Genomic DNA, 548,061 nt, shown 5'->3' on the forward strand with positions numbered 1-548,061 from the left:
AAAGTAGGAACGCTGAAAGTCCCCATGTAGGGAAGCAGGGAAGCACTTGGCATATCATCTGCCTTGCCCGGTCCGGAAGGTCAGCCTTGTGTAGACAGTCCTTCATCCCAGACCCAGACTTAGAATTCAGTCCCAGTTGTTCATAGAATCATTCACGTTGGAAAAGACCTCTTTAGGATCCTCAAGTCCGACCCCAGTTCACCCCCACCATGCCCACTGACCATGTCCCTCAGTGACACATCTCCATGGTTCTTGACCACCTCTGGACACACACTCTAAGACAGTGGCTCCACCACCTCCCGGGGCAGCCAATGCCAATGCATTACTGGTCTTTATGAGAAGAAATTTTTCCTAATATCCAAACTGAAATTCCCGTGGCACAACTTAAAGGCGTTACATCTCTTCCTATTGATATCACCTGGAAGCAGAAGCTGACCACACTCACTACAACCTACTTTCAGGGAGTTGTAGAATAGGGTTTAAAAGTAGAGTTATCCCTGGAAGCACAGACACTGCTTTCACCTCAGCTAAGTGAATGTCTGTTTAGCTGGACTCATAATTGCTTCTTCAACAGATAAAGATGCAATTGGATATCATGTACCAGGACAAGCTCTGAGTACTTCAGAGGCTGCTACAGTCACTGCTCTGCCCACATTGTTTTCCTTCCTGCTTCTCTTAGCACTGGCTTCACAGGAGGATCCCATTCTTCCAGAGTTCAGAAAAGAGAAGGATAAAAAGATCCCACGGAGAACTGGCAGTAAATCACCCTGGTGTTCACCAGGCCAAGGCAGTTCCCCAGTGTCAATGTCGGGTCTGAGATCACAGGACAATGTAGAACACGTGAATGAGAGAAAGGAAAACCAACATGCAATTAAAGAGCTAATGATCCCATGTTGGTTATTTTTAGTGCTCTTTCATTTTTCATTGGTTACTCAAACAGCCCTGAAATGACAGTACTGGGTCAGTCTTGAAAGCACAGCCACGCTTTGGAAAGTGAGCAGCGTCCTTGTGGGTTTCCCTCTCTATTTCTGTTCAAAAGCCCTAAATCTAATTAGCTGTGTTTACAAAGCTGAACCCTGCTGAGACTGTGAGCAATGTCAGTTCTGAAACCTTCAGAAGTAACCTCACTCCTGCCAGGAGAACATCAGAAGCAGTGATGGCTAATGAGTAAAACGGGCTGTAAAGTAGATACATTAAATTGCTTTAAAAACTGTTGCAGATCTATTTGTTGGTTGTTTTTTTTTTTTTTGGTTGGTTGGGTTTTGTTTGTTTGTTTGTTTTTTCCACTTCTGACCCCGTTTCCTGCTACCAGATTTAAACTTGATCTGAGCCATTGGTATGGCTTATGTTCTGAACCTAGCCCTTTTCTTCCTTCTTGACCAGAGGAGTGACTCTGCTATACACAAAAGTATAATTTGCTTCTTTGAGAGAGTTTCATAGGTTAATTCATGCAGGAATAGACGTGGACAAGTGCATGAACTGGAGAAGCTCTGGGAAGCCTCTTCCCCCCATTCTGTGGCTGGGTCAGTCTGTGACGTGACTGACCATCAAGAAAGGCAATCCCACCACCCCTTAGCGAGCTATTCCTCTTCTGTGCTTCATCTCCAGTTCCATATCTAAGTTATTTGAAGTGCAGTGGCAGATATGAGCATGATGCTAGTGCTATGTCTTTTCCAACCCTAGGACAAGGAGCGATTATCCCCTTTTGTCACAGATAATGCGGTCCAGAAAGAAGCGGGTCTTTTTGAATCATCATTTTACTGCAGTTTCTCGTTTAATTAGTTAACTTTTAGCTCTATTCTCTCCTCCTTCTTTATTTCCCTCCCAGCCTCTCCGCCTGTTTGCTCTACTGCCTGCTAACTCATCTTTTCAGGATGTTCCACCTCTTCAATGTGATCAGTTGGATTCTGATCCTGCCTTCCACGCTGCTTGCAGCCCTTCTGTGCATGGTACACCAACAGATGGTCTGTCCCACACCGCGTGGTTCACAAAGCACCGATTAGACACAGCGTGCTTCCGTGCTATGGGGATGCTGTCTGGAGCGTAGATCTGCATGTGGGATGGTGCTAAAAGTCTTTCTAAGACTTCTCCCTTTTCTCCCCCCCAGAATACTCAACCCGGGCTTCCTTGTGTTGCAGTGTTGAGAGATGAGGGTCATGCATCTGCGGCTCTTGAGTAGATGAAAAATCTTTCAACCTTAATCACCAAGTCCAGGTACCTCCATAGAAGTAACTATGAGGTTTGTTTGTTGAGGATTGTACCAAGCAAGCTATGTAGGTAGGCTTCCACCACTCTGTTATCCTCCAGTGGCCAAATACTGAACTGCTTAGACAAGAACTGCAGTGTTTTCCCAGGGGCTGCAGTCAAGGTAACCCAGCCGTGGTTCCTCGTCTCCATTACTGTCCTTCCCTCATTATAGTGTTTACTGATTCAAAGGTTGTTTCACAACATTTCTCAAAATCTCCAATCGGAGTCTCCACTAGTTACAAATCTCTCAGTCAGACCTCTCTTCCCACCATCAAATCCGCACTGTTAAACTGCACTGAATATTTACTCAGGGCTGCACAGTTCTGCTCCACATCCTTATTTTCAGCTTCAGTCTCATCTCTCTTCAGGAGATGAGACCATTTATTTACTGGTTTCTTTACTGTCAACCATTTATTTACTGGTTTCTGACCCTGCCTCTCTTTATGGCAATGAAGGTGGTGAAGGATCTTATGGGGAGCAGTTGAGGGAGCTGAGATGGGTCAGTCTGAAGAAGAGGAGCTCCTACAGCTCCTGAAAGGAAGTTGTGGTGAGATGGGGGTGAATCTCAAGTAACAATAATAGGATGAGAAGTACAGACCTCGACTTGTGAGGTTCAGGTTGGATATTAGGAACAATTTCTTTTCAGAGAGAGTGGTGATGCACAGGCTGCCCAAGGAGGTGATGGAGTCACTGTCTCTGGAAGTGTTCAAGAATGGTGGAGATGTGTCTCTGAGAGACATGGTTAGAGGGCATGATTGGGGTGGGATGGCAGCAGGACTTGATGATCTTGCAGGTTTTTTTCAACCTTTCTGATTCTGTGGCCTATTTTTTGGCTGTTCCCAAGTCCTGAGCTGTAGCTTATATCCCTAGGGATCCTCTTAATTATACCTGGCCTTGCCCTTTGGTTCCAGCTCTTTGGCTTCCCATCTTCCTCCTTTGGATTGGTCCATTTGAGACCCTCTGGTGCCTAGCTTCAATCTACCATAATCACAGTTCATAGTTACGTTTCCAACTCACTATCAGTATGGGCCAGCCAGGAATTCTGATCACCAAAACTCAAGTCATTACAAAAAAACCTCCAGCCTTTGCATATTGATATAAATTTAATCTCTCATTATCATTTGGCTCTTTAGCAATCCTTCGTATTTTAAAATACCTCCACAAGAAACGCAGTCTGTTAGCTCCTTGACTTTTACATCATGCTCCTGCCTCAGTTTCCTCCTCTAAAAATTACTGCCTCTCTCATCTGCTGCCTACCTTCTTTCCTTCCTTGAATAACAAACTGCCTACAATGAGACTTCAGTCTTGCATCCCATAAAATCCAAGTTGACAAAATAACCACAGAGGCAATTATTAGAAAAAACAATTAATTTACGGAATAGAAAGAAAAATATCTGGAGTTTTGCTGCCGCCTTTGTCCACACTACCTCCATCCTTCCCTGCCAGGCACACTGCTGCTGAACTCTTCACTGGCAGCATTCCCAGCAGCATCACCCTTGCCTCGAGCCTTTTCCTGCTCTTCGCCTGCCCCAGTGGCTGTTCTTTGAACCCCTCGTCTCCTGGCTGCAGGCACTCGTTCTGACATCTTTTGCTCCATGGGTCAGACGCTGTTAATCTCCTGCTCCCCGCCTAGCACTTGATGGGTGGTTTCTCTGCTCCGCTAATGCAGATTTATACCAGAGCTCACCCCTAATCCGCGTGTTCTCTCCAATCACTGTCTTAAATCAAAGCTGTCTTTTTGTTTTAAGGTCTCCAGGCACTCCTTGTCCCCAGTGCTTCCATCACACCTCTCCCAGGACTCGCTCAATAAGCATTTCCAGCCTGGCCTCAGGCTATTATCACACAGCAGAGGCTGATTTGCCTCACAAATGACCTGTTGCACAGCCAAGATTCACATCTTATTTCTTTACTTGCTTTCCTCCACCTTTCTGCCACTTCTCTTTCTTTTTCTTTTTTTTTTTCCTCCTGGCAGCCTCTCCTCTCCCCTCTTACATCTCCTTTGTTGTTGGGGCATTTCAATGGAGAACAGAGAAAAATGGGGTGGTTGACTTATTTTGGTTCTTCATATCCATTTGAAAACACAATGCATCGAGGTTTAGATGCCTCTTGCAGGTATCTAGTGTCAAGGGATCCAAACCCTATCTCCACATCAACTCCAAGAGGGTTACAATGTTTGTGGAGTCCACTTCCGTGTCTGCATGAACTCCTTGCTGGGGCTCATTATCTGGGACAAGTCCTCCATCTTTTCTTCCAGGATTCAACCCTGGGTGGAATGGGATGGGACCTGCAAGATGAAATTTAGGCTCAGATGTGTATGCAACCCTTCTCCTTTTATATGCTATTTTAATTTTCTCTGTGTTGTTGACTCTGTTCATCCCAGCTGGATCTCTCCCTAAGTCCCAGGCACTTCAACCTGGCAGTGGCATCAGAGGAATTCCCCAAAGCCCGTGGGGACTTTGGAGCTCATGCTAACAGCACGGTGCAGGCTGCAGCCGCTGTATGATCAGTAATGATGCACCAGAAGGAAAATACCCTGCTCAATCTCTGAGCCCTAAATGATCTTTGCAGTGCTGGCTGTTGGAAAACACCTCTTTTCAAGTAGGACCCTTGGGAGGAATCAGTGGAGAACTCTGAATGTAATGCCCGCCAGGAATCTTTATCACTTTTTCAGTGAAGAGCTACACTTCAACCACTCCAAGCACACAGAAAATAGGACTTCGGGATATTTATATATTATAGAGGGCTATAACCATCCATATCAGCTGCTCTTTCTCTTAGAAGGTAGTATATATACATAAATACATATATTTTCCCATTTTGTGAAGCCAGCTTTTATTCATTGTGAACTGCAGTAATTGCTTTCAGATTAAACCTTCCTCTTTTGTACCTAATTTCAATGTCCTTTTACGTGTTTGAATGTACTTAAATATTTTCAGGATCAGAACATCAAGCCTGTGATTTGTGATACCTGTGTACATCTGTACAGAACAATCTGGATCTTGACCTTGAGCCTACTGCAACTTAAATACAGGCAGCAACAATTATAGCAGGTCTCATATGTTTGTTTAGCTTTGATTCATAGCAAGCAGGGGAATAACAGTTTTGGAAGCAAACATACTCTGATGCAGTCAAATATTGTTTCAAAAACAAATGAGCAATAAAGCTCAACATTGAAGTCATCCTTTAATAGAAATTACTTCCAATCTTGCACCGCGAGCAATGCCTTTAGAGCACAATGAAGCTCACTCAAATGTGTGTAATGCTGCTATCTATTGGAGTGATCAAATATTACACCAATCCTCTCACTTAAGAGACTTACACCTCTCCAGAATAAAATAAAAAAAAAAAAGGAAGCAGAATTTGGCTGTTGTGAAATAGCTCATGCGATCTGATGACTAATTGGACATTAAACTCATGGATGACATCACTATTTAATTGGTTTAAAAGAGACATTAGAGGGATAATACTTAGAAATGGCTATTGCTGTGGAGAGGAATACTTTTTTGGGGAAACACAGGTAGGAGGACAATGGAGGTGAGGATACGTCACACATCTAAGATACAGATGATAAGCACAGAGAGATCCCAGGCAGTGATAAAGACAGAGGAAGATCCTGATGCATGACCTAGGTGCATTTCTAGAGCACTAGAAAGCAGCCACGGGGGCAGATGACTTCTGAGAAGTAGCATAATCCCAACTCATGGTGACAAGCAATTCAGAAAAGAGCAAAGTTGATGGTATTCAACTTGTACTAACCAGAAAATCACCTGGATATCTAAATTCCCCCTGTGCTAGAAGATAGATGAGCACCTTCAGCACTTCAGGTTACAGGACTGCTTTGTACAGAATCACATAGAATCACTAAATGGATAAAGCTGAAGACACCTCTGGTCTCCTCCTGCCCCAGCAGGGCCACTCAGAGCAGAGTGAGCAGATGCACTGCCAGGAGCTTTGGGAGACCAAGGAGGAGCCCTCACACCTCCCTGGTCCCTGTGCCAGAGCTCCAGCACCCACCCAACACAGCAGTGCTTCCACCGAGCAAGGGGAGCTCTTAGGCTCCAGCCTGTGCCCAGTGTCCCTGGGCCTGGCACTGGGCACCACTGAGCAGAGCCCACTCACTTTGCAACCTCCCTTCAGGTATTTATGGTCACGGATGACAACAGATTGTCTATAAGGTTTTTATGAGGGACAGCATCAAAGGCCTTGCCAAGGAAGGCAATATCCACTGCTCCCTCCCCATCCGTCAGGCTGGTCATTTCATTATGGAAGCTTATCAGGTTGGTTACGCATGCCTTCCCCTCCCCATTATGTTCCTCTTCCTGTGCTTGGGAATGGCTTCCAGGATGAGCTGTTCCATCAGCTTCCCAGCTGAGGCTGACCAGCCTGTAGTTCCCCACATCCTCCTTCTTGAAGACAGGAAGGAGTTTCCTCCAATCTTTGGGCATTTCTCCCATTTGCCGTGATCAACCAAAGATTACAGAGTGGCCTTGCAATCTCTATCTGCCCATTCCCTCAACACTCGTGGATGCATCCGATTATGGACAGACTCATGAATGTCCAGTTTGCTTAAAGTAAGAAGTTCAGGGAAGTGAGGTTGTCCATGCTGTGGACAGATCTCTGGTGCACATAAATTTTGTTAGGACAGGAGAAAAAAAGGAAGGGGGGCTTTCCAGCATTGATTCGTTTATCAGGAATTTCCTACAACAGGAAAAATTATAAGTGAGAGGTGCTACAAACCTGTTTTGTTTTGTTTTTTTTTCAGGTGTGAATGAGGATTCTTCTTCCCAAGACTGCACAGTAGAGGAGCCAAATCAAACGGATAGATTTGAGATAAAACCCAATAAGCTCAAAATTAGCAGACAGACTCTTAGAAGCCTGGTCAATCAATTAAAGACAGTTATTCGTTAACATGACACTAATAAGTACTCAAGTGCATAACACCCACCTGCAAACCAGAAGGACACAACAAAACATTAGGCGAACTTTTTTTAAGCATACATCATATGAGCATAAGAGACAAAGTGAGATAATTTAAGGCACTGAATGAGATATAAACAGCAGGGGCATAACTTTAACACAGCAGGTGTAAGAGAAAGGCCAAAGGCAAGGTTAATCCCCCACGCAGCAGAAAGGGAACTCAGAAGGTGATTCATCCACTCAGTCTTCACTGCATTGATTAGATGCAATCAAGTGGCTAACGCAATTAACAAGGGAGGCAAAAGATCTCTGTCTCAAGTAGTGAAGGACTGGAAAGCATTTATTTGTTTTTCCCATCCGCCAAGCCTGACAAACATGACCTGAAACTATTTAGAAAACTGATAGGAAAGTCTGGTGAGAGCACATGCTGTGAGAATTTCTGAAGGCTTAATGTGGGCCTAGAAAACTATCAAAGGATTAACTTGATACCCTTTTCCCAAAGGAGGAAGGGGCAGATGCTTTAATAGGATGAGATGTAGGGGCTTTAAGTTGTGTCGGTGCGGTTCCGTTTCGAGATTAGGAAGAATTTCTTCTCCTAAAGAGCGATGATGCAGTGGCACAGCTGCAGGTGGGGTCATCATCCCTGGAGGTGTTCCAGAACTGAGGGATGCAGTGGGCATGGCGGGGTGGGCTGGGGCTGGACCTGGGAATCTTTTCCAGAGTGAAAGGGTTTAGAGCACCTAAGGTGACATTCAGGTACAAAACGCAGCCAGGGGCAGAGGCCACTCCTGCTGAGAGCTCTGAAGAACTCAACAGCCATGTGCGTGTCCTGTTTTAGGAGCTGCACTTCAACCAAGAAGCGCAGAAGGACCAAGCCCTCACACGGGGCTGCGCGCAGGCGGCCATGGCTGCCGCCCCGCCTGCTGTCCGAGTCAGTGCCTGCACGCGAAGAGGAAACGCGGAAAAGCAGCTCGGGAACGAATCAAAGATATACGTTTATATCTTCCACAGGATGTTAGAACGCTTCAAAAATAAATAAATAAATAAATAAAAAGGTGGCAAGTAGGGGGTTGGAGCGGACAGGATGGCGTCTCGTCACACGCGCCGCGCAGAGGAAAGCCCCCAAGATGGCGATGCTGGCAGAGCGTGAGTGCGGCAGCGCTGCGATGGTGGCGGGAGGGCGGCAGTCCTGTGGGGTGTTGGGCGGGAGGCGGGCAGGATTTGCTCAGCTTCGCTCAGCTTCTTGCTGCCAACATCGAGGCTAAGTTGTAGGCTCGAAAGGGGGGTCCCTAGGGTGCAGCCCCATCACTCTCAGCTCCCTGCCCCCTTGTATCTCCCTTGGGGATTTATGGGCACGGTGGGACTCCCTGAGCCCCCCCCAGCTGTGGGCTGAGCAGCCCCAAGAAGATTTCAATTGCTTTTACTGCCTTCTCTTCAAACAGACCACAGAGCTGTGGGTGCCCCATCCCTGGAGGTGCCCGAGGCCGTGGATGGGCACTGGGCAGCCTGAGCTGGAGGCACCCAGCCCACGGCAGGGGTTGGAAATGGATGGGCTTTAAGGTTTCTTTCAACCCAACCATTCTATCAATCTATAATTCTCTATCCTTGGGAGTTTCCAGTAAGCTTTGTGGTGTCAGGACACCCTTAACGTGAAGCCAGAAGACCCAGTCCTACTAGAAAGCGCAGGTGTGAATGGAGGGAAATAAAACTGCACGTAGTTTTCGGGTTGTTTTAGTTGTAAACTTTGTTGGTAAGTTTTTTTCAACATTTTATTTGGGCATTTATGCACTGATGCAGGTTACTCAAGAGAGGCGGTGGTGCCCCATCCCTGCAGACAGCCAAGGTCAGGCTGGAGGGGCTCTGAGCACTGATGGAGCTGTGGGTGTCCCTGCTCAGTGCAGAGTGGAACAGATGGCCTTTAAAAGGGTCCCTTCCAACTCAAGTGATTCCATTTTCAGTAGTAATTCTGTAGTCAGGATTGCTTCTGTATTTAATGAATTCTAAAATCAGTGCTGCAAAAAACAAATCTAGTTTCTGAGTCACCTTTGTGGAGTTGTTTTTTTTGAATCATAGAACAGCCTGGGTTGCAAAGGCCCACAGTGCTCATCCAGTTCCAACCCCCTGCTGTGTGCAGGTCACCAACCAGCAGCCCAGGCTGCCCAGAGCCACATCCAGCCTGGCCTTGAATGCCTGCAGGGATGGGGCATCCACAGCCTCCTTGGGCAACCTGTTCCAGTGCCTCACCACCCTCTGCCTTGCCTCAGTTTAAAACCATTCTCCCTTGTCCTGTCTCCATCGACCCATGTAAACGGTTATTCCCCTTCTGTGGTTTAGATCAGAGCTGCTAGGAAACTTTCAGAAATAGTTTTTAATGCTCTTGGCACAGAATTAGTTTTGGTGGAAGGGTTTATTAACTGGTAAGAGCTGGGTATCTGAGCAATGCATCCGAAGAAATGTCGCGTTTCTCCACTGGATGGTGCTGCTCACCCACAGTTGCAATACCATCTCAAGCATCACTCTGAGAGCAGCTCAGGACATCTGTGCTGAATTCTGAATTTTCTGGCTGGAAGCTATTAGACTGTTTCCTTCCATGCTCTTAAAAGTAATTGGTGAACAAACATTTCTCATGTAATCTGATGGTTGCTGTGTGTGGCATGAAGGTGGTTCTAGTTTTCTTAAATATGTTTTGAAGATGTAGGAAAGTAAAGGAAGCTGCTTACATGTAACTTAGCACATACGAAAATGAGCGTGTTGACCTGGCAGAATTGTGAGGATGAATCCCAGAACAGTAGCCATGGGATTAGAAATTCACAGATTGAAACTGTTGAGAAAAGGAGGATCTGGTGAACATTTCAAACTTGAGAAATCTCAGTGTTAGGTGCTGCTGTGTTTTGTTGCCAGGGTCCTCCTGGGAGTAAAACATGTTAGGATTTCTCTGCAGAGGGATATTCAGGAGAATTAATAGACATTAGTATGTAAAGTGGATGAGATGAACTGCAGAAAACAATTCAGTTTGAAATTTAGTTTAAGTTCATGCATTCGGTTGACACAGATTAGCTCTGCTGTGCAGACAAGTCCTGAGATACACAGAGTGGCTTTGTAATGGTAAGGACTGCATTGAATTGATGTTCTGGGTTTTGCAGAGTTACCACCTGGGAACCAAGTTATGGACAGCACAACAGAGGATAAGCAGGCTGAAAATGTTACAACTAGACTTAAAAAACATAACAAAACAATGTTCTTCCCCATAAATGAATGGAAACTGGAGTCCTTAATATGCATCTTGGGCGAGGGAAGATGACAGAACATGTTAATTGTCCCCAATTTCTAACTCAATATTTCAAACACAGCAACACATGAGCAAACTCTGCCTGAGGAAACCAGAATGTTTGGCCTCAGAGACACAGCAGGGAACCTGGATTTGCTTGGGTCTGTTTAAAATCACAGTCCCCAGTGGCTCCTCTCCAGACAGGGCATGTATTGGATGGTTCTGGTCATCGTTTTCCCTTAGAGAAATGAACTAATTGAGTGCTTTTGGATTCTTCTCACAGCACTAAGTCATTTAACACACCATAAAATCTTTTTATGAACCATTAGAGCTTTTATGAAATTCTTTATCAGACTGTTATTTTTTTGTGGGTCTGCCTTGCAGCACTTATTTTGAGCTTCAAAAGTATGTTAAAAAAACACCGCCATCCTACATTCTGCCAGTTTTAGTTCTGAACCAAGACCGAGCAGCCAACGAGTTGAATATACCTGTAATATTTTCTCCCTCTGGCCTAAATCCCAAGCGTTGCACTTTAGGAAGAGATGATTTCCTGATTATGTTGGAAGTGCCCCTGTGGACTTGGCTTCTTGCTGACTCGCAGCGGCCTTGGGTTAATCGGTCATTTTTGATCCACCGTTTCCCATCGTGTTTAATGAAGTTTGTAATCTTCCTGTCTCCCATTCTTTGCCTTGTTTATTTCTGTTCTCTTCCTGCATGTGTTTAGGTGCACGCTTAGTGACTGGTTAACTGTGCTAACTTTTTTCTTCCTCGGTTTCAAAGAAGCTATTCCTGATGATACAGACAAACTCACGCACATGGGCCTGAGGGACTGTAGTTTCATTAATGGTGTACATAGGAAAAAGGAGCCTTGATTCTAAGTTGCATCTCTTTAACACCTGTGGGAGTTTCCTGTGACTCTTCAGTTTCTGAATAAGCCATTTTGTGGCAGATGAAACCCCTCTAATTTGTGTCCTGCGGTTCAGTTTCTCCAGTCACTTCAGTTTGATTTTTCAACTTCGCTTTTGTAAATGATACCCAATCTTAAAACTCCTAGAGAAGATGAAGGATGGGCAATGGACACTTGTCCAGTACTGGGAAAGCTTGCACTGAAGTCCCATTCTTTACCATGAGGACACTGAACAGGTTGCCCAGCAAGGCTGTGGATGCCCCCTTCCTGGAAGCATTCCAGGCCAGGCTGAATGAGGCTGTGAGCAACCTGGGCTAGAAGGAGGTGCCTCTGCCTATAGCAGAGGGTTGGAACTGGGTGATCTTTAGGGGTCCCTCAAACCCAAACTATTCTATGGTATGAATCTATGATGTTTTATTTAGGCATTCTTTGTATTAAAAGCTTTCACTGGACTTTTTATTTTTTAGTATCTCATTCAGTAAAACTAAACTTCAAAAATGTATGATTGGTGTGGCAGAAGTTGTTTCTTTGGATTGAAGGCTTTTCTTGAGTTGACTAAATTCTTGGAACACTGTGGAGCCCATTTGATTTTTTTTTTTCCTTTCTGTCTTAGCCCGTAGAAGACAAAAGTGGTCTGTGGATCCACGAAACAGTGCTTGGAGTAAAGATGAATCTAAATTTGGACAGAAGATGCTGGAAAAGATGGGCTGGTCCAAAGGAAAGGTATGGTCAGGAGAGCTCTGTGGCTGAAGGGTTGTGTCTGTTGTTCCTGAACTAAAAATTTTTTTAAGAAAGGAAACAATATAAGGGGTAGAGGGCTACTGGGGTGATGTTGGTCCCAGTGTTTAAAACAGCTGTGGTATTCTGGTGTACCAGGCTGGATGTGGCTCTGGGCAGCCTGGTCTGGTGGTTGGTGACCCTGTCCATGACAGGGGGGTTGAAACTTGAAGATCATTGTAGTCCTTTTCAACACAGGCCATTCTATGATTCTATGATTCTTATTTAGTTTATTCTCATAAGCCTGCTAAGAACACAGAGAATCTGAGCAATGTTAGATTTCTATAATTTCTTACAAAGATATTTGCTAGCTTGTGCCTGTCTTACTTCTCTTATAGAATCAGCTTTTCTCATAGAACTACAGAATGGTTTAGGTTGGAAGTGATCTCCAAGGATCATCAAACTCCAACCCCCCTGCTGCAGGCCACAACCTCCATATCTAATAACAGATCAAGCTGCCCAGGGCCCCATCCAACCTGGCCTTGAACACCTCCAGGGATGGACGGGGCATCCACAGCCTCTCTGGGCAGCTCTTCCAGCACCTCACCACTCTCTCTGTAAAGAACTTCCCCCTGACATCCAACCTAAATCTTCCCTCCTTCAGCTTAAAACCATTTCCCCTTGTCCTGCCATTATCTGCCCTTATAAAGAGTTCTCCCCTCTCTTTGACAAGATAATGTTAAATCGAGTAATTTTAGAGAAGGCTTTAAGTTGCTTTCATGCCCTCAGTTCTCTCCCTGGCTGTTTCTACTTGTGAAAGAAGAAACAAGTTCTGCTGTAGTCCTTCATGTGTTTCTAAAGGTTACTTCTGATCTTTGTACAAAATGCAATATTACATGAGCTGTATTCCCTCCCAGATCCAGAATGTACCTGTGGTGTGAGGTGACTGGTTGCTGGTGCTAAGAATAATCTCCAGGTCAGCGTAGACAGCTGCAGACAGTTCTGTTGCCACTTAAAAGCAGTTTAACTTCCACAAAGGTGCCTCAGCAAAGCTGAGATTTGGGCCTGTGAATCAAGCACGTTTAGTGAAACAAACACGCAGAACCTCTCCCATGCTGTTTATTTAATTCTTCTTCTACATCTCCTCTGCTCCCTTTTAAAATGAACAAAGTTAGGGCTGTTTTCCATACTGTGAATGTATTAAAAATTAAGAGTGAGGAAAAATAAGGCTACCCTCGAATTTCTCAGTTTAGCCTACTGCTGTTGCCTCAGTTAGCAGCATAGCTGACATAGTATAGATCTGGCTTCTGCCTGCCTGTCTGTAGGCATTAGAATGAATTGTTAACAAAGTGTGGGACTGAGCACTGTTACATCAGCTTGTATGCGTGGCTGTTTTGTGTGTAAGACTAAAATAGGTATACGAACCAGAGTAGAAAGAGTACTGATTATTATTCAGCCTGCCAGTTCCTCTCAACATAGTTAATGCCCTTACTGATATGGACACGTTGTGTCAGGGTATGGAAGGAGGGCCTTGTGGTGTTCTCTGTCATTCCCCCCCACCTTTTTGACAATAAGTTTCCTGCATGAGCTACTAAATCTTCTTCTACAACACTTATAGTTGTACTAGAGGGATTTATGACCCTGTTCTGCTGCAAACTCAGACAAATGGAGCCATAGCTTGATCGAGGTAAGGGGTAAAAGCCTGTCTGCGCTCTGAAATTAAGCTGATTATGTTAGTCCTGTTATTAGTTGCATTGGAATTGGGTCAGGGTGAGATGTGTAGCCAAGTGCTCTGCTTGTTTCCATACTTTTTTGTTAGCAGAAGCTTCAGGGTGAGTCTTCTACCCCTCTGACTAAATAAGACTGCAGCCTTATTCAAACATTACTTGTTGCTTCACATACTGCATAGGTACATGCTTTATCCACAGGACTTCATTCCACCATTCCATCAGACCCATGCGTGTATATTTGTTATATCTTGATGAGAGAAAAGCAGGTAGCAGGAATAACTGCCTCATCTTTTGTTTTTTTTTTCCTGGTTGTACAATTAAGAAAGATAAAATTGGGTCTGGAGACTGTTTCCCAGGTTGGAATGTTTGCATTTATTTAGGATAGACAAAACCATCATTTGTTTGCTCCAATATCTTCACCAAATTACGAGTGTACACAGGATGGAAAAAGTTCCTAATGACCTGCTAGCTCCAGTCTGATCCTTCCACTTCCTCTCACCCACTTTAATATAAATTAATTCTGCTTTTTAAGTTCTGTGAGGCAGCTGTCTTGTAGCTGTTACACAACTGCCTTCGCAATGGCGGAGGTAGTTTTGATGAGAGGCATGTTCTTTTTATGTAGTGTCTTGTTTTAAAATTGTAAACACTTTGGACTTGCCTAGGAATGTCAGGTGGCTTCCTGATTAATCACCTACTGCTTAATGATGTTATTTTAGTGTTTATGGTATTTTGCTGGAGGCTTAAGTAGTAAATTAAAAATACTTAATATCTCAAGTATGCTGATGCCCGTGAATGAATTCAGTTGCAGGCAAGCAAATAAATAGTAACTTGTGGTTTCTTGCTATATTTCATTGCAAAATGTCTTCAGTACAGCAGCTCTAGTTGCTTAGTCACTGCTGGAAAACCCTTATGTTTTTATTCTTCAATCTTTATTAGGGTCTTGGAGCTCAGGAGCAAGGAAATACAGAACATATCAAGGTCCAGGTGAAAAACAACATGCTGGGGTTAGGAGCATCCATCAAGTACGAGGTGAGTGCTAAACCCATATAAGGAGATGTGGCTTCTTTTTTAGGTAAGGCATGATTTTTGTAATGGGATGTTAGTGAAATCTGTTGTCACACCTAGTGGCAGCATGCACCTATGTGAACTTCTCTGCAGAGACTCTTGACCTAAAATTTATGTAGGCTCTGTTCAGCAGTTGGGAAATAAATATCTATTTGGGAAAGTTAAAGTGAATTATCAGAGCTGTTCAGAGAGTTCTTGCTCTAAATCACTGGAACAGGTTGCCCAAGGAGGCTGTGGATGCCCCATCCCTGCAGGCATTCAAGGCCAGGCTGGATGTGGCTCTGGGCAGCCTGGGCTGCTGGTTGGTGACCTGCACACAGCAGGGGTTGGAACTGGATGAGCACTGTGGGCCTTTGCAACCCAGGCTGTTCTTCGAAATACTTGCTTCCTCCATATATCTTCCACCTAGCCTAGTTTTATGTTTTCTTTCTCTCTTCCTGATGCAGTCACCGTGCTGACTAGAGTTCAGGTACATGTGGGGAGAGCAGAATGTGCTTCTAAAAAGGTGCTTGTCTCAGAATCAACAAAATCAACAACTTAAGTAACTGCTGGAAAATCACACTAGTATTTCCTGCCTACTGTTGAAAACATCTCATGCAGTCTGGGACATGCAGAGCCAACAGCACCTCAGCATTGTTTAAAAGCTTACAAACACAACCCTTATCAGTTCTGCACTTTTGAGTAACTATAGCAAGCTGTTGTTAGTATTTGCCACCTGTGGAGCTTCAGGGGGTCCCTCCCACCAAGAATCCAGTATATGTAATTAAGTTACTTCTTGGAAAGCATTGTTTTTTTTAATGCCTGCTTTAGTGAAACTTCTGTCTGAAAACTGTTGCTTTGTATTCATGTGGGTGATATTTACAGGACAACTGGATTGCTCATCAGGATGACTTCAACCAGCTCCTGGCTGAACTGAATGATTGCCATGGACAGGGCGAAACAGGTAGGTTCATGCTTTGCTCAGTCAGGTGCTGGAAGCTTAGCAGAGTTTCCATGATCTGTCTTATAAGGGTAGCTGAGGCCCAATCCTTTGAGCTACTAATAGTATCCATGCTGAGGCACACAGCTTCTCCTCCTCCTCTCCCCAAATCAATGGGAATTGAAGGACATGCTGCTATTCGTGGCCGTGCTCAACTTTGGATGTGTAGATCTCATTGGTTTAACCACAGTTAAAGACTTTTTGATGGGGAAAGAAAGCATAAAACTTGGGTATTTTACCCAAGGCTACTACAATATGGAGGAACCTTTTGCTGGGATGCACTACGCCAGCCTTTGTTTCTTTGTAAAGTAACCAGAGCCAGAAGGTTCACAGCAGAATCATTGCAATGTCTTCATTTGCTAATTAACTGTCAATCTGGCTTCCATGCTCTGGTGGTTTCTTAAATACCCACTTTTCCTGTCTTCAAAGAGCTGCTTCTCAGCTTTTAACTCAGAGTTATGCATTTCTGTTTTGAGTGTCATATGATGTGATTTTTGTAGCCTTAATATAGAGCAAGCAAATGGGAAAAATACATAACTTTCCCCAAAGGGTTATTTAGCAAGTTGCTTTAATTTTGTAAAGCTTTGTACAGTTAGACCTTGGCTTCTAGAAATGAAGCAGTGCTAAGCCAGCAGGTGTGAGCTTATAGAAGGAGTTCAGGCAGCTGTCTCATCTCTCCTTTGGACTGGCCTATCTCAAACTGATCATACATCTGAGCAACTCTGTGGAGTGTTGTTAAACCAAGGGATTCTGTTTGGATGCAGCAGCCTGTCCACGTGCTGCAAGCTTAATAGCATTTGTGAACAGGAGTTCCACAAGAGGAAAGATAAGATGAAGAGCGGGAAGATCAGTTAAAAAGGCTTAAACTTGGTTTCTAATCCTTGAGAATGAAGGTGAAAATCCTGAACCTAATGCTCTAAAATTTTAATTGCTGTGTATGTTGTGCTTGTACACTGGTCTAAGGCCACAGGGCTAGCTGCTGTAGTGGAAGTCCTCGAGAGATTAGAACAGAGTATCAGAAGGAAATTCCAAAAGTTCCTGTCTTCCTTTGTATCTAAATCCTACCCAAGTTCCAACTTGAGATGTGAGAAGATCATTTAGGTGTAACTGGTGGGAAACCTGCAAACTGATGAGCAGAGAGCTGAAATGACTTGCCCAGGGACACAGTGAGTCAGCAGAGAGGCAGGTTCATTGAGCAAGGCTGTCTCGTTCCTAATTCTGTGCTGTGTACCATGGGTCATCTGTACCAATGCAAAATGGTCCCCAAACCATGTTTCTCTCTGTTCTACTGCTGTTTTTCCTTGGTCTTCTTGGACACGAGATTTCAATCACTGAGCACAAACTTGGGTACAAGTTGAAAAGTCCCGGTCAGAGTCACATTTGGTGATTTGCAGACTGTAAACATTGCTCAGAAACTTGTTTTTTTGGCAATTGTTTAAGCTGGCAAAACTCATCCAGATAACTCTGCCCGCAGCTGTGCTTCAGGATCAAATGTTACATTGCTGGCCATCATCCAGTTTCAAATTGCATTAAAAGTCAGCTGAAAACCTTCATTGTTCTTAAATAACTGGTATAGTTGCCAGAGCTGGATTGCAATTAGACGCTGGGAGGGAAGGGCTCTTTGGTGGTTAGTATGCCAACATTCAAATACCCTTTATCTACATAGTTTCAGCTTTCTTTTTCTAACTGAGTGCCCAGTGAGGAAGGAGTTCTTAACCCAACAAAAGAGCCAAGAATTAGTGAGTGATGATGGCTGATTCCCTTTCCCATCAGTAGAGTAAGCGTGCAGGCCATGTCTGTTGTGCTCTGGAATATTCATCTGTATGAGATTTGCTCTAGAAATGCCACGATTTTATTACTGTGTCTAAATTGCTTTGTAAAGCACAGAAGGACACAGGGATGTACCTAGTCTGTTGTCAGTGCCAGCACATTTTTAAGTTCAGTAGTGAAATTCCTTCTGGAAGGCACAAGGAGGTGCTGCTGCCCCTTCTGCTGTAAGGATGAAGTGCTGGAGGAAGCTCCTATGGAAATCCTTTGGTGCATAATGTTCCTTTTAGTACAAGTGAATCAGAGAGCAGACTCAAAATGCCTCATCTATGGTCAGGATATCTTAATTGTCATACTCATTTTCCCCATAGAGCCTTTTATAGAGGATTTTCAAATTGACTGTGAATTCTGTTTGAAATTGAGTTTTCCAGTCTTTATTTCTCTCATTAATGTTTATGTGTAAATTCAAGAATAGATCTGAGGCTGCTTTCTGGTAGTAAACTCTCCCACTGCAAGCCATGGATTTCATTTTTAGGTCAATGAATCTATCATCAGGTGGCATTACTAAGCAAACCATGAAGTGCTGAAATTCCAGTGTCAGAAAAGCTTGGGCTGCAGAGCTGTCAGGGGTGGGATGGTATGAAAACAATGACTCAACGTGACCCTCAGGGTATGGGTTGATTTATCTACCCATCCCAGTTGCCACTGGCAGGAAAAAAAAAAACCACCTCACCTTGAGTAGCCTTTTCTGTAGTGATGGAGCATGGAATCCTGCAGTGCCTATTTCCCTTCAGGACAGCACCAATAAAGTGGTTGTTACAGGATTGCAGGTTACCTCCTCCCGAGGTAGTTCTGTAAATTAACATGCTCTGTGGATACAAAGAGTGTGTCTGTAGCAGCAGAATAACCTCTCAGGCACAGGATCTTTGCACTGTTAAATAGTTAGACTAATTCTTCACATGCTTTTGACCTGTGCAAGCCAACACTCTGTTTTAAACAGCTCCTAATGAATTTGGAACTGACCCCAGAGACCATTCCCAGTGGGTAGTTTAGATGCAGCCCCTCTTCTGAAAGCTAACAGAATTAAATAATACACACATGGCAGCTTTTGCTGGCCTTAGGGATGAAAAAGGTCTGCTGCTGTTTGATTTCCTTACATGGCAGTATCAAGGCACATTACAGCATACAGTACAGCAGTATCAAGGCACGTTAAGTAGGGTTGAAAAGCCTGTTTGGTGCTATGTTTCTTTTTTGTGGGTCTGTGTCCATTTTTGTCCATTTAGATTCACTGTTTTATTTTTTCCAGTTTCTTAGTGCTTTCTCAGACTGTAGGACTGGAAATATTTTGTAATAGTCAACAGTTGACCCTGATCTACCAGTCTCTTCTTACCATAGAAATGGTGTTAAATTAGTCTTTGCCTTTGATCTGCAGTACCTCTGTCTGCCTATTCAAATTACACTAGATTGGAAATGGGAATGGAAGGGGATGTGGCAAAAAGTCAGGCACTAACATGTCTCTGAGAGGGGTTACTGTGCTTCCTTCAGTGATAAGTTGTTTTGAAAGAGAAAGTTAAATACAGTGTTGTTTGAATTTGGTTGTTAATGTTTTTCTAGTAGGGTTTGAACCTGCTTTTTTTTCTCTTTAAGAATCCTCGGTGACTAATCAGAAGAAGACATTTAATCTTGAGGAAAAATCAAAATCCTCTAGGAAGCGTGTCCACTACATGAAGTTTGCAAAAGGTAAGAGGAAATTTTATTTCTTAATCTGTAGCCAAGATGTGTAAAACATGTCCAACTGATCACTTCCCTTCTGTAGTCCATATACAACAAGTAGAATGATAGTTTAGAAACACCCCTTGCAGCATCCTGGAGTATACTATTCCTCTTTCTGTTGGACTTTTCTAGATGGCTGTAGGGTGATATTGCTGAATAAATCAATTCCTATCTGTAGGAGCCATCAGCTGACTAAGGAACAATGAATATTCTCAGCTGTGTTTATGGGAGGAGGGCTGGACCGAGAGGCAAAGGTGGTGGCCAAGTAACTGCGTTATCTGTGCTGCACTATCCTCTGCAATCTGCAGTAACCCTTGCTAAGAGATCATGTGGATAAGATCAGTGATCAGATTAAACCTGAACGCAGGAAGAGGAAAGCCCTCTTAGATCTATTATATACTTTATTGGGTAAGTTAGGACAGCGATTGGAGGCCAGAAAATCTTGTATGAAAAGCTTGTGGGGTTTGGTAGCTTCTTTCTATGTTAGAGCAATGACATGATTTCAGCCAAACTTGTCTTCTGCTCCTGGCCACTGTTCAATCACTTGCTGTATTTCTCTGTTGGTAGCGTTCCCCTTTCACACACCCGTGTGTATAGATGTGGTTCACTGTATGGCTAGGCTCAGTTTCCACTAATGGCTAATTTATTAAACTTAAAGCTCTGTATATGATGTTTTTTTGTTAACAAATGCCTCTGCTAAAACAGGTAATTGACTTCTGAATGGAGGCCAAATTCTGATATTGGAAATTTTTTTGTGTGCTGAAAGAATTCAGCCTGGAAGTCAAGTGTTCTAACATGACCGTGCCACTTTATGACATTAAACAATTAAAGTAGTTCAGGTCTCCAAGTACAGACACCATGGCCTGCTTGAGGTAGTTGCAAAGAGGATTTATTTTGATTTGGATTTAACCTTTTGCTAAATATAGAAGAAAAAAAGAAGTGTCTTCAGAGCCTGTAAAACACATAGCAAGGCTTTTATATTAACAATAGCCCTTATTTGTTTGGCTGCAGTGCTTAAATAAGGTAGGCCCTTGTTTGACTGTACCCTCAGTGGTCTAAAACAGGGAAATTCCTCCTTTTCAGGGAAAGAGGAGAAGTTATTTGAAAAAGGTTGATGTTGTTGTGGCCCTTGTTGTTGAAGTCCGATCCTGCTTCCTTTCAGACTAAACAAGACAAGCTTACACAAAAGCAGGAGAAGGGAGCAGCAGCCATCAAAAGTTCCTGGTGCTGTTCTGTAGTCTTGCTGCTAGAGGCACTGCTCATAGTTCTAACTGCCACACTTGCATCTGGGAAATCTACATTAATATAAGATTAAGAGAGTAAAGATGGGCAGGTTTTTTTCAGTATAAGGGTGTAATCCCTGAATTCAGACAGAAATAGGAAATTCTCTTTAAGGTCTCAAGACATTCAGTTTCACCTTCTACTTTCTTGTGTGCAGGAGAATACAACTCTCCTTTCCCATTAGAGTAGAACAGGCTGCTTCCCTCATTCTGCTATGCCAATTACAATGTCAGGTGGGAGAAAACAAGTTAATGTTACAGATGTTTTCCCACAGATTTTCACCAGCAGGCTGTGGTTGTCTCCTCACCAGCCTTTTCCCACCCACGTGTGCACATCCTGCAGTATGTGTGAGCCGTGGGCAGCTTTCATTTAGTGTCTGTAACATACTACTCTTGGTTTTTGTACCTCCAAAAGTAATTTCTCTCTGTCTGTAGGTTACAGCTGGTTATCAAAATGTGCCTATCATCACCAGATGAGAAGATTGTGCTTTTTTTTCCCCCTTATCCCTTCCAGGTAAGGATCTCTCATTGCGCAGTGAGGATGACCTGTCCTGCATCTTTGGAAAGCGACAGAAGAGTGTGAAGACACAGGTAAACAAGAGGCTTCACCTTTCTTTTGTTTCTTTGCTTATTTTTTGACACAAGAATATGTAATTTTCTGTTCATGAGGTTACCATATGTTTATCAAAAGCAAGGGCTTCTGTGTAAGTAGAATCACTCTTGTTTCTTTGTGAAGGTTGCAGGTGGAGGGCTGTACTCTGAACCATTAGAGGCTATGAATGTATGTATAAATACTTGTAGGAATTGTGATGATGTCATGTCTTTGCAGTTAGTGCCAAGACTTCCCCAACTTTGTTGTGATGAGGTCAAGGTTTTTACTACTATTCTTTTTCTTCTATCTGTTAGCACTTTGCACTTGCAGAGATAGGCCTGCTGGATTAGCGTATGAAAAACAGGCTTACACTGGGATGCTACTGATGTGTCCAGAAGTGTTTTTTGGAAAAGATAACACCTGGAAAAGCACAGATGAGTATGCTGTGAGGATTGCACTGTTGATTCAGAGGTCTCTGAAGTCTCATGCAGCCAGAGGGAAAGATGGCACCTGGAAAATTAGAATGGCAGTTTCTGAAATATCCCCTTGCTCATTCTGCAGTACTCTTGAAAACTGTTCTGTCACTTCACTGTAACTTCTGTTCACAGAACCAGTGTTAACTTATTATTGTCTTGATACCAGCATTTTAGCACTTCAAATTCATGAGAGCTGTTAGAGGCCTCAAATGCTGTAAGTACATATGCACCAACAGAGCTCTCTCAATTGACACCACTGCTGATTGGGAAAATACGCCTTAGATCCATTGCAATAAAATCACTATGAAATGAGGAAAAACAGGGTTTTAGTGCAAATCAGTGGAAGAAGACAGTTGCTATGGCTAAGGCAGTAGCCACTCATATTTTTCTGAGTAGTTTATTTTGTTTCCTCTTTATGCTCCTCATCTTTTTGCTGTTACTGTTGTTGAGTGCATGCATTTGTGGCAGCTTGTGAGTGGTGTGCAAGTTGGTGCAAATTCCTTGACCAATATAGTGATGTTATAGCCAGCAGAAGGTGATGGCCACTGTTGTGCACATTTCCTTTTTAACCTTGCTGAAAGCTAAGCTCGCGTTTCATGGTTCTGGCAAGAAGTCACAGGTTGTTCCCTGTTCAGTGGCCAGATTTCCACATGCAAATGTAGGCAGGAGGTAATATGATTTGGGGCTGCATTGTTGTCTTCTGGCTACCGTCTGCTGCTAAGCAGCCACAGGGAGAGCACAATTGCTTTTTTTTTTTTTTCTCCTCCCTTCATGGGTCAGAGATCTGTGGAGTTTTCACAGAACAAAAATGTGTTGCTCAGGCCCTCCAGCTCTGAGCAATTCCATTTCATTGCACCCGTGAACTCTCTCTGCCCTTCCCATTATGTTCTAGAGCCTGGTCCTTAAGGTGGCAGAAATGGAGCTGCCTCTTGAGGATGTGCAGTGCTGATCCCTGTGTATGTTTGCATTCTGTTCTTGAAACCCCTGTACTCTGGCTACTGCCTAAATGTGGCAGAGAAAGCACTGCAGGAGCAGGAAAGTGCTGTCATTCTCTTGGATGCAAGCCGTTCCTATCTGTTCCTGTACAGAGATAACATAGGGAGAGTTCTGGTGTCCATCAGAGCCCTGAGGTATGCCTTCAGGCTGTGGTAGGTTGTGGTTCCCTATAATTGCAGCCCCTGTGACAGCTGATAAATGCTGCACACTGCTGTCCCTGTTCAGAGAATATGAGGACAGCTTCCATACTTCATAGGTTCTAGAACTGTAAATCCAATTACATGTTCCATGCTGTATGTGCAACCGAGATGATGTATAAAAATTGTTCCTGTAGCATGACATTGTATTTTTAAATCCTCTTCTAAGGTATTTAGATTCTTTCCCCTCTTCTCCCCTTGTTTTGCCCCCCGCACCTCCCCAGCCCCTCCCCAAGATTTGGTTAGAGAAGCATTCAGTCCAAATCAAATTTGGAATGGAGGATCTGTCTCAGCTCTCAACTCTTGACTTTCTGACCAAGATATAATAATTCTGTTTCCCAGATTTCTAGTTATTTCAAACTGAGATCAGGACTATCTTGGGTATGATTTCATGGAAGCATGCAAGAATTGCTTTTCATACAATCACAGACTGGAGGAGACCTCTGGAGCTCTCTAGTTCAGTTGTAGGGTCAACTGTAGCAAGTCCATTCAGACTTTGCTAGGTTAGATTTTGACCATTTCTCTCCCTTAAAACCTCCAATTCAAACTTATAACAGAATTCCATAAATGGATCACTTATAGAGTGGGAGATAAGGAATAACTTGGAATAATGAAATTCTTGTGCTAAAAAACAGGCTCAGCTGGATGAGCATTTGTTATTCACAGAATCACAGAATCGTAGGGGTTGGAAGGGACCTCCAGATATCATCGAGTCCAACCCCCTGCCAAAGCAGGTTCCCTACAGCAGGTCGCACAGGTCGGCATCCAGGCAGGTCTTGAACATCTCCAGAGAAGGAGATTCCACGACCATTCCATAGGGATCAGGGACACTGAGGTGTACAGAGAGAATTAAAGTTGTATTCCATTGTCTGGTGGCATTATGGCCAAGTTTTTCATCTGTGAGTTGCAGATCTTCTCTCACTCCTTTGAGATGCTACACTTTCAGCCTTTGAGCTTTTTGGTATCCAGCAGTGGCTTGTAGTGCTGTAGATCCTGGCAGTGGTGTTGCAATGAGAAACTTCAGCACTGTGGTCCTGTGCTACACAGTTGGTTTGTGTTATACCAGACTATTGTTAAAGGTTAGGAGAAGGAGGGGGAAAAGAAAGTGATACCCAGTAAACTCCATCTGTGCCCACAGTCAAGTGGAAACCAATGGAAGGACTTAAGGCTAAGTGACATGGTGAGGACCCTACAGAATAACCCTGTCATCTCTGAAGTCCTTCTCAAAAACGTGCCCCCCTCTGAGCTGCTGGTGTCTCAGCAGATCAAGTATGTCTGAGAGATGTTGTCCCAGTTAGTCATATTCAGTCTTAGCTGTATGCTTATTAGCAGTCATTTTATGATCTTGACCTGTGTGTCTTTGGCAGGAGACATTTTGTGCTACTTTGGTTTATGATGTCCTAATTGAAAAGCAGATTTCAGGCTCACTCTTAACTGTCTCAGTAGCCAGTGACTGATCTGGCGAATGGATCTTTACTCTTGTGTCACACTGACACCGCTGCAGCAAGTAAGGATGTTGAAATTTGGGTTATCTGTGTTATCAAACTGAAGGGGAACTGGCGAGAGGACAGTAAAGATTGCAAAAGAGTGGAATCGCAAAGGATATGGAAGGAAATTTGCCTCAAAGGGTTGAAAGGAGTTTCTCTAGAAGTAATAAAACCAGGATCCCAGTGAAAGCTGTTTGGATGGCATCGGGATAGGCCTTACTCATGTTAGGCACCACCTTTCACTCTCCTGAATGTTACACACAAAGACACTTTATAAAGATTTTGATAAATCGTGTGTCCAACTAAAACTTCCTTAATAAACTACACAGGGACTCCTTTTTTTTTTTTTTTTTAAATTAAAAAAAAAAAAAAAAAATGGGGGGAAGAAGACAATGGCTGGGTTTCAGAGTGGAATTAAATTGGAAACGTCTGTAGTTTTTCCCAGGGCGAGCAAGTGATCGAAAATATTGAATTGTAATTACGATGCTCTCTGGGGACGTGCAGTGAGGACCTGTTTTGCAGGGTGAGATCTGCCAGGCTGATTTTTTTCTTTTGCCCCCACTTTCCCTCTGGTTTTCTCGCTTGCTTAGGTACACTGGGAGCCGGTGAGACAGAAAAACAAATTCCATTAGTTCCTATCTGGTTGAACTTCCTCGAACCCCCACTATTTTTTTTTTTTTTTGCTTCTCAGAATTTCCTTCCTCCATCCAGCTGTGTTTCCTGATGAAGCCTTATCACTGGAGAAAATACTCCTGAGTGAGACTGAGGATTTGGGAATGAGTTACAGACAGTCCCAACTTGGTTGCTGAACAACATAATTCTGGCACTGGTTTCACTCTGGGGGCCGGGGGACTGGTTGTGATTTGCTGGCACATTCGTAAGAACTCCATTTGAGATGAGTACAAAACTGAATGTTTTGCATCCATCTCACTTCCATGTCTCAGGCCATTTGATGAGTAATCTGCTTCCTCCTGAATTTCTGGAGCTTGAATGTAAACCTGCGTAAGTTCCCTCTGACAACCTGATCTGAGCAGCCCGAAAGTCTCGAGTTCGTGGTGATTTCTTCCGTGTTAGTCATTAGAAATGTAACTATCTGCCCTTGTTGCCTTCTTCTTTTTTTTTCCTTTTTTTTTCAAATCAGGAAATTATCTTCTGACACATTTTGCAGAACTTCCTTAACCGACTTAACGTTTCCCAGCACTTATCAGAAAACCTTGTTGGCTAATCTTCAGGGATGTAACTGAAAATCCATTAGAGCCAGGCCCTGTCACTGGCCCACTGGAGCTACGGGTAAATTGATGCAATTCCCTACAGCTGAACTTTCTGCAAAATATCAGTCATGATGCTGATCTTGGTGGGGTTTGACAGTGTCTTATAGGCATGTAACAACTTTAGTTTCTTGGATTTTCTTACCTGTGACAAAATGCTCTGATTTTGTGCTTTCAGGGAACAAAAACCTGCAGGAGAGGAAAATTAGTTAAAAATTAACTCCACCTTTTTACTGTTCTGCTTTGGAGACTGTAGCTAGCGTGAGAGATTTGGAACCAAGAAGCAGAGCAGAAAGAGGACATCAAAAACCTGGAGAGAGTCCAAAAGGTTTTAGTAAAATGGGTGACAGGGTTAGAGGGCAAGTCCTAGAAGGAGAGAGTGGAGGAACTGGATGCGTTCATCTGAGAAGAGAGGCAGAAAAAGGTGACCTCTCTGCCTATAAATATCTGAGGGTCAGGGGGAGGGAGGAACAGAGGACGGGAAGGGATAGTAATCAGGGTAGGCAAAAGCCAAGAATGGTGATGGGGGTGAGAACCTTCAATTAGAAAAAGGAAGACACAACCTTACTCTTGTGCAGGCTTCCTCACAGTGATGTCAGCAGGGCAGTGGAAAAGTCCCCTAAGGGAAATCCCAGCTCCTCAGTAAGCGATGCCAAGAAAAAAGATGAATTTAACACTTTTAGACCCATTGGAATGGGGAAAGATGTAAGTAAAACATCTCCCAATGAGTTATTCTTTGTGCAGCTCCAGTAATGAAGCTTGGTTTCCTGTAGTTGTGCCCTGCTTGGGTTCTGTGGCGTAAAGGAGATGAGCTCATGCTGAAATCCCTCTCAATGTGCACGCTGATCTATTGGCCTTCTCTGTCCAGCTGCCCATCTGCATGAGATACTTGAGTGCTTTAGTATCTTTGTAATAGCTGAGCTGCTGTTAGGTTGGATTAAAATGTTGCTTGAGAAACAAGAGCGTGTGATGTACGCAAATATCGGGGCAGAGAGACTGTGGAAGATTTGCTTCCTTAAGAAACTGCAGTAAAAATGTAATTGCTGTCGTTGGGTTCTGGAGGAAGATGGTAGGAAAATACTGAAATGGGCATTACTGGGCATCTTCTCCAGGCTCCCTTAGTTGTGCTGAGACACAGGTGCCCAAGCGTTCACTTGTTCCAAAGATGGTACATATATACGTGAAGCCAAAGCATTCCTAGAGATGTTCACCTCTTTCTTTACTGGTCTAAGCAGAGAGCTAATAATGAGGTGCATGCTATTTATCCCCGAATTTATATTCTCAGTGTATCCTGCAGTGAAGCTGTCTGTGTTCTTCTGAGTATGGCTACTGCTCCATGCTTAATTTATCCAGTTCTTGTGAAGGCTACGTTGTATTCTTTCTTGGATTGTGAAACAAAGCTAGCAGTAGAGTGGCCCAGTCTGCACAACCCAATGGTGCCTTCACAGACTTGGAATCCCCAGGAGCCTGCTTAATTAGGAGAAGGTTGTAAGCCCCTATCTCAGAGCTATGTGTGAGCAAGCCTTGCTGGTCCTACAGAGTTTCATGACAGAAGGAATTGTAAGTGCCAGCTTGCAGTAGCTTAGTTTTCTTGAATTCAGTAGGTGCCTTTGCTGTATTCTGCAGCAAAAACGCTTGGGAGTATCATTAGATTTGTGTGTTCACCTGTTTCTGTTTTTTTATCATTGCTGTTTCTGACTTTTTGAATGAAATGTAAAAAGCCCTTGCTAATGGTAATTTTAATACTACTTTAATACTTCAGTTGCTTCTTTGGTCTTCCAGTTTTGCTCTACTGCATATTTATGCAGCATACTTATCAGCCTCTCTAGCTAATTCTTAACAGCAAGAGATGAGGATTTCCTTTAAAAGCCAAACAAAAAAATGCAGCAGAATAGAATCATAGACTGTCCTGTGTTGAAAGGGACCATAATGATCATCTAGTTTCAACCCTTCTGCTATGTACAGGGTCACAAACCACCAGATCAGGCTGCCCAGAGCCACATCCAGCCTGGAAATAAAACAGATTCTCAAAGTAGTAAGCACAGGTTTGTATCACTAACATGCACTGGTTGTGTTTCAAACATGGGCAAACTCACAAGAACAGCGTGACAATACAGCTAAGGGGCTAAATGCAGGTGGTGCAGATAGAGCAAGTCATCTGGCAGCACACAGTAGCTTGAAATGATACTTCTTACTTGTACTAAGAGACATGGGTTTGTGGGGAAGTAGTGGTAGTAGGTGGGTGGTTAGACTGGATGCTCTTGGAGGTTTCTTCCAACCTCTTGTGATTCTGTGATTCTAAGTGGGTTTAAAACATTATTCTAAGTTGGTAACTTGTAATACTGTATAAGTCAGAATGAAGTTGAATGAGGCTCAAGGTGTTAACTGGGGCCATGTTGTTAATACCCCTCCGTGCAGGCAAGATTGCTCCAGGAGAACTGGTAAAAATGACTCTTGCCTGTGTGGTGTCCTCGTTGCCTATTCTATAAACACCTTGTTAATCAACTGAGGATAAATTAGTGCCATTGAGATATCAGCAGAGAGAGGGAGAGGAAAGAGACATCTCCCAGTCTGGAAGAAATGGTGCTTTTTCTTCTTTTCTTCTCTTTTCATTGGAGGAGAGCCTTGCTTCTAGCATTAGTTCCTTGGGGGGGTTGTTAGGAACTGAAACAAAACTGGGGGAGGCTCTTTTGATTTATCTTCTCTCCTTCCCTTTTGGTCATTTCGATAGGCATAAACAGCCGAGTTGGCTTTAATGTGTTACCATTAGAGACCATGCATTAGCTGGAATAAACCATCATGCCTCACAGTGAAAAATATCCCTTGATTGGCTAATTAATCAGTCAAAGGGGAATGACATGGCCCTCGGCTTGAGGGACTCTGCTGCACAGGTAAACAGGTCATTGATAAATGGTTTACCCGCAAATTCATATATCAAGAAAACTTAGTCATTTTTTAACTACACTTTGTGTGAAAGCTGCACTGCATTTTTGGAGGTGTATTTTTGCTGCCCTTGCTTTTTGCATTGTGGGTGTTTTTAGATTGTAAACGTTTTTAAGAAGAAAAGTCCAAACAGAGTGAGAATTGTAGTTCTTCTCTTTTGTGAATCACTTCTCTCCACCTCTTAAAAAAAATAATAATAATAATTAAGAAAATGAGATTCCTCAGACATTATATGGATGCAGCTCACATCCGTAATTGAGCCTGGAGAAATAACTGGGGAAATGCATGGAGAAGCCTTTGTTGGTGGCAGATTTCATATTGTCCAAACCAGGCTGGGTATGTCTGAAGCCATCTGGATGGAATATAACACCTTGTCCTGGAAAAATGGTCTTTCAGTGGATTTCTCCACTGTGAGTTGTGCATTTGATGGTTTTTTTGTTTGTTTTTTTTTAAAGGATGAAGGTGGGAGAGGGGAAAGGAAGAACCCAGCTCTACATGAAGTAGCATACAAATGAGATCTGGAATCCCTCTTCTACATGGGGTGCATGAATAGGGTTGTATAAGGAACCATGAAATGCTGTTAGAAAAGGCACAGCTGCTTAACTGGGTGCACAAAAGAAATCCTTGCCATGCTGTTGCGTTTTGCCTTGGGTTTCTTGGTTTGCTTGGATGTTTGGTTTTTTTGAATCAACTTTGAGCAAGTAGCACACTAGTGCCTAAGAATGTGAGCACAGGTACTGGGGAGTGAAGTCAACTTTATTTCCATCATGAGTAATCTCTTCCTTCCAAACAGCCCTTGTGGGCCTGCGCTTTTATAGGATGACTTTGTTGTGTTTTTCTTTTTAAAAATATTTATCTGATCAAAGAGCTTTCTTTAAAAAATAACAATAAAATAAAAATTCCAGTGCCATAGTTCAAAACAAGGAAAAGTACACTTTTTTGATCCTATCACAACAGGATTTGTGGATGGAAGTGTGAACTAAGCAGGTGGCTTCCTGTTGATTTGAAAGGCAGGTGGGCAAGTTCTTGACAGCGAGTTGATTTTGCAGGCTGCTGTCTGCCCTCCTTTCCTTGATGTCCTGGTGCGAGAGTATGTTGTGTGCTCTTTCCTCCTGCTGCCATAGCACAGAGCCAAGACAACGGACCTTGGCACAAAGGAGCTCGTTCCTGAGTGATTGGGATTGGGATCCTATGGGAGTGTAGCAACAGAGCAAATGATAGGAAAATAGCAGTATGTATTCTCCATTGGAAAGCAAAAAAAAGAATTATATTCTCATCCACAGACAGCATGCAGAAGGAATGGATTTTCACAACGTGGTCTTATTTTTTTCTGACTTTAATTATAAACAGGTGTCTGACCTCTCAGTGAGGGTTTCTTCTGATTTTTGGGTTACAAAACCCATCATGGAGCTGCTGGATTGGTTCAGATGGCATAACTGGGTCAGAAGTTGGAGCAGAATAGATTATTCAACCTGAGAATGTATGTGAAATCAAGGAAATGAGCTTTTCCACTTCTAATCCAGTATTTTGACTTCTCTAAATGAGCTTTTTTTGCTTTCCAATCTGGAAAAATATTTTCTTCTTCAGGGCAGCTTTGTGAGTGGATAATTCCTCCTCTCTGACCTTCCTCAACTCCCTAATTAGTTTTAAAATGTTGTCAATTTGGACTTATTTTAGTTTTGTCAAAATAATAGGGCAAGGTGAAGAAATCCCTTATCTGTGGTTTCTTTTCCCTATATTCTGACTTTGCAAGCTGTTGTCAGTTCCAGTGTTTTCCTTTGAATTGTGTTGCTGCTGCCATATTGAAAGGCAGATATGACCAGCTGACTAGTATTGCTAATTAGGTTATCCACTAATGAATGCATATGAATGAAATTAAGAAAACAATATGACGGAGAAGATGGTGCAGTGGGATAGTAAGTAACTTCCAACTTCTGTTTGCTTTATCATTAGCTTTAAAATGATGTCAATTACCAGCATCTTGCTGATGGCTTGTTGTGTTGTTCCAAAATGCTTTTTGGGAAGAAAGTAGCATTTGGTACTAAGGATGAGTGCTGCCCAGCTTTGAATACTAAGTCACGTTATTGCTAAGAGGAATCATAGAATGGCTTGGGTTGGAAGGAACCCTTAAGATCACTCAGTTCCAACCCCCTGCTACAGGTAGGGACACCTCCCTCTAGACCAGGTTGTTCACAGCCCCATCCAGCCTGGCCTGGAATGGAAAGAAGCAAGGGTCAAGCAGCTGAAGTAAGCTGCAGAATAAAGATTGAGAGGAGCTCAAGCAAACCTGAGTTTTGCTCAGCTGGTTGAGTACTCAAATGATTGACTACCGTACTGTACAGATTCCAATGTTTCTTGGCACATAACTTTGTCTGAACTCTTCCTTACACTGGATTAAGTGATGTGACATCTGTCTTTTGTGTGTGGTTTGTTCTTCCTCTCTGTGAGGGAAATGGCTTGTACATCCAAGCATTTTGATTTGGTGGACTCTTAAGTAATATGAACCCGGTGGGGAGTAGTGAGGACAAGATGAAGTGTGCTCTGGCTTTGGAGCAGAAAATGTTGCTGGTTATGGTAATTAGCTCCTGTGGAATTTTGTTGCACAGCTCCAGAAAGTTCTGCACAGGTGAGTGTAAACTTGCTGGTAGGAAATCCTTGTGTGTAGAATCACAGAATCACAGAATGGCCAGAGTTGGAAGGGACCTCAAGGATCATGAAGCCCCAACCTCCTGCCACAGGCAGGGCCACCAACCTCCACATTTAATACCAGCCCAGGCTGCCCAGGGCCCCATCCAGCCTGCATCAAGACTCATGAAGTCCGTTTTGTGACCATCTGTCACTTAACTCAGCTGAAGGTAAGCATAATACTTAGTTGGATGTCCCTTACACTGAGCTCTGAGCTCCTGTGTAATGGACGAGGCCAGTTATGATTAGACCCCGCAGATGATAGAGAGTCCAGTGCATGGGAAGTACATCTGTCTCTGAGATGCTTATTTCTGAGGTGATTATTTCTGTTTTGCTCTCTTCTTAAGTCATCTCTTTTCTCATCATGATCTGATTTCCTTCGAATCCTGGAACGTGTTGACAGCAGAATCGAGCTCAGGCTAACTGGATCCTGTGTCACCTGTGTGAAGGGAAGATCAAAAATCCTGTCTGCCCTAAAATCCTATTTTCCAGAGTGTGGAAGAATTTAAATGTCACTTAGTTCTTCAGTAGTTGAAAGAAAATTATTTATTCTCAGTAGTTTTTACAAAGAAATTTCTGTAAGCCAGGAAGAAGAAAAAGCTCCTCTTGCACATTGGTTTAGTCAGAGGCTAATGCTAATTAGGAAATGCTTTCCAGTTTGCAAAAATAAGATCATTTTCTTTGGGGAAGAAAAAAAAAAAGTTTATGTTCATTTAAAATAGGCAACTTTCATATTTTACAGCAAATATTTTCAATTAGAAATAGGAATTAGTAGGAAGGTTGTTTTCATTTTCAGATTTCTTGGAGGTGCTGCATTTTTAGAATTATTATTATTAATAAGACCAATATATCCCCTAATGGAGGAAAAACAGCTGATGTGAAAAAAGTCATCTAATTCTAGGAATGTGTTATTCCAGGTAATCCTGTGTGTATATGTGTTTGTTTGATGTCTCACTAATCTGAATGGAATCACTTAGGTTGGAAAAGACCTTCAAGATGAAAATGCAACCATCAGACTGACCTACCAAGTCCCATCACTAAACCATGTCTCCTGGTCCACACATCTCTTTGATACCTCCAAGGATGAGAACTCCACCACTTCTCTGCACAACCAAAGAAACCAACCTTCCTCTCTGCAGCATTTCTTCTGGTGGTTGTAGGGAACAATGAGATTTCCCCTAAGCCTCCTTTTTTCCAACTAAATAACTCCAGTGCTCTCAGTTGCTCTTCATACATCTTGTTTTCTGGTCCCTTCACCACCTTTGTTGCACACAAGCAACCCAGCTTCCTCCTTGCAGTAAGTAACCCAAAACCGAACACAGCATTCAAGCTGTGGTCTCACCAGTGCCCTGTGCAGTGTTTCATGTATTTCTTATGTTTAATGTGTAGTATATCAGGAGCTATTAAGTCTGTATGCCACTCGCTGCTTGTCGTGGTCAAATGAAAGCTATTTCCTCCAACAATCTTTGAATTGTCTGAGGGCTTCAAATCTTTGTGACTCAGCTTGTCCCAGAATTGGGTCCTTGATCAGTAAACAACACATTTAGTCCAGTGGGTTACAGAGCTTTCTAAGTACTTTCCTTTTCTGTGTTATCAGTCTTTGCAGTAATGGCATCGGTTCAAAATTCAGATTGTTCCATGAAGACCACCGTAATAGTTTGCTTATATAAACTTTGTGGTGCTGCTCAGCTTGTATCTGGGGCAGTGATATAATGGAACACGTGAATGTCAGGTTATGCAGTTCTCAAGTTTGCTTCTGTCTAAAAATGTTTCTCCTGAACTGAAGAATGAATGTTCTGTGGGGAGTGATACAGCATTGGTCAAAGTGACCTAATTTCAGCCACTTACTATCTGTGACTGTGCTAATGCTGGGAGCTTAGGCATTCATTTACATTTCGTCTTAAAAGCAGGGAGAATGCTCGGCCAAACTTCAAGGTGATGAGAGAAAATTGTGTAATCCTATACGTCAGCAGGCAAGTGGAAAAGGAAGCTTTTTGTTGTGACTTGCACACTAACAAGTTGGAAGGCAGGTTGTCCCCATTTTAACTTATGCTTCGTTAAGCCTTCTATTAATCTCTGTTTCTAAACGCCTCTCTCCTAGACCCTTGGCATTTTCATGCCAAGATGGATTTAAGCATGTGATTTGTCTATAGAGGACATCACCCTGCAGTGGATCCCAGGAATGTGATTCAGGTGAGGCACAGTGAGTTTGCAGTCAGGGCTCTTTGCTTTGCTTCCACCCACATGCTGTGCAGCCTTGGGTCAAGTCACTTCTCTGCATCCCTGTTGCACAATCCCTAAATCTGGGGATGATTCATGTATGCCATGTAGGTGGTATTAGTCTAATTCATGTTAAGCATGCACTTCTTCATGAAGTGCATTGAAATATTTAGATGATAAGTAAGAATGTTGAAGTGCAGAGCATATCACACAGGTTCATTTTCTGCTGGTGGCTATTTCTGGAGAACCAGTAGAGCCTTTTGAAGTGTAGTTTATGTGCTTGCCTGTTTACCTTTTGAACTTTACAGCCACAGTGCCTAGTGAAGCTGTGTTGTGGTTTTAGGACATCGTTACTTAATTAAACTTCGAGAGATTCCTGAAGCGTGACTGTCTCCAGCTTTTCTGAAATCCCTGCAAAAGCAAGGCTGCTTACATAAAACCAGGATGGGAGGGAGAAGTGCTCCAGAGCACCACATTATGTACACATCTGAGGGTGAGGGTATGTAACCCTGCAGGTCTGTGCATCTTGGAAAGCTGAGGTCAAGCAAGAAGTGAAGAGGTATCTACCTGCAGGAGTGTTTGTATAAATGGTTGCTTCAGGTAAAGTGAAGTAGCAGCCCTTGTTTTGACAGCTAGTACTTAATGTATCACTTGGGCTGCTGATTCTCTGACATCCATTCATTACAGCAGACCTCCTCTGACCAGTGCTTACCAACCAAAGCACCGCAGAGATTTTTTTCCTCCTTTTTAATAAGCCTAGTGTTTCTCAGTTACCAAATGGCAAAGGAATGCTGTGTGTAGCAACTGCGATGGATCGCATCCAAAGGCAGAAAATATGGCCTGTTCCTTTTTCCTCCATTGTCGTAGGGAAATGGGTGTCTCCAAGAGACGCCCATCAGTATAGCACTTGCTCTTCAGCAACAAAAGTCTGGGTGTTCTGATTTTTAACACTTGCTACTAGAAAACAGAGGTTTGTCACTCCTGGCAACTGACTTTACAAAAACACTGATAACAATAAAGGGCTTCGTGCCCAGTCCTGGTTTGTGCTTGCTTTCTGGGAATCTTCCAGTCTAGTGGTGATGCTGTCCCCTCGCTTTTACCCGCAGAGCTGTATCTGGATGCAGAACTCACTGCATGGTTTATGGAGTCCCAAATGTCTTTTGTACCTCGAGAGTGTGGCACCTCCACTCATTTGGTAATATTTAAAGCATACAACACAGAAGCCTTGCAGGTCTGTTGCAAATATTGTTCAAATCACAGTCTAGAATTACAGTTTGATTTTGAACCTTCATTCTTTCTTGTATTAGAACTGAATGCTCTTCACCCAAGGACAGAAGGGCTCAGGTATATCTATGGAGCTGTAAGATCTTTCTGTTCCTAGACATGTTTCCTTCTGCAGAGTCAGCTGAAGAAGAATTGCATACGTGTACCTTATCCATTCTAGTACACAACATGGCACTTTGGCTTATAGCCTGTCAGCAGGGTGGCTTTGCATTGGAATGACTAATTTACAGGTAGATGCTCTATGCTGATTTTGCTGTATGGTGATGACAGTAACCTTCAGCAAAGTGGTGTGCAGACAGCTGGATCTGCTGACATCTTCAGCTGCTGCAGCAAGATTCACCAGGATTCATCTGCCAGAGCTCTTGGACAAGCACTGAGCCAGGCCACTGTGGGACAAAGTGTGGAAAGATACAGGTGATATTCCTGAAAGAAAGAGAGGGGGAAGGATGGCTGAAGGAATGGGAACTGGCAGCATTCTGGTTGAGACTGCAGGGTTGGAAGCGAGGAAAATGCATTTGGAGCTGATGTCAGGTAACAGAATATTAGAACTCTGCCATAGCATCTCAGAAGTACTTTTTGTACTTAGGTTTCCAGGAAGTTTTCCTTTTTATGGTTCAGAATTTTGAACTGTAAGCTGCAAAACTGTTTTGTCCTAATCAGTATCCAGTTCCTCTGGAACCTGTATTGTCATTCTGGTAGGAGAATTCTGTCTTCCTGGGTCTGAAGTCCTTGAAAGAAAACACGAGGTTGCTCTCAAGGGAGAGCTGTGGTGTTTAATACCACTTCAGGGTCCTGACACACAATCATCTTCAGGTTGTCATTTGAGAGGTACCCACTTAGCTTTTTTGTTTTGTCCTTCAAGTTATCTTGTTGCTGTGGAGATTTGCAGATAATGATGGAGTCAAGACTGTGTTCTCCAGTTGTTTCAGAGTTAAGCTGGAGGCCTAAAGAGGAGGGAGATTAATCCTAGCTGAGAGGTTAAACTTAGTGATGCAACATCTAAGAATCAGAAGAGCACAGCACCAGTGAAGGGCCATTTAACTCACTTAAGGTATGACCTGTGCATTTGAGGGTCACCTCTCTCCATTGAATATGATGATTTTGGCCTCCAGATTTAAAGCCTCCACTAAATATAAATATTTGGAATGGATTGTGCTTTGGGTTCAGCTCTTGATTTATGTATTGCAAATACATAAAAGATAGGTGCTATTTTCATTTCTATATGCAGCCTTAGGTAATGAGTTACATTTGTGTCGGGCTCTGTCTTACAGGTTTGGTTCTGTGAAAATGAATCAGTACACAAAGTGTGCATAGGACTTCAAGTAGCCTAGGGAGGGACCCCAGGAGCACAAATTATTGTGTAAATGAATGTCATTTCTTAACATTATTATACATAGATGATTCTTCTCTCTCCCTCTTTATGAATAACTTTCCTAAATCAACCTTTACAAGTAAAAATCCATTTCTGTAGGAGATCCAAGCAGGAAGCCTTGTTAAAGCAGTAGCTTTATATGCCCAGTAATTTATAGGCACCTTTTCCCACTGTGTGTGTGTCTCAGAATTGGTACCCAGTTGTTATTTAGGAGGGCATATTATTCACTTTTCTCCAGCTTTTGGGAAAGCAGGGCATGCTACTCATTTGAAAATCATACTGGCTCCTTTATCACTGCCAGTCTCCATCAGCAATGTTACATTCCCTGCTTGACATGAAGGAGATTTGCCCTGAATAAATGTAGTAGATAAATGGTCTTTCTGTTCCTCTGAAGAATTTGGGCCACTTCTCAAAGTTGGTGCCAGAAGTACAGTAGCAGAGTGGCATGGTTAAAGTTAATTGCAGTCAGATTTTAGTTAAAAGTCTAACTAGCTTGTCAGCTTTGAATTTATATTTTCACAGTTCACTAGGGAGTGATAATAGGGAGGCTTTGATGTAGCTTGCTGTGTTTTGCTTTGTACTAAATGCTCCCAAGTTTAGTAAATAAACTTTTTTATTGAGCAGGGGGGCTGTGAATGACCTCTCCGAGCTGTCCATAAGAAACACAGCATTCTCTCATCCAGGAGCAGCAGGGTGGCGTGGCTGCACGGCTGGCGAGTTGACCAAGGTTTGCATGGAGCACCAAGGCTGAGCTCTCTAAGAAACAGCTCATCAGAGACTTGTTAATTAGGTGTTACTAGAAACTTGCTGAAACAGTGAAGCTGTGAAGCATGGAGCAGTGCCTGTTAACTCTTTAATATCCCTCTAATGTATTTGTTGATTTTGAGCAGTGAAGGAATGCAGTTCTAATTATAGAACCATAGAATGGTTTGGTTTGGAAGAGACCCTTAAGATCACCCAGTTCCAATTCCCTGCTATAGCAGGGATACCTACCTCTAGACCAGGTTGTTCAGTATCCCAAGTTGGATTTTCCTTTGTCTATGTGGATGAACCAAGGCTGTCCTTAGCCGCAAGAGTGGTCCAGAGCCCTTATCTCTGGACTGTGGCTTCAAAACAAATAAAACTTCATTTAAAGTAACTCTTTTGAAACATGGTGGTTCTTGTTTTAATTGAAATCAAAATATCTTCCCCCTATTATGTTTGAAAATTGCTGGTGACGTAGGTTTGTGGTGTTCAGAGCTGTGTATTCTACCCCTACCTTATAACCAGCAAGAAAGTATGCAGGCTCCTCAGTCATCTTTCAAAGTGCATAAGCACAAAGCCATGCTGCTCCATGTACTGTTTAAAAGCAGTAATAACATTTGTTGTATTTTATTACAGTACTGTTGGTTAACCTTCTGTTGAAGAGAGTGTTAACGTTTCATACCTCCCAGGCACCTGTTCTCTGGTTGGAAGGCAAATCCAACTCAGGATGTTGAGCAACCTGGTGTAGTGGGAGGTGTCCCTGCCTGTAGCAGGGGGGTGGAACTGGATGATCTTAAGGATCCCTTCCAACCCAAACCATTCTATGGTTCTATGGCATATTACAGTTCTATGATCGATTTCCAAATGTTGAAGAACTTCCCCTAGCTCTTATTAAAACAATTTCTTAACCCTTTTAAAGCATCTCAATAGAGCTTTAACTTTCATTTCTCTTTAAGTAAAGAGGAATAATTTATTCATTAACTTCTGTTTTTTTTCTGGTGATGTGCATGCCAACTACTGAGCTGTTTAAAAAGGTGTCAATGATTCCCTTGCAATCGTAACCAGTTGCATTTTCCTGGACGAATAGATTTCAGCCCCAGAATCTTACTGCAGTAAGACCTTGTTTCTCTCACAAACTCCCTTCCAGCAGCCATGAGTTTCTCAGACACTGTAGAAATTAGCTGTCATGAAAAACTGTTAGTGGAAGTCATCCCTAAGGTATGTAGGTTGCTCCAAAAGTAATGCCTCCTACTTATTTCCATGGAAACTACAACAGGTACAAAAAGAACAACAGCATTGTTTGACAGAGTAAATTCTCAGTTACAGAACATTGTTTTTCACCATCATTAGCTTTACATTTTTGCCAGCAATGAACAAGAGCCTACACACCACGCTCATAAAAATCTGCACCAGCAGAAGTGACCCACTGTTTCACAGCTGCTGTAACGGCATCGTTGCTAGGAACATGTCGTCCATGCAGTCCGTCTTTCATTGGCCTGAACTGATGAATGTACCAAATCCAGACTATATGGTGGGTATAATCCAAACAAGAAGGGAGCCTATGATCAGGAGGGGGGTCAACTCTTTGAAAGGGTAGGTAACAGCAGGACAAGGAGGGGAAAATGGTTTTAAGTTGAGTGAGGGAAGATTTAGGTTGGATGTCAGGGGGAAGTTCTTTACTATGAGAGTGGTGAGGTGCTGGAACAGCTGCCCAGAGAGGCTGTGGATGCCCCATCCATCCCTGGAGGTGTTCAAGGCCAGGTTGGATGGGGCCCTGGGCAGCCTGGGCTGCTATGAAATGTGGAGGTTGGTGGCCCTGCCTGTGGTAGGGAATTGGGGCTTCATGATCCTTCAGGTCTCTTCCAACCCAGGCCATTCTGTGATTTTGTGATAGAATGTTACAAGTTTTTGAATTGGTATGGGGCCTGGCATTACCGTATTGCAGGAGAAAGGCTGTCTTCTTTGGCATGATTCTGCCTGACATTGGAATTTCCAGCCTTTCTTGGTCTGTGTAATGATGTAGCAGTCAGAGTTGATGGTTTGTCTCTGTTCCAGGAAATCACTCCTTTCTGATCCCAAAACACAGTGCAGATCACTTTACCTGCTGAGGTCTTCATCTTGAACATCTTCTTCAAATGGAAATCCACGTCACCACTTCATGGACTGCCATTTTGACTCTGGCTTTTATTACTGACCCTGTGTCTTGTCAACAGTAAGAGTTCAGCAAGCATTGATGAACATCACTGAGTCCAATTTTGTTCTCATAGAGGAATTCATTGACAAACCTTTGCTTCATACACATTTCCATGCTATGTCATTTTGTCAGACTGCCCCTCTGCTGCCATCTGTCTCTCAGCAACAACACGAAATGGGATACTGGTGGAAAGGTTCAACCTCTCCTGCCATCCCACCAACATCCACCTCTTGTGTCCTAGGCCAGCATCAGAGAATAGGAGGCATTACTTTCAGAGCAGTCCTTGTATTTTAAGCAGATCCTAAGGAAAGCTAAGGAGTATCAAACTAGTGACCTGGAGCTCTCTGGTCAGTTTTGATATTAGGAAAAACATCTCTAAAGTAGTAGTAATACATTGGCACAGCTACCAGAGAGTTGGTGGGGTCACCATCCCTGGAGGTGTTCCAGAACCGTGGGGGTCTGGCACTGAGGATCAGTGGGTATGATGGGGGTGGCTTGGGCTTGGGGATCTTGGGGGTCTTTCCCCCTAGATCTGTGATTAGTAGACTTCCAGTCTCCTGGATATCAGTTTCCTGAGCTGCTCTTTCCTCTGCACGTGTGTTTGTAAAGCGAGCTTTGTGGATATAAGCTGCTGCCTGCGTACCTAAGCTTACACAAGTGCAGATCACCACAGCCGGGATCAGCTAGCAGGAATGTGGTCTAGTCTTGCTCTGGCTAACCCAGTCAAAATGGCAGTGTGTACTGCCAAGACTGTTGGAGCTTTCAGTTGCTCTGAGGAGTTTGACAAGGAACTCCAGGCAGCAAACAGAGTGGGACGTGGCTTTCTGTTCTGCAAACTCTGCAGAATTGATTTCAGCACCTGTCTGCATGGTAATGTCAGTGTCCAGAGGCAGAGCTGGCTTTATTTGAAAGAAACGTTGGGTTTCGTCCATTCTGAACTGGAAATGGTAAAATTTTAAAATGTCATTGTTTTCAGAAGAGTCTTGAAAGGGCATTCTACGAAAAGAATCCATTCATAAAGCAAACAATCTGAAATACTTGCTTACACAAACAATTGTAAGCTGTAACACACATATGGTGACTTCCTAAATCCTGGTGCGGTCTACATTGTTTATATTGATGTTTAACAGAACACACAGCTTTTGTGTTTTAAATAGGTTGCCAGCCAAATATCATACTTGCATGAAGTTGAGATGTAAGGGACGTGGTTTAGTGGGGAAACATTGGTGGTAGGTGGGCGGTTGGACTGGATGATCTTGGAGGTCTTTTCCTTGGTGATTCTGTGGTTCCGTGCTGTTGCAGATGGAGTTGGGCTGGCTGCATGTTGGCTGTGCCCATACCGTGTGTGGTTGGAGTGGATTGACGTGTGTCTCCTAGAGACCTTCACTTAATGGCTTCTGCAGTCCTGAGTTCAGTGCTGTTCTCAGTCTAGAATGTATTATACTGAACCTAGTCTCAGTTCAAGCGCTGAAAAAGGAGTAAATGCTGAATCTGAGAATGATCATGAAACTTGACTCCCTTCAATTCTGCAATAAGATTATTTAAACAATTGTAATTGTTATTTACATAATTATACACTGTTCAATTCTCTGGAAATAGCACTCAGTGAACAACTATTCAGTACTTTGTTTTCATTGAGGGTGTGACCTGGGTCTTTGTTTACTACATTCAATTCAAGCACTACTCAGAAGAGCTAATTATGAATATTCTTGTTGGATTTCTAAATTGTTTGCTGCAGTGTATCTGAATTCTTTCCTTTTCGGCATTTCCTCTGCAGTCTGGGGAAGAAATGAAGTACTTGTAGAAGACAGTTTGTTATATCCTGAAGATGCAGGATGATCTATAATCTAATAGAGTCCAAGCAAAGAGAATTTCCTTCTTGCTTGTCCCAGTCTCCATGATGTTGCTATGAAAAGGAGAGGATACAATCCTAACCTTTTGTTGAGCAGTTAAGCTCAAAAAGCATATTTATTAGTAGTAAACTCGAGAAGCCAGGCTACTTCCTTGGTCAGTGGTCTCCAGTTGTCCATGTTGTTGAACTGGAAGCATGGGCTGTAAATTGCCTTGGCCTGTTTTAGGAAATCAGCCTGTGTCAAAATTTGGGCATGCTGTTTTGTATAATGCAGTGCAGATGTCTGCTGATTCTAGGTTTGCAATTTGAGACGCTTGGAACCTCAGCTGTTTTGTTTCCCTGTTGCTTCAGAGTTGCACGTGTTCACACTACTACTGATGTTGAGAAAAACACTGAGTGTTATTCAGATTTAAGGTTTTTGACAGGTGCTTATTTAAAACAAAAACCAAAAAACCACCAGAAGCAATAGAATGATAAAATCATCTGAGGTGGAAGGGGCCTTCGTAGATGATCTGGTCCCACTCCTGCACTGAACAGGGACACCCACAGCTCCATCAGTGTTCAGAGCACATCAAGCCTGGCCTTGGCTGTCTGCAGGGATGGGGCAACCCGTGCCAGTGCCTCACCACCCTTAGTGTAAAAACTATTTCCCTATATCCAGTCTAAATCTCCTCTCTTCTTGTTTGGAACTATTTTCCCTTGTCCTGTCATAGCAGACCCTGCTGAAGAGTCTTATCTCCTTCCTTCTTGTAGTGCCCTGTTAGATACCTGAAAGGCTCCTCTCAGGTCTCCCTGGAGCCTCCTCCAGGCAGTGAAGGGCTTGGCTTAATCCCTGTGTGCTCTGTGGCCAAGGCCAAGCTAGGATTGAAAGTCTGAAGTCAGTATTCAGGTAGTTTAAGCAGAAAACTCTTGTGGCTTTGTTCATTTTGTACCGGATGCAATGGGGTCCTGCAGTGCTCTGTCTCCTTCAGTGCAACCCTCTGATTCATCCCTGAACAAGTCTGCCCTGCTCACTGCATGAAGGGAGGTCCTGTTCAGAACAACACAAAGTTATGTGGTTAAAAATGTATCAGTCTGCAAAAGCACCGGGGTGCTGAAAGAGTTAGGTGCCTAAATATCCTGGTTCACACACCTGCATCCCAAAGGTTTCAGTGTTTTTACTTCTGGTCTTGGCAGGTATAACTGAAGTATTGCCCAAGGAGGCTGTGGATGCCCCATCCCTGCAGGCATTCAAGGCCAGGCTGGATGTGGCTCTGGGCAGCCTGGGCTGCTGGTTGGCAACCCTGCACACAGCAGGGGGTTGGAACTAAATGAGCACTGTGGTCCTTTGCAACCCAGGCCATTCTATGATTGTGTAATTCTAAGTGTTTTTTATTAGCCCAGCTAATTGTTCGATGGGTCTACTTACAATTATTTTTTTTTTCCTCTTTCCATGTAGTCTCTGAGTAAAGAAACATGCATTTTTGCAGGTGATGCTATTCATTGCTGCTCAATAGAAGTGGTGTTGTGCTAGAGAGGGAAACACGCTGGTCAAATCACCTTTTCCTTAGAGAGCTATTTCACATCTACCAGGTCTGTCTGCAAAAAAAAACAGGCAAATTTGACTGCTTTTTTCTATTCAACTTCATTTTTGATGCAGTGACACTTCTGCCTTTTTTGGGTTGCAGTTTCTTGTCTAAGTGCAGGCAGCTCACTCGCAATGGGAGATGATATAAATACCTGGGTAGGAACTCATCCTCTGAAGTTACTCCATTAATCCATGCCATCAGGGATGCGTCTTATCTGTGTCACATGGTGAACAGCGCAGGTGAGAAAATGGAGCATGAAAGCTTTCCATTCAAAGCGTGTTTTCTGTAAAAACACTGATTGATATTTTTAGACACCTTTGGCTATCTAACTCTGTGATGTCCCTGTGTACAACATGCACGTGCCTGGTGCTCGCCAGCTGCCATGTCACTGCCTGGATGTGCCTAGAAGTGATTACAAACACACAGTCTGCTTCTTGCTAGCATGGTTTATTAATTAGATCTAATTTGCCGCCCTCATTGGGGATTCCCTGTGAACACTTCAAAGCATTCACTGCAGATTTTTCCTTGCTAGCATGTGATTCCTGGTGTGTTCGTTACTGTCATGTGGCTGGAAGACTTCTTGCATCTGCAAAGTGCCTCATTTGTGATGAATAAAGCAGCGCAGACACGGGAGCCTTTAGACACTGATAGCTGGCTAAGAACTGTGTTAATTGCCATGTTATACTGGGGAGAACAGTGCTTCTCGAGCATAGAATCAAAGGACCTTCACCCCCCTGGGAGAAACATCCTGCAGACTTCTGAGAGAGGTGCTGAAGTAGTTTATATTGGAGTAAGCAAAACCACGTTCTCTTACAAAACCCTCACTTTACTGTTTCAGTTAGCTTTTTAATTAGGCACTGACTGCTGTGGGGAATAGGTTCTTGCCTACGTCTGCCTGCATGTAAGGACTCGTCCCCATCAGCTGAGTGGGAACAGGTAGTAATGGGGTTTTGCAATCATCCCGTGGCCCCTTCTGGCATCTTGTAAGCCAGCATGCTCACGTCTTGGTTACAAAAGGAGGTGGAAGTCAAGCTGTTCCTTCTGTTTTATGAAAGGAGCATTTAGAAGATGTAAAAAAGAATATTACACAAGAGGCAAGGCTGGTTGGGAAGGCAACAGCTTGCTTGGAACATTTGAGTTACAGAGAGAATGCAGGTCTGCATTTGTACAGGGGTGATTGTCTCTTGGTAACTCCACTTTACGTGCTAGCACCAAACATTTGTGACAAAAGCTTTGCTCCAGTTTCTTACCTTCCCTGGAAGCCAGATGTTACAATAGTTTCTGGCTTTTGCATTTAATACGAAACGCTTCGCATTTGTCATGTAGCAACAGCATAGAGTTTAGACCTCTCTGAAACATCTTAAAATCACGCAGAATAACACTGCCCAGGGTTGGAAGGGACCTCAAGGATTATGAAGCCTCAGCCCCCTGCCACAGGCAGAGCCACCAACCTCACATGTAGTACCAGCCCAGGCTGCCCAGGGCCCCATCCAACCTGGCCTTGAGCACCTCCAGGGATGGACGGGGCATCCACAGCCTCTCTGGGCAGCTGTTCCAGCACCTCACCACTCATAACAAGGAACTTAAAAAGTCTCCATGCATGTGCATGCAAAAAAAAACCTTAGGTTTTGTTACTGTGGAGGGTTTTAAGAGTAATAGAGAGAAGTGTGTTTAGTTTAAAATCTTTGTTCCAGGGCGCAACAACATCAGTATTATGTCAATGATTTTGTATTACAAAATGCTACTGCATCACCTTGAGTTTCTGCGACATACCGTGTATTCCATGTTCAGTATTTCTCTATGGTATTTCTCACTGTTTTGGGATGGATGAGGGATAGAAAAGGGAAGCTCTGTGTTTCTTGGAGAGCCATTCAAGTTAATCCTGGAGAGCTAGAAGCTGCTCGAGTCTTCTTCCCTTCAGAGCGCTTCAGATGCATGTTATCACACATTAACTTATCTTGATTAATTCTGCAAAAGATATGGAGCAGTTCCCTCGAGTTCTTGTGAAAATGAGAGGGACGCACTATCTCACCATCATCCTCTCTTGGCGTCAGAGTGTCTGTCTACTGGCATTACTTTGAGCCAAGGGAAATTGCTTGACATCACTTAAGTTTCTGACTATCTAGACAAGGGGAGTTTGGCACTGCGAGGGTGTGTTCTGAAGCCAGGTTTATCCATCGGATGGTATAGATCATGTTGACACACATGCCTCACTGCTTGTACTAAATCCTCAAGGCAGACTTCCCCAGGTGAAGTAGCAGCCATTTCAGGGCAGTGCTGACCGAGTTCAGCATTTTCTCTTTCCCTCTTCTTGAAATTTGTGATTGTGATAAGGGAAGAGACCTGAATGGTTCTCAGAGATGCACAGGCTCATACAGCTTCAAACCAATTTGGGTGCACTGGTATCCTATGCATGCAATGGGTAACAATTTAGGTAAAGGTTATGTCTTGTAAGGTAGAGGTTATTAAAATGTGTGGCTTTTGGCTCTTTTTATCTGATGGGTGCTTGTTAATAGCCTAGTTTCTGCTAGGGAAACTTTCCTCTGAGTTGAGCTTGTCAAAAGATCTTTTTCAGATGCTTTAGTCTTCCACTTTGATCAAAAAACAAGTTGCCAATCAGCTTATTGAAATCTGCAAAAGGCCTTTCCAAAGGAGGAAGAAAGTATTTTCCCAAGTTCATTCAGAGTTGTGTTTCTTCTGACGCCAGCTCAAAGCTGGTGTCACAGGCTGGATGTGGCTCTGGGCAGCCTGATCTGGTGATTGGTGACCCTGCACATAGTAGGGGGCTTAAAACTAGATGATCATTGTGGTCTTTTTCAACCCAGGCCATTCTATGATTCTGTGAAGCCCAACTTTGCAAACACGCTGCCCTAGAATGACTGTCGCCTGGCTGCTTTTTACTTCTTTCTGCTTTTCATTTTTGCTGTTTGCTGACAGGGCTATCGTGGCAGTGTCAAGAAGGCCTCCCTTAACCAAAACAGCAGCAGTGAACAATATCCAGTCTCTGATCAGTGTTTTCCTCCCGAGACTTAGAGAGGTTTATTTTGCCATTCTTGAGAGGTGGTTGCTTTTACAGTCAGCCCTGCCTTTGATATTTCAGCAAAGTAAAGCTTCTAAATTTGGCCTGGCTGTGTTTTCTTTTTGAGGATTTGCTGGACAAGTGTTTCAGCTCTTCCTTTCCTGTTCTGTCTGATATCTAGGGATAAACACACCCGGACACATGCACTCACATACAGCTTTATCCAGAGCACTGTGCATAATGCTGTCATCTATTTTCGTAAAATAATTGTCTCGTTCCAGATTGGTTTTGAAGAAATATTTGACATTTTTGCTGCCATTAGCCATAGTTCTTGTCTCACTCAGCAATCATTTCCAATTCTGAACTTGCGTGTCTATGGCTAAGAGTCTGCACATGAAATGCCTTGTTTTATGTCTCGTGAAGTTTTTAACATCTGATTATTGGGACGTGTTTCTCCTCTTCATCCCCTTGCTCTTTTCTTGCCGTAAACTAAAACAGTGAAGTTACCTAGAACTAAAAAAATCTATCCAGGTTTTGCTTTCTGGCAAACATTTCAACGAAACAATTAATTTGATTTTATGTACAGGTTTTTCTGTACTTTTATGTTGTAACAGAAGATTAGGGCCCTTGGTGGTGTGGTTTAGTGAGTAGCAACCTTGTTCATGGCAGGGCCTTGGAGCTGCATGGTAGAATCATAGAATGACCAAGCCTGGAAAAGACCTCCAAGATCATCCAGTCCAACTCTTTGCCTCCCACCAATATTTCCCACTAAGCCCTTTCCCTTAGTACAACATCTGAGCTTTCCTTGAACACCTCCAGGGATGGTCACCCCATTGTCAGCCCATTGCAGTGCATTTCCACTCTTTCTGAGAAGAAATTTGTCCTAATACCCAGCTGAACCTCTCCTGACACAACTTGAGGCCATTCCCTCTAAGCTCTTTAAGTCCCTTCCAAGCCAAGTCATGCTATGATTCTGTAGTTGGAGCAAGTAAGTTTTTTTTCATTGTAGTAGAATTTAAAGGGAAATTACAGAAACCAAAGGGTGACTCTGAGAAATATACCAATATCTTCTTTGAAAACTTTTCCTATCACTATTAAATCATGTAAAAAATCTGGACTATTCTTTTAAACTTTGCCAGAAATACCTGATCGTAGAAGAAATCAGTAGCAGATTACAGTCTAGAAGTCGGGCATCTTGAACTTCCCAAGAGCTTTCCTGCAGGGTGCCTCTGTGTCACCCACATGGAGCAGTAAAACTATGGCAATAAATGTCAAAAACACACCGTCCATAAGTGTTCATGGAGCTGTGATCATGGTGGTGCTGCCCACCCACCAGGGTGTAGTTTGAAGAGAAATGAACAGGAGGATTTGAGAAGCACAAGTGTATCTTCAACAAGATTAGGAAAAACAACCCAAAAGCAAACAAGAAAACACCTTGCAGTTTGTAAAATCCCTTTTGCTGGACCAACGCACTGCTGTGCTCTCGAGTCCATCTCACTTTTGGATGGCAATGTTTTACCAAGGCGTAGCACCACTTTTATGCTGGGTGGAGATTGAGGCACCCATACATGAAATCATCTGTGGGCAGGCGATGGAAAGATAGGAGATAAGCTGAGATCCTTGGAGTCTGTTTAGTCTGTGCTCTGCGCACTTAAGAAACCAGGCTGCAGTGACAGAAGCAACATAAAGAGAAGGAAAGAGCAGTAAAGAGAGAATGAAAAGCAAAGGAAAATGTTAATAAACAACATAATTTCCATACGCAAAGCACGTCCTTTTGCCTTCTGAGTAGTTTTGTTTGCAAGGGGAGTATTTCTGTCTTTAATTTAGTAAAGGCTGCTATTTAACCACTGAGATGTTTTAAAATGTGAGGCATCCTGGGTGTGTCTAAGAAAGAGATCATTTTATACGAACAGCAGAGAAAATTTTAAGTAGAATTAGAGCTCCCAAAAATCCTATCATGATTATTTTTTTTCCCCAAACTCCAACCTTTTGTATTACAAACAGTTATGAGAAATACTTGAGCTTTTTTTTTTTTTTTCTTTTTTTTTTTTTTTTTCCTTAAGCAAGTTTAATTTTTACTGCCAGTCTTGGTGGTGTCTGTTCTGGAGAGTAGCAGGAAAAGCTGATAAGGGCATAGGACAGAAATCTTTGTGCTTATCTCGCTGCAGCACATGGAGCTGAGAGTGCATCCTTTTCCTGTCCTAGGACAAGAGACGTAAACTGACCATCTCCTGACAGCAGTGACTTCAAACAGAGCCTCTAACGTCTAGAGTGTATGAATCTTCTCTTAACTTCAGAGGCCAGCTAGGTGAAAGTGGGTCACTGGCTGTTTAGAAAGCTACTTTTGTGCCAACAAAGGGAAAAAATTCTGATAACTGCTAGGTCAATAGACAGCTCTGTAGACATTGTACTGTTTTGTTTTGTTTCCAAAGAGCGTAAATTCAGCGTTGACTCTTGGTTGGTTGTTTAGAGTTTTGCAGAAGGTGAATTAAGTAAAAATGCATTTAATTCATTTTTTCTAGCAGTATTATTATGCTATCAAATTTGGAACTGAGGTCATATAAAAATTGTCCTCAAAGAAAGGGTTACTTGGACAGCGAGTGTCTTTATACATCAGAAGTTTTCTTTTATGTATTGTCTTTATTTGACCTAGAAATGAAGGGTCTGAGTAAAAAGGGATGGGAACTGGAGCAAAGAGAACCTTCCACCAGGACTGCCTGAGATTTGTGAGACCAGACCTCGGGATCATAGCCAGAGTCTGTGCTGCAGCCCTGGGTTAGTCACTGATTCAGGGAAAAGTATTCATGCAGTTGCGAATTGGTTCGACCAGCTTACTTTTGTTATACTTAGTAGCGAGGTTTCAATCTGTTACTGTTCTTCATTAAGTTGCACAGAAGAAATCCCAGCTTGCAGCTCTTCTGCTAGGCACATTTAGCCAAAGCCCAGGACTGGAAATCCAGGAACAAAACCAGCAGTCCCACATCAAATATTGATGCTGTACAACTTGGGGCAAAGCGCTTCACTGCTTTCTGGGCCTCTGTGCCCCCATTGGTAGAACAGTCCGAGTACTCCATGGTGGTGCCAAATTCAACACAGAAGATCGCAGTGAAAGTCTTTAGAACTGCCTGTTAACCTAGCATTTACACAGTGGCTGTGCTCTGAAGTCTACTTAGGTGTTATGCTATGTCTTCAGTTACCCAAGGATTTTGGGACTCGTGCAACTTGCCCAGTGGAATATGCTGCCACATCAGCTGTACGGTGCTGCCTTGTTATTTAAACACTTCTTCATTGCTACAACATCAGCATGCTCTGCTAAGAGCAAGTCTCCTCATCTGTTTCATACGTTAGCTTTCAGACCTCACCAAGGCTGAAGAAATAGGTATGATCTCATCCTTTCCCTTTGTTTCAGGATGCAGAACGGTTCCTCCGGATTGATTGATTTTTGATTTCTTTTTTTAACAGACACTCCTGGTAAATGCAAGAGCTGTATGAATTATAAGCATTAAATCTCAAAGCTTTTCAGCTTCAGTCTGGAATTTGAGTGAGGTTTGCTACATTCCTTCATCTCAGCTCTTAGTCACATAACTTTGATACAGACCAGCTTGATTGGAAAACCAGCAAACTTTTATCTCTACCCTTCTTCCAATCAACTATGCTTCCATCCCAGCAAGCCCCAAATAGCTTCCTAAATGCAGTTCAGATAGTACAAAGTGGATGTAGACCCCTTCAGAGGCAGGATGAATGGGGTCCCAAGTGTAGTATGATTAACCTCATTACAATCTCAACTTTCTAGTTCCCTTCTAGTCCCCATGAATCAGATGCAAATTGTACCCTGCAGAGTTGGCTAATCTGTCATCTCTAGCACACTGACAATACCTATCCAGGCCTTATTCTCCTCTAGTATTTAAAAAATCATCTCACAACCGTTCATGTACCTATCTTCCTTGCACTGATACCAACTCTCCAGGAATCATATTATTTTAAAGACAAAAGCGCAACTGCTGGTGAAAATTGCAAAATCTTTTCCTGAAGCACTGCAAATCTGAGACCAGATTGAATTTGCTGAGCGTAAGGCTTTTCTTCTGTCTTCAAACTAGTGATGGACCAAAGGTGCAAATCGTGATAGTTTTGATTCGGTATCTCCACACCCAGTGCTCAGGCTGCAGGGAGCGTCGCACACCTTCTGCACAGCTCACCCTTCCCCTAGACTTTGCAAAATGAGATCAGCTTCCTCTCTGTGAATCAGTCTTACCTTCTGCATTAGCAGAACCTCACTGTGTCTGGTTAGGTGATGTGCAGGGAACTGGGGCAGAAAATACAGAGGCAGAAATGTGGGCCATGGTTCTAACCACTCTTCCTTGTTGTACTTCTGGGAAAGTTTCCCTCATTCGCAACACAGAACCATTAAGGTTGGGAAAGACCGCTCAGATCATCCTGTCCAACCATCAACGCATCTCCACCGTGTCCATTAAACCAGTCAAGAACCATTGGGTAAAGAAACTTCCCATTGGTTTTCTAGCCTAACTGAAAGTCAAGGAGCTGTTGGTTCAACAAAACTGTCCTTTTCTCAGGAGCCTGACCTGCAGCTGCAGTTTATCACCCTTCCTCCACATCACTTGGCCACAGTTACCCAGTTTGATGCACAGCGTGGGGAGGCCGTCACTCATCTCCAAGTGCCCAGGTTGAAACAGTGTGGTAGGAGCTGTTGTTACGTGAGGCACATCAGCTTTTCCGTGCCCCGGGACATTTGGGAAGCTATCCCCACCATCTTCTACTCGCTTGCCAGAGATTTCATGACTGTTGGTAAATTCCTTAGTTACCTGAGAAGCTGTTGCTATAGAAAATGTCCTTTTCTGCGTGTTTGTACCGGCTTGTCTGAATGAGTGTCAATACCAGCATCTGACTGGGCAAAAAAAAGCCTGTCAGTATCTGCCTTCTGATGTTAACCTTGGCAGCAGCTTCTTGTAACTATTGCGGGGAAGTAGCTGTGGTGGCCAAATTCTTTCAAAATTCAGATATTACCTGCTTGGATGTTTAACTCTTTCATGAGATCTCTGAATCTCACCCTGTTCTGTTTCCAATTTGTTGGAATCAACATCTTCTAAGGAGAAGATACAAGTTCATAGAAGCCTAGAATGGCCTGGGTTGCAAAGGCCCACAGTGCTCATCCAGTTCCAACCCCCTGCTGTGTGCAGGTCACCAACCAGCAGCCCAGGCTGCCCAGAGCCACATCCAGCCTGGCCTTGAATGCCTGCAGGGATGGGGCATCCACAGCCTCCTTGGGCAACCTGTGCCAGTGCCTCACCACCCTCTGGGGGAAAAACTTCCTCCTCATATCCAACCTAAACCTCCCCTGTCTCAGTTTCAAACCATTCCCCCTTCAAGTTGATCTGGAACTGCTATTCATTTGAAGGATGTAGCTATTAATCCTTCTCTTCTGTGTTTCTCTGCATTCAGTTTCCTTCTATAGGAGGTAAGTGTGAAGGGACCCATCAAATCCCTTTTTCTGTAGGTGGGATCAGCTCTGTATCATTCTGGAGAGATGTGTATAAGAAAGCAATGATGTATAAGAAAGCCTGTCTTACGAGAACTCCACAAACTGCACAATTTATGTGCTCAACCAAACATGGGAAGACTTTTCCAACTCTTAAACTGCATCTTTGTTGCTACTATTTAAGATCATTATTATACCAAGGGGAGCAAACGCAGAGGTAACATTGCTCTTTTCTTCCAACCTTTGACATTAAAGCTTCTCTGGAAATCATAAACCCTAAGTCGTACATTCTTATTTGTAGTCTTGGTTAGTGTTTAATAGCTTCTGGCATATCAAACAGAGAGATGTGGCTGGCATATTTGCAGCTTTTTTCAATCATGAGCCTAAATTGCTAGCTTTCTTAGGGCAACTTCGATGTGGCCAGCCCTTAGTGTGAACCAGAGGAAAGCTCAGACTCTGAATCCATGGCATGGCATCTTAACCACTGCCATGACCCAAAACCAGCAGTATTTTGCTGTGTCTAGCCTTTCCTCTGGACATATTTTAGGCAGCTAAAACAGTATTAAATGGCTTTTCCAGTTTAGAAAGTGTGTGTGTGTGCAGGGTGGGGGATGATGCTGTATTGAGTAGATGCGGCTAGAAAGGAAGCTTGCTGTGGCTTTGAGTTATAAATTTCTGTTGAGTTATTGGGTATGCCTGTGCTGATATAACTCGTTCCTCCTTTTCCCTCCTGGGTCCTAGTGACAAGTCACCCACATCAATAAATTCTATCCAAAGCTCTGCTTTGACATGAACAAGCTATTTCTTTCCAGTACATCCTCTTCGTGCATTTTTGGAGAGGAACCCTTTCCATTCCTATAGTACAGACAAGACCAAGTAAGACTTGGCTCCCTCCACCACTTATAGTCCTCTAATACCATTCCAGTGGTCTTTCATCTCCCAGACATGCCCATAACCTATCAGAGGATGGACAGCCTTGCTTTCACATTGCTGAAGGAGGGATACGATGGGGCTGGATGTGCAGTGTTTAACAGTGTGTTGAGTGGGCTTTGCTGCAGAGGGCTCTGCTCCTGAAGTTGTTCTGTTACTACTTTAAAGCTAGCTTGAATACACAGACACAAGAAGTGTAACGAGAATTCCCAGAGCAGCATCCTATGGTGAACTCCTCCTGAACCTCAGCAAGCATATAAATCAAGGTTTGTATTTTTTAACTGCTATAGATGAGCAGAACACATGGGCGAGGCTATTAAAGAGAAGAGAATATGGTCTCTCTCCAGAGAGTTGAATCTGTCCTACTGACTCCAGGCATAACAGGATATACAAATGGTTCTCTTTCACTGCTCTGTTTTAATGTTGATTTGTTTGTAGTCTGCCCAAGATATTAATTGGGATTTTATAAGTATAAAGACAAAGGTGTCTGCCCTGAAGAACTCACTAACGAAAAACACGACTGTACAGTGTTAATGCAGTCAAATTTTCTGCCTAATGAACCAATCGCTTTGATAAAATCTCTACCTCCTAGTGAATTCTCAGCTTTGATTTTCCCCTCGACTCCCATCTTCTTTTACACCTCACTTTGTTTTCTTTTTCCCTCTGTTTTAAGTTTTGGGGGCAGTTTGCACTCTAATCAACGTTTGACGGTGCAGCTCCTGGAAGGGAAGTGAATCACCGCTTTCATTAGGAGCAAACACAGTTGGTCTGGTGTTGCAACTGTATGGATATTAAAGCTGAAAAATTGGAAGACCCTGGCCTGACACAGGATTGTAAGAGGAACAGTGGTGCGTCGTTGGCTTTTAATCCCTTCAACATACTGCGGTCGGTAACAGGTTGCAACATGGATGTTAGTGCCTACATCTGCAATGTAGTTGAACAATTGCTCCTTTTTAGGGATGTGTTGGCTTCTTAGTACCTGCCAATTTGTGTGGATTTTTTTTTTTAATTTAAGAGGTGTTGACTGCTGCAAAAATGGCCACGTTGATGGTTGCCATCCGTGTTTTACCCTCACCACTTTGATCTGTGTATTACTGCCTCCTTTCCAGAGGTGATTTGCTCTGCAGCAGAGGTGGTAGAACAGACTTTTCATCTTCTCCTGCACAAAATCAGCCAATTTGTTTAAACTGTTATAGTGATGCTTTATGCTGCCATTACTGTTTTCTTGTTTCTCCTTGAGCCTCACTTCCATGTAAAATCCAAACCTACTTGTTAGCACAAACCACATTCTCATGAAGATGGGGTATGCCTGAGAAACCAGCTGAAGGATGGTGTGCACGTGCATTAAGGGTAAGCAGTGCTGGCACATTTTACTTCATTGCTGTAGGCTTTCAGTGCACAGAACTATCAGTGGCATTAGCAGGCTGGATGGACTGCTGAAATATGTACTGACTTCTAATTTTTATGTTAGCTCATGTTAGGTTATCTTTCATCCTTTTGCTGCCATGTCAACTACCTGCATTGCTACCTCATTTTTAGCCTGATTTCCAGGAAAATTAAATATATATGATTGTTCAGTTCATCTGTTCCCTCCTCCCACAGATTCAGCCATGTTACAGAAGGAGACAGCAGCCTTACAAATGCTACATTCCTACTCCTTGTGAAAATAAATGGTCACATAAAGAGGAAAGACAAATTGTTTTCCCAGCTGGGCTTGACTGTATTATTAGACATCAGAGAATCCACGCAGAGGGAAGCTGCTACGAATGTCGTAACCACAGGAACAGCTTCAATCAGGACTTGCACTTCAGTAGATATGGGGTCATCCAGCCACAAGTTGCAAAGCCACAGAAAGCCTCGTTGCTTTGCTCAGAGCTCCTACCAGAATACTCTTTAAAGTGAAACACATAGCTCGGATCTTGGGGTAGCTGTGACCTCTGTCTGTGCTTGGAATGACTTCTTTAAAAACTCTTGGCTCCTCCTGCAGCTTTTCTTTGGGCATTAAGTGTGGGGTAATGAAGGGAAGGAATAAAACTGAGCTGGCATTGCTGAGTCACCGCTGAGCTTTGAGGCTGGCTGACTTGGTGGAGCTCTGGATAGGGGGACCACCCAGCTTCTGCAGGTAGCAGGAGGGATTACAGAGGGCTCGTAATGAAAGGAGAGCTAGTGGTAGGATGATTGACTGAAAGGAAGTAAATCCCAAGCAGAAAGTAGCTTTTAAGGGTGGATTGTTACAGAGTCTAACTAGGGAAATTAAATCTTTGAAAGCTTCTGCACTTGCTAAATACTAGGCTGCTCAGGTCTGTTGGGCAGGAATCTTTTTTCCTCCTTTTTCTACATCTTTTCAGTTCTCGGCATAAGGAAGTGAGAATTTTAGGGCTGTCTGGTTGCCATCTGCTTCAGAATGCTCAGGACATCCAGGTGAAGTACTTCGAGTCTTCCAACCAGGATTTGAGATCCTGACCAGCATCACATCGCTCTTAACAGCTCTATGGGATGTGGCTGAGGGGCTGCAGACAGCACTTTTTGCCTTTGCATCTCTTATTAGTAGACAGCAGAACATTAGGAACAAATGAGACACTGGGAACAATTGGATCTTTCCTTTAATCTGGCATTTCCTCCCAGATCTTCTCTTCATTTTGCTGCTTGTTCCTGGAGCGGTTTTGTATTAAGCTGTGCTAAGCATCCCATTCCCACTCCTTTTTCAAAGCTCCTGTGCCAGGAGACGTTCCAGCTTGGAGCACACACGCTCCCTGCGGGACTGCCTACCTGTTAATTATTTGTATTGTTTTGTACCCACTCATGGCTTTACCCTGCAAGTCCCTTGAGGCACAGGTTTTGTGTTTTGTGTGGTTCACTGGGCAACCACAGAGCACTCTGCTTCCCTTCAGGCATTACATGAAGCATTAATAAGAAAATCCTAGGAAATCTATTCGGAATTACAGGAGCAGGGATTTTCTCATTGTCATTTTTAACATTACTGCTAAATCTTTATGCAGCACTATGAAGTTAATCCTTAGCGTAATGAAAGATGTGTGTATATGGTTTTGACCTGAGTGAGTTTTATAAGTAATCACCAAAATAGATAGAAGGTAAGGAGGAAGAGCAAAGAAGGGTGTGAAATAAAGGCTGTAGCTTGCAAGGTGCAGAAGTGGGAGGCAAGCAGGAAAAGCAAAGCAGAAGAGCAAAGGTCAGCCATGGAAAGCGAGCCAAAGGAAGTGAAGCCTGATGAGGAATTTGAAGATGGAGAGTGAGGCTCTTCTCTCCCAGAAGAGGAAGGTGATGTAAGCCCAAGAGCAGTCTGGATAGGTACAGATGTGAAATAAAAATAAACTAAATGCTTGCACCTCAAATAGTTGGGAGATAGAGCTGTAGGGCCCATGAGCTCTTGCTGCAGTGAAGCTGAGATAAAGTCATCCATGAGAGTACATCTTTACATCATATGGTTGTGTGTCCATATCGAAGCACAGGACTTGGCTTCTTAGATGGCTAGGATTTTCTTTGGCATTGAAGGAGGCCTTGGTAGTGTGGACACTGTATGTGCTGATCTAAGCTATTCTCTCCTTTAATTGCTTGCCTACATAGGTTAAAATAGATGAGTTGTTCTGTAGGTCGATGGGGTCTAAAGTCTTCACATTTCACAAGCTCACCATGAAAATCCCCCGTCTTTGGTACAGGTCACAGCAGACATGCTCTGTCTTGCTCCAGCTACGAGGCTGCATGCTGGCACTTGTAGTTTCCATGGATTACCCATGAAGTAGCATCAACTGCTTCTTGGCAAGCTTTCCACCTGCTTTGTGGCTGAAATAATCTGGCTGTTTACTGTCATGTTCCCCGGAGGGACCATCTTGAAGTAGTATTTCAAGACAAGGTCAGCTATTGCTGGAACTAAAAGCAGCATTTCAGAGTATGGTCACTGTTACTGATGTAGTCTAAAAGGAGATGTGAGGAGATTTATTCATCCTCTTTCCTGAAGGCTGTTCTTCCTCTGTACATCTCAAGAGCTGCCTTTATTCTTCCCAATAACAAAGCCAAACTGACTCTTCCTTTTCTTTTTCCTTTTGTTCATCTTTTTTATTTTTTTATTTTATTTTATTTTTTTTTGCTTCCTTCTTTCAGGTTTATAAGAAACCCACATCTATTGATTTTGGCAACTAATAGCCGGACTTCTTTTTCAGTACAAGGGGACAGAGATTGCACTGAAGAGATACGTAATGATCTTTACAACTTCTAGCAAGTGTGCAATACCCATCCTGTGATACCTCAGGACTGGGATTATTTATATTTATTTATATTTCTTGCTGAAATATAAAGCTTCCCTTGTTAGGACAGCAACGATCAGTGCCAGTCCCTTCTAGCTGCTGTGGGAAGGAACACCCAGGAGCAAAGGTTGTGTCCTTGTCTCCTCAAGCTGTTTTTCCACAGTAAGTGATGTCACATCTGAAGTTTGTGTTGCATCTTGCTCATGGTTACAGTCATCCTGTCTTTCCTTCCTTTGATACTCTTGTTGCCAAAGTTAATTTAGATCCAAATTATGAGCTTTTCACCTCGAATTCTGAAGCTTATTAACTGTAGGCTGCTGTGTAAATACTTACTACTGGTAACATTAATGAATGTGGAAAAAATAGCAAAGCCTGTAAATCCAAATAAAGTCAGAACATCTTATGTCTTCTTTAAAGCACAGTCTTCACCTTTGCTTTTATGCTGCTTTGGGGTATAATACGTGCCTCCAGGACCTTGGAAGCTAGTGTTGCAAGTGAGTACAGAACAATACAAGTCTCTGCAGAAATGTTGCTCTGATAACTTTGCTTTTTTGGCCTACATTTCTCAGTAGTTATTATTTGTTAATTATGTTATATAGTGCTCACATGTGGGCTAATTGCTTCCCCAGGGAACTTCCAATGAAATGATGGACAGAACAGGGGCAGGATGTTACACATACCAGAAAGTAAAAGGGTAAGGTAGGACACACAGGCAGTATGGATAGTTAAGCCCTTAGGTCTGTGTTTAAAACACAGTACTACTGTGAAGCATGCTGTGGGAGAGTTGGGTTTGTGGGGGGAAAGCATGGGTACTAATTTGAATTGATCTGAAGAGCTGACTGGTAGGAATTTTTGTGTAAGAAAGAGCCAAAACTAAAGGCAGCAATGAAGAAAAATGCAAAAATGTATGGGAGAAGACTACAAGGAGGTTGAATAGAGCTTATTTGCAGAAAATCATAGAATCATAGAATGGCTTGGGCTAGAAGGGATCCCAAGGATCATCAAGTTCCAACCCCCTGCTGCAGGCATGGCCACTAACCTCCAACTTAGACCAGGTTGCCCAGGGCCCCATCCAACCTGGGCTTGGAAAGAGGAGGTGGAATGCAGAGCTGTACCCTGACAATTCATAGAATCCTAGAATCACAAGGTTGGAAACGACCTATAAGATCATCTAGTCCATTCTTGACAACAAGAACAGGATCTGTATGAACTGTAGGGCTGCATGAGTGATGTTCCTTGGAAAAATAAAACCCTTTCCTCACTGATACTGTTTTCTCCAGTCCTTAATAGATGGGAGAGAAGAAAAAAATGCATGCGCATCTGTGGGATTGTATTTCTGATTTCAGCTATTCGTGATATTTCTATTCTTTTTCTGCATCTGTCTTTTAGCCTGCCTGCTTTCAGGCAGGAGGGCTTTGCTGGTATTTATGGTCTATGCTGCTCTGAATCGTAATGTTCTGATTCATTTTCCTGTGCTGCAAATACTTCTTCACACCTGCTTAAAGGAAAGGAACCAAGTCCCGATGAAGGCACGCTTAACAAACAAGTGACTAAAAAGTGACACAAGGAGGTATTCTCAGCAGCTCCTCTGCCACTACTTGTGCAGAAAAACAGGAAATATCTGTAATATCTGTACCCTTGCACGAAGGTCTGACTTGATGTTGATACGTGGATCAGCTCTCCAGCATATTGCCCCCCTCAGAGCAAAGGAGCGGAAGAGTTTCAAGTGCGTATGTTCCTTTTGAGAAGCATTTTCTAAGGGGAAGGGGAAAGGATTGAAGGTATGGCCATTGGAACTACCTGCTTTGAAGCCTCGTGGAAAAACTCTGCTTACACACAAGCAGTCCTTTCTGGGTTTGTTATTAGAAAGAGAATAGAAGTTTTGCTTAGGTATCATCTTCAGATTTCAGAATATGTTTAGCAGAAGCCAAGCTGGATGCTAACTGTGCTTACTCTTACTACTTTTATTCTCTGGGTGTTTCCAATGATTTTAATGGTATCTTTTCTCTCAGCATCTTAGTCTGCATTTTACATTCTCCTTGCTTGTACCTTTGTTTATATTCACAGTGTGGCTAGCCAAGCCCACTTGTTAGTTCCATCTGTTCCATTCATACTCTGTATCTGTGGGGTATAGGAAGGAATCCTTCATTAGGTAATTGAAAAGGGTTTGGTCTTCTGAAACCTGATTAGAAAGGATTAAAAGCAGCTGCCCGTGCCACTTATTACAAAAGGCTAATGAAGAGTGCCTAGGGAATGACATGATAGTAGTAAAACAACCGTGTGAAGAAGTCTTTGATTACTTCTAAGAGTTCCTTACAGTGCTGCTATCTTCTGGATGCCACTTATAATAGCCGCCCTGGCCACTGGCATTGACAGTACAGTGTGGCTGTGGGATAAAAAGACCAGACTGCACTGATTTCATTGCAGTCCTGCCCACTCCTTCAAAATCCTCTATCTGAGAGTGTATATGGGCATGTTGCAGAACAGACAAAAATTGCAATGTATCTGTTCACTGCTAAGTGTCATAGCTGCATAACACAGGGAAATGGGAAAGCAACATCCTTGCGCATCTGTGTTGCCTCTTTCAAGGATCTCAGAGCACTTTATAAACACTTAATGAAACTTGTAGCTCTGCTGCAAGTTCCACATAGGTGCTAAGGCATGTTTGGAGACATTCAAAACCAAGCTGTGGCTCTAGGCAGCCTGGTCTGGTGGCTGGCACCCCTGCACATAGCAGGGGGTTGAAACTAAAAGGTCATTGTGGTCCCTTTTAACCCAGGCCATTCTATGATTCTGTGATTCTGTACTTGGCCTTTTTTTGGTAGCCTGGGCCGTAGCACACAACTTGTCTGTGGTTTTGCACCAGCTCTGTTTATAGCTGGGAAGAGAACTTGGGAAACGTGACCTTCCCAGTGCTGTGCTTGTTCTGCTGGACCGAGCTTCCTCTGTTGTTCAAGGTGAGAACAGAACAGTTAGAATTGATTGAGATGCTTCTGGGAAGATGAAGTCACTGTGTTTGGATCTCTGTACCGTGCCAGCAGAGAGATCCTAAGGGAAATCTCTTCCTTTAGTTTTGTTTATATTCAGTCTAACACACAGATGTAATTTGCAAGGAAATGCAAAGGAAGAGAGGTTTTGCTGGCCTCAGCAGTGTAGCTAGAGTGAAATGAGATGTCACAAGGATATCTGAGTGTCTCTCTTTCAAGAAACAAAAAGGATTTTTCTGCTCTGCGATGTGCTGACTTCTTTTTAACTCTTTCCCCGCGTGCTTTCCACCCTTCTTGTGTGTCACCTCCAAGCCCATCGCAAGCTGTGTTCTGCCCATGGACTTCACACACTGTGGTTCTTTGCTGAGACGTAAATGAAAGCTTTTTTTCCTGAAAAGTGTGAGAACAGTAGGAGGAAGTGGGTGCTCTCTGCACAACACGGTGTCAGGGCTCTCAAGCTGACGTTGGAAGTCCAGGTGTTGTAACTGCCAGCATTGTGACTGCTAGTGCTGTGCGACTGACCAGGATCTGATAATGACAGCTGGAATGAATCCCCATGGCTATCATTGTAATCAAGTCCCTGGCCAAAATTTAATCCCTTGCACTTTTGCAACCCTGTTGCTTCCTGTTACGCTGTTGTTCTCAGGCTGAAGGCAAAACCTGGCTGAGTGTTACAGCTTCTTGGATGGCTCCTGTTTCAGTGATGGAAACAGGCTGGAATCCAGTACGTTGTACAGGCAGTAGAAGTGCATTGTTGATATAACAAGCAAGTGGCATTTTGGATGCCAAGAGATGGCGTTCAGTGAGTGAAACAGCAGCTTTCTGTTTCAGTGATAGTAATGGTGAGTTATACAAAGAAATGCAAACGCTGAAATTGGCCACTTGCTGAGGTAGGGGGTGAACCTGCAGCAAAACATGTAATAGAATAATAAAAATAGAATTGCAAGAAGGTCTGGGAGAATTTGGATGCCATCAGAACGGAAACACATCACCACTGAGTTTAATATTGAAATAAAAAATGGAGTCAGCAGATGCAGCACAAGTGTACTTGAACACCAAGCACCTCTGGATTTATGTAGTAGATTGCAATGATTGCTGCTATGTGATGATAAAAACAGGTACCTGGGAGCATTGAGGAGCCTCTGCCCTTGGAGGTTCTCACAGCTCAGATGGAAGCAGCCACAGCTGCCCTGTTCTGTGTTGGCCGTTGGCTTGAGGTCACTTCCAACCAGTGATTCTAAGAACAACCCCAAAATTGTTCTGAGCATGTGCTACAAAATTCCTTACCCTTAGTTGCAGCAAGAGCAGTCTGCCTGCTCATTCCTTGTGGATGCAGGCAGTTGTAGCAAGCATGGATCCTAATGCCTCAGAAAAAACAGGTTTTCTTAAAAGGGTTTTTCCTTGTCTCTTTTCTATTAGCTGCTTCCTAACCTCACTCCTTGTCTTTACTGATTAACAGGCAGAATTGATGGTTCCTGTGGAGTACAGTAGTTAATATCCAACTGAAAGATCTCCACTGGTTTCCCTGTCCTCTAGCACGGAATTTGTTTTAATGGAGCTGAAGAGGAGAGTTTTTCTGAACAGAAGTCCACTGAAGAAGTGCTGTTATGCTGTGTGGCCCAGACAGCTGTTAGACTTGTAGGACTTATATGTTGTTTTCCATAGGGTAGATACCTTGCTTTATTGGCACTCAGTATAAGAAGTATGACTGCAAGAAATCAAATTGCATCTCCTTTGTTGTTGTATTTTTAATTATTATTTTTCTCATGGTATTAGAGGACTATAAAATGCTTCTAGAGCCCAGATAGCCTATATTCCATTCCGTAGAAGCATAGAATACCCCCATTTGGAAGGGACCCACAAGGATCATTGAGTCCAACCCCCAGCTCCATGCAATGCCACCCAAACCCTGTGGCTGAGAGTGGTGCATCAACTCCAGCAGCTTGGGGCCAAACTAGGATTAACTCCACCTAATGCTTTCCTGCTAGTTTTCAGAGTTGCTTTTGGTGGTTGAGGCTCCTGGTGATTGAGGTTTCATGTATATACTGACAGCTTCATCCTGCTAGCAGAAATCTGTGGTTTATATCTTGTCACTTGTCTTCTCCATCGTAAGCACAAGGGAAATTCTCCCCTTTTCTTGGCAGCAGCTCTTCCTGTATTAGAAACCTGGTATCATTGGCTCTTCCTAAGATGCTGTCTGTAGTATACCAGTCTTAATCATGTGAACTGAAAAAGTGAGAGCCTCCTGGGTACCCATTCTTACACCAGAATCGACTTCAGAACTGATGGTTCATGGCCTTATTTATGCATGCATTTATTTTAATCCTGCTTAAACTCATCATGCTGCAAGTCTTTGTTCGCTCTCTTGCCTGTTTGATCCCAATCCAAATGTTTGTGCTTATACTTAATTTTAAGTTGTCAGCTCCTTAAAGCAAGACTGTCATCCTTCATGTCTGCAGAACTGCAGAGTGATTCTCTATTAATAATCTGCCGTGCTTCCCTGCATTACAGTTAGACTGGGTTGGAAAGATACAGGGATGCCCTGGGTTGTTGTTGCCTGTCAAGTTCTGCACGCTGCATGGGGGTCCTACCAGCATTGAGGAGCTGGAAGAACAGGAATAGAGCTGGATTAAATTAATCGTGTTGGTATGGTTTCTCAACAAGAAAGTAATTAATCACTGTGATTCACTCAGGCTGTGGAGTGGGGGTGGCAATGTAAAGCCATGGATCGTCATGTGATCGCCTTGCATCTCAGGCTGGAGCTTTAGCTTCTGCTTCCTTCATCTAGCCCATTTTCTGTAATTTAAGCGAGAATCTACTGAAATTACAGTTTAGCTGTATTCTGCCTTTATTCTTGGCTCTTCTGCACTTTTCCTTTTTGTGTCATTTTTGTCAATTTGGGCTAACAAAATGACTTGTGAAGTAGTGCACCCTCATTTGCAAACAAGGAAGCAAAAGCATGTGAAATCTCTTGACTCCAGTAATTGTAGTTCGTATCTGGCAGATCTTAGACTGTATAGTAGATTATTTTTTTTCAATTCACCTATTTTAAGCTTTAAGTGCTAAGAAATGCCTGCAATCTGAAGAGGAGGAACGTTTTGTTGAATCAGTCCACGCTGCAGCCTGCTCCTGGTGTGTGTGTACTGGCACCCTGCTCTGCTCCAGTTTGCTTTTTATGTTGTTGGATTTTTGGGTGTTAATTCTTCAGCCCAAGATCTCAAAACTCCAAATATGTTTGGCTTTGAAGCTCATCTGATTTCACGAGGTATCTGCAGACCATTCTATTGCTGCCAAACTTTCTTCTCCTTGTGATGTGAATCCTTTTCAGCATGTAATTTGCCATCATGCCATATTTTTTCCTTCCCTAAATAGCTATGGCTGAAAGATGCTCTGAGAGTACAGTGCCCAGGACATGCAGTCCTGATCCTGCACGAATCAAGAGAGCCAGGATTTCACTCCACAAGTTTGGTGTGCTAGCTTAATGATTAAATCAGCACTGTGTGTATAAAGTGAAGAAAGCAGGCAGAAAAAAAACCAACCCTGCTAGTACTTACAGTACTTAGTACTTTATTTTCCATACGTTCAACCAATTGCATAAACAGATGATGTTTACTGGGGACTTCTGGCTATAATTGACCCTCATCTTTTCCTGTGCACTTCCCAGCCTCTCCTCGAATTTTCCTATTGTTTCCTCTTAATCACTCCACTCTTAACACTGTTTTAAGCAGTGCTTTGCTGCTGCTTGGGACCATCCTACCAACTCCCTGCAGACTGCTGTTCCCAACTCCTCAGCCTGATTTTGGTGGCAGTTGAAGGACACAAAGATAGCTCTTCCAAAGCCTGCAGGCCTCCCAGCAGCTACAGCAGAATTGCTCTTTTCCTTTTACATGTCCTTCAGTCTTTGGAGCAGGAATCTTCCCTCTTTTCTCTCGTACAGTTGCTCGTAGCAGGTTGCAGAAATGCAGTATTCATTTAAATGCATCTTATTTTTGGAATTGCATAAGCTGCAACTCTTCTATCGAGAGGTGGGAGAAGAGCCATGTTTAGAGTTCCAGCAGTGCTCCCATGGCTACTTGGGCAGGAAGGGGAGCACTGCTGGCATGTAACAGCCCTTGTGGATGATTTATGGCTTTACACAAACTTTTCCTAAACAGAGAGGTTTTCTAGAGTTGGCACCTCCTCGTTTGTCTCCATGCCCTGTTAGTTCTGTGTTCGGTGACCCGTGGTTATTAAAATTCTTATCAATAAAGGAGTTTCTGAGCAAGGTTCTGATTTTCTGTGATCATGCGTACCTACTGAACTGAGCTTAACCAAAGCAATGCTATTCTTTTTTTTTTTTTTTTTAATATGCCTAATGTATCTTATAAAAAGAAATGTGTGGAGTTCAAGTAATATTTGCCTTCAATTACAGTAATTAAGTTGTCAGGACTCAAAGTCACCAAGGGAATGAGAAAATCCTTTCCTGGTTGGCCAGGGAATAATTGGTGTTCTGGTGGCCAGTGCATTTCACATCTTGGGGTGGGGAGGGAAACATTCTGGCTGGCAGAAGAAAACCTGGGAGACTTTGTCATTTTGCAGTGCAAGATGTCAAAATCCTTCTGTGGGTAGAAGGGAAAGGAAAAGAAAGTGACCTGGTTCACTTTGCTTTAGCAGGGCATCTATTTTTTGATCTGCATTGGGGCTGGGATGTGTATCGTTAAATAAGACAGGGACTACAAGTGTAGCCTGGTCCACTGATTCTGTGGATTGTGTCTTGTCAAGCTTCTGCTGCAGCTCTATTTATGCTCTATGCACGCTGTATTTATGTGTGTAGTTACCTTATGTGTGTAGCTACGTGTGCTTTTTTCCTTGATGTGAAACAGCTCTTTGTGGACTTCTTCATAAACTTACCTGATGGTATTCCTGCAAGAAAAGTAAATCGTTTTGATAAGTGTCCACACAAACATTACTGGAATCTCAAGTGTGGCGTTGCTTTCGTTCCACTGGAATAGCTCTCTTGAAAGCCAACGTATGAGGAAATCGCTGCTCGTAATGCATCACTAATGACACAGAGTTGTGCATTCCTGCTCGTGTGAGTAAAGGTTATGGATGTATAAAGAGTCAGACCTGCAAAAACCTTACTTACAAACCCTCACCAAACGCGTGTCAGCTTGCAGGTGAAGCTCTGAAGAGAAGCAGATGGCAGATCTGCACCATCATGCGATAGCTATAAAGTGCTGTGATAAGTGCTTTCATTTCTTTCAAAGGGCTGACAACAGCAGGACTAGGGGAAATGGATCCAAGTTGAAGGAGGGAAGATTTAGGTTGGATGTTAGGGGGAAGTTCTTCACAAGGAGAGTAGTTAGGCCCTGGAACGGGCTGCCCAGGGAGGTTGTGGATGCCCCGTCCTTGGACGTGTTCAAGGCCAGGTTGGACGGGGTCCTGGGCAACCTGATCTGAATGTGTATGTTTGGTGGCCCTGCTGGGCAGGGGGGTTGGAACTGCATGATCCTTGAGGTCCCTTCCAACCCGAGTGATTCTGTGATTCTGTGATTCTCCCTGGTAGCTGCTGGCCTTCACCCCGTGCACTGATGTATGCACTGTGAAATACACCTGCTCTGATTTGCTTGCATTTTATATTAGTCCGTGTACAGGATGTGTGGGTAGAATGGATGCTCCCATCTGTATGTGCATTTATTAATGGAAAAAAACAGTGTAGTATCTCAGTCAGTGCAAAATGTGGGGTTTCTAAAGGTGATCTGTGGCTTTTGCAGAGAAGAAGGCCATGCCACAAAGGGTCAGTTCTGAGTGCTTGGGTATCGATGAGGCTCCGGGGAGACCTCATTGTGGCCTTCCAGTATTTGAAGGGAGCATATAAACAGGAGGGGGAACGGCTGTTTGTGAGGGTGGATGGTGATGGGACAAGGGGGAATGGTTTGAAACTGAGACAGGGGAGGTTTAGGTTGGATATGAGGAGGAAGTTTTTCCCCCAGAGGGTGGTGAGGCACTGGCACAGGTTGCCCAAGGAGGCTGTGGATGCCCCATCCCTGCAGGCATTCAAGGCCAGGCTGGATGTGGCTCTGGGCAGCCTGGGCTGCTGGTTGGTGACCTGCACACAGCAGGGGGTTGGAACTGGATGAGCGTTGTGGGCCTTTGCAACCCAGGCCATTCTGTGACTCTATGATTCATTCTATGATTCTATGATCCATGTCAACAGGTCTGCATTTCATCTGCTTTTTTAGCATGTTTGTTTTGCAAGTCAGAGATAACAAGTTATGTATTTCATCTTTTCATCTTGTTGTGTTTGTTGCTTTTTCAGAGTCAGTTCTCCTCGTGCCACACATAACATCCAGCTCAATGGCAGCAGTTTGCTTTTTGTTTTATGTTTATTTGCAAGGCATGAGGTTCTTTTTATAGCCACTCACCTGCAGCTAGAGTTCAGTAGCTATTTATTTTGTGTATGCAAAAGCCTTGTAAGATCTAACCTGCGATGTTGTTTTTGCCATCTGATAACATATGATCAAATGGAGCATGTTTAAATAACAACGTCTAGGACACAATGACAGTAAACCAGCTACGAAACAAACATTTCTAAAGATCAGATAAGATGGAAGAGGTGCATCAGTGCTGGATTACTCTGTACATCATAAGTTGTTGCACTTCGCTATAGGAGGTACCCTGGGGCATGGGGTTTCCTTTATGCCCCAGGCTAACTGGTCATACTGCATTATTTTTTATGTTATTCTGTATCTTGGAGAGACATGAGACAAAGTGAGTGTAGCACACGGTGTGTGACAGAGTTATATGTAACCTGCATGAGTTGTGTAGGAGTAGGTAAAAAGTAAGAAAACAAAAACAACAGAAAATCATATCCCCTTCCCTACCTGATGGTCAGAGAATCATAGAGTAGTTGGAAGGGACCCATAAGGATCATCGAGTCCAACTTGTGGCCAAACAGCCTCACTTCTGCCAAAGGCTGCCATTAATTTTCAAAGCAGCACATGGTTTTAAGTGCTTCTCATTTTTCAACTTTGTTTAAGGCCACTTTGTTTCTCTTTCTCACTCCTGCTCCTCCTTGTTCCCCTGCAGGACGAGGCTACTGATGCTGAGTCTCAGGAAGAGAAGCACAGAGGCTCCTGGCTCTCTGAGTCTACAGACAGTGCCAATACTGTGAAAAGTGTTCTCACTGTCCAGGAATATTTTGCCAAGCGCATGGCAAAACTGAAAGGATCCCAGAATGAAGCAGAAACAAAGTTGGATGGTTTGGATGGTTGCTGCCCTACAGCAGAAACCACCTTGGAGCTTTCAGAAGGACTGAAAACTAAAGCCAAGAAGAAAAAGAAGAAGCAGAAGAGAGATGAGGCAGAGAGTACAGAGCACTGTGAGAAGCCACGAGGGAAAAAGTGTAAGATAAGTAGCTTGAATGGGAAGGAACTGGATGCTCCTTTAAATGAATGTCACCCGAGGAAAAAGAAAAGGAAACATAAAGGGCAGCATGATGGGGAAAGCATTAGTTGCGATGAAAATATGGGTGATGGAGAAATTCATATGGGAGTATCTGATGGGGAAGATCTGAGCGTTGAGGACTCTGAGGCAATGCAAAAGAAACACCGTAAGAAGAAGCACAAAAAGCAAAAAGAGGAGGAAGAGGAGTGCACTGAAGGGATGCAGAGAAAGAAAAAGAAGCGCTGCAAGTAGGTTTAACTGTTTGTTAGTCAAACTGAGACTGTGAGGTGACTTGAACTTTATCATGCTGGATGAGGAGCCTACATAAGCACCAGCCAGCCATCAAGTTGTAATTAAGTCCTGAGTACACCTGAGCTCTTCATCCTACCAAAACCACAGATTGTGTTTAAATATAGCTCTTACAAGGGGGCTGAGAACACTGTGACAGGCCAACATGAGCTTCAGTGCCATTTTAAATGCATCCATGTATGGGGCCAAGACCTGCATGGCTACAAATCATAGAATCATAGAATGGCTTGGATTGGGAGGAACCTCGAAGATCATGAAGCTCCAACCTCCTGCCACATGCAGGGCCACCAACCTCCCCATTTAATACCAGACCAGGCTGCCCAGGGCCCCATCCAACCTGGCCTCCATCATCTCCAGGGGCATCCACAGCCTCTCTGGGTTGTCTCTGTTGTCTCTCAGCTGTTCCAGCACCTCACCACTCTTGGCTACAAAGCAAGACTTGATAAAAAAGACAAACCTAAGGTTCACCTTTGAGGTGATTTAGGAGCTATGTTTTTACACAGGCAGAACCTGTACCTCCTTCAGCCCAGATTCACGCTGGTGTGACTCCATTTCAGGCAACAGTAAGCAAAGTCAGGGCTGGTTTTAACCACTGCACTTAGGACAGTGGTAAATGGCCACCTGCTGTTTCACATTGACTGACATCCTACTACTGCCTTTATTAGTAAAGCCACCATTGTTTTCGCTTCTGAAAGCTCAGCTCCTGGGAACAGAATGGGTTTTGCAAAACTGGATGTATTTTTTTCACTGATTTTTGCAAAGTTATGTGTAATTTTTTCATTGATCTCCGTTTACATACAAAATGAATGTTGTTTCTTCCCAAAATACTTGAGTCCAATTAAAGGATTATGCTTAAGTGTCAGTACTAAGGAATGAAATAAAATTACTCCCTTCGTTCCCTATCCAGTAGTTAACTATTGTCAAGTAATATTAACTTTGAATCAGAGCTACAGGAGCTGTGCCTTTATGATCCATATCTAAATCTTTGGTTCCCTGGCAACATTCATGGTACTCCCAATGATGCACCTACCATTCAAAGATGTGTTGGCTGAGCAAAGTTTTGTGTGAAGTTAGGAGATCAAATAGATTTTATCTGCAGTAGTATTGCATTTACGCCTTGAAACCTTGCAGTTTACATTTATAGCCAAATGAGAGCCTGTTCCTCATTGTAAACCTGGAAAGCAGTAATGAGGAGCTGAATGTGGTTTGAAAAACATTGAGAAGACGCAGATGTAATATGAAAGAATTTCCTTTAGCTGCTTTTATTGTCCATCGGGGGAAATGCAGCCCACAACACGTGGCCCACATGGCTTTGGTTGTTTTAGTTGCAGCTGAACTGGACTTCTCACTCTGTAAGCTGTGTTGGTTTGCAAGTGCACCTATCTTGCCCCGAGGACACTCTCATTCATTGCAGCAAGATGTGCAGTACTGTCATGAAGAGCAAGCTGCTTTTCCCTGTGCTCCCTGCCGGGGTGCTGGTTTTTAACCCTTATGGCATTTGCTTTTCAGCACTATGCAGATATTAGCCAGCACGATGCCGCTGTGCTGGGCTTGTCCCCTGCCTTCCTTCAACGACAGCTCCCATGAACACCATCAGATTGCTACACTTGGGACGTGAAAAAAAATTATCTTCTCAATGGGAGAAGCACCAAAATAATGTTTCACATTGTATTGAAGCATCTCTGTGTTAAAGCAGCTCTTCTAGTTCCTTTCTCACTATGAGTTGGAGTTTCTTTTGTCAGTAGGAGCCCCGCCATGTTTCCCATAATGCTGTTTTTAACTCCTAAGGAGCTGAACCTTGTGGTCTCTTTGGAATTTTAAGTTTAAAAGCTGCTAGTAAATGAATAGGGTTTCCTTCTCCCAGTACTGCTGGGTTTGTTTGCTTGTTCTATTAATCTTCCACGAGTTTCTTCGTGCTAATTCCTACGGAAAGCATTTGGCCAGATTCCAGTGTTACTTACAGAAAGAACAAAAAAAGGAATAAATCTTTAAATTTATGGTGCTGCTGCTGTTAAGCACAGTCTGCCTATGATTTCAGTCTGCCTCAGATTGAAATACGGGCTACAAACGGAAGATTCTCTGTTTGTGCAACAAATGGGAATTTCACTTTTTCCTGGGAAATGGGGGATTTTATTTTAATGTGCCTTGGGCAGAACATGGGTGGCGGGGGAAAAAAAGTCTTTCCCGACACACTCAAATCTGAGAGAAGTGACTCACGTTGCTGCACTTCTCTTTGTATGTTAGTGATCAACCAACTCTGCATCACGCAACCGAAAGCTCTTCATGCCAGATCGTAGAATCACAGCATGGCCTGGGTTGCAAAGGCCCACAGTGCTCATCCAGTTCCAACCCCCTGCTATGTGCAGGGTCACCAACCAGCAGCCCAGGCTGCCCAGAGCCACATCCAGCAGTGGTGCCTTCCCACATCCAGATGGTGCCTTGTGAAGTGGATGACCAACGCCGCAACTTGTTTCAAAGTAATAAATAATTGCTTTTGTTTGTAGTGGGCTGCGAGTTCAGCTTTAACCAAACAGCTTGGCAAGAAAGTCGTTTTAGAAAGCGTAAGAATTACATCATTACTTGGGTGGTGAAATTAGCAGTGTGTTGAGCACAAATAAATCATTTGGGTTTATTCCCACAAAAGCTGGACTTGTAAATAGCGGTGTCTTCTGTTATATGTCATACCCACACATTGCAGCACGAATTTAACGCACCTCCAAGTGAAGTTACCCAGAAGCCAAGCAAAATGAGTGCCACAGTCTGCTTTTGCTTCCAGATTGAGAGTGATGCACACACGGCAGTGATGCTGCATCGTTTTCAGTCTTTAACCAAATAGTTTTCCGTGTTGGTGATCCCAGGTCAGCAGAGACATAGAAGAAAATGACACTTTGTCGTGAGTTCCTTGTGGATATGGAGTTGTTCCTCACTTTGAGCTGTGAAATGAGTTATTGGTGCAAAGCCTGCTACATGAATTGCAGTTGCAATTCTGTGAATGGCAATACGCTAACTTTTGTGTTTGTAATCGCCTGGAAAGTAGAAACCACTCCAAGTACTTTGTTACCAAACCAAACCAAAGTCTGCTCGAGCTGCAGCTGGACACAGGGTTTGGTTGGATGGTGTCTGCTTCAGTGAGGCACCAGTACAGGCTGCACAGGGAGGCGGTGGTGCCCCATCCCTGCAGACAGCCAAGGTCAGGCTGGATGAGCACTGATGGAGCTGTGGGTGTCCCTGCTCACTGCAAGGAGTGGGACGGATGGCCTTTAAAGGTCCCTTCCAACTCAAACCATTCTATAATTCTGCTGCTCTATGGCTCTGGAGATGCAGGATTGGTATGAGCACCACTCCTCCAATTTCTATCCAAGAACTGATTGTTGGCTCTATTAAGCACAAGTTTCAAAACAAAAATTAGGATTTAGAACTTCATATCCCTACGTCTATGTGAATTTCAGCTGAGATGCAGCTGCTTTGTGAAATGTAGGAAATGCACTCAGGGACCCATTCAGTTCAGCATCTTGTTAAATTAATGCAGTTTTCCTTTAAGGAAGAGACAGTGCTCATTCCAGTGCTCATTTCTTTCAAATAAGCAGCTCTTGGCAAAATTAGCTGAATGCACCAATGTAATTAACCAATTTCTCTTGTTTAAACACACAAGAGTGAAATTCTTCAAGCACGTACCTTCAAAAGGCACCATTTACGTCACGAAACCTCCAGACCTGCCAGCACCAAGGGGAGGAAGGAAGCTGCAAGAAGAGAGGAAAACCACACAAAGTCACTGGAAACACTGCATAGCATCGTGCCAGCCTTAGAAAAAGACCTGACAGCAACGTGTCCTCCAGCATTGTGAGGATTGCTCGCATCTGTCTAGCTCCTGGGCACGGGGGTTTGCTATGGGGCTGTGAATCTCAGCCACAGCATTTGCAGAGTGGTTGGATGGCAGTAAGGGGCAGCTTATCCATGGCTGCGTGGCTGGCAATGTGGTCATGGCAATTCAACTCAAAAGGCTGCTGCTGATGTCTCTTGACCAGGCTTCCACAAGCCCTCTTTTAGCAGAGGGAAAGATCCTTCACTTCACCATCACACCTTATTGGTGCCGTCGCTTCATGGCAGTGCGTGCATTTGTTGAGGGTGTTGGTGGGATGGCAGTAGACACTCAACCTTCCCACCAATGTCCCATGATGCGTTGTTGCCATGTGACAGATGGCAGCAGAAGGGCAATCTGACATGGAAGTGCACTTTGTATTGGTCGTAATTTCCATGGAAATAAATAGGAGGCGTTACTTTCAGAGCAAGCCCATGTATATGCAGACCAAGACAATTCCTCTGCACTCAGTGCAGCCCAGGCGAGCCAGAAGGCCGGGCAGCCATCAATAAGGGTGTTGTCCCTCTACTCCTACCTGGGATAAGCAAACTTGTCTTTCTGTAAGCAAACTTTTGGTGGTGTGGGGCTGGTAAATATGATGAAAAGAAAAAAGAAAAAAAAAAAGAAAGAAAAGGGTTGTGGTTGCAGCAGTGGGAAAATTGTCCCGATGCCAAAGTGAAACTCCATTTCTCAGCAAGTCAGAACTTAAATTCTGCTTCTGAGTCACTCTGGGTTTTATGTTGGATTTTTCCCCCCTCCCCCGTTTTGATCAGTTTTAAAAGGTAAGGCGGTTCTGCTGCCCGCTTCAAACCAACCCAAATGTGCTTTGGGACGTTCAAGCTGCATTTCAGAAATGGTGCTGGTGGAAATACTGATCACTGTGTGCTGAAACGTTCACATTTTACATCTTTCTCTGCAAAGGGAGCACTGTGGCATCTCCCAGCACCCGCACAGTGCCTGGATGGGAAGGAGGCAGGGGGCAAAGCAGCCTCTGCACAACCCCCCGTGGGGAGGAGGGCTCCATCTGTAATTAAGGAAGATGCGAATATGGAGCTAATTCAGGATTTGTGCTTCCTCACACCCTTCTCTCCAAGGTGGGGGGTGGGCAGGTTGCTTCATGAAAAGGGAATCTCCTGTTGGGGTTAAAACACCATAAGGGGAGATTGAAGAGAGCGGTTACGGCCTCAGCCGTGGGGATTCTCTGTGCCACCCCATGGGAGCTGCTGCCACCGTTCCCCAGGACGTGGGGAGAACAAAGCTTCCTTTCCCCGCTTTGTCTGCTGGCTCTGATTTAGCTTGGCAATTTCCCCGCTATCAAATCCCTGCGAGAGCTCCTGCCTCTTCCCGTGCCCCAGATACAGGTGAGCATCGCGCTGCAATCCGGGAGGTAAGCAGAAAAATAAAGTCCAGGGGAGCTTTCCCCGACTGCTGCTAATGACCCGGTGCTGTCGCAGGGAAGAGGTGGCATTTTCACATGGCCTGCCTGCCTTTATGTAACGCGGCGCTGCCTACGGGACAGGTTTAACCTGCATTTTCAGTAGGGCGCAGAATGAAACCCATCTTACTAATGCAATCAGAATGCCAGGTGCGAAAGGAGAAGGGGGGGAAAAAATAATGAAAGTGCTTCTTATTGGTCCGAGAGCCTCCGTGGATTTTTTCCTTTCCTCTCGTCCTGGAATTGCAATGCAGGACGGCCTCAACCACCTTGTGCCAATGGATTCCGATGGGATCCATCCATTCCTTTCCTTTTCCCTGGGCAGGATTTATTGTAGCACTGCTGTGAAAAAAATCTCCTGGTCCCCAGGGCCTCGAGTGTAGAGCTGGTGGTGCTATCATAATGACTGTATCCAGGCCTCGTGCATCCCAAGAGCTTAAAATAATGCTGAGCAGCGTAACGTGTTCAAAAGAAAAACAGCCTGACTTTCAGTGTGTTTTAACTCCTACCAAGGGGAAGCCTAAAAAAGATGATGTGGAGGGTTTTCTCCCTCAGTTTTCCAAGAGGATGGAGAGTTTGGTCTTTGGGTCTTTGTTTGTTGGGTTTTTGCTCTTTGAGTCTTTGCTCATTGGGTTTTTGCTCTTTGGGTTCTTATTCTTTGGGTCTTTGCTCACTGGGTTTTTGCTCTTAGGGTCTTTAGTCTTTGGGTTCTTATTCTTTGGGTCTTTGCTCACTGGGTTTTTGCTCTTAGGGTCTTTAGTCTTTGGGTTCTTATTCTTTGGGTCTTTGCTCACTGGGTTTTTGCTCTTAGGGTCTTCAGTCTTTGGGTTCTTATTCTTTGGGTCTTTGCTCACTGGGTTTTTGCTCTTAGGGTCTTTAGTCTTTGGGTTTTTATTCTTTGGGTCTTTGCTCTTTGGGTTTTTATTCTTTGTGTTTTTGCTCATTGGGTTGTTTTCTCTTTGTGTCTTCGCTCTCGGCATTTTGTTATTTCAGTCTTTGCTCACTGGGTTTTTTGCTTTTTGGGTTTTTGCTCATTGGGTTTTTGCTCATTGGGTCTTTGCCCTTCGGGTTTTTATTCTTTGGGTCTTTGCTCTGGGTTTTTGCTCATTGGGTTTTTACTCTTCGGGACTTTCCTCATTGAGTCTTTGCTCATTGGGTCTTTGCTCTTTGGGTCTTTGCAACAAGTCCCAGCCCTGCGTAGCCAACCACTGGAAGATGTGGTCCCTATGGAAAACTGTATGGAAAAAAAAGGGGAGGAGAGAGACGTGGACCAGTGCAGCATTTTGTGGTGGAGTCATCGTCTCGGGGGGTGTTAAGCAACATGGAGATGTGGCAGTGAGGGATGCGGTTAGTGGGTATGGGTTGATGGTTGGACCTGAAGGTCTTGGAGGTCTTTTCCAACCTCAGTGATTCTAGGATTCTATCATTCCCCACTGCAAAACATACAAGAGTGGGTTGAGGGCTCAGCAGCCCCCGTCCCTGCTCAGTCCCAGCACTCTGAGCCTTGACATGGGGCCAGCATGACTCCGAAACCCAGATGAAAGGCGATTGCTCCGCGTGTGTCGAGGGTTTGTCAGCCTATCCCAAGCTCAGGAAATCTTCTGCTCCTTTTAAATCGAAGAGAAGTTTGCCTTCCTGTTGTATTCCCAGATAACACAGCTCTGATCGAGCCTGCGTGTAAACAGCTTAACAGATTTAATCAGTTCCTTTGGAAAATGCTTCCGTGAGGATTTTGGATGGTCCTGGGGAGCAGCACTGCAGCAATGCCACAAACCAGGAAACCCAGACGGATCACAAACCTCGCTTCCCATCCCCTGCAACCTGCCCAGAGTCAATAGGAACACCCAGGCACGTGGATCTACCTGCACAAACACCCTGCCCTTGGATTTTTCCCCTTCTCTATGCATCGGGGGCAGCTCGAGGAAATGCCTTCCCCTCCGGCCCCAAAGCTTTCTGGCAGCTCGGGGAGGAAATCCACCATCAGTCAAAGCCAAGCCCATGTCAGGGGGTCAGAATCATAAAGGAATCAAGCGGCTGAAATATATTCCTCAGGGCTGAATTGGGCGAGGGGTCTGCTTTGGTGCCATCGTTCTTCGTGACGGTTCTAAGTCCCAACTGGAACAGAGCTCCCCAGAGTTGATTTTCCTGCACCAAAATGGGATTTAGGATTTGTTCATGGGGTATACGGCGATGTGATGGTGGTGCTTCCATCCCATCTGGGCTTTGCACCATGACACACATCAGTGAGAAGACCATAAAGTGTCATGTTGGCCCTCCACCTCCTGATGTCCCAGAGGTGAGCAGTGAGGATTTCACGGCGACGCTGCAGCCCCTCTGCTGTCCTCAGCTCTGCGTGACCCCGCAAAACTCCCCAACCGGGTCCCAGCTTCCTCCCATAGGAGGGAGGTGGGAATTTGTGGTAATGGGGTGAGAACACACAGCACAGATGCCACAGCACAGATGTATGGTTTGGGCAGGAGGGCTCAGCTTGCAGCTCGCCAAAACATTAGGAGGGGTTTGAAGGAGCCAGCGATGGGGGGGGGGGGGGGAGGGGAGGGGGACATTTCTGGGGCCATTTTCGTTTTCCTTTTCCAACCCCCTTTCACCCTTTCCCTCTTCCCTGTGATATATCCCATGCCCACATCCCTTCTCCTCACTTTTCCACCGCTTTGAAGGTTTAGGTGGGAGCCCAGCTCCCCTCCAGCTCCCGCCGTGCAAAGCAAAGTACAAGAAAAAAAAAGAAAAGAAAAGAAAAAGAACTAAAATTCTACTATAAAGGGGAGGGGGCGGCGGAGGGAGGGGGGGGGGGGGGAGGGTGGGCAGCGAGGTGCTGTGTGCCCCCCTTCCCCCCTTCCCCCCTCCCCAACCTCCCCCGGGGGTGCCGGGGCAGAGGGTGGGGAGAAGTTTTCTCCTGCCCGGGTGAGGAGTTTGCAAACAAGGAGGAGCAGCCCCGTCCCTTCGGTGTCATTGGAGGAGGTTTTTTCCAAGGAGCTCATAAATACGGGGAGGTCGGGTGGGGAGGCTGGGACTGCGCGGGGACCCCGAGGGCAGCGCAACGCAGCGCAGCGCGGCGGGCGGAGGAGCTGCGGGGGGCGGGGGGGGCCGGGCCATGGCCGCGTTAATGAGCACCTACCCATGGCCGGAGAGGTTGGAGGGGGGGGAAGCCGAGGGGCTGCAAGCGGGGCCGCCCCCAAGGTGCCCACCGGGGGAGAAGGGAGGCGAGAGTCGCATCCGCCGCCCCATGAACGCTTTCATGGTGTGGGCGAAAGACGAGAGGAAAAGGTTGGCCGTGCAGAACCCAGACCTGCACAACGCGGAGCTCAGCAAGATGCTCGGTGAGGAGCCGGGGCGGTGGGGAGGTCGGGAGTTGAAGGGGTGTGGGGGGGGGGATGGGGGGGGGGGGAAGGGAGAGCTCGGGTGGTACCTGTGTGGGCATCCCGTGGTGCTGGGGGGAGGAGGAAAAGCTCACCCAGATCCCGTACCCCGGGGTGGGCATCTACACATCCATCCCGTGGGAGGCAGAGCCTCGGGACAGTGCCTGTGGGGTGGGTGACCTCCATTAGGCCATCTCACAAATGGGGTCCTGCACCCTGAGTACAGGAACCCCTGTGTGCTCCTCACTGCCCCTGGAGCTACAAACCCCACTGTGTGCATGCGGAATGCGGAGGGGCCCCCAAATTTTCCTGCCTGTCTTTGCTTTCCCACTTCCCCCCCTCCCCCCCCCCCCAACTTGTGATTTTGGGGTGTTTCGGCTGTTTCTTTGCAGGGATCTCACCCCATTTCAAACTCAGATTCCCCCCCCCACCCCCCACTCCATATCCACTATTGCCCCCCTTTCCAAATCCTCATTTCTCATGCCACGCCGCGGGCAAACAGAGTCAACCAGCCCAAAGAGCCTGAGAACGAGCTGCCCGAATTGCAACACTCCTCCATCCAGCCTCTTACCCAAACTTTGTGTTTCCTTGGGCAGTTCTGCGGTGTTTTCTTTGGTGGGTTTCTGGGTTTTCTCCTTGCTGATTTTCCAGGCAGCATCTCTGCTTATAGTGTCATTTCTGCTCTCTCTCTGGCGAATGAGAATGCACTGAACCTTCAGATCTCCTCATTTCCCCCCCAACTATGGGGATATCTGGTGCGGCTCATGTTTTGGGTGGAAGCGTCCTGTGCAGGGAGTGGTGAGGTCGCAGTGCCCAGGGCTGGGATGCATCCAGGGACACCTCGCCCTGACCCCTGCTCAGCTGGGCATGGCCCTACACCGCACCACTTCCCCATAGGGCTCTGAGTCCCAGCCAGGCAGTGCAGGATCCAGCCCTGGGGGAGTTTATTTGCCTTGGGTTGTTTGCAGTGGGGCTCGGCACACACTGAGCACAGCGTGACCCTGCTTGAGGACTCAGGATGGGGGTAGGATGTTGGCAAACAGGCTTCAAATCCCTTTCCTCACCGTCTCGTCCTCATACGGTGTCTGTAGGATCCGTCTTCTACGTGGCAGTGGGATACCCCAACCCTCCTATGGGTTGGGAGCCGGGAAGACGGCATCTGCGGGTGCTAAGGGGAGTTCTGTTCTCCTTTGCAGGCAAATCCTGGAAGGCTCTGAGCCTCTCACAGAAGCGACCCTATGTGGAGGAGGCCGAGCGGCTGCGGGTCAAACACATGCAAGATTATCCCAACTACAAGTACCGGCCGCGGAGGAAGAAGCAAGTCAAGAGGATCTGCAAGAGGGTAGACCCCGGTTTTTTGCTGGGCAGCCTCGCACGGGACCAAAACGCCGTGCCTGAGAAGCGGACCTGTGGCCGGGCTGGGGGTGAGAAAGAGGGGCCGGGTGAGTATCCCCCTCGCCCAGGGCTGCCGCCCATCCGGGGCTACCGGGATCCCCCAGGCAGCGGCAGCAGCACCAGCGTGGACGCCTACCCCTATGGGCTGCCCACCCCTCCCGAGATGTCTCCGTTGGATGCCATAGACCCTGAACAGAGCTTCTTCTCCTCACCCTGCCCTGAGGATCATCACCGCTCCCACCTCACCGGAGCTTCCTTCTCCCCGGAGTACGCGGGCAGCTCCCTCCAGTGCAACCACCACCCTCTCAGCCCCATGCCGCAGCCAAATTCTTGCATGATCCCCCCGGCCTCCAGCTGTCCTCCCCTTCCTCCTCCTCCTCCTCCAAGCTACTACACACCCGCTTTCCCTTCTCTGCACCCCACCAGCCTCCATGCCCACCTGGGCCAGCTTTCTCCACCGCCTGACCACCATGGCTTTGATACCTTGGACCAGCTGAGCCAAGCTGAGCTGTTGGGGGAGATGGACCGTAATGAATTTGACCAATATCTCAACACCCCCGGCCACAGCGACCACCATGCTGGAGGCTTGGCCAATGGACACGTCCCTGCAGCCTCAACAGCTGGCAGCTCCCACGCTGCAGAGACCAGCCTCATCTCCGTCCTTGCCGATGCCACGGCCACCTACTACAACAACTACAGCGTCTCTTAGAGCCGTGGCCACATAGGCCTGCTGAGGAAGGGCTTACAGCATTGCAAGGGGACACTGCTCGTTTCCCCTTAGGGTGTCCGAATCCAAACCACGAGGGCCATGGAGTCTCCTTGGTGCTTAGGTAAAGGATTTCGGTCGTCAGCTTGCCACAGGTGCAAAGCGTTGGGTGTTGTGCTCCAAAATGGCCAAGGGGGGTTCCTGCTGTCAAAGCCCCTCTTCCAAAGCAGAGATGGTCTGGGTGCACAGGAAGGTTGCATCCTGTTTTCGGGTGCCCTCAATTCTGCTTTGGAGTTGGGAGGCTGGAGCGGAGGCTCACAGACAGCATGGGTGAAACCTCTTTGAAGGGGAGAAGTCAGGAAGAGGGGAAAAAGGGAAGATTTTGCTAAATGAGCACGTGATCTGTGAGTGTGCTTTACCCCAAGAGCCTACTCTGGGTTTTGGGCTCAGGCAAGCAGTGCTGCCCCGTGTCCCTGCTCTTGGTGTCGGTGATGCTGCCTTCCAGCCAGGCCAAGCACACCAGCAGAGTCAAACATTGCCTTTCCCCCATCCCCAAACATGTCATGTTGTCCCAAGTGGTGTCTTCATCCCTGGGGACACCCCAGAGGACAAGGCAGCAGCCCTGGGTGAGGCAGCTTGGGGTGCAACCTCCATGCATGTCGGGTGAGGCTGAGATCAGGGGTGCGTGGCAGGATCCGGCCCTCTATGGATCCTGCTTGGCCTTCCAACAAGAGCGATCCCAACGTGGGAGCGGCAGGAGCTCCGCACCCACCAGGCCAGGAAAAAGCCTTCGGATGAGCACTTTGGCAAAGAGATGATGATGTAGCAGACACATTTGTATCAAGCATCCTTTGAGGACGAACGCTTAATGTTTCGAGCCGCAGTGCCCAATGTCTCCTCTAACTTCCGCGTGTTATTGCTTGTAATAAAGCTGTACATTGATTTATTCCTTCCATTATCCCTCCCCTCGGATTTTGTATTGCTCGAGTTCTCTTTCTTTTCATAAAGATGAAGCTTTATTTTAAATCAGTTATATGACATGATTAATCTTAGTGTTTACTGTATGGCACTTGGTAATGATTAGTTAGTAGCGTGGCTATGATTTTCTGGTTTCAGTCCCGGACGTGTATTAATAATAATTGCAAATAATACTTAAAAAACACAACTTCACAGGTTTTTAAGCTAATACATTCCATCTTTTTTGTGTGACTCTATGCATTTTGAATGAGTGTACATATGAGTTTGCATAAAATATTTAATTTAAATAAATATGTTTTTATACGATGATTGTTTTATGATTTAAATCGCTGTAGCTATTGACAAAGTTTTCAAAGGAGAAACATTTCCTGTGCGAGTGCTATTTTTTTAAGGTTTTTTTTTTGTTGTTGTTTTTTGTTTCAGCCAAACTCTTCTACTTCTGTTTTTTTATTGTTTTGTTTTGTTTTTGTTTTTAATAAAAAAGATCTGTGGTTATCTTTACAAACTATGGATTGTTTTCTGATGGAACACTTTGAGGTAGGACCTATGCAAACCTTTCCTTGCAGTGTGTTGGCGGGGCAGCACGTCGTCCTTGATCCCACTTTCATCATCTTGTGGGTAGACCTTTCAGAGCTGGGTTCTACGTAGGTGATACAGTGAGGTTAAGGCAGGGCTCTGCCTCTGGCGTGTCAGTGTGCACTGGTGATGGAGGAGCATGTTTCCTAATGCACATTGTGATGACTGTCTGTGTATGTTGGCTGGAAGGGGCTCCAGAGGTCGCCTAGCCCAGTGCAATACAACCCAACCCAACCCAACCAGGCTGCCTTGCCTTCCAAACTTCCTTGACCTGTGTCTCAGGCAGCCTGTAGTCTCAGAAGGTGGATGACTGTCCAGGGAGGCACCAATATACCCCTGTCCTGTGCTTTTAGGATGATTTGGTTTAGAAAGGACCATAATGATCACCTAGTCCTGTGGTACTCCTTTGTGCCCAACTCTGTCCCCATGGAGATAGTTCTGTGTTCTCCCTTGCCCATTGCTCAGGCATGCAAACCCACACTTGGCCACGTGAAGCTGGGCACCCTGCTGTGAACTGGATGACTTGGGGTGACCCACTGGCATCGCTCACTGCCGTGACTCTTGCCCTGGCATGACACAAGGGCAAAAAGCCCAGTGGTACCCGCACTGATGGTGTGTAATGGTTCTGCCATGGCTCTGCCTTTCAACCAGTGAACTCGGATGGCTGCTTCCTTCCAAGAAAACTCTCACTGGAGGGCACACCCACCACAGGGACACTGCAAAGGGTCCTTTCTGCTGTAGGGTGAAGTGGGACGCATCCTTCTGGTGAGGAGAGCCCACAAACAAGATTAACTCCTGCTCTTGTCAGCTCTGTGTATCCATCCCCTCTCATGGGACCTTCTCTGTGGGACACTGGCAGTTCCTACTCCTTGTTACCATGGCCTGATTGCCATGGGATTGACTCAACTACCTCAAAAGCATCGTCCCTGCCTTTCATCGTGCCTTTCTTCTCACATATTTGTTGTTGGAAATTGCAAAGCCTGTGCTCAGAGCTCTCAGTGATGGATAGAGTCTGTCTCCTCGGGGAAAAGGGGTTTCTCTGCACACTCCAGCCTTGTGACTCCCATGAGATGAGCCTGTCCCCACTCGCCCAGCACAGAGCCACGTGAGGAGCAGCAGCAGCAGCAGCAGCAGCAGCAGCACCAGCAGCACCAGCAGCAGCAGCAGCAGCAGCAGCAGCAGCGTGTCACCCCATGCTCAGAACGCCGGGAGCAGCTGCAGGCCCAGGCTGGGAGCTGGGGGCCCCCCGAGGGCACCGGGAGCTGCAGCCAAGGTGAGGTGTGGCTCCTGGGAGCCAGGTCTTGCCATCCGGATCTGGGCTCACGCCCAGCGCCGGCAGCAGCCGCTGTCTCCCTCGCGGCACACACCGACAGTGGAGGTGAAATTCGGGAGCAGAGCTGTTTGTCCGTTCTCTGGCAGCCCGGTGAAGGCGTGATATGAGTTCTACCCCAACCCCATAACAAGCTGCTGGGATTCAACACTCTCCCAGGCACAGCTGCAGGGGGCGGGTAGAGAATGAGAGGCTAATAGAGGTGGAGAGGAACCTTTTTATCGGCTTGGGAGGGGAATGCTTCTGCAGAGGAGTGATGGTCATGGAGGTTTAGAAACGCTGGGGAGATCTCCACACCAAGGACTCTTTCCTCATCACTCCCGGGCATGATTCCCCTCCCTTCCTGTGCACACCAGAGTCCTGTGGTTTGTGGTCTGCTTTCTCTGGGCTGGGAACCAGCAGGAAAATCAAATCAGAGCTGCAGGAAGGGATAAAATGACCTCAGACCGGGCTGCAGCTCAGGGGTGGCAAGGCAGGGCCAGAATAAGACCCTCTCCTTGCCAAGAAGTAGCCAGAGAATGAGTCCAACCCTTGTCCCCAGGCTGCCCTTGACTCTCGGTGGTTGGGTATTGGGAGCCAGGATGAGGTCACCTTCCAGGATAGCATGGATGGGGACTGGCTGAGGGCTGTGGCATGTGACATGCTCTGTCATGATGGGAGATGACCTTCATGTCCCTTGGGCAGGTGGTGACTCCTCTCCTTCACGTCCTGACCTCTGATGGGGGGAGGTGGCCCCCATCTCACAAAGCTTCATGAAGAGGGAGTATTTTGGAAAGGGGCAGCTTGATCCCAGGGTTTGCCCTCTTCAGAGAACATCACCAATGGCAGGAAGAGCTGGGTGTGAGCTGGGTGGCACAGAGGGCTTGCCCCTATGACACAGCAGGGACAGACCCTGGTGACAAGCAGCATCTCCGTGACTCAGTTTCCCTGTTTGTAAAATGGAGCTAACACTTCATTCCCTCCCATCCTTTTTCTGTCTGGTATTGCAACATGAGCTGCCTCTTACCAAGAATCTGAACAGGACAAAGTCTCTGTGTTGTCCTTGGCACAAGGGGTATTTGCCCCCTGCTACAAAATCAGATGTGAGATTATTCTTTTCCTTCCATTGCTCCCAGAGCAGAAGGCAGGCAGCTCAGGAATGAAATGGAGGCAAAAACTGATTGAGGGGATCACACTGAGGTCTCTCTACAAACCAGGCGCAGAGTCTAAGGAAGATCCTTGAAACCACCCACTACCCCAGATTCCAGTTCATGAATGATATCCTTCTCCTTCCACCCCTTGGTCCACTCACCCCATGGAACTGCAGCTCCTCCTCGGAGCAGGGAGGGAAGGTTCAGACCCTCCCTCCCATCCCTCCAGAGGAGGGATTGAGACAAGCTGCTGAGTGGTTTCCTGCCCAGCACTGCCAATGGGAGCTGCTTCGGGTGCCGGGAGCAGGGAGGATGTATCCGGAGCTGAGTGTTTCCTGGCAGATAAGGCCAGCCCCTCCTGCCGGATGTTATGAGTCCAGGGCCTACCTCCATGTTTCAAGAGAGGAGGCTGAGGAAAGGCCTGGCTGTTTATGTCAAGGAAAAATAACTTCTCCCTCCATGCAATCCTATGGCTCCCTCAGGGCTACGTGCAGGAGGATAAACACTGGGAATGGGAAAACAGGACTGGAGGCACAGAGCAGAGTGTTGGCCTCAAGGAAGGAGGACTGGGGGGTTTTCCTCCTCACCAGGACTGGGACAGGAGGGTAACAGGGCAAAAGCAAAGGTAGCTGGGGAAACAAGCCAGGGACTGGCTAGTGCCAGGTCAACCCAGAGAATGACAAAATAGTTGAAGCTGGAGGCACCTGTAGGTCCTCCCTGCCCAGCAGGTCCTCCCCGAGCAGGGTGCCCAGCACCATGGCCAGGGGCTGTGGGAGATCAAGGAGGGAGATTCCACCACCTCTTTGGAGACTGATGTTCAACCTCAACCCTACAGGCTCAGGCCCAGCATCACTCAAGAGCAATTTCCACATCAACCTGATTGATCAAACCCAGTGTGTTGCCTGCCCCTACACTTCTGGTGCCCACATACAGGGGATTCAGCCCCAGTGAGGCCTTGCTCAGCTCTCCCAGTATGTGGGAGAGTCCCTTCAGGGCAGGAGTTGAGGTCTCTAAGGCTGAAGGCTCAGGCTTGGCTGCTGCCAAGCAGATAGGGAAATTGGAAAGAGGATGGAAGAATTACATCTGAGACCCCAGCAGGGTCAGGTTGGTCAAGGAAGAGGGAGAGATTGTGTAGTGGATGTGGAAGCAGTGGGATAAATGGGAATCTTCTCCAAAGGACAGATTTCTGTCTTTTTGTAAGCAATCAGTAAAACCTAGCGCTGGCTAGACCCTGTTTCTTTCATTTATAACTGTAGACCTTCAAGTACCATCCATAAGGCTCAAGACAAAACCTCTGCACTGCCTGATGGTCAGCATGTTTTTTAAGGGTTGTCCCTGGATAGAGGATGAGACAGAAAGAAACCTGCAATTGATTTGCACTTCCACTCTATAAAATCATAACAGCCCTCAGTACAGCAGTGCCTAGGCCAGCTTGTCCTGCAGCAAGATTTGGGTAGTGGGAACAACAGAGAGGATTTGAATGATGGAGAGTAATCCAAAGGGGTTTCAGGGACAAGAATTTGAGTCTGGACACCACCACACAATCTGTAGTTTTTGTTGCTTTTGGTAGCTTGTATGGGCTTGTATTGTTCTTTTTTAAATTGTTATTTTATTATTTTTTTTTTTAACCTAATATTGAGCAATTTCTGATGGAGAGTTTTGTCCTTGGCATAAGGGTAGAAAAGTGCAAAAATAGAGAAAACCTGGCAATCTCCTGTCCAGAACAATTTATAGGGCCGAACTACTTCCCCACCCCTGTTTACCACTTCAGTGTAAGAAGGACTGCTGGGGTCCCATTTCCCACCCTGTGGGCAGAGAGAGGAGTGGGGGAAAAGGGAATGGCCCTTCCCTTCCTCCTTCTCAGAGCTTGGGAAGCCCATGCATCTCAGCAGGGGAGCGAGGAGGGCCTCAGCAAGCCCAAGATGTTGTTCTTTCCCTTTGATTTTCCAGGAGCTCCCGCACCAGTCACAGATCCTGGCTCCCAGAGCTTCGTAAGGGAACAAAACATCAGAAGGTTGGGCTGGCGGTACAGGAAGGAAACCCACTCACGTGGGGGCTGAGTCACGATCCTGCTGCTCCCTCCCAGTATCCCAGGGAGCTGGGAGGCACCAAGGGGATGGATGGTCCTGATCCCCACTGCCTGGGCAGGGCAGAACGACTGCCCTGAGTGACTGCCCAAACCTGTGTCTGCTGATTACTTAATGCATCTGTAGCATCCAAATTCCTCCCCTACGCCACCAGCTTTGAGAAATCAAGTACTGTTTCTTCTTTCTTTTTTTTTCTTTTTTTTTTTTTTTTCTTTTTTCTGAAGCTTGAGTGAAAATAGCTGGACTTCCTTCTCTGGAAAATTAAGGGTCCTATGCTGCCCTTTTTGGCCTTGGCCAATATCTTGGAGGAACACAGAAAAAAAACCAAACTAATTTAAAACAGGCTTCTCACCACCCCTGAACTGAGACCAACAAACTGATTCTCTACTCTCAGAGACAGCTGTCTCATCTGGTGGAAGAAGTGTGCAACAACTGCACAGGCAAGTGCTCCGGTGTTAGGAAACACTGGACTCCAGCATGCTTGTGCAACTCCTTCTAGGTGCCAGGCATTGCAGGAGACCTGGGGTTACAGGAGACCCTGTGATGTGATCATGTAGTTAGAGGCATTATTTACATGATCACATTACAGGATCACACTTCTTTTTTCCCCCCTTGGATCTATGCCTCTTTCATCTCACAGATGGATTTGGATGCATCCACTCAATGTTGAACATTTTACTGAGCCTGCCAGGTCCCTCCCCGGTGATTGCACAGATTTGGGCAAGTCTGATCAGTTATTTAAGGTGGGATTTACTTCCCAGACATGCCCAGCTATCTTCACTGTGAGATCCCAGAGTAGCAGCGCTCCCAACTTGAACACCCCAGAAGAGGCATCATTCAGATAGCTAAGTGTAGATCACAGCATCTTGGTAATGACTGGATGATAGATTTACTCACTCTTCATCTATAGCCCAGATCTGGGACTTATTTTCTGTTTAGTCTTTCTGCTCTGCTGCAAAAGCAGAGGATTTGGATTTTCTTGATGTTTGTCTTGCTAATACTCTGGTGCTTCACAAGCTCAGCCAATTCCTTGGCCATCAGAGAGGCAAGATATCAGGGAGAGAAAGGAACTTCCCATCAGGCAGATGGATGGTGGATGCCCGCTCAACCTCTACTCAGCAGCCTGGCTCCTACCTGCAGCAAGGGCACCAACCCAACCCATCTGCACAGCAGCTCCTGCTCACAAATTAAGCATCTGGAAAACAAAAGACTTTCTGCCCGTGACTCCAGAAGGCTGATCTCCTTGCAGCCCTGATAGACAGTCTGAACAGCAGAGGTGAAGAGATAACTGGTTCTCAGACCAACATGTGTCCATGTGAACACTGAGGAAGGACGTCCATGCCTGTCCAACATTCCTACCTCATTCACTTCATACCTTCTTGTGTTGCCAGTCAGCAAGACCAAGGGATCTCAGCAGTAGCATTTTCTTCATTGCACGCCTGATCCATCTAATGGAGCAATCCTGAGATAGAATAGAAAGCTGAATCACAAAACACTGGCACCAGGAGGAGAAATGGATGTTGGGCAGGAGCTCTTAGTTCTGCACTCATTCAGTGCCCTGCATGACAGAAACCCACACATCTTTAACTTCCCAGAGAGTGGAGAAGTTGGCTTGTCTCTTGGCTTGTCTCTAGGTGCTGAGAAGAGGAGCAGGAATGGACAGGTCTTGCTGAAAGATCAGCGGAGAACACAAACTGATTTGTCCCTCCAAGCCACACCACGTCAGTGCTCTGACGGCTTGGTTTTGTAAGACTGTGGGTGGATGGTTTTACAGAAAGGCCAAGAAATGCTGCTATCGGATAGGTGGCCTCCAAATTTCCAAGAACACGGCACATAATCACTTGGCATGTACAGACATAGCTTTCTGCTCTGTCCCTGTCTGGCTTGCTCAGTCAGATTTCAAGAGCTTATGCTGTGCTTTGAGTTAAGCACCCATTCCAGGGATGCATTCCCAGCACTGCTTCGGTTCATTTGCACGGACCAGAGGAGGTAAAGGACCTTTATCTCTTGGCATTGTGGAGGGTTGATCTGAGATAATTGCACATAAGGACCTGGTGGTGCTGGGGTTCAGCAGGTCATTCTGTTACAGGTTGATCACCCTGTGACATGCCAGGATCTCTATGTCCCTTTGGTATCCCAAACTCAGGTGGAGACATGCTAACCCATTTCTGACTTTCCAACGGCCAGAATTTTCAGTGCAGTCCCACATCCCTGACTAGAGCATGCTTAGATCTTCCTTGGGATTAACAAGTCCATTGTGAACCCTTGATACCTGGGCTTCCAAGTAAACCCAGCTGTCCTTCCAGGAGCCTTCCTCATGGAAGCTGTTGCTATTCCCTGCCTTGGTGATGAATCCTAAAACAGGCCCAGAGCCAAAAATGCCTCTCCCATCAGCACACTTGAAAAGGCATAGAGCAGGACTATATTTCTACACTGAGGAATCTAGAGATGCATTGAAAGAGGCGGCTTCTGGAGTCTCAGCTCCAGGATGTCAAAGACAGTCTGGATATCAACCTGGAAGATCTCATGGATGGTGTCTACCTTGATGCTGTTTATGTCTTTCATAAGCAAAGCAAAAAGTAAAAAGAAATGGAGGAATGTTGGGACTTCACCTTTCAAAGTTGCTTCTTGCTGGCAAACAAGCTCAGGAGAGGGTTATTTTTTCTAGTAATTGTATGAGGAAAGGTTGAGAGCTGGGCTTGTTCAGGTTGGAGAAGACAAGGATCATGGAAGATCTTATTTCTGCTTTCATTTACCTAATGGGAGGCTGTAGAGCAGACAGTCTCTTGTGAGACCTGCGCAGAAAATGGATAAATTCAAAGGATACAAGTTGCAGCAGTGAAGCTCTAAAAGTAGTTCAGCATGAGGATGAGGTCCAGAACATCCATGGGATGTCTATTCTTGGAGGTATTCAAATCTCAATTTACTGAGTTCTTGAATAACCTGTTCTAATTGGCTTTGCTTTGAGCAGGGGCACAGACTAGAAATTTGCTCTTGGTCCCTTCCAACTTGAATAATCCTGTGTTTCTCTCCTGCAAATCTTGGAACTCCTTCCTCTTCTAGAACATGGAACTCGCCCAGATCCAGCCTAGTTCAGAGGCTCTTCACAGAATCTTTGAGGCTGGGAAGGATATCTGGAGATCCCATATGGGATAGGACAGAATCTATGACAGATCTTTTCCAGGTTGAAGGCCTAGCTTTGAGGCAGAAGGAGATGGGAAGTGGTTGAATAATTCTTGTGAGGTCAAATGGCTCTCTCCGAACCACCATTACATTACAGAGCAGCCTTTCTCTTGCATAGACCCTCCACTAGCAACATCTCTACCAGCAACCAAACTATGCCCTTCTATGGCTAGCAGGTAGCTGGGAGCCAAGGTCCTGTGGAGAACCCCTGGAGGTGTCCCTTCACCACCCATCTCTTGCAGGGCTCCCCATATCAGGGCTTCTGCTCATTCACTGGAAGGAGGAGAAGGAAGCCCACAACCCAGACCACCACCAAAATACCTCCACAGCCTGCCCTCCATCCCCACCCTCCCCAAAAAGTCAAGATGGCCAACCTTAAGGCTTTTTTTCAGTGCTTAGGACTGATTTTCAGTGGACTTTCTGTAATTAAATGACCCACTAGGGCTTCCTGGTTATTCTTCCCTGCTTCCTGAGTTCAAAAGGTGATTTAGGATGACATGCTCTGCTCTACATGAACTTGCCAGCTATTGCCAGCAGCATGACGAGACTCCCCTTCATTGTACATTAATTTCACTAGGCATACGGCCCAACAATCAAAGTACCTCATTAAAGTTTAATTAAATTTCCCAAGTGATTTGCTCCCGGGCTGAAAACCTGTAATGCAAGTTGAAGCAGGTCTGCATGTGTATGTGTGTATGTATGGTTTTAGGAGTGTCTTTTTTTTTTTTTTTATTTACACTGGTGATTTTTTCTCCAAAGTCTCATCAACTCTTCATTGGTGTGCTATGGAATAAAACCAGCAGTGGGAATCCAATCCAAACTGTATGAAGACAAGCCAGATCTTACAAACGTTCTGCTCCCATGGCTCCAAGAATGTTCTCCTCCTGTAAGAACAACAGGATTTTGCACAGCAGTGACTTCGTGATACATAGGGGAGAATTGGACCAAGAATTGGAATAATCACCCTTAGATAAATCAATTCCTTCTGTCAAAGCTTGGCAAAAGCCAACAAACAAATAAGCAGGAAAGAGGATAGAGGAAATTCAAACTCAATAACTTTGGATGGCAAACAAAAACAGATTTCTGTACAACAAAGACAGGTCTGACTGTATATCCAAGGCAAGTCTCATATCTCATCCTCCTCCTCAGTCTCACAGGTGAAAAATGAGGTGGTCAAAAGATCAGAAAGTGAATTTGTTGGTCTCCAACCTCTTAGCCCTCTCCAAGCTCTGTGCCACTAACATCTTTTAGTATATGGGGTTTTTACCTTTCTGACTACTTTCCTTTTTTTGTACACTTAAGGATGATATCCTTCTCCGTCCTCAGTGTCCTTCACAGAAGCAGCAAGGTGCTGTATTTTTGGGTATCATTGTCCCATAGGGTAGTAATGAGCTGATTCAACACCTACATCCATGTGGGAGCAGAAATGGGGACATAAGGACCCCCAGGCTGGCATAGCTTCTCTGCCATTGCTCTTTCATGGCACAGCATGACTTGATAGAGGTGGAAATATCGGAAGCACGTGTTGAGAAAGTGATTGTATGTGATGTTCATCTCGAGCAGCTTCAGTCTTGGCTCATAGATTGCAACTTCTTCCCAAAAGATTTGAAGAACTTGGGAGATTTTAGACTTGGAAAGAGACAATAATGTCCCCAGAGTTATGAATTCAGCCAGTGAAAAGAGACAGGCACTCCTCAGTGTGATCCTCCTGCTTTGACATCTTGCTAACTCTCCAGAAATGGTTGGCTTTCCATGAACTACAAACGGTGACCTCTCAGCTAAAATAACTATTTAGGATCTGTAACTGTGTGCTCAAAAGTGAGTGAACACAAGCCCACTAAGCCTGCAAGATTTCTGCAGCAATCAACATGCACTATTTTGATATTTCCCCTACACAAATCAGGACCAGCGATAGCAGATTACTCAGGGACCTTGATGAGTTGAGCTGCTGTTCAGTTGGAAAAAATAACTTAACCTCCTCTTTCCCTTTATTATAATTATTTTGTTTCCCACATTTTTTACCTGAGCAGGAGAGAGGATGAACAGGCTGCTGTTTCCAAAGAACTGTTTAACCAGATCTTGCTCAAGAATCCTCCAAGGTAACCTAGTAAGCTCTGCCTAGAGGATTTTGACAATAAAGAGGTCGAGCAAGCATTTTGATGAGACAACATTCATCAAAGGACAATACCTTTCTGGCATTTTCTTCTGTGGTTCAAAGATGCAGTTGTCACTAACCTCAGGGAAAGAAAACCACTCTGATGAATGAACTAATTGCTTTCAGAGAGACTAACCTGTCGCAGGGCCCATACCCTGCCTTGATGGTCTTGATGTGGTCAAGTCCCTAGAGCTAAAGTCTCTCCAGAACAAAGTGATTGTATAGAAACAACCTACCAGGAATGGCCCTTGGGTTGTGCTAACTGCTGGTCCACAGCTGGGGATCACTTGTGGCTCTGCCAGCAGACTCAAGTGAAAGCCAACGAATGCTTATGTTAACAACAGTGCAAATGCCTGAGCTCTGGTGAGCAATCCATACCAAGGGATATCCAGAAGGTCTCTGCTGTTTCCTTCAGGTTGGAAGTCAATCTCCCTTTTTTAATTCCCTATCGACAAAAGAAAGAACCGAGGGAGGACTTCTTCAGAGGACTGCAACAAAACAGGCACAAACATCATGGTTCCCTTCACAGTGATCATGCACTGTAATGGAAAAGGGGGAAATTTTCATGTTTTTCTTTGAACTGGAGTGCATGGATAGCAAATAAAAGTAAATGCTGAAACACTTACTCATACCGAAAGAAGTATGAGCACAAAATCCAATCACCCCCTTGAAACTTCAAGTGAGGTGGGGATTTCCATGTATTGCATGTGTTTCCAGATCTAAAGATAAGAGTACAGCTGGCCAAACATTTTCCATTGATGATTTCCTTGCAGAAAACTTCCTTCTGAAGAAAAATAGAGAGAACTTGTCGAAAATTCAAGGGTTGGCTTAGGTTCCCTCAAACAAACTTAAAGAATATTCATCTTACGCAACATTTCCTCTCTTCTTTCCTCTTTAATGAACCACATACATAAAGGAAAAGTAAAAGTGATAACTGACCTGCCAGAGTGAAATTGGTTTTATTAAAGGAAATGGTGCATATATTTTTTTAAGTAATATTTTTCATGGCAATACCCACTGTCTCACAGAACATCCATAGAAAATAGAAAATCTGATTTTTTTTCTCATGCACGATGCTTATTTCTTTTTTATTAGTTGAAATTAAGGCCTTCTTTGTCAAGTTAGGTTTCGTACTACTGATGCATTTCTAACAGTTTGGAGGCTTATGCAGTTTTAGTAGATTAAAGACGACATAATGAAAAACCAAATGTCCAACCTTGAACTTTTCTTGCTTAATAAACAATCTCAGTTCTTAAAAATAGATAAAACCATAAGTGTTACAGAAATGTTATTTTGCAGTCACATCATTTATCCAAGTCTATTTTTCCTTACCCCACTATATGCAAGTCTTTGATCAGTTTCAGTCCCAGTGAGGGTGTGAAGGAGGTCCAAAAGTTCAGGTACTTTATTTATCTCCACAAACTTGGAAGTGTCACTGAGTCTCAATGGAGACACCTAAAGGTAGGTGGGCTGTATCTCACCTCTAATGTCTATAACACAGACACTGCCTTGAGAACTGAACTCTGTAGGTAACACAGATAAAGGCATTACTGGGACATCTACCTCATCTATCTCATGAACTGTTTGAGATGAAATAATCCACCCCAACATCTCTGCTGGGACCATTTTCTAATAATGGATAATGCTCTTACCACGTGCTGTGTAGAATGGGAAATATGTGAGAGTGATGGGAGGAAATTCATGATAATAATAATATCCTAACTTTAAAACTCAATGGTGTTTCAAGACACAGTATCACAGTAACAGAGGTGGGAAGATATGGGGTTTCCATCAGATGATCCCCTTCCAGTCAGCGAAGCAGTGACTTGGAGGCAATATTTTTCTTTCAGAAACGTGCCTTTTTGTTGAAGAAAATGTTATGAGAAACCTGAACATAGAGAACAATTCAGATTGTTCAATTTCTTATTGCTGATTGCCAAATTACAAAATGTCCTCTACAAAATCAGGGAATACTTCTAAAAATCAGGTGTGAGGGTTACATGGGTTTTTAAGTCTGAAGGGGAATGGAGAACTACTTCTTAATCCTGCAATCTGAGAGATGTTAATGGCAGATGGCAATTACAAATGGCGTGAATCAGGACTCCACAATTACAGTCTTTCTTCTGCCATCAAATCATTACACAGCCTCTTCCAAGCCCCTTACCCTCAGTGAGCTCTGGCTAACCTGTCTGCTGTACACAAATGGCAATTCCTCCCTGAAGGGAATTGGGAAGCTAAATTATCTAACATCCATTATTCTCTGCAAAATCCTAATGAACAGATGCTGCTGTTAATTTGCTCCAAGGTGACAGTAATGACTTGGAGAGCGATGGGTGTCTTCTGGGAGAAATGTCTGTAGCAATAGGTTGATTCCTGGGAGATGAGACTGTTGGAATGAAGATATTTGGTTGGTGAGGAAAATCCACAGCAACACATGGCAAAAGCACAGTCGAGCCCACTGGGGAACTGATGCAAAGCAGTGTTGAGTAAACTGATGTGGTTATTAAGTGCTCCATTCCCCTGATTCTTTTTGATGGGAAATATCCAAAAGATCTTAATTACGTGGGGATGTGAGAGCCTGATGCCAGGGATCTCACCTGGAGGCACATCTAGACTTTCTCCAAGCTTGATGTCCAAAAGTGAGTCATGTCACAGGAGTGGTTTTACAGGAACAAAGCTAGGAATTCTCTAGTCCCGTCCTCTTCCTACCTAGACATGCAACTCCTTCAGGATCCATGGGACAAATGGGAATGGGTTATCACTGTGCAAATTTTCCTAAGTACACTGCCACACTTTGCAAGTGTTGGTTCAAACACTGAAGTGGGGCCTACACCCTTTGTGCAATTATAGAAGAGAAACCGTAAAATAAATAGCGTATAACTTTGCACACCTTCCTCAACAGGACAACAAGGAAGAGACCAAATATGTGTTATCAACATTGCAGTGATACACAGGTCTCAGGCAGGCTGGGCTACAGCTTCTGTTCAGTGTGTGCAGCGCAGTAGAATCCTATTCAACACTAGATCTGTAGCACTGAGCACTGAACTTGGCACTACATCCAGGGAAGTAAGAAGAAAAAAAAATCATAACCACTTCATATCATCATCATCATCATCATCATCATCACTGGTAATATTATTTCTGTGGAACTGGCATTCACAGCATTGGTGCAATGCACCTGAGTGACTGGAAGGGATGGAGCCAGGATCCACCCATTCCCAGACCTCATTTAAGGGTTGGCAGTGGGTGTCTTGCTGGAGATTCCTGGCTCTACATATAGAGTCTTTCCTTTGTTTCTGAGTGCATGGCTGCTGCACTAGGGCTTTGCCACCCTGTTGTTATTGCTGTACTTTCTATCACATTGTAGCTTTGCGTGGTGGAAGACTGAGCATGTCATAGGATCACATATAATAACCAGGATGCTGTTTATCCTACCTTAATTCAGGCACCTGGAGGTTATATCTCCATTGGTCATCTAAATAATATCAGGCCTGTTCTCTGGCCAAACTGCTGTGGTGAATCTTCAACCAAAACGTTAATCTCTTTATTAGGATGATGCTCATACACTGCCTTTGGGAATGTCCCTAGTCAGTACTAGCTCCCCAGGTATGCACAGAAATAGCCTGTGTCACTGCCAGCTGACCAATATAAAACCATGCTGTGGTCTATGTTAAGTATTTAACAGAGTAGACAGTAGACAACCTAACCCTAACCCTAACCATGACCCTAACCCTAACCCTAACCCTAACCCTAACCCTAACCCTAACCCTAACCCTAACCCTAACCCTAACCCTAACCATGACCCTAACCCTAACCCTAACCCTAACCCAGAGTGTTCTGAGACTCCCTAATTTGCTAGTAGAAGCACAGCCTAAAATTGAAGACCAAGATAATTTCCTTAGCTTTCCTCTAGCCAAAGGGGAAAGCTGAGAGGTGGCTAGGAAGCTTTTGACATCTATTTAAAAATAAGACAACTTGTCCTTTATAGAAGTGCCCTTTGTTCATGCTCCATTATTCAGTATCTTCTCTATAAAGTATAAAGGAGAGTGAGAAAGGTGAAGTTGGCTTTAGCTGCTCCTTTTTGTGTGACTAAGCTTGGGAAGATAAATCCTAACCCCACAGGAAGAGCCTGGAGCAGCTTAGACAACAGTACCCAGTTTTCCTGATTCACCACCGGTGTTTTACTGTGTAAGCAGAGTTATCACTGAACTGCCAGAGGACTTCAGCCAGCGTGCAACAATACTCAGTATCAACATCCTTCACCCCAAGCCCATTACAAACAGGGCATCTAGGAGGCCAAAATGCAGAGTTAACATGTTAGGATATGGACATAGACTTAATCATGTTTGGATATGGACTCATTTCAACCACATGCTGGTTTCATTGAGTGCTACCCCCTAAGGTTCAGCGTAACTACTTCTCATTTGCTTCCCTGTAAGCTCTGGCCCACCAGCTGTAGCTTCCCCCACTCTGTTCTTGCACTCCCTTAGCACCTAATCACACCCACGTCAATGTGAGGTAGCTCCATGAAAGCACAAGGAGTTGCTCTCAATTCATAGCAGCATCATGCAACATGAAATGAGGTGCTATGATTTCCTCCCTGAGGCCTGCAGACAAGAAACAGGCAGAGGGGACACCAAAGTTCAGCTGCATGAGGAAGTTATTTGCAGCACCAAGAACTCGTAACATCCCAGTGTTGACAGCTGTAGTGGAAAGAGACCTCAAGCTCATGCTGAAAGTCCAGAGCTCTAAGCTCTATCCTCCCTGAGGTTACTTAGTGATTAGGCAATATGAGATGTGGCCTCACAACCTGCTTGTAGATGTCTGCTAGGGATCTGAGCTCTCCTATGTTGCAAAGAGAGCTGAGAAGTTAAAGCACATCCTACGGGTCTCCTAAAGTATGAATTCTGCTCTCTGTGATGCACGTTCCATTTGTTGGGGCATAAAGAAATGGCTTTTAGTACATTTTAATGTATTTCTAATACAATCTCTTGCAAGGAATTCGGAAAAACTTCTCAGAAAGAAGGTGCTGGATATGGGCTGCCCAGGGAGGGAGTGGGGTCAGCATCCCTGGAGGTGTTCAAGAAACATTTAGATGTTGTACTAGAGGACATGGTTTAGTAAGGAAGTATTGACAGTAGCTGGACGGTTGGACTGGATGATCTCGGAGGTCTTTTCCAACCTTTCTAGTTCTATGATTCTAAGCCTGATATCTTTATCAGGCATCAGTTGTAACATAATACAGAATGGGCTGGTTGGGAGACTTGCTCCATGCAAAGCAATAGCAGGGGGAAGCTCTGGGGTAGATGGGAAATTGTTGGATGCCTTGGAGGAACAAGGCTGAAACCATGCTGGAGGATGGATGGGAATTGGCAATTTGTACTCAAATTAGGAACGTATCTCCCAAAATTGAGTCAGAGCTGGGTGGAGGTAACCAGTGTCAATGTTCTCATTTCAGCAATGGGTCAAAAGGAAGGAGAGGAAAGGGTGGCTGTAGGAATCACCTCTGGGAATGTGGACTCTCTTCTGAGGGATGTGTCTCAGAGTGGGATACACCTCTGGATATATCTGCGCCATAAAATGAAAATGCAATGGCACCATTGGTTTCACCTTCAGCCAGTGGTCACCAAAATACATCAGTCTCCAAAATACAGTGGCCTCACCCAAGCCATTTTTTGGGAATGATCCCTGCTCTGTGTTGGCTCGTGACCTGCACCAGAGGTGTGTTAAGCAGCTCACACCAAAAATCATGCCCAGGATTTTGGCCACCTTGTAACACTGAGAAGAGCACTCATTTCAGGAGGTCTGTGTAGGTTCCCCCTATCAAAGCACTCTTTCCCTTTCTATGCTCAAAGTTCTCCACCATTCCACCATTTCTCCAACAAGAACATTCCACTTGTGGGTAATATCTGGGCCTATTTCTCCATCCCTAGACTTCTGCTCTCAAGACAGTTGGCCTCCATGAGCTTCTGTAGGTCTTGGACAGCCTCCTTCATGCTCTGTGTTGTGACCATAAACGACACAGGCCTCCATGCTTACCTGTGTTAAGTACCTTAGAGCCTCTCCACCACCAATGATCCATTGCTTTTTGCCATCTCAGTTTGCTGCTACCAAAGTTAGTATAAGGCACGAAGATGAGCTCAGTCTGCCCCTGACTTTACACCTTCACTTCTTCCTTCCAACACTTGGATGAAGTAAAATTTATTTTTATTCCCCTCTGCACTTCTTCTCTCCAAAAAAAGTGAACTATGAAAGTATGCTGGCTCTTTCTCAGGATTTCAGTCCATCATTGGTATCCAATGCATTATTCAGTGAGCTGATTATAAGTAAATCAGCATAGATCCTTCCCCTTGAAAGCTTAGAAAATCTGCAACTTCATCATAATGCCTCATGGCCCTTCCCAACCTAGCTGACTGCAAAGAGAAATTTAATTTCTTACTGTTTAATTCAAATTTAATTAAAAAAAAAAAAAACAACACACACACACAAAGAATGTCATTAGTTGTTTTTTATTTCAAAGTGAGTGCTTGAAAAGTGGTTCTCTGATCCCATACAGTGTTGGGGTGGTAATGAATGGATGTGTTTTTGTAAAGAAGAGAGTGAAGATTGTAAGGTCTGTGAGTTAAGAAGCATGGGAAGATTGAAGGAGATGCTCCATGACTGAGGCTGTATTTTTTTGCAGAATGAATAAGGAATTAATTATAGTAAAACTCATCCTCTTGTTAGGAAGGTCAGCAAGAAACAAATTATAAAACCTTGGCTAAATTCTGCCTAGACATAGCAATCCATTAGCAACTGTATGGGAAAGTTCAGCTACGTTTCTGGTTGTGCTTTCCTTTTCCTCCTTCCTTTCCCTCAAAATCCACCCTGCAGCAATTTCGTCAGGCTGAGATCTGATCCTCTATCGAATGTGCTGAATGGATTATCTGCAGTGGAAACAAGTTGCCTGTGAGATTAATTTCACCTCTGAAATCAACATTATGCAAACACGACCCACCCTAATTTGTGTGAACAGGCTACTCATTATCTTAAGAGTAAACATCTCTGTAAGAACCAGAATATCTAATAACTCTGGTTTCCCTGTGCAGGGTCTAATCCAGGGCAGATAACCACACTCCCTCTACACTTGGTTCTGCACCTTTGATATGGAGTTTAAGGCCTGGGGGGGTTACATCTTAGTTTTATTTCATAGGTACCCTCAAAATCACAGTGAAAAAGAGAACAGATTCACTGCATAGAATCATTAAGATTGGAAGAGACCACTAAGATCATCTCGCAGGTGCACCAAACCCTGCTATCTCTCTTTGTCCATTGGTGGACATGGACAACCTCCAAAAGATGAGTGAGGTGGGAAGCCAACCCATGCAAGACAACGTGGTGCCCAGAGATACTGCCATTCCCTGTTCTCTTTCCATCCAGTGCAGCTGTCAGTTGGATGGAAGAATTCCTGCTGAGTTCTTCATGAAGTTTTGCTTCTGGTTTTTCTTATCACTTGTAATTTTCAGCGGGGCCACGAGGAGAAAAGGATCCAGCATCCCCAGCCCTCTCCTAGCTTAGCTTGGGTCTGATTCCTGCTCCATGTGCATCTGTTCATATAAGAACTTAAAAATGCCAAGGAGATGGAAGGGAAAGCATCTCAAGAGGAGAAAAAGCCTTACTATACCTTCTGGAGTGTGATAGGGAGGACTGATTCCCCTTTATATGGAAGTGTCTGGGACTTTGTGAGATGCATCCAGAATACTTTATCTAGATTTGGACTTTTCTGTTTCAGGCTTTTTCATGGAAAAAGAGACTGACAAACTGGAGAGAATGAGGCAGAGATCATGCAGATGGTTAGAGGGCTAAAGACAGAACATACAAGTAGAGTCTGAGGGAAATAGATGTGTTCTGCCCTAAAGGTCACTGCAGAGATCCTCTGCTGATGCAGCTTTGTACAAGTGCAGCGTGCATGCTCTTGTTCACCACTGGTAAAAACGCAGAGCTAATGGTGACAGCTATGTTGAAACACAGCCTTTTGTAGCTGAGAATTTGCTCCATCAGTGTTACTCTTTGTAGAGGTTGCAGTTTCCATGGAAATAAATAGGAGGAATTACTTTTGGAGTGACCTATGCATATGTGACCCAAGACAATTCCTCTTCACTCAGTGAGGCCTGGGCAAGCCAGAAGGTTGGGCAGCCATTCTCCCTAGTGGGAGGTGACTGCCCAGCACTGCTCAGAGTTGTGCTGAGTGCTTGTGGAATGATAGAATCACAAGGATGGAAAGGACCTACAAGATCTAGTCCAACCATCCTCCCATTACCATTGCTACGAAGCAATGGGAGGCACCCAGTTGTGTGAAGCAATTCTGTTAACTCATAAGCAATCAAGGAAAATATTCACCCTAATTTACTTCTTGGCAGCAAGAAGGAATGAGAAAGAAACAAGCTGCATGATGATATTTATAAATGGCCATAACAATGCAGATACTTCAAAGTACCCAGGTGGTTTTTACTTTCTGTGCAACCTGTAAAACAATGCAAACTGAGACTCTTACAGGGCAAAGCCCTGAGGATACCAATACATTCATGCCTAACAAAGCCACAGCTGTCAGAGACAGCATAATAAAAAGATACTACAAAGCCTGTAAACCAAACAATGGCCTATTCTCTGACCTTTGGTAGTCCTGATGAGTTTTGGCCATGTTGGCAGTAGCAAATTCAGCCTGCGAAACAGGGTGGTTTTGTGTTAACTCCTGAACCGTGCCTGGAAGATTCTTGGGAGAGTGGAGCATGATGCCATGGAGTTGACTTTATTTATAGAAGTGTAGAATCATAGAATCACCAAGGTTGGAAAAGACCTTCAGGATCATCCAGTCCAACTGTCCACCTATCACCAGTAGTTCTCACTAATCCATGAGTAGCAGAGTTCCCAGTGAGCCTAACCAGCTCCCAGCAGCCTGACCATCCATACACATGCTCACACATGCTTCCAGGCTAATTCACTCCTTAGTTTTACTAGTGAATCCTTGGGTAACTCCACTACCAAACAGAGTAAAACATATCCTAATAAGAATCTTCACACATCTCATGAAAGAGCAAATGGAGTCACCTCTGTGAAGTCAGAGCTGGGCAAGGTGTTGACTTGCCTACAGAAGTAAGGACAGAGGGGTTGCAAACAGAGTTGGTAATTTTAGAAGAAGATCAGTGCACAGTCTGTCCTTGTTCACTGGGGATGATCCATCTGCACTGCAGTTTGCAGCAGTGCCAAAACCAGGTATCTGCAGAAGTCCTTCAGCGGAGCCAATTTCTCATTCTTAAGCAGACTGTCACACCCAAGATGGTTATAATGCTCAACACCAAGTGAGGATGGAATTCTGGATTATTTTCAGTGATATAAAACCATACTAGCTCCTTCAACTTTAATATCTTTACTCCATATTTGCCCCTTTGTAATGGAAAATCTGTATCTTCACCTGGTACCTACGAATGGACATAAGTCTGAAGTGACATAAGATATGAGTAAAATCCCTAGCAGTACCTTTCACCATCATGCAAAGTCACATTTTTTTCATCTGACTTTTCCTTTCTGCTGCTGTATAGTGAGAAAAGGTGGGGACAAAACTAACCTGATGACAGTGTCAGGCACATGGAGGGGTGAGCCCAGCACCAGGAGCAGCTGTGGGCAGGACCCCATCTTACCTGCTGGCCCCAGGGGTGTTTACCTGCCGCGCTCACATCCCCACTTGGCAGGGAATGGATGGATGTTGTCATCTATATTACAAAACAGGGAAGCTCTTCAGCAGCTCACTGGGAGGTAGGGTGAGGGCATGATTTCATACCAATCACACCGGTATGCATATGCCAACAACCCTACCAGACTTGTTCTGCTGGGCTGCACTCCCAGACATTTCGCTCAGAGCAAAGCAGAGTGTGACTCCTGGTGTCCCCAGTAACCACAGCTCTGATGAGCCCTTCCCTCCTGGCCTCATCCCAGCCTGGGGCAACTCTCAGTCCACCTTGGACTTTTCTGCCCCTATTTAACACATAATGCAATTTGTGCTCCCTCTCTGAAACAACACCTTCCTGCTATGGCCAGGATTTTGTGCTAACCATCCCACACTGTATACAAATCCTCTCTAGAGGCATTGTTTCCTTTCCTTGGTGGGGAAAACCCCCAGTTTGCAACATTTCTTCCTTAGACACCTTGGGAAGGTCTTAAATGCATGGTGCTGTTCATGGTGGTGATGTGTCGACATTTGGACTAGAAGATCTTAGTGATTTTTTCCAACCTTAATGATTCTATGATTCCATGTTGTATGTTCTCTGGTTAACAATGGCTGCTGATCGGGTGAGTTAAGTAGAAGTCCATGTCTTGGTTGCAGAGCATATGTTAAAGCATTCAGAACCTGCCGCGCAGCCAGGAGAGAACCAGATATTTTGGTACCTCGTTCAGCACTATCATTTCTGTCGTTGCTTTCAGGAGTTCAAAGTGTTTGTAATAACAAAGAGCTCACGGAATGAGTGGAAGGGATCTCCTCATGAGCTGGTACAACTGGGGCCATATCTTCTGGTTTGGATTTGAGATGCATCGTTCCACAGAATGCAGGAGCTTTCCACATCAGATGTGCCCCACCCCTACATCTTCTTTATGGCCTGAATTATTTCCAGCAAAGATCTATACCTAAGGAATGCCCATCGCAACTACATAAATGCCTGAAACTTGGATGAATTCAGGCTTATGCAATTGAAACTGTGAACACAACCTCATCATGAAAACCTCTGCTCGTCAGAAAATGCCTCTGAACTGAAGGCAAGCTCTCAAAGTAGAAACATTATGGCGTGGCTATAGGAATCAGCCAAAATTGCACGTGGAGCAGCTGACTCCTGGTAAGGTCTCACACCATCTAGAAAAGGAACATCAAGCCTCTTGCTGACATGTGGTTGTATTTTAGTATAGCTGCAGAAATGACAAGAAATTGCAGGAAGGCACAAGGACCAGGCAAGGATGGAGCTCTTTAAAACTCGATCACGTGGTGGGTAGGGGTGTGGAGGTTGCAGTACTAATTGAACCCCTAATGCTCTTAGCACTAATACATTAATGCCTTAGCATATAAGGCAGCTCTCTCTTATACAGATTTTGGGTACAAGGAGATTAGTAGGGAGGGGCTATCATCTCTCGCCCTTGTGTTCTGCATCACACCCATCTCTCTGTGCATCATACAGTCCATCCCAGCACAAGAAACAGCATCTTGAGGGATGAAAAAAACACCAGCTCAGAAAACCCTTACGATTACCCTTTGCAGGTATAACTGTCATAAGTCCAGAGGACTTGACCTCAGCAATAAAGCTTGTGGTCCTTCAGCTGCTTCCCAGCAGTGACCTGAGATCCTAATCTCAGAGAGCGTGATGAGTGCAGGGGCATTGGACCGAGGCAGCAGTATCACCCCGTGCATCTGCTGGTGGGCTCTGCCTGCTGGCGTTGCAGCACAGAGATGGACCTGCACAGATAAGTCAGAAGTTGTGCTCCAGATGAGATAAATGCAGCAAAGGCTGGCGGAATTCAAGCTCCCCATTTGGGTCACCTAGAAATGTTGCTGGTGATGGAGAGTCCTGCAGGTACCCCCCACTGTGGTCAACACCCCTCCAAGATGCTCTCAAAGGTAAGAGCTGGGGAGATGCTTGAGCACCCCACAACCAGCTCTTATCTCTGTAATGGATCAACTCAAGGTCATCTCATTGTCCTGAGAGTAGAACATCTCCTAATCAGTCAATACTCTCAGGCTTGTGGTTTTGGCTTCTCTGTTCCCCACCTTGCTGCTCTGTTTTGGTGCTGCTGGGGAGCAGAAGATTGACTGTGGTCAGGCAGAGCAAAAGCAGCTAGATAAGTGCAGACCTCTCTCTGCTTCCCACCCTAGTGGTAGAACCACCTTTGTTTCTATTTTTATAATGCACAAGAAACAATAAAAAGGTGTTGTTTTTTTTTTTTTAATGACTCTACAATATTGAAGTAAAATGTGTGTTTGGTGAGAAAGGTTTCAAACTAAAGAAGGGGAGATTTAGATTGGATATAAGGAAGAAGTTTTCTACACTAAGGGTGGTGAGGCACTGGCACAGGTTGCCCAGAGAGGTGGTTGTTGCCCCATCCCTGCACACAGCCAGGGTCAGGCTGGATGGGCTGTGAGCACTGATGGAGCTGTGGGTGTCCCTGCTCAGTGCAGGGAGTGGGACAGATGGCCTTTAGGGGTCCCTTCCAATTCAAACCATTCTATGATTTGACAAAGAGGTAAATTTAGTGTCAGTGGAAAAGAGATTTCCTGCACCCAGTGCAGAGGTCTGCCTGCAGCTGGGTTTCCTATGTCTCTGTATTCCACAGAGGTCTTTACATACTCTTGATCATGCCTAGGCTTCATGGTGCCTAGATTCATGGTGTAGATCATCTGCAGTTGGGCTGAGCAAACCAGTCCTTAAGTCTAAGATTGGCCTAAGATTGCACAATATTGATATATTACCATACACATGGAGACTCCGAGGAACATTATTAGCTCATAAAATTACTTTGGTTAAGAGCAATAAATGCTGAGGCAAACAGGGAGGTCTATGATCATTCTCTTGTGCTGTAAAGACCAGGCAGCACAATTATCTCCTGATGAATACCTCAGGGAGGCTGGGACTGATATCCTTTCACTATATGGAAAATAGGGCCATATAAAAAAACCAAGGCCCTGTTCAGAGAAAGAGAACCTAAGAGCACCTGCTGGAAATGAGGTAGTGGATATATTCCCTTGTCAACAGGGAGCAGGTGATTTGCCTAAAGTAATCACAACTGTACTATACACAGTTGTTTTTTTTTTTCTGAGACCTAACACCCTTGCCAATTTCAGCCCTTAAACATAAAACCTTTAAATAATGGATGAGAAACAGGTGCTAATAATATTCAAACATAAGGAAGGGTTTATGGGAGTCAAAGAACTTAGGTTCCCTCCATCTCTCAGTCAGCAAATTTCTCCTGTCTTCTGCTAACCAGCCTGATTTCCTGTTAGGCAGCGAGTGCCCATTAAGAGCAAATAGGGACTGCAAAAGGAGATGCTGGGGTTTGCTGTGTGACCTGCTGCTGTGTTGCATTCCGTGCACTACTGCATCTGCCCTTCTCTTGCTCTCAGTGCAGAGAAATGCCATGGCTTTTTCTCAAGACCTTATAAGACTCTTAATCTGGAGAGGAAACAAGGTCAGGACAACCAGTGCCATGTGCAGCCACAGCCTCCAGTGTGATTCCTAATTCATGGAGGAAAAAAAAGGTTCAAATTTGGGTTAATAGCTATCTGCTCCTAGGGCCTGATTTACCATGGCAAAGCTCGAACAGGGTAATCTTTGTGGTCCCTTCCAACCCAAGCCATTCTATGATTCTATTTTCTCCCCTATAATTTGACCAGGGTTCAGCTCTTCAGCTCCTCAGAATTTGAGGAACATTTCCAGCAAGACTTTTCTCAAAACTGAAGAGTTGTCTGAAATCCCTTTACCCCACCCATAATTCCACCTGAACGATCCTCAGTGATGTATCCTTTTTCATTAATGCCTTGAAGTTGCATAGAGATTTATAGGCAGAATATGCCAGAGAGACTGCCAGAATGCAATTAATGATTATTTATTAAGAAAATCTTGCAGGAGAAAAGAGCTGGAAATCCTCACTCTGAGTAACTCAGCATGTAATCTTCTTTTGAAGGACAAAAGGTCAACCACTGCAGCATGAGCTCAAGCTGATCTTGTATAGCTTTAACCTGTGATACCATTTCATAGGTTAATGCCTGAGAGATTCCCCTTGTTCTGATGATAAACAGCAATCAATCCCTCCAGAGATTCAACTTTACAACTGCCTGAAGTTGCACACTGCAGCATGTGGGGTCCTCACACGTCTGGAGTCAGCCCTACTTTCAGTTCCAGTCTGAACATCATGCAGATGTGATTGAAGTTTCAGGTAGGGAAGGGTGAGAAGGGAGGCTGGAGTACAACATACCAAAGGAAAATCATTTTTACTGCATAATCGTTGCCTTTTTATTATTATTATTTATTATAATAATAAAATACTTTTTTTATTATTTTTTATTTATTATTTATTTATTTATTTTAGGTTGGTCATGCAGAATTAGATTCTGCTGTAGTTATGTCTCTTGAATAATGTGTTCCAGGCAGCCTTTGCCCTGTAGGTGAGCAATACTCACCTGCTCGGGTAGCTCAGAGCTGGCTGAGGTCTCTCCATCTCCCCTGCAATGGAGAAGCAATGGAAGCACCTGAAGTTGGGTGGTAATTGCCAGGACTGATTGCCTAGCACTGCAGCTCACATGGAATAAGGGTGTGTAAATTCAGATCCTGAATACTCTTCATGCTTGTGCTCTAGATATTTTTTGTATGATGTTGTTGTTTCTCTGAGCAGCCAGTTGGAACTATGGTTGAGACTGAAAAATCCCCCAGGTGACCCTAATGCACAAAGTATGGAGGTGTTTGTCTTCTACCAAGTAAAATTCCAACAGCTGCAGTTTTATTGCCCACCTTTCCAAAAGGAAAATCCTCATCAACCTATGAGGGGAACTGTGCTAATTCTTCAGCACAAATTTCAAGAAGCATATGTGATATGTGATATGTGATATGTGATATGTGATATGTGATATGTAATACTTAAGGATGTGGCCAGAGGGCAATGCAGTGGAAGGTGGACAGTTGGACTTGATGATCTTAGAGGTCTTTTCCAACCTTAATGACCCTATAATTCAAATCTAAATTATTCTACTGGTTTCCACAGGCTGCCTTCAGGCACTGTTCTGTTCTGAACCTGGAGATTTACTCTCACACTGGTGGGCTGAAGCTTACCTGCAACTAAGGTGGGATGGGAAGGCATCTGACCTTGTTAAAATAAAAGAATACCTCAAAATAAAGAAAAAAAAAAAACAAACAACAAAGGAACAATTGAAGCTTTTGTATGTAAAGCATAATGGGTGCCATTTTTATGATTAGAACTCCTGATCGCTAACAAAATACTTGTAGCAATTACTGGATAATAAGTACCCAGAAGAGCAGTGAGCTAATTGCTTTCACTCCAGGATAAGGAAAGTATTTGGAAAATGCTTATTCTCGTGAGCATTTTATGACTGGGCATCCATCTCAATTAACTCTAGGTGCCTAGCAGGTATTTGAGCTAGCACCTCAATATTCCTTTATGCTCTGGAAAGGAGGAGCTGCTCTTGAAGGTGAATCATCACTCCTTCCTTTGACATCTGCTATGGGTTAAGAGGAATTGTGCCCCAGGAGCGTGATGAACAGGAACCATAGCCTGCTAACTCGTGGGGTAGACACTGTATGTCATTTTCACCCATTATGTGACCCACTACCATGACACCCAGCCATGCACCATATCCTCTCCACACACTGTTGGTGCAACCCAATGGAAGCCTCTATAAGAAATCTAGAATAGAGCTTCAGCATAATCTGGCAAATTGTTGAGCTAATGATCATTAATCGTTATGGACATACTTTTGGTAAGGAATGGGATCTCATCTGGGGTGAAGAGATTAAGAATATTTGTGGTCTGCACCTGCCCTGACCATGGGAGACATCCCTGAATCTGACAACATCTCTTTTTCCACTGGTGAACAAGGAATAATGTTTTCACTCACCCCCTCTGGAGTAGTGATTTTTTCATTTCTTAGTATTTTGAGATAGTCCTTTGCTTTCACACATTCCATCCTTTGATGGAGTATATGGAAGTTTGTCCTGGATTTTGATTTTTTTTCTTTGTGCTCTTCATTCTTCAGTTTGCAATCATCTCATCTGATTTATTGCAGGCTGGAAACTAAAACATGGGCTTAATGTTCAGAAAAGCACTTGCCACCAGGCATTTCATGCAAAGGATTCATAGAATCTCCAAGGTTGGAAAAGATCTCCAAGATCAACCAGTCCAACCATCCACCTACCACTAATATTTCCCCATTAAAACATCACAGAATCACCAAGGTTGGAAAAGACCTTCAGGATCATCCAGTGCAACCATCCACCTATCAGCAATAGTACTCACTAAACCATAACCCTCAACACAAAATCCAAACTTTTTTGAACACCTCCAGGGACGGTGACTCCACCACCTCCCTGGGCAGCCCATTCCAGTGCCTGGCTGCTCTTTCTGAGAAGAAATCTTTCCTAACATCCAACTTGAATCTCCCTTGTTGCAACTTGAGGCCATCAATCTTTCCCTGCGTTCAGGCTCATGAACTTGTGTGTAAAAAGAAGGTATTCAGTCATGCTTGTCACAGAACAGGGCAAATTCCTCAATCAACAAGTCTGTGCAAGGAATAAGGAAAAACATCTTTAAACCTCATTAGTTAATTATCGTCACTGCAGATGGTGCCCAGCTGTAAGCTCCTTTCTGCTGGTCTTAATCCCATTCCCAGTGGCTACCCTGGGCAGAGCAGCCCATTTGTTTCTTTATCAGGAGAAGTGGTGAAGCATGTGGCTGTGGGGAAAGCTATGAGAAAGGAAGCAATGTAAACCCTTAGAAGGGAGATGGGGGTCTGTCCCCCCATGTAGGCAGCAGGTGAGCAGAAGTGCTCCATCTTGCATTTATAGGGACAAGCAACGTGAGGAGGAAAGGTTTCTCTCTGGCTTTTCATCTCCTCTGTGAGTGCTCACGTGAGGCCCAACCTGGAATGGATTACTGACCTGAGCAAAGCTATGTACCTGGATTACCTTTGCTGTGGTAAGTTGAACCTGCTTCTGTCTGTGTTCTGTGCGTGTGTGAATTGATGCAGGGGAAAGGAGCCAACAAGAGAAGCACTGGACTAGTGAAAAATGGCAAGAAATAGAAGCTTTGTTGTTAGTATCGATAACATTTTTCCAATGTATGTTGCCTTCTTTCATATCCTTTGTTTCCTACTAGGAAATAAGTTGATGTCCCCATTAGCAAATTAGCTGAATCATAGAATCATTAAGGTTGGAAAGGCCATTAAGATTGTTTGGTCCCAACATGAGTTGCCCGTGATAAATAAGAGCTGTGCTTATGGCAGAAGCTTGCTGAGATCAAGCAAGAGCTGGTGGCTGTATTTTGTTCTGTGGAGCAATGCAAAGCAATATCCTAGCAGATTTCCACAGGCTGTGGTTTTGTTCTTCTGGGAGCCTTTGCCCTGGGATCTGAGTGCACTCCTTAGTGGGGTATTTCCTAAGAAAATGAGTCTCTCTTTTTGAACTGAGCTGGATGGCAGCTTTCCTGATATAACTTCTTTTTGCCACCTGAAATCTCCCTTGCTATTCAGGGACAGCAGGAGATTAAGAGTGGATCAAGCCTTAAGAAGCTCAGGGCTTCTTGCATGCAGATCAGGGACTCCTGTCCATTTTGAGCAGCGCTGCATAGGCAGGGAGCCAGGCCATGCACAGGCCTGATCCAACATGGTCCCTGGTAGCAGAGATGGTGGCTTTTACCACAATCCCAGCTGGGGGCTCAACCAGAATTTCTGCTCTGATTGTCTTCAGTAAGATCTGAGTAGCCCACAGGACTTTTTTTTTTACCCTTTTGTTGGCAATCTCCCAGCCTTGTACAAGCCAAAAGGGAGGCTTAATGTTTTTGGCTAATAAAGGCTTCAAGTCGTTAACCCTTGGCTGTTCAAGAGTGAGATAGCATGAAGAAATGAATTCACATTTGAAGCTGAACAGACTCAGAGAGATGATGACATAAGGACCACTTCAGCACAGAATTTGACCCCTTGAATAGTGCAGGGCACTGAATTTCATCCCATAGTTATTGGTCTTTCGCTTTTTGCAGTCCTTGTATGTCATGTTGTGGAAGTCGTGATGTCAAGACTTCGCATCTTTAAGGGCTAAATTAGCACAATAAGTGGAAGGGTGCTGATAAAGGTTTGCCACAGGTCTCTATTTTAGCAGATAATTGAGCCTTTGATTAGAAGATCTCGCAACATTCACTTGCCTTTTGCTCAAAACCCATTTGGTTTCATTTGTCTACTTCAGACGAATATTTTCTGGTGGATGTGCTCTTGATTTGGGGATTTCTGCATCTCTGTGACTTTTTCTGCAGGGTTAGAATTGATACTTGTATTTGCCTTTGGACACCTAAGACTAAAATAGGTTCTTGGTCTACCTATAATCACAGTGAATTATTGGTTGTGATGGCAACTGATTAGTATTTAACACTGGACATCTTCTGCTCCCTAAATTGCTTCTTAGTGCAGGTGAAGGTGTGAGATAGTCATGCCATGTCCTGCTGCATTTTTTTCCACTTGTTTTTTTTCTTTCCTTCTTCACTGGATCTCCCTCGGCTCTCTTTTGGAGCTTTAATAAGATTCTTCTCATTTCTTTCATTTATTTCCTTGTAATCATGATTGTGTTCTTACTGTGCCTTGGAGAAACCCAAATCATTTGGCCAAATAGGTGAGGTTTATTGCTACCAATTAATGTTGTTATTAATTTGATCCCATTACATATAAAGAAGGGGAAAACTGCACGCTTAAGTGAAAATATGACTTCTGTGGCTTATACAGTGTTTTTTGTATTGAAAATATATTGTATGAAAAAATATATGATTATATAAAATATAAATAAAATACTTTGGAGAGAGACAATGGATCCTACCCTCTCTGCCCTTTACATTAAAATTCTTTTCTTTAATGTCTATTTTCCTGTATAGGAATAAATAAATTCCTGCAATCTAATCTTAAATAACCTGTGAGAAGGGCTTTCTACTTCTTCATTTCTGGATTATTCCAACCTAAGTGACCTCAATTCCCCTTTTTCACAGTTCCATCCCATTACATCCATTTATACTTTCTTGCTCTATGATGAGCAATTCCTCTGCACGCCTGGGAAGAATCAGTGCCTTAACATTTCAACCACACAGAGAATTACAAGCACAGGAGAAAATCAAGACCCAGGTGCAGCCAGTGCCAGAACATAGGTTGAGAAGGGTCTTGATTTCATCTATTTATGTAGTGCCTACAGTCGTCAGCTTCCCCTAACTTATCTCCTAGCTTGCAGCACACTCATTCCTCATTGTTCGCCTACAAATGCTGAGAGCTCCAAACAATGGAGATCCTACTTCTTCCTTGGCTCTCAGCTCCCTCCTGCCTGCCAGCTCTTCTATTTTCCCTTGGGCGTTAGTTGGCCAAGCAATGTGTGTTTAGTGCTTTCAATCTTTTTTTTCCTCCCCCTTTTTCCCTTCCCCCCCCACCCCCCCCAACCAACCCCTTAATCATTTTGCTGCCTTACTCCAAAACCTCTCCAAATTGTCGGTATCCCGCAGGCTGTCTGATGTTATCCTCAGCCTTCTTCCTCCTCCTGCAGGGTGTGGAAGTTAAGTTTGTTGCCTTACTTTCCAAGGTATATCTGCTTATATTGGTGGCCTATTGTGTGAGCGGAGCCTCATACAGACTTAAAGGATTAACAGGTGGGGTGGGCTACTGAAGTGGCTCTGCAAATCCCCCCATGCTGCTATCAGAGCAGTTCACAGGGACAAAATGCCATTTTGTTGGGAAATTTGCCATATCTCCTCTTGCTTTATTTAGTAAGGCAGTGTAAGTCACCGTGCTAGGACCAAAAAGGCAAAAAATGTGTTAGAACCATAGAATCATTAAGGCTGGAAAAGACCACTAAGATCTCTATCCCTACCATGCCTACTGACCATGTCTCTCAGTGCCACATCTCCATAGAATCAGAGAATGGCTTGGGTTGGAAGGGACCTCAAGGATCATCAAGCTGTAACCCCCTTGCACATCAAACACCTGCAGGGATAGTGACCCACCACTTCCCTGGGCAGCCTGTGCCAGTACATCATCACTGTTTTGGAAAAGATATTTCCTAGTGATGTTCCAACAGCCTAATATGTGATATAGGATTCTCTTCTAGCTTAGAATCATAGAATAGCCTTAAGTGGGAAGGGACCAACAAGGACCATCAAGTTCAACTCCAGCTTTTCTCTGCCTTTTCTGACTGTTGCTCTAGGAACTGTAACTATTGCTCGTGGATGAGTATATAAACATGAAACAGAGACCCCAATCGCTTGTAGGTTCCCTGAACTTCCTGCTTCATACCCACACTCTGTGCCACGTGTTGGGCTTCAGCAGTGTCTCAGCATTCACAAACCACTTGGAAGGTGCCAAGATTAGGTAATATCTGCTGATGGCTTTCTCATGGCATGTGCTGGGCCACCTCGACCTTGTCCCAGCAAGCAGAACCTGGCTGCCACCGCAGCATCCACTGAGCCGCAGTGACCTCATTGTGTACGCATGCCTGATTGCAGCGTGGAGCTGGGCAAGCCCGTTCCTGGCAGCAAGCTTGGGCCAGTGCTGACTGGCAGTGTAGATGTCCTAACACGTGCATTTACCATCAGTCACCTCAGCAGTGGCTTCAGAACACTGCTGGAATCTAAAGAAACAGTAAACCTGTAGATATTCTGCCTTCTTACTCAATCCAGTGCATATCTAAAAGGTGTATTGTGCCAATTCTGCTCCTTAAGTGTGTTTTTAGACTTTGCTATCCTGCTGCAGTCCACAAAGTGGCGAGAGTGGGAATGGGATTCTTTGCTTCTGTATGGAAAAATGCATTCAAGTGCTGGTTAGTCTAGCTCAGTTGCTAGGGACTGGGAGTGAGAGATGAGCAGAACATGACCTTGAGTCCAGGTGAAAAAAAGGTCTTGTCAAGTAATAAAAATAAATTTTATAGAATCGTAGGATGGCTTGGATTGGAAAGGACTTCAAGGATCATCAGGTTCCAACCCCTGGCCACAGGCAGAATTGCCAACTGCCAAATCAAGACTAGATCAGATTACCCATCCAACCCATCCAGGGCCCCATCCAGCCCTTGAATGCCTGGAGGGACGGGGCATCCACAGCCTCTCTGGGCAACATGTTCCAGCACCTCACCACCTTCTCAGTGAAAAACTTTTCCCTGACATCTAATCTAAATCTCCCCTCTCCACCTTCCCCCCCCTCCCCCCTCCCTCCTTTAGTTTAAAACCATTCCTCCTTGTTCTATCAGTATCTACCTGCTCATGTGAAAAGTTGATTTCCCTGATGTTTATAAATAAATTACCTGCTTTGGCAGGGGGGGTTGGACTCAATGATCTCTGGAGGTCTCTTCCAACCTCTCTGATTCTGTGAAATAACTAATGGAAGGCCACGATGAGGGTCTTCCCACAGCCTTCTCTTCTCCAGACTGAACAAGCCCAGTTCAGATTTAAACATTTAGAATATTCTACATCTAGAATTACTAGGAAAAGAGACTTGTACTTACTGAGACCTTTGATGTTAAAGGTGCACCTTCAAGTACTGGGATAGACCCTACAGTTGGTTGAATAAATTAGCGTGGCGGGATCTTTTTTCTACTTGAGGGAACAGTCACTGTTGCATCATAATTCATTTGGAATCATCCTACGTGAACTGATAATTGATTTCTTTAGCTCTGTAGCTTGGTTTTTCTGCATTCTTTGTGCATTTGCTGTCTGGGCTTAGTTATCTGCATCACCTGATGTCCCTGCCTCTTGGCTGCACCACTCTCATGCCCTGAGATGTGGTCATGAGGCCTGGCAGGGACATGGTTCTGACTTGTCTCCATGAGTACCCCAGCATGCCCATGAGAACATCTGGCAGATGTTCTTGCCATTGGAGTTCAAGTGAAGCAAACACTGAGGTTGGACAAACATGGCAATTGGCCAATCCATGAAAAAGATAGCATGCAGACTCCCAAGTATATCTTGCAGTACTTTTCCAGAGTATTCCCTTTTTGTTTGGGGTTCATTCACTCACTTCAGCATGCTATTTCTTTGAGCTTCCTCAAAGGCTTGCAAAGCTTCTTAATAAATAATCTATTTCTTATCACATCTGCCTCTGAGTGAGAGACAGGACAAATGGGACAGTGTTCACACATGAATCCAGGTCAGCATCAGCTGTAAGCTGGGAAATGGTGGTGATAAGGAGCTGAGTGATGATTGTGGTGTTGTATAAGCTTTGCATTTACTCCTACAAGTTTTAGGAGATCTGAAGATGGGTATGAGGCCCCAGAAAGGAGGTGAATTGCAGCAGGAGAAGTACATTTCTCCCTATGGTTTCACAAGATGCAATATCTGAGTGCTTCCTGCTGTGGTTTGCAAGGCGTGAGCTGAATTGGCCAACCCTCGAAATTTTCAGGAGAGGCAGAAGCAAGGATGGAGAAGGTGAAAATATTCAGAGCTGCAGTAGTGGCAGGAGTGAATGCGAAAATTTGGAAAACCAGAGGGAAACCACCAGGGTGCAGAATCATAGAATGGTTTGAGTTGGAAGGGACCTCTAAAGGCCATCTGTCCCACTCCCTGCACTGAGCAGGGACACTCACAGCTCCATCAGTGCTCAGAGCCCATCCAGCCTGACCTTGGCTGTGTGCAGGGATGAGGCACCACCGCCTCTCTGGGCAACCTGTGCCAGTGCCTCACCTTCCTTACTGTAAAAGAAAGGAGTCTTTCTGGGAGGATTTTGAATACACCTGGGGTAATGTACTAGATGATCTTAGAGGTCTTTTCCAAGCTTAATGATTCTACGGTTCTGTAGCATTTTGAAAACTGGTAAAGTTTATGAAAGTTGAGATAAGCTAACTTAGAAACAGGTAGGTGTTGTAGCAAGAAGGGGCAGCAGGAGATTTTGGGGAGATTACAGCCAGTAATCTGTAGTATTTGGCCACCGTCCAGGTGTGAGGGTTTGGTGTGAAGGAGATGTAGGTGTCAAATACAACGCGGAGACTGTGAGCTAAGTGTGGATTATGCACAGCGAGGAAGGCTGGCAGAGGGAAGAGTTTGTGGTGAGAGATAAGGAGGTGTTCTTTCAACCGTGATAAAAGTGTTGGCAGCCCCATGGCTGGGAAAGAGCTCGGAGGGAGGGGATGAGAGGAGAAGCCCAGCAGTGGAGAGCTGCACCTGCTGCAGTGGATCAGAAGAATGGTGTTAGAAGGCATGGTGGCATCACAGGGAGCACGGTGTCACGAGGAAGAGAATGAGGATGGGGAAGAAGAGCATTCAGATGTGGGGGAGGTGGAGGAGATTGAAGGTGATGTCCATTGCTGAGGAGGAGAGCTGGATGCCAAGGACTCAAACTAAAAGGGAGGTGGACCTTTTGGATTGCTCTTTAAGACCAAGTTCAACATGGAATTTTTAAAGTATTTCCCTCTTGGAGATTTTTGGGGTTAGGATTTAACCTGAACCTTTCTGTCCACGAAGTTTTGATTGTTTCAATGAATTTTTTCTCTAATTTTTTTTTTTTTTTTGCCAATTCTTCCAGCTGCCTTAAAACACTGTATGAAAAGTCAGGTGAAGTTAAATTTTCGTTTAGCTGACAATGTTGTGGTTTTTTTTTTTCCATCCTCATCATTCAAAAGTATTGAATCCATTTTGAAAGATTAGCAGATGAGAAAATTTTTTTTTTTTTCCTTTTTTTCTGCTCAGCATTTCATATACTCACTTTTGATAATTCTTTACCATACTTTTTTTTTTTTTTTCCCCAAAAACTCCAAAAAATCCTTTTTCAGGAGTCAGCCAAAGACAATTGTTCCCCTTCCCTTCCATTTAAACATTTCCAATATTCTCTTGAGCCTCAGGACACAAGGGATGACATACACCTGATAAAACCTCTTTATTTCCACCACCTGAATTCATCACTTTCAGCTTCTTTTCTTCATGTTGCCAAATGTGGGGAGCCCAGAGAAGCTGTGGGTGTCCCATCCAAGGTGTTCAAGGCCAGGATGGATTGGGCCCTGGGCAGACTGAGCAGGTGGGAGCTGCCCCTATCCACGGCCTTGCCTGATCCTAGCCCCTGCTTTGTTCCTTCAGAACGGCCCCAGCACATCTGGAAAAGAGCTTGCATGGAGGAAATGCCCATCATTGCATGGCAGCTGGTGGTGGAGAGAAGGCATTGTCCCTTCTGCTCCTGCACAATGCCCAAAAGGAGCAGATGTTCAGCAAGTGCTAATCCCAGGAGATCACGGGAGCTCCACAGAGCCCTGCTAGCTTATCTAATCTGAGAATCTGGCACTTGGGTTCAGTATGTGAGGAAAAGAAAGAATAGTTTATTGTTTTAGAAGTGCAGGCAAGAGAAGAGAAACCCCCAAATTTAGACTTTGGCAAGGGTGCCATTGTTAGCAATGCTATCCTTTAATAACAGTCCACTAACTTGAATTAAAATCAAGAGTAAGGAAAATTGGAAGGATGTGAATCTTGGGGTTAAAGCAGAGATAGCAGATTAAGCAAGCCCATGAATAAATGCAAAAGGACAGCGACTCAAAACAGTCTGAGTTACTGAACTCCTTTAAAATAAAATAACATTAAAAAATCCAACTCTCTCTCCTAAACAACAGAAACAAGCACATAGGAAAATAATTTGGATGGGATTCTCGGTTAGAAAGGAAGTCCCTATACTGAAAAACCCCATTGACAAAGAAAAAGTGGAGGAATCTTTGAAAAAATTGGAAAGCACACGGATCAGCTGGATCGTGATGGCAGATTGGAAGTTAGAGAATGAATTGAGAAACCAACTGCATTGCTCCCCAGAGACAACTGATGCCAACTGCGGTGAATAAAGGAGAAAGGATTTGGACAATATCTGTGGGTTTTTTGTTGTTGTTGGTTGGTTGGTTTTTTTGTTTTTGCCTTACTAACCAAAGCCAAAAGAAGAAAGTCATTCCAGGTGAGAAATTCTAGTATAATGGGACAAATGTTAAGGCAGAAATAGCTACACAGCTGCATGGCACAAGAAATACAGATGAAAGGCCAAGTAAATACACAATGCCAAAAAAAAAAAAAAAGAAAAAAAGAAAAAGACTGCTTCTACTGCTTATCAATTTTTTTATAATGTCTAATTTGGCTTGGAAAAAAAATATTTCTAAGGATTTTAGAAGTTTCATTTTTGGGTGAGTAAAAGCTGTCCACAGATTCAGTAATAAACATATTGGAAAAAGTCTATCTACGAAGAGTATACATGTTAAAATGTAGAGTGATGTGATTTGTTAAATATATTTTGAAATAGTTCTGTAAAAGTGCAAAAAAAAACCATTAAAAAAATCATAACTGATAATAATATAAGGAACCATGGGTATCAGAAATGAAAGAGAAAGGGTCTAAAGAGAAAAACTAGCAACAGTTAGAAAAACAAGATCCATGCTGGAAAAAAAAAATGTAAATGTTACATAGCAGGGTATTAATAATCTCAAGTAATGTAAGTATTGTTTTGGAAACTCACTGAGAAACATGGAACTGGGAATGAGCCTTATGGATGATGAAAATAGCAGGATACAAGTGTGTGTGGTGCTACACAAGCATCCCGGGGAGGTGCATCTGTTCATGTGCTCTTGTTCCTTTCATGTAGGCAGTTGTGCCAGTTCTAGGTTTCTGCATTTTGTAAGCTGCTCAGCTCCTGCCATGCTGTCACCTCCATCTGATTGGATGCGTAGTGCATCTGTAATCAGTTTTCTGGCATAAAGATGTGCATACTCTGAGTGGTCAGGGGCTGGGATGGGCTGCCCTGGGAGGTGGTGGAGTCACCGACCCTGGAGGTGTTCAAGGAACATTTAGATGCTGTGTTGGGGAATATGGTGCAGCGAGAACTGTTGGTGATTGGTGGACGGTTGGACTGGATGTTCTTGTAAGTCTTTTCCAACCTTGGTAAGTCTATGATTCTATAATCTTGGATGTGAAACATGAAGCCTTCCTTCAAAGGGAGATGTAAAGTTATTTTGCCCAGTATTGCCAGATACGTGAGTAAAGGTCTTTACACGTTCTCTGCCAGTACCCAGATGTCTACAACAGAAAGCTCTTGCACTAGAAATACCAGTTCTCTGTGCTGGGGTTCCTCTCTGCCTCTTTCAGTGGAATGCTTTAGTTTTGTCCACATTGGGCTGTGATTATCAGCATCCCATAGGAGCTGTTATTGTACAGTTGGATTGAGGAGCGTGGGGAAATGATTGCAGACAACAGGATGTGCAGGGAAAAGGATAATGAACGGGGCACCAACATGCCCCTCTCTCTTTCTGCTCTCAAAGAGCAGTCTATCATCTTGTTTTACTATATTGCACTCATTTGCTTCCCCTCCCAAGCAGAAAACAAATCCCATAACTCAGGAATTTGAACCAAGCCCTCCTAAATTGCTGGGGAAGCAGCCTTGATAAGGTCTATCCAGACCTGGCACCAGATCTCTGACCCAAGCCCTTTACTCTGAAATGCAAACATTATGAGCTTTTGTCTTAGCTTCACAAATTCACCTGTTAGTTGCAATGGTGAAGGTAACTGCTGGCACAATCATAATGCATCTCAAACAGATTTCATTCCATGCAGGAAGAACACAGGTTCATAGTTTAAGATAATGTCTTAAGTCAAAGACTACTCCAGAGATATTTTCTACAGAATTAATATTTTTAAGTGTAAGGAGAATTGAAAATAATGAGTTTTGAAGGTTTTCTTTCTTCATGCTCCTGATTTATTGCTGAGAAACTCATTAGATAATGTATCCAGAACAAGAGGGAGATTTACAGTAGGTGAATCTGATCCCCGAGACTAATTCTTATCCTCCAGAAAGCTGGTCTTCTTGATTACCTAGGTTAAGAACAATGTAATCCTCTGCATGGAAGCTTGTACCTGGAAATAAAATTTGTACTGCTGCACTTTAAAGACCAAATTGCTTCAAACTGAAGTGGATATGAGTAAATAAGAAGTAATGCATTCTTTCATTAAAAAAAAAAAAAAAAAAAAAAAAAAAAAAGGGGAAATCTTTGTACTATCTAAATGGTATGTATTTCCTTGTTGCTACTTCTGTCCTCTTCACCCTACTACTTCATTAGGCACATCTGGGAAGAGTCTGACTAAAACCATGTTCTAGGTAGTTAGAGACAGTGGTCTCTTCCCCAGGTCATACACTTCCAGTGATTTGCCCTCCATTGGCACATCGTGCACATCTGTTACATCTTATCCTCATGGTGGCTTTTGCTGAACTCATTCCAGTATGCCAGTGTCTTTCTTGTGCTATGGAACACAAACTTGACACAGTATCCAGATGTGCAAAGCAGAAGGGAATTAGGATTTCTCTTGGTCTACATATGAGATCCTTACTAACACAGTGCAGTAACTGGAAGGCATCTCCTCCCTGAAGGGCTCACCACTGACACCTGGTCACCACGAGGACCTTCATAACCACTCCTGCAAGGTTACTACCCACCAGCCTGAGGGGTTTTCTGTCCCTGATATGTGCTGCGTGTTTTCTGAGAGTCATGTCAGTTGATTTCTCTAGCCTTTTAAGGTCCTTCCAAATGGCAGCCTTGCTCTCCAACACGTGGGCTGCTCCGCATAGCTGGGTGTCACAGGTAAAATTGCTGAGGACCTGGGTGATGGTCAGTGTGTTTTAAACCCATTCAGTCAGAGCACAGAATGACAATGTCAGCTATCAGAAACCTCTTTTCCAAGCAAATAAATATTTCAAGTCCAACACAAGGTTTGACAGTCCTTTTCAAGTAATTTTAAGCAATAAACTGCTTTATTTGCAGAGAATCATTTTATTATCACTTCTGTTTTCTTCCATACAATGCTTCCACTTGGTCTGTCCATGAATATTGATTGTTGATAAGATCATTTTGCCATTAGAAAATATTTTTTCTTTCTCATAGATGGGTGTTGGATCTTGATGATCCTTGAGATCCTTTCCAACCCAAGCCATTCTATGACTCTAAGCTACTACATGGGAGATAATTGAAGTGAACATTTCTAGAGAAACATGGTTACATCTTACAAGAAGATAACTTGCCTTTTTTTTTTTTTTTTTTTTTTTTTACAGAAATCCACCTTTTCTGAGGAAATTTTCAAATGAAATAATCTCGTTTATGTTTTTCCTATAATACATATCTAGATTTTTCAGCCAGCCGCATTTCAAATATTATTGGTGACCTACAAATTGCTCTTCAGTCTGAAGAAATGACATTTTAAAAATGGCAGCTAAAATTACTTGAGTGGAAAGAGAAACTTCCAGTAAAATGTTGAACATTAATTTATCAACATTAAGAAAAAAAGAAACAAAAAACCCAGTGGACACATTCAGGTTAGACAGAAGGCACAGACGGTTAGCTGTAAAGTGAGATTAACTATTGGAACTCTGCTTTTTGGTGAGGTAGATTCTAAATAACTTAAAATGTTGAAGTCTGAATGGTGAAATAAAAGTTTTCTTATATCTCAAATGGAGGAAGGAAGGATAGGAGGTCAGTTGAAATCAAGCAGAGATCTGATAGGGTTTAGAAGTGCATGGCTTGTCTGTCTGAGTGCTATGGTTTAGTGTTTTTGTGATGTCATTTAATCTATGGTTGGAAACAGAAAAATTGGAGTGACTCTGGACCTGGTGAGTTCCTGAGAAGTTGAAATGGTCTCCAGAAGGTGTTCTGTCTTTCTCAAGGATGGATTCCTACAGATTTTCCTGTAGAGCTTTTGAAATCTTGCAGAAAATACAGGCCAACAGAGAGATGACCGTGCTCCTCTGAATCAAGGACCCCACAGCAATGGTCTCTACCTGAAAGGTATGCTGTCCACAGGTGGAGCAGCAGTGCTGGATGAGGGGGACTGCATAGTGTCTCAAGACGTATCTTCACATGTGAGAAACTCATGTTAAGGATCTGAGGTGTAAAACTTGCTGAACATGCTCTTGTAGGACCCTCAAACCCCTGCACTTCCAGTAAGAGCACTTCATATTCTGTTCTCTCTGAAAGTAATTGCTTTCTGCAGAAGATGTTTAGTGCTATAAAGGACATCAGTGAAGAGAGGCAATGGCTACATAAATAAGGAACAAAACAAGAATTCCAATTCGTACAAAAGTAAGGTTTTCCACTTATTATATATTTGAATCCAACTGATTAAATGACTCTTTTTGTTTGTTTGTTTTTTTGTGTATGCTTTCTTAGCAAAGAGGAAGTGCAAGAAGAGAAAGTCTCTTGTATGTGAATTAGAAAAGAGAGCGTCACTTTTTGACACTTATCATTCACAGGTTACTTATCTGTCTTTAGCTTTTGCCCAAATCTCAGTGATCCAGCTGTTCAACTTTCATGTGAGAACATGAGTTTGACATCTGCACTGAATCTGAAAACAACTGGGCTAGCATCCACTGGATTTTCCCATTAAGACAGCATTGCACTGAAATTTTCTTCAAATTTCTGCCATCTATCAGCTCAGAAGTAATTAAGATCTAAATATTTCTTAAGAACAATGTTCATCTTTACTGTGACTCTACTGATTTTCCTGGATTTATCTGAACTGGATTAATCTGATTCCAAATCATGGCTGATGAATGGATGGGTTGGTGAGTTGGTCATTGTGGCGGCTCAGTAAAGTTGTCCTCTAGTCCTTTATGCAAGAGGAAGGAATTGCCTCTGGTTTTGATTGCATCCTCATTTATACTGGCATGATTGAGAGGAGTGTCACTGAGTCAGATTTGCATCCTAGTGACATGGGCACAAGCAAGAAAAGGATTGGGCAAACTATGCCTAAACCCCAGTGGATTTGAGAGCCTTCTCCAGTAGATTAGGTAGCTTTTCTTTCTATCTTTAGCGCTGCAGTCCTGATTAACCCTCCAAGCTGTGGTCAGTCATTTTGAGGACAGTTTGATTGACAGCATGTAGCCTGGTAACACTTTTCCCTGCATTGTCCAATGCATTCGGTCCTGGTTGAATGGTTTTGTTGGCTTTTGTCTTTTAATTTTATTATTTTAAAACTCCTGGATATTCAATGAGGAGAAAGTCATCTTGAGCAAGCAACATGAAGTATTTCGATGTAAGTATGCACTGAGACTTCTCTGTTACGTATATATAAGAAGGTGTATTTTGGCAAGATCACCATTTTTGATGTTTTGCCAGATATTCAGTAGAATCCCCTTCCAATTCTGTAAGAAACTGAGAATAAAATACTTCTCCCTGTGGCCGCTGATTATATTTCATGTGATGTTTTTATGGAATTCTCTTTCTTCATATTCTGTGCTGCTTCATAAGATACTGTCTGACAGACCTTTCAAGTTTGGGTGGGTAACCAACTATTATCACCCCAAACACATGGGACAGAATTCCTTCACACAGGTGATCCCAAAAGAGCCCTGTGAAAATATCCCCCAATAAAACCGGTGTTTGAAAACTCTTTAATTTGTTTGTCCCATAATTTACTTGTTTATAATTCTTTCAACATGGTCCAGCAGATTGAGATAGTAGAATAAATCACTGGGAAGCTGCTACATGTCTAGGAATGCTGCCAGAGTATTGCGGGTTACTGTTGGTCTAGAGACCACAATTTGTCTGGATTATGAGTTTGTTAGGAAATTACACTGCGGGTGTCTGGAAGCTCTGATGTCGGTCTCACAGGGGAAAAAATTAGGGTCAGCTTTCTGAAAACTGTTGAAAAACAGAGAAAAGAGATATTTATTGTCTGCAAGATAGGGTGATGCATTGACCTTTAACTGGAAAATAAAGAACTGAATAATTGCTTGGTGAAATACATCAATAGGAAGAATAAATCACGCTGAAATCTTTCAGTATGCAAAGACATCGGAAGGAAAAGAACTCTCCAAATGATAATCTTTCAAATGATGCCTAATGTCTTTTCTTACCTCCCCAGGTTAAATTTTCAATTACTACAGAAATGAATTTGCTGTAGTGCAAAGCGCACGAGCGTTTCACTTCAGAGCAGCACAGTTAGAAAGCAATGGTTTCACTCCAAAACGTAGTGAAACTTAGTGTTTGCAGGTTGTTGAATGCTGCACCTTTGAAAATCACTGACGGAATTCCCATTATTTAAAGTTTTCACAGAACTGGTTCTCTGATGAATGCCTTGTTAGTAGGCTGACTATTTTCTTGAAACTGGAACTTTATTCAAATGCTGAAAAAAAAATAATAAAGGAAGTATGTCATTAAAAATGTATTGATTGCTTTCTAACTCATTTTTGAACACTAAAAAAAAATTTATTTCTCGTGAGATTTTTTTTGAAGTAGCCATAGAAAATGCTATCAACTGAGAATGTAATCTGTAAAGTTAACAGGGCTCAGGAGCAGCCAGAGACCACCACCAAAAATGATACTGTGAGATTTTCTACTTAAATCTGAGTGATTAAATTACTCCTTGGAATCACTCTGTATGTTCATAAATTGTCATTCATCGTATTCATTATAACCAATGTTGATTTTTTTGAATTGCTTTTGTTTGTTTGTTTGCTTTCTCCATATTAAAAGGAAAATGACTTTTTCTGGCATAATAGTTTCATTCCATGTGAGGGTCAGAATCTTTTAGTTATTGGCTTCCAAAACAATTTATTTGACAGGGAGAAGCAAGAAAGAGTAGAGCCCAGTGTCTTCTCAGCTTGCCTCCATTGCAGCAAATAGTTTAAAAACAGGTTCCAAAGCTTTCAGACTCTACCTCTAAAATGAACTTAGCTTTAAAGATGGAAGGCACCAGGAGCTACCATACAAACTGGGCAGATATTATCCTCCTATCAGTCCCTACTAGGCTGAATTCAAGTTTTCTCTTTTTCAGCAGAACCAAATCTGTAGCTCTATTTGAGGTCTTGAGATATGCCATACTGTTTTTGTTTGTATAACTGGTCTGAATTTTCATCTAGATCTTGTCCTAGCACACTGTGGCATGGCCATGTGGAATTATTCTGAATCCAGGCTACTCGTGATACAATCAGAAAAGGTGTATGCTACACTGTGCACTCACTATGTGAACCAGGAGTTGGACCTGAGGATCCTTGGGAGTCTCATCCAACCTGGGATACTCTAGGATTCTGTGACCAAGTTCAGTATTTTTTTATTTTTTGGTGCCAGTTCTTAGGCTTGATGGGTTACATGAGAATTTCAGTTCTGTTTGTGAGAAGAAAACCAAAGTAATCTCCAGTTCTGATGGTTTCAGAAAAAAAACCTCAAAGATATCAGCAAGGAGGACACAAAGCTCAGAAGCACAACAGAATACAAATATCTGTTTCTGTGGGTTTTGCCTGGGGTCTGACTCGTGGTTTTGTGTCTCAGGGGCTACTGACACTGACTGAGTTCTCATTGGCTTCTGCAGGACATGGATAGTTTAAGTGTGAAGAGCAGTGTTATGGCTACTCTTGCTGCTTTGTTTCCTCATATTTACCTAGACACAACTCCATATGTCAGAATCTGCCCTTCCTGAACCTCAGATGGTAAAACGGTTATGAAGGAAAATGAACTTCAATCCCATGCGAGTTGGGCTGTGATTCTGCATGACTCAAACAAACTAATCTAGTTTTGCTTTTTTTGTAGCTACCTTTAAGCAAGAGGAATGACTCAGGTGCCTGCTGACTACCTGTCCACCACCAGCTCCTACAACTATGATCAACCCCTTCCCTTCGCGGGTCGGACAAGCACTGTCACCCAGGTACCCCCGGCCAAAAAAATAACCTTCTTCAAGAGCGGGGATCCTCAGTTTGGGGGAGTGAAGATGGCCATCAACCAGCGAAGTTTCAAGAGCTTCAATGCACTCATGGATGACCTTTCTCATAGGGTCCCACTGCCATTTGGAGTACGGACCATCACCACCCCGCGGGGAATACACTGCATTAGTGAGCTGGACCAGCTGGAGGATGGAGGATGCTACCTTTGCTCCGACAAGAAATACGTCAAGCCTATTAACATTGCTTCTGCTGGACATAGGCCAGGTCCTCCACGAAATGGTCGTCCTTCCAGTACCTTGAGAAGAGCAGCCCAGGAGGGCAGACTAGATGACTATTCCGCATCTTTCACTCAGCATGGCCCCAGAATACCCAAGAAAATCACTCTTGTTAAGAATGGAGAAACTAGCTTTCGGCGCTCAATTATCTTGAACCGCAGAAACGCTAGGAGTTTCAAAACACTCCTTGATGAGATTTCAGAGATTCTGCAATTTCCAGTGAAAAAGCTCTTCACTGTTGATGGGAAGAAGGCAAGTGTCTCTGGTACCCGATGCTCTGATGCTGTTAATTTATGAGGTGTTTTCATATCATTCCACATGATGCAAATCCTATATCCTATGATGCCAATTATTTACCCACACTGTCGTAGGCCTTTGGACTTGTGACTGTCACATTAGTTACTTCCCCATGAGTTTTATATAGGTGTAGTGGAGAACAATCTGGTTCGGTTGTCTAATAATTTCATATATCGCATGCTGGCTCGGGTTAATGGCAGGCAACTTCTGACACATCCAGAAGCTTGATATTTTGCAGAGAAGGCACCTTCATCATGGAGGAGAGGAAGCTGATGCTTTACAGTACTTCAACTGCCAATAGAAATAGGCACTTTCAATTGCAACTTTATAAGCAATAGTCTAAATGACTGCAGGTATCTGGAGATGGCTTTGTTTCAGACTTAGCTACTTTAATGTCAGTGTCTAAATGTGTCCATAGGTGAGGTAAGTAGCTAAGCTCCCATGCAGCTTTTGAAACTAAGCTGACAATCAATTGAACTTGAAGCTGGCCAAAGATAGGTGCCTACTTCACAAGCCTTCAAAATTGGTTAGATTCTTTGTTTCTAGCTTCCATGAACTGTTTGCAAGTTTATCACATCTCACAGCTACAACTGTATTACTAAATTTTAAAAGTGTCAGTTCACTACTTCATCCATGCTGCTAAACTCTTGGCATCCTTCCTGGTTTGATATTGGCTCAGAATAACCATCTACCAGATAATTTCTGGGAAAAGCTTAAGGGTTAGGGCTCGTGACCATTCACTGTAAGAAGTTTGGATATGGTCAGTCCAAGTTAGTGTGAGAGCAGCTGGGCTGTTTCTGTTGGCTCCCATGGTGTAGAACAGGGTCTGGCACTGCTTGATTTATGATTACAGCCAATTTGAATTAGGAAAAAAACAATCAATTCTGCTTCTAAGATGTGTAACCATCTAGAGCATTATACTTTGCCGGCCACCTTTCCAGTTTTCAAGACTTGGGTTCCTGTTCAGTCTGTAATCTTGTGTAGTGGTAGCAACATTTTCATCTTCAATTTCTGGGAATTTTCACTTTTTTTTTTTTTTTAAAAAAGAAACCTTTTCTCTCCAGTCAATATAACTTCTTTTATTCGTGTTTGTTATAAAAAATAATACATTAGCTGGACTTTAGAAGTAGCATACACCTAGTAAACACTTCATCTTTATTATTATTCTACCTACTCTTATTCTTTCCTTTGGAGATCATCTAGTCCATCCCCCTGCTAAGCATGTTTTTTACAGCAGATCACACAGGAAAGCATCCAGGCAGATCTTGAATATCTCCTGAGAAGACTCCACAACCTGCTGTATGCAACTGTGCCAGTGCTCTTCCATCCTCGAAATAAAGAAGCTTTCCCTCTAAGAAATGTGATTATTGCTGTCTTTAATGAGAAAGATTTTAAAGTTTTTGTTTTACCATTCTTCATTTTAATCATTTACCTTTTGCTTCCCAGCAGTTCTTACTGCTTATTCATTCATGTTAGTACTTAACACAAGTACTTAATGGAGTTTATAGCCTGGACTGGAGTGCAAAGCATTTTTGAACAACAACAGAAAAAAAATCATTCACTCTTGGGTTGTCCCCAAGTTTTCACTAGATACTAAGAGTTTCCTTGAAGAGTGAAAATGACAAATTTATCATACCTTTTGGGGAAATTTTCCTCAAATTATCTCCTTCAGCTGCTGCTGAAGATTAATTTTGACTATGTGTCTTACCATTATACTTCTGTTTACGTTCTCTTCTAGTGACAGTGAATCATGCCTTCATTCTTCCATGACTATTCAAAGATGTACATATGCCTCATAGTTCTTGGGTAGTTATTTTTGCTGCTCTCTATGTTCTCTTCATATAACAATTAAAATTCTCTTTTAATAATTTTGTTTGCTTCTTTTAGCTTCTTTTACTGTGTGCCTATGCACATTTTTGAAAGCCTTTTTACAGAGACCCCTATTTCCTGGAAAGGGGAGAGAGGGGATAAAGGTTGCTCAGAAGGCACTGCTTCCTATTTACCACCATCTGATGTCACAGGCCAACATAATAAAATAGGAGGCACATCAGAGCAGCCCTTATAACTCTTGACATGCATTCCTGTGATATGACAGATGAGCTTAATAACAGTGAGATTTATTCCTGAGCAATGAATCTGGGATGCTGCTTGATTGACTTTGTATTTGTCTGGCTTACAGTAATATTATTCATAGCATTTAATAGCAGATTCGGAGTCTTTTTTGCTAACATTTTTTCCTTAACGTATTGAAAATCAAAGAGATGAACCCTGTCCTGCAGATGAATCAGTGTATTTTTCTATCAATGAAAGTACTGCTTGTAGACCTAAGAGCATTGCCCCTTCAGTCTGCTTTTGTTTTCTTCTACTACTGGAACTCCAGATCTAAATTAAAATCTTAAGTGAAATCATCTCTGGAACAGAATGCATGGTTAGCTTATATTATCCCAGTGCCTCTGTTTTAATTTCTTTACCATCCTGAGTAAACACGCAACGCTTCAAAATTACACATTTTATTTTCCTTCTATGTCTTTATGTGGATATAAACATGGAAAAGGCTTGTTGGGCTTGTTTTGTGTTCCTTTCATGAGGCATTTAATTCAATTGTAACTCAAGGAAATAACAATTTCGAGCAGCAAATCTCACTAGCTTTTGTACATCAGTACTTTTTCTCAACTTGTCTCATTTATTTTTATGACTTTCATTCTGCCTTTTATCTTTTTTTTTTCTTTTTTTTTTTCTTTCTTTCCAAAATTGTCTGTAGTCTGAAGTTTCAGTTGGGAAGGGAAAAATGCTAGTGAGTTCATGAAGCCAATGGGCTAAATATTGTACCACTTTTTTCCCCTATTGAAAAAAGTCAGCAGAAGGTCATGGCTTATGCACAATCCTATGTCTAAAGGTGGTAGTGTAGATTCAAAATCCATTGGAAGCCAGCAGAGATCTTACTTTCAGGATCAGATTATTTTGCTGTTATTTTCCCTTTTCCTTTTGATGCCAGTTGTTTTCTTACCTCTCACATTTTGAAAGTAGTACTTTACAAGCTCTTGGGGAAGGCCGGACTCTTTGCCAGTTGTTTCTTCTGTAGCCTGAATTATGGGGCTTTAATTGCTGCTAGGTTTGAAAATTCTTCCAGTGCTATAAATTCACAATTAACTTTTGATAATCACAAAAAAATCCTCAGGTCAGTAGAAAAACTAATTGAAAGAGACTGATTCCAGTGTCAGCATAATTACAAAGGGATTCTGTTGGAATTTGCACAGTTGAATTTTTGTTCTGTTTCCTGAAGCTTTGAATTGGGTGAAACCAATAATTTGTATATTGACAGTAAATTGGATTTTGTGCCTACTGGAAAAATGAGCTACCCCTGCTGAACTGAGTAGATGTTTAAGGGTCTGTGCACTGATTTCAATGGAGTCTGAACACTCTCTTCTTGAGCTGGCAGTTGTTCCTCTTATCAGTTTCTAAATCATAATAAATTGATGACTGTGGTGTTGGAACAAAATTCATTTTGCTTTTAGCCTAGCAAAAAAGTTAATTTTCCTGCAAGGGTAAATAATATAGCTCCTTTCAGTTCTAGTTGTTGTTTTCAAGGTGACTAACTGGACCAGCATTGGTTTTTAATACCCAAATAGAGAAATCTGTTAATTAGGTTATCATTAACATGTCATTAACTTGTCAGTTAAACTTTGTGTGAGTTTGTGCACTAAGAAGGAGATAGGCCTAGGCTTATTTCTTCTAAATCTTGTCACCTTAGTATGCATACAGGACAGGGATCATTTTGCCTGTTGGAAGTAATTGTCTCTTTTGTTTCATTTCTCAATAGAGAAAGATGAGAAGACTTTCTCAGCCCAGTCACCTAAAATTAGGAGAGATTGACCTAGGAACAATTATTCATACACTTGCTTTAAAGTCCTGCGAATATTTGAAGATTAGCAAACACAAGACATGGGATACTACATCTGACAATCTCTTACTTGGTGAGCCAGTTGAAAATTGCAGCTTAGCTCATTTTTGCTAGGGATATTAGCTCTAAAAAGAATCTGTTATGCTACTAAGAATAGACATCTCAGTAACAAAACATAGAACAAAAAACATGTAGGTTTCCGTCTCCATCAGACATATTTTCATCTCCGTTAAGGGAAGTTATCATGCAAACCATTGTACAGCCTTTCTCCTTGGGTCAGACCACAGGAGAGTGAACCCTATGTGCATATTCCCACTGCCTGCCTCTAGAGAGCGAAGAAAGTGTCTTGGGGCAAAGAGATGGAGATCACAGAAACACCAGAAATCCTCACAGACATTTAAAATAAAGAAGTAACGTGTAGGATTATGTGACAGCAACTGCACACTACTAGAGGATTTCCCTTGCAAATGTGAGTCCTCCAGGAACCACCAGCTGAATGCTCATTAGAACTTGTTTAAGCCACAGGAAGCCAGAAACACAGCTGTGTCTCTAGCTGCAGATCTCGTGACTTCTGGACTTACTTGAATCATTAGGCCATCCTTTTACTGGCTGTCTTTATATAAAAATAAAACCCAAACAAATTCTTCCTTAAAATCCAATACTCTTTCTTGCATGGCATTTGAAACCACATTGTGTTATGGCAAATAGTTCACATAGTTTATGGCTACTGGTGGCAATTACCATGAGCTGCTCCAATGGGACTTATCAGCCATCAGAAGAGTTTTCCAAGGGATGTGGCTAGCTTTGTGTTTGCTGGAGTCCAGCCAAGACTTGGATATGTTTTTTCTTAGGCACACTCAAGACTGACTGTAAGTTATTATATTTGATGACCAGAAAGACTGTGTTTCTCTAAAAGAGAAAGCGTTATGGAATACAAGTAAGTTTCCTTGAGGGATGAGAGAATTACTGTGCAAGTTAATCAGAGACAGTCCTGACTGAAGGAATGCTTCCCTAGGCATCACTCACTGGAGAATGTAAAGGATTAGCCATTAGAAATTCCTTGGAGGTAGGAACCTTCATTTTTCTTCCGTGTTTGTGTAGAGTTAGGAATGAGAGACAAAAGGAGCTGTGTCAAAACTAACCATTCTTAAACAAATCAAGCAAGCTTTGGCAGTAGACAGTTGTAGCAGAAAGGCACATATAAGTGATTCTTTCCTTCATGTATTATCCCAGCCTTAGGCAGCCTGAAGAGCTAGGTCAGAGCACCTACTCTGATCCTGAGACCACACGGAACTATCTAGCCATACCCATTTGGTGGGTCTTCCAAAATATCCCCTTACCTGCAAAACTAGATGCCTACATCCAAGCTACCTATATGGAGCACTGCAACAGGTTGCCCAAAGAGGCTCTGGAGTCTCTCTCCTTGGAGGTCTTCAAAATCCATCTGATCTTGAGCAACCTGCTCTGGGTGGCTCTGCTGGAGCAGGATGGGACCAGGTGGACCTAGAGGTCCCTTCCAACCTCAGCCATTCTTCAATTTTGTGATTCTGTGGAAAGCTCCTTGTCGTGTGCTGAATCCCATATCTTCACAGGAACTGCGTGAGAGTGCAGGTGGTTCATCCAGGCTTTAATCGCATAAAAGGCTATTCTAGTACTGTAATAGTACTGGCAACTATATCACAGTGCTCTGGATCCAAAGCTGTTTAATTTACTACCAAAGACAGAAGCTTTATTTTTAGTTGTTATTAGTAAAGGTATTATCCTGACTTCTATTACTAAATCATTCTTGGTAATAATGACTGTATCTGCAGTGACCTTAGGGTATAGGGCAAGGAAACAGGCTTGTCTGACATATTTCCTGACTCCTGACATATTTCCTACACATCCTTATAGCCATTTCTAGGATATCTGCAGGCATCCTCAAGGCTGCTCACATTTGTCTACCAAGCTCATCTATCTTAAAGATAGGTGTCATCGAGACCCTGATGGAAGAGGGAAATGTGATACATGAAGGCAAATGAGCAAGCTTAAAGGTTTAACTGAGAGAAGAAAGGTGATTGTTTCCCTTCTTGGAATAGTTAATTTTCTCATTCCGTGTTGCCATATTCTCTGTGACACTTGTTTTTGTGCTGTGTTCAGATATGAATGATTGCAATCAATTTCAGACCCTCATCTGGTGCAAACCATTGTTATCAAGTGAACTGTACCATTTTCCACCCACCATGTGGGTGACTCATGGTCTGAAAACAAACCACAGGTTTCAGGTTCAATATTCTCTGATTCCATGCCAAAACCACAAACACTCCAATGAGATTTACACAAGCGATCTGTAAACCTCATCAAAACTTTCCATGAACCTGATCCATAAGAAGACACGTATCCAGGTGTGTTTTATGAACCTCTGAGATGCCCTGAATTCATTTGGCCCATTGCCTTACAAGATGCAGTTAAATGGACTCCGTGTGCTAGCCTCTTTCTTATCTAACATGTACCAAATCTAATGCTCTCTTATCTATCATTTACCAAATGCAAATGATTCCCTTAGCCTGAGGAGATTTTGTTCTTTCAATAATAATGTAGCAAAGTGTAATTACTTTCTAATTCTTTTGAATTTAATCCGATACTACTGTTGAGTACATGCAATAATATTTGTTAGCATTATGCTTCTATTTATTTATTTACCTAGAGTGCAAAGAGTAGCAGAATTCTACCCTCTCCTGGAAAAACTGTGAATATTCTTTTAGCAATTTAAGTAGAGATCACTGATTCTGGAAATAATTTTTTTGCAAGAAAAGCAGTTTTTTTAAAATATATCTAGTTTTCCAAATACAGATTTAGCAGTTTTTGGCAAATCTGACAAAGAAAACAGAACGTCTTTCACGTTTTCATTAATTTGTTTCTCCCTTTGGACTATGAGCAGAGAATCCAAAGGATTCTACTTCAACTCAGCACGGTCTAGTTCTCTTTTGATGAGCATCTTTTCTGAGATAAATCTGCCTAATATCAGGAAGATAATTCTACTGTGCTGCCAATTTCAAATCTGTAGTAGAAGCTTAGCAAACTGGGCTTAATAGTCTGGCCTTGATAAAAATAATACTCCTGTCCAATTATAACAAAGTTTCCAGCTAGATTTTTTTTTCTTTTTTGCCCTTTTTACTCCAGAAATTGACCATCATAGGCTGTATTCTTAGTTTTCAATGAAGTTCGTAGTATTCTCAGTATTCTTAGTGCTCAGTGAAGAAAAATGCTTCATATAAGAAGTGCTCAGGATGGTAAGACCATGGAGTGGTGCCATATTGGGCTCTGTGGGCATTCTATGGGCTTGATCTAGAAGCAATAGGTCTATATACTCAGTCCCAGTGTTTCTCTGTACAGCTAGTTGGAGCACATCTATATTGTGCTCCCTTATTCCTTCAGTTTCCAGCTGTGTACATTTCTTATGTAGAAAGAGAAAGCTTTGAGAACTTCTGGTCACAGGGAAAAACTCAAACTCATGAATCCCCACAGAATCAGTCATAAAAAGGCTAACCATAAGAACAAAAAGCTTATTATTTTTCAACATTTGTCAATTTTTAAGCTAAGCCTATCCTTGGAAAGCATGAGGTCAGGCACTTTGTGAAGTTTGTCTTATTAGTTTTAAATGTTGGTTGTAGCTATTTAATGAACCTGGTGTCAAAGAAGCAGGTGGCAAACTGATGGTCCTGTAAGTATATCAGTATATCAGTATATCAGAAAGTGGAAAATATCTGCAGGAGAAACTTTTCAAGAAATATTTGGTCTCTTGTATGCTGAAGTTTGCCCTCTTAACAGAAATTTCATCTGTTTCTCTGGCTGATTCACGGTAAGTAAATTCTTCAGTATCAGACCTTGTTTTGGGCTGATGGAGTGGCTGGGTAAGGGAAAGGCCATAACAAGCTTGTGTGTGACTTTGGTTTGATGTGGAGATCTCATGACTCCATCCAGAACCGAAAGGAAGTCCTAAGAAAGACATTCACAGTCTTCATCAGCAGCTTTCTCTTCTTCTGCAGAGGTAGTAACCACAGCATTTCTCATCCGATCCTAGCAGCTTGTCCTACCAGATGAACCAGACCATAAATCAGTTTTCTTCCCCTTTCTTCACCTGTTTCTCAAGAACATTCCTTTCCTCGTCCTTTCCCTTATTCTTTGTGGTATTTTTTTCCCTTCTGATTCCCAAACAATTTCCAATGGCCACCGAACTGATTGCAGTATTTCTCCTGGACTGCTGAGGAACTTGTTCATCCAAGGTATTTCCAGAACCAAACACAGAGCATTTTCTTTATGCCTGCTCAAAGTGCCAGTTGCAGGCAAAATGCATCTTTGAGTCCTCAAGAGCAAGCTGCCAGGTAAACATGATCTTTACCTTGTTGAGGGAGGAAGCAGAGAAGTGCATTATTTCTCCAGATTTCAAATATTTTACTTTGACTGGTTGAGTGCTTCATGGCCTGATTTCCAGATCACAACTCCCAAAGATGTCACTTTTCATGCAGTTCTACACAATGGTCAAAACTAAAACCTAGAGAGCACATAGGAAAGTCTTCCTGCAGCCCATGTCTGGGCAATTCTCGTAGGCTGAGGTTTTGAGAAGTGTTACTATGACCAATCATCTCCTATTAGTGAATCTCTTTGGCATCTGAACTAATGGACAGGCCCACACTCCCCAGATATAATTAGCAAATAAATATAGTAGCATAATACGCTTAGAAGATCATCTGCTGCTGCAGGAGCCTAGGATACTGGCATCTCTCCCGTTTCCTGCACTTGGATTTTGAGATTCTAGATTTCATATAGCCCCTAGGAGATCACAGTATTGATGTGCCATGGAAAAGAATCACAGAATCACAGAATCACCCGGGTTGGAAGGGACCTCAAGGATCATGTAGTTCCAACCCCTCTGCCTAGCAGGGATAATGTGTAGTGTTTTCTGGACTAATCTGGTGAATGCTACCATTTGCACAGGATTAGATACATTTCTATGCTTCAGTTCCCTATTTTGAATTCAATATTAGCTTTTGCTCTGCCTCTCTCCTCATGTGACAGGAGAGCCTTCTGGCTGCTCGTCAGATACACACCCTGCCACGTCCATGAGGCCCACCAGCCTTTTCCCAGTTGGCAAATGGGGCGTTCTATGGCAGCAGGGCGTGCAGAGGGTTGGCCATGCTGATGTCAGTGAAAGCGAGGTCAAGTAATGCACTTTCCTGTACCTTCCACCTTTCTTTCTTCCGCTAATTTGCTCATATGTATGTGGGCATGGGGTGGCAACGCCCCATTACTCACATTCTGACCAACAGATTAGCATAGCTTTAAAAAACCACTCCCCAGAAGCACCTCTCTCATTCCTCCAGTGCAATACCGGAGAAGAGAAAATGGGTTCTTCAAATTAATAAAATATAAAATTCATTACGACTAAACTCCAATCCAGATCCTATATTGCCCTGCATTACATACAGTACGACTACAAAACAGAAAGGTTATCTTGTAAATCTAAATGAAAAACAAAAAGGAACAGATGAAAGAACTCAAGGAAATGGGGCAATGAGTCAGCATGAGAAGCAATGAACTCAGCCCGTTAGCCTCTTCTTCATCATGCCTGTTACAAGTTTTTCCTGTTTCTCTCTCACATCTCAGTACTTTGGAAAACTGACCATCTTATGGACTTGTGATCTCATCCATATCTTGCATTATTTCCCCATTTGGACTTTCTCTCCCTGACTCCTTCACATGCCTTTTGTTGGCTGGCAGCCAGTAAAGAGAATGCAAAGTGTACATCCTGCTGTTTACCTTCATCAGGAACTGGTATTTTTATTCAGCTTCTGAGATGAGTACAGCTTCCATGAGTTCTTTCTTCTCTGGTATAAAGCAGAGGGCAGCATGTTCTCTACACAGAGAAATCTTTAAATTAGAGCTATTTTGCTTGTTCTTCTTCTATTTTCAGTATTGATGTCTGTTGCATTATTAATTGTGTTGCAGTAGCACCTAGAGGTGCTTGCTGAGATCACAGCCCCTTTGTTACTGTTCAGTTTCTGGTGTATTTATGGAGACAATTCATTCTCCAATGGATCAAAACTAGACTGAAGAAAGAGATGTAGTTCAGAAGAAATGATGTCTCTACATTTCTGCCTCACACAGTAGTTGCCTTCCCAATGAGGTTGAAGTTAATGTCCATTAATTTATTTCTTTAAATAACACCTAAGTGTTTTGAACCAATCGATACAGCCCACAGTGACATGGATTTCTTGTGCTATGCATAATGAAGAAGAAAACAAAACTTCTACTGCTTTGCAAAATCACAGTTATATCATCAGAAGTTAAAAGAATTCAACAAAAGCAATGAACATTGCCAAAACTTCCCTGGAAGATCCTTTGCATGTAGGTTTAAAGAGCAGCAAACTAAGTTTTTGTATTTTTTTCATGTGCCCTGAACCCAAAACCTGATCTTTAGGACACCACCGTGGTTTCTGGACCAGAAGTTGACTGGTCAGAGCAAAGATCATTCAACAGAAATAAGTATTAGCATCAAGATTTTTGCTTTCTGGCCCAGAACTTCCCTCACAAACTCCAGAATTCACTTTGTTCTTGATTGATGTAGAGGTCAATAAAGTGGTCTTGATTTATTCCAGTGAGATTTGGATCTGGCCCTGCTGTGGTACTGGGAGGCATCATTTCATTCCTATGAGTTACACAATGAAACTTCAGTGAGAGTCAGTTTCAGCCCACTGAGAGACAACTGCTAGACATTCCCTTTAAATTTTGTTCAGAGCAGTTTATATCTGCACTTCAAGTGCCTTGAACTGTTAGTAGTCCTTACCTTGAGGTCATATGATAGGTAACTACATTGAGGGAAGTCACAGAAGGGCTTGGAACAGAGAGATCCAAAGGAACTCCTTCCTAACCCCCCAAAGAACTTCATTATAAGCCTTTTGTTTTCTTCTAATTTATTCCTAACTCTTCATTATCACAGATTAGAGTATGCTTGCAGATGCCATGGTCACGGATTAAGCTTGCACATGAAGACAGTTCTCTAATTGTCACTATGTAAATGTACTAGATGCATCCTTGGGTTTCAGGTGGTAGTCTGATGAGACACAGGTCTCGTATTTATCTTGAATCCTCCCTGCCATCTTGTCGTAGAGATACCCTTGAGATACCATCTCAAACTGCTCTAGTCATCTAGTCATCTACATTAACATAACTGCATTTAACTAGTTGATTTTTTTCTCTAGAGATAAGCATGCCTAGAGGGGAATATATCACCTGTATCAGGTGACTTTCCTGAGGCCAACAACCTACCCTCCAGAAATACTAACTGCTCTCCACCAAGTATGCAAGAAATCTGAACAGTATAAAATGTCTCTTATCACCAAGTTCATAGCGAAACTAGAGGGAAGAGCATTCTCTTCTCCATCACACTTCTTTCAGGTGATGACCAGATTTCGAAAGTTTGCTGTCGGCTGTCTTTGTTTTAAAAGACTGTGTTGAACTGAGATGCAATACTGTTTTCACATAATAGAGTATCCTGGCATGGGTACTCAAGAATCTTGCTATGGCAGCCCAAAGGAAGTGGGAAATCTGTTTGCCAGTAGGATTTCCTTACAGGTTCCTGCTTAGAAAAGATAATAGCATCTCTGAGCAAAGAGAAGATGAATGTTGGAAGAAATCTGTGGAGTCCAATCGGTAGCTGCCATTTTAATTTATTGGGTCATTGTCTGACCTCCCACTTTCTCCTCTGTATTAAAAGAAAACATCAACAATTTAAGGTTTTATTAAGTGACTTTTTTAGAATGAAGCACATCCTACCTCGCTGGCATTTATTTTTTCTCCACTCATTGTGATTACTAAAGCAGATAAGACACCATACTGCTTATCAGGTTGGCGCCTACATGACAGCAACAACAACATAACCTGCAACAAATTACAGAATCGCAGGAATGCTGAGGTGAGATGAGACCTCTGGAGGTCATCTTGTCCAACTCCTCTATTCAAACCACAGCTAGAGCAGGTTGCTCAGGACCGCGTCCAGCTGAATATCTCACAGGATGGCAACTATGCATGCCTGAGCAACCTGTTCCAGTGTTTAGTCACTCTCATGATGATTTTTTTCCTTATGCTTAAGTGGAATTTCCTGTATAAATGAATTATCCAATCCAGTACAGGTCAGACAACAGCAGACTCTAAGGTCTTGTGTTTTAACTGGTTGCAATGAAGTCAATGAGCCCTTTAAAATCTTTTAATTCTTACGGCAGTGATAGTTTCTCTTCTTCATCCCAGGTCTATAACTTTTGGCCTATCTTGTTCTATTACTGTACAAAGCCTAAGTCCAGAAGTGGTGATTGTAGAGTAACAGAATTCCTAAGAGTTAGACAAGGATCGTGCTCAGGAAGGCACATTTCATCCTTGGACAACAAGATGCCGTACGGTGGCATTCATACTATCCTTGGTATATCCTTGGGAATGGTAAGACCATTCCCACATCCTGAACAGAGATTCAACATCAGATTATTTTTCCATAATTTCATTAATCAGATCCATTATTCCATCTATTTCTCTGGGGATCACATGCTTCTAAAATAAGAATAAGCTGCTGCATCTGCTTTTAGCCATGGTGCTACTGACAAATCTTATACTCCAATCTCTCATGCCACTTCACCAATTTTCTGTTTGACATCCTGTCTCCTTTCCTAGCATGGAAATCAGTGACAGAAAATGCACAGAAAACACAATTTCAGAGAGTTATAATAGCTCTTGATCAGGTGGCTGTTTTGTCCAAGCAGAACAGGATTGCTTCTCTTTGGAATGGCAAAATAAAACCCATAGTTTTCATGCCAGCAGTAAGATGCAGTCTCCAGAAAAGCCAGAAATTCTGCATTATGAGTCTCAACAGCAGACCTTGGCATGCTTACAGGATCAGGAGCTGAACCATTCATGTTAAGAATTGTTTTTATGTATGCCTCCAAGAGAGGCAAAGCTGAGGAGCAACAAACATTGTGAAATGCTGATTTCCAAACATAAGTGAATTTATACAATCGTTAATTTAAAGAGATTAATCCTGCAAGATATCAGGCAGAAGATCTGCTTTATAGGAAGACTACTGCTAAAGAGCTGATGATGCCAGAAATGCTACATGACAGAGCCTTTATTCGAAGTCACACAACACAAGAGAATTCATATGCATGCATATAAATGCAGTAACTCAGCTGGCTCTGCTCTGTTGACTGCTGAAGTGGTGTCATTGGCACAATCCATTTTCTGCACACGTAACACCGTGCTGATGTGTGTGACTGAAGCACGGCACCAGGGAAGGAAATGACCTGGGCAAAAATCATACGAATATTTCCTATGGTGGGGTTTTACAGACAGATTGTTCAAAATCAAGGTCAGAAGGGGTTTCATTTCTGATTTTCTTCCTTCTGTCCATTCTTTTATTTTCCTCTTCCTCCCCACCTCCTTTTTCCTACTTGTACTAATACACACCGAAAGATCTCACTAACAGAATAAATCAGAAAAGAGTGGGAATGAAATGTACAGGCAGTTAAAATACTCCAAATATTGTCATTTATTAGATTATAGGCTTTCTATGCACTTTCCATGTGAGCTAAAGAAGTGTTTCCTTTAGAAATGTGCAGAGAGCAATTGGGTTTATTTACAAATGGCAAGCAATAGACACAGACTGGGATTTGTGTTTCTGCCTCGCTATACTAACCATATAGACTCAGTTTTGTTGCTTTACACGCAGTTGTGCTTCATGCAACATCAGAAAGCTGAGACACTCTCACCACAGGTTTTCAGAGCACTAAACAGGATGGGACTCATGTTGCAAGTGTTGTTATAGTGCAAACACTAAACAAAAATTAACAGGAGGATGATGGGATATAAGTATATTCATGGTAAGTAAACAAATAAGCAGACAAATAAATAAATGCCATGTGCCTTAATTTAAGGAAATCTATCTGATGTGTTTAATAGGATTGTCAGTGTGACTCTGTGTGCCTTGTTTTTTCACCCTGTACTCATGCATCCATTCTCTGAGTAGCACAAGATCCAGCACTGGTATCCCAGTACCTCTCAAAGCTGGTCATACAGTTTAACAAATCTCAGAAAGCCTCAGAAGCATTTCACAGACTTGAACTCTGATGGGTGCTGATCCCGCATTCCTTTGCTATGTGGAATTTAGAAGATGAGGTTTTTCTTCTTGCTCCATTGTGCCAGGCACATGGGTCATCACACTGCCTGTGAGATTTTTCTATTTCATCCTCAGTTGCTGGTTAAAGAGCTGATGACTGAGTGACACAGGTGGGTCAGGATGTATCTCATGGCTGAAATGGTGCTCATCTCACCAGCAGTGCTAGCTCTTGATAGACCAAATCATGGCTGCTTTTTAGTAATAAGCACTCACATGCTCCAGAGATGCTCTCCTGTTGTAGCAGCCTGAGAAGCTAAGAGCATTCTAGCACATCTATGAAAGCCCCAGACAAATGTTGGCCAGTGTGAAGTCCTCTCAGACAGTGAGAAAGATCTCTCAATCCTCTTCAAAGCCATCAGGTGATTTACTTGGGAGCTCAAATTCAGTCTTACAAACAACAGACTGCAGAAGCAAGAGAGACGAGGAGTTTTAGGCTTTGTTCAGCCAGTGCTCATCAGCAGACTGTGAAAATAAAAGTCCTGCTCCTTTACTTCCTTGTGTGCTTGAGTAAAAGTGGCTTTCTTCCACTTCTAGCCCTGCTATTGGTTACCAACTGCAGATGGCATGAAAGACTCTGTGCATAATCTACCAACAGGTCACTAAGTGGAGATGATGATACAGTCTGTAAGCTTGGGTTCTCATGGCGGAATGGAATCCTTCACATGGATGATCCCCATTGAGAGACACTGTCCCACACTGTCCATCACTGAGACAGTGCTTGAGGCAGTAGTAAGAAAATCACAGTTTAGATACTTTCCTGAGCAGAGAAAGGAAGAAAACTAATGATCAATCTGGAATACACCATCTACCAGATCATAATTACTGTCCTGTGCAGGATTTAGAGGAATTACAGAATGTAATCCTCTATAAGAGAAATTCAGAAGTCAGCAGATCCAATGTCTTTCTCGATGAATATGTATCATGCTAAATTCTTTCCCAGAAGATGTAAAACTTTCCACTAAATGAGATATCCTTACCATTATGCAATCTCTCCCAACTCTTCCCTGTTTTGTGAAATCTGATTAAAGCATAACAGAGCTTCTTCATAGAACCACAGAATTTTAGAATCGTTCAATCGTTTAAATTTAAAGGCCATCTGTCCCATGCCCTGCACTGAGCAGGGACACCCACAGCTCCATCAGTGCTCAGAGCTCCATCCAACCTGACCTTGGCTGTCTGCAGGGTTGGGGAACCACCTCCTCTCTGTGCAACCTGCGCCAGTTCTTCACTACCTTTGTTGTAAAAAATGTTTTCCTTACATCCAATCTTTAAGTTTTCTTCAATAGAAGAGAACTGCAAGAGAGTCTTCCAGCAGCCTCTGACAGACCCCGAAGTTCTCTACTCTTCGTAATGTTAACATGTTTATTTTAGGGGACATCTAAAAGCCAACTGACTGCAGATCCAGGAAGAAAAACATAGGTCTCATCAGTCACCTAATGGCAATCCTCTTTCTCTTATCTTTCCAGATTGACAGCATGCAGGCTTTGCTGCACTGCCCCAACGTGCTGGTGTGTGTCGGCCGTGAGCCATTTAAACCTGTATCTATGGAGAATTTGAGGAAACACTCTGTGGAGAAGCTGCCTGACCTGGCTCCCCGTTCCAATGGCAACAATGTCAACGAAAACAATGAAAGTAAGAAAAACTCTGGGGCACGTTGCACAGTCATCTCCAGGCCTGTGTCCTACAACTTGGAGATTATAGGCACCTATTGTACTACCCCAATGTGCAAGATTTCATGTGCGCTGCTTCACTTGCAAAATGCACTTCCCTCTCTCTGCCTCCCAGGCATTTCCATCCTCTCCTTCTTTTTCTCTGGTTTCCTTCTAGGATTTCCTCCCTACACCCTCTAGTCTTTCTTTTACATGCTCCCCATGTCTGGCTGACTTCCCTTCCTCTTTCATATCTCTGTGTCTCCTTTTCCTTCCAGAACTCCCTCCTTTCCTGTGTCTGCCTCTGAGACTCCCCAAACCCTTGAGATTTCCCACGAATCTTCTGTCTCCTTGTCTGTCGCTCGTATAATGCTAGCACTTCTGCACCAGGACCAGAGGATGCTCTGTATTTGTTTGCAGAAGACTCAGTTTCTCAGACTCTGTTATACTTTTTCTAAATAACAGACAACTTTTCAGGGTGTGAAAGTCATTTCAAACAATGGAGCTACCTGTAGTTAAAGGAGCTACCTTTGGAAATAAAACATGCTTTTATAGAAAGGTTAGGTTAAAGGAGTAGTATGCTATGGGTTATTCAGAACCTCATCATGGATTGCCTGTTGTCACAGGTAATCACCCCAGCTACCCTTAGTAGCCAATGGGAAGGAGCTGCCCATTTCCAAAGGGTAATATCTGTATTAGGAATTTGGTTTTGGATGAAATGAAATGTGCTCTGAGGTGGCCGTTCCTCTTTCCATTGCCAACAATAGGAACCAGGAAATATTCACTTACATGTTGGCAACTAGCTGTTGCAACTTCTACACTCACACTCTGAGATAGAAAAAAAATTGTAGAGAGCAAACAGAATAAACAGAAGCTCTTTGTCCATCAAGAGATTGAACAGACATGCTAGTTCAAATGCATGAAGATGGTTAGATAGGAGCTATTTCACATCTCATGCTTCTTGGTTGGTGTGCTCCCTTTGACATACAGCCTTCCTAAAATGCCTTCCATTCAGCTGCATATCCACATGCCCATGGAGCCATTTAGTTGTTTATGTACAAACAAGTAACCTCTCAGCAAGATAATGTATATATAAGAAATGCTATAGATACATATTTTTCAAGACACCATGACAGCAGTATGCTCTGCTTGTATTGAAGGGTCCAGCACCTCAAGAAATCTGTGCAGATCACTACATTGGGTCATAAAGGTGTTTGGATTGAAATTCTTAAAATTTCCTTACTACTATTGTTTCTTTCCATGATTACTCTGTTTCTCTTTCCAACTCCACCAATTTATACTTTCTTTTCCATTTGTTCTTCATATTTTAATAAATACTGTAATTATTCACAGTGTCACATCCCTGCGTGTATTGAGCACTGCTCTGATCTACATGGCCCTACCTGTGTTTACAAGCATATGAATGGAAAAGTAGACAATTCAGAATAAATGCTTGACACTTCACTACTAGCAAAGGAAAAAAGTCACTTCTCCATTTAAGTTCTCTCTCTCAAATAAGGATGTAAACATTCACAAGGAGTATTTGTAATGTAATTCTGTGATAAATAGACAAGTTCTGATACTAACTTGCTCTATATCTCCTTTTTCTTCTAATTTAGATTCAAAAAATGAAGTTTAGGTACAGAAGTTTTTAATATAGATTGTCCAAACAAAACATTCTGCTCTATTTTAACTCAACATTTACAGTAATCACTTAGTCAAAGCTAAATTTTCAAACAATGTGAACTGGCATATCTTGAATGGATTATCGATATTTGCTAATTTGAAGATTTGATCCATATATTTTTTTGTCAGCCTCGTATAGTTAACATCTATCTCCATCTTTCTTTTCTTGACTTCTTTCAAACTACAGTGAACTTTGGATTGAAAGCCAAAAAAAGCATTATCCATCCACGGTCAGCATCAAGCAACAGATCAATGAGATTTTCCTTATCATCGGAGAAGTCATATCCAAATGGTCTTGCTGCCTCACCAGATAATGGTGCACCTTTCTCAAACAATTGTTCACATCCAAAGCCTGGAGACCTGGTCCATTCCTTGGTCAATGATGACATAGAGAAGCGAGTGCATGTGAACAAGGATGGCAGCCTGTCTGTTGAAATGAAAGTCCGCTTCCGCTTGCTGAATGATGAGACTTTGCAATGGTCCACCCAAATCAAAAAGTCAAATCTGATGGACCGGATGCCTTGTGAAGAATCAGGTCTAGAGGAGGACAGTGGAGTAGACCCCATACAGAAAATGAACCCAGAAGCCAGCTCAGAGGCAGATGATTCATTATACCCATGTGATGTTGATTCTTACATGTCTAAACTTGAGGAATCTGAGTGTGATGAGGCTCACTGTCATAGCTGTGGCAAGAAACACCAGGACTATGATATCTGGAAAAACCCCATGCACACATCCCAGAGAGAAGAGCCCAGTGTACGAAGCACATGGCGCACACGGTCATCGTGCTCGAGCACATCTTCCAGGAGGAGAGTAATCCACAAAAAAAAGGCTTCTGTGGATAGTCTCCGCACCACATCCAGTGAAGAATTCTCTGAGCACATTGTGCAAGAATCCTCATCCTACTCAGAGACTATAGAGAATAGGGTGGCATATCGATCTATTAAAAAGTGTACTTGTAGAAGTGATTTGTCTACAGGTGCTTCCAATGGAGAAGATCAGCAAGAGTACACCCGGACGAGCACGAGTAACAGTCAGAGGCCTTCTTCCTTGGGATTAATGTCACATTCAAGTTGTGAAAATAACCTGGATACTCAAGAAGCCCCTGAAGACTATGAGGCCAGTAAAACCAATTCACAAAAGGAAGATGAAAATTGTTTTGAAATTTCCTCTGTCAAGTGCTTAAAGGATGATGCAGAGGAGGTTGAAAGCAGCAGAGTTGGAAGCGTCGTATCAAGGTCATCAGTGCAGTCCAGACAGAGCAAGAATATATGTGAGGAAACAAGTAGTGTGGGTAGGACCGTGTCCTCCTCCAGCCTTCAGAAAGCAAATGAAGGAGATAACACTGTGTGTTCCACTCCTGCCAACAGTGTGCACAGCAGGTCTAGTAACTGTAGCACACGTAGAGCAAAGAGTGAACACGATGACCACTCAGAAAACAATGCAGTAGTCTCCTCCTTCTCCAGTGAGTCTTGCCCTAAGAAAGAGGCTGAAGAGATTGAAGAAGAAGAAAATGAAATCAATGAAATCAGCTCAGTTTCAACAAAAACAAAGCCCAACCAATCAGTTAAAGATGAGAGCAGTGAAGGCGAGCAGTGCTCTGCGCCAGGAACACCCCAGTCCATAGCTAGTGTCAGGAATAGCAGGAGAAGTGACAGTGATGAGATTGTTCAATGCAATGCCTCTTGCTCTTCCAGAGTATCCAAAAAGAGCAAACACAGCCATCTTCACTTGGATGCACAGTCCGAAATGTCTGTGTCTTCACTTGAATCCACTCAGAATAAAAAGAAGAGTTCCCTGCATGCAGATGATCTAAGGTCATGCAGCAGAGCATCTAATTACTCCAAAAGCTCATGTGAAATCAAGAAAAAATCTATTGGAGACCCCATGTCTCATAACTCAGGATCTTTTCAGTCAAACATTTCATCTACAAGTGAAGCAGAGGCAATTGCTGTTATTACTGAGGAGAAAAGCTCAAAAAGTACCACCAATGGCTACAGTGCATCCTCAAAAGGCTCAAAGAGGGGAAGCCATAGAGAAGAAAACAGCAAGCCATCATCTCTCTGCTCAAGCGTTTCGAGCCCTAATAGAAAAGGTGGAGAAGGTCATTCCAAGATGAATTCAGAGGTCCATTCTTCAAGACATGGAAGTATAAATGAGAGTGTGTGTTCAAAAGGTGACCACTTAACTGAGACTGGGATTAGGAATGGGAATCCTGAAAGTGTCAGTTCAAGAGTCTCTTCAAAATCAGAAGTGGAAGATAAACACTTGTTGACACAGGTATCCCAGGAAAGTGATGGTAGGTGTTCACAATCAAACATATCTCAGTCTTCAAAATCAAGGCAGATTAAAAGTAGAAATCTTCATGTGGCAGTGTCAAACTCCAGTCGAGCATCACCATCAGAGACTATGTCAATATGCAGCAAGCATTGCCCTGCCCCACCAAAAGGGAAACCAAGCAGCAGAAAACCACGGTCAGCCGTTTTGAAGAATTCCTCCATTAGCAGCATAGGTACTGAGTCAGTGTTCACTACAGGAAGACAGCAAAAAGAAGTTGTAGATTCCTCCAAACCAACTTCCTTTGGATCTAAATCAGTTGTAACTGAGGCAAATGACCAGAAAAATACAAAGCTTAATGGTTCTTGCGAAGGAAAAGTGGAGGAGGTGTTAGAAGACACGGGAGTGCAGGAGGAATGGAGTAATTTAATGCCATCTAGTTTACCAAATACATCTCCAGAAGAAGTTGTGCAAGAATGGCTAAGTAAAATCCCTTCGGAAACACTGCTTATGAAATATGAAATGGAGGATAATGAAGAAGAGGAATGTATAGAAGCAACCACTGAGATGTCGTGCTGTACAAATGCTGAGGAACTCCCAGAGGATGAAAAAGCTGAGAAGAAGAATGCTGAGGAAGCTGAAAATGAAACAGTGGATGAAGTGGAGAAAGAGACAGTAGAAGTCATTGCTGTAAATGAAGAGGCTGAAGAGTACGCAAATCAGGAACAAATCCCTGAAGTCTTGTCCGAAGCTGCCAAGGCTGACCAAGCAGAATGCAGTCAGTCAGTTACGTCTAGCCAAAATAACAACAAAAAAGACCTGCCAGCCTCTGTCCAGACTTCTGTCCAAATTATGAAGGCCTTGCTCAGTTCAAAACATGAAGCAAAATTTGACCGATCAAACAGCTTGCCTGAAGTGTCTCCCACAATGGGAAGAAAACTGAGTAATTCTGCCACTGTCCTGATTACTTGTCTTGCCAGTCTGCAGCTCCTTGATGAAGAGTCAGAAGATCCATCAGATAAATCAAAATGTTTGAATAAACCAAGATATATGGAACTGTTAAATATTTTCCAAGCTCTGTGGTTTGGACAAACAGCTGAAAAAAGTGGTCCAAGCTCAGGTCAAGAGGCAAGTGGACAGGAAAAGTCAGCTTCTGGGTTTAAAGTCCCCAAATCTGTAAACGGTGACTTCACTCCAATGTCCTCCTCTGGGGTAGATGTCAGCAGTGGTTCTGGTGGTTCAAGAGAAGAGATTGCTGCTGGTTCCAAGGACTGCAATTTACTAGCACAAAAAACTGTTGAATTCAAATCAGATGGTCAAGTGGAAGATGGAGAAACTGCCACAGAACTGACTGAGGCTGAGGAGCAGAGTAAACAGGAAGAGCGTTCATCCCGGCCTTCAACAGCCTGCTCAAAATCAAAAGGTGAGGAAACAGCAAATTCTGCTAGAGAGGAATCTCTGATTCAGGATCAGTGCAGTAACTGTGAGAATGATCAGGTGGAAGGGGAGGAAAATGAGAACACAGAAAATAGCAGATTAGTTGAAAATGGAGAGCAAGAAGAAGATGAAGCTGTAAATGAAGCACTTCTAAAAGAAAATCTTGAAGAGGCAACTGAGCAGTTATCCACTGCTATTGAGACAAATGTCAATGATGGTGACTGTGGGACAGAACTGAAAGCTGACATTCTAGAGCAGCTTGAAAAAGGGTCTACAAAGGATCCAGAGCCCAAAGTTGATATGGCCACCAATGTGGGCACATCCCTTGTCCAGCAAAACTCAGTGGATCCGGATCCAGTCTGGGTCCTGAAGCTACTAAAGAAAATTGAGAAGGAATTCATGGCTCACTATGTCAATGCTATGAATGAGTTAAAAGTCAGGTGGAACTTGCAGAACAACCAGCAGATGGACGAAATGATCTTGGAGTTGAAGGAGGAAGTGAGCAAAAGGATACAAAGAAGCATAGAGAAGGAGCTGAAGAAGATCAAAAGCAGAGCAGGAACCAAGATGCCAAGACCTCCAGATGGACCTCTCAAGCGTGAGTCAACGCTCCAAACTGAGCAGAGAAGAAGGCGGCTGCAGACTATGCATAAAAAGTCATTCTTCAGTGACAACACTGGAACCCACAGTAGGCTTGCGGACACATCAGATTTATCGTTAGATATAGATGATGATACACCATTTAGCACAGCTTTTGAGGCAAGTATCAGTGAGCAACCAAGTGAGGAGGAATACTGCCCTTGTGACACTTGTGTGAGGAAAAAAATGTCTTCCAAGCCCATAAAAAACCCGGTAATGGCTACCAATGCCCCAGTTGTGAAAGCATTTGATTTACAGCAGATCCTGAAGAGAAAGAAAGATGAAAATGAAGAAGCCTGTGTCTCAGAAGCAGTCCAGGACAGCAAAGCAACTCCCAGTAATGTGGAGGAAGTAGCAGAAAACACCAATCCAGATGAAGAGAACGATGAGAGTGACCTCCAGTCAGGCCAAAAGGAAGTGAAAGAAAATGAAGAAAAGAAGTCAGTATTAGATGAAATGGATGGTTCAGCACCGAAAGAAGATGCAGAAGGACCAATATTAGAGAGTCAAAACTGTGCTATTGAGGAGGAGGTTACAGATGAAGAAAAGGAAGAAACAAAAGAAGTGGAGGAAGAAGAGGAAGAAAAAGTGAAAGACATAACATTGAAGGCAGAGGAAGAGGAGGAAACAAAAGAGGAGGTTGAAGGAGAAACAAACGAGAAAGACGATAAGGAAGTAAAAGAGGAAGCAGAGGAAGAAACAAAGGAGGAACAAGAAACAAAAGAGGAGGAGAAAGAGGAAGAGGAGGAAAGGAAGGAGGAAAAAGAAGGAACAAAAGAGGAGGAGGAGGAAGAAGAAATAAAAGATGAGAAGGAGGAAGGGGAGGAGGAGGAAGAAGAAACGAAAGAGGAGGAGGAAGGGAAGGAAGAAGAGGAGGAAGTGAATGAGGAGGAAGAAACAAAAGAGGAGGAGGATGAAGTGAAGGAAGAGGAGGAGGAAGTGAATGAGGAGGAAGAAACAAAAGAGGAGGAGGGAGAAGGGAAGGAAAAGGAGGACGAAGTGAATGAGGAGGAAGAAACAGAAGAGGAGGAGGGAGAAGTGAAGGAAGAGGAGGAGGAAGTGAATGAGGAGGAAGAAACAAATGAGGAGGAGGGGGAAGGAAAGGAAAAGGAGGAGGAAGTGAATGAGGAAGAAGAAACGAAAGAGGAGGAGGGGGAAGGGAAGGAAGAGGAGGAGGAAGTGAATGAGGAGGAAGAAACAAAAGAGGAGGAGGGGGAAGGAAAGGAAGAGGAGGAGGAAGTGAATGAGGAAGAAGAAACAAAAGAGGAGGAGGGGGAGGGGAAGGAAGAGGAGGAGGAAGTGAATGAGGAGGAAGAAACAAAAGAGGAAGAGGGAGAAGGGAAGGAAGAGGAGGAGGAAGTGAATGAGGAGGAAGAAACAAAAGAGGAGGAGGGGGAAGGAAAGGAAGAGGAAGAAACAAAAGAGGAGACAGAAGGGAGAGAAGAGGAGGAAGAAAAAACAAAAGAGGAAGAGGAGGAGGAAGAAACAAAGGAGGAGGAAGAAGACAAGGAGAAGGAGGAGGAAGAAGCAAAAGAGGAAGAAGTAAACAAGGAAGAGGAAGAAGGAAAGGAGGAAGAGGAAGATGTGAAGGAGGAAGAAGAAGAAACAAAAGAGGACGAGGAAATGCAAGATGAGGAAAAAGCAACAAAGAAGGATGAGGAAGCAAAAGAAGATGAGGAAGTAGAAAGAGAGGAGGAAGAAGAAGCAGAAGAAGGTGAGGAAGGAGTAAAAGAGAAGGAGGAGGATGAAGAGGAAGCAGAGGAAGAAAACACAAAAGAGGAAGGAGAAGAAGCAAAAGAGGAAAATGAAGGAGAAAAAGATGAAGAAGAAACAAAGAAAGAGGAGGAAGTAGCAAACGGAGAAGAAGAAGAAAAAGAAGTGCAAAATGAAGAGCAGGAAATTGAAGTAGAATCCAAAGCTGAAAATGAAGTTGATGATGAAGCTGAAGAAAAACAGGAGCCAGAAGATGAAGATGTTGAAGCTGATGGGGAGGAGGAGACATTCAAATGCAAAGATGTTGATGGCTCAGAGGCAGATGAGAATCCTGAAGGAGATGCTGTAGAAGTAAGTGAGGAAGCTAAGCAGGATGAGGATGAGGCAGCAGAAGATGGAAATGTAGAGTTAGAAGATGAGGCATGTTCAAATGAAGAAGAAAACAACATTGAAAGTGGTGAGAAATATGAAGAGAATGATGAGGAACCCACCAGTGATGACCCTGACCTGGCAAACAAAAACCAGGAAGGCAACAGTAAGTCTTCTGAAAGAGCCTCCAAGGCCAAAGGCAAAAGAAACAGGAAAAGGCTAGAGAATCTGAAGAAAACAGTTACCATTTTTGGTTCTTCTTCTCTGGGAAACTTCTCACAACAGTCCCAGAAGGGGTCTGATGATGAAAGTGAAGAGGAATGCCAAGATAACAACTCCATAAGCGAGCACCCCAGTGGAGAGGCTCAAAGTGATGAGAGCAGCAAACCTTCAAAGATGTATCCTGATAGTGAGGAAGAAGAAGAGGACAAAGCATCTTCATGCACTGATCCTTTGGGAGATGAGGAACAGCCAGATACTGAAAGTGCAGATCAGAAAGGAGACAAACATAAGGTTCAGGCTTCTAAAAATAAAGAAGGTTCTGATGAAATTGACCAGGATGACCTGGATTTCTAGAACTGCTTATCAAAAACTGCTTTTTTCTTTCTTTTTTTTTTTAAAGTAAATTTTGATTACATATTGCAGTATCTCCAGTGAGTGGAGCCATCATAATTGGCTTTTCTTCTGAGTTAAATGTGGTAAACTTGATCTTGAATCCTGTGAGTAAAGTTGCAATTACTTGCCCTCATTTCTAGAGGGCTAGCACACTCTTAAAGATTTAGTGATTTCATTAGAAAACTGGTTTGGGGAAGGAGAAGGCTGTTTTGTTTGTGATACCTTCTTGTTCCTTTTCTGTAAGCCATGCTGTTTGCTGCTTGAGTATCTGTGGCTCTGCTGGGCATCATGTCTGAGTAACCTCAGGATGCCTTTCGTCTGTTGCATGCCATTTTCCTGGAAAGGTTGCCAATCCACAGAAATGTGACAAAATCTGGAGTCATTGCCAAAGTCTGGTCAGAGCCCACAGAGATGTACACTCATTTTCTCCCCTCTCCTCCAGTCTCCTCTTCCCTCTCTGTATGAAGGTCTGAGACATCCAAGTCTTTTCCTATTTTCCTTGTTTTTCTTTAGAAGAAGTGAGATTGATCCTCACATCACCAGAAATCCAAAAGGGTCATCCCAGTCAATCTCTCCTCTTCCAGATCACCGGTATGTTTGTACTGTGCTCATCGCTGCAGTATGTGGTGATGCACTAGTAGATAAAAAAGATGAATTAATTCATCTGCCAGGTATCTGAGAAGTGCTGTCATGTCCCACCTTTGGTCCTTTACAAATGGTTGAATGCAGTGTTGACCAAATTAGACATAGATAAACTCCACTTCCTTGTGATTGTCTTTATTATGCCAATGATGGTATCTAAGCACTTTACAATCATCTGGGATCCCTCAAACAATTTTGTATGAGGCCCTGTTCCAAAGCTGTTGCTCAGTGCCTCGCCCTTGCAGTCAATCAGTACTATTTAACAAATTGTATCTTTAACATGGAACAATTCAGAGTATTTGTGCTGCAGCAAGCAACTGGAAGAGGCTCAAGCATTTATTGGATAAGTTGGAGTTTACAAAGCATGATAAAACTGTGAACTTAATTTAACAGCTATTTTCTATTGGATTATTTATGTACATTGTTCTTCCTGTAGGGCAATGTATGCATTTCTGAATAAATGCCCAATTAATGTAAGGAGATGTCTGACCATACCTCAGCTGCATACATGTGTACACCTCTTTGGGAAACAGTCTAAATTTATGAACAATTTACAAAGGAGAACAGAACAGCAAAAATCAAAGAGAGGGTAAAAGCAAAATGCCTTAAAATGTGTGATGAAGAAGTATGTGTGTAGCATTGTGTCAGGTGCGTGCAGACATGTTGAAATAATATTCAAAATTAAATAATAAATGCTGTTATCATTTCAAGAATCATTTCCTTAAACTTACACCCTATCAACTGATTTCCACAGATAAGATTCATTTCACCTAAATTAAGAAGTAGGGTTCTGTTCCAGACATAGATAATTAGTGATCAGTGCCTGTGGCTTAAGGGCCAATGCAAACAATCAACACAAAGCTAGATCTCAGCTAAGCTACCCTCATGGAGATTCACAGTGCCAGCTGAGATATTCCAGGGAGCCCAAGGCAGCTCCACTGTCCTCAAGATGCAGAAGAAAGATCTGGGCCTTCCTAAAGGCAAGCACAATTCCATATGTTTACCTCATGTGCATGGTTTGGGTCAACAAGGTAATTTCAGATGAAACGAGACCTCTTCATAGGTACAACTCCACTGAACTGCAATTGTCTTAAAGTTTGTCTCACCTGACATTCTCTGTTCTCTGTTTGCTGTGTAGACCCTGACAGAGCTAAGATCTCTTGCAAGCTGGGATTCAATTTCACTGTCTAAATATAGATGTTTCATGCCTGTTGAGAAGGCATAGAGAATCCGTCTCATGTTCCAGTGTTGTTGTGAAGGTGTGTAGAGCCCCTTATAGATAGATAGATAGGTGCTCCAGGGCGTCTTAAACTGCATTACTCATGGATGTAAAAGAACTGATCTGCTCCTAAAATTGTGTGAGACAAATCCTACCACAGGGGATTGAAGTGAAAGTTTGAAGCTCAATGTTAAAACCCTTGTTGGCTTTGGAGTACAAGAACACGGGACCTTATTCTCCTCTGACTCAATGCATATTCTGACTCATGCATTATCTAGTCTTTCAGTATTGCACTGTGATAGAGGCTGACAGTCTGACCTGTCACACCTAAAATACATGCTGAACACCATACCTGCTCCAAATGCCAGTTATGTAGCCTCTATACCATCAAAGCTCCATATAGGATGTAATTTAGGACACTAGTGGTGTGCTCCAGGGCTGTTTTGTCCTTCTATAGCCTATATTCCCATGACATCAATATCGTGAATCTGTAACACAGATTTCTAAGATTTCCACTAATCAATATAAAAAGCAGGTTTTCAGGTATCTAGAGATACAGATAATACAGTTCTATCCACTGACATACAATGAAGGAAAAGACACCAATACAAATGGTAGGTGTTTTGCTCTACTGGGTTCTCCAAGCAGTGCAAAGAACCAGGATCTGCCAGTGTTAATGAGAGATCAGCATAGGACTGTCATATGGCTGGGAGAAGCTCTTCAACCACAGCACCCTAACACTGGCACTCAGAGCAAAGGTGTACATTCAAGCTGTAACTACCACTGCAATTTGGAAGTTGATCAGGTATCACCAGTCTACTTGATGCAAGATCAGACTGGGGACATCAGGTGAAAACTGAGGCACCTTTGGTCTCTAATGTCTACTAGGGAGCTAACTAAGTGCTAGGGAGGATGTGTTTGCCATCTGAAGCAGCTCAGTACTCAGTACTTGGTAGTCCCTGAAGGAGGTTTGCTACCCCAGCATTTCTCTCCTGATTGACTGTGGCTAGTAAGTGCTATGCCATATGTAGAGGCATTCTGGTTTCATTGGGAGGAAAGTGAAATGTCTGCTTTCTGATGCATCAATTCTTGTAGGGTTCAGAAGAACACTAAGCCAGATAGTCATAGCTCTGGTACTGGCACGAGACATACTAAAGTTGCTCAGATGGAGATGTCTAGTGTGGGAAGAGCTGGTCCCAACACAACTGCACCAAAGCATCACAAATGCACCAAATGCTCCAAGTGATGGCTTGCAGAGTCATCCCATGGAAGCATTAAAAGTTCATTGGCTCCAAGATCACTCTGTTAACACTACTGCTAAAAACCACTGCTGCAACCGCATGGGTTAGTGAGAGGCCAAGCCTTTCCCATGGTTTCTCCTCCAGCCTGTTGACTTTGCTCATTCTAAAGCTGCTTGTGCACAGTCAACATCACGCCCTATCCGTGTTGAGTCAGCAGCTTCCCCACTCGTGGGCGTCTCGGACAGCACCAGTGGGAAGAAAGAAACCAAACCAAACACCTGGAAAGCAGTTTGGTATCGGTCCAGGAGGCAGATGTTGCTAAAGGAGGTGTTTCTTTTCGCTGCCAGTATCTCCCAGGTTTACCCATGAACAAGGCACGCAGCTGTAAAGGATCCCTCGCAATTACATCTCTCACTGCTTCCAAAGTTGATGCTTCCCCTTGGCTGCTGTGACTCACTCTCATGTTCAGTCTTGCAGCTCTCTTCTGCCTCTTGCAGCACAGGAACACGTGCTGCCAGCCAGCTCCAGAGCTGTCACGTTTATACTGGCTGGAGAGATAAACCTATCAGCACCTGGAGGGGGTTACAGCTGTTGGCTTTCGGCAGGAGGAGGAAGGCAGAGAGGCAGGAGGAGGAAGGCAGAGAGGCAACGCGAGACTTGCATGGCTGTGAGCAGAGCTGTACAGCTTGTTTTGCTGTGTATCTCTGTCTTTTGATTTTTTCTTCATTATTTTTATTTTACCTGCCAGACAAATTGCTTCTTGATGTGCATTGATTTTGTTCACTTGGTTGTGGTTTTTTTTTTTTCCTTTTTTTTGTTCGTTTGTTTGCTTTTCAAGGCAAATCTAGAAAAAAAAAACTTTGAAAAAATGTATTTGAGAGTGGTGAGATGCTGGAACAGCTGCCCAGAGAGGCTGTGGATGCCCCATCCCTGAAGGTGTTCAAGGCCAGGTTGGATGGGGCCCTGGACAGCCTGGTCTGGTATTAGATGTGGAGGTAGATGGCCCTGCATGCAGTAGGGGGTTTGAAACTTGATGGGTCTCTTCCAACCCAAGCCATTCTATGATTCTATGATTAGTGGTAAGTCAATCAGACCCATTAGTTCCATTAGTGTGTCCTCTTGGAGGCTGGAGGAACTGTCTGTGGTTAGAATATGAGATTAAGACCACATTGGTTTAAATCTTTGCAGAGGGTGTTGCATATGACGACACTGCATCCCTGAAAGCAGACAGTGCCTGCAATTTGCACTCCTTGGATTTAGATGCCTTGAGTACATGGGAGACAAACAGCTGAAGAACAGCATCTAAAAAGGTTAGCAACAAATAGAGACTGTTTGGAGTTGTGAGCAGTCTCCTTGTCTCTTCTGTTGAAGCTCTTCCACATTTGGTGAACATATAGTCCTAGAGATGCAAGACATTCTCACTGCAGTAGGGGCCTCAAGTTCTGAACTACTAACAAGTGAATTATTCAGTTTTTCATATCATAGGAAAGTGCCAGACACCAAGGCATCTACTGAGCTTTGTTTACGTAACGCAGTCTTTCTAGGAAGAAACAGGGCTGGTGATTCCCAAACAATTTGAGTCTCAATTATTTGGTTGCCTGTAGCTAGATCTGTACTCATCTGCTATAAACTAGGGAATGAGAGGGGAATTATTTAGGGAGGGATTACAGATACCTCAAGCCTTGCATCTGAGACAGAAGGGTTAATACTTTTTGTGGTGATCCTCTGACACATTCAGAATTGCTGGTAATGCCTATTTTCCCATGCCCCCAAGCCACAGACCCTGTCCCTGTGTCAGCCACTTCTAATTTTACCTCCTGCCCTCTGAGCTGAGCACCAGGGTTTGTGAGCTCCAACAGGAAGCGCCTCGGCTGACCTTTCTAATTTCAGGGGCTTGATGCTTGCTTATCCATGAAATCCCCAGCAAAACCCATATCTAACAGCATCCTGCACTGCATTATATCACTTCGCGTTGCATCGCTTTGCATCGTGTCACATTTTTTATTTGCTGCAGAGAAGGATGGATGTATTCTGAACTCTGTGGTGTGAAAACGGGCTTGAACTGTGAGGGTTGAAAGGGCAGGCTGTGACAGGCTTGTGTTGCTTCTTCCTCACTAAAAAGGGCTTGTTCCTCCTGAGCCTATTGCAGCCTCCAAGCCAACAAAAGTGACACGTATTAACCTTTCGGCTTTTGCATAAAGGATGGCGCTTGGGCTCCTTTTCCAGTTTTAAAAGAGCTGAACAAAGCTCTTTCAGTCCTGTGACAGAGAGGGAGTAGGCGTAGCAGCAAGGTCAGGACAGTGCTTCCTAAGCGGATGGAAATGCTTTGCCTTGATGCCTAATTAGTCTCTTGCAGCACAGAACCCCCCCCCTTACCAGTCCCTGATCCAGGAGCTCCCCACAGTCCCTGGTGGCAGGACTGCCTTACAGAACTGGCTGCTCTGGCTGTTTCTGGCACGTCTGATTCTCCGTATGCAGATACAAAGACTTATGGCTCTGGCACCAAGACTCAATAAACACCGCCATTTCATTTCCCATTGCAGTGCTGTCTTGAAGCAGTGCCTCTCTTCCTCGTGACAGCAGCCTCAGCCTCTCAGGGTTGATTCCACGTTAAGCTTCACAAATACAGAGACAAGTCTCTGGAGCCTGCAAAAATTCTTTAAAACATTTGAAGAGTAATTTTCTGGCTCTGTCTGTCAGCTGCAGTCTTTCCCTTGCCATGCTTCCATATGTCAGACACGTGATTCACCAAACATTTATGTCAGGTATAACTAGTTCAGTGTGGGAATCCATGCATGTAGGCTCTATCACTCACTGATTCTATGCCTCAGCAGAGGTATGGGGATTCCCTTTCTTCTTGGTCGTGGTGTTGACATGCAGAGTTGGTTTGGGCTGTAAAACCCCAAAGGCATTCAGATGACGGAGGAGAGCAAATAGCAGGGACTCTTCATTAAAATCTACACTGATTTGAAGAAAGAGGAGCTTGCTGTTAATTAAACCTTCCCTATTCTTCCAAATAGCCCAGGTTATATACTTTTTAACATTCTTTCAGGCTGGATATTAGGAAAATTTCTCCTCAAAAGGAGTGGTGATGCAGTAGCACAGCTGCCCACGGAGGTGGTGGGGTCACCATCCCTGAAGGGGTTCAAGAACCACAGAGATGTGGCACTGAGGGACGTGGTCAATGGGCATGGTGGGAGTGGGCTGGGGTTGGACTGGATGATTATTGAGGTCTTTTCCAACCTTCATTATTCTATGATTATGGCAGAAGTCTTTACCTCGTGCCCAATATTTCATCCTGCCCCAATCTTAACTGCAAAAACAGACACTCATCACTCCTAGCATGTTATGTTTCTCTTGGCATCCTAGCAAACTGAGGAGTAAAAATTGAAGGACGCTGATTACTTCCCTGGGGACAGAGGCCTAATGCTTGCCCCAGAGGTGAGGAAAGCTTCATTCAAGCTTTGCACCTCCTTGCATGTCTGAGAATCACATTCCAGAAGACAAGACCAAAGCAAAGAGCAATTCAGGAGCTTTCATGGTACATCTCAGTTTCCCAAGCCACTGCTGTAGTAATGCATTTAATAAATATGGAGGCCACATGGAAGATTCCAGGCCAGTGAGGACAATAATTCCTGGCAAAATGAATCCCAAATATATGCCAGGAGGGAAAGAGAATGCATGCATTCTGCAAGATCTTTATTACCTCCCACAGCTGTTGCCTACACTGAACTGCAAGGATTTGGTTACATCAGATGTCTTTTGGATTGCCAGCCAGTCATGGTGAAGTACCTCAACTAATCTCATCAGATTTCACCTTCCTGTGACATCCCTTGAGCAATGAAAGAGGATTGTGCATCTCTGGCTGCATCCTGGATTGACTTCGCGTGTGGGAGTGCTGGAGAGGAAGGACAGGAGTTGGGGAAAAACTTCCCCATATCTCTTCCTGTCTGCTGATCCTGGCAGAGACTGCCCTATTCCCAGAACGATGACAGGAACCCAACTCCCCTTTTGCAGTCAGGGTGGCAGGGAAATGTGCTGGGAAATGGTCTGTCCTATGATCCCCACCAAAAAGAGGAGCAGACCATCCCTGTGTAAGGCTCTGTGTGAGCAAACACAGCTGTTTTAGGGTCTCTTTTCCAAATCAGGAGTGTTTCAGATAATTCTGCTTCTGGATTTGTTGTTGTTGTTGCAATGTCGGAACTTACTAACTTGTGGAAAGTCAAAGAAGCCTAGAATGTCCTAGATTGGAAGGGCTCCACAAGGAACATATTGTTGAAATGAAAGGGGGGGATTGGTATTAAGTTCATTAATAAGAGCTAGAAGTCAATCATATTAAGTACATTTGCATATGACACTAAGCTGGGGAGGCATTTTGCAGAGCTATGATCCTCAGGGTTACAAGAGATAGCACAATGACCTGGGTCTTGTAACAACTTCTTGCTGCTTTACACGGGTGTGCTGCAGAGAGAGAGGAGGCCCCACCTTCCTCCAACATGGGTTGTACAAACCCAAAGAGGAACTTTGAATTAACCACACTGGTTTCCTAGCCAATTTAAGGATGTTGCTTAAACCACAACTCTTTCCTTAGCACTGATGGCTGGCTAACTAACTGTAGGCATCTGTCTGCTGCTGCTCATACACAGTCCCCTACATCTCCGTCACACTGAGAAATTCAGAGTCTACAAGCTGGTACTTTTCCAGCTATCATACTTGCTGGCCTTGGTTTGCTCAGTGTTCTGACAACAGGCGATGCCAAATACATTCAGCAAAAATACACACAGAAACAGCTGCTCAAGTCTCACAGCGGCCTTTCACTTGGGGATATCAGTAGGGGGCTGTGATCTGCAGTGATCTGCAGTCAGATCTCTCTTCAGGAAGATGTTTTGTTTTGCAGAGCATATCAAAGGGACAGAGCAAATCATTCAGAGCAGTGTGCTTAGAATCACAAAGGCTGGAAAAGACATTAAGATCAAGTCCAGCCATCAACCCATCCCCACCGTGACCACTGACCCCCACGTGCCACAGCTCCTCAATGAACACCACCACTTCCCTGGGTGGCTGTGCCACTGCATCACTGCTCTTTCTGAACCTACCCTAGGACAACTTAAGTCCACTATCTATCATCCCATCACTATTACGAGGGAGCAGAGTCTGACCCCAGTGGCCCCTTAGGGCCACTAAGATGATCAGAAGGCTCGAACATCTCTCCTATGTGGAAAGGTTGAGGAAACTGGGCTTGTTTAGCTTGGAGAAGAGAAGGCTCTGGGAAGACCTCATTGTGGCCTTCCAGTACTTGAAAGGGGCATATAAAGGAGGGGGAATGGCTGTTTATGAGGGTGGATGGTGATAGAACAAGGGGGAATGGTTTTAAACTGAGACAGGGGAGGTTCAGGTTGGATATGAGGAGGAAGTTTTTCCCCCAGAGGGTGGTGAGGCACTGGCACAGGTTGCCCAAGGAGGCTGTGGATGCCCCATCCCTGCAGGCATTCAAGGCCAGGCTGGATGTGGCTCTGGGCAGCCTGGGCTGCTGGTTGGTGACCCTGCACACAGCAGGGGGTTGGAACTGGATGAGCATTGTGGGCCTTTGCAACCCAGGCCATTCTATGATTCCCTAGGATTCCCTCACCCCACCTCACTACAAGCTCCTAACCCTAACTCTTGGTATACACTATTGGGTAGATTTAATGGAAGAGAAATTGCGAGAGGTAACAAAGTATGCATACTTTTTCCTCTAATGTGGGAAACATTTGCATAAGATTCATTTGGAGTTACTTGAATGAAAACCCTCTGAAAATTTGCACAGAGGGTCTAACCATGAGACAGGCAAGAAGTTACTTCCACTTACAGCTGCGATTTGTGCAAGGAACAAGTTGGCAGAGTTTGAAAACACCCTCTGAATCAATCCCCTAAGCTAAGCAGGTAAGGACATGCTCAGCTGATGAATCCCAACAGGGTTTAGACATGAGTAAGCTCCTCACTGCTCATCGCTGTCAAGATTTAGGCTGTTCCAAACATGTCCAGAAACAGATAAATTGATATGTTATGGAGACTGGACCGGTGGGAACTTGGAAATAAAAAGCAACTGGTGCATCCAGAGATAGAAGGCTGCAAATCAAGCGTTTGGAAGATCAGGCGTGAAATGCACTGGAGGAAAGCTCACAGGAAAAAAAGTAGGCTTTTAAATGAGAAAATACCAAAACAAATTAAAAGAAGGAAAAAAGAAAAACAAAATAGCTCTTAGGTATCCAACACAAAAATTTAAATTTTGTTGTGACCAGTGGTTTTCAGTCATTTATGTTGTTACTGTCCAATCTGTGACCAAAAGATTTCTAGTCTTAGCAATGACTCGATATGAGCCATTGAGATACCCAATTCTTTGTACACTTCCAACCCTACTGACTCCTACTGTAGAACTGGACGGGCTCAGGCTGTGTGTTACATCAGTGTTAATGTAGAGGATCGCTGGGGGGATGCTCAAGGGTTGTGGGATGGGTTTAGAAAAATCAGAATGAAAAACAGATGGAGAAATATATCTTGAGGAGGAAAAATGGAAACTGGTAAAGTTGTAAAACAGCTTCCAGGGAGGATGTTATCATTTGGGCATTAAAAATTCACTGCCCAAGAAATGAGCTTGTTAAGTGCTTGTAGGCAGCAGGTAGAACAGACAGCTGACAAGATATCTGCTTGAAACTTTTTGATTCCTTTCGATTCTTTTTCTGAATACAGGAGAATTATCAGTTAGCCTGCTTATGAAACAGCAACATCCTGACAATATACCTCTACCAGGTAGAATTTCCTCCCTAGAAACCTTGAAGACACAAGAAAAAAAAATTTCAATGAGACATCAGGCTATGAGAGTATTATAGAAATTAGTTCAATTTGAAGTTGTTCCAGTGCCAGCAGAAAGGAAGATACAACACTTTCCATCTGAATTATAGCCAATATCATGCTGTAACCAGAAGCGTGTTTACATATAGGAGGACCCTTCGCCAGGTTTTCCCAGTTCAGTCAAGGCATGATAAGTTTTCTTCTGCAGCCTGTGTTACAAATACAGGCTCCTCATTGTAACCGAAAGCAAGATTTTTAGGCAATCACCACACAGAGATGTGCCTCCTATGGGATTCCAAGTTGGTTATGAGTTGATACAGTATTTATACATGGGGTAGCAAGTCAGATGGACATCCAAAGAAAAAGCTAATTTCTCCCTAGTAGCAAGGCATTCAGAAAAAGAAGGAAACATTTCAGTGCTACTGATCTTGGCACTCCCATACATGGTGTCTCAAGCCCATAGACCTCTCTCAGAAATTAACTACTCTGAAGGTTTGCAGCAGCATGAAATCCTAAGAATGACAGCGCACAGTGCTCGCTATGCTTAGAGAATCCAGAACAGTTGCTTTTTCATGTTTTCTTTTTTTGAGTTTCAGGAGTTTTCTTCATCCTTGGTGCAGAAGCAATTAACTTAGCAGAATCAGGCAGGTCACAACTGTTGTGGTAGGAATGATACCTTCGTTGCCTGCACCTTTTTCGGGTTACTATGAATAGACATGAAACAGAATATGCTAAGTGTTAGCCCAGTAGAAGCTAGACTTGTAAGCCTATGATGTTCTTTGAGGAAGGTACCGATGCTGAGCATCAGTGGTGGCTTTCTACTGCAAATAAAGGCAGTATGTGAAATAAGAACCCATTCCCTTGTCAAGTAGATCTACATCCATGAGCAGAAATACAGGTAGGAGCCTAAATCCCCCAGAAATCAGTAGAACTTGAGGCCCTACATACTTTTTTAAATACAGATATCTCACTGAAATTTTTCACAACCTTCTCAGATGACCACAGAAATTACAAGTCCATTCAGTGGATCCAACTTTCCTTTGGCAATAGGACAGCACAGAAGTAGGCATAAGGGACACTGCAAAGGAAACTGAAGTTTCAACGTGACAAGTAAGAGTGTTGCAAGAAAGGTTGGTTGGTGTTGAACTCAAACTCAACCATGCCTTTGGAGACCCATAATTTTCCCCTGCTGGAATCATCCATCCATGCGCATGGAGTAAGGACAGAGCAACAGATTTCTCTTCCTTGACACCTAGAAGGATGTGTGACCTCAGTGCTACACACATCTCTGCAGTTTAGCTCCATTGAGAGTTGCAACAACTTTTAATCATTGCCTTTCATGCAAATGCGTTTACAGCCCTCCCATTTCACTCTGAGTCTGAGCTCTCGCTCAGCCCTAAAGATGCAATGGCATGGTATCAGGGATGAATGAGTTTGCCTTAGGTTGGTGCCACGTGTACAAATCACATTTCTCATTACGACACAGAGGAGACCCTCTCATGATACAGGAAGGGTTTGATTTCAGTGCCTCTTGGTCTCTGAGACATCCATTCAGGACTGGATGCAAGACCTCTGGCACAGACACGCTGAAGGGCAGACAGATAATAAAACAGGCTATGTGGATTAAACAACAACTCAAAAATCACAGAGTGAAGTGCTCCTCTGTGACATACAATAATCTATGCCAGAAATAAATGGCCTAACATATGACCATTCATTCTAGCAGTTGGACACCTTGCCTGTGGCAAGGAGGTTGGAACCTGATGATCCTTGATGTCCCTTCCAACCCAAGCCATTCTATTATTCTATGATTTCTGTATTCTACCCTGATAATAAGAGTTTCTGCCAGGGTTTATTTGTAGGGGCAGGTTTTAACCTCCTGAGCAAAAGGGTTTAAACAGTTCAGTATGCGTTTTCACAGGTGATCCATGCCTACATTCAATGGACTGGAGAAACAAAAGCTTACGCATGGAGCACAGAAACATGGTAGCAGGAAAGAGAGAGAAATGCAAAGGGAGGAAGAAACACACACAGCAATGCTAAAGGGCAGCTGGGATTTGCTGGGGATCAGCTGTAAGAGGAAGGCTTCAGTTTGATATATGGTGCCAGAGCCATTATTAATGATTTGCTGTTTTTTACCTTTAAAAACTTTGGGTGGATTATTTATTATGTCACCACAGTGCTCATATGATCTATGAAAGCTGCAATAATATGTATCTGTTGCTGGCCTCTCAGACTCACTATTTTTTTACAGCCTTTAATGAGGATTTAATTCTGCACTCCCAACACAGGGAAAGAGTATGCAGTACTTGAAGCAAAAGACAAAGAAGAAAGATACTCCCCTCTTTATAAAAAATATCCTATATGCCTTTCCACCATGAATGAATGATTCTGCTGATAGTCTCTACAGCATTTTCATGGGTCAAAGGATTTATTTTCACTTGAAAATAATGAAGGTTCCAGGGAAATCCAATGAGACTAGAAATTCTGCCAGAGCCCTGACTTCTCATCATCCCACAAAGATGGGATGCTGCTGGTGCAGCAATGTGTTGGTTGGTGTTGGGAAGCACTGTGGTAGTGGGATCATCTGTTTTGGGGGGAAATTTCCTGTGCTTGAGACCTTAAAAACCACCCTATCCCAATACCTGCTAGGGGCAGGATCACCTCCCATCAGACCAGATCCCTTTCCAGTTTTCCTTCAGGCCCCTTTAGATACTGAAAGGCCACAATGAGGTCTTTCCAGAGGCTTCTCCTCATTGAACAACCCCAGTTCTCAGCCCATGTCCATAAGGGAAGAGCTTCAGCACTCTGAGAAATCTTTTGGCCTCCTTTGGACCTGTTGGAGCATCTCCTTCGTGTTTTGGGACCCAAAAGCAGAATGCAGCAGTGCAAGTGGGGTGTTCTGGCCAGCACTGGGATCTGGGGCAATTTCTGAAGTTGCCTGATTGAGAAACCCAGAACTCCTGGCTCCCTTACAGGGTGGGACATCTTGTAAGTCTCTGGACACACTGAGGCATCCCAAAACCACCACACCAAGGTCGAACTTGCCATTCTGGCAAGGGCAGGCTCAAAATCTGCAGACCAAACGTGGCCATGTAGCTGAAGAAATGGGGAGTTTAGAAGTTGTGTTATTGTGTTACTGTTCTCATCCATGAGCAGAGCACCTATTCCTGGCTATTTGGCAAGGGACAATAATAAAACAATCAGAAGAAATATTCTGAATAGTGGGAAAATGCACTTTTAACCCGCACTGTAAGCATACCTCCTGATCTGACTATTTGCCTCTTCAATGCTTTTTCCATGTGCTTATGTTTTTCTTTTCATCCATAGTTCTAATGCACGAGTGCGGATGTAGGCGTGCTCCTTCATCACCTAGAGCAATTGCAAGGGGAATGTTTCCACCTAGCAGTACCCAGGCTCCTTAATTCCAGTTTCTTTGAATCTAGGTGGGCTGAGAAATAGGTGCTGCTGAGGTTAGGAGCTGAGTTACCTGGGAATCACTTTGCAGCAAGGATGGATTTCTAATGGCAGGAAAAAACCAGAGGTCCCTGGCACAGATTTCTAGATCTATGGCTGTCAGTTGCAGATCTTAAACCCAGACCATCCCAGCACAAGGTCACGAAGAAAGAGCAAAGAAAAGGGCTCATTACAACTCGGAAACTCCAATGGCCCTTGAGCAAAGCAACAACTTGCCATTCTCCCCTGATGAAAAGGTTTGAATCACTCAAGGCTGATGATAAATACAAAGAGAAATATAAGGCTTGGCCACAGCTTGCTTTAAAACAAACATTTGACATTTAATCACATAACGGTTATTAAAACTCCTCCAATAACCCTAAACCAGGAGCTGCCTGGTTTCATTTCAGTTGCTCTTGTTGGACCATTTACCCAAGTTAAGAGACTTTGAGGCTCATTTTTCAGTTTCAACTTGCAGTGCCTTGCTTGGGGTGATATAATGCTCTCCATAACCTCTCTGTCCTGGAAGAAGCTGTGCTCAGTCAATACCCCATCAGGGTGACAGGTCCTAAATCCCACTGCACACCATGATGGATTGTCTCAGGGTTAGATTTCATATATCTCCTGCTATCAGGAGAGGAGCTGACACAAATAATTGGTGTCACTTCTGCTGGGCCAGTGCCAAATGCTGACGAAGAAGTGCTGGTGATTTGTGCTGGGATTTGCATACTGGGCAACAGGAAGATGTCATCACAGCAGAGAGCTTGAGATGTCTCATCTTGTCAGGACATGGTGGATTCTTGGGCAGTGCAGAAACTCCAGGGCTGGTGGCTCTACAGGGCCAGCTCTACAGGGCTTGCAAATAACTAAAGGCTCATCCTGTGCCCTGAAGGGCTCAGAATCCCAGGAGTAAGGTGCCTGAATCCCTATTTTTGCACAAATCCTAGTACCCCTATTCAGTACCCAGTACCCCTAGTACTCTGTGGAAAGACCTACATGTTGCTGCCACTTAATAGCATCTCAGGTGATGACAAGTTCCTTGCACACATGGCTGGGGCAGAAATGCTGTTGCCAACATTTGTTAGCCATTCCATGTACTCTGGTTACACCTTTAGTTCCTGAAAAGCAGGTACTCTTACTGTGAGTGCTACATCAACATATGCATTTTCAACCTTAAAATCTTAAAACTTCTACAAGCATTCAGAATTGATAACAACAAAATGGGACCTGACCCCAGATCTCCTACATCATAGAATCCTAGAATGGTTGGGTTGGAAGGGACCCCAGAGATCATCAAGTTCCAACCCCCCTGCCACAGGCTGGGCTATCGATCTCCAGATCTCATACTAGATCAGCCTGCTTAGGGCTCCATCCAACCTGGCCTTGAACACTTCCAGGGATAGGATACATCCTAGGTCTGCTTTTCCTACAAAACCTACCGCTCCCCAAACTCCCCATCTTTCTATTGCATTCACCTGCCTTTAACTACAAGACCTTGGGGACAGCAGATTGGAACCCCAGTACCACAGAAACATAGTTATATCTTGCTATTCTCTGGGAGATGATGCAAGCCAGACTGGATGAGGCTTTGGGCAGCCTGGTCAGTGGGATGTGTCTCTGCTCATTGCAGAGCTTGGAGCTGGATGGGCTCTAAAGTTCTCTCCTAACATTGCAGGACCCCATGACTGACAGCTTCCTGGGATAAATCTGACTTAACTTCACTAATCCAGTGGAGTGGATGTCACCACAGGACTGCCCAGGGCATGCTGAAATCTTTCAGTACAAAAGATTTACCTAGTAACTGCAGGAACATTTCTGTGCCTAAGAACTTGGACTTGGTGACACATGAATAGAGGGAGGGTACTTTACATGTCCCCTGGGCTTTCAAAGGCTGCTTAATTGTCCTCCTCCTCTCCCACTTTTCCTTTGCTGTATTGTTAGTGTTATCAACAATTCCCATGCACTATACCACCACACAGGAAAATAATTCAGCACCTGGCACTGGACTTGTATCCTGTCTGCAGGGGCCGTGGGGTGAACAATTCGGTCTGCCTCTAATGTATGGAACCACACACGGCCGAGCAGGGAAGGAAACCTGGGACAAGTGCACAATTGGCGGGGAAGCATCAGCCACACTCAGAGGAATAGTTGGCCATTTATTAATGGATTTGCTGTTCCAACTCCGAGCTGAGGTTATGAGACGCGTGCATTTGACGCCCTCTGCTGACTATGTGATAAATATGAGTATGTCCTATTTCGTTTAAAAGCTAAAATTCAAAGCCAGGCCTGGTGTCACTACTTCTTAGCTCAGCCCTTACATGATCACAAGAAAAAAAAAAAAAAAAAAAAAGGAACGGAAGGGATATCCTGACAGTGCCCTACTGCAGAACAAAGTTCAATATTGCTCAAATTCTGATTACCACAACCAAATGGTTAGGCACCACGGCTAGCCTGCTTCCAGCATCTGCGTCCCAGCCCTACAGATGCCACTCCTCAAGAGCTAAAGTATCACAGAATGGCTTGGGTTGGAAAAGACACCTAGAATCATCAAATCCAACCCCCTGTCACACGCAGGGCCACCAACCTCCACATTTCATAGCAGCCCAGGCTGCCCAGGGCCCCATCCAACCTGGCCTTGAACACCTCCAGGGATGGACGGGGCATCCACAGCCTCTCTGGGCAGCTGTTCCAGCATCTCACCACTCTCTCTGTAAAGAACTTCCCCCTGACATCCAACCTAAATCTTCCCTCCTTCAACTTAAAATCATTTACCCTTGTTCTGTTATTATCAACCTTTGTGAAGAGTTGAAAGTAGAAGCCCTGAGGTCTTTGCTTCCATCATCCTGATGTCTTACAGGATTTGTGGAGCTTTAAAGACTCTGTCCCAGCTTTGGCTCCGAGGATCATTAGTTTTCCCATCCCTGAGCAGCACAGCTAGAACTGAGGAATCACAGCTGACCTCTTAGGACAAATCTTGTTTGTTCCAAAATTCTCAAAACTCCAAACAAACCACTTCTTTCAAAGTTGCAGATCAGGTAATTTCTTCCTTCAAGAGCTGCCACTTTTTGCTCTAAGGTAACAAGCATCTTTTCCTTTCCCCCCCAGTAAACAGCATGAGAAGAAAAGCAGCACCTTGTGCAGGTGCCACGTTGGGAAGCAACAGCTGGCTGCCCATTAGAGGTTCAAAGTAGAAACCAGTCATGGTCACCTGCACCTTTCCACCTCATCTGCCAACATCGCCTCATAGAGCTGGCATCTTTATGGCACTGCCTGGTCACAGGAGAGGGGAAGATGCTCTTGAAAACACACACTGTGCTTAGTGGAAAGGCTTAGCATCACTGACTGCAACTCCAGTCATTCTACAGGTAAGAAGAGTGGGATTTTGTGGGAGCTGAAAAACAAACATGCTGACCACAAGGATTATGTATAAGTACCAAAAGCACCTTGTATCATATCAGCACCAATATCCTGCAATACTGGGGGATTTTTAAGGAATCCCATTGCTAATTCATTGTCGCTTGCTTTCTGTCTGTGCCACTATCCCACAGCCCAGGCAGCAGTCTGATGCCATGTGCCCATGAGAGGCATCCTTGTGGGATCTCAGGGGAAGGCATACATACATCTTGTGGACCAAATGACGGGACCCAAAGCTGTGCTCTGATCAATTTTGAAAGCATGCTGACCCTGTTTCATCATGCTCTTACGTGATGTCTGAAAAGAAACCCTTTGGGAATGTTCTCCCCTTGTCCAAAGTTTTGGTCAGCTCTCTATCTCCCTCTGAGTTATTTCACTCTCCCAGCAAAAGAACTTTGTTTCTGCCTCTGTCCACCAATGAAAGCAGACAGAAGGATGAGGGAAGACTCAGGTTCAAACTCCGCATCCTAGAGTAATCCAAAACAACTTCTCTTAATTGCAGTAAGGCACAGCGTATCTTGGAGTGATCAGAGGCTGTGCCCACAGATGTTTTACTTCACACAGTGTTTGCATGCCTTTTGGACCATCAGAGTGACTGCCACTTGGGTGGTATGTGTGCAAGAGCTTTATTTGTGCATTTCTCTAATGCACTAAATTTGGGACCCTGAACAGAAAATTTAGCACATCCTCTCACCCGAATTTCAACACTCGATGCCCAAATTTACCTGCTCCTACATGTCCCATCTTGCAAAGAGCATCTCTTGCATTTGGTATTCAGGTAACTTATTTCACAGCATAAACAGACCTTGGCTCCCCGATGAAGAGAGGCAGCCACAGTTTTCTGATAGGAAATGGGAATTAGCCATCCACTCTCGGGAGTACCAGGGGGAAGCGGATGCTTAACTTCAGCTCACAAGGATGAAGGCACTTCAGAGCTGGGTCCTGCAGTGCTCTGCATTGCAATGAGAAACCAATGCCAGCATTGCTCTCTCCCACGTCCCACCTGCACCCAAATATGGCAGCTCTCCAGGCTCCCAAGTACTGAAAAAAGAGTCGAGATTAAGTTTTAGCGTTGGGAAATATTTCATCTTGGCTTAACAACAGCCATATTTCCTGTATCTTTAGACAAAAGAAATAACAGGCATATGTGTATCAAGTGCATTTGTCTATACAGGATTTTGCCTTACAAGGAACAATAGAAACTTGAAGCCGTGCCGTCACCCAACCACAGCGGAGTGTTTAGATTATTATTTTTTCTTCTTGTTTTGGAAAATATTGTGCATGAGGGAGTTCCTTAACACAGCAAGACAGCAGGCAACTTCCTGTTATGAAAACAGTCAACAACCTGACATTCAGCAATCTGACATTCCCCGCACCCACCGTGATAAACAGGGCCGATAAAGATCTGCCACAATAGGTACAATAGCACCCTCCCCCCCTATAAAGGACATGGAAGGAGTCTCAATACACAAATATCCCAATCCATCTCTCCCAGTTGCTTTTATACTGCAGATAATCTCATCCTGCTTTCCAGATTTTCCCAACATTGATTCATTTCCCCTCTCCAGGGGTCAGAGCAGGAGCTGGGTGTTTGACACCACTTTCTCGCAGGTCTTTGTAGTTCAGAGGCAACGCTCAGCTGAGTCCTGAACACTGTTTACTGGGTTTCCCTTCCTCCTGCCATTTACGGTCCCTGCCTTTCATTGCCACAGCTGCTGAACTCATCTTGCTTGTCCCCAAATTCACCTCCTTGATCTGAATTCAATTCCAGAAGCAAAACAGAAAATAGTGGGAACCTCTTCCCCCTTCCTTGACCTTGGTCATGGTCATTTTCCTCCATAATGACATACAGTACTCACCAGGTTGTTCTATGAGCTTCTCAGGCGAGACAGCACAAGGAACATCAGACAACATTAAAATCTCACTAAACAAGCACAGGATACAGTCTTGTCCCTCAGAAGAAAAGCAACTACAAATTAAAAGAGAGGAATTTCCTTTGCTGTTACACAGCTCCTCTACTTCATAAGGGCTTCAGCTATTTGCCAGCCCCTCCACAAACCCCAACAAGCTACACCTGGAGCTGCTCCACCAGGTTGCAGTTCCCAGAATAAAGTAGGGAAGACTCAGTTGCATTCTAGCAGCATTTTGGATAGCCACCGGTCAGTGAAGATAGAAGGGATACAGCCTAATTCACTTCTTAGCTTTCAAAGCGATGATAAGCTCTCCCTAAAAGGTTTAAATCCTTGTAGAGAGGAGAATGTGCTCTGTAGCATGGGAAGTTGTGAAGCACCACTTGGGGTTATGGCTCAGTCCCTTTAGCTTCTGTCTCCACTGCTTGCTCACAAAGGATCTTCCCTTGAAATTACTGTGCCCGTCCCTGTAGAGCAGCTCAGACACTGCTCTGAGAAGTGATGTGAATGAGGGGGGACATTGTCCCAAGAAAGCTCAGCAGAGGAGGTGGCCTCCAACACGCAATACCTGACCAGAGGTAGCACTAATATATCATGTATTGCTTTTGAAGGCATTCGAGTTCTTTCTGCCATGCTTTGGCAGAGCAGCATGTCTCAAGGTGCTCGTTGTATGGCCAGCAGCCTGGAGCAAGCCCATTGCCAACACCAAGGCATGAATTGGTCCTGTTGCCTGCAGACATGGTGGGGATGCACAGCCCACGATTCCCATGAGCTGCAGTGCCTGGGAGCCAGAACCATTGTTTTCTTTGAAAGCACAGCCAGAGGAGGCACACCCTGCCCTCTGCACAATAGCTCCACATCCGGACATTTGCCCTGGGGGTGACTTGTGTGCCATGAAGACACTGAAGCTCCTTTGGCACAGCACCACAGGGCCAGGCAGCATGAAGAGCTGGGCTCTGCTATAAAGGCTCTTTCCCTGATGCTCACATTCTGCTGCTTTACTTGGACAGACAACAAAACTCTATTGAAGGGGGGCTTCTGGGCAGGTGGTCAGATGGAGGCACGTGGGTTTCAGTTTCTCTCTGGCAGAGAGTTGTACAAAGCTCTGTGTTTGTCAAGCCAGCTGTTCTGTTCTGATTTTCCTATTCTAGAAATAATGCTATGCTAAGCCTATCTGGTATAAAACAAAAATATCCTGTCCTTTATTCTCCCTCCATGCAAACTCTGTCATTGACCTATAAGAGTTAAGAGTGATCAGGAAAAAGAGGAGCCACACAAGAAGGTTGCAAAGCAACTCCATACCACCACATTTTCACCTCTTGTGAAGGTGGGCAGAGGGATGGAGAGAAGTGGTATCTGTGGGTGGAGATCAGCTCCATATTAGGGGACAAACTCAACTACCTTAACACAGTCTGTTAGTGTCACTGGGTTGTACAGTGCTGTTCCATGGGCACGTACCTTCCCTCTGAGTCCTGTACCATATCTACCTTCTATATAACCCTGGAAAGTCTATGACAGCTCTCAGGGCCAGTTTTTAGGTCACGAAAGTTGTGTCAATTCAGGTGTCTGCAAGCAGGTATCTACATGTGACTTCATCTAAACTCTCATTATAGCAAGTGGAGATGAAAGGTGGACTTTGGTTATCTACTCATAGGTGCTAAATGCCATAAGAAATTTATTTCCCAGTTCATTTCAGGGGAGTTGACCAGATAACTTTTAAAGATCCTTTCCAGCTTAAGTGATTCTATGATTCTATGACATCCCCTATGGTGTCCCATCCCATCTCCATCTCTACAGCACTAGCGAGCATTCTGAATGCCAGCAGGCACCTATATGGGGAGAACTAAATTGAATATGGGATAATCCTGGGATAAGGAACTGAAGGAGTAAATCACAAGATGACTGATAAATATTTTCCTGTTCACAGAATCATAGAATAGTTGAGTTGGAAGGGACCTCAAGGATCATCAAGTTCCAACCCTAAACCAACCTCCACATTTAATACTAGACCAGAGTGCCCAGGACCCCATCCAACCTGGTCTTGAACACCTCCAGGACTGGGGCATCCATGGCACCTCTTCCAGCACTCTCATAGTAAAGATCTTCCCCCTGACGTCCAACCTAAATCTTTCCTCCCTGAACTTAAAATCATTTCCTCTCATCCTGCCATTGTCTGCCCTTTCAAAGAGTTATCCTCTTCATCTTTATCCTGTTCATTCTTCTTAACCAAGAGCTCAAACCAGTTGCAGGAGGATATGATTGAGCGTGTGAATTCCAGGCCTGACACTGGGAACTGTCTGCAAATGGAGATACAATTACACAGCAACAGGTCAGAAGCAACCAAGATTTGAAGCTATTCCTCAGCTTGGATTCACGAGATACAAATCTGTCAGTGGCTTTAGCTCCTAAAATTCATGTTACTTTCTAAAACAATGTAGCTGTCTTATAGTAGGAGTAATACAGATCATCAATAAAGAAAATGAGCTCTATATTCAGCTATGTTCGGTATTTATATTACAAGTTATTAAGTGACATTCTTGCCATCTAACAAGGCAAATAAGGACACTGAGAAAACCAAAAGGAAAAAAAAATCCTTCTATCTGTGTAGAAGTGCTCTGCTGCTGTCGTGTAGTGAGGGCTTCATAGGATTCATATGCTGTACTATTCTTTGCCAGGCAGGGAGCCACACTGTGCCTTAGCTTAGCATGACCTGATGTCTGGCATCACTTGGAAATCACAAAGACCAGCAGCAGCATGACAGGGGAAGTTCTTTACTATGAGAGTGGTGAGGTGCTGGAACAGGCTACCGAAAGAGGCTGTGGATGCCCTGTCTCTGGAGGTATTCAAGGTCAGGTTGGATGGGGCCCTGGGCAGCCTGGTCCGGTATTAAATGTGGAGGTGTTCTGCCTGTGGTGAGAGGGTTGGAGCGTCATGATCCTTGGAGTCTCTTTCAACTCAAGCCATTCTATGGTTCTATGGTTCTACAGTTCTGTGGTTCTATGGTTCTACGGTTCCATGGTTCTGTGGTTCTGTGGTTCTATGGTTCTATGGTTCTACGGTTCTCTGGTTCTATGGTTCTGTGGTTCTATGGTTCTATGGTTCTACGGTTCTCTGGTTCTACGGTTCTGTGGTTCTGTGGTTCTCTGGTTCTATGGTTCTGTGGTTCTATGGTTCTATGGTTCTACGGTTCTACGGTTCCATGGTTCTGTGGTTCTATGGTTCTATGGTTCTATGGTTCTGTGGTTCTGTGGTTCTATGGTTCTGTGGTTCTACGGCTCTCTGGTTCTATGGTTCTATGGTTCTACGGCTCTCTGGTTCTATGGTTCTACGGTTCTGTGGTTCCATGGTTCTGTGGTTCTATGGTTCTGTGGTTCTACAGTTCTACGGTTCTCTGGTTCTCTGGTTCTATGGTTCTATGGTTCTACGGTTCTACGGTTCTGTGGCTCTGTGGTTCTATGGTTCTGTGGTTCTACAGTTCTACGGTTCTCTGGTTCTCTGGTTCTATGGTTCTATGGTTCTACGGTTCTGTGGTTCTGTGGTTCTATGGTTCTGTGGTTCTGTGGTTCTATGGTTCTACGGTTCTACAATTCTACAATTCTACGGTTCTACGGTTCTACAGTTCTACGGTTCTCTGGTTCTCTGGTTCTCTGGTTCTATGGTTCTCTGGTTCTCTGGTTCTATGACCTTGGTTCAAAATCTTCAGGTAATCCGTGAGTGAAGAAAGGCTGCCCAGGGAGGTGGTGCAGTCATGATCCCTGAAGGTGTTCAAAACAAGGGAGATGTCACACTGAGTGACATGCTCCAGAGCAGTCCTAGGAATGGACTGATGTTTGGACTGGATGATCTCAATGGTTTTTCCAGCCCTAATGATTCCACTCTTCCACATTCTTTGAGATGTGGAGACCATCAAGTTCCCAGTCTGGGAACTGGTGCCTATTCTCCCCATAATTAACACACTCACTGTCAGTAGCCTTATACTCATTACTAGTGGGCTGTATCTCCACTGAGCAGCACCATACCTTGCTCCTTGGCCATGTCTCCACAGTGGTTGTCCTCTAACCATTCAGGCAAGGGGACAACACAAAGTGCTCTGCCTCTTGCTGTCCATTGCTAACACCCAAACCTCTCCTGGGGTCAGCATAGCTGCAGCCTGGGCCAGAACCATGTTAAGAAACTAGCAGTGCAGAGGAAGGAATTCCTGTCTGGGTAATTTACTGCAATGATTCAACCCTCAGGTCCTTGGTGACCTTGTCTGGTCACAGATTCTGATTTATACTGCCGTTAATTGCTCTAATTTACTATTTCCACAGCAGAAGCAACAAGGAGCTGTGGAATGAGAAGAAATCCTTGTGCTGAATAGTGCTCACAGGCAGGGCAGGTTTTTTCCCAAATGCAAATTGTGAGATAGGACAAGGGGGAATGGTTTTAAACTAAGATAAGTGAGGTTTAAGTTAGATATTAGGAGGAAGTTTTCCACACAGAGGGTGGTGAGGCACTGGCACAGGTTGCCCAAGGAGGCTGTGGATGCCCCATCCCTGCAGGCATTCAAGGCCAGGCTGGATGTGGCTCTGGGCAGCCTGGGCAGCTGGTTGGCAACCTGCACATAGCAGGGGGTTGGAACTGGATCAGCACTGTGGTCCTTTTCAACCCAGGCCATTCTATGATTCTATGAGAACTAGCATCCAGAGGGGCAGCAGCAGCAGTGCCAAGATGTTCTCAGGGCACACCTGATGGTATGGAGGCAGGAGGTGGAACAGGACATTTAAAACCAGTATAAGGAGAGATCAGAAAGAAAATGAGAAAAGTATTTGTGGGTGTGCAGGAAACTCCTTACACTCACAGGGGACAGTGTATTTTCTATGGAGATGGCCCAATGCTCTCCTCTGTGCTGCCTTTGCTGGTGCAAAGCCTTCCCAGGCTGCTCAGGGGCTGGGTCACATCCATCTTGCACAGGTGCAAAGCGACCCACTAAAGCAAACATTTTGGTGCGTGAGTGGCTTATGTGTTACATTGGGTTTGTTTGCAAGCCCTTCAGCTTTATGTACTTTGTGCCTGGAAGATGTCAAGCTGAGCAGCTGTGTTTGGTAAGCAAGCTCCCTGGTGTTTCCCAGGTACCTCAGCACGAGCTTCAGTGGTCTCAGAACCAAAACCAAAAGGAACTCTTTGCACCTCCTTCAGCAGCAATGAGAGTTTTCTCCCTCTTTCTGCTGTGCAGCTTTTTGCACGTTTGAAATAGAAAATGTGCCACATATTGTGGCACAGGGGGCCTTCTAGCACGTTGCTGGTTTATGAGGGCTAACGCTAATATTTTCCATGTGTTTCTTGTAGCTGAGCTCCAGCGAAAGCCCCACTTACCTCCTTTGCTCCTCATTCCTTGAGAGGCACTTTTTGTTAACACAGCACAAGCAGGATTTGCGCTTGTGCCCCATCCAAGAAAAAGAGAGAAAAATAACCCCAAACAATTGCAAAGCTTTCATTTGAGAAATTAATTCGCAGGGGAGTAAGGTTAAAAATAAAGTTCTTTGGCCAGGGCCTTTATAATCTCCAGCTATATTCTCTGGAATATAATTCATAAGCACAATATGTTTTTTGTTGTGAATGAGTGTGAAGTACCAGAAAAGGAAAGAGGAAACCCCTAATGTAGTCCTGAATAGACCTGTGAAAAAGGATAATAAAACTTGTCCTGGATTTCCTTTAGCAGCAGGTGCTTCCTTTGGAGTTTCTATTCATTCAGACTTTGGACAGACCCAGCTTGCCAAATTTTGGGTTTTTAGTTTTTGTTTTGTTTTGTTTTTAATAAACCAAGAAGTTCAGCTGATCTGAATGAATTTGTTCCCTCAACCACTGTCAAGCTCATGGTGAGCCCACAGTGTGAACAGCAACCCTTCTGATCGTGGTGGATCCCTTTCTAGATACAACAGGTAGAAAGGGGTGACTGCAACACCCAGGTCGAAAGGTTTCCCCAAACATCTGAGGCCTGAAAGCTTACATTTTCTTTGTGATCAGACCACTCATTCTTCCTGCTGAACTCCTGCTGAGACATCTGCTCTTATGCATCCGCAGATGACCAGCAAGACACTCCTGCACCGAGGGAATCCAGCCATTCAACCTCACAAGGCACAGCTCATCTTCCTGATGACATTAAGCACTGATTCATAGAATCATAGAATGACAGAATGACTTGGGTTGGAAGGGACCTCCGAACCCATCCAAATTTAAGGCCCCTGCTGTGGGTAGGTTTGCCAGCCACTAAATCAGGCACCAGGTTTCCCAGTACCCCATCCAACATGGCTTGGAAAATCATTAGTCAGAGGATTAAATTAGTACACGGCCCTTACTCCTAACATGAAAAAGCCCATGCTGGCCAAAGACTCACTGAGCTCTCAGCAGCTTTCCAGATGCCCTTTCCTGGGAGATAACACCAGAAGCAGCCAACCTCTCCATATTAAATACAGCTGGCCTTGACTTTCAAGCCATTCCCCACCCAATATCAGCATTGGCAGCCATCCCCATTCCTCCATCTTCTTCTACAGCACATCTCTAACGTGTTACCTTTCCTCTGCCCAAGCAGCCTGCCACCTACACTGACTCCTGCATCCCGTCATTCTTCCATCCTTAGCCATGCACTATCTGCATCTCCCACTCTTTTTGCTCAGGTTCAGCCTGTCTTAGAAGTACTGTCTGTCATCCATTTCTCAAACCCATATTTATCATCCTTGCCTTCAGAGCCCCATATGACTGCTCCTTTCCTGCTCATTCTTCCTTCTTCCTTCCTTACATACAAGCGGTAAATGCCCTCTCTGAGCACAGAGCTGCTGACAACATCGTTTCTGAGGGAAAGAGGGGACAAGTCTAGGAAACAACTACCAGCCTCTCCAGGCCTCTCATGTACAATTTGGACTGTAGTGTTGGCTTGAGTTAGAGCTTAGTAAGAAATATGTTTATTTGTCCCATTGTTCACAGGAATTATCAAACACACAGCATGGAACGAAGCGAATCCCTGGGCAAATGCAGTCATGGACAGGTGTTCAGTGCCATTGTTACCAGTGCTGGTATAAATCTGTGCCAGATTTGTGGAGTTAAATATAGGCTATAAGTGGGACTGAGGAGAGCAGAAGTCAGAGAATCATAGAATCACAAAATGGCCTGGGTTGAAAAGGACCTCAAAGATCATCTAGTTTCAACCCCCCTGCCATAGGCGGGATTGCCAACCATGAGACCAGGCTGTGGGATGAAGCAACTACTGAAAAAATTAGGTATTTGTTAATTCCATCTAATAAACAGTAGTTTATGTGGGTTTTCCATTTTTCCTTCTACCTGTGGAGATGGATAGAAGGGTTGGCAGGATATCTGATGTCCTCTTCAGGTATGTGCAGACTGTTTTGGCAGTTTCATGCAAGACATGTGGAGATGTTCATCTCCTTGGAGCAGATTGCCTTTATACTGTCTGTGTTCGTTGTTCCTGACACAACAATCTTGATGGGGGGTGACAGGGAAATTACAGTAGAAGTAAATAGCACACAGCAAGATGAATCATGGAAAGTATGTCTAGAGTTAACCCCTGCTCAGCCCTATGTAAGACTTGTAGCCCGGATCCAATTGAGTTCACGGCTACGTTTTCCTCACACAACTGTGCAGTGCCCCAGCTCTTCACACCATCGCACTGTTCACTGCCCCACATTGCATTCTTCTACTCTGAACCATCTACCAGCCATCCCCAGAGAGGACCCCAAGCTCATGTGATGTATTCACCTTCCCTTGTATCTCCTGTCCCCACAGCCCTACCACCGCCACCATCGTGACAGGTCTCCACCCGTGGCTCCACTAAGCCTCAGCCAACACCATGAGAATATCCCACATGCAACCTTAATCACAATAACCATCCTTTGGACTGGTTCATACATCTCTAAATATCAGGATCCCATTCCACAGCCGTCCTTGAGCACCTCGTGCAGCACAGTTAGTGGCAGATGATGTGGTACAATAGCCCAGCCCTGATGGATCCACAAAAGCAAGATCCTTCATTTAACATGGGCTGCTAAAGGCCATTTCTGCCTGAAAATAAAGGGAGAAAAAGTCTTTTTAGGTCATTTAATCTATTCCTAATGTTCAGCAGATATTTGTTTCCTACAGCCCAGCCTTCTTACAGATATGATTCACACGACGATATTTCAATCACTTCCTCTGGGATACTCTTTCCAACAATGTGAATTTCTTGGCTCGAGAAGAATTCCCAGAGACTGAGCTTAAATTTTCCTTCATCCTTGCAATGTATCCTTTCAAACAGCTTCAGACTGGGAACTTCCCAGTGTCCCACTGAGGGACAAACATAGATGCTGAGCCTCTGGAAAATACTGGACACAAATTTTGAAAAATCAGACCTGGAGTGACCTTACTGCAGTTAAAAGGATCCCAAAGGGGAAAATATGGATGTTTTGTCCTTTTTGCCATTTCCTAGCTCAAAACTAGTTGTTTTTTTTTCTTTTTTTCTTTTTTTTTTTTTCTATTCATATAGCCAGACTGAGCTCTACATGTTGTTGCATAGCATGAGCTCTGGGTTAGATGTCAGGAATAAATTCTTCATTGGAGGGTGCTGAGGCCCTGGCATAGGCTGCCCAGATGAGCTGTGCATGGACCTGGAGGTGTTCAAGATCAGGCTGTGTGGGGCCCTGGGCATCCTGACCTGGAGCAGAGCGAACAACCTATGGCAACCCATGGGATTGGGCTTAATGATTGCTCAGCTTCTTTCCAACCCAACCATTCTGTGATTCCATGACTTCATGATGTGTTTGAGGAGAGGAGTTGATCAGTGAGGATTGCAATGCACCTGCCAACAGTTCAGCAGATGAAATGCAAATTATTATTATGTGTTTGAGGAAATGTGTGGGAGAGAGGAAAATGCATTTTCCTTGCCTAAAAGTTACATTTACGTTGTGCTGCTGATAACTGAAGCAAAAGATTTAGATGCCATTGGCTAGATTTTCCTGCAGTACATTTGCCCAGTGGTTTGTCTGCAAGTTTTCCTCACTCTCACAGCTCAGGTTCTCGACAGCTGTATTTTGGATACCTCTCTCTCCCAGGAAATACAGGGGAAAAAATTGCATTTTTTGTCTTCTCCTGGCAAAAAAACTGTGAAAGAATCCAGCAGACAGACAAAAAGTGCAAATGCAGCCAGATTTGCAGCGTTGAGAACATTGAATTGAAAAACAAATAACAATAAAAACGCTTTGTGTTAGAATTACTTGCTATAACCCATAGCTTGAGCATCTCTGAAAATAACCTCCCTCCCCAGAGAAAGAACAACTCATTCCTTTTCATTATTTTTATTATTATTGCAAAACTCAAGACACCATTGTGGAAGTGTCGTGATATTAGATACATTGCCTAAGATGAGTTGTTTTCCATTGCATCAGATGATGCAGAAGCATCATGAAAGAACCTCTGACATTGTACATTTACACTTGAAAAGAGAAGTTGAACACCAAGATAAAAGAACTCACAAAGACTGAACGTGCATTGCCCTGGTGTCTTTGAGAAGGAAACTCAAGATTGTCCCAAGGATCTGTGCTGCTCAAGATCATATGCAGAATGTTTGTGGTCATCTCAAGAGAGCAAAAGCTGAGCCAGCTGTGCCAGTGACTAAATCCAGAGCTGAGATATGGAAAGTAAAACTGAATGTGTTAGGAGAATCACTGTTAATTTCTATCTGTCTTCACTATAACATGAGCTTCAGTCTTTCAGGGGGCCACTCTGATCTCCTTTCCTGTACCCTATGATCACCTGAAGAGCTCAGGGAATGGAGGGTAAAAGGAGAGTCTGGAGAACACCTATCGTACAAGATAACCTCATAGTAGGGCAGAAGCACACAGGTAGGACCCATAAGTGACACCTCAGCTTGTTTAGGTAGCACAGGAGATACACAGTTTGGGCAGGCTGGGAAGGAATACATTCCTTGGTGTGTGGGTGGTTAACTCAGCACCCACTCAGTGCTTTGCAACAATCATTTTTAGCAAGGCATAAGATGGAAAAGGTCACCAAGCTTCCAAAGCCTACCTTGTGGCATGAAACCAACCAGAAGTGACATCAGCCAGGAGAAAGCATAGAATCATAGAATCATGAAGGTTGAAAAGACCTCTAAGATCAAGTCCAACCATCAACCCATCACCACCATGCCCACTAACCATGTCCCCAAGCATTTAAGCCATCTGCCTTCAGAGGGCTATGACAGGCCCAGAGTCACTGCAAAGCTCCTTATCCTACATATCTACCACCACCAGCCCACCACCACACTACAACCCTCCCATAAACAACATAGGGCCATCAAATCCCACATCCAGCCCCCAGGAATGAACGCACTGCAACACATCAAGAAGCACCTCGTTGCTCATTATTTCAGCCCTATTCCTCATCTCATGCTTGATCCCAGCACATGGCTCTTTGCACACAGAATCAGAGTCATTAAGGAAAGACCACTAAGATCATCCAGTCTCAACATCAACCTATGCCTGTCTCAACATCAACCCATGCCTGTGACCACTCTAGACCATATCCTCAGTGCCATATCCCCATGGTTCTTGAACACCTCCAGGTCAGTGACTCTACCACCTCCCTGGGCAGTCTGTGAGCAACCACTCTTTCGGAGAAGGCATCTTTCCTGCCTTGCACAACCTATGGCTTTCCCCACCTGCGTGCACACACACTCTCACACATGCAGCTATTCCTCCTGCAGCCACACAGATAGCAGCAAAGCCTGTGAAAATAGGAAGCTGATCACAGGCTTTTGGGACCTGCTCCCTACGGACCATGAAGGGGATGCAGATCCCTTTATTGTTGGGTTTATTTTTATTTATCTCCGTATTTTTTCCTCTCCTTTTCTCTCTCTCTCTCTCCCTGCAGCAGCAACCCGCCATAGGGCAGCGTGTTGCCGGCATGAGAAAACGGGGCTGTGTGTGCAGATGTTGCCCAGGGAAGCCGAGGTTCCCACACCAAGTAGGAAGCGGGGCCTCACGGAGCCGGGACGGAGAGTGAGGAAGTGGCAGCAGGGCTGGACGCCCGTGGCCGCCGATCCAGGGCTGCTGTGGCAGGAGAGGTGGAGGAAGGGGGGAGCCCCGGCATAGGGGGTGTCTATTCTTAGAGAAAAAGGGGGGCCGTGGTGGGGATTTTATTGTGAGACCTTGTTTACACCCCGGGCCGAATGAATCAAATGACCTTGTTTATTGTCGGCCGCCTGAATGGACGGCAGAGGGAGAGGGAGGAGGGATGGGGGGGGGCTTATATTATTGTTAATTCTGCCATTCACAACTTCTTCTTCTTTTTTTTTTTTTTTTTTTTTTTCTTTTTCCCACCGCGCATTGTTGTCAAGATAAAAGAATAAAAGGTGAAACTCTATTCCTTCCTTTCTCCATCTCCGCAGTATTCTCCAAATCCCCAGACAGGCTGTTGGGATGAAAGTGCCAAGCCACGGAGATGTGCGTGAGATGCAGGGCATGCTCACCACACACCTCCCTCAGCTCACTTTCCATGGGGGGCTGAAGTCATTGAGACCCCACTCCGGGCCAGCACAGCCCTTCACAATGCCATAAACCAGCCTTTCAGCACCACTGCCATTAATGGTGCCCCACTTTGCCCCCATATCAAGGATTGCACCATGTAGCAGAGCCACTGAAGTCGCACACAGGGTGTATTTTTTCTTGGAAAACAGAATCCAGGTGAAGATTGCTTTAGTGCCTGTAGTTTTTAGGAGTCCAGCTGAAGACCTCCTAGGAGACTCAGGCTTTTCAGCTAAGCACCTGTTCCTCATGAAACCAGCTGCTTGGAGGTATCTCACTGCAAGTCCTAGATTATGGCTTGTTTAGTCTTTTAATGGCCCCTGGTGACCTTTATCACTGCTTGATAACTTGCCAGCCAAGAATCAAGCAGTTTTCAGAGTACTTTATGTTACAGAGCTATCAAGGACCCTGCTTGAGGTACTACTTGGTTGCCAAGACCACGAAAAGCTCCCTTTGGTTTGAACGTTACCAAGCTGTGATGCTCCTCAGAGATGAAGACAGAGAATTACATCAGTTCTGCAGTCAAAACTTTCCCCCATCCCAATGTGCTACAGGATGGAGGAGACAAATGCAATGCTTTCCAGCTCTGCAACGCCTCCAGGTAGGTTCTTCTTCCCTCTGTGTGCCCCTGGCTTCATGCAGAGCTCTTGCTCTGGAACTTGCTGCATTCATTGATGATGCCTTGCATTCTTTCCTTTGCATTCTTCTTTTTCTTTGGCTTCAGGATTATATTTCCATTTTTAATGGGTTTTCCATTCCATCGGCACATCAGAGACATACAGTTGGAACCTAATCTCATCCAGGCTCCTTTTCCTCTCTGCCATACAACTTGCATGTCAGTGGAGTTTTCTTCACCAGAGAGATCTCTGCAAGTGATCACATCCTGCAGTCCAAGTAGCTGTGATTCACCAGACATCCATGGATGTGATCTGGTTTTGCCCAATCCCTCCTTCCCACGGCAGAAGTGATTGCAGGAGAAGTACCAATCCTGGATGACCACCCTGCTGAACTGCAGGAGAAATCATGCCTGGTGGCTGTATCATCCATCACCCAAAATCTCCTTGCTCCACTGAATTGTTAAGTGAGAGGTAGAAAACATCAGCAACACAGGCTGAGTATTTTCCAGCTTACTCCCCTTTTTGTGGCTCTGGTGTTTGTACACATTACAATGTGGAATTAAACCTGCATCTCCCATGCACATGTCCTAGAAAGTTTGCTCAGTCAACCTGTTGGGGACTCACTATTGGAAATTCTCAGCTCAGGTTTCTAGTTCTGAACATCTTGTTCCATGTGAGATGCCATGGTTGTGCAATCTAGCCTCCAGGTGCAGGCCCCAAAGGCAGAGATATCCCACGTCACACCTTCCAGGGGATGGAAATGTCTCAGATGCATCATGGATATTAGAGATGGACATCTCAAATGGCATCATTATGCACCTGCATGTGAGCAGCTGAGTCAAGAACCTCCTATGGCACAGATATCTACATATAAGGTGGGTGTTTAGCCTCCTGTTAACGTCAATAGAATCCCAGTCAGCACAGTCAACTAAGTGAGTCATTGGACCAAGTGTAGGTTTCTGATTTAGGGTGAGATGAATCACTGGCTAGGATCATTTACTAGGTCTTTACAGGCAATAGCACCAGCCTAAAGACTTGATGAGCCATTAAATCTGGCCTTTTCCAGTCTCCCCTGTTGAGCCAAAGCTACCTTTCTTGCAGTCCACAGCCATCCACCACACAACAGGTGCTGGGGCCATAGGAAGACATGAGAGCCCAATGAATTCACAACCTGAGGGCCACTGGCTCCATAATGCCCCGTGGTACCAACACAGCATCCATCTTGGAAAATGCCCCTTTTCCAGGCCAGGTCCCAGGGAGATCCTGATTCGGTGCTAGAACTGGTCTTACCCATAATGAAGTTTCATCATCAGAAGTAGAGAGCTTTGCATGAATTTTAAGAGCCAGGCCTACAGAAGAGCTTGGAGAATATGGTTCTGATGTCCCTTCTGGTGAACTGAACAGTGACTTTAGTGTTATTATGAGGTTCAGGAGGAACAGATAGGCAAACCCATCTCTGTCTATACTTGATCGCTAGCAGAGCATCCACTGGAGGGACTCATTACCTGAAGCAGTTTGGCTATTCTTATTTTCTTGTGCCATATTCTCCTTTGCAAGGTTTTGCCAGTGTTATGCATACACCTGCCAAAGGATATGTTTTAGCCACTTCACGCTTTAATGTAGACTGTTCAGTAATACCAAGGGTTATCCCATGTTCTTTGGTCATTGCTGGGCTACAGTCAAGGTTTTGATCCTTGGCTTCCTACTTTTCTATACTCTGATTTCATAGAATCATAGAATCCTTAGAGTTGGAAGAGACCTTTAGAGATGATATAGTCCAACTCCCCTACAATGAACAGGGACATCACAGCTAGATCAGATTGCCAGGGCCTGATCCAGCCTGGCCTTGAGTGTCTCTTGGATGGGGTATCAACATCTCTGGGTAACCTGTGCCAGTGCCTTACCACCCTCACTGTAGAAGACTTTTTCCTTATGTCCAATCGAAATCTACTCTCTTTGAGCTTGAAACTATTTCCCTTTGTTCTATCACAGCAGACCCTGATAAAGAGTCTGTCCCCTTCTTTCCTGTAGTTCCCCTTTAGACACTGACAGGCCACTCTCAGGTCACCTCACAGCCTTCTCTTCTCCATGCTCTCTCAGCCTGTCCTTGCAGAGGAGGTGTTCCATTCCTGGGATCATTTTTGTGGCCTTCCTCTGGATGCACTCCAACAACTCCATGTCCTTCCTGTACTGAGGACTCCACATCTGGATGCAGATGAGGTCTCACAGCACAGACCAGAGGGGCAGGATCACCTCCCTCGCTCTGCTGGCTACATTGCTTTTGATACAGCCCAGGGTACAGATGACTTTCTGGGCTATGAGGGCATAGTGCTGGCTCATGTCTAGTTTCCCATCCATCAGTATCCCCAGCTATTTTTCAGCAGGGCTGCACTTGATCCTTTCATTCCCCAGCTTATATTGGTAGCGGATGTTGCCTCAACTGAGGTGCAAGACCTCACACTTGGATTTGTTGAACCTCCTGAGGTTCTCCTGGGTCCACTGCTCTGTGGAGCCTGTCTAGGTCCCATCTGGATGGCATTTCCAGGCAGAATGAAATTGTTGCCTCATATCACACCCCATAAACCAGCCTTTTTATATACCAGATAGACTATGTGAACGATTCTCCAACGCCCATATTCTCTAACCTATAGGTATTTGGCTCATCCTGATTTCGCAACAAGTTAGGCTAAATGACCATCAAAATACATTCAGTTGTCTGGTTAGAGAAGAAATATTTGTAGTATGGCATAAACTTTGCTGTATGCATAAGTGAACTCACTGTGGCTGAACAGATGGATGATTCCACACCGTAGAATCATAGAATCATAGAATGGCCTGGGTTGCAAAGGCCCACAATGCTCATCCAGTTCCAACCCCCTGCTGTGTGCAGGTCGCCAACCAGCAGCCCAGGCTGCCCAGAGCCACATCCAGCCTGGCCTTGAATGCCTGCAGGGATGGGGCATCCACAGCCTCTTTGGGCAACCTGTTCCACTGCCTCACCACCCTCTGGGGGAAAAACTTCCTCCTCATATCCAACCTAAACCTCCCCTGTCTCAGTTTAATACCATTCCCTCTTGTTCTATCACTATCTCCAGTAAAGGATAGGGCTAAATATTTATAAACCTATCTATTGTATTAAACTCTCTCTCTTGCAGTAATCATAAAGCTGACTGCAGCATCCTGCTCAGGGATTTAAAAAGCAATTTTAAAAAGCCAAAAGAAGGAGTTTCTGCCATCTAGGGGCCATTTTTTTCAATTACAACCAAGAATGAAAAAGGTAAACTGTAATCTGACCTTAATAATATACGCATATCAATATATATGTATATGTTCATATATGCAGATATGTTTTTTCAAAAACTAAGGTACACTGATGGCCAGGTTATGCAATAACAAGAGTTTCTTCTGGCCCTAAAATTTAGACCAAAACTCTTTTGAATCTGTCTTTTGAATCATAGAAACATGGAATCACAGAATTGCTCAGGTTGGAAAAGACCTTAAATATCGAGTCCAACCATAACCTAACCATACTACCCTAATTAACAGCCCTCCACTAACTCACGTCCCTGAGCAATCTGTGGTTGAAACTCTTTGATATTTCAAAATCAAATTAAATTGAATATTCAAAATCAAATTCAGAATCCCTAAAATCACTGTTTTCTGGATAGCAGGTGGGTCCCCTATGAAACTCCATCCAGTGTTCATATTCACAGCATTGAGGAATGCAAAATGGGTTTTTGAATGTGGTATTACAGAGGAAGACTCAAGGAGCTCTGAGTATGATACAGACACAGCTTCCCTACTTCCATCTCACATTGCTGAAAGTTTACCACTATACGTGGCTGATAAGGGTCTAGCAACTTGGGAGGCACATGAAAAATGTTTTTTTGTTTTCCTTACATTTCATTTCCACATCTAAGTGGCCACTGTGAGACGAAGAACGTTGAGTGGATCTGTTTAGCCCATGATTATAACCCCAAAAGTGATAAATGAGAGATGCTTGGCACAATTATAAGAGAATGAGATGAGGAAAACATCCTCCTTTTACTGGTAACTGAACTGAGGTCAAGCCTCACTTTGTGCAGCCTTCAGATTCAGCTTTGTAGGACATCGCTCTATCCAACAGACTGCACAGGAGATAAGTTGAACATCTAAAGAGCTTGGGTGTGTTACCAAGGTCAGTGCTCCTTTCTGCAGGCCCCTAGCACATATCACTGCAAAGCCATTGAGCCTATACCAGCCTGCCCACTTTCTTTCTTGAAGGGGAGTCTTTAACACTTTATTTGCTGAAATTTTAAGACTCTCAAGTGATGAGAGTTGTGTCCACTGGGAAATTGTTCCCCATGTAGAAATTGAGCTCATTTGAAAGTTTTTTCTTTCCCAAATCTGCTTCTCAAATGAATATGTTCTTATGGGATGAAATAACACTTAAAAAATTAATAGCAACTTCTAGTTATTCCATCCAAGTATTCTACTGGTCTAAAAGTATAAAAGCTTAAGCACCAGATTTTTCAACTGCTCCATGCCCATAACAGCTGCATAAAAACTCAGTTGCTTCAAGAGCAGGCAGCAAATTATGAGGGCTGCCATGACATTCCTGTTCAGCCATGGCTGTCCTCTAGTTAAAAAAACTTCCATGTGCCATGATGTGTATGTTAATAAAGATTGTACAGTATACCTTTGGGTTTAAAATGCCCAAGAGAATTCAGTCTCTGACTACCTGAGAGACCATGACAGGGCTGCTGTGTGATTCCCTGGTCAGTCCTACAGGAGGTTCTGCCCCATCAGCCAGAAAAAAAATAATCATTAATTCTGCCCTATCTCATGGCAAATGCATTCCAAACCAGTTAGGAGTAGTCCAGTTGGGATCCAAATTTCTGCCATCCCTTCTGCCATCCCTTTTCCCCTAAGAAAGGGAATAGCCATTGCTGTCCTCTAGAAAGAGGGAAGATTAAGCCCTCTATGATCCCCCACGTGCTCTGTGAGCCCCAGGAAACCATCAGGAGAGTTTATGTTCATAAACCCAAATACAAGAAGATGCCTGGCACACATTTTATAGATAATGAAAATGACATCACAGGGTCATCAGGGTCTTGCAGTAACAAATATCAGCCAGATGTTGCCTGTGGGCCAGTGTGTGTTGGGAGTGCTCCATGGCCTGTCTGCTTTGCTAGATTTAGACAACATGCATTTTCCCAAAATTGCCAGAGCCAGGAGAAGAAAACACCTTTCAACTACAGTTGTGAAGGCCAGGCAAAGTGGAGAACTTCTGGATTGAATATTTTAAACCTTCAGATATGCATCCTCACATCCTCATGATGTATGGCTTAGCAGTCCTTGCAGTTTCACTCTGGTGTTATGTGATCTACCATAACCAGTGCTGGCAGAGCCATTCTGCATTCACCCCGGTGTACGTGAGGTAAGTTGAGATGTCCAACAAGGTTTCATATTTATTATTATCCAAGTCTCCCTCCACACCCAGGCTCAATAAAACTCTTCTTGATCATGGAATCCCAAAGCAGCAAAGAGGCTGCAGTGCAAATCTGTGATTCTTACAACCACATCTTGTTGGTTTATTTTATTTTATTTTATTTTGTTTTCAGGCTGAATAAGCCTTTGCTCCTCCTTCGCTTCTGCAGCTATGTGGGGAATTTCCAAATTTCTTTCCATATTAGAAATGTGTCAATCTCTTCCCCCCTTAGCCTCAGGAATAGTTATTTATATGAGACAGAGCAGCTCCCACAGAGACTCCCACCACCGAACAGCTCATGCACTGATGCTCTTTATCATTGCTGGAGTGGATTATTTCCAAGGAGGGGGACTGCACAAGCTCTTCTGGTGAGAAGTTCTTCCCACCAGGCTATAGGTCAAAACAGATGGAGGAAGGCTTGAATGTTGTTCCGCAGCTTTGTGCTGGGCTAGCTCAAGGTGCTCTTTCCCATGTAAGACCCTACTTTAAGCACAAAACACAACAGGAAAAAAATCTCAGCCTTTCTGACACGCTCCCAAGGTGGGACATCCCTTTTCAGCCCATTTCTAATTGGGATTTCTCCCGTCGAAATCATCGGATGTTGATTATGCAGCAGAGCAGAAAACAATTTACCTTTATTAAGGAACAGTTCAGTGGTTCTCTGCAAGATTGCAGTGGGATGGTACCGTTCCCTTTCCTCATTGTATAGTTAGCCTGTAATCGTACAGTGATTGCTCTGAAATCCTGGCAGCTGAGTGGGAGTGTAGGTAGCATTGAGAAGTTCTGTGGTGCAACCCCTTGCTGTAACTGCAGGCAGCAGTTCAGTCAGAACCCTTTTCAGCAGTGACTCAATGTGCCTCTAAACACAGTGGGAGAAACAGAACGTCAAATGGTACTTTTTGAGCCCATTTGAGGGTTTGAATAACAGCTTTATGTCTGGGGTGAACTTGTGAGGCTGGTAGGAGGATGCTAGAGATGGGCAGCAAACAGAAGTTATTGCTTGAGCACTAGAAATGAAGCTGGATTTGAAGGAGGGAAGGATGCACAACCCATAGCTCTGTGCTGCAAATCAGTGAGTGTGAACAGGCACTCACCCACACAGCTCACTGCCAGCTCTGGTCCTGCTTTAGGCCAAACTAAAAAACACCAACTGTTGCCAGGAGGCAGCTTGGATCAGCTCAGAGGCTTGACATGTGGATTGAGTGAGCTGGATGCCACAGTCTTTGTGTGCTCACTGCAGGGGAGATAATAAGTGTATGAGGCGCTGGTGCGGATTGTCCAGAGAGGTGGTGGGTGCTCCATCCCTGGAGATACTTAAGATCAGGCTGGATAGGGCTCTGAGCACTGATGGACCTGTAGGTGTCTCTGTTCATTGAAGAGCCATTGGACCAGATGGCCTTCCAAGGTCCCTTCCAACTCAAATGATTCTATGAGTCTATGAGATGCAATAACTTTCCTGAAGCCTATGCAAGAGCCTGCAAGAGCAGATTTAAATGCTCCATTAATGGTCCATGAGGTTTGGATGCCTTAACAAATGCAAGTGAAAGACCTGGTGTAATGTCAAATTTGGTGGCCATTTACAAAGCACCAGCACCTTGGCAGTGTGTTGGGGGCTAATCTGGTTAGACAGCCCCAGACTGGATGGGGGAAATAACCAGAAAGGAAAAAGGAAGATCCAAAGGTTGAGACTAAGACAGCTGAACAAGTGAAGCAAAGTGGTGCATGTGAGCAAAGCAAAGTAAGGAATTCATTCATCACTTCTCTTCAGCAGGTGCATGTTCAATCATTTTCAGGAAAGCAGGATTCCATCATGTGAAATGGTTATGAAGACAAATGTCATAATCCTGGATGTGGCCCTTTTCTCTTTCTACCGCTGTCTTTTAATGCTGAGTAGAACATCATATGGTACGAAATATCTCTTTGGTCTGTTAGGGTCTGCTATCCTGGCTGTGTCCCCTCCCAGCTCCTTGTGCACCCCCCGCCTGCTCACTGAAAAGCATGAGAAGCAGAGGAAGCCATGATGCTGTGCAAGCAGAGTTTAGCAACAGTTAAAACATCAGCTAAAACATCAACTATGTTACTAACATAGTTTTGATCACAAATCCAAGACAGAACACCAGACAAGCTGCAATGAAGAAAACCAGCTCCATCCCATATCAGACCCAGTATGAAGGTCCTTGTGGCACTTAGAAGAACAGCCAACAAAGGACACTGAAAGATCATACATCTGTATGCAGGGGATTCTGGAGTGAATTATGTTCCCTTCTGCCAGGTTCCTCAGGGAAGCAGGTTCAAACGTCGGGCATTGGAAGCGGGTAAACTTACAAGTGGCAGCACACCCTGAACCCACACCCCAGGCACCTGGGATGTGATAACATGCATTTGCTGGGAGGCTCCATTCTGCACGAATAGCTTCATTCTGCCGTTACCAGTCGTGCAAACAGAGCAACAGATGCTTGCTCATGCGCAAAATAACTCTCTTGTTGCAACTGTGCCTGCCTCAAATAAACACTTTGTGATTCTTCACGCTCCCCTACACAACCACCTTCAGCTTCACACTTCACCTCCTTGGAGCTTGTTGTGAGCGTGTCTGGGGCAGTGACACTCCAATGGCTGGGGGGGTTTCTTACCACTTCCCCAGTGCCTTCAAGTTGCTGCATCCCTCTTGGGGTCCCTTCCTGTCCTAACAAAGGCCTCTGCTCTGCATAGTGTCACTTTTAGCTTGAGACTCTGCCCGGGAAGTTGTAAATCAAGGCAAATTATTAGGGTGCCTTGAAATAAAGGAATGTGCAGACCACCAGACCATCATGCTGTTTCAGGAGCTGTTTGTAAATTCGTGCTCATGGTCAACAGTTCAGCTCTTATTTTTAGCTTGGACCTTCTGATGATTCTGTTCAGAACAAGGCTGCTCCCCAAATTTTTGCTTTAGATGACCCTTTTTCAGTGAAAGCTCTCAGTTTTCTTCTTCCTGAATGCCTCAGAAACTTGGGTTGAAGCAACACTCTTCACAACGGTGGTTAGAAAATGCATCCCCATCTATAGGCAGAATGCACTCAAAGCACAAGTCCAAATTCTCTTCTATCACGATACCAAATCTCTCTTCTCCAAATGATAGTTCTTCAAAGGAATTTCAGATGGCTCACAATGGATTGCCTCAAGTTTCAAGACTTTGACCTCTTCACATGCAACCCTCTGTGTATCCTCTAGGATCTCACAGGGCTGCTACATAGATGAATTCATACCCACATGCCTGCATTCAGTGCATAACCCATTACACCATCCTTTCTTCCTCATTCCCTAATTTGGAGGCAGGCGAGTTAGGCCTGGAGTTGGTTACTTCATGACTAATGTCTTCAGATTCAGTGTCAATACATATCATGAATTCATAAGCCTTGAGGAAGAGGAGCTTTTACTTTCCCGTGGTGCCTTGAAACTCACCTTTCCTAGCAAAAGAGTCAAAAGCAGAGCTCTCCACTGCAGTCACACACTAAATCATTTAGTGGTCTGGGCTGCGGGAACGAAGTGTATTGCATATTAAAAAGCCCTTGAAGCAATGAGTCATGATGAGACACTCAGAAAGCAACTGGTTGTGAATATAAAAAGCGTTACCACACAAAACACCTCTAAGAGAAGAACATGGAAGGCAGATACTTTCAACACAGACAGTCGGAAATACTCAGAGGTTTTTGCATGATAGTATAGAACGCAGTGAAACCAGCTGCTGGCTGGTTCATTTTGTAAGGCATGGGTTGATGCTTGGACCAGTTGATCTTAGTGGTCTTTCCAGTGTTGGTTCTCTGATTCTGTGATAAACGTGGGGAGTTGTGCACACCAATGGCAGAACAGCAAAGGAGTGTGAACTCCCCAGATTTGGCCAAGGTGGTGCTCTTTGAGGTGCATGGGCAGCTCAAACACGGCATAGCCAAGCCACCAATGGTCAGCAGTGTGACTGCACTGTCATGGGAAGCCAAAACCGGGGGGATTTACCTGGCAATGAATTGCTCAAAGAGTAAAAATGCCAGGCAGGCAGAAGATATGTTTCATCAGGGTGAGAAAGCACAGTCATCATTCAAAGGACGGACGTAGGTCCATTATGCTTGAACATTCACACATGGCAGTGAAAGGCAAAGTTATATTTTTGGAGTGTATTTGGGGATGTCAGTGGCTTCATTAAGTAAGCCAAGGGCTGTCAGCTTCCATCTGTATTCATCCTAAAGCCAAGCTGTCCTCCAGACCTCAATTCACATACTTAAAATAAGTTTGTAGTCTAACACCATTTTTTTCTTCTGCAGTTGTTGAACATATCAAGAAGTTCAGTTCTGCTCACTCGTATTTTCTGTCCCATATCTTCAGTTTAGTTAATAAAAGAGATTAATCAATATACAAATGGTGCATTTCAAGAGACATTCCTGGCTTTTTAAATTATTCCCATGTTTACAGACAGGTAAACTGAGCTTTTAGTTTGAAAAAAGCCTTGTCCAGAGGCTACTTAGCAAGTTATGGTCAATGTGTGAACTGATGCTGCTCCTCTGTGTTCTGAAGTTTGCAGATCTACTATACTGCATTACCAGTAGAAGTCACAAATGGAAGAGCTGACCAATGACTTTTGCCATATCCATGATGCTTTTTCACTCAACTACACCCTAACACACATGAATATATATGGAGGCCTTCAATCCTACAGAACTAAGCCAAATTTTTGTTGTTGTTGTTATATTGGCTTTTAAATTGCTGCCACTGATGTTTGTGGGAGGTGCCTTTGCTCTTATCACCTTCACAGAGAGGAGGTCTCTCTTCACAAGGAACATTTCTTTTGCTCTGCCTGTAGATCTGTGTTCTCCATTAGCCCATCTAGATGTGAGGAAGAGGGTAACAGGAAACAAGCTGCAAATTAAGATAAGAAATTAACATCCCAAACGATAGCCCGAAATATAAAAGCTCAGATAGTTGTGCTTAGAAAGTTTCCACTGAGATTATCTAAACCCATAAGGGCAGAATTCTATAGTATATGAAACAGCACAGAAGTACTATGAGGCTTAAAAATGATTGGGTCACACTGCAGCGTTAATGACAAAGACAAACTGCATTCTGATCTTGTGTGACTTCACCACACTCCCATCAAAATCGTGATGAAAGTGGTGTGCTCTCTCAAAACACAAACACCTTGCAGAGAAATAGGCATTTCTACAAGTTTTCATCAGGCCTACTAATGGCATAGAAATATTAGCCAAACATTTTGTTGCTCGCCCTAATTATTGAGCAGTGTGTGTAAGGGCCAAGATTAATTTAGTTGAATGAATTCCCTGATGATTTAAATAGGGAGGAAAAGCTTCTGCTGTTTGTGACTTCGCAGCTCTGTAGCTGGTCTTTGCCCATAGAATGTGCTTTCCTGAAGTGAAGCCAAGTGAATCGATGTCATTAACTCAATTCACAGACAGGGAAACTGAGGCACGTGGCATATACTGACTTTCCCTAAGGCTACCCAGTAAGTGAGCAGCTGTAATCACTCAGGAGCCTTGCCCTCATTTACACAGACCGCTATTACTTTGCAAATACTGCTGGGGAAAAGGCTAACTGAGTCTTTCTGCAGATCCCTCTTAGAGCAGGCTTTTCTCATGCCTTGTGCTGCAGACAAGAGTGCTTCATGCAACCCCTACATTAACACAATTCAAGCAGTAGGACATCTCTCGTTTCCTTTGGGGGAAACAGTTCTGTAGTCAAATAGATTACAGCATTAGAAAACGTTTCCTAATGTCCAGCCTCTGCCATAGCTTCTAGAATCTGTTGATATATTATTAATAGAAAGGAAAATAAATATAGGTATTAATGCCAGCAGACAGCGTCTACTACTAATAGCTGCTACAGTAATATATTCTCCTTGTTTTTAGCTTTTATTAGTCTTTTTGCAAAGGGTTACAAGACCCTTATGCATCCATTAGCCAGTCAGCCATGTGAAATTAATGTGCAACAATTTTCATAAGCATTACTCAGAACTAATAATAATTAAGCATTATTTTCTGCTCAGATAACACAGAAAATGAAGTCTGACTTTTATGCCAAGATGGGTTTGCATTAGCTTAAGGTAGATGAATAAATTCTCATTTACAAGCCTTCTCCATCAGCTAGCCACAAAATATCAAGGTAATTAAAACCAATTTGTGAGGTTCTGTCCCATTGCACAGTCACTGAGTTTTATCACTGCTGCAAATTGCAGGTGCTTTTATGCTGTTGCAAAGGTGGGACATGAAGGAGACCTTGCTGCTTGCCTTCTTCCCCTTTTAAGAAGAGCAATCTCCTTGTGAAAAGCAGGAAGAGTTTTGCAACACATATGGTTCCTGAGGAGTGTAGGGCAGCATTCCATGAAGTACCAGCTCAGTCCCAGTTCAAACTAGGAAGCAGACATCCCAGAAATGCATGTAACAGGCCTCTAGCAGAGAAAAAAAGAAGGCAATTTCCTTTTGATTTTATTATTATTATTATTAGTAGTAGTAGTAGTAGTAGTAGTAGTAGTAGTAGTAGTAGTAAGGGATGCATTTTGATTTATTACTAAAACAAGGGACTTCTGAAGACAGCACTTTTTGGACACTTAGGAGCAGTTCCTTCCAGCTAGCCAGATCCTTTCTCCAGTGTCTTTAGAAACACAAACACAAAGGTACCGTTTGCAACCCATAGCAATAGGACCAACCAGTTAGATGAAGCTACAGCTTCCAACACTGCCCAATGGCTTTCTTGTCCTTTTTCTAGCTTAAGGAGATATAGATGAGTTTGACACATAGTCACTTCCCAGCAGCTCAACACACCACCCTGATCGGGAAGTCTTAGTTTGGTCCAACTTGAAGACAGAAGACATATTAGCCCTCTCAGCCACATGGTTTGATTTTTGGGTGGTGCTGAGTGGAGCAGACTCAATGAGCTTTATGGGTCCCTTCCAACTCAAGATATTCTATGATCCTATGCACAGATAGTTAGCTGTAGGATATATTAACCCAGAGTTATGTCGTAGCTAAACTAATTTGCAACTGAGTGAGCTAAGATCTTTCTTAAGGTTTCAGCTCTCCTTGAGGTGCTGCATCTTGACATTTCTTCTGAGTTAGCAAACGATTGAGCCAGATGTAACCCTCTTAGTCTGGAAAATCTGGATCCTTGCTCTCTCCTTTCAAGTCTCCAGCCCTATATCGCTCTCTAGTCTGAACACACTTGGCTGTCTGTATCCACCTCAGTGAGATGGAGCATGCTGACCTGAGATACAACTTTATGGTTCTGAAGCAAAAGAAGAAGACAGACATTCTGACTTTTATTATGTTTTGAAAAAATTGCTCTAGAATAATCCAATTGCCACTTGAGAAGCAAATAAAAGGACAGCAGACTCAAGAAACACCAGCTGAGCTTTGGCCTCAGAATGAACCTCTGTGGTACTCACAACATGTTTAGCTATGCCTTCGATTAAGAAAGGTTTCCCCGTCATGGCTGTCTCAGTCTTGATCCACTCATAGTAGTTATAGACAGAAGTGTAGAACTGATAATATGGCCTTGCTGCACAATTGTCTCCCCAGCTGATGACGCCGACCTGAAACCACTTCATGGTGTTCCAGTAGCTGCAAACCAGGGGTCCCCCACTGTCCACCTACAGCATAAGAAAGGCATTAGAGCAGAAGCAAACCTCAGGTCTGTCAGAACATCTGCATCTTAGACGCTGATTGGGAAAATCAAACTCCATTCCAAACTCATGAGGACTTGGGGGAAGAGGGACTCAAAATATCACAGCTTAGATCTGAGATTCCTTGTAGCATTTACAAGATCTCAAATGCCCTTTGCAGCCACCCTATAAGAGGAATACCCTATGAATGTGGCCTCTGAATGCAACCTAATAGGGAAGAGAAACCAGCACAAAATGTACCCAGCCACATACAACACTCCTCTTGACAATTATGTACTGTACAGCCATGCTCTACATAAAGTAGTTTCATTCTACAGTGGGTTCAAATATTTTTTCTATCCTGTCTCCAGTACTTTGTGTGTGGCCAATAAGAAATTCAATGCAAACATGTTTCCCAAGACAGCCAACTTTCCTAGGGAATGTTGCCCTTCCAAGTTTGTTCCCTAGTTTGAGAATTATCTCTAACACCCATGTATGGACTCCCTTGCCACAGCAGCTACAGTAAGCTAATCTGTATCAATTAATAGAGAATTGGCAGTATTGCCCAGTGCAATAGGGCAATATTACGCTGGATATTGGAAAAAATTATTCTCAGAAACAGTGAGATCAAGTATTGGCACAAGCTGCCCAGGAGGGTGGTGGAGTCACTGTCCCTGGAGGTGGCCAAGAACCATGGAAATCAGAATCACAGAACAGTGGGAATTGAAAGGGCCTTCAAGAAATCAAGTCCAATCTCCTGCTAAAGCAGGTTCCCTACAGTAGGTGTGGCACTGAGGGACGTGGTCCCTCAGTGGGCATCATGGTGATGGGTTGATGATTGGATTAGGTGACCCTAGAAGTCTATTCCAGCCTTCTTGATTCTACGACTCCATGATTCTACGCAACTCATCAGCACTAACTAAAGTTTGTGGCAGAATTCCTACTCATTTTATCAAATGGATGATCAAGGCTCATCATGCATTTATCTTCCTTTTTTTTTTTTTTTTTTTTTTTTTAATTCAACATGTGAACAGGAGAGGAAAAAAGCAAAGATAAAGGCAGAGCACATGTTTCTTCAGCATCCAACACTGTTTGCTTTGAAGTGCTGTTCTTACAGCTATGTTTCTGTACCTCAAACAGCGGCGTCGGGCCCTTCGCAAAGTCAGAATCTAAAGGTGTTTCTCAACTCTGTTTTGGCCAAGAACTGGTGTGATTCACAGTGACCCTACAGTGACCCTGGACCCAAGCATTATCAGTGCTCTGGGTGACGCCATCCTGTTTGAATGAATGAGCATCTTCTAAGCTGTGTGAGCAATTAAATTACTGGGAACGTTACTGCTAATTCCCTCAGGGTAGGAACAGGCCAAACTTATATGGTAGAAAAAGGAAGGCACTTTGAGCCTCCTACAGGAAGATGAATGAAGACAGAAGAGTGAGTGTGACACAGCTGTGGCTGGAGAGCTCTCATCAGTGACACGTTGGGGTGCACCATGTTGGTATCTCTTAGTATGAGAGGTGTGAGTACTGGCAGAGCCCCTGCACACGGAACCCCAGGATGACAGAATCACCAAATGGTTGGGGCTGGATGCACCTCTGGATCCCTCTGGTCCCTCCCTGCCACCAGCTGGGCCACCCAGATCGGGGTGCCAGGCACCACAGCCAGGGGCTTTGGAAGATCCCCAAGGAGGAGACCCCACAGCTCTGTGCTCCCTGTGCCAGAGCTTTGTCATCTGCACAGCAGTGCTTCCACCATCTGCAGAATGGATCTATCTCACACTGCCAGTTTTGGAGGGCATCCACACTTGCAATGGATCTTTCTCCCAGGGCACTTAGATACCCCTTTATTCCTGACACCTTGTGAGTATCCCTAGGGGAAAATATCACACTTTATAGAGGCAGAGAAGGGATGGGATTTGCAAAAGGCAGTGGCAGAACCAGGAGCCAGAGCCAGGAATCCCTATTCAAAGCTATTGATCATGCAGTTTTCCTTTCAAATGAGATGATTTCCCGTTTTCCTTCTTAGCTGTGTTTGCTTTGTTCTTCACCCAGTTGGTGAGGAAAGGGAGAGCTGTCAGCTGTGAAGAGTGATTTAAAAGCTTCCCAGAGAAAGAATTAGGCAGTGCAAATCCACTTCTCTAATCCACACACTTTAAAACCCAAATCCTAATTCAGACACCTTTCCATGTGGACTGAGATGGTCTGTGCCGTGTGTGCAAGAGGAGGTGCCACTTCTCTCAACTTCAGCTATTTAACTTACATGTCCATCAAAAAGAGGGATAAATCATCCTTTCTACTTAATTATAGCAGCACCCCATTTGAATCAGGAGCCTGATTTTTACTGGGCTGAAGACAGAGAAAATAAGTGCCCAGCTCTTGGGCACTTCTGAATAGCCCTCTATCCACCTTAAGCTCTGAACAAATTTTGACCTCGCGTTTTCTGTTCTTGTGTAGGAGATAATGGCACAAAGGAATGTTGAGTGCTGTTACAATTATCTCACCTTCTTGATGTCTCCAGTAGCACTAATTTAATGAATGTTCAGGTTAATTACCCTGAAGACTGAAGAATGTCTTGAATCCCAGTGGTGAAATGGTTCTGCTCAGCAACGGGCCAGATAGCTACTCCTGCTCTTCAGGCCCACAGGCAAGTTTCTGGACAGCAAAATAACTGCAAATAGCATCTTCACTTCTGTTGCATGTTTCTTATCAACTGGTGAACTAAGTGAAAGACAACACTGTCCAATCAGATGCTGCTGAACACATGCCTTCCACAACAATGTGTTAATCCTCCCATTAGGAGAGGTGAGAACAAAGATATAGCAGCTGGTAAATAATTCTGGGTTGTGTCAAAATTGTCACAGACTAACAAGGCACTTTGTTCACTGAGGCTGATAAAAAGTTTTATCCTTTCAACCACAGCCAAAGTCTTCTTGTGAACATAAAGAGCCTTTCTGCTGACTTTAGTGGGCTTTGGAGCAAGAGCTTAATCTTCCCTTCGTATTTGTATTTGTGTCTGCAAAATGGTAATTGATCAGAACAAACATATTCAGCCACATAAATTGTCTGAGCTGGGAGAAGCTCTGGGGGAGGGAGATCAACCCATCTGATACTCATTAGATTGATGCACAACCCTTGCGAGTCATTGCTGGTTTCATTTTCATACTGTAAGCTCTGCTTAAATTGGAGAGAATCAGCATGTGAATAAGAAGATTTGCCATTAGAGCTGCCCTGGCTGCAGGAAGTAAAGGCTGTAGCAAAGAAAGAATTTCTTCAGCTGCTTCTCTGTGAACAGACAATCTTTAAGGGAATGTAGAAGAAAGGATGCTATGGCCATTTTTTATCATGCAGGTGTCAAAGATAAATCAGGTAACACAGGGCACCTGGACTTCTCTCATGGGATCCCTCTGAGATCCCACATGAGAGCCTCCACCTGCTCCGTCCCTCCATTTCCTCATTGGAAAATGGGGGAAGAAGGCAGCCTTACTCTCCACAGGGATGTTCATTAGCAGCCATGGAGGCAGTGAGTAAAGGTGGCCATAATGCATCTGACCAAAGACCCATGGGACTCAGACTCCTGTCTCTGACTGATGTCTGCAGCAAGTGCTTGGGAAGGAGAATGAGAAGCAGGGCAAGTGCTTACAGAGTTGTATTTACATCACAGTGGTTAATAGCCTTTAGAGAGATCTTTGTCCAGGAAGTTATCTAATTGCTTTTTGAATTCATTTATCCCTTAGGATGAATACCCACAACATCCTGGTCAGTGAGCTCCATAGTTTAATTATCTGCTGGATGAAAAAGCACTTCCCTCTCCTTGCTTTGAGTCTGCCGCCTGACACAGTCACTGGATTCCCCATCCTTCACATGGTTTGAACTACAGTGACAAGAGAACAGCCTGTGCTGTTCATGACTTTAGAAATCTGTGTCATACTCTCATGTGACATCTGACAAGCCTCCGAGTCGTGCTCTGCTATCTCCCTTCCTGCAAGAAGCTGTTCCACGTCCCTGCTCTTCCCACTCTACTCTCCTTTCTAACACTACCTTCCTTCTCAGATGAAGTGGATGGGAACTGCAATCAGCACATGATGTAGGCCTCCAAGATTACTGCCCTAGTATAATACGTGTTTGTTTCACTACCTGTTCCTTTCCTAATAACTCATTATGCTCTTGTTGCCTCTTTGACCTCTATAGAACCTCGTGCTGATGCTTTTGAAGGACTATCCAGAGTCACTCTGAGATCTTCCTACATGGTAATAGCTAATTTAGAGCCCATTATTGTATGTGTACAGCTGGAGTTGCTCTTCCCTGTATTCATTACCTTGCCCTTAACAACAATGAACTGCATCTGCTTTTTTAACCTCCAGACACTGAGAATAATGAGCTCCTCCTGCACCTCTGCACAGCCCATTTTAATCTTGACCACTCTGATTAGTGTTGTGGCATCATCCAGCTTTGCCTTCTCAGTCCTCCCTGAACAGCACAAATCCTTGCACGGATCCCAGTGGGACCCACCTCCAGAGCCCTTTCTCCCAACAAACCTTTCCTCCATGCTGCTTCCCTTTCAAACCAAAGCCCTTCCACTTAATGACAGCTCACTTTCTGCATGAGCCATGGGTGAGAAATCTCATTAAAAGAATTTTGGGTATCTTGGTTCGTTATATCAGCTAGATCACCCTCTGCCACATGCTTGTCAACTCCTTCAAAGAATTGGAATCTATCTGTGAGTCATGTCTTCCCCTGAAAGCTCTTTGACTCACATTGCATAATTGAATGAGAAGAGGCTGCTCTGAGTCATTGCACCTGTCACCTCACTCCAAGGACAAGTGCTCACTGGGTTTTCTGTTCAGTTGGATCCAGAGATGTTCTCTCCACCAACCCTCCCCCCTTCCCCCCAGATCTCCATCCAAATAATGCCGGATCCCATTCACGCAAACCAAGCAGCTTCAGTTTGAGGGACAAAAGACCAAAACTCTAGTAGAGGTGTGGGGCACCACGAGCATCTCTTGCCATAAGAAGGAACAAATAAGTCACTACAGCTTGCCTGTGTTCACTTGCCTGCCCATACGATAAAATGATCAGTTGATGAAAGCTCTACCAAGCCATGGAACACAAGAAAATATTCTAATTCTTATAAGCTGCACATCAAAGCACCCTTTAGAAGCAAATATAACAGCTTGTAAAAGCAAAAATGTCTTTCAACTGCTTTGTTCTGCTTGGTTTTTTTTTTTTCATAACACCATCCTATTTAAAATCATCATGCTCTGTGGAAAAAAGAAAAAACTACCCTACACCTTGACATGGTAGCAATTGTCCTGTGGTGGAGAATCTATCATGAAACATGTGAGTGGGTAACTCTCTTCAATATTAAGGTGCAACAGTAAAGCAGTATTGTCTTGTCAGTAACAACTTAGAGTTGAAATATGGCTAGCTTCCAAAGCCAGGCCCCAGGAGACCTTTTATTGATAGAAAAAAAAGCCTATGACCTCAGACCTCACACAGATACTCTCCACATCTACAGACCACAATCACACCATCATCCATCCACCTCTGTGTGTATATTTTTAACAGCTGCAGGATTTGAGCAAGTTTTCTTGGTTTGTGGCCTTTGCCTCGTTTCTGTGACCATTCACCTGCATGAAGCCAAGTTTCATTTGCAGATGTCTTTTTTAAAAAATCCTGTTTCGCAAGTTTTCCTTCACAGTTCTTGAGCCTCGTTAGCACAAGTAAAAGGATGAAAAGGCTTGTAAAATGATGCAAGAGTTCTGGTCACTACTACATGGATTTACCTCTCACTCTTAGGCACAGTGGGAGGGCAGCTCCAGACAAATATCACAACTCCAAGGGGATTCCAGAGCAAACGTCAAGCTCCCTGCCCAATCATGTTTTCACCACTGGGGTATGATTCAAAATGGGGACAGCTGGATGCCGTGAGGATATCACAGAATCACAGAATGAATCATACAATGACTTGGTTTGAAAGGGATCTCAAAGATCATCAAATTCCAACCCCGCTGCTTTGGGCAGGGTTGCCAACCAGTAAATCAGGCAGCAGGTCAGGCTGCCCATGGCCCCATCCAACCCAGCCTTGAGCACCTCCAGGGTCTGGGTAACAACATGGGGCACCCTGTGCCAGGGTCTTACTGTCCTCTCTATGAAAAACTTCCCCATGGATCCTGGAATATCTAAGACTATGCTGGAGACTTCCTTGTAGGGAACTGTCCTACCTTGGAGCTGTGTCTTCACCTGTGAACTTGAATGATCAGTGCTCCTACAGGGATTTACCTCATTTTAAAACAGATGTTTGAAACAATTCAAATGAATCACACATTCAAAATCACTTTTTTTTTTATCCCCATTAATAGAAATATGACTGGCTAGTTGCAAATAGCTGTAGAAGAGACATTTCATGTTATCAGATAAATCTCACCAAAGAACTACTGTTACGGCTATAGCTACATGGTGTGGGAGGCCTTAGCATCCCAAAAGCTACAGAGCCATTCAGAGAATCCCAGAATGGCTGGGATCAGGGCACCCCTGCATCCCTCTGCTCCCCGCTGCCCCAGCAGGACCACCCAGAGCAGGGTGCCCAGCACCACAGCCAGCTGTTTTGGCAGATCCCCAAGGAGGAGACCCCAGAGCTCTCTGCTCCCTGCGCCAGGGCTCTGGCACCTGCCCAACACAGCATGGGAGGAGGGAACAGAGAAGACGAATTGGAATAATCCTACAGCCTGCTTCTGGTCCCACAGTGGTTCACTCTCCTGTAAGTCTGTCCTGGGTCTGAAATGTACATTAAATGTGACATCCAGCAAGACAAGTGCCATCCTAATCACCACATCTCTGAGCAACCTCCACAGAACCTCCCTTGCAGAAGCTCTCTGAAACATAATTGGGTCATTTAATGAATTTTGTCTGGGTAGGCAAGACATTGAAGAGGCATTTGCTTTGCAAGTCCTTTAAACTCTAATTATCACTCAAGTTACTACTGCATCAGGGCCTAACAAAAGGTGCTTGAGGAAGCAAGGAATTAGACATCAATTAAGGTTCATGAGGTCATGGAAGAAACATAGCATACAAAAAAATAACACATGGGCCACCTCTAGTATCTGTTCTTTAGCACTTGTACTCCATGAACATCTGTTAATGCTAATGATTATGACTAAATAGAACTATAAGTCAATTATAGATCCTGTTAGTGTTAATTCATGGTCAATCTATATATTTGTCTGAAGAACCGCTTGAAAATTGGTATACAGTAGATTTTTCTTTTTTAAGTGAATAGATTTTTTTGAAGTACAAATACTCAGGAGCTCTTCTATTTTATCTCCTTGGATTAGTATTGGAATACAGTCAGTGATCCACAAATTAGTTATGCTCTAGTAATACTATGATGGCAGCTAATGAAATAGTCTGAGCCTTTCGATTCATGACCTGTGCCACATATCAAGGAGTATACCAAGTTTTACCAATAGAATAAAACTTTTACATGACACTTTGGCAAAGATATCTGTGTGGCTCTGGTTGCTCATACAAAACCATACAAAATCCATCACACAAGTGGTACACAGAGTAAAGGTCAAGCATGGTAATCCTCTGGATCCAGGTCAGATCATGCAGACTTACAGCCTGTGGTGTAAACGCAACTTTCCCATCTTAGTCTAACTCTGGGCATGAACAAAGGCACCCTTTTCCCTTCTATGCCTTTTTCCAGGTACATGGGCAGGACCTACACTTAGAAGCATGGACAGGAGACTAAAATATAAAAGGTGTTCTTCTTCTATCACCCCATCTCCCAGTGTTTATCCAATCCCATCCAACAACCTCAAACCCCAAACCACAAGCAATGCTACTAATCCCATCTGGGTTCCCCAAAATACAGATGTCTGTTGGTGTGATAAAGTAAGGCTTCCCACAGAGCTGTCCAGAGAAGTCCCTCTCACTTTGTAAAGGACTTAGGCATTTTGAGATTTGGACTCTTCTTCATTTGAAACAAAACCCAGTCTATGGAAAAGAATAGCTTGATAAATTGGACTTGGAGCAGTACGACTTCCTGCAGAGCCAGTATCATGTTGGGACCTACTCTACCACTTCCTTATTTGGCAGTCTACTGTGAGCAAAACACTGGACTTCTGCACCAGCCTAGCAAGGCCAAAATCACAGAATCATAGTCACAGAGCCATAAAATCATAGTCAAAGAACCATAGCATAGTTTGGGTTGGAAAGACCAGTTAGTTCCAACTCCTCTGCCATCTGGTTCCAACCTTCCCCACCCAAACCCTATCAATGGAAACCATCTACCACAAAATACTTCCCCTCCAGAAAATTAGAAAACCCTGATGAGAAGTCATGTCACTGTTTCACCCCTGAACAGCCCTACTTCTAGCTTAGCGTATATTCTAGTCTTGTTTTCATTATTTCAGGTTGCAAGTCATTTCTATCTGGCCAAACTTCTGCTAAAGTGGGCACTTGCTGGGTTATGAGCATTATTATACATTCAATCACTCTGTTCTTTGACTGCTTGGAAAGCTCACATTTCTAGTTCATTTCTCAGACTACTCTAACATTACTGTAGATCAAAATAGCACCCTTGTCAGTTTTCTGAATGCAGCAGATTAGTTTTGCTGGGTAAAAGTGCTCTTGCAGTTTCACCAGCATAATTCAAATGCAGAACTTAAGGCTGGGCTGGGAAGTGCATTCTTTAATCACGTTAATGTTATCCTGTGGCAGTTTTCTTCTTACATTTTTGATTGAATTTAATGGAGGTGAAAGTCACTAGATGAATGGCTTCACAGGCAAACACTCTCTAGCTAATCAACAAAAATTATTTTCCAAAGTAAAAAAAAAATATATATATCAAAAATATAGATTTTGCAAAGCAAAGCCTCTCCTCTACCCAGCTATGAGCAATCCACACCCCTGTTCCTGCTGCCTGTACCTTAAAGTCAAGAATCTCTTTGAGTCCTGGGTGTTATTTCCTTCAGTAAAGGATTCCTACAGGATGAAGTTGTACAAGTTCAAGTGTCTGACTGTCTGTCCCTTTCCAAACACAGGCACATTTCTAAGAAAACCCTTGCTCAGTAGAAGAGAAAGGTCTTAGCCCTGTTCCTATCATGGTAGAAGCTACAGGGAGAGCACTCAGAGAAGGGGCTGGAGGTCAGACAGTGTGAAAGCAAGGGGTTTTTTTTGGCTCTCAGATTTTGACATCATTACAGCCATTCTGTGTGTGGAGCATGTTCTGAGGGCACATTATTCTGTGTGAGGTTTCCCCAATTCTAGACATTCCACAGAATCACAGAAAGGATGAGGTTGAAAAGGATCTCTGGAGGTCATCTGATCCAACCAACGTTTGTTTCAGCTATCTCCCCTTAGTAGTCCCTTATATCAAATACTACTCGAGCTCCATAATTTAGCTTCAAAACTCCATCATCCCATATGACTAACCTACTGTAATATGTAAACTAGTTAGTTTTGGAACCCACAGACAAACCTGCCATGCTATCTAAGAACATTTCTGTCAGCACAAAGACCAGTCTTTGAAAGATTTCTAACATTCATAGAATCATAGAATCATCAAGGTTGGGAAAACCAACAAGATCATCTAATCCAACCATCAACCCATACCTATGACCACTCTAGACCATGTGTCTCGGTGTGACATCCACACTTGAACACTTTGACTCCACACCTCGCTGGGCAGCCTGTGCCAATACCTCACAAGAGAAAAACTAAACACTCCTGGACTCATTTTATCACCCACTCTTTTTGCTTTGGCCCTCCTGGATAGACCTGCCTGTCTTCTTTCTGTATTTAACCTGATAACAGAAAAGTGCTGCCTGTATTAAGGAGAAAGCAGACCACACTTTGCTGAGCTCTCACCTCCATACAACCACCACTGACCTCCAGGAGTACCACAGTGTTTGGGTCTATGTGCACTTGCTGTACATCAGATAGGCAGGTCCTTGGCCTTTCAGCTTCTTGCCCTGGCCTAATGCAAAGAAACCTATGAAACCACGGGAAGCGTGGATGTCACTGTGCCCTCACTGGCAGCGTGGCCATCCTGGGGAATGGTTTACCTGGCAGGATCCTTGCTCCAGCTCAATGCATAACATATCCTTTGGCAGCTTTGGTATCTGGTCCAAGCACTCCTCCCGGCTGATGAGCTTCATCCTCGCTTTCTGCAGCATGTGGGATGCTGACACTGCAGATGTTAAGCAAGTAAGAACAGAAGGCTCACCAAACTTTACACAACCTTAAGGAAGATAGGACTCAGAGGTAATTTCTTAAAAGACAGAAATTTTTCATGCTCTTTTTCCAGCTAACATGGAACCCTTTCATAGAAGTGGACAGAAATTAAAATGGTTTAATACAGGAATCTCCAGGGAGGTGGCTATATACCTAGTTGAAGTCTAATTGACAGCAATCAAAAGGGAGTCAGGCTGGTGATACTCAAGGTGACATTTCAGTGATGTCTACCTACAAAAGTCAAGAAAACAACCATGCTTCCATCCATGCTAGAACAATAGGTTATATTTTTGGTATGACCCATGCCACACCAATGCATGTCTCACTTGCCAGTCTCAGCTTTTCCAGTTTTTCCTCTGAGGCAGAAGGGCTGGGTGCCAGGGTTGGGTGCACTAACTTCCCACTGGGTGCAGTTTGGAAGGCAGAGGCAAACTCAGCCTGACACATAACAAAATAAGTCACACCATGCACCTGGCAAAGAGAACTTCACTGCAGGTAGAATCCTGCCAGAACAATTCCACAGAATTGCCCCTGCTTTTCTGTTCCTTAAGAGCATGTTATCTTAGTGAAATCGAAGACTCTCACAATTAAAACACAGCTTTGTGTTCTGATCTACAGTTATATGAAGTGAATGAAGCATAAGAGGTTCAGAGAGGCGACAGTAACTCTACAGAGCAGAATGGCAAGGATAAAATGGGACATGAGCTTCTGCATCAGGGAAGGACTGTTAAAGCCCCAAGGCACCACTCTACCCACTCTGTCCTGATTACTTCTTTCCAATAATGAAATAGCTCATTAGCTATTTGGTGGTATTTGCTCAGGATAGGCATTTTGGGTCACAATCAGTGCTGGAGCTACTTTATATTAGGGCTTGAATGGAACAATTAGTAATGGTAATCCACTTTTCCAAATATAGTACAAGAAGGGGTGGTCAGAATCATTGAATAACGTGTTTAATAAAGGCATCTTGCCAAAGGCAACCTTGAATCTTCATTTCTCTTATTCAACACCACTTTAGACCCAACATAAATTTCCCAGCGTGGTTGGAAATTGCCTTACTTTGAGTGCTCAGAAAGTCAAGGAAGAAGGTTGAGTTCTTGCAAAGCAATGGTGGGTTCTAAGCTTTCAGCTGGAGCATACATGCTCATTGTGGGTAACCCCTCCCAGAGGGAGAACATCTGCTTTAAGTGGATGAAAACCTCCATTAGCAAATACATATCCCTGCACCATCTCACCTGCACCTGTCATTCCCCATCCAGCAACCCAGCAGTGTTGCCATGAACTGATGTCATCCATGTAGGGAAAGCAGATGGGGATTTTCTCATTGCTGAATTCAATGGGATAGTTGAGCATGATCAGAGCAATATCGTGCTTTAAGGTTATTCTGTCAAAGTCTTCATGGAGGATCAACTTGCTTGGCTCACGTACTTCCAGTGGGAGGTCAAGGTCAACTGCTCCCATTACAATCTTAATATCTGGTGGCCTTATAAACATACAAAAAAAGAAAGTATATGTATGAGCATAAAAATATGCATAAAAATAGTATATGCATAAGCAAATGGAAACGTGTTGTGTTATAGAGTTTGATGCCTCCTTTCCCTGAGCAGGGTACCATAGTTCTCTGCAAATAGCAGGGGTGGGTTAGCTATAAATATCACAGAAATCAGCCCTCATTTCCAGGCAAAGCTAATTTTCAGGCGAAGTGGAAGAAGAGGTAGAAAGTGAATGCAAGCAAGTTCTAAATAGCTTAGCTAATGAACAGATGGGGAGAGCTAGGTGTTCAGGATAGCTGTGCCCAGGGCTGGCTACTCCATGACTACACTGTGCCTTGTCAGTTGCTCCAGGCTGTGGTGCCATAGGTCACTGAACAGTCCTGGCTCTTGAACCTGCCTTATTTTGGAGGGCTGGAGTCTGCTCCATTGGACACTGCATGAGTTAATGTGTCCAGAAACTGCTGGATTAATGTCAGACTACCCGTAAGGTAAAGGTGTTTGCTATATGATACCAGTGTAATTTGGGGCTTAGGATAAATTGGAATGGAATATATCTCTTTTTACAAGGTACCCCAACATGTGCTGATGTACAGTTTGGGGGGGCAGCAGAACAACTTCATGACCATTTACAGAAGGATGCTCACACCATCCTTCAATATACTCGCCTTCTAGATCTTCTGGTTACGAAGATTTTTGCAAATTCCTGTGGTAATGCCACCTGTGATCAATAGCTTTCTCCAAAGAAAGAAAAGCTCTCAGAGTTCTTTTCCTGGCTCCACCACATATATTTTGCACTTGATCCCAAGGACATCCTGAAGAGCAGTGTTATCATTCCATCATGCCTGAGCAGTTCTTTTTGACCCCAAGTAGAGCAGAGAGAACAGAATAGAGTAGAAAGAAAGCATAGGATAGGATAGGATAGGATAGGATAGGATAGGATAGGACAGGACAGGACAGGACAGGACAGGATAGGATAGGATAGGATAGGATAGGATAGGATAGGATAGGGTAGGGTAGGGCAATACAATGCAGTACAATACAATATTTGAGTTGGAATCGACCTACAATCATCTAGTTCAACTGTCTGATTTCTTCAGGACTAACAAAAAGTTGAAGCACATTATGGACCAGCATCTCCCTACCCAATTCCCCTCCTCAGGAAGTTGAAGAGATCAGCAATGTGTCCACACAGCCTTCTCTACTCCAAGCCAGACAATTTATCTGCCCTAATCCTCTCCCCTAAGCCTCTACCCTCCAGCCCTTTTGCTAACTTTGCAGCCCTCCTCTGGGCAAAGAAGTACTCACACTTCATCTGCAAAGCAATGGGCCGCAGTCAGGATCCACAACGCACTGATTATGCTGCCTCCACAGATGTGTTTCCCATTGCTCTGGATGCTCACTTGCCATGGGAACTCTCCAGCCTTGGCATATCTCCCACCTGTGATCCTCTTGCCAGTCCACAGAAAGGACTCAAAAGATGGTCGGAGGCCACACTCTGGGTACAAAATAAGATGTACTGCTCACATATGCCTGCAGCACTGCCTGTGCTACTAAATTAGAAGGGAAAGATGCAGGTGAAAGCACTGATCCTTGATCATCCTTACAACTTGTTCAAGGAATGAGACCGGAGAGCTGCATTTACCATTGTGTGAGTATGCAGACTGGGTAGCAGCCATTTTGATCGGCTGGTGACTTCTGAAGAACACATAAGCTCTGGAAAGACCTTCTGCATGGATGCTGCTGATTAGAGAAGTTAACACCCAGAAAGTAAAGAGAAGCATTTTCATCCCACTCTTGGACCAATGCTCTTCACAATATTCAGGACAGTGATGCTTCCACAGCCACATCCCTCTGACAGGGGCAACTGGGCTGTGATATCACACTATTCATTTGTCCTGCTGACATCACAGTTGGATGCTACGCTTCTGTGACGATCATAGAATCATAGAAGGTTGAAAGGACCTACAAGATCTAGTCCAACTGTCAATGAGAGAAAGCTAACACAGTTGCTTTAGTTACGATAGAGATTAGTCAGTACTCCATCCTGGACTGAATTTCATGGAGTATCACAACAGTGGATTTCTTGGGCTGGGTGCTGTAGGCCTTCATTCTCAAACCATCTTTTTCTCTCCAAAGACTTTATTTCTTGGTCCTGCTTTGGTTTTCATCTTTGAGAAGTGCTGGAGCCTAACAAAATTTGAATGAATTTTCCCCTATGTTCAGACCACTTCTACATTATCAGAAGTAAGCAGCTTTGTGGTAGGGCCAGGTTCAAACAGTGTGAATTCACAGAGTCATAGAATCATAGAATGGCCTGGGCTGAAAAGGATCACAACTATCATCGAGTTTCGACCCCCCTGCCATGTGCAAGGTCTCCAACCACCAGACCAGGCTGCCCACAGCCACATCCAGCCTGGCCTTGAATGCCTCCAGGGAATTACAGAGCCAAAGATGCTGAGGCAACCACTCCCATCCTTCCAGAAAACTGTGTACAAGAGTGGCTTACAAAACAACACCCAGCTTAGAAAACCAATCCATGAAACTGAATCATTTCTCCTTAACTAATTTTATCCTCCCTACTGTTTGTACCTCCAACAGCAACTGCAAGAGTTCAAGGCCAAAATTCTTCTGTAGAAAATCTCCACTAAATAAGGAGAGAGGACTCAAAAGAAGTCAAATTCAGACCTGAGCTCAGTATTAAGGACAGAATGGTGTTTTCTCCAAACACTTTAATGATACAATAACTGCACCAGTGAGTGGGGGGCAAGGGAGGGGAAAGGACAGAGGAAACCAGATAACATCTTATGAGCATCAGAATGATTCAAAATATGAAATGTTTTGCCCTGTACACTGGAGCAAACCAAGAGTTATTCTGCTGAAGCCTGAAATGCACCAAGATTAAAAATGCATAGGAATAAAGTCAGACTTTATTTTCCTTTTTTTTTTTTGCTTTTATGTCACCCCATGCCTAGGAAATTGGGCACAAGTGCTGGTTTCCTTGACAGTGAGCAACAAAACGATTCAGAGGTAAACACTAACAACAAATAGGTGACCAGTTCCTATGGCAACTGGAAATTCCAACTGTGATACGGACACATTTTGGGGTGTCTCCAGAAGGAGCCTAACATGGCAATCCTGCCAGAAGCAGCTCCTTGCAAACTTGCCCCAGGCATAAGCCTCTTAAAAAGAACAGTTATCATTGAGCTATCCAGTGAAATGGTGTGGATGTGTGTCCCTGCATCCTCACTATCTGGCCCTCAGAACAATCTTTACGTGTTCCTCTGCCCAGAATTGCCACATCAAAATGAGCTCCTGCCAATTTTCTCCAAAGAAAAGCAAAGTTGCTCCATTACACATGCCTGAGAACACACCAACGCCCTCCAAAAGTAGTGATTTGGGCAGCTTCCAAAATAGGAAACGAGAGGCTAAAGGCCACATCTCTCACCAGTCTGAGAAATATCATAAGCAACAAGCTGTGTAGGTGGAATTAACCTACACTTTCTCCCCATCTTTCTCACTGAAGTTGTATAACCTAAGAAGACATCCCATAGCACGTATATAGGTCTCAAAAGATCCTGTACCCATACAGGATATCCCCTGCATTGCCTACATCCTTCATCTCCAGCTTTTTGGTCTTTTGAGATCCCCCAAAATGAAAGGCTTTGTCTCTTTCTGGCTGCTCTGCGTTCTATACATGCAGATGCAGTCCCCCATCTTATGTTTGCACAGCACCTACCATAATGAGCTCTGATCTTAGAATCATAGAATCACTGAGGTTGGAAAAGACCTCTTAGATCATCCAGCCCAACTGTCCACCTACGAATATTTCCCCACAAAATCTTGTCCCTTAGTACAACACCTAAATGTTTCTTGAACACCTCCAGGGACAGTGACTCAACCACCTCCCAGGGCAGCCCATTCCAGCACCTGACCACTATTTCAGATAATTTTTTGTAATATCCAACCTGAATCTCCCCTGATGCAAGGAGGTCATTCCTCTCACTAGTTACACAGGAGAAGAGGCCAAACCCCACCTTTCAGGTAGCTGTGGAGAGCTATAACGTCTCTCCTGAGCCTCCTCTTCTCCAGACAGTCCTCAGCCATTTCCCGTAACACTTGTGCTCCAGACCCCTTACAGCTTCGTTGACCTTCTTTGAACACATTCCATGGCCTCAATGTCTTTCTTGCAGTGAGGGGTGCTGCTGAGTACAAAGGGATGATCAGTTCCCTGTTCCTACTGGCAGCACTATTTCTGGTATAAGCCAGGACACCAATGGCCTTCTTGGCCACCTGGGCACACTGCTGGCTCATGTTTAGCCAAGCACTGACAAACCCCACCAGGCCCATTTCCTCCACGCAGTCTCCCAGCCAGCTTCTCTGCCCCAAGCCTGTGGTGTTGCGCCAAAGTGCCAGACCCAACACTTGATCTTGTTGTTCTTCATCCCATTGGCTTCTGCCCACCTATCTAGCCTGTTCAGATCCCTCTATAGGGCCTTCCTAATTTTCAGGCAGATTAATCCTTCCTCACAAGTTGGTGTCATCTGCAAACTTACTGAGGATGTGCTCAATGCCCTCATCCAAATCATCAGTAAAGATATTAAACAGGACAGACCCAAATACCAGTCCCTGGGAAACACCACTTGGACCAGCCACCAGCTGGATTTGACTTCACTCTATGGGCCTGGCCCTCCAGCCAGTTCCTTACCCAGAAAAGAGAGTACCTGTCTAAGCCACGAGTCTCTACGAGAAGCTGTATGAAGAAGCTCCAAGAGAACTGTGGGAGAGAGTGTCAAAGGCTTTGCTGAAGTCTAGGTAGATTACATCAGCAGCGATCACTCCATCATAGAAGGAGATCAAGTTGGCCAGGCAGGATCTGCCTTTCACTTTCAATCCATGCTGGCTGGACCTGATCACCCAGTTGTCCCGCACATGCCATGTGATCTCACTCAAAATTATCTTCTCCATAATTTTTCCTGGCACCGAGGTCAGGCTGAGTGGCCTGCAGCTCCCCAGATCCTCTTTAGGAACCTTCTTGTAGATGGGAGTCACAGTGGCAAGTCTTCAACCCTTTGGGACCTCTCCAGTTGACCAGAAAATCTTGGCGGTGACATCACAAGCTACTGAAGTACAAATAGCTAATCATGGGAATAATTAAGTTACAGTACACTTAGCATACACCTCTATAGTGTCATGCATAATAATACTGATTTTGAAAAGCCCTGGTGTTTAATTAGTAAGCTGCAGACTTTTCTCATATTTGATACCTTTTCCAGATCTACCCAGACATATATTTAGAGCCATGGAACACACTGGAGATAGCATTTTTCTTTCCTGTCTTTGTAATTTATTGTAGTGCAGGAAACCAAATTGATTTCTTTCTGTGTTTGTACATTTTTTGGAACTGTCAAAAGTATCACATTACAATTTTTACTTTTTCTTACTAAAATTGCTTCAGAAAATAGGCACTATAGGTGATATTACACGTTGCAGCAAAAGTGGAATTGTGAGAGAACTACTGATCTTCTAAATTCATCATTCTCAAAGACATCAAATTACAGGGTTGTGATAGCTAAGATGAGCTCAGCCATGTCTCCAGAAGTCAAAGCTAAAGCATGAACAAATTCATCAATCCAAGAAAATAAGTATGCCTATAGACATTAGCTATGCAAAGTGCTTAATGGGTGCAGCCACTCCATAATCCATCCCTTTAACAGCGTTTTTTCAAGCCAAACTTTAAGAAGTTTCTTTCCTCTCTAAATTTCAAGCTTATGAGGAAATCAGGGAACTGCACAGAGCAAGAAGCTGCATTGGCCAGCAAGCAAAATTTCCATATCTCCTTGGCTTTTAATGTCAATGAACAGGAAACTGCTCAGATTACAGCAAGCCATCCCAAATCTTGATGTGCTGATGCTGTGGGTACCGGAACACCTCTCATCGCTGTCGGCCTTTTCAGAACAACTCTCTAGAACAAAGCACTGGAGGTGCCATGAGCACAAGCTATTTCCTGATCCCGATTGGGCAGGAAATCCCCGTTCCCCCGAGGCCACAGTATCCGTTGGGGTTCTTGCTGAGGTACTGCTGATGGTAATCTTCAGCGTAATAAAACTCCGGAGCCTCCCGGATTTCTGTTGTGATGGCACCAAAACCGCTTTCTGTCAATACCTGTCAAGAGACAACATGGAGATCCATTAGTGGTTTGTTGGCTTCCCTGCTGATGAATGACATACGGTTTCCTCTCAGAAGGAACCACAGGCATCTCTCAGTGCCTGGACCACACTTACAGCACATCTCTGAGAGCCTTTTATCCTTGTGATTTCTCTAGAAGAGGTTGTGGGCACCAAAATACGTGTCGGAGAGAAGGGGCAGTGCACCCTTCATTTTTAATGGCTCATTTGTTTAATTTGCTATCGCCACACATTTGTTCTCTTCATGAGCAGTACCAGGGAGAGATGTGGTGCCACCAATACAAGTGGAAAAGAGATGTGCAAGGCTTTGCAGGTGTCCAAGGACTTCTCTTGGCCAATGTCTCAGTTCTGAAATACATTGTTCAGTCATTCGTGCCAAGAAAAATTTCGGGATGAAATTTGAGCCCCACTGACAACAGAGGGAAATAAGAACATTCAGGCTCTTTTCACCGTCTCTGCAAACCCTTCCTTCAAAATGGATGATTCCATCATGAACAGAAAGGTATTTTTTAGACAAATTGTGTCTCACTTCTGAAAGAAGATCTGCCAGTGAGTGGACCAGTAGCAGCAATCACTTGGCAGGGACAGGAGAAGGAACGTGGGTGGGAATTTCAAATTAGACTGAAATTTCTTTCTGATATCCCTAGCTGAATTCAAAACTCCTGGAGGTTTTCTGATAGAGGAAACTTCTTTTTCATATGAATTGCCATGTCATTTTACCTACTGAATTTTTCATTTCTAAGGAAATTGCTAAGCACCAACCTTTTGGAGCCAGTTCTCATCTCATCTCAGTGGGGACTGCTCACTGCAGTCCATGATAATCTTATAAGCACTTTAATTGGTGTCAGGCTAGTGTTTACTGTTGTAAAGTATATTTCTAAAGCCCTGGACATTGGTAGATCTGTGCTGCTGTCAGCCAGAATTGACAGCAAGATGGGCTTTAAGAAGAAAGCATTAGCAGATAAGCTGATTACCTGACAAATGTGTACCTGACAAATCTCGTCATATTGGCAATAAAAACAATAAAAGGAAGCCACCACGTCATAAAAGCAGACCTGGAAGGACCTGCAGGAAGTCATCCAATCCGACTTCCTTCATCAAATACAACTCACAACAGCCAGCAGACCTTTGTCTAACTACTTCTCAGAGATCTTCAGAGATGGACATCCTTCTGGTTACTCAGTGATTGCATTCCAGTATTTTCCATCCTGGCCTAGCCAGGATTAAGCCCACAGCTTTCATTTAAACCCACTCTTTTGGTCAGACTCATCATGCACATGGAAAGGAAATCATTCCTTTTCTTTTTCCAGTGGTCTCCTACATCCCTGGTCACTGCTCAAAGAGAAGGATGACAAGTCAAGAAAGTATGTAAATGAAGCATTAACAAGTATTTAAACATTAAAAGGTGATTATTTGGAGCCAAAGAGCCTTAAAATACCAAACAACAGGGTTTCTTAGCTCTTGCCTCAGTGTAGCAGAGTACTGATACCATTCAGGAGTTAGCTGCCAGACAAGGCTGACACCAGTCCAATGCACTCCGGTAATTCCACTTCCTGGAGACACATTTGGCTGTATTCAGCTTTCTATCAGGGCTTAAGTAATAAGATTACAAAATCCGTGATGGACTTGCGTGGGGAGCCCTTTGATTCAAAACCTGACATCTAAATTCTCAGTGCAGATAAGGAAGTTGTGGACTAGCTAAGCAATGTTGTGATCCCACATTTGAGCACAGAGATAACAAGCCCTATTTCACAGGATTCCAATCTTGTTTTCCCACACAAAATCACTGAACAATATTTCTCATCTTCGGGACGGGTTTTGTCCCAAGGGAACCAGGCTATTACGTGCCAGATGTATTAGCAAAGAAGATGAAAGCATGAAGTCCTGTATCACAACAGATTGGCAACAACCGACACATAGAGATGTCAACACAACTGCTCTAAGGAAGCTGTGTTTCACTGGTTTCCTAACATTTCTAGCAAAGAAAAGCACTTTTGACATTATCTTCACCACAGAAAGATGGCACAGGCTCTGTCATCATGGGCATTAGTCATTTACTTGCTGCTGAAAATGCTGCAAAATTGGCTTCCTCCTTGTCTGAGTCATTAGGATGCTGCTGGAGGGATGGGTATTTTTCTACTTGTTACAGATTTTTACCTGGGACTTTTCCATCATTGGCCTCATTTTTTTTTTTTTTAATTTTTTTTTTCCAGTTAGAAAATCCATTCCGTTCAGTAACATACCACGAGGGGGCATAAACATCATTTATCCCTTTCAGAATTACTAACAGCCTATTAAAACGCTGCACGCTGAATAGAGCAGAAGCCCAAGACAACTCATTATGTTGCTCTTTGGTCATTAGCAAAAGATACCAGCACTGTTGTCAGAATCAGCGGGAACCCCAGGCTCCAGTGCTTTGCCAAACACTACCTTGAATGTTTTGATTTTAAATGGGAAAATATTTTCCTCTCACTGACTGTGTCAGTGCAAAGATAAAAACATCACCGGGAAAGATGATGAAGTTCATGATGTGTTGGCTCTGGCAGGTGTAAATCAGCACACTCTTGATTGATTTCCTGCCGCCAAGGCAGATGTAATTTGACAATAATCCTGTTCTAGCAGACTTTTTGGTCCTTGCTTTTTAGTCCACACAATTCCCAAGCTATCCAGTGTGAGCTCCCAGCACCATGCGGCAGCCAAAAGCTTTTGCATGCAGAAATGGGAAGAATAGAGTGAAAGAGAAGGTAATTCTCTTATAATATCTCCAGGGAGCTCATAGATGCCTCCTCCTTGGAGGCATTTAAGACCAGGCTGGACGGGGCTGTGAGCAACCTGGTCTGGTGGGAGGTGTTCCTGCCTACAGCAGGGGGGTTGGAAGTAGATGCCTTTAAAGGTCCCTTCCAACCCAAACCATTCTATGATTCCATGATAAGATTCTATAATCCACCATTGGGACCTTTCACAGAGTGCAGGAAATTTTTGAAGTACTCTTGGATCATTTTTCCCCCAGGTATCCCACTACAGTTAAGATAGAACTAACTCATTAATATATTCAAGGGACTTCTGTGGCTTTCACAACTCAAGAGATCACAGTGGAAGAGTACAACCATCCCCTATCTGATTACAACCCAGCCCCGAAAAACCTTGCAGGTTTTAGAACAGAAGCCAAACCAAACCAGAACCCAAGTCCTGCCCAACCAAAATGGATGAAGAGAACACAGTCATTTTGATGTTTGAGGTCGGTCGTGGAAGACAAAAGCCTTGGAGCCTGCACTGGGAACCTCAGCACCACCACTTTTTTAAGCAACTTGTACTTCTGGAATGTGAAAGGTTTTGTTTGATGAGTTTTGTAATTTATTAGAGCCTGCAAAAGTTTGCTTAAAACTTGTTGCCAGGCCATGTCATTACACAGAACAGCCTCTGCCACAAAAAATAATTCTTACTTGCTCTTTGCATAGGGATCTTGATTCTCTGCCTTCATTCCGTTCATTCATTTCTTCTGCAGGCTTCAGGGGCTCAGGCTGTTTAGACTCCCCACCCATAACTCAGGTCAGCCTTCTTGCCCTCTTCTGCATCCTCTCTGGTTCTATTTTAGCGCCTCATTGAGATGGGGTGACTGGAATTGCACTCTATACAAAATCACCACGGATTTACTCAGTGCTGCACTTACATTTTCTCTTTCATTCCCCGTCTCTTTCCCAGAAATTCTTTGCATTCCACTTGCCTTTCTGACCTCTGCTCAGCACTGAGCAGACGTTTTCAAAGGACCATCTGCAATGGCACCAGGACTTATTTCGCGGGTTAATTTAAACCCTATCATTGTGACTGCACTTGACTTTCATCAACATGGAATTTCAGCAGCTATTTTATTGCACAGACATTTGATATCGTCAAGTTCTTCTGCGGCTTTTTGTCGCAATGTCTACTTTTGCTTACTTGGAATAACTCTATGCCATCAGCAGATTTCAGTCCATCACTGATGACGGTCTCCCTTTTTCAGCTCTTTTATGAGGATATTGAACTGCACCAGTTCCCAGGACAGATACCTGGTAATCTCCTTTCATTGTGAAAACTGCCCTGTTATTTGTATCTTTTATTTCCTACCTATAACCAGTTATTCAAAAGAAAAACTTTCCTCTTAATCCTCAGCAGCTGTCTGCCTTTTTTTCAGCTCATCTCTTCAAAAAAGCGTATCTGCAAGACACAAGTTGCCTCTTCTAAAGTCACATGGACTCTTCTCTGAAATGCCACATTCTGTGCATGTCCATCAACTTCTGATACTCAGCCTGCAGTGTAAAATGCCTTTAATTCTGCTGGATCATCTCAGAGATGCCCATCTTCCAGCCCTTTGCTAGCAGGTCTAATTTAGATCACTGTTTACCCACGATGCTGGTGTGGAATCCCTTTCTAATTTATGTTCTTTTCCTACCTGTAGCCAAGCACCACACATCCATGTGTGTGCACTGATCTCCCACCCTTGAGCAGCTCTACCTTGAATCCCTTTTGTAGCTTGTACTTGAGACAGTTTCTCCAAATTGTAACCATGATGCAGTGTGGGAAGCCCCACATTCCTCAGTTGTGAATATGGACGTGAGTAATTTTGCAGCTTTCTGCTACGGTGTTATCTGTGCCATGTCTTCTTTAGACAGCTCAAGCATCCACAAGCATAGTCAGTCTCCAGCACTGATATGTAAAATACTCAACTTTCATAAGGAAAACACATGAGTGAACTAGTAGTGGTTTTGGACTCATAGGCTCAAAACCACAATGGACTGCAGCAATCAAACCCTATTATTTTCCCATTTGCACTATGCCAGTTGGCTCTCCAACCATCTGTCACCCAATCCAGTACTCACAGTCCCATCTCAGCTGCAGTGTGAGGTACCCACAATGTGCAAACACAGTTAGATTTTAAGGGACCTCCTACTCTTTGGCATAGAAAGTGTCATCTTCCACATGTTCTTACTGCCTCACTCAAGGCCTAGCACTGGTCACTGGGGTGCACTGCAGACTGCATGTCAGTGAAATCAGTTTGTTTCACTGGCAGCACTTCTGCTCAGTTATGCCTCGTGATGGGCTGTCCTTCAGCCAGGGAGATTGTATGGTAGTCTGCCAAGGAATAAACCAAACTAGTGCAACCAGAGGGTTGTTCTTCACTTATTCCCAAGCAACAATATTTAGCATACAATTCTTCTCCATTTGGATTTGCTGCTGCCCTCTGAATTGACATTAATTGCTGCTTCATCTTTTGGTAGCCAGCTGACTACAGTGAGCCAAAGTATGTCAAATATTTAATCATTTGACGTACCAGCATGGCAACAACACATTCAAGGTGTGTGGCTCCTTGTTTATATTCAGATGGGAGCAGCTAATACTTACAGAGTGCTTTAAGAATTTGGGATGAACTGTGCCATAAAGGCCAGATACTCTTGCACCTCCAAATACTTGATGGAATAGACTTTAGTCACTGATGCTTTGGTATGTTGTGCTGAAACCGCATGGCTCATGGAAGTTTAGAGGATGGGTTGAACCCACTTGTAATTTTGACAGAAAAAGCTTTAAAATTGGTTTTGTTAAGTGAAACCATTTAATTTTCTGAGCAGAAGCATTAGTGAAGCAGTGGAGTATATTAATTGGTTTCTAGCATTCTGTGGCTTTTAATAAAAATAGCATCATCCTTGTGTGATTCACTATGCTCTTTAGAAGCAAGCACACACTCAGCTTCAACATGCAGGTTGTCTGCTGCCTCAACAAGCTACATGACGCCTCTGTATTTCCAATGGGCCCTCTAAAATCTCTGCGCTGGGGTTGAGGTTGGTGATGTCAGAGGTCTTCTCCAACCTTCATGATTCTGTCATCCTATGAACATTGAAATTCACTTCTCCTGCAAGGCAGACTTGCAGTGAGGATCAGCTTGAGGAATTAACACAACAAGTAGTGCAAAGCTTCAGCACTGTGCAATTGAAAGAGGATGTTTCATCTTTTCTTTCATTTGCCAAGTATCATGTAGGGATAAGGGAAGACCTCTTGTCTTCCCTTAGACAGCCTCTCTGCAGAGATATATCTGATATATCATGTTAAATTGTTTCCTTTGTGCTGCCTTCATTTGGCTAGAGCACTGCACCGGTAAACATTCGCCTGCTATTCTAGCTAACATTATAATTCATTTTGCTGTGCCTGGCCCAGTCTTCTCTATGTCACTTACTGAGGTTGGTTTTTTCCAATCTAATCAATGTCAATGACCTCTGCAGAGCCATGCAATTGGCTGAAATCGTGCCTAGCTGGTAAAATCTGCATTTCCATCTGTGGAGGTGACCTCTTTTTGAAAATCAAGTTTTTACCCACAGCAAGCCAGCTGGGCAGAACAATGCTGCCAAGGATCCTTTCCTCTGGTTCCATTTACCTCTCTGTATAGGGAACTGAAAGGCACTGATGCATCTGATAGGTGCTGCAAGAATTGATTCACTCATGTTTTGCAAAGGGCTTTGGAGTGCTGCACAATTAGCTAATGCTTGCACAGGGCTTTGGAGTGCTATGTAATTTCTAAGTATTATTAATACCCTTGCAGGGAAGCTGTCTAGCCTTGAGAACTTACTTTGCAATTGCAAACTGGGCAAGATTGAGGCTGGGAAAGATTTAGCTGGGCTAGCACAAATTCTGCATCCTTCACAGCGTGGGCATATGGATTGAACAGCAGAAATGGTGAAACTCAATGGCTTCATATCTTTGGACTTTGCTGTGAGAGAAAACTAGCTGGTATGTGACCACAGGATAAATCTGGAGGCAAGTCATCCTACAGGGACCACACATAACCTGGTCAAAGAGGAAAAACACTGTTACATGGCTCTGTTGGAATTGTTTATATGACTGTATTCTAGGGCAGCACAGGGAAAATGCAGATAAGAAAGAAATACAACAGGCACTTAGAAAGATGATGGTGCAAAGTGCTAAGCAGTAGAATCTTGATTCTAATCTATAAAACTGCAAAACCTGTAGGAGCTGTAAGCCTATTGGAAAAAAAAAAAACAACCAGACACAACAGAGCACATCTGAACCTAGATGGAGACACAGCCTCACAAGCCTTAGGGGAAAACAGTACGTATATAAATATATATATATGCAGTCTGTTTTCTTGGTTTGAAGATCTGCTCTCTCTGATAAATACTTAGCTTGAAGGAAGCTGTTGGTCAGTCATCCCTGCCAGAGGGGAAGGAATTTCTGGGCCTGGATATATGTCAGACCTGCCAAGGTAAATCACTGCTGGCCGATAGCCTGGATATTAACACAGCCCAGGTGCCAAGTGGATATGCTCTGAAGCTGCAGGAAGGATCAGAGGTGCAGTTACTCTGATATTTCCTCCTCTTTTACATTTGAATATGCTTCCTCGTTGCCCACAAGAATCAGCTACGCCAGCTGAAATGGCACATTTGTACAGGCAGACCTCTTCGCATCTTCCAGCACTGCAAAAAGATAAATGGTGAAATTGTCCTACATCATATGAAATGAAGCTGACAGGGACATAAAATCTGCAGTTCTATTATTTTCCTTTTGGAAATGAAAAGGAAGTTGTGTCCTACTCTCTATCGTATCAGTCTAATTCTGGATTAAAAGTTTTTGCTCCTGATACTGACTGGTATAACAAGACCAGCTTGACCTGCAGTCTTTACAAGCTTGACCTGCAGCACAGAGCTTCCTGAACACCCACCTTGCCTTCTCTTGTGGGATGGAAAATGAAAGTGAAGAAAGGCAGCAGAGGGCATTTAGGAGGCATAGGAAGACAACATCAGCAAAGATAAAAGACATTCTTGCTCAACTAGCGTCTGGGAACTAATTAGGTGTTGAAGGAGACATTGAGAGAGTTGGAAGTTCTGTTTGTCTAGACAATTTTAACGTAGCCAAATAGCCTTTTACTGCACATCCCCCATGGATAATTGATGATGGCTAAGAAAAGATATGCCCTGTTCTGACTTGCAGGGACCTAAAGGTAAAATCTATTCCATGGTTTGAGACGGCAGACTGCTCTTCACTGAACATTCATCCATTACCTCATATTCCTGAAGTGAAAAATGGCCAGTCAAAACCGAGATGTGGACACTGGTAACAGCCCACATACGGAGCACTGAAGCTCAGTGCAGAATCTTCTAACCAGTGCAAACATGAGATGGTATCTTCATGTAGAGCAACCCTGAAGGATGCTGAGAAGCTAACTTGGTTCCAACAGCAGTATAAAGCTAAGAAGAGGCAAATTCAAGTTCTCCATGAGCAAAGGAAAACTCCACATCAACATGCTCTGTTGACAAGACTTTTCCACCTCCATTAGGTCAGTTATCTCTGCACCATGCTACACTGCAAACCTGCATGACACAAATATCCTCTGCAATAAATGGAAGTCACTGCAATTATTTTTCATTCCAGGGAGTTGCAATGTGGAAGTAAAAATGTTCATTAGAGATATGGCTTAGTGAAAACTATTGGTGATTGGTGGACAGTTAGACTGGATGATCTTGTAGATCGTTTCCAACCTTGGTGATTCTATGATTCTATGACCCTATGATTTAATATACTTAAGGTTGAGGGCTCAATTTAGCTCCTACACTGCAATCATTCTATTTTTTTAACAGGAGTTAACACTGGATTTATATCAAGTTTTTCTTCCACAGTGCATTGGCATGACAGCTTCTCAGGAAAGATAAATTTTTAAGATGAATAAACAATTTATCTCTTCCTAAACTTATACGGAGAGATACAGAGAAAACTTCTGCTGTAACTGTGGGGGAAAACCTTCAGACATCAAGCACAAAAACTTATTTCTGAAATCACAAAAATTGGCACGTCAGAGTATCTGAAAGATACTTACAGTAGAAACTGATGAAACCTGCATCTCTACCACTTACTGTGCCTCTAATAACAAGCCCTGTTTTTCTATTCAGCCTCTCACAGACACTAGCATGTAATGCCAAACCATATAATCTTTGGAAGGCTGGGAGATTATTTGGGTGGTATTGTTCACCCTCTGTAGAGGTTAAAGTTGTTTGTGGTGGAAGCCCAGAGCCTGCTTTCTGGAGCAGCAGGACTATTACCCACCTCACCTCTGACCATCCCTGGTTAAGGGTTTCAACCAATACCATCTTCTGCCCCAAACAAACACATCTAAATTGACATTCTGATTCAACCTGCCTAACCTGTTCTGGGCTGTATGTTAAATATTCTACTTAAATGAGCTCATCAGAAATCTCTTCTATGCTCAAATGCATCGTAAGGGGTTGGGATCATGACAGAGTATCATTTGGAAAATAAAAAGTCAGTGTGGCTCTTCTCCAATTTTCTTGAAATGATTTCATCTCTGCTACATGTATAGGTCAGGATTGTATGCAGTCTGGCCCACTGCATATCCAGTGCAACATAAAACTGAGGTCCTACCCCATGGTAAAAAAATGTCCAGGTCTGGGGCCACCAACACAGGAAAGATGTGGAGCTGCTGGAGAGGTCCAGAGGAGGGCCACAAAGATGATCAGGGGGCTGGAGCACCTCTCCTATGAAGACAGGCTGAGGGAGCTGGGCTTGTTCAGCTTGGAGAAGAGAAGGCTGCGGGGTGACCTCATTGCAGCCTTCCAGTATTTAAAAGAGGATTATAAACAGTGGGGGTATCAATTTTTTACAAGGGTAGGCAGTGACAGGATAAGGGGGAATGGTTTTAAGCTCAAGGAGGGAAGGATTTGATTGTGTGTCAGGGAAGTTCTTTCCTATGAGAGTGGTGAGGTGCTGGAACAGCTGCCCAGAGAGGCTGTGGATTCTCCATCCATCCCTAGAGGTGTTCAAGGCCAGGTTGGATGGGGCCCTGGACCCTGGGCTGGTACCAGATCTGGAGATTGGTGGCCCTGCCTGTGGCAGAGAGGTTGTAACTTGATGATTCTTGGGGTTCCTTCCAACCCAAGCCCTTCTATGATTGTAAAGGCTGGGGAGAACTCTTGGTGGTGGAGGTGCGATGTTCCCATGCTGCTTCATTTCTGTGAAATTTCCAGCTGAATCCTGGTTCAAAATGGGAACCATCCCATCCTATTCTGTGTGCTGCCACATTTCCAGCCCAGGTCAGCTGCCCTTTCTGACTGACCAGCTGAGTTCACTGGGTCTTTATACAGATTTTCATCTCTATACCAAACCACAGACAGGTTGACCACTCTAAAGCAATCTGAATCCTTCATGATGACAAATTGCTTCAGTTTTTGAATATGTGCATAATTGCTACTAAAATTATATTCAAAGTAGTTGCAAGGAATACAATTTTAATCCCATAGCAAGGACTGAAAAGTCAAGGGAAAAATTTTAAGGAGAAAATAAGGAGTTTTCCAGCTACTATAAATAGGAAAGGATAGAAGAACGCATCCAACAAGCAGAAGAAAGTGTGAGGAGGGTAAAATTGCACAGTGTTTTGGCTTTGGACTCTGCAAGGTAGTGAAGTATGAGATAGTGTGAAATACAAAGAAGCCTTTGTTGTTTACATCTGAAGTTTAAAAGTGGCACAGTGTGAATAAACAAAGGATGTTCCATGAAACACTGCAGCAGTGACGTGCGCACTCCGTCTGAGTTCCAGAAACGGCATGCAAGCAGAGGCGTCGCCTTCTCCTTTCAGAAAAGGAGGAGGTAAACTTTAAAGCTCGCCTTCCAGAAAATCTCATTTTCCCAGATCTTTAGGCTTTTGATAGACTTTTAAGTGGCAGGAAACACACAGGCTTAATAAGACTAAGATCTGGATCGTTTAGCATTTGCTTTCAGGTTGGTTAAGCTGCTTACTAACGGTAATTGCAAACGCACTTTTGGAAACCTGAATTAGCTTTTTGTCTCCCAAGCACTTGAATTATATCAAACTGACTGTTTTTCGTTTGTCCCCACATAAACATGACATGCTGCAGCAATAGCTCTGCAGCTTAGCTGATTATTATACAGGAAGACATGTTTTGATGGCACAACGATATGATAAGGACAGCATCTAAAGCTATATATGATACAGATTCACAATGATACTTCACTTTGAGCAGTTACATAGCACCAGATGTAATTCAAGCTTGGTACCAGCATCTATGCCTCACAATGCAGAGATTTCCCCAGTTTGACAAATCGTTGATCAAATCTGATTTAAATTTAAAATATCCTTATCTATTACTACAGCATGGATAGAAGGGCACTTTTGATAACGTTACAAAAGTTGTTATGGGTTGCATTTACTCTTTACGAGATCTAAATGGAGCCAGCAGATGAAATCACCATTCAATCAGCATGTTCAACCCTGAATTTCCATACAGATCGGTTTTGCTGTTGTGGCACTGAAATCAACTGATCTTGGAACAGAAGGCAAAATAATGCTGTTATGTACACACCTCGTTTTTCCTGCAGTGAGCTCTGTGTACCACAGCCATGCTCAGGAGGTTGGCAGATCTGATGAGAAATGATGATGACCTCCTAAATATGGGGCTGCTCACGGCATTATCTTACTAGGGCCACATCCAAACATGTATCCCTCTGAAACCAGCTCCATACAAGCTAGCTAGGAAGATAAAACTGCTGGTGAGTTGCAGTTGACAAAATAAGACACAATTAATTCCGTTTCTCTAGTCTTTACTCAGCTATGGACTCTCTGGTGAAGATTTTGACGTGGGCTATGGGAATTAGACTAAGCTTCTATAGCAAGCTGGTCCACCCAAGACATCCTAAAAGATATGAGTCACTTTTCAAGTATTAATATGCACTTCTTTGAGTACCCTCAAAAGCAGATGGCTTCTGCTTAAAGCCCGCAGACCGAGAGCACAGTGCTCCTGGAGCCTGCAAAATACATGGCAAAGAAGTTCAACTTCGGAGGCTAACTGGAAAAGTAGAAATAAAACTTGCATCCTTTGCAAAGCAAATTCATCCCAACAGCCCCAGCTTTGCTTGGGCATATTCAGTTTTGCAAAGTGGTTACTGTGCCTGCAGCAGAAGTAATTTACCAGAAGAGGTGGAGAAACACACTTGGCCACAATACCAGCTGCAAAAACTGGGGCAGTTATTTCTTTCACACCCTCTGGCAGCTGCCAAGAGTGCTGAGAGTACAGCAGCACAGAGGGATGGGTGAAAATGAGAACTCTACATAAGGAAGCAGGGTAAATCATGCAGCTCAGCTCCTTCACACATCATCCCAGAATGAGCTTCGCCTGAGTCGCTGGGATCAAACTGTTCCTGAGAGCAATAAAAAGCAATGTATTATGGGGAGCCCCGCATGCTCTCTTCCAATTCCATGCACCTTTGATTAGTGACAGACTTCTTTCACATACTACAATGATTTTTTTCACAAGCTATAGTGATTTCCTACTAAAGAGATGTAGAATCATGTGATTCTCTGTGCACTGTGATGAGGGTGGAAAGGATCATTCAGATCCCTAAGTCATAGAATCATAGAATCATATTTAGAGTTCAAAAGGATCCTTAAAGGCCATCCAGTCCACCTCTCCTGCAATGAACAGACACATTCAGTAGGGACTTTTTATAAGGGCAGGTAGTGACAGGATGAGGGGAAATGGCTTTAAACTGGAAGAGGGCAGATTTAGACTAGATATCAGGAAGAAATTCTTCACAGCAAGAGTGGTGAGACACTGGGACAGGTTGCCCAGAGAAGCTGTGGATGTTCCCACCCTGGAAGCATTCCAGGCCAGTTTGGATGGGGCTGTGAGCAACCTGGGCTAGAGGGAGGTGTCCCTGCCTACAGCAGGGGGCTGGACCTGGATGATCTTAAAGGTCTCTTCCAACCCAAACCATCCTGTGATTCTATGACTCTATGATTCAAAGCTAGATCAGGTTGCACAGGACCTGATCCAGCCCACCATACCCACTGGCCATGTCCCTCAGTATCACATCTCCATCGTTCTTGAACACCTCCAGGGACACTGAGTCCATCATCTCCCTGGGCAGCCTGTGCTAGTGCATGGCTGCCTGTTTGATGAATAATTTTTCCCAATATAAAGAGATACAGCTTAGAGAAAAAGAGTAGTGAAAGAGACCTCCAGAGCTACTCCAGCTTATCCACCTGCCTGAGGAGTTTAGATACAAGCTGCTCTCCTATCTGCACAAATGTACCCTACAGGAAAGGATTGGATGTTTGAACGAAGGCAGCTGAGATTTTAAGTCAACAAGTTAATTTGTCAGCAAGCTACAGAAATGTGAGACCATCTCTGACTTCAGGGTCAAATTCCACTTGTTCTATAAGCCCTCTAGAATTGATGAAGTGGATTTATGCCCCTGGAAAGGAGATTTGGATTTGGCTATTAGTAAAACAAAATATCGAACCGTTTGTGGCTGGAGAGGAAGCAAAGAAAATGCAGGGAATGCACTTTGTGTTTCAGCGAGAAGCTGGCATTTGCAGCACAGCATCTCCCTGCCAGCTACAGAACAGCAGTGACTTGGCAGAGGTTTGATAGCCAGATGTCACCCTCATCTGGTTGCCTTGGCTCGGGCTGTCTGTTTGAAATGAGCAGCAAAACAGAGCGAGCATGGGGTCTTCCTGGTGCTGCTTACATGGGCTTGGAAAGAGCTTTGGACCGACACCGCAGCCCTCCGAATCTGGCACAGCTCTGCACCATTTTGTTGAGCTTACAGCCCTCACCAGGCAGAATCAGAGCTATCGGGTCGAGGAGGAGCTGGGATGTGAGGATCTGTCTGACAGCTGTCTCTCTTCGGGTGAGGAACGTGGAACAAATGCTCTCCCCCTACACTTCCCCGAGGCAGAGCGGAGCGCACTGAGCACTCCAAACCCCGGTGCGTCTCCTGGCGATAAGACACTGCTGTTGTGTTTCTTTGTTCGAGTTCATTGCTGCATCTCCACTGTCAGTTTTCAGTCGGTTGCTTTATTTAAGGAGAGAAAGAATTTGCTTTTTGTATTGCTGCTATGTTACCCTTAACAATGGCACAGAGAAAACCATCAGGGCTGTCTCTATCTCAAACCTGCCGGCTTTCTAGCTCACCGTTATTTAAGCCAGCACAAGACTGATATATATAGAGGTATGCAGTCAAACACTGCACATCCCTCCGACCACATGGGCTTTCAGGTACAGCAGAAGACTCGATCAAATGGGCAAATTTTCACCGGTTTGTGCTGTGGCAGCTCAGCCACAAATGCCTCCAGATCCATGCAGCAAAAGCCAAGAGCACGCGCCGTCCCTTCTAAGCCCCCACGTGACTGCCCTTAAATCAGAAGGAGAATTACTTTTTAACTGAAAGCCTGATAGTGTGTGTGTATGTTTGTATACACATCAATATGTGCGATAAGAAGGCTGCTTTGTGGTGAAACCTGCCAACAAACCCATTTTTCTGTCGCCATCTGCTAGGAAGAGAGCGAGCACCTGTTAGGAGCAGCTGCTTGAATGCAGAATGTAGGTAAGAGAAAAATCAGTTTCATTTTGGAGTTGGCTTGCTGCAGGTAGCACTTGGCTCTCACCCAGGATGTCAAGTGGTCCTTTATGAGCTTGCCCTCATCAGGAAGTGGCTAGCGGTGTAAAATCACCAACCTCGCTGTCACCGAGGCTAAAGGCACCGGCAGATGCCACCCAGGCTGCCATTTCCCCAGGGGAAGCCATGGGGATCTCCCATCTGGGCAGCTCCAAGTGGACAGGGGAGACATCAGGAAGGATTTCCCATGCTCTTCCAAGCAATACGTTGAGGACCACAGGTCAGCACGGCCTCTCCCATCATGCCTGACACTACAGATGGACTCAAAGTGACTACCCATAGTCTTTGCTTGTGCTGACTGTGCTTCTGCTGAAGGAATAATAACAGAAGCATAGAATCATAGAATTGCAAGGTTGGAAAGGACCTACAAGATCATCTAGTCCAATCGTCCTCCTACCACCATTACCACCACAAGCACTAACCCATATCTCGTAGCACATCACCCAGATGCCTCTTGAACACTGCCAGGGATGGCGACTCCACCACTTCCCTGGGCAGCCATTCCAGTGCCCGACCACTCTTTGAAAGAAAGATCCCCTTACCACACAGGCCTATAAGTAATAACTGCAAGAGATACAATGGCACTATAAGGAGTTGCATCTATGTAATGGGAGCAGCAGGATGTCAGTGGATGAGTTTTCTTTGCACAAGGAAAACTTGCAATAAACACTGATACTCAGGGGTTCCTCCAGGTCAGAATGTCTTCCCTGTCCCTCCTTTCCTCTTTGCCCTGTTTCTTTACTTTCTCCTCTAGCCTCCTTCTTCCCTTCCAAGGACTTCTTTCCTTGTTTCAGACCTCCTGATTTGTCCCATATCACCACCCTGTGCTATGAGAGTAACAAGTATTTGGCTTGCATAACACCTTTACAAATAGCGTGCCTAGGTTGCAAAGGCCCACAATGCTCATCCAGTTCCAACCCCTGCTGTGTGCAGGTCACCAACCAGCAGCCCAGGCTGCCCAGAGCCACATCCAGCCTGGCCTTGAATGCCTGCAGGGATGGGGCATCCACAGCCTCCTTGGGCAACCTGTTCCACTGCCTCACCACCTTCTGTGTGAAAAAATTCCATCCCAGCATCCAACCTAAACCTCCCCCGTCTCAGTTTAAAACCATTCCCCCTTGTCCTATCACAGGAAAACAATGAATATTCCCAAAGTGTTTTTGAAGCCTCAGCCTTAATTGCCCATTACCTCTGCAGTCCGCATTACAGTTCAGCTGCATCAAATGCTGATTAAAAAACCCTGATTCCTGGGTAGGTAACCAGCATGGCTCAGGGAAAGCAGAACAAGTGCGTGAGGCTGACAGAGGAATAACATTTCCTGTGCTTGTAAAGGAGCAAATTTGATCCTGACGCAGTGAAACAAACATAAAATCACATGCAGCCATCCCACAGAGTCACTCAGTGGTATAAATCTGCACTCTAAATTGTGTTTTACAACAAATACCTTCGGTCAAGCAGGTTTTGTTCTTCTCTTAATGCAGACTTAAATCTGTAAGCACATCTGTAAGCATATAGATTCGTGCCTCCTGGGATATGCCTAATGGGCTCTGAATTCACTCTGGCTCATTTCTTTGTAAAGAACTGGCTGTACAGTGGGAAAACTGAACAGGGGCTTTCACTGATGGATGATTTTTCATTCTGAATTTAAATGTACAAACCGAGATCGTGGGTTATTATTGCCATGAGAAAGAACAATAGAAAAGGCAAGAGTCATAGATTAGGGAGTCAGTGACACAGAAACAGTCAAGGACAGGATGAGCTAATTAATGTTACCCTCTGCCCTCTAAATTACCCACATATTTACTTAAGTGCTTCTGCTCAGCATCAGCTGAAGGGAGCTTGGAGGCAGCAAAGCCTGTCTGCCAGCCAGGTACACCTCCTCCTGGTTCATATGATGTGCTGCTGTACCATGAAGATGCCAGAGAGAAAGCATGAGAAAGAAGGGTGCTGAGCTCAGGAATAGGACTGATGGGAGCAGAAATCAAAGGTGTCAATGACCTATGTTGAGAGCACCCCACTAGGAAATCTTTCCCATCTTTTCCTCTAAATCCACCCTTGAGAGCAGCTGGAGTTCCAGCGTGAACTCTCTTGGGACACTCTTAAATATGAAAACATTTACATATTCCACATTTTTGCCACTGATAGGCACCCTCAGACGAAGAAGGAATTGCTCCATCTTTGAAAGAAGACAGCAGAAAGTCCTAACTGCATTTGAATAAAATGCCAGCCAGTGGGAAAATATATATTAAAAAAAATAATAATACTAATAAAAAGAAAAACTAAAAAAAAAAAAAAAAAAAGCTTTGTTCATGCTGTTACAGTTTAGGAACTGCTGGCATCCCTGCCTCCAAAAGGAAGGGAACAGAGAGCGAAGTGCTCAGCAGCTGAGGACGTGTGTTCTGGAAGCAGTACGTCGGAGCAGATGGTGAAATGATTACTGCCAGTAAATGTTAGAGTCCTCTTTTTTTCTTTTCTTTTTTTTTTTTTTTTTTTAAACTTGAATTCTGAACAACAGGAGAAAAATAATTACGAGGGCTACATGAAAGCAGCTTGATTTCCTTTCTTTTTCTGTTCAGAAGGCATGCGTGTCTTGTTCCCTTCCAATACCTAACACTAAGAATGTGGATTCCAGTCCAGCAACAAGAACTTTGCTGTGCTGAGCTTAACATGGCTCTTATTTTTAAAGCTTTGTTAATATGGGAAATCAGGAGGTGCAGGACCCCATTAAATCTCTCCAAGGAAACAGGCCTCCTCCATCCCATTTCCCCTCCTTGGAGTTTACAGCCCTCTCTATGGATGCAGTCATTACTGCCAGGTTTATGGGGTCTGGAGGTCAAAGGGTCTGAGGAGTGGCCGAGGCCCCTGGGTCTGGACAGGGCAAGGGGAAATGCTAAAAGATTGAAGATTTATACTGGATATAGGGAAAAAAGTTTTTTAGTACAAGGGTAGTGAAACACTGGCACTGGTTGCACAGAGATGAGGTGGATGCCCCGTCCCTGCAGACAGCCAAGGTCAGGCTGGATGGGCTCTGAGCACTGATGGAGCTGTGGGTGTCCCTGCTCAGTGCAGGGAGTGGGACAGATGGCCTTGAAGGTCCCTTCCAATTCAATTCTATGACCTCTGTTGATGAGGGGTGGAAAGGTTCTTGTAAACATTTGTAAATTAAGAAAGCCAAGGGAAGTTTCCACGGGGAGATCAAAAAGCAGAACATGCACAGAAGACGTCTTCTCATTGAGTTTCAGATCCCTGATCCACTGCAGGGAGACACCAGAACTGCTCGCAGATAGGTCAGGAGAAATATTTTAGTGCTGAAAACAACGTGTTTTTTCTTCAGCTTCCTTCTCTGAACAATTTTGGCTGGATCCTTAAAAAAATATCACTTTGAGGAGGCAGAAAAGTGGCATGAAATAATCCACCCCTCCCTCCCCCCTCCTCAAAATTGATGCCTGCTGAAATATCAATCAGGCGAGGAAGAGAAGAACTGTCAGACATCCCTAAAATGGGGAACATCTAGCTTCACCTGCAAGGCTGAGGTTGGAAGGAACTTCTCTTTCACCCATTCACTAGTTTAGCAGTCAACTTCTGCTTATGTGAAGATATTTTTTTTATGCTTATATCTGAGCTGTCAGTACAGGGTGGCTGGTGGGGGACGGCTCCATCTAAAATCTCTGCAAGAACCGTAGCAGCAGCTCCATGCTGAGAACCTCCCACAGAACTGGAATTCATCAGCATGGTTCCTCTCCAGTTCAAATCAAGAGAAATTCATCCCAAGAAAGGAGCTTGGTACGGTGGATGCCCCATCCCTGGTGGTGTTCAAGGCCAGGTTGGATGGGGCCCTGGGCAGCCTGGTCTAGAATTAGATGTGGAAGCTGGTGGCCCTGCCTGCAGCAGGGAGGTTGGAGCTTCATGATCCTTGAGGTCCCTTCCAACCCAACCATTCTATGATTCTATGATTCTGTGATTCCTAAAATTTGCCTGGCAATCCAGAAGTGACTTCTTCAATGACTGTAGAAGAACCCATTATTTCCACACTCTTGCATCTTGTACCAAAATTTCTGACAGTGATTACAAGCCAAAGCAAATGAAATCTGCAGCTAAAAGACTCAGAATTCCTTTTTTTTTCCTTCTTCTCCTTCTGTGGCCATATAGGAAAATGAGTGGTCCAAATCTTGCATATAAGGAAAAAGTCTTTTACAGTGAGGGTGGTGAAGCACTGGCACAGGCTGCCCAGTGAGCTGGTGGTGCCCCATCCCTGGAGATTTTCTAGACTGGGCTGGATGGGGCTCAAAGCACTGATGGAGCTGTGGATGTCCCTGTACATTGCAGGGGAGTTGGACAGGATGACTTTTAAAAGGTCCCTTCCAACTCTAAGGACTCTATAAATATTCTATATTTGCCAAAATTCTCAAAGATTATTCATAGCCATTGACACATCATTCTTTGGAAGTCGGGCATGAATTTTCAAGGTGAAGCCCAGTGGTAGTAAAATAATATGATTTTAATTTCAATTGTAATCGTTTTGAGGCTTTGGAGTGATATTTTCAATTACAATCACAGCTCTTATCCCTTGACAATTTCTAAAAAAGAAAAGAGATGAGTAATTGAAATGTTGCATCTTCATTCAAAGACTCCACCACTTACCAAACAAAACTGGAATGAATGGTGCCAAGAAAGTCAGCAGAGGATGACTGCATGAATACTCCTTGAGATACAGCACTTGTATCAAGGACGTATACCATCAATAATGACAATAGCAGCATTTGTCTTTGCAATTTAACTGCATTCAGAGCTTGCTGCTTAAATGCTTACTTAAATAGTAATAACGTAAATAGAGCTGCACAGACACTGGTCCTTGTAGTTAGGTGATACTAGCTTTGGAGTTCAAAGGCTGCATGATGGTGGATAGTATTACCAAGTATTGTGTTGAAAAGCAAATACTCCTATACACGAAAACACGCTGTTCCCACAAAGCATGAACCTGTCTTTCTATTTCTTACGTACTGTATCATTGTGATATGAAGAAAAACACTTGTAGGATAGCACTTCACGCTAAGTTACTAGGGAACAGGACAGGTTTGGGTTGGTTTGATATTTATTTCTTTTTTCAGGTAACTGAAGATGTTTAGATTTAAGACTGGCAGCACAAAACTAGATGATGTGGGAATACCTGAAGTATCTAAGCATATCTTGGCAAATCAATAACATTAAAATCAATAGCAACTGAGAAATAGCGCAGGGAATTTCATTCCGTTTGAGAACAACATAATTTAAAGGTGATTTCCACATTTACCAAGAATGGCACAGAACTTGCCAGGCCCAGCAACAGCTCTGAACACCCATTTTGTTCTCCTATCTTAAAGTACCTGTACTGAAATCCACTTCTGCCTGCCCACTGAGAGTATTTACCTCCAGCTACCAAAGCTTTCTTATTATCTTCTCTGATCTGAAAAGCAAACTCCCCTCAGTTTCTTCTTTATAGAGTTTACAGAGCACTAACATGTTCATCAAGAACAAAGCCACACTGTACTCCAAGATCTATGCACAGCCCCAGTGGTGCCGCAGCACTGCCTGACCTACTGAGGAGTCTCAGGAGATGAAAGTGAGAAGACCACACACCTTTTGGCTTGAAAAAGCGGCATTTCTCACCACAGCCTTTCCTTCCCTCTAGGTAGAATCCATCCCATCCCTCATCATGACGGGAAACCCAGAAAGGCTGAAGCTGAGTTGGCTGAACACTACGTAGGAGATAATCCTGTTGCTTCTGCAGCGAGGTCTCCAAAGCAGCAGCTCCTGGGAACTTACAGAGACATTTCAACTTTCATCACAGCTTTGCTCTTCACTTTTATCTAGTTAGTGCTTCTAAAGTGCTTCGAGAACCCGGGGCAAAAAATACAATACGAGGCTTAGACTAATTCCACGTTGGCCTATTGTGCCTGGCCTCTTAACGAGCGTAATTGATAGAATTCCGCTACCATAAATGCATCCCAACCACCTCTGCCCCCCAAAAAGGAATCAATTGAGGGAAAATGGTTCATGACAGGAAAGAACAAGAGATCGATTAAATATTTAAAGCGTTACTGTAAATGAACAAGGCTCACAAGCCAGGCCAGTAATGAGCTTCCCTCTAAGCCGCTGGGAACCTACATTAACGCTGCACTTGACTCCTTCAGGTCTCTCCCATGTGCCAGCAATACTCTCACAAGTTGCCAAGCAGACACACTGTGTAAAGTGGTGGTTGCTCTTACGTGTGTGCATCTGCAAGATGGGAAGGGAGAGATTTAACCACTTCTGTACTCCCAGTGCAGTGAAACAGGAAAGGACATGAAACAGAAAGAAGCTTCCTTTAGATTTTGGACTGATTTCTAGCAACAAGATAATCAAGTTCCCATAGGAGATTCCCATTCTGTTAAAGAAATTTCACAAAGTATAGAATGAATGGATTATATAGGCCTGCCTCCTCAGCACTCAGAAAGAAGAAGGTTGGAATTAACATTCTACTTGATCATTTGTTTCCACAGGAATTTTTCATGTTACGTGTGTTAGCTACGTCCTGCATTTTATAGCCCGTCTAAAGAGGGAAAGCCACAGCAAATACAAAATCCCTACTATATTACAAATGACTACCATAACTGCCTTGCCTACTCCAACACTTAAGTTCAATTTGCACTAACAAACACAGGAGTTTGAGCCCCTGTGTATTCAGCATACGTAACAGAAGCAGACATAACACCTACATCTGACAGATTGGCACAAAACACCACTTTAAGCAATATTAGCACCCATGGGAGTTTCCCTAGAAGGGACAGAACCTTCTGAATTTTCTGGAAAACCTAAACTGAACATCTCTGTGATGACTTTTAATACTGAAAATACATGTGTTTGATTTTGTCTCAGATGGGAAAACATTAACGATGAAAGTGAAGATGCACAAGGACTCTGGCTAAAGGAAAGATGGCAGAAAAACATCCTAAATTGAAGTGAAATGGTAGAGGGGGAAGATCAGAACTCAAGTTATTCAAGGAACATCCTTAGGACTAACCCTGTTTCATATTCTCACTCATTACTTTGACCCTGAACAGCAGAAATGAGTTGATAAAACACATTCATGTCAACAAAGACGAGAGCTACCGTAGTATCAAATTGTTTACATGGGCTTTTCAGGTCATCCTACTGTCCCATAACAGCAACAGACACATCTCCATTTGTTCTGATGCACATTTGACCAATATCTTCCAGCCTCTGATCATCCTTATTGCTTTCCCCTACATCACATGCCAGCTGATCTATGTTTTTGTTGATGGGCATCACCCAGAACCATGTATAGCAAGCCAGCTATGGGCTTTGTGAGAGCTGCAAAAAGCAGGATTATGGAACACAGCCTGCAGGCTAATCTCGTAAATATACATCCCAGGATGTATTTGCACAGTTTTCTCCACAAAGGGCATTGGTGGGTCCCATTTAGGATACTCATCCTAAATATGTTCCTACAAAATATCACCTTCTGTTTTCAACTCCAGATTCGCACAGCTAACAATGCTAGCCTAAACCAGCACTCTGTATAATTCCTTTCAATGCATCTTTCTACTTTGACGTGGAATAAATGTCAAAACTATTGTTCTCTGACTGCAGCTTTCAAGCAAATTTCATACAGATTTTATTGTCATTTCATATAGATCTTGTTGCCTTGACTTGCTTACAAGAATGTCATGAAGGACAGTGTCAAAAGCTTTCTTGCACAAAGGCATTTGACACTGACTGCTCCTCTTCTGTCCACAAGGCTTTTTGTTCTCTCACAGAAGGAAATCAGATCAGTACGATGTCATTTGTTCTTGACAAGTCCATGTTCACTGTTACTCAGCTCCTTGTTATCACTGGCATTCTTGCAAAGGGTCTGATGATTTGATCCAGTGTATTTCTAGGAACTAGAACCTGGACTGTCTGATCTATGTTTTATCTATGATAAAATGTCATTCCATTTTATCCACAAAGCTAATAAAGCATAACGTGGCTACAGCCATTCTAGTAAAGTAAACTATGCTAAGGCACAGGCAGAGGAGCTCAATCATGAGAACCAGGAAGCCTATACTGCAGCCCATGGCATGCTTCTAGCCCATGCCAACTAACACACTTGCCCTTGCTTTCCAAACACAGTTTGAGAGCCTGGGCCAGGGACTATTCCCAAAAGACAGTGTGCAAGTGACTACCTTGCTTCAGAAGGACTACTAATACGGATGAGGTCACACTCTGCTATTCCAGATTTGCACCTCTGACACAATGCAACTATTAATGTCAAACACAACCCAGGGATGCAACCATTCAGTACAGCTCTAGGAGAGATTGACAGAGGTTAATCACTGCCCCCCATGACAATGTATACCATAACAGCCTACTTGCCTGCCTGCATGCCTAAAGTATTTCCTATGTGGTTTATTCACATTACAGAACTTTCATACAGTGTAATTACAAAGACTATTTTTGGGCATGTCTTATGTTGTTCCACATTACCAGCCTTTTGTTTTGCTTTTTTGTTTTTTCCCACTTGCACGTCACCAAGTGGCCTAAACCATTACTCCACTAACTTATATGTGAACACTAACTTATATGTGCTGATGACATGAGCTTGAGTAAACAATCTTAAGTCATTTTTCATTTTGATGACACTTTGGTACTTACATACATTGTCTGCCATTAAACAATATTAGAAGCTAAAGCCTCAGCATTCTATTTTCTACCTCCATGATATTTTTCTGCTTCTCTATGTCTTAAGAGCTGGTCTTCTGTGTTAATGTGTGCTAACAAACCACAAAACTCATCCGACCACCTTAAAGCTCCTGCTGGCAGGCTGCTGAATCACCAGGAGCCCAGAATAACACTGGCCATCAAAGGCAGCCTTGTTGGCAGGCCAGCTGGACTCCTAGGCACCTTGCATTCACTGTCTTCCCACAATATACATAAACTTCACTCTAGGCCTATTCGTCCCGTCTTCTCAGAAAGAGTGGTTAGGCATTGGAACAGGCTGCCCAGCAAAGCAGTGGATTCATCATCCCTGTAGGCATCCAAGGAAAAGGCAGATGTAGTACTGAGGGACATGGGTTAGTGGGCAACACTGGTGGCAGATGGATGGTTGGACCAGATGATCTTAGAGGTCTTTTCCAACCTTTATGACTCTATGATTCCATGATTCCTTTCTATGAGGTCATGTTAGTCAAAGTATGAACAGAGATGAGAAGCTCACTCATGCTCCCAGTGTAACTACATCGTTAACCCTCCTTGATTTCAATCTCCCAAGACTTCTACAGTCATCGTAGTTGTGTCATGATTTTGTAGCAGTTGGCAAAAACTCCAATAAGCAGAGACTGACAGCTTTCTTCTGAAAAAAAAAAAAATAAAATAAAATAAAAATGCACTATCTAACAACAAAGAATTGCCATCCCATGTTATCCTTGCCCTCTAAAGCACTTTTGTGTACTCTCTGAGGCCATCGAGAAACCAGCAGATGTGGACAGAGTTGGTGAGAGAATCTGAATCACAGATGTGGCTAAATTTGCCACGAAGAAACACAGGACGTAGGTATAAGAATATATGTAAATTCTTTAGCCCTCAGATAAATGAGGAAACAGCCTCCCAGTGGGACCAGCAGAGAGAAAAAAATCTCACAGTGTTAAATGGGACTTGATTCATTTACGCATTTCATCCATACAATGAAATGGATGTCCAGAACAGCAAGGGATAGGATTCAATGACCTAAGGAACACTTTCCAGATTCAGATCTCTGTTCTTTTTAAACCATGTGCATGAAAAACGCTGTGCTCATTTCTGAAAGTAAAACGAGTATTTCTGTAGCTTTGACCTGCATACAGGACTCTTTTTTTACCCATCCTCAGCAGTACAGAGAGCCATTTAATGCATTAATGCTGCTAAACTATGTCACCTATGGCATTTTTCTGCTTTTGTTAGAAAAGAAAAACTGCAATATGTGCTGCATGAAATGCCAACTGGGGGTGAAAGAAGGGAACACAGCGATGGCAGGTACTTGATTTAGCTCTGCGTCAATAAAACATCCAGATTTATAAGAGCGAACGTGACGAAAAATGTCTTAATGGAACTACATTTCTAAGAGTGAATTGGTCCATTCACCTGTAATTACTTCAGGGTTGCTCTGCTGTATTCTTTGCAATACCAGCCAGTTTTATGTGGCAGTCTCAGACTTTTTCATTTAGATACTAGTGAAAAGGACGGCGAGCTCATATGCATACAGGTCATACACCAGCTCTTCAACATACCAATTTCTTGAAGATACACCTTGTGAAGCACCACAGTCTCAATGCATGAGCTCTTTCTGAATTTTCATCTTAAAAAAAAAAAGGAAATTTTCATTTACAAGGAAGGACTGATGTTTATAGTGCTGGATAGGATATATTCTTACAAACAAAGAATTAAGGGCCAAGTCTTGAATTCGGACTTCGATCTTACCCATTCAAAGCTGTCACTGAAATCAGTGTGCCAAATAATGCATTTAATGGCTTTTAGGCAAACTTCCATTGGCTTCAAATCGGAGATTCTGGATAAGACTCATGTTTGGCACAGAGACTGTTTTACACAGCAAAAGCCTGTCAAGATCTAAGTAGAGACTCTGATATCTGGCCCTATTAACTGGGTCGATTTTTCAAAATCTACTCATGCTTCTGGTTTCATCTCATTCATGCTCTTGTACTGAAGTTAATGTGATTGCTTCTTTCCAGACTAAAAGCACAGATAGAAGTGGGACACATTCAGCTGGTTTCTGATTATTTGCTCATGTGGTTTTAATCAATAGCAAATATCACTGGGTCATTTGAGTAGACTTAGTGTACCCTATCAGTAATGTGGAATTCTTCCCTTTTGAATATTCCTTTGCGTGGTCACAAGAAAAGATTGTTTCTGCTCACTATGGTAGATCAGCAAAGAAAAGTACTACTTACAGAAACTCAAGATCCATGAAAAGTAGTGAAGCATCAATTGAAACAAAATTGCAAAAAAAAATACAAGTATCTAAAACAGGCTGTGGTGCTTAGCATCAGCTAAGCATCAGCTGAACAAACGAGGAGGTGGTGCTGCAACGGACAATATATCACTCCTGGCCATGCATTCCTGCCCTTTTCTTTGGGCTGATGCTTCTGCTTCTCTCACCTCACAGTCAATATGGCAGGGGAACTCCTTTGGGGGAAAACTAACCCACAACACAGTACAACGTTTTCTGCCAATTTAGGTCTTTCAAGTGGCTCAACACAAACTCACATGAGTGCTGGTGAAAAAGAAGGGGAGGAAATGCACCACAGAAGGGGGCAGAAGTCAGGATCACCTCTTCCTATAGCAAGCAGCTCCATGATTTACTGCAATGTGCAACTGCACTTGAATCACAGAATAAGCAAGGTTGGAAAAGACCCACAAGATCATCCAGTCCAACCATCCACCTTATCACAACAGTTCTCACTAAACCATGTCCCTCGACACAATGCTTCTATTCCTCTTGCTCCTCCTTTCTGCGCTGCAACACAGATGTAAAGACTTTGATGTCAGCTGAGTTATTTTGGTGCAAACGAGGCATGAAGGGAAAACAAGCCGTGGTGTCCTACATAGCAGTCTGCTGGCAGAGTTAGAGATAGTACTGATGAGTCCTGACTCAGAGCCTTGACGTCTCACATTCATAGAAAATTCTTCTCCAAAGTTTACATCACACGACAGCTTTTTGGCCTTATTATTTTGATACCTGGCAATCAGAATTCACAGCTGCTGCAGCTCTTATCTTTATCAGGAGTATAAATATAGCAGAAGACAATATTCAAGATACTACTACCTATGCCCAGAAATTAACTATTGCTTTACTAGATAAATTAAATAAATTAGATAAATTATTAGTTTGTTCTTATTGTACTTTAATGAAAGGAAGTTGCTAACAGTGGGGTATTTTATTTGTACTCACTGCAAGGTATTTTAAGTTAATAGATAGTAATTAATAATAATTAATAATAGATAATAATTAAGATAATAGGCTAGATTCTCAACCGACCATTAAAGGTTTGTGGTAGCAAAGTAGACCTAAAGCTTGCCTTTTTCTGGCCCCAGCCATATCATAGAAGGATTCGGGGCAAATATTCCTTCCCCAGCCTGCCCAAGTTTCCATATGGCACCTGGGTCCTTCTCCATCCCAAGCCACCAGCCACACTGAGGCCTTGGAAACTGCTGAGGTGGGACACTGGGCTCTGGGTCCTCAGATCTTGGAGGTTCCCAATCTTCACCAGAAGCCCTGACGTCCCAGAACAGGCAGGAAGAGAACAAGCCAAATTTCTCAGTGGCTGGGATTTGCTGGCGGGACCTTGAGCACAGGGTTTCCAGGATCTGAGTAAGAATTCTCCAACATGTTCTGGTCAACCAAGTGGGTCCTCAGGGCCTGTCCCAGTGTGTCTGAGAAGTGCTGGGATCAATGACTTCACCACTCCTTCTTGACTCTGTTCCAAATCTCAAACAGACTAAATTCTCTTCTGGAAAGCAGGCATCACATTTCCCAAGGCTGCTTTTCTTTTCCGAGGTGTGCCAGGAGCACAGTTTGTGACTCACCTCCTGAAGGAATGGGATATGTGATTTATTGAAGAAAGAACAAAGATAATCCAAACAGCACAACCTTGCAGAACCTGCAGCTCATCCCTTCCCTCCTAACACCTATGGGAAAGGAAGGATTGGGGCATCCTATCTCCCTTCCTAACCTGAAGATCTCATCTGTTCCAGTCCACCTTACCCCTGGAAATGTTTAAGGCAAGGGTAGATGAAGTACTCATGGATGTGGCTTAGTGGACAATATTGGTGGTGGGTGAACAGTTGGACTAGATCTTAGAGATCTTTTCCAACTTGAATGACTCTATGATTCCATTATCTCCATGCTTGTCTATTGCCTGGCTCTCTTTGGCCACAGCAAAAGATCTGATTTTGATCTGATTCCTGCTTGGCTTCAATCTCCATCTACTAAGAGCCTTATTTCAGACATAGGTGTGTAAAGCCTGGAACCAAAAAAATGCATTAAATATCTAGTAAAACCCATCTGTCATCATCCTCCACACCTACCCAGACATTTCATTGGTCTGATAAGAAAACTTATTACATGGAGCAGTCTTGGGAGAAAGATGTAGATATATTTTTTCTGGGCATGTGATTTTTGTGCAAATTCCAATGCAAAATAATGCAGTAGCCTTACATCTGGTAAAGGTCCCCAGAAACCATCTCTCAAACATATTTTGCCATGAGAAAAGGTGCTTCAATCTCTTGGTCAGCACTGTTTGGTAATAAAGGGTCAGTAATCAGATTGCTTCATATGTATTTGATATCCAAGGTCATGGGGCAAGGAAAATAACCTGGTTCTCTCATGCTAAGCATGAAGATGTGAACATGTTTTCCCTATTCAAAAAGGAAAAGAGCTCCTGCCATTGTCCACGGTCTCCACCAGCCCTCCCAAGTGAAGCAGAGAGGTGCCTGTATAGCACTGAGATGGCTCACACCCCCAAAACACAGCCTTACAACACAGGGTAAGGGGCACCGAGAGCGGCACTCGTGTCGTTATTTGCAGCAACACCTCGGTGCTCCACCTGAGCCAAGTGCCGTGCATTGATTTGGGGCTGTATTATTCAACGTGGCTCTCCCATCTGCTCAGCTGTGCAGACTTGTGACTTTGACACCGGAGGTGCCGGAGCCGGGAGCCAGCAGCACAGCCAGCACAGAAGGTGAAAGAGCAAACGGGTGACACTCCACCTAGGACGCTTGCTGTGAATTCACTCTTTTTTTTTTTTTCTCTTCTTTTCAGGAGTTCAGGAACATTTGCAGTACGCCTCAGTGACATTTCTGGGAATAATCCCCACTGAGCCTTGTCCCCACCACTGCTCAGAAAGTCGCTACCTTGCCTTATGTTTGGAAATCTGTGGCTAAGCAGCTTTACTTCGCATAAGACTTGCATTAAGCGAGCTCCAACATCCCCAGAAGCAAATTTATTAATACATTCTAGGTCGCTTCCCCAGACCATGCTTTCTTCCCCAGCCCTAACCAGTTGCTCTATGTAACAACGTGTTGCAGAGCAGCAAAACACCCTTGGCCTCTTTTTGTTTCCAATCAGAACAACTCTCTCAATTTCCTAGTTAGCTCATGTCTGTCAAAAATGCAGCATGTACTCCAATGCTGGATAGAATAATACATGACCCAATTTACTAATACGATAGTTCAAATTAGAATTATAAATGTGGATCATAGCTGATGTCACTTCAATTCATGTTGTTCAGATATCATCAAAACAATGCATCTTCCGTGAAATAATTCAATATCCTCAAGTAGCATGAAAGGGACTATTTGCTTACAGCGTGCACCTCTCCTTTATTTTAATATGACATTAAATATGCACAGTTAAGCACTCAAAAGTCAGGAAATGAGAAATGCAAGGCTCATAAAGCTTTAACTCTGCCTCCTCGAGGATATTAATTATGTTGTCATCTTTTATCAGATCATTGCATACTGTTTCTTAAATATTGTTTTTCTGCAACCTTTTGTATGTTTATGCATTCCAGAACAACCCGAGATCGTGCTGTGAAAGACCACAGCAATTCAGAATGATAAGAGGACAGATTGAGGGATTTGTGTTTAAATTCTGCCTTTGACTTCCTTGGCTTCCCAGAGTTAAAACGTACAACTCAAAATGCTAAAACACAGCTTCATTTTGCTGTTGTTCATCTTGAGGTAGAAGCAGCATGCCCCATGCATGCAATCTGTCACTGCCTGATCTAAAAAAATCCAGGCGCTGCTAGAGCTCAAGGAGCATTTGGACAGTGCTCTCAGACATAGGGTTTGAGTTGCCATGTGTGGGGCTGGGGCTGGACTCCATCCTTGTGGGCTCCTTCCAACTTGGAACAGTCCACGACTCTATGAAGAGTCGCTTCCAGGTTTCCCTGAAAACAGAATCCAGTCATCTCAGAACCAGCTATGACCTCACCTTCTCTTTCACTGTTACAGTGGAAGGACAAGACAGTAAAGAGAGTTCTCATAAGTTACTGGACTCTTAACTCTCTTGCTGACAATCTTTTTAGTGACTGCTCTGCAGCTTCTTTTTTGCTGTGGTGCTGTTTGGCTCACAGCTTGAGGCAAAATAACTTCTTACTTCATCTAGGTTGATCTTTTTCTTTTAGGAAAACTAATGGAACTGAAAATAGGCCTCCAACCATACTCACACTGCATCTAAATTGTCCCACAGAAACATGTAGCTTAGTGAGTAGTAACACTGATAGGAGAGTGGTTGGACTAAATCTTGTAGGTCCCCTGCAACCTTGATTCTATGACCCTTGGAAACATCTACGAGACAGCATACCCCAACCATGCAAACTAAGACACTTTTGTTTTCCTTTAAGAATGCAGAAGCAACTTCCTCACTTTTTACTCTGGGGACAAGGGGTCTCAGACAGAAAAGCATTCCTCAGAGAATTCGCCTGAACCAAACTGCTGGCTGGAGCCCACCTGAAGAATCAATGAATCATAGAATTGTTGGGTTGGAAGGGACCTCAAGGATCATGAAGCTCCAACCTCCCTGCTGCAGGCAGAGCCGCCAACCTCCACACCTAATTCTAGACCAGGCTGCCCGGGGCCCCATCCAACCTGGCCTTGAACACCACCAGGGATGGATGGGGCATCCACAGCCTCTCTGGGCAGCTGTTCCAGCACCTCACCACTCTCATAGTAAAGAAATTCCCCCTGACATCCAACCTAATCTTCCCTTCTTCAACTTACAACCATTTCCCCTTGTCCTGCCACTATCTACCCTTGTAAAGAGTTGAGGCTGAAGCATCCAGGCTATCCTAGAATAGCAAATCAGGTTGGTTATGGAATGCCCCAAGAAACCCTCAGTCACTTCTGGCTGCTCATGAATGAGACCACAGACTATGGATCTGGTAGCCTGCACAGTGTGGACACTTGTAACTTTGAAAGCTGACTCCAGAAAAGATGAAAGTTCAAAGTCTACAGTTGGCCTTCGCTTGTAGCTGGCAGGACCCTGATCTGGGGGGCTGACTTATCAGCTAAGAGACCACCAACCAACTCAGATTCATCACCTAACAGCAAGGGGACCATTCCAGGCTGGATTGGGTGTCTCCCCATGATAGAGATATTCTCTGATAAACAGACTGTCCCACAAACTACTATCTGGATCTTTGCCATCTTCTCCTCTGCTCTGTGGAGGCACTATAAATCTGAACATGCAGACTCACTGAAAGAGCCTTCCCATTCCCTAATTATTACTAGCAGAACTTTCTATCAGCAGAGGGGTGGCCAGCAGGGACAGAGAGGTGATTGTCCCTCTCTACTCTGCTCTTGTGAGCAGAGTATCTGGAGCACTGTGTCCAGGTCTGGAGCCCCCAGTAAAAGAAAGACAGGGAGCTGTTGGAGAGGGTCAAGAGGAGCCACCAAGATGATCAGGGGACTGGAGCACCTTCCCTACAAAGACAGGCTGAGCTGGGAGCTGGAATTGTTCAGCCTGGAGAAAATTCTGCAGGGTGACCTCATTGCAGCCTTTCAGTACCTAAAGAGAGCCTACAAACAGGAGGGAAGTCAACTCTTTGAAAGGGTTGATAACATCAGGACGAGGGGAAATGGTTTGAAGTTGAGGGAGGGAAGATTTAGGTTGGATGTCAGGGGGAAGTTCTTTACAGAGAGAGTGGTGAGGTGCTGGAACAGCTGCCCAGAGAGGCTGTGATGCCCCGTCCATCCCTGGAGGTGTTCAAGGCCAGGTTGGATGGGGCCCTGGGCAGCCTGGGCTGCTATGAAATGGGGAGGTTGGTGGCCCTGCCTGTGGCAGGGGGTTGGAGCTTCATGATCCTTGAGGTCCCTTCCAACCCTGGCCATTTGTGATTCTGTAATAGATCAATCTAAATAACAAGTCCATTGGAGACCACTCTCCTTGTCATCCTAAATATGACATTGTACAATCGACACCCAAATACAGTGTTACTGGTGACATGTGCCCAGCAGAATCACTCGCAGCAAGCTAGGCTGGAAGTACCCAAGGCAATGCATCTCAGCAAGATAACAGTGTTATTTTCTACTATGGCAAGGCTGCCTGCTTTTGACCTTGTCTGAGGTTCCTGCTGCTTTTTCTTTCTTTTTTTTGGCTTCTCACTCCTTGCATGCAACTTGGCAAAACATGCCAAGGCAGTAAGACCAGAGTACACACGGAGGAATCCCAGCAGATGACTCCATCTCTCTAGGACAACACCTGGGTTTGAGGGTCATGTATAGTACAGAAACATATGGAAATAGGGTAAGAAGTGGCTGCTGAGTTCCCCCAGGAGAGTTTGTGGCAACAGGTCAGACACTGAATGAGTACTTTTTCATGCTTGTGTCTCTAGGATGGTCCAGGCAGAGGATCCAGCCTTTGGGTCTCTACTGTGAAAGCAGAGGTGCCTCTGGCTAACACCATCCCATAGGCAGTTCCTAGGAGTTCTTGAAAAAAGCAGAGATCCCCTAAAGCCACCACTGACTGCTGCTCAAGCTAATAAGGGCCAGCCCTATTAGTAGGAACAGATTTTCACTTTCTAGAACAAAGATGATGACGAATCTGAATCCACAGACAAGGCAACCTTTAGAGAACAGCAATTACAAGTAAGCACTTTCCTGTTTCCTAAGAGCACATACTCATAATGAACCTCACTCTATGAGATTAATAAGCCAGAGGCATGTGTCTGTCAGACTCAATACTAAGTAACAGCAAAAGCACTTAGCTCGTCAAGAAATAAAGGTACTGCATGAAAGCTTTTCAGTTGAGAAATACTGTGTATATATATAGTAACAAGTGTTAGCAAGCAACAAGCATAGCACAAAGGAGAGGAAGACGAAGGGAGAAGAAGACATGCTGGCGAACAAAAAATAAGAAATGTAAAGCACAATCAAAAGAATGGAGAAGGAATAGAGTAGAACAGATCTGAGTCCTTATATCACACTTCCCCCATAGCTAATCCCTCAAGAGCAAAGAGAGCTAGGTACATCAGGAGGAAACTCTCTTTCAAATTAGAAAAAGAAAGAGAAGTGAGCAAGAAGTTCTCATTCGGATGTTTTTTCATTCATTTAATCCCTTCCATGTCCTCAGAAGAAAAGCAGAGCTTGCCGGCCCAGAGCTCAGCACTGTGCCCCTATGGTGGCCAACAGCTCAACCTCTGACACACACACAAAAAAAACAACAGGATTCATGATGTGTACGCCCACTTGAGCTCCCCTGGATACCTTTTGTTCTCCTTCCCAAACCACCAGTGTCATTGTCAGAGTTACAGGGCTATTTCTGAATCTAAGGGTTCCCTTACCACACTTTGGCCTGATGCTGCATGCCTTGCTTTTTTTTTTTTTTCTTTTCTTTCCTTCTCTTTCCCCTTTTTGTTTTTTTTTTTTGAAGATGATTAAGAGAAGCACTGCTAACTCTCTTGTGTTATTAGAAGAGGAATAAAATCTGCTTCTTTAGTTCCTTATGCATCAGTGATGCTTCAGGTCACCAGAGAAAGAAGCTAAGCCCCATCTGACCTGGGCACTACACCATGCCCAGCCATAAGACTGGAAGCACAACACCGGAAGGAGCCATAAATAAAAATCACCCACAGATATACAGCTCCCAGTGTACTGTGTGCCACCCATTGAAATGGATCCTTCTCATCGCCAAAGCAGACCAAGATAAATCATGAAACATTTCATAATGATGTGTTTGGTGGTAAGAAGCAATGGCTGTAGGTTAAAGGAACCACTGGTAGATCAGCACAGCAAGAAAAGCTCCATTTCACACCAAGAAAAGGTGTGAGATGGATGGAGTGCTTGTCGGTCTTTAACCAGGAGGTGGAAGGGTGATCCACCTTCAGGCTGGGTAAGAGAAGAGCAATATGGGCTCAGCAGCCCCATGGGAAGGCAGTAAATAGGAGGGCCAGAGCATTATAGGTAATTGTTCACAGTGCTGCTAACTGCCTCCAAACACGAGCACAGTACAACTTCCATCTGAAGCAAGTGCTCCAGATTAACTATTATTCACTATCACCCAATTACCATTTGAGAAGCTAATTGGTGCTGCACACATGGTTTAAATGAAATGGCTGAGACAGAGATCCCTCCATTAACAGAGCAGTAAAACAAACCAGATAAAGAACTGTAAGCCTGACTTCTTCACAGTGTTTGGGGAGTTCAGCATGCATTAGATGCAGTGGCTGCATAAAAAGAACGAGACTACAGTACAGGTGCTCTTAGGATGAAGTCATAACTTCATTCTGTGATGGTACAAGATTTCACTGTGCAGTATGGGAACATCTCATCTTTATCCTCAGACTGAGTTTCTGTACAGACTGGGAAAGAACTGTATGCTTTACTCTTGCTGGGTACAGAAAGGGCTCTTTTCAGGAAAGCCATGTAACTTACAGTCTTTGAAAATTAAATATTAATACTTAACTTCTATCTCTGTTTTCTTCTCTAGTGACTACTCAAGGCACGATCCCATTCCCACTGACATCCATGGGAGCTGAGCTGCTCCTTACAGAGCACCTCTACAGGGTTGGCAAAATTAATTCTTTTTTTCCCCCTTCATTTGGCTTTCTCCTCATTGAATATTTAAGGAAAATACCACATGCAGAAAGCAGCAGCTCCCCACCCTCGTGCTGAACTTTGAGGTGCCATTAAGAATGATGCCCAAACGTTTCTGCAGCGTGAGCCTTGAACCCCGATAAAGAGCTGCGATTTATGGTTGGTAAATTATAAATGAGGGAAACTGCTGGCATGGTTGTAGGAATGGCTGTCGGCATCTGGCAGCCAGGTGAAGTCAAAAGCAGTTAGATGCTCCAAATATGACTTCCCTACAAGGCAGCTGCGTGGCTGATGCAAATGTTTGGCTCCTGAAGGGGTGGGCTGGGTGCCATCGCACATAAGGTGACCTGTCCTATGGTTGACTTTAAGTAAGCGTAGATATGTGCATTAAGATTAACTGCATTACAGCAAGCTTTCAGGGAGTTTAACATCACCATGACAACCCTGTTTTTATATGCAAGATGACGATATATATAGCAGCAAGGGTACGCATGGCTCTCGTCAGGATAATGAGGAGTGATGGGTCTCTGCCCCGAGGAGCTTACAAACAGAACTGGGCACAACAGGGCAGATCATGAGCACCAAGGGCAGCTACGAGGGCACGCGCAAGGGTGCAAAACAGACCACAAAGCATTTTCTGCAACCATCTGAAAACTCAGCCAGACCAAACTGTGGTATGCAGATGTGATTTCTTATCTCTCACCAGGAAAAAAAAAAAAAAATCAGAAAAAATTCCCTCTTTCTTCCTCCAAATAGTGCTGATCAATGACATTGGTCTCCCCCAAGCAGCTGAGTCTTGCAGCACGCCCCGAAGCCTTCCCATTCCCAACAGGAAGGTCCGGATGGAGGATCTTGAAGCAAAGGGAAACTGCGTTGCCTGCAGCTCTCTTCCAAAAGATGCAAAGACATGGGAGTTCCATGGGGAGATGCTCCCATGGGAGCTGCTCTCTGCCCAGCTTCACAGCACAGTTCCAGGAGGTTATCTCCCAGGCAGGGAAAACCCTGGGCTATTCCAGTAATTTATACCTGAGCTCAGCTGAACGAAGTGGATCCGAAATTGTCACCGTCTGTTGAACAAACTGTGTTGAACTGTTGAACAAAGGGATATTTTTGCATCTGGCAATACACAACAGAGGCCCCATACGAGCATCTGTGCAAAGCTGGGATTTGTAATTGGGTTTCATAGCAAGCATTTCTCCTGCTATTTCACGGCTCCAAGTACATCTATTACCCAGTCGAATTTCAGCCAAAACACTACGCTTGCTAATACTACATGGAAAGGTAATTTAATAACATATCTTTTCTTTTGGCTGCAAAGGATTGTTACAAGAAACCCCCTTCTGTGGGGAAATCACATTCTTTGCGCTCACTCCTTCCTACATTTCACAAAATGCACCTGAGAGCACTCAGTGGCTCAGAGGACAGATGATATGACACAGCTCGCATCCATCCTATTCACCTCTCTGAGGCCCTAATGACAGTTTTCCACGTATGCATCACATGCTGGGAATGGTTCTCGGCCTGGGGTTTGGATTGTACAGCCAACAAGTGCCCAGCATGGACAAAGGAGATCCTGTGCCCACAAGCAGAACAAGTGAGAAGAGATCCTGGCTGTATTTATGCACTAATTTACACTGGGCTTACTTCACACTCCTCACACACCAACGGTTTCTGGATCCTGGAAATAATACTATCTTAATTCCTCCAGATGATGTCTTTCCTGGTGTTACTTATTCCAGTTGTGTTAAAGCACTGAACTATTGCCCCACTGGGGGGAAAAAATGGGAGCAAAGCCATGTGAAAATGCAGCCATTGCTTTCACCTGTACTCAAGGATGTGGTCTGCTTTCCATTTCCATGTACATATCTCTGTATCCAGGCAGCTTTACTTCCCATCTGCCGTCAGGAGCTGTGCTTCAGAGAATGACTGCAGTTTAAGATGGCTGCATTCAGTCAAAGGAAAACACACACTGTGTCCTAACCTTCTCATTGGACTTTGTGTCCTTTTTCTCTCATCTGAAAGCAAAGTCCTTCATTCTGAAATGATGCAGTTGCCATGGACTTGGGAACAGACGCACAGAGCTATGAAAGGAGTGTGCTCGAGCTCCACCAGAACTCCTTTTTTTTTGGATGAAGAAACTACAAAGGGGACTCTGAGCCCTGTGTTACAGAGCAACTGATCTCAGAGATGTTTGTGCACCTGCTTACTTTCTGTAAGAGAAAAGGAGAAAGCTTTTATTCCCCTCTGAGGTTCCCAACAACAAGCACAGAGACATCTGCCAAACCTCCCACATCTCTACTCATGATCGCTGTAAAACCTTGGGCTGCAAAGAGTTCTATAAGGTTCACAGCCAGGTCTGCCCAGCCCTTCAACCCGATCATATGCACCACACTAAACTTAATATGTTTTACTGCACTGCAGGTGCAGGTTGAAGAGGCAGCGATTCAAAACGCACATCTGACTGCAACACGGAAACAGCTCCTGAGAGAGGGAGAAAGTCTTCAGAACGGCTTCTTGATTCATTAGAAACAACACCAAGGTTGACACAACCCCCACATTTCATCCCACCCGTAGATTCATTACCAGCAGAAAAGAGATGTGGGCTCTGAGGAGCTGGATTCCTGCCCCCACCTCCCTTCCTTCCCCACAAAGCCTCTTGCTGGATTGTATCTGTAACTTCAGCAACAGCTTGAATTACCGTGTGACTTGACAAGGTGATTTATCATTGCTTGTTGCATTTCTTCTCTGAACATCCCAAATAGATGATATTATGATAAAAAGGGGAAAGAATAAGATGCAGTCGTCGTACATGACAAAAGCTCATTACTGGGGCATTGCAAAAAAAAGGAAAAGACGATTTGGGGCAGATAATGACATCCAGTGCTAAAGATGTTTAAAAAAAAAAAAAGAGAGAGAAACAAGAAATCCAGGCAACTGGATAAACAGAGTCCTTATTATACAAATAAGCCTGGGAAGGACCTCTAAGCCATCCTCCCATCCACGGGCAGGCTCAGCTTTACCTATGTCAGTTCCAACAGATGTTTGTAAACGATCGTCCACAGTAACAACAGAGCGCCGCGCTAAGGAACCGTTTGCAGAAACATCCCCAGAATTATGAAGAGCCACACACTGTGCCCTAACTGCTGATTAAACTAAATTTAAGGAGGAAGGAACAGCTTGCCATATTCCAAAGGAATAAAAACCCCTTGGTGAAAAAGAAAGAGCTGACTACATGCATTCGGGGGCTTGGGAAGGGGGACGAGGAGAGAACGTATTCGCTTTCTCTCCAGAAGTGTCTCTGCATTGGAATGTTATCCTCCTCTGAGCTTGCTTTGAGACAGCATATGCTCATTACACCAGCTTGAAGCAGTACTTAAAGATAATAATACTGAATAACTGAGTCCTATATACAATATTAAAATATTTCCCTGTCTTACACATCCCTTTAGAAGAACTTCAAAATACCAGGTATAAATACAAGAATTCTGGAAATGTATTTTGTTAGAATAATAGGAGTTGGAAGGCGGACTTGATCTTAGATTTCTGTGGTTTGACTTATTTATAGAATCATAGAATCCTTGGAGGTGGAAGAGACCTCTAAAGGCCATTTAGTCCAACTGCCCTGCAATGAACAGGGGCACCACAGCTAGATCAGGTTGCCCAGGGCCTGATCCAGCCTCACCTTGAAAGACACCAGGGATGGGGCACCAAACACATCTGTGGGCAACCTGTGCCAGCGCCTCACCACCCTCACTGTAAAAGACTTCTTCCTTGTATCTAGCTTAAAGGAAAAAATACACACACACACATATATATAATACCCACCTATCTATCTATCTATCTATCTATCTATCTATATCTATCTAACATATTTATTTTAGGCATCGGTGTGAAAGCAAGTTCCAGCTTTATCCATTAGATCAGAAACAAGCACAATGGCCTTCCTATTATGACCCTGACAGACAACCTGTGTCTATCTATTATGAAAGGCTGGGAGATTATTGAATTCCATGTGAAGATGTTTAAAACCTGTACAGAAGAAGGGTGGGTATAGACTCTTCTTTTAGTGATTAGTGCATAGACCAGTAGGGAGAGAAAAATAGTACTTTTCTGAGCCAGTGGTGAGCTGGAACGAAAGAAAACTAGCCCACAGCCCCACAAGCTAACCACAAGGCATGATGCACATGAATCACAGAATTATAGAATTATTAGGGTTGGAAAAGACCACTGTCAACCCATCACCACCATTCCCATGAGCAGTAGCACCTCCTGAAGGCAAAGGAACTGAGCCACCAACATTTCCTGCAGTCAGCAGGTGTTTAGGCAGTTCTGCTGCAGAGAAAACAATTTTCTGTGATTTGAGTCAGCAAAGAGCTGCAGTACAGTGAATGCTGTGTCCCAGTCACTACAAAAATACATGCTTTGTAATAGGTACTCAGAAGCACAGAAATTTCAGTAGTCATTTATGGCCCTACATCTAGAAAATACTTCTAGTGCAGTGTTGGGTTGATACAGAATATATATATGTGTATATAAACTTCCTCCTGCATTTTACTTATCCATCTGGCCCTAAGTGATCTTATTTTGGAGCATTTCAAAATGGGGCAAAGATGTAGTCTACACATTGGAGATGAACTGCCACAGCCCCCATAACCAACAATAAACCCCAAGAGGAAAGGATATCAGGGGGAAGTTCTCTCCTATGAGAGTGCTGGAACAGCTGCCCAGAGAGGTTGTGGATGCCCCATCCCTGGAGGTTTTCAAGGCCAGGTTGGATTGGGCCCTGGGCAGCCTGGTCTAGTATTAAATGTGGAGGTTGGGGGGTTGAGGCTTGTTGATCCTTGAGGTTCCTTCCAACTCAAGCCATTCTATGATTCTATGAGAAGCCATTTCCAAACGTCAGCTTGATCCCTGGCTCTCAGACCGCATCTGGGGCAGCAGTGAGAACACCAATTAAACTGGCCAGAACCGTGTCAAAGACTCTGCTAAAAACCTCAGGCCAACATCTAAGCCCATGTTCTGGCTGTACTTAGAGTACTAATAGAGATGTCAGTTATCAGGCTCCAGCTAAAGCTGACCAAAGTGCTGTGCATTTGTGAACGCCAGCTCTGCCGGGATGTGCTGCTGGGGTTGGTTCACACATGGGCTCAGCTCATCGCAGCTGGAAGTCGCTGATCCTTCTCACCAGCTAGCTCGGCTCATTCAGGACTTCATGCCCGTTTCATTGAAAGTGGACTGCCAGCATGTTCCACATATGCTAATCATAATTAAAGCCTTTTTTTTTTTTTGTGCCAATTAAACCCTTTGTCTTTGTCTAATATGCCAGAATCTGGTCAAATCTGAGCGTACTGCAGAGTGATACATCTGCAATTGGTCGGTACACTTCCTGTGTGAATGCAGCTCTCACGAGTTTGATTTCTTTTCCTTGCATTACATTCAAGGGAGTGTCAGGCTGGATATTAGGAAACATTTATTCACAGAAAGAGTGGTGTGATGCAGTGGCACAGCTGCCCAGGGAGGTGGTGGGGTCAGCATCCCTGGAGGTGTTCCAGAACCGTGGTGATATGGCACTGAGGGATGTGGGCAGTGGGCATGGTGAGGTAGGCTGGGGTTGGACCTGGGGATCTGAGAGGTCACGTCCTCAGGCTTTTCTCCACTGTTTAACTGCAGGTGACTTGAGTTCTTATCCCTGTTAATAGGAATGGAATCAAAATGTCTTAATTACATAATGTGCCTAAATTAAAATACCAAAGTCATGAACAAAACCAGTTTTGGAAAAGCCAGAGGGAACCGTGTCCTTTAATCAGCTGTTTTATTAATAATGCAATACATTCTCTCTAAGTCCTCTCAGTGCTCATGACTCTTTGATAGAAGATTTTGCTGGAGGGGTGTGAAAGGATCATGTGCTCAGCAATCCAAACTAGGCTTTGGGCACTAAATGGACTCTAACAGGAAAACAGTAAAACCAGGCTTTGTGTCACCTTCAGGATAGAGATTGTTAAGCCAAACATAAATAAATAATCGCAAAAAAAAACCATGTGAAACAAAATCATAACATAAACACATCATGGGAGCTAGATTCTGTTTTGCTTTCTGAGCAGCATATTTCCAGGGGCACTCACAGAGCACTTCTAATTTGCCCTAATTATAGTGAGATTAGGATGCGGCCATGTCTAAGTCTGTTCAGTCAGGATCATGTAGGAAAGGAAATGGAAAAAAGTATGAAGAAAGCACTCATCTAAAAGCTTACTATGCATACACCTGCTTATCAATAGGTTTACTATAGCAACCATTAGAGCAACAGCATCACTGCACAGAACTGTGAGAATTCGTGGTGTTTTCTCTGGAAAATGAATTTTGTCAGAAAATCAAAACTCAATGTGAAACCTGCATTTTATTAAACTATTCTAGCTTTCCTAAGAAATCACTGATTTTAACTGCATTTTAGGATTCTTCTGGCCTCCTGTATGCATGAGAATAAAGTGCACCTTTGCTTATCTCTTCTTCTGCACCATTTTTTCCTCCTTTACAATTAAAAATTAATGCCAAAGAAATAAAGTTAACAGTGAAACTGACAAAATCATCAAAGAACTACATTATGATAAATCACGGGGCAAAATGGGGAGAAAAAGAAGTTAAAGGCATGATGAAATGTAGAAAATGATGTTGCAACATTTTAATGGAAAAAAACACAATAAGATTTCACTGCTGTAAAAACATAAATTTAGAATGCCAACGTTCTCAGAACTTCTCCCTCCTTTGTTTTTCCCAAATAACTTAACTGAGAGCTCATGGATCAAAACACTTATATTTAAGAATGTATTGAACACACAGAAAAGATGTTCAGAAATACTGAAGATTTCTGATCATCTCTGATTATTTCCAATCATCCTCAGGTTTTTGGCTGAGAATGGTCTCTTGCTACTGTTCAACTGATGAATTTACTTTGCTTCAGAAATGCAATGGCCTCAGAAGTGTAGCATAATCATTGAATCATAGAATGGTTTGCGTTGGAAGGGACCTTTAAGATCACCCAGTCCCAAACCCCTGCTACAGGCATGGACACCTCCCTCTAGACCAGGTTGCTCACAGCCCCATCCAGGCTGGCCTTAAATGCCTCCAGGGAGGGGGCATCCACAACCATGCTGGGCAAATGTGCCATAGTTCTGTTTAAACCTTACAAAGCAGGTTCTCCAGAAGAATTATCTGGTTTTCTGTTGAAAATTTCTAACAAATCCAACATTTCTCCTCAGAAATTGCCTTGAGGGCCACCACCATCATTAGGGCCTTGGGGTGCACAAGAAGGGGTGGAGAACTGGGATCATTCAACCTCAGGAATGGCTGATGGGAGATCTTACTGTTTTCTTGAACTACCTAAGAAGGGTAGACAGAAGATGAAAGAACTCCTTCACAGGTACAAAGTGGAAGGATAAGAGGAAACGGGCAAAAGCTGCAAGATGGGAAATTCCATTTAGGCATAAAGAAAGGAGCATTTTCACCACGAAAGTGAAACAGCACCAGAGAGGCTGTGGAACATCCAAGTTTGGAGACCTTCCAAATTCAACTGAACACAGCCATGAGCAACATGATCTAAGGTGGACCTGTTCTGAGCATGAGGTTGGATCAGAGATCTCTTTCCAGACTGAATTATTCTGGGTTTCTACAGTCTTAATGTTCAGCTGTCTTTGCTATCAGGAAATACCACGTTAGATATTGCCCAATGAGGACTTCCTACCAATGTCTCTTCCCACATCTTTCTCAAAAGGCTGAAATGTCCCATGTGTGAGATCTAATCCATGGTTAAGCATTTGAGAATAATGATAAAATTACCTATTTTCTCAGCTCTCCTTTTTGGTAAGTTGGAACAACGAGCTTCAAAACCTTTGGCTTATAATCATTGACTGCTCTTTGTTTCTCTCTGACAAACCACTGCCATTACTTTCACACCCACATAGGATATCAGCAACTGCTTTAAAACCACGTGAAAAGATGAGAACTTTTATCTTTCTCTACTCGAAACACCTCTCACACTCCATCCATTACCCTTCTATCAGACATAAGTTTGCTGTACTAAAGCAGCATTTTTTAGCTTATTTTTTTCCAGGAGATTGTCTCCATAACCTGCCTTCCTCATCAAAGCAAACTTTATATGACATCTGCTCTACTCATTCAGAGAAGGTCAAGCTCTGTCGGGTATGAACAGCACAGAACCTCTTAGAACCAAGGTGAAATTCAGTCCACAGCCCTTGTTTGCAGCACGAGTTGAACATTTTCTGAATTCCATCCGTCCCACAGACAGCATGTTGAACAGTATGCAGTCTCTCAGACTATGCATTTCTCAGAGGGAGATGAACTAATGGCTCTTTTCAGTCTTCAGAACATTTTCTTCTACAGATAGCAGAAATGCCGCCTAAGGTGAGGAAGGTAAGCAAGTTTGCATCAGGCATGAAAATACATGCTGGGAAAGTTCTCAACTGCCTTCTCACTGGGAAATGGTGAGAAGTCAAAAAGTCACATTGAACTCTTCAGAAAGCAATTTCAGTCATCCCCCTGATTTCTACAGCCACCTTTCTGCCCAGTTTTCAGATGCAAACACACACGGTGACTACAGGAGTCACGGTGCAGGTCATCCCACCTCTGCCTGGTGCAGGTTGTTGTTTGACTTTTTGTCCTTCACTGATCCTTTCTCAATCATTTTTATGAACATTTCTACTGACTGCTTCTCAGCACTATTGCTGCTCCCATGCCTAAATCTGATCTCCTTGCCCACTTGCTTCACTGTTCCTTGCTCAAGTATTTTCTATTTTAGGTGTATAAATGGGCAATATAAGGACCTCAAATTAATTCTGATGGCTTTTTCTTTTTCCTTTTTTTTTTTTTTTCCTGACAGAATGGAAGAGTCCATTTATATCAAGATAGAAATGATCTTCCTAATAATTACATCCTTTGATGCTCTTCTTTCAAAAATGATATAATACTGATGACAACACAGTCTGAACATCTTCTATGAACTAATTTGGGCACAACACCAAGCACAGAATGTTTGCTCACTTTGCGTTTTCTTCAGGATATTTCATTTCATCCACCTACCATTCCTGTGTTTCCTTGGTTTCCTATAAATAAACAGCACAGAGATTACGGCCACTAATATTTATATCTCAAATATTTTTGTTTATAAATTTCTTGGGGCTTTAAACACTTGAAGATATTTAAAGAAAGAGCTGAAAACTTGATGTCTAATCTTCTGTGAATATTTCAGTCCCTCAAGCCAAAAAATGCTATGAAAATACACTCACTCGCACAATTTTTTGCCATATAAATGATTCCTTAAAGGAGAGAAATCAAAGACATTAAAAGTCAAAAAGAAATTGTCCAAAAAACTTGGAGGTAGTCGGGTTCAGTTTACCCTAAAAAATCCAGAACAAGTGAATCACTGACCCCCTCAAAAAAACTTAGTTTTTGCTAGGTGCCATTGGAGCACCTCTTTCTTTTTCTGCAGGGCTGCATGATGCCTGACAATTCCCATGGCTTCCTGGAGGCTTTCAATAAAAGGACAGATGCAGCACATAAGGACATGGCTTAGTGAGCACGGCGGTGATGAGCTGGCGATTGGACTAGATGACCTTAACAACCTTTTCCAACCTTAATGATTCCATGATTCTATGATTTCCGGGAGCAGCATTTTGTAGTGGTCAAACACCAACTTAGAAGAAACCACAAGATTTGCCAATACAGTTTACCTGTAAATGCAAATCACAGAACATGCACCTGTACGAAGGCACCTTAAATAGCTTTAAACTAGCTGCTTTTCCTACTAGAAGCAGGCTGGATGTGCAGGCACGAAGTTCAAGTCAGCAATTTTTCCTATTCAGAATCATTCTGAATGTCATTTGGGTATCAACATGCTCCACTAGTCTTTCTGGAGCTCCTGTAAAGACCTGTCTACCAGCTTGAATCTCACCACATTCAAGTCCTGACTGAGGGTATTTTCTTGAGTTTTATTAGCAGTTTTATCATACACTATACTTGGTGTGACCTTCAGGAGACAAAGCAATGAAGAAAATTCACTGAATACCTCTACTAATGGATCTCTTTGTTATCCTGTGTTCCCACCATCTGTTTCTTGAAAATACTTCTTCTCTCTCATCTTATTCATGAATCATAAGTGGCTTTGGAGACAGGACAATCTTGCTGTTACACATCAGCACAACACTTCCCTTAAGTGGCTTTGGGGCTTATAGTGGCTACTAAAATACAAGGACATAAATAATGCAGAAAGCTCCCAAAACAGAGTCTGGGTCCTTGCCCAGTTCTGAGCAAACCACCATGTGTGAGATTCAGGCTGCTTCAAGCTCCAGCCTTGACTGTACAACGCCTAAAATGCAGGTGCCTGGCACCAATTCAGTGTATTGCAATTAAGCACTCTACAGATAATGCAGAGACCCATGCTACCATCTACACCAGCACACAAAATATGCCAGGTACCGTTTGCTGGCCTTGAAGCCTCATTGATGCCACTGTCATACTTCCCAGACATATTGGTGGCAACCCAGCTGCCAACTGCCAACTTGCCTGCCCAAGCTATGTTCAACCATGTTAGCAGAGTTTCAGTTGGACTAAAATAGGCAAGCTGCACCAGGAACCCTTACAACATCTTGGTGGTGTGAAGCTGAACCTTCCAATGCAAGCACCCATGTCATAATTCTACTTGCCTCTTCAACAAAATAGCACCAACCTATCCTTTGGTGCTTCTACAGAATTATTTATAGTTACCATACTGGACACTCCATGCACAAAGTTGGGTCTATCCACCTGACTTAAAGCGTGAGCATTTGAATGAGATCTTCACATGACCAGTGTCCAACCTGAGGACAAATATCTTTACTGAAGGGGGCTCTGGCAGAAGAAAAATCTACTTTGCAGTTTCTGCTCCATGTTACAGGCTTAAGCATTTCGCATGGGAAACCAGATGGAGAAAAAATAAACAACAAACAAGAACCCAAAATAGCAGGTGAAATATATTCCAGTAGGATTAATCTAAAATGCAGACGTGTAGTTTTAGCTAGCTCTTGAGGTTCAGGAGGGAGAAAGATAGGAAAATTTGTCATTGAGGTATTCTGAGTACAGATCTCTTCTAAGATGGGTTGAGTTGTCCCTGGAGATCTGGTCTCTCTCCATTGATAATACAGAACCTACATGCCAAGTATAGGTTAAGGCTGTTAATTTTGCTAAAGCAAAATAAGGGTAATCTCCCTCTGAGTGCTTAAGTAATCAGGCTGACATGCTTCTGGCCCCAAACATATGTTCCATCTGAGTTTACAGATCCTGGAGGAGATGCTGCTGGAAAGAATTCCTTCTCGGTATTTAGCATGTATTAGGCACTGCAGATAAGCAGTCTGACTCTCACTGGGCGCCTTGGGTTTGCATGCAGACATGTCAGTTTTGTGATGATTCCATTTGAAGGAATTAATTTACTATTAAAGGGTGGATATTGCTCCAAGTACTCCTTTCCGAGAGACACATCACTCATGGAAGATGAGAAGACTGAGACTGCTATTACAATCCATGCTTGAAAATGCACCCATAGTCCCCTTAATTAGGAACTAAGCACATTGAAAATTCATCCCTTGGTCTGGAATTCCAATGCATTTATATGGAATCTATGCTCCTTTACAATGAATTTATATGGAATCCATGTTCCTTTACTTTCCACTGCTAAAGGCAACCCATGTGTTACTGTAAATGCATCTGCACTACTCACAACTTCTTCAGCCATTTGTAAAATATTGACTAAAAGAAATCTTTATACCTTTTTTAGGGCTTGAGAGATCTTAGAACTGTGTGGAAGGTTTGTGGGAGAAGTGAGAAACAAGTTAAGGTCTGTTGGTGACATCCAAACCTTTCATAACAGCCTGTAGGCTGGCTATGCTTCTGGACTTCTGTAAGCAGAAATACACCAGCCAGGAACAGAATCAGATGGATTCCTCTTTTATTGAGTAGGGTCTACAAGCAAGCATCACCTATGGAGACTTCCATTACATGTGTACAGCTGGAGGATTGCTTACGTTGTACAGAACTGCCAGATACCATGCATATCCCAAATCCTCCTAAGTACTTAATATCAAATCACAGAACCATGGATGGAATCACAGAATCATATTCACAGAACTGTAGAATCAGAGAATGGCTTGGGTTGGAAGGGACCTTACCAATCCTCTAGTTCCAATGTCCTCGCCATGGGCAGGGCTGCTAACCACTAAATCAGTAGAACGTGTTCTGCAATTTCAGTAAATCTATTGGTTTTCTTCTTAATGAATGGGATTAAGGAGTCAGGCAAATTAGCTCTCAGCTAATTTAGCACTCTGACTACAGCTGACCCATTCATTTGCAGCTAGTCATGAAAACCACACACACAAAACGCAGACCCAAGGCCAAAACACTCCATGAACTTGGGAATACTTAGAAGTGTTTGAAGACAGATCAGCTGAGGCCCAGGCAGCATTTGACTTGAGCAGAAGTAGCCGAGCACCACACGATGCAAAGAATCCTGTCCCAATCCCCCTGCTCCACTTTACCAGCCACTGTGAAATTGCTGCAATGTTAGGAAGATTGCATTTGCACGGCTCAAATTGTCAGTGTTATGGTCTCCATCCAGATCAGGTAAAGAGTAAATTAAAAACTCTACCTCTCCCCTCCTATCGCAGGCACATTTGGTATTTGTTTTTAATCCTGGCCGATTTTCAGTTCTCCAAAACCTGATGCAGAGAGTTACTTGATATTCCGAAGGCGTTATTTTAAGATGAAACAATGTAAATTCTGCTTCGGATGGCAGATGGCTGGCAGTTCACTGTTTGGCAAACCAACTGGTATGGTATGTTAGAAAGTCGGAGCAGCAGGTAGTACAGCTCAATTTGAAACGACCACAGATGCTCGGAGAGGCGCGGGGGAAGGGCGCAAGCTGGTCAGGAAATTAAGAACAGTAGTCAGAGCTCGGAGGGGAAAAAACAAAAAAAAAAAATTAAAAAATGTTGGTAATTAGCTGAAAGTTTTCTTCTTCCAATCAGCACTTTCTGGATGCGAGCTGTCAGAGACTGCAGTTCACACAAATACACTGCTCAGCACTCAGAGTGAGCTGGGTTTTGAGCTGCACCCAGACAACCTGGAAGCTTTAGCACTGCTCACAACCCACGTGAAGGGTGTGAGCGTATCAAAGCCTTGCACTGCTCTTTGCAGGGGGGATGAACTTTGTCCACATCATCCCTGTGAGCAACTATGGGATGTGGTGCTTGCAGCCTTGTTACATGCTGATGGAGCACCCATCTCCTGCTAGCTCCCATAGACATTAACACTCACTCCATAACAGAGTAGCAGAACCCAAACTGTCACTTGGGAATTGTCTCTAGTGTGTGGCAACTCCCAAACTGTGCTTGGGAAGTGTCTGAGAAATTCATCAGGGCTAAAACTGTGCCAGGCAGGCAGGGGTGAGAACAGTAGCACTGTAGTGCCCATCTGTGCCCTGACATTGCTTATCAGCACAGACACTGGCACGGGCTACATCCCAGTAAGCTGCTCCAGACAGCCTCAAATGCATCTTCATCTCCACCTTCATCTCCACCTTCATCTCCACCTTCATCTCCACCTTCATCTCCACCTTCATCTCCACCTCCATCTCCATCTCCATCTCCATCTCCATCTCCATCTCCATCTCCATCTCCATCTCCATCTCCATCTCCATCCATCTCCATCACCATCTTCACATCCATCTCCACCTTCATCTCCACCTCCATCTCCAAGCCTAAGAGATGAATGCCTACAAACTCCCTCTATCCTTGCAGCAAAAAAAGCACCAAAGCCCTCCAGGCAAGATGCTGGCTCAGCTCTTTGCGAGACTGGATGTGGCTCTGGGCAGCCTGGTCTGCTGGTTGGCAACCCTTCACATAGCAGGGGAGTTGAAACTAGATGATCATCGTGGTCCTTTTCAACCCAGGCCATTCTATGATTCTATGATTCTATAAAGATTGGCTGGAAAGATGGAGGCTACACACATGGCACAGGGATCACCATTAGGCTGCAACACAAAAAAATACCTGCAGGAGCCCTCCACCAGCCTCAGCCTAACTTCAACCTTTCCACATGCAAGCACTAGAAAGTGGGGACTAAACTGCTTTTGGATGTGCCCAGAGATTCTCCCTATCCTCAAATACAGAAGAAGCATTAAGGAAGAAGAGTCCCATATGGCTGTGTTTTTTTGCACTGCTACGATGCAATGGACTGACCCAATGTGCTAAAACACACATCCAGGTTCAGGTTTTCATGCAGAATCATTTCCAGCCTTGAGACTTCCTCCAGGTACTTTTTTTAACCAGGACAGTGCTGGCTGCTGTGTACTTGTGGGTGCTCATGAGCTCTGAGTGGTGTCCATTTAAGAAGTTCCACTCTGAACCAAGCGTATTGAGAATGTTACAATTAAGCAAATAGCAATAAGCACCAGGTATTGCCACAGCTGGAGCTGCACTTGTACACCCCCTCAGATGGTGCACATGTAAAGATGTTCCAGATTCAACTCTGGCCCAACTCCTGAACTCAACAGAGTTATTGTTAGGAGAATTTGGTTTCTGGTGTAGTTCTGCTGTTACCTGCTATCTCAGCTATCACAGACTGCCCCACAATCCCGTTTTGTTTATATATACAAAACATGGGAAGTGTCTCTTCACTGTATGCTTATTCTGTTTAAAATGATCTTAATCAGCTTTAAATGATCTTCCTTCTCTCCAAGGTATGTAATTTAATATTTTAGTGAGCAGTGTTGTATTGCACAGAGCTCCACAGCCCCTTTATGCAGACAATTCATGGAAATGAAGCAGTTAAATACAAAAGCAATATACCTGTGAACGCGTGCAAATTGCAGACTGGCAGATGAAGCAATTAAATACACAGTTAATTCATATGAAAAAAGAAATGCAGGAGAGCTGTTTATTTCCTCAGATGTACGTTGTTATTCCATAGCACTGCACATGTAGAAAACTGCATAGGAATGCTGTCTTGTTTTGCTTATAGCTTGCTATACAGTGCATTGCATTATTGGGAAGGCAGTGTGCAAGCAAGAGATTCAGGATAGCCGTGTGACAGACGTGGGCAGGGGAAGCATTAGCATTGCTTGTGAAATGTTAGCACAGCCGCCGTCCTAACGCCTAAAATGGCTTCTGAACATTACCCTGCTAATGCAGGTTCCCAGTGTTATTTATTGAGGGAATTTCATAGGTGCTCGGCACCTCAAATTAGGGAGCCATAAAAAGGCGTGATGATCATTGAGCAGCTGGGGGAAAGGAGTAATTCACATCCCCCAGCTCCAGGCACGGAAGCAGACATCTTTCAGCAGCCCACAGAGACCTGAGGCACTTGTGTGTGCCCGCATCCAATTCGGAGCTGAGGAGCCCTCCCCTCTTCCAATAACTGCAGCAGGAATTGGTGGAGCCCAGCTGGCTGTGTTAGCTACCAATATCTGCCTCATTTTTACCCTCAAAATGAGGTGGTTTTTTGTTTTTTTGCAGCAGGGTTTTATTGCACCATGTCGGCCGTTAATACCACTACTCACCATGCTCTGAATGGGAGAACTACGCCAAAACATACACTGTTTCACACTGCTTACAGATTGAACTGTTTGAGCCACTTCATAAGCATTGGATCTCCTTCTAAAGGCCTCTAACACCATTATTATTGTATTTTTTTTATGGGACATGGAAATAAACATGAAATCACTGCTGCTAACGTTTGTAGATGACACAAAGTTTGACATCATGATAAGTATTAAGGAGAGGGAGTCAGTCATAAAATCAGCCTGGATTCCTTAGTACATTAGGCTCAATCAGCAAACCCATATTTTAACATAGACAAATGACTCCGCGTTCAGCAAAGGAAGAAGGAAAGCAGGAACAGTGAGAACAAAGGATTACATAATGGAAAATCGCATCTGAAAGTAATTTAGGGGTCACAGTAGACAAACAGCTTAGCACGAGCTGCTATTAGGATGCTGTGATGAAAAGCACTAATGCAATCCAAGGATGTGTGTTCAGCAGACTAGGAGCAGGAGTAGAGAGTGACTTGATTTTCATTTACTGCAGCATCGAGGCTAATGCTGGAATATTAAACCTATTTCTGGCAATCTCATTTTAGAAGGATGTTGAGAAATTGGGGATTCTGTAAGAAGGATCTATTATACTAATTTCAGGATGGCAGAACATGCCTCTAGTTTCCAGGTGACAGGTTCAAACTCTGCAAATCCAAGAAACGTGAACTTTTATTGCATGACAATTGCAGTGTAGTTGTCCAAGAGTCAACTGCTGGATTTCCCTCAAGATCTTCTTACAGACATGCATATTGCAGCATACATAAACTGCAGATTACTTACTTACTTACTGATCAAAGAATCATCATAAAGTCATTCAGGTTGGAAAAGATCTCTAAGAACCCCAAGCCCAACCCCACCCCACCATGCCCACTGCCCACGTCCTTCAGTGCCACATCCCCATGGTTATGGAACACCTCCAGGGATGTGACCCCACCACCTCTCTGGGCAGCTGTGCCACTGCATCACCAGGCATAAAACGAGGTATGTTAATTGAGAAGATAAAGATACGAGCTTCCATCAGATCTGCAGTTTGAACAGCCATCAGTGGCTGAACCAGTGGCCAAACCACACCGAAAACCTTCAACATCAAGACAACCACCTTCTGAGGCAAAGCATGCAGTGACCTCTGCACTGGTGGCCTCATTGTCTGCTTCCACAACAACGAACCTGGTTTGGGTTTTGGTATTGCACTGAACCACTGAACAAACTTGAGATAAAGTGTTCAATATGCACAAGCTATTCTGGGGAACCTGCTTTAGCAGGGGCTTGGTCTCAATATCTCCGTCGGTCCCTTCCAGCCCCTGTGATTCTGTAACCCACAAAGCAGATTTTAGAACACAGTGGTCTTCTACATTATAACTTATCACAGAGAGTGCTACTGAATGAAAGAGTTATGGAATCATAGGATTACTCAAGTTGGAAAAGACCTTCAAGATCATCAAGTCCAACCGCAACCTAACCATGCTGCCATAACAACCCTCTGCTAAGTCGTACTTTATCCCATTACTTCCCTTTCACTTTGCACTGGATATTAAAACTTAAAAACTTTGCTTTATACAGCCCTAGTGAAACCACCCAAGGAGTGGAGAACTGATTGGTCCTTGCTTCTTCAATAATAATCTCCCTGTATAGAGAGCATGCCCATAACTGAGCTTTTATAAGCCCATTAAACACTATCACGTGTCCTCTGAGATAGATCTATGTCCTCTCTGACTTGTTCTTTTAGAATTCAGGAGCTGAAACAGCAACATCCATGAGCACAAGTCTCTTTGTAAGGGCTGCAGGTAGCATCTCCATGGACCACAGTCTGCTGTTGCTGACAGATACTAATACTTTGTTCCTTGATGCCTCAGATGGAAAGCACTTCCTCTGTCAGGCAGAGTTTTCCCAGAGTGCAATTCAGCCACATGAAAACAATCATTTAATGCTACTGCAGATGGGGATGCATTGGCACAGGCTGTCCAGGGAGGTGGTGGGGTCACTGCCCCTGAGGGGGTTCCAGAACTGTGGGGATGTGGCACTGAGAACTGTGGGCAGTCGGCATGGTGAGGTGGGTTGGGTTGGAGTTGGGGATCTCAGTCTTCTCCAAATTTAACAACTCTGTGATTCTATGTCATGCAGCATCTGAGATACTCACACAGGACCAAGATGCAACACAGGATCTAAAACAGACTCCCTCTTGTTATTGAGCTGCAGTATGGGGTGATGTGAGACATTTATTTTCAGCTGTTACACATTTTTCTCTGGCTAAAAGAAAAGTGACTGATCAGTGCATACAGAGAAATGGATGAAAAATGATGGGAAAAAAAAAACAAAAAACAACTGAGTTTGGTTAATGAGGACATGGTCTGTCTCTGAACTTGGTACTTCATCAGTATTTGACCATCTAGATTTTAAAGTAACAGTTAATGAGGCAAATGAAAAACTTAATGTTACGTGTATAAAAATGATTAGGATCAAATTATGTTCATGAAAAGAAACTGCCTCTGAAATGAATTCCTTAAACGTCCCGAGGAAATCGGGGAGTGCCAGGAACATTGTCATGTTCTGCCCTGACATATGCTTCACATTCATAGGCTAAATTCCCTTACACCCTCTGAGCAGAACAGCTCAGAGAATCTCTTTCTAGAAAACTGGGAGTGACATCCACCATCAGGATCAGACATCTCCATTCATGTACCTACATGGATTGAATTCTGCTACCACATATGGACATCCAGTGATGTTTGCCATGCCCTAGAGCATCTCAACTTATCTACATAGGGCTTGTGGATATATGATGCACAGCCTACAGGAGACCTGCACCTATCTGGACAGGCTGCTATAGGCCAAGAGGAATGAGTCGAGGTATTTCCAATGACACATTTATGCTTCATTTAATCTAAGGCAGCTGATTTAGCCCTAAGGGAAGAATTCAGTGTGAGAATATGACAACTACATTTAGGTGTATATGTGTAAGGGCCTACATGTGCATTAGGTGTCTGAGTTCCTTGTATTGTTAATGGGCACCTAATCAATGTGACTCAGGAGGAATTTACTCTCCATAAGCACATGTAGAATCAGAGAATCAGAATACTTTGAGTTGGAAGGGACCCCTAAAGGCCATCTGTCCCACTCCCTGCACTGAACAGGGACACCCACAGCTCCATCAGTGCTCAGAGCCCATCCAGCCTGACCTTGGCTGTCTGCAGGGATGGGACACCACTGCCCCTCTGGGCAACCTGTGCCAGTTCTTCACAATCCTAATTGTAACCAAAAAAATTTCCTTATATACAGTCTAAACCTTCCCTCTTTTACTTTGAAACCATTTCCCCTTGACCTCTTGCCTTACCACAACAGACCCTGCTAAAGAGCCTGTCCCAGGTCTCTTCAGAGCCTTCTCTATGCTGCACAGCCCCAGCTCTCTCAACCTGTCCTCATAGGAGAGGTGTTCCATCCCTTGGATCATGTTTGTGGCCCTCCTCTGGATGCATTTCAATAGGTCCATGTCTCTCCCATACTGAGGACTGTACATCTGGATGCAGTGCTCCAGGTGAGGTCTCACAGCACAGAGCAGGGGGCAGGATTCCTACCCTTGTCCTCCTGGCCACACTGCTTTGGATGCAGCCCAGGGTATGGTTGGCTTTCTGGGCTGCAAGGGCACATTGCTGGCTCACAGTCAGGTTGCCATCCACCAGTCCTTTTCAGAAGGGCTCTATCCTCACATCCCCCAGCTTGTACTAATAGCAGAGGTTGCCCTGATCCATACGCAGACTTTGCTCTTGGATTTGTTGAACCTCATGAGGTTCACCTGGGCCCACTGCTCAGTCCAGGTTGCTCTGGATGGCAGAGCAACCTAGACCCCATCCCTCAGTCATGTCAGCCACAATACATAGCTTGATGTCACCCACAAACTGCTGAGGGTGCACTTGACCCCACTGTCGGTGTCACTGGTGAAGATGTTAAAGAGCACCAGTCTCAGTATTGATCCCTGAGGGACACCACTCATCACTGATTTCCATCCAGACGTTGAGTCATTGACCACCACTCTCTAAATAGGATCTTGCAACCAGTTCCCCAACCATCAAATGGTCCACTTATCAAATCCATATATTTCCAATATGGAGAGAAGGTTGTTGTGGGGTACCATGTCAAAGGCCTTACTGAAGCCCAGACGGATGACAGCAGTGGCTCTTCCCTTGTCCACTGACACAGCCATGCCATCACAAAAAGCAACAAGGTTGGTCAGGCAGGACCTGCCCTCAGTGAAGCCATGCTGTTATCCTATATCATCTCCTTCTCTTCCATATCCCTTAGCATGGCTTCCAGGAGGATGTGCTCCATCATCTTCCCTGAAAATTAGGTGAGGCTGACAGGTTGGTTGTTCCCTGGATCATCCTTTCTAAAAAAATGAGTGCCATGTTGCCTTTTATCCAGTCACTAGCAACTTCACCTGACCACCATGACTTTTCAAACATCTGATCACCCGCACAGTTCTCTTGGCTCCTCTGAGTCTACTGACCAGTGCAATTTAATGTACATGTCTAATGAAGACTTTGCTCTGATGCTCCTACCCACCATGTCTGTTAGGAAAGTAAACTCTCTCAGATTTTTGAGTGGTCCTGTGTGGAGCCATGACTTGGATTCAATGATCTTTTGGGGTTCCTTCCACCTTGGGATATGGTATGATTCTATGATTCTAGGGCACTAGAATCATTGGGATAGTGCAAATACCAAGTGCAAATACCAAGGCAAGTTTGAGATGACAAACATCAGCCAAGTCAGGGCTTTTGAAGGACCCTGGGAAGATGAAGATGTGAAAGAAATGTATACCAAGAACTGGTGCCTGTTTCACCCTATGGCATTAGGTCAAGATCTCTCCAGCAACTCCTTCACACTCACATCTTCCTGTACCAGATGGAGAAATCTGAACATATCCACTTGCTTTGATAAACAGTGTCATTCTGTGAATCCTGGTGCAGAAACACTTTGATCTGCCTTGTAGCTTTTGGATGAGCAGTGTTGCCTCTGAGCAGATAAGCCTGCTGAATTCATACTGAAAATTCCAAGTCTCCCCTAAAGTCTCTCCCTAAAGTTTGCTGAAAGCCTGTGATAATATGTGGGCTCCTGTATGGGTAATCACTGCTGCAAAAGATCTAGATCCCAACCCTTGCCCAAAAAGGACAAGTTTTGGCTTTGTTCTGAAAGACCCCATAGCAACATCATTTGTTCACTTGTGGTGTCTTCACTCTACCAACCAGAAGCTCTGAGGGATGGAAGAGTAAATTTTCCTATATCACATATTTCTATAATCAGCTACTTTGGAAGCAACAATACATTTTCCTCTTAGAAAACCTAAAATTCTACAGCTGCCCATGAAGGAGGCTCTCATGTGGAAGAGTTATTGGGGAGAGAATGTACGCCTAGGCAAAGTCAGATCATCTATAGGAAAAGAACTATGTGATCCAACATGGCCTGCTGTAGCATGGACTTAGATAAAATATGATACCTCTTTTAATTCTGCATTCACTGGACTTTTTATTGAACCACTGATATAATAATTTATAATAACCATTTTTTCCTGATTAGGAGAATAAACAATGAAACCACAGCTTCTGGGCTTTGAACAGTACAGCTGCCCTGACTGGGACATCTGGGACATCTGCAGTTGGCAAAATTGTTTACTAAGGGGCAAAGAAGCAGCAAAAGGGGTGAAGGAGGAAGGAAGAGCAAAGGATTACATAAAGAAGATTAAGACAACTATTCTCCATGGGAGAGCCCATGAATTTTCTGGTGAGACATGATGAACACTGTTGTGCCATAACCTCTCTGTTCATTATCGCTTTGAGACACGCGTAAAAGTAAGGACTGATCATCACCAAAACACTGCTATTTCAATTATCACTGTTGTTATTTCGGGTTAAGGCATCTCTCCACCAGCAGGCTTCAATCCTATTTTACTGCAGTCAGAACAGCCTCTGCCTTTACCAACCTCCCTAAAAAATTGAACCCTGAAGCTAATTCGCATGAACTTCCTGCACAGTACTGCAAGAACTGAAAATAAATAGGATTTCAGAGGTTTTCCATAAAATACAAGGATTATCCAGCTGAGTAAAAGGCAGCACACCCCTTTGCACCCAGTGCAATCCTCCATGTCCTCTAAGTCCTCCTTCTGTGCCCAAAATGCAGACTGCAGCTCTGCAGCAGCCCCAGCCAGGGCAAACTTTAGTTCAAGCAGACAAAGCTGAAAGCACAGCAGTGAAACAGGTGAGAGCTCTTTAAGAAACATATGGGCAGCTGATGCAGAAGTGATGTTACTAGGACATAGGGCTAAGCTTCAATTTCAATTTCCAGACTCCCTGCAAACCCCAGGGAGTGTAGAAATTACTTACTGCACTTGCCAGAGACTTTTTCCTGTGTTAGAGATACACAGAATTTAAAAGTCCAGAGTCAGCAGCTGGCTTTTGCAATTGAGCATTTATAAGACACAGGCAATGGCCAGAAGCTAATACCTGCAGTTAAAAGTAGAGCTAGCAGATTTCTTTCCTTCCATGCACAATCGCACACACACACACACACAAATATATATATATATATAAAATAAAAATAAAGTATTGCACTTCCATCTGTTCTTACCCCACTGGTTTCACTTAGCTTTCATGAAAAAGCTATATTTCAGATGGCGTATTTACAGAGCATGCACACACCTGTGTATGTCAACATACATACAGTCAACTGCATATACTTTTTTTTTTCAGAAGCTTCAATATCCAAAAATACAAAATTCATTCTAAGAAGAAAATTTCCACATTTTCAGTCACGAAATACTTCCGTGGAAAATTGAAGTCTAATTTAGGTCTCTCATTTGCCAGCGGTTTGAATCCTTTCCAATCTCTTTTTCCTGGAAATGGAGGCTCCATATGTAAAAGAGATAATAAGCCTTTTCTTTTCAAGAATATCAACCTTTTCAGCCTGGAGCTGAAAAATCTAAATTTAAATCTCAGTAGCTGAAACACTCCTCTGTCCTAGAGATGCTTGCAGTGCTACTTGGAGCAACATGCAGTTTGCATTCATCAGAGCCAGATTCAGTGTTGACATGAGTTCAGCATTTCCTGCTGCTGGCAGAGGTATAGAAAGAGCATACAGAGGGATCACAGAATCACAGAATTGCAGGTTTTGGAAGGGATCTCAAGTATTCACAGAGTTCAACCTCCTGCTAAAGCAGTTCCCTACAATAAGTCACACGGATCGGTGTCCAGATGGGTCTTGAATGACTCCATAGAAGGAGACTCCACTGCCTCTCTGAGCAGCCTGTGCCAGGGCTGCATCACCCTTACTGTAAAGAAGTTCTTCTACATGTTTGTACAGAACTTCCTATGTACAAGTCTCAGGCCATTGCTCCTTGTTCTATTGCTACACACCACCAAGAAGAGTTTGGCCTCATCCATTTGCCTCCCACCTCCCTGCAGATATTTACAAACACTGATCAGATCCCCCTCTCAGTCTTCTTTCCCCAAGGCTGAACAGTCCCAGGTTACTCAGCCTTTCCTCATACAGAGATGCTCCAGGCCCTTCATCATCTTTGTGGCCCTGAACTGGATCTCCAGGAGATCCCTGTCTTTTCTGTACTGGGGAGACCAGAACTGGATGCAGTAGTCCAGATGTGGCCTCACCAGTGCAGAGTAGAAAGGGAGGATCACTTCCCTCAGCCAGCTAGCCACACTCTTGTCAATGCACCCCAGGATACCATTGGCCTTCTTGGCCACAATGGCACACAGCTAAATGGACTTTAAGAGGCCTTGGGGCTTGATGTCACAAAATCAACACAAGGATTATTTCAACAACATAGCCCATAGCCTTCTTATTATAGTGGCAGGGGGCTATCCCTTGTTAAAGCACTTACACAGAGATGAGTACTTATTTAGACACCCCTGCAAATGAAGACAATGCATTTACTTCATTACTATGGTTACTACAGAAAGTATGAAGTATGCAAGTACAGCTCACAAGGAGAAAGGAATGAAAAATAAACGATACTCTGCTTTAGAAACGCAGGCGAAAGATCGAGCAAATAGGCCGGGCAGTAAGGAATCAATTAATTAGCAGAACTTTTACGATACATTCAATACAGTGTCATTGTAAGCTGATTGCAGCCATAGCTGAAACAACGCTATCTTCCTCTCTTTCCCTCATCTTGATTATCCAGGAGCAAAGCTTGTGCTTTTTACTTACAGTACTGGGGAAATGATGCCATAGGCTCTGCTGGGCTTGGACAGACTGTGTCTACATCCACCTCAGAGTGCTAAAAAGTCCCTTGCACCCAGCATAACACAGTGTTTCCTAGGGTGAACTCCGCCATGCACAAGCTCAGAGGGCCACAGGGTTAGAGCTTGTTCTGAGTGATGTACCATCACAGCATACTGATATATATCTTTTTTTTTCACAAAGAATATGTGTGGCTGAGAGCTCAGCAGCTCTGTTTGTGCTGTTCCTCAACTGAGAGAAGATCTGGGCCAGGGAGGAGGCCCCAGAGTAGCAAGGAACAGCCAACAGGAACGGTCAACATCGCATTGGAAGGCTTGGAAATGCTGTGAAGTTGCATGCTAAGCATGGTCCCAAAAGGCTTCGTGAACCAAAACCAGGGAAAAAAAAAGATTAGAATGGTCGCTCTCAGTCCCTGATTAGTACTTGTCCAGCAAGGGATATGAAACAACAGCAGGAAGGGGAGGCCACAGCTCTATGTACAGACCATTCAAGATTTAGGGCTAACACTGATGTAGCCAAGGTCCCAAACAAAGTGGGTGGGAAGTAAAGGAATGGCACAATGAGAAGGAGGTACAGAAACACATCTATTGTACCTGATGTTTTGCTGCCATCTCACCAGCTCAGATCAGAACAGATTCTGTACAACAGTCTCAGACAGTCTGTACAGCATTTAAGCAAAAGCAGCCATTCAGCCTCTTTGTGCACTTGGCACACTTGAAAATCTCCTTGCCACAGACAATTACAAACAGATCTGATTAATTAGGACTTCCTCATTCTTCTTTTCTGACCAACACATAGCAATGGTTTATTTACCCGTATTAAACAGAACTCCTCAGATATCCTTCCTTATAAAGAGAGCTCTTCTGGAGTCACACAACAGAGCCAAGAAGATCCAGATGGATTTAAAACATTTAAATTAATACTGTTCCCACATACCCCAGTGTGAGTGCACAGCTGCACTGCACTCGTATTTACAAAGGAGACAGGCTGGCTCTTCCCTGTCAGCTAATACGTGCCATAGCTTCATGATACAGCATGCTGGCATAGCTCTAGATGCAGCACGTTGGCATAGTGTGTGACAGTCATTGCCCCCAATGGCTTTCAAAGCAGCGTATTTGAATTCCCCAAAGTGAATGAGGAGTCTGAACTTTGCTGACTTCATTGGGATTGAGCCTATTGAATTAAAAAACGTTGCCTCCTACATGGAGAAATATGCGCAGAGCTAAACAAGAGAGCCCAGAAAAGAAAAGAGGAGAGGACAGAATAAGTGTAATAATGACACTTCAGATCTGAATAAAACTCCTTATTTTTATCCTCTGACACAAGATGCAATTTCTGAGAGGAGATAGGAACAGAGAGAAGATAAGTGCGTATCTATGAAAATAGCCTTGTTTTATCCCCATGGCCCCCAGAGATCACTGTTCCTAGAGATTAATACCTAAAAAATCTCCCCTGGAAAACACAAGTGAGCCTTTCAGTTAGCCCAAGCAGAAATAAAACAGAAAGCCACTTTATCGAGGTACTGCTACCTGACTTAGAACTGCACCTGATCCCCTGATTGCCACAATACTCCAAAGCACTGCCTTGCAGATGGCAATAATGGCGAGCATGGAGAGCAGAGCACAAGAACTGCTGGTTCTGATCAATGAACCGTTCCATTTTTGGGCAATGGGAGCTGGGCTGGGGCCAGCTTCAGCATGCTGTCACCCACTTGGAAGGATGGAGAAGCTTCAGGCTTCTTAAGGCAATGCAAAGTCAAGTGGAGTCCTCAGTATGAGAGAGATATGGACCTGTTGGACAACATCCCAAGGAAGGCCACAAAACTGAGCCAAGGGATGGAACACCTCTCCTACAAGGACGGGCTGAGAGAGCAGGGGCTGTGCAGCATGGAGAAGAGAAGGCTGTGAGAGATCCTCAAAACAGCCCGCCAGTATCTGAAGGGGAGCTACAGGAAAGAAAAGGACAGACTCTTTATCAGGGTCTGTTGTGATAAAACAAGGGAAAATAGTTTCAAGCTCAAAGAGAGAAGATTTAGGTTGGATATAAGGAAAAAGTCTTCTATAGTGAGGGTGGTGAGGTGCTGGCACAGGTTGCTCAGAGATGAGGTTGATGCCCCATCCCTGGAGACACTCAAGGCCAGGCTGGATCAGCCCTAGGCAACCTGATCTAGCTGTGGTGTCCTTGTTGGTTGCAGGAGAGTTGGACTAGTTGGTCTTTAAAGGTCCCTTCTCCTCTAAGGATTCTATGATTCTAAATGCTCTAATGAATGTCCAACCTGCTTTGAACAAAAGCCATGCACCTTATTGTCATCTCTGTGGAGGTTTGCTGTGAATGTCCTGCAGACATTGCACAAAGAAGCCACAAAGTGAGCATAAAGGGTGCTTAAGTAACTGGTAGGCAAAACAAAGAGAACAGGCATCTGGAATTAGCAACTAAAACCCAAATTCTCTCTCTGAAACACCACAAGTGCAGAGGGGGAAATCAGTCCAATGGAGAAGAAAATCAATGCAACTTTGAAACACCCTTCAATAGAGGATGACAAAGAGTCACCTTGGCCGATGGAAAACGTTAGTCAAAAGAGGAGCTATTGGAGCCTGAAAGTCACTCGCTGTCTTCCCTAAATGAGCACGAACACGTATTTCTCTTCCTAGAGGAGGCACAAAGGCAGAGCCAACGGGCTTACTGAGAATTTTGCAAAGACTCCTGTACAAAGCACTGAAAAAAGACTTCCTTGGAAGGTAAACTTGATTTCCCAAAGGGGATGAGTAAGCAGTCATTTCGCTCACAGGCAAATGAAAGCAATGATGAGCTTTCAAAGATGTCATTCACAAAATACCCTTAATGGGAGAGCAGAGTGACTGAATCCAGGCAGGAAATTAAGAGACAGAGCAGGGACGGTCATTTAGATGAGAAGACTCAAAGAGAACAGAGAGAAGAAACAAGGGGGCTGTGCAGGACTGCTGTCTGCTTTGACTGTGTCCCATTAACACAACGACTCATTTGAGGGAGTGATGAAAAGAGCGAGAATCTTTAAAAAGCAACTTTTTCAAAGGTCTAATTCTGTTTGAGTTTCAGAACTTTTCTTTCCAAATATGCCCAAATACATCCCAGCAGGATGAACAAGCTTACGCTATATGGATTATCTGACGATAGGGGTATTGTCATGGAAACTTCATCTTTGTTCAGAAGTGATTACGTACTCCTGCTCTCGTTCCCTCCATTTATTAATAAAAGAGTTTCTGAGGGGTTATTAAGCCACTGACAGACTGTGGACCTGAATCTTGTCCTGTATGGGTTCCATTCTGGTTTATAGCTGTGTCATTTCTGGGATCTGTGTCCATTTCAATAGGGAGACACTGCCTTCTGCAAGGAGGTATTAAGGCTCGTATTAAATGTGGAGGTTGGTGGCCTTGCCTGTAGCAGGCAGGTTGGAGATTCATGATCCTTGAGGTCACTTCCAACCCAGGCCATTCTGTGATTCTGTGAGGTCACAGCTTCTGGATTATAAGACAGTGAGCCACCAAAGAGCATCACAGATAGTGAGAATACACTCTGTACAATGGCACTTCCACTAAAATAGATGAAATGCGATTCTCTTCCAGAAACCTTGACTTGGGCATTTAGAAATTACATTTCTAGGCTCCCTTTGAAGACAAGAAAGTTCTGCTGCACACTGTGGTTGTCTAACAGACATCCCTAATCATCATATCCAGACCCTGTCTTTCCTTCTCACAGCTCATATCTCCTGTGGGTACTGAGTCACGTCTTCAAGTGTTATGTGGACATCTCAGGTATCCCAGACCACCTTAAGATGACTTGCCATATATGTGTGGGCAACTTAATTGAGCCCAGTGAAGTCCAGAGAGCAATCCAGCTCCTAAAGTCAACATGTACCTTTGGTCAGCTGAGTCACCCTCCTCAGAGGCTCTGATTTCAAGGACTTTAGGTCAGATGTACCAACAGAGCCATTGAGCATCCAGAACTAACTCAGGGAAATGCCTGCTTTCCTGGGCAAAACCCCACAAGGGATCACTGGAAGAAACAGTTCAACAGACAATGGCCACAGCACTCCCTATTTTATGGCTCTCTATGTATGGCTCCTTCAGCAAGCTCATAATAATTTCAGCTCCCTGTTGGAGATTTTACCCCTCCTGACGTTCGGAATAGAAAAATCTCATAAGCAGATGTTACAGTGACACAGATGGCCTATTCAGAACAAGATATCTTGTATAACAATAATGTAATATGTTATTATAGGGATTGAAAGTGGAAAGAAAAAGCAAAGTTGAAATGCGTATCCGTTTTGACTGCGCAGAGGAGTTCCCCAGCCCCATAAGCTATGCTTATATGAGCAAAGCGAGCAAGTCTAGGGCAGCTTCAGACACTGGCACAGCTGGGGGGTCTGTGGCACTCCTAGTGTCTGCCCCAGCACTACCTGAGCCCGGGGACACAGCGGGACAGGGACTCTGAATGTGCTGTGGCCATGGCCACATATGGGAACGCCTATAGGAAAAGGCTCCACGTGGCCACTTGGCCTCAGGATTGGAGAATATTTAGTAACAGTTAATTCTGTGCTGCTGCTTCACACTTTGGCTTCGTATGCTCCGGGCTGAAGAGATTCCATGGGCTGAAGGTAGTGCCTAAAAAAACGTATGGGAGAGGTAGGAAGAAAGTCTAAAGGCATTTGGGTGAGAGGTGTGGGAAGCCTGCCAGGCTGGGAACCAGAGCAGGATTCAGACAGAGGCAAGGCTGTTTAATTACAACTCCCTTTTGGAAAGTTTGCTGTGAAATGCAACAAACTCTGAACCAGTTATGCTGAGCAAATGAAAACGCCGCTGACTTGCATCAGGACAATTGAGAAATGCTGCTTGGGTTTATTTCCTGCGTGCATTTCTGTAGCTGCACTGCCAACATGCATCATTTAAAATCTCAGAGAAACACAGTGATTTCATACAGAAAACAATCAGGACAACAGGTACAAACACTTCAACAGCAGGCAAGCAGCCCAAAGGCTGCTGCAATAGTCACCAATGAGCCCGGAGCTCAGCTTGAAAATCCTGTCACATTAAACCTGCTGTGGAGCAGAGGCAATTCTTAAAAAGAGAGGAACGTAGAGCAGGCTGCCCTCGTCCTCCTCCTTCCACCCCCAGGCCTCAGCCATCGGGTCTGGCGTGGCTCTGATCCCTGGAGTTTGATGCATGTTTGATTCACAGACTGCAGCATGTCTGTACCAGATGGCCTCGAGTTAATGAACACAGACTCATCACTTTTGCTCACGAGGGAAATGCGCAGCTCAATCTGATTTGTACTCGGCAACTAAAAATATTTTAGTATTTTTAGTGAGCATTTTACTGTTACAAAATGGCATTTGAGGAAAGCATTAAAAGAACACAGCCTACCCAACAAATGTACTGCCACAGATGAACAGCAATGCTGCAGAGCTGTTTCCCCTTCCATCAGAGCTAAGTTAACATATTCCCAAACCTTAAAACTGCAAGCAGCACATAAAGAACACTATAAGACCTGGGGCCTTCTCAGGCACTGTTAAGCTATTTGCAAAAAGCCTCTTGGGTTTGCTGAAAGCAGGATGGGGCTCTGACTTCGTTAGCACAGCAGGTTTGAAAGGATGCAGATCATATTCTCAGCTTGCATAAAACAAAGGGAATGCGTGGAAACCACCAGAGCTGTGATTATTTCTGCCAGCTAATGATTGGTCTGCATGGGGTCACCATGATTTTCACACATGGTGAAGATGTAATGTCATGAGAGCATAAAACACATATAATAAATACTATGGTGCCATATAAGAGAGATTTTTTTTCCCTAAGAAGCCAAAAGGTAGAGGAAAACAGGATCTACAACCTACAACCCCCAAACGGATTAATGCTTCCCTTGAAATTAAGGGGCACAAAGTCACCATAATGCAAACATGTGCCAGGAACCACATTCCCAGTATTTAAAGGAATCTTGATTTCATCATCCCTCCAAAAGCCATTGGGCATAACAAAAATGTAATGGAATTTTGATGTGGAACATGACTTCATAGAAACAGAGAACCATTGAGGTTTGCACCCCAACATGCTCACTGCCCACATCCCTCAGTGCCACATCCTCACGGTTCTGGAACACCTCTATGGATGGTGACACCACCACCTCCCTGGGCACCTCCCTTATGAGAAGAAATTCTTCCTAATATCTAACTTGTAACTCACAATTCTCACTGATTTTATATGCTCAAGTGTGATAGACAGCAAAAGATCATAAGACACAATTCTAGAAATTGTATAGTCACCTGGGAAGTTGCTGGAGGCACTGCATGTTCAGTAGTGTTGGGTGTTGCACATGGTACATAGTTCTTGCTGTTCTTCCACTATCTCAATGGATACTCTACCCATAGATCCAAGTCTACAGTGGATGAATAAATCTGATTTAAAGAAAATAACAGAGCGGAAAGCAGCGCACTGATGAGAACTTCACAACACATTCTTCAAGAAGAGAGCTGGCAAAGCCGGATCAGAGAAGAGCTGACTCCCAGGTGCTACTGAGTCAGAGCTGGGCATTTGGGTCCTCCAGCTGCCGAAGTCCTGCCAGTAGCAGGTATGTGCCAAACCAATCTACTGAAGGCTGAGTAGATTTCCATTGCCTCCAAAAGGCAGAGGCAGTGCCAGGAGGGAGCACAGCTCTCTAATGACTTATTTCTTCAAGAAGTAAGATGCAAGCATGCATCATGAATAGTGTGCGTTGATAGCTCTGTAGTTGTGTCCCCACAGAGCATGGGGACTGTATTCTTGAGGGTCTACTGACCTCTTAAACCACTGTATTACAAATTTTCTCTACTATGTCCACCTCCATTATGCTTGTTGTGATGAAGTTATCAGTTATTAAGCAGCTAAGCATCAATACACCAACACACAGAAACATCAACGTCAAGCAGGATTTTCTCAATAGCAAAACCAATAAAGAAGACAGATGGAGGAAAACCAGACCATGCTGAGAGACCATTGTGGCCTCCTAAACTATGGAAGGGTAGAATTAATGGTCTAAACCATGGAGGGGAAGAATTATCTGAGAGAAACCCAAATTGCTTCCGCCAACGTCACATTCATCACTAGATGCGGGGAAGAAATCCCTGTCCAAGCTTCACTTCCTGCTCCTTGATTCCCTCCTATTGCTCTCCACCAAAGCATCTATGTTCATTTGGTCAGAACCAAAATGCTTGCCGTGAAAACTTCTCAAGGTACAAATCACCTCTAGGATAGTGCAGTGCCAAAGCAATGCAGCAGTGGATCCCACCTCACCCAGCTCATCAAGCTGCGTGGTGTGTCTCTCCTGCAGGATATCTCTGTTCTTTCACATTGAAAACAAATCAAAGCTTTAACTGATTTAATGTGAAACAAAATCAAGCACATAAGCCTTGGTAATCTTGATGTTTTCCAAGAAACTTGCTTTCCAGTCTTCCTCATGTTGTCCACAAAATATGAGACTTGTTGAGCTGAGGGAGTCAAAACTCAATTTAGAATGAAAAACTCAATTTAGAATGAAAAGTTAATTGCAACTGTACTTCTGTTAACATTCCTGCTGCTATGTATCATGTGTACAATGGTACCACCCAAACACATCCTGCATTTGGAAATCTTTCACAGAGCCTCCTCCAAAGATCCAACTGGCTGGAGCAAATAGGGCCTCATCTCACCAATCCACCCTCGAACACAAACTTTCTGATCGGCAAGCTCTCCCTGTCCTTTAAAACTGAATGCAAACAACAGAAGTTTGGGTGGTTAATAAATTAGTCTTTTAATTAGTCTGAATTTAGGAAGCCTACTGCTAACACTGCCATTGCCCTGCAGCTGTAATGCCATTTGTCTAGCAGTGGTGACAAAGGAACCGAGAAGCTACTGACATTTTGTGTGGATTGGCTGTAGCTCTTCCCAGGGCAGCATTGCTCTGTTTTGTTGGATCCTGCAATCAGAAAATCTCAGCGTATCTTTTCCAACAGATTCCCCTGCTCACCTTCTCATCCCTTCCTTGCTCATACCCCTCTGGAAGGTAAGCCGAGTAAACACACACTATTTCGGATGATGCCCATGCACCATTAAAAATAGGCATGCACCACTTTCCATGCATAATTCATTCTTCCCGTAATTCCAGTCAAGATGTCTTCACTTTGCAAGTGTAAAGTGACAATTCTTGCAGATTTGGGAAATAATCTTTTACATCTGCTACAAGTTAGCAGACACCATTTGGCAAGTGTTAAAAAATACCATATAGGACAAGGAATACGGCATTCTGTTTGGTTAAAAGCACTCTTAAACTAAAAGACTGTAGGAAAGAAAAATGACTTGAATGTTCTTTCCTTTGAATGGGAATATTCTAACTTTCCAGCCCTCCCTTCTCTTTCCTTTGTGCATTTTGTCCTCCTTATTCCTTTCACATGCATCACTTCACTGGATCATCTCATTTTGCAAATATTTGTGTTTTGTTGTTTTTTTTAATTGTTAATAGTAGTGAAGAACCTTCACTGCCCTTCCTGCACTCCCATGTCCCACTCTCAGGGCCACTCCCTGTGCTCACCCTACTGCCTTTCCCACCAACCACTATTGGCCCCATTCAGACCCTACTCCTGCCTTCATTTCCCAGCTACCTAATTTAGCTCTCCACTTATCAGTCTTATTAGTCTTGCACCAGAAGCGCGAGGAGTAATGCTGTCATAACAAAGAGAGGCAGAGCTTGTAGGGCCACTTTACAAAGTGATTTAGCAGGGTGAGGAGCACCTTGCTGCATACTAATGCTGTTTTAATAATGCTGCCCAAACACCCCGGTGGCTGTGCTAACAGTATGCAGAGCAAGGAATGCGATTTGTGTGCACATGAGGAGTTAAGATAATGGGTGAATGCACGTTTCAACCAAGTTTGCCATAAGCAGCAATATCATCGAGACGCGATTCTTTGAGTCTCATTTATATGTTTTCTCTGACTCTAATACCATCCTTTGCTCTCTACACTTAAACGCACTCCATTTGCATTCCAGCCCTTCATTTAAAGAAATAATACAACCAGTGTTATCCGCAGAGCTAGCTAAAGCGATGCAGAGTTAATTAAAATGATGCTGACAAGGCAGCTAGGTTCACAATTTGCTGCTGCTTTTGCAAAGGCCGTCAGCAAAATCCTCCGAAACGCTCCTGGGGCCCCATCCTGCTGCCTCTGCCATCTCTTCCAGCACCTCTGGCAGATCCTCCGAGGCTCACCCTGGAGAAGAGCATTGCTTGGAAGGAGCGCCTTGGGCACGGCTGCCCATGGGAGGGTTTGCTTCGACCACTGTTGCACTGGCATTAAGGCACACATCCACAGCAATAAAAACACCACTTCTGCAACGTCACCTTCAGTGCCCCGGAGGAGAGGAAAACACTCTTCTGTGCTGGCATCACGCTTGGAAGGTGTGACCCCTCCAGATATCAGATATTTACAATTATTAACAAAACAATGGGGAGAAGAAGCATTGCAAACGTGTTCCTTTCAAGCAGTGCTTGAGCAACGTGAGAAACGCGAGATGTACCGTATTGATTTTCCTATCTGCAGCTTTGATGGAAATTTAATTGAAAAAGTCGGTAACTCGCATCCCACAGCAAAACTGTGGCTAAAACAACAAAGGAGCTTTTTTTCTGGTCAGCCATAAGAGGCGGTAACAGAGATCTGCTACAAATTTCACGTTCTCATCTCCTGGAGTTTGAAATCACACGCGCTTTATTCATTGCCTATAGACTGCATTTTGTCAGCAGTGCTCACCACGAAAGCTCGGCTGCTGGCAATTAATTCTCCTTTTCTTTTCCTCTTTTTTGTGGGATTAGAAATGGTCATAAGGATTTCCATCAGAGCCATTTCAATAAACTGAAAGAGGAGGTAATGCCCAGGCCCTCTCCTTTCTGGCTGACTTTAGCTTAATGCGAAACATTTAAAATAATCGGGTAATTCTAAAGCGATTCCCTGCACACACTTTGGGTTCAAATACCCTTCATTGTTCCCAGATCAAAGAATGCAAAGGAAGAGCCTGAAGAAGCAAGCAGTAAGTGACAGGGCAGAATGGCACACGAAGACATGGAGGTATCTTTTCAACAGCTAATGGGTAAAACTGACACATCCTGCAGCTTTCCTCTACTTATTTTTTTGTTTTGTTTTTTGCAGGAAAAATACATGCAAGAGCCTTTGGTGTTGTCGTTATGTTCACTTGTCAGAGTGTAAAACGATCATTTAATTTAGCCCTGGCTCAGAATGTGAGTTTTTTTCCCAACTTTACATGGCACAAAACTTGAAAATTTTCCTGCTACTTGCAGTTCTCATCACAACAAGGCCCATTACAGCAATGTGTTTTCTTGGAAGCTGAAGCTTCGTCAAGCTAGTAGGTAACACCCTGCCTGTTTATTTAGTGGTACTTTCACAGATTTGTGTTTTCTCACCTGGAAGTGTTTTCAGTTCAAGGTGGTGGTTAAATATTCACTTTTACCTGCAAAGCTACAAACAAATCTGGAGGGTTTCATACCTTTTTCCTTATAATGCAGCAACAGCACCAGAAGATACACACACAGGGTGGTGAGGCAGTGGAACAGGTTGCCCAAGGAGGCTGTGGATGCCCCATCCCTGCAGGCATTCAAGGCCAGGCTGGATGTGGCTCTGGGCAGCCTGGGCTGCTGGTTGGCGACCTGCACACAGCAGGGGTTGGAACTGGATGAGCGCTGTGGTGATTCTATGATCATAGAATCATAGAATTGCTCAGGTTGGAAAAGACCTTAAAGATCAAGACCAACCACAACCTACCATACTACCCTAACTCTAACAACCCTCTGCCAAATCATCAGATCACAGAATCACAGAACTCTAGGGGACAGGATAGACCTCTGGAGATCATTGACCACAACCTTGTGCTAAAGCAACAGGTAAGAGCCCACGTGGGTCTTGGATATCTCCAGAGATGGAAACTCCACACCCTGCCTGGGCAGCCTGAGCAATGCTGTCACCCTCAAAGTAAAGAAGCTCTTCCTCATGATTGTATGGAGCTTTCTGTGTTTCCCATTTGTGTCCACTGCTCCTTGTCCTGATGCTGCACACCACTGGAAAGAGCCTGATCCCATTCCCTTGATTCCTGTATCTTAGCTATTTGTCAACAGTGCTGAGCAGTGAGATTCACTCCCAGTCTTCTCTTCTCCAGATTGCACAGCCCTAGGGCTCTCAGCCCTTCCTCATACAGGAGATGCTCCAGGCCTCTCATCATCTTTGTGGCTATCCTCTTGACTCTCTCCAGCAGTTCCCTGTCTGTCTTGAGCTGAGGAGCCCAGAACTGGACACAGTGCTCTAGATTGGCTTCCCCAAGGCAGAGGAGAGGGAGAGGATCACCTCTCTTTCCCTGCTGGCCACACTCTGTGCAATGCACCCCAGGGAGCCATGAGCCTTCTTGGCCACCAGGGCACACTGCTGGCTCGTGGCCAACCTGTTGGCCCCCAAGATCCTACAGCTTCCCAATGGAAGGGAGGAGATCAATTTGTGAGAAGGATCCATGACAAAATCAAGATATTTCAGTCCAAAGGAAACATCCTATTTCCCTTCACCCTTCAAGAAAGCTCCTGGCTAACTACTAGACACTACTAGACACTACTAGACACACTTAAGACACTCTTTATAAGGAAATAACATTAATTAAACAGTGGAGATGTGTCAGTCAGATGCACTGTTTCTCTGTAGCCACAACCTAAGTGGTGCACAATGTAATATCATATAGCACACAGCGCTACGGAGTGTCACATGAAAATGTAATTTCATTACGGTACAATATGATGATATGAGTAAAGTCATCACATGACAAAGTTGTCCCAGGATGATAGTATCTGTCCCACATTATATTATTTTGGGAATAATAAACATTATATGTGGAAAAACGCTAAGCTAAAATAAGTTTGGTCATCCCACAGTGCTTGTGACAGATGGCAATTCTAGCTCCATAATCAAAGCAATAATTAACCTAGCAGTTTTTTTACAAAAATCAAACCACACTGCAATCCAGTTCTCCCCATGAGGAACACTCTCCAGTACTGATCTTCTGAATTAAATATAATTCTCACAGGGAGTCCCTGCCCCTGCACAAGACCCCACAGCTCAGCCATATCTAGTACTTATCTCGGGCGTTGATGTCTTTGGCAAAATGGAGCCTTCAGTGGAAAAGAGTTGCTATTCAAAAGGCCTAAAATCTCTATTACACCCATTCACAAAGAGCTTGAGCAGTTTATTCAACGAATGAACAAAAAATACTCCATTTACTAGAGAAACGGGTGAACTTCAGTATTTTACTTGTTCATGATCAAGTGCAATAAAAGTGCAAATAAATTCTAATTGTATTACTTGTTAGTTAGAACGGGTTGGCTAAGCAGGACAAAATGTTCTTTGCACTTGACAACCAGAATCCCTAGACTTTAAAGACAGGACTCTATGTTTGTGTTAGCAAGCTTAATTGGCAAGAGTGTTTTCACACTCATTTGTATTAACTTCTTGCTTTTTGCCCAAGCTCACATATCATTTACCCAAAATCTAAATGAACATACATGCATGAGATGTCCCTCTTAACTTCAAGGGTCTCTACTTTGTCTTTCATCAGATCCATGTTCATGAACTGACACGGCAAGGGTAAAAATAAAGAAAGAAAGACATGCACATGTATATATGTAACAGTGATAGATTCGTCAGCTGCATTTAACAAAGAGCAAAAGCCATCTTACATTGTGATTATTGCATAGAATAAGGTGTGTTTGGATAGATAAGCTTTCTCTGTATATTCCTGTCATTAAGATGATGGGAGTTCAGTGGTCAGGGTAAGAGTTCTTCAAGGGTAACTTCACACAATGCTGAAGTACATTATGAAGACAGTGACGACCAGTCATGCAATTTGGCCATCAGTGCATGATCCTGGCAAACCTAGCTTTCTACTGACTTCAGAGTACTCTCTGGCCTTAGGACTTGCTTATTCTTTGCTGTAAATCAAGTATTTTCAGAACAACAGGGTTTGCAACTCGGGACATTACAGAAACTGCTGTGAAGACTGGGACACACATAACAAGTGAACCATAGGGTTTGGAAAATTGGATATTGATGAAGGTAATGACTCTCCCAGTCAATCTATAAACTCATAAAGACAAGGCCCTCGGTGCAGTATAATGCCTTAATGTAGTCTCAGCTCTTTTAGAATAAGGAAAAACTGAGGTTACATTAGCTTGTAAAATTATAGCACTCTGCACTTGTACGGCTACAGGTCTGACAGACCTCCTTCTGTACTATCAATTGAGTTTCCTGCCACTGGGAGCTCACACACATCCTTTCATGAAGTTTGCCAGCACTGTTGCATACACAGTCAGAATTCTCTCCCCCTCTATTCTGTTTGGGCAGCTGTTTCAGAACTCATTTGCTCTAATGATTAGAAAAAAAAAACAACCACTAATTTCCAACCTAAATGTTAGGATGGCCAATTTGTACCCACTTGGATTTGTTCTCTACCTTAAATGACTCTTTTCCTCTCCCTGGAATTTACTCCAGAGATGTATTTCTCAAACAAATATAATCTTGTCTTTGCTTATCTTATTTACCAGGTAAGAAATCACGCTCATACAGCTCGCTCCCATACAATGCTTCCATCTTCCCTGAGCATCCTGGTAAGACTTTTCTACACCTGTACCAAGTAATGTATCGTGAAGATGAGTAAGCAGAGATGTACAAAGTGCTACAAAGGGGACTGAATGAGTGCTTTGTGCGTTTGCATTACAGCTCCTATTCCCAGTTCCACAGAAAACAGCTTAGCTGCTAAATCCCAGATCCATCACCCCACATCCTCCAGTAGTGTCTCCAGGTCTAGTCAGTGATTGCAGCATCTGAAAATGTCCAACCACCGGAGAAGGTCATGGCACTGCTTTAGTTAAATATTTCTATCCATTTCATCAATGATCAAAATGATACCCAACTAGGTACAAAGCATTATTTAAACCAGCTGCAAAACTGAATTCACTGTGATCAAAGGCAACTGTAGGAGCTTTTCTCATTCACAGAAGTGATGTGGAATGGCTTCATTCATACTGGAAATTAAAGTGTGCTGAATCATTCATTATTCATTACACAGTCCCCAGGCCAAGAAGCGCAGCTGGGCTCGCATCCAAGCAGCCAGACTCCCCTCTTCCACTGCCTCCTGAGGACAGCCCTTTGGGTTGCCCTTGGATCTGCCACGAGCATGGCTTTGCAGGCAGGACAAGCCCACAAACATTCCAGGGACACACTAAGGCATGCCATGTTTGTATCTGCAGAGATGTGTGTGGATCCAGGTCACAGCCGTGGTCAGCATGTTAACATCAGTGCAGTGTTGATGTCTGCCTATAATACAGTTTAAAAATAACCCTATAAGCAAGCCCAAGCAAGGTGTTTGAGTGTAGCTCACTCCATGACCCTGCTCTGGGCAATCCAGCAACAGAGGCTTCTACTAATGAACCAGAGACTGGATCCAGGTGCCTGACACAGACCACAGAATCATGGAATCACAGAATCACGGAATGGTTGGGCTGGAAGGGACCTCAATGATCATCTCGTTCCAAGTGCTGCCATGGTCTAGTTGCTACTCACAAGCCCAGGCTGCACAGGGCCCCATCCATGGCCTTGAGCACCTTCAGGGATGGGGCATCCACAGCTTCTCTGGGCAACCTCTTCCATCTCTGCTATCAGACTTGTGCTCAGGCTTTAGGAACTGGCCTCGGTCATCTGGGGTGACCTCTGGCCTAGGGAAACTCAGGATCCCCAAGGTAAGGCACTTACTGTGCTTATGTATATAAAGAAGGCTTTGGGGTTACTGTGAGGCAGAACAAAGTTAGATCAGAGAGTGAAGATTGCGGGAGAAATACAGAATAGTCGCCCAGTCTGCAAGTGCTGCAGTGTGAACAGTAAAGGCAGTTTCATCAGAGGGACATAACTGGACTTTCTCCACCTTATGCGTGGTATTTCAGAACCACAATGGAAACAAGACCTATTTGCCAGCATGAATATAGCTTGTGCTTTTCTTCTCAGATATGGAACGATTTCATTTTTGTCCTTTCAATCATTGTCAAATTGAAAAAAAAAAACAACCCCAAAAAGTTGAAACGGAAAAAAAGATGGCGCAATTTCATTGCAGTTTGTGTTCTTACACTGAACCATCAGCCTTAGTAAACATTTCAGAGCATTCTGAGGGGAAGATTTCCCAGCTTGTCAGTGCTCTACCTCATTACCTTCTCATTGTGCTTTGTTTGCTTCCTCCTGTCAGCATAAACATGATGTATTGTCACACATACAGCAGGTCAAGTGATGACATTTTTTAATGTTCACAGAAGAACCTGACCTCTTGCTCACATTCACCAAAAGGAAAACAAGGGAACCCCCTGCACTGAGCTTTAAATGCTAAGTAGGTTCTATATTTGATTTGATTTTCCTCCCCAGCAATACTAATTTTTAATTGAACTGCTGACTCAATTAGCAAAATGTTGAAGTGTTTGAGACCTTGTATCATATTATGTCCCATTGACAAAAAGGGAGCCAGTAGTGTTTTTGTGCTGTAAATCTACCACCAGCATTTTAATGGTTATTTTAATTAAACAAATCAAATTAATAACGTGAATGCATTATTCACAAAATAATGAATTGCACTATTTAATATATCATTGTTCCACGCTAATCTCACTTATAATATTACCTTTAAACATTGATCAGTACATAGAAACTTAAGCCGTAAACCAAGACAAAAAACAACCAACTGGTATAAAAGGAATGTACAAAAATGTAAATACAACTCCATTTCACCTACAACCAAGATGTCAAGGATTTGTAGCAATGATAAAAAAAGAACCTTTCAGTATGACTTTTTTTTCTAGCAGCAGTAGCATGAACTATATAGATTGAAGTGGCAGCCAAAATAGCAACTGGAAGTTGAGAACACGAGCTAGGTGCTGTGCATGTAAAATGGAAGTCAAACTGAACTGGAGGAATTTAAGACAGTATGTAACTTATAACCCAAACAAATCAGATGTCTGTACTACTGCAATTAGCCCTCAGCCCTCGGATTTGTGTCTTTGGTCTCATGTCTTCACTGGTTACAGCCAATTTCCTCACAGCACCGTTCTAGGACAGACTGTCATCTTCTCCAAAGAGCTGCTGAGGCCGTACCCCACACTGATATGGCTTTTCCTGCCAGCAGAATTCCTATTCCCCCTCTCCAAAAGGGATCACATCCTATCACCAATGTCTGTTCTTAGAAACAAAGAAAAACAAGTTGTTTGTAAGGAAGACCATTGATAATAAATAGAAATGGAATGGTCTCAAAGATGGAAGACTAGGATGGGATTTCCATCCAGCTGGAAGGGACTCTGTACACAGTGGATGGAAGCAAAAGAAGGAGTAAGTCAGGTGTCCGAGCAGCCTTTTAAAATGGAGCAGATAACCAGAGATCCCAAGGATCCATGGCTCCTCTTCTCTTGGCAGCATTTTCTGTCTGTTCACAGACTGAAGGGGGTCTGAGACCAGACACGCTGATACTGATCAGGGAAAGAATATGTAGGATTAAATAGGAATAAGTATCGAAATGGAAAAGTTGCAAGGTACCAACATAACTGGATAACACAGCCATATGATGTGAAGCAGGCATGTTTGAAGATGTAAAATGCTGTTCACGTAAGGCAAAGCACTTATCCTTAGCTTCCTGAATTCCAACAATTAAAGAAAATGGAAGGAAACAAAAATATTTTTTTGAAGAAAAGGAATAAAAGCAGGGACATGAAAAGAACTTGTGCATCTGCTACCAAAAGTACTGCCCACAATTCTCTAAAGCGCATCCAACACCAGCCTCACCCCACCAAGCTGTAGCTGTCGTGCTGGAGGCATGTCAAAGCCCAGTACCCTCCCACACTGAGCCCAACTCGCAGCACACTGCAGCTTGATGGATGCCCTTTATTATACCAGATACGGGAAACAGGAGTGATATTAATCTCTGACAACCTTTCTTCTCATGTTTTCCAGTTCATATTAATTTTACTAAGCAATCCTGGCTCCTGCAGGCTTAGTCTCCTATGTATGAACTGTTCTAAAATAAATATGTCTTTGTAATGGTATAACACCACTCCTGAATATCGGATGTTTCGTAGCAGCAATGCCCCATGGTAAGTGATGGCACACGAGCTGAGATGTTCCAGCCTGAACGACAATCCCTATGGGTTTTTTGATAGAGAAACACAGAGCATATTCTGATTCCATTACCTACAGTATTAAAAAGATCCTGTGACTGAAAGGAGCCAGTCCACAGCCCTGGTGTTGGTACCTAGGGAATGGAGGAGCAAAAGAGCCACAGACGATATGGCACGATGCTAACTCAGGCTTTGTAACGAATCCAGAGCTAAAGCAGATCAGAGAACTGTCCTAAAAATAAATAAGAATAAAGGGTTACAGGTGTAGACTGAGAACTGTCATTATCCTCTCTTGTTCATAAAATGACATGGTAATTCTAATGACAAACTATGTTATAAATAGATTCTTAATTACAATATCTTAGGGTCTGGCATCTGCATTCTCACCATCTGAAAGGCAGAATCTGAGGGCTGTTTGCTGCCAAATTGGAGACCTCAACAAGACAAAAGGAAACAAGGAGTGAAGCTCCACCAAACCCACCGGAGGAGAAAGCAAATGCTCCTGGCTCTGGATCACTGTCGGCCATGGAAGCGAGCAACCCCTGGGGCATCTCCAATAGATCCTGGCTCACTGACTGAGAACAAGTAGCCAGGAACCCAAACCTGGCCACCTCGGGCTTTTTCTTCCTCTGTTGGGTCCACGAGTCCTTGGCTACAGCAGCTCCCATAGAAACGAAAGCACATGGAGCAGATGTCACAGCGAGTGAGATGAATGCTGCGAGGGGAGGGGGGCGGCTGCAAGAAGAGGAGGAGGGAAAGCAGCATCACACGTTCAGAATTAAATGTTCCCACCAGAGGGAGTGAGTCATTTTGGAAGTAAGTGCAACGCTGCAAGATATTGGGGTTTTTTTGTGCTCTCAGTGCGCATCTGTAGGCAGGGATGTACAAAGAAGTGCGCTCTCAGCTCTCTGGCACAGGTGCTCCATTCTCCAATGAAAGCCACGATGCTGAATTAATGCCTGACCCAACAGCACAGAGATGTGACGTGGCATAAAATCAATATACACTGCCCAGGCATTTTACAGCTGAAAGTCACCACATTTTTAAGGCTAGCAAGCTGCAGTTCAAAAGTACGTTGCATTTTAGCTCAGGGTAGAAAGCGCCAGCAACCGCTTTGGAGCAGTGGTTGATTTCCTCTCATCTTACTGCCCCAAAAGGGCCTCCAGCCAGCCAAGGTTAACCCACCACATTCACAAAAGGCAATTCTTAATATATTCATCCATTCCCAACCCAAGCATTATTCCCTTTTCCTCCTGCCCTCTGTATCTCTTGTAAATATCTAATTCTGTAATGCATCCTACTAATATGTTTGTTCAAACATTATCTTGCAGTGAAATTAAGGGGGGAGAAAAAACCTCACATTCTTTTTGTTTGCAAAATGAAAATTAGACCCCATTGATTTCTGTCATCTCTGTCCAATGTCAACCTCCAAACGTGACAACTGTGAAGCTGTGCACAGGGCTGAGCGCTCTGCATTCCTACAATTATGAGTACACTTGTGATCTGCTCAGGCACAAGATGAGCCCTATGGATCCCAAGGAAGATCTCTGTTCTGAGATGAAGGATAATTTTCAGGCAAGTGGAATGAAGCATTAATGTGATGAATTCATGATTACGCATAGCAACGGAAGCAGAATATGGTGCCTAAAATACTATTTCATGACAAAATATGATGCCTATTCTTACAGATTGCATGTAACTGTGGACAAGTGTCCCTCTCAAAATTCACTTGATAAATAATGCTCATACAACTAAAACTGAATCTTCTTCTTCCGCAGCAAAACCTGCAGCATCGCCTGCTGTCATCCCTTCCAACCATCAGCAGGATAATTCAGCTTTATCCCACCTACGTAACAGTACTCCGTGGCTATAGGAGATGTGAAATAACTTCATAGGCAACAAACATACCAAATAACAGATAGAACAAATCACTTGGGACACTCAAGTGATAAGAAACCCGATGTTTTGTGTAGCACACACAAAGAGGAAAGCAAGTTCCTGCCTCTGTGCTGCTGCAGCCGTGCAGCCAGGCCACCAGAGGGCAATGGAAGAAATCTGGTTTTCCTCCAGCCCCATTAAATCCCAGCTCGCACCAAAGGCTTTTCCTCTAATAATCTATCAGGGGATAATGGGGAAATTTATTTCCTGTGATTGTTGGCACATAAAACAGCAACCGCGTCTATGGAATGGCAAGAAGTGCTGGATGAAAAATAATCATCCGAGATATAATTAGGCGACAGAGATAAAAAAATATTACAGAAAGCAAAACGTTGGTATCGTGAGCACGGATCTGTGTGTGACGAGGAGGAGGAGGATGCTGCAAATCCTCACCGTGCTTTTTGGATGTTTAGTATTGGATATGCGGAGAGAGGGAACGAGTCTGGTTTCCTGCAGCACTTCAAAAGGGGTGCGTAAGGCAACGCACGCAACGTGGGCCTATTTGTACTTGATTAAAAACAGAAACAACAAGAAATGAAGCAGAAATCAAACGGTAAGGAATGTAATTAGTGCCAATCAACATGTTTTTGTAGAAAATAGGTCAAACAAAGCCAACATCTTTCTTTGATGAGTTTACGAGTTCATCAGCTGAAGGAGAAAATGTAGGTACAATACAGGCAATTTCCCATTTTAGATTTAGTACCATTTAACCTTTTTAATTATAAAAAAAAAAGAAGTAAAGTACTACATCGTATCAATGCAGGAAACAATAAATGGACTAAGATGGACTTCAACAGAAATTGTTATGAAGTACAGCATGATTGACATTTACCTGTGTCTTAGAAACAACCACAAAATTAGTGATGGAAAAATGGAAGTCGATTACAGCAAATGCTGACAGTCCTGGGGCACTCAGACAGAGCAGTTGAGATCATTTTAATGCAATTAAATCCCAAATTCTACACCTAAGAAAATCTACACCAGAATTTTACGTCTAGGAACAAAGAATGAAGCCCACATCTACACCCATTTGTTAACAACAGCGTGCTCAGGGACATAATGTGACTTTTACATCATTGATTACGTTAATTCTGGGGTATTGTTTCTAGTTCTGGTATCTATTTTTAATTATTGTTATTATTATTTTTTAAGAAAGTCAACTTCAAAAAAAGTTCAAGAAAGTTTAAAACTAAATCAGACAAAAAAAAAAACACTTTTTGGTGAATGTCACCGTAAAGCACATCCACATGTAAAGCTACAATTCTGACTACTCATGTCTCACGATAAAAAATAATAGGAGAATCCTGACAATTCTCATGAAGAGAAAGTGGATCCATGGGTTTCACTCTCAGCCACCTGTTATTACAAATATATATTCTCACCTAGTTCAGGTTTCTGGCTGTAGGCCTTCAATGTGCATACATAGCACTTCTCTAAAATGGAAGTTTGCTTTTATGAACACCTGAAATAGAGTTCCTTTAAAATTCCAAAAAAGACATGCTTTAACTGATTCACTGAAAAGGTGCAGCCAGAATGGAAATACCTTAACTTCAACGAGCCATAGGAAGCTGGTTGCTTGGGGAAGGGTCAGGAACAAAGCGACGACCAAATGCTTTGTCAGTCCTTGAAGTCACTTTCTGCAGAGCACTCAGCAGCATGGTCAGGCAGCAGGAGGTATCTTGGGATGCTTTATGCAGCACAAAGAAGGAACACATTTTGTCCACCTGGTTATGTAGGGCGGTAAGATTCACTTTTAGACCCTGTGGCCAACTGCTAGAAAATATGCATGAGTCTTTGTATTCAAGGATGGAGACAAGGGACAATTTTTCAACCACATAAACCTGAGGAAGAAAGGGGAAAATCTGAAGATTGGGCAAAATGTGGAAGTAGGAAGGGTGGGATATGGAGCAAGAAGATCCAGGAAAGAAAAAGGGTGAGTAAACAGTGCAGGGAGGAAACAAATCACACATAAAAATAAAGAGCCCCTGTAAAGTGGGCTTCGCTTGATGTTGTGACATGAATGTAGACATCCATCGGGCCGGTTCCTCACCCATTGGTCTTGCTGCGATGACAGAAGTGCTGCACTGAGAAAACAGTTGAGGTGTGACCTGTCCTGACCCCATTCCTCCTTGGCAATGACAGCCATGCATGAACATAAAAAGAGATCTCCTGCTTTTTCCTCGCCAGGTTGCTTTGAATGCCTACAATCCCATACAACTCCAGCAAAAGATGAATGCTTTAGCAGACGGACAACCTGTCCCTTTTCTGCACCTTTTACTGCAACTGGTAGATATGTGGGATCTAAGAGAATAAGAGATTAGTCTACAAGCAGTACGTGCAAGTTATTAAAGAAGAAAAAGATCTTGATGCAAGAAGATCATAAGATCAAAACTGACATGACAATGTTGTTGGTTAAAGCGTGCTCTGATTTTTCTTTCCAGGAAGTATTGACTTGTTTTCCCCAAAGCTGAGAGCTGTATTTGACTGAGCGGCATACTTCAAACAGCAAATAATACACAGAATCCTCCAACAACTCACTGGGGAAATCGCTGAAATGAAAGAAAGTCTTGGGCCAGATTTTTATCTCGACTGCATTACTGGAAATCCAAAATAATTCCGTTGATTCTAACGGTGTGGCTGTGGATTTGCAACTGTGCAGTTGATTTGCATTTGGTTCAGCAAGAAAATCTTGAGAGATACTAAAGAAAAGGTTAACATCAGATAGAAAGCAATCACATCAGGTGACAACTGTTGATACATGCTGTAGCTCACCCAGCTATCAGACTGAACCTGAGTATGTGTTCATACTCAGATACACACAAGTGTATTTTACAAATAGAGAGTATCTGTGATTTCCATATGTGACTTGTAAAACTGAGACCATTCCAAAGTGCCATTATGTTCTTTCTTCTGATTTGAGAAAACCTCTTTCAGACAAATTTTTGGCTTTTTATTTTAGAGTTGGATAAAGAATGAAAGAATCTTCCACGAGTACCTACTTGAATTCTTAACCGAATTAATCGTGGCTTGGGCACATTATTGTCACTGTGAAAATCAGAGGGTTGAATAGCCAAAGTACTCCTCGAATCACACAGCCTCGCAGTACGGACAGGCAAGCTGTTTGGACAGCAAAAGTAGTTCTCTCAGTCTCACTGTATTCATTAAAAATGCTATTAAAAAAAAAAAGAGAGAGAGCTTTTTGTTTCATTTTGGAAACTTGTACAGAAACTGCAAACCCAGCCAAGTCCCTTCCCCCTCTCCAGGTCAGTGCAAGAAGTCCCAACATAAGCCAACATCTTTCACCTGGACAAAGAAGGATTCACAAGTCAGAGCAGACATACAACACAACATTCTCAACGCTTCTCAAGACTATTTCTCTGGTTTTGTTTCCTGGAACTGTTGCTCATGTCATCTTTAAGGGCTACATTAAACTCCAAGATAAAAAGTTACAACACAGAACAGCAATAGCTAATCCTAAAAATGGTTTTTAATCCTTTCTTTCCTTTGCCTCTACCTTCTCCTATACTATTTTATCATTTCCTCCTCATAACTAAGCTCTAAGTGAAATGAAGATCCTTAAGAGCTTCCTTAAGAGAATGAACCCTATCTTCTTCCCTGTAAAGCACTGTGTACACTTAACCCATCGTTATTAATACCATTATTAAAATTATGCTCCTGACATTTGATATGCTTGTGAAACTTTTAGAGTGCTATAACAGATGAATAATCAAGATCAAGGAATTAAAAGGCTGAACCAGAAGCCCTTCAGAACGGCTCTTGATGCCACCAAACTGTGTAGGAATATCTTTGCAGGCTGATGTAAAGGTATTGAGCATGAGTGTGCTGATATCACTACAGGCTCCACTGTGTTGCTCCACTGTTGTGACTCAAGACCTAAGAGAGACCTATGCCCACATGGGATGACAGCTGGAGACCTCGTCAGATGGGGTAGGACATCTCAGCGAGCACTAAGCTCCTGTGGGCAAGTCAGCTGAACCCTTTAAATCTTTATCTTTTGCAATAGCACGCAGACCTGCCCCATGGATTGACAATTCATCTACCTAAATATATGAAAACCAGATGACTTGACAAATTTAGGATGTCACAGAATCATAGCATGGCTTGTGGGGAAGGGACCTTAATGACCATGGGGCTCCAAACCCCGCTGTGGGCTGGCGGCTCCCCACCAGCTCAGGCTTCCCCATCCAGCCTGGCCTTGAGTGCCTCCAGGGATGGAACACCATGTTGAACAGAGCAGGCAGCACAAAGCAGGAAATGTTTCATTTACAGAGCACTCTTAGATTCAAATCTATTTGATATTTACATTGGTTTACAGTAAGGCAATTTCAAATATTACTTTCAATGTCCAATATAAGTGTTAGCTTGAAGCCCCAGGTTCATGCTCACAGTACAATAAAGAAAATGGTTTCTTTGCTGAACCCCATGACCTCCAAGCTGAAAAAAAAAGTCATTATAAAATAGAAAGTATGGTTTCATAATGCTGCTCATAGGTCTAACTTCAAATCCATGATTAAGTGTATTCACAGCAGTCAAAGGGCTAAGTGAAAAGCCCGGCCTTTCATCAAATGAACAGCATGTATGCAGAAGAGAAAGCTAAAACAATCTTGACTTGTGCAGCATCAATAAAAGCAAGGAGTTTGGGCTGTAGCTGCATCCAGGGGAACAGAAGCAATGTTCAACGGATAACACGCTGCATTCAGCATAGCTTGGAGTGCCTAAGTGGGTTTTGGGAGCTGTCTTTAGTCCTGTGCTTTCAGGGATGCTCACTGGTGTTTTCATGTCAAAGAATCATCAAATGGAGTTGGAAGGGATCTTTAAAGGCCATCTGGTTCAACTCCCCTGCACTGAGCAGGGACACCCACAGCTCCATCAGTGCTCAGAGCCCATCCAGCCTGACCTTGGCTGTCTGCAAGGATGGGGCACCATCACCACTCTGGGCAACCTATTGCCAGCACCCCACCACCATGTTCTATGGGTTTCAGTCTTTCAAAATAAAGTCATCTCAATGGTGATGAAGAAATGCAGTCAAAAGCATGTATTAGTCCTCAGTGATCTTCCTGCTGCACAGTGACCGAGTTTTCTGGGTGTGACAAGGAAGGCACATTTTCTGCAGTTTTAGGTAAACATGAAAGGAGTTTGCAACTGTTCACACAAAACCTCCTCAACTGCAGCTGAATGCAGCTTTCTCAGAGAGGGATGAACATAAAAAGGGTATCTCTGTAGCACAGATGAGTGATTACAAAATAAATAATGGCTTAGCTTATCAGATCAGGCTTGCTTATTTTCATAAGAACTACCAGCATCAATCAGGAATCAAGTAGCTACTATTCACTTCAGAGTGAAGCAAAGATAATTCGATACGTAAAGCTCTGAAATAGACATAATTTGAAGAGGAGTAAGCAGGTGTTATTTTTTTTATTGACTCTATTAGGCTGTTTTATTAACAACAACCTACTTTTTTTAAAGACCTATTTAACTCCTCTCTGCCAAAAAAAAAAAAAAAAAAAAAGTGAAAGCGTGCTCAATATTCACACAGAATGCTACAGAAAGCTCTGGCTGAATGTTGCACATTCACTCCACAAAGCATTCCTTCATTCAACCAAAATTTAGCTCAGAATGGCTGGATCCTGCAGATCTGTAAATAGCATTTCCTTGCTTCAACAGATACAACCCCGACCAATTTGTTTGCTTGCTCACTATGCTGGCCAGAGAACTCCAGCTTCTAAATCTCCGTTCCTTTCTAGCATGTCAAATATATGCCACTTGGTTTTGCAGTTGAAGACTTGAGTGGTTTGCCACATCATTCCAGAGAGTGTTTATGAAAGCTTCTCTTACTCTGAAAAATGCATCCATCCCTCACAACCTGTTTTACACCTAGCAGAGTCCACATCTGAGAGAGCTTTGAGAGTTGCCATTGCAGTCATGGTATAACAGCTTCCATTACAGTCATAATACATCAGCTTCTATTGCAGCCATGGTATATCAGTTTCCATTAGAGCCATGAGAGACCAGAGTGTGCCTAAAATCAGCTAGCTAAATGTAATCAGATCAGATATTAGGAAAAATTTCTTCTCAGAAAGTGTGGTCAGGCATTGGAACAGGCTGCCCAGGGAGGTGGTGGGGTCACCATCCGTGGAGGTGTTCAAGAACCATGGAGATGTCTGTGGAGATGTCTGTGGAGATGTAGATGGTCAGCGGGCATGGTGGGGTTGGGCTGGGGTTGGACTTGGAGATCTTAGATGTTTTCTTTTCCAATCTTAATAATTTTATTCTATTTCACTCCATTCCATTAGCGTTCAGCACTATTTGAGTTGCCCCCAATGTACTTCAGATACCTACACAGGACAGAAACAGTACCCTAAGGAGTGCATGTGCATCATGGGCTGGCAGGAGGTTGGCCAAAACAACAACAAAAAGAATGAAAAAACACAGAAGCACAAATATTTATATAAAGAAAGATGTTTCAAGTTCAGATGCTCCAATGTGTACACTTGTGAAACCAATAGGATCTGAAGTTATTGGTTGAGGAATTCCTTTCTCAGCTGCATGTGAGTAAATCACAAAATCCCAACACTGCAGGAGTTGGAAGGGGCCTCAAGAGATCACGGAGTCCAGCCCCCTGCTAAAGCAGTTCCCTACAATAGGTCACACAGGTTGGCATCCAGACAGGTCTTGAATGACTCCACAGAAGGAGACTCCACCACCTCTCTGGGCAGCCTGTGCCAGTGCTGCATCACCCTTACTGTAAAGAAGTTCTTCCACATGTTTGTACAGAACTTCCTATGTACAAGTCTCAGGCCATTGCTCCTTGTTCTGTTGCTACACACCACCAAGAAGAGTCTGGCCTCACCCATTTGCCTCCCACCTCCCTGTAGATATTTATAAACACTGATCAGATCCATGGCACAACTGTATTAGGTCCTGTAGAGTGATGCCAAGAGGGAATTTTGTACCACATATGAATTCTTTCATTGCTTGATTCAAAAATAAATTGTAGGTGTTTGGTCAAATTCATGCTTGTCACACCAACTCATTTGCTAGATTAACTGAAAATAACACTTTGATGAAAAGCCAAGAAAAATGACTCTCACAGAGTTTCATTTATTTAATTAAGTATCTTCTTCAGTTCTTCATCAAAACATAGCTGCTAAGGTGAAGAAAAAGCTGCAGTACGGCTCAGCTTCTCCTCTCCACATCAGACCTCATTCCCTCCTGTCTGCAGCTTTCAGTCCCAACATTTCCACACAGAGGATGTTCTCCAGACTGACAGACTGGGCAATTAGTTAATTCCACTTGCCTGGATCTTATCTATTTACACTAAATTATATTTTTTTAAAATTCAATCTCTTCATGTCTAGGTACAATGCTTTTTGAATTCCTTCAAGATACCTGCAGGCCCCAAAGCAAACCATTAGCATTGTTTCTCTTTATTTTTTTTCTGTTTAACTCCAGTTTTGGTACAGTTATTGCTTTATTTTGCTTTCTCAATCTTTTGACTAGCTGATTTAGATTGCAGAGAGGATTCCTATTAGTGTCACAATCTTTTCCAGCAGAGAAACTTTCCAAAATTATAGCCTTACAGCTCAAATCCTGAAAAGAATGCATTGCATTACTTCTAGCAGAGTTCCATCAAACAAAACTAAACAGTTACCTCTTTATTCATCTGTAACTCCTGTGTGTTCCATAAAAAAAGAAAACAGTTCTATGGGGCTTCTGTAAAGGCCACATTTTTAGCATTTTCATGAAACCTCAACATTCCTATTCTTCTGCCTGTTCGAGCCCATATTAGTTTCTCAAGGTTACCACTATAAGAGCACATAACACCAGGACCTTATCACTGCTCACATCACATAACACCTCTGCCAAGAGCTCAGAATTCAGTTCATAATCATTCACAGAGAGGCCCTTTATTGCTGTGTGGGCAGCTCTTCTCCTACCAAATATCTGCTTTTGCAGCAAAGTAATAGACTTGCATTTTGCTCTCTGAGCACGTTGTTTATTCCCTGTGCTCTCCTATGTGAAGATGCAGAGATGTTCATTTTTGGGGGGTGCTACCTTAATATAAGTCAACTGCGGTGATGGGGCTCGATATATTCTTGGGGCCTGAAATCCCTGCATTAGCAGCTTGACAAAACAAATGCAGTCCCGTGATTCAGAAAAAAAAAAAGTGAATACAAAGTTTCATCCACTAGTAATTTTGCTATTTGGATTACTGCCCAGATAAATCATTTGAAAACCAAATCCAACCTAGCAACTGTCTTGAAAATTGAGTAACCTCAGGTTCAACTGTATTAAAAAACTTCAGCTTCAGGCAAAACTGATAGAACAGCTCATTCACAGCATTTTCACCAAGCCCTGGCCCTCATTTTATGTTTTTCTTATTACGCATACGCAGTGTTACAATTTACCAGCAGCAGAACTGAATTGCCACTAGCTGACTCTGCCCACATGCATTCAGCTTCATTGACAGCTAAGGACGCATGGCTCAATGCATATTCATTGCTGGATTGCCATTTCTCAGCTGTTAAAACAGCTGCATGAACAGCAACAAGCTTCACAACTTAAAACAGATGTAGCCCTTACAGGATACTTGGGCTCAGGGATGATCACAGATCACATCAGCAGGCTGGTATAAGCTGTGGATATGGTGCACTTATTGTGGTATTTTTGCACTCGAGCACGGCACTACCATAAGTGTGTAAGCTACATCAGCATTCAGTCTGTAGCACAAGTGTGCTTTTCTAACGTCTTCTGATCATTGCCACTTACCACATGTAGGTTCACGTCACAGAATGGTCTCGAGATGGATGAACCTAATTCTTTTGGATGGAGAGAGACCAGAAATGCACCACTAGTCCAGCTAATGGTACATGGGACCAAGCAATAGGTAATGAAAAACAAACCCTGAAATGCACATTGTGCATTTTAGGTCTTCGGCGCTGAGAATTTTGTTCGGCTCATCTGCTCTTCCCAGCCCAATCTGCACTCTAAAAGTACAAAGAGCTGAACGCACCTATCTGGCTTTGGGCTAGCCTGCAAATCTGGCAGAAATTCAAGACATAAATCTTGAAGTTGGGTAGTTTCAGTGAACAAAACCAACTCCTTTGCAATAACGATCATTCCTCGCTTCAAAACAAACAAACAAAACACCTCAAGCAAACACGTAGTATTCTATTTGGAAGGCTATTCTCCATTCTCTTCTGGGTCATCAGCTGAAAAAAGGCATTCAAGACCACATACTTACACAATTATACATTGACAAATAAATAAACTACCCCAGTTTTTGTTTGTTTGCAGGGCCAGAAAACCAAATGGTCATTCATACTGAGTAAACTCACTTATTGAGGTTACCATAGCTCTAATATTTATGAGGGACATGGCTAGTGGGTATGATGGAGATGGGTTAGGATTAGATTCCATGATCTTAGAGGTCTTTTTCCAACCTTAATGATTCTATGATTCTCAGATTCTAGTTCTTTCCCTATTTGGAACATTCAATGCTGACCATCATGGAAAAATCAAGTTTTATTCCATCCTTACTTTTTTTTAATCTGCCATTATCGGGTGTAAAGAAATGTACACCTGCCAGAAGAATTTGGCATTTGCTTTAAATTAGTGCAATAATAAGGAAATTGCATTTCCTTAAAGTAATGTAATGCAAGGCATTTAATATGAAAAGGGATTCCTGAACATATTGTTTGCTCAGTGTGTTTCCAATTCAACCATTTTACTGCTGCTGCAATCCCACAGTAGATAACACTGTAGATATTGTTGTTGATAACACGAGAAAATACTATGTAGAAACTGTATTTCCTCTAGGAATTTCAGTACATATTTGCTCTGGTTCCTTTGCTGGCAATACAGTCCCTTCCTTCCTTCTCCATTAGTGCAAAAATGAGCTCTACATGTGACCACTTACAGAGTTGCGCCTAATTACATAAATGCACTAATTATACAGACTTTTGAAATGGTGAGAGACTTCAAAGTAGGTAAATTTTATATTGTGCTATTAAGAAAATCTATTTGATGATGGAAAATTCTGTAATATCATATTGCAATCTCCTGCATTGTAATTTTGCTTTCAAGTCAGTATTAATTTAATGACAAATAACTGCAGAGAATAATAGATTTGGGAAAGCAAACTGAAAGCTGGAAGATTTAGAGTGAGACAGTGGTCAGCAGATGTTAATAAATGGGAACAAAAAACAATTTGGAAAAGTGATGGATCTCAGGTAACCAGTGAGTAGAAAGAAGTTCAGCATGATAAATATGAATACCAAGCCTTCAGAAACTGCTCTGCTAATAGATGCACACCTGAAAGACTGATTGTCCCCATGCATTCAGCTACTCACAAGAAAACATATACACCATTGAATATTTGATTTATATGCAGAGCTATCCCATTGCTAGGAACAAATTGCAGCTTAGTTATCTGTAGTTCATCCCTTCACAGACAAAATAATGCCAACAGTCCTGCAAACACAGATCAAGCTCAATGATCAACCAACGTCATGCATATGCTTATAAAAACCACATGCATATCCTTCCATGCCTTGGTGCCTGCCTCTGATTGAGACAGCATAACTCTTCAGAACAGATTTCTTTGTTTTAACATTAGATATTCACCAAATCCCCAAATCTTTAATAATGCTTACGTGGAATTGTAGCACAAGTGAATGCATGAAAGCTCACAGTACCATTTAATAGTTTATCTGTTGCACTGATGCCCTAGGTGAATAATTTATTTCCTGTAAGTTACATGAAGTCATATTTTTTTGCAGCAGACACTGGATGTTGCCTTGCAGGACCACTAGACAGATCAGACAGAAATTACAATGCAGCAACACTAAAGGACACAGTAATCTCTCTGTCTTTCATTAAACCCAGGCCTATAATAGCTTGCATGGCAGGGGATAGACAGAATTCATCTTCACTGAAAAACAAGACTGTGTACAGGAAAGGTAAATCAAATAATCATCCTTCTCTCACGCATCGAAACAAACGGCCTTCTGAAGTCACTGAATGCCACATTTAAACAAAGGAATTCGGGGAATAAAAGCATCTCAGAACCAGCAGGTAGGAAATCTTAAGATCCCAAGTTGACATGCTGAGGAGGACTTTTCCCCAGAGTTCAAGAACTTTGGGGTCTGAGACACTGGCTTCACCTATCAGAGTATGGGGCCCAGATGCACTTCAGTAGCTTTGAGGACACCAAGCTTTGCTCTGAGGAGCCCACATGAAAAAAGTCTCTGAAAGACATTAAATTGTCTCTGTACAAGTAACTAAATACTTTATTTTTGCATCAAGTTGTCACGCACACAAACAAGCTTCTTCGTAACAACTGGAATTCAGAGCAAATAAGATTCAACTTCAGTATTAGAGTGAGGACCTCCAACATCAACACAGAGAAAGCATGCAGCACGAGCAGCGATGGGGTGCTGTGAGAAATTTCCTTGACCTCTGATCAACATGGGAAGCACTGCCACACTCTGCCCAACATTACCTTTTGATATTCTTCCTTAGATTTCAAGGCAGCTTCCATCTGTTCTTGGGAAAAGGTGTAGATGGCTGAACGATACTGAGTGCCAATGTCATTACCTTGCCGCATTCCTGGAGAAAGAAAATCACTCCATGAGGATCCTGCTTGTAAGTGAATGAGTTGCAACATGTAAGCCTAGCAGACTCAAATTTAGGACTTTCCATTCTCCTGGGTTAGAACTGTCTCTCATGTGCATATTCCATAGGTGTTTTTAGAAAGACCAAGTGTTTCTTTAGTTGAATAGTCCAGAGGAGATTCAATTCTAATGCTTCCTTTGAAATGATGTGCAAATGAAATGTGAATATTTTACATTTTGGTAAATCACACAGTAGTCAAATACAGATGTAAAGCCTCAAATAATCAAGCTGCAGTTACTGTAATCAAGATACTTCTAAAATATTTGCTTTGAACCATGCAAACGCTATAAATAAAACTTGGATTTTATCAAGTGCTTAAACATTTTCTTGTGCTGGAGGATTACATCTTAATGAGAGAAATATCCATGGAGATAACTACCCATTCTCTTCTATTCATAAACCATCACCTGATAACCCTGATACCTGAAACTCTGATAAAAACTAGCATGCACATACTGCTTAACCAAGTTTGGAGCAAAGTTATTAATTCACACCATCACCACCGTTACTTATAAAGAGAAGAAAGGATTCTTGTGAAGTCTGAACTCCAAAAAGGACTTTGGTAGAGGAACGTGCTAAGAAAGTTGGGAGAAGGTATGGATTTTAGAGTGAGCAACGCTTAGGAACAGCAACCCTTAAAGCTTTCTGGTGTCTGGCAGAAGTAGAAAATAACGGTATATATGAGCTCTCTACTAAATTCTATTTGCAACCCAAATTTGATAATATGGATGGCAGAAGTATGTAATACTTTTTATATTTAACATTAAGAATAAAAAACCTAATTTTACATGCTCACTAAGTCCCAAAAACAACACCATAAATACATAACTTTGGTACAAGGATTAGCCCATTTACTGCTGATGCATTCATTTCAAAAACCCAGTTGCATGAATTTGCTCATGCACATATTTCCAAATTCAGAGCTAGACTCTACCTACAAAACTATAAAATAAAGGGTCCTATTCCCTTAAGCAGCTGCCCTGACACAGCTTGGCATGATGCAGTCATAGGGAGCTTCAGTGGACAAAGGCTTTGCTGCCTTCCATCACTGTCCACTCCCATCCCCTCAGGCAGAAATTCTGGAAGCCAGTTTTGCTATGGATCGTTCCATAAATGCTTTAGCATCAAGCATGAAAGCTGATCTAGAACTGCAGTTTTGCAGTTTCAGTCTTTCATAACCTTGTTCCTATCATGCGTTTGGAAAACAAACAAACAAGCAAACAAAGAAACAAAAAAGCTTTTGCTTTTGATGTAACAAAACTTATTTATTGAACTTGAGTGAGTGAAAAACCCATCTCTGAAGCAGACTCAAAAAAGCTGATTATTCCCAAATGTCCAAATGTCTACAGCTCAAGACAAAGTGGAAATCATTAGGACTCATCTCTGGACTGTCCTACACTGCAGAAGTCCCTCTGAAGATCAGCATCAACATGTCAGGACTACAGAGAAAATGAGACACAGAAATATCCTAAAAGATTCATTTGAACTAAAAGCCCATTCAATAACCAACAACACTTACGAGTGAAATTGATTCTGAAAAATCCTATGGAGTTTTCACATTGTTTGGGTTAGGCTTTAAGCACTAAAATGTTACATTGCTACACATAATAACAACAACAACGTTCTTCATCATTACTTAATAGCAAGCTCTGCAGGGCACATAATATTTTCCTTGTTTATTTACAAGTTATTCTAGGATGGTAGAGAGTGACTACAAAGCCAGTGCTAAGGAATAGTTTGGCGTAAAATGAATCCAGGGCAGCTAAGCATTAGTTTTGCCAGGATATGTTAATGGTGATTTATGTTTGTACTTAAGCGTTGGCATTCTACAGATCTATTTATTGCTTAACAAACCAATTGAGAACTGACTGGGGAGTAGATAGTAAAAATCTCTGTAAATGGACGATCACTACCTGGTACGACAGTTTCTAGCATGCATTTCTAGAGTGCATTATAGTATGAGTTCCTGTTCATGATATTCTGAGTGAGAAGGTAAACAAGATCATTTAATATATGCACATGCAACCATTACATAGAGATAAGAAAGTGATCAGTTCAATTAATTTATTGAAGAGGAGAACTGACTCTGATTTATAAATGCAAATAGGGAAGTAACCTCAAAGACAAGGCTCTTCAGTCTTGCCAAAACTGCATAACAAGATGGAGCAATTGAAAGCAAAAGAATTCAAAATCCAGATGGGAAATAAGACAACATCAAAATAGTGAAGAGCATTCATCATGTGAACACTGTATCAATACCCTTTCTTGATGGTTTCATAACAACTTGTACCTAAATCTATCATGATAAGTAGCTAGCACATAATCTGCCAAAGCCACACAGGTTACAAGATACTGAAATAAAACAAATTCCATGTGCACAGAATAATCAAGCACCACTGTTCCTATTGCTATTTGTTATTTGTTATTGCTATTTGTAACGTACTTCACACGTGCAAACTTACTTCTCAAAGGTCCATCATGGATTTTTTAAAACCCTCTGGCAACTCTTCCGTGTTGAGATTCACTAACTCAATGAGTAGCAAACAAGGCAGGAAATTCAATTTAGTAAACAACTGTGGTAGGATGATTGAGTTTAACTATCTTGTCTTTGTCTGAAAGAATTGCTACTAAATCAGAAATGATCTCTGCTTGGCGATCTAAAAATCCCACTGTGTCATCTCTAGTTAACTCTCCTTCCTTTGCTGGAATGTCATTCTTAGTTTGTCTGTCGTGCCACGCTGTCTCACTGTGTTCAAATAATACCACAGCTATGCACATTAGGCTTCAGATAGGAATGAGAAAATATGAATAATTAATTTAATAAAGATGCTAAAGTTATTGGAAGATACTGTGTGCTGCTCAATCAGAAGCTATTCATATCAGATTGTCAGCTTTGTTGCCACTTATTCCAGCTCCTCTGGATGCATGTTGGACTCCTCTTTTTAAGGGATGCAAATGATTTTTCTATTAATTCCAAATTGAAAAAGTGAATCAGGTTTGTGTAAATCCCCACACTGGAATAAGAAATAATTCCTAGAGAACATGCACTGAGCATCTTCAGTACAGTATGATCTTCTGCACAGGGGAAGGCTGATTGCCTCTAACTGTCCTTCTGCAAGATGCCTTACAGCCATTCTGTGTGCAAAACCTGCTAACGCAGGGACAGAATTTATGGTTGTTGCAAACTTTTTTCCTCAAGGATATAACACATGGGGTTCAGACCCTGTCAGTAGGGCCTGAACTTTCTCAGCTTTCAATCCAGCATGACAGAACTGTAGAGGTGGGAAGGGAGCTCTGGAGATCATCTAGTCCAACCCCCTGCTAAAGCAGGTTCCCAGATGCCAGGTCTTTTATTCTGAAACATGTACGAAACATAGGGATGGTGGTGGTTCGGAGAAATCAAAGTTACTTACCTAAGATGTCAATTTTCCAAAATTAAATTGAAGGTTTACTAAAGTGAACATTAAATCTACTCACAAAGCATTAGAAGCACTGTCTTTTGACACTCTCATTATTAGACATTGCTAACCACAAAGGGACGGGAATGAAGAAGATCCTGAGCAAGCTATTTGCCAGATCAACCTACATATGCAACTGCATGCAACAACAGCATTCAGAAGAATCTGCTGCAGAGTAGAAGAATTAATTGCAAGCTATACACATCCTGCAATCCACTGAAACTTCAAAAGAGGACCACCTTTTAATCCATACATTTTAATGAGATATCCATACTTGGCTATGGCCTTTCCTGACTCTCCTATTCCTTGTAAGACCATCACAAACCTCTTTATACTGTTTTTTTGGGAGAGAACGATTGATTCTGCAACTGTACAATTTCAGAAGTTTCCAATTTTTTTGCAAAATTTCAGACACAACCATAAAACATAAGTGAAATAACTCTGTAATGACATATATTTAAAAGTAAATCTAGATAGCCAATTACTGAACTACATTCATCAACCAAATGATGCTCCAAAGACACTGTTTATGGAACAGTTTACATGCTGACACCTGAAGACATTTGTTCCTTCCATTTTTAAATCCTATGCCAGACCTAGGTGGATATTTTCATCCATCTGCCTCTTACAAGTACAGACATCTACTTAAGATTCTACAACGTCGGTGGTACCAACAGATCCAGACAGCAATTTTCACAGATTTCTTATGCACTCTTACCAATGTTAAGGTTTGTCACCTGTAGATTTTTGGTTACCTACTGTTATTTTCTTAGGAGCAATTAACAGGAGCGCTGGATTTGGGCTCTTCATAAACCTGTTGTAAGCATTAATACAGACCTGTACAACAGATGAGGTTAGAAGGGCTCTCTGGAGGCCATCTATGGTCCAGCCTCTGCTCAAGCAGGGACAGACACCCACAGCAAGTTGCCCAGGACCATGTTTAGGCAGCTTTTGGACATCTCCAATGATAGAGACTCCATAACCTCTCTGGGTAACCTGTGTCAATGCTCTGTCACTGTCAGGAGGGCTTGTTCACTGTGAAGATCAGAAATTCTACGTTTAAAGACAACCCGGCAGAGTTTCAGGGGCTACCCAATGTCCCTGCTACGAAGCAGATGAAGCTACAACCTGGGTGATTTACCTGCTTCTTATCTGGTGCAAGAGGATGAATAGACAAATCCTTGAGCTCCATGTTTGGTCCCACAGCACCCAGAACCCCTTTGGTCAGCCCAAAGTTTGCAAGATCACTCTGTTTCATCTGGCTGTAAGACAGTGACTGGCTAAAATGCAAATATCTGTCTCCCTGAGCAGGACATGAGGAACACATCCATCAGTAACGGGAACAAATACATCCTGGAGTCAAAAGGCTGGCACTTGCTGTTGATACCTGAGGCAAAGAAAATCAGCTTTCATGCTGAAGACAACACTAAAATTCTCCCATCAAAGGGATGCTTAGGTACAATGGCTGATTTTAGAACTGACAGACAAGCAGAGTTTGCATTCCTCTGGCAAGACAGAAAATTACATGGTTTTGGATCAGGCTGCATGATGCCAAAGAGCACAAGCCCAAAGCCCAGTGCCTGGCATTAGCCAGTCTTTGTAAGCTCTTGTCTCTGGAGAACCAGGATGGATGGAGGCGTTTGGAGCTCTAAATGTATTTAAATCTTGGGCACGGATCATATTTAGGAATTTCACTTTGGCTGACCAAGCATCTCAGTGGTTCACAGTCTGGACCGCTCTGGAGACCATAAAATTTCTCCACTGTGCCAGCAGAGATTAGAACACCAATTAATCAAGAAATGCCCCAAAGAGCTGACTGCTCTCAAAGAGCTTGCTCTGACCACCTCTGATAAGTAGGAGAAACAGAAATTTGTGAGCACAGGAATGGCAGCTGTAGTGCTACCTCAGTTTCTGCAAAAGATTGAGAGTGCCATGCAATGAAAGTACACACATAGATTGCCACTAGAGAAATCATCGTTTCCCAAAATGAAGAAAACAGTCAAAGAAATGACTCTAAATGACTCTTACCAACAATCTGATATCACCTGAAGCACCTGGGTAGTGCTTAGACTTAGTTTGGGTCTCCCATCTTTCTTTTGGTATCAAAGTAGCAAGTACCAGCTCTTCTTTGATTTGGATGATCAGAACACATGAAAGCATCCCTGCCCCTATGCAGCTGGTCAGTGCTTTCACTTCCACATTTTCTACACCTTGTGAAAGTTATTATGTATTCCTGGCCAAAGAGTTGCTCCTTTAAAGCAGCTGTCCTGCTATCACACCAAGCTTGAACTTGTATTGAGATGCTTCTTACATGGTGCTTGTCCTTCCTCTCTAACTTCCGAGCATCTTATAGGCAGTAAGAAATAGGCAAACCCAAAGCATTAATAACAACATGTATTTCCTTTTTTTTTTTTTTTTTTTCCTTTAGAAATGGAAAATTCCCTGCAAACGTACAGAATCTTTCCAAACAGTGATTTTTGAGTACATTCCTATGGAGGAATGATGCAAAATATACTTTATTTCTTTCTAAATCAGGAATTTCTTCTGAAGACTCAACCTTCTGATGACTTAAAAGTAATACTTGTGCAACACTTCTTCTCTTCTCCCCATTTAAAAATAATAAAAGAAAGTAATGGCATCATTAGTCAACCGTGCTCTTCACAGAGTATCCCAAGCAAAATGGAGATAAATGACTGAGGTCTGTTACTGTCTTCTGTGTCACCTAGTGAAATTTTAAAGGGCAGTTCATAGCTCTTATTTTTATCTCTCTTTTTTTTTCTTTTCCCTGAGATTTATAGGCTTTCCTGCAGCTGTCACTTATTTTCTTAGACCCACAGAAAGCTGATATACTGATTAGTCATTTTCTTTCCCCCAGTCAATGCTTGCTGAGTTAACACTAATATAACTCCTTCCTCCAGCTCATCATATAATTATTTAGTAAAAATCAATTGCGCCATGTCACCCTGGCTTGATGTCATCACTCACTGTAATGATTACATCCATACAGTTTAAAAGTTGCCAAGGGAAAGTAGAACTCTTTATGGCATATGATTAAAGGAGAAAAATGTTAATAGAAAAGAAGGTAGCGACTGTGCTGTGGATTGAGAGTTCTTGATGAATTTCAAGGTGCTGGAGCACGGGAAGGATAAATGAGATATGAAAGAGCTTCTTCAGAAGGTTACAATCCAATAATGAGTTTGTACACATTAAAGGGAACGTACTATCAATAGGAAACAAGCTTTGCAGAGCTTTCAGTACTGGAGGTTTTCAGTGTCAAGAAAGATACTGCAGTTCTGGTCTTTCCCATTTGGTTTGGGACCAAAGCTTTCCCTATAAATTCTGACTTGTATGTGTACTTAGATCATCATGTCTACAATGTTTTTTAAATGAAAACATAAATATAGCTTCAGCTGCAAAAACGTCTAGTGACAGGCATTTTTTTTTTTCTTTAATCTTTATCAAGTCACAAGATTGCCAGGTTTTCTGGTGCATCTTTAAAGCTAAAATAGAATTGGGGATATGCTGGTGTAGGAAAAGGTCTTGTGGACATCTCTAGTCCAACCCTGCTCAAAGGAGTGTCAGTTCAAGCGGGCTTCCCATGATCTCATCCCATTCCATTCTGAATATCTCCAAGGATGAAGGCATCACAGAATACTTCCTTAGGATTGCCAGCGCTGGAGTAAATGATCTTTGTCAAGAACAGCCTCTAAACACTCACTGGATGAAATAACAGAAGCTATAGACTTAAAGAGAATCTTTTCTGACGACAGATTCATCATTAATGCCGTAGCATACCCCAAAGTATGGACACACAGGAGAACACACTCCTTCATTTTTAGTGATAACATTCTGTGGAAATGGGATGAATTGCTGCCACGATTCATAATTTGATGCAACAAGAAACCTTATCTATTCCCATCGCTGATGGCCAACACACTGCTGCAACCAAAGCAAAGTAACAGTAGTAAACTCACTGGGGATCTGTCTCTAATCTATTCTCTTTCCTTATTTTTATGGTATTATTATTCTATAGCTATGAAGATTGCTTCTCAAGATAGTTCAAACATTTTACACAATTAGAAAGTCCGAATGAAGGCTTTGAAAGAGAATCACAGAATCATTGAATCATGGAATGTGTTGGATTGGAAGGGTTCTCAAGGATGATGAAGCTCCAACCCCCCACCACACGCAGGGCCACCAACCTCCACATTTCATAGCAGCCCAGGCTGCCCAGGGCCCCATCCAACCTGGCCTTGAACACCTCCAGGGATGGACGGGGCATCACAGCCTTTCTGAGCAGCTGTTCCAGCACCTCACCACTCTCTCTGTAAAGAACTTCCCCCCGACATCCAACCTAAATCTTCCCTCCTTCAACTTAAAACCATTTCCCCTTGTCAGGATTTCCCTATATGCTTAATTATTATTTAAATCAAACATAACATTGTTTGAATGCATTTTTGAATGCTCTTTGACCTGTGAATGAAATGGATGATCTAACTGAGCCCACATAAAACCACAGTTTAATTATTAACGAGTGTCACAACGAATTGAATGCTACTGGAGGACAGGAACTTTAATCCATTTCTAATTATTAATTGATAATACACCTTTACCACTAGTGCACAGAACAGGCAAGTGGAATGGAGAGCATATGTGCAAGTCATCCTTCATGGCAGACAAATTTTTTTGCTTAACTGTCATTAAAAGTTATATGATTAGTTTTTGAAAGGTTTTAGACTTCTGTCATAAATAGACATTAGGCCCCATCAGAGATGCCTTCTCTTAAAAATCTTTCTCAGGGCTGGATGAAGTTGGGGCAGGAGTGAAAGCCACAACTTTTAGCAATTCTTGATGTAACTGATGCAGCTGGAATTAAGCTTCCAGGCTTAGACAACCAAAAACTGACCGCACACACGTGGTTGAGGTGAGTCCACCATGTTACTAGATCTCCATTATCAGCCATGGAAGCTCCATGGAAATATCTATACCTATGTGGCTCTAATTCAAGCTTTATTCCACCTGACACATCTATGCTGGCCAGGAAAATCCAACCTAAGTTGATAGTATTCAACACCAAATAAATGCATGGAGCAGAGATATCTGCAAAAGCCTGGAGGATATGATGTGAGGCATATGGGAACCCCACATTTTCTAAAGCACTGCTGACAGGCAGAATGCACACAGGTTCTGGTGTGGCAAAAGATATCTCTGTTTAGACATCTGAGTTGGGCCATCATTGCCCCGTTCTTCATGGACTCCCATCACTGTAATGCTTACAAAAAGCTGAACAACTACTGATAAAGTGAGCAAACATAACTAAGAAATGCAGAAATTCTGATCAGGAATTAGCTCAGCAGAGCTCAGCAGTGGGATCTCACAGATTCGTTATTGTTCTCTTCATGTGCCTTCTCCTTTCTCTTCTAAATCTCTTCTGATCTAAACCTGTTATGATCCACTAGGTGTTACTGCAATAGTAATAAAAATAATTAGAGATAATAAAAATTACAGTGTTGTCATTTGCTTTTATCAGCAGATAAACTCATGGGACACTGCTCTCTTAAAATACAGACAAGTATGCTCTTATAAATATGCAAGAGAAAATTGCAAGCAGAGAAAAACAGTCATTCACTGAAAATACTGTTGTTTAGAATAGAGTCGGCTTTGACCTCTTGTACCTAATTATACATGAAAACAAAGATTAAAAGCCTACTAATAATCACCATAAACTATGATTAATGATACCACGCTTCAGTGCCGCGGATTTCTAGACCCAAGTGCAGTAAATTCACAAGTGGGTTACTTGAAGAAGAAAAGAAATGTTTGGTTTCATTTTGTTCTAATTTTGTTTAATTGTACAAACATTGGAACCGTTCATCACAAAATTCTGCAGGAAAAAGGCCATAGTTTGCCCTTTTCTAATACTGTAAATGCAAATGCAGAAGTAGCTGCCATTATTCACACCGCATGCACTTTGATTCCTTTGAAATTTGAATGCTAATGATGACACTCAAACATTGAGAAGTTCAAATGTTCCTTAAGAACTCACTGAACGAATAAACAAACTTGAATTAAAACGAATATTCCCTTACTCTTCCTTTCCTCCTCCCCTCTGTTACAATCACATCTACGCTGCAATTGTGAACTGATGCAGAAGGGATCTCAAGGAATCATAGAATGGCTTGGGTCGGAAGGAACCTCAAGGATCATCAATCCCCAACCCCCAGGGAAGCTTGTAAGAGAACAGATGCATTTTCCAAAATTGTTCTTAGCAGACATAGAAATCATAAACAAATGGAATTCCTTCAGGTGAGTGGTACATACATGTTTTCTGTGGCATAACAGTCACCACATTACCCTCAATGGAATAAAAGACTAATACCACGGCCTTTCTTATCTTCAAGGTACCATTTTACTTAGCAATACTGAAAGTTTGCTTTTAGTAGTTCTGGAAAACTGGATAACACATTGTTGTCATAAATGAAAGAAATAAACCACTAGTAGTTTAAAGCAAAGAAGAAATCAGAACCCAGATGGAATTTTGCCCTTGAGCCAGAACTGCTTCACTTCATAATGCAAATTCTTCAGCAATCTCAGCAAGCACAACACTGGCTAATGCTTCCCTTCATTAAAAAAGATGCAAAGTCAAATCTCAGCTTCTCACTGTGCCACGGAAAACAACAGCTACTAAACTGGAAATTTAGGTCAGAAAAAGTCTATTCTAATTTATACGGATAAAAAGAGTATAATATGCAAATAAGGTCATGTCAGATGAAGTTCCTGGGGACGCAAAACAGCCTTATAATAAGTATTTTTAATGCGTATTTTGTTCTGGAGGAAGGACAAAAAATGAGAACAGCACATCATTAGGCATTTCAGTTCTTGAAAGAAAAGAAGTTGCATTCTCAAAGTGCAACAGTAGAGAAGCATTACAGACAAAGAGTATTTTTGTTACTTGCCTCGCAAAAAGTATAGACCACAGATATGTATGAAGAGATTATGGACAGGAGACCACTAAATTGGTTGCTGGAGGGATGGCTAGACCTCAGACAAATATGTCCCAACAGTGAGATTTCATAGGATCATAAAATAGCTGGTGGACCATAAAGGACCTCAAGGATCACAGAATCACAGAATGGTTGGGTTGGAAGGGACCTCAAGGATCACAAAGCTTCAACCCCCTGCCACAGGCACGGCCACCAACCTCCACATTTCATAGCAGCCCAGGCTGCCCAGGGCCCCATCCAACCTGGCCTTGAACACCTCCAGGGATGGACGGGGCATCACAGCCTCTCTGGGCAGCTGTTCCAGCACCTCACCACTCTCATAGTGGTGAGGTGAGGTACTGACATCACTTTCCCCTGACATCCAACCAAAATCTTCCCTCACTCAACTTAAAGCCATTTCCCCTTGTCCTGCTGTTATCTACCCTTGCAGAGTTGATTCCCCTGCTGTTTGTAGGCTCCCTTTAGGTACTGAAAGGCTGCAATGAGGTCACCCCGCAGCCTTCTTTTCTCCAGGCTGAACAAGCCCAGCTCCCTCAGCCTGTCTTCGTAGGGGAGGTGCTCCAGCCCCCTGATCATCTTTGTGGCTCCTCTGGACCCTCTTCAACAGCTCCCTGTCTTTCTTTTATTGGGGGCTCCAGATCTGGACTCAGTGCTCCAGATGGGGCTCACAAGGGCAGAATAGTGGGGGACAATCACCTCCCTGTCCCTGCTGGCCACCCCTCTGCTGATGGAATCCAGGATAGCATTTGCTTTCCGAGCTGCGAGAACACACTGCTGGCTCATGTTAAGCTTTTCATCCATCAGGACCCCCAGGTCCTTCCCCACAGGGCTGCTCTCAAGGACCGCTCCTTCCAGTCTGTATGGATGCCTGGGATTCCTCCAGCCCAAGTGCCAAACTCTGCACTTTGCTGTGTTGAACCTCATCAGGTTCACCCAGGCCCACCTTTCCAGCCTGCTGAGGTCCGTCTGCATGGCATCCCTTCCTGCCACGATGTCAACCGCACCACTCAGCCTGGTGCTGTCAGCAAACTTTCTGAGGATGCACTCGATTCCATAGTTGATATTGATGAAGATGTTACAGAGCACCGGTCCCAAGACAGAGCACTGGGGGACGCCACTCGTTACCGGCCTCCACCCGGACACAGAGCCATTGATGACCACCCTCTGTCTGCAGCCCTTTCTACCAGTTTCTTATACATAGAGTGGTCCACCCATCAAATCCACATCCCTCCATTTTGGAGATAAGGATGTGGTGGAGGACCGTGTCAAAGGCCTTGCTCAAGTCCAGGTAAATGACATCAGTCACCTTTCCCTTGTCCACTGATGCCATCACTCCATCACTGAAGGCCACCAGATTGGTCAAGCATGACCTTCCCCTGGTGAAACCATGCCGGCTGTCTCTGATCACACGCTCATTCCTCATATGATCAAGCATGTCATCCAGGAGGATCTGTTCCATCATCTTCCCAGGCATAGAGACTCACTGGCCTGTAGTTCCCCAGGTCCTCCTTGTTCCCTTTCTTGTAAAGGGGAGCAACGTCACCCTTCCTCCAGTCACCCAGGACCTCACCTGACAGCCACGACTTTTCAAATATGATGGAGAGCAGCTCGGCAACCACCTCAGCCAGCTCCTTCAGAACCCTGGGATGCAGCCATCCAGCCCATAGACCTGTACACATTCAGTCTCATGAAGTGATCTCGGACTTGTTCTGCCCTTACAGTGGGGGGATTTACTGCCCTGGTCCCCACCCAGAGGTTTAGGGATGCAGGGCTCAGGGACGTGAGAAATACTGGAATCCTGGCGACCAGTGAAGACCGAGGCAAAGAACTCATTCAGTACCTCAGCCATTTCTTCATCCATTGAAGATGGTTCTCCCTTTACATTTACCAGAGGAGGCACACGAGCTTTGACTTGTCTCTTCTGGCCAATGTACCTGTAGAAAGTCTTCCTATTGTTTTTCACATCCCTTGTCAAGTTCAGCTCTGCCTGCGCCTTGGCCTTCCTAATCCCATGTCTGCAGGTCCTGATGACATCCCTGTATTCTTCCCAGGTGACACAGCCTTGTTTCCAGAGCTTGTACGCACCTTCCTTTGCCCTCAGTGTGCCCAGCAGGTCCTTGCTGAGCCATGTCAGTTTCCTACCTCCTCTGCCCGCTTTCTTATTCATAGGAATGGAGGGCTCTTGTGCTCTCACAATGGCATCCTTGAAGAGTAGCCAACTCTCTTCAATATCTTTGTCTATAAAGACAGCATCCCGGGGAATCTTGGTCAACAGTCCATTGAGAACCTTAAAGTTTGCTCTTCCAAAGTTCAGGGTCCTGACGCCACTGTTTGCCAGGCCCACATCCCTTGAGATCACGAACTTAACCAGGACGTGCTCACTGCAGCCCAGGCTGCCTCCAACCTTTATCTCCATAATCTCCATAAATCTCCAACCCCCTGCCACATGCAGTGCCACCAACCTCCACCTGACCAGGCTGCCCAGGGCCCCATCCAACTTGGCCTTGAACACTTCCAGAGACGGGGCATCCACAGCCTCTCTGGGCAGCCTGTTTCAGCATCTCACGACACATTTGGTAAAGAACTTCCCCCTGAGACCCAATCTAAACCTTCCCTCCTTGAGGTAAGAGCAGAAATTAGAATATATTCCATATTCCCATTGTTGAATATCCAGTCCTGCATGAACCAATATACATTTATCATCACTGAGTATCAGTACATCAATTTCCATGGCTTTTTCGATTTATCAACCCAGAGCTGGGTTTTATTCCTTTCCTCCAAGAGCCTACTGGCATCGTCTTTACCACAGATTTAATTAGTATCCTCTCCACTATATCTTCTAAGTCATTAATGAAAATATTGAAGAGTATGGGACCAGGAATGGCTCCCGAGGGGGTCTGTAATTATATTTTGAATATATTTAATGTGCCTGGTGACAATAGGTTTGTGTTTCTGCTGCTTGTGATAATGCTGAAACTATCAGGGCTTTTAATTACATCTGAAGTAGACGGCAAAGGTGTTTGTGCATCAATCTGAGACTCGAAGATTTCATTCAAATTATAAGGGGAAGAGATTCACAGAAATAAAAAAAAAAAAAAGTCAAAAATGAATATATTTTACATGGAGAGTTTTTTTTTCCCCTTCAATCTCTAAATCAAGTTACAGGCCTGTAGCAGAATACATAATGTTAGTTTAGGGTCGCTGCAGCATTTTTTATGTGTACAGCTGTTCTTCCACTGGTGTAAGTAGACACATCTGCTCATTAGCAATACAATGTCATTTCCAGTGTCTAATTTTAATTATTTGCAGATGATAGATTCCTTATGTGATGTCTAAAAAAAGTACAGTCCTTCAAAACTGGTGAGAAATAAATATACCCTCTGCAACTAAAACGGGTCAGCACAACGAAAACCAGATATTAATCTGGAGAATTCATGTATCAGCACTAAGGCTAAATGCCAAACTGTTTGGAAGGTCACAGGGAGGAGAAACAGCTCATACATCTCTTCTTTATCGTGGATACACAAGACTTATGGACTAAGAGATGTTCTGAATGAATCTGGCAGGTGATGAGTTTGTTGTAGTACAGATGGTCCTTAACTGCTGGAAAAATATCAGTTCTGCTTACATTTCCTGGACAAACACAGGCAAGATAAGGACTTCTTCATGACAGAAAGGACAAATGAGATTACTTACCGCTAGCTTTGGTTTTCTGTATACTCAAGGAATGAGTAGAAGTCATTTTCTAGAAGCTCTTAGGCAGCGATGGCCATGGCTATCTTTGCCCTACACCCTTGTGTCAGAGGGCTGCTAAGGCCATTGGGCCCTGCCTTCCCCTCAGCTCCTTCAGCTACCAGAAATACAAACAGGAGCCAGAAGCAGCAATGAAAGACAATAGGATTTGTGTACAGAGAGAGAATTGAGAACTGTCGTAGCTGGGAAGCACTGGATACTCTTGATAAATACAAGGAGCAAAACTACCGAAACAAGCATAAAGTTTTCAAGAGAGGAAGGTGATAAAGGAGACGAGTGGATTTTTCATTGGCTCCAGGTATGTTTTCAAAAGGAGGGAACAGTATTTGGGCTTTTTTTCTGCTAAGAAGAAATGTATGACTATTGATGTAGAGATGTGGCTCTGAGGGACATGGGGTAGCAGGCATAAGGGCGACTGGGTGATTGGTTGGACTTGATGACCCTAGTGGTCTTCTCCAACCTGAATGATTCTGTGATTCCACGATTTTATGAAAGCAACAAAGAATCATCCTTTAAAGCTGCCTCAGATTGAGCTGAAATCTTTAACAGATGTAAGACTTCAATCTTCCAAAAGATCAACATAATTACGAATAGCACCATGCTTAACAGCCATCCTGCTTGCACCATGACAAACTGATTCCTCCAATATCATAAAGATGTTTCCAGAGACTTGGAGAAATTGTTTCTGACTCCCCTCAGAGTAGTCAAACTCTCTGATTAGATAAAATATGACATTTTCTTCCCTGAACATAAGTAAAGTTGGGTTTCCCAACTGGCTCACACATTGGCAGGCACTGCTGGTGCCATAAGGGCAGTCTCACTGGCAGTTGTGCTTCTGGCAATGAAAGTCCAGGCTCAAAGCTATATTTTAGTTCATGCAGGGTTACTTTTCAGCTTGATCAGAGAATTTTTTTGTAGCTTTCAGAGTCAGCACGAAGAAAGACGTGGCATCCTCCAGATAGGTCAAAAACTAGCTTCCAGAAAACGTGAAAACAGGCTGAGGCACAACACAAACTGATGGGCTGAAAGTGGACACACAGCATGGAGGTGCCAGCAAATCCATTGTAAGGATGCAATTTGGAGGAGATGGCTCTAAGAAAGGCACCTTTGGTGCAAAAACAGGGCAGTACGGAATCTGCTCTGTGCCTCTGTAAGTCTACAAAGCGATGCACAAAGCAGACAGCTGTAAGACTCTCCAGCAGTATTCTTAGCATAGGACATTCACCCTCTTTTGCTGTACCAGCCAGAAAGAAGCAACCACCTCAAGCACTTCTAGAGTTGTGTAGAGCATTCCCGTTATGGATAAGATTATTCCTAGGAGAGAAGGAATGCTGATCTGTGCAGTAGAGGCTGAACAGAGATGACAACCATATGTCACTTGGCAGAATTCGAGGGTTTGTTGCTTTTTCAGTATCCCGAATGTAATGAATTATAAAATACAGCCTAAATTAATAGTCAAGGAGGACTTTATCAGGGCCCCACACTTAGGAGATGCTCATTTGGGAGAATCTCTTTCAACTCACAGGCTGTTTGACTGATCAAAGGTTCTTGCTTTTCAGTAGTCTTCTGTATAATACTCAGACTCAAGAGCTCCATGAAACAAGAGCCAGGCTGCCTCCCAGAGAAACCTTGAATCCCAGTGAGATGTCTGCCTCATCTTGAAGGCAGGATGTCCAACTGCTTGGAAAGCAAGAACTTCTGAATATTAATATGCTTTTTCAACAACGAATGATAGGACTGCCTGTCTGTATCCTTTAGCAAGTTGGTGCCAACCAGATCGATACTTGAAAGATCCTTAATTGCAAGTGAATCTGAAACAATACAAGTGAATATTTCCATATTTGATGTTCAATGACGCTGGGACAACTAGACCAGTCCATTGTTTCGGTGGGGGATACGAGGGCTTAAATGGAATTAACCTGACTTCTGGGGGAAAGATAAGGCAGTGCCACAGACAAAGCTTTTGTATTTCTGAGTGAGCACTATACTCAGAAAGTCCAGCGCTTGCTGGCTGTATGAGACACTGGCTTCATCCAAGGAGTGTGCTGAATTTCATGAATAAGAAATCTTTCTAATTTAACTGCTTAGCAAAAGCCTTCCCTTTGACAGACTGAGCTGCATTCCCGCAAGGCTGGCTAAATAAGACTTTGCACATAGCTGAATTTCAGGAAAGAAGAAAAATATCACAGGTATCAGGGAGATAATTCTCACTTTGTATCGTTACAGAAAACCACATTTCTCATAGCAAGATAAAAGCAGGGAGTGGGTGTAAAAAAGATGAAGAAATAATTCCACCTTACCAAGCTTCTAGTGCTAACTGCCACAACTTGAAAAAGATACACAGCATACCATCCCTATCCCACAGGACAAAGAAACTTGAAATTGGGCACTATTGGTTTAGTTTTTCTCAAATCAAGAAAGGCTATAGACATGTAGTGAGCTTTGCAGAGCCACTGAACAGAGTTTAGCATTAAGCAATCATAAAAATACACAGGTAAAGCAATCTGCCCACATCAGCCATGTCTGGAACACAAGAAGGCTTCAGTGACTGCCATCATCTCTGCAGGTAAAGTGATGCTCTTGCTTTTTGCAAATTATTACAAAAGAACCACTTGGAACTTCTACTGAGTCAAGCTAGGATGAATCATAGAATCATAGAATCATAGCATGGCCTGGGTTGCAAAGGCCCACAATGCTCATCCAGTTCCAACCCCTTGTTGTGTGCAGGGTCACCAACCAGCAAACCAGGCTGCCCAGAGCCACATCCAGCCTGGCCTTGAATGCCTGCAGGGATGGGGCATCCACAGCCTCCTTGGGCAACCTGTTCCAGTGCCTCACCACCCTCTGGGTGAAACACTTCCTCCTAATGAAGGCTTAGCTCTGTTTATACCAGGCACCACAGAGCCACACAGATTCCTGAGGTAGCTGTGAATGACTTGGGTATGCACACTGCAGCATCATGCAGAGATATTAGCTTACATCCCAGAAGGAATACGGTCACATTAGTGTGGCTCTGTGCCCGGGCTAATTAGGTGATGTTTCCTCAGTTGCCAGAAATCAAGAAGTGAATCATACATCTGCCAGCATCCAACCTTCTTCTGAAAGCACTGACTGGAACTATTCTGAACCTCAGTTATGTGAGGATGTAAAGTGAATACAAAGATATTATTATTATTATTTTGTTTTAAAGTCAGAAGGAATCTTAAGTTCATTTACCACAACTACTACATTATGCCCAGTACTCGTACTTCAGCCAACCTAATGCACTGAAGCTTTTTAGAGACCAAGCTATTGCATCTGTGCCACATGCAGTGACCAACCAAACACAGTCCAAGGCAAGACTACAGCAGTGGCAGAGAATTGGTTAGGTGGTAATTTCCCTGAGTCTATCAACAGAGATCCATTCCTCACGCTGCTCTAGAAGGCTAGGTTCCTAGCTCTGGCAACTGGGATGAATCCAATGGATGAGTAAAACACAAAGAGGCCAGGTTATGGCCAATCGCAGACAATCCAAATTAAAAAGAACAAAACTAGAACTAACCAGTGGTAGGATGGGATAAAATTCCTTACTGAAACCTACAAGCAAACCACAAAGGCCCTGAAGAATGATGTGAAGACAGGTATAGCCTCAGAGCTAGTGTTTCAAGGATGGTGCAAGCACATCATTCTGATCACAAACAGAAAGGAAGGGGTTGATCAAGGAGGCACATAAATCAGCACATCCCAGTACATGCCATTGTCACCACACATAGGCAGAGCTTCTCAGGAATTGAATCGAGCTCCTCTTTCAAACGATAAATGATCTCATTTTAAAGTCTTGAAATGACAGTGATGGAAAAAGAAACCAATGCTTAATTACACTGCAAGCTGCAAAATTATTTCATTCCGAGGTGAAACTTCTCAAACTTGAATGTCCAGCTATTGGATTTTGTCATGGTCCATCAGTGGTTGGATTGTCAATCTCACAATGATGTTTGACATTTGAACTGACATTTGAAGAGACTGGAACATAGATCCTAAGTGTTAGGAGGAGTGGATGAGTGCACTGGGATGGGTCAGTCTGGAGCAGAGGAGCTCAGGGGAGACCTCATTGGTTTTTCCAACTCCTGAAAGGAGGTTGTGGTGAGGTGGGAGACAGCCTCTGCTCCCAGGTACCAGCACTGGGACAAGAGGTGATGGCCTCAAGCTGAATGAGAAGAGGTTCAGGTTGGATATTAGGAAACATTTCTTCTTAGAGAGTGGTTCCAACACATTGGAACAGGCTGCCCAGGGAGGTGGTGGGGGTCACCATCCCTTAAGGTGCTCAAGAAAAGGGTAGATAGAGCACTTAGGAACACTGGTTTAGAGGGCATGGTGATCCTGGGCTGACACTTGGACTTGATGATCTTAGTGGTCTTTTCCAGCCTTGTTTACAAATCCATGAGATTTTACTGGCTGCCTCCAGAAAGCGTCGTCGCCCTGACTGGGGCTTCCCTTTTCACACAGGCAGGAGCTGCAATAGCAATTTTTTGTCTTTCTGCTGCACTCTGGGCTCAGTGGAAGACACTTAATCCACAAAAGCCCCTCGATCCCTTTCAGCATTACTGACTCTCAGGGTGGTGCCCCATTCTGTAGGTATCATCTGCGCTTTTTGTTACCAGATGTGGTAACAAGTGGCATAATTATGATAGCTGTTAAAATATTGAAATGAGTTACTGAGCGTAATATTTCTGGAAAATGGTAGAATGCATGATGCTTATTGAGACTATATAAACATGTACAATGTGTTCCCAGCACAGTTTCCCATTTATGTTTGCACAGATGTGTATAAAGTCACCACGAAATCTCTTCCAAGAGAGATAAATCGAAAGGTTCGAAGAAAGCAAATAGCCAGAATGCTCCACTCAGCATATCAATTCTGACATCTTTTGTTCATTTTTTTGCTAATCATAAAAAAAAAAAGTATATTCGCTGCCATTGGAAAATACAGCAAAAAAATATCTATTTTACAAAGTATAAATTTTCTCAGCAAAAAATAGAACGTCCACATTTGAAGCTGCAAAGAACTGTGCTTCAAATTAAGGGACAAAAGATTGCATTACAGAAGAAATTGTCATAATCAAAGCTGAGAAAAAAAAATTCTATTGTCTGCTGTGTCTCTCTGTGGGAATTTTCCCAGCACAGACAGCTGTAAAGGAGGAGGGGTATTGTGAGTTTCTGTACTCTCATTCTCTCTCTTCCTCTCTTTCTCTGTCAATAAATGTCTGCAATCATATTCTCAAGCTCCAGTGTGATTTCAAGGTTCATCTCTTCCATGCAGCTCAAACACTAATTATCCCAGCTGTAATTAGTAAGATAATTAAATACTGGCTCACTCATCACTCTACCTTGTGTCGGGTCATGATTCTCCCAGAAGACCTTGAGCAGTTTCTCAAAGCTGATGTTTTCTGGCTGATATACCACTCGTACAGCTTCCGTGTGGCCAGTCCTACCTTAAAAGACAAAAATCAGATCCTGTTAATGAGAATTAGCTGCTGCATACCCATTTTTTTTTTTTAATATTGAGATCAAAAGCACAATCCTTATTTCCCTTTTTATTTTTTTTAATGTATTTTTAAAGGCACGAGCTTCTTATACATAATGTTTAATGTACATACTAGCTCTATGATATCTACAAGTTTGGACAAGGCCATCATGAAATAAACCAGCCAGAGTGTAAATAAGGTAAGCCAGTGATATTTTTGCAGATGTTATCAAGTTTCAGCAAAAAAATAAAATAAAATAAAATAAAATAAAATAAAATAAAATAAAATAAAATAAAATAAATCTCTTAAATATTTGTGCCTGACAATTAGTAAAATATTATCAAGTATTCTAACCAGAATATTAAAATATGAAAGCATATGAAGAAAACATGAAAACTACAACACCTACACTGTCCTGGCAGTAGGAAGCTGGGCTTCACCAGCAATGAGGTAAGATACAGATGAAATAATTGATAATGAAGACTAAGTTCAAAGGCGTGTTTACAGATTACAACAAATTCCAAACTCTATATCCGCCAACACACTGCTCCCAATGGGCCTCAGAAAGAGTCAATGAGATCCTAATTGAACTTCGTGGCAGTAGATAAAGTTCAAGGAAGGCAATCAGGGATTATTTCACATTAAAAGACATTATTCCTGTTTTTCAGTTATTCTATGGCCCAAATTCTTTCATTTTTATTATATTATTGAAATATTAAGTTCATAAAAGGAGAAGTATCTGGCCACATGACTTTCCTCAGCAAAAACTAACAAATTGCTGAACACCCAGGCATTGCAAGGTGAGAGTCCATGGTACTGAGTGCTGCACATGCCAAAAATTTATAAATGTAGGCATTTTTGTTGCCATAATATCTCCATTTGAAAGAAAAAAAAATCAACCCCATTCTCCAGTTAAAGCATAACAAGGAACTAATCAACCAAAGTAAGCTGGATGGTCAGAATGACTTTTAGGTGGGCATAAAATAGGCTACTTGTTCAAACTACGCCAGGTTTTCCTGTCATTTTCACCAGTATAAATTTCAGCTTTACTCAGCTGACTTCAACAGAATCATCTGGAATTTCATGCAGTGCAACAACCAGGTGAGTCTGGCCCATAGGCGGGTTCTGAATTAGCTGCCACCAAACAAGAAAAATCAGTCTATAAGTTACTGGGGAATGTTCAGTGAAAATACCAATCTGGTACTAAGGGAAATTTGAAGGAAAAAAAAAACAAAAAACAGTAGTGGAAGGAAATGCAAAGGATGTAGGACATACAAAAGAGGTGTAAGAAGGAAAGGTAAGACAGCATTATATCAGTTAATTGGGGCACATGAAAAGAAATAAACTTAAATGAGGCACACAGGCAGGTGGGCTAGCTATCAAAGGGGATTTAAACGAGTAGGATTAAATTTAGTCTAGAACACAGAGAACTAAAAGGGGACATATCTGGGATACCTGTAATGAAAATTTTGATAAAATCAATTTGGTTCCTGTCCAGTGTGCTTGACAATACAGCAAAGATAAGCTTCCTGCAATTAAAAGGCAAAAAAGTACAAGTTATATGTAACCTGTAGCTAAAACCATGGCATCCTGACCACCAGGATACTATCCAGGCAAACGATGGCTCCATTCCTCTTCCACATGCTCTATGCCTATTGAAGTCAACAATCGAAGCAATCCAATATCTGAAGGCAAATTTTGAGGGCAGGTAACTGAAAAGGATCCTACATTTAGTAGGATAAAAATGAAAGTCACAGGTAGTTGGCTTGATAGTGAAGTGAAATGGTCTTCTTGTAGAATGGTGCAAACTGACAGCCAGCTTAGGTCAGGGAAGGAATTTATTCTAAATTCCATGTTTTAACATGGATTATCAGGGAAAATAATAGTGTTTCTTTTTTTTCCCTTAGCTGAAGACCAGCTTGGGCTTTTTATTGTTGCTTGAGATAAAGGAGAGCAAATGGACAACAATGCATCCAGATTTTGCAAGCCCACCTCATGTAACTAAAAAGATTCAGGAGCGGCTTCCGACTTCATTATTTTTTTAAGCCAATGTGAACCATGAGAAAGTTCTTGTCACTCAGGAGCAAATTGCTTGTCTGAGACAAGCAGCTTCAGACCACATGAGTGTTTCCTCAAGAACTTCAAAACAACAGAGGCATTACCTTTCCTCTCAATTGAAGCAGCAATTACATCTTGTCAACACTGTCTGCTCTGACTAATCCAGAAGTTCAAAGAATCAGTTTGCTTCTTTTCCTCTGAATAGGCAAATAACAGCATTACCCTAAGAATGCTATAGCCTGACCTCATGGAAAAAAATCCCTTAGATGTGTGGCTAACAGACTGGTAGAATGCAGAACATATTTAAAATCAATATTCATCCTCACAGAGAAAGCCAGGAGATAATGATGGCCAGTCTTATCAGATTCACCTTTAATAATCCTCAAAGCCTCTCCACAACCTATTGGGTTTTCCCTCCGAATATGGCGTGGCTATTTCTGCTATGAACAATCTCAGCCATTTGTGGTGAGCACCCCCAGCTCCCACCAATTTCCACGGAAACTCTTCCGATCAACTGGGTGCGCAAGAGCAAACAGAGGTAAAAGGCTTCGTGTGGCACTGATTGAGCACAAGCTTCCCTAGGAGAAGCACAAAGAGAAAACAGCACTGGGCAGAAAGAAGGTGCAATCACTCTGCAGGTACTGTGTGCTTCATAAGGCTTCAACAGAGGCTCAAGGTTAACCTGAGCAGCACGCTGAAGCTCAGCTCATCGTGCTGGATGTGACTCAGCTAAAGCCAAAGTGACAAAAGGAAACCAAAACTCTGTTTGCCTTCTTAGTTTTTGGCATTAAGCTTAAATTCCCTTGTTCCTTGCAGGGGAGTTTGATTAGATGACCTGTAAGGTCAGCAATTCTATCATTCTGTGAATTTTGACTGCAAAAACAGAATAATTGCATTTATCTTGGATTTATATGCTAAGTACACAACAGGGAAAAGAACAGAGCAGGCATCACAACAGCCAACCATTCCTTTGCACTGTAAGAAAACCCACCCATATCGAAACATTTCTAACCAAATCTTTATTTGGTAAGATTTCTTAAAATGGAGAGGCAGTAATCAAAGAAAAAAGCTGCACATCCCCTAAGGAGAGGTTTAAACCAGCTAACATAGAACAACTGAAACTATTTAATCTGCTCAGTGATGGATGGTGTTCTTTCAGTGATATTCAGCTCTTCAACTTCGTACCTCTTTCAGAATCTATCACAAAACGTCCATTTATATTAAGTCAGAGAGTCACAGTGTCCTCAGATCACCTATTGGTTTTAATTATCTGGTTTTTAATATTCCACAGCGAAAGTGCGCTTCACTTCAAGTTCCAAAAGTTCCAGGAGCCTCCTCCCAAGAGAGCCACAACTTTGAAGCACATGATTTATTGAATCACTAAGTATAATTCAATTTACTGTTCAATGTGCAAATGGAAATCCTTTATTTGTAGGTGCCAGTATTGGATTTCTAGCCATGGTGCTCAGTTCTCCTTCAGCTCTGCAAGGAGCTTAGCCATAGAAGAACCTCGCTGCAGCCGATAAGACTTTATTACACCGTGGCAGGTAGGGCTGTGTGCCAACAGCAGACTGTTTATCCTGTATCTATTTCCCACTTAGAAAACATAGCCGCTCTCAGAGGATTAGCTACAGTGAGCTCTTTCAGTGGGGATTCAAGCTCTGGCAAAAACCTCCCTGTAAAGAGCAATGAAAATAAAAAAAAATACATAAAAAAAAGACATCTGAGTGACACATCAGTGCTTCTTTTCAATTTTTTTTCTCCCTAATAGTGTTTAGATTTTCACCTTCTTAATCATCTCCCAGGTGAGTGCCCAAGCCAACGGATTAGAGAGCTGAGCTCATTCTTTTTAACTTGCTGCATGCTGTAAGCAGTTCATTATTTCCTGCAAAGTGGAACAACTTCAAAGGGCTCCTCACCTGCCAGCACCCACATGGCACGTGGGCTTCTTCTCCTGATACTTCAGCCCTTGGTGAACTGGGTTATGAAATCCACGCAATGCCAAAGCTATTCCCTCCTGCCCCATTTCTGACTTACTTCTCTTTGCCTGCTGAAACAAAGGCATGTGCCACTGCGGCCAGTCCAGCCTCTCCATCTCCTACATCCATTATGCCCCTCTGCTGGAGGTGCTCAGGGCCAGGTCGGATGGGGCTGTGAGCAGCCTGATCTACTGCAACCCTGCCCACAGCACGGGGGGTGGAACTGGATGATCTTTGAGGTCCCTTCCAACTCAAGCCATGCCATGATTTTACAATTCTATACAGTAAGGCATCACGTGTGTAGCTCGAGCACCAAAGTTGAGATGATCTCACAGCATCTCCTTATAGTTTCCCCTTCTTTGTGCAATAAGCTTTTCGTAAGTCTCATACTTTCTGACACAAATGTCTAAATGTAACTGAAAGGAACAGGCAGCAGATTTTCAGCCAATGCATATTTCAGAGCTTATTGATTTTGGAGCTAAAACAATTTGTGCTAGCTAAAGCCAAGGCCCTAGTGAATATGCAAAGTATTATATGAAAAAGTAATAGGTCTTTTGAGCATCTGCTTCTTCAAACCAGCCTGGGAATTTTTATTATGTTGTAGATATCATTCATTACATTTCCAGCTTCTCTTTAAGATAGCGATGTGTTAAGCAAGCAAACAAAGGTTAGTCAAGAACACACTGAGAAACCACTCTGGGGATCCTTTTAACTTTTTTACTTTTTTTTTTTTTTTAACCTTCCAAATAATGAGCGTGAAAAGAATGGCAATAATAACATTCTGATAGACTTTCAGAGGGCAAAAGAGCCCATAATGGCAATATTATTTGACTTCCTGCCTAACATTAGAGAATTTTTGTAGATAAAAAGTCACCTCCTGCAACTCCCTCTTTCCTGACCACTTTTCAGTTTTCTGGGGGGAGTTTCATATTGTTTGGAAGATCGCTGTGAAATATTAAATGGCACTAACATTTGGCTAACTGTTTTTTTTGTTTTTACCTTCTTTATGTTTCCCAGTTCTCTACAGACTTTGTCAGCTCTGAAATAGGAGGTTATGTCTGGCTCATTATCCTCCGTGAGTTTCTGATTTACAAAATATAATGCTTTACCTTCTCAGTGTGATCCACAATGTTTTATACAGCTGTACTAAAATATATGTCAACCTTACAGAGAAAGAAACCAGTTTATCACCGTGGGCCAATTCTGCAGTTGTTAATCTAAATAAAATTTTGCTTAAATACTACCAACTTCTGCCTGAAAAAACAGCGTGCCCAGAGAAGGCAGCCATGTACTGCAGCTACAGCGTGGTGCACATAGCAAAGGAGAATTTTCTGAAAGTCTGCTTATTGGTTTTAGTAGAGGACAGATGAATGTCAAAGTAAACGAAAATTTAAAAAGAAAATGTTAGAGAAAATGTCTTTTCTAAAAGAGTGGTGATGCACTGCGACAGGCTGCCCAGGGAGGTGTTCCAAAGCAGTGGAGATGCGGGCGAGGTTGGGCTGGGTGCTGGGTGTTGGATGTTTGGGCTGGGATTGGGCTGGGTGATAGTAGAGGTCTTTTCCAACCTTAATAACTCTGTGATTCTGTATGTGTGCCTCCTCAGTATCTCTTCAGACAATCAGGGAGTGGTTGGAGCTGGAAGCACCCCGGTGTCCCTTTGGTCCCCCCCTGCTCCAGGAAGGTCATGTAGAGCTGGATGTCCAGCACCACGCCAGGGGCTGCAGAAGATCCACAAGGAGGAGACCCTACAGATCTCTGCTCTCTGTGCCAGGGCTCCAGCACCTTGGGGGCCCTTCTTCCTTCAACTCTACTTTCAACTGAAGAATCAGTAAAAGGAAAATACAGGAATATGTGCACACACAAACACATACACACACATATATATCGCCTATAGGATAAAAGGAGACAACAAAACTTTGCCATCTTGTTCACTGTACACATAGGATATGTCTTTGTTAGGCTGAAGGCTCCCACTGCCAGCACTTTGGGAGGGATTAGCAGAATAGACTCACTTTGGTCTGGGCAAGTGGGCTGGATGCTATTCACAGTTGGAATGCATTAAATGTGCTCCAGGAGAGAATATTCTGATTTAATTTCTTTCAGAAGGAATCTCAGCATCAAAAAATATTCCAGCACTTTCTTGTAGGTGCCAGTGATAAGCTTTTTTACTATTTGTAGTAGGAAAAATGTCTGGGTCATAGGGCAATGTATTGGTTGTGATGTGTGATACGGGATATCTCTGGTTTGACTGGTGTTTCACAGCAGAGATCAGTGAACTCGATGAGTTGCCTTGCCTTAGGGATACTGTACAACACAACAGAGCATCTCACAAGACATTCAGCTGAAGAAAAATTGTTGAAGATAGGCATATAATTAATGCCATTCAATATGGTTGTATGGAATGTAGGTCTTGTCAGCCAAACTTGATTTCATTCTCTGATGAAATTACAAGTCTAGTTGTAATAAATGTAGAATGTAATAGCATGGGTGTAATAGACTTAGACTTTATTAATGCATTTGACTTATTACTTCATGACAGTCTGATTAAAAAATTAGCACTATACAATATCAATACTGCACGTGTTAAATGGATTAAGAATTGTCTAAATGACAGTTCTAAAAAAATTGTCTGAACGGAACGTGCATTGAATGGCAGCATTTTTATCAGCACATTCCAGGGACTGGTACAAAGCTTGTTGCTTGTTGCTATCAGTAAAGAAATAAAAAGTCTCCACTTACAAAATTTCTGGGTAACTCGGATGAGGAAGCTGACAGGAGGGTCTTAGAAAGGAAACACTTTCTAAGGGTGCATGCAATCAAAAATCAAAAGCAGTCATGTGTAAAATCTTACCAAAGGGAACAAGTGGCACAATCTGAAAATAAGGAACAATCTTTGAGGAAAGTGCATGAGTGGAAGCAGAGGAACGAGTAAGTAAGAAATCCTTTTGCCATTAAAAAAAAAGAAAAAGGTTGAATAAAAAATTGAGGTTGGCGTGAACAAGACTGGTGAGATGAATCCTGACAGTAAGTAGCTCCTCAAAAATAGTTTCAGAGACAATCCCAGAAGACATGTTATGTTTAGCTTTCAAAAAGAAAATCCAAAGGTTTTCAATTAGAGGATATAGAGAATGATTGAGGGTCTTTGAACAAGCAATGAAAAAGCATACCAAGAGCCAGCAGTAGGAACTGAAACCAGGCAAACTCAAATGGAAAGGCAGGCACATTTTTCATACTGGAGAAGGTTATCTTCTACAAAACACCACAGTGTTCAATTACACCATTTGACCATTCAGTGCTCCCATAAACCCAAGTCCTATAAACTAAGGAAACTGGTTGATTCCCCTTCTGGTACTCTCAAATTCAATCAGCTCTCCTTTTGGAAGAGACACTTCTGACAAATACCTGTTAAAGGAAAAAGATATAAGGCATAATAAAATAGTAACTGGATGAAATGTAATGACCTGTGATATAAAAGATATCAAATTAAATAATGCAGTAAGCCCTTACAAGCCTTAAATGCTGTGAATATATGAGTGAATTGCCTCTCTTTCTCCTTTGTTCACTTAAATTTAATAAAGCCTTTCTATTCCAAACACTGCTATCTGCACAGAGTTGGAACTTCTGTATTTTCTTTTCATCGTCGCCAATGAGTTAGACTATAACCTAACTACAGTTTCTATATGATCTTTACATAGGTAAGTTAATAACTTCCAGCTGAAGTGCTGGATGCAGAAAAGCACCATGCTGCTACTTTTACAAAGTTCTTCTTTCAAAGCCCGAATTTAACCCTAAATTTAAACACATCAGACGGACAGAGCCTTTACATCTCAATAAATAATGTTTACTGACAAGCCAGTTATACTTGGCACCATGGAAAATGCAATGCCAGACTTCTCCCATCTAACCTGTGTGAATCTAAACACTCCAGTGGGTGGATATAAAACAAAACAAATGGTTGTGCCTGTCTTAGAGTAAGGAACAATGACTTTAGGGTAGGACATGTTAACTAAATGTTACTTTATAAAATGAAAGAGTAAATATGAAGAAGTAATAGGAATTACAGAAATACAGCCACACAACTAACAGCAATCTCATGTTATTGACAACATCTTACACTGCTGTGGAGCCCAGTGTTAAGGCATAACTGGTCTACATGTACATTTCTGTAGAAATGGCATGCCAGAATAACCATTGGTGTTACAAAAGCTTCAAACTTCGCTCAGGACATGGAAATAAAAAGGTATTTTCAGAGACTTTCAAATACTGAAAGACCGATATATATATATATATAAAGAAAGAGTTGATTTGGACAGTGATAAGAAATAAATTAAGGTCAAAAATCTGGTCGGATGAACACGGGATGGATGGTACAATGAACAAACTGCTCAGCAGACAGGTGCTTTTGAAAAATGATACTGAACTTCTTCAAAGTTTAGGTGGGAAATGAGTCACATGGCTGAGACTGAAACGTTCAATAACATAAAGAAGCAGAAATCATTCAGTTTTCTTTCCTGGACTATATTACAAGCTGTGGGAGACTGCAACAAAATACAGAGCCCATCATTTTTCATTCACAGAATCACAGAATCACAGAATTGTAGGGGTTGGAAGGGACCTCCAGAGATCATTGAGTCCAACCAACTCAAATACCTCTATTTCTATCTCCTCAAAGAATGCACAAGAAAATGTACTACATGTTCCTAGAACTTCCTGACAGCAAAGTAGCAGCACAACGTACAGTTTTGATTTAACTATATGTGAACAGATGATCCTTATACAATGGATTTATTATGTTTTCCCCATTCGTTCTGCGTGGAAGATAATGTCAAGATTTTCTTTGGTTTTATCACCCTCTACTTTGACATTTCTCAAAGTCATTGCATTACAGGTTGTGTTTTTCTCTGTACTGCATAAAGCAGTAATACAGAGCAGAACCCAAAAAAGGGAAAGAAAGATGTTTAGTTTTCAATGAAGAATCTCTCTAGGAGAAGGTATGTCCAAGGCTTGTGCCGAACCTGCTGTCAGCAGAGTAATATCACTAGAAAGTTTTATTTATTTCCAATAAAAAATTATAATCCTGTCACTGGAAGCTCATCACAAACATAAAGGTACTCCTTTGATTAAAATTGATCATGCTGTAGGAAAGATTTAATGACCACAGTGCTAGATTCTGTGTTTGGGGAGAATCCAATCTCAAACTGCTCAGCTTAGTTCTCTATTGGATAATTTGGATAAAGTGAATTTCAGTTCATCGCAGCAGTGATACACACTGATTGATATATACAGTATTATGTATAGAGATCAACAACAGAAAAAATCGTATGGGAATGCATGGAAACAGAAGAGAACAGGAGACAGAACACAGCAGTGTAAGACTTTGGGGCATCCAACCCATACCCACTGCCCTTTGCTATGTGGATTTGACCTGATCTGAACTGCAACTCAAACGTCGGCCACTGATTAAAGTACAAGATTCATTATCCCACTGCATTACACTCCACACAGCTTTAGCCTACATCTGGTATCATGGATTTTTTTCTCTCACACAGTTATGAATTCAGTAGCCCAGAAGACTGCTGCATTGCAGAGTTCCTTTGAAGGATTCAATTAATGAAATGATGTTGGTTTTTTTTATCATAAAAGATAAACTCAATGAATAAAGACCTGCCCAGGAAATATATCCTATTATCCATGGGCATGAAAAACTCTGAGGATAAAAGATTAACACAGTGTCACAGTTGCACTATGCTCTTGTCCTAAGGACTTCAAAGTGCTTTCTAAATCTGGATTCCATTATCCCCATTTTGCAGAGCGTAAACCACTATTACATTGTGTTCTTCATAATTAATTCTCCAAATGTGCAACATAATTTATTCGAATACAATGAGCTCTGCCATGAGCTTTTGTGTTCATCGAAAACCCAAACACACAGACCTGCCTTGTATAAATATGCCATGTGGGTCATAGGGAGACAATATCACCATGCTTAGATAACAACAACAACAAAATCAGTTCTGTCAAGATGCATGGAATATAAATGATATAATTGTGACTGCAGGTAAGAAATTCATATGGCAACAATTTCACTATAATATCTTCCATTTCTAGAATATAGCTTTTCTAACAAGTCCAATAAAAAGGATGGTATCTTTGACTACATGAAATAACAACTATCTCCACTAATGCAGCAGTGCCACAAATGCATCTAGTTTATTGGAGCTGACTCAGAACAAATCACTCACACTTGTCACCATCCCTGGATGTGTTTGAAAATCATTTGGATGTGGTGTTCATGGACATGATGTAGCAGAGGGTTGTTAGATTTAGGGCAGTATGGTTAAGTTGTGGTTGCAATGACCATCTTTAGGGTCTTTTCCAACCTGAGCAATTCTATGACTCTATGATTTCACCTGCTGCTCCAGAAGGCAGCAGTCTCCTACAGGTCCTGTGATAATTTGAGAAATGGAGTTATAGGTAATGATTGAATCCTGTCTGATCATAAAAACATTTCCTCAGCACTTCCTTGCAAAGTCAGACAGTCTCCCCAGGACCTGCGTTATGCCCTTCTCTCACCAAAGAGAATGTAGAACCAAAGTCCTGTAGAACTAGAAGATGTCTGCAAAACCAGGCAAGACTGTTGAGACATTGAAATTTTCCTTAGGGAGTCGTGATTTATTCACTACTCCAAAGTTAATACCAATCCCTAAAAGATTCAAGGGACTACCAATAGATAGGTCCATTTTGTTTCATTAAAAAAAAACACAACACAACAGAAGTAGTTCCAGGCTCTGCTGTAGGCCAAACAGAGAAATGGACAAGAGAAAAAGATACGTCTAAATGAAATGCCTGCACTCTGTACTGGGACCTAGCTTCAATCTATAATGGGAAAACTTTTTCTCATGTCAATTTAGCAGAAAATAAGATTGATTTTTTTTTTTTTCCAAAAAAAGAAAGAAAGAATTACAGGTTTTAGCTGGGAAGGCTCTGTACTGAAGTTATGCGACACTCAGAACTTCCTTAAATAAATGGGCAGAATGGAAGGAAAAGAATAACTGAAATGTGAACTGAGAACAAATATCAAAAGGAATAAATGGAGGTAAATAGAATGCCTAGGGACAACTATTACAGCAATTTTGGTGTAAGGATTTGGAAAACTGAATAATCTGGAAGATTATTAAAGAAGAAACAAGTAAGACATGCTAACATCTCTTCTTCTCCACTAGGATCATCAAAATGGCAGTTTGATCCTTTTCTCTTTTGAGTGATTTCAGTTAGAGTTTCACACTCCGAGGATTCTCTGAATACAAGCTTAGATTTCTGAAATATGCCAATTCTCACTCTGTGAATTGGAACAACACAGCTCTTGGAAGAAAACTGCTCAAATCTACAAATTAGATACTTAGTACTTGAGGGGGAAGGTGAGAGAAATTAAAAAAAAAAATTATAAAAAAGAAAAGAAAGAAAAAAATGAGACAATTTTGCTGTTATCTGTACTCCGAAACCTTTTTATATCTAATTATTATTAAGCTAATCTGACAGCTGTACGCTGTACACAAAGATGGTTAGGATCATTATTTCCCAAAATAAACATGGAAAAAACAGAAGATGGTTTCACCTGGTGATTCTCATAGACAGCAAACCGCAAAGAGAGCAACAGAGCAGAGGATGTGATGATGACAGAGAGACACCCACGAGGTTCCAGAGAAAAGAGTACCAGGATGAACATTCGAGATTATTTTATAGCTATCAGAGATTCCAATTAGATGCTTTTAGGCCCATGAAAACTAACAGTAGAGTTCTAGAATATTCAGAAAGTGGCCAAGCAACCTGTTTTCTGCTGAACTCTTTGTCGGAGTCAACCTGTGTGATGGAGCTGAAGGACGAAGCATTGACAACTCACTCATCTGAAATACAGCTATGAGAATGCTGAGAGAAGAACTGAGCAAGCAATTAGGTGCAGGTGATGCTCATTACTGAGAGGCCGATAATTACAAAAATCTATGTGATTATGTTGGACCTGGTACAGAGAACTGTTAAAAGGCTGATGTCTGGGAACAGAGGCAAACAAGGCATCTTCAAAACAAAATCAGACAAGACGGAGGAACTGAAAAAAAGGGAACAAGAACAAAAAATCTTCATCTGAAAGCAGGAGAAATGTATTTTGTTATTTCCTTTCCAGTGCTTTGGTGAAGCAAAACACTCCTCACTAAGGGCTTTTGAAATCCCATTACTTTGCTTTCAAACATACACTACAGTGTTGTCCATATTGAAGTGATACTCGTGAAGGATCATTGAGGGAGGAAGCTAAAAATTTGCCTGGTATAAGTATCAAAAATTGCAGAGGGGTCAGAATTAGGTCAATAAGACATGTACAGATGTGGTGGGTGATAGATGTGAGATGGGGGAAGCAGGGTGGAAAAGTTGGCTGGCTGGCTGATTAAGAAGTTATTTAAAGGACTTAAGAGAATGATAATCAAATGAGTTTGAAAGTAGAAGACTGAATTGGCAGAGAACAGGTAAAGAAGAGCAGTGAAGCAAAGAGAAGGGAAAGGATTAGGTGGGAAACTCACAAGAAACAGGATAGTTACTCCAACTTCATGTCAAACAAGAAAATGTGGTTGCCATATTTCATTATTGTAATGCCTGGACATTAACACTACTTGAATACCACATCCCTAGGGGTGCTCGAGGTTGGAGCATGTTGGATGGGGCTCTGAGCAGTCTTTTCTGGTGGGAGGCACCCAGCCCACAGCAAGGGATTGGAACAGATGACCTTTCAGGTCCCTTCCAGCCCAAGCCATTCTATCATACAGAGCCAACTGTAGCTGCCATCTCACTATGCAAGCTGCTGTACAGAGAATAAAAGCCGTGTCACCCACTAAAAGTGATGGAAAGAATCAACTGCTCCTTGGCTGCACGAAGGCTGCACCAGCCTTCCTGGTGAGCAGCCCTGCAACGAGGAGAGGCCGTCATCACTGAAGGCTACATTTACATTTTACAGTCTCTCATTTCTGACTATGGAAATTCTTCATTCCTAGGATCTCACCCTGAGCATAAAACCCCAGATAGTGATGACAAGCATCTCCTTAAGGACACCATGAAAAATATGCTACGTGGTGTCAGAGGTTTCACAAAGACCATTAACCGCTGCAAACAGATCAAACGCCAGCTCATATATTTCTACAGCTGTGTGACCCATATCTGAGATCAGGTTTGAAAAATAAAGGCAAGTAGATCAATTGTTAGCCTTTAATAAATCTTTACAGATATTTCACTTTTTTTTTTTGTGGCCAACCTTGTAGACATTATTAATTCTCACTCCAACTTTAATGAATGACTGTGCCAATGCATAACCTCACAAAGCCATGTAAAATGAATTATTACTGATGATTAATTATGCCATAATAGACCAATAAGAGCCACCTTTATTTCAGTCGCTGAGTAAATTAATTAAAATTTACTCCAGTACACAGTTTACTGTTAATAGTTACTTACCTGTTACAAAAAATATTTTTGTCACTTTTGCATAAATGTAAAAGTTGTACTTCATGTTAAACCAGTGAAAGCATTTACCTCCTGTTTAAACCTAATGGACATTCATTGTATTTGACTATCCATTATCTCCATGTGACCACTCACAAATCAAGGGTTTTAAATTACAGATCCCTTCTAGCCTTTCTAAAATTCCCACTTAAATGGGAATTTTTAAGAAAGGCCAAAAATATTTTTAATTCACATGAAACCAGAATTCCTTGATATTAATTCATCCAAACAGAAATGGCCAACGTGGATGCCCAAAAGTAGTTAGAAAACAATGGAGAAGGAAAAGTAGTCATTAATACCTATTTAAAAACAAAACTCAAGAAACTGATACCTTCAAATAATATCAATCACCGTCCTCACATTTGTGTTTCTTGCACAGTACATACAACAGTGAGATCTGTTTGAATTTAATAAAGTCTGGCACAGTGAGGGACACACATTCTTTTCTCATGGATATCATAGAATCATAGAATTGCCTGGGTTGCAAAGGCCCACAGTGCTCATCCAGTTCCAACCCCTGCTGTGTGCAGGTCACCAACCAGCAGCCCAGGCTGCCCAGAGCCACATCCAGCCTGGCCCTGAATGCCTGCAGGGATGGGGCATCCACAGCCTCCTTGGGCAACCTGTGCCAGTGCATCACTCTTGGAGAGGCTTTTCTCTATGTTGTGAGAAGCTTCCCAGCCTTGCTAAGGGAGAGGAGCATAGGTTACATAATTTCAATCTGTATCACAATGCAGTTTCTTAACAGAGAAAGTTCTTTTCAGCTCAATGACTAGAAGTGCCAACATCTTGATGGGGACCACGTATCTTCCTCTGAGAATCCCACTGCCTGCTTTCTGCCCAAAATGCAGTTTTGACTCACCTGATCTAACTTCCAACATCTAATAATTAGATATGTAGTAAAAGCTAATCACCCAGACTCCTACTGAATTACAAGTTTCTCAAACTCTGTTCCACAAAGCCTTATTGGTAGTATTTTGGACTACTCTCCAACTTCAATCTACCTGCTCTGACACATTTGTTAACAAACATTGTGACAATCTAATTAGCGGTTCACCCTCCTGCGAGACAGTCTCCTTCTATTACTTTCTGAAAAAGTACCCATTCCTTTAAGGTTGGATTATAAACTTGCCAAAACTGATCACTTAAACAAAAACTGTAATTCATTCCTAAGAGCAACTTGCTGATTTCCCTTCTTTCATGCCTCTTAAAAATACCAACTGTAAATCTCTCTCTGCTCTTCTTATACTTAAAATCATAGAATATCCCAAGCTGGAAGGGACCCACTAAAAAGTCCAGCTCCAGGTTCCAAACAGTAATGTGTGTGCTTGTATATATAATTAGTACACAAAAACAGGAAGAGGGGAAATTTAGACTAGATATCGGGAAGAAATTCTTTACTGTGAGGGTAGTGGAACACTGAACAGGCTGCCCAGCGAGACCGTGGATGCCACTCCATGAAAGCACTCAAGGCCAGGCTGGATGGGGCTGTGAGCAACCTGGGCTAGAGGGAGGTGTCCCTGCCTACAGTATGGGGCTGGAACTGGATGACCTTCAAGGTCCCTTCCAACCCAAACCATTCTGTGATTCTATGATAACCATTACTGAATTGGGAAATAAATGAGGACTACCCAAACCTTCCCCAAGAATGGAGTGTAAGTGTGTGAACTACAGACTTGTTTTATTATGGGTATACAAGCTTCCAGTATGTATAAAGATTGCAGGATCAGAAATGTATGTCACTGGAGGATGCATGGATATGTTTACCCACACAAAACAAACCTCTGTTCCGCTTTATCTTTCCCTAAGATTGACAAAAGTCTAGTCTCCACTATGCCCTGGCTCAGCTGTTACCACTCACATCAGAGACTCTCCTTTATCACTACAATGATCTTGTATATCAAATGCTGACTTAAAGAAGGGATAGAAAAAAAAAAAGACTTTCATTTATATTAAAAATTAAAGGATGTTAATAAATACTGTGCCTATAAGCTGGTCTGATTCTATCTAAAATGCCCCACAGTGAAGTCTTACATCAGTTATTATTGAAACATTAAATGCTTTTCTTACAGGCTTACAGCAATCAATTTAACTTTCAGTCATCTTGTACCCATATGTGCTGCTCCTGTTGATGAAATGGCTATTAATAAAGGAATAGATGGCTATGAATTAAAGCAAGCTCTACTTAATCACATTAATCCAGAGTACGTTAAAGGCTTCAATTTTCTAAATAATTTTGGGCTTAATGCCTCCGAGATGGGCAGACTGTTCTATTGATGCAGCATCTGGTCCAATTTAAGCTGCATTGTGAAGGAGGAATTGTTAGGCCCTTGCAAAAATAAGGAAGACTGACAGTTTTAGGGATGCAACCAAAACTGCTACAGCTGAGACAAAAGATACTGCAAGATATTGAAAAAGACCTGCAACAATTAAAAGGCAGCCCACTGCTCTGCAAATGCAACTCTACTGTTCAGTGAATTGTATATGATTAACTTACTCTTACTGATGGGATGAGTACTCCATACACTTAACCATCACTGTATTTTCCAGTCATTGAACATCCAACAGCTGCTGCTGTGAAATATGTTCACTTACCCATTACATTGGGTTACCAATTAGAGAGGAATTATTTAAAAGGGAATGGCACAACCACTAACGCTACTCTTGCATAAGGAGTAATTTCTGGCTTCAGGGTTGTTGGCTCTTTTTCCCTGAGGGTATTTTTATTATTATTATTTTGGTTATGTCAAGGTAGTAGTTTTACAATGAAATAAGATTTACCTTGGCTTCTAGTGCTGGAATACTGCTGCATTCAACTAAGGAGATACAGAAAAAGTGTTTCCAATACTTCTAGGGGAATAAAAACCTTCAAAGAAGAATTAGATGCTTTAGAAAAAACCTGCCAGAGAAGGATTTTTTTAACGTTCAATCTTCATAACAGGTCTTCAATGAAGGAGACAGTAAATATGACACAGACCTTCCAATAGGGGAAAAATACTGCATTTCCTTTGCTATTACATTATTTCTCATATTCAGTATGTCAAAACAATACAGGTTTGGGGGGGGAGGAAGGGGAGAAAGGGGAAGGGGAAGGTTTTTGTCCTCAGTAACTCTGTCATAAACGAAAATAGTACCTCTGATGAAGTCAGTGCTTTTGCACAGCGCGTTCCAGCACAGAACAAAGCTGTCATGTTGCATTCTGCAGACATATAAAAACCTCTGAAAACGTATTTCACATTAAAATTCCTCCTCTCGTGACATATCCAGAGAGGACTTGTGGGGCTGTAATTGTATCGTGACATTCTGTAAACCTTGAACAATTAGAGATTACCCAAGGAAGACTGCACATAGCACACGCAGATATTTTCTTCCTCCATCCTACAAGACCAGAAAGGCTTCAGAATTTAAAAATGGACACTGGAAATTATGTTTAATGGAAAACGTTCTGACACAAACTTCTTTTCAGCCAAATAAAGCTGTGTAGAAATATGAGTATGTAAATACATCAGTTGGAATATTCTATGACTAAAGGTGATAAAAGAAAAATTTTTATTCCTTCGTGTTACTACGCTCCCCTCCCACACATCGCCACCAGAAAAAACCCACGCGGCTGTAGATTCCACAGCGCTTCATGAGATAAAGCATCCCCTCTTTTATAAATGAGGACAATGGGCAGGAAGAGCTGAAGGTCACTCAAGTCAGCCTTGGAGTCAAGAATAGAACAGAATCAGCTGAGTCTCAAGGCAAAGCCCAGCTGAGGCACGGCTCCTGCCTCCTGCAATATGTTCTGCTCCAAGGAGCTGCCAGGAGAGGCCCAGCGTTAAATCCGCTGCTGAGCCACACGAAAGACAAGAGCCCAACGGAGAAGAAAGCATGTGCTGACCAAGACCATGGTGCTGAATGAGCAAAGCTGCTGCTCCTGGTTTTCAGAGTGTAATTAAATGGGAAGATCTTCCCCCTCCTGCAATCAGGGAGAAGTTTCGCTTGTGGGAGGGTTTCCCAAAGAGGAGAGGATGGTTGTGTTGCTGGTGTAAGTAACAACTGCAGTGGGAGTTTGGGGAATCTTGGAAGAGGGAAGAAAAAAGAGTTATCTTCCTGTAACTACTTATTTAATAAGTTATCTGAAGAAGTTTTGTGCAATCTTTATCAAGCACAATAGGAGTGATAGCTCTGCTAGACAAGATGTTCCTTAACGCTCTGTGTCATCCTTCTAATTAAGAGCTATTAAATATGCTTAAGGACAAATAAATAACCACTTATCGCGCCGGTGGTATAAAAAGAATTCCTATCCAGGTATAACACTATGGCAACTGCTTTTGTAAGATACTCTTTGACATTCTGGCAGAGCAGCTCCTGTTTAACTATGCTAATGCAAGAAAATGAGAATAAAGGAGGCAAAAAGCAACTGAGTAATATCACCACTCATAGTTCAATTGTTTTGATGAATTCTGCCCTCACGCGTTGTATGAACTTATCAGGTGTAGACAAATTCTATTTCATGGTAACAATGAGTATGCACAGGGAAAAGTCTATTATCATATTGAAAATAAAGGAACGAGAGATGAATTCAAGGCAGTAAATAGATGAATATGCAGTAAGACATTTGGCCCTATAGGAAACAGGGCTGCAGAATGTGCCTTCCACATCTGTTGTGACACTATTTATTCCTGTGCTTTTAGTATGAGATCAAAACAGCCTACTATAAGATTAGCAGCAAAAAATGCAGCTTGGCTGCAAATGTTTCTCTTTTTTAATTAATTATTTCCTTTTCCATCATTTCATAGTTATCCTTCCAGCAGGCTTTAGAAATGATTCTCTTTATTATGCAAAGTTCCTTGAATCCACACTGCTACCAAAAAGATACTACTAATCAGTACAGGCTCTGGTGGGGTTCAGCGTGTGTGACTCTCTGGGAAAGCCCACAAAAGAGGATTTTGCCCCTCCTGCCCCTCCTACCAGCAGCAGGAGCTGGTACCAACACATCACACACTTTTGGTTCTCATATCATATGCCCGTTAGAAAGTTAGAATCCTAGACTCAATCGTAGACTCATATTGCAAAAGACCTGTAAGATCCCCAACCCCATCTCACCCCACCATGCCCACTGACCACATCCCTCAGTCCACATCTGCGCGGTTCTTGAACCCCTCCAGAGACAGTGACCCCACCACCTCCCTGGGCAGCTGTGCCACTGCATCACCACTCCCTATGGGAATAAATGTTCTCTAATATCCACCTGAACCTCCCCTGGCACAATCTGAGGCCATTACCTCTCATCCTACCACTGTTACCTGGGAGAAGAGGCCAACCCCCACCTCCCCATAACCCGCTGGGGAGTTACAGAGAGCAGTGAGGTCTCCCCCGAGCTCCTCTGCTCCAGATTGACCCATCCCAGTGCCCTCGGCTGCTCCCCATTAACTCTTGTGCTCCAGATCCATCACAGTTTCATTGCCCTTCTCTGCATACATTCTAGCACTTCAGTGTTTCTCTTGTAGTGAGGGGCCCAAATCAGAACACATTAATTGAGGTGCAGTCTCATCAGAGTAGAGTACAATCACTTTCCTGCTCCTGCTGGCTGCACTATTTCTGATACAAGTTTGCTACCTGGATCCCAAATGACTCACAAAACAAGGGGCCTACATCTCTAGGGAGCATCCTCACTGCTAGCTAGAGGAGATGCTCAGGAAGCACGTCCCACTGTGTAGCCACAAATTCAAGATGCACAGAGACAGATGGGAAGCTTTCAGTTTCTTTCACTTAATGGTTAGGACAATTGTGGCTAACAATTTTATTTTATTATTTGTACTGTGGGGAGACAAATCTAGAACTTTAGTTCTGCCTTTTCCTAACTGAGAACCCCATCTATTTTGGTTCTCTACCTACCACGTTTCCATTCTGGATCACATGTTGCTGCACGTTCAGAAGCATAAGATATCCCTTCTCCATCCAAAATCTGATCTACTTAATTCATGTAAATTAGATCCTACCAAATACACCAAATATCCCAATCTGTATTTTTCCATTTAATTTTAGCTTCCCTTAAAGACTTCTGAATGGACCACAAAGGCAGGCTGGAAGACTGAGCAGAGAACTCATTGCACATTACTCCTATCTTTGAACACCTCTGAAGATCTGCAGAAGGGCTAAACTGTCCCTGAACAAAGAGGGATGAGGAAAGAAATAAAATGAAGTCATTAGTTAAATCAAAATAAATGAAGCAGTGAAAAATAATGGTCCCATCTGCACCTACCACTGGTTCAGGGTCAGCTCTGCTGAAGTGAAGTGTGCTGCCAAAAATCTCAAAAGAAAAATGGAACGGAATCCTGGCCGTATTCCTCACTATACGTAGTCCATTGAAAATAGAGAAAAATAGATAAGAGTAACAACAAATAATAATATTTTATGCTCTTGCAATGCTGTGCATCTCCAAAACTTTCCACAAATAGAACTTAATCAGTGAGAGCGGAACTTACTTTTCCAAGATATTTGCTACTCAGTTTCCATTCTTCTCTTTCCCCTTATCATCATATTAACAGATCAAGACAGAGTTCTTCCTGATGTAACATCATTGACATCAGCAGAATTATGCCTAGGATCAATCTGGCCCAGCTTATTACTTTTTTAATAGGTGATAAGAGTATTATAATGGTGTTCCACATGAGTTGGAACACAGAATTTTCACAGCATCCAGCACACATAATGACATGATTAAATCCTGCATCCTTTCCAGGAAATCTAAAACACTATAATTATAAAACAGAGAGATAAAAAAGTAAACAACATGCAATGGTGGTATAGTTGATACTGCAAACTTTATGTTTAGTACATAGTACCTGTCACCTTTCCAGGATGAATTAAGACATGTTATAGCCATTATGACCTCCTGAGGAACACACACAAGGGAATTTAAACCACTACTTCCATTTGGGGAGGAAAATATCCCCTCACAGCAGCAAACCTAATAGCTGATGGCTAAGATGAACATATTTCAGAAAGATAAACAAGTCCTAATTTAAAGCTTCTCAGTGATGGCAAATTTCTATCTCTTCTTGGAATTTCTTCTAACCTTTATAATTGAGGAGATGCATCTTAGTCAAGGCTGCCAGCTGTAATGCATGTTCTCAGTAGATCATGCATTGTGCTGCAGGAGTAACTCCACGCAGCTGGAAGCATCCCTGTTTCCCATGCCTGTAAAAAGATTGAACCAAAGGGAAGCACAAAAGGGTGGCAGAAGTGTTAGAATGGAGTCAAGAAGAGCTCAGTGATGCCCATGGTAATGCACTCCTTCTGCCCAAGCAACTCTTCAGCGAGCACCATGGGACTCCTACCATGCGTAACTACTCCCAGAAGAACTTCTGCCATCCCCTTCCCAACAAGAAGGAATGTCACAGGCTGTGTTATGCTCATAATGGCCCAAAGTTGTGCCATGGATATTAGGAAAAACTTCTCCTCCAATAGAGCATTCATGCTCTGGCACAGCTGCCCAGGGAGGTGGTGGGGTCAGCATCCCTGGAGGTGTTCCAGAAGCATGGAGATGTGGCACTGAGGGACGTGGGCATGGGCACAGTGGGGGTGGGCTGGGATTGGACTTAGGGATCTCAGTGTTCTTTTCCAACCTGAATTATTCTATGTTCCAGGTTAAACTGGAGCCCAAGGATACAAAAGTTGAAACTGCCTTCCATTTGCTTACGTTGCTCAAAACCAGGCAGTAGCAAATCAGGGGCATGTTTGTACTGCTGTGCCAAAATTATCTTATTATTTCCTTTGATTTCTCCAACTGTCTGCAGCAATCCATTGTCTTTTCTCTTAGCCTTACATGTAACCTTTGGGGAAAAGAGACTTTTTTCTCTGTGCTTTCCCCAGCAAGGTCATAGTCTGTGCCAAGTCTAGTATTCAAAACATTAGTGACAGATTTTTAATATTTTTCCTCCACTGCAGCACTATAATAGCAGAAAGTAAACTGTACAGAATTTATGGAAATGTGACATTCGAACACGATCACTAAAAGGCATTTCAGCTACAATTAACATTTTTCACTGCTAGCAAAGAAAATAAAAATAATTTCTAATCTAATCACTTCATTGGATAAACTGGATAAAACCAAACAGGGAACTAGTCGACAAAAAATAAGGTTAGTCACTTCATTTTTCACTGGATGGATTTGATCTGTATGCTAGCATTGTGGGCACACATGTATGCAAGCACTGTCACTGCATATTTTGATCTCAGTCATAGGTACTGAAGTGTCTCCAGGCATGCACTGCTTGCAGAGGTGAAGGAATAAAGCTGATCATTCCTTCTTGCTTCTTTGCAGCCACAAAACTCTTAGGAAACCTGAAGTGAAAGTGCATCGGATGTAAAGAGCAGCAACTAGAGGCAACACACTTCCAAACAAAGTGGGGCAGTCCAAAGAGTCCACTCATTTTCTCAGTGTAAAATATTCATTAGTCAATGCAGAAAGCCTAGGATTACTCTCTGGCCTTAAAGCCAACTCCACAACGATTCATCTCACAACTAAAGAGAGGCAATGAAGCTGTGAAGGGTCAGCTGAGGGAACTAGGATGGTTCAGTCTGGAGAAGAGGAGCTCAGGAGAGATCGTACTGCCCCTACAACTCCCTGAATGGAGGTTGTGGCAAGGTGGAGGTTGACATATTCTCCCAGGTAGTAGCGATAGGACAAGAGGTGATGGCCTCTGCTTGTGCCAGGGGAGGTTCAGTTTGAATATTAGGAAATATTTCTTCTCCAAAAGAGCAGTGATGCAGTGGCACAGCTGCCCAGGGAGGTGGTGGGGTCACCAAACCTGGAGGTGGTCCAGAACCGTGGTGATGTGGCACTGAGGGATACAGTGAGCATGGTGGGGTGGGCTGGGGTTGGACTTGGGATCTTAGAGGTCTTTTCCAACCTGAGTGATTCTATACTCCTAAACATTTTATGCTTCAAAATAGGGTTTGTGCATCCACACTGCTTTCTGGATTTGGACACCTGTACCACATTAACCATCAGGAGTGCCCAGGAACTGTCTGGGAGAGGCTCCTGGCCTGGCTCAGAGCACAGCAGGCACTGCCAAAGCAATGTCAGACTGATGCCCAGATCTGTGCCCTGTTCTGTTTGCTGACATAAATAGAGCCTCTGCGTAGCTATGACAACTCTTCTAGGGATGTCACCAGTGCTGATAACAAAGAAGCTGTCTCTAGAAGCTAAAGAAGAGATGCCCTTCCAGGAGTTCACCCTGATGATGCTTTTAAGAGCATCTGCAGCACCAAGCAGTCTCTCTATCTGCAGCAGGCAGCTGCTGCCTCTTTTGAAGTACAGGTTTAAGGGCAGTTACCTCAGATGGGTCACTCTGTCCATATCAACAGGCTAAAGAGATTTCATTGATGTGGAAATGAGTTGTGTTCTCAGTCCTGCTGGTGGTCACACAGTTCACCTACAATTTGAATCCAGTGCAGATGAATGACTGGTGACTGCTATAAGTGCTGGGTAGGAAAGAACACCTCCTGCCAGCAGGGAAGCTGATGCCATGTGATGTGCAGCCACAAAGAAAATTCTTCTTCCTTGGTGTCAAAGTGAAAACCTCCCAAGATGCATTACAAAAGTCTTTTAGAGCAAGAACTGCTCAGAAAAAAAGTTGATGCTTTCAGATCCCCTAAGAAGGATCTGCTGTTTGTTTTTCTCCCATTACCGTGCTTTCTCCCATTTCCCAACTTCCCTGTTTCTTTGTGCTCCGCTGATAGGACAGAAATACAGCATGTTTTTATGGAACAATCATTACTGTGGCAGAAGTTAATAACGTAACTAATGCTCTTTTACACACACACACTCCTCAGTGGACATACTGATCCTGTCAAGAACCAACTTTTAGCAAAATGTTGGCTAATTACAGCAAGTTCATCTTGAAATGTCCTGTTCAACTGTAGAGTCAATGAAACCACAAGTTTCCCCTCTATGTGTGAATGCCAAAAGCAAAATCACACTAAATGAACACATAAATGAATACAGCAATTATTAAAATCATGTCATCTTTATATAGATGGAATCTGGGAGGTATATGAAGAAGGAAATAATGCCAACTTGTGCAGAAGGAGATTGTTAGATTGAACGGATCCTTGGTGTGAAGCAATACAGGAAATATATTTCAACTTAACAGCTGCTTCTGTCAGAAGTATCTTGAGTGGCTCATGGACTGTCCATTGAGCTCTGGTGGTGAAAATCTCTGCTGCAGTTCTAAATAGATCTGAGTCATGCTACTGATCTATGATTACAGCTTTTGCACCCTATTACTGAGAGGAAGTTTCCTACTGATGGAAATGGAAGATTTCCCATCACTTTGGGTCTTCAAATAAAAAATTGGATAATGGCCATTTCAGAAGCCTGATCTTTGTAGGTCACTACTGCGATTACAGCAGTACTTCGGGCTCCCAAGCAGACAACAGATAAATGTAAAGCTGCTACCTAGCAATAGGCTTTAATGGGAGTTTGCTGTTGGCATCATACCCCTTCTCTTACACCAGACATCTGACTCCATCATAATTTACAGTTTTTCCTATCTTTACCGTCTCCAGCGCATCAAAGAATTCCTAACATATTTGGCTCTTCTAAAAGGAATGCACATAAAATGGATGAACTCAAGTCCCAGCTTACAGCAAATTATCAACAATAAAAATGAAAAGAGCACTTGCTGAAGGAGCATTCATTCATTGGCTTTACCAAGACAGGACTCCATCAGCAGACTTCTTGATCTCTTTCAGAAAACATTTCCTGCAGTGCAAAATTATAATCCCTTGCTATCTTATGAGCCTTTTCCTCCCATAAGGCACCCAGAAGCTTGACCAAGTAAATTAACAACTTTTTAGATCATTCTATTTAATGGAATAGTGTAGAGTTCTGAAAGGCAGAGTGTCATCCTTTTCAAGATGAAATCTTCCAATGGCCAAAGTGCCACTGTAAAACATTGTCTCCTTTTTTTAATTCATCCTTAAAATTTAGGAGCAGTTAAAAAAAACACCAGTATTCTACTCAGCACCAATTTCTTAATTTCTTTTATTTCTCTGTTGAGCAAAAGTAATCAGGAAAGAAAAAGCTATAATTGAGCCAAGTGTTATTTTCACTTAATTTTTTTGTGTGTGCTTAGCTAACATTAAAAAGTTACTTCTTTAGCGTCTGTCTTCTCTTTATAAATCTCTCTAAGTAAGTAAAACACTGCCTACTACTGTGTGTCATACTCCCAAAGGGATCTGAATGTTTTTTCTTATTTTTGTGTGAGTAATGCTGTGAACTTGCTTGCAGTCTGTGCTTCTCCTTGAAAGCACAGAATCTAGACTGGAAAAGACCTTTGAGATCACCAAGTCTGATGTTTACTGAGCATCCTTTACCCGGATATTACAGCCCCAAAGGCCCTGCCTCTACTATCACCAGACCAAATTCTTGTTCTCAACCTGAGAAATTCATGTGAGAGAGCACACAACCAGAATCCTGCTTATTATAAACTTAGATGCAATAATCCTCTTGGGCACAGCTGAGCATGAAGAAGAACGCTGAAGTCTTGTGATTAGATTTCTTTTGTCATCGTTCTACCAAGACATAAGAACTATGCAGGTCACGTGTATTTGAAATCTTAATCAACACAGTGAGGTAGTTTTGAATCTGTACGCCAGCATAGGAAGATGTTCTGTTATTGGAGTAAGTCAAAGCGTGTTGTGTTTACACACAGTCATTTCTGTACAGTCCCAAATTCAGGAAAAACACACTCTCCAAAACATCCACGTTATCTCAACAGCATTTCAGCCATGTACCACTCAGTGAAGACTTCAGCTTGAGGAAGGCACAGGAGTGGTGAAATACAATAAATGGACCACGATAGACAAGAAATACAGGGAGAATGCAAACACTTGCTACCACCAGCTTTACACATAGGTCAGTGCTCTCCCAGTAGCTGTAGGTTCTCCCAGGTTTCTTCAATCTCCTGTCTGCCCACACAACATTATCTTGCCTGTGGGTTTTTCCTCTTTCTTTTGACTTGCAGTCTCACTTTATGCACAACACTTAAGTATTACATCCCACAAATAGTCTTCATGCATCGGAATACACCCAGGTAACCTCAGCAGAGTTACAGTCATTTGTACTTCTGGGAGGACAGTTTGGCAGTTGGTCTTTATATTTCCGTCTCTTCATAGAGTCACAGAATGGTTGGGTTGGAAGGGACCTCAAGGATCACGAAGCTCCAACCCCCCACCACAGGCAGGGCCACCAACCTCCCCATTTCATAGCAGCCCAGGCTGCCCAGGGCCCCATCCAACCTGGCCTTGAACACCTCCAGGGATGGACGGGGCATCACAGCCTCTCTGGGCAGCTGTTCCAGCACCTCACCACTCTCATAGTAAAGAACTTCCACTTGACATCAACCTCAATCTTCCCTCCCTCAACTTAAAGCCATTTCCCCTTGTCCTGCTGTTATCTATCCTTGCAAAGAGTTGATTCCCCTCCTGTTTGTAGGCTCCCTTTAGGTACTGCCAGGCTGCAATGAGGTCACCCCGCAGCCTTCTTTTCTCCAGGCTGAACAAGCCCAGCTCCCTCAGCCTGTCTTTGTAGGGAAGGCTATTTTTCCTCAGGAAAAAAAAAACAAAAAAACAACAAAACCAAACATAAAGAAAAAAACACCACAACAGCAAAGGCGAGATCTTTTGTAACGTTGTCCTTTTCACAAGCATTGGTATCAAAACCACCATCACGTTTCCATGCCTAAAATGAGGAGCACCTTCTGTTTTCAGACACAGTGACAAGGTGAACACCATGATCTAAATCAGCGTGGGGTCATTTCTGGAAATGAAGCTCCTTTGAGAGCTTGGTGTAGGCTGCAGGTCAGATTTTGCCTTTGACTCGTTTGGTAATGGGTCTTTCAACCTCTGGGGCTATCACATTTTCATCTTATATATATATCTTTAATAAAACCAGGAGATGAGAAAGACAGAAACGACACATCTCAGTGGAATACAATTCAAATAAAGTTGTTAATAATAAATAATGTATTTAGCTTTATATTGCTGCTACTACCTAAGCCTGTGATTATGGGCAATGCTGAGATAAATAGATAAAACAACAGAGAATAGCAGTGAGGCTATTAGGATTTGAAATTTGCCACGAGGCACAAGCAGGTATCTAAATAATAAATATCAGTTTAATTTCTTCAAGCCTCGATCTGCCATGATATTAGCCCTCAGAAGTCAGATTCTGAAACAGGAATGTTAACTTAACCTTGATTAAAGATGGAGCAGAAATCCCTGAGCACAGTGGCCAGCATCCCTTGTGGACAGGCAGCTTCTTGTTTTTCAGACAATGGTGGGTAAAAATATTTGTTCTTCCTTTTATTTTTAAATGATGAATCCACAGAATGTATTTCTGTATCCTGGTAGACGAAGGCATAATGAGTTAATAAGAAACTCTTCTATTGAAAAAGAACACGTCAGTCATGTCAACAGCATCAATTTTCTAGGTAGAACTTCAATACAGCAGGTAACTGAAATTCAATGCATCTGTTATATTTCTTGTTGCCAAGGCTTTAACATTGCAGCAGCATCTGCTATCACCTTTCCAAGTGAAGTGAAATTGGTGCATTCATTTTATTTCATGACTTAGCAACTGCACTGAGAACGAATTACAGATTATAGGGTTATATAAAGGCTTTCTCTGCACATACAGGAGGATCCAAGGACTACTGTCTCATGATTATAGACACAACTTATTCTAACTGTGATCTAGTTATTAAAAATTAAATATTTTCTACTATATCCTGTTCTTCAGTTGCTGTAAAACTATTACAGAACAGTAATATCCACAGTACGTGGCTCTAACTTTGATCAGTTCGATATTTTGTACTTTGATTGGTTTGCAATGGAACAGGTTGCCCAAGGAGGCTGTGGATGCCCCATCCCTGCAGGCATTCAAGGCCAGGCTGGATGTGGCTCTGGGCAGCCTGGGCTGCTGGTTGGTGACCTGCACACAGCAGGGGTTGGAGCTGGATGAGCATTGTGCTCCTTTTCAACCCAGGCCATTCTATGATTGATTCTATGATTCTATGATATGATGATCTTTCTTTCCTTCCTGATGGGTGAACTAGGCAAAAAAAAACCAAAAACCAACAGGTAGGAGGTAGAGCAACAGGCCAACCATATTAAGGCATGTTGTACAGATCGAGGCCATGGTAAGCACCGGTATTCTTCACAGAATCCATGTCAGTAAAATTCCTATATGCTAATCTTACATACATTAAAAAAAGAACAGATAATGGGACAACAGGAATTTATTTTCTTGACAGAGAATTAATACTAAAAGGAAACATCCTGAGCCATTCTCATTACTGCTTGGAAGCGTTGATCTTGTGGACTTAGTTCATGAAAACCTTCAGATCCCTTTACAAGCCAAAGAAAGTGAACACTGGTAGCTTATATATTTAAGCATTTTCAGAAGTCAGACTCGTTTCAGAATGGGGCTGTGAAGTCTAAATTAAGGGCTTTTCAGGTAGGTGGTGTCTCAGTATACTGATTGTTGTTCATCTGTGTCACAGAGAGAATGAGAAATCTGAGACAGAAAGAAGCATCTCCCCATACTGTGTTGTCTTTATATTGCTATAGTAACTTGTGCAAATGCTAGAAAGACCTTCTGCTGTTGGTTTCTCTGTTTAGCAGTGATATTAATGCACACTATGTCAAATAAGGTCTATGTCATGGAGTCAAGCCCTCTGCATGCATTTTCTTTCTTAAAGCAAAGACATGTCAACTATCAACTATCATGAATCCTAGTGCTGGTCTTGCCCTGGCTCATGTAGAGCTCAGATGAAGAAGAAAGAGAAGTAATTCTGTAAATCAACAGCTGACCAAGGGGGTGGGAGGTAACAGAGCAAGAAAATAGCTCTGCCTTTCTCCACTCTTTTCCATTAACTACTCAGAAGTCTTCCAGGTGACCTCTGGAAGCCCAAATGTCTTAAAGGGAATGGAAACTCCTACCTACCAGGGTCAGTCAAAAGACTAATTGATATGCAGTATTACCCATCAGAAGAGAAAAAAGAAGAAAAAAAGTGGGATGGCTGCATACAAAATGTAAAACAACTTCACATCAAGTATTTTATGTAACTCAAAAGAGGAACTAATTCCACATGGCGCACTTTAATATTACATTGTTAATTATTAAGGCTTGTGATCCGTATACAAGAGAATACGCTTCAGAAAGTTATTGAGAATTGACAAGATTATGAACGGGTTTAACTAAACAAATATACTGTTATGTTCACTAAGCCCTGTAACAAATAAAGGATAATAAACAGGCACATTCATCTATTTTTCTTCTATTATAGTCACTGAAGACAAACACAGGGGAAAAAAACAAAACAAAACAAAATGACCTGCTTACATGTTAACAGCCTGGACCATAACGCTGTAAACTGTTCTGTTTTTAAGAAAATCATCATTAGCTTCTGATTTTATATGGTAATTGTACATCACCAGTTTATGAATAACAACAGTAGAGTTTTTCCCTTCTGATTTCAGAGCCACTTGAGCTATGCAGATTTCAAAAAGCTTATGAATATACAGATAAATACAGAACTGCTCTGAAGCAAAGTACAAAAATACTTTTCATGGCGAATGAACATCCTGTGCTGCCTAACGCTGGCCAAAATCGGCGTGTTGATGGATTACCTTAATGCACCAAATACAGCTCAAAATCCTTCACCCAGTCCAGAATGCCCTTTCAGATTTTCATCTGCAAGGTTGTCACCATACAACATCAAAATAACTTTTTAGCACTGTGTTTATAAGCTACAGAATAACTCATGTAGGAAATCAAATCAAAAAAGCACCATTGGTTGATACGTTTGAAGAGCCCTTAGCTTGGCCATAATGGTAAATCCACACCATTTTGCCTCGGGTCTTGCTGATGATCTGCTTTTGGAACAAGGGCTACATGCTCAATCCAAAGAATTATTGCTTATATTCCTTCAGAGCAGAGTGCCAGGAAGGTGTTGGATTAAAATAAGTTTCCTGCACAGATTCTCCAGCCTGCATGGGTTGAATGCAAAGCTCAAATACTTGCCAAGCAGAAAACTTTTAGTGGCATTCATGTGCTTTCTAGAGCTGGATTTAGAGGCCACAACTGTTCAGTGTTTGCCATGGATATGACTTTGTCAGAACAGATGAAGAAGAAAGTGGCAATCACTTGTGTGCAACTGAAGTCTACTGCTTCATAAGTTGCTCTCCCCAATGAAAACTACGGCAGCCAGAAGCAGCCAGATGGCAATATCTCAGGGGGGCTGGTGAGAGCTCTCTACAGAGACTTCCAAACGGCATGTTCAAAGATGAAATAAAATCTGCCAGAAAAAAAAAAAAAATCAGAATAAAATCAGAATAAAATGGAGCTAGAAGAAGCTAAGTAGGAAGAAAAAAATTAGCATGCAGGAATCAGCACATTCTCCAGTTCAGCTCAGCTGCACCACTAGGAACAGAAATATGCAGCACATATGCATCCCATTTATGTTCACAGAGACAAGGCTGTGAAATATGTGCTTATCCTTATGGATATCTCTGAGGAAAAACTCCACCAGTGTCCAGTACCTGGAGGCATACAAACATCCACCATGTGAAAGTGTATAAAAACAAGCACAGGAAAATTAACTACAGCTGTGGTTTTGCAATACGAAACTGTCAGACTTTGCAGATAGTTTTTTTCCATTTCTTTATTCCTGGATTCCTGGATTCTTATTGTTAAATTACCATTTTTGTTCACTGCTGATGAAATAACACAAATAAAGTTGCATCAGAAAGCTTTCAAAGCATCCAAATCAAATGCAAAGCACACAATACTGTGGACCCATCCCAAAATATAAAACCAGCATATATTGTATAGGACTAAAAGATGTGGTATCTTTTTTCTGCTCCCCTGACTACACCTTGTCCTGTGCTCACATCCTCCCTTGACCAACAGCCAGCATTCAGGGTTTTGGAGAAAGACTCAACAGACCAACAGGACTAACCTCAGTGCACTGGTGCAATGAGTACATTGGGAAACAGAAACTATTCTGCACATCCCTACTCTGTATATCCCCCTTCTATGCAAACGATCTAATTAACATCCAGATCATTAAAGAGAGTGACCAAACAATGACAGATAGGCCAGTGACCATATCACAGAATCACAGAATTGTAGGGGGCTGGAAGGGACTTCTGCAGATCATCGAGTCCAACCCTCCTGCAAAGCAGCCTCCCTACAGCAGGCTATATATGCTTACAAATTCACAGATGATGCAGAGAAATGATCAAAGCAGATAGCACAGGAATATTAGGAATTGAAAGCATTAGGAAGCAACAGCTTGTATAGATAGTAGGACAGGCATCAATGATCCCTCCATAGGTAGTATTTCCCTTTGCTGTTTTGCAGGAATCCTGGGTCTCTCTGCGTTAGTTAATATAAAAGCATAGCATCCTTCTTTTTGTTCTAGACATTTTTACATTTCTACGTACTTCTCTGAGTTACCAGCAGAAATTCTCCCTAATCTGTACTTTTTCTTTAGCACTTCCAAGGCAATTTCTTACTAGCCCTGTATTGTCTATAAAATACCACTTTAAAACCTCTTTTTTCACATATTTTTTACTTTTTCTATAAAGTTTTTTCCTGTTCTGAGTGCCTTGCAGCACTTCTCCATGGTTGCTAGAGTTCCATTATTTGTTCGTATCACTGAATTCTTTCCACTCCATCAACCCTACACAATAGATTGTTACTATGTAAGTACATCAACTTCAGCATTTGGCATAAAAAGGGCTATCAAGAAAATAAAGCAAAAGCAAACCTCCAAGTTGTTCTCCATCATACACTACAGGAAAGCAAGAATTTACTTTAACAGCAACATGAGTCAGTTGGGTGCCAGTGGTTCTATGTTTTCAATCACAGAAAGAAACTGCAGTAGATTATCAGTGTTGTAGAAGGATTAGTGTGGAGTGCAATGAAAAATAAAGGCAAGGATTTGATTTGGAAATGATAGGATGCTGTGGAATGAACTACATATAAATTTAACACATTTTTAATAATAACACAAATGAGAAACCTAGACTTTCCCAGGAGGCTATATGGAAAGAAAAGGGAGAAACGCTCACTTTCTGCTTTCTGTCTATACTCAAATATGGATAAAATTTAAGTCAAAATTCATACTTTTTTTAAAAGACACATTTGTGTAAGTTGCAGAAGAACCACTTCCTGAGAAAATGCATTAAAACACAATAAGCAATGAAGAAAACCTAAAACTTGTACGTTTTTTCCTTTTTTCTCAAAGTATTTCTACCTTACCGAATGGTAGGAGATGACAGTGGGATGGGTGCACCGTGGATGTCCCTGCAGTTCAGGACACAGGGGAGGTAGCAGTGTTCTGTGAATAGCTCTTCAGTGGCTGCAGTCAGGCCTTCACTCTTAATTGTCACAGAATCATACAGTCATAGAATCACCAAGGTTGGAAAAGATCTACAGGATCATCCAGTCCAACCATCCACTGATCACCAACACTTCTCACCAAACCATGTCCCCCAACACAACGTTCAAACGTTCCTTGAACACCTCCAGGGTCGGTGACTCCACCACCTTCCTGGGCAGCCCATTCCAGCACCTGACCACCTCAAAATCCTTAAAAATCAAAGAGACAAGCTTACCTGAACAGACTTCTTTGTAGGTAGGATTTGGAGTATACCCTCCTGCGTAACCCACATGAGTGGAGTAGACTCCTTTCTGTCTCCAAAACTTCCTCTCAGCTCCCCAGAAGCAGCCCATACCTGAATATTGCATGAAGTACATAACAATATGTCAAAATCTGCTCAGTGCTGAATCGTTCATTTGCACATTCATTGATACAGCTCATGTAGCCAGTATGTGATGGCCAAGCACTTCCCAAGACTACATGTGGAGCAATTACATGATAAATCCATTCTGCATCAGTGCACAACGCAAACATAGGTTTATTTTATAATGCTTCTGAATGAATGTTAACATTACAGAGTACAAGTCCTGTAAGGGTTCAAAGGCTCAAACAAGGAGAATTTTCATGCAAACAAAAATTACTTAAAATACAATCGCACTGTTTGTACAGCACCATTTTTACTCCAGTTGATTAGCAAGCTGTCAAAACACAATAATTTGTATTAATGGCAAACAGTTACTTAATTTTCTGTTTTCAGGCATGTGCAGTCTTTAAAGATGGCAATAATAATGGATTAAATTATACGCAGTACAGGAGGAAAAATGCTTTGATTTAACAAGTTATGCATACACATATTTGATGTTCAGACAAAATTTCAGGATTCATTCACCCACATGGCCAGTTATCAAAAGGCCATTGTCAACAGGTGTAAATTAGCAAAAGCCTCCAGATAGCAGGAATCAAGCATATGGTGTGAAAGCCAAGGGGAAGGAAGAAACAAATCTAACATTCACAATTCTCTGATGGCTTAAATAGTTCAGAGATGTTAGCTATGATTTGAAGGACTTTATGAAGCTGAAACATGTTGTGTACACTCTAGTAACTCTAGTAGGTTGGATATTAGGAAGAATTTCCTCACAGAAAGAGCAGTGATGCAGTGGCACAGCTGCCCAGGGAGCTGGTGGAGGATGTTCCAGGGTGGGTGGGAGGTGTTCCAGAACCCTGGGGATGCAGCACTGAAGTGGGCATGGTGGGGTGGGCTGGGGCTGGGGTTCTCAGAGGTCTTTTCCAATCTTATTGATTGTATGATTCCAGGATTATTTAACTCATCCCTGATTATGGGTAATGTGCTTTCTCTTTCAATGATAACATATGTTCTAAAACATAAAAGCTAGTAAAAAATCAGCTAACCTCTGATTACACTTAAAAATCAAGGACTCATTATGAGTTTTCTATTGATAACGATACAGATACGACAGGTTGAGAAATTACAGAAATGTCCCTTCAAAGTTCAACTAGAACAATTACGATCACTCGAAAAGGCATATTCTTTCTTTGACTCTCAGAGATTAGCTTCAGACTTACTTTGACCAACTCCTATCGTAACAAACAAAAATATAGAAGTGATGACTCAGGATGCTTCAGGTGCTCAAGCGAGTCACACCAACTGGGAGCCTAGCCTGCTTCTGGAGACCTTGGATAGAGACAGGCATCTCCTAAGTATCATTCAGTTCAAAGAAGACAGAAAGTCACCCTTCTAATTGCATTTTCCATGGACTACAGAGACAGCTATAGCTATTAAACTTGGGTTCTTCAGCTAGGGTTGTTAGAGTTAGGGTGGTATGGTTAGGTCACGATTGGACTCGATGATCTTTAAGGTCTTTTCCAACCTGAGTGATTCTGTGATTAAACTAGGCTGGTGAGAAAGTACTGAAGGATCAATCTTGAATCTGTCCCCAGATTTTGCAGAAAGAACATTCAAGAATTCTTACTTTCTGCAGTTCTTTATTCCTCACATCCCATGCTAGAGTCGTACATACCTCTTGACTCTTTCTTCATATTGCTTTATCCACAAGGACATTTTAGAAGCATTCAGAATTAGACTGATGCTACAATCTACACAGATGAACGTTCCTATGTTCACTACACATGCTTTCTAAGAGGAGGATGGGGTTGCCTGGACCCTAGGCAGGTGGAGTGCCAAATATCTCCTCAGTTTTCAGTGGACTTGAGATGCCCCTGGTGGAATTGACTGGATCACACTGTGGTGACACTGGAGGTTTACAGGCAAGTAGTCACTAGTCAACGGATCGAGAGTACAAAACACCAGTGAGAAAAAGCCTAACATGGAATTAGATGACTGAATTCTGCCCAAGTTTCTCTGACTGACAGTTTTGTGCCTGAGAGCTACATAAAGCAAGTAAATGCTGATCAGGTCCACTGTCTTGAGGAAAAAAAAAAAAAAAAAATCATTATTAAAGAAAATCTTATGACTTTCTCTGTGTCATAAAAACCCAGAGCCACTCCTCCTTCCCATGACCAGTAGACCAAACCCCACCAGTTTCAGTGACCTAGAACATAAAAACCTTGAAATCATAGAAACATCCGAATTGGAAAAGACCTTCAAGACCATAGAATCATAGAATGGCCTCGATTGATAAGGACAATAATAATCATCTAGCTTCAACCCCCCCTGCTACAGGCAGGACTTAGAATCATGGAATCAAAGAATCACAAGGTTGGATCATCCAGTCCAACCATCTCCTCATCACCATTGCCACCACCAGCAGTAAATCACATCATGCAGCACCTCATCCAGACGCCTCTTGAACGCTGCCAGGGACGGCAACTCCACCACCTCCCTGGGCAGCCATTCCAGTGCCTGACCACCCTCTGAGAGAAAAAGTTCTTCCTTATGTCCAACCTAAACCTCCTCTGATACAACTTGTGGCCATTACCCCGTGTCCTGTTCGTTGCCTGGGAGAAGAGGCCAAATCCCTCTTCGCCACAACCTCCCTTCAGGAAATTGTAGAGTGAGTGTAGACTTCCAACCACGAGCCTGGCTTTGAATGCTTCCAGGGATGGGGCATCCACAAGATCATCAAGTCCAACCTGAACATGCATAACTGTTGCTGAAATCTCTAAAATGTAGTACTACATGACCCCATTCTCACAGGAGACTTGGACACACATTACCTTACTGAGACAGCCTGGACATGTCAGCTTTGCTTTGTGGAGAAGAAAATGTTTTGGAGCATTCATGAAATCAGAGATTCTGTACCTTTCTTTTTTTGGCATCCAAGACAAATAACTTCGATTTTATAGGGATGATTCCTTGATGATTTTTTTGGAGTAATTCATTCCACTGCATCATGGACATGTTGCTCAGAAGACAGGACAGTTCTCTCACCAATTGTCCTCTCCCACTTGAACTAATTACCTATATCTTCATCACGGTTTCTTCCACTATTTGTTCTCTGCAACCAGTTTATATATGAAATCATTGTGTTCCCCAGCCTCTCAGAAACGGACATTTTATTCTTTTGGTGAATGATTCTCATGATTTCTCAAGTACTCTGACACCTTGTGCAAACAATAAATCCTCACATCCACTAGAACAGATAAAATTGAAGTCATTGTCACAAGAAAACAACCTGCTAGTAAAGGGACATAATTTACAACAATACAACACTCAATTGCTTTCCGTGGAATTAATACATCCAGCAGCTGATGTTTGTTATTCTGATAAAGTGGGGCCATATTCTACAGAGAAATTGCCACAAGGAGAGGAATATTAAGAATAAAATCCCTTTCAGTGCTCTTCTTCAGAGCACTGATGGTCTGAAGCCACATTCAGAGTGCTAAAATTGGGAAATAACCTCAATTAAAGACGTCATGTACTCCTGTAGTACAAATCACAGAATCACAGAATCACAGAATGGTTGGGTTGAAAGGGACATCAAGGATGATGAAGCTCCAACCCCACCTGCCACAGGCAGGGCCACCAACCTCCACATTTCATAGCAGCCCAGGCTGCCCAGGGCCCCATCCAACCTGGCCTTGAACACCTCCAGGGATGGACGGGGCATCACAGCCTCTCTGGGCAGCTGTTCCAGCACATCACCACTCTCATAGCAAAGAACTTCGCCCTGACATCCAACCTAAATCTCCCCTCCTTCAACTTAAAACCATTACAAAGCAGTTTACTTCCTCTAATTTCTACTATTCCAGTAAAAAATTCAAGATGTTCTGAAACATTAGATAAAACTCAGGGGGAAAAAACAGTAAAAAGCAGCTGAAAAAAGAACATAAAAGGGAAATAAGCCACCCATACTATAACGTGAAGCCAGCAAAGATAAATTTGATTTTAAACTATTCATTGAGTATTTTGCATAATCCTCAGTACTGGTTAAGTGAGCTCAGCTTTAGTGTTAGATAGCAAGTGGCACTCCTAAGGGAAAGAAAAGAAGGGAAGTACTGGGGAACATGCTCTTATGCCCAAAAAAAACATAATTTGAACATAATGGGGATGGCAGGAGAGTATTTAAGCATTGAAGATATTTGTCACTTTTTAATTGCTAATTTGTAAAACAAAAAGTATTCTTTAAGTGATGGGTTTTGACTGACTCTTAATTGGAATTTCAAAAGGCATTTAAAGACTTTATGCTTTTGAACTTCAAAAACAAACAGATTCAAATGACAGGCTTTAAAGGTTCATTCATCCCTCTAAATAATATTAATCACACAATTCGGGAATAAAAGCTAATACTGCTATTCCTTTCTAGCATCTACATCCTTCTTCTCAGAGCATTCCCTTTATACACATATATAAATAGACAATATATATATATATCTGCTCTGAACAACTCTTTTTGTACACAGCTCAGTGAAGGAACACATGTTTCCATAGGCAACCCAACATTAGCACGCTTGTTAAAAAAAGTTTGTATAAGCTGAAGTATTCTTATAAAATAATGGCAGCAAAATATTGCTCTGATAAGAGAGATAAGCACCCCATTGTTAAAGATAACCTGTAACAATTCTGAAATATTCACAGAGCTAAACTGAGCAAAATAGAACTGCAGGTGTTTACTTTCTGGTGAGATTAATCGCTTTACAGATTACTTTTATGTATTGACAAACGTCTCCATTGACTGTAACAGGAGTTCATACATTTAGAAATTAATTCATTTGACTAAAGAGAGACATCCAGGATGGGTCACTACCTGACCCATCCCTGCAGACAGCCAAGGTCAGGCTGGATGGGCTCCGAGCACCTGACGAAGCTGCCGGTGCCTCTGCTCATTGCAGAAAGTGGGACCAGATGGCCTTAAAAGGTCCCTTCCAAAAGCAATTGTATAATTCCATGATTCTTCAATTTGAGATGACTTAGGATATCGATGACACCTACATCTGCTGAAGGCTGACCAACGCGACACGGGACTTGAGAGACGTGACACGGGCCCTTTATGAAAGGCCAGGTAGAAGGCCATACCAATACAACTATTTGTATATTTAAGGAGAGAGAAATAAGCCTGTATCTTGCATGCAGACATTACAAAAACGTGAACATTTTTAATCTAGTTGAATCAAACCATACAAAATAAGTTGTGCTTGGAAGCTGCCCATTTCTCTTTGGTGGCTAAAAAAAGTACAGAATCACAGAATCACCCGGGTTGGAAGGGACCTCAAGGATCATGTAGTTCCAACCCCCCTGCCTAGCAGGGCCACCAAACACACACATTCAGATCAGGTTGCCCAGGACCCCGTCCAACCTGGCCTTGAACACGTCCAAGGACGGGGCATCCACAACCTCCCTGGGCAGCCCGTTCCAGGGCCTAACCACTCTCCTTGTGAAGAACTTCCCCCTAACATCCAACCTAAATCTTCCCTCCTTCAACTTGGATCCATTTCCCCTAGTCCTACTGTTGTCAGCCCTTTTGAAGAGTTTACTCCCCTCCTGGGTGTAGGTTCCCTTCAGGTATTGATAGGCTGCAATGAGGTCACCCCGCAGCCTTCTCTTCTCCAGGCTGAGTACCTACCATGAGCAGCTCGGTTGCAGAAGTGTATGTGTGGGTCTGTAATTAAGCCACATAAAACCTAAGCAAAATGACTAATTACAGTTATTCCAGATCTATTCTGGTAATCATGTACTTGGCTTTCAGTGCTATTAGATTCTTTATTTCCTGTATTGCATGCAACAGCCATTGCACTGGGAAAAAAATTTTTTTTAAAAAAAAGTAGTAATAAAAACAGATTGGAAAACCTGTTTAAAATCATGCAACATTCAAGATGTGTTCCCCTCTAATACAAGAAATTGGAAGATCCTACACAGGGAACCCTTATTCACCCTCGTTCTGCTCCCCTTCCCTGGTATTTCTCCCTATCACATCTTTGAATAGCACTCCATTTCCATGCCTGTTCCCTGATACAAATTCCTATTCATGATTCCATGATGTAAAGTGGGCACAGGCGGTACATTTGCATCAGAAGGGCATTCCTGATCCAAATTAAAACCTAATAAGACCCACCCGTGCTGTACTAATTAAAGTCTATTAAGTTGTGAGCCCCGTAGATGTTAACAGAGACTGAAGCTTCAGGGACTCTCAGCTTTCCATTTAGAGAAACTCACAGTGGGTGTATTGTTTATAAAGTCTGGCTGGTTTTCCTATTTTCTCTACAACGCATATGCATCCCTGGCATTTTTATTCCATCCTTTCTTTATTCCTGTGTCCTTTACTTTTGTGTCCCTCTTCTCTGGGCACCCAGCACTTGCACAGCCTGACTTCAGCTGACAGCCCATGACCTTTGGTTGCTGCCAGGTTTACCTACCAGCATTATCTCTTCCTACCCTCCGGATGCCCAATCGGACATCCAAAGAAGACACTTTTTGTCTAATTCTGAGAAATGAATGCATTATTTCCATGACATGCCAAGGTTTTTTTGGCCCACAGCCTGCAAGCTCTCCACCCACACTCTGAGCAGCAGATTAAGAAGCGTTTTCAACGTCAGGCTGATAGCAGTGCTTCACTGCAGAAGATGAACGCAAAGGATAGGGATCCTGCTCCTCCTTCTGTTTGAAGGATTCGAGAAAGTATGCTTCTGCTAATAGGGATAAATTTCATATTTTAATGTACTCTCAGAAAAATAAAAGGTGCTGCTGTGATGAGGGAACAAAAAGCAGCACGCCCTGGAAACTTCTCCCCTAAGCCCAGCTCACCATAGGGAGGAGGACAGGGAGACCTGAGAACAGCATTTCAGTACCTGAAGTGGGGCTGCAGGAAGGAAGAGGACTGACATTTCAATGGGATCTGTTGGGTTAGGACAAGAGAAAATGGCTTTAAACTAAAATAGGGGAGATTTAAACTGGATGTAAAGAAAAAGTTTTTTATAGTAAGAGCAGTGAGGCACTGGCACAGGTTGCACAGTGGGTGCCCAGTCCCTGCAGACAGCCAAGGTCAGGCTGGATGGGCTCTGAGCATCTGATGGAGCTGTGGGTGTCCCTGCTCAGTGCAGGGAGTGGGACCAGATGACCTATAACAGTCCCTTCCAACTCAAACTCTGTGATTCTATCTACCCAAAGCTCAGGAGCACACCGAGCAGGAGTGCAGCCTGTGCCAGCATACGCTCTGAAGCCCTGGAAGCAGCGATGCTGCCAGCTGCTCAAACCCAGCCAAAAGGAGCTGGGGCACAGGCTGCTCCTCTCCATGGAGGCAGCAGAGGACAGCCAGCCGCACATCCTGCCACTCGTCCCACTGCTCGCCGGGAGCTGACGGCACAGCTGCCAAAGCCCTTGGCCAGTCTAGAATTTGGCCCGAAGTCTGAACACGATTTATTTAGTTACCTCTATAAAATCTGGAGAAGCCTAGCAAATGCTCAGCTGCTTTGAACTGACTTTTTTTTTTTTTCCCCCCCGGTTGGAAGGAATAAATTGAACCTCAGCAAGCCTGATAGTGTCAGGACAAGGTGGAATGGTTTTAAACTAAAAGAGGTGATTTATATTAGGTTATAGGAAGAAATCCTATACTCAGAGGGCAGTGATGCCCTGGCACTGCTGCCCAGAGCTGTGGGTTCCCCATCCTTGGAGGTGCTCAAGGCAGTGGATGGGCCCTGGGCAGCCTGAGCTGGAGGCACCCAGCCCATGGCAGAGGTTGAGGCTGGATGGGCTTTAAGGTCCCTTCCAATCCAACCATTGTATGATTGTATCATTCAAGTCGTATATCCATATAATAATGTGTATTACATAGATTTCTGCCAAGTTCAAACAGTCTTTGATCAGCCTTTTCTCTTAAAAAACTGCAGTGCAGTTGGTACAGCTTTCTGGTTGAAGTACATACAAGTGCCAATATTTTTAAGCCCTTGCCAGACAGATATTTGTTTATGCTGTGTGCACCTCAGCTGTGGGGACCATTAATTCTTTGTACTTCTCAGGTTGCAGAGGATACTTTGGCTTCACCTTGAAGGGCCAGAAGAAGACTTGTACACAGCCCAGAGCCTACTTACAGTTCTTGTACCCATGGTTAAAACACTTTGTCTTGGATTTATACAACCCTGAAGCACTCTTGTCTTCCCGTAAGCTAGGTTTTAGAGTCATGGAATTATAAAGGTTGGAAGAGACTCATACAGTGACCAAGTCCAACCGCTGACACATCACCACCATGCCGACTGACCGTATCCTCATTGCCACATCTTCACATTGATAACCTCCATTGACACTGTCCCTACCGCCTCCCTGGCCAGCCTGTTTTTCTGTTTGTTCTGCACAGAGAAATATTCCAGTTTCTTTGGCTTCACTGTGGTTGAAGACACAGACCCAAAAGGAGCATGGGATCTCAGAATCACATGTAAAAGGAGTGAATACAGCTTTATCAAACAGATTTACATTGCTCGTGTACTTACAAGGGCCAGAAAAGGTGAAACTATCAAAGTTGCATCCCAGTAATCACCAAGATCAAAACGCAGCATGAATTACCTGAAAGTCTTTGCTGTGAAATTTTTCAAATTCCTGTTGAGAATCTGGAAAGAATTTCAGATTCAGACTGAAATGTAATGTCATCTTTTACATAACACTGTAATATGTAGGGCGCTTTGGTGAGCCATCTGGATGCATATAGGATTAATGTTATCAGTCAGGATTTGAAATAAAATTGTATCACTGATGTCTTTAGGGGTTTAACGCGCATGCAGCAAGGGAATATTTGAGCAATCACAAAATATCTGAGACCACTGGAAAACAATCAACTAAGAAATGGTTGTGAGGAATATTAAAAAAAAAAAAAAGCCTGAAATGGAGAACAAGCTCAGCTGAAAGAAATAAAATTCCTGATGACAGATGGCATTAAGCGGATGATCTTCCTAGATAAGCGTTGGCTCTAATGCTACAACAGGGTTGATAAATATGTTGAACAGCTTGCCTGGGGCAAGTCAAACAAAGCCCTCGGCAAGAAATTTAAAATGCAGTTTGCCTAACAGAGCAACTAAAGAGGAATTTCTTGGCTCACCATTTTGCCAAGATGTGTTCTGTTCACGCTGCATGAATTCCCAGAGAAACTGTTGGGTTTGCTTCATTTTCCATAGGAGAAGCAGAAGCCTCATGTTCATTCAAATTACCAAATGGCCAGGCAATTCAGTGCTGCCAGTATGGTGGCTGCTGACATTCAAAGAGCGCGTGGGCGCGTGCGTGTGCATGTATGTGTGTTTGTATAAAACCTGCACAACACATTATTGTAAGAGGAAAAGGAGAACATCATAATAGAAAGGGAGTATTTTACTGTCAACAGAAAAACTGCCATGTTCTCAGTAAGAAAAATACGCGCAATGTGTCGTAAGTAAGACTTTAGAAAGACCCTATAAGGCAACAGCACTCCGGCTGGGAAAAGGGCTAGATAGAGAGCCAGAAAGCGGTTCTTAAAATGCATTTATGCAACCCATCTAAAAGCACTTTACAAGTTAGCAATAATATGAAATCAACAAGATTTTAAGAAATTTGAAGCCAATATCAAGGATAGCAATAGGATATAAACCACGGCTACCATGAACTTCACAGTTATAACAGGAGAGGTTTCAGATATTCCTGTTCAAATGCAGTTTTGATCTTAACCAGCAGAGAGCAGGGAAATACACATCTCAGTGTACTAAAATGCTCTCAAAGATGGCCTTACTCACTGCCTTAGTATTCTTTCCCCATGCAATAAACTGGTATAGTTAAGCCAAGTTGCTCTCTGGTGAGTCCAGATAGTAAGAAAATCCCATCATCACAATCCTCTGCTGGAAAACTTTTTTCTAATTTCCAGAAACTGGAAGATATGGACCATCCATAAACCATCTGAATACTCATTCAAAAGGTTGGCATCACAAGCTGGGTAGGGAATATGTGAAAGCAGCAGTGGCCAAACTTCCTGACCTTTGAGAGAACCTTTCAGGAAGCTCATCTCAGGTCTAAATAATCAGAACTAGCAGTGTAAATTGCTTCTAAAGGTGAATAGGATGAGAAGTAGACCTTGAGAGAGTGAAGAAATAGAAGCGCTTCTGTGGCTCTGCCCTTTTCTGCATTGCTGGGCTACCAGCCGTGTTCCTCATGGCTGTTCTGCAACTGTTTGTTGTACATCAATCACACTGAGCATTCCCTTAATTCTTAATTAGGAGAGAAAGGTTAAAAGGAGTTGGCAGATGTGCAGGATTTGTTGCCACAAATATATACACTTCATAGGCTCTACTTCCCAGCTCCCAAAAGGGCACAGTGTGGGAATGTGCCATAGGAGGAAGCCTGGCAGCAGCCATTTGGATCTGGGGATCCATACTTCCTCTCTCCTCTAGAAAGCAAATACTTCAATACTAATTCTCATGCATTTAGCTCCTTTCATCAAAAGACATCAAAGCATTTTGCACACAATAATTAAGCCTCGCATGAACCATAATTTATGAATTATTACTTCAAGTACTCTCCAACTGAGGTATGAGGGGTCCCAAAGCAGAGCAAAGAATCCCTTTTGGAAAAATACCAAAGGATCCCAACTAACAGGTCTTTGTTTCAAATAATTCTTTTTCATGTTATGACTGCTGGTTGATAGAAACACTACTTGATAAACTGATGGTTTTTCTACCTTTTTCTTGTCTTATTTCTGTTGATTTATATTCCTCTGTAAAGCTTGTTTTAGATAAAATATAGCAACTTTCATCTAATCCGTCGTTCAGTGGTAGAATATACCTGAAACATAACAGCATGGGAAATAAGACAAAATGAGGAGCTGCCTCCAGAAGTACAGAAAATGTGTCTGAGGTTTATGATAGCTTTAACAAGTTGAGCCAAGTGGTGATCTTGGTATTTGTTAGGCTGTGGCTGCCAAGATGAGGCATAGGGCAAAAGAATGGGGGCATGGGGGTTGGACTCGATCTCTGGAGGTTCCTTCCAACCCCTACAATTCTGTGATTCTGAATAATAATTATATAATAGGAGATTCATCAAAAAAAGCAGTTCAGTGTCTCACTCCTGAAGTGAGACTCATTCCATTGTGTGAAAAGCTATCTTGCTCTTTGATTTTCATTCATGAAATGGAACTATTTCTGTTCTCTTGGCGCTGTAATGGACATTGATCCCATTCTATTTAGATGTGCAGATCTGGCAGAAATGGGATGAGAAGAAAGTTGTATGAATGCAAGCTCAACTTCAGACCATAACAGACCTTCTCCCCAAGGCTCATTTCTACCATTCATGTCATTGCTGCTTTCAAAACCACAAATAAATGCAGAACAAGCCTGCAACCTCTCCAAAAGCTTTCTGACAGAGCCATTCCATAAACACGAAGGAGCACTGTCACAAACTGTAGAGTTCAGGCCTCTGGAAACTAAACCACTAAATACGTGTTTCTTTAATGCTCTTTAATGGGGATTTGGGAATACAACTGAGTGAAGGCTCATGGATGAGAACAACTGGGCATCACGTTCATTCAAACTGAATCACATATAAAGCAATATTGCACAAAAATGTGTAAGATCTGCAGAAAAGACGTGCTATTCATAGAGTAACAGCAGGCAGTCCTAAATGCAAAGTATCTAAATTAGTACTGCAATTCTTCCAGATCTAATTGATTAAAGGGAAGTGTTACAAGTATTGTAGGGACCCATTGTTTATTGGTCACAAAGGAGATATCCGAAGTGTCCAAGAACAGAAAGAAATTTGTGATAGGTAAAAAAATAACAGGGTTTATGGCCAAAATTCTGACTGCATTGACTATTTACTCTTCTAAATATCACTGACAAAATAAATCAGTCTCAATACAAGCACATTAATACGAGCATCTAGCATTAAATGTGCAGGTTGGTGGCACTGCCTGTGGCAGGGGGTTGGAGATTCATGATACCTGAGGTCCCTTCCAACCCAAGCCATTCAGTGATTCTATGAAGTGTGATGTATAAGCATCATAAGCCATTTGCACATCTCTGATGTGCCCAAAAATGGAACAAAATCTTCATCTGAATTAACAGAAAAGAATATCCAAGGATAGAGTTAATAAGTAATGCCAGCTTGTGCACAGATGAATTCAGTCTAACTACTTTTCTATCTACTTTGAAGAAGGGAGTAGTTTATTAATATATTACCTTTCAAAAGTCTGTTAGGGACTAAAGGAACCCCGGGCACAATAATATGTGAAAGAGATTGAGGTAGAGCTACATGGTCCTATCATCAACCTGATTATTTGCTTCACTGCCAAGCATCACATCTTTAGTTCAGCCATTGATTTGAGGCTTTCAAATCATTTTGTGATCTTCCTTTGCTCTATGCATTCCAGCACTTCGCACTGGAGATTCATTTTAGATCATCCTCGGTCATTTGACACACTTTAGCGCTCTGCTACTCAAGTAGAACTCAATGTACACATAAAATAAGAGATGTCATCAGGGCTGCGTAATCCATTTGATTCTCTTGGAACTGTATCTTTCATATAAACTCATCTCTGCAATAATAGAGAAGTCTTAGACTTGTCTTGTGAAAATCTCTGTAATCTCTCAGCAACCTTAGGGAGTTTGAAATACACAGAGGCAAAACAAAATATATTCTGCTATAATAAAAGCAAAGCACAACAAACATCTTGTTACGGGCTAAATAAGAATCACTTTCAGAGCTATAATGCAGAAAATAATAACTTGTTTACAAAGTCTGTTCACTGCAAGGAATAGAAATCTTGATGTTTCTTTCCCTCTTTGATAACTATTGCTAGGTTAAATTAACTGCCACAGACACATTCAAAAAAAGCCATGTCATATTACTTATTTTATCTATATCCCTAGACTTTAAATAACAACAGAAAGCTGTAGGCACCCTGACAATTATTTAAACTTACAATCTATAATTGCTCAGGAGTAAAAAATAATTACATCCAAATAACAAGGCAGTTCAACAAACAGCCCTTTATTCCTCCTTTCTCCAACTCCATAGAAACATACCCTTAACCCTTTTCCAATAGAAGCCCAAACTAATAAATGTCTTCTGAGTGTACCTCAAAGATCATCAGAATTAATCTATTTTGAACCACAGCTGTTCTTAATGGTAATATAGAATTTCCAGGAGTTATTTTCTCATCCCTTAGAGGCCACTAAAATTTTGGTACGTTCTCACTTGCAAAAGAGAATACTTCTTTCCTATACCTTCCACAAAAGACAATTACTCAAAAAAGTACCAGAGAAGATTGTTATAGCAAAACTAATTTATATCCAGAGGAACAGACAGAGGCCAAATAGATACGTGGTTAATCATTTATCATTTATGCACTTCTTGTCATGCATTCATTGCCAAAAAACATGGTGTGCCATTGCTGAAAATAAAGTAACTATCAAAGATGCTGAGGCAGTGTCTACACTGCTCAGATGGCTTGGGAAAGGAATTGTCATCAGGAAGAGGGAGTCCTTGACCTGTTCTTGGCCTAACTCAAAAGAGAGAGGATTAAGGTTGGATACAACAAGGTTTTTTTACAATAACAAGGGTGAGGCATTGACATGGGTTGCACAGAGAGGCATTGGTGCCCCAATCCCTGCAGACACCCAAGGTCAGGCTGGATGGGGCTCTGAGCACTGATGGAGCTGTGGGTGCCCCTGTTCAGTGCAGGGAGTGGGACCACATGACCTATAATGGTCCCTTCCAACTCAAACCATTCTATGATACACTATCTGTTAAAGAGAAACCATGATAGCTGCCAGCAGCCAACCAAGGTGGAGGTATCCATTGTGATCATGAAGCACAACATGGCCATTTTAGAGCAACTCTATGAATAAGTGAAGACAGGTTTACTTCTGCGTGCAGTAGAATTTTGCTATTTCTTCACAGGTTTCAAATCAAGTATTTAAAATAAAAGCCAGTTTGCAATGAAATGTGCAGCACCTATGACTTAAGTGGTACACGATGGACAAGCCTGAGATGCAGCAGCACAAACAGTGAAGCAGAAGTCAATGAGCTCATACAAATCAGAGATCTCTGCACAAACTCATGCTCGATAACTGCAGCTACCCAGCCAGGCTTGGATAACTTGGTACCACAGCACAGGCACAGACAACATCAGGGTCCATGCCAAGCCAGACATGCATCCAGAAGGAGCTGCTGCCTATTTCACAGCACCCTTTGTGCAATCAGTCATTTTGCCTTCTCTGGGGAAAACCAGGAAAAACTGTATTCTCTGGCTTTTTCTTGTTTCTCTTGGTATACAACTTGAGAGTACTGAGGTTGTGAGGTTACTAGAATGAATCTCATTTAAGAAAACTTCAAAACATTACTAGCAGAAAAGAACCATGTGTATCCATTTATTCTCATCACAAATATTTCTCAACAGGGAGCTAATGACAGCTGTGGACTGCATCTGCATGGTTTTCAACACTGTTTTCAACGATGATTCCTGTACTTTCCAAACAGCAAACAGGTTCTCACTATGAGACTCCTTACAGACTTAATTAATTAATAATGGAAAGACAGGTGATGTGATATGATAGGTAATGTTGCACACATGTGATGTACGTGACCTGTGGCACACAGTGCGTGATATACCAGGGATACATCTCACCCCAGTCTCCAGCAGTGGACAACTGCAGGAACTCAGGGAGGATAAGGAAAGGATGAATACACTCAATAGTCTCCACTACCTGCACTGCTGTCCTGGTTTTTGACATTTGCAGGATTCCCTGTGCTTCCTGTGGCCCCAATGCCTCTCGTTGGATTTATCTTCCAACTATTTCTCCTGTGTTCACTTCAACGTGAGAAACCTTTTATATACAGAAAATCCTTTGGCACACAGATTCACTCTTCTATCTTATTCCATCTTCTCTGATTCATTTCAAAGCTGTTTCTACATCCATCTTTAACAGCCCCTGCTTCTTATAAGGGAAGATGTTCTGCAAAATCAACTCTCTTTTACATTCCCCATAATTACAATCATTTTGCAGATCTCCCTCACATGCCACATCTATCTTTTCTTGACACAGAGCAGTCCTAGTGTACCCAGTTGGTTCCTTGTATGCTCCTGACTTTCAACCACTCTTTTTTTTTTCTGTTTCATTCTCTTTTCCTCTTTCATTTTCCAATATGCATTGACAAGGAAAAGAATTACATACATACTAAGCATCAGTATTATAATCCTCCATGAAGTGGCATTCACAGATGGAATATGGGGACAAAAACCATCAGTGGATGGAGACCCCAGCATCAGTCCCAGACTCGCAGCAGGCTGCAGCCAGAGAGAATACAACTGGTTGAGATCTGAAAGACTCTCCTAGTTTCAGATCTCACTGCTGGAAGCTTCAGCACACGCTCCAAAACATTTTGGATCCATACCGTCAGTACCATGAATTAGAGGAAAATTATTTGTATACAATCAATAAGTCTGTTGAAGCAACTGTACTGCCCAAGGCTACAAATATCTTTGCTTTCCTCTCGGATTTGGTCTACAAGCATTGTAAAACATAAATAACCATAGCCTGTAACAAACAACTGGAGGGGACTGAGATGAGTTTTTAAATGAGGCAACTGTCAATATTTAAACTCAAGATTAAAAAATTATCCTATAAAGACATCTTACAAAAATATAAATTTTGGCCCTGTCTCATGCACAGAGGGATTGGCGACCTTTTCACAAGTCTATAAGTGAAAGTTAAAAAAAGGATGTAGAAGACATTAGCCAGAACAAGGAAACTCATAGGAAAACTTTCCAGCTCTATGTAGTTTCCTTTATGTGAAAAGGTTCTGTTCTTCACAGATGCCAGATTCCCATTCTACAGACAGCTCCAGCTGGATATGTCTAAAGCTCAGCGATGGAAAACATAGTGAGAAACCTCGTTCTAGAACCACACAAAACACATTTCACCTGTGACACGAAGGCACAACTTGGGTTATGTCTGTGTGTGCTCATTTTTCAATTTGGGAGCTTGTTTCAAACCTCAAGACAGGAGAGTGGTGCTTCTTTATGTAACATCAAAGGGCATTATGTGCATAGGAGCACATAAGGACACTTGATGACACAAGATCTGGTAAGACAGCACTAGGGGGGCAGTACAGAGTAGAGGAAACAAAACATCATTCTGCTTCTCAGGGTGATGTGTGATACTCAGGGTGACCTATTGCAAGAAGCACGTGTATCTAGTGGCAAGCTACAAAGAGGAAAAGGATCTGGGGATGTTTGTCAACAGCTGGCTGAACATGAGCCAACAGTTTGCCCCCGGTGGCCATATCCACAAGAAGGTCAATGGCTTCCTGGCTTGTATCAGAAATAGTGCAGCCACAGGAGGTAATTATCCCCCTGTACTCAGCACTGGTGATGCCACACCTCAAGTACTGTGTTCAGGTTTGGGCGCCTCACTGCAACAAAGACATTGAGGCACTGGAACACATCCAGAGAAGGGCAATTAAAGTGTGAGTGGTCTGGAGCACAAGTGTTATGGAGGGTGGCAGAAGGAACTGGGATGCGTCAGCCTGGAGCAGAGGAGCACAGGCGTGACCTCATCACTCCCTACAATGCCCTGAAATGAGGTTGTGGTGAGGTGGGAATCAGCCTCTGCTCCCAGTAACGTAACAAGAGGTGGTGGCCTCAAGTTGCACCAGCGCAGGTTCAGGTTGGATATTAGGAAATATTTCTTCTCATGAAGAGCAGTGCTGCAGTGGCACAGCTGCCCAGGGAGGTGGTGGGGTCACCAAACCTGGAGGGGTTCCAGAACCATGGGGATGTGGCACTGAGGGATGTGGGCAGTGGGCATGGGTTGGGGTTGGAGATAAGGATCTTAGAGGTGTTTTCTAACCCTAATGGCTCTATGATTCTAAGAGAGCCTGGGGACAAAGCAGTACACATAAGGGAAGGACCAGATGTGAATTTCTGCAGTGGACTACAAATAACTGCTACTTTCCATGGCCAAACAGCAACTACACAGTGATTTGAAGAGGGATCGTGCTAGCTACTAAAAACCAAGTCCTTCTACATCTAAAATATGCCCTAATCTTTACCATAGTAGCACACTCATATTATCACAGAATCACAGAATCACAGAATGGTTGGGTTGGAAGGGACCTCCAACCCCCCCTCAACCACAGGCAGGGCCACCAACCTCCCCATTTCATAGCAGCCCAGGCTGCCCAGGGCCCCATCCAACCTGGCCTTGAACACCTCCAGGGATGGACGGGGCATCCACAGCCTCTCTGGGCAGCTGTTCCAGCACCTCACCACTCTCATAGGAAAGAACTTCGCCTTGACATCAACATAAATCTTCCCTCCTTCAATTTAAAGCAATTAAAATTCTCCTTTTCTGTCACAGAGGATTCTGAGTACAGCCATTCTAATGCTTAAAATCCTAAACATGTCCTCTCTTGGCTTATCAGATGCATTTCACTGAATTGCACTGAGTGACTCCTACCCTGCTGTGCAGATGGACTGTATGTAGGTACTGTCAAGAGCTTGTCTGGAGCCTTGGGTCACACCGAAACAAAAATAAGACTCCAGAGATGGTGTCAATAGCATGGGAGAGAGAAAGGTTGCTTCACATCCTAGAAAAACGAGTCAATAAGAGCTGCATGACCGTAAGCCTCAGTCAACAACAAGGCTCTATGTTATACCTTTGGGTACATGGAAAGACACCTTGCCCCTTTCTGCAACTCTGCATCTTTAGACAGTGTACCTAATTACAAATCCATTTCAACATTTCACTCGAGTTACATCCTTTTGACTTAAATGCGTGACTGCTTCTACATAATTCATAATGTGATTCTCAGTAATTTTCAGTCAAGGTTCAAGCAGAAATGTGTCACACTAGGATTATATTATTTATAAGCACAGTGTTGGATTTAAGCCAATGACACACCAATAAATTTTATCTCAAAGCCTGACATATTGCATGCTGTTTTTCCTGGCTCACAAACAAATAACTACGGCTGTTTCAAAATTACTTACAGTTCAACTCAAATCAGATTTTTTTTGTGATTAGTGCATCTTATCTTATTTGAAAAACTGCTCGTATTAATTCTTTCTTTTTAGATGTTTGTGTGTTTTGGAGAGGGGTTGTTTTCATACTTTGTTTTGTGGTTGTTTTATTTTTTTTATGGCATGTATCCTGCACAGAGAGCAAAGCCAGTTGGTATTCCAATAGGAAAATACGAAACGAGACTCTGTTTGACCCTTTAAGCAGTGGATTTTTCTCTTCTGAAGACAGCAGACTTTTGCATGTTGTCCAGAATAATCAGGCAGCCAGTACTAGCCAGCACAGTCTGTCATTGAAAGTAATCTTAGTAATGTGGTCATTATCCTAAATACAGTGGTAAATTCATATCTAAAGGAAGGCTATAAGGAAGAAGGGAACCCTCTTTAGCAGGCTTTGTTGGGAAAGGACAAGGGGGAATGGCTTCGAGCTCAAAGAGAAGAGAGTTAGATTGGCTATAAGGGCAGTGAGGCACTGGCACAGGTTTCACAGAGTGGTGGTGGTGCCCAGTCTCTGCAGACAGCCAAGGTCAGGCTGGATGGGCTCTGAGCACTGATGGAGCTGTGGCTGTCCCTGCTCAGGGCAGGAAGTGGGACATGATGACCTATAATGGTCCCTTCCAACTCAAACCATTCTATGGTTCTATGATAATGTGGCAGACAAATACAGAGATAAGGGACTCCGGGGGAAATACTCAAGATGCAATTCTTCTCTGCTAACATCCAAAACTGTAAATAAAAGCTTCTGTGCTTAAGTATGCAGACTTAAACTGCATTTCAGTCTGTGCAAATAGGTGTTCTCATATTAGCAAAGGTGTCCCCAACCCCCTGTTATGGTCAATAGGAAACAAAAGGAACACAAAAATGAAGGCAACTGGTGGCCACCTGAGATGCCTTATGAAGAGGTTCTTTACAAGAGTAGTGTAAGAACAGCACTTGCAAAACAGGTTGGCCTGTGTCCTTGGAAGCTGGAGATCCAGAAAGTATATAAAATATATATATAAATATATGTAAAGTGTCACTGTAAACCAACATGTGCAACAGTTTCAGCCTTGCAGATGAGCTTTCCAAGGGCTGTAACCGAAGATCAGGCACCTATCCCACCTATAGACACTGATATCTTACATTTACATACAAGCATATTTATTTGCTACAGAATCCCTAAGCTTAAGTATCTAATATCATTTTGGACATCCCTGATATCCAAAGTTGGATGTTATGGGAAATTTCTTCTCACAAAGAGCAGTGCTGCAGTGGCACAGCTGCCCTGGGAGGTGGTGGGGTCACCATCCCTGGAGGGGTTCCAGAACCATGGGGATGTGGCACTGAGGGATGTGGGCATGGTGGGGTGGGCTGGGGTTGGACTTGAGGATCTTAGTGCTCTTCTTCAACCTTCATGGTTCTGTGATTCTATGATAATTCCTTCTATCTGGCTTTCAGCTACTGGCTCAGAAGAGCACGGATCTCCTGAGACTTGTCGCGACTTCTCAAATGCCCTAAAACACTTCACGTGGCATAAAATATCTGCAACACGTTTATGGAAATGAATGGACTCTCCCTGGTCGAAGCTAGACAGCTTTTGATAGAATACAAAGGGTGATTCATTCCTTCCTAAGGCAGGAACTGTTCTGTTCTGACCTCCAAATGCATCTTCTCTGACCAGGGAGGAATTCTTGAAGACAACTTTGGATTAGAAAGTTTATTGAGATTAATTCCAGGCTGATGACCTGTAAAGATTCCAGTTGATTCCCCTGAGCTTCGGAGTGTTTCTAAGCAAGAATTTCAAAAAACATGTGAAGGTTTTTCTATCAGATTTTAAGCAAGATTTTTTTTTTACATCACCAATAACCTGATTACGGTTTCATAAAGGGAAAAAAGCTCCTAAAAGTCAGAAAAATTACACCAAATTTTCCCATGCCAAGTAACCCTATACGTAATGCTTTCCTTCTGTCCTTCTTTCTTTCATACAGAACCCTAATTGCCCTGTCTCATTATCCCCAGTTCTAAAACTGTCGGTCTGTGACGTACTGCTAGGAGGATAAATCCACTGCAATTGGTAAGTTGAGCTGAAAATACTTAGTGAATGGCAGAGGATGTCTAAAATTATCAAAACAACACAGCGTTATACCTCCAAAAACCTCCTCAGATGTTTTTTTCTCTGCTGTTGTAACTACAGACAATTAGCATCACATTTTTCATGGCTGAATAGAGCAAAACATTGTGATTCTGTACGTTTTATGTCACGTCACTATGCTCTATGCTTTATTAACAGGAATCTAAGGGTAAATTTGTATTGTAAATGCGTGTGTGTGTATATCCCAGCACATACACACACACACACATATATCTCCCACAAAGCAGCATAAATCTGATGAGGGCAGCCTCTAGTCATTAACAGGATAATTTACTTCTATTTCAAACTTAAACCAACTCAGAATGATGCCAAGCATATGTTCATCCTAGTCACTGATATATCCCTATTTATCATAGGCAAGTAATTACGTCTCTGCAATGCTTTTACATAGCTCAAGTAATCTAGGTGCTCTGTGCTGGCTTTTTGCAGAGAAAATAAAACAGGCATTAGAGTCAATTCCTGCCACTGGAGATCACTGAGCCCTATCTCCGAAATCATGTAAACTAAAAAACTTTCTCACTAAGAGAGAAAGTCCCCAAAAAACATAATTAAATGGCTGTTTTAAGGTGAATAATATGGACTGGAAAGCTGTGAGCTGATTTACTTTTAAGAGCCTCTGGATCTGCACTAATGTGCAGTACATACTCTAAGTGGAAATCTACACAAAGCTAAATTCTTCATTACCTCAAGAAAGCTAAATTAACATAAACAAGTCCCTGATGGAGAAGGACAGATATTGTGTTTGAAGGCCACATTACTTTTGTTTTCAGTAGCAAAGAGATGTGGATCCTTTGAAATATAAGAATGTTAAGAAGGGCTGTGCTGATCAAGGACAGCTTTCACTTTGCATTAGGCATACTTTATTGTTCTTTATTAGTGCTTATATATGTCTGGCAATGTCCTTGGCAAAGACCAAGCAGACTTGTACTATTTTATATCTGTCCGAGTCTGTCTCACACAGTGCTCTGCACTCGTGATGCACAATACTATAAATCAGATCACCAGCATTTAATGCATAACGTAAACGATGTACCATAGCACAACTGAAATTAAATAATATTTTTTTTAATTTTCAAAGGGCCTTGGAATGATCCTCATTTATGTGTTCATCACTATAGGTCTACCTGGTTAGAGTTCCAGGCTGGATGTGGCTCTGGGCAGCCTGGGCTGCTGGTTGGCGACCTGCACACAGCAGGGGTTGGAACTGGATGAGCACTGTGGGCCTTTGCAACCCAGGCCATTCTATGATTCTATGAGTTCTAAATAAAGAATGCAATTGCTTCCTGCTGACCCAACTCCTGAAGGTCTGACCAGCAAACAGAGTGCTGACCTTTTGGCAAGGCTATGAGCGGGATGTTTAAGCACCATTGGAAACAAGCATGAGCCCAGACCAGATGATGGAGGCAGGGAAGTGGGCTGTGTTTCAATTCTCTGGAAGAGGCACTAAAAAGAGGCTGTAAGTCAGTACATGGAAGATAAAACAAAAGGAAAATGGGAAATAGTGATATATTTCTTTAATACACATGCTGTGAAGAACTGTACAAGTCCTGCCACTTAGTACACTTCCTTCACTTTTCCAAGATGCTGAAAGAGAATTAGCATGAGAAACATGAATCCTTCTGGAAGATGTTCCCTCTGGCTCTCAGTTCTTCCACAACCTGATCCCAGTAACATCTGCTAATACTGCTGTACATGTTTCTCCTACAATTTGGGTCACAGCACACACACCTGTTTCCACATCATGAAGTCTTATATTCTCTTCAGACAGAGATGTAATATCTTCTGACGTGTAGCATGGTTTAAAGTTTTCTTTTTTTTTTTCCTTTCCTGAGCAACAGAGAAAATCTGTTTGATCTTTTCTAGCTACCTAAAACAAAGGTATTTCTCTGGGGGTCCAAACTTTTTCCTCTGATTTTCTGGTGAAAAGAACAGAGCTCATTATAAAACCAGAGTAATTCAAAACTGAGTCAGAGTAAAGGACTTCTTAACACACTTTCTCATCTTAGAGGCCACCAGTGAGGGCTTCAAGTACTAGGAAAGGAAACTTGCACACAGTCATCATGGATAAATACATCTTAAATATACCATGCCACTTCCCAGTGATCAACTGCTGTATGTTGTTATATTTACCTGCTGGTAATCATCTCATTGGAAAAATGCATTTCACAATCACCTTTTAAAACAGAACACAAAAAAAATATTCCCTAATTGGCCAAGATTTCCCAAATGTCCATCAGATCTAGAAAGCACAAAAACTTGACCATAGTCTATTATTTCAGCTGGGGTCACAAAGCCTAGTATAGAATCACAGGATCATTACGGCAGGAGAACACCTCTATTCATCCAGTCCAACCCCAACCCATCCCTACCATGCCCACTGACCATTTCTCTCAGTGCTGCAAAGTAAAAAGGTTGGTGCACGTTAATATGGCATTGAAAAGTTAATCACAGGTTTTAACCAGTTCCCTTAAGTGTGAAGACCCAATACATTGGGAATTTTACTCAGATCCTTCAGCAACGTTGCAACTGTGGGACCGTGTAATGACTTACACCAGAGAATTCTCTGCAATGGTTGCCAAACACATCTTCAGGATTTCAATTAGAAGTCCTGTGACTTTCAGCTGAAAGGAGTAGCCAAAACATTCTGTGCTGTCAGAGGAGGGGAAATGCTTCAATGCATCCAGTTGGAAATGATTTCCCTTTAGTTGAAAAGTCGCCCTGATGAAGCCTTCATTAGGAAGGGCTGAAGCAGCCAGGAGCAGGTCCTGCTCAAGGAGCTCAGCATGAGCATGTGGGGGCTGGACAATACCATGCTCAGAGGCTGTGGATGAAGGCTGAGAAACTGGATGGTAAATTGCAGAACCTTGGTGTAATCCCCTTTTTGCTTTTCAATAACCTTTGGAAGCAGTGGGAATTGTGGCAATGCAGAGGGTATGTCTGAATCTCAACAGGACATAAAAACTGAGGCAAAATATCACACTAATATGGCTACACAGAATTACTGGAACATGCTGCTGTCTATTAAGTGCAGAGCAGAAGGTGAACAAGCTTGGATGTGTCTGCCAATTCAGAAATGCCTGTAATTAGATCTTATCAGTTACTTAACATCCTACTTCTGTCTATATTTTGTTTACATTAAGAAACCAATTACCTCATTACTAGCCAGTACATGTCAAGCAAATACAACATAATATGGTCCTGTATTTAAAAAGTGTAATAACTACAAATAACTACAATTAATTCTTGCCAGGTTTCAGAAAAGGTAAATAAAAGTCTTTCTATGACACACAACACTTCATTTCAGTGAAACAAGTTATCATATGAAGCATTAATATTCAGAAGCTCTGACCAGAAGTGTTTCTGAGCATAATGCAGCAATGCATTTAAATGTGAGTTTAAAACATACAAAGAATTTCAATGGCACTGATGGAACTATCCATTTATTGAAAGCATATGCTCTGCAGCTTCTATCCAAAACTCCATCTCAGACCCTAGATTAGTCCTTTTCCACATGTTATCAAGCCCTTAATATATGCTTATTTTCTCTTTTCATTTGTTTTCTGGTCAAAAACAGTCACTAAGGGTAAAAAATAATTAAACTGGAAATATCTATGGCCATTAAAATTACACTACAGGAAAAACTTCCAGAACTTTTTTATTGCATCTCTTCCATTTTAGCACAATACAACCCAAACAGCCAATACTCAGCACTGCATCTGCTTCAGCAGCTGAAGTTTGAATACAATCCCCTCTTCACTTCAAGGGATAAAGTGATTTTGATACAGAATTCTGCAGTGTTTCCAGTGAGACCTTGTGCAATGTCTGCATACCTCCTGAGCTCTTAGTGCTTCATTACTGACTGGAAACTGGACTAAGAGGTCACTGGATGGTTAGCCTTCAAATATTTCCATTAAAGGCTCACCCTCACCCTTGAAATCTACCATTTCATCCTTGTTTCTACCGTTGTAGAACCATTGTAAGAACAAGGACACGTTTCTTTATTCTAACCAACAATAAGTGTGTCCTAGGCAGCTGAGTGATGCCAAACAACCTGAGAAGCTCAAGATCATTTAAATAGTCTGCTGAAATCTGTGAGGTGCTGTTATAAAAGAGAAAGCAGCAGGAACAACACACTATGTGTGTTCACCCTTGATCAAAACATGAAGTTGTATCACAAAAAAAGTAGCACAGCATTAGTAGGAGCATCTCTAAGGAGCTTTTGCAGAAGATGGAGCTATGGAAAGCAGTATGACTGCATTTTACTAGCAGGCAAAAAGATTAGCATGTACAACACAGTACTGCATTTTACATTTAATTTTTACTGGTGAATCTGCATGAATCTGGTGAATCTGGTGAATTACCACCAGTATTGGTAATATTCACTGCAAGTAGTGAGGTTAACCATAGGTTATTTACCAGGCTGCCCATAGAGGCTGTGATGCCCCGTCCATCGCTGGAGGTGTTCAAGGCCAGGTTGGATGGGGCCATGGGCAGCCTGGGCTGCTATGAAACGTGGAGGTTGGTGGCCCTGCACGTGGCAGGGGGGGTTTGGAGCTTCACAATTCTTCAGGTCCCTTCCAAACCAAGACTTTTTATGATTCTATGATTCTTTCCTAGGTATTTTTAAAGAAAAGGGATCATTCCCAGTGAGATCTGCTTGAGTCTTGTCCCTGTGCAACCACAATTAAAGGATTAAAGAATGTTTCTGCAGAAGAGATTTCAGAGGCACTCTCTTGCTAAGGTGGAGTCAGAACCACTACTCCTAAAAATATTATATCTGTATTATATCGGTATTTTCCCCCAGCCTACAGAGTCCTAAAATACAAAGAACTTGCTGTTAAGAGGAATATACAACATAGGATTAACAACAATCTCAGGACAAGATTTACTTACATAATATTTTTCTTTGAGCACTTCCTTTCATTCCCATTCACATGGGGACAGAAAACACAGTCCCTTTGGAGGCAGCAAAAATGAATTGCAGCATCCTTTTTCTATACCACTTATCAGAACGTGACGCCAATGCCAACAAATGACAACAATTATCATCAGAGTCATGTTTGTATACCGTTATATTTCAGGTCTAATAGTAAACCTAAGAACACGTAGGTTTTCCATTTATTCACAGCACAGATGGCAGCAGCATGAGTTTTCACCACCTATCCCAGCATTTGCAATCACACGTTTGTGGAAAATCTAGAGCAATTTAAAAATGATGGAAGCTATCAGGCTTGATAGCAGTAATGAAGGCTCCTTCAAGAAGGATTAAAATTAGGATACTTAATAAGATTTGGAGCTTTGCCAAGGAAATTCCATAGGTAGAATGCTACTTCCTATGAAACGTTGCAAATGATGTACAATCATACAGACAATAACAGCACTCATGCCCACACCCCCATCAACACTGAAAAACTGATCTAAGCATCAAAAAGAAAATAAAGGAAAAGCTTTATAATGTAACTACTGACGACTACATCAATATCAGATCGTACCAGAACTCTCTGACTCCACCTTTGTAGGAGTATTTCTACATCTCTCTTAACCTTAGAACTCAAAACATAACAGAAAAGCATTTTCTACTAGTTCCAAGCAATCTCCCATTCCACCACTCCAAGAATGTTTAGATGCCACTCAAGTCCCCATACAAGGGAACACTGGCAGGAAGATGCTACTGAGTCAGAGGAAAACTAAAGAGTACTTGTAGTTGTTATGATAACTGAATGGTGAAACCCACAAACCATTTCTCTTGTCAAACCATGGTACCACAACAACATTAGTATCACAGACAGGTTAACATTTATTATGATATTTTGAAATAATCGAATGAAAACATAATTTCAGGGTGACAAAGTAGTGCCTATGGCTAACTTAGACCTTTGAATACCCACAGGATTGCTAAAAATTTCAAATACAAACATACCTCAGTTGTTTGAAAACAGATTAAGATCATCAATTCATTCCAGATAGACTAATACATTGTTATTATATAAGAACTGTCGAGCAGGGCTCAAGTTTCTAAATATCCATGCTATGTCTTTTCTAAGTTCTTTTTATTTGGTAGTTCATTTCAGTGTTGAAGCTTTTTGCTGATGCTAATAAATTTTGCCTAATTACTCAATAGAACGTGAAATTCATTTCATTATCTGTCTTGGAATCACTGCACACAGGTGTAAAATTCCCTGCTAACTCATGGTTACATATAGGCTGCATTTTTGTCTTTTTGCTACATCACACTGGACATTTATACAGCACTGCTTCCCTCCTTTCGTGGGTACATCCTCCAGTTTTACAAATATCCTCCAGATGTCATTACACATGTTGTCTGACAATATTTATATGTATTCTATTAGGATGGGCTCAGGTCAAAACCAGTGAGGACTGCTTTATATACCCGACCTGTACTAACTGTAATTCATGGCTCCATCAGGCTAGATGATGTAGGAAGTGTATAAAGGAATATCAAGATTTACTTCAACATCACAGATGGATAAATATTTACTGGAGTGCAATAAATTTCCTAAGGTGACTTTGTACCATCCTGTAGGAGCTAGTAAAGAATTATATCCTTTCTAAACAACCCAATCTTACGGTTCAAAACACATTTAGGAAATTTTTTCATTCTCTACAGCAGTAACCTTTAAGAATAAATGCCATAGGAATCCACCTTTTTCTTCCCAAGTGAATTCCACAAATTCATTCTTAGAGACTAGGATTAGCACATTCTGACTGTTCCTAGATTAAGTTGAAATCTGTATCTTGCTTAACAAAAAAACTAGCTCTGTTGTCTCTCAATAAGAAGTCTACAGGATGACTCACAAAGTACAAAACAGGTTTGGTTTGGGGTCACGCAAACGGAAAAAGATCTGCAAGTACGACAGATAAAGCTTTCTACCCAACTGAGATCTATGCACAACCAAAGTTCTGGAAAGTCAAAGATCATCTTCAGAGTTTTGTTCAAACTAATGAAAAATCCGACAGGACCTGACTTACATAAAAACCTACTATTTGTGAATTTGTATGAAACAAAACAGGACATTAAATATTCTGTTTGTATAACCCAGCAAAATGCTTTTAGTATGCTCCTTCTAGGGCACGGACATCTCCCAGAACCATCAGTGGCTCGAGCTGATTGTAGTGATAAGAAAATGGCTACGGCAGCCCAGATTCTGAATTTGCCCCAAAATAAGATATTTAACGCAATACATCTGAAAGCTTTAATTCCAAAGCTGATGCCTTACCAAATACAGCCATCTGCGTTCCCTCTGGGAAAGGTTCTACCATTCTGTTTCCATTGACATGATGTTTATCTAGAAGGGAGAAGAAAAAAAAAAAGTAAAAATGTAACAGAACATACACTTTCCATGACAACACAACTGTTTTTACTCGGAGTTCTATTGACACCTGACATCTGATTTATCAGAGCTCTCCTGCACGACTCTCCAGTAACTGGGACTTTGTAGCCTCTGAGGCTATTTCTCGAAAGCACAGCTCTCTACGGGCCCCAGGACATAAAGTGGAGCTGAATTCCAATGTTAAGTCAGCTAAAACCACAGTAAAACATGCATGCAGAGCGCCACGCATCAACACTGACTGTTACAGGTACAGCACTGATCAGGCAAGCAGACAAAGCAGGGATAAGCTAATTCTCTGTTGCTGCTAGGACATGGTGCTCCTCCACAACAAGTTTTTCAGTGCGATCATGCATGAATCCCAGATGCCTACCTTGAGCTGCAGCGTAACTTACATTGGGGAAGGGCATAAAGCAGAAATACTATGCAAATAATTTGCATAAAAACTAAATAAGGACTGATATTCAGTCTTAAGGAACACAGTGCATGCAGAAAAGTGTATATGGACAGCATTGATGGTGCACACAGGGGAGTTTCTATGCAAGACAATGGTTGAAGCTCGCTTTGCTCCCTTTGAGACAAGATGGCTAAGAACTGCTGTGTTTCCAAACTTCTAAATGAAATATTCCTTACATCCCAACATACTTCTCTTTCACTCGTCTCCTTAGCATAAGGAAAATTCAAGTCCTTGTGATATCATAGGTTTATAATTATTACTCAGTGAAGACTGTATGTAGAACCAGGAACAGAGCACTTAAAGCCCCAGTTAAAATACAAAGACCCACACCAGAATATTCTCAGTCTTTTTCACTGCCATTTTCACATTCATTTCCTAATCACACTCTTCTAAGAGTCATTGCCAAGACTGTGGAAAGGATTAAAATCATCTGAACTGACAATACAGGTTTCTGTCCACAAAACACATTCCAGGGAGAAAGCCAAGAGATTTTCTCAGTATTATATTTCTCCCTTTGGTACAGAATCTGGTGTGGAATAAAACAGGTCAAAAAGAGAGCACAGGACTGCCTTGCAAACTCCCTGAAAGCAATATTTTTGATTAGCAGAGAGGCATAACACAGTTCTAATCCCAGCTGGCATCAAACATTTATCAACAGGCAGTGATGGGGGGAAGCAGGGTTATCTGCAGTTGGTGCAAGAGGTCCCATGAAGACAATTGCTTACATTTAAGGAGATTGAATGCCCTGTGCCATGCAAGTCAAGAGAAGGGCTGAAAGGAAATTGTTAGGAGGTTCCAGAGGGGTAGTAATATGGCCAGTGCAACACGAGGTTTCCACCTTGTTAGCCATAGCTTGCATTACAAACATGATCTATAGCCATCTGAGATGGGCAAACAGTCGGGAAAATTATGAAACATCATGCAAGATCAAATAAACTAACCTTGCCCTGGTCCTGATAGCTGCCTTCATTTAAAGAGTGAATGACATACATGATGTATGATGTAGTTCTCAATTCAAATGGTAAGCTTTCAATATATTAAAATTAGTATTAAACTTTTAGAGGTGAATAGGGCTTGAAAGAAAATGTTTTCAGACTTCTCAAGTCATTCTCCAATGTTGTTTCGAAGATCACAGCTAGATAAAATAATTAATTTCCTTAACATTTATATTTTATTTTACATTTTTTAGCGTTCCCTGCCCTCTGCCTACGTGCATTAAATAGCAGAAAAATAAACAAAAATAAACAAAATTTACAAGAGTTTCCACAAAGCACAAATTCTACCTTAGGAAGAAACAAAATACATATTGGTATAAAGATTTTCTCAACAAAGACACTATTCAAACAATATTGCAGTTTGGATTTTTTACTGTTTAATTCTCCTTTACAAGTTGGATGGAGGTGCCCCAGAAAATCAGCCAAACCTTGGCCCCATGGAATTAGAAAAAAAATCTGACAGGTTTCCCATAATTTGCCAACAGAAACAATATATTGCATTTTCAAGTCATTGTCATTCCAGAGACGCAGGCTTACAGCATATAAATTAGAAACTACAGAGGCTAGCAGTGAACATACGGCTGGCTATGAAAGTCAACTTCAGCTTCCTACTGGTGAAAAGTAGGTCTTACCTTAATACAGTTGGTATTTTAAGTGGTAATGCCTCAATGGACTACAGAGCCTTCAGGCACTTGGAAAAGAAGAGCTGGGAGGACATGGATGTCTTATAACATCATCATGATCCTCTTGACCCTTCTGATTTCAACAGAAAGCCGATTGGTAAAGGAAAACTTTTTCTTAAAACTGATATTCAGGCTGATGGCATTTTTGTCTACATAATTTCTCAGTGAAGCAATGTGGAACTTCCCCTCAAAATTACCAAATGCTGCTCTAGTCTCAACAGCAGGAATTCTCTGCCATTTTTCAAACTAAGTCTGAGAGATACCTGCAACATACAGTGCTCCCTGCTGAACAGAAATAGCATGCACTGAAAGCAACACATATCCTGGAGGTCTTGACATTCAACTTTAGCTTAAGGCAAAATCTGCTGTAGAGATACACAGTGCTGGGCCCTTTCTCCTGAGATGCTCTGGACTTGTATGGAAATAATCTTTAGACTCCTTCTTTTCTGTCTGTGAAACAGCATAATATATGGAAAAATAATCAAAAGTAGCTCAGTAGAATAATCAAAAGTTGCTCAGGTCTGCAGTACTTCTTTAGCATCATTCAGTCTTTGAAGTCTAACACGGAACACTTTCTAACATAGTCCTACAACTGTACTTTGCTAAAGACTGACTGAACTCAAGTAAAGTTAAATGCATGGATTAGAAAGACAGAATGGCTCAGGTTGGAAGGGACTTCAAGGATCATCAAGTTCTAACCGCCCTGCTGCAAGCAGAACTGCCAATCACTAGATCAAGTACTGGATAAAGCTGCCCAGGGCCCCATCCAACCCTTGGACACCTCCAGGGACGGGGCATCCACAACCTCTTTGGGCAGCCTGTTCCCACCCCTCATCACTCTTCCAGTGAAAAACTTTCCTAACATCTAACCCAAATCCCTTCCTCTACCTTAAAACCATTCTCCCTTGCCCAATGACTACTTAACCCGTGTAAAACATTGACTTTCCTCCTGTTTATAATCTCCATTTAAATATTAGAAGGCCATAATAAAGTCTCTCCACAGTCTTCTCTTCTCCAGACTGAAGAAACCCAGTTCTTTCAGCCTGTCTTCATAGGACAGGTGCTCCAGCCCTCTGATTACCTTTGTGGCCCTTCTTTGCAGCCTCTCTAAAAGCCCAACACCTTTCCTGTAACGAGGGCCCCAATCTGGGTGCAATACTCCAGATGAGGCCTCACAAGGGCAGAGTACAGAGGGTCAATCACCTCCTCCACCATCACTATTCTGATGCAGCCCAGGATATCGGTGGCCATCTTCAAGGGCACACTGCTGGCTCATGAAAAGTTTTTCACCTACCTGGACTCCTAAGTCTTTCTCAGCAGGGCTACTCCCAGTTCTTCTCCTGCATCTGGGATTAAGTTGTCCTAAGTGCAAAACGTTGCACTTCGCTTTGTTGAACCTCATTAGGTTTACAAGTGCCCACCTTCTGAGTTTATCAAGGTCTCTCTGTATGGCATCCCTTCTTTCTGCCATATCAGCTGCACCACTCAACTTGATGTTACCAGCAAAGTTGCTGAAGGTGCATTCAATCCCATCATCTATGTTAAATAACGATGTTAAATAAAGATGTTAAAGAGTACCAGTCACAAGACAGAACTTTGGGGGACACCGCTCATCATCAGCCTCCACCTGGACATAGAGTGACTGACCACAAACCTCTGGCTGCAACTTTCCAACCAGTTCCTTATCCACCAAATAGCTCACCCTCCAATTTAGGGGTAAGGATGGGGTAGAGGACCATGTCAAAGACCTTGCAGAAGTCCAGGTAAATGACATCAGTTGCCTTTCCTTTGTCAAACCATGCTGTCACTCCATTCTAGAAGGCCACCAGATTGGTCAGGCACAGTCATCCCTTGGTGCTGTGCTGGCTGCCTCAGATCACCTTCTCATCTCTTACGTGCCTTAACATGTCTTCTAGGAGGATCTGTGTCATGATCTTCCCAGGTCATCTGAGGTTCATCAATCTGTAGTTCCCCAGGTCTTTCTTCCTCCCCTTCTAATAAATGAGAGCGACGTTTCCCTTTCTGCAGTCACTGGGAACTCCACCTGAGAGCCACAACTTTTCAAGGGTGGTTCAGCATCCACATCAGCCAGCTCCCTGGGATGCATGCAGTCCAGCCCAATAGATTTGTACAGATTCAGCCTCATGAGGCAGTCTTGGACTTGTTCTGTCCTTACAGTGAGGGGTACTTTGCTCCCCTGGTTCCCACCCCGAGGTTCAGAAGTGTGAGGTTCAGGGACACGGAAAATAAGAGAATCCTGGCAGCCAATGAAGTCTGAAGCAAAGAACGCATCGAGTACCTCAGCCTTATCTGTTGTAGACGGTTCTCCTTTCTCATGTGTCAGGGGAGGTACACTCCCTTTAGCCTGTCTGTTCTGACCAATGTACCTACAGAATCTCTTCTTGTTGCTTTTAATATCCCTCCCCAAGTTCAGTTCCATCTGTGACCTGGCTTTCCTAATCCTATCTGCGTATGTCTGGACAGTACCCTGTATTCTTCCTAGGTTGCACGTCCTTGTTTTCATTGCCAGTACTTGCCCTTCTTTTCCCTCAGTTCGACCAGCAGGTACTTGCCAAGCCATGCCAGTTTCCTGCCCCCTCTGCCTGCAAAAGGCAATATCTATACTAGTAAGCCATTTAAATAAACAAGTCCTATCTAGAAACTATTTGAGAGTGTGTTAATTAGCCTAACCAAAATCACATTATACCCTGTCTTAGCAATCTACCCGTATGGACAACCAAGTTCCTGTGCCTAGACCTGTTCTTGGGAACATTTTCATTTATTAGCATACACTTCAATTATCTTCACAGTTCCATGTACGTCAATGGTATCACACCAGTAATAGAAATTTAACAACAGAAGATGTTCTAATGAGAAATGTATAAAAATACATTTCCTTTCAGACCAGCCTGACTTTGGCTTTAAGCAGATTTACTCTTTTGCTTGTATGTATAAGTCTAGAGGAAAATCAAAGCCCCGTTACATAAAGACTTGCTGCTGTTAAGTTAGATTACTAATACACTCATTGCCAAGGCATTTATAGCACATATATGCTATATGTGCTATATATATATAGCACATATATATATATGTATATATATACATATGTGCTTGTATGTATAAGTCTAGAGGAAAATCAAAGCCCCGTTACATAAAGACTTGCTGCTGTTAAGTTAGATTACTAATACACTCATTGCCAAGGCATTTATAGCACATATCAGGCCTTTAACAGAATACAACTTGCAATTAACAGAGACTTAAGCTTGTCTTCTTGTCTTAAACATACAACATTATTGCACTTGTGTACTATTGAGCAGTCAGATACTCATAGCCAAGTCATCTCTCACAGCAGTACAGACAAAAGTTGCACCAAGAATGAAATTAGCAGTGCAGCAAGTCTACAGAGGGCATTCTACATAACTGCAGATACCTGAGAGGAACCCTAGGATAACAGATGTCATTAATGAAGATGAGCTCCCTGCTTGCGGACTCAAATGAAGCAACCTTAAAAAGATTTGGCTTTCACAGAATGCTGATCCAGCATTGAGTGAAAATGAGAAATTTTCTGCTCTCAAAATATTCAACCTCAAGCAATCATAGCAGAGATTTAAAAACATTATTTTCTATTCGCCCATAAGAGATTCATTTGTTCTTCATATTTATCTTTTGTTTTTTAAACCATTAGGGAATATTTAGACTGCATATCCAAACTTGCTTTATCAGAGCGGCCAGAAAGTTATTATTTTTAAATGAAAACTGAGATTCTCCCATAATCAAATTAATCTAGGAGTAAGGGTCATATTTACACACAAGGACTGTTAATTTGCCATGGTAAGCGCAGCCAGGAATTGAATTGAAAATAGCTGATTAACCAATTACCACGAGCCTCCTCCTTCCCTAGCAGCTTTGCTGGGCTAGGACTTGGAACACAGCTCTGCCACCCGTTCAGCACAAGCACGATGACGGAGAGAGGAGGAGGAAAAGGGATAAGCCATGAGGGGGTGAAGGAGGCTGATTTGCTTTCTAAAGCCAATCAGCTGCTTGAACAATCCCTCTTCCCCCATCTGTTTTGTCTCAGACACTTTTCCACCTCCTTCTTTCACAGCAATATTATAGAGGTTTGTTCTCCATTGGTACACCAAACACCCACTTGGCCGTCCGCATGGCAACAAGGTCACTGAGGAGCTGGAAATATCTGATGAATGACTCTGTCATCCTATGACAGGCTAGAAGACATAAGACGTTTGTAAAGCAGTTATGAAAATAGCTAAGTGGCAAGTACTTGCAAAAGTGTCATATAAGTAATGAGATATTATTGTAAGAGTTGAAAGGTGAGCACCAAAGGAACAGGTTGGATATTTCAGGTTGAATATTAGGAAAAATTCCTTAGAAAGAGCAGTGCTGCAGTGGCACAGCTGCCCAGGGAGGTGGCGGGGTCACCATCCATGGATGTGTTCCAGAACCGTGGGGATGTGGCACTCAGGGACATGAGGAGTGAGCATGGTGGGGTGGGCTGGGGTTGGACCTGGAGATCTTAAAGGTCTTTTGCAATCAGCATGATTCTCTGAGTCTTTGATTCTATGATTCCATAAAAGCACTGCTCACTTCTACAAAGTCTTAGGTGAACATGATGTATATAGCTAATATTTAGCACGATTGCAAGATTCATCTTAACTAAAAGCTCTGATGCAATAACAGGGCATACAACTTCGAGCCAGGCCTGGAAAAGACTGCTTCCACCTAAATAAACAGTGGAGAGGAAAAGTGCTCCTCGCTGAACAGGCAAGCTATCTAAATGCCTCCTTCTGCATTTTGGATGTGAGAGGAGTGTGTCATCCATAACCACAACTCCACCTCCTTAAAACATAGTGATGAAAAGTGGGATGACAGACATCATTTGAAAGCTCTGCTCGTAATCTGCAGACAGGCTGATGGCATTTCACTGTGACCTATAGCCAGAACGTTCTTTTATTTGAAAACACATTGAAAGCCCAAGTTTAACTCTGGTGCCTGAGATTGTACTCTCCAGAAGGACCACAATAAAATGAACGCCACGATGAGAAGGTGTCAGATTCATTGCCTCTGTGATGGCTGAGAAAGCTTTACTGCTTGAGAAGACAGGATTATCAGCAGTTTGAAACCTGACACAACAACAAATCTAGCCAGCAGCACGGTTGAACCACTTTGCAAGGAGTAAGACATTCAGTAAAAGCTCCTCATGGCATGATTGGTAACCCACTGTGAGATACACGGGCTATCAGGCCTGTTCATCCCCTACTGCTTTTTCATATAACACATTTCACTGCTGTGCACCATCAATATATAGGACATAATTGAAGGCCAGTGGGTTTCCTTTCAGGCTTGTAAACAAGAAATTATCTGATTTGTATTTCCAGTAAAAGACCACAACGTTTAGAAAAAAATAGTGGAAATTTGGCAGTGCCATGCTACCATCTAATATCTAATGAGCAAAATGGTAAATGGTACCAAAGAGAAGAAACACTAAGTGAGACACACAAGAGGAAGAGGGCTGCTCAACTTCAGGCCTCTGCAGAGCTAATGGTGATAGTAGGTGTGTGACTCGTGGCAGAGTTTTGTCCATAAATTCTTCTGAGCTGGTAACAAAATTGAAGCTCTTTCTTATATTCAGGTCCAGCTCAACGAGCAGAAGTGTTAGTTGTACAAGCTCCCATGTAAGAAGAAAATCTAATGTCATAGCAGATGAAATCCCAAGAGCTGTGTTTTAAATCACTTTGTTCCCCCAAAAGATATTTTCAGCTTGGAACACTGCTGCCAGAATCCAACCATTCATGTTTCCAAATCAAGTCATTTTGGTGCTCAGCATTGGCAGAGAGATGGCGTACATGATCTACTGGGTATCTTTCACCTCTCATCTCTGTACTTCCATCATCCTCCGTCAGTAGAGATCAGCTGTCAACTCACTACCAATTAAAAATAGAGGTCACCTCCGTAATGGTAACTCACTGCCTGCAACTAATTGTAGTAGTGTGTCATTGTTCTCACAGTGGTTCCCAACTGTTATTAAACAAGCATGATATTGTTAAATGGAAAATATTAGATTATGAATTATGTTGCAAAATAAGTAACTGCTCACTTATTAAAATAGGTCATGAAAGGAAGAACGGTAGCTGAAAATAGATTTGAAATGTATTCTGGAGATGATGTCTCAGATTCTGACACACAGTGTTCTGCTGCATCCATTCTATCAAACAGATTATTACACACAAACTGATTGATGCTACAAAATGTGATGCGCCCTAGCACAGCGTGTCAGTTCAGAACCCAGAGCACATGGACTTCTCAAAAAACATAGGTTATTTTTAATGAACAAAGGCAAGATTATCGCACTCTGATTTTGTTCTTCTGCATTTCTTACTGGGAAACGCACCAACAAGAGTGACAGGAAAATAAGTTTCTGAAAATGAAAATGAATTCATCTCTTAGGAGAGGGCAGTGGGGAGACAGAAGGGGAGAAAAAGCGATTCTGAAATTTCCAATCTACTGGGGTTTGCAGATTAGTGGCTGAACAGCTGTGCCTGTAGCTGTGTGACTGTGCTAATAGGAAGCAGTATGTCATGTGGCGATGGACCACAAGGGAAGCCAGCATGGCAGTGTGAAAGGGTGGATGGGCTGCAAGGCCGTAGGAGACTGTATCTGTGATTGGGGAGATAGGAACATGCGTATGACAATGAGAAAAAGCCAGCTGCAGGGTCGTGCACAAGACCAGAGAGAGAGCAGATGTAAATCCTGGGTGCCCCCAGTAGCAGCTAGGAAAAGGATGGTGGGGTGTTCAAGTGAAATGTAAGGATCAGAGACGTATTAGGGGGAAACTGCCAGAGGAAACTGCCCTAGAAACTACAGTAAATGACACAAAACCACATACCATTATGTGACATTCATGCACACAGTACATGAAAGCTCATAAACTGACTGTACCTGCACGTGCTGCTTAATATATCTTCTGACTGTGTAGACCAAGTGTTTACATTTCGAGGTTTGGGGTAGATACATCAATGCTAAACTAAATACACTCAAACCAGAATTCATACCTCTTAGTTTTAGACATCTACAATGGATATCTGCAACTAAGAATTCGGCCTTGGATTCTTCTGTACTCTGGAAAGAAACAAACAGTGCTGCAGTGATTCACGTGACATATTTGGGATGTTTTCTTCAGGATAAAATGAACCATATTCAAAAGTGACAATTTCTCAGTGTCAATTATAAGGAAACTACTGATCAGCTCAGATGAATTCCACCTCCATCACCTTCAATATTATCACTGAGATTTATGACCTAGTCAGTGGGAGGATTATATGTACCTGCGTACACATGCATATTCATCATAGTAAGGCCTTGGCACCAGCGGAGATTCTGAGTTATACACCAGAATAAATAAAACAGACAAATATATATAAAGCAGACAAATGTTAACAGTAAAACGTTTGATCAAAATAGCGGAGGAAACAACAGCAGAGAAAAATGATCTTATCTACAGGGGTTGCTGGAAGGTACGCAACCTCATATCCAGTTTTGTTCTGTACTGCAGTCACAGAGCTCTAATTAACACCGTGTTCACCCAGGTTAGGCAGTTTGCTTCTGTTGAAGTGGACAAGAAAATTTCAACAATTGTCAGCCTGCTTCTGCACAGCATACAGTCAAACTGATGGTACACTTACCTATAGAGCTTTCAGCTGCCAGCCTTGTATCATGACGTGGCAACCCAAACAAAAATAATAAAACTAATATTGCATTTTCTGTGTGCAACGTAATGCTTGGCTGGTAAATGACTGGGGTTGATAATTATCCTCTTCGACAAATGAACGGGCCGGCATGCCATCATATGAGAGAATACAGCAGCACTCTGTAACGATCAGCAGTGCAGAGTGCCTAGAAAAAGCCCTAACCCAGAACAGAGTGTGATATTGAGATATCGCAGTGAGGCAGACAATTATGCCATTTCTACCATTCCTGCTTTTCAGGCACTGCCAGCAGCATCTGGTTGTCAGCGCAGGAATTGAACAGAGCTGATAAAGTACAACTGGACTTTATTGCAGAGCTCCAGACAATGCCTTTCCAAGCCCTACTTGAAACCCTTATCTAAACCAGCTTGGATAAGAGTATTGTCAGACAGAAAGATCCAGACAAAGGCTGATGATAAGCACAGAGTTGGGAGGAGATGTCCAGTGGGGTGTGGCAGGGAGGATTGTTAAGCCTGGGTTTATTTAGCAGCTTTATTAATGATCTCAAAGACGGGGTGAAAAGCACATGAATTAAACATGCACTGGATACTCAACTGGGACATCATGCGTGCACCATGAAAAATGAAAACCCGCACAAAGCTCTAGGCAGAAATTCTGCAGTGAAGCACAGAGAGATGCAAAGTAGCTCCAGGAATAGTATGGTTTGCTTATTATGGAGAAAGAGCTTATGCTCCAGTCTTTCTGGAGGAAAAAGCCATCTAAAAGAACAGGAACCAGAGCCTGAGGGAAGGACAGAAGATTCACAGGATACATAAAGTCGTATAATGGCCAGGCCTTGGAAACCCATGTGTCCTCAGCTTCTCTTAAAGAGACTGCTGCTGTTGGGGATGCAGTCCCAGTCGGTTTGCTTCCTGGCACTTCTTGGCTCAGCATCTCCTTACTTGTGAATCATCAACGTTTATGCCAGATCCTTGCCTAGCTGCTGATAAAGCAAACCAGCTTCACAAAACAGTGCAGACCTAATGGTAAAGTTCCCAGGTTGCTTAAATGCATTGCTTTCTTTCTTATTTCCTTTTACAAATTCACGTTTACATAAACAATCTTCTAAATGTGGCTTTTGATTTCAGAAGATACCCCTTTTCGAGGGTTCAGCCTGGGAGTAGTTAGGTCTTCTGCCAGTTAACACTGGTTTTCTTAACACCAACCAGCTGTTACTGGCTCTTTTTGTCCAGAGCTTCTCAAAATTAGACTACAGATATTTCTGCCAGACATTCACATAACACATTCAAAGTGGAAGAATCCCTTTGAAATTCCTGGCTGGCCATGAATTTGTAGACAAATAGCAGCACAGTGGTTTTCCAAGTTTTTAATTACATGCATAGAGGCATAACTCAAACATTTTTTTCCTGAAGAGGAAATCTCAGAGAAACACTGCTTCTCCAGTACACACTTATTTGAGTAATATTGCCATATTTTAATATTGAAGCAAAATACGTCGCTGGGGCTAACAAGATCACCCTAACTCCCTTGTTTCTCCTAAAATACAGCATGGAAAAGCTCGATCCAGGAAAGGTTCCTCTTATCTACAGCACCTGGGCTAACGATGAGAAATACGCAGCACAGGGCAACCCATTGCTTTTAGGCATTCACAAACAGAAATGAATCTTATCTACAGGTGACTACGTTTTCCCCATTGATTGATAGGGCCAAGGGTGTTCAGCTCAGATGAAGACTTCTATGTCTGACCAAAGCAATTCCAACCTGAAAGACTATTCTCACTTCACTGAGAGGCAGTCCCTCCCAGAAAGCCACTTCTCTATAATCAGTTTTGCATTTGTTCTCCTTGAAAATGGAAAAGGTAATTTTCAAGACCCAAGAATGTGGACAAAACGCGTTTATCTGACTTTTCTATCTAAAAGTAATCCAACAAACACATACTATGTTTCCCAGAAATCTGTTATGTTCATTATCCCACTAACAGAATGATGGGTCAAATGACTTCACAAAGTTCACAGTGTCACTGATAAAACACGTCTTGATTCCTTATGCCAAAGATCTCGGCTAGCTCTCTCTCCAGATAACCTGAAGTGCATTGACTGGGCTAATGAAACCCAGTGGAGGGAGTTCAACAGTTCCTTTCTATTCGTGAGTTAACATCACTCAGTCACCTACAATTCAATTTTTCTAAGGCCCTGAGATTTTAATTTGAGTAATACTTCTATTAATTACGATGTCTAATAACAATGTCTAAATCAGACATCTGCTAAAAGTATGTAATGTTAATTTATTGGAAAATCTCCAGCAGTGCTCAATTAAAATGTTCCCCAGTTAAGCTAATGCATATGATTTGTAATGAATAGCAAAATTAGATGCCGTTAATAAAAATAAGAGCAAATAAAAAAACAATAAAACCTTGAGTGTAAGACTGACAAAATTAAGGACGCAGAATTCTTCCTTAGGTGGTAGAACAGGAATTTTTGAAAATGGAATATTCTCACATGGGTTTGAAGCCTAGCTGTAGAGCACTGCTCTAAATTAGCATCCACAGGAACTATTTGCTGCACAATACGCTGCAGGAAATAGCATTAATCTTTACTGGGTTTTTCTTGTTTTAATTGCAGTTTTCCATCACAAGACATTTTTCACGCTCCTTAAGTATGTCGGCTTACGCAGAGGCCTATATTTGGCAGAGGGGGCTTTGCTATTTTTAAATAATTACAGTGCTTTGCAGCATGTCTGCAGTCCCGTGAATTAGAAGGATAGTTGAAACAAGCGGCGCTTCTGCTCGTAAGGAACACTGCCCTCCCGTTATCATTCTGTGCCTCACTGCGTGGCCCCACAAACCCATTAATCTGCTAGGTCGGTTTTTTTTTTAAACAGATCTACAAGAAATGATGGAAATGAGGAACCGTGCGGCCTCAGCAAAGCATTACAATGCACCGCGGCCCCTTACAGCACAGCTGACATTTCTTTCTTGCCTTGTGAAGATGTCAGCAGCTCTGAGCACGGAGCAGCGTGCAGACTGTGATATAGTATCTCCCTCATCCACGTTCCCCCTTGATGGCAGATTATCTGCCCGGAGGTGGCATTAGGCCTCCGTCAGCTGTCAGTCAGCAGATGAGCAGGAACGGTCCAGTGCTTCATTCCCTTTGCTCCTGACAGTGATGGATGACCGAGCCCGCTGCTCAGCAGAGCCTGACGGGCCCAGGCCTCCCCTTGCAATCTGTTCCAGGCGAACGCCAGCCTCCTTGTTGCATCTCCCCAATGCAAAGGTGCAGCCTACGGGCTTTCCTGGCTCAAAAAGGGGAATTGTGGCTTTGCTCCTTGAAGAAGCTCGTAATAGTAAAAAATAAAGATGAGTACGGTGTCAGAAAAGAGCGCAGGCGCCACTTAGCTGCCCCCACATAAATATCTGACTCTAATCTGCAGACTTACACCTCAGCCTTAAATATGGTCTAACCACAGCACTGCTGTCCTTGTGAAACAATATGGCATTGCTTGTCTTGTCTCATTCAGAGGGGATGCAACTTCATCTTGAGCACAGACTGCATTTCAAGGCCAATACTCCTCTTTCTTAGCGACTAGAAATACATTGGAAAGTATTTTGTACTTAACAAAATTACTGTTTTCACTTCTACCTAAAGTCAAATATATTAGCCCAGCATTTTAGGTTCAAACTATGTTGCTTCACTGAAGCTAGTGAACACTGACCACAAAGCTGAGCACTGGCTGCTGCAAAACAGCATCTACATTTTAAGGATCCGCGATGCTCCACAACTGACTTCTTCTCCAAAGTGCATAAGGATTCAGGATGAGACTGAAGAGGACTCACACGTGGGTAGCCCAGCATCGTTACTTGGGGGAAAAAGCCCCAGGACAACAATAGAAGAGTAAATAAGAATAAATGTCCTCTGAATGGTGAGATCTTCCTTGACACAATAGGGATTTAATTCACTGTAGGTAAGACTTCAGTGACTTCATGAACCTAGCAGTTGTCTGTTTTTATTTACCTGTAAAATGCTAAGGTAGGTATTCTGGGGGTGACTGGTAATGCTTCACATCAAGAATATCTACGTTTATAGTACTGAATTGCTTCAATGAGATGATCAGGCTTCCTTTCAGGTAATGGAAAAGAATAGGTACGTCTTGTGGGATCTTCAGCCATCGTTCCTGGTCCAAAGCAAATCCATGAGAAGTATTGCACTGACTGACTAAATCAAGAACCTACAGTAGGTGTAGATGGTAAATTAAATACGGCACTTCAGTGTTTACAAAAATATTATGAGCAGATCATACACAGCACGTTACTAAAATGCCATTTCAGAGTGAATGCAGCTGCTATAATGAGTGAAACATGTTTGTCTGGCTTATAAGAGCATTAAAGGACTAGCAATCCAGAAGAGTTAGATATAATTGATACTGAAAGATTAAAGGAAATCCAGAGACAGAACAGCAAAGGTTGTGTCACCGGTCAGGAGCTCCAGCAGAAGTGCAAAGGATACACAAGGAAGGAGCACAAGCAAGCTCAACCTTGTCTTTGACACAGAATCATAGAATCACCAAGGCTGGAAAAGACCTCCAAGATAATCAACAGTCCACATACCATCAACGCTTCCCCACTAAAGTGTATCTTTTAGTACAACATCCAAACATTTCTTGAATACCTCCAGGGATGCTGACTCCGCCACTTGCCTGGGCTGCAGAGCCTGACCACTCTTCTGGACTAGAAATTTTTCCTAACATGCAACCTGAATCTCCCCTGTCAGAACTTGCTTCCCAACTTCTAGAATTCTCCTTTTGAAAAGAAGAAAACTGACCCAGGAATTTATTTTGGCAGCTCTAAGTGGTAATATTCCTCAAGGTTAAACACTGTAAATTCTTCTGTATCATGACAGGGGGATATGGCATTACAAAGAACAATTCAGACAACCTAGATATAAGCTCTGGATTCCTGGTGTTTGCCTCCCACTCTTTCTCTCCACTGGAAGGAGAAACACAGGAGATTTTAGTTCCTTAACACTGAAGTTAGCTTCTTTACCCTCAAGTTAGCTGCACTACACTGAAGTTAGTTTCTGTGAATAGCCTTACAAATTGCAAAGGATTTCATCTTAAAGCTGGAACTTGTTTTGAAAACTATCAAAATGGACCTTTCAACTTATTACAGCACGAGATGTAGGTAAACAAGGCACGTATAGGCTGTTAAATCTAACACGATTCATCGCGTTCTACTGCAGCCGTCTGAAATACCCTACCTTGATCATGTTTATCAGTGATTTGTCATTGCTGCTCCTGGAATCTCATTTTAATATAATTTTCCAATGGATCTTGTATTTCTAAGGAATGCCATTCCCGTGAGGAATAAAATAAGCACAGCATAGTAAAGGGGCTGTGTTCTTACAGCAGCATTAGCTGCATTACAATATCTATCCTATTACCATTATTAACAGTAAAATCCACCTACTTTACACAACAGGAATTGAAGTCTTCCTCCAGTAAGGAAAGGTAAATTATATTCTCCAAATACGTAACACATTCCTTTAATGCAAAACACGCTTACTCTAACTAATAAACTGCATCCTTTTAGAAATTTTGCATTCTCTATGGTATTATTAAGCTCTACAAGATCTTTAAAAAAGAATTTGAATCAACTCTATGATGTATTGAAATTAACTGAAATATTGAGCTTACAACGTAATTGAAAAAACTGGCTGTAATGGATTTATCCATTATGGTTTTACATGTTGTAGGTAAACTACCTAGAGCTCTCATCCATGGCTCAGGCTAGGCTTGTTCAGCACGGCTGTGGTGCGACATACAACTCAGCAAACCACCATCATTCTTTAACAACTCACTTGCATGTAACAATTTTATGGGTTGTAATGAATGAGGGATATGGGAATACTGCTGTATTTCAATCCCTTCAGCCCTGGATGAGTTCAGTAAGTTCTCGTTGCTTCTGTAACACCTCACATCTGTCTATCTTCTACTACAGTGGCTGGCCACAGTATTCCTCCCTCTGTTAAACCAGGAAATAGAAGAGAGCTGCTGGGAAATCCTTCCTTACACAATTTTATGAGCAATACCAGCTAATGCTTGAGATTTCATGGTAGACAAAGCATATTTTTGGCAGATAAAATGGATGTGGGATTTTTAACATTTTTCCCTTCATAAAATGACAAAACATAATCACAGTCTTAGTACTTTAATGCGTCTTTATCTACAAGAAGTAAATATAACATCAAGCATCCTGAGTTTATAATGCACAGTTTGCAGAAAACTGCAACAGTTCTGCAGTATTTTTATCTTTATAATGCTGAAATAGCATCGCAAGTGTGTCTCCAATTTGGTACTATTTTTTTATCTTGATGCATGTTATATGACCAGCTGCATCCTAAGGTATTACATAATGAAGGGCAGACTTTCAAAAGGATTCAGCAGCTCCCATTGAAATGATGGCTGATTTTCCTAAGAGCTCAGCACTTTATGTTCTAAGATCTTTCAAAACTCTGACTCCTGTGTACTATTCCAATGAGCAATAAAGAACAATGATTAGGTTTATATAGAGTTGGTGTGCATTCAGGCAGATATTCTCTGGCTATTGGGACAGTATGGTCACCCCATGTTTGGGTAGATAGTGATAGGACAAGGAGGAATGCTTTTAAACTGAGACAGGGAAGGTTTATGTTGGATCTTAGGAGGAAGTTTTTCCTCCAGAGGGTGGTGAGGCACTGGCACAGGTTGCCCAAGGAGGCTGTGGATGCCCCATCCCTGCAGGCATTCAAGGCCAGGCTGGATGTGGCTCTGGGCAGCCTGGGCTGCTGGTTGGTGACCCTGCACACAGCAGGGGTTGGAACTGGATGAGCGTTGTGGGCCTTTGCAACCCAGGCCATTCTGTGATTCTATACCTAGGAGTGCCAACCTAAAGGTCAAACAATTGTCTTGCTTGAGGTCAGGAGCCAACCCATACACAAAAGTTCCTAACATTTTGCAAACTTTAAACACACATCTAGAAAGAGAAGTCTGAAGTCATCTCTGTCTTTACACAATGTAGATGGAATAGAGTTTAGATGCTGCCAAAAATGAGGAAGTAGCAAACTTCTGCTACTGACTATAGAATATTCATTGGCAACACCCACAGGCTTTGTATGACATTATCACAGCTCCAAAATATCAAGTTGTTCATGAAAAAAAAGTTATAATTAGCTTCTCTGGCATTCTCACATGAAAACCTTTTACATATCCAATAATAATAATTAATTATGTTTTTCTCCACACTTTATAATATCTCTCAACATAAGATAATGTTTATTGCTCCAGACCCATAAAACACTCTAGACCCAGTTTAACAAGCAGTGAGGGAATAATGAAAACGTAATTGCTACCTTTGTTAAGAAGGTTGCTGATGAACTTTATTTGGTATTTGAAAATTGGAAATCTGTGTTCTGTGTTGAATACTAAAAAAAAACAACATATATGATTATTTCCCATATAGGCTAATGTAAGTTAATAAAATTATCAGTCACCTCGGTGGGATCAGGATCTCTGAAATGGTTCATCCAGAAGGAGAATGGGTTAAAAACTCCTTAATTTTGATAACATTTAATCTGTGTATGCCTCTCTCTTTTCAGATTTCACTGCCTTCCCCAAAGTGAAACAAAAACTTAATCATGATACCTCCAGCAGAGAGTTGGATGAATGCTTACTGGCAAGAATGTAAAAGCATCTCCTAATGAAAGTCACTCACAATTTGAAATTAATTTGCTTTGACCATGCTCACTTTGCTTTTGTATTTACTTTCCACGAATACCCAATTGATTGAATTTGCCTGCTCTAACTGTTCAAGGAAAACCAATTTCAAAAATCACATAAGTGGGCATTCAAGAAGCAGAATTTAAAATTCACCCTTCTACTTTGTCTCAGTTACTGTGAAAGCCGCAATGGTATCTCACACTTAATAACTTTATTGAATTTATTCTCACAGCCCTCAGAAGGACAGAATTAGGAGCTCCTTGGCATAGCTCTGGTAACAGAAGCCAGAAGGCAGAGAGGAAGACTGAAAATGTACATCCTAAGGTCTATATTAGCAGTCCTAACAATATCATCATCTTCAGCTTTGTCAACAGTAAGGAAACAAGAAACATGAAACAATCATGGCCAAGTAGTGCAATTTTTGCTGCAAATGATCACAAGCAGTATGTAAACCAATGGGGAGGGGGTCAGTGGCCAATACCTAACAAGGACAGAAGTATTCGGTAATTCAAGTACAAACAAGACAACGTTGCAAATTCAAATGAGCTACCCTACATAAATTCATATATTTACATTCATGTGTGACTGTATAATTAAACTTCAGTAATTAATCTCAGTTTTAAATTCCTGACAGAAATACAATTAACTGCATAATTTTGAAAATGTGGCATTGATTTACAACATACTGTTTAGCCCACATTATTTAGGCCATCTCTACACAAACTTATCTACCCATAGGCAGCTCGGATTTCTTGGTTTGAAAGGAAGCCATGGCAGCAGTTGATGTAAATTGGAATGCTCTGCAGAGCCAAAAAATAAGGCAATATATATAAATACAGTGAGCAATAAACACCCACCAAAGCAGATAGTGAACTTCAGATATCAGATGTGCCCTGATAGATAGACAGACAGATCGATCTGTAACAGTGGAAAGGACTTTCTGAATCCCAACTATATTAGGCAAGCCCAGCTAATGAATTTATTAGGATGCTCCAGCACCAAGGCAAATTTGAAATGGTGTAAAGATTGAACCTTAAAGGATCACGTAACACAGCAGAATCACTCCACTCTTGGCTTACTTGAAGTCAAGGTTCTTCTTACAGGTGAAAAAAGTACTCAAGGGTCATTCAGGTGATCTATAGGAATGACTATAAAATAAGACATTTCAAATATGGTGAACTGAAAACATGAGATTATAAGAAGTATTTATGAACTGTTAGAATTGCTCAGTGGTATCATAAATATGGGAACAGTGAGAAAATGAAGGCTTGGTTGGAATTTTAAGTTCTTTGTTTCAGAAAGAATTAGTTGGAGCTTTCTGTGACACGGGTGCTCAATAAGTTACTTCTTATTTCAGGCAAAGATAAAAGAAATGAAGTCTCCAAACCATTCTCCACAGTAAAGTAAACAGCAGCAACAACCTGCTTCCTTAGGGCTTTCCATTTGACTGAATATTTACAAAATGTTTTATTCATTTAAAGTAACATCATGCAAGAATTTTAAACAAAGATTAAAGAACTTAAAGAGAAAATGGAGTTCCCGATTTCAGATATTTAGATTTGAGATATTTAAGATCACATCAGTCTGGATGTGGCTCTGGGCAGCCTGGTCTGGTGGCTGGCAACCCTGCCCATGGCAGAGGAGTTGACAGTAGATGATCTCTGAGGTTCTTTTCAGCCCAAGCCATTCTACGATCATCTTTGGATGATTTTAAAACCTTTCTTTTTTGTTTGTTTTACTAGTGAAAAGTATAGTGTGAAGTATACTTTTTCTTGGTGAACATGTAAGATATCCTGCTTTATTCTTGGTTCACATATTGTCTTTTCTTTGATGTCTTGTTCATGACTTTTCACTAGATACACCTTGTTCACTAAATAAAGAAATATCATAGCAAACCTAGTAGAATTTCAGGGAAAATATTAGGCTTCAGATAATCTCCATATAATCTTCAGAGTATATTTATTATTGCTCTTATTCTCATTCTTATATTTTGAATCTTCTTCCTTATTTTTTCCTACACACAGTTGTATCCACTCTTAACACACAGTTGTATCTACTCTTGAAGCAAAGGAATCTTCTTTACCTGTTCTCCATTATCCTGTTCAGTGGAGCACCGTTTTCCTTCTTGTCCTGTATAACTAGAGACAGGATGAGAGAGAATGGCCTCAAGTTGTACCAAGGGAGGTTCAAGTTGGTTTGTAGGAAAAATGTCTTCCCTGAAAAAGAGCCACCAGGTGCTGGAATGGGCTGCCCAGGGACACGGTGGGGTCACCATCCCTGGAGGTATACAAGAAACATTTAAATGTTGTACTATGGATCAGGGGAAATGCTAACACGGTGGATGGTTGGACTAGATGATCTCAGAGGTCTTTTCCAACTGTGGTGATTCTAAGATTCTATAATTTTCACTGAATTGTTTTGTTAGGAAAGGCCACCTGCCATGCACTTTTTTGATGTTTGCCATTTGGAACGTCTTCTTTTGACAATATGATTCATATCATTAATTTTAAACCTTTGCAAAACAATATCTTCACTTCCTGCACAGAAAGAAAAGATGATAAATTCAGACACTTCTCTTTTAGGCTCTAAAATTTCTGCATTAAACACAGATTTCCATTATTACTGATCTAATAAGTCCTATTCTCATCTGGGCTATCAGTAACTCAATAAGTAATTACCATTCACCTTAGGCTGTTCCAGTCCATTAGACCAATACTGATGACTCAGGGGAGGCAATAAACGAAGAGCACACAGCTGATAAAAGAACAGAAAGCGATGTGAGAAAATGCTGCTGCTGTAACTCATGCTCCATTGCTATGTTTACTGAAGAAATGCTCAAATATCGCTCAATTTCATCCAAATTGATACGATCAAATGTAGAGTAAGTTTATAATTTTAATGCTTTATTTCCTTACACAGCTAAACAGAAAAGCTGTTCAAACTGATGTTACAGAGGAATGCAAGACCTATATTTATTTCCAGTTCAAGCATCATAGAGGCTACTGGATAGAGCTCTGCTCTATCACTGGAGACTAAGAGTTGCCTTAGGGAGCTGAAAATCCATACCTGAATTCACTCTGATTCTGATCTCACCTAGTCAAATCTATAGATGATGTCTGTCCAGTTATGCTGCTGAAAACCAGGTCAGAACAATGTGGGGTGGTCCAGTGTTGGACTCAATCTTTATGGATCCTTTAGAACTTGGGATATCCTGTGATTCTATGATTCTATCACTGCACCATGGCTGGGGAAGGAAGGGAAGGAAGGGAAGGAACGGAAGGAAGGGAAGGAAGAGAAGGAAGTGAAGGAAGGGAAGGAAGGGAAGGAAGGGAAAGAAGGGAAGGAAGAGAAGGAAGGGAAGGAAGGGAAGGAAGAGAAGGAAGGGAATGAAGGGAAGGAAGGGAAGGAGGGGAAGGAAAAGTGACCCACTGTAACACATCGTTGCTCAGACTGCAGCCAGCGCCATCCCAATATTCTGCCCTGCTCAGAAAAGGGCAGCATCACAGAGAAGGCCAGTGAGAAACTGAAGCTCTTCACTGAAGGGACACATCAGAAGAAACAACAAACTCAAAGAAGGGAGGTTCCAGCTGGATATCTAGGGGTAAGCTTTTCTCTAAGGATGGTAAAGCACTGAACAGGTTGTGTAGAGATGCTGCAGGATGTTTTTACTTGCAGGTTTTCAAGACACAACCAAACAGAATCCTAAGCAGCATGAATTCAGTGTGAATTCTGGGCAGAAGGTTTGACTTGAGACCTCCTGAGCTTTTTTTCCATCCCAAATAAACCTCTGTTTCAGAGATATGATAATCATCATGAGAAGAGAAACTTCAACAGATGATTGAGATGTCATCTTTGTCAGCACGCAGTATGAGTGCACACACAACACCAAGTGGCAAAATACAATAATTTGGTGATGAACTCCTGACAACATTTTCAAGCTCAGCTCTTCTATCAAAAACTGCACATCACATCCAGGGTGTGCAGCCACTGCTCTGTGCTCTCATCAATGCTGATAGAAATGAATTAGAATTCCCTAACTGCCAACAAAACATTTTTAAAAGGATTCAGACTGTTTTTTGAATATGATGACAGCATAAGAAATGCTGGATCAGCGTCCACATTTTTCAACTCTTTGAAAAGGTGGATAATAGCAGGACAAGGGGAAATGGTTTTAAGTTGAACGAGGAAAGGTTTAGATTGAATGTCAAGTGGAAGTTCTTTACTATGAGAGTGGTGAGGTGCTGGAACAGCTGCCCAGAGAGGCTGTGGATGCCCCGTCCATCCCTGGAGGTGTTCAAGGCCAGGTTGGATGGGGCCCTGGGCAGCCTGGGCTGCTATGAAATGGGGAGGTTGGTGGCCCTGCGTGTGGCAGGGGGTTGGAGCTTTGTGATCCTTGAGGTCCCTTCCAACCCAAGTCATTCTGTGTGATTGTGTGTGATTGTGATTAACAGGCTCAAGATGTGGGAAGATTCCCATTCGTTATATAAATAATTGCACATTTGATTTCTCTTTGAAAACTGGATCATTAGTTTTGAGCAAAAATAACGTTTAACATTTATTTTATTGAAATTTCTTTTCTTGAAATCAAAATAGAAGTTCTACCAATAACATCTGCCCTATAACTACACCTTTCTGAAATAACTGAGGTCAATCACAGACTCGGAATTATGATCAGAGATGGGGCATTTCTAATATCAATATTTAGTGCTGATCAAGGAACAAAAATATTTTTATGTGGATTCTTAGTATAAAAACAAAACAATTGTTGGCAGTTCAGCTACTTGACATCTAAAAGTCTTCCAAGAACTTCTCCAAAAGCTTCCATAAAAGAATCTTAAGATTCCTTACAAAGGTGGTTTTTTTTTAAATCACTTATAAGAAACTCTCTTCTAATTAAGGAGTGTTAAATTATTTTTGTAACCATTCTTTACAATGCATTTATTTCTTTTCTCCTATAGGTAAATCATAAATTTACCTAATTTGCCACTGAGCTCACAGATTTAAGAAGCGCGTGCTTAGACTAATTCACACCTAATGAATGATGTGAATCCTATTTAGGATTTACGTTCACCAGTCTTAAAGTCGATGGGGCTACGAAGGAACTTCTAAGAAAGTCAACCCTCCACACCCGTTTTACAGATGGAGGCCTATGAAAGTTCACAGGATCAGCCCAAACTACTTTACAGCCTTGCTGATGACACACACTAGGAAATTTTTAATGAGCTGATCTGTAAGGAAAACGTCTCTATTAAGATGTGTTGTTCCTCTCTCAGTGGTTAAATGATTGTTTCCAGAAGCAATAATCAGCTGCTGATATGAAAGCACCCAGTTAATTAGCTAAAGATTGTACTATTCGAAGAAGCTACATTATTCAGTCAACCATGGGAAATAGTTTTATTTTACAATATTATTAAATGCCACATTTGAAATTGTTTAGCTGGTAATGCAATTCTTGAAAATGCCTTTCACTAGAAAAATATCTTTGTTCATTAATAACTGCAAAAGAAAATACGCAAAATCTAGCAGCTACGTTGCGCAACAAGACAGCTCCTTTCTAACACTTTACAACTTTTAATTACTGTAGTAGAGACTAGAATAATACCTGATAAACATTTATATTAAATTATTGGACAGTGAATTGAAAATGAAAATGCAATTGAAGAATTTTCCTTGTTACATTTCATGCAGAAAGTGGAGTACGAAGCGTTTTTTAACACACCCTTTTGAAACTACAGCGAATCACCAAAATACTATTTCTGTGCCAAAGAGTAGGACTAAAATTTGGCTTAATTACAGAGAAAGTTCACAACTGCTGAGAAATCCAGATTTCTGTGCCAGAAGGATGGGGAGCTGCTGTGGTGCTTTACCAATAATGTCTAGATCATCAACTAATGGGATAGCAGGGTAACAGCATCTATAAATATGAAGTGGGAGATTTATTTAAGCTAATACACTTTTCCAAAATCTATCTGATGGACACAAACTGCTCCTTCTGTGGGCAACAGAAAGCAAGTAGCACCCAAACAGATGAACTCCCCTTCTACTTAAAACCCATTTAGCAACAAAAACAAGAAATGTCTTTTGGCAACCAACTCTAGTGATGGACCATGACTTTAGCACAGACACCTTTTATCTTAATACGAGGGTGGAACAACCAACTGGAAACTTGTCTGCATATCTTCTACTTCAGAAGTAAAGATGGATGTAGACCACTGTATACTTGGAAGTCATCTTGGTCATTTAAAATATTGGCAGAAGACTCACTATACAGCCTAAACATTGCAAGTTTGGGGTTTTTCTTGCAAAACTGTAAACCTTGATCATGTAGCAATGCTTATGCCTACGCATTAATCTCTAAGGCAAATATACACATGTAGAAGAACAGACATATGCATATACCTATAATCCTATATACATATACGTAGGCATACAAGACAATCAGAATGTTGTCTGGTTGAGCAAATCAAAAAGCAGGTACAGTAGGCAGTGGGAAAGCAGGAAAAATAGCTTCCTGTTCTTTGATTCCATTTGCTGCTTTGAACTTCTTCCACAAAGTTGCAAGCACGTGATGGTCAGAAAAAAACAACACGTGAAAAATGAAATTGAGAGGTAGGCTTCCTAAAGAAGACCTATCCCGCAAACAAAACTCATACAAACCTTTCCCTGCCAATGGTAACTTCTGAGAAAAAAGAAGGAACTGCTTGAGAAGACAAACATCCTGTTCTGATTGATCTACCAAAAAATTTCATCATGTACAAAGTCACCATTCATGTCCAGGTTGGAGAAAAAGACCAAAAGCAGAAAGAAACAGAAAGTGTGAACAAAGGAGTTTGGCTCACTCATCAGTGGAGCGCTAGTCAATACTTTTATATGGAATCAGACCTAAGCCAGCACAGTTCTTTCTGGCTGTCCCGCCACTAAGCACAGCAGAGTCTCATCTCTTGCTGAGATGCTCACAAATTTCCTAAGGAGAAATGAGCAATAATGGACATTCGCAGTCTGCAGCTCACCAGGAGCATGCCCATCCAGTAAGTCAGCTCTGTAAGGGGAGATCTGAGGGTAGAAAAGTCAGTCTCCAATACGACAAACAGATCATTTGTTCTACCACAGCAGCAGCAGGATGGTAAAGAGGAAAGAGCACTAAAAACAGACAGAAGGGGAGAAGATGCTGTAACATCCTGTCATGCACTACGGAAGAGGAGGCTGAAAGTTTTAATGAGCAGAATTCTGAGTAGCTCAACCAGTTCTGAGGTTTAAAAAAAGGAAAAAAAATAGGAAAAATGAGCATGAAGAGAGGTTACATGAATCCCTTCATCCTTCCACCCTTCTCTTTCAGACCAGACATTCATAGAATCACAGAATCACAGTGTCCTGGGTTGCAAAGGCCCACAGTGCTCATCCAGTTCCAACCCCCTGCTGTGTGCAGGTCGCCAACCAGCAGCCCAGGCTGCCCAGAGCCACATCCAGCCTGGCCTTGAATGCCTGCAGGGATGGGGCATCCACAGCCTCCTTGGGCAACCTGTGCCAGTGCCTCACCACCCTCTGGGGGAAAAACTTCCTCCTAAGATCCAACCTAAACCTCCCCTGTCTCAGTTTGAACCATTCCCCCTTGTACATGAAAAGATAAGGGAAGTGTAAGAGAAGATACTCTTGGAGAAGAAAGGAAACTTTCATGTACTGACTGCCGACTTTGTGCAAGGAAGCAGCGCTTTCAAACACAGCACTTCCAGGCTCTAATAAGAAAGGATCAATAATGACAAAATGACATTTTGATTGCAGTCAGCTGAGAGGAAAAAGATCTTGACACACTTCATGGAGGCAGGAAAAAGTAAGCACTGGAACAACACCAAGCCATTTAATTTAGAGCTAGATTCCTTCCTTTATGCTATTCCACAAACAGTACAGCCAAGATAAGAGGGAAAGGACTACTTGAGCTGAGAAGGGTGACTTATTTTAAAATGCTGGGAGGATTCCAAGTCTGAAATAGGCTGTCAGCTTGCTGATAAATTATAGAACATTACAGGCAATATTTGGTTGGGGAACTGTTCTCAGAAATACCTCCTCTCCCTCCCTCCTTTCCCCCAGTCCTGTATCATCATTAGCACAGGAGCATGAAGACTGTAAGAAGCGTCCTTTAGGGCCATCACTTCAGCTATCAGCCAAAAAAGAGTCACTCAAAAGCTACTGAAGGCATTTTCGCAAACCTCCAAGTGTTTTGGACTGCATTCTGTTCAGTTCTCCAAAAAACAAAGTCAATTGATTGCATGTTTATCACCTCTAGCACATTCATATGAATGCTGAGTAAGCTCTACTCTTGCAAAAGGTAACAGAGATCAACTGGCAAACTCCTGTCCATCCCATTCAGCAACCTCATTGAAGAGACTGGGCATGAGCACATCACAAACACAAAAATGTGAAGAAGTCCCTGAATTCCTGTGACACCATCTGGAAATGTTCAGGTATCAAAATACAGCTATTTTAAATATCAAACATAACAGAAGGATCTGCATTAAAGTGTGCGAGAAGAACATCTTTAGAACAGCGATGCTGTGGTTACTATGGTTATAGTTCGTGGATAAATTTTGTTTTCTCAGCATCAAAATGATACGAGAAAGAGGGCAGGCTTACTGAAAAAAAAACCAACCTGGAGTAAAGACATACAAGATCACCAGTTTAATAATATCCACGCCCAAGGAGAAAGACCATGACGTTCATTCGTGGTTCATAACCATCATGAAGTTGATGGATAAAAAGGACTGTAAGATCATCTTGTCTGATTAATTAGCAGACCATTTGATTCTATTCATTTATTCACTCAATATATTTACTTAATATTAACCTATTAAATACAGTAGTGTAATTTTTCCTACCACTGCAATCCTACGCCTCTACCTTTTCAAGAAGTCTAAAGGTAGAGAGGATGAACGAGTGAGGGGGGAAAGCAGAAACAGACCACAAGGTAAATGAATGTTCCAGAAACAGATGGGACTTTTCATTTCAGTGAATAACTCACATTGCCTTTGAAGAAACAACTTGGGGAGAATGTTGGGAGATTCCCCAATCTCTCCTCACACTTTCCCAGCCATAGATCGTGCCCTGAGAGCCCCACAGGTCGGTATGCTTCCAGCCCGGTCAAAGGAAAAGCACCAAAGAGAGCCATTAATATTTGTGCTTGATTAGAGGTTTTGATGTTCAAATCAGGAGTAAATGTTAATGACTTAATCAGCAGCGGAAAGAGAGATAATTTGAATTAGTGCTAGTTCTTGACAAGGAAAAAAATTTCATATAGGGAAATTAAATGATTTAAGAAGTCACAGTATTACAATCACAGATCGATCTAAACAGTGTGCAACCGTAAATATGCTGAAGTCAGCTGCACAGGATTTGGATTCAGCCCATACATTCATCATAAGGCTTCTGAACTGGGAAAGGTTAATTATGTCCAATTTAATGCTTTAAGTTGGTGATAATATCTCAGCAGTGTGTGAGATAAAAGTTCTGAAAGACTTTGAGGACCAAAAACAGTAACCAGAAAACTATGCACCTAGGCTGGCACATGTAAACTGAACCAAGCCACTTCCCAAACTAACCGTACTTCACTGTAAAGCAGATATTCAGGTTGGATATTAGGAAACATTTCTCCTCCAAAAGAGCAGTGCTGCAGTGGCACAGCTGCCCAGGGAGGTGGCGGGGTCATCATCCATGGAGGTGTTCCGGAACCGTGGGGATGTGGCACTGAGGGATGTGGGCAGTGGGCATGGTGGGATGGGTCAATGGTTGGATTAGGTGATCTTAGAGGTCTTTTCTAGCTTTAATGATTTTATGTCATACGTAATGTTTGAAACACACTACAGCCCAACTCATTTCTAGCATTACAAATCTCAAGGTAACAATTAGAGATGGAGAAGCATGATCACAGCAGGTACCACTTCTGTGCTCTACTGCATGGAAGTGCATTGCAGCTGAGGGACACAGAGCAGACACTGGGGTCAGCATGACTCCCATTAGTGCTGCTATCTCAGGGCACCCTGCATTACACAGAGCTGATTCTCACAACGTATTCCTGCAAAACAACTAGGCTGAGATTTTGGAAAGATGAGAATGCCCCAACTTGCTGCATTTAGGCACAGACAGTGCTTGTTCAGCAGAAATGGGCTCATGAACTGAGATTGCACACTACTGCAAATTAATCACACAAGAAGATCTAATTCAACTGTATAATCTACCAGGAAAAGGTACACCACATGAGTAACATTTTGCAAAATTAATGTCTGTATTTGCTGACCACACTTCAAACTAGGATCAACTAGCAAAATATTAGAAATCGCTCTGAGAAATCTGAATCATTCATTACCAGGAAAATATGAAAACAATGACCATGATTCTTTCATTAGAAACCCAGCATGTTAGCCACACTGTTAATGCACTTATAATTAAACTTGCCTGTTGCTCACAGATTTGTTTTGCATGGCCTACAACTGCCAGACTTGCACTGCTTAGAAAACGACCCCAGTGGCTATCTATTCAGCTTTTCTAAATTGCAGATAACTTTAATTCAGACATTTGTGAAAATAATCATCACTTTTTACAATAAGACAGGTGAGGCACTGGCACAGGTTGCACACAGTGATGCCCCATCCCTGCAGACAGCCGAGATGGAGCTGTTAGGTGTCCCTGCTCAGCGCAAGGAGTGGGATGGATGGCCTTTAAGGGTTGCTTCCTACTCAAGCCATTCTATGATTTCATTCTGCTTTCTCAAGCACATGCAGCTTTGAAGCTGTTCTACCTCACTTTTGTCAGCATAAGGCATGTGCACGTCAACAGCACCTTTGCAAGTAATAGATTAAAACAATGTGTTTTACCTATGTAATATACAGGTAGGGCGCCAACTAAAGCAGAAGGAAGATAACCACGTTCCTGCATTAAGCTCATGAATACTTTTGCCTCGGTAAGGGCTATTTAATTAACAAATACTGTTAGAATTATTCCTATGCTGGCAGTCCTAACAGCGTCCTGTGATATCATTGCAGTTCCTCTGTGTGATCGTTCAAAAGGAAGAGAACAAATGGCAGCACTTCTCGGAGCTCCAAGTGAAGGTTATGGTTTGTTTCATTTGGGTTTTAATTTGTAAAAAGGTTCAATTCTTTGTACACCGTAAATCAAATTAAGGCCTGCCTGGGGACTCATCATCCCAAGCATCTAATGAAGAAAATACATCAGAGCCGATGCAAATTTATTGGATGATTTCTGCACAAAGGAAACAACAAAACAGCCAAGAAGAGCCACATATTAATGAGGAAACAGATGATATTTAATTAAATAAATATTCTCAGCAACACTGCAAGGAATGAAATCGCACGTGTGTTGGACTGCCAAATTTTGAAGCAGGTTACTGAGGTTTAAACTGCATTGCTCATTGTTTTCTTCTTTGCTGATGCAGAGAAAGTATCTGAGAGACAAACAGACACTTCTTAGGAAATGAGGCACCTTTTCAGACAGTAACATCACACATTTTCCTCTGATATTAAGAGTTTCCTCAGGGAAAAAAATGTATTTTTGTTAATTATTTATGATTGGTAGTATTTTCATTCCTTCCATAAAAATAACTGATCAAGTTCATCATTAGAACACCAATGTAATTTTAAATACTGTACCAGAAATAATAGAATTTTAAGAATAACTTATTTGCAACTCAAAGGATTCTTCCTTTTCAATTTAAAGGAGATTTTCTTCAGCGTTAGAGGAACAGTTGTTGGCAGCCTTGATCATGGCAGGGGATGGAGCTGGATGATCTTTAAGGTCCCATGCAAACTAAGCCACTCCATGGTCCTACCAGAAGCATAACAATATAATAATGTACAGATAATGAAGATGGGTTGTGATGTAGACAAGACAGAAAGGTAATTTTCTCATTTGTCACTGAGAAGTTTCAGTCCCAGACCTATGCAAGGGTTCCTTGAATTCTACATACACAACCAAAACTGATAGTCTGTTGGTCCTCCTGTGTATCTGCATTGGTTGTGGACCCTCAGCAGGCAAAAGGCAGCAGCAGAAGCTATAAGGCTGTCTGCTGTAACAGAAGTATTCCATCTCGTTATTACATGTAAAGCTCACTTATGCTTTCTGTTTTCTGTTTGTGATCTTTTTTTAACTGTTGTACTATTTTGTTAGTGAAATGGAGGAAAAAAACACAAAACACTTCAGTCAATGATGAAAACACTGTTCTCATTGAAGACAATGGGAATTTCGTCCCACACTTCAATTTAATCTGACTTTATTCCAAAACTACAACCCCATGCTAACCCTAACACCTGCCTTACGCAGAAATCAGTAGCAGCTCCCAATTCCCTTCAGCTGATCTCAGAGCTCAGCAGTCCCTACATACTGCCAGCAAACCTGTTAGGACTTCACATGCAAACTGGGGCCGTGTGAAACCAAAGCAACAATGGCAGTATTTGATTTCTTCCCATTCCTAAAGCCAGAGCTTATGTTTACAGGAGCAAGCAATTTAATGCCACGGGAAGAAATGAGCTGATAAGGTCCCTATCTGCACTCTACATGCATGGTGAGGTGCTGCCTGGGCTGCCCTTATGCTGATCCTCTGATAGAAGATGTGTGTGAGGCTGCTGGGAGGCTGAGGGGCTCCATCCCAATAGGATGAGTCTTTCACTTCCTCCAGCAGCTCCACTGCACACACAAAGCCATTACACAGCAAGGGGAATAACTGCGGGGCTCTGTTTAAAATGACACTGCACATTCTGCTAATGACAAAACAAGCTGTAGCCATTTTCTTCTCCTTCCATCCCATACCCACTTAACCAAAACCTTTTTATGCAGGTGAGCAATTTTTTTTTTTTTTTAATCATAAATTCAACCCCAAATAAGTGTTCAATAGCAAATACAAACAAAAATATTAAGGATTCAATAGTTAGCATGGAGCCTTGTGGTTCCATTCCACAAGGTCATTCATTACCCAAAGCAAAATGGACATCCTTAGGGAGTCCCAGCAGAAAGCAAAACAACCATAGAGCACACTTGCAGGCACGTGCTAAAAGGGTTTCTTTCACTCCATTCAGTTCTGCTACGGCCTCTTCACCATCACTCCAACCACTCTTTTTTTTTTCCCCTAGGATAGTTAGCAAGCTTTGAAGAGCCACGACAGGTTTGTCAGCAAATCAGCAATGTTTTGAACCTTCCCAAAATCTCTGTGATAACCCTGATTGCACTTGGGACTAAAATGTCACATTACTCCTCTATTTCAAACATTCACACTCATTAGCCCTCTCAATAACAAGACACCAGACTGCCATTGTGCCTTTAACAAGTTCTTTACAATGATATCTTACTGCAGAAGCAGACTGTGCGTATATGGAAGATAAGAGGAGTATTCATCTTGGAATGTTTATCAATAAACTATCTAAGAAAATGCAAATTCCAGTTTTCATTATTATTAATCACTGATATTGGGCACGCTCTTGCTGGGAGCTGAGCAATCTGGCTCTAAGCCAGTAAAGCACTTAAGCATCTTCTTATCTTTATGCATTGAAGGCAGTATTGCTATTCACGTGCTAAAAGTTAAGCGTGTGTAAGAGAGCAGAATGTTTAGCCTTGCTCTAGATTGGAGCCACCAAAAAAACACAGTTAATGGAATATGGAAATATAAGAACAAAATCCAAAGCAGAATTCTTCTCCGGATTGAAATACCGTTCATTTTTAAACAGCTCAATTCCTCCAAGACGCGCTCCGTTCCATCAGGCTGACAGCACGTGTGCATCCAACAGAGGAGAAAGATTTGAGGATTACAATTCAAATATTATCTTATAATATTTATCCCTACATCTTAGAAAATTATTAAAAGCTGCGGACTGGGTTCGTGCCTGATGCAGCTCCAGCTGGAGCCTGGAGTTGCAGCACAGATGAAATTAGCCCCACGTGTGCATGAGTGTGTGCTTTTTCAGTAATGTTGCTAGACTTCAGGATGTTGGGCTTTTGTAAACCTCCATTAAAAAGCTTTTATGAACTACTGTTGCAGTTTCCATAGAAACAGCAGATCATAATTTCTGTGAGAATATGGAACCTTTTTCAACACATTTGATAGTAATTTTCTCGAAATGACCTCCAGGTAATTAATGTGATAGTTTGACCCATGCTTTAACATTATTTTCTAAGAAACAAGCTGTATTGCTCCTTTAAAAATTGGAATGCATTGTTCGTACAAAGGAAAAAAAAAAAAAGGAAAAAGACCTTGAAAGTTTGGGATCTGCTCAAGCAGGTATTGTATACATAGCCAGTTCACATTTCTACTTCTTTTTACACTTTCCTCTGACCTTGTGAAAGATTACACGCACCTGTACGATCTGTGCATCTTTGCAAGATTAGCAGTTAGAAAGCTGCAAAGTGGAACCAAACAAAAGCAGAGGAGTGCAACTGTCTAGATGTGGATGTGGCTCTGGGCAGCCTGGTCTGCTGGTTGGTGACCCTGCACATAGCAGGGAGTTGAAACTAGATGATCTTTGAGGTCCTTCCCAACCCAAGCCATTCTACGATCCCATGATAGATCCCACTGAGAACCTCTGTTCTCAAAGCTTATAAACACACTGGCATGTGCACACAATGCAAATCACTTCAGAAGAAACTAGAGATGGTGCTCCCATCAACACAGCCTTCATGGAACCTCCTCACTGCAGCACCAAGAGGAGAACAAGCCTTGCAGAACTTCAAGTTACTTTCCCAAGATGAAAAAAGGTTAAAATCAAGCAAGATTTTACTTTAACCCCACGTAATTAATTGAGATGACTAATTTCTGTTTACATCAAGAACTGATTAGAATCTGATAGTGGTGGGTGATATTAGACATTCACCATTCTAGAAAAGAAAAAAAAGCTCTTAAACTTTGTAATTTAACTTCTGAAATCTGCTGTTAAAAACCTCCTTTGGACATGCTTAGGCTAAATCTTTCTTTATCGTGAGCCGCTTGCTCTACCTATAGGAGTGATTTGTTCTTCCTTCTCTTTCAGAGAATTATTAATATTGGGAAACATCTCTCAGATCCCCAAGCCCAACCCCCAGCCCACCCCACCATACCCACTGACCACATCCCTCAGTGCACATCTCCACATTCCTTGAACACCTCCAGCGATGATGAACTCACCACCTCCCTGGGCAGCTGTGTCACTGCATCACCGCTCCTTTGGAGTAGAAACATTTCCTAATACCCAACCTGAACCACCCCTGGTGCAATTTGAGGCCATCACCTCTTGTCCTATCACTGCCTTGGGAGCAGAGGCCGACTCCCAGCTCACCACAACCTCCTTTCAGAGCAGTGTAGGGAGCGATGAGGTCTCCCTTGAGCCTCTTCTGGTCCAGACTGACCAATCTCAGTGCCCTCAGCTGCTCCCTGTAACACTCATGCTCCAGACCCTTCACAGCTTCGCTGCCCTTCCTTGGACACACTCCAGTATCTCCATGTCTTGGTTTTTAACTTTACAAGTTTTTGTCCCTGGCCATCTGAACTCTTATCATCTCACGGTGCCCTCCCTGCCTGCTCACCCCTCTGTTTTCCTGATGCTTTTCTTTGTTTCTTTCCATAAGCAAATCCCATGGATCATCAGTTGGTTTGGTTGGTTTCTGAGATCCATTTCCTAGAGATGAATGACCTTTTACACAGTTTTATACAGAATGTCACCTGTGTCCCAAATGGAAAAATGTCAAAAATTAAATAAAGGATGCTGCTTTCTTTACAAAAAAAAAAACTTGGAAGTTATCACTACATGAGGTTATTTGTACATGCCATGAAAACCACCAAGCTGATAAAGAACATCACAGTAAAATATACCAACCAGAGTGTCTCCTGAAGCAACCACAACTATCTTGTGTACTTATTTAGACATACATGCTGAAGTACAAAGCAGGCATCGGCAGGTTTGAGGCCATTAAAATGTGCAGAGCAGTGATCGGATCCAAGTCCAATCCTCAAATTGTTCAGTTCACATGGAAGCTTATTTTCTGTTGGGTTCTGTTACTATTGGAAACGTGGCTGATCTTGTGGATGGCATTTAAAATACACTCATCCTTTTCTGACATGGATTGCTGCCTAGTACAGGAGGAATTATCTTTATACGCTGAAGAGGAAGAGAAACTATTGTTGCTCATTGCTTGTAAGAGATGGCATTTTCTCACACAAATTTTCTCGACCCTCTCTTTGCATAATTTGTCTTTGCTGAGAAGATTTTTTCTTTTAAAATGACTGCATTTAAAGTGAATAAAAATACGTTATGATGTGGTAGCTACTTACGTTCACCCTTAGGGGAGATGAGAAAGAATGGTTCGTGTTCTCAAATACTCCAGTGTTTTTCCATGGTTCTCAGGGTCTGGTCAAAGTTTTTAAGTGTTCTGCTGTGTCCTTCAGCCTACTGTCTGTAAACCAAAGGTATTACCTCAAAGTATCAATATAATCCTAAGGAAACCAGTCAACAGAAGTGAACAACTCCAGACCTGCCTCTCCCACACAGAGGGATATAAAGATGGATTTCTATAGACAAGAGACAGACTGCCTTTTCTTCCTACACAATTTGATCTATTAACCTCACTTGGCTTTGTGGGACTAAGATTTTCACTTCTTCAAATAAAAACTTACCGCTGTCTTCAATCTCTTCTCAAATTAACAGAATATCCACTTTTTGAATTAATTTCTTTTTGCTTTGACTATTTTCCAATAGTTTGAATGGAACTTGACATACCAGGAACTTTACATACCAGAAATATCATCATCTCATGTTTGACACTCCAATATTTATCGGTAAGGATATGGTGTAGGCAGGCTGTTGTCCTTCCACCCAAGCAAGGGCTGCTGCCCAAGCATTGCCTCCTTCCTGTAACAGTTCCAGCTACAAAATGGGTTCTAACTCAACTTTTTTTTTCTTTTTCAGGAAGGTGTCTCTGTCAGTGCCTTCCTGTAGGAGAAGCAAAATGAGCTCGATCCTCAGTGTCCTCTCAGTGCCACAAAGCGAGCATCTGAGCTTGCACTGTCTGCAGAATCAAGGGCAGAGGGGAGGCGTTCATGCAAAGAACATTCAGCTGCTGGAACAGATATTCCTCTGTCTCAAGTCTCTATTTTTTAACCTTGCTCAGTTGCCCATGTTCTATAGAGAGCTAAACCATCTCCTCTTACCGATCTTTAATGCACAAAAAGCAAAACTGCATTTATCCTAGACTTTCTTCGCTAACAGCAGTTGTTCCAGCCCTGGGTGTGCCTTGCTCAGTGATGGGCTCTTGTGAAAGAAACACAGAACTCAATCATACTGAAATCTCTTAATAGATTCTATTCTGCAAAATTCTATGTATCTGTAGATTACACAAAGAGTCAACCTAGTTAATTTGTGCTATCTTTAAAATAATGTCCAAAATAGAACAAAGTACTCCAACCAGGCAAGTAGGGCAGAACAGTGACCTTATTTTATGTGTTTTGCATTTCTAAAAGGATCACGTTGCTTACTCTCCTGTATCATTTTGCCACAGAACTTCCAACACTTCGTATATTTTCTACATATTTCTCACGGCTCACATCTACTTCATATGTACTTTATATTATGTATATACACACACTCCCTAGTGATTAAGGCAATCTCTTAGAAAAGGGATGACAAATTAAAATCCAGTTAGCCAAAGGAGGGAGCTGAAAGCTGGATTTCTCATAAATGGTGAGAGCATTCAAGTTCCCAAACTCCTGGCTTAACTTCAGCTCCTTCTTGCCTTGTATCTTGCTAGAGGTGCCCCAAATGGAAACACTTCTTTTGAAATCAAAGGATCTCGTTTCCTTAATCTACTTTCTTTTCAACAGGAAAATATTAAGTTATGCCATCAAAATTTTTTTCAAATCAAATATGTAGATGAGCCAGAAAAATTAATGAGTTGCACCATCCTATTCCCACATCTTTGTGTCCCAGCCCACAGCCAGCACAAGCTGGGAAGACCACCACCTGCCCCAGGATGCACAACCTGCAGCACATGTGCACACTATTGGCCCTCCCTGCATCTCACATGGACCAGATCACCAGTGACCGTAATGAGTGTGGAGGAACCTACTGCAATTAAAGACATCTGAATTTCTGTATTGACTCCAAACTTGATCCAACCACTGATGCACCTATTTCTTTGTCAGCTGCTCGTCAGATTTTTGGCAATTTTTACCCAATCTATTCCTAGTCTATTCCTATACCTGTCAAATTGATATTGAGTCATTACAATTCATATTTACACTAATCACAGCAAAGAGAGATTTTTTAAGTTATAAGTGTCCCATTTCCATTTAATTTTGAGCACTACATACCTTTCCTCCTTTTGTCTATTTGTACACATTCTGCTTGCCTTAAAAATAAAGGGAATACAATGACAGACACATTGATACAAATTCTAATTAGCAGCAAATCATTTTCCACAGAGAAAACGTTGATTTTTTTAGTGCTCTCCAGGTAATAATTCAACACACAAACCTTACTCTGTGAGAGAAAAGATCCTCCAAACAACCATATTTATCCTCATGTCAGTCATTTACAACTCACCACCTCATCCTCTCCAGTGCTAATCTCTTGTAAGACATTACAATATTCAACCACAGGTTGCAAAAGGAGATGATAAAAAGAGATTGATGTGGCAATATCAGCATGAGATCTCCCTGGAAATGGGACAAACTAAGCCAGGCATTCTACGCATATATGAAGAGATGAATTCTCTTTGTGTAGCAAGAATATGTTGAGAAATAGCAGAAAAATTGCTATTACTTCTTGATAGTACATTTCAGAGATCATTTGAAATGATCAAGATGAATACGATTACTTCATGTGGGTGTTTTTTTCCCCACTCTTGAATATGATGTAACGTATCAACACATTAATTGAAATTTTGGTCACAATTAGCATGTATTAAGTTCCTGATTAGTTGTATGCATTTAAAGCACTTTAATTGGTTTGTTTCCATTGATATAATGTAATGTGTTTTAAACTATGTAATTTAGAGGTGTGTATTTAGTTATCATTGATTAGCTAATCAATAGTATTGTCACAAGTGTATGAATGCTGGGTTAATTATGTCTGAAACTCACATTTCTTGGGAAATAAGTGACATAACAGTTTTCCCCCTGGCTGTGCTAGCACATTATCTGCTTCTTTCATTAAGTCATGCAGATACTAGCATGACTTTGCATTCTCTCCCTTTTTTTTTTTTGTAAAGCACTTGTAATGCCTAAAAGATTTATTCCCATCACCAGCTGCTCCTACACTTTCAACTCCTTTGACTTCATAAAAAGTACTCATACCAGACAGTCACATCATGGTGCAACGGCAGTTAAAAATTCAGACGCCAGAAACAGAGAATCAAGAAATTTAAGATTATTTTTAGTATTGAACTGTAAAATCTTTATTCAAACTGGGCAGTATTCAATACCCACCAGCATCAAAACCACAACTCCCATCAGCTTCAGCACAGCTGACGTGGCTACACTGCCATTACATCTTGTTTCATGTAGTTGATTGAACTAACCTATGAAATTATAGTTCTGCAAGAAATGTGGTTTAGGCCTAAAAAGTATTTTAACTGATTTTTAGAATTTAGCAACATTGGTAAGTTTTTTGAGATTCTTCATTCATTTCATTGGGATTTCCTATGCATCAAAAGCATATTTAAAATATTATTTATACCTACTCTTTATTTTTATCTGCTTTTTTGACTGAGTTCATCTTGCCAGTTAAAATACAGAACCATTTTGCTCTGTGAATTTGTCCTTTGCCATTTGGAATTCTTGCTTTTTTTTGGTCTGAATTCAATGGAACACACATTTAGTTTGTTTAACAGCGACTTCACTTATTTCACCTCTGTGTCATTTCAATATGTTCTTAAACACACTTTCAAAAGTGCCATTCAATTAACCACAAGAGAGAGTTTTCTTATTAAACCAATACAGGGATAACACAATGTGTTTTTTGAAGTTGTACCAAAATATTGCCAATGGGCACAAAGAAAGATACTGTCATTTACTCAGGGAGCTCTTTGTTTAAACATCTTACACCTCTGCTCTTCCCTTATTCTTCACGTCTGCCTCTACTCCTGAAGCAACCGAAATCACTTAACACATGGAAATCAGTCACATCTATTTTGGCTAGAGCTGTCATTCAAGTTGTCCTTCCAGCTGTATATGGAACTGTTCAAAAAAAAAGTCCAACCTACTGAGCAAGTCTAAGGCTTAAATTAATCCCAACCGTCTGGAGCAGAGCAAAGACAAATGCTAGGTAAATGCTAACTAAAATGGTCAATATTCAACCCCTTTCCAAAGAAAAACGTGTTTACTTGGGGTATTAAGAGGTCTTCAGAACATCAGGCCTCATAACCACCTTTTCAATGAATAAACAAATTATTTTGTTTCATTTTAGGGATATTTGAATTAGTTGTGATTACACTGCAGCTGACACGGTTATATTAAGTTGTAACAAAGAATCCAGAATTTCAAGTTAGAAAGGTAAAAACGGTTTTGTTTCAGTGCCAATTTTCTGTGGGGTGCACATCATCCCATAAATGCATGGTGCTGTGACACAAAGCGTTTCTCACTACTTGATGCAGTTGCCTTATGCCTCTTTTTACTACCTTGTTGTTCAGAACCAACACGGCCAACTCACTTCTCATGCCTCATCATGGACCCTCCGCATACTCTTCCTGCTGCTCTCAGCTGTTCCAGTCAACCCCAATGAGTCTTGACCCTTCTCCCAGACTCTAGGTGGACTGTCTCAAGAATCAGTCAAAATGATTTGCATTTAGTTCCATCCCAGTGAAACAGAGGTAGTTAAAACAACACGGCTGTGGCTACTAAAGCTTCTTACATTGGAGCCACAGATGATGGAAATGCTGAAAGGCTGAGGTGTTCGCAGAATACGCCAGATATCCGAACTAAGCAAGCAGTGTGTGCACATCATCAGAAACTGTAAACAACAGAGCCACAACAAGGGCACTTGCCCTAGACATTATGGGATAATAAGCATACATCATCAGAGGAGCCCAAACTGGCAACATGTTATGAATTATACAAAAACTAATACAAAACTAGTATATCTTCAACCACAAAATAAAAGTACATCGAGAGAACTGGTTGCTGCATAAAGACAGATTAAATACACACCAATTTTCGTTTGAGATGTCTTTAATAAGTTCACAAAGAATGACACCTAACCTGAACGCTTTGTTTGGCAACACAGCAGCCCTGCCTCACCGCCCCGCTAATAACAAATCTCAGCACAACATACTTATTTCATAGTTTGTTTTTAACCACTGATGACTGAAAGAGGCTACAGAAGGGCTGTGCAGAATTACATCACTGCTCCTTGCGGGTGAGATCCCTTCCCCCTCTGTGTCACTTGATTCTTGACTGAGCTAAACCACAGAAAAATTAGACTTCATTTCAGTATGCTAATAGCAATCTATCCAAAACAATGTAATCAAGGCCTCATGTGCTCCTATAATTTCATTCTTGACATAAGTCTGACAGCTATTTATTGTTAGAAGGAACGGTGGGGAGGGGAAGAGAAAAATTTCTATAATTTCCCCTCCCCCAGCAAACACAACAGCTTTGCAGTTTAAAGCAGTATCTTTGTGAAACGCACAAAATGGTAATAATCATGGGGTTTACATATGTCTTGTCTTAAGCAATCAAGGCAGAGAGTTAACGGAGAGGCACATTCAGATGTGCCAATTCCCAAACTGGCCACCTCTGATGAGCCAGCTGTGAGCTTCAATTGTCACATTATAATTTAGACGAGGAAGGGGGGGGTGGAGAGAAAGGCATCCAGCTCCACACTGGATGAACATAATTATTCACAGCAGGATGCTGCAGAATTAATTTAGCCAATCAGAATTATAGTGGGGGCTGGGTATCGGCAGCAGCAAATGTAGAAAAGAATAAGGGAGGAGAGAAAAAAAAAAAATCAGGAAAGGGATCAGGAAAACGTGGCCAGCACCCTGCTAATATTTTGATTCCGCATCCCTCGGCGTACTTGGAACATGACGAAGTGGAAACAAAGCTGTGACATAGGTGTTCCTGCTTCAGCCTGGCTGACTCAACATTAGAGAAGCTGTGAACTTGGTGCATTAGGAAAGATGGTAACAACCTGAGGTAGTTGGGGAAATATCCTACAACGTGTACCTGATTGCATCATACTGAGTAATCCTCCCCAGTGAACATAAATCTGGGAACGGCGCTAGCAAAACGCTGCACCCTTCTGGTTTAGCATTTCAGAAATTCTGCCAAAACTCCACTCATTTCATAGAGGAATCACAGACAGACTTCCCAGCCCAGCCTGAACTCATCAGGACTGATCCACATAATTTCATCATGCGATTGATCACAAATTTTGTGTTGACAACTTTTCATCGCGCAATTAAAGGAGTCGAACAGGGCACGGAAGAACTGGAGCTCAGCCAGTAGAGGTCAGCAGTTTGGGGCTCAGAGATGAGCATTTTGTTTAATGACTGCATTACAATGATCACTGGAAACAGCTGAAAATATTGGCACCTATTTGGCCACTGGAACATTTCAGCATAAAACACTCTGAATGAGGTAGTTCACTACTCTGGTTTTTTTCATGTTTCCTGTGAATTCTGGGTGGCAGCATCAGTTTCCAAGTTACCAAATGGCTTCTTTTTAGAACTTAAACCTTTTTTTTGATAGCAAAGAAAAGAGCAATGTATTTTAAAATAGCATGCAAGAACTTTTATCATAGAATGGCCTGGGTTGCAAAGGCCCACAATGCTCATCCAGTTTCAATCCTCTGCTATGTGCAGGGTCACCAACCAGCAGACCAGGCTGCCCAAAGCCACATCCAGCCTGGCCTTGAATGGCTGCAGGGATGGGGCATTCACAGTATCTTGTTTACCTTAAGCTGTTAGCATCCAGAAAAATACCCAAACCAAGTTCACTGGGTCACCAAGAGAGCAAATTTGGAATTCCTCATTCATTTTCTATTCACCTCTCAAAGAACAGGCCAGTATCAGCACCACAGCTGCCATGCTCTTTGACTTTAGTTTCCTCCATCAGCAGGAGCAACGGCCAATAGGATCTATGCAGCATTAGCCTTTTTGACCTTATTCCAGCCAACATCCTCTCTGCATAGGCAGCAGTAAAAGTAAATGGAGGCTGAAAAGACGCAGAATATTTACACCGCCAGGTATTCGAACTCTGAGTGTTGAATTCCACATAAAACCCAATCCCTCTCTTTTTATAAAGAGTTCTTAAGTAACGCTGACCATGAGCTTTAATTCTACCTTAAGAGCCTCAAAGAAAGAATATGTGGAAAGTACATCTCCAGATCACTCGGTTCATTTCCAATTAAATGAAAAATGAAATGATTGCACTGTAAGGCAGAAGCTTTTTCCCCTCTTCCTGGAACTGCACAAACATGACAAATGGAACTGAGGCAGAATCCTTGAGTTCCTGTAAAAGTTAACTTGGGCTTCTGCTCCCCGATTCTGGTAACGCTGAGAAGAACGACAGGAAGGTTGGTCACATTTTATTTCAGGCAATAACGTTTGATGAACGCCACTGTCAATGAGAACCATGATTTAATCTCCAAGGATATAAGGCCTTGTGGTAAAAATGGTATAACTACAGATCCTGATTAACAATCACCGCAACAGTAAAATGGGTTCCCATAGCAACGAGGCTGAAATTATACAACAAATGGCAATGCCATATCAGATAAATCACCCCATGAAATGTCCCTGTTCAGAAACCACTTGGCTCTCTGTTACCTTCACGTTTAAAGACTTGCAAATGTTACTTGTGATCTCCCAAATCTCACTTCTCATCCTCTGAATTCCATCATCTTTTTTTTTTCCTCCTCCTAACCCACGTCAAAGAAGAATAAAAAAAAATAATACAATACAGTATTTAACATCTGAGAGCCCATTCCACGTTCTGATAGAGATGCATACAGATGTATTTTATAAATTTTCTTTTCATTTACTCTACAATCATTTTATATTATTTCCATAACCTCAGTTTCCAAAAGCAAATATTAGTTTTTTTGCATTCATAAAACATATGTATGACTCCCACTGCCTTCTTTGTGCGCATTGCTTATGGAGACAAACGCTGACCAAGAAGGATGAGCACTATACAACTAGACCACAGCATCTAGATACGGAATTAGAACTTATAAATTAATCATATACAAAATTTATGAAAATCGCTTTCGAACTGCATTAAAAATTGGCACTTGTACTTTTAAAATTTATGTCAGCGACTACAGAACCCACATCAACTGAGTTTGACTTTGTGAAGTTGCATGATCAGAGAGTCAGTCAGAGAGTGGAGAGCAATTGATCCAGATGGAGATCAGTTACACCAGGTAGCCCTCGGGGGTCAGTCCTGAGAGCAGCGCTCTTTAATTTCTTCACCAATGACACTGACAGTGGGGTCAAGTGCAATCTCAGTGAGTTTGTGGATAACACCAAGCTGTGTGGTGCAGTTGACACACCTGGGGGATGGGATGGCACCCAGAGGGACACAGACCTCCTGAGCAGGGGGCCCAGGAGAACGCCTAGAGGCTCAACAACACCAAGTGTTGATCTGCCTCTGAACCACAAGTCTGACATGAAGGAAGTTCTTGGGATGTTTATATTATTGCACTTCAAACAACCAAAGAGTTAAATCACTGTCTCCTCAAAGGGAGAGCTCGAGGAATGAAGCCCTAGAACATGCATCAGCAATCAGAAGCAGCTCCTGGGCTCTGCTGAAATCCAAGAACCTTTCAGAGGTACAAAGAGATCCTGAGCTGACCCATGGGGGAATGGTAAGAGTCAGACAGGCTTTTCAGAAGACAAGTATGCTGAGAAGGCAGGAAAAATAGCAGTCTTACAATTCTAACTACAGTCTAGCACAAGTCAGTAACCCTCAATGGCAACTAAACTTTCATCTTCTTAAGACAGAAGAACTTAAAAGTGTATTTTGTCCAGGTAGTAGGATTATAGCTGAACAGGTACGAATAAAACACAAAGCTCTGGAAGGAGATATTTATTATATCCTGTTCTCAAAAGCAGCATCTGATGATCTGAGCTTGCAATGATCTGAATGTTTCTGTGCAGGATTGCTATTAATATATAACACGTGCCATCAAGGACCTGAAATATTCAGGTAATCTGTTCAGCTTATTTTAGGAACTGGAATGTTTTGCTAAGAACTCAATCAATAGATGTCAGCTCACAAACTAAAATATAGCAGAAAAAAAGTCTTTTTTCCTGCCCCATCACTGCAGTGAACAGTGCAAACCCAGGCGGTAGTTCAGATAAACCAGTAAAGAAGTTACCAAAGAAATTTACATAGGTTAAAGAAGTAACCTGTGAAAAACAAAATACAAGAAGTGCTGTATTTCGATGGTTGTGTGAAAGTTATCTGAGACCTGAATTTCAGTTCTGCCTCTTTGTTCCCAGCTTTGTTCTGGGATTTTACAGCAGGTCCACCTGCCATCAGCACTGCACGCTAAACCATGTTCCTTAGTGCCACATCTCCATGGTCCTGAACACCTCCATGGATGAAGAGCCCACCATCCCTGGGCAGCTGTGCCAGCACCTGACTATTCTTTTGGAGAAATTTTTCCTGGTATCCAACCTGAACCTCCCCTGGTTGCATTTGTTCTGCTCCAAATGGCTGTATATCTCCTTCAACAACATTTCTTCCTTTGGTTTGGAGTCAGACAGTTGTTGCACAGCGATACAGAGAGGCGAATGAGAGATTGCTCCTTTTTAATTTCTGCCATGAAAAAGAAAACCCTGCAAATAGCATTTTAATGTTTTACTCCAACGTAAATCTAATTAAGGTTAGTCAGAAGATGATATTAAAACGTTGAAAATTGAAAATAAAAAGATGCAGAAAGCAAGGAAGTGAAGCAATCTCTATCACAAACATTTTCCCTACATCATTACCATGAATATATTTCCAAGTTATTCATCCATTTCTATAAAAATAATCTCAGTGCATATTCATTGCTCCTCCTGTCTGGGACAGAACTTAAAATATGTGTGCTCAGAGGCCCCCATGACGACTTTACAGGCTCTCTTTTTGTGAAATTTATAAAAGTAGTAAATCATTTGTTCATCCATTTACCTATAGCAATTAACTCAATTTCAGTTCTCAAACTCATTTTTTTTTCAAACCTCTCAACTCATTTAAAATGTCAATCACCAAGCTAAAAGGAATCTAAAATATATTAGTCCAACCCTGCTCACATTAGAATTAAAATGAAAATTTGACTTGGCTTGCTTGAAGTGAGATTTAATTTCAAAACAACTTGCAGAAAAATAAACATTTATCACAGAACGATTGAGACCTCTATGATCACCCAGTCCAACCACCCATCTACTACCAACACTGCCCATTAAACCACAATCCTCAGTACTGCATCTCTGTGGTTCTCAAACACCTCCAAGCTTTTTTTTAAAGTATTTAAAATGTAATTTTCTCACACTATTTACATTAACCAAACAGAACATGCCAGTGAAACAAGATTAAGACACCTCACATTTCTCCATGATACAGCATTTGTCCATAAATACACTGGGTCTTATTAACGGATGATGCGTTCAGTATCCCAGAGACACATTATGGAAGCATTTGCAATAGAAAAGAATATTTATTTAAGAAATGAAACCACAAATATCAGCATTTTTAGCAGAAGGAATAAGATGATCTTCGTTCTACTGATATTAAATCTTGAAACATGGCACTGTATCTTGTCAGCTTACTTAACCTCAGTGATAAGGTTGAAAGCTGTCAAAAATTCACAGCTGACAGAGTCAAATCAGTTCATTTGTCCCGGAATTTACACTCAGAACATTTTCTTACTCCATAACTCACACTGAAGACAGGATTGTGTATTATGTTCTAGCACAGGGACATAGACCTTTACAAGCTAAAATCAGTGATGTCACTCTGAGCTTGCCATCTTCTAAACCTTACCAGAAATTTTCCTTTCTTGTTACAGGAGATATCCATGTTCATACACTTCCGCTCTCGCATCTCAACATCTGCAATATACTCATAGTGGGGTGCTCCCATAGCTTTTAAGTGGGAAAAAACACAGTGCTTTCCCTATTTGTAGCATTGGGCTTTTCCCCTCTTCATTGGGAAAGAGATCTTATTTATGGAATTTTTTAATTGCACTCCTGCCCCAATATTATTTTGCTATTTTTGACATTAGCTGCATTGCTGAGGCAATATTTGCTTCTTCCTACTCTAGCTACCTGGAGCTCACATGGTTGCCATGCGGCTCCAGCTAAGTGAACATTAGAAAAGGCTCACCTGCAACCCAGCAGGAGCCTCATGGCAGAAACTTATAGAACCATCACAGAATCATTTGAGTTAGAAGGGACCATTAAAGGTCATCTGGCGTTATCACCCTGCAGTGAACATGGGCATCAACAGCTCCATCAGGTGCTCAGAGCCCCTTCCAGCCTGACCTTGGATTTCTCCAGGGATGGGTGTAGTTAACAAAATACGCAAGTTAGAGATGTAGTCAACAAATACGCAGAGCGGGGGCTGTCAAGGTCACCAGGCGTAACCAGGCGTAATCTGTGTGGGCCCCTTGCGTGGTCAGCTAATACGTGAAAGGGGGCTGTAACAGTCATCAGCCTCTGCGGGGGCTCCTTGACTCATGAGAAACCATGATGAGACATGGCAAGACAAGACATGCCACACGTCTATTGGGCATAGATAACCGTAGCAAGGGTGATTGGTAGCACTGTGATATAAGGGACAACTATAAGAAGAGCGTGTTGCTTGCAATAAGTGCCATTTGCCGCTCACCACATTGGTGTCATAAAGCGTGTGATTTGGCCGGGGCTGTCTGAGCACTTCACGACGGGACATTATTCAGAGGTTGCCGAAGCAAAGGCAACAAGTGGTGACCCCGACGTGATAATGCCATGTCCCAGTCGTGAATGTGTGACAGCCGGTTGCGCGACGGACGCAGGAGCCCGCGGCGGTGAGGCGGCGGAGGAGCCGGAGGGACTGATCCCCCTGGGGCTGTGAGCGCAGCTGAGAAGTTATCCCACAGCGGTAAGCTTGTGGAAGGTGGAGGGCTGATCACCCTGGACAACCATGGAATCCGTCATTAAGGTAATGCATCAAGCTTGTAAGGACTATTTCAGTGAGGATGCTCCTTCTGAGAAGGACATTGCCGCTGTACTTACTCGCCTGGAAGAGGAGTGGAATCTTCCTTCCCCTCAAGGCATTTTAGACCCCACTAGATGGGATGCATTTACATCCGCACTTGCGCAGCGTGCGATAGAGGAGCAGAAAGTTGCGGAGCTTAAAATTTGGGGGTTGGTCCTCGGCGCTCTCCGAGCCGCGAGAGAAGAAGATAGAATTCCTGAGGCTGCACGCGTTATGATGGGTTTCGAATTTAATAACACCGTGAGAAACGGCGCGGGAAGCGTACTTTCTTGCAGGTCCCCTGAGGAAGGGAACACCGCAAATATGCCCTCAGCTATGGCGACTAACATCTCGTCCGCACCACCGGCACCCCCTTCTGCTCCCCCCTTGGCTCCAGCTTCGCATAAACAAGTAGAAGAAGACTGCGCTGAACTGTCTGCACTTTTATCTTGCAAAACGGCACAAGTGCAAGAATCCAAGGTCGCTGAAACTCCCCAGCCGTATCCAGGACAACCGCTGTATCCTTCTCTGTGTAACCTAACACCACCTGTGGGGGCAGGGAAAAAAGTGAGCTGGGATGGGACACTTGCTGTCTCCTCTCAGGAGGTGGAATGCAGTAACACCCAGGGGGGTGGGGACTGCGGGAAAGGCTTGGGTACGGATTGGTCAAAAGTTAGGGAGGTAGTAGAAGAAAAAACAGCAGAGAGAAAGGGAAGCGATGTAAGTTACAGGCGCTGGGATGATAGTGTACGGCCAGCACTGTCCACCCTGACTGCGTCTGAAGGAGTAGATGGCATCCGGCCGGCGCCCTCTGCTCAGGTTGCACCCGACGGAGAAAGAAATTACGATAGTCTCCGGACCCACTCTCTGCCACAGCGTTCAGACCCATTGACTCGACCCACACATCCTTTTACAAGATTGAGTGCGCATGCAACCAATCAGAAGCCTCTACAACAGTCAGTGCATGATCAAAGAGAGATGGGCACAGTGAGAGGGGTGCAGAGCCCACAGCTTCCAGCTGTGACTGAAAAGGATAGTGAAAGGAGAGAAGTGAATTCGCATTTAGGAGTTAAGAGAGATGCACTAACAGATTGTGGGAAGTTTAGATCTAGCCTGATAGAGGAAGGAAGAGTACTAGAGATCTTCCTGATAATAGGAAATGATAACAGAAGTCCGGGAGGGGTATCCCTCGATCTGAAAGGCATCACACACCTGATAGATTGTGCAGAGAAATGGGGATTGAAATCATCCCTCAGTTTAAATGCATTAGAAATCCTGACAGCATCAGGCCTTCTCTTTCCTCATGTAACGAATCTGATGTGCATGGTGCTTAAGCCAGTGCAGTATACATTGTGGGCATTAGAATGGTTTCCCTTCAGGGAGAGGTGGCCAGATTGAGGCCTGGAGAACAAGCAATTCCATACAGCAGGTTTGTGAGAGCAATGCTCTCAAAGCCTGAGACATCTGCCTTGATATTGAACAAATATTTATCACTTTTGAGGTACATTCCAACAGGTACCTGAGACAATGTTGGTATATATTGGGCATAGATAGTGCCACTAGAGCTATCAGCAGTTACTCTAATCTCTAATCTCTAATCTCTCTGTCTATAGCTTTACTAGTATTGTAGGATGTGGCTTTAATTATTAAGTGTCGTGACATCACATCAGTTCTTGCAGGATAATTACACGGTGATTAAAGACCTATCACCTGTTCCAAGTGGGATGAATCTCGCTTTGGCTTACCAAGGAAGGAACTTGGTAAGGAAGCTTTTGCAACATGATGACCTGCACCAGTTGCTGAAACATGTAAGAGATAATGGACAGAAAACCTTGATCACCATTCACCATGACACAGAAGAGATACATCGTGTCCTAGAGAGAGTGAAGAAGGACAGAGAACACCACTGATGGGAAGTGATTCTGGGATGGTCCACCAATGCGACAGGAATGTTTAACTCTGTTTAACTCTATTTTGTATTCAGTTATAGTTGCATTAAGTCTAATATTAATATGCTTTACGCTTATAGTCATATTATATATAGTCATATAGGTATATTACATTTATAAGTATGGTTTAAGACATTAGGGTAGGATTATTTGGCGAATCGCGATGTAACGGGGCAAAAGGCTTAACTGAGAGGACAATGGCATGTATAGGCGCAATGCGGGGATTTCGGGGTGTACGCGGTTAGGGTCCTCTCGATTTGTAGTAGATTTGCTTGAGCTTAGGGAGGGGGAGATGTAGTTAACAAAATACGCAAGTTAGAGATGTAGTCAACAAATACGCAGAGCGGGGGCTGTCAAGGTCACCAGGCGTAACCAGGCGTAATCTGTGTGGGCCCCTTGCGTGGTCAGCTAATACGTGAAAGGGGGCTGTAACAGTCATCAGCCTCTGCGGGGGCTCCTTGACTCATGAGAAACCATGATGAGACATGGCAAGACAAGACATGCCACACGTCTATTGGGCATAGATAACCGTAGCAAGGGTGATTGGTAGCACTGTGATATAAGGGACAACTATAAGAAGAGTGTGTTGCTTGCAATAAGTGCCATTTGCCGCTCACCACATTGGTGTCATAAAGCGTGTGATTTGGCCGGGGCTGTCTGAGCACTTCACGACGGGACATTATTCAGAGGTTGCCGAAGCAAAGGCAACAGATGGGGCATCCACCTCCTCTCTAGGGAACCTATGCCACTCCCCAGCTTGTAGAGAAGATGGGGGTTGACACAACCCACAGTCCTCCAAATGTGACTATGTTGAACCTCGTGAGGTTGACCTGTGCCCACTGCTCATCCTGTCCAGGTCTGTCTGGATAGCACCTACTTACAAAAATTCTAAACACAGAAATGAAAATATTTTTTATACAGCTACAGATATTTAACTCTAATTACCTATCAGTTCCTAGGGCTAGTGTGCCTGATCTACCAAATATCAGGTTATTTGCATAGGCAGCATGACTTTTACATGCTACGTATAACAGTGCTATTATGGTGTTGATACTTGGTACATCAGGAGCAATGAGGAAAAAAGCTCAGGCAGAGTTTCTGCACATCCACAATAAATTCTCATCTTGCTGTAGAGAGTCTTTGGAGGGCTCTTTTGTTACCACAAAAAGAATCTGACAGTGTTGATAATGACACAACCCTGTATCTTGCAGTGCCTTTGAAAGCTCAATAAGAACCTGTCAGTTCAAAAAGTAACAGAGAAAAATCTTCAGACTTTAAATCATTGAAAGAAATCGGCGCATCCACAAAAATAGAGGAAAGCATCTTGAAAAGCCTTTGAAGGAACAAAGAAGTAGCAATAACAACAACAACAAAAAAGAAATTCTTGCTGCTTTTTAGGTGACGTACACAGAATCCAGCAGTGCAGAAGTTAAAATGTTATAATTTGTGCTAGTGCCACGGAGAATCCTGAGGGAGCTTACATTAGCACAACAAAAGTTTGCATATATAAGCTTTGATGAAACCAGCACGCACTGTTCTGTGCAGAATATAAAGTTACAAAAGGTGTCAAATATGGTGTGAAGACCGTTCTGATGATGCCTTTAACAGAAGAGAGAAAAGAAACTATTTGCTAACATTTTTTTTTTTTTTTTTTTTTTTAATCCATTTCTTGTTCAAGATGACTGCGTGCTCCTAAGAACAGTAGCAGGGCTTCCTCGGTTGTAGTAAAGATCTTTCCCATGTCTCTAAACCAAGTACAGGTCACTGGTGAGGTGGTCCCAGAATCATTAAGCAGATGAGAAAAAACACCCTAATGAAGAATTCTTAGGAATTACGTAGATAGAGCACTGCTGTGCCCAAAGATCTCACAGTTACAATCTTCATCAAGCAGCCCTCTGCATTCCTTCCATGCCAAATGTCCAGGTGCTGCGCTGGATGTTAGCAGTATTATTAAAGCACAGCCGGAACATTTCTACAGCTACCAGCAGAAAAGGAACTCAAATTCAGGATAGCAGGGAAAAGAATTCCACGTGAATGCAGCTCTGCTGACCTCTTCACTCAGTGGAAAGCTTTTGAAGGGTTTCAAGGTAAGCAAAAACCATATAGCAGCATTTTAATATGGCAAGACAAGGCCCGATTATTTTGCCAGTGCTCATACTATGAACGCTGAACACGAGACATGCTTGCCATTTAAATCTATAAAAGATATGAATAAAAACCCTACTGGCTGCTCTAAGTCATTAACTGCATTTCAACAAGTTTTGTTTTTTTTTTTTTTTTTTTTTTTTTTTTTTATAGCATTATTGTACTCAAATACTCCCCTCAAATCACAGAACAGCCTGGGTTGCAAAAGCCCACAATGCTCATCCAGTTCCAACCCCCTGCTGTGTGCAGGTCACCAACCAGCAGCCCAGGCTGCCCAGAGCCACATCCAGCCTGGCCTTGAATGCCTGCAGGGATGGGGCATCCACAGCCTCCTTGGGCAACCTGTGCCAGTGCCTCACCACCCTCTGGGGGAAAAGCCTCCTCCTAAGATCCAACCTAAACCTGCCCTGTCTCAGCTTAAAACTGCTCCCCCTTATGTTTTCACTATCCACCCTTGTAAGCAGTCCTACAATCACAAAATCAAGTGCTATAAAGTTTGGAAATGCCAGATTTATGGTTGTCCATATCCATTACAGTTATCCCGCTTCTATGCACGCACCAGGATACACACTTAATTAGGCCATTTATTTTTATTATGGCAGGACTTCAACTCTGTTTCTATAGAATATTTTACACACTATTACATATTTATACAATATTTCATTCAATCCTGGTTCCTGACTCTAACAGGCTGCACCCCCTCCTTACAACATCAATTAGTAGCAACCAAACAATCAATTTGCCAAAGTCACAGATCCCTACCTCACTTCCTCTCTTTCCTGCTCTCACAGCTCCCTAATCCTCCTTCCTCCAGTCCAAATTACACCTTGCAACTCTTAATGGTCACCAAAGCAGAAATGTACCCCAGTAGCTTTACTAGATTTACTACGTTACTGATAAATAAGATTTATTTTATTTATTTTTCAAGGGTTTTTCTGCCAGAACGTTTGGTCCCGTGGCCTGCTAAGATGATCAGTGTAGCTTAGTAGAACCTTCTTGAGCTGAGGACAAAGCTGGGGTCCATGAATTAGAAACTGGATGGCATAGGAAACAGCCAACGTTTGAATTCCACACATTGCTACATTTCAACTTAACCAACATCCACCAGTCCAATAACTGGTGCAAACAACTAGAAGTGCAGGGCTCTGCAAAATGCAGGTCTAGGAGAGAAGCCTAGGGCACGTCCTCAACAAAGTCCCCTATTCCATCTGCAGGAGAAGAAACAGATTTTCAGTAGCAATAAAGAGGAAAGACCACAATTAGGCTCAGTACTGCTGGGCAGCCTACTTTGGAAAGGTGTAAGTTAGCATTGGTATGACAGCATTTAGGCAGCTTCCAATCCCACATTCAGGAAAGGAACATTTTGAGATACGTGCCTTGTGTTTCCCCAGTCACCTCATAACATCCACAAGGCTGTGCACAAGGCTGGAAGCAATTAATGAAAATTGTCATTGTGTCCTCAGAAAATTACAGATTTTCCTACTCAAAATACTGGAAGGTGCAAACAAATTCATAAAAGGCAACATCACGGTGTTAAGACTAATTTTAAATGTGCAATCACATTTTTAAACCACCCACTTTAAAACAAATGAATAAATACACGAAGTAATCAATTTTATCAGGTAGGTGGCAATGTACAAGTTCATATCTTAGGGCTGGTTTCCAAATTAACTTGTCATTTTTTTTAAATTACAAACACTGGTTTATGCCATAATTTAGGAAACCATGAATAGTGTATCTAAATAAATGTTCACTTCCTGTCTAAATAAGAAAATAATGTTTTTCCTATCACATAAAACTAATTATTGTAGTTTGGCGTGGCAATTTTTTTTTGTTTCCAAAACTGCACGATGAATTATTCATGACACTGAGTTTAATGCACTCACTTTAATGACATCTGGTGGAAAAAAAGTTTTTAAAAGAAGAATCGAACACATCGTTAAACAAAAGAAACAAAGGCCACCAAGTGACAAACGTTCTGCCAGTAATTTCAGAGAGATTAGAGTTGCAAGCAAAAGCAAGCTCAGCCTCATGGAAATCAGGCAGTTGTTTGGATTCAGGGTGACACCTCCAGATAAAGTAAAATCAATAAGTAAAAGCCATGCAAAGCTAGAGGAAATGCAGACAGGATTTAAGCAGAAGGTGTTCACTTGGAAGTACAATGTTGAGCTGGCAAAGCATCAACCAGTTTTACTTCCACCTTCATGGATCTTTGTGCAATTTGTTGTTGAATGTATGAGAATTAGGGGGAAATGTGCATTTTGGAGGTCATTGCAAAGAAAGAGCATCTCCACATCCCAGTAATGTCACATTTGTACACAGTGAAGTCTTAACATGCAAAGCATGTTTTGATTCCACACCAGCAAACCCTCGCTCCTGAAGAAACTCTACTACAACTGCATCTCATGTTGACTGACTGAATCAAGATACTTTGTGCAGAAATGAGCCAGCAAGAGCCTCTCTTCCTATAGATTTGTAACATTTGCTCCTTCAAAATACCACTTCTTGCAGCTCCTCTCCCCATGCAATCTGACATTTTCATTTAAACAGCTAAAGGAGCAAATCAAAGCTAGCTTGAGGCCATGCTTGTGGTGACTGGGAAGACACAAGGACGTACTGGTCAGCTTGAGCCAACTTCCAGTAAGTAAGGGACTGTCCTACTGAGCTCTGTGGCCGCACCAGTGGGTGTAGTTGGGCATCACAACATAATGACAAACCCAAATGGGTTTGGGTGATGCTGAGCGCAGTCAGGAGCTGGACTCAGTGATCCTTATGAGTCTCTTCTAATTGGGCACGTCCTATGATTCTACAGTATACCTAAAGCAGAACAGACTGCTGCTCCATCAGCAAAAACTCTTGCTGATCTCTCTCATGTGATATCACTCTTCCTTCAGATTTGCTTGAACCTGGCCACTGGTCCACAAATAACAGACTGATGGAGAACAGACATGCAGCACAATCACAGCAGCTTCCTGCAGCTATGAAACAAAGCTGGAATTCTCTTCTTCCCCTTGGAGAGAAGGAAGTGAAGAAGAAATGAGGGAAATCACATGCTCACAACACTCCAGATATTTAATATGTTCTCCCACATCTTCTCAGCCTGCACCCAGGAAAAGGAACTAAAGGATAAAGTAACAGCTTTGAGGAAACCTTAGCAAAGTGGTTCATTCATTAGGCTCCAGTGCTCCATGAGAAACGGCCACCATTACCCACCAAGAAGGTTTGATTGTCACACATACTCTCTGTTCCCATGCAGCAGTAATTGAAGCACATTTGTTGTAAGCAAACTGCATAGCAGCTTTTTTTCTTTCAATAAAAAGCTTCTTCCTCTACTTTTCCTGCAGTTGAATGTATATAAAAGATCAAGATACAGAGATAACGGATTGCATGTTATCTTCCATGTCTTTGTATCAGATCTGTCTATCGAAGTTCTTCTTTACCTCTCTCTTGTCACAGCTCATTATAAGGGCCTGTTCTTTCATGACTAAATGATAGAGTAATATTAATCCTCACCAAAAGTTTATATAGATAGATAGATAGATAGATAGATAGATAGATAGATAGATAGATGGAACAGCACATCCCCGACTTCGTGTGAATAGAAGCATGTTTTCCTGAATGAGTTCAATTTTTATCTTTATCCCACGGTTGTATGATTCATGAAGGCTAGACAGTCAAATCATCTTAAATAAGAGTCAGTTAAGTGCAAACATAGTTCAGTATGGAAAGTATTTTACTTTTTAATGTACAGGTTAATTGTTACTTTACTAGGAACACAACACAGGAAGGGGCAGTCTGGGTCACTGACTCCAATCCAGTGCTCTCAGCAGCATCCTGACCAGCTTTTATAAAACAAGTGTTTTACCTCACTATTGCTAGAGAAAGGCTGGTCCAGAAATTGATGTCTCTAATTAATAGAAATCCTTTTCCAATTTTCAGATAACCTTATTCTTGGCCACAGTATACCATGAGCTGTTACAATATTCTTGGATCCATACTGCTCTTCAGTACAAACAATTTCTCTCCACCTCTCTATCAAAGAGCAGATCCAAGATTTAAGCAGGAAGGCTTTGGAAAAGGGAAGAGAGTCAAATGTCTTATGAGTGCCAAAGACCTTCAATCACTCAAAAAATACCTGATAAATCACGGAAGAGAACAGAGTATCGTTTACCCCACGTAAACACAACACAGTGTTCTTGGAAGGTTTGTCTAAAAATGCGACTATAAACAGATCTCTGCTTTGCTTCCAGATTCCTTCTTCTATCTGTCAAAACTTCATCCTTCTTGGCTTATTCCTGGACTCCTTCTCAGAGAAAAGAACTGGTTCTCTCAAAAGTAGGAAGTGTTGGTGACAGTTCAAAATTTCATCCTTAGGTGCAAGCACTTAAGCTCAGAGGAGGAGTACATCTTTTTTAGCCATGTCTTGTGATAATCTCTATTTCATTGCTGTTTCATGAGCAGAATGGTCTTAAGGACCATGAAATGGACTTTTCAATAAAATTGAATTATCAGAAAAAGCCATTAAATACCCTGTAGACACTCAAGGTCAGGCTGGACAGGCACTGAGCACCTGATGGAGCTGTAGGTATCTGTGTTCATTGCAGGGATTGGGACCAGATGACTCCTAAACGCCATTTCCAACTGAAATGATTCTATGATATGCCTGCAGTATAGACAACAGATTCTCTACACCACTTAAAAGTGCCTCTATTGGTTTGCACTAATCCCTTCTACAGACAATGCAGTTCTCTGCCCTAAAACACACTCAGCACTATTCCAGAAGACCCTATGCCCTCAAACATCCTCATTCTGCATAAGTTCCCAGCAGCACACGCCTGTGGCTTTGCAAACATTGCTCTGCCATTTGGACACCCCATCTTGAGTTGTAGTTTCCTTTTAGAAGAACACTATACAAAAAATTTCACACCATACTGAAGAAAAGGGAGTCCTCATGAGCATGGATGACCTGCAACAGCCCTTAAAATAATAAGAACTGTTTTAACGTAGTATTGTAGATGTTGTTAACACACTGAGGGTAACACAGGCAATCCCCCATGCTCAAAACCTACCATGCAAAGGGCCACAAAATAAAACTGTGGGGTTCGGAAACATCTTCTGTACACACAGGTCAAATAACTTCTAAAAATGGCCTTAAGCTTTTGAAAAATAACATCATTTTAAAGACCCCAGATATAATAAAAATAACTGTCCTTTGGCAAGATGTTCCAGACTTTAATCTTTTTCACAGGTAGCAAACGAGCTCTGGCTTTGGAAATGAATTTACTGACTTTTGATTTCAGTCATTCCGTTTTATGCTTTTCTCTACCAAACAGAAGCATTAGCAGTTAGCAGCAATGCCCTCAGTATCTAAGCACCTACAGACCTGGAGTGTTAACCATCTTCACAAAGAAGTATCATCTGAGTTTTCTAAGACCTCCATCATACGGCTCCTCAGCTTCAGTGGCTGGCATCTATTTTTGTTTGCTATTCCCACACCCTTCTCGTCATGGTGACACCATTAAGAAATGCACTTGATGTAGTCTTCCAAAGGACCTAGAATGGTTTCAGTAATTATTTCTAATGATGGAGTAACACCTTGGCTTTTTTCCACTCCATTGAAAATTATTACTGAAACTAAAATTTTTGACAATTTTAAATACATGTGAACTAATTTTAAATATTTTATATGTTATAATAATACAAACACAAAACATTGGTGTATTTATATGTATTAGTTCCATAAAAACGAAAATGGAAGATGAATCACAGAATGGCCAGGGTTGGAAGGGACCTCAAGGATCATGAAGTTCCAACCCCCTGCCACACACAGGGCCACCAACTTGCATTTCATAGCAGCCCAGGCTGCCCAGGGCCCCATCCAACCTGGCCTTGAACACCTCCAGGGATGGACGGGGCATCACAGCCTCTCTGGGCAGCTGTTCCAGCACCTCACCACTCTCTCTGTAAAGAGCTTCCCCTTGATATCCAACCTAAATCTTCCCTCCCTCAACTTCAAACCATTCCCCTTTGTCCTGCCATTACCTACCCTTTCAAAGAGTTCTCAATTCCTCCTTCTCGTCCTTTTCCAAGATTGGAGTAACACTGGTTTTTCTTCAGTAAAGCACCTGTATAAAATAACCCAGCCTGCACTGAACTGATACCCCCCAGCTGAAACTTCACCCATGTAGGAGTCACACAGACAGAAGGAAAGGAAAGTAATCAAGGGCTGTGAATTGACAGCACAGGGGCCAGAAGTCTTTTCCCTTTTTTTCTGGTAACTCCTAGAGAAAAGTTACAGAGAAGATTTTAAAAAAAAAAAAAAAGAAAAAGGAGAATTGTTCATTAGTCTCCATCAGGCCATAGCTCCCAATTAATGCCTATGTTTTCAAGGTACTGTGATCAGGGAAGCAAGACACCCCATGCTGCCCTATTAAAAAGCAGAACTGCAGATGTTGAAGTCACAGATACCTCAGATGCCTTATTTTTTCTCTCACAAATCCTTTGTTTCTCTTCTTGGATAATTAATGAGTAATTAACATGGACCTATAACTGCATTATCCCAGGGCCTTGCATACGCCCAACAAAGCAAAGCTGCAGCTTAGCATGTTTTGTTTCACACCATATAAAATTACCCCGGCCAATCACTTCATGTCATACACGCCACACAGGAAGCAGAATAAATGATGATGGCACGTCTTGCAGGTTAAATTTCCCCACCTCCTTTTAACAGCATTAAATCTGATGTAGAGCAACTTTGTAGAAAGAACCTCCTGGAGTTGAGAATTCATTAGCATGCCAAAGGAACTTGTTCCAGCAAAGATGATTACGCAAATACCCCTGTGAGAAGGGGAAAGTTCTTTGAAATGTCTCTCATGGTTCAAGAAAGCATCTTATGAAGTGCAGAAAGGTTTCTGAACTTAACAGATGCGCAGACAGAACAGATTCTCCTATATCTTGTCCCAGTTTTAACAGTGCAATTTTGGTGCCCCCACCAAAAATATCTTTAGAAACCAGAATTTATATTGGTACAGGAAAAAAAAAAAAACAGCATGTAAAGTGTAAATAAGGACAAAGTCACACTCCACAAGTTATAAATGTATCCAAACTTCTTGATGCAGAGAGCAACGTGTCCTTACTTTAAAAAATATGCAAAACAAGACCAAAAGGCCAAGCATGACGTGAGGTGATGTGAAGCTGAGAGATGAAAGCAGAGTCGCTAGCATCCAAGTTTACAGACGGTGACCTTTTAACTGTCCTTACATATCAAAAGCTGGCAGTAACTACAAACATTAAACATAAAGGTTCTCCCTTTTTATGTGTTTCCTCTGCTTCGCTTTACATAGTATTTGCTTTAAATGCAGGCTTAACTTACTTTTAATACCAATGCTTACAAGCATCTGTAATGCAGGGATCATGTAGGAGACTTGAGTGAAAACAAATGATGCTGATTAGCTCAAACCTAAAATCCTATTAGAGAAATAGAATAGCAGAAATGAACCAGACGAACAAGGCCCAACTGCAACATTGTAAGTCATAGGGATAAAAAGACATTGAGAAGCTGTCTTTAGATAGAAAGCAAGGCTGGAAGAGGTGATAGCTAATCACACAGTGGTTTGAGGAAAAAGAATTCCGAGACTCTGCACAGGTTTAATTCCTTAAATAAACTTAGCATTTTAAATACTGTTTGTCTCTGCAAGAGAGCTGTGGCATTACAATAGTGTGAATAGTGTCCTTTCTTCCCTGTCCAAGTGGACCACAGTGGCACAATTTCAGAACTCTACTGAAAGCAATATCAACATCCCAAAAGAAGCACTCTGCATGCTGCCTGTATACTAACTGCTGGATGGATGGACTGAGCACTGGATGGGGGCAAGGGCAATCTCTTCAATAGCCTTGGGAATAGTCTTGGGCAATGCTCTCAAACACAGGGTTTGGGTTTTGAGCAGCACCTCAAGGAGCCAGGAGTTGAACTCTGTGATCCTTGTAAGTCCTTTCCAACTCAGGATATTCTATGATTCCATGCCAGCTTCTTGCCTCTCTGGATACTGTACTCAAAAGCTGACTAAAATTGAACCAACCACAAAAGAGAAGACATCTCATCCTAAACCTGAGTGAGGGATGAGCTGACATACAGCCTCCACTGACCACCAAAAAGGGATACTCCCCAGCACAGAGAAGCAAGCGTTCTTGCAGTCTGTTTCACCTTTTATCTATCATGATTCAAAACCTGAAATCAAGAGGAAAGCATGAAGAAATAAGTTTCTCTATTTTTAACTTGGTCCTCTGTTGGTAGTTGTTTGTTTGTTTTTTTTTTTCCCCCCAAACTGTCGTCTTTATCGTTGCCAGGAGACTGGCAATAACAAAGTGTCAGTAATAATGACAGACATAATAAATATCTGTATTTTAAGAAGTGAAGATAAGGACAACTTGTACCTTCAAAACAGCCCAAAGTAAAAAAATGCTTTAAGTCAGAAAAATTCTAATACGTAACTCAACTTCTTCAAGGCCTGAAAAGTACTTAAACGATGCACAACACTCAGCTCAGCAGTACATCAAAATGGGTACAGCATATTTCCCATGCAATATAGCAAGAGAGAATAAAAACTGGGCAAAAAGTTTCATAGAATCATATCATAGAATGGCCCGGGTTGCAAAGGACCACAATGCTCATCTAGTTTCAACCTGCTGTGTGCAGGTCACCAACCAGCAGCCCAGGCTGCCCAGAGCCACATCCAGCCTGGCCTTGAATGCCTGCAGGGATGGGGCATCACAGCCTCCTTGGGCAACCTGTGCCAGTGCCTCACCACCCTATGGGGAAAAAACTTCCTCCTAAGATCCAACCTAAACCTGCCCTGTCTCAGTTTATAACCGTTCCCCCTTGTGCTATCATTATCAACCCATGTAAACAGCTGTTTCCCCTCCTGTTTATATGATCCCTTCAAGAACTGGAAGGGTTTATACCACCTTGAACAAATAAAGCATCTGCTTCTGCCCATTAGAGGAGAATGGAGTCAGATGATCCCTGTGCTCAACTGTTGAAGAATTAGACACTATCTACAAGACTACAGGATCAGGAAAATGAGACACAAGACTTTCAAGTAGGTGGCGGTGAACAATGTCAATCTGCACTTGTAAGAACACGACAGACCAAGTTGCTGAATAATTGCAATGAGGAGGATCCAATACAAGCTCTGAGAAAAAAGAATGGAGCATTATAGATCTTAAGGAGAAACAAAATGCTCCTCTTAATACAATACCACACTGAGTTGTTGGTTTCGCTGCCAAAAACTTTGCAAGATTCCTTGTTTGTTAACTCTTAAAACACTAATGCTTTAAGGCTTTCATTTAATAACAAGACTGGACTTCTGCTTTTTCAGTATAAACACACAGAAAAACTGCAAGCTATAAATTTGTAGATATCTATCTTTCAGTTGTGTACAAAGCTTCAGTATTAAAACTAAAATATTTGTGATGTTCTGACAAAGCCACCGTTTCTGAAAGCGTTTCTGCAGCTCAACATCAAAAAGAAATAACAGATTTAAAAAAAAAAAAAAAAAGAGGGAAAGAAATGTAAGTGGGAACACAGAAAGGATTACAGGTATTGGGAAAATAGAAGAAAGTAAAAATAAGAGACTCAATGTTTATTTGGGGCTCAGTGATAAGACTGTCAAGATATATTTTTTTTAATTCAGAATAGAAGTTTCTCTCTTTTCGCAGGCAGTCTTTGATCTGACTGAAAGCAATTAAGACTACAAGCAGGGATACAGCACTGTTAAAGCTTCTTCCTGCTTTCTTCCAGCAAGAACTAGTATGGATGAGTGGCAGAATCATCCCTGGGAGAGTCCTAGCTATACAAGTTCAAGAAACACCCCAACAGGAGCTCCATGCGCTCGCCATTCAGAGCAGAAATCAAAGCAACACAAAGCACAAGCACAGCCCAAATCTATTTAGGTAACTTTAAGTTATTTCTAAACACCTAGAAGAAACTAATAGGCTTAGTTAGCACTCTTCCTCCGGAAATACCTGCTGTTGGTAAGGACAGACACTTCTGTTGCCTGCATAGCACTCCAAGCCCTTCAAGGCCCCTTACCCTATCATGACATGTCCTTGTAGAGGGTCCCTCTCCCACAGAATCACAGAGAATGGCCAGGGTTGGAAAAGACCTCAAGGATCATGAAGCTCCAACCCCCTGCCACATGCAGGACCACCAACCTCCCCATTTCATAGCAGCCCAGGCTGCCCAGGGCCCCATCCAACCTGACCTTGAACACCACCAGGGATGGACGGGGCATCCAGCACCTCACCACTCTCTCTGTAAAAAAAACTTAATTCTCTCCCACCCTTCTGATACTGGACTTCTTTGTGTACTGGTTTTCAGTGCAGGGTCTTGGTGCATGGAGGCTTGGTGCAGCATGCTCAAACATCACCAGCTTACTGGTCCCATTTTACAGAATGCTTTATCTTTGCTTGAAGGGGTAACATGTGAGCAATCCAGCAGAGCTCCCTCGTGGCCACGTGTTCCAGATGCTCCTTGTCCTTGATGAAGCTATCTGAAAGCTATTTAAACTCTCACATCTTCAGTATCATATATGCAATAGAGGCATCATGTGCATTTCACAATGTAAGGAAGAAGGCAGCCTAGCCTGTCTGTAAGTACAAATTGAGAAGTACGTACAGTTAACGAAGGAACAGACCTCTTCCTGCCAGAAGCTTCAGTAAAACAAAAGCCATAGGGATGTAATTTGTGCTTGCCTTTGTGTGAGCTGTACCTGAGTGTTCTTGGGTTGAATAACGAAGCTCCTTGGTGTACTGGGGCCGTTTTATGGCTCATGGGACCAGACTTTGTATTCCAATGCATAATTTCATGCACATAGTTAAAGTGCAAGATTCTTTTCACATTTATTGAGATGTCTTGATATCAAAAATGCACACAGATCACATGGTCTAATTTGGTGAAGCTATATAAGAAAAAAGTTGCTCATAATGACTATACAAATCATTAACGCGTTAGTTCTCCTTCTGGCACACCAGGGCTGATTTAGTTAGTACAACCATCTGGAGATGGTTATACATCTCATACCCACAGAAGGCTGACTGCCCCCACCCCTGGGAACAGTTTTGCTTAGCTTATAAGTGGTCATGAAGAGGCAGTTTTGTTGTTTTTGTTTTGTTTCTTTTGGGGGCTTCCCTCCAAGGCTCACAACCTTAAAATTCCTTGTCTACAGACTTACACACCTCTGTCCTTCTTTTCACAGTTCCATCCATTACTTGAAAGCAACATCTTCCAGTTTCTTCTTTTAGTTCTCTTATGCAAGGCATTCCTCGTCCTTCCCTTCTCTCAATCAGACATGCAGAGTACCTGCAGCTTCTTTATTGCTTCGTTTTCTAGCTCTCTTAATTCTTTATCATCTCCAAATCTATATGTTGTCATTGACACATTGGCTTCCTGACTGCCAACTGCCCCTTAGATAGATAGAATATTGCTGCCCTTCCTTTTGAAAGAATAATTGTCAAATCTTGCAAATTAGTCATCTTGCTTTTACTCCATATAGCCACACGTACATGCACATTGTAGCACAGTGAACAATGTTACTCCTTTAGAATTTTCATTTTCTCATTGAATTTCTAGCCATTAAGAGCTCAAAAAAAAGCATAAGCTCTTATTTTTCAACCAATGAAACTGTTTAGAAGGCTGTATGGGAACTGCTGAGTCACAGAATCACAGAATCACAGAATCACCTGGGTTGGAAGGGACCTCAAGGATCATGTAGTTCCAACCCCCCTGCCTAGCAGGGCCACCAAACATCCACATTCAGATCAGGTTGCCCAGGACCCCGTCCAACCTGGCCTTGAACACGTCCAAGGACGGGGCATCCACAACCTCCCTGGGCAGCCCGTTCCAGGGCCTAACTACTCTCCTTGTGAAGAACTTCCCCCTAACATCCAACCTAAATCTTTCCTCCTTCAACTTTGATCCATTTCCCCTAGTCCTGCTGTTGTCAGCCCTTCTGAAGAGTTTACTCCCCTCCTGGGTGTAGGTTCCCTTCAGGTATTGATAGGCTGCAATGAGGTCGCCCCGCAGCCTTCTCTTCTCCAGGCTGAACAAGCCCAACTCCCTCAGCCTGTCCTCATAGGGGAGGTGCTCCAGCCCCCTGATCATCTTAGTCGCCCTCCTCTGGACCCTTTCCAAGATCTCTATGTCTTTCTTGTACTGAGGGCTCCACACCTGGACACAGTACTCCAGATGGGGCCTCACAAGAGCCGAGTAGAGAGGGACAATCACCTCCCTCTCCCTGCTGACCACCCCTCTCCTGATGGAGCCCAGGATCCCATTTGCCTTTCGAGCTGCCAGAGCGCACTGCTGGCTCATGTTCAGTCTGTCGTCCATCAGGACCCCCAGGTCCTTCTCTGCCGAGCTGCTCTCAAGGACCACTTCTCCCAGCCTGTACGGGTGCCTGGGGTTCTTCCGGCCCAAATGCAAAACCTTGCACTTAGCCGTGTTGAACCTCATTAGGTTCACCTGAGCCCAGCCCTCCAGCCTGTCAAGGTCCCTCTGAGTCACGGCCTGAACCTCTGATTGATCACCTGAGGCGAGCCATGAGTCAGCCAGAGGAGCAGAGCTGAAGGCAATTCACCTGTGCTGCCGGAAGGGGTGGAGCCAGGCTCCACTCCTCCTAGCCCTATTTAAGAGCTGGCTACCAGTGGGGAAGGATCTCTGCTGGAGATCACCCCTCTTGGTGTCTTCTGGTGAGCTCAGCCGAAGGGTAAGCTCTTCCACTAATTCTCTTTTGTGATCGTTATTTACTTTGCCTAATTCTCTTGATTATATTGTAATTATAACATCTTGATATCTATTGATTATACAATTATATTGTAATTATAACATCTTGATTATACAAAGGCTGAGCAGTCTACATCAGGACAAGGGAACAACCCCACCAGTCTAAGCTGGCCCTGCTCAGATTGGGAAGTTTGCCCATAAACTTCCAGAAATTCTCCCAAAATTATGATTCTACAGTAAGATCAAATCTCCACTTGGTATTTTTCATTTTAAAATTTTCTGCTGTCTGAAAATAGTGCTGAATATACATCAAAGATCTTCAGCGCTCAACTGAACGTCTTCACTTTGAAGCTGGCCAGACTCAATGCAACAAACTGGACTAAATACACTCCAGAAATCCCATCTCACCAAACATTTTCTATAGCAGTATGAAATATTTCACTTCTGTGTCTTCAAACTTAAGTATGAAATAAGAGTTTTAAATGGGCAAAACTCACCTTTTTAATACTTTTTTTTTTTTTCCCATTTGATTACTGATATTTTTGAGGCATAAAAACATTATGCAAAACAACTGTCCCAGGTTGAACTAATGGCCAGTTAGCTGCTTTTTCTCTAGCAACCAGGAAAGAGATGCCAAGGGAAGAGCAGAAAACCCCATAAGCACATGCTGACAATTTCTTAGATTGTGCTCCAGAGATTCGGGGACTCCCTGCCCTAAAGATAATAAGAGTGAAGGGTAGAGAACAGTCAGCTTTTCTTCCATCACATTGCCTCACGGAACACATACGCTTCTAGCCAATAACTGCATTCATGACTAAAGCTCCCTGTCCTTCACAACTTCAAGAAATAAACATTGAAAAATAAAAAAAGAGTATACTGGGTTGATTTTTAAATATACTAAAAAACTCAATATAAACTGAAAGTTCTAAAACAAAAAATAATTCTTCTTTATATCGAGTCACATACTGAATTAGTACTAAAGAAGTATAAGACCATGTTCCCTCCAGTTGCTGTGTCATTTACACTCTTCAAAAATCCCCTTCTAAAAATCTGCTGTTGGACTTTCTCTCATTAATCAAGCTAAATAACTCCCTGAAAGCCTTTGGTAAAGCAGACGCTAGATTACATTAATTAATCATTCAAATTTTCTTCCGCTTTTTCCTCTGCTGCCACAGGCAACCCTGGCTCTTCAAAGATAACTACAATACAAGAACAATAACTACAGTTCATAAGGGCAGCAAGAGGGTACATCACATGAAAATCTGAGCCGACTTATTTGGATCGCTCATCCTACCAATTATGTTGCTCTAAGCAAAGTTGAAAAACTCCTCTGTTCTGACTTCATTTTCACCAAACAATAAGAAATCAGGGAACTGGGGGAGGGAGTGAAGAAATACATTCTGTAAGGAACGCCTCTCTTGAATACATATGCAGAGAAGATACACTTGTTGACCTGCACGTACCAAATGAAGGTGATAGCACATGAGGACTCCTCTTTTACAAAAAGAAATTGGCTTTTCATTGTACACTTTGTCAAAGATTGGCTGCAGCTACAAACAGCAGCTCAGCAAGCTCAATATGCAGTGACATCCCATTGCTTCCCAGAACTCATCCTTCTGCATCTGTGCTTTTTCCTCCAAATTCTATTTGGACTTCTAAGCAATCTGTTTGATAGGTAAGTATCCTTCCCTGCTATATTTCAAACCGAAACATAGCAAAAACAAAGAATACACATTAACGTTTTCTAAATAATTGTTAATCAATGTAGAATTTTAATCTAATGCTGTTCATCAACACACAGTAACCCCAAAAACCCTCTTGATAACTTTAGCATTTAACTGTTTTAGAGTTACCTTTGTGTATTTCAGTTCATAGTACTCAAGAACTGAAGACCTCAGTACAAGTAGCCAACAGCATTGATCCCTTTCATGTCTCCAAGCGGCTACTTTTACGTTTTTGTTGCTCTTTCACGTTTTAATATTAAAAAATAGAAGTATGATCTGTTATTTATATACACCAAGTATATTTTATATGTAGCCCAAGACAATCCCACTTCACTCATCATGGACACCCACACATGGAAGAGCTGCAAAATTCAAATTTCTTGAGGCACTGCATATGTCACCACTCCAGACAAAGAGATGCAGACATCGCTGAACTTCACGCATTCAAAGCTCTGAAAACTTCAAGACTTAAATACCAACAGTTCATCTCAAAGGCTGAGGAGCAGAATACAGAATTCCGTCACCGAAAGGTGGATACGTGCAGTCTCAAAAATCAGTAGTGGGTGCAGTGATTTGTCTCATTTCAGTGCCTTTTTTTTTTATCACGTACACTTACATGTATTTATAAAAACGATAAAAGACAACGTATAGAAGAGCTCCACAGTGAAACCCGCATTCTGCCCCTTTGGGTGAGAAAGAGAAGCCATCCCTCTGGAAGTTCATAACCTCTTAATTCAGGCAAAGGCAAGAGTGATTCTTGCACAGGATGTGTCAAAAATGCAGCATATCTTAGCATGTAAGGTCATTCAGCTGACAGGAACAGAAGCAGAAACTGCCTCCTAGGCAAACAACAAATGAGAAATCATGAAGAGTGAGAAAAGAAACAGAGGAAAACTTTAATTGAAGAGAATTTAAACAGGGCATGCTGTACACACTAGATCCTAGACCACAGAATGGCTCAGGTTGGAAGGGACCTCAAGGATCATGAAGCTCCAACCCCCTGCCACATGCAGGGCCACCAACCTCCCCATTTCATAGCAGCCCAGGCTGCCCAGGGCCCCATCCAACCTGGCCTTGAACACCTCCAGGGATGGACGGGGCATCACAGCCTCTCTGGGCAGCTGTTCCAGCACCTCACCACTCTCATAGCAAAGAACTTCCCCTGACATCCAACCTCAATCTTCCCTCCCTCAACTTAAAACCATTTCTCCTTGTCCCACTCTCAGACTGTCTGGCATGTTTGTCTACTCAATTACTGCCAGGAGAGACCAAGAACTTTGCCCAGAGATAATTTGAAACACTCCCCCAGCGCACCCAGAAGTAACATGAAGCTTCTCCATCTTGGTAAACAGTTTATGAACTAATAGTGCAGGAATATGGGGAGAGACTTTGTTCCCTGCAAGCCAAGGAAAGCCAGATAAGCTATCAGAATCCAAAAGAAGTACAGCTGAGTCCACATTTTCATGTGTGTTTCATAATAATAACAGTCAGCACCTCTTAGCTTCAATCCCAGAAGGATGCAGTCTGGAAGGATGACTGCAGGTCTGAGGTGTGAGTGTCTGTATGTAATAAATCCTTTATATCCAACACAACTTAGTAACCTTGTGGTCATGCATAAAATTACATCAGCTTCAAGTTGCAGATTGATTTAGACTCTACTTAGTTTTCCATCCAACTTGATATCAAGGTAAGCAAGGAATAACAGAACAGCTTAGGTTGGAACAGACCTTAAAGCCCACTCAATTCCAACCCCCTGCCTTGGAGGCTAGCTGCCCCCCACCAGCTCAGGCTGCCCAGGGCTCCGTCCAGCCTGGCCATGTCAGTGCCACATCTCTGTGCTTCTTGAACACCTCCAGGGATGGTGACCCCATCACCTCCCTGGGCATCCTGTTCCCTCTCTACTTGTTAGAGCGTCCCGGTACTGCAGAAAACAAGTGGATATGTGATTTTACAGTCTAAAGGTGAGCAGACTTCCATAGGTGAGGCAGGAGATGCCATGAACCACAAGGCACTGACCCCACCATCTCAGACTGAATAATTTCCAGTGAAACCGAGGCAGACTGAATCTCACTGTGAAATTGTTCATATGGAGGGTGCAGTTACCCATCTTAATACAAAAAAATCAAGTGTGGAGAAAAAAAAATTAACGTTAGTGCCAGAAAATACTCAGAAGTCAATCTTTTTCATGAACACAGGACAAAGTCATGAAGGAAAGGAACAGGAATGCTCTAAGATACTCCAGGAGGAGTGATAGGCAAAGATTTATAATTAATCAGCAACAGGAATGCAGCACTGTTTTACAAGGCAATAAGCCAGCTCCATTCCCTAAGGTAAAGCCGAGGAGAATAAAGGCTAAGCAGTTTATTCAAACAAGGCAACTGGATTATTGCCCCATAAAACAGCATGGTACTGTGATTATTACCTTTGTGTTACATGCCTTTTTAAAAGCTTTTTTCCCTGTAAATGTTTAAAACGTAACAAGCAAAAAGATCAGGAGCAGGGAAAGGATACATTGGACACATTTAATAATAACAATAAACACATTTAATACGTTTTCAGGAAGTTAAAACATTAAGTGAAGAATGTAAGAGAAACAGTTTTGATTGGGGTTATTACAATCAGCAGCAGTGAATCCTGTTAATAAAGAGCATACAAGCATTGTCTGCCTCTCTTCTAGTTCACACGTGTTGTTCCTTCTCCCTTTTCACAATCTCCTGAAGGCACAGGCTGTATTTCTCTATCTAGACTTCTTGAGAGCGCATTTCACATTAGACTCCAAACACCATACTTGGCAGAACCTAAAATAGGGTAAAGCCTCAAATATCTCCCAGAACTATATTAGGAATGGTTCATGAAGCTTTAAACCACATCCACACTATTAACCCTCTTCACCTCCTGAAGTAGGCAGTGCCCCAGGGTGTTTGGGGCTGGGGGCACCTCTTGGTTCCTCCGTTGTCCCCTGCCCCAATAGGGCCAGCAGAGCAGCATGTCCTGCACCAGGCCAGCGGCTGTAGGAGTTCCCTCAGACCTCACTGCTCTTGGCTCCGTTTGCCAAGGATGGACCGACTTCATCTTCATTCATCACCCTGACTTCAGTCATAACAGCACTAAGTAATTAGGATTCACTAAATAACATGATCAAAAGAAAATTCAACAGATTCCCAAGTCATGTTTCCAATATCGTATTTAGATGCTCCACAGCCGTCTCGTAAGTCTCACATCTATTCAAGCTATTCAATTAAAAAAGAAAATAACAAGTGAAACTTGAACAAATATTTCATCTCCAAATACTTTCCTTTTTTCCTTTTCAGAAATTGTGCTGTTCCTCTAATAAAAAAAAAAATATCTTTATAAAGAGAAAGAGCCAAAACAAATATGATTTCAACTGATGTTGTTTTGAAAACATTAAATGGAATCCCACTGGGAAATTAAATGGAAATGTCATCGCTAATAATGGGAGAGAATGATTCATAGACAGAATCTAACGTTTTTAAATAAGTTACCTCCATAATTAGAGGAGCTTGATTTTTGAAAGGACCAGTTTCTTACACCTTCCAACAAAATCAGTGCCTAAATACAGATTCAGAAATCCAGTTTCAAGCTTGAAAAATTGGGCTACGCTGCTATGGCTCAAAACTTGCTGGGTTCCCACTGCTTCATGCTCCACTTTTCAGAATAAATTGCTGTCACCAGCAGAAAAATTACAGCTTGATTTCAAAATATTTGAACTACATCAAATATCTGCAATCATCCTTACATCAGCTTAAATATAAGCTGTCCATTTGAGAATGCCATGACTTACAAATCAGCAATCAGTTGACAAAAAAGAAAAAAACCAACTAGATACAGAACTACAAAGGCTGTGTTATTTTATATAAAGCTGACTGTATATAAAATTGCTATGCAGTGCTCTTAGCTTGCTAGTAAGAATAATTACAGGATACTGTAGGCAGCCTCCACACAGAACTGCAGCAGTTGGAAGGGATCTCAACTGATCATCGATTCTAACTCCCTGCTAAAGCAGTTCCCTACAGTAGGTCACAGAGGTCAGCATCCAGATGGGTCTTGAATATCTCCATAGGAGAAGACTCCACCACCTCTCTGGGCCAGTGCACTGTCACCTTTACTGCAATGAAGTTCCTCTGCATGTTAGTAAGGAATGTTCAAGTCTCAGGCCATTGCTCCTTGTTCTATCGCTACACACCACCAGGAAGAGCCTGGCCTCATCCGTTTGCCTCCCACCTCCCTTCAGATACTTATCCACATTGATCAGATCCCCTTTCAGTCTTCTTTTCCCAAGGCAAAACAGACCCAGGTTACTCAGCCTTTCCTCAGATGGGAGATGCTCTTTATCATCTTTGCGGTCCTCTTCTGAGTTCCTTCTAGAAGATCCCTTTCTTTTTTGAACTGGAGAGCCCAGAACTGGACGCAGCAGTCTAACTGTGGCCACATCGACATTAAAGTCATCATGCTGTTACCACAGAGTTCCTGAACCTTTCTTGGATGCTAATATCACTCAGAGTGTTCCCAAATTACAATGCCCAATCCAGCAGTTGCAGGCTGTCATAAGCACTCTGCAGGGGTGCCATAAAATCCTATTTTTCTCAGTTGTATCATCGACTTTGCACCTTTAATGAAGACATTTGTGGTCGCTGTCTGACTGCTCGCTGGAATCACAAAGGGAAGAAGAAAAAGGCAAAAAGTACTTTTGATGTCATTTGAGCACTTAATGAGGAACAAAGGATTAGGATGTTGAAAATGCACCAGGGGATGCAGAAGGTGGTGATAACCTCTCCAGACATGTTAAACTTCTGCACTTTCTCAACAGTGAGTTGAGGACTGCTGCAGGTTCTCTTTGGGGTGCAGAAAACTCTGACTGCACCAATAGGAGTGGGTACTTGAATGCTGAGCATTATTCAGTGTCCTCTTCCCTGGGACATTCAGCAGGAATAAGAGCCCAGGGTCTATCTGCAGTGTAACAATAGAAGATAAATTCTCAATCAAATGGAAAGGGAAAAGAAAAATTGACTTGGCACTATTGAACAAAGGTATACTGACATTCATTTCATATACGAAAAGGACAAGAGGGAACAGGAGAAATACATTTTGTTTTCTCATTTAAAAAAGTAAACGAGAGTGAGAAAACAGAGCAAAGGTTTGCATGGAAAAAGCAGGCCTTAAAGAGAAGAGACTGAGCGTCTCTGCCAGTTCCTGCAGGGATCCATATTTTATGCATGTATTCCATTAATGGTATTCCCACTAATGGACTGATTCTCATCAGTCGAAGATCCATTAGTAGGAATGTACATGTAAAACATATTCCCAAAGAAGGGAGATGGATGAATCCAATGTCAGTGCATGGGTGCTGAGTGCTTTGTCTCTGCTGACCCACATGTCCACCCACGTGTTAATGCCCACTGTGTTAAGGGTTTCCATGTGAGCCAACTGGGAACACAATCGTTGCATTCCTGCAAAGTGCCCTCCATCAGGATGCAGCATTCACCAACCCTGAGCAGTCACCACTTCTTCGGGTCATTTTCTCTCCCTCTCATCTTTCGTGTGTTTTACAGATTAGCAGGTTTGAAGGTTCTCGAGAAAAAAAGAAAAAAAAAAAAAGAAAAAAAAAAAAAAGAGGTCCATCAGCTTTTCTTTACCTGTTGTCACCTCTGAGTGAGGTTTGTCCAACCTCACTTTAAGTACTAGTCAAGATGCATGCTCCAAAACCCTTGAGATCATCCATGAGCACAAAGATCCCTTCCAACCCAAGCTCCTCCATGACTCCACGATTTCTTCTTTAGAATACTTCCTCTAGTATCTAACCTGAATCTCTTTTGCCACAGTTTAAGCACCTTATGCCTTATTTTAGTCACCTTGTACGTGCAAAATAAATTATTACCTCCTGATTTAAGCAGCGTTTCACATAACAGAACAACATTACCACATTCTCCTTCAATTGTCTATTCCTTAGGCTATGCAACTCAAATTTGCTTTCTGATTACACTTCCTAGATCTCTAGTCAGGACCATTGCTGTCCACTAGACTATTTCCAGTTCAACTTGGAATGCCAAAAACCACAATGTGCACTGCTCCAAATCGTGCCCTACCACTGGCAAGGCACAAGAAAAGCAGACTCAGTGGTCTGGAGAATCTGCTCACCTACTCCTATAGAACCTCTCCTGCTGTGTCTCCCATGTGATATGGCAACCTGAAGGCATCACCCAAGGGCATGCCCACAAAGCGCTAGATGTAATTATGTGCCTACAGAGCATTATGCATCTGCTAACACTTATCTGGTCCAAGTTAGGAAAGCTGAAGAAGAGCCTTGATTTACAAACGCATTGCTTATGAGCACCTCAGTCATCATTCAGCACTTCCGCAGGCAAATTAATGAGGAGATGCCACGTTTTGCCAGCAGCTATTCCACCTGAGGCTGCAACAGCATTGTATCATGTAATGAATGAATTTGCTTAGAAGTGCCTACCTCTGCCTGCTGACTACGAAGGAAAATGAGAGTAATGAGTCCTACATACCTACACTGTAGATATTGATCCTAGCCCAATTCTCTCATGAGAGTCTGAAGAGACTATTTCAAGTTAAAGTCTCTCTGAACAGCAGCCAAGACCACAAGAGAAAACAAATTCTAGAAGTTGTTAACTATGTGCCCATAAAAATATTCTCCCTTTTCATCAAAATGCATTGTGCAGACCAATTGCATCGCTCTCACCATTGTTGTCTAAGTTATAAAAGGTTGAGGAGAACTGGCAAGATAGTTGTGCATTTACATTAACATAAGCACATCAAATATTCATTACAGCAGAGCACTCATTATGTCAGTATCTGAATTAAATAACAAGAATAATGTTTTCCAGCTACAAAAGTAAGTAGCACAATAGCTTCCCGTAACGCAACAATTTCATAGAAGAGCCAATGTGACAGTATTGCAGGGAATCATATTGCTTTCTCTCCCAGAACTTCTTCATTCATTGCAAATACAGCAGTTTTTAACATTGCCCTTTCAGACAAATTTATACAGAGAAAGTGTTATTACAGCATATAAGAAATTACATTGTACAGTGTGAATCTATATGAAAGAAAAAGCTTTATAGTGGGAAAATACCTTTTTACAATAGAAAAATGTATATCTTGAATTCAAAATTAAACTAATGCTACAGTTTACGTTTTAATCATAGTTTAAAAAAGTAGACATTGCATAAACTCTTTATAAAAGTTACTACTTAGGGTGCACAAAAATAGAAAACAATAATAGCATAAGAACAAAACATTTCAAATCTCTCAACTGTATCACACAACTGTGCAAAACTGATTTTAATAGAAAGGCATATATAAGTAATTTCACATCATCTAGGGACCATAAACCTTCTATCTTCAGGTTGAAGTGGCTCACTCCCTGCTTTCTGCTAAGTGCCCACGTCTCAATTCCTTGGCTGGTGCCACAGATGGATGTGCCACGAGGAAACATGGGACAACCCTCACAACATTTTTACTCAGTGGAAGAATCATAGAATGGCTTGGTTAAAATGGACCCCAAAAGTCACCTAATTGCAACCCCTGCCAAAGGCTGGGTGTTCTCTACCAGCTCAGGAAGCTCAGGGCTCATCCAGCCTGGCCTTGAGCACCTCCAAGGATGGGGCACCCACAGTTTCTATGGGCAACCTGTGCCAAAGCCTCACCACTCTCTCAGCAAAAGATTTCCACTTAACATCTAAGTGTATTCCTAATATCTAAAGTAAATTCTTCCTTGTCCTATTCCTAACAGATTGCGTGCAATGCAGACTGCCCTCCCCCCAATCAGGTATGGGCAGCCCTCAGTGAGGTCCCCCTGGATGAACCAGCCCAACTCCCTCAACCTTTCTTTTCCAGAGAGGTGCTCCATCTTTTGAATACTCTCGAGGCCCACCTCTGGCCCCCACTCCAATAATTCCACATCCTTCCTGCACTGGGGCCCCAAGCCCAGATGCAATACACCAGAACAAGCCTCATGAAGGCAGACTTCATGGGGGGAACAACCTGTCACCCCTCTGCTGAGACAGCCCAGGGTGCTGTTGGCCATTTGGGCTTGCAGCCCGCACTGCTGGCTCACATACAGCTTTTCATCCATCAGGACCCCTAGTACTTCTCCCCAGGGCTGCTCTCCATGAGTTCTTCTCCCAGCCTGCACGTGTAGGATTGCCCCGACCTAAGGGTAACACCATGCACTTGGCCCTGATGAACAAAGTGATAAAAGGGCTGTCCATTTTTAACTGCAGAAATAAGCCACGTTAACAGTCATTGCAAAGAACAAAGCACTTGCTCTGATGTTCATAACCAAGGATCTGGCAGCTGTTTTGATCTCACTTCGAACCACGTACAGCCAACAAAGAGTTCTGGAGAGGCTTTGTGCAAGGTGGTATCGATCTTTGCATAAAACAACCGAAAGAAAGAACCAAGAACACCTGCTACCTCTTCTCCACCTCCCCCCACACTGCAGATGGCTTTATCCACAGCTCTGGGGAAAGAGAAAGGTTGCTCATGTAAAGATGAAGCATAAATACTATTTTAAGGCTTGCTAAGTAAATGAGAAACTTTTCTTCTCTGAAATCCATTGTTTTCACACCAATGGAGTTTAGAATGCAATGCTCTCAAGGAAAATAACTCAAGAATTCATAAGTAGGGAGGCAGCAACGCAATGCCTTCCAGGTAGGAACAGGACGCAACACAAACTATGGGAAGACAAGCTGTGAGCTCTATGCTGCCCCAGTACAAATGGTGAAACTTCCTAAAAACAAGTCTTCAGTACTTAATGGAAAAGCAGTTTGCACTGCCTGGTTCAGTACAAAACTGTCCATCCTACCATGTTCAATTCCAAGTATTTCTGTCAGTACAGTAGAAGCAAATCACAAAGGTTTTTCCAAATATGCATCTCTTGAACATACGTATCTTCTGCTGGTGTCCTCTCCATCTTTGCAAATATTTTACTCTGGCCTAGAATCCAAGTCCCCAAAATCACTGTCTGTGGGAAATAAGGAGTACAGTGATACATCTCAGACTTCTGTGTAGAACGACCCTCGAGAATTCTTTGTTTGTAGTTGGTATATTTTACATGAACAAGCAAATTAGACCTCATTCCTATTCCTGTTTGTGGGATGGGAAAAACCACAGCTGTGAGGCATCCAAAAGAAAACCCACATAGAAGTCTTTCATGTAGTATAAACTCACTCCCACTGTACATTTGGTGCTGTACAATCAATACAAATGGAAATCTGCCCACGTGGAACGCAAAAGCTTGCATTTCACAGATGGAAAAGCTGGAATTAAACCCTTGTCACATGCCAGGAAAGCAGCAAGTGTGTTGTCTACAGGCATAGTCAAGGAAATGCTCCATTTTTTAATGCAATCTCATAGATCGATGTCTTCTGCATGCCTCTTCTCTCATTATTCTAATACTAATTTATATGAAAGGTCAAATCAATCTCAGATTAACATCCTACCATAGAATAGCCTGAGTTGAAAGGGACTCATAATGACTGTTGAGTCCAATTCCTTACTTGCTAATATGGAAGCCTGATCTTCCACACCTGGTCAGAGAAGCATCACACATATTGCTCCAGGTCTCACATCTCAGCATAAATACAGAATTCTGTACTGTATTGTGGAGATGCTCCACAGTATAGCATAGAGAATAACTACTGATTAACACAAATCCCATCCACCCTTCCATACCACATGCTACCCACACTACACTTCTTGAAGAAGTGCATCCTGAAACACTTCAAAAAAAAAGCCAGGGAACCAATTTCCTCTCTTAACTGCTTGTGAGGGACCTGCTCTGTCTTATCTTTACATAAGGAAAAACTCAGATGCTTCTGCATATTAAATCAGGAGTTTGTGTGGCAGTTTGTGTGGCAGCTACATGTCTTGACATCACAGTTTAGTGAAGTCAAAACCAATCACTCTTCAGAACTTCCAGTTTCCTTTCAAACTCAGTAAGCGTATTCTCTATGTATTAAAGGAGTCCCTCTGTTGGCAATCTGACTTCCTCCTAAATTGTGGAGCTCCTCAGAAGCATCTTCCTGAAGTGTCTGTGAAAAGAGTGAAGCCCCCACAGGTGTTCCATCCAATCTTCGAAACAAAGAATAATCACGTTCCAGAGTCATGAGATTCTCCGACTTCTCTCCCATCGATACGGTCCATTAGCAAGCTGTTAGAGAACCCAGGCCAAACAGTGTCTCATACATGCTTTATACTTTTTGGATTTTGAAAACTAGTATTTGATACTCCAGTTTTCTGTTTCAGACAAAGCAAGGCTTTTATACAGGCTGAAAAGGTCAGCAGGAATAAGAGTTTAGGAGAAACGATGACAGTCTTCTGTGCCAACCAGATAATTTCCCTAGGCAAATCATCAGTTATATTGATTAGAAACGGTCACAGAATAAGGACAGATCATTCCCCTGAACATTCTGTTGGCTTCTGATCTAGGTCATAAATTGCACTAAGTGCATTTCCTGTGGTACCCACAGAAGTACCTTCTGTCCTCGCTGAATCAAGAATACTTTGGGAAAATCAGAGTACAGCATTGTTCTACAGGTGTTGTGCTTTTCAAACATAGTTCTGCAGGTTCCTGTGCTATTGGCCAGAAAGATACTAATTCACACACACATTAAGGTACGTTTCCAGACCTATTTCCTTTCTGTGCTCTCATGTACTACACCCCTGTTACTCTGCAACTACAAACACCTCTGGATGGTGCAAAGAACAACTTCAGAATAAAGCAGTCCTAACATAAGCACAGTGAATTCAAACACCAGTCATCGAACTGCTGGGATTTTTGAAGTCCAAAAATCAACTCTTCATGGGGAGATAGATAAAGGATGCCTCAGACCCCATGAATCTTCTCTGAGACCCTCACTGAGAAAGGGATTCTTTCTTTAAACCGATGTGTTCAGGTGCTGATTGTTGAAAAGGAAAGAGGGAAGAATGGAGACAGAGGGGAATTAGCCGAACCAACTGCCATAAAATATATCAGTTATCTTGAAACTGAAAATAGCAGGGATTAGAAGAAAAAAAAAGATGTGTTGAATAGAGAAAGAAAAAAGAACCAAAAGATATGCAAATGAATGCACTGCTTTGAACAAAAGTGCTAAGGCTGATGTTAGGATGCCAGAATGTATGACTAAGAGGACACACCACAAGGGATCCTGATCCTATACTCATGAATTATCTTGTCATTACTCATGAGGCAGATTAGGTTATTTGTAGGGCCATGTTCCTTTGTATTGTATAAACTGACTCTGAGAATCAAATACTTTGTAATAAAAAAGAATCTCTAAAAAACATGTCTAGTTTTTAGTCATAAAATGAAGAAGAAAGCAATTCCAAATGCTCAATATCATTTCATGCGCTCTGAAGCATTTCAGCTGGCTTAAGCCATAGCTCCAAAGTTCTCCAGTATGCCCTGGGCCATACCTGTCAGCTTCATGAAGACCTCCCAAAGAGCCTAGGATGTCTAAAAGCACGAGGTACTGCTGTTAGGCTCCTGAACTCATGTTCATGGAGTTTACAAACTATTTCCCTTAAAAGCTCTTTTCACATCCATCATTACAGAGATAAGAATAAAAACAGCACTGATATAAACTTCTGGCAAGCTGCTATCTTACTTTGTGAAAAGGAAATTCACAGACTCCTTGAAAAAGAGTTTTCATTTCTCTTTGCACTGTCACCTTTATACCTGTAACACCAAATGCTACCAACATATTGGGAAATAAGGTTGTACACATATTACAGAAAGAGGTCACGACCTGAATAGCTCCTTCAGCCTCTAGAAGAGCTTTAAACACAGCCCTACTTTACATACGTAACCACACTTGGACTTACCCACAGGACTACATTAAATAAGCAGGACCCACAGACTTTGGAAGACAGCCTGAAACGCCAAGGGAGGAAGCTCACCAAATGCTTCTCAAAAGAAGCTATTTTGTGCCTGAATTTAACACCACTAAGACAATCAAATACTAACAAAAGAAAATCAAGTTTTTAAAAAAGGACCTGGGATAGAGGAGAAACGGCCACGAACGTGAAGTATCCCATTCATGTACACTTGGGAAGACAAAAAACTACAACAACAAATTAATCCATTTCAAGATATTTAGGAAAATATAAGCAGCATTAATAAACATCTTCAAACATATTTTTCACACTTACTAAAAAAAAAAAAAAGCTAAAAAGAAGGGAATGGCTTCTTTTATTTTCCTTTCAAAGGTGTATCTCAACCTCAGCAGAGCTTGTAATGTAAAGGCAGTAGTACTGTCATATTAGGAGATGTCCACACTGCAAAAATTTGACATATCAATCTATAGCTAAAGGAAAGCCAATTGATCTCTAAGTATCACTCATAGTCTCCCTTTAATAGATCAGGTTTTGCCCAGGCATAGCAGGAAGTTCCTCTCCTGTATCAAACACTCAACAAGATTTAAGCCTTTTTATGTCTTCACAAGGTTTAAAATCAAAGCAGAACCAGAAAGGAAAAGTTAACCTTACTTACAGTAAGAGAAAAAGAATCTAAATAAAAGAAATCATAGCCTTGCAGGAAACAGGGCGAGTTCTGTTTGGCCTTGGCCAACTTACAAGAAGGACTGGGTGACTTAGCAAAGCTGAACAAGTGAATTTCTTTCAAGATCTCTAATTCCCCTGTGATGGAAAGGGCATCCAAACTGGGTCTACATTTAAAATCCAATATCTCCATTACTTTCAAGAGAAAATGCACAGTGGACAATTCCCTTTCATTTTATTCTCCTAGCTGCAACAAACGGCAACTCCATGGACATAAGAGAACACAGTACACCCTAGAAAAAGCAAAGACCACCACAGCTTTCAGCAAACAGCTGTATAATTGCTGACACGTAAATGGAAGGCTTGAAATAAAGTAAGCTGTCTTATTAAGTGTTTGACTTCACTGAAAGTTAAACATCTATGCTTCAGATACCTCAGTAAGAACTACTTGCCTAACGTTGCTCTCCTGGTCAGTAGAGTGAGTCACATTACCTATTTGACAGCTTTCTGTATCACCTAGAGCTGATTTCTTCCCATTGGGTGTAACAGGGACTTAACTCACATGTTTATTTAACAACTACATGGGACAAAAGATTTATTTCACTAAAAATATCTGTTGTGGAGATAAAGCCTGTAGGCCTATACCTTCAGCTGAATAAAGGAGTGGGATTCTACCAAAATTGATACTGCTACACCAGTTTGGGTATTAAGAATATACTCAGCTCATGCATGTGCAGTGCTGGACAAATTTAATTAAAATAAAAAAACTATTTCTCTTCATTAACTATAAATTTATATTTAGTTATAGTCAGGTATAGATGATAAGAAAAAAAGAGAAAACCACAGCCTTCTTGGTGTTTCTCAGGTAGTCTTCCATCTTGGACACTCTTGGACTTCCATATAAAATTTGAGGAACGCATTCCTGGCTTTATCTACATGGCTGTGGCCTAAGTGAGATCTGAAGGAAGACATGCTATGGACACACACTGTAATTGAAATGGGGACTCATGGCCATAAAGAGAGAAAACATCTTGTTATGTACTGTAGTACCAAATAAGCAATTATTCAGGAGTAACAGTAAGTGGAAAGAATCCTAAAATACACACAGCTCTGGTCAAGAATACTGGGCGTAGAACATAAGAGCACCGCATCAATAGCAGATTTTGGAGTCCTACCAAATATTGAGGCAGTCCTCACCATTCTCCATGGACCCAGGCATTGCCGCATGCGTGTGTGTACTTTAACATTTGCATTGTTCCCCTACAGCCATATTTAGGGAAGATCTGGAGTCACATTGGGCAACTGCCCCCGTTGCCTGTCCTATAAACACACGGGTTCACAGCAAGTGCTCAATTAAAGCCCCTTACAGATGTATCCAGTGCGTCAAAAATAGTTGACAAACATACACGAGACAGTCCCACAGATAGGAATTTTGTTTGAAACTAGTAAAAACATCAGTAAACTCTGATTTGTGTATATAATAATACTTAAGGCAGATCAGACACAGGCCCTTATTAGATGCAGGCCCCTTACAGCATCAAGCACAATGCTGCCGTGTGAAATAATACTACGTCTTCATAATTTAAGAGGAATCAAATTAAACCCTACACCTTCACACTTAAATGTCACCTTATTTTAATTTCTTTTTAATTTCTTACTTTCAATTTTAATTTTTCATTTTAATTTCTAACTTTTGTACTTCTAGCTGTACAACTCATTACTAAATATTTATTAATGAATCATTAAGAATTTGACAAGTTACGAAGCTTAACCAATAATTAAGGATCATAAATGAACAGTGATAATGAGTAAGCTAATTAAATATTCAGAAAACTCCAAGTTAAGATCGTTCCTAAGACACACAAATATGACAAATCACATCAAATCTCACTCGCAAAGTAAATTTTCATGCAATCAACACTCTAAAACCAACAATGTGACTGTAATTCAGATTGCATCTGTCAAATAGTAATATTTCACCAAAATAATACTTACATGTACTTTTTAAAAGGAAAGGGTTTAGCAGATAGAAAAAAAATACTTCCCTTGTTACGTAGGCCAAAAGAAGTACAGAGGATTTACTCACTACACGTTTCAGAGATAAATACCTTCAAAATCATAGTATCTGTTTTCAAAATAGCTTCAGTGTCAGTGCACATTCAAGTACTCACACAAATATTGTTTTAAACGCATTGCAAGGACCCACATGTTGTTCAGGTTAAAAACCTGAGAAATGACTTAAGAAATGTACAGAAGTACAGGAGACAAATACAGTTCTTCTCATATTCAGACTTTTGCACTTAGCAGCACCGTGATGTTTTCTATTGTTTCCTGACTTTTAATAAGGATGTCTATCACAGTTTTCCTCAAATGTAGTTGCTCTGAACACTGTGTGTAGTCTTGAAGCATGTGCTATGCCTAAAAGATATATACACATAGAAAATTTATTTCAGAGTAGGTACACAGACCAACTTACTGTATTATGCTGAGTGCAGACTTGCACCCGTCACAGCTCCACTATGCCCATCACATCACACGTTAATGTTGTACAGGAATGGACAACACGCAATCCAGCCCCACAGAAAGCAAACCTGAACTCTCACCAACTGCAGAATTAATTTGCATCTATACTGGGATACCCAGCTTAGCAATTATCCGTGGAACACAACTTTTAAACCATTTAGAAAGACACGATTGATATTTTTGTAAGCCAAACAGGTCACTTAATTGAGACACTTTCTTCAAAACCTCACTAACAAACCATTCCGAAAGGCTTCAGTAAATCGCATGGTAATCACAACAGCAGCTTAACCACTACTTATAACCAGAGTATCTCTCACAAGGCTCACTGATGTAGGAAAAATCTGACACATCCTGTTACAAAACCAATTTAATAATAAGGAAGCCAAGTTCCTTCCCATAATCAAAAAGGCCAGTTATTTCTAGTAGCCTAGTAATCAGAACCCCACGATGTGCAGTTAAAAGGAAAACACGTCTGTTAACATGCTTTTCAGTCACGTTGTTTCTTACTTCCCCTGAGCACAGAAGAATCAAGGAAATGTGTGATTTCTGACATGCTGCAGAAGTACATCTCACAGGCTGAACAATCTAATTCTTTAAGGATAGCGTGTTACTTACTCTAAGTGAAGGCGATCCATAACAAGCTATGCCTTACAGTTACTCTGAAATAACAGCGCTGACTGTCAGAGCAGGAGGAGTATAATCCAACCACATCCAGGCCTAATAGGCAGGATACCAGCATTTGTTCCTAGGAAATCAGAAATAAGGTACCTGTCTCATTGACAATCCAGGCACCCTTGGAGAAAACCAACAATGGATTTTCAGGTCCTTAATTTTATTGAAATCAAAAGACATCCACGCTTCAGTCGCCACAGATCTTTTTAATCCACGTATGGAAGAAAAAAAAAAAAAAAAAAGCAAGCAGATTTTTCCACAATTTACAGCAAACAAGTACTGTTACTACAAACTGGAGTTCCTATATCCAGCGTCATCAGTTCAAACCCAGCTCCGTCATCTCCGAACATCCCTCCCTTGGCAAAAGTCAATATTTCCCCACCTCTGATTTCCTCCAGCAGAAGAAAATTCGGCAGTTTCACACGCTGTCTCCTAAGACGCATTGGAAGAAATATCTGAGAGCAGTAACAAAACAGCCAGGCTCTCATTTCTTTTACAGCCCGTCAGGCACAGTCTGGGCGTCTTCTTGCCCTGCTGGTCTTCAGTGCTGGCACTGATAGCTGTGAGATGGAGCTGGGGCAGCACGGAGCAGCAAAACAAACAGCACTGCTTTAAGCACATACTCACCTTTGCATTAAGACGTCCCAACTTTCTCTCTACTCTTACTCCAGCGCCGAGTCAGATGGAAGCTTTAAGGACGTTCCGTTAAAAGTTGCATCTGCAGCACGTATGAGAGAAACGTTGAAATTCCCATCCTGAACACGTTCCGGCAGAGGTCAGATTTGGTTTTAAAGCACATTTGTGCCGACAAAAACTTTTCTGTTACCGCAAAAAGGAAGAAAAAAAAAAAAAAAAAAAAAAAAAAACCACAAATTCTCCCTCTAGATTTTGGCATTGCCTCTGTATTCTTCCAAGTTACTTGGCTCCCTTACAGTTTACTCAGACACGCACACACACACCAAAAAAGAAAAAAATCAAATATCGTATTTCACACATGTAATCAGACACTGTAGAGACTTCATTAAAGAAGTCTTATTTCTCTCACCACTGCCAACCGAGCATCATTTTATGTGCCACCACTTTCGGACAACCCAAGAGACTTAAAAAGCCAGCTAAGTTTGAAAACCAAAAAAAAAAAAAAAAAAGTTGTGAGTTTCTCTGTACCCCAGGACGGTTTTCTTTCCTGAAGCTCAAGCCGAGGAAGCAGACAAAAGAAGCTGATTTGACTGCGCCGTGCCAAGTCTTGCCTTTTTTTTCTTCCCTCGGCTCGCTCGCTCCCGCGCTCGCTCGCTCCCCGCATGGCAAGCTTCCCAAGCAGTCTTGGCGGAGCTCCAGCCTGTGCCAGGCTGTCGGAGTCCTTGTTTCCAAAAGATGCTCTTTGCAAATCAATTAATAGATTTAAAAACAGGAAGCTGCGGGTCAGGAACCAAATCTTGGCACCAACAGCCGTTGCCTCTGCCAAATCGGCTTATAGATCGCGTGGTTTCCTACCTTTTACGAGGGATGTAAGGTTTTTGCTCCCTGATCGTGGAGCTCTGGAAGCCATTCAGTGCTCACAGCGATAAGAAATCTGTTCTCTAAAAATGTCCGCATGCGACGCAGGAACAACCTGCAGTAAATCAAAATTCTTGGGAAGGCGGCTGTACGGTAATTCTATTAAGTACCAAATACTCCTTAAAATAGTATGTTTTCTTTCTCTCCTCCGGAGAATCATGGGAAGGTGCCAGGAGTAGGAGATGTATAGATTTGAATTAAGATCACATTCCAAAGTCATGCACGTGTTTAACTTTCTAAACTCCAGTCTGAAAACCAACTGTTCTTGTAAATTCCAATTTATTAACAATCAGCTGAAAACTGATACTAAAGCTCACCCTACCCAGAAAACATTGCAAGTGCTTCACAAATTGCCCACAGAATCACAGAATGGTTGGGTTGGAAGGGACCTCAAGGATCATGAAGCTCCAACTCCCTGCCACATGCAGGGACACCAACCTCCACATTTCATAGCAGCCCAGGCTGCCCAGGGCCCCATCCAACCTGGCCTTGAACACCTCCAGGGATGGACGGGGCATCACAGCCTCTCTGGGCAGCTGTTCCAGCACCTCACCACTCTCATAGGAAAGAGCTTTGACATCTGCAGATGCCAATGATGTCACCATTTAATTCAAAAAGCACAAGTTCTGGTAGCATTCAAAAGAGGAACCGTTCAGCCATAACAGCTAACTAACAATTTTCATTCCAAAGCTTCGGAACTGCATTCAGTATATCTGAAATGGCTAAAATGTATACGTAGAGAATTATGGGCATAAACTTTCTTTATCTATAAGCTATTTGCCAAAGCAAAATGCAAAATTTTAAATAAACACATTTACGTTAATAAGCACAACAAATTACGCAGAAAATGCGCTATTTTCCTAACCATGCATGTTTTGTAAGTTTATGGATACTAACTAGTGTTCTGTTTGTTAAGGGTTCAGGATAGAGTCCTTGCTGTTCTGAAGCTCTGTGTCATTCATGAGCCAGCAATCCCCAGGGTCTGACTCAGGGCAAAAGCTTACTTAGCTCAGAAGGGAGAAAAACATTCTGCCTCCAAACAACTTAAATCAAAACAAATAGCTACTTAAAGCCTGGAGAAAAAGAAAAAACACACTACCTTTCTAAGCAGAACATACAAGAGATTGTATGAAAGACCTGAACATGAGCCAACAGTGTGCTCTTGCAGTTCAGAAAGCAAATGGTGTCCTGGGCTCCATCAGCAGAGGGGTGGCCAGCAGGGACAGGGAGGTGATTGTCCCCCTCTACTCTGCCCTCATGAGGCCCCATCTGCAGTGCTGTGTTCAGGTCTGGAGCCCCCAGTACAAGAAAGACAGGGAGCTGCTGGAGAGGGTCCAGAGGAGCCACAGAGATGATCAGGGGACTGGAGCACAAATGTATTCCCCAGCAGCCAAATGCTTTACAGGAAAGGACAGCCTTACTAATATGATGAAGAGCCTCATTTTATCTCTCAGTACACACTGCTTCAAACACAATGGATCTCATTTACGGCAATGACTACCCTCTTTCTGTCTTACAGCATGTTTTCAAATGTGTAGTTTACTGTAACTCTCCTAATTCTCTCTTATCTCTTAAATACTCTGCAATTACATTTCTGCTCCACGCCACCAGCACTGCTTGCAACTTGAAAGGTGTTACTGAGCGTGGTGCATCTTCCTCCTCTCAGCTGTCAAAATCTTTTGACATAATCCTTCTTCCTTTCCATAAATAAGCTTCCAACCCAAATGAATCTAGTGCTCCAGCTAATCTAATAGATAAGAAGCTGCAAACATTCACCACAACTTGTATTTGGGAAACATTTTCAATTTCTCTGTAACTCGAATTTAAAGAAGTCATTCTCTTACTCCCACTTATCCTCATATTTCTTTGATGCCATTCTCTTACAAAGCACAAAATACAGAGAAAGCCAAATTCATAGTATCACTGAATCGCTTGGATTGGAAGGGACCTCAAAGATTATTCAGTTCCAATTCCACTGCTGTGATTTATTGGCCTGCCGTCCTTACCAAGCACTTGATCAAGCTGCCAGGGCTCCATCTAACCTTCCTGATCTTTCTTTAGAAATATCCAATGCTCCATCTCTAGAGCAAACCTGGCCATCATCATGTTGTCAGGCTGATGACAGCAGAACAGCACACAGCTTGGATTTTTCTTTGAGCATGGCGATGTAGGTGGTAGGTCCATGCCTTTATTCCTTCACAGTATCTTACCTATCCTATGAATATTTCATACCATGAACTGAGGGAAAAAAAATATATATTTATCTGGGTCTTGGCCATCATTCAATTCAAATTATTTACTCTGTTCTCACCTTCTCTCATAGCAATTAGTTCATTTAAAGTTCTACTTCCAGAAGCCTCCTGATGTTTCCTTGGTCTGCATTTTCTCAAAATACCTTCACCCAAGCACTCTTCCACTCAAGTGCACCCATGTGTCACAAAAACAAAACATCCAGCTACCTATACTAGTATATACATACAGGCATGGAAGAAGAAACTCATTTCTTAACCTGTTACACATGAAAGTGAATGAATTCATTACAAGTGAAGAAGAGAAACGCAAGCATACCAGACTAACTACCAAGTTTTATGAGAAGAATTAATGTGAAGGAATTATTTACAAAAGCCAAACACATTGGCCTACGTTTTCACATAAAACACAGTAAATGCATGCCCAAACACAGGTAATATAGACTACAAATGCTAACAAGTATGCATACACATTAAGATACATCTATCCATTGAAAACTCTGAAGTGCTATTTAACACTTCAATGTTGGGTATATTTATATTGCCCTTTTGGCCCTCCTTGGCAGGATATCTCTGTGCTATCGATCAGTGAAAGACAAGTAACACATTGCTCTGAACACCTGGTATGAAAACACTGCTCATAAGCAGCATGTGTGACATTACCCAAAGCACTTTGCTCTTAGGAATAAAAACATTCTTAAATTGGTCACGTCAGGGCTACCTCTGTTCGAACTTCTGCCATCATGTCCCTGTTATCATTAATAGGAATGTCTGTGACTGATAAGTAAAACCAATTCCTTTGAGAACAAGCCACAAGTTCTTTAGGTGTTTGATCTCAGAGCCAGATACTTTCTTGATTCATTATCAAATGGTGAAAGTGAATTCCATGACAGGAAAGAGTTTGTTTCTACCTGGGCCATTCTTATGGGGAGATAACAATGAACTGTCTAATGACTCTCTTTGCTCTTGGTTTTCATACACTGTTAATTAGCCCAACACTGGTGGAGCTCTAAGAATCCACAAGTAAGTGAATATAGCTATAACAGCAAGCAATATAAAAAAAAAAAAGGGGAGCAGCAACAGATGAATGGTTGAAAAATTAAATGAAAACAACTATAGAAAGTGATCAACAACATCCTAAATATTTCAGAGTGGGAATACACTTCAACAAACTCACCTGTTGGCATGACATCCCAATCAGCAAGTACAAAACACACAGGTCAGCTTTCATTAGCCATGCTCCTCTCCAGCCTTGTAGCCAGCTTTCTTCACAGAAAAATCAAACAGAATTTTGCTTTCCCATTTCCTTCGCCCAGTGCCACTCAGAACCTTTTAGATGTACGCATTGCATCTATAAAGTTCTACAGGGAACTTCAAACATCGCTCGTACCCTTTACTGCTTAGAATTCCTACCAGAAATGTGTTTCCTCAGGAGAAAAAAACAGATACTTACAAAAATCAAAATGTTAGGAACTCAGCTTCACAGGCATTTCTGACTGTCATTTAGAAAAGCGATTATAGCACACAACATGAAAAATATATGCATAGCACTGCAGGTAGAAGCAGTTATTGATAATGGCATCCACTTATAGGTAACTTGGATATACTGAAAATAGACCTGCGATGAAGTGGATAGAAAGTCTCAGGAGCTACAGTGATTATGGAAAAGGATGCTCTGAAACAAAATCAAATTAATAAGGAAATTTGCCTAAAATATGGTCAAGTTACCCTCTTATAATCAGTCTACACTTAAAGAATAACATCATATTCTTTGTTAAGCACTGAGGAAGCGCTTTGTTGTAAAACTCAAGTACAAAGGGCTTTGTACTCAACATTCTTCTCAACAATTACATTTTCCACAACCTACATGTTTTAAACAGCTCTACAGAGATTAGCATCATGACCTGCATCCAATAATCAGCCCTGAGAGAGTCATTTTTACTCATTTTCCACTTCTAAATTTGCACTGTACAACAGCAGTACATAGGAACATTTGCACACGTACATCCACACGTGTGAAATATGTATCTGATATCTCCCCCTCTCCCCATTCAAAAAGCTTGCTTATAATTATTGTAAACTAAATTAAGAACTGAGTAGGTTTTAATTGGTATGTAAAATGCTCTACACAAAGATGATTCCTTTGTGATGACTAAAGCAGAAATTTCATTGTTTCACTGCAAAAAGACTGCACAAAGTCTGCACTTCACAAGGAATGGGGACTCCTGTATCCTACTGTTGGGCATTTTATGACTACAGGTGATGCCTTCCAAATCTTTCCCAACAGCCCAGCCATACTGAAACACTACAAAAAAGGAAGGTATAGGAACCTACAGTCCAGATACTGCTGAATTTCTTGGTATAGAAATAGCCTGCAATGCATATGCTTTCTACTCAGAGTTTGAATCTGACTTATCTGAGTGGGATGGAATCCTACCTGCTGAGAGAGAACATCCTTCAAGTACTTTGAAAAGCAATTTAATGACAAAGAACAGCACAGGGGACCAAATTAAATCACATAGCAGGAAACGTAGGCAATCTGATAAGAAAACACATTTGCTTACCCACTCAGTAGTGAGAAACAAGGCATAAAGTATGACCCCAAATCCTTACGCTGCGCAACACTTTCAAACAGACACCACATGCAGTTGCTGACAATATCGAAAGGCACCCTTCAGGAGCAGAACGCTCCATTTCAAAGTGGACATGAACATGCAGATGAAGTCATTCTCAGATCCAGACCAGATCAACATCTCTATCTCAGAGGTTAACTGTACACCCACAAATAAAATTTGAACAACCTATTAGTCACTTACCAAGGACGCATACTGGCAGGAAGCATCTTGACATCAAGACAGGAGAGATCTCTACAATAGAGCTAACTCCAAGAGATCTCTCTACTCAAAGAGAAATCCTATCACACAGCCAACTGCTACACCAAAGCACCCCCAGGAGCCTTCAGGCCACTCACAACTTAAGGGATGAGGGCTGACTCAGTCACAGCTGTGCTGTGCATCAATTGCCCTTCAGCTGCTGACCCAGGTGTCTGCTATCAACTCTTTCAACCCCCAGTTTCAAACAAATTAGTGGTGGTTATAAGTCTTAGTCAGACCTTGATTATTATCAGGTCTTGGGTATAATGTCTAAGGCTAAGGAAGAAACTGGGGGAAGAGAGAAACACACAGCCACAGGGCCCCTTCTCAGTCTCTTCTCTAAGCTTCTGTAACCAAAGAACCTCAGCATTTCTCACATATCTTGACTCTCTATCCTCCCCTATCTCCACAGCCCTCATTTGGAGTTTCTCCTATAGTTTTATGTCCTTCTGCACCCAGTGCTTGATGTGAGGCCGCACAGTGGTGCATGCCAAAATACTGACCAACATTTTGGGGGCCTGCTCCTCCTTTGGGAGTGGATTGAATAACCTGAAGTAGCTACAGATGTGTACACGGGTTCTAAGCTGAATTTTTTAGGAGTCGAATGTTTGAGAAACCATAAAATACATTTCTGAGCCTGGAAGGAGGAAAAGATGAAGGAGGAATGTCAAACAGAAAGGGCTTTGAAGTATTAGGAACATAATCCAGATTTTGCTATGATGTTCAGTAAAAGTAGACAGGCCAGCAGCATTACCAAAACAACAACCCATGCTTCCATGCAAGCTGCAATACAGAAGCATTTCTCCTACCCAAAGACCAGAGCTGACTGCAGCATGCAGGAAATAACTGTCATCCTTGAATGGAAATGTTTTCTGATTACAACTGCAGGTTGTGGCATGCTTCTGCTGCTAATCTTCAGTTTGCCATGACCATTTCCAATGTCTAATCAGAATGACCATCCTTTGCGGGATACTTCTGCTTTCTCACTGGGTTTCCAGCAGGGGTTAACAGCCAGTGTCTAGGCACCAAATCTCCAGTTTAATATAATCCAGTTGGCCACAAGCCTCAATAGTAAGCAAGATTCTATCTTTGAAACTAAGACTCAATAATCTGCTCACCCAAGTGGATGAAATTCCACTAAGTACAATTCTGCCTATCTGCAGCAAGAAGGAGCTGTGAGCAATAAATAAGAAACTGCAATAAGCATAATTATATACTGCATGGGCTTTTATCTTATTTGAACTAAAGACTTATTTATGTGTATTATTCTAATTGAACCACAAATTTAAATGCAGGTTTCGTGTGTATCATAAAAATGTGCAAATATCAAAATGAGAGCAATATACAAATATATCCACACCACTGAAAGTCTACACATAATAAACAGCATTAGCGTGCAAGATGAAACAGAACCTATCACACAATTATAAGCCAAACATTCAGTGACTGTATCACCATATAATGATATTCTGGGGGAACTAAAGCTGCACTTCTGCTGTTACGTATGTGAGTAACTGAACTGTTGCTAAGTTTTCTGACTATGGAAATTCTTTTGTTACTGGAAATGTTGCATATGAACCTTAGCCAAGAAAACCAAAGCAAAGTAGGAATCAAATCTTGACTCTTTGAACTGGCACATTATGAAGTGAATAGAAAGACAAGACAGTTCTGACACAGGGCAAGAAAAAAATTAAGGCTTTATATCGAGTACCAACTACAGGTAGGTCATTGAATGACATTATGCCCTCAATTAAGCTTGTTTCTGGTGCTCTCTGAAAAAAAAAAAAGAAAGAAAGAAAAGAAAAATGATGCACACAAACAAAATCCTCATTACATTTCTTTGTGGTAACTGCACTTTCTTACCCTGGAGTAAATGTAACACAACCTACCTTTTAATGAAACCAGACAGATGACTTAGCATTCAGTGCACAGCAAAGGCATTCGTAGACAGTTACCTGGAGTAGTTTTTATGCTATAAATCCACACCAGGCTTACACTGAGCTAATCTGTTCATGTAACCATAACATAAATCATGAGCAGATCTGGTTTGAATGAGTGTCCACATGAGTTACCCTTTAAGAATGCCATATATAACGCAGCTCAACTGTGTTCAAAAGTACGATTATATCTTCTAAAAGCAACCTATTTTGTGGGCAGATATTAAAATAGCTTTACTCTTTGACAGAATACAGGATGAGGAGGCATTGTGACCAGTGTCTCTTTTCTCTCCTCAAAGAAGTAACAGAAAACCAAAGAAGTAACAGAAAGAGAGATGCTCAATGGCTAGAAAACACAACAACTAAAGAGATTAAAAAAAAGCAATTAGGAATTGTTTCAAACTTAAAACATTTTAAACAGTCAACACAGTCAATTGCTGGAAAAGTCTTTCAAATGGAAGGCTGGGACAGAAGTGCCTGTGTTTTGTGTGCTGTCCCTGGAGGTGCCCAAAACAAGGCCGGATGGAGCCCTGGCAACCTGATGTAGTGAGTGGTATCCCTGTCTATGGCACAGGGGCTGGAACTGGTTGGACTTTAAGGTCCCTTCCACCCCAAGTCATTCTTTGATTCTTTTATTTAAAAAGTAACAGAATTACATAACTGAAATACAAGTCAGTGGGCCCACAGAATGCCACACACCACTCGGTTGTCCAGGACTGCAGAGGCAGGGCTCACACCAGCACTGATGTAACTAACACACACACCTCCATCACTGGATGCTCCCCTTGCATCCCATGGATGAAAGAGGCATTTCAAGTCTAAATGCCTTTTGACATTCATCATGTGATGAATTAAGCACATAAACTGCACCAGAGTCAATGAACCCAACGGTCCCTCCCAGTGCTCCACCCCAGCTCTGTACTCAGTACAAAGTAAAGCCCAAACAAAGGCATTTCCACCTTTCACTCCTCTCTGATGTGGTAAGTGAAGCCCCAGTGGGCAGCCTAATCCCATGTACCTTCCTGTGATATGCACTGAGCAATGCACATCACATCTGTGCACATCCTGTGCAATCCAGGTCACAACCCAAATTACTAGCCATTATTTTAGCAATGCCTACTTGTAGGTGAACAGCAGCAACAACCCACCATTTAAAACCTACATGTGCTAACACTCCCATATCCACTTAGCATCTAAGCTCACGAGGTTTGAAATAGTGGCACAAAAGCATGTCAGAAAAGCGAGACAATTCTCACAACCCCCCTTTTTTCTGGGTTGAAATTACAACATAATGTCAGGTCAATGGCATTCATGCAGAAACCATACTGCAGATAGAACGACCACAATTAGCCAAAGGAGTTCAACGTATCCCAGATTTCACACAAAATGATATGAAATATTCTCTAGTGAAAAAAATTAACCCATGTAAATACAAGCCTTGAGCTTCCCACCGCTTTATTTAGCAATGCAGATTTGGCAAGTTTATACATCATGTCCCTTTTCAAAACCGCAGCAACAAGAAGCTACTGAACCCAGTGTACCTCTTCCTGCAAATAATTATCCTCTTTATTATGCAACTTTGAATGAATTTGCAGAGCAGCATCCATGCCTAATCCTTTGGATAAAGTACCCCTGGATTCATTTTCCATACCGGAGAGGGAAATTATGGTATCAGCAAGAGGAGTCTCCTTCAAGCCCTATTTCCATTCAAGAGGCTGCCAGTTGGGTGAAGTTTCTGCCATTTAGGTAATTCCGTTTCCCAGCAACCTGTGCTGTTGCCAGAGAAACCCCGGGGATCCTTCCCACGTGCCAGCCCTATCACAGTCCTGGGGGTGCAGCCTGGTGCATCGTGCCGCCGCGCATCCCGCTGTGAGAGGCATGCTAAGTAGTCAGCGAGGTGCTCCAGGGACTCAGCCAGGCATTTTTTCATTATTATTTCTTTTTTTTTTTTTGCCTTTTTGAGAGGGCTTAGTGATGAGTGACGTGGCCCTTTATGCCGCTGTGTAGTTAGAGGTGATAAGGGAGCACTGGGTTTTTTCATCGGAACCATTTTACCTTGGGAGCAGCGTTCGACAGCCGGATGTGCAGCTCTACAAACGCACTTCTTGTACGCTTTTAAGCTATCAAGCTCCGTGTGTGCATACTAACTTCTTTTTGTTGTTGTTTTCCAGCTGTCAAGAGCAAAAGGCACATTGGAAACAACAAAAAAAATCCCTTCAGACTGCCTTAACCTTTGCTTCTCCTTGCAACACCTTCCAAAATGCAAATGTAATCGGTGGCTAAAAAGTAATTCCTGCTTTTCAGATGACAGTACAATATTTATAGTTGTACACTTGGCCTGCAAACAAGCTGTTTAGTGTTTAGATATAAATGCTCAACAAAAAGAAAAAAACAAACAAACAAAGAGAGAGCAAGAGTAAAAGCCATAGCATGTTATTACTGACAGGATTTCCAAGCAAATTCATCTCACACCAACCTGTTAAGATGTGGAAATCCAAATTTCTGTCTTTCAAAGTCACAGCGGTTTGGGTTGGAAGGCACCTTTAAGATCACCCAGTTCCAACACCTGCTATAGGCAGGGACACCTCCCTCCAGACCACATTGCTCACAACCCATCCAGCCTGGCCTTGAAATAGTAAGTAGACACTGAGATAGTAAACAGACACTGGAAATGAGGTACTTTCCTAAAGAAACATACTCTGTTTTACGTCTTTTCTGATTTAAATCTCCCCATACCCCGTGAAATTGTAATGAAATTTAATAATTTATGGAAATGGATGGCTTGAGCGTATTTGAGGCAAAGACCGTTTCTTAGAATGAAGGAATAAGTAATTAACCCTTCTGAATTAGAAAGGTAAATTGAAATTTGAGGAATGCTAGAGCACTGATATGATATTACTATTCAACATGCTCCTGTACTGCACTTAATTGAAGTCATACCTCATTTTTTCAACCCACATTCCATACAAACTTAAATAAAATGGCCAACTCATTGATTCTTTATCTATCTATCTGATGGAGTGCTTTACTCTATCAGGTAAAGTGCTCAAAACTTAACAAAGCTACTCCCAAACCTCCAGAGAAACTGCATTTCCCTTGTAAACTCTGTTCTGAGGCACAGTCCCACTCAACAATCTCTATTTTAGACCTTCTGTACAGTGATATTAAATTCACGCCCACAAGTTTTCAGATTTGCCCATGCTTAATGAACTTTTTTACTTCATGAAATGAAATAATATCTAATGTTTTTTGCTTTCTTCCTTATCTTTATTGAAAAGCAGCCTGGAAAACACTACGCTTACATTTTAGTTCACAATTCCATTGCAGAACCTTGTGTGTCAGACACAACTCAGTAAGCTGTCAGAACATCAGGGGAAATCTATTTAAAACTTCTCAAGGTAACACCGTATATGTATTTAGGCACAGAATAAACATAAGGTGATAGATTTTTCCCTAACGCTGGGCAGCACAAACAGGGCACAACAACAAGGAGACTGCCATGATGTCTCCATTGACCAATAGCGAGGAACAGTGCCCTGGTTTCAGCAGAGATGGTGAGGCACTGGAACAGGTTGCCCAAGGAGGCTGTGATGCCCCATCCCTGCAGGCATTCAAGGCCAGGCTGGATGTGGCTCTGGGCAGCCTGGGCTGCTGGTTGGTGACCTGCACACAGCAGGGGGTTGGAACTGGATGAGCATTGTGGGCCTTTGCAACCCAGGCCATTCTGTGATTCTATGATCCTGTGATTCTCTGATTCTGTGATAGATGTACGCTGCCATAAAGCACCAAATGCAGCATTAGAAATCAACTAAAGAGGTCCTAATGGGACGTATCATCTTGTTTAAATAACTCTTGTGAAATAAACTCCCTGTAAAAATGAAAAATATGTTATTCTTCATGCACATAGGTTCCATTGAGGTGGAATCCAATCTGCCTGAATCCTATGAAAAATATGTGCTACTTCCAGAGCCAGGGGACAGATGGGAAGAGCAAAGCAGTTCCCATCAAATGCGTGACCACACTGTGCATAAATTAATGCAAAGAGACTCTTCCTTCTCTGAAGGAAGAGAAAGGGATCCCTGTTGTGAAACTTCAGTACATCCTCCAGGACGTTTAGGAAAAAATGACCTATCTCTGTTCAGCCTGGGGAAAATTCAAACATCAAAGTTTTCCTCCTCTGTTTATATGGAACTCTGTGCATTTCAGCTTGTGCCTGTTGTCTCTTGTCCCTCCACGGGGAACTAGCAAATGTCTTGCTGTTCCTTCTCTACTCCCTCCCATCAGTTCTGTACAGACACTGAGACCCTCCTGAACACCATGTTCTAACCCAACTCAACCTAGGCACAACCACCCTTACTCTCAGAGATCACACATCTAACAACAGCAAAGCAAATAAAACTGCAGTCTTACTGATCAATCTGAATACAGAGCTAATACAAAACAAAGAGGATGAGAGTAGAATCCAACCCTATGAAGACAGGATGAGGGAGCTGGGGTTGTTCTGCTTGGAGAAAAGAAGGCTGCAGGGAGACCTCATTGCAGCCTTCCAGTACCTAAAAGGCAGCCTACAAACAGGAGGGGAATGGACTCTTTGAAAGGGAAGATAATGATAGGACAAGTAGAAATGGGTTTAAGTTGAAGGAGGGAAGATTGAGGTTGGATGTCAGGGGAAGTTCTTTGCTATGAGAGTGGTGAGGTGCTGGAACAGCTGCCCAGAGAGGCTGTGATGCCCCGTCCATCCCTGGAGGTGTTCAAGGCCAGGTTGGATGGGGCCCTGGGCAGCCTGGGCTGCTATGAAATGGGGAGGTTGGTGGCCCTGCATGTGGCAGGGGGTTGGAGATCCACGATCCTTGAGGTCCCTTCCAACCATGGCCATTCTGTGATTCCATGATATACAAACAGGAAAATACTGAGTAGGAACAGGACTGCAGGTGACACTAAAACTATCACTAATAAATTCCTATGTCACTACTGATAGCGACACGTCAAGGAAGATGATAACTAAGTGATGACAGTTTAAGAAAAAGAAACAAGAACAAATGAAGGACTGAAAAACATGCTTTCTGTTGACAGTTCACTTCATTTGCTTTATGTCTGATTAAGTCTTTGCTTCTTTAAAAAGAGGTTAATGTGCAATTACCATCTAAATATATTTCAGGGAAAGCTGAAAACACATACTGTCACACTTTTCACCTTGATGAAAAGAAAAGCCTGTAACAAGCAGCAATGGCTGGAAGTTCAAACACAGTTAGGAGATTCAAAATAGGCTGTATTTTAATGGAGGAAGTTATGAAACATTGGAAAAAATTGTGAAATTTTGCAGAGGGCTCTCTGTCAAAGGGCATTTTTAATCAGTGTTTTCTCCAAAGAGAACAAGCTGATTCAAGCAAGAATTAATTCATGGAAATGTTGTGCTCTTTTTTTATACGGAAGGTCAGACAGAAATTCGCAATGACCTCCTCCAAGTTTGCAATGATTACTCTATTAATCTAGAAATACATATATATATACACACAAATACAAGGGTTTTAATAGCTCTAAATAATTGTGAGACTGTCTACTCATGAGTTTTACCTTTACTGCTTCAGAAAAGTTAGCTCAGTACAGATGTACACACTGTGAGCTAAGCTATTTCCTGGCACTGCTCACTGCAATCAGTGGGACAAACTTCTAATTAACAATATTCTGCTGAGGAAAAACAACTAGAAGTATGTATGTGTATATATATATATATATATATATAAAAATATATAATTACATAATGCCTCACACAGCTGGTTCCCTCTACATCACTGGGGCTCCTTGAATAGTGCTCCTACCACTATCATAAATAAACAGCCAATTAAATAGTGTAAGCAATATATATTCACATACTCACAAAAACAGCAAGATTTCAGCAATACTGCATCTAAAATTAATTCTGACAACTAGAGTTCTACTGAAAAGGTAAAAAGGAACATATAGCATGTGATTTTACTACAGAACATGATATTGCATTACGTGATTATGTAGAGATCATATGAAAGAATTTTCAAATATGAATGCAGCAGCTCTCCTGCAATGAAATTAACACATCACTCCCAGATTCTGGAAGTTGTTGAAAATCAGACAGATCTAACTAAATTACAGAAAGAGTAAGTGAAGCTTACTACAGTCTGCAATGTACTGAACTCACAGCAGGGTATTTCACCCAACTTTCCCCGACTTCTGCAGACCGAGCCATTTGAATCACAACCAACCACACACAGTCACATATTCCTATGGTCAGCATGTTACAAAGAAAAAGAAATGCAATGTAGCTAGATTAAATGTGACTTCCAAGATGTGCAGCTGGGTGCAATACAATTAACACAATGCAGGAGGCTGCCCATGGAAGAATCACAGAATCATAGAATGGTTTGGGTTGGAAAGGACCTTTAAGATCATCAAGGACACCTCCTGCTAAACCAGCATCCCTCTAGACCAGAAAGAAAAATCTCATCTGGTGAAAACTCAACCCAGGACAAATCATGCTTGACCAGACAGGTTGCCTTTTACAATTAAAGGACTGGCTATGCAGATTAGGGTAAAGCAGCAGGTGACATGTTGACTTTAGCTTCTGACACCATCTTTTACAGCATAAACATTTGGAAGCTGTGAAAGCACAGGCTGAAAGAACAGTCCACTTGACACTAAATGCATCAAAAACTGGCAGGATCACCAAAATCAAAAGGCAGTGATCAATAGCTTGATGTCTTGTCTGCAGCAGGTTACTCCAGGGGCTCGTGCTGGGGCCAATATCATTCAATATCTTAAACAAGAACATGAGTGATGTGACAGAAAACATGCTCAGCAAGTCTGAGAATGATGCTCAATTGAAGATGAGAGTGGGCATGTCAAACAGCAGATCTTCAGTACAAGGAGACCTTGAACGATTTCAGGCCTGTGTCAACAGAAACTTCATGAAGGTTAACAAGGAGAAACACTGCTGCAAGACAAACTCTGCCCTGCTGGAAAGGATCTGGGATTGTACTGAGTGTCAGGTTAAAAAGAAAACAGTAATGTACACTCATTGCAAATACAGCAAACTGTGCAGCGGGCTGAGTTATAAGGTGCAGTGGTCTGCAATGACAATGGCCAAGATGGTCAGCAGCCTACAGCACACATTTCTGCAGGCAGAGGAAGAATTAAGGGTCAATCTTACAGTAGCTGAATAGGGTGTAAGAATGATAGCGAAACAAACCCCTCTCAGTACTGGAAAAGGAAGCAGCCACTAACGGTGCCTTAAGAGGCTCACACTGGGTATTTCTAACCTAAACGTCCCGTTTCAGAATAAAACCATTCCCCCTTGTCCTATCACTATTCACCCTCATGAACAGCTGTTCCCCCTCCTGTTTATACACTCTCTTCAAATACTGGATTGTCCCTTAGTGCCACATCCCCACAGCTCTGCAGCACCTCCAGGGACTGTGATCCCACAAGGACGGAATGTCCCAGTGCATCAGCACTCCTGAGGAGAAATGTCTCCTCAGACATCCAACCTGAACCTGAACAACATGAGGACACTGTCTCTCATCCTAAACACACGCTGAGGCGTTTTGGTTCTGCTCTAATTGCTATTAAAATCGATGGCGGTCATTTTGCAATGCTTTCCATGCTAGGCTGCCTGACAGAAGGTAGGATTAGTTGCTAAATTCAAGGTTTCTACCTTATGTACTTAAAAGCTCACGTTTACTCAAATTCAAGGGAGAAATAGTCACTGAAGGAACTGCTTTTTCTAAGAACTTCCCATACATTTGGGTTAGATCCTTCACGCTACGCTTAAGTGATATTATTACGCCTTTTACAGAGCCCTCAGGATTCAAACACCGAGGAGGCTGCCGCCATCTTCCCCCTCCCGCCCACCGCGCTGCGCCCCACCCCGCCTGCGCCGCCACCCTCGTGCGCATGCGCGGCGGCGGAGGCGGGCAGAGCGGGGCCGCCGTGGGGCCCGGGGTTCGTTCTCCTCAGGGACGGGTGAGGGTGAGGGGGAGGGGGGCGGCCGGTCCGGTCCCTACCTGCCACCGCGATGCGCTGGCTCCTGCCGGGGAGCGCCTCTTCCTTCCGCGGCAGCCTGGAGGCCGATTCGCCCATCCTGAAGGTGGAGCCACAGAGCCGGAGGAGGCGCCGTGGCGCTGTTAGCATCGCCCTCTGAGGGCGGGGAAGGGAGGCGAAGGGTGAGCGGCGCGCGGCGGCCGTTGGGACCGGCGGGCGGGAGGGCGGGAGGGCGTGAGGCGGCGAGGTGCGAGGCCCGCCCCCTGGCGAGCGGCCCTGCGTGCCCTGCGCTGCGCCGTGACGGCCCTTCGCTGGGGGTGCGTCTGCGGTGCTTCGCCGCGCTTCCACCCGAAACCGGGCCTCCCCGCGGCTCAGCCTGCCGAGTTTTGTCTCTCGGAGCTCTCAGCGCCCGTGTTCTTGCACCTTCATACGCAGTTGTTTTCTTTTCGTCGTAGAACCGTAGGATAGTTTGAGTTGGAAGGGACCCTTCAAGGCCATCTATCCCGTTCCCTGCACTGAACAGGGACATCCACAGTTCCATCAGTGCTCACAGCCCATCCAGCCTGACCTTGGCTGTCTGCAGGGATGGGGCACCGCTCTGTGCAACCTGTGCCACTGGCAACCTGTGCCACTGTCTCACCACCCTTTATAGTAAAAAGTTCTTTTCCTTAAATCCAGTTTAAATCTCCCTTTTTTCAGTTTGGAACCATTTCCCCTTGTCCTATCACACCAGACTCTACTTCTAGACTGTCTCTCACTTTATAGAATCATAGAATGGCCTGGGTTGAAAAGAATCACAGTGATCACCTAGTTTCAATCCCCCTGCTATGTGCAGGGTTGTCCAACCACCAGACCAGGCTGAGTCCCCCTTGGCTTAGTGGCCACACTACTTCCAATGCAGCCCAGGATACAATTGGCTTTCTGGGCTTCATATTCAGTTTGCCATCCACCAGTACAGCTCAGAGGGATTTTTACCTGCGTGACCCTCTCAGGGTATGTACACGACACATCGGTTCTCTGGCTTTCTGTCTGAGCCCCAAGTTGGGTATGAGAAGGTTGAGAAGGGCATAGACATTTATAAAAATGCGCTACATGTTCTTTGTATGGTAATATGTTTTATAATGCTTTTTTTTTTCCCCCCTAGACTCCACTAATCTTTGCAGCAGTCCACTATGTCATGTTTAGCCAACACAACAGGACGAGGGAAAATGGCTTTAAACTGGAATAGGGTAGATTTAGAGAAGATATTAGGAAGAAATTATTTTCTTCACCCTCTGTGAGGGTGGTGAGACACTGGGACAGGTTGCCCAGTGAGGCTATGGATGCCCCTTCCATGGAAGGACTCAAGGCCAGGCTGGATGGGGCTGTGGGCAAGCTGAGCTGGAGAGAGGTGTCCCTGCCTATAGCAGTGGGTTGGAATTGGATGATCTTAGAGGTACCTTCCAACCCAAACCCTTCTGCGATTCTATGATGATTGGACAATTTATTTTTATGGTCTTTTCCAATCTGTATGATTCTATGCCAATCTTGCATGATTTCATGTTAGGTTTTTTATGTGTATATAGAATATGTGCTAAGTAACAAATCTTCCAATACCAGTGTCTATGTGTATGTTTGCAATAAAAACACAGGAACAAGAAGTGAATGGATTATAAAATCTTCCATCTTTTAGGAAATAATACACATAACACATATTTTGTATGCAGCAACAAGCAGTGCATTTCCTAAGGTGCAAGATGCAGAAGCTGGAACACTGATGTTTTGTTTTTCAGAGAATTGTTTGTAAAGTCATGGTCAGGAGAAGGGAAGTTTGTACAAAAATTGCTGACTGCATGGAAAGTTTGTGAACTAGACAGATGCCTTGCACTATGAATTTCAGAATAAGGGAAAAGATAATGCACAAATGTGAAGCAAAGACATTATAGGAAGGAAATGAGAGTGATTCAATGCAAAATTCATATGGAGGGTTGTAAAGAAGTTGGATTGTTGCCTGAATAGAAAAGAATATGATAAAATGACAGTCTAGTCTAAGGGGGGGCGGATAATTCCCTCAAAAATGTACTGTGTCAAAAGAATGAAGTGCCATTCACCTCCCAGTCAAACAAGAATGTGATGCTCTTAAGACACAGAATTTATTCAGCTTTATGAGATGTTGGATGTGGATTTTTACAGCCATGCTGAGAATTCTTTGATGCTCCCGAAAGAATCTGGGGAAGCAGGAAATCCATGTTGCAGGAGCCAGGCTTCCTATAAAATTCATATCTCAGATGGGGACCTGAGAAATGAGCTCCCATCTCTATCTTCAGATTCACAGAATAACAGAATTGTAGGGGTTGGAAGGGAGTTCTGGAAATCATCTAGTCCAACTTAAGGCAGGTTTTCTATAGTTCCTGTACATGAAACAATATCCTCTTTGAGCTCAAGTAGTCCCTTGTTTGCAGTCCATTTGGAGTTTTCTCTATATTTCTATGCAGTTAGAATCATTGAGAAGTAGGACCTCAGGTGATATCCTAAAAATCTGCAGTGGCTTAAAGAAAATCCATTAAAGAAGTAAACGTGGAGATGCATATGATGGATAACTGTGATATTTCGATGGTATACATTTCAAAAAATTGGAAATGTTTGGTGAAAAACTGAATTCCATTTAAAACATATTCTCTTATTTATAGCATCACCTACACTGATGATTCCCAACACTTAGAAGCCACTAAAAATGATGACATCCACTGGACTGGTAGCAAATAATTCTACTCCATTTTTTTCCATTTCTGCATGTATTTCTATACTCACTTCACTCTCTGCCAAGGACGTGCATCTAAAAAAAATTCAATGGTTAATGTTTCGATGGACAGCAGTGCAGTTTTTACTGTAAGAGTTAATGTGTCTGTCGATGAAACTGTGAATGCCCAACCTGAATCTTTTACTGTGAGCACTCCTGCTGCCTCGTTGTGAGTGGTTCCATTTTCATTGCCATCTTCCTTGCATGAATCGAGGTCAATCAGAGGTGAAGGACAGAAAAACAGACTTCTGTTTGGGCAATTCAGTCTGCAGATGAAGTGGCTGAGACCTTTCAGGGCCCTTACGCTCTCTGAAAAGCCAGCATCCCCTCTGCTCAGTGTTCCCAGTGGCCTTCCATGCTGTATTTGCTGCCTGCATGTATTTAAATTATGTCTGTTAAATCAGAGGTGTTCTTTGTTACAAGAAAAACTGCTTTGTCACCCATTGCATTCAGCTGCTTCATTTGTGAAGCTGACAGCAGCAGAGCAGGGCGCTAAAGGATTGACACTGAGACTCCAAAACAGTGGTTAGAGCAGTGACAGATAGCAGGGCTGCTGAAGCATTTCGATTACAGCTATTAAGGGCAGGAAACAGTCTTTCATTCTGTGTTTGTATGGCACTTCACACACTGTGTTCCTGCTTCGGAGCTGGATCCTAAGTATTAAATAGTAATAAGCCATGATGCCACTTAACAAATAGAAACTGCTGGTTTACAGAAGTTCTTAGTGCTTCTTCCCTCCATGGAAACAGAATACTTTTTTAATTTGTTAAATCTCCTTTATATTGCAGGAAAGTGTGAACTATCCCCTTTTCTCATTCTAGAGGCTGAGATGGAAGAGTCTAAAAATGACACCGTAGATTTTTAAAGTTTTCATACCAAGAATTTGCCTGTCTGAGCAAGCAGCAGAACCCAATTATCTTTGTATTGATAATATACTGCGCTTCATGTTGAAATGTGGACTTCGTATCTGGCAACACATGAATTAAGAAGTATATCAGAAAAAAAATCCCACTGAAGTGCCTGCTTGTTGCTTGGGTTCCCATTTAATAATCAAGGTATTCTTAGTGCAACCATTTTACAGTGTGTGCTGGAGACCTTCAGGAAATCAGTGTGAAGAAGAAAGGTGCAAAGGAGAAAACAGGAGGAAAGGGAATATGAACTTACTGTGTCCTTCTAGGCAGAGCTATACACAGATTCCCAGTCATTCCATTTTTTAGGAATGGGTCAAAATACAATTGTCATTTACTGTATTTAATCCTTGCTGTTAGAGCAGGATTTGCTCACCTTTTTGGATAATTGTTGTTCCATTGTAGCAAAATTTGCTGTGTTTTGCAACCAGTGAAGCCCCTGTGACTATCTTCCCCTACCCCTCCACCCCCTACTGAGTATCTCATGGTAATAACTCTGTACAGCCAGGTTTCTGTTGCACTGTGTATCTCTGGAAGAGCATTGTTTCGGTTTTTGTTTTTTGATTTTATAACGTGTAGCAATAGAGGATCCCCGGGCTTTGGTGGTTTATTCAGTGCTTACTTGCTGTTAGAAACACACACTTTATTTTTAGTTCGGCTTCCTTGGAATCATAGCTTATCTTTCCTTGCATGAAGAGATCTCTTGTTTTCTAATTCTGCAAGTATTGTCATTGCCCTTCTTTGAACCCTCTCCAGGTTTTTAGTTGACATTTTTCCTTATTTAATAATTTATTTCATTACCCAATCTGATGGAGATATGAATAATTAGTGCAGTGTTCTGGTACTGGTCACAACAAAGCAAGTACAGATCTTATATGGTTTCCTGATTCCTGCAAGGTTTTGTGTTCATACATCCAAGGGCAGTCAGTGATAACCTTGCAGTCCTGCAAGGCTACTGGCCAAGGTCTCTTCAGGAATTTATTACCAATGTATAGAAATACATGGATTATGGCAAATATGTAGGAAACTATGTTCTATGTCTTTCCTTGGCCTCCTTTAAATTAATAGGATGGTCTTGTACCAATTTCTTTGTTACCACCACTTGTGCAGTTTTTGGGTCAGCTGCTAGCAGTTGGAAATTACTGTCTATATTCCTCTCTATAGTTGTTAGAAATGTCAAATAATGGAGCTCAGAACTGAAGCCTATGTGACACTGCTGTAAACATGCCAACCCTGTGAAGGTTGCCTCACTGCAGTCACATTTTGTGGCTAGTTAGGTAACGAGATCTCTGAAAATGAACATATTTTCATCAGGACAAACCTGCTGCTTCCCCACTTTTAGCAAAGAGACATGAACTGCTTCTCAGGAGATTTTTCAGTCAAGGGAGCTAGAGATTTTAAGTACCACAATTCTTTTTGGAAGCAACAGACGTGAATTCCTGTATCAACAGCTGTATCTGTTACCCAGATGGACAGTGAAGATGATAAAACAGTAAAGCAATCTGCATGGAACACTTTCTAGAGAGAGGAGGGAAGATTAATCAGTCATTCACGTGCCTTCCATTTGTGATCTAGATGAGAGTTTGGATACAGATTAAGCTACATAATTTACACTAAAAATGGAACTGACGTGGAAGAGCTATCAGCATTGTACCTCAGAGTATTGTGGTGATTTGGGATTTACAGAAGAGCATAAAAAACAAGGGACAATTCAATAGAGTACTGTGCATGCCAGGGAGAAGGCAAAAATGCAGGATACCAGCAGTGTGCTTACACAGGTTGTTCTTTGTTTTTTCCATTTCACCATGGCATTTACGTAAAAAAGCTAATGAAGCAAGTATGCTATCTGCAAGTTTTCCTTCCTATCAGAGCGCATAAGCATTGGTTCCCTCTCAGTGAAGGTTCAGGATGCATCTTTACAGCTGATCCCAATATGTTCAAACAAGCCAGGGTGATGCAGACGAGCATTTTGGGGTCTGTCCATCAATGTTTCTACGTGAATCAGCCTTAGAGCTCTCCCAATAACCAGGAGTTAGCAGCTGGCCAGTTTACAGATGTCTTCTTGGGTGGTGTGGCTTCTCTCAGCTCTGTAAATGTGTTGGGCTTAAAAGCAGTTACCAGCAGCTGAGGCTCAGCCCTGGGGTTTTTTTATCATAATTTCCAGCTGTGGTACAAAGTACTCTGTAGGTCAATTCCAGTTTCTAGTCTGAGAGGACAAATTACTCAGTACGTTCAATGGCCTGTGCTGCACCATCAGTTTAGATTTCAATATGGGTTTCACCAGAAACCATCATGATAATGGCCCTTCCCTTGGTGAAATTATATTGTTGATGCATTTTTCAATGAATATCCTCTGCATCTTTCACCTTGGAGTTTCTGTGTTTCTGTCCCCTTCAATGCATTATGCAGAATGCTCTTCATGGATAGAAACAAAGTGGGGCAGATGAGAACAGGAAAAAGAAAGCTTTGGGTGTATCTGATATCACCCAACCTTAGATCTGGCATCTCATCCAAACTGAGCTTCTAAGCATCATCCATACCAAAGGAAGATCAATCTCCAGAACATAATTCATCCCTTCTTAAAATAGCATAGGAAAGCAGATAGGCTGGACTCAAGTTTATTTCTTCTAGTTCACAGCAGAAGGTGCTCTTCTGAATAGCTTGAAACAGATATCTTCTGATAACCAGAATTAGATATGGTTTTTTTCCCTCTATTTACCTAGAAAAAATTGCAGAATTTTGCAGTAAAATGTTTTCTTATTTTATGCATTGACTTCCCATTAAAAAAAACAAAACTGTTTTAGCACAATGTGCTTCATATCCCCCATTGCAATGACTGTCTCTGCAAATTTTCCTTGTTGATCTCATAGCTCTCCAGAACTTCCTTCCCTCCTAAGGTATTTTCTTCCTGAACCACAAATCTGATCTATTTGTCTCTTTTAAGTTCTTCCAAGACATAGAAAAGTCTTAAGTCCGCTCACATAAATCCGTGCAAGTGCCTAAAGTGTATTGAGGTCTTCTGTTTGTTGAAAGTAGCCAGAGTGAAGAAGCCACGGAGTGCTAACTTGCAGCCTGTCCCTCTACTTCAGAGTAACCTTGCACGAGGGCAGCTGCTGTGTTACAGCTGCCGTGTGATCTGCCTTGCAAATGTGGACAAATGGTGTATAACTGGATTTCCTTCATAATCTGCCATAACAAGGAAGACACACTTAAATTCCGCAGATAGCATCACATATCTCTGAAATCTGTAAAAACATCACTTCTCTAACCAATAAAGCAAGGGCGTTTTTTCCTATCAGGATGCCTTGTAATAGATTAGATAGCAGAAGATGTACTACTGGCGTGTGTTTTTGGCAGCCTGCTTTGCTTATATGCATGGAAAAACACTTAATCTAAATATCGTGGCTCTCTTCGTGGTTGTTTTCATCTGAAGTTAAAGCTATGCAATTAAAAATAATAATAATAATAGTAAAGCTAATGGAATCAATTAAGTTTTTTAGGTGGAAAATTCTGCCAGTGGAAGGTTGGAGCTGATGCATCGATACCACATTCAGAAGATGCCATCCCTCGGAAATGCTCAGAGACCTCTGCAACGTCAACACGGGCTGATGATGTTCTCTCAATGCTTTGCACAGTGTCTCGTCGATTCCTTGGCTTTGTCAGCTGGTGCTGGATTGTATGCAGTGGCACTGATGACTTTATAAAAACAAATGACAGAATTGTTTACACGGCCTTGCTAAAGGAAATAATCACATTTAGTAGTGCTGGTTTCCCATACAGGGCTTTAAAAAGGGGCTCTCGTGCTATATGCTGTGATAAGCTTTTTATAAATGCGTTCATGTGGTGCTCAGTACAGCCTGCTGTGCCGATGCTATAAAACCAAAGGGGAGCTTCATAAGCTTTAAGTGCAATCATATATTACTGTGCAGCAGCATTCCCTCTTATTAATAAAGTTTGTAAGAAATACCCAGGCAAAGATTAAAAATACATGTATGACACTATCCACGGTAATAAAAGCTGATGTTGTCTGGACTGCTTGTTTATTTGCTAATGCTGTATGAGATGTTTTAAGGAGCACGGTGAATATGATTGAACAGATGAGCTCTTCCCTCGGGCCCTGCCTCGCCTGCCCAGCACCTTCCCAGGGATGCTGATGCTTCCGAGGGCTGGCGGCTGCTTCCTGAGCCCTCTGCTGGGCTCCTGCCTCCACTGCAGCAGGTCAGGAACGTGAGCTGCTTTCTCATCGACTTGCGTAGGCAAAGCACGTGAAAGTAACATAAAACCGGTGCTTCATTAAAGGTGATGAGAAGTTTTCATTGTTTTGGCCACAGATATCTTACTTTGCTTTGCCATCCAGGAATAATAGCGATTATTGAACTGTAGCACAGAAGGCTCTTCTGGGAATAGATGCACAGCAGAGCCTGTCATTGCTTGGCAAATTGCGCTCAGGTGCTCAGAAGGAGACAGGTCCTATGTTTTTAGATTGGAGAAATCATAGTAAAATGGGTTAAGACACACCTCAAATGGAACCGAAATATCAAGACATTTTCTGAGAGCAGCTGGTCGCTTGAAAGAGAAATTAAGTACTAGGTAATAGTATATTTGGAGGGAAAGAAGTTAACAGGATATGTAAAATAGATCAGAACACATACTCAACTATTATACACCACATACTGACTTTTAGATTCCATTTGTTACTGGAATTGCTATGCATCGTATTGCTTTGCAGCACGTGCAGGAAGGCACAGGTCCAGATCTTCAAACATACTGAGGCATTGAAATTCTGTAGGCTCTCTACATATTTCAGTCCTAGGGCAATCAATGGGACTTGGTCACCTCTCGTGCCCCCAGGGGCTGATATTCCAAATGAGACAGAGTATCTCAAACCCATAGTGAGTCCTGTGCAGGAGCTGATTCTCGGATGGAGTTTTACATGGTGGTTGGATAGAATTACTAGACTAATTTAGAAATAGTGGTGTGAAGAGGATTAAAGTGCAGTTCATTCACAGAAGAGTGTGTTTTGACAATTGTGTGGCATAAGGCATCAGAATGAGTGCAAAGCATTGCAAGTGAGACAGAAGAGTAGTCTATCATGAGCCTAGACTATGGAGAGGAGCAAAACAAGGTGAAAAATGGAACTTAGATATCTGCAAAACTGAACATAACTCTGTAGGTGGTCAATAGCAATATTTCTTACGGAGAAACTGGACAGTGCATAAGATAGGACCAATGTACATGGATAAAACTGAGGTTATGACTCCCAGCTGCAGTGTTCTCAGACCATGAAGGGTCCTACAGCTGGAGTCATTAAAAATTCAGCATTTGTCATATCTCTGTAATTGCAGTCCCTTGGTATCTTCTATTCCGAGTGTGAGAGGTTATAAATATTGTTGATGGCTCAACATTTGCTTTAGACTTCTTTACAAGGCATTTTTGCGCCACTTATTCATGTTATTTTTGTCAATGCAACCCTTGAGCTACATGAAGGAGATTTACAATGAAATCTGCAATTTTCTTTTGTTTCAGTTCATGCAAGTTTGGACCCTTCTTTTTTAAAGTAGGATTTAAAAACCGCTTTCCCTTTCCACTGAAAGATGCAAAACAAGAAGACGATGGTACAGTTTTAACCTGTCTTTGGGAGGGTGTGTTCCTTCAAGTATTTTCCAGGATAGCTAGAGGCATGCAAAAACCCTCATTTGGGGATGAGCAGTTCTGGCACAGACACCAAGAGACGACACTTCCATCCTTAAAATAAGCCCCCCGACATAAGTGATAATTTAATATACATCATGCCATCTGCTTTCAGAAATGTGCAAGCTGCTCCTAGAGTAGTTAATGGGAAATGCATTTTTCCTATTATTTTCAACATCCCAAGATCTAACTTGATGTCACAAAAGCATGCGTCTAGTCATCTTTCCCCAACGTAAAGTATAGCTTGCCACTGGATAGAATGATAACTGGTACAAAACCCACTGCTTCTCCCCCCTCTGCCCTTCACAACATGCCAGAATTAAATACAGACGTTACAGAATGCTCTGCTGGTTAGAAAGGCAGATGGGGAAGAGAGGAGCTTTCAGAACCGTGAGGCTCAGAGGCCCTGGCAGCAGCTTTTCTCTTTCTCTGCCAACAGCTTCCACCTTGAGCACTTTTACTTCACCTATAGAAACATGTCACCAGGCAAGAGACGTGCCAACACATGGAAGCAGCGTTCAAGGCCACAGGAAGGACTGAGCTCACTGTTTCCCCAATATAGCATACTATAGAAAATGCTAGGCTAGGCCAAGCCTTGCATTGGTGTAGCCTTAGCATGGGGACCCAGTCTGCTGAGTAATCTCTTCTGAATGAGCCCACTAGAAAATAGATGTAGAATTTTATATCTTTTTTTCAATAAGCGTATGTTCTACAAGATGTGAGGGCACATAGTATGGCTTGGGTTGGAAGGGGCTTATAGCTCATCTAGTTCCAATCCCCTGCCATGAGCACGGTTGCCACCTGCATGGCCATGACTTACAGAGTTGCAATGCAACACTGGAGTGATAAGTAGATAGAGGGATCTTTGCTCAAATCCTACACTCAAAGGAGGGCCAGATTAGCCCAGACGGCTCACAGCCTTTGTTCATCTGGGCATTGAGTATCCCAAGGGTGGCAATTCCTTTGCCCATTCAATGTTTGGTTACTTTATAGTAAGGATTCTTTTCCCATCTGTCTAACCAGAACCACCCTTGCTGCTGCCTGTGTGCACTTGAACCTCATCCTTCTCTCTGCACCTACAAAAAGACTTTGGCTCAATCTTCTGAACATTTCCATTAAGGCAGTTGAAGGTGGCAACAAAATCCACTCAGCCTTGTTTTCATAAGATTAATCTCAATTCCTTTAACCTTTCCTCATATTTTGTGTACTCCATTTCTTTAGGAATGTTGAGGGCACCAATAGTCTCACTCCAGTTTGTCAACATGATTTTTGTGATGGGGAGACTAAAAACTGGATGCATTTTGCCAGATGTGGTCTTACAAATGTGAAACAATGGGTTTTCTTTTATTATTTTTTCACTTCCTAGCGGCTCCTAACATTCAGTTTATTATTTGGAGGGGGAAAGAAATCTTTTTATTTCTGTCTGAGCAATGGTTTTCTGATGTTTTCATGGCCCTGTCTGCCTCCGCTCTGAGATCACATCTCTGCTGACAGCCCCTCCTCAGCACCAGCACTTGTCAGAGTTTCAGAGCTGCTTTTCCCCATGTGCTTTAATTTGCCATGACAGCACAGAACCTCAGCTGCCATTTTATCACCCACCCTCTTGGAGCTATGAGGTTTCTGCAAATGGTTTTCATTTGCACATCCTCAAATCATCAGTGAATAGTCGAGTAACTTCAGATTTGCCCAATAGTCCATGTCCCAGTGCTAGGATCCTGTTAGCCATCCCTATCTTGTGAAAACATTTTGTTCATCCTCTAATCAGTGAAAGACTTTTTACCTCCTGTAATAATCATGCCTATGCCCTCTCGCACTCAGCAGCTTTTAGTAGTGGCTTTTGAAAACCTGCAAGGACAACACCAACCACACTGGCACAATAGTGGGTGCTGCAGAGAGCTGACAGTTCTGTTAAACAAGACTCCAGTCTGCAAAAGCCACGTGGACTCTTCCCCAGTTTCACAAGGTCCCAGGCATCCTGCTCAAAGTGCTCCTTCTCAGGGGTGATTGGACCAGATGGACCCAGAGGTGCCTCCAATCTCAGCCATGCCACGATTCTCTGAGATGTGAGAAGTCCAGCAACATATTTGCCAATCTAGTAGTTTCATATTCAAGTTGCTTTAGCATTATTTCATGCATCCACTGCATCCTGCAGACCTGAAGTTATTCACCATAAACCTCAGTCCTCTGGCTCTTCACGCTGCCTGACAGGTTTTCTAACCCAGTCATATTTGGAAAAGGATTAATAATCTTTTCATGATGCTAGAAAGGTATTCTTCGTATCTTCTTATTTTACCTTTTGTAGGAGAATGCGTGCTCTCTATTTTTGCCTTGTTTGAACACGAAGACTTCTTGCTTGTAATAGTCTCCTGTGCTCTGATCCTTAACTACAGTAGCTTTCTTCTGGTCTTTTAAAAAATCTTTTCTGATACATACCATGTATTTTCTCTGAGCCTTTACTATGGTGTCTTTAAACAACATCCATGCTGTTTGCAAACATCTCACCCGTTTCTGGCTCCTATTAATTTCCTTTTAAAAAATTATCATTTTTCATAGGTCTCTTTGCTATATCCAAGCCTGCACTGATGATATTTTTGGCTGCCTTCTTCCTACAATACCAAATCTCACTGCATTACAGCTTCTCACAAAAGCAGCTTTTTAATAACACTGTAGCAAATGTAGGCTGCACAAAGAGTTCCTTCGCCCCTGACTACATCTCCAAGAAGTAGTTGCTCATAGGTGTCTAAATATTGAGCCTCAGCATCATATTTTGTCATTGTGTTTACTCAGTGTGCATGACTTTTTGCCTTATTACTGCATCTTGTAGTCCCACAGTGTTCTTCTTTGGGACATCTTGGACTTTGTCCTTGCTATGGTCAAGCAATCCATCAGTAACCCTATGTTACATTCTTCTCTTGGATGTGGAACTGCATTCTGTTGACATGACTGTTGTTTTATCAATACAGTTAACTTATTCATCTGCAGTGCCTTTCAAGTTTTATTTACTGTGATAATGCTCCTCCAGGAGTATACATTAATCCTGTGTAACTTCGCGTTTTCTCAATGGTGTCCTGATTATCTTCTCCCCAGAAATTAGCTATGATGCTATAGTGGAAATGCTAAGTCACAGCTTGAGACAGTGATTGAACACCTAGAGGGAAGGCAGGGCCAACCTAGAGGAGATCAGGTGCAAGCAATGCACCTGAGTGACCAGAAGAGGTGGAGCCAGGATTCACCCCTTCTCAGACCTCATTTAAGCCCACCTAACTCCAACCCTTGCCATGGGCAGGGACATCTCCCATCAAATCAGGTTGTCCAAAGTCCCATCTAGCCTGGCCTTGGGTTCTGCCGGGGATAGGTAATCCTGGTCAATCCTTGGCCAAGATTCTATTTCCAGACAACCAGTCCCCTTTACATTCATACTGGGCCACTGTAATACCAGGAAGGACAAACAGAGCAACTTTACAGCTATTCCTGACTCCTCTTTATAGCTACTCCTGCACATATCTTCTCTGTCATGCCCCATAGACTCGGTCTGCCCATTATCCATACCTTTCCCAAGGGAATGGTGTCTTAAGCCATGTTCCTCCCCTCCAGAGCAGAGAAATCCAGTACAGTGCTGTCAGACTTTTCCCTACTATTGTGATCTGTGGACTAAAAATTTCCTCACATGAAGATGCAATGTTTCTTCTAACCTGGGACATCCTTTGAAGGCATAAGAAGAAAAGGGAAGATTGCTGCTTTTCTTTAACTGATGGAGTAGAGAAATCAACCAGTTTATGGTAGACTCATGTTCGCTCCACTGAGGTCTTGAGATTGCAAACAGACCTGGATTAAAATAAACCCAGCAAAAATATTGTCATAATTATTGGTTTTAACCCAAACCAAGATCCTATCCTGGTTCACTAGATTGCCGTACTTTGATTCTTCCAAAAACTGACATACTGATGGCTATACTACTCAACTGAGATACCTTGGTTGGATAAGCAGCATTTTTCAAGGTCTATAATTTCCTAATTGGCGCCTTTCTCATATTTCAGAGGGTTAAATATTTCCTCAGTCCCAGTCCTAACAGGCTTTGGAGGTGACAGCCACCAAAACCTTGTCAATGTGGATGTTCTTGACCATCATTAGGCTCTGGTGGGATCTGAGCATTCTCCTGCCTCCTGTGAGAGTGGATCTGCTGATTTGGGAATGGAATTGGAAAACATTGGGATGCTGTGAGTTGTGCATGCTACTGCACAGCTCTTACAGGTGTGCTAATGAGAGACAGCACTCCGCTCATCACCAGCCCGAGACCTTGGAGAATATAAGTAAAAATGCCAATTTGCATGTCTTGGGGTTAATTGAGGAGATCTCCGATGGAAAATCTTGCTGTCACTTCTGACACCTGTTCTGAATATAAATCATATGTCTCCATGGGATATTGTGAGAGCTTTTCAACTTCCACACGAACCTATAGAAACAAGGAAGGTTGTTAGCTCCCAGAGCTAACGCAAAGAAGGTCACAAAGAAGGACTTTTTTCACCAAAATTTAATAGTTTCACTGTTTACCTGTGCTGATGTTAAAGTGGGACTTAGAGGCCAAGTGCATGGAACCTGTGGATTCTTAAAAAATACAACAAAGGGGTGTATTTTGTATCACGAAGGCCACAAATTTCCAAAGAAAAAAGTTACTTCTGCACGCACAGAAAAGCACTTCTTTTCAAATGAAGTATCCTTTACTCTATACCACGTTTCTTGTGGATAAAAATACTTAGTGGATTTATTCTGTCTTCTAAGAAACCAGGAAGTTGTTTAACCACATGCAGTTGTCTCAATGAGAAAATCAGGAAAGTGCAAAAGAAAGGAAATGGTTAATTCACTGAATACTGAGGATGAATCAATGCAGATTTCTATTATTCCAGAATCACAGCATGTTTTTTCATCACCTGATCTTCTAGGGACAGGCTTCGTTGCTTTCACAACTGTTTAATTATAAGCCACTATAGGATTACCGCCAATGGTGCAACACACAACCAGAAATCCAGATTATTTCTCTGTTTAATTGCAAATGCTGTGTGATTCTCTGATCTTCCCATCAGTCTTTAGAAGATTTTATAAATGTCTTTCTGCACATTATGTCTATATAATTAACTGTTCTTGTTGGAACACCTATTTTTTTGAGTTTATGGAGAACACCGGGGAGAGGCATAAGTTTGATGCTGATTCTAAATGAATCATTGCTTGGTTTTCAAAGTTATCCTTTAGTGATTTTGATATTCAATCTTTCTTCTTCTTTTAATCCTGCATATCCATAACGATAAAGAAATTAATTGGAAAAAGCAGAAAAAGAGAGCAAAAAGACCAAATTTTGCTCTCGGCAAGAGATCTACAAAACCAACTCAATTTCTGGTTACTCCAACAGAACAGGAAATTTTTACCAAACTCCTTTCACTTCCACTTTTTCACTTTTCTTATTTGAGCATTTAGATGTGGCTGTGCAACACCGCTGATTTCAGTGTGTTGCAAAGGATATAATTAAAAGCAGAATCCTACTTTGATTATTGCTCCACTACGTGCACTTACCAGCAGCTGCAAGGTGATGAGCTGCTAAAACCGTACGACCATGTGAAGCATCATGGGTAGAACAGCATGCCCACGTTTTGGGTGCCTCTCTAGATAGCTCCACGGAACTGCCAGCACTAGGAGAGAGTCTTGGGGTGATGCCACCAGAAAAGCACCAGAGCTGTGTGTGAACTCCTCGGCATTGCAGCACCTTTCCCATGCGTTCTTGGTGAGTTCCAGTTTTCTATGCCTAAACACCACATGGATGAAATGGGAACAAGCATCCCTCCTTCCTTCTCATGTACAGACAATTAATTAAATTAATCCACCAGTCCCTAAGATAGTAACAGTACAGAGTACGATGGTTAACTGCACAATGAGCACAGGTTTCAAGATCTGTCACAAGCCGCTGAAGGAGAAATACAAATCTTTTTTATTTCTTGCTGCCGTTAACATGGGAAATGCAACATGGGCAGTCACTTTTGAAGAAAAATCAGGAATGAAAGAGAACACATGCAGAAAAATGTTACAATAGTCAAAGCCAAAATATCCTACTCATCTCCTGTAGGAGGAAAGTCATCAAGAATTGGAAAAGGGAAAGCCCACATGATTAAAAGGAGAACAAGATTGGCTTCTCTCAGGCTGACAGTCTGTGCATCACTGTTATTCTGATTCAAGGCAGTTCTGTTTGCCAGACAGTACAATCAAGGCAGATATAAAGTTGCAGAAAGGCATGATGATGAACATAAAAAACATCAAAGATTCGCTTTTCAATGTAAGAAAGAGACAGAAAATTAAGCTCCAAGTAGGACACAAGGTTCTGACCCTTGCTGAGAGTGACCAGAGAGACAAGCCCTAAATATGATACAGAAAGTAGCCAGTCCGAAATTGGAAAAAAATAGGGTATTGGTGTATTTTACATGGAACTTGCACATGTCTGGCCAAGTGTTGAGTTCTATTTCTTTACCTTAGACACAAGGTGAGTGTTAGCTTGGTGAAGCAGTGTCATAGCCATTGAATCCTGAAGTTTTAGCCTGTAATAGAAAACTGAAGAAAAAGGAAATTCCCATTCTATCTTTCTTATGAAACTTCAAAGCTTCAATGATTTTTCCTGTTTAAATGAGTCCAGAGGAGGGCCACAAAGATAACTGGAGTGCTGGAGCACCTCTCCTATGAATAAGGGTTGAGGAAATTGGGCCTGTTCAGCTTGGAGAAGAGAAGACTCATGGAAGACCTCATTGCAGCCTTCCAGTACTTGAAGGGAGCTTACAAGCAGGAGCGGGACTGACTTTTTGTATGGTCTGATAGTGATAGGATAATGGGTAATGGCTTTGAACTGAAAGAGGGGAGACTTAAGCTGGAGGTAGGAAGAAATTCTTTACTCAGAGGGCAGTGAGGCCCTGGCTCTGCTGCCTGGAGCTGTGGGTGCCCCATCTCTGGTGGTGCCCAAGGCCATTGATGGGGCCCTGGGCAGCCTGAGCTGGTGGTAAACAACCTATTACAGGGGCTGGAACTAAATGATCTTTAAGGTCCCGTCCAACTCTACCATTCTGTGATTCCATGATGTGGAGGACTCTGTCAAAAGCCTTTTTTAGATGATACCAGTAGCTCTTCTCCACTCATGCAGTTATGCTATCAGAGAAGGCCACCATATTGTTTCTTGCTCATAACAAGTTTGGATTAGGGTGCAATAAAACTGTCTGTCCTTTCCTCACTTTGATTTACCATTCTGCAGTAAATCTAAGGAATACCTGCCCAGTTCATCAGCCGTGCTCCTATATTTATTTGTCAGTGACTTATAAGTATGTGGAATGGTGTTGGACTTTGTTTTGATCTGCATGAATCTTACATTAACATCCCTCTTTTTGACAGCAATCTCCTCTGCAGAGTGCTTTGTGAGATCTTCCTGTCCTGAATCCATTAAAAGCAGATCTCTTTGACATTGTAGTGTTACACAGTACAATGTAAATGCTTTACAGAAGTCCAAGGACAATGTATTTACTTAAAAAGCAATGTTCATTTTTCGCCTTGACTATCTGCTGACAAATATTATGAAATTGTTGTCTGTCCAATATGATTTACCTGCACAGTGTCACATAGGAGGAGATAATCCCACCTACAGCAGATTGTTATGACCTCACATTGGATGTGATAAAGCTGAACAAGCACTTCTGTATCGGCCCTGACATGCAGGCCTTGATGGTCCACCTTGTTGCTGGAAAGCAGAATTTGGAAGTAAGACTCTCCTGGCTGGCATCAGGCATCCCAAATCCATTTGCTGTGCCCCAGCTCTCTGTTTGGCACAGTGCTCAGACTAAAGACCCGGTTTTGTTTGACCTCAAAGCAATTTTACACAGTTGTCCAGCATTATATTGCTTTCCCCACTGAAACTAGCTTCTTTGAGGAGGGCCAATGTCTCTGATCTATGCTCAAATACAAACCACTATGCCGTGATGGTGGTGAGACAAAAGCTACCTTCATAGCACTCAGAATGCAGGCTAACAAGAAGATCTCCTCTCTGCTGACAAGTAAAGCCATTAGTGATTTCTTCATTCTACACATGGCAGCAGAAAACTGAGCAAACAGGGCCTATGTTCTACCCTGAAAGCCAGAAGATACGAGGCTTGTATTGACTTTGACGTGTTATATCAATTACATATAATTTTAAGCAGTGTTAACTTTTGGTGTTGAAAAGTCCTGAGATTAGTGCCAAGAATTATTACTGCACATCAAGTTTTAATCTGAATGACTGGGACTTGGAAGTAGATGATCTTTGAGGTCCCTTCCAACCCAGGCTATTCTGTGATTCTACGAAGAGTAAACACGTTTTTTTATTCACCTCCTGTGTTTAGAGCTGCCACTCTGTAGATGCTCTGCAACTCCAGGAGATAAAAACTTGCATGAAATGTGAGAGTTGGTGTTTTCAAGCAAGGAGACACTGCTAGATCCTGGGGAGGTTCTCAGGATTATCTTTAAAATCCTATGGTTTACAATAAAGTCGCGAGTGGTAGTGACCTCACATTTCTTTCTGGTAGGATAGTGTGTGCATTTTATATCCTAGGGTATAACAGTAAAATATTTCAGAAAGAAAATAAATGTAATGTATTCATAATTGCTAATGTGATTGAGAATGTACATTTAAGAAATGTAATGGCATAAACCTGAAGAAATCTAATTTTGAAAGGAAGCTGTCTAAATTTAGAGTGATGTAGTGCTAATTAATCCATTTAGCATTCCATTCTGGTTTCAGCTCTAGGAATGAATAAACAGAGGACTGCCCCTTGCTTACGAGGGGCAAAATGAAAAAGGTTGGAATTTTTTTTATTATTTATTTTGATTTTTGATATATATATATATATTTTTTTGCTATCCAGTCAAAACTCTAATCATTTCAGTGACAGAGCACTGTTTCTAGGCTGATTTGCAGGAGCTGGGTTTGCAAATGCATTCTAGCAAATTGGGGGTTAAACTTTTTTAGTTTTCATGCAGGTAAAAGCTGTGTCTATTACTTCATTGAGTATTACTTCATTACTTCATTGAGTCACCTACAAAGGTGTCAAATAACACTGGTCCTGGCACCAGTCCCTGAGGAACACCACTCATCTTCTCCACTTGAACACTGAGCTGTTGACTGCAACCTTTTGCGTGCAACCATCCAACCAATTCCTCGTCCAGCAAACAGTCCATCCATCAAATCCATTTTTCTCCAATGTCATGCAGGACAGTGTCAAACACGAGTCCAGGTAGATGTCCCTCTTCATTGCAGGGGAGTTGAACTAGATGACCTGTGAAGGTGTCTCTTCTAACTCTAAGGATTCTATGATTCTATAATTCTAAGATATAAGACGAGACTTTTTTCCTCTGAAGGTGGAGTCACTGCTCTGTTCTCCAGGTCCAGAAAGGAGTAGTCTGAGTTTTGGCTTCATGGAGGAGAGATGGTAAATCCACATAATGGTGGTAAGGGGAAGATGGGATTTGGCCACATGTCTGCAGTGAAGTGGCCAAAGAAAGGTTCCAAGTCCATGCTGTCCTCTTCAAGATGGGTGTGAGAATCAGAGTGTGAAGAGGGTCTGCTCTCCTCCTTTATTGCCATGGAAAAAAAAATACATATTAAGCAAGAAGGGAAAAGTTATTGGGACTATGGGATAGAAACAGAACCAAAATCTCTGGAAAATCCTGGTCTTTGAACCATGACAGCTTCGGCATAAACAATACAGCATGGAGGCTCCTGATGCAAAATCAACAGACATCAATGATTTTTTTCTACACTGAATGATGTCAGGTCCCAGCGTTTTTTGTTTCTTGGGGGCTGTGGAAAACATCGGCCTGGTGTTTATTTTTATTCTTATTACTCATTTTTAACCCATTTCTCTCTATGAAAAACACTATAATCATCTTCAAAACCTACCCAAAATCTGAACCAACAAGTTAACGCAATGGTGTCATCACGGCATTACTCATACAGCTGCTTTCTCTATGAAAGATGTAGTAAAAAGTCACAGTATTCAGCAGTTTGAGGACAGCATTGCTATTCATAGTTGTTTTTATGTGGTACAATATTTGGGATCAGACCTAAAAGATGCTCCTGACTTCATAATTATTATCATTGCTGTTCTAAAGGAAGAAATTGAAATATGGAGTTGAAGACTAATGGGTCTTTTGAGTGCCTTGGCATAGACAGAAGGGACTGAGAAACTGCAGAGACAAAACTGTCACCTGAGTTAAAAACATTAGGTGTCAAGGGGTGGTACACTGAGATATTGGGGACAAAGAGATTTTTCTTCCTGTGTTGGTCAGACAAGTAGCACTGTGGGGTCTTGGTCCAAGCATGCGGAAAAAGGTGGTGAATGCCAATTGGCTACACTTGAGCCATCACTGTGACTGTATGTAGTGATGGGAGTGAGAGGTAATGGCCATAAGTTGTGCCAGGGGAAGTTCAGTTTGGTTATTAGGAAAAACTTGGAAAGAGTGGTGATACAGTGGCATAGGCTGCCCAGGGAGGTGGTGGGGTCACTGTCCCTGGAGATGTTCAAGGAACGTGGAGATGTGGCACTGAGGGACATTGTCTGTGGGCATGCTGGGGATGGGATGGGGTTGGGCCTGGTGGTCTTGGTGTTCTTTTCCAGCTTTAATGATCCTATGGTTCTGTAGGGGATGCCTCACCATTAAATGCACATTTTGAGTCAAGGCAAACCCCTCCCATCCAACTCCCAACAGTAGGTCCACCCTGGGTAGTGTGACAGGAAGTTCCCCTGGGCGACTGTGCTGATGCTTCTTCTGAGTGTATTTCTTCTATGCACATCCATCTCACTCTTCCCATGTGTATAAATATGGCATCTGTTCATGTTAGCTGTTATTGGACACCCATCCTGGCCTTCAGGTGGTCCAAAGCAACGACCGAGCCTTGCATTTTGCAGAAGAATTCACCACTGCATCTGCTTCTCATGGCCATGAAGTCCCAGGGGAGAGGAAGCAGCACCCAGAGCAACTTTGCCTGCATGATTTCACTGGAATTACGTAATTACTTTCTTCAAGCTAAAAGTATTTCAAGTGTTTAATTGCCAGCGCTACATAACAATCTGGAGTAATTATATAATTAACAAGAAATTGCAGCTCCCATTAGGTACTTAGAACAAGTCAAATTTAGGGTTGATTTTTTAAAAAGGTGGGAAGTTGTGCACATGTGGTTTTTTGCATAACGATATGACCTCAAAGTAGTGAGTCGATATTTTTTTCTTTCCATAAATGAACATTTCAGTATTCATTTAGAAAACTGTTGGAGTAAGACTTGGTTGCAAAAATCAAGAAAGCTATAGGAGTTGCTGTTTAAAAAGTTCATTGGCGTCATTTCCTCACCAAAAAGCTTGCTGGAAGAGGTCATGCTGGATTGTGATACCATTTTGAACAGAAGAATTGGACCAACCCCAGGCACAAAGCCTTGCTGCAATGGAGATGGGAGAAGATACCTGATCCTGTGCTCAGTTTGGTGTTTTAGCCACTGGCTCGTCATTCATCCCCACTAATGGGAGCTGCCCTCTGACATAACAGTGTTATCTGGTACTTTATAACCAGGACTGGAAAATAGGGCTATCACGTCCTTACCATATTGCTGATCCTGTTTTTCAAGTGACCAACATTGCATTCATTAAAGCCGTTGGAGCTTTGCCACACAGACCAGCCAAAATTTTCCTCTTTGAGCAAGCCCCCAACTCTCCAAACGACAAACAATTTCATCAAAGGAACGACACAAACCTTCCTTAACTGCAGGCAGGAAAGAAAAAATGCCTCTGCATTTTCTACCCAGATGTGTAACATGAAGATCCTGCCTAACTAACCTCTTTTAAAGTCTCAAGCATGGCCTGGGAGATATAATTGATCTGGAGTTTTTAAAAGCCGTTGCCAGTTTCGTCAGAAAGATGTCTTGTGCAACTGAAACCCACCGGGAGCCTGAGTGAAATAATGGAATGGTTAAGTAACTTAGTACAGGCAGCAAGGAGAATTTGTAGCAGAAACTGTAGGCACGTTGATCTGGTGCCAGGTCGGGGAAATCAGTTATAGAGCTGATTTCATTTGGTGGTGATGCAAAAACAAAGGTGTCAGACAAAGGAGGCAGGGCAAACGCACCATTCCTGCTCCTCTGGGTGGGGAAAGAGTGGTAAAAAAATGGAGCAGGGAAATATGCTCAGAGCACTGCATAAGAGGTTGAAACCATACCACAAACTTCGGAAGCTTCTTTGTCACATGGGGAAATAATGTAATAGCCCAGCAGGCAGAGGGCTGCGTCTCAGCATAAAGTGAGTCTGAGCAAACCTCACTGATTTCCATAGGAGCTCCTCTATGGAGGCAGTGGTGATCCTGCACCGGGGCTCGTTCTGCTGCAAACAGCAGAGGGGAAAGCATCCCGTGCTTCTTTATTATCAGCAGCCAGACAAGGAATCTGATGGCGGAGATGGCAAAGTGGGGAATGGGGTTTGGAGATAACCGGTGTCGCGCCATGGCGGATGTAAATCCCTTGGTGGGGTCTGGCTGCTCACCCCACAAGGATCCAGCCCTTTGTTCCCCGCAGACTCCGGGATTAGCTGCAATGAAAAGAATAAAGAACAGAGCTCATGAAGCTGCGATTCACCCGCACATTAATGTATGCGCATAAAAGGAGCGGCCACCCGGGCCAGGCTGGGAGAGAAAGGATGCGAAGGTCATTCAGGAGCAGATGTCACCTCAGTAGAAAACAAAGCAGTAAAATGAACAAGCCTCAATGGACCCAACGCCTTTTCAGGCAGACCCCAGAATTCGTGTTCCAGTAACAGAAATAAATGTACAGGGAAAATGTGTGTGTTTGTTTCTTTCTCTCACAGCAATAGAATCACGTCCCCGCGTCTGTGCAGGAGCTCCTTGAAATAAAGCTAGAACAACACTTATCTCTTATCAGCACTTGGGATTTGCAATAATGAAAAGATTTGCATAACAAATGCTCCTTCTCCTTGTTCTGGTTGGGATGGAAGTATTAATTTCCCTTAGTTTTCTACAATATTTTTTTAAAATATATCTACCTTACTGGGAAAAATTCAGTCCCTCTTATTTCTGACGACTATCTAAGCCCTTCTGTATGACCTTAGCCTTCTGCACTTTGGGAAATGAAATGTATATTTATTGCCTTTGTTTATATCTCTACAGGCTCCTAATTACTTCCAGAAAAAAATAAAGAAAAAATATCTCCTTTACCCCTTGCATGTCTCTGCTTTACTCCCATGTCAGTCTGTGGGCCTCCGCAGCCAGACATAGAGCAAACCAGGCAAGAGAAGGTTCTACACCATGTAGTCAATTAATTATGAAGTCAATCAGGAGGTAAATATATGCATTAGCATTGTCGAGGGCTAGAGGGGATCTCTTCTGCGGTAGCAGAGGCTATTTATGCATGTCAGCCTGCTCTGCCCTTTGATCATTTGTGCTTCAGCCATGCCCCTCTGCAAGCTCGTGTTGTATCTCCCAAGCTTTCCACCTGGCCTGATGGAGCTGGAGAAATGATCTTCCACAGGCTCTCCTGGCTGCAGATCAGCCTCTCCTTATACTGGGGCAGGATCATAGAGACATAGAATCATAGAATCATAATGGTTCGAAAAGACCATTAAGATCACCAAGTTCAACTCCAAACTTGTTTAGCTTGGAGAAGAGAAGGCTCTGGGAAGACCTCATTGTGGCCTTCCGATACTTGAAGGGAGTGTATAAACAGGAGAGGGAATGGCAGTTTACCTGGATTGATAGTGGTAGGACAAGGGGGGATGGTTTAAACTGAGACAGGGGAAGTTTAGGTTGGATCTTAGGAGGAAGTTTTTCCTCCAGAGGGTGGTGAGGCACTGGCACAGGTTGCCCAAGGAGGCTATGGATGCCCCATCCCTGCAGGCATTCAAGGCCAGGCTGGATGTGGTTCTGGGCAGCCTGGGCTGCTGGTTGGTGACCTGCACACAGCAGGGGGTTGGAACTGGATGAGCACTGTGGGCCTTCTCAACCCGGGCCATTCTGTGATCCTATGTTTCAACCCCCACCATGTCCCTCAGTGCCACATCCCCACAGTTCTGGAGCACCTCCCCTGGGCAGCTGTGCCACTGCATCACCGCTCTTTCTGGGGAATTTTTCCTAACATCCAACCTGAAAGTAGTACATGAAGTAGCTCATCCCGCTCCCAAAATGTGTTTGGCTCAGTCTTCAACCCAGCTGTGGTTCTTGGAAACCTTCCACACCACACACCAGAACTAAACCACAGGAAAGTGACTACTTGTGGCCAGGACCTGGTGGAAATTTAGCATGAGATCTGTTAGACTTATGAGATTCATCCTTCAAGTCAAAAAGTCTCTCCTTGGAAAAGAAATCATACTGATGTATTTCTATTTCAAGACCTTCAGACCTTCTTGAAAAAGGTCTCTTTCCACACTTACAAGGAACCAGCTTTTAATATCTGAGGTCAATCTTCCTTCTTCCAAATAAAGCCTCTTTCTTTCAGCTCTCTTTCTGGGAAACAACCTCCACTTTCTCCAGAACACCTTTTCTCCTAGTTGTACCCTTCTAATGTCCTGACATTACATTTTCTGTAGCAAACAAATGCAAAACAAAACAAAATAAAACTATTTTTATCTCCTTGCCCTTACTCCTGAAGAAGCAAAAAGCACAAGATTCATTGGAGGAATTCTCGACTCAAGCTCCTGCTCTGGGTCACACATACAATTTGTCCTACCTGTTAGGAGAGCCACATCTCTGTCACACCCATGCCTTTGCACGGAAGCAATGCAGGAACACAGTACTCTGCCTAGATGTGAGGCTCAGCAGCTTTTCTTTTGGGACCCTGCTGCAAATCTCCATCTTGGCTTACATGAAAGTGATGCTCTTGCTATTCCACTTTTTCTCCTCCACTAAAGCATGGCAGGGAAGCAAAAAGCTTTCTTCTGCCTTAATAATTCCTTGGATAAATCTTTTTTTTTTTTAATATAACAAAGAAAGATAAAAAATAATATTTCTGGTGGGGCTTGAAGATCACAATGTGTTACTTGCAGTGTGACTCTCTGCATATGGACTAAACTAAAGGCATGACTGCTTTGGTTTTCTGTTTTGAAAAGACAAAGTGCAGAGATAACAAACCGGCTCCTTTTAGTCAGATAACTAAAAGGAAAGTGGATTATTGATCTTGTTGTTATTCTTTTGTGTCTTTGGAAAGATCATTAACAAAATAATTTAGGCAGGAAAATGGAAGGCTAAGAGCTGCGCTAAGAGGATGGTTAAGTTCCCTTGCAAACTCCTGAAACCACTTTACTTCACGCTTTTGCTGTTATCTCATTGTGGAGTTTCCAGCCAATGAAAGGCAGCTGAATAACTGATTTCTACCTCATTGGCATCACTTGCAGTCATAGAATCAGAAATCGCAGAGTCGCAGGGGTTGGACGGACCTCAAGAGATCATTGAATCCAATCCCCTGCTAAAGCAGCTCCCTACAGTAGGTGACACAGGTCAACATCCAGACAAGTCTTTAATATCTCCATAGAAGGAGACTCCGCCACCTCTCTGGGCAGCCTGTGCCAGTGCTCCATCACCCTGACTGTAAAGAAGTTCTTCTGCATGTTTGTACAGAACTTCAAGTTCTAGGCCATTGCTCCTTGTCCTATCACTACACACTATCAAGCAGAGCCTGGACTCATCCATTTGCCTCCCACCTCCCTTCAGATATTTATCAAAAATTAATCAGATGCCTTATCAGTCTCCTTTTCCCCAAACTGAACAAACCCATGTCTCTCAGCCTTTCCTCATATGGGAGATGCTCTTTATCATCTTTGTGGCCCTGCACTGGACTCCTCCCAGAAGACTCCTGTCTTTTTTGAACTCAGCCCAGAACTGGACACAGTAGTCCCCAGGGCAGAGTAGAGGGGGAGGACTGCCTTCCTCAACCTGCTGGCCACACACTTTTTAATGCACTCCAGGATACCATTGGCATTCTTGGCCACCAGAGCACACTGCTGGGCAACTGTGGGCACAAGCACACAATCTTCTGTGAATTATTCTGGGAAAAACCACGAAGACAAGGAGAAAGTTGGGTTTGCGCTCCAGCTCATGAGTGCTGAACTACACCTTTAGTTTGCTGCAAAATCATAGAACCATAGAATGGTTTGAGTTGGAAGGGACCCTTCAAGGCCATCTGTGCCACTCCCTGCACTGAACAGGGACACCCACAGCTCCGTCAGTGCTCACAGCCCATCCAGCCTGACCTTGGCAGGGATGGGACATCCAACGTATCTCTGAGCAACCTGAACCAGTGCCTCACCACCCTTACTTACTCATACTCTTGCTACAAAACAAAGACAACTGTCTGTTTGCTAAAGTATCTGCTTTAAAGCTTTCTGCAAAGAGAGTGGCCTGTAGGAATTCTTGTGGGAATTTTGTGCTGTTTTTTCCTTGAGAAGAGATGCCATGAGTTGTCTCTGGAAGACTCGTTAGAATTTGCAATATTAAAATTGTTTCCTGAGGTAATCAGACTCTATTCTGACATGAACGAAATCCAAGACAAAGTCCCACTTCATGTCACCCAGAAATCAGTGCATTATCCACGCGGACATTAATACGGTAGAGCAACATTTTCCGCCGAGGAGAGGAAATTAAAAATATTAGCATTCTTTCCAGTTCATTGTGCTGGAACAGTCCATACTAATGATACCCATTGGTCAAAAAAGAAGAGGAGGATGCTTCCTCGTTCATGGACATTATGTAGAAAATTTAACAAGTCATTCCTTTATTTCTCTTTATTTAGGACATTCATGCATGCCATCTCTTATTTCAGGGCATTGTGCTTTTTAATTAGGACATAGCCTTTGTAATAAGCACATTTAAGAAGAATTGCTAAAGAAATAAAACCTTAGGACATTAAACTAAAGTGACAAGGAATTAAAAAGGCATATGATTTTCCTGATTTTATCCCCTAGGAAATATTTTGAGATTGTTGGGTCATCAACAGCAGTTTTAAACTCAAAACACAAGAAACTTTATACTTTCCTTATTAAGGCAGGAGAAAGGGGTGAATCTGTGCAGCTTAATACGCAATTCTCAGCTCTCATAACTCTACAGTTATGGAAAGTATCATTTAACTCCATATTCAGCCACCATTGTGCCATGACAAAGTCCATGTTCATATCTACTAGGGGAAAAGATATTCTATTTTCATTGCGGCTGTTTGGTCATACAGGAAATGATGCCTGTCTTCCTCAATTTGTCCTCTTGACAATGAAGTGCCAAACAAAAAGCAGGAATAAAAAGATAAGAAGGGAAAGTTAACACCATAGAATTTGTCTTTTGCTTCTCACTTGCAGAGGAGTAATTAAAATGACAGGTGAATAGATGTGATTTTTTTTCTGCCAAGGAATAGGTGACAGAGAGGACAGTTGAAGGATCTTCTTAAGGAGGCCTTCAGAGCACCTGCCTGTCTGCCTTGAGCAAGTAACAAGTATGATTTTATTTGGGGACAGGAACAAAACAGTGGTTGAACTCAATGATTCTTATGGTCTCTTCCAACTCAGGATATTCTATGACTCCATGATAGGTACAGATTGAGTGCTTTTACAGAGTGCATCTGATCTTACTTCTAACTCTTGGAGCAGGAGGTTGGACCAGAGACCCTCTGGAGCTGCTTCCAGCTCAAATCCTCTTGTGGTCCTGCAAGGGAATGACACCTTGTCAATCTTCCTTTTCTTCGGTCCCTTCACTGCAATCTGCTCTCACCTTCAAACAGCAGTGTCTTTGGAGCCAGTTGGTGATCTGGGACATCCCACTTCAATCCCAACTTCAGCAGTGTTCCCTACACAGCTCTTCATGCCTCCGATCTCTGCAGAATGGAGGCACTGCTCTGCTTGCAAGAGGCAGCTGTGAGTTTAAATTCATTAGAGATCACAGAATCTTAAATTCAGTGGTAACAAGGGCTGCAAAACAGACAAAATACCGGGTGGGAAAAATCTGACAAGATGCTGATATCTGGTCTAGTTGCCTGGATACTCGCTCCTGGCACAGAGAACACGTGCTCCAGTGCCACCATCACAAGATGCAAGCTCAGAAGTTGATTCATTTCAAGTTAGGATGAATAAACAGAAAACAAAATATCTTCCACAGCAATTTCAGAGTCAGAACAATAGGAGTTAGAAATTACCTTTCAGACCTAAGAGTACCTTGGCTGAGATAGAGGAAGAAGATTGTCGTTTTGCCACGAGCCTTGGGTTTGGAGCAGCTTATGGTTGATCTGTGTCAGGAACATCATTTGGGAAACTGGAGTGTGACAGACAGTCAAGATCAGCAGCCTACTTCCATATGGCCAAATTAATTTCACAGCTTTGCCGTGGAGAGAAAGACGATGTGCCTCCCACCTTCCTTGTGGAGGGAGAAGCAACGTTCCTGCCAAGCAGCTTGCGCAGGACAACAAATACAAGTGCTGTGTCCCCTTTGAACAGCACAGGAGCTTCAAATGAGGCTGCTGAGCCTTCCCACTGCTAGGCAAAAATCACAGTGCTGAGGCAACCAATTGTAAGTTTTGCAAGAACTCCATGTCTTCTCTTCATGGGCCACAGTGGAACGAGGGAAACAAACAGAAAAGGAGCTCAGGGGAGACCTCACTGTTCTCTACAAGTCCTTGAAAGGAGGCTGTGGTGAGGTGGGGGTCGGTCTCTTCTCCTAGGTAACAGTGGTAGGATGAGAGGTAATAGCTTCACGTTTCATGAGGGGAGGGTCAGGTTGGATGTTAGGAACAATTCCTTCTCAGAAAGAGCGGTGCTGCAGTGGCACAGCTGCCCAGGGAGGTGGTGGGGGCACCGTCCTTGAGGTGTTAAGGAAAGTGGAGATTTGGCACTGAGAGACATGGGCAGTGGGCATGGTGGGGTGGGCTGGGGTTGGACTGGGTGATCTTAGAGGTCTTTTCAACCTGAATGATTCTATGGTTCTAAGAGAAATTTTTCTGGGGAAGGGTTTGAATGAGTCTGCAACCTGTACTCCTTTAAAAGTTAGGCAAGTGTTTTATATCTGCATTGCTGAGAATGTATCATCAGCATAGCACTTGTCCTCTGGTAGTCTGATGCTGTTGGCGCTTGTCTGTGAAGAAAAGCTTTCTTCACCAGCTCTTCTCTCCTATTTTGTTCAACTGTGACTTTTCAATGCTGATTTTCCTTCTTATCAACCTGACTCTGAATCTGAAGTTGTGGCATGGAGGCTTGAAGTTCTGGATCTATGGAAATGTCATGAGTCACTCCCTCCCTCTTTTGATAACCATACAAGAAATATCAAAAATAGGAATTTATAATGTAATTAGCTCATTAATTACAAAGTCCTTTCAGAACACTTTGTGAAGATGGCAAGTTTGCATATGGCTTGGACCAAAGTCTGTGTTTCCACAAAGGCATTATTAGCCTATTAATCTCAGCAGAGCAACTGATAGACATGACTTCCTATAACCATGATGCTGTAGGAAAGATTTAAAAACTTTAGAGGCTGGGTAGTTTAAGAAACTTCAAGAGCTGTACCTAAAATACCAGTTGCCAATCTGCAGGCACTGCAGCCAGCAGTAGATGCTAACATGCTTGTGCTTGACTGCTCAGCATTACAATTGCAAATGGCCTATACTACTGTTTCACAACATTAGCCTAGCAACAAATGAGCAGGAAAAAAACATTTACTCTGTAGCACATTTGAAATGGCATTCCATACGCATTGAACAAACTGCCCAGTATGAAACCGACGTGCTGGATCTACATGCTGCACGGGATCTCCTCTGAAACTGCACAGCATCATTGCTAACAAAAAAAATGGCAGAGGTTGGACTGAGGGCTCCTGTAGTCCTTCAGGGGAAAGCTTGGCTTTTGTGAATGGACAGAAGGATGGGCAGGCGGACAGATGAATGGATGGATGAATGGACAGGCAGGTGGGTGAGTGGATGGACGGATGGACAGACATTGGGGGAAGGAAGGAAAGCTCAGTTTTCAGCCTCTGAAGTAAAAATCTCCTTTACAGATATCTACCTTAGTGCAAATTTGATCTTATTTCCTGAAACATGGCTTTTTAAACTGTTCTACCACTTAGGTGCCAGACTCAGCATCTCTCAAAATACAAACATAAATCCCAAGGCAACCCCTCTTCCAGTAAGTTTATTATCAAAATCGGGAAGAGAGACTCATCTCCAAGAGTCTGAATTACCACTAACAGTGACAGCTATTAATTTTCTGGAGGACTGCATGACAATAACGTGTTAGGGGCCCAAGTTCTGGTTCTTGGTCACACTGGACAATGTGCTGGTGTTACTAAAAGGACAATTGCCATAAATTTGCTTTTCAGATGACAGCATAGCACAGCAGGAGCAAACAAACTGGGAGAAAGAAGGGAGCAACCGGGGGAAAATAGCAGTAGAACAAATATATTCTAGTACCACTAACACTAGTTACAGTCCCCACCTAAGTAATCATTCAGCTGTACGATAAGCTCTGATCAAGAGGTTCACTAAATCTTTTCTGACAGCCAAGAAATTTCATCCTCACCTACTGTTGGACTCCTTGCATCTTTTATCTGAAGTATTTAGCAGGCGGTATTTTGCTGAGGTTGACTTCAATCAGATAAAATAGCTCAGATATTCCTAAATTAAAATTCAAAATAAAATGGAAAATGTCCTCTTGACCTCCACCTGGCAGATAAATCGAGGACAATAAAATCAATGACATTCACTTCAGCTCTCAATACATTTATCTCCCCAAAGCTCTGCAAGCAATGGGGGATGACAGAGAGCCTAAGAGGAGTAAAAATCCTGTCCAGCCTTTATGGAAGGAAAGTCAGCCTCTTTTCTGTGCCAGACCTTTCAGGAGGGTTGGCAGAACCTTGGATATGCAAGACCAGGAGGCACAAGCAGTGTGATGTATCCTCAACCACTGAGTTCTTCTGGAACACTGTGAGCTAACGCTCCAACTGTGTGTGTATTTATTGCAGCTAGACAGTGTCAGCACTGCTACCATCACCTCCACAGCCACTTCTCTACCATGTCCAAGCACATCATCACCATAGCCCTCTTGGGAGCTTGTGACTGAGCATGGTGTTGCTCTTGGTGTGCCATTCCCAATGGCTTACTGGGAACTGGGACTGTGCTATCCTGCCTGGAGCAAGCGACAAGATGGTAGTGCAGTCTTTGCTCTTCAGAGAGGCTAATGCCACAAAGCAGGTGTATCTTTGCTACAGACCTCTTTATTAATGAAGTCCATACCCATGTTCTTGCTCCTCACAGGGATCTCTCACAGGTATCTCCACACATCTGCAGTTGAAGTGCTACTAGGATAACTCCACAGTTTCCCTCCTGGCTCCATAGAATTCAAGCCTTTCCATCAGCACGAGGATATAAAGACCAAATCTTTGTGAAAGATTTGTTTTGGTCCCTTTAGAAAGATTCTTAACAGTAGTTTCAAAGGGAACCATCTCAAGCTCCAGTAAAGAAAGGATCCTTTCCATTTTCAGTAGTTTGCTGATTCTCACGGTTCATTTTTACTCACATAGTCAGTAAGCAGTGCCACTACTGAAGTAGCACTATGAATATCAAAAATGTTTTCCCATTGAAGGATTCTTTTTGGTCAGAGTGTGCCAACTAAATTCCTTAGCTTCTGCAGGTACATATGGAGATAGCTGTCCAGATCCATATCCATTCAGGACAACTTGCCCTCTAAGAAGCATGAGGAAATTCAGACATGCCATCAGGCTGCACCTGTTGGACATGCTGGCACCAAACGTTGAACGGCCCTGGGTAGATCTGTGCTGCTGATGGCAACATCATATAGAGCAGATATTGAGCTCGGCTTCTAATCATTTGTGACCAGCTATGGTGCCAGAACACATGTTCTGATTATCAGAACTGACTCCAACACCCTGGCTGGGCTCTAACTTGAATTATTACGGTCTGTCCTGGAATTTCTCTATAGCATTTGAGTTCCATTTAGTGCTCTATGCATAGGGCTCTCCTTCTGGAGCATTTGGGATCCCATCTCATGATGTCCACAGCTAACTCTCCACTATTAATAATAATAATAATACAATTTATTTAAAAACAAACAAACAAACAAAAAAAAACCTCTTTCAAGGCAAAAAGCTATGTTGAGTTGAGTATGCAAGCAAACAGCTATATTTTAGCCCCAAGGTAGCAATGATTCTTTATGGTCTTTATGTCTATGTCCATGCTGTCTGACACATCACTTTTCAAGCCAATAAATGAAACTGCAGCTCCCTGAGGACTTGCTTGAGGTCCAGGAGCAATGAGAGCATAGGTGAGAGGACAACCTGAGGGCCAAGCAAGTTGTCTCCGCAGGAACATCACTGGAGTCACTCCAGAGGCTGCCCCAGGAATGTACTGTCCTGTAGGAACAAAGAGTTGTGGCCTGTGAGTGCTCTGCACAGCATTAGAGATGCAGCCCTGATCTTCCTGACCTCATCCACTGGGTACTTCAATGCACTTTATTTGACTAATATTTGTGAAGGGCTTTGAATGAAGGCTCAGAAAGGGTATTGAGGTGCACAGCACTGTGGATGGTTGTCCTCTCAGTTATCTGTTGTTTGTACTTTGAGCTTTCAATGCATTTCTATGCCACAAAATCTGCAGGTGTTTTATTGGTCAGTCAACCAAGTGCAGCAGCCATGAGTGGAACCATTTTTTTTTTAATTCCTTTCCAATTAAAGGTAAAAAAGGATAAACATGATCTCCATCTTGCTGTTCAGATGTGAGCCATGACAAGCCCTGCATCACCACAGACAGAAAAGACAGCACAAGATACATTTTTCCCCTTCCCCAGCACCGTGCTTTTAGGCTGGGAGTTGAGGACCTTGAAACATCCCTGTGTCCCACCTGAGCTCCCTCATAGGTGCAGATTATGCCCATGGTTTCTGGTTGGGGTCTGACTCATCATCATGTTGACATCAGTGCTGTATCACCATCCTGCCGGAACAGTACTTTGCACCCACTTTGCAATCACTTTAGCAAGTGAGGGCACCAGGTGGGAGACAGGCCAGGCTGGCAATGAGCAGAGACTCTTCTCTTTAACTGTCTGATGTTTTCCAGTCTTCTCATGAGCAGGCAGCTCTTGTTTCCTTCCCAAAGAAGACATACCCTACAAGAGGCTGTTATATAGCGCAGTGAATAACTTTTGATTGTCAGGTTTTCCACCTTAATTGACTGGCAGACAAAAATAAAACATCAGCAACAGTAACAGCTTCATGCTGTCTTTCACTTGAACTTTCCCAAGCACTTTGCAAGCCAGAATAAAATACGCTTCACAGCCTCTTCCGAGGCAGGTGGGGATGATACAATAGAAGGTAGAAAGGAAATAATTTTTTGAGGTTACCTAAGAAACTGAGATACAGTTTCATATCTCTTGACTCACCATTCCATCCTCTAGGTGACAAGATGGGAACCGGCATGATAATCAAGTGTGTGTTTGCTCAGCACTAGGGTGGACCAAGGAACATCATCTGCTTGCTAAGGGCCCTTGGCAGTGAAGGTTTATTCTATTTTTCCCCTAGTACTAAACTTATCTTTATTGCAAGTAAGGTCTTTGCTTCCTTTACATAATTTCCTGGCCATTGGAAAGAGGACATTGATCTAGAATCATAGAATCACGTAATCATAGAATATGAGGAGTGGACCCTCATGAGTCTTTGAGTCCAACTCCTGGCTCCACTCAACACCACCCAAAATCCAAACCTGATAACTGAGAGTGTCCAAACATTCCTTGAGCTCCATCACCTCAGGCTGAACAAAGCAAGGGACTTCACCCACTCCTTACACACCTTGCCTTCTAGAGCCTTCCCCATCTCCATAGCCTTCCTTTGGATGCTCTCTAATAATAAATGTCCTAAAAAGCACGTTTTCCCCTCAAAGCTTCTGTAGCGTGGAGTCAGTGTTTCCAGGATGACTGAGGGCTTTGGAGAACCCAGATGTGTACTGCCCTCATGCTGGGACCTAGCTGAAGGTATAGGGTTCCCAGGGTAGCCAAAATCCCCAGAACAGAGCAAGGCAGCAGCAGCTGGCAGCTCACAGCATGCCGGGGCACAGCATGCCGAAAGTGGAGCACGAGCTGCTGCCGCCCTCTGGAAGAGCCAACAAAACATCTGTGACATTTGGGATCGTTCCAGGACGAGGGAATCAGAAGTGGATCCTGGAAATCTGCCTGTTACCCTAATGAGGACGTTTCCGCATGGTGGCAGACCGCTTGCGCTCAAGCCGAGGAGGATGGCACGTGGGGCGGGTGGACCAAGTGCCCTCCTGATGTCCCAGAGGGCTGCCCCACACAACGGCCTTTCTGTCTTCTGTGTGATGGATCGGTTACTGGTTTGCATGGCGTGCTATTGCCTGTGTAACTTCAGCTCCCAGGAGGATTTTCCCATTAAGAGAATGAAAAAAAAAAAAAAAGAGAAAAGCTTTGCATGGGCTTTTAAGCAAACAAAATGTGGAACATGTGTGCACACAAGGTTTCACACCCACGCACAATTTCCCTTCTCACGTCGCAAATGGTTCGTGCGTGAGGACCTGGGGTAGTGCAAAAGATCAGCATTGCAGCAGAAAGAGGTGGGAAAAACAGCGAAGCCAAAGAGAAAAAAAGATGGGCAAATTTCAGTTACCACTTCACCTCGGAGAAATCAAATTGGGCTTTAGCTCCCCAAAAGGACCTGCTTTATCTGATGTTCGATCCAGTTGAAAACACATTGGCATTCCCTTCCTGTGCACTGCCACAAGGATACTGTAAAGCAGATAAGAACTTGACATTGTGGAAGTGGGGAAATCTGGGGTGGCAAGTGGGAATTGGAACCTGATGATCCTTGAGCTCCCTCTCAGTCCAAGCCATTCTGTGATTCTATAATTCTATGATTGTAAGTGATTTTATATAGCATTTATTGCCACCAGTCAATCTGGGTTTTTGGACTCCCAAATGAGTGGGGAAGGCTTGGTGCTGCAATCACAGTGTGGCTTCAGAGTTATGGAAGAGCTTCAGACTTGTGCTTAAAATCTACCAAAGTCTTTATCAACAGCAGCAGGAAAACAGCCTACTAGACCCAAGATTCTGTAAGAGAAAAAAGTACATACATGAAAACTAGACTTTCCCTCTGCATATTGGACGGCAAACTTTTCTGCATGCTTAAGATATCAGTACATATCCCTCGATGGAGAACTATGTGAAATAAGTCACAGCCAGGACCTCGAAATCATGCAAGAAGGTCAAGAGCATGCAGTGGTGGATCTTGCTGTAAGTGTTTACATGGTGCTACACCAAATCAAAATGAGCTGTCTACAGACAGATCCTCTATGCTGGCCATATGGGCATGAGGAAGGCACTGTTCACTCCACCTCAGTGCTAAATTTCACAGCATCAGCTTGGGTCACCATCAAAATCAACTCAGGGCCATGGCATCACTCCTTATTTCCCAGAGCCTGTTTCTCTGGTGTTCAGTGAGTGTCCAAGAGCCTCCTCCCCACCGCATCGGAAACACAAATGTGAAACACGTGGCTCAGCTTCATTAAAAATTATGCTAATGAGTTACATCATTTAAATTGCTAATAGGGTCGGCTGTTTCTAGTAAGACATGACAAACAGTCTGGAAAGATTTTTTGCATTTTTAAAGATCTCCTTTATTCCCAAAGGGAAGCAAGTTGTTTCAGAGGGGAAAATATATATATGTATTTACATATACACAGGCACTCACACACAAACATGCATACACACATGCAAATACCTTATTTTTTTCTACCTAAAATGCAAGTGCTACAAAACAGCTTTTCTGCTAGATGTGGGCCTGGGTGCACTAAGCTGAATCTGCTTTTGCCATGGCAGTTTCAAGCTTGGGAAAAGTCCTCTTGGGGGTTGGAGGAGCCCATGCAGGAGATGCCAGGAGAGTGTCATTTCATTGCCTTGAACACATCCCCACCTTCCACAAGTCACCAACCACTCCCGGAAGACTAACAGCTGCTCTTTGCAAGGAATGCTGATGAGCAGCAGCCACAGGGACAAAGATGAAACCAGAAGTGGAACCAGGAGATTTGGTCTCTCTCCTGGGAAGCAATAGTTCTGAAATAGGTTATTTTTATAACACGCTGGTGTGGAATCTTCATCCAAGGGAAATTAAATTGTTATGACACATATTAAATGGGCAGGACGCTTGGCTGCCCCATGGCTGGGCATGGTCTGCAGGTCCTTGCATGCCACCAAGAAAAATGTTATCTCTACCCAACAGCTGTAATGGGAAAAACTGTCCCCTGGAGCATTTGGGAAACCCATCCCAAAGTGGAACCCAATGCCTCTGGCTTGTGCCAGTGTTGGGGGAACAGATGGCAGCCCAGCCACTGGGGGCAACCCCAGTAATGTCACCAGGCTGCCAGAGGGATTGGGCTTCCATTGGGAAGCATGAAGAGGAGAGAGAAGCTTCCAGAGGCAAAGCCTAGCAGAAGGCGTTTGTGAGAACCACTGTGAGGAGTAAACAGATACTAGAGGACCACAGCTGAACTTTTGCAAGGGATCTGGATGCCTCCCACTGACTTCCCAGCAGTCCTTCAGCCAGGAACGTCTCCATGTGATGTTACAGTGCTGACCACAGCAAACAGAGAAAACGTGTTCTTTGCACTCACAGAAGGTGTCATGGCTTTTGTCAAAATCTGAATCCAAGCTTCTCCCAAGCCTAGGTCAGGCTCCCCAGTAGCATCTTAGTGAGTAATCACTGCTTAAACGATGTGTGTTGTTGCATCATAATTTCAGTACTCGTTATTAAATTTCAGTTGTATAGGGAGAGCCATGTATTCACTTTTAATTTTAGGTGGCTTTCTTAAAAGACATTTGCACTGAACATGCCAGTTCTGCAGCGGTTCCTTTCAAACCTTCTGGTTCATCCATGTTTACTCAAAGCCTCAGAATACATAGCAAAAACAGGAACAGCCTATATTTGAAGTTGTCCTTCTGCTGTTGGTTTGGAAAACGCACTTTAGCCCAGGTAACTTCACTGTATGGCTTTGTGGGGTTTCTAAGGATGTTTGGATAGAAGTGAGTGCAGATACTACATCTGCCATATCTCCAAGCTGAACCAGGCAAGAGCCCAGCTTTGCCTTGGTGTGGGCAGGGGAGGTGACCATGCCCTTCTTTGAGCAGGGCTGCCATGTCCCCAGTGAGGCTGCCCTCTCCCTGGAAGCATTCCAGGCCAGGCAGGATGGGGCTGTGAGCAGCCTGATGTGGAGGGAGGTGTCCCTGCCTACAGCAGGGGTTGGAACAAGGTGATCTTAAAGGTCCCTTCCAACCCAAACTGTTCTATGATTCTATGATGTGCCATGGGAAAAAGAAAAAAAAAAACACAACAAAACAAGGGAACCAGCAGACAACAAACTCCTGCTACACTTCAGTAGTACAGGACGTACTGGCTTATTCTGCCTCTGATGGAATATGATTACATCTGGCATACAATGGGCAGAAAAACTACCCGACAACCATGCAACCATTAAATTAAATTTCAAGAGTCCAATTACAACTTTCTCACAACACAGCTTTAGAAAACACAGCCAAAGCCCATCACAAAATAAATGCACAATAGCACTGGAAGATGGCTACTCTAATAACAGGCTAGAGATGCCAGCACATGTAACGGTAGTGCTAGGACTGCATTTATCCTGGTAAAATAAAGACTGCTAGGGACTGCCCCAGCCCCAGCCCAGCTGGAGAAGTGCAGCACATCCGAGCCCCCCTGTTCACCCAGGTAGGGTGATTACAAGCTCTTTACAAGGGTGGATAGTGATAGGACAAGGGGGAATGGTCTTAAGCTGAGACAGGGGAGGTTTAGGTTGGATCTGAGGAGGAAGTTTTTCCCCCAGAGGGTGGTGAGGCACTGGCACAGGTTGCCCAAGGAGGCTGTGGATGCCCCATCCCTGCAGGCATTCAAGGCCAGGCTGGATGTGGCTCTGGGCAGCCTGGGCTGCTGGTTGGTGACCTGCACACAGCAGGGGGTTGGAACTGGATGAGCATTGTGGGCCTTTGTGGGCCATTGTGGGGATTGTTTAGATCAGTGCTACTTGCCCCATGTCAAACCCATGTCAGGGATGTGCTAGCAGTGACCACTGGGTTCCAGCACCTGTTAAATTCACTTAGTTTGGACAGTCCATCCTGTGATACAAATGTTGGTCCCCAGGGATGTGACATTTGGGTCTTGCATCCAATCTGTGAGTCACTGAGGTGGAAGGCGATGAAGATGGAGGCCCCACATCCACACGAACCCACAGGCGAGGGGAGAGCAGAGTCGAGTGGCACTGAACTCAAATGGGCTGCTTTGTGGAGAAACACAAGCATTAACATTTAGGCTGATAAGGCCTTTCCACTTGAAAATGTGCTAAGGCTCATTTGACTGTTACAGAAGGCGTTGAGAAAACCCTTGATATATGTTGAGAGGTTTTTAGTATATGTAAGTTATATCCTAATGTTGATATGGATAATATGATACGCACTTCACTAAACAGGTGAAAGTACTTTACTTGCCATGTTTCAAGGGAATTTTGCAAGAAAAATGTATTTATTTATAAGAAGAGGCTGTTAAGAGAGAGCCTGTAGCCTGTGTCTCTCGTAAGAGGTTATGAAAAAGTGTCAGAGCCACCTTCAAAGTTCACAGCAGGAGCAGCATGAAGATGGGTACACAGTGTTCAGCCATATATAAAAGGTCAGTAGGATCCTCCATCGCACCCAGAATTGGAATAAAGAAACACAGTCATTCCAAGTGAAGATGGAATCATGTGCTCTATAAAATCGAGATTGAAAGGATTACCTCACCTTTAGATTTATTTCAGATGTTAGACCACATCAGCATAGGTTTGTACCAAGTGTAGGTCCCAAAGGGGTGCCTCTATACTATACAAAAAAATCAACTGCAATCCTCTAAAAGGTTTTTACATTCATTGAGAGATGTGTACCTTCACAGCTCTTTCTTTCTCTACCTTTTGCTATACTAACTTTTGGAGATGTGCAGCCACACAGAGAGGCTGAAGCAACGTGGAATGTGCATCACAGAAACCTTCAACGGTCAACTTAGATTGCACAGCAGTGTAGATCCGGGATGCTTCAGGGTTGCTGAGGACTGAGAACAGAGCTCTACACAAAGCTCTGATCTCAGAGGAGGTTCCCAGAAACATCATCTGTGTTGCACGTCTTCAGGAGAGGCGGAAAAGGTCCCTTGCAGGGTGAATAAACCTCCTGGAAAACAGCCACCAGGCTGCTAAGATGCGGATGGGAACCCTGCACCACTCCCTGCTTGGAGCAGGATGACTTGCTTCTGTGAGGCTTTAAGCAAGAGACAAACTGTGGAAAACACCATTGTACGATGGGGGTAATTTGTAGCAGAACTCGGCAAGGCCAACAAGGTTCAGTCTCAGTGATCAGAACAAGTCCTCAGCGTTTTCCCGTGGCTCAGCTTCCCAAAATAACTCACAGCTCACAGAGCTCAGCAGCTGCAGCCACGTTCAGCCAATTTGTAGACAAGGCTCCTGGAGCAGCGTAGGGTTGCGTGACATCTCATGCCCCCTGGCCCGAGTTGCCAAGGAGCTTATGTTAGAGCCGGCTTTAGGAGGATGGGTAAGCATCTCACTGAAACCACGTGCAATGGCCCACACACCACCACCAGCCATGGGATGCTCTCAGTATGGCAGGACTCCACCAGAGCCGTCAGCCTCACCAGTCATACAGGGCTACTTGTTAACTCTCTGTCTAAAACCCAGACTGGGGCAAAAATAAGCTGCTCACTTATGGGACGTGCAGTACTGAGTAAATTAAATTTAAGTAAGCATCAGTAGAAATGTGACTGCCCTTCAGCCTGCATTAAGGTCTCATTATTTGTTACATTTTTTCCCTGTCTAATAGTCTGCAAGGAAAATTAAGCCATGGACAAGAAGCCCTTGGAGAAATCAACCTCTGAAACTCGGCACTGTCATAAGCAATAAGAGCTGCAGATCATCAGTGGTCCCCAGCCCATTCTAGAACCTGGAGACCCACTTGGATCAGATACCCTATTTCCTTGCCATAAACAGGGCCAAGATATGGTCCATGGTTGTGCTGTCATTTAGGTTAGGGAGAAAACCCCCACTCCCCACACTGGATGTGTCTGGGACATGGAGGGGTGGGACTCAACCAAACAGGACCTTCCGAAAGCTAATACTGTCCTCTTGAGATGGCCTCCTCTTCCTATCTCTCAAATTGATATTTTTGAATAGATCCTTTGGAGGAAAATCAACCTTCACCTATAGAACTCCTTCCTTTCTAAGGGCCTTCTATCCCCAAAAGTGACAGAGCAGAAGAAGCCTTGAGGAGCAACCAGCCAGACCCAGCACCCATCTTTTCAATGCACCTCCCATGGGTACCACTCCACTTCATCATCACCTCCCACAGCTCATCAGCGTTACGTGTCTACCTGAGATTTGAGTACATCATCTTGTGACTCCTGACTGGATTCAGAGGGAGGAGTGGGTTGGCAGAAAACACTTTGAGTGAGTTACTTTCCACAAGATGTTAAAAATGTGTTAGGAGGAATATGAGTTGTTGTGACTCTAATGGGAGGACAATCTCTGCTTCTTGCTGTTATATTCAGCTCCTATTCAGAACCAGACTGAAACTCACAAATTATATTAATGGGTCACCATAGGAATCTCATTCGATTAGCTGAAAAAAAAAAAGAAAAAAGGAATCCTGTCATATCCCATACCTCTATAGATGACCTACTTTAGCTTTGGTTTTATATGTGAAATTTCAGAGCTTAGCAGAGATGCTCAAAGGCATATTTCCAAAGATATTTTAATTGGAAACAAATAATATTTGGGAAAAAAAACCACGTAATTTTAAACCACTCATTTCATTGGATATTCAAGGCTTTATTTATAGTAACAAAAACAAAAACATGGATTTATTTCATTTCTTCGTAGACAGTTTCTCTTTCCCTTTTCCCTCAGTCTCTTCTTTGATGAATAGGATTGTTGTTTTTTAACAAAATAAATATTTTCCATGGATATTTGCCTTAGGTCATTAATCTCATGTATTCATACACAAAGAACAATCTTAGTGATAGCACTTTGGCTGTCTCAGTCTTGCTTAGTTGCTCATCAAGGTGAGGTTTTATATTAGGATCTACCCCTTAAGCAATGGTCATTGGTCCTTGCAGCAGTTTACAAAGAATTCCAAGAGTTCTCCATCACTCAGTGCCCTGACAAAGATTACTCAGGATGCTCAGCCACAACCTCAGCAGGTCCATAAAGCTGCCCTTGGCGCAATAGGCAGGCTGCCTGCCACAGGAATAGCATGAGAGATCATGGATTTAGTAAAAAGAGCTAAAGGTGCAGCTCCCTTCATGATTGGAGCCCAACAGTTCAAGCACATCTTGGCCAACGAACAGTCTGCAGGATCCCTTGGGTGTACTTTCAGTGCCCGTGGCACACTGCACAGCACACAAAGGTTTTTCTAGGTTTGCCAAGTGGCCTCGTGGACTCCAAAAAAGGGGTAACTATTCCATGTAAATTACCACTGTATCTTCATCCACTCCAAGGTTCCTTGCAAATGTAGCCATTCCATTTTCCACTGAAAGTGGCTATAAAGGGAAAACATCAAACGGCAGTCACAGCAGGGACCGAGAGATACAACAGATCTATAAAAACATTTGCACATATGAATGCATGTGTCAGCATAGAATCCCTCTTTGGTGAATACAGATCAGGACCAAGACCCTGTGCTACAGAGCGTTCTTCCATCAGTCATTAGAATTTGCTCACGTAAAGCACTTTGATGCTGGTACTATCAACAAAGAGAGGCATTTCAATGCTTGCACTCATCATTTTGCACGTCAAGAGTTGGCCATCATCGTGCCAGTCTTGTCACCAGTAAAATCCCAGCGTATGGAGTATGGATTTAGATCAGAAAAGGGAAATATTACAAGCACGTATTTGAGAAGATCAGGTGTACAGTGAGTGTAGAAGGGTGCATTCAGGCTGCCCTGACAGCCCCAGGGATGCCGGAGAAGCATCTTCAGAGACACAGAGAGGAGTCCCCCATCATGGGAGGCCAGCCAACCTGGTCCCTAAGTTTGAAATAATCCCTTGATTTCTGACATGTCTTTTACAGCAGCACTAACTCTCATCTTCTGAAGGAAACAAGCAATGCTTGATAAGGCCTGAAGCCACATAGCATGGCCCCATGCTTGTGTGGCAAAAGGACTGAAGGTGGAGAGATTAAACCTAAGCATGTGGCACTGCTTGCCCTTAGCTCTGAGTGCTCACTCCTGGCTTCCATTTTTGTTGTATCTCCCACTAATCCTTCCTCTCTCATGCCTGATGTAATCTCTTCAAGCCTTCTCCCGTATTGGTGGGTGCTCTTCAATCCAATTACAAGCACTGCTATTTTAAAACTCAAGCTGACCAATGCTCCAAGCTCTGCCCAGTCTTTCACCTGTCCCTGAGGTTTGCTGCCTTGCTGGCAGTTCCAGCACGGGTTCATTTGGGGTGATGCACTCAAATATTATTCCTAAGATAAAGCCTAAATCCCCAGGCTCTGCTTTAGTCTCTGTTCAACACATTCCCTCAGGAGCCTGCTCCTGGACGGGTTGGCATTTGTGTGAAAGGGACTGAGTCCATGTCCCACTCATATTCCCTTCCAAAAAGCCACTTGGGTTCTGCCCGCAACTGAAGAAGTGAAACACAAACTGCTTGAATTTCCTTGTCTGTTTTTCAACTAACAACTGATTTCCAGTGAGAGAAATAAAACCCAGAATACCCACCAAACTTTCCTGCCACGTTGACCAATTTTCTGCTGATATTGCATACGTTTTCAGATTAGCGGCACTGAAAACAGTAGAACTTCTAATCACATAATCCAAACAAGATTGGTTTCATCTCCTCTTGTTACAGATTTTCCTCCTGGCCTCTCTTTAGAACCCAGAGTTTAACTAGTTTGCCTCTGCTGGAAAATAATTCCCGACTGTAAAATCTTGATTTGATATTTATCTGGCCATGCCATCAACACCCCAGCCTGGCCCTGAATCCTCTCCTAACTGCTGGAAAACCAAAGCAAGGCTGGAAACCTTCTCCAGGTGCAGACACCAAAAGCAAGGCCCTTCTCTAGGGCTCAGAGATGTGAAATGTCCCTCCACGCAGAGCCATATAGCTTAAAAATAGGCTGAATATATTACTGGTCAAAACATGCTATAAATATTAAAATCTCATGCTGCCTGCTGGCAGACTAAACTCAGCTGAACCAATGGAGCATAGAGGGGAGCCTTCATGCGCAGGTCCACGCTCCGTGGTGCCACCATTCATCTGTGGGATGCAGAGTAGACAGGTAATGCCATGCTACTAACAGCTCTCTGAGATCCAATTCCTGATTTTCTTCTCCAATCTGTGGCATTCATCAGGATTTAGAAGAGAGAGAGCAAGAATACTGTCTGCTAATGAGCTCCTTCCCTCTCTAATCTCCTTGCTACTTTCTGCTCTCCTGTCCCGCTGTAGAACACAGAAAAGCCAAGCCTACGGGCATGCGAGTTGCCAAAAAAAAAAGGTTGCCACATGCCATTAAACATCTCTTCATTAGCAGACGTGCTGCACACAGAGGATGAGGATCTGGATAAACAAGGTCCAAAAGCAGCTCCCCATCCTGCTGGGATAGCACCGCTCTTCCTTTCTGTGTCAGTGCAGATCATTTACAGAGTCACAAAAGAGCACTAATTTCAGATGAATGAGGTTGTGTAAGTTCATTAGCATCAACAGTGGCAAGTGCCATCCTTCCTCTTTCTTCACATCACACATGATCGACTTTGGCATTCCCTCTTCCACAAGCACAGTGTTGCTCATGAGCGTGATTCTTCCTTGGTTGGAGGCAACCCCTGCTCATGTTTTGAGCCAGCGCTTCCACCAGAACAACTGGCTTCACATTAGTGATACACCATGTATGTCGCAGACTGTATATGTGTACTGTGAATGTCTCCCAGAATCATAGAATCATTAAGGTTTGGAAAAACCTCTCAGACCATCTAGTCCAACCATCCAGTATTACCCACATGCTACCAGTTACCATCCATGTCTTCTTCAAGAACCCAGGCCAATCTGACCACCAAACGATGCAAAGCTGAACCTAAGTGACACTGCTTGGAGTAATGAAAACATGAATATATGATTCTAACAGCTTCTAGCACAAACATCCATATATATAGATACAAAGTGGGGAGTAAGTTACTCTCTTCTGCTTGGATATCATCACCCACAATTGGATTCTGAGAGTCAAACCACAGAGGATGGAAGAGGCAGAAAGAGATTTTGATTTTCAGATGACCTGAAGTTTAAAGACTTGTAGATCTAAGGAGGCTTCATGAAATACAGCTCTCTACACAGGAAAATCACCTGGAAGCCCCAAGAGGTCTTTTTAGCATCATTTTAAATGGTGACATGATCAACCTTCCCCAGTACCGTGAGTGCACCCAACTGACGGAGCAGGGAGAAATGCTCATCCACCTGCTCTTTAACCTGCTCTTGGCAAGCCCAAGGCAAATCCAAAGCAAACTCAAAGCATATCACCCACAAATGTGTCCACCCCTGCACAGGGCACACACAGCTTTATTGCCATTCTACCAGCTGGAAGACAAGGCCAGCTGCCACCTCCCCACAACCATCTTTCAGGAGTTACAGAGAGTGATGAGGTCTCCCTTGAGCTCCTCTGCTCCAAACTGACCCATACCAGCTCCCTCAGCTGCTCCCCATAACACTTGTGCTCCAGACCCCTCACAGCTTCACTGCCCTTCTCAGCAAGGAAGCTGAGATACCAAAGAAAGTTTTAACTGCATAAGTAGGATGGATTTTGGAGCTTTTCTACTGAATTCAACCACTTTACATCATTACTGAATCCGAAGCAAAGTCCCAAGCACTGATTGGGGGACTGTGTTGCATTCAGACCCTCAAACCTGACTTTGCAGGACCCCGGTGATAAATCCCCTGAATGCATCCATGCAGCTTCTCTGTAATGCCATTGTGAGGACAGATCAGAACAAAATTTGCTTTGGCTGCAACTACTAACAGGGAGGAAATGATTGTGTTTTCTCTCATCACGCACAGAAGCCTGGAGCTAAGGAACATTTGCTTTGCCACAGTGCTCCGACACGATGCTCCACTCCGACCAGCTGCTCCCACATCGCCGCCCTGCTCAGAGAGAAAGCTGCAAGGACAAGAAGCTGTGGCTTCAAAAGTATATGAAAGTCTTGCAAGAAAGCTTGCGGAGCCTGCAGCTATTTCGTGCACTTCTGTGAGCGGGGAGATGAAGCAGCATTGCTCTGCCCACCCAGCACTCAAAGGGAGGTACAAGCGCTTATTTTTAAAACCCAAATGTTCCAAGGTTGGCGTGTGCTGGGAGACTCACCAGCATCACCAAGTAGCATCCAGAGCCACAAACCAGAGGGGCTTAATGGTTTGTACACTTTGTACAGGCAAGCACCAAATCTAGTCCCATGGCAAAAACTAGTCCCATGGAGAAGCAAAACGTGCCAGCTACACGAATCTATGTCCTGAAGGTCGGATGGGCTATAAGGCTGAGCCTTGGGCTGAGAAGGAAGTACCATGGGAAACACCACACACAGCAGAGCAGGTATAGCTCTGTAGGCTCCATTTAGGTCATAGAACCATACAATCCTTTGAGTTGGAAGGAATCCTTCAAGGCCATCTGTCCCACTCCATGCACTGAGCAAGGACACCCACAGCTCCATCGGTGCTCAGAGCCCATCCAACCTGACTTTGGCTGTCTGCAGGAATGGGGCACCACTGCCTCTCTCTCAGCCTGTGCCAGTTCCTCACCAGCCTTACTGTAAAGCACTTCTTCCTTATGTCCAATCTAAATTTCCCCTCTTTGAGTCTGAAACCATTTCTCATTCTCCTATCAGAAGAGGCCTTGCTAAAGGGTCTGTCCTTTTCTTTCTCACAGCCCCCCTTTAGGTACTGAAAAGCCAAAAGGTACTGCAAAGCTGCCATAAGGTCTCCCCAGAGCTTTCTCTTCTCCAGGTTAAGATGGGTATGTAAAGTTTGGCTGTAAATCAGTGAAATCAGCTGAGTTTGTCTGCAAGGAGCGAAAAATGAAGTCCTGCTCAACAAACAAATGGCAGAGGGATAATGCCACTGGAACGTACAGATATCCCTCACACCAAGGCTGGACATTTCAGAGCTCTGCCTTGTGTCTCAGTAGTAGACTACAGGAGAGGAAAGCATTTCCAAATATGTAAATCTGAGATTACAGTGTTCAGTCCAGCTGAGTTATGTCTGTATAACTTCCAATAAATATATATATATACCTTAGGGATAGATCCTAATATTAGTTTTAGGATGCTTTAAGGAATCTGCATCGCAACACCTTCTGATTAGCCTCAACGACACAAACTTTGTCTGATAAATTGGAGATCTATGTAAGTGGAAATAAAGGGGAACTAGAAGAAATAAGAGGACAGGCTCTTTAGCAGACAGGACAAGGGGAAGCAATTTCAAACTGGCACAGGGAAGATTCAGATTAGATATAAGGAAAAAGCTTGTTATGATGAGGGTGGTGAGGCAAATGATTGCCTAGAGATGGATGCACCATCCCTGCAGACAGCCTAGGTCAGACTGGATGGGCTCTGAGCACTGATGGAGCTGTGGGTGTCCCTGTTCAGTGCAGGGAGTGGGACAGATGTCCTTTGTTCCTGCTGCACACCATGGCATCCCACCCCATCAGAATACAGCACTCAGTCCCTGGAGCAAGAGGCTGAGGGGTGGGCACAGAATGATTTGGTGCTTTCTAGGTTATATCAGTGTGTGGGGCTGTCAGGAACAGGAAAATATTCATGCACGGTCTGGTTTTTCTCCTCCAGTTAGCTGAGCCAAGATGACATTCAAGTGGGAAGTGGAGTAAATATATGCAAGAAGTCTTTTTGCAAAGTTATTTAATTCACCAGAAGGGACATTTAAACATACAGCAGCACCTTATTTACATTGAATTTCTCTTTTTGCACCCTGTAAACATCAGAAGCAATTTCTAATAAATTGCAGTCCAGGGAGCAGCAAATCAACAGTATCACCTGAGTTGCTTAAACGAATTCATTACAAAACACACTGTCTTTTTTTCCCGTGACTTTCTTCAGGTCGCGTTTGAAAACATTATTCTTCTGAGTTTTCTTTTTGGGATACATGTGTGTAAAAATATCTTCAAGGAAGAAGAGATTATATTTTAAACATTATTGCCCTTGACCTCACATTCCTTTGAATGCATTATGGCCGAGCCTTTCTGGCAGAACCGTGGCCAGTGGCACCTAGCAACAAACAGCCCAGCAGCAGGTATGGGATGGCTCAATTTGAGATCACAGATTCAGCCGTGGAAGAGTTTGAAAAAGAAATCCTTAAAATTTCTATGACCTCTGGGCTTCTCTCTACCAGTAAGGATGTTCTCCGTGAAGTAATAGGAAAATGTGATATTGTTTGCCAGTATAATTGGATGTGCTCCTGCACTGTTATCAAAGCACTGCCTCTTGCTGACCATGAATAAAGCACAGGGTGAGGGTTGGTGCTGGTTGTTCCAAGGGAAAAAAATTACAGCAGCAATTTCAGATGATATGAGGGCGATTGAGACTTTTCCTTGACCTCCATTACAGATACAGGGAGGGACTCTGAGAGAGGTTCTTTGGGTTGGGTGTCAGTCTGTCATGCCCAAGTCTCCACTGTACTGAAAGTGGGATTGATGGAAACCCCGATAACACAGTTACCAATGTTTGAGGTTAGCACTGATGATCCTCACAGCCCTGCTGCACTCTGCTACTGCAGGCATCCGAAGAAACCATTGAAGAAAGGGATGAGGATTTGGGGGTATTATGAAGAGCAGCACTGAGGGCTGGGAGATGAAAGAGAAGAAAGGGGAATCTGGGGAGAAATGCTAAAGAAGCGGGTTCATCCGCAGAAGCAAAGTCTTGTCCTAGCAGTCCTGAAAAGCTCTTGTAGGCCACAAATGGCCGGGTGGAGAGGTTCAAGTAGCTGCTGTCTGCCTTGCTTTTTTCTTCCTTCGTTTATAGAAAGCCATGAGAAATATTTCATCTTCTTTGTTGAGACAGTTTCCCTGCACTCAGGCAGGCAGAACAAGTGCATTTATGCTCTCACTCCAGGATTTGCTGATGGCCCTGAGAGGCAACCGGAGACTGGGACTGGACTTGTAACAGCTTCAGAAATTCAGTGGTGAAGTGCTTTTGCGTTGGGTGAGAATGAAGAGAGATCTCTAATCAAACAGCAGCGTGCTGGATGAACTCAGCTGCCCTCCAGAGCAGCCACGGCTACAGATGAAGGCTTTTTGCCAAGTAAAGTGGCCTCTCCTTACTTCCCAAGGTCAGCCATCCCTTTGGAGGTGTATAGCTGCCATTAGGCAAAGGCTGGGGAGACCTTGGGCATGCACCCACCTTAGTGGTACCTTGGGGATGCGAGACCCTAGCTGTGTTGACCACCTTGGTAAAGCCCTTCATACAGAGGACAGGGAGCTGTTATAGAATAAAGAATCAAGATGAGCTGCTAGAGCAACACAGGCTGATGAACCAGAAATCCATCCCCAACCCGAAATGTTGGATCACTCTCTTTCCCATCTCTCATTCACCCTAGCTGGGCCCAGAGCAGATGTGGAGGGCCTTGGTGATTAATCACGTATTTATTAATAAATAAGCCTGTTCCAGAGCCTTTTTCCTCATCCATGAGGCCATGTCTTTGGGGTGGGGTGGCTGTGACCATGGCATATGTGTGCAGTCAGAGCCTTTCTTTGGTGACCCTAGAGAGCTGCCATCTTCAAAGCCCTCCTGGGGCAGATCTCAGCACTGGCCAATCAGTGGCTCAAGTCTGGAGAGACAAATCCCACTCAGCTGTGAGCAGGGAGACTTGGCAAGTGTTTAAGCTTGTTTTTCCCACCTATCAAAGGGCTGAAGCATTATTTTTTTTTTTCTACAGAGTCGGACTGGATGGCCTAGATAGGGATTGCTCTTCTCGCAGCAGTGGATATGGCTCATACTCCACATCCAGTAGAGTCCTTCCAGGTTTCTGCACCCAAAAAGTGCCCTAGATTCAATAGGGAAAAACCTACCAGGCCTTGAGACAAGAAGGAAGACTTTCCCTTGGATATATAATTGTAATATATAATAAAAATAATATATAATTGTTTCCTTTGTCAGACCTCCCATGGCAGACCGGTGGTCTGCTCATCTCTCCATTTCTACATCAATCGCAGAGGTTAGCACATCTCAATTCTGGAAAAGGTGCCATTTGTTCTTCCAGTCTATAATATTTGCTATGAACATTTGCAATGAATATCTGCTATGTGTTTTGCTAATGAAGTAGATAACTTCACTGCAAATTGCTTAAGGAGAACAGATGGAGATGGTCAAAGAGGAGGCCCATACCTTGAACATGTGGCTGAGTTATGGCAGGACTCTCTCATTAAGATCCCTCTCCTCCCTACATCTCAATTTTGCATATGCAAAATACGGTTAATTCTCTGTCCTTTACTCAGTGTGTGAGTCTTAACTGACATTTTTGAAGAAGATCTGGGAAGACCTAGGCCAGGGAATGTATTGCCACCCCTGAGCAGGCATCCTTCCAGGCACTTCCCAGAATCATAGAATTACTAAGGTTGGGAAAGACCTCTATGATCATGTAATCCAACAGTTAACCCATCTCCACCATGCCCATTAAACCTCATCTCCAAAACCACGTCCCAGCTTTGTTAACGTGCCCATGGATGGCCCCAAGACATCAATTCCAGCTTTGTCTGTCTGATAGGGCAACTATAAATGGCTTCAGACTAAAGGAGGGGAGATTTAGATTGGATGCAAGGAAGAAATATTTTGCAGTCAGGATGATGAGGTGCTGGCACAGGTTGACAGAGAGGCGGTGGTTCCCCCACCCTGCGGACAGCCAAGGTCAGGCTGGAGGGGCTCTGAGCACTGATGGAGCTTTGGGTGTCCCTGTTCACTGCATGGAGTGGGACAGATGGCCTCTAAGGCTCCCTTCCAACTCAAATGATTCCAGCTCCCCTGCACTGAACAGGGACAGCTTAGGAACTGGACTTCTAGAGGAAAAAGCAAACTGTATGGGAGGCTGATGTACCTAAGGGCCATGTATTAAAGGGCTAGGGAGCAAATATTACCCAATTAATAGTCAATAACCGCTAGCAGGGTGAGAAGATTCAGGCCAGATTGTTCCATCATTGCTATTATTGCTATTCTGGTTTAAAACCAGCTCCCCTTCAACGCTGCCACAAGTGATCTGAAGCGACGCACCTTTAATCTGGGTCACAGGGGCGTTGCAGTCCATCACCCCACCTCCTCACACCGGCCCCAGCCACGCGTCGAAACGCTTTTGTGCTTTCGGTGACTGCACGCTAAGTCTATGTTGATTGCTCCGAGCATCATCTCGGGAAGTTAACTAGCGTTAAAGTGTTGATAATGCCCCACTTTGGCAATCATATTTGCATAGCGCACAACAGAGTTTCGCAGCAAAAATGATCTTAAGAGGTGTTTTTCATCAGCCCCGTCAGTCTCGCGCTGTTTGCTCCGTCGCGGCGCGTGGGGCATTTGGTGACAAACTGCGACAGCGGTTTTCCTCTCGGCGTTACGTTCTCCTGCAGTCATCTCTGCCTGCAGGAAGAGGAGGGGACGGGGTGGGGGCAGAGGAGAAGGAATTGGGATTGTATTTCTGTTTTTGGTTCTATTGTTACCCTCTCTTTGGCAAATTATCCCTAGTATTCCTAATGCTCCCCTCCCCTTCCAGTTGCTGAAGGGTTTCCCATGGGTACTGAGCATCCCATGCATCAATGGCCACAACTGGTGACCTCTCTTTGTCTGGGGCTGCCACCACCTAAGGCCTTCTCCTCCACATGACCTGTACAAGGTGTCCCGTACATCACCAGAGCGCGGCTTTCCTATTTCTTCTGAGCTCTATTTTCTTTCAAATGCAGCAGTATTTTCCAAAGATCACTGAAACATTTCCTCAGCTTGGGAATAAAATCCTTCAGAGTTCAGGGATAAGAGATCTCCATAGCGATGTATTTCAGGGCTTTTTTCGGCATGTTTTTCCCCTCGGTCACTCGTCATCTCAGTGTTGTAGCAGAATTTAGGGCATCAATTTGCTCCTAACCTGCATCACTCGGAACTTCAAGCCATCATTCTGCAGCTTCTACAGTGGCACGTTCTCATTTCAGGCCCTGCTTCTATCATGCAGAATAATGCACAGGGCAAGCTTTGCTCTTATACTGCTAAACACAGCGGTAATAAAGCTCAGCATTATCACAGAGCGGGTGCTCAGCCTGCACACCCCCTGCATACATGGAGCGATTCACCCCCATTGCCATTAGGGATTCAGGCACTGCGTTGCAGCGGGGGCAGGGAGGGATGCGTGGTGCTACGCTGCAGATTTCATGCCACGCAGGTCGCTGCTTTGCTGGCACAATCCTCCCGCAGCAAGGTCAGGAAGGGGGAAAAAGTAGGGATTGCAAAATGGTTCTGCTCTTCTCCTACCACCCCACAGAGCAGGGCACGATCCCCAGGGCATTAATAGCAGCCCCATCGCAGCAGAACGTATTCCTGCTCGCACGCGTCCAGCAATGCAGCTCCTGCTCCCAGCACAGAAGCAAGGGAAGGAAAGCAGCGATTCCATCCTCGCGAAAACAAATTCTGTGACACAAATGCAAGCCGACATATGGTAAAAATTGCCTGCAGCCCTGCTGATTTACAGAGCTGCTTTCACTGGCGGAGAATTCATTAAAAATCATTTCATAATGGCTGTATATACATAAAAAATATTGACTTGTGTAAATACCAACCGGGAAGGTATTGCAGGTCTAGGTTTGGTTTTATTTTCCATTTCCTTTTCTTCATCTTTTTTTTTTTTTTTTTTCCTTTTTGTTTTGACAGCTGAAGGGAGAAAAACCCTACAAAGCCATGGGATGGATGTAGGGGAGAGCAGAGGTATGCTTGGCACCGTTGCTGCTTCATCCACTACCTGGGCCATCTGCTGCATGGGTCAGCTGTGTGCAGGGACAAAAGAAAATAGGGAAATGCTTCTACCTGCACCAAGGCTTCCCTCCTGCCCTGCAGAACAATAACGGAATAAAAAACATGGGGATGTCACCAGGAAGCAGAGGGGTTTCAAGGCCAAGAGCTGCTATACTGAGAGCAGCTCAGAAAGAAAGAGCAAATTCTAGCAAGGCGAGGCGAGTTCTGGATGTAATCTGCTTTGCAAATGGCCAAAACGTGGATGTGGGGAAGACAGAGTGCACAGTGGGCTCACAGATCCCTGCAGGTGTATCTGGGAGAGCACCAAAATCTCACAACTGTGCCAAAAATCGTACTCTCTAAAATATATGTTGTACTCAAAATGCTCAGCAGCGCTCCAAAGGATATCTGTCCTTCTATTCCCTTCTTTTACTCCAAAATCACTTAAATACAATGCGGTACGTTAAATTCTCAGCACGGAGACCTTAGGGTGATTATTTTCCCCCCTCGAGGAGAATCCAGAAATACATCACTGAGTATGAGAGATGTGGGGTGGGAGGGCTGTGAGGGCTTTTTGGTTTGGGGGTTTTTGGGTTTGGTGTTGCTTTTTTATTTGCCTCTCAGCCTCTATCCAGCAGATGAAATATTACTCATAGCGTGGAAGTGGTCTACGGTCCGCCAGCTCCCATCCACAACGACACAAAGCAGTGATGGCTGCGGGCTTGCAGAGGGATGCTCTGGGGGAGTTCATTAAGATGGAGAGGGCCACAAGCGGGTTTTCATCCGATTGCTCCAAGGGGACAAGGTTTGGGCCCATTTCCTATGGCAATCCCCATGAACACTGCCCAAACCGCCCCACGGAGGGAGAATTTCCACATTAAGCTGAACCAGGAAAGGGGGAAAAGCTGCTTCTGCGCAAGACAAGATCTATTTATATGCTGCAGAAATCGACCTCCAGCCTGTTACCATAGATAACAGCATTATTTCTCTGCTGTTATCCCCAGCAGCTTCTTTTTCCCCCATCATTTTGCCCTGTTCCTGCCTGTGACTTCAGGAGCTACTCTCTGGCTTTAGAGCAAATTACACTGGGGAAACTGGGATGAGGGAGCTGCTCCCAGCAAAGCCCAAATGGAGTTTGGGTTCCCCACAAGCAGTCCTGCAGGCAGACAGCCATCGGTGGCTGCGGCAACGGCAAGATGAATTTGACCTTCTGCAACCCCCAGCAGTTAAGCCAATATTTCCCATGGAAATTATCTAGATGTTCTCCCAGTGAGGTGCTGAGATTTTTGTTTCGAATCTGTCCCTAAATGTTTCCAGTCCTTGCTTTGGGGAGCTGTAAATGCGGGGTTTCCCCTCCTCGGGATGGGGAGGTAATGGGATTTGGTGCTCTTGGATGGGAATGATGGGGGGTTAATCCTTTCCTCTGTGGTACGTCCCTGATAAGCAAGTTAAAGCTAAAGTTTTGGGGGTGGGTTCTGTCCATTTGTGCTGCAGTGCTGCGCACAGGGATGGACACAACACCTCAAAAAGGAGAATCTTCCTTCCCCAAAGCTTTTTTTGGTCATTGCATGGAGAGCTCCCATAGCATGGAGAACTTGGGGTAGAAAAGAGACATTTGCCCCATCTGTTGCAACAGGGATTCTAGGGATGGGGCATTGGGTTCCTCCCACCATGGAGGTGAAGTAGAGGAGGGAGAAAATGGAGAAAAAGAAAAGGCATCTCCAAGCTGAGCCGAATTCTCCTCGCATCCCTTCCCCATCCCAGGCTGCCGAGAGGGGCCGCACACATATGCCGTGCCATATGGAGCTCCGTGCTCCTGGTCAATCGGATCTTTAGGAGTTTTATCGTTTAATTTCTTAATGTGCTAATAGCGCAAAGGGAGGGGATGGGTGGCTGGGTAAGCCTGAGGATTTGTGTTTTTTAAGGGAGCGTAATGGATTTTCAAGCAGGTTGGGGTGGGCTTATAACCATGTTGGCAAACTTGATGGGGAGAATGCGAGAGAGCGAGACAGAAAAGACCCAGAAAGAGCCTGGGGGGCATTCAAGCACTCCCCATCGCTGAAATGCCAGCTGAAAATTCACAAGCCCAAATGCATGGGATTTCACCCCCTGGCTGGGGGGAAAAACACCCTGAGGTGTTCAGTAGAGGCTCTGTCTCCACACTTTGGCTCCGCATACAAAATGTCCCTGAACCCCTGATCCTCAGTTTTCCCATTGGTGGAAAGGAGGGACTCAATTTACCTCCCTCAGGGTCTGCGCTCCTGCAGAGTCCTGAAATGGGATCGTGGCAGGGAAGATGTTAAGGAAGGATACATAAAACCGAAAAAAAAAGCAGAAAGTGATTTCGGTAGGCAACAATATCACAACTTTTCCCCTCCAAGTGCTACACAAATTTATTTGCTTTCCATAAACCTCTAAGACAACAGAACACCAAGGAGATCCATCAGGCAGAGCACAGCCCCGACCCAGCACAGCCTCAGCCCCACGGCTCCGAAGGGATGCTCTGCTGCCGGCTGCTGTCAGCCAGACCTTGAACATCCCTGTTCCTATTTGAATTGCAAAGGGCTTGAAGCAGGTATATATATGGGAAATACGGGTGAATATGGATTATGTTGGCGGGCTGTTTGTGTTTTTTTTTAGCCTTGAGTAATATTGTGTCATATTTCTCATTGCAAAGGGCAGGCTGATGGGTTTGGGGGCTGCTAACGCTCCCCTGCGATGTTCATAGAATCATAGAATCATAGAATGGCTTGTGCTGGAAGGAACCTCGCCATCAGATTTTGAGTATTTCCTTGAAAACTCCTCCAGTTCTGTGCACTGGGATGAAATGCCATTAAGGTAATGGACACAGAGCGATGCGGCGCTAAGGAGAAAGGGCCGCGGCTCGCGGCACCGACATTCCCAGCACATCACGGGAAGGGGGAGGAGAGGGGGGGATGCTGCCATGCGGATTTTTTCCCAGCAGCTCCTAGGCCTTAGGGATAAAAAAAAAAAAAAATAGAAAGAAAATCAGCAAAGCGTTTCTCTTGATGCAGTCGGGAGGAATCTGCGCGCGGCGCAGCGCTGTGCGTCGCCCAAATGATCTCAGTCTGCGCTGCTATCCCACAGAGGGCACATGCCCTTGGTAGGAAAGCACTGGGCAGGGAGAAAGGATTTCCTGTCTCTGCCTCAGGGGCTGAGCCTGGGTTATGCTGTGAGGTGCCCTGAGGTGGGGGTGGGGTGTGATGGGTGAGAGCAGGGGGGGCAGTGAGTGCATAGAACAGGTGGATACACAGTTGTGCTTCATCCCCCTGTATGAGTGCACAGATAGCCACATCGTGCATCTCAGCCCTCTGCATAAACACGGAGACCCAACCCTTGATTTTCATCCCTCTGCATGAATATAGAGATGCACAAAGCATGCGTTCCATCTCTATATATATGCATAAAGACCCAATCCATGTGCTTTGTCCCTTTCTATAAATGTAAAGATGCCCATTTCACGCGTTTCGTTCCTCTGTATCAATATATAGACCTAAACCATGTGTTCTATCCCTCTACACAAATGTATGGATACCCAATCTGCCTTCCATCCCTCAATATCAATGCACAGATACACAAACCATATGTTCCATCCCTCCACAGAAGTACATAGATGCCCAAACCACGCGTTTCACCCCTCTCTATGAATGGAGAGATACCCAATCCCTCTCTATAGGGCTATGGACACCCAAACCATGCATTTCTAACCACTGGACCTCCCCATAAACAAAACCCACACATTCTTCTCCTTGAAATTCACCTTGAACACAGAGAGACGGGATGGGCTTCATCATCATCATCATTATTATTATTATTATTATTGTTATTATTAATTTCCCCAACCGCCATCAGCAAAGTGGATAAAAAAAAAAAAAGAAAAAAAAAAAAGAAAAAAAAACAAACAAACCAGGAATAATAATTAAAAAAAAAAAAAAAAGCCAAAATAAGAAAGAATTAACAAGGAGGCAGCAGCTGGGGAGGCACTGCAGCCCGCTGCAGCCTTGGGAGCTCAGCCCCACGCCACTGCAGTGATGTCAGCCGCACAACACAGCCGCTTCCACCCCCAGCCCCTCGCACACGCACGAGTCGCAAGAAGAAGAATTCATAATTACAGTAGCGTAGCCATGAAACCATCGGGAGGGGGGGTGTTGGGGGGAGCGGGGGGTGGAAGGTAGAGGGGGAGTCTTTTTTTTTTTTTTAAAAAAAGGACCTATTTTCCTATTATTATTATTTTTTTTTTTAGGGCTGCACCCAGCTCTGCAGCAGCATCCTCTCTCCGCAGCGGGGCCGGGTGGAGGCCAAGGGGGGGCACAGCGAGCAGAGGGCTTCCCCACGTCCCCCCCTCCCCATCCATCCATCCATCCATCCATCCATCCATCCATCCATCCATCCATCTATCCATCCATCCATCCCCGGGCAGAGGGCGCAGGGCATTGGGGAAGGGGGGGGGGGGGGTGTTGGGAGGAGGTGTGGGGGATGCTGGGCAGGGCTGCGGGCTCTCTCCCGGCGGGGTCGCTCCTTGTTTTAAAAGGCGGCATTGCTGCGGACAACACCCGGAGCATCTCAGCAGGAGCGGGGCCGGGGGGTGCAGCCGCCCCTTGTTTTCGGCGCACGGAGTCAGCAGCTGGGATTCTTTTTTTTTTTTGGCTGAATAATCCTTTCGGGGAGGGGGTGCGCGGGGAGGGGGGGGGGGGGGGAAGGAGGGGGATGGGGGGGTTTTGGGGGAGGAGGGAGGGAAAGTGGATCAACATCACCGAAGGAGGACAGCGAGCAAGATTAGGGCTGGCTAATGATAAATGAGAAGGCGCCGCTGACAGCTCCTCTCTCCGCGGCTCCCGCCCGGCAGCTCCGCGCTGCGCGCTCCGTGCGCACCTCCGCCCGCACCCGCGGCCGCCGCTTCGCTCCCCTCCGCCCATCTCTTCTCAGTTTTAGTCTCTTTTTATTATTATTATCATCATATATATATATATATATATTTTTTATTATTTTTTTTTTTTTGTAATTTTCACCTCCGCAGAGCGCGGGGGGGGGGGGCTCCATTTTGACCCCCCTACACGCACACACACACACACCTTCGCCCTAAAAGCGCTTTCCTCGGGATTACGCCGCATCGAGGGACCGGAGCAGGGGGTATTTTCCTTCTTTTTATCGGGATTTGGGGTGGGGAGGGTTGGGGGCTCAATGCGGGGTCGGGATGCGCTGCGGGCACAGTGTCCCCTCACCCCCCCAGAGGGATGGCGATGGGGAGAGGGGGGATGCGGGGCTGTTTGCCGCCCCCCCACACCCCACCCGGGTGACCTTTCCCATCAAAGCCCGCTCGTCCCCAGCAAGGTGCATTGGGGCAGCGGGCGGTGGAGTAGGGGGGGGGGGCGGAGGGGTGAGGGCGCCGCAGCCGGGCTCTCCCCCTCCCTCTGCTTTCCCCCTCCCTCTCCCCTCCCTCGCTGCTCCCTCCTCTCTCTGCTGCATTTTGCATGAGCTATCTAGGTCATTAGCATTTTAGCGTATGCAAGACTTGACAAAGCTGATGAGAAGCCAGATGGGCCCCTCTCCTCTCTTTTTTTTTTTTTCCTGCCTTTTTTTTTCTTTTTCCTCTCCTTTTTTTTTTTCCCCCTTTTTATTTTTTTCCTCCCCCCCCCCCTTTTTTTTTTTTTTTTTTTTTTTTTTCTTTCCACCACTTGGGATCCGAGCGAAAAGGATTTGACTGCAGCAGCAGCAGCAGCACAGCAGCACAGCAGCACAGGCGGACGGGGGAAGGCTCCTCGCGCTCCTCCAGACCCCTTTTAGAGCAGCAGCAGCAGCGCAGCGCAGCGCAGCGGGGCTCGGGCTGCAGGTAACGCACAGCCCCCCCCCCCCCCCCCCCCCAAACCCCCCCACCCGCTGCCTCCGTGCGGATCGTACCCGGGATGCGGCGGTGGGGAGGGCAGGATGAGAAGGCGGAGGGGGGGGAAATAAAAGGGGGGGCCGGGGGTTTATTTGGATTTCCCCCTCCCTGCCCATGGGCAGAACAAAGGCTGTGCTGCGCGGGGGCGGCGGGCAGCGCGGCCCCTCTCTCTCCTTTTTTTCCATCCCTCCCCCGTTTTGTTTTTTGGCTCCTTTTTTTTTTTTTTTTTTTTTTAAATTATTCTTATTTTTCTTTTCTGCTTTGATTTCTTTTTTTTTCCTCCACCGCTTCCCTCTCTCTCTCTAAAAGACATATTTGGTTTCCTTCTTATTCTTATTTTCCTTTTCGTTTTCATTTCATCTTTTCCTTGAGGAAAGGCCCCTCTCTCCGTGTTCACAGCGGACCTTGATTTAAATGTCCATACAATTAAGGCACGCGGTGAATGCCAAGAACGAGGCTGACCAGCATCGAGCCGAGGCCCGGAGGCCGTTCCGCGGCTTTTCCGCACCCCCTTGCGCGGCCCCGAACCCCGGCGGCGGGGCGCGCAACTTTGCGCTGCGCATCCGCGCAGGTGGCACCCGCAGCGCTGCGGGGAGGGGGGTGAGGGAGGTTTGGGGGAGGGTGGGGGGGTGGGAGAGCTTTGGGATAGCGAAGAGAGGAGGGGGGGGGTGAAGGGGGTCCCCGGGGGGGCCCTTCCCGAGGAGCTGTCACTCGAGGTGACCCACGGGGGAGCCCCGGGGCTGGGCTGGAGCCGCCGCTTTGTGCTTTGCGCTTTTATTTTATTACTGGTTTGCCTTTTTTTCCTTTCTCTTTTTTTTTTTTTTCCTTTTTTTCTTTTGCCCTTTTCTTCCCCCCCCCCCCCCCCCCCCCTCCCGCTTCCTCTTTTTTTTTTTTTTTAAATTTTCTTTGCCCTTCTTTCTCCTTTTTTCCCCACCCTTTTCTCCCCTTTTTTTCTGCCTATTCACCCCTTTTCTTCTACCCATTTCTCTTTTTTTTCCCTTCCTTTTCTCCTTTCATCCCCATTTCCCCCATTTTTCATACATTTTTCCCCTCTTCTTTTAATAATGCCTCGTTATTCCCCCCCCTCCCCCCTCCTCCTAAAACCAAGGGGTCAGCTCTCTCCCTCCAGATGGGAGGAGGTTGGGGCAAAGCCACTTTTTTATTACCATTTCCCCACTTTAACCCTTCCTTCTGATTACCGCTATTTTTCCGGTGGCTGTTTATGCGCTTCTCCCCCTTCTCTCATCCCCCCCCCCCCCCCCCCATGCCCCCTCCCCTTCCTTTAATCCTTATAATTTAAATCAAAAGTGTCGGGGATGCAGATGGGGGGAGCGCTGTGTCTGCAGGGCGAGGCCGGGCGTAAATCTCTCGGAGGGATAAACATGTCATTTGTTCCCTTTGTATGGTAATGCGTCCCCCCCCACTCCCGCAGATGCCCCCCCCCCCCTTCACCCCCCAGCAGCTGCCCCGGCCATACATCCTCCCTACAAAAGATCCCAATTACCCATCGGCTGCCTCATTATACCCCTAACACAGAGGCGTGTGCGAGCGGTGGAGGGGAGGGCTGGGGGAGAGGAAGGGATGGCAGCACCTGAATTATTCAGAAAATGCCAAAAAAAAACAAAACAAAATAAAATGAAATTCAAGAAACTGCAGAGGGGAGGGAGATGGAGGGGACTGCGACCCGCGGCCTAACGCTGAGCAATGCCCCTCAGAGCCCTGCAGCCCCGCTCTGCTCCGTCACCACCCCACCTTCTTATATTCTTCCTCCTTTTATATCCTTTTTTTTCCCCTCCACCTTTTCTTTTTTTTTTTTTCCTCCTCTTGTAGGCAGAGGTGCCTGACAGCCCACCGCCCACCCTGCGTCCCACTGGGGCCCTTCTCCCATCCCTTCTCCTACCCTCTTTCCCATCCTTTTCTCCCAAGCTCTTTCTCCTACCCATTTTCCCGTCCCCTTTCCCATCCCTTCTCCACTCTCTTTTCCCATCCATTCTCCTGAACCTTTTTCCCGTCTCTTCCTCCTATCCTCTTTTCCCATCCTTTTCCCTTCGTTTTCCCCATCCCTTTTCTTATCATTCTCCCATTCCTTCTCTCATCCCTTCTCCTCATCTCTTTCCCCCATTTTTTTAACCCTTTCCTTCTCCCATCCCTTTCCCATCCCCTGTATAATTCCTTTTCCCATCTCTTTTCCCCATTCCCTTTTCCCATCCCTTTTCCGTTCCCCTTCCATTCCCTTCCTCCATTTCCTCTCCCATCCTTCTTCTTCCCGTCCTCTCTCCCATTCCCTCTCTCTGCAGCTGGAGCCCACCCACTGCCCTCACCCCTCCATCCCACACTTGGCCCAGCGTTCCCAGCAGGAGCCCAGCATTGGCCAAAGCCAACCCTTACTGGAGGTTCCTCGTGGCCTGGGGCCCCCAGATCTCTTTGCAGCTCCGTGAGCAGACTCACCTCTGGGATGGGAGCGGAGATGATGGCTTGGGGTCCCTGGGACAGCTCCTTGCACCCCCCCAGGGGTGCTGCAGGTATTTGGGGACAGCCCTATGGGGCGCGTTGCGGATGCCGCAAGGATCCTGTCGGGTTGCGCCGTGCCAATAAAGCTCTTTTTACTGCAGGTTCCCGCATCCTCTCCTTTGTTCACAGAGATTTCTCGCTCTTCTCTTTCCAGCCTTGGTTTCCCCACCGAGGTCCAGATGGGGGGCAAATAAATACCAAAAGCCTCCCCAAAATAAAAACCCAAACAAGAACTGGGCAGCCCACAGTCGCCTGCTCAACCCTACGAGAGCTCATCCTCACCCTCGACCTCCAAGAGAACCCAAGCTCCTGTTTAAGGAATAGCAGGGAGAATAGAAGAGATTTGGGGTCTCTTCCATTTGGGGTCCCTTCCACATGGAGCCTCTTCTATTTGGAGGCCCCCACATTTGGGATCCCTTCATTTGCAATCCTTTCCATTTGGGGTCCCTTCTATTTGGAGTCTCTTCTATCTGGAGACCTTTCCATTTAGGGTCCCTTCATTTGGGATCCCTTCTATATGGAATCCCTTCCGTTTGGAGTCTTTTCCCTTCGTTCTCTGCACACTGAGCATCCCTGCAGACAACCTCACCCTTTGGTGAGCCTGCTGAGCCACTTTTCTATTACTGAGCATGGGAAACATTACCAAAATAACTTCCCCTCCCTGCAAAAAATAACCCATTTATCCCTTGTAAAAAGGCTGGGATGAAGAGACACCATAAACTCCAACCCAAAGGTCTGAGACCACGCTGGGGTCCCACCAGGAGCTGCCGAGGAAAGGGAGCTCTTATTAATATTAATCCCCATAATTATTATGGTGCCCAGAATAAATCAGGCCTGGGGTTTCTCCGAGACCTTTGCCCCTGGGATGAGCTGCAAGGTGGCCCCTCCTCTCTGGGGTGGACACTTTGGGTATGGGAATGGCATGGAATGGGGGAGGCAATGCGTTCAGGTTTTTTTTTTGCTGCGAGGCGGAGGAGGAGGTGGCAAGGGTTTATTCTGAGCACGTCAGCTCTCCATGTCCCCTCCTTCCTCCCTCCGCCTGCAGTCCGATGTAAACACAGCAGCTCAAACCTGCAGCCCCAAACCCTCCTGGAATAGGGGGGGGTGAAGCAGCGCCATCACTGCAGCGATGGCCCCGGATAACCCATGGACATCCATCCCCAAGGTCGGGCACCAGAAGAGGACAAGGATGGGACAGTGGTGGAACAGGGATCCGAGGTGTGCAGCCGCATCCACCTGCAGTGCTGTGCCATTTTTAGCACCCCCCTACCCATGGCCAACCCCTTCCCCATCTGCTTGCGTTGGTTTGACGCGATGTTGGAAATTCCTCGCTTTCCTTCATTTCCTGGTCTCCGTCGAGTCTCAGTGTGGCTAATGGCCCCAGGCAGTACATCCATCCACCAGTGCCCATTCGAGACGGTGGGTTTCAGACAGCAAAGTCTTCTCCTCCACGTCCCTGTAGCATCCAGCTTCTTTCCTGGGTTTATTTTTATGCTGGATGCCTCCTTGAGCAGCAACCCAATGCATCTCCTAGCAGCAGCAGACCAAGTGGGCGTTTCATTGGGAAAATCTAATCAGGATTCGAGGGGAAAATCCTTTCTAAATGTCTCGGCTAAGCAGTGAGCTCGATTCAATTGCCTAGGCTATAAAAAGGACCAACAGTCCTGTATTTTTTCCAGGACCATTTTTCTGAGATCTGCAGCTCATTCCCAGCCACACACCTCCCAAGACCGAGGCCACAAATCACCTCCATTGCCCTAAATTTAGCCTGATGATGAGCTCATAAGCATTGATCTTGGTGGCATTGTCACATTATGGGGTCAGGCAGTGAAGCTGCATGCAATATCCTGAGGAGAAGGAACAGCCAAGCCTGGCACAGTGGTGATGCTTCCACATACCACCCCATCCCTAATATTGAAACATCTCCAAGCAAAGCATTCCCTAAAAATACGTTTCCCTACATGCAGAATGTCCAGAATCAGACCAATAATGAAACTAATCCCAACCAGAACCGTTGGGACCCAAGAGATTAGGTTTGCTCCAAGCTCACATGGGTGTTGACCGACCAAAGGAAGAAAACCTACGGCCTTTGCCCATTGTTCTTTACAAGGAGAGTGGTTAGGCCCTGGAACGGGCTGCCCAGGGAGGTTGTGGATGCCCCTTCCTTGGATGTGTTCAAGGCCAGGTTGGACGGGGTCCTGGGCAACCTGATCTGAGTGTGTGTGTTTGGTGGCCCTGCTAGGCAGGGGGGTTGGAACTACATGATCCTTGAGGTCCCTTCCAACCCGGCTGATTCTGTGTGATTCTGTGCGTGATTGTGGGTCTGGGAGGAGAGGAGCTGGAAGGCAATCCTCTGCTGAGGATGCAGGATGCTCTGTTTCCATGGCATTTGCAGAGTTGTGCATGCGTGTGCACAGTCCCAAGCCGTGCAGAGTTGATGGGGTGGTAATGCTGCTACAGAATCCCAGTGTCTATAGGGCTTTTCACATGCTTTGCTCCACTGCCAGGGGACAGGGCTGAAAATCAATTCTCAAAGGGGAAAGGGAACCAAGAGTCAGCATTGCTGTGGTCCCGGGCTGGGAATGAGACTGCTCTGCAAGAGGGGATGAGTCTGCTGGGGGTTAAGGAAAAGGGATCCCCATGGCTCCCTGTTACAATCACAGACAGATTCTGACCTCCTCAGTGGGATCAGATGAGTTAGAGGGCAAGAGCTGCATAAGAACAGTTGAAGAGATTTTTGCCCTCATCCAGAGTTTTAATGGGGACATGATGTGAGATGTACAGTACTTGGAAGGATATGAATGGAATCAGCACTCCTCATGTGAATCTGTACATCGTGGCACATAAATACATTTATATCTGTCCCAGAAACCCCGATCCCTAAAATATCCATCTTCTCATTCCATGTAAACTTCATGATTTTAGGGCAGGACACCGCCCAGCCCAAAAGGTCATATTAGGAGGATCCTGAGCCCTTCTCGACCCACAGCAAGAAAGCAGCATTTCAAAGTCAGCCTGGGTCACTCTCACGGTCTTTTGGGATCATTTCATCCAAAGTGTGGGTTTTAGATTAGACAATAGGAAGAAGTACTTCACAGTGAAAGTGGTGAAGAGGTGGCACTGCTGCCCAGAGAATTGAGGGTGCCCCGTTCCTGGCAGTGCCAAAGGCTATAGATGGGGATGTGGGGACAATGGACTGTGGGAGATGACCCTGCCCACGGCATGGATTGCAGTGAGGGGTGAGCTGGATGGCCAGCAGGGAAAGGGAGGTGATTTTCCCCCTCTACTCTGCTCCAGTGAGGCCCCATCTGCAGTGCTGTGTCCAGGTCTGGGGACTCGAATACAAGAAAGACAGGGAGCTGTTGGAGAGGGTCCAGAGGAGCCACAAAAACGATCAGGGGGCTGGAGCACTTCCCCTACAAAGACAGGCTGAGCTGGGAGCTGGGCTTGTTCAGCCTGGAGAAAAGAAGGCTGCAAGGTGACCTCATGGCAGCCTTTCAGTACCTAAAGGGAGCCTACAAACAGGAGGGGAATCAACTCTTTGAAAGGGTTGATAACCCTTTGCTCGCTTTGCCCCACTGATGACAAATCAAAAATAAACCAAAAGCCCATCTCCCCTTCAGCATCCCTTCCTCCCCCAGGCACAAAGCGTAGCACAGAGCATATCCAGATGGGGAAAGGCAAATGGCTGTGGAGGGAGGAGGCTGGGGATATAGAAACAGCAGCCATCAGTGCACAAACCTGATACAAATCCCTTGCCCACAGCGACATATAAGGATTTCTCCTTTTTTTTTCTTTTTTAAATTCCTTTTTATGAACGTTTGCTTATTTGTATGGAGATGATTTTATTTTAAACCAAGATGTGCTGAAGTGTTTCCATGTGGCAACAGCTGTAGAGATGAGCTAATACAAAGCTCAGCAATTTCCCTGTGAACACGGGTCTTCCTCTGCAGTCATCAAGCTGATAATATCTTATACAGAGAAGACAAAAGTAATGCGTACGCGTGTGTAATTTTCAATGTCAGTGTGTTCAACTGTGTGTTGGAATCATAAAAGTTATTTCATTTATTACAATCGAGCAGAAAGCTTCTTAGAGCTGCAGACTTGGAAGAGGCAATTATGCCCATAGGTTAATAACATACAGCCATTTGACTGACAACTGGAATTAGATTTAAACACGGCAGAGTGGTACACTAAAGGCACTTTATTAAAACAGTGGCTGGGGATTTGTTCAAAATACCAGTCTCATACCTTTCCTGATAAACTACTTATAAGCAGCACTATATCGTGGCCCGTTATATTGCATTTATTCTCCTTTCCCCTTCTACTTTGGGTTGTGCCATATAGCGAGGGATTTGGCTGGTTGGGTTTTGCTGGAGAGAAAGCAACCTCTCCAGTCAATTCAGCTGATATTGTGTTTTTCTTATCCTGTTATCAGGAAAGTTTGCTTTCCTGAGTTAGTGCAGCATGGGGATGCATTGCCTGCAGCAGGGTTGGGATCTCTGCTCATGGAGGGGTTTATACCAGCTTAGGAAGACTGGAGAGCAAATTTCATCCTGGCTTGGGACAAGGGTTAGATCCACTATTTCCCAACATTCTCTAAAAAAAAAAAAGCCAAAAACATTATGTGGTTTTAGAGATTATCAAAGTTTAAGGGTCATCAAAATTTCTAGGGCTGGACCAAGTGGCATCTACAGGTCCCACTCCAATCTGCATTGTTCCACAAGTCTATCCAAGGTGGAAACTAGCATTAAAAACCCAAAGGCTTTTTGCTCAACTGCCAAAAGACAAGACCCATTACATCTGAGATGTCCACAAAATTAACTCTTAATTCCCCTTTCTTGTCTCCTTGCTTTGTGTGCATGGGGTTGTAGACATCCGCCTATCAAGAGTTGGCTAGTGGCACAGCTCAGACCAGGAGCTATCCTTGGGTGAGGGGTTAAAAACCACTGGTCTGAATGCACTGGATGTGATTAATAGAATCATAGAATGGCCTGGGTTGAACAGGACCACAAAGATCATCTAGTTTCAACCCTCCTGCTATGTTCAGGGTCAGCAACCAGCAGACCAGGCTGCCCAGCGCCACATCCAGGCTGGACTTGATTCTAGGATTTCTATTTAAAATTACAAAAAATGGAAACATCCAGAGAGGAAAGGGCAACGTGTTTCCCCTGAAGCACTGATCTTGTTTTAAATGATCTTGTTGAAGTCAGGCAGTGCAAGTAGAGTTCCAAGCTGGTGGTCAGTCCTGCAAGGTAGAGGGGAGATCACTCATGTTCATCACAGGAAAAACTTCTTGCCCATCAGAGCATATCTCCAGACTCCCATTCTTCTGGAACAAAACATAATGGTGTAAAACTGGAATTTAATCAATAAGATTTTATTTGTATGAAGAAAGGTGAAGCTGAACAGGAGCTGCTATGGCTGAGTAGATGTGTCCCTGCTGTGAGCAATAGGTTCTCCACCAACTCCAGCCCCATGTGTTGGCCCTACTGACATCTGCCACCAATCTGAAGACAAGTCTGCTGGTTTAAAGCACTTACAACCCTACTACTAAACAAAAATTATGAATCCCAAGAACATCCTCTCCAGCCTGACCTGGTAGGGGTCAACCAGCCCACAGCAGGGGTTGGAACCGGGTGGGCTTTAAGCTCCTTACCAACCCAAACCATTCTGTGATTCTATGATTCCTTCCCTTTAAAAAACTCATCCCTGTGCTTCCCATGCACTGAACATGACAGCTCAGAGCCCTGTGATGCCCAGCAGTGGTCCCGGTGCTGCCACTTGTCCCCCAGGCTCCCCATGGGCTGGCAGTGCCTGTGGTGAGTGTGGCCCTGTCCCCACACCCCCAGCCTTGCCAACAGCTCTCTCCATTGGATCAACAGTCCTGACAACTGTTTAGAAGGACAAAATGCCAAGGGATGAATTCACCAAGGGATGAATAAAGCAGTGGCACAAGGAGCTGCGTGGTGGTCATCAATTCGAGCCCAGGGCATCTCTCTTTGTTAAAACATCCATGAGAAAACAAACTTCTTCTTCTGTAAGCTCTGAAAGATTGATAATGTTTTAGTCACTCCTCATCCCTATCTCTGAAACTCATCTTGGCACGACTTCAGCGCTGGATCAGCCTTGAAGGCTCAGCAGAGATCTCTGTGACCTAAAGCCCTTGGCCCTAACCCAGTCTGCATTCAGCAATAGATCTGGATGTCTTGGGGCAAGGGGAAAGGATGCACGTGTCAAAGCCATGGGCTGGAACATGGAGAGCAATGTGGCTGAGCCAAAGTCTGCCCTCACATCTCAGTCCTAGGAAGACATGGAACAGCTTGGGGTAGAGGTGGCTTGTCGCACTTTCAAAGAGATGCCAACTCATGTTTTTATGCAACTCATTTAACGTAGATATAAATCCATGTAGGAATACATATGCATTACATATATGTCATTTTTTCTTAAATCCTCAGACCTTGTAGGCAACTGGTTTTCTCAAAACCTCAATTTTCCACAGGTTCCAGGGATGAGCTGGGTTTACTGTAGCCTCTAAAAACAAAACAAAACAAAACAAAACAAAACAAAACAAAGGCAAATTTGAAGCACATTAGAAAGAGCACTAAAAATATGATTGAGAACTTCTAGGCAATTTTGGGAGACGGGGACTTCTGGCTGTGATTTCTGGCTGTTTGGGGTTGGAGATAATGGAGCTGGGAGCAGAGGGCAGCATGTTTTCATTTCAGGATCAATACCAGGGTGGAGCAAATGGTGTATTTATCTGCAAGCAGATGCAGTGCTTAAAAGGTCTAATTGTGCCCTGCTTTAGTCTAATGCAGCTCTGTGGTACCACAGGTGCGTGCCAAGGAATCCAAAACAAGCTTGATTTCTAGCCTTCCCCTTGGATTTGTCTTGCACTGCCTCCATGCTGATCTCACCCCACTGTGCATGGCTTGTTGGTGAGGTTATCACAAGGATGCCCAAAACTGCCCTCTGTCTCTCATGCCTTTAAGATTCCATAAAGCACCACCTTGGAGAAGTTTCTGCTAGGAAATTAGACCTCTGGATTGATCTTAGCTGGGACGAAACCTCAAGGATGTACCTGGAGAACACCACAGGGAGCTGAGATCCCTGGGAGACCCAGCCCAGCACCAAGGACATAAAATCACCGTTGTCATTTGTGATGAACACCAGAGAGAGGAGCATACAGGAAACAGCAATTAAATCATTAAACCTTGGGCAGCTTCCCAGTGACCAGCAGTCCTTATCTGTATCAATATCTCACACGACATAAAAGCAGCTATTCTCTTACCCATTAAATGCCCCCTTTGACCTTCCAGAGGGACAACAGGGCAGAGATTTACACCAGATGCACCAAAATGGCATCTTCTCCTCCCAGCATGGAGCAGAACATCTAGGAGGGGCTTTGGCTCCATTTTTGTGGCAAGATTCCTATCTTGCCAATGCCAAGTGGCACCAGCGGTCTCAGTGGTGGGGGAGTGTGAAGGAAGGCAGTGGGCTGGCTCCATGAGCACAATAGGCTGTCTATTAATACGTGTAAGTGTTAGGATAGAGCTTTGTTTTTTTTAATTTGAACTTTTTATATTTGTGGTTTGTATCATGCCCAAAATACCATGAGCCTGGACTCACCTCAGCCTGCACCTGTTATAATTTCATATAATAATGTAGTACACACAAGGGCACATCAGCAGAGCCAGAGAGCAATTGTGGCTCCCACCTCTCCATTACCCTCTGCACTTGGAGGGACCATGGTGCTCTTCTGCAGTCTCAGTGGAGATGTCTCTGCAGTGATAAGGTGCATAATGTCAAAGCCCCAGCTGTGGGATCCTAGAGATGATCTCTGCTTCTTTCTTTTCCTTAAGTTTCCATCCACTACCACAGCAGGGAAGAGCTGGAAGATGCAATAAATGCTACACAAACAAGCACTAGAAGGGAAATCAAAGGAAACTCCTTTTCATATGGAAAAGTCCCCAAGCAGAGACAGGGACAGCATGGCAATGGGATGGTTCCCAATCGACAATTGAGATGCAGGGGCCCCAGTAGAAGGGGAAAGCATTTAATAACCTTACCCTGACACCGATGAGTCTATTGGTTCATTGCTCACTAGTACAGATATGACTTTAGGGGACATTCCCAGCACATGGGGCTTCACCTGCTTGGTGCAAGGCACCAGCCATGCATAACTCCAGCTCATTTTGAACAGAATTGTTTCCTCAATGCTAAAGAGAGAAATCTCTCGTAAGAAACAGCAGGGAGGTAATTTTTTTAAGAATGGATGTGTTCCCTGCAGCAAGAGACACGAGCACAGCTTTGTGCCGGTGCCTGAAAATCAGCCGTAATGGAAACCCTCTGGTTTGTTTTAATAGTCAAGCTGAGCAAAATGTAAAATAACTTGATTACTGCTGAAGAAATGTGGTCAGTAGTTACAAACAGTTGTCCTTTAATTAGCCAGGGGAACGCTCCTCGGACTAAAATTGGAACAGGACTCATCCAAGGCAGATCCGAGATCATGCAAGACAAGTAGGACAAAAGTTTTCAGCACTCAGAAATCATTCTTGGCACTTACCAGCAAGGCCACATGTTCTGCTTGTCGGGAGAGCGGCGATGTGGCTGGAAACCAAGACTGATTGCTCCATTCAATCTGGAGGGGTTTTGTGAAAGCGATCGACAGAAGGTTTAGTGGTGTTCACATTGAAATTGTAGGGTTTTGGATGCTGGGACTGCTTTGAGAGGTCTGAATGCACAACCTGCAGGGATGAGTGATCCAACACTGCCAGCTCCATCTGGGCTCCAGCAGACCCAAATATTCTGTCTGGTTGAACCCAAGGAGGAGGTGCTGCCTTGCACCCCTGCATCAGCCCCATCCTCCCAACATCTCCCAGCTGGCCAGAAAACAGGCCAGTACACTGCCTTGTTCAAGCCTACAATGCCCATAGAGTTATATTTGCTGAGCTGCGTGCCGATGGAGAAGAGGTGGATGTGCAGGTGGGGATCCTACACAACAGCAGCATTCCTCCCCAAAAGCCATGGAGTTGTGCTGCAATTCCTCCCGCAGTGAGGAGTGATGCTGCAGTGTGAGCATGCCTGCAGGATGATGAAACACAGAGGAGCTGTAATGAGATTAAAACTAAAGCCAGCTTTCACCCTGGCATGCCTGCTCTGGATGAACCCAAAATGTTAGCAGTTAGCATCCATGTGCAGATGCATGGTGCATCTCTAAAACGGGGAGCCTGGTGCATCTCTCCACATCCACATGCATACATCCGCATACATATCTGAGCTCTGCCAGAGAAGGAGGACAAATCCCACATTGAAAACATCCCATCTAAATGAATGAACACCAGGAGCTGCATTGTGGGCACAGGGCAAATAGAAACTGTGCTATGGGTCCAACACCCCATCTTGTAGGAAGCGTGGATCCTTAGCAAATGACCTGATTTCGGCACCGCTTCCCAGAGACCAGCTGAAATTTGCTGCTCTTATCTCAGCATCTCAGGACAGCAGCCACTAGAGGGAGGGCTCAGCGCTGCACAGGCATGCTGTCCAGCATTGGGACCGGGGAAATCCCTGCAGTTTTTGGGAAGGAGCAATTCAAAACCTGCATGAAGGAGGCTTGCAAGGAAGCAAAGCATACAGGAAACCACAGGCAAGGTAAAGCAAAACGCCCTTATGGCTCAACCTGGTGCTGTCTCCATGCAATATATCCAGTTGTTAAACACCCATGTGTACCTTTACAGCAAGCAATACCCCTCTAACACTGAAAAGATCCTGAAAAGGAAAAAAACCACCACCGCAACAAAAACTACACAAAAGTAGTTTTTCAAAGCAGAGAAACACAGCAAGAATTTGCTGCTTTTGAAACAAAGCTGCCACAAATGGCCGTGACTACTCTCTGCAGTTCAGCTTTGTGCTTTCTGTGAAAGAAGAGAAGCCTCAGCAATGGAAAGCGGCCGTGTCAGCCACGTGTTTAGGATGCTAAAGCTGTAAACCTGCAGTGGGCATCACCAACATTTCACTCCTGGGGTCCTGCCCACTCTGGGAGTGAATTATTCCAATGAATGCCATTCTTTGGTAGTTGTGGTAGTAGCAGTTTGTGGGTTTGTATTAAAATGACCACGCAAATGCAGTTGTCTCCAACACAATTTAAGCAATTCAATAGCATACTGTTGAAGCATCACACTAACACTGCCATCTCACACCATTGTTTAGGGGTGGGTTTTGGGTGGGGACGACTTTAAGCTGTGGTATGACATCCCTGTGCATCCAAACTGTTCTTCTACATCAGTTCTTATGGGAAAATCTGTTTTTCTTCCAATCAAACCACTGCAAGTGTATTTTTTGGAGCACATTCTCAGTGTTCAGTGCAGTACCACACTGCCACACAGCAAAGTTTTGTATCCTCATTTTACTCTCGTATCATTGCCTTTCCATCACTTCTTCTGTACTCCCAAGCAGTTTTGCCTTTTATTTACATGTTTTTGCTTTCTCTCCCCTTGAATTCCCATTCTCCTGCACACGGACTTTATCAGTGAGACAATTTGACAGATTTTCAGCCTTCGAACAGACCCCATTTCTTCAAATAATTATGGTTTATCTTTTTGAGTTTATCTTTGCATCAAGCACAGAGCCACCGGCTCCAGGAAGGCTTTCTCCTCTGCATACCCTGAAACCTGCTCAACAGGGTGAGGTTTTTCTTGTCAAAGCTTTCATTGCAGTTTCAAATGGAAGTTAATTTATCTCCTACATCCAACTTGCACGGAATGAGAATTCCATTTGTATTCACAGCAGTACTGCAGCCATCAGACATCAAGCCTACAACGCCTGCAAAAAACTCTCCTCCCATATGCCATGTATGGATGTTTCTTGGGTTTTCAGCAAAACAGCTTTTGCAGAATGGTTTTTCTTGCTGCTGCTGCTCTAAGCAGTATGAAGGACAGCATTTAGGCTGAATCCTTCTGCAAATTTCTTCTTAAATGACCTCCTGCTGATCTGTAACTCAGATTTTCAGCTCCAGCTCCCACTACAACCTCAGATTACTTTATCCATCCAAACATTTGTTCTCAGAAGGAGTGGTGATGCAGTGGCACAGCTGCACAGGGAGGTGGTGGGGTCAGCATCCCTGGAGGTGTTCCAGAACCATGGGGATGTGGCACTGAGGGATGGGGGCAGTGGGCATGGTGGGGTGGGTTAGGATGATCTTACAGGTCTTTTCTAACCTGAGTGATTCTATATGTCTTTGGCAAGGACAAAAGAGGCCTGAGTGCAGTTCTGGCTAACACATCACATCTGAGCTGGCAAAACCACACAGTATGTGCCAAACACAGCTTCAATTAACCAGCTGGAAAAAAGAGAACACTCATATATATGTTATGGGTTAAGCCTAACCTCGGCTCACATAACTTCACATGTTCACCATTTGTGGGTCAAAATCTTTACCTGCGTCATTCTCAGAAGTATTAATGGTAGCCAGCAGGTGGATAATGTAGCTAAGAGGTGTCATAATGCCAGTTTAGAGTCAGAGGCATACATAACCCATTCCTAAAAAAGCAACAGGAAAACTACACCAGGTGATGCACTGCAGATGTGCTCAAAATGAAATGGACATCCAGGTTTCATTGGATGCTCATACATGGAGCGAAACATTGGCTGTATGAAGCAGAAGGAGCTGAGACTGGAGGAAAGGAGCTGCCGGGCACTCAGCTGACAGCAGCCCTCAGTTTCGGTGCTGAGAAAGGATTTGAAGGGGAATTTGAGTACAGATAAAAAAAGAGGACATCAAAAATCTGCACTGTACCTTTTATTTGTTTTCCCATCCTGATGGGAGAACCCAGTGAAGCCCAAACCTGTTTAACAGTTTGGCATTCACATGGATCTTTGGGAAGCATCTGACATGCTGCTTCAATATGAATAACTGTAAGAGTAACATATAAATTACTTATTTGGTTTCCTAGTGGATAAGTAAATCAGCAAAAATAAACATCACATGGTGATGACTTATCCCTGTTTTCACTCCGTGTTTTTGTTTGTTTAATGAGTTCTTGATTAAATTCTTTCTAGCATTTGAACTAACATGATGACACATGATATAGTTGTTTAGAATTCAAATCTTCCTTGATTTCTCTTTGTTGTAAACGAAGAGACAACAGCAATCTGGGCTCTGTGAGCCTGTTTTCCCCGAGTTGGATGTGTCTGTAACATCAGCTAAGCAGAAGATCTCATGTAAAGCCTTACTGCTTTGATGGCTTTATCTCACTAGGTAGGACGGCGCACAAAACATAATGTATGGGCTCCCCCTTCTGCCTCAGAACATCAGTGCATGAAAAAAACGGGGCCGGGATGAATGCCAAGGACTGACAGTTGCTGTGAAATACAAAGGGAAGAGTGCTGAGTGCCTCTGAGAAGCAGAGCAATGCGCTCCCAGAGTCACAGAGGTTGTTAATCCTATTAGTGATGCTGGGGCAGGGGAGAAGCAGCTCCACCGAGCTCTGCAAACAGGCAGCAGCAGAGGATGTGTCAGATCTGCAGCCATAAAAATGGAAAAGAACCAAGGCCTTAAGGGTGTGAGGTGTTTCCCTTGACTCGAGTTAAAAGTTAGGTCTTCACTGGGCAGCTCAACTCTCCATATTCCTCTTACCTCTCGAAACAGGAAAAGGTGATTCATCCCATCTCTTTTTGATTCCTGATGTAGGAAAGGAAAATTGCTCTCCAGGTGCTTCTCTCTGCAAAGACAGGCTGGATAACCACTGCTAATTGGATGTTAAAGCTTTAAGAGCTGAATAAGGTACATAAAGGTAAAATAAGGGTGATGAGGCACTGGCACAGGTTGTTCAGAGATGAGTTGGAAGCCCTGTCCCTGAAGACACCCAGGCTCAGACTGGATGGGGCTTCGATCACTGATGGAGCTGTGGGTGTCCCTGTTCAGGGCAGGGAATGGGACAGATGGCCTTGAAAGATCAATCCAACTCAAATGTTTCTCTGACTCTGTGAATGAGTGAGAAATGAAGGTCCCACCTGCTCCCTGTCCAAACCTTCCGTATGTTTCTGAGAACCCCTGTAAGACGAGATGAGAAGCAAACAACGTCATCATCGGCACTATTTCACAGACAACTTAGATCTCAAAGGCAGAACAATCTGAAGACTGTCAGGAAAAACTAAACCAGTTCAAACTGCATATAAAGCTCCAGCAGCTCTACTTGCAGAAGGAATTGAAGGTTTGGGGAATTAATTAGTGTGCAAATGCCTGGTTTATGTAATGCAGAAGGGTCAGAGAGCTCTGTCCTGGCTGAAGGATTTATCTTTAGAGGCAAATTATGTTACAGGACATATCAAGGTGTGCTGCAAGTCTAGAAGCAATCACTCCAGAATTTCTAGTTCTGCTACAAATTCATGAGAGTGTGCTTCCTGCATGGAGTGATTTGTTATTCTAAGCCATGTGAATATTCAATGTGCAGGTGTCTATTAGAATCCAAGTCCTGCCTCAGGTATGGGTGTGAACTCAGATGACTTCTAGAGAAGAAAGGAAGGGAGGCCACTTTCCACACAGCAGAATAGCTGAAAGTGGTAGAGAAAAGGATGTGCAAAGCTGAAAGTAGTAGAGCTCTCATGGGAGGCAGAGAAAATGTCCCCACTGACCTCTTAGTTAGCAAGAGGGCTTTCCCTTCCCTTTTAAATTGACAGTTCATTACTTTACAAAACCTAGCAGTGACTCTACAATTCAACACTAAACATTACATGAGATATGGTTGGACCAGACTAGACAGGTCTCTGAGCACTGATGGAGCTGTAGTGTCCCTGTTCAGTGCAGGGGAATAGGACCACATGGCCTCTTAGGGTCCCTTCCAAATCAAATGATTCTGTGATTCTATATCTCACAAGTTGTTCAGGGCCATGAGGGCTAGCAAAGCCCCACACACATCATTTCCATGGGAGTGCCCAAACACAGCTGCCACAAAACATCTGCATCAGCCCCAGGACTTGTTAACGGGATGATTCTTCCTGATGCTTTGCATTCTAATGCCTTTATTTGGCTTTTTATCATCGTAACTTTGCAAGGGAGAGAAACAAGCTGGAAAGTCAAAGAGCTGCAGTTGTGTACTGAACGTGAGCAGGGATTTCTGTATGACCTCAGGGCTGTGTACACCTGAGATAAAGACCTTGAAAACTCATCTTTTGCTTCTTCTCCACCAATGACACTTAATGAAGAGAAAAGGGAGATGGAGGCAGAGAAATGAGTGATTAGGAAATCCACAGGGCAGCCTGTCACACTGCAAATACGGAGGATGATTTTGTTTTGGAGTAACATTTTCCAGATGCAAATTCTTATCCAATATTGCTCAAATATTAGCAGTGGCATTATGTTATGTTACTGTCACAGGTTGCCCAGAGAAGTGATGGTGCTCCATCCCTGCAGACAGCCAAGATCAGGCTGG

The 548,061-nt window shown here is 43.1% G+C and overlaps 4 protein-coding genes and 1 long non-coding RNA gene across 6 annotated transcripts; 3 read left to right on the forward strand and 2 right to left on the reverse strand.

The window, feature by feature from the left end:
* The first annotated feature begins 8,194 nt into the window (after positions 1–8,194).
* Positions 8,195–67,324, forward strand: PINX1 (PIN2 (TERF1) interacting telomerase inhibitor 1). Its single transcript, XM_052693266.1, has 7 exons — positions 8,195–8,310; positions 11,953–12,062; positions 14,723–14,815; positions 15,716–15,794; positions 19,245–19,337; positions 21,165–21,241; positions 66,289–67,324. Exons 1-7 carry the CDS (start codon positions 8,292–8,294, stop codon positions 66,895–66,897), a joined length of 1,080 nt encoding a protein of 359 aa, XP_052549226.1. The 5' UTR covers positions 8,195–8,291; the 3' UTR covers positions 66,898–67,324.
* Positions 67,325–75,342: 8,018 nt separating this feature from the next.
* On the forward strand, positions 75,343–79,007 carry SOX7 (SRY-box transcription factor 7). Its single transcript, XM_052693217.1, has 2 exons — positions 75,343–75,583; positions 76,819–79,007. The coding sequence occupies exons 1-2, from the start codon at positions 75,358–75,360 to the stop codon at positions 77,724–77,726; spliced, it is 1,134 nt and encodes a 377-aa protein (XP_052549177.1). The 5' UTR covers positions 75,343–75,357; the 3' UTR covers positions 77,727–79,007.
* Positions 79,008–189,510: 110,503 nt separating this feature from the next.
* LOC128085774 (serine protease 55-like) lies at positions 189,511–203,861 on the reverse strand. The gene is made up of 3 exons (XM_052693603.1): positions 202,076–203,861; positions 200,672–200,796; positions 189,511–190,595 (listed from the first exon to the last, which is right to left on the reverse strand). The coding sequence occupies exons 1-3, from the start codon at positions 202,332–202,334 to the stop codon at positions 190,290–190,292; spliced, it is 690 nt and encodes a 229-aa protein (XP_052549563.1). The 5' UTR covers positions 202,335–203,861; the 3' UTR covers positions 189,511–190,289.
* A 3,793-nt stretch (positions 203,862–207,654) lies between these two features.
* On the reverse strand, positions 207,655–473,901 carry MSRA (methionine sulfoxide reductase A). Of its 2 annotated transcripts, XM_052693591.1 has the most exons (6): positions 473,775–473,901; positions 376,881–376,949; positions 349,307–349,426; positions 316,905–317,009; positions 297,151–297,257; positions 207,655–208,495 (listed from the first exon to the last, which is right to left on the reverse strand). In XM_052693591.1, exons 1-6 carry the CDS (start codon positions 473,899–473,901, stop codon positions 208,331–208,333), a joined length of 693 nt encoding a protein of 230 aa, XP_052549551.1. In that variant the 3' UTR covers positions 207,655–208,330. The 2 variants fall into 2 exon arrangements, with proteins under 2 accessions (XP_052549551.1, XP_052549558.1); XM_052693598.1 differs by lacking the exon at positions 349,307–349,426.
* On the forward strand, positions 473,814–481,470 carry LOC128085968 (uncharacterized). The gene is made up of 2 exons (XR_008209184.1): positions 473,814–473,933; positions 476,421–481,470. It is a non-coding gene; the product is annotated as an uncharacterized LOC128085968 (long non-coding RNA).
* Positions 481,471–548,061: the final 66,591 nt, after the last annotated feature.

The sequence above is a fragment of the Tympanuchus pallidicinctus genome, unplaced genomic scaffold, assembly GCF_026119805.1.
Source record: "Tympanuchus pallidicinctus isolate F22 unplaced genomic scaffold, pur_lepc_1.0 scaffold1, whole genome shotgun sequence".
Classification (NCBI taxonomy): Eukaryota; Metazoa; Chordata; class Aves; order Galliformes; family Phasianidae; genus Tympanuchus; species Tympanuchus pallidicinctus.

Coding starts and splice junctions, on each gene's coding strand:
- PINX1 (XM_052693266.1), top strand. Junction 19,338..21,164: donor CTACATGAAGTTTGCAAAAG/GTAAGAGGAAAT, acceptor TATCCCTTCCAG/GTAAGGATCTCTCATTGCGC. Junction 21,242..66,288: donor AGAAGAGTGTGAAGACACAG/GTAAACAAGAGG, acceptor GTTCCCCTGCAG/GACGAGGCTACTGATGCTGA.
- SOX7 (XM_052693217.1), top strand. CDS start 75,358: ATGGCCGCGTTAATGAGCACCTACCCATGGCCGGAGAGGTTGGAGGGG. Junction 75,584..76,818: donor GGAGCTCAGCAAGATGCTCG/GTGAGGAGCCGG, acceptor TCTCCTTTGCAG/GCAAATCCTGGAAGGCTCTG.
- LOC128085774 (XM_052693603.1), bottom strand. CDS start 202,334: ATGTTTATAAGGCCACCAGATATTAAGATTGTAATGGGAGCAGTTGAC. Junction 200,797..202,075: donor ATGGGGAATGACAGGTGCAG/GTGAGATGGTGC, acceptor TAACATCTGCAG/TGTCAGCATCCCACATGCTG. Junction 190,596..200,671: donor TGGAGCAAGGATCCTGCCAG/GTAAACCATTCC, acceptor CTTATGCTGTAG/GTGGACAGTGGGGGACCCCT.
- MSRA (XM_052693591.1), bottom strand. CDS start 473,901: ATGCTAACAGCGCCACGGCGCCTCCTCCGGCTCTGTGGCTCCACCTTC. Junction 317,010..349,306: donor CTACAAAGAAGTCTGTTCAG/GTAAGCTTGTCT, acceptor TTGTCTTTTAAG/GTAGGACTGGCCACACGGAA. Junction 297,258..316,904: donor GAATCATGACCCGACACAAG/GTAGAGTGATGA, acceptor TTCTTTCTCCAG/GAATGCGGCAAGGTAATGAC.